This window comes from Danio rerio, chromosome 8 (genome assembly GCF_049306965.1).
Source record: "Danio rerio strain Tuebingen ecotype United States chromosome 8, GRCz12tu, whole genome shotgun sequence".
Lineage (NCBI taxonomy): Eukaryota > Metazoa > Chordata > Actinopteri > Cypriniformes > Danionidae > Danio > Danio rerio.
This window is the reverse complement of record NC_133183.1, coordinates 34,024,427-34,467,895: the sequence shown is the minus strand read 5'-3', so window position 1 is coordinate 34,467,895 and position 443,469 is coordinate 34,024,427. Positions and strand designations below refer to the sequence as shown.

General features: G+C 35.3%; 3 protein-coding genes and 2 long non-coding RNA genes across 8 annotated transcripts in view; 3 read left to right on the top strand and 2 right to left on the bottom strand.

Moving 5' to 3' along the window:
* Positions 1 to 19,382: 19,382 nt before the first annotated feature.
* Positions 19,383 to 346,414, top strand: ipo11 (importin 11). Of its 3 annotated transcripts, XM_005167156.6 has the most exons (30): positions 19,383 to 19,490; positions 27,777 to 27,923; positions 46,815 to 46,915; positions 49,317 to 49,389; positions 54,613 to 54,816; positions 83,436 to 83,568; positions 86,398 to 86,456; positions 96,097 to 96,145; positions 104,099 to 104,169; positions 104,298 to 104,490; positions 104,849 to 105,001; positions 112,284 to 112,327; positions 117,760 to 117,850; positions 123,983 to 124,030; positions 126,726 to 126,831; positions 157,048 to 157,174; positions 181,588 to 181,621; positions 182,676 to 182,716; positions 182,810 to 182,926; positions 188,796 to 188,909; positions 201,064 to 201,179; positions 211,174 to 211,250; positions 245,378 to 245,457; positions 248,774 to 248,854; positions 265,881 to 265,976; positions 266,070 to 266,183; positions 268,078 to 268,199; positions 293,538 to 293,633; positions 295,876 to 295,960; positions 344,130 to 346,414. In XM_005167156.6, exons 2-30 carry the CDS (start codon positions 27,786 to 27,788, stop codon positions 344,292 to 344,294), a joined length of 2,928 nt encoding a protein of 975 aa, XP_005167213.1. In that variant the 5' UTR covers positions 19,383 to 19,490; positions 27,777 to 27,785; the 3' UTR covers positions 344,295 to 346,414. The 3 variants fall into 3 exon arrangements, with proteins under 3 accessions (XP_005167213.1, NP_001002302.1, NP_001153133.1); NM_001159661.1 differs by lacking the exon at positions 19,383 to 19,490 and having other exon boundaries at positions 27,786 to 27,923; positions 182,852 to 182,926; positions 344,130 to 344,294; NM_001002302.1 differs by lacking the exons at positions 181,588 to 181,621; positions 182,676 to 182,716; positions 182,810 to 182,926; ... (9 more) ...; positions 295,876 to 295,960; positions 344,130 to 346,414 and adding an exon at positions 157,857 to 158,393 and having other exon boundaries at positions 19,452 to 19,490.
* A 17,646-nt stretch (positions 346,415 to 364,060) lies between these two features.
* Positions 364,061 to 423,713, top strand: LOC141375658 (uncharacterized). Its single transcript, XR_012384449.1, has 4 exons — positions 364,061 to 364,149; positions 364,829 to 364,876; positions 417,723 to 417,833; positions 421,103 to 423,713. It is a non-coding gene; the product is annotated as an uncharacterized lncRNA (long non-coding RNA).
* On the bottom strand, positions 368,444 to 372,921 carry LOC103911521 (uncharacterized). Its single transcript, XR_662399.5, has 4 exons — positions 372,844 to 372,921; positions 372,673 to 372,716; positions 370,592 to 370,729; positions 368,444 to 370,517 (listed from the first exon to the last, which is right to left on the bottom strand). It is a non-coding gene; the product is annotated as an uncharacterized lncRNA (long non-coding RNA).
* Positions 423,714 to 431,673: 7,960 nt separating the features above from the next.
* Positions 431,674 to 433,459, bottom strand: htr1aa (5-hydroxytryptamine (serotonin) receptor 1A a). Its single transcript, NM_001123321.1, has one exon. It carries the CDS (start codon positions 433,355 to 433,357, stop codon positions 432,161 to 432,163), a length of 1,197 nt encoding a protein of 398 aa, NP_001116793.1. The 5' UTR covers positions 433,358 to 433,459; the 3' UTR covers positions 431,674 to 432,160.
* Positions 433,460 to 436,671: 3,212 nt separating this feature from the next.
* Positions 436,672 to 443,469, top strand: part of rnf180a (ring finger protein 180a) — a 15,396-nt gene continuing 8,598 nt past the window's right edge. For both annotated transcript variants that reach the window (XM_685746.11, XM_068223160.2), the window contains exons 1-2: positions 436,672 to 437,052; positions 439,162 to 439,391. In XM_685746.11, coding sequence (XP_690838.5) covers positions 436,737 to 437,052; positions 439,162 to 439,391 — 546 coding nt within the window. In that variant the 5' untranslated portion in view covers positions 436,672 to 436,736. The remainder of the gene's footprint in view (positions 437,053 to 439,161; positions 439,392 to 443,469) is intronic.

The following is a 443,469-nucleotide window of genomic DNA, read 5'->3' as shown; positions in this document are numbered from 1 at the left end:
TTCTGGATATGTGAATGGAAATTTTCCAGAATAAATGTAGCTTGTGAAATATGCTTTACACAAACAGTTTTTTTTATTATTTTTCCTGTAAGGATACCCTGTGACTAAGCAGATTTGTAAAGTTGTAGGTTGTTCTTTCATTTTGATTCCCACTGTATTTTATTTTCACCAAAAGTGGTTATAGACATTGACTTAACTATTTCATTAATCAACACATACCACATGCAGTTTTATTAGAAAATTCATTTCAAAATTCAAATACACTTCAACTGTAGAACACTAGAATTTTTACATTTTGTAATTTTAATTATTTGTGACATCTTAAACGTATGTTCTGGCTATGGGCATTTGTTGTTATATTTGCAGTGTTCTGTTGAATAAATTAAAAACTCTCCTTGCATGGCTTGATTTTGAAGAAATGTAAAAATATATTTGAAGTCAAACATGCTTTTAAGCATACAAAGATATTTAAATAATTGATGTGCCATAACCTCATAATTCTATATGTGTTACTTTAGACTTTTGGTTTGCAACTATTTCTTTTTAACATTTAAACATGGACCACATTACACTATACCTGAAAAAAACTCTTGTCGTCAATTCCAGTTGTAAGGGAAACAAATAGCAACTTGACCAATTGGAATCCACATGGACCCAAGATTCTCACAGAAATCAGTCAGGTTTGGTGAAGGAAAAGTCGTGGTTTTGGTTACATTCGGTATGGGGGCGTGCAAGAGATCTGCAGAGTGGATGGCAACATCAACATCCTAAAGAAGACATTTGTGCTGCCTATTACATTACAAATCAGGAGAGGGCAAATTCTTCAGCAGGATAGCGCTCCTTTTCATACTTCAGATTCCATATCAAACTTCCTGAAAGCAAAGAAGTTCAAGGTGCTTCAGGATTGGCTAGCCCAGTCACCAGACATGGACATTATTGAGCATGACTGGGGCAAGATGGAGCCATTGGAGATGAATGCAAAGAATCTTGATGAAGTTATTTGAGTTATTGCAGAGATGTATGGATGCTGTCGTCCAAGCTCATGGGGTCATACACATTATTAATTCTTTTTCCACTGCACCATGAAAGTATATTCTATAGTGTACACTGTTTCTGTTAAGTGACAAGACGTTTGTTTAGGCAAAGTCAGGCCTAACTGTCTTAATTAAATCATTAAAAATTATGGCATAATCAAAGTTTTAGTTTTGGTAAAATAAGCGTAATCTAGAGGCCTTTGGCTTTCATATAAGCCACTTCTGATACCAAATGAACAACTAGAAGTCAAGTTATTATTTGTTGTTCCTAAAACTTTGATAGACTTTTGTCAGGTGTACTCAGTTACCTTTTGACTTTATGAAAACACATAGCTGACGGCTTTATGTTTTTTTGATCATTTAATCAATTTCGGGTAACTCAAAAATGACAGTGAAGTTTCAATGAGCATTTCTTTTTTGGCGATAAGAAAATAAGAAAAAGAAAGTCAAGTTAAGTCACATAAGGGTCTTTTATTTCAAAACAATAGATTTTTGTTAAATGGTGTCACAACTAAAGGGCACCATTACTTTATTAAATATTTTATCATATTTATTTGCTATTTTCTTTTCTTTTGTTATTTACTTCATATATTATTTGTTATGCATATATTATAGCATTTTGAAAGGTTGAAACATTAGTATTTGACCTCAAAATAAAGCACATTTCTTCTGTACATGGCTGTGGGTACAAGCAATTTTGTGGTGCCCGAAATTTTACAGAAGTAATTAAAACACGTCGCCACATTGATGAATCAAAGGGGAGTAATTGTTCAAAAAACACATTGCTTCATTGGAAAATAAACGACATTGTACACAAAAATGACTTTTGTTGCTTGTTCAAACTACTTATTTAAAATAAGTTGAAACAACACAAATCTTAAGTTTTGGGTGGACAATTTTTTATGTTCAGTCTACTTAAATTTGTAAACACAATTAAGTTAACATAATTGATGTTTGTTGGGACAAAGAAATTGTGAGAGCATTTGTTTTCTAGTGTAATATTGCTTCTAATTGTTTCTAGAAAACATTTGTTTAACAAATTTGTATAAATGATAGATAATACTGCCATTCCTTCACAGTAAATCAACCAATTCACAGTCATTACATATTTTAATTTCTTTTACTGGCGAATTCTAAAAGCACAGTCACATGAGCTGACTAAGAAACATATTTACAAACAGAAATAGACCAATCAGATGGCACTCCCCGTGTGTACATTCAGTACAGTATCTATATTAGCAAACAAACCCTCTCTCACTCCTCAAGCAGCGCTCATTAAAATGTCAAATAGTTTCCAGCACCCTTAAAATAAAACTTGAGCTTCCGATTGTAATCGTTGGCACTGCTCTTGTGATTATGTATAGTCTATGAGCAGGACTTGCTGCGTGACTGTATGTTTTGATGGCAAAGGTGGACTGTGCACAATGTTCCAGTCAAACTTCTAAGAATCCATTGACACGTCATACAGCTGACGTTACTTAAACACAGTGCTGTTGTCCAGCCATGTGCAGGAAAATATCTGACCTGACAAAAATATATCAAATCTCGATGCCATGATCTCAAACCTTTTGAACACGAAAACAACATTGACTGTTGCTGCTTGCATATTGTACATGGGTGTTGAACAATGTGTGAATATTCTGTGTCAAGTTATCTAATAGTTATTGATAGTTATTATAACTTTGTCTTGTACGACCTGGAAAGGTGCATTTAAATTATGTTTAGAATAACCTGATACTGTATGCACTCACCGGCCACTTTATTAGGTACAGCTTTTCAATTTCTCGTTAACGCAAATTTCTATCAGCCAATCACATGGCAGCAACTCAATGCAATTAGGCATGCAGACATGGTCAAGACGATCTGCTGCGGTTCAAACCGAGCATCAGAATGGGGAAGAAAGATGATTTAAGTGACTTTGAGCGTGGCATGGTTGTTGGTGCCAGACAGGCTGGTTAAAATATTTCAGAAACTGCTCATCTACTGGAATTTTCATGCACAACCATCTCTAGGGTTTACAGAGAATGGTCCGAAAAAGAGAAAATATCCAGTGAGCGGCAGTTCTGTGGGCTCAAATGCCTTGTTGATGCCAGAGGTCAGAGGAGAAAGGCCAGACTGGTTTGAGCTGATAGAAAGACAAGAGTAACTCAAATAACCGTTTCAACTGAGGTATGCAGAAGAGCATCTCTGAATGCACAACATGTTGAACCTTGAGGCAGGTGGGCTACAGCAGCAGAAGATCACACTGAGTGCTGTTCTGTCAGCTAAGAACAGGAAACTGAGGCTATAATTCACACAGGCTCACCAAAATTGGACAATAGAAGATTGGGAAAAACATTGCCTCGTCTGATGAGTCTAGATTGCTGCTACGACTTTTGAATAGTATGGATCAGAATTTGGCATCTTGTATCAATGGTTCAGGCTGGAGGTGGTGTTTTAATGGTGTGGGGGATATTTACTTGGCCCACTTTGTGCCCATTAATACCGATTGAGCATTGTGTCAACACCACAGCCTATCTGAGTATTGTTGCTGACCATGGCCATCCCTTTATGACCCATCTTCTGAAGGCTACTTCCAGCAGGATAACGCACCATGTCATGAAGTGTGAATCGTCTCACACTGGTTTCTTAAACATGACAATGAGTTCACTGTACTCAAATGGCCTCCACAGTCACCAGAACTCAATCTAATAGAGCACCTTTGGAATGTGGTGGAATGGGAGATTGGCATCATGGATGTGCAGCTGACAAATCTGATGCAACTGCGTGATGCTATCAGGTCAATATGGACCAAACTCTCTGTGGAAGTATCGTGTTGAGTCTATGCCATAAAGGATTCATTTACGGCAGTTCTGAAGGCAAAAGTGGACCCAACCTGAAACTTGTAAGGTGTACCTAATAAAGTGGCCGGCGAGTGTAATTCTGCATGTTGATCCAAAATCAAGTAGTTGTAAATTTTAAATCTATTTAACCCAATGAAAACCTAAAAACTTTTAAACTTGAATTAAATCTAATTTAACTTCTTACACACACTACAATGTTTCATTCATTTACAAGTTTAATTAGATTGGTGGCAAGTTCATTAGAGTCTAAAAACAATCATTTGACTGACCTAGAATAGAATATTATGAAATACATAAATTATGAAGAATTCAGCCCGTTGTTGAGATTCAGAGCTCATTGTTGAAACAATGACCTGCAAAATGCCAATATAAGGCTTTTCCTAAGAAGAAGGTGAACTTTCATCACCCTAACCCTTTCTTAATTTGTTATAAGCTTATGCTTAATTATAATAAATATAGGGGCACGGTGGTTCAGTGGTTAGCACTGACACCTCACAGTAAGAAGGTCGCTGGCCAGTTAACATTTCTGTGTGGAGTTTGCATGTTCTCCTTGTGTTCGATTGTGTTTCCTGTGGTTTTCCCCACAATCTGAAAACATGCAGTATAGGTGATTTGAATGAGCTAAATTGGCTGTTTTGGATGGGTGTGAATAAGTGTGTATGGATGTTTTCCAGTACTGGGTTCCAGCTGAAATGATATCTGCTGTCTTAAACATATGCTGGATAAGTTGGTGGTTCATTCTGCTGAGGCAGCCTCTGATGAATGAATAAAAGGACTAAGCCGAAAAGAAAACGAATAAATGCATGGAAAAAAATGTAACAGCAATTTTTAAAAAAATAAAAAAATAATGAAAAAGTACATGATAAAATATACATATAGATAATACACACACACACACACACACACACACACACACACACACACACACACACACACACACACACACACACACACACACACACATACATATATATATATATATATATATATATATATATATATATATATATATATATATATATATATATATATATATATATATATATATAATATTGCTATTTAACAAAGACTGTAATAAGTTATTCTTATTGTTATCAAAATATACAAAAAAGTAAACATTTAAGTCTAATCCTGCATAACTGGAACATTTTTTTGACCAATGCTTACATAAATTAAAAATAAATATCAAATTAAATATAAAAACTTGTACCAAATAATATATTTATTAAAATATAAAGAATTAAATAAAAATTCTGACAATATAACGGTATTTTCTCTCATGAATCAGCTTATTAAACAAAATTATGTGGTCATGCAGTCATAACTTTCTGTATTGCATTACCTACTGAAACTTTTTTAACATTAAACTATAATGGCGAAGATCTGGTAGTGACACTGCCAAACAAGTTTTCCTCAACGTAATTTTACAACCAGTAGCAGAGTGACCTTGCCTCTTATCAGAATGTGAAGATAAGAGAACGGAAATGCCTATATTACATGACTTACACCTGTCTGATAAGACTGATACGGTACAATACTTTTCCATGTGCTTTTTATGAAATCTATGGATAATAATTAGTAAATATTTTATAACATGTTAATCGTTTAAATAGAAATTAGAGATTAGTTAAAAAGCTAAGCTAAATCAGTGCATTACAAAACCTAAATCATTAGACTGACCTAGAACAAAATGTTACAAAATTTGCATGAAATGTTAGATAACAATTAAAGAATTCAATCCATTGCTGAGATTTAGAGCTCTCTGTTGAAATGCTGACCAACAAAATGCTAACAGAAGACCTTTCTTTCGAAGGTGGTGAACTTTCATCACTCTTACACTGTGTTTTATAAGTTGATACTTAATTGTTATACAATATTAAATACATTATCAGTAATAATAATATATTTTTATGCTTATTTATAACCAGAGATGCCCAAACTAGGGCCAAAGTTGGCTCATGGTAACCTTTTATTTGGCCCACCATTCCATCTGAGAAGAGAGGAAGAATGATGGCGAGGCTTTAGAGATAGTCAATTAAAATCTAATGTAAACTTTTGTTTGCTTTATTGTTAAACACTGACTTAAATTACATTTTTAAATTAAATATTTTCAATTTAAATGTACATACCATCACCTGATGGATAGTGGACAATGGAGAGACGCTGGTGAGCAAATCAAGGCAAAGGCAGATTCTGCTTGACTAGTGTATTTCACTGTTCACTGCTGTTTTATTGCAATAAGTTATCATTTTAAAAGTTATACAGCATTAGCTAATATGATTTAAAGTAATGTTTATGATTTATTTTTAAGGAATATGAAATAAATTAGGAAATTAACCATGGCAACTTTAATGTAATATAGTTTATATATTTACTTTTGGCCCACGGCTTATAATGATATTTGTTTTTTTGGCCCTTTATATGAAAACAGTTTAGGCACCTCTGATTAAGACAATATGCAAAAGTGCAAGATAATGATGTCTTTATGTATAGCAATAAAAGAAAACTCAAGATTCAGCTGTGGAATGTGCATGGGTGTGTAGAGAAGATCAGGAATGTCAGTATAGGGTGTGAGAATTATATGGATACTTGAACAGAATTCTTGTCTCTTTTGTGCTTCTGTAAATAAACTCCAACGTTCATAATTGCATCAGTTGAAATGTCCAAAGATTTTTCTAAAGGAGTTTTCATGTGAAACAGAAATAAATCAAACCCCTCATGTACTGCTGAATCACTGGTAGCATTCAAACAGCAACTGAAAACACTGAAATGAACACTTGTGGGCTTCAAAGTAATTCATTCATTCATTTTCTTTTCGGCTTAGTCTCTTTATTATTCTGAGGTCGCCACAGCGGAATGAACCACCAACTTATCCAGCGCATGTTTTATGCAGCGGATGCCCTTCCAGTCGCAACCTATCATCCATACACACCTAAAATAATAATAACATTAAAAAATAAAAATTGTAAAAATCTTTTACTCCAGCTCTTATTTTCTAAGCAACATTAGTTCCTTTGTATAACTATTATTTTTTCGATGTGCATTGCATGTTGAATTCCAAAAATCCAAGTTGGGTTGGATAAAAACATTTAGTAAAGACATACTGTAATTGAATTGAATAAAATGTACATTTAAATCTGAGTTTAGCCAAATGTTTCTCTGCAGTTTCTAGAGTTCGTTGAACCCACTTGAGCAGTTTACCACTTAAGCAATGTAACGCCATGAATCAAGCTGCTTTCAATCAAAGTCATGTTCAAACAAGTAAACATTTGATTCCTCTGTAAACTTCTGGGAATCTCTCCTCCTCTCACCTGACCAGTAAGCAGTTTATTTGTTGGACCAGTTTTTTTTTTTTTTTTTGGACTTGCTCACACAGCTTAGATCTTTCAGATGGTAAGATTGCTTTTATTTTCTGGTGTGGTGTTGATATCAAAGACCTCTAAGGATTATAATGCAGTTTTTCCTGTTTTATTCCTGTTTTTAAAGCTTTCTGTATCCTGTTAACACCTGCAACACTTCCTTGTAGCATATATGCATGGTTGTATGTGTACGACTGCATTCAAACATCTCTGCAATGACTCAAATAACTGATTAATAAAGTCACCTGGAATGGCAAAAAAAAAGTGTTCTTGCAGGACTCGCAGAGTTCATCAAGATTCTTTAGATTCATCTTCAATGCCTCCATCTTACACCTGACATGCTCAATAATGTTCATGTCTGGTGAGTGGGCTGGCCATTCCAGGGGCAGCTTGACCTTTTTTGCTTTCAGGAACTTTGATGTGGAGGCTGAAGTATGAGAAGGAGCGCTATCCTGCTGAAGAATTTGCCCTCTCCTGTGGTTTGTAATTTAATGGGCAGCCCAAATGTCTTAATACCTCAGGCTGTTGATGTTGCAAACCACTCTGAAGATCTCTCCCACACTCCCATACTGAATGTAACCCCAAACCATGATTTTTCCTTCAAAAAACTTGACTGATTTCTGTGAGAATCTTGGTTCCATGAAGGTTCCAATAGGTCTTCTGCAGTATTTGTGATAATTGGAATGCAGTTCTAACTAGAAGTCAAGTTATTATTTGATGCTCTTATACTTAAAAAAACAGTTATTTTAAATAACAACTGTTAAATTACAGACATTTATTGTTACATAAATTTACTGGAATGTTTAATTTAAGGAAATTTTTGTAATTTAACGTCCGGTATTTTACGGTAAATGTCGGTAATTTAGCAGCTGTTATTTTACTTTTTTCCTGGCATCCCAGCTGCCGAAAAAAAGATAAAATAGCAGATTTTTTACAACTAGAATCGATGACAAGAAGACTTTTGTCAGGTAGTGTACGCTAATTTATTTTGATACAATTACTTTTAAAAACTGGTTGTAAATTTGATAATTACAAAGTAATGTCACTAAACTAACAACTTTAGAAAATGATAGTGTAAAATAATATTGAATTAACTTTTAGAGGAAAAACAAACTATAGAAAATATTTAAAGATGTTCTGTCAAACCAACTGTAATTCTTTTCTTGTTTTATTAAAGGTGACATTGGATGAAAGTTGAAATGATTGACAGGAAGGAGTATTTTAAGCTGTTTTTACATTATAATGACATATAATGGCGTATAATGTATCATTGCTTGGCATCGCAGCCTGCCATTATCAGTGTAAAATGTATTCAAACAATCATTTGCACATATAAAAAGTGATCTTGCTAAATTTAAATACTCAGCTGCACCCTCTGCCCTGGTTAGTTTGAAAACCACAGCACCACGTTGACAAACACAGCTCTGCACATGAAAGAAAGATGACCTAATTCTAAACACAAGTGAACTGAAGCTGGCGCGTGCCTACTGTAACCAAAGGAAAGAAACTAGATTCTTGTCACACAAAGAGTACGTCACAATGCCACAAAATTCGCTTGGGTAAAGGCACATATTTACGCCCAGGCGATTTATAACAAACTGGATGAATGATTTCTTTTCAACTTTTCTCAACTTGACAGACACAGCAGAAAAGTAAAAGATGTACATTACATTTGCAGACCATAAAGAAGTACTTTTGCTGACTAGATTTGCGGACAAAACCTTTAAAGTTCCATTAATATATTGAATGTTTATGGCAAAATATGCAAGTATTTTGACAGGATGAGGGACTGACGAGTGAATTACCTCATTTGTGGTACTTTATTGAAATGGGTGGAGCTAATACATTTATTTTGTCGTACTAAGTACTTTGCTCACTGCAACACTCTGGTGACTTTTTCTGTACAACATCAAGGTTAATGAAGGTATTTCCTGGACAAATTCCTTTAATAAGAATTGAAATTCTTAAAACTACCTGTATTCACTTCAAATATGCACATCAAACAAGCAGTTTCTCATTTCTTTGAACAAGTTGCAAATGCTTTGTAACATCCATGCAAATTATTATGTACAATTCTCTGCTGTTTCCTAGGTTATGTCATGTTGATCAAAATGTTTGCTGAATAGCACAACATTTAGGTATTTGCTCATAGCATAAGTCTTTACATGCAAAACGGTTGAACAAACTGTCATAATATGTCAAGCATATTGCTATACATTTCCTTAAGACCTTTTTTACTTGTTTTTTCCTAAATTGGTGAATTGAATCATACTGTAACATTCTCTAAAAAAACCTCATGAACCATCAACTAAAAAGTATAGTGAACATTTGAAGGAAATCTAAAAAAGTCAGTCTCAGTCACTTTTGTACATTTCTCGAATCATCCTTGAAACGTGCAAAACAGTAAGTGCATTTCTCAAACAACTTGTACAAATATAGCAAAACATCATGAATTATGGCTTTTGCTGGTAATCTATGGTGTTTCGCCAGGTTTGGGTTGTTTTGAAAAATGCACTGTCTGTTTTGCAAATGTGAAGGATGATTCGAGAAATATTTCAAAGCAACTGTAATAACATGAAGGCTTACAATACACCTCTTTAAAGGTTTTTAAATTAAAAAAATTCATTTTATTAAATTTTAAAAGTGGCATTAAAAGTGAAATAAGCAATATTTCATAAATACAACATAAATAGAAATATATGTCTCGTATAATAGAGCAACCCCTCACTCAAGTAAACACATAAGAGCTTCTTGTGATTCATTGCTTTGAAGCTATGTACCACACCTGTAACTAGAATCACTATAGGCCACTATTATGTCATCTATGCCTCTTTAGAAATCCTGTATTTCTTCATGCCTTTAAGAAAGCAAGGATCGTCCAGATTTTCTGCATGAAACATCTTTGCAGACTCTTGACATCTCTAAGTCTGAACAAAACCAGATTCAAAACCATCTCTTTGTTCATTCAAAAGAATTGAGTCTCGCAGGATTCAGAAAACTACAAATGTCACGATTTCTCATGGGAATCAAGCGGGGGCCATTAGGAATGTGAGAAAAAAAAGGCCTTTGAATAGAAAACCTTTTGGCATTTGCAGTTGGATTAACAGGCCAACTTTCATAAGAAATAAAATCATTCTCAATCTGATTTTCTAAATATGTTTTGCATGGATAATAATCACTAAAGCTGCAGATCTTGTGGCAGAGAGGTGAATATTTAAAAACTGAAACGTTTGATAAATGGCCATCTGAGCATTTCGATTCTGTTTCAGGTGATATATTTATGAATAAAGACTAAGCTTCTGACAAAAATACTCTACCTGATAAGTGGTTGTTGCTTTAAGGGATGCTGCAGTTGAAAGTAAATAAGAATTATTTATATTATTTATAAAATTATCTATTAATTGTATTTCATTAATGTCTACCCGATGTCAAACCCAACCATCACAGTAAAGTTCTTATATTCATTTTCCTTTGCCTTCTCTTTATTCATGAGGGGTCACCCCAATTGAATAAACCGCCAATTTATCCAGCATATGTTTTACACAGCAGATGCCATTCCAGCCGCAACTCAGTACTGGGAAACATCCATACACTCTCACATGAACACACATACACTACGGCCAATTTAGTTTATTCAGTTCACTGGACTGTGGGGGAACCGGAGCACCTGGTTGCAAAGTTTCACATAGAAATGCCAACTGACTGGGACTCAAACCAGCAACCTTCTTGCTGTGAGGTGACAGTGCTAACCAATGAGCCACTGTTTCACCCTCAAAGTAAAGTAAAAACAGTAATTATGCTGGCAGCTATTTCTCTGTATCTCTAACATGATCTCCCACTGAAGCTAAGCAGGACTGTACCCAGTCAGTACCTGGAAGGGAGGCCGCATGGGAAGGCTATTGCTGCCAGAAATGGTTTTAGTGAGGCTAGCAGGGGGCGCTCAACCTGCCGTCTTTGTAGTTCCTAACGGCCCAATATAAGGGGACTTCATACTGCTCAGTGAGCACTGTCTTTGGGATGAGGCGTTAAACCGAGGTCCTGACTCTCTGGGGTCGTTAATTAATAATTAATTAATAATTACAGAATGTCCTTCGAAAAAAGAGTAGGGGTTTCACCCCAGAATCCTGGCCAGATTTGCCCACTTGCCTCATAACTATCCCCATATCATAATTGGCTTCATCACTATGTCTCCTCTCCTTCAATCAGCTGGTGGTTGGTGTGCGGTCTGGCGCAATATAGCTGCTATCGCGTCATCCAGGTGGATCCTGCACACTGGTGGGGGATGAGGAGACCCCCCCCCCCCCCCAAGTGTAAAGCACTTTGAGTGTCTAAACAAGCGATATATAAATGTAAGGAATTATTATTAAATTATTATACCAATTATTATTTATTTAATTGTTTTTATTAACACCTACCCCCACCCTGACCCAAAAATACCATTCACACTAATGTAAAAATATTAATTATTGTTCAACAGTGAGAATGTATTTAATCAGATTCAAACAGAACTGTATGCCATCTAGATTATATATATATATATTCATTATTATTATTATTATTATTAATTCAACAATATAAAAATTCAGTTGCCCGTAAAGATGCAAAGGAGCAAAGGAAGTACTGAGTAATTTAATGAAAACCTGCTCAATCACTTTCAGTAAGGCATTAAACAACAAGGGCATGTCTGTACCAAGTGTACGTGTCCTCTGTTCTGACTGAAAAGGATGTTTAAATTCATACCAAACATAACGTCTCATAACGTTTCTGGAATCTATTTCAGGTATGCATGGAATGTCTGAAGGCATGATAATAAAAGTTTTGCATGTTAAAAAAAGTCATGGTGATGACATAAATAACTAGAACTGGATGTTACAGCTTATTTGCAATCTTTTAACTACATCTCTCAAAACCAGGAAAGAGTTTTAAAACCTTCTGTATGGTTTATATGGATAGTTCACACATTTTTGTTTAAATCCTATCATTATTTACCTATCCTTTACACATTTTTTTTTTCTTCTCTTGAACACAGAAGAAGAAATTTTGATGAACGATGGAAACCTGTAACCATTGACTTTTGTATATGTGTATGCCATATGGTATGGTAAACACATATGTATGGAGTCAATGATTACAGGTTTTCAGCTTTCTTCAAAATATAGTAAACAGTAAATAACTAAATAACTAACTAACTAATTAACTAAATAAATAAATAGTGAGCAAATTTCCATTTTAGAGTGAACTACATATTTTATTGTGGACCACCTTGACACAGCTGTCACACACACACACACACACACACACACACACACACACACACACACACACACACACACACATACACACATACACACACACAATGGCAGGAAATGGTTGGGTGTCTTGTTCAAAAAGATTTGATTGTCAGATTGTGTGAGCATGTAGGAGTATTCACACTTGAATGTGATAATTATTGTATATGAATTTCTTTTTCATTCAACCACCCACAGCTGACATTTTATCAAGTTAGAGGTCAAAAGCCATTGAAAAAAAAGTGAAAGTTTTTTTTTCTTTAAAACATTCTGCCAACATTTTTAGATGCCATCATGATGTATAATGCAGTCTTTAATGCAGTAACACAGTCTGTTTAATACATTTTATTAAGCTGTCTTTCTGTTTTTTCTGTCTTACAAAGTGAAACTAAAAATTAGGTTGCCTGTTAAATACACTGTTAATGGTTTTTGTAAATTAGTATTTAATATTTATAAGTATTTAAATTAGTATTTGTAATTTACAGTATTTAACTTTAATACTAACTGTACTGTATTTTATCATAGGAAGGTTATGCAGTATGTTACTACATTTTAAAGTTGCATTGTGTCAAATGCTGTAAAATTTACAGTAAAGATACAATATTGCAAATACATATACAGCTATGGTGTTGTGGATGTAATTACAGTATATTTGCTGTAATTGATTTACAGTAATTTACTTGCAAACTGCTGCCAGTACGTAACTCTAGATTCTACAGGAAATGGTTAACAGTGTAGGGTTTCAGGGTTGTAGCCAGCCTGGTGAGAGGTGTGGACCTTTTTGCCGTTATACACCTCATTTTCTATTTAATTATGGCATTTAAATACTGCATTTTAGTGACATTTTAAGCACTATGCTGAATTAGCTTGTCATCATAACCCCACTTTTTACTATTTTAGCCAAAATAGTATTCAAGTTAATTTGAATATGCACTGCTTTTGGTGGTTCACATTTTTATTGGTCATGTTTTGTTTCAGGAATAAGGTCCAAGATTTAGAATAAAAGTTGCTGTATTGTATGTTTTTTTGCACAGCTGGATGTTGGAATCATGAATTATATTTGTTAGCATTGGCCAAAATGGATTAGCTAGAGTTACACCAAAGCAACAGCCAACTGAGAATTTCATTCGGTCTTAAAGCCTTTTACAATGGGTTATTTTCACCATAATGGCAAAGCAGTCAAAATAGGACAAATGAGCAAATGTATGAAACAAATTTTGGATCTTTTTCATTGAGGGGTGGGTCTTCCAAATAAAATATTTAATAACTTTATATATAGAGTGTGTGGATGTAGAAAAAAGTATAAAAAAATTATTTTAAAAAAATGAAATAAAACAGCTCTATACAACAGAAAGATAGAAGTGTTTCTAACAAAGTGCTTGTATGGTGCATAAGAGAGGATGTAACTGTATAAACTATAAATGTGAGTCAGTATAGTATGCTCGGAAGATAAATAAAAAAACTCAATTTTTATCCTTCATTTTACACTATATAAAGAGCCAAAGTCTTGTATACAGAGCCGAACTTAATAGCGTCATGCTTTACTGGAGGCCCTTGAGGTAAGTGAATACAGCTGTGGAGGCTTATTATGGTAAGTAATTGCACCATTTCCAAAAATTTATTCCAGGGAAAAGAAATGGGATGATACAGAGGAAATCACAGTGAATCATGTTCAGACTCAACTGGACTCCTAGATAAACGATGTTTGGGGTCAAATTGTTCTCTCATGACTCCTCTTTTTTTTTTTTTACTGTAAATCACAAGGCCCCAAATCCCACTGAAGGTAGACTTTTCCCACACACATCAAAGTGAGACTAACCCCTCTCACCCCAGCGTGGCAGGACAGTGAAATATTACAGGGCTACAGCAAGCTCTCTCATCTTAAAACTTGCATGGAAACCGCAGGCTTCTCAAGATGGCACAGATTCAAGGAAGACGTTTTGCACTTGCTGGAATGCAAGAATTCATACAAGTGTTTTATTGTTTCAGGAAAAGATTTCATCGCTAAACAGTGTACAATGCAGCCTATTCTGAAGTCAGACGGACGGACGGACAGGCGGGCGGGCGGGCGGGCGGGCAGATAGATAGATAGATAGATAGATAGATAGATAGATAGATAGATAGATAGATAGATAGATAGATAGATAGATAGATAGATAGATAGATAGATAGATAGATAGATAGATAGATAGATAGATAGATAGATAGATAGATAGATAGATAGCACACAATACTTGAGCCAAATGTTAATAATTAATATGTGGGCCATGTAAGTTTGGCCAACCTTAGCGCCCTTTTAAAATACATTTTTATTTTTTTCGAATGAAGAAAAAAAAATCCACCAATCAAATCGATTAGAGAAAAATGTGTAATGCTTCATAGGTTTATCAACATTTCATAGCAGTTGTGATGCACCAATCTGGCCCAGTTCAGGCCCAGTTATGGGTTATCAACTTGGCTAAGACTTGGCCCAGATGTTGGTCCATGTTTGACCATTGTCTGGCATCCAGACTTGGTCCAGTCACCGTAATTCACTGCGGCATGTGCACCAACCAAAAGCTGACTGTGTGGGGCAGAGAACTTTTGATATGTGGGATAGACGGACGGACGGACGGACGGACGGACGGACGGACGGACGGACAGACAGACAGACAGACAGACAGACAGACAGACAGACAGACAGACAGACAGACAGACAGACAGACAGACAGACAGATAGATAGATAGATAGATAGATAGATAGATAGATAGATAGATAGATAGATAGATAGATAGATAGATAGATAGCTAGATAGATATACTTATGAATCATTTTTGTTGTCAATGTCAGACAATTCAGTCATTATACACTCTTAAAATAAAAAATATTTTCCTAATTAGGCTTACTGCCATTGATGACTCCACCCATCAAGGAAGTTTCAAATCTTATAATCACAGAACCCACAAAATCCGTTTTATAAAGAGAAAGTCTTCTTTAGATTATTAAAAAGGTTTTCACAGTTTTTTTTTTGTAACTTTCACTTAAAGATACTTGGGAAAACCCAAAAAAAGTGTCTACTGCGTGGCATCACTGTGAAATACCTTTTTTGTTCTTGTAAGTGTGTAATTAGAGGGTGACTCTTGTGAAATAAGAAAAATGAAGGCATGAAAGAAAAAGTGAGAGGCGGATTAACAAAGCGCCATCGCACGTTACTCGTCTCTGTGGGTGTGAACGACTACTAAAATAGTATTTACAAAGATAATGTAGAGGAAAACAAATACAGCGCGCTGATTGGTCCACAGCAGCTGCATGATTCTCCCTCGTCCTGATTGGTCGAGAGCGTGATGGTCTCACCTTAAACTGGGTTACTTGAGTTCAGTGACATTCAACAACTGTAGTGTGCGTGGCTTTGCTTTACGAGCCGCGCTGTTTATGAAAGGATTTTCCTATTAGAAACACGTGTCCTCCTGTCAGCAGAGACCGCTGGCGTCCCTATAATAGAGTTAGGTCATTGGCTGGCTGAATTTGATCTCATCATTTCTCAGTCTGCTGGACAGCGTTTGCTTTCTCATAGTAAATTCTGCTGAACTGGACATTCTCGTGCAGTTGCTGTGGTCAATCCTCAGATCGGTCACTTACGTAATGGCGAGCTCAGCCGCCGCCGACCGCTAATGCATGAAAGAGCCACAGACCTGCTATAAAACACATGTGGAGAACATCTGGGTAAGGGTAACAACCTGAGTTGTGTCTCTGAGTTAGTCTTTTAATTCAAAGATAGCAGCTCATGCCTGTAGCCAGCCTGGTGAAAGGGGTAATTATGGGGTTAAAATACTGCATTTTAGTGACATTTTATGCACTATTTGTAGCTGGAAAAACACACCCCCAGGGGTGGATTTATGCAATAAGCAAGTTAAGCGGCCTTTTAGACCCCCAAATAAGCATAAATGATACTATAAATTATATATAACATTGTTTTCTGTAGTGCCGTAAGGGTTTAAAATATTTAATTTAAACTAAATTATTACATCTGCACAAATGCTTCCCCCACATTTAATCATGGACCACTCTAGCAGTCAAATCAGGAAAGATTTAGGGTCACTCTTTATTTTGATGGTCCGTTTGTTGAGTTTAAGTTACATTGCATTAGATTACCAAAAATATCAATAAACTTCAATAAACTTTAAAATGACTAGTGTGACCATGTTTAATGCATATTTAATGACTTTGACATTAAATAATCTATAAAAAATGTAATAACTGTTTATTTGTATTACCTTCTCATTTTCTGTGAGAACATCAAGACATTTAATTAGTACTGTTTATATAGCAAAACCCTGCTTATTCATTTAATAAAAAAATATAATGATAAATAACAAAATAATAATATTAAATTATATTGTGTTAAAAACAATGGTGAAAATGTGCCACTATTCAGAATGACTAAACCAGACTTTGACTGGAAATCTTTTTGTGATTCTGTGATATTGGTTGAGAGCCCACATCCTCCTACAGAAAAGAACTTTCCCCCTTTTCTGTAACACAAGCTGTGGTAGCAACCTGTACCATGCAGTGCAACTAGGTTACAAGTGGTTTATTCGCATAGTCATTTTTTGTCACCCACTGAGAGCCTATATATAAACCTATAAATTGGGAAATTCCAAAGACAACCAAAACAACAACAGCAGCAGCAAGTATTATTATTATTTCAGATTCTAACCATTTTGAATAATTTAATGTTTGAAATTAAACTCTGACCGATCAATATAATTTATCCAGAGCTATCCTGATCGTATTCTAACAATGAAAAATAAAATCCTAAGTCTTATTAAAACATGTAATTAGGCTAATTATTTGGTATATTTCATGATGAAATTGGAATTTATTAAAATATCTTTCAAAGATATTTTAGTTTGACATCAAATTGATTTCAGTGCTATTACAAGTGTTACTTGTATCACAAACTTATCCAGCACATGTTTTATGCATCGGCTGCCCTTCCAGCTGCAACCCTTCAGTGGGAAACACTCATACACTCTCGTTCACACACATAAACTTTTGACAATTTTAGCTTACCCAATTCACCTGTACCGCATGTTTTTGGACTTGTGGGGGAAACCCATGTGAACGGAGGGAGAACATGCAAACTCCACACAGAAATGCCAAATGCGACAGCACTACTGCACCACTGTATATATATGTATATGTATACACACACACACACACACACACACACACACACACACACACACACACACACACACACACACACACACACACACATTTTTGTTTTGTGTAATATCCTAAATAAATAAATAAATAAATAATGATAATAATAATAATAATAATAATTATTATTATTATAAAAATATAAAAAAAGTATAATACATATTCAATAATAAGTCTGGGTTTCTCTACTAAAACCCAGCCGCGACCAGGCCTGGGATAAGTGGATGAAAATGACATGACTTGACATAATAATAAAAAACAATAATATTGATAATAATAATAATAATAATAATAATAATAATAATAATAATAATAATAATAATAATAATAATAACTATCATTGTTGTTATTATTATTATTAATAATTGCTATATTGATACATTTAAAACAATTATTTGGTATGTTTCATAGTGGAATTAAACATTTTAATAACCATTTTAAACAATGATTTTAGAATAAAACTATTGTTTTTATAACAACAAAGGATAGTTTCTTAGTACTTGCTTTAATATGTGGCCACTTTTTGATCAAACACTGAGTCATAATGTTCTGTCTGTGCCAAGTACAGTAATTAGGAAACTAGTGTGTGTAGTCTTTAGACCACCCACAGTCTGATAGTCAACAGTCGCACTATGCAACTTTACCTAAATCTAAACACACATACAGTCCTGCTGGGTGATTTTAGGTCAGTGAGTTTGGTTAGCGACTTTACCGTGAGCTGCAGTTGATTGAAGAATTGTGATAGTTGTGCGGCACCTGCTGGACAATACATGCAAATACAATCATGTGTGATTATCCTCCTAATTGTAAACTAAACTAAACTAAACTAAACTAAACTAAACTAAACTAAACTAAAATAAACTAAACTAAACTAAACTTAAATATAATAAACTAAACTTAAATAAAATAAAATAAATTGCAAGGTCTACTTTGCTGTAATGTTTACAATAAAAATATATAACAAGCATTCACATTTAAAATAATGTTTTATAAAAACAATAATTATAAACAACAGCAACAAAATCAATAATAACAATAATAAATATAATTATGATTATTATTAGGCAGTATTGCAATTATCAGGCATTTAGTAGTAAAGTTATAGTTCCTAAATTATTTATTGTTTATAATATTTATTTTAAAATATTAAATATAATACATTTTTATATTAAATATAATATAGATTTTATTATTTTTCTTGTTTAATACACGCAGCACAATTTTGTATAAAACTTTAAGTAATAAATATTATATTATATTATATTATATTATATTATATTATATTATATTATATTATATTATATTATATTATATTATATTTTATTATATTATATTATATTATATTATATTATATTATATTATATTATATTATTATGGGCTCATCTGTCAATTAAATCCCAGCTAAATTCCTACTTTTCATTCTTAATTTAGAATTGATATATTCTTGATATACAACAACTTAATCTGAAAACGTTCTAATCATTTTTAGATAAAAGTAAAGCTACAACATGACCGTTAAATAATTTAATTTACAGACAATGTACTTACCACCATAATTAGAAACTTAAGTATAAGTAAGTCAAAATAACTTTTTAAATCCATTTTATAAATCAAAAATCACTTTAAAGGCAACACGCTTACGTCATTTTAGTGCGACAGCAGCCACAGTGGATGGCGCCATCCTCACAACGTGCGCGCAGTGTTTAGATCCTCCAGCCCAACTGTTTTGATCTCACCCGGCGTTGACAGTCTTGCGGAAGGTATGTCATCGAGAACTTTAACTTTACAGAATGATTCGGTGTCTCGATACACCTTCAGCCAAAGTAGCCTATGATGTTAAACACTTCACTTTGCTCAGTAGGCCAACATGCGTGACAGTAGAGTATTTTAGCCACCCAGCTACATTCTGCAGAAGTCTCGGCTTTGGTTCCAGTTTTCATAGTTTTAGATCAAACCATTTTTAGAAATACTGATCAAAGTGATGCGGTTTATTTAAGCCTTAATTTAAGATCTTGAAGCCGACAGTTTTGCTATTATGAATATACAAATGACTATAATTTCATATGTCGTTATTTGTTGTTACTGTAACTATTGGACAGTAGTTTACGTTATCCAATGAATTTATGTCTAAGATGATCTGAGAGGGTTTCATATAACAAACTGACCCAAAAGAAGCTTTAGGATGGTCAAAAGTATTATGCTTCTGCTGTTATGAATGATAATACACTCATATTGTCATGCATCGTCGTTTCAGATCTGTCGACTAGTGTTATCAGTACTATTGATTTGTTATTGATGCTTTATGGTTATTGATTATTACTTGGTACACTGAACAGCATGTTTTGATTTGTAGTTTTTCAAGACAGTTTGTTTGGGTGATCAAAGACTTTCATGTATGTTATGTTAATTAGATGCTTATACATTTTTATAATATTTGCTTATCTGTGTCTTCTGTCATTTATAATTAGAGTAGAATTAGATTGTGTTGAGTCAAGTGTGCTTGTGTAAATCATCAGAAGTTTTAACTAGATCTACCCCCTGTGGACTTTTCCCCCCAATTTCTGTTAAATCGAGAGAATCGAGAACACGAACGAGAACACGGTTCTAAACATAAGGGTTTTAAGAACTCATTTCCAATAACGTAACTGATTTATTTTATGTTTGGCATGATGGCATAGTTTTCAGGACACTTCAATACAGCTTAAAGTGACATTTAAGACTTAACTAGGCTAATTAGTTTGACAGGGCAGGTTAGGGTAATTAGGCAAGTTATTTTATAATGATTTTTTTTATGAAGACTATCAAAACAATAGCTTAAAGGGGCTAATAATGTTGACCTTAAAATTCTTTTATTGTAGCCAAAATAAAACAAATAAGACTTCCTCTAAAAGACAAAATATTATCAGGCATACTGATTTTTGAAAATTTTTATCACCAGTATGAACAAGTCTTATTTCATTAGTCTCAAACTTCGCTAACATCATTGTTAGTAAGCATGGGCCGGTATAACATTCTGACGGTATGATAACCTTCAATACAAAATATCACAGTTTCACTGTATTGTGGTTACTGCTCTAAAACATATTTTTTAAAATATATTTTTCCCTCTTTAACCATAACATATTTTCTTTTGAGAAACATTCAAAAGATTTTGGATCTGTAAATATTCATTCATTCATTTTCTTTTTAACTTAGTCCCATTATTAATCCAGGGTTACCACAGCGGAATGAACTGCCAATTTATCCAGCACGTTTTTATGCAGCGGATGCCCTTCCAGCTTTAACCCTTCTCTGGAAAAAACTGTAAATATTCCAGGCTAAATAATTCAAATGAAATTTGACTTCTGCTGTCTTTGTTTGTTTTAAAAACACAGATTTATTCACAATTTAAAATGACATCTTTGGATATCGTTTCTGCTGGAGATATTGTTGTCAAAAAACAAAAAAGTAAAAAATATACCAAAGGAATGGTATAGCAGAAAATTTTGGTGGTTTTAAAACCTTGACTTTTCCAAACCACAGTATACCTTGAAAACCGCTATCGTCCCAGGCCTAATTGGTAGTAGAATTTGTTTTAAAAATGTTGTAAAGTTTTTTTTTTTTTTTTTTTTTTAATTAATTTTTTTTTTTTAATATTATAAATTATTATTATTCATTCATTCATTCATTCATTTTTATTTATTTTTTGGCTTAGTCCCTTCATTAATCTTTGGTCGCCACAGGTGAATGAACTTATCCAGCATATGATTTACACAACAAATGCCCTTCCAGTTACAACCTATCTCTGGGAAACACCCATACACACTCATACACTACGGACAATTTAGTCTACCCAATTCACCTGTACCGCATGTTTTTGTATTGTGGGGGGAAACCAGAGCACCCGAAGGAAATCCATGCGAACATGGGGAGAACATGCAAACTCCACACAGGGCGACAGCACTACCTACTGCGCCACCGCATTGTCCATTATTATTATTATTTTTATTATTATTATTATTATTATTATTATTATTATTAGGTTTTTGGAAACTACAACAAGATGCAATTAGATTAAGCGGGTTCACATTGAAAAATCACTCCATGCGGTGTGTTTTAGAGTAGCAGTTAAGGCTAAATCTGAATAGGTCTGAAAAGTCTTTCTAATGTTATAAAATAAACTTCTTAAGTCAGCTTTTATTTTAAAATGTTTTTATCAGAAAACCTTTGAGGATGTTGTTGGAAAAAGTAAACTGTCATGAAGGGGAATAGGGCTGTGTGATTAAAGGGATAGTTCACCTAAAAAAGAAAGTGTACTCACTATTTTGCTCTCCCTCAAGTGTTAAGCTAAGCTAAAATTCTGAATTTGATCAGATGAATGAAAAAAAAAAATTGAAAAAGTTAGCTGTTTAACTCTTTCTAAACTTTCTAAAATGAGTGTTCTTGTAAATGTCTGTCAATGGAGAAACAAATCTGAGTCTGGCTGAATCAGGCAGAGGGTCTGACCAACTGAGCTGTGACCAGAAGTCATGTTTGTCTTACAGTATATGTGGCATTGTATGTGTGACATATAGGCTACTTCTGGTCACAGCTTAAATGTCAAGTTGTAAAGGCCAGGGAAGTATGTCACATTACATCTAATCTAGGCTGTATGACATTATGCTGCACCTGATCCCAGATTGTGATTCTTTGACTTTTTGTTGTTGATGAAATAAGCTATTGTTTAACATTTTTCACAGTTCCAAACATTCAATGCATGTTGTAATTGCACATTTATTTGATCTAACAAATGAAACATTCAACACAGTTGTTGGCTCTTATTACTTATTTAACTAAAATATATAAACAAGTAGGGGCAGCATGGTGGCTCAGTGGTTAGCACTGTTGCCTCACTGCAAGAAGGTCACTGGTTTGAATCCCAGCTGGGTCAGTTGCCAATTCTGTGTGAAGTTTGCATGTTCTTCTCGTGTTCACAAGAGTTACTTCTGGTGCTCTGGTTTCCCTCACAAGTCCAAAGACATGTGGTATAGGTAAATTGAATAAGTTAAATTGGCCGTGTGTGAAAGTGAGAGTGTATGAGTGTTTCCCAGTACTGAGTTGTGGCTGGAAGGGCATCCACTATGTAAAACATATGCTATATAAGTTGGTGTTTCATTCTGCTGTGGCGACTCCTGAGGAAAAAGCTAAACTTAGCCGAAGGAAAATGAATGAATAAATAAACGGATGAATGAATGAATAAATGAATGAATGAATGAATATGTTACTAAACTAGTAATCCATACAGCAGCATTTCTTAATCCCAGTCCTCGCGCCCCACAGCTCTCCACATTTTATATGCGATTCACTTTAGTCGTTTGTTCTGATGTGTTTTCCTGTTTACATCTTTGCGGGATGGGGTATTTATGATTTTTTGTGACCTAAAATTATAATTTTTTCAAAATTTGCAGTAATATTGGCTGGAAAAATAGACTTCTGAAAATGTCTTCTTTTTTGCTTTAAGTGTTTACATCATAACACTGCAAAATCTACTGCATAATATTCGATACCTGAATGAATTTAAATGGTCATAATAAACAAAATCCTTTTTAAATTGCTTTAACAATAGCATTCAAGGAATTATGGTAAATCTATTAATTAAATATGATGTATTGATAAAGTGCCTGCAACGTGGCCTCTATGGGATATTCTACATTGATTTTGGTTTCATTCAGATGACATTAGTGTATGTTTGAATTTTAAAATGTTGTATTTATTTAGAGAGGGATACAGTTGAAGTCAGATTTCTTAGCCTCCCTTTGAATTTTTTTTCTTTATAAGTATTTCCCAAATGATGTTTATCAGAGCAAGGACATTTTCATGGTATGTCTGATAATATTTTTTTCTTCTGGAGAAAGCCTTATTTGTTTTATGTCGGCTAGAATAAAATTTAGTTTTTAATTAAAAAAAAAAATTTTAAGGTCAAAATTATTAGCCCCTTTAAGCAAAATGTTTTCGATAGTCTACAGAACAAACAATTGTTATACAATAACTTGCCTCATTACCCTAACCTGCCTAGTTAACCCAATTAACCTAGTTAAGCCTTTAAATGTCACTTTAAGCTGTATAGAAGTGTCTTGAATTATGTATGTACTGTCATCATGACAGATAAAAGGAATCAGTTATTAGAAATGAGTTATTAAAACTTGTTGAAAATTGTGTTGAAAAAATCTTTTCTCTGTTTAACACAAATTGGGGAAAAAAATAAGTGGGGGCAAATAATTCAGGGGGCTAATAATTCTGACTTCAACTGTATGTCATGGTTCTTCATGTAAGAAGAAGATGTGCTAGTTTTTTGTGAATGGATTGAACTATTTGTGAAAAAAAAGTTCAATCCATCTTTCTTGTGCTCATGTAGAGAGCATATAATATAGGGACCTGCCAATCGGAACGCAGTTCATGCATGGAACTCTTCTAACAAGCTTGTTATCTAAATAAAGTATGTTAAATAAGAGCAGAAAACCCCACTCAGTGTTTGTGCTGCAAAACTCCTATTACTGTAAAACATATTTTACTGGACTGTCCTGCTTTTACTGATTCCAGAAGGACTTTTTATGAAATTAACTCTTTTAAGGACATTTTTGACAAAGTGGAACCAGAAAAGATTTTAGAATTTTTATCATGTATTAACACAAAAAATCTTATTTAATTTATGTTTTATTTTGTTTGTTGATTTTTAAATTGTATATTTATTGTTGAAAGATTCCTGCCATGAAGATAGCCTTGGTTGCTGACATGGCACTAAATAAAAAATACATTACATTACATTACGTTAAATAAGAGCAAAATGCAAAGCAGTGGTGTGCAAGGACCAGGATTGAGAAACCCTTTCTCTAACAGTCCGTAACTGTAGTTCAGTGTAATGCATAACACTGTGTTGCAGAGCATTTGCTTTACACTGAATAATGAAATTAGTTTGAATTATGAAATTGCTACTTTAGCTTTGTAAACTTCCAGATTTCAAACTATGAGCCCGAATGGTGAAGTTCACATTTACTTTTTTTTCAGTGCAGTGCAGTAGGTGATCTGCCAAAATCACCTACAATGTAAACAATACAGGAGCGCGCCACAGCTTCCCATTGTTAAAAAATGAATCGATGTGAAATTGTGCATGTAAAACCAATTTCACCTCAGTAAAGCAGGCTAGGCAGAATAGCGCTATTTACTGATGTTTTGTTGTTAAACTAAATAAAAATCTACATTATTGATGCTGTAAAAGGTCCCTTATAAAACTGAAAATAGTCGCATCAATCTATCAGTGGCTAAACAACACTTCGGTGCATATAATTCATTCGTAAAACAACAAATCTACATTAATAAAAAAATATATATGCATAAAATAGTTATAACAGAACATTCCCTGTCTAGCCATGGTGTCATCCTTCTTCCAGTGTGCTAAAGAAACTCCATTGTTTACTCAGGATTTCATAAAGTTTTGATTCAGAGTTTGTTTTTACCGCTCTCTCACTCGTGTGCAGGTTAAGGTGGCATACATGCAAACGGCGGATCTTTATGTATAAAATACAAATCTACATTTGTGGACAGACAGTGTGGGCTACTTATCAGCCCGAAAAATTAATTGGATGAATATTTTTTGAGTCTTATGCCTTACCCAGAATATAAAAATACTTGTAAATACATTTAGATCATTAACATTAATAATTACGATTGGAGAGACTTTTAACCAGCACAGCAAAAATATGTCTGAAGACAATCACCCACTGCACCTTTAATAAAAAACAATAAAAGAATAAATAAAAGCGCATTTTACTGGAAGACATGGTTTTATAATTAATTTAATGACTAACATTAAAAAACTATATGACTTGTTAATTTTAATACAACACAACCAAACTTATTTGAAAATGCCAAAGAATGGTATTTTTATTTTTTATATAAAAAATGTAATATTAAAATTTATTTTTAATATTAATATTAAAGGTCTGCTTCACTACACTATAGTTTCTATAATTTCACACATACTTTGTTTTATTTTCACAAAACATTTTCAAAACATAAAAAAGCTTTAGCATTTAGTATGTATTTTTCTCAATTTTGTGGACATAAAAACTAAACAAATTGTATTCATTCTATATATGAAACATCAGGTTAATTCATTTGCCATTTGCACAAACCTTTTTAATATGTCAAAGTCGTATGTGATTAAATGCTCTAAATATTGAGTCTTTAGACACAGAATTGCCTGAAGTAACCTATCGCAGCTGTCACCTTCCGCATGAAACATCTTTGTACGTGCTTGCAGTGTAGTTGCACTTATCGCTCTAATAACGATGAGTTTGTTCTTCAAGCATTGCTCACAACTATCTGTCTGCAGCGCTGGAAACAAGTTCCTCTGAGCTCATAATTGGAAATGCACAGCATCTGTGCTTTGTTTATCAGTGAATAAAATTAAAAAGCGGACTCATTTTTGTCACAGCATGGATGCCATTTCAGTGGCAACTTTCTGTTTGTCCATGAGATGGAAACCTCTAAAGCCATCTGCTGCACTAGTTCTTTTTTGGCATTATTTAGGACAGGTCTCTGGAAAAAAAGAAGAAATATAATCATTGGAATTTTATGCTTTACACCAATAGGGGGCGCAGTTGGACAGCAAAGTGTCTTGGCTTGAATGTGTTTTTTCTAACTAAAACAAGCTCAGGTTTATGAAGTAGATTTCACCAAGAAGTCTCTAATTCAGATGGAACAACAGGCAGTTTAGGGCGTTGATCTTCATTTTTTTATTATCAGGCCACTGCAATGCTGTCTTTACATACTGTTTTTAATGTAGCTCAAACATGAACATTGATTTTGTTTGACACTGAACATTGTGATTTGGCTTATGCTTATTTTAGTAAGTCATACATGTATTGCTATGTAGTTGGTCAGAGTTATGTAAAAACTTTGAAGAATGATTTATGTATAAAGGTGTGTTTAGTGCTTTATATATTCACAAATGTATTCATTTCAGCAATTGTAAAAAAAATGTAATGGCAATTTTGTTTGTTAACTTGTACCTTTGTTAAGCTCACTAAAGATATAATAGTAATATTTTGCATGCCAACATACAAACACTTTTGGTTGAAAGAACCTATTGCTTTTATTTTGCTAGGATGCATTAATTTGATGAAAAGAGACAGTAGATAATTATAATCTTTCAAATAGAGTTTATTATATCAGAGTTCTTGAAAAAATGCCACAGTTTCCACATAAGTATTAAAGAAATATGAGGAACATTAATGTTAATAATGGATGCTTCTTGAGCACTCAGTTAACATCATTTAAGCAATTTCAATTCTGAATGATGCTGAAAATTCAGCTTTGTTAGTACAGTAATAACATATGACTTAACATATAGTAAAATAGAAGCAATTTTTAAACAGTTAATTACATTTCACAGTATACCTTTTTTTCTGTTTAAAGTAAATAGATCTTTGGTGAGCAGTATAAGTTTGTGACGGCATGGTAACCTTGGATAAAAATATTATGGTTTCACTGGATAACAGTATTGTGGTTATTGCTTCGAAGAATTTTTTTTTAATGTCTCAGTAAAAAACAACAGCACATTTTCCCCCATACACACAATATGCAGCATTTTATTTGACAATTTTTCAGTTTACAAATCACATAATGTTTTAGAACCGTAAACATGTCAAGCTAATTAAAATAAATCCTTGACTTTTGCTAGGTTCTTTAGTTTACAAAGCACAGATTTCTTTACAGCACAAAAAACTTTTACAAATACCTTAGGAACATGTTATGCTGAGCTGGTACAAATAAAACTATTGAATAATGTCCGTTCATAAAAAATAATGGACCTGCATGTATTAGTATGCTATCAAGTTTGGCTTTATTTAGTTATTTATTCATTTTATTTAGTTATTGTGTTGTGGAAAATAACTAGTAGCCAGTTACAAAAGTTTCATAAAAAGCAAACAAGTCTGGCAGGTAGAAATGCAAACTGTGGTTTTTCAAGCTTCTAATCTAATAGGTTGATTAATGAGCCGTATCTTGTGCTCTGTTTGTGTGTGCAGCTTTACCTGATGGACATCCAGAGCGCCAGTTCAGTGGTGCTGCAGGCTTTGACCCAGGCCACCAGTCAGGACACAGCTGTGCTGAAGCCTGCAGAGGAGCAGCTTCGCCAATGGGAGACGCAGCCCGGATTCTACTCAGTGCTGCTGGTGAGAAACTGCGCCACAACACGAGCAGTTTTACCATTTAACAGTGGGAATGTTCAGTGCCCTTCACTAATATTGGCACCCTAGTTAAAAAACGAGCAAAGAAGTCAATGAAAAAAATCATTAGTTGGGGTTTCATCTGCTTGTATAAATGCACATTTTGAAGTATCTCATGAGAAACAAGAGGTTGGAAATTTATGTTAAAAATTCTTTAGATTGCACAAACAATTGTAAGGTGGTTTTAGACAGTGTTGGTTATACATTACAAGTAACGTGAGTTGATTAGGCCCCGTTTACACTAATACATTTTTGTTTTACAATGAATAGGTTTTGCTACGTTTACGCCTTCAGTCCACACTTCCCCGGAGTTTTCGAGCGCCGAAAATGGAGCATTTTGGAAATGCTGAAGAGGCCGTTTTGCTTTTAAAATGCTGCTGCTCCGTGTAAGTGTGGATGGGGAAAGCGGAGACATTTGAAAAGGGAGAAAGGCTGCAGACATTCCCATATCTGATTGGGGCTTTTTCCTCAATATTAAGTGGACAAAGTTCAATGTTGCATCCTCTCCTTGTAAGTTCAAACGTCGCAAGTTTGATATGGAAAACAAACTCCAGAGGACACGTCAGATAAATCTTCAGAGGGAACAGTGTAGGCTACTTAACAATACAATGAAAATGTGATATAAGGAACTGCCTATTTTCATTTTGATAGTAGCAATTTAACAGACACCAAAAATGCTGAGGCATCGTGTAGGTACATATTTAATTAGCGTCATCTTCACTGTATGCATATTTATAACAACATGGGGCTCATAACATAACTGCCTCCTTTCATTTTCAGTGAAAAATACAAAACACACCCCTGCTCTTTTGCATTATTTATCAGTTTTAATAGTCAATAATGGCCATTAAGTTTATACATAGGAAATAAAGACAAGCAATCAGTCAAATGTGCAAAATCAGTACTGGTGGACATTGTAATTAGCTATTAAAAAGGTTTTATTTTTTCATTTCCGTGAATACATGTAAACTGGATCATTTAGGATGGCCAAATTATTTGCTAAAAGAATTTTACATCAGCAAAGGAAGCAAATTTGGCATATTATTGTGAAATTCAATTGATGAGTTAATATAGATCTGTGTATATCAAACTTAAATATCATTTTTAGAATGAATTGTGTTTAGGCTTTTACTCTTTATGTTTATGCTTTGAGTCTTTTATTAAATACATGATATGGAGATGTTTTTGTGCTTATGCCAGACTTGCCATTTTGTTTCTTTTGAATAACCTTACCTGTTGGTTCACGTCCAAAAATGGGCTGGAAAAATATTGAAATCATTATATTTAAGCCACTTAATTGATTGATTTCGGTCATATCGCTCGCTTCCAGAGCTAGACACCATGAGAGCCTGCATAACAATGACTTTTCCCTCTGAGAGATTGAATAATGGTCTTGGCTTGAGAACAGACCACCATTACAATAAAGTCAGATCCATTTCATCTATCTTCAGTTTCAACCCTGCTGGACTTTTCCACTGAGAACAGAACAGTAATGGGGTCATTATGTAGTAACTTTTGAACTTCATTAAAAGCGCATGGGCTGGATTTGCTTACAACCTGAGTCAGCGCAAAAACTCCTGTGGTCCTACTAAAAGTTCCTCATTTTAACCTCGTTAAAATAAATAAAAATCATTGAAAAGACAAACTTTTGTTTCTGCACCTGACCTTATTGTTATGCATCTATTATACTTATAAGTGTGTGTGTTATTTGTTTTTGGCTTTGTTAGAAACTGCTTTTGCTGGTGAATATTGTATCTAAAGTTTAGCTCACTTAATACCAACTTCTTGTTTGTTGAACTTAAAAAAAAAATTATATATATATATATATATATATATATATATATATATATATATATATATATATATACAGTTGGTCTCTCGTTATAACACAGTTCAGTTTTTGTGGCCTCGCAATTTCGCTGATTTTTTTTTCTCGTGCAGTTTGGATTTTTTACAGCGCATTGTGTTCTGCATCCTGATTAACGCATTGTGTTCTGCGTCCTGATTGGCTGTAGACAACTGGCAATCAATTTCCTTCGTGCCGTGTCTACTGTACAGAATGCGCTAAGCTTGCCAAATTGACATAAATCTTTGAACGTTAGCAGTGTGACTCTGAAGTAACCATCAAAGGCACCTGCGGTAGCACCCAAAAGTCAGAGGAAGATGCTAACCATCGCACAAAATTTGAACTTCTGGACATGCTAAAAGAAAGTAGAAGTTACGGGGCGTCATTACAAAATAAACAAATAATCAAATGGTTTTGATCTTTGATTTAATACTATAATACTGGACTTATTTTTCTACGAAGATCTGAACTTTGAGTGAGTTTCTTCTTTTAATGGATTTTGTCTATTGTGAGTTATTTTTAGAACATGACTAGCGCGAATATTTAGGGCCGACTGTATTTTAAGTCATATTAAAGTAATTCTAACTGCATTCAGTTATTGAGTAAAGCAAGTTATTGAGTAACATACTCCACGATTGGATAATTCCATAAGAAAAACATCATGAAAATTTGCAATATTACAAATTGCATAAATATTACACACCCCTAATCAAAATATATACTGTGTGTGTGTGTGTGTGTGTGTGTGTGTGTGTGTGAGTGTGTATATATATATATATATATATATATAAATTTAAATAATGGAATTTTCATTCATTCTTTAGCTTAAGGCTGATTTATACTTTTGCGTCAAGCGCACGCGTATGATCTGGTGCAGCCTGCACGTGGTCGCATAGCCCTTGCCATGACGCATCACAATGATGCATAGTGGAAGCTCTGTGTTTGGTCAGCTTGGTAGCGCTGACGAGTGTGGGCGGGACAGAGAGCCGCATGAACCCTTTACGGCTGATTTATACTTCTGCGTCAAACGCGGGCGTATGCTATGGCGCAGACGCATAGCCCTTCGCCGTGGCCGTCGGCGTCGCTGACGTGCACCTCTCAAAAAATGTAACTACACGTCGCAACGACGCGTAGCGAAAGCTCTGAGATTGGTCGGCTTGGTAGCGCTGACGAGTCTGGGCGGGACCGAGAGCCGCGCGAATGGTGCGAGCCTGATGGAGCGATTGTTTACAAGTGTGGAGTCCCGTGAAGGACCTCCGGATGGAAAGTTATGTTTTGTGTTTACCTCATAGTTAAAGTTGTTGCACGTCCGCCGGTTCCTGCCTCAAAATGAGCGCGTTTGAGCCACTTGTAAATCCCGGAAGTGTTCAGGAAAAGCAAAAAAGCAGCGAAGAAACTCGACACAGAGGAACATTTACACCTCTCTGCCAACTAGCGTTTCGGAAGTGTTAATGGAGACCAACAGAGACAGCTCGCAGAAGTATAAATGCACAGCTACGAGCGTTGCATGCGCCGTGGGTTACGCCGGTCACTTGACGCAGAAGTATAAACCAGGCTTTAGAGGAAATGTTTACAAGTGTCGAGTCCCGTGAACGAGATCCAGATGGAAACTTGAGATTTGTGTTTACCTTATCAGTATTTCCTCTAGGATTTTTTCCAGCTGTGGCGGCAGGCCTTTTTTACACAGATCTACCAACTACCTGTGGCGTGATTTCAATGACCAATGTCGTGAGCACAGTATTACTTGTCGAGATCGCATCTATGTAATAGCCTACAGCTTGCAAATCTGCTTGCGCGCCGATTTCCTCTGCTTGTGCACAAAACTTCTTGCACGCCCCCTCAAATATACGCTGCAAGAGCAGATCTTCTTGTGCGTTCTTTAATAAACGCTTCTGAAGTGCGATTTAGTGCGTTTATGTAGCAAGTATGTCTCCAACATTTATTAGATTTGCTAGGAATATTTATGAATGTCTCCAATAGACCTACAGAGTAACATTAATGCATCCTGAAGTAAAATGAAACGGCTATATGTCGTGTTTGCTGGCCTCACGCATCTGTCAGTCAGTCAACACGTAACCTTAAAGGGTTAAAGAAATAACGCACAGCACTACTACGGGACAGAAAGGTTTGCACTGTTATAATTCACTTACCTTTTAATACGGTTTGGTGCAATTATCACTTGCTATTTAAAAAAAAAAAAAAAATGACTAAATGAGAAGCTGTAATGTGTGGTGGGATCAATTTTGGCGTGGCGTTCCGTCATGGAAGAATGATTGTAGTGGAAACCATGCTGATGATTAAAATTTTTGCATATCTGCCAGTTCCCGCCTCAAAATTAGCGAGTTTGAGCTACTTCTACATTAAGATAGCGTTCAGAAAAAACATAACACCAATGAAGAAACTCAACACAGAGGAACATAAAAACCTCACTGACAGCTAACGTTTGGAAGTTGTTTTGCAGAGCAGCACAAACAGCATGCAGAAGTATAAATGCACGGCTACACGCAAGGCATACGCCATGGGTCATGCCGATTGTGCGTCACAGAAGCATTAACCAGGCTTTAGTCTCTATTCCAGAGGTTGCCACAGCGGAATGAACTGCCAACCTTCTGGCATATGTTTTACGCAGCAGTAAAGACAGTTTTACTGTTACTATTCTTATTCCCAGGACAAATTTTAATTTATTTATCAAAAGTGAAACAGAAAAATAAAATCAAATGTTTTTATTTGATTTCTGTTTATTAATATATTTGTTTTATATCATATATTATTGAAATTTGAAGTTGTTATTATATAATCTGATTTTATTTATATTGATCTTGCTATTCACCTTATTTTTCACGGATGAGCTGCACAGCCATTTGAAATGTTTTGGTTCAAGACTTCCTGTTTCATTCATTTCCATTTATTTTTAGATCTTAAAAACCGCTTGTTACACTGCTTGATGTTGCAAACTGATACTTTTGTATTATATGATTCTGCTTAGTCTGTATAATCACACAAACACTTGTTTGTAGAGCAAGTAGTTTGACCGTTTTCTGTCGTTAATTATTCCTAGTCGTTTCTCCCATATGCAACTGAATCAGAAGTTCTAAACCATTACAAAAATGAGCGCACTTCAGCATTAAAGAATAACGTCAATCAGGGCTTAACATTAACTTTTTTGACCACCAGCCACTGTGGCTAGTAGTTTTCCAACATTACTAGCCACTCGCCATTTTCACTAGCCACAATTTTATTGTTGGGAAAATGTATTTTATACACATAAATATGACTTTGACATGCTAAAATTGCGTTATCTCTACATGCCTCCTAATTCATTTACTTTTTTGTGTGTCTTGTATGAGCTTTCTCAAAAATCATGAGCAAATGGGTCAGGGTTTCATATATTACAATTAGTTTTCATAATTTTCAAAGCCCAAAATGGAAGGATTTGCCCAATTTATCTCTGACCACACCATAAATAGTTAATTATTTATTAGCCACAAATTTTAAATGTGTGACAACATGCAAAATATAGCTGAATACTATACTTTTTATTTTTACAAAACATATGCACAGTCATTTGTCCTGGCTAAAGGTCCCAGATCACCAGTTAACTACACATAAATGGGGAGTTATTTTCCCATTAAAGCAATGTTATTAGTCGCGCACATAACCTCAGCTGTAAGCGCGACAGATTATCCTCTCATTCGGAATTCACCTGCTTTGCTCGCGCCAAGTTGCGAATGCAATTATTTTTGTCAGTCGTGTTGCTTCTTGATCGCCTGTGCATGCATATTGGACCATCCTTATTTTCTAACCCTGCTTTTAAGAATTATTATCTGGGGAAATTATTTTCAACTAGCCAAAGTGGCTAGTGGTAGTGTCTGTCTTACCCGGCACCGCCGAAATCTACTAGTATTTTACGGGTTGGCGGGTTTTAATGTAAAGCCGTGACGTCAATAGTACGTAATTAGTTGCTGATTAATAAATGCACTAAATGGCTATAAATACACAAATAAACTAACAAAATTACACTATTGTTAGAGTAAAAAAAAAGAGAAAACTATTTGGTTGTTTTTGCTTTTTTCAGCATTTAACACTCAACATAAGATTTTCAAAAATGTTTACTTTTAAAAATTGTGAGTTGAATATTGGATACAGTGCTGTAAGCGCAGCTAAAAGTGTACTTCGCAGTAGCAATGTCTGTTGTGGCGTCTGCTGGGCTGTGACATTGAGGCAGATTTTGTTGGAAGCTGTGCTCTGCAGCGAGGGCTGATGCACCTGAGCTGTGGGGCCGACATCCTCACCAGATGGCCATTAGCTGTCATCACTCATTTTACAATTCATGCCGTGCCACTGTTTCATTTATGAGCACTTTTATTACAAAATAAGACATTTGCTGCAGTTCTTAAGGGACGTTGAAGGCTGCCAATGACGACCAACCAAACAATACTGGTCTAAGTGGTCCAGCAGGGCATTGATTCCGCATACTAAATCCAAATCATTTTAATAATAATATACAATTTATGTTTTTCTTTTTTCCCTTTTTTTTCTCGTCGCTCTGGCACATGGGCTAATTTATTTGAAATGTGAAATGAATATTTTACACTCCATACTGGTTACAGATGAATTAGTTATAACCTTTGAGCTGTGCAGAGGTTAAATGCTTCTGATTATAGAATGTATAATTCTGTTACATGTCATGGCCCATCTTGTTGTTTTTATCTTTTTATGGGAACATTTTTCATTTATATTAAAAATATGGCCACCTTTCAGATGCCGAATGAAGGCAGATGGGAAGGACATTTAAGCCTTTTTGTTGTGTTTACTGTTGAGACCATGCTGTCGTCCCTGGACATGGTAATATGTTTGGGTTTGAGCTTGAGAGTTCATTGGCAGGAGGAGCAGAACTGTGATTCAGTACCAATAAATCAATGCTGGGTGTCATGGCTTAAAATTACCACTGTACTTTTTTTGCATAATCAAAATGATTAACAGTTAATTCTGTATCTCTTTCAAATTCAAATACAACTTTTTGTTCCTAAGAGAAAGTTTAACCATATATATATAAACCAGACAGAGAAATAAGCAAATGGGGTGATAAAATCTTAGAACAGCTGTAGGATGTTCTAATACTTTTGTGACCAAGTGATTCAAACATACTTTAATAAAGACAAGTCAAAATCTAATATAGTTATGAAGAGTATTTAGCAAAACTGTTTTCTCTAATTTTAGAACTGCGTGATTCTTGCTAAAAATGTGAACCAAATTACTATTTTTCTCCATGGGAATTGAGGAATTGAGATCTTATTTCACTGAATATTCTGTTTATGTTCTCTCAATACAAATATAATACTAAGCAACAAACTGGAATAAAAAAAAAAACATGTATTGAATATAAAATCTAAAAAGTGAATCGCGACACACAGAATTGATTTAAATTGAAGCGTGAGGTACCAGAAGGTTTCCAGCTCTATATTCCTGTAGGGCTGCTCTTGCTCAGGATTTTTGCAGCAGATTTCAATGACCAATTCTTGTCATCTTGATCCTCCTGCTGTCATTCCCAATCATTCAGGGTTTGTATAAGTGATATGTAATTATAAGCTCTTTGTTGACTGTCACTGTTAATTTTTATATAATGCCAGATGCTGCTTTGGTTATTTAATTTACAGAAATTGCTTTAATTGGCAGTTTTACACTAAATGTTTTAAAAGGCTTATAAAAATAGGGCTCACTATCGAGATTAAGATACAAAAACTGCATAAGATAATGGCTAACTACAAAAACAAAACAATCCATTGGGTGTAATTAAGGGCCTACTCACACTATGCCATCCGTACCGTGCCCAGGCCCGTTTCCCGGATCGTTTGAGAAGTGCGAGTGCGCTGAATCGGGCTCAAGCACGGTTCACTTGGCCGGCCCTGGCCCGGTTGGAAGAGGTGTGCCTGAGCGCGGTTCACTTGGGCTTTGGAGCGGTACGCTTGTGTGTGAGTGCAAAACGCACCAAAGCCCCAAACTGAAAGCGAGACGTGACTTTTAAGGGATTGTTTCATATGGATTTATTTATCATTCTTACTGTTTAGTGAACGCAAACTGCCGTAGTTTATTAAACACCGCCCAAGCCATCACAGGCCACAGCCATGTCACCCTGCAGCCCAAGACATGTTACTCACTGAAGCTAAGCAGGGCTGAGCCTGGTCAGTACCTGGATGGGAGACCACTAGGGAACACTAGGTTGCTGTTGGAAGTGGTGTTAGTAAGGCCAGCAGGGGGCGCTCAACCTGTGGTCTGCGTGAGTCCTAATGCCCCAGTAAAAGTGAAGGGGACACTACACTGTCAGTGGGCGCCGTCTTTCGGATGAGACGTTAAACCGAGGTCTTGACTCTCTGTGGTCATTAAAAATCCCAAGGCACTTCTCGTGAAAGAGCAGGGGTGTAACCCCGGTGTCCTGGCCAAAGTCCCTCTATCGGCCCTTACGATCATGGCCTCCCAATCATCCCCTCTCCACCGAATTGGCTCTATCACTGTCCCTCCACTCCACCAATAGCTGGTGTGTGGTGAGCGCACTGGCGCCGTTGTCCTGTGGCAGCCGTCGCATCATCCAAGTGGATGCTGCACACTGGTGGTGGTGTGGAGAGACCCCCCCTCATGATTGTGAAGCGCTTTGGGTGTATTGCCATACACAATAAATGCGCTATATAAATACACATTACATTACATTACATTACATTACATTACATTACATTACATTACATAAAGACGCAAACCCCTCACTGCACGACAGCTGCGCGCCTTCAGCAGACATTCCTGCAGCACGAGAGCTTTATGATTGTTTATGAGCGCCAAAAGTGGCGGATCTGTTCGGTGAAATATCTGACTGCGTGTCCCCGCATCCCTAAGGACTGTTTGGCGAAATATTTGACTGCATGTCACTGCATATCAAACGACTGAAACGATATAACTAGAGAAATCTCCACTGTGCTGCTGAGTGAAAGAGCGCTTCTCACTGAACAGCCCAGCAGCGATGACGTAAGCGTGCCGAAGCCCGTTTGTTGTGTGAGCGCGGGCCGTCGGGGGAGACGGGAGGGGGGACAAGCGTGCTTTGGCCCGGTTCGAGCCAACTGTACCTAGTGTGAGTACGGCCTAAACTGTCCTATACTGTATGTGACTGACAGCAGAAATGTGTTTTTAATTTTTTTTTACATTTTTAGTTAAGTTATAAACGTGTGCTATGAAATGTCAATATTGCAATAGCAACCTTACTCTCAAGCATGAACTTTAGCAATGCCATATTGTTAATGTTATGATACAATGATTTCTATTGAGAATATATTTTTAGGGCTGCGTGATATTGGAAAAATCTGATATTGATAAATATTGCGATATGAATACAGTTTCACAAGATGATTTGAATAACTTTTGATGGTTTTCTGGGGAGTCAGGTACAGAAACTGAATAATCACAATGCAAACAATGCTTTTGTTACTTTGGTTTGTCTCTTCTAGACCAAATGTCAAAACAATTCTTGTTTGTTTTCTCCGAAATAAGGGTAACACTTAGTTTGGGTCATAATTCATGGTAATAACAAACCATTAACTAGCACTACTAGCTTAATAAACTACTAATAAGCTGTTTAATAATAATTACTATGTTTTAGGTTTTAGGTAGGATTAGGGATGCAGAATGAGATCATACTTTATAACTACTATTGAACAGTTAATATCTTAATCATATAGGCAGGTAATAAGCCAGTAGTTAATATTGTGACAAATTTCACAACTGGCCACTGGCAACTAACTACTGGCTTATTACCTGCCTAAACTAAAGTGTTACTGAAATCAAAAATTCTAATTTTATTAAATTTTTCTTTTCACCTTAAAACAAGCAAAACCAGTTCGGTAAGTGTCAAAAAATCTTGTTTTTGCTTTTAAATGTAGACATTTGAACTAGAAACAAGACAAACTTTTTTTAAATTTATTTTTTATTTTTTTGCATAAACCATATAAATTCCGTATGTTTGATTGTATGTGATTAAATACAATTCTGTAGCTCCTGCTCAACTGTAATTTGGACTCAACATTGCAAATCTTTGCTACGTGCATGCCGACACACCCACTCTGATATTAATGCTAAAGCAATATATTGTGAAGCCCTAATGTGAATACTTAAAAAAAATGGTAGATCAGTAGATGTTTTAAAATATATTTTTTGTCTTATGTATTTTTCTATTGTTGCTGATTTCTTTTTATTGTGATGAACATTTTTATTATCGAAAAGTGTTCCTTATAAAATGTTTGTAAATTTGATCTGTTTTTGCCATGAAATTTGCCAGGGCAGCTCAATATTCTCAAAACTCTCTCTAGGGTTTTTTTTGTTTGTTTGAAGAAATGGAACATCATATTCTGCCAAATTGCTTGTGGAAAAAACAAATTTGCATAGAAAAATCTAATCTGTGCATCGTTAGAATGGCCCATAACTAGAGAAGATATTTTGATTTAAACATTAGGGGCTCTATTTTGACGGTCCATGCACAAAGCGCAAAACGCAGGGCGCAAATGCTTTCAGGGCGTGTCAGGATGCGTATTTGCTAATTTAAGGACGGGAAATCTGCCTTGCGCTTCGGCGCATGGTCTAAAAGGGTTGAGTTTATTTTCTTAATGAGTTATAGGTGTGTTTTAAGAATAAACCAATTACAGTCTCATCTCCCATTCCCTTTAAGAGTCAGCTGCGTCGCGCCAAGAGCGCATTCGCTATTTACAGGACGCAAAGTAAGTCTAAGTGGAAAAAATTAGCATTTCACTAGCAAACAGTTAACATTTTTTTAACAGAAAACTGTTAAACAGCGCATCTACTGCGTGAGAATGAAAGATAATGGATCACTTTCACTTTCGCTCTTGAATAGGGAAACCTTTACGCACAGACATCAATTAGTCTATAAATAAATACTTTTGTTTGTTAAGCGCAAATATTCGTTTCAAAACTATTTCTAAATTCAGTTCTAATTTGCAGCAAACGAATAAATGAACAATAATAACAAAATGTGCCTAAAAACCTGAGTTATCTTAAAATACATGCTTTGCCCCATATGGTCTAAAACCTGACAGGTGGGCAAATCTAAGCTTGTTTTTAATAAAACAAATATAAATATGGATATAATAAATAATACTGCTAATAATAATAACATTATACAAAAGCAAAATGTTATGATTGAACTGAAAAAGCCTCCCGAGATGAAGAAGACATAAAAGCAGTGGTTTTTCATATTTATGTAGGCTAGAAAATAATATGTTTTGTAATATTTTAATCCTTTATATTTATATTCTATACCTATTCTTATTATATACTATATATATCCTTAATATTTAAATTTTTTCAAATGTAAAGATATTTGCCTATCGCTCTCTTGTGCATTAAGCAGTGCGTAAGCGAGGTGCAACTCTGCGCCGGAGTTTAGACCGAGTTAGTTTTGGTCTAATGAAAAATCTATTATAGATTCTCAAAATAGCAACGCGCCAGCAGTGCGCCTCAGAACACCTTCCTTTTTAGACCAGAATGCCCATGGACGCACATATGAGCGCTAATGCATTTGCTATTTAAACAGCGTAGTGCAACGCCTCAAAACGACTCTTGCGCCAAGCTAAAACTACCAAAAGACTACTGCGTCACGCTTTGCGCCACACTGCACCAGGTGTATGTTAGACCTTTTTAATGAAATGAACTCTCTTAAGGACATTTTTAGCAAAGAGACGCAAGGACAAGTTTTTGAATTTTTATCGTGAATTAGTGCTAAATCGTATTTAATGTATGTTTTCAATTGTTTGTTGATTCTTATTTATTTTTATTGTATATTTATTTTAAAAAGTTCTTGCCAATGGTTGCTGACATACCATTAAATACAAAATTTACAGTTTTTTTTTTCAGTTTTTAAGGAAATGATGCATCGTAAAAAAATCTGTAAAAGAATGGATTCGGTAAAAGAAATATAACGTTAAATTACTGTTTTTTGTAAATTTTTGTACAATGGGAGTACTACCATTTACACAACCTAATTTTGTTTGACAGAAACACAGCCAAAAGCAGATTTGGATAAGAAAGTCAACAGATTTTTACTAGCCTAAAAATAATGCAAGGAGACAAGTCTTATGAATCAAGTCAACCAGAACAAGAGAGAAATTATTAGGATCTATGATTCAGAAGTTATTAGAACAAACATCCAAATAAACAGTGTATATTTGACCTTATAGTTGTGCTAGAGGGTTCAAAAGAAAGACCAAAAACTTGAATAATTAACAGTCATCAGACTTGTGTCATTTGTTTTGATGAAGATTAAAAAATAGTGGTTACAGTTTATCACACTCTTAAAAAAATATATAAATCTTTAGCCTTAGGGCAGCTTCATACATTTCACGTCCCTATTCTACACAAAAAAAAATCATCCATATTTGCAGCAATGTCTGTTTGTGCTCTCGTGGTTGTGTATGACTAAATCTTCTCTCACTCTTTCAGAGAATGAGGTGTCTGCGGACCCTCAAGCCTGGCCGCTATGTCCCCCGAGGGCGGCTCAACGGCACCCGTGTTGTCATACAGCAATAGCTATGTTGGTGTAGATGTCCTCTCAAATCCTTTAAGCCCTCAAACTTGGCACAGACTCCTTCGTGATTGAGGTTTAGCATGAAATGGGATTGCGAAGGAACGGAACACAATCCTTCGTATCAGCAGAGTTTTCCCTTGGACGGTTTCTGCGGGCGTCAATTTCCAAGCGCGTCACTATAAGAATGTCTGTCACGTCCCATCAAGCCTCTCTTATCTGTTTGTATTGGAGCCAACCTGCTGTCACTCGCTCTGTCACCCAAAGAAATCAGGCTGATTTGTATGGACTCGCGTTTAGCTTGTTTGTCTACCCAAATGGTGCTTGCGCTGACCTTGAGATGAATTACGCGGAGGCAGCGAGTGGATTTTTCAGAGTCATGTTTACTTGTCAGCTGATGCTCACCTGTCACAACTGATATGATGTTAACCTGTCACATTTTGAAAGCAATAAGCAGCCACTTGCGTCATATGATAAGTAGGACTCGGCAATATGACCATATATATTTTATGGACCAAATAAAGAGTTTATAGTTTCATTTTATGCTCTATTGTTTGTTTTGTGGTGTAACGGAATACATTGTTTATGGCAATACTTTGATAATGAGCGCAATATCACACTGCATATGCAGCCAGAAACACGAATAACAGCATTGTGAGAACCTCGAAAGTACAATGTTAACTTATTTTGTTATATTTTAATAATTGATGTCCTTTTATTGGTAAGTTGTACCTGTAATCGTTTATTAAAATTTTTTTTTCAATATTTATTTTAGATTTTGACATTTTTAATCAAACGTTTGCCCTGATGTTCTAAATAAGTTGACAAAATATGATTACTTATGAATACATTTTAGTGTAAATTAACATGTTAAAAATAAACTGTCCTTTCATGTGGTCAATTAAATTTACTGACCTGTTTCTATATTGTCGTGTAAGGCAAAATTTTTTTTCATTCCCATGTGATGTTTAAAGTAGCAAGGCCATTTTCACAGTATTTCCTATACATTTCTTTTTATAATTTCTTTATTTTAAACAAAAAAATAACATAATGTTTTTAGTTGGGCTGCAATAAAAGCAGTTATTAAATATTAACACAAAACAAATAGCCAATATTATTAGCACTCGTAAGAATTTATTAGTGGTGTAATGGATCACAAATCGGATCTTGTTATGGCTTTTTAGTCTAAGATCGGATCATTTTTCAGATCAACCAAAAAGCGGAGGAGACAAATGTAATTTGTTTTCCATTTATTACAAAAACAGTACTGCAAGACACTTTTGGTTTTAACAAACCGAACTTGGAACATGTAATTTTATTCAAAATAAAATGAAGAAATAGTCAGCTGAATAAAATAATCTGTAAAATATTCTGCAATGTGAAAAATTTACTGTTACCATTAAGGCTCCTATACACCAGGATACTTTTTGTTTGCGTTTATCGTCAGCATTTTATGAGACGTTTTTCCGTATTCAAACCCAAGCGATTTTCATTGGCGTCAAGCAGAAGAGTATGCAAAATCACTCCTTGATGTTAGATGGCGCTACACAACTTTAAGCTTCTGACACCCCGCTTCTAACAAGAGGAAGAGAGGAAGTTTACACGCTTGTTAAAGTTACTAGTGACTCGAACAAGCATGGGTGGTTCAAGCAGCAGCTCTAGCGATGAAGAAATGATTATTGTTCACAGAGCAATAAGCAGCTCCACGTTCATATCGCCTCTGGGTATCTTCTTCAATGTGCGCTCTCATTGACAGTTTTGCGCTTGAGTGCCTCCAAGTGCTGTTTACTGTAACTTAAGCAGCTCCGTTCATGTGAACAAAAGTGCCAATCTGATTGGTGGAGAAGGTTTTGACGAGGCGCGTCAAAACAAAACAAACAAGCATGATGCGTTTGTTTTTTTTTAATGATGCTATTGCGCCTAGTGTTTTGCGCGTTGGTGTGCACAATCACATTGACGACCTTTATTTATTCACAAGGCGTTAAACGTCAACGGAAGATGCGAACAAAAAAACGTCTCGGTGTGCACGGGTCTTTTAGTGTTACTGATAACGATAAATGTATAATTTGTACAACCCATATTATTAGTTTCATTTTCAAATAATGATTCAGTTTTTCACTTATAAAACTTTTTCTTTGCTAGATGTGTAATTTCTGAAGAATTATTCAGTGGCATATTTTTGATGGCCGGCTGTCTCCACCTATTGGTTAAATAATGTAATTGCTCCCTACAACTTTGATTCTTGAGCATTGCAAATGATGATGATTTTAATCTTTACCATAAACATTGGTGGTTTTATCTAAACTGTTAACTGTTATCCCAGTAATTCTGTATTATGTGACTGTTAACTTCATTACTTACTCAAAAGACTAAAGACTCGATCTCTTTCTTGATTTTTGCGTTTTTCAAAAATAGATTTGAAAGCAGCGATTCAAAGGATTAATAAACGAATGCAAATTACTATCATTTATAATTTAGGTTGCGTGGGTGTTGAGATCCTGATCTTTTAACAATTGATCGTGCAGCTTACACTGAATGCATTGATGCAGGCTAAACGAGTAGTAACAAAAAACAGCTTTAATGAAACCCACCACATCCTGAAAAATCTACCACAACTTCTGTCATCATTATATTTTACAGGAAAGCCTAAATGCTTTCATACATGTGATTTGAATGACGTGATAGATGATCTCTCTGTGATAGTTACAAATTTAGGATCTACCAGTAAAAAAAATATATTAATCTGGGGGTCACATGTTTTCTGAACCCTGGGTTGTGATCCGTAGGAATCACGAATCAACCGTGATCTGTTACAAACCTAGAAATTATAATTTTTTTTCATTGTCCACAGAACAAAACACTGTTTTCTTTTGTTTGACTAATCTAATCAACCTAGTTAAGCCTTTAAATACTACTATATTGTAAAATAATAAAATATTAATATTAAAAACATAAAAGAAATCTTATCAATGTTATACAGGGCTTAGAAAATGTATATAAAACATCTAATTTCATTTCAATTCATTTGTATAGCATTATCACGATATGAGATGACTTGTGTTGTGATATGAGATTTTTTTCAAATCGCCAAAGCCAGAACTAAATAATGTACCTTGTTTTTATCCATGCTAAAGAGGCTTCTTCCTCACAGTGATCTTCTGTAATGTATTTGTGCTGGTCATCTAGTGTAGGAAATGGGTCTCTGTATAGACTTATCCATTGGAGTGGAATGAGTCTGGTCTCTGAAGAGCTTTTGGGTTTGGTGGCCATTACGTCAGAGCCAGGCCAAGTAGCTCCCTCTCGAATGCAGCTGCTACTACATATTTATCAATGAGCATTAGCTTTTTGTGGCCTGCTTCTCGCTCCCAGAGCTCTTATTCTGAACATGGCGTGCTGGATTAAACCCCGAAACTCACTCCACCGTGGAATAGCCTTTATTTATTCAGCGTTGGACTTTAGTCTCGCTAACCTAACTTACTTGCTTTGCCTCACCTCAGGAAACCAATCAACAAATCCAATTTTCATTTTTTACAGTGTCATGTTGAAGTGTGTAGTTTCTGCACCACTAGTGGCACCAAATGAAATGCAAAAAAATAATGATTTTTATTTAATTGGACATTGAAAAAAAAATGTCAGAACCTATAGACTCTAAGTGTGATTGCACTTCGGGCGACTTTATTATTTTACTTGGCACTGGCTTATGTTACTTTTACCTCTTGTCTCCTACTTCTTGTCTGCTTTTCATACAAAATTCTTGAAATGAATCTAAAAATAAACTAAACAGAAAAAACAATAGGGGAAAAAATAAAAATATTTAAACACTGCAGGATTGTTCAAGACACCAAAGCTGTGGTAAAAAAAGGATATTTATTATCAGGGTTTGTGCAGGTCTGCTAAATTGTATATATCATCATTATTATAAGTCATTATTCTAATTCAATATAATCAATGTTAAATCCACTACAAAAAAAAATCCTAATAATTATTCTACTCAGTATGTTTGTTGTCCAACACAAATACATACTTAAATCAAAGTGAATTTACTTAAGATGCAAATGGAAGAAATCAAATGTTGTTTACTAAAGAGTTTGTGCTTTTCAATTAATTGAAGCTTTTTACTGACATTTTTTTTCTTCTTGTTTTAATCTTCTTTTAAAATTTTGTATTCCTTTAAACGGAAAACAACACTTCATGTCCTGTTGTTGTTGTTGTTGTTTTTTCTCTAGAAAATGCATCCTGATTTTACAATCCTTTTGAAACTTGCTCTGAAAAACAAGACAATTAATTAAATGAATAAAAATCTCTTATTTCGTTGTGTAATTAGAGGGAAATTTGTGAAGTTATGTATAGTCTTTGAGAGCAGATTAACTCAATCGTTAAACATTTTTTGTTATCATTTAAAAATGATTTATTTAATTAAGAAAAGTTCATATTTTGAAGTTTGGCTTGATAATTCAGTTTATAGGACATTAAGCTTGGTTTATAAATAAAGCCCCGGTCCGATCACATGAATTTGTCATGATTTCGGCACTATTTCCTTGATGTAGGGTGTCGTGGGTATTCATGAACGACAAGTGGGCGTTGTTACACAAGATTCAATGGTTTCTTCTCGTGTAATATGGCACAGTCCATGACAACCGATACCTTGTCTGCGATGATTTCTTGAGCTGACACGCTCAATCGTGTGATTTGACCAGGGCTTAAGTTATCCATTCAACTGTTGTGCTCTTAAAATGATAGTTCACCCAAAAACGAAAATTCTGCCATTACTGCGATTTACTTGCTCTTACCCATATATATATATATATTTTTTTTTGAAAAGAAGATATTTAGAAAAATGTTGCAAACCTTTTTACCATTGTATTCAATATTGTTAGTTTTTCCTTCCATGGAAGTCAGGTTTCCTACATTCTTTAGAATATCTTTTTTTTTTTTTTTTTTGCATGTCTAACAGAACAATAAAACTCAAACTGGTTTGGATCAAGTCTTGGGTGAACAAATGTTTGTAGAATTTTCATTTTCGGTTGAACTATTCCTTTAAAAGGTCTTAGAGTTCAAATGTTTTCTGCAAAACCAGCCGGTAGTGTTCCTATAATTTTGTTTATTAATATATCTTGCATATTTTTGTTCCACTTACAAAATTAAGCACATCAATTAAAATATTTCATACTCACAAGGATGGCTGCTTGTTCAAACTATTTTGTTTGTTTGTTTGCTTTATTCATAAACCACATTTAATTTAATACTATCATGTCTCCATAGCAGCAGACAACCTGCTTTCAGGGGTATAATTGTAGACCTGCAACTGTGTATATAACAATGATATTGTGTAGTCCTAGAATGTGACAAAGCCGCTGAAAAAATGCAAGATTATGAAATCGATTTAAATGCGCGTGCGGCTGGCTTTTACCATGCTTACATTTGCTTGTCACGACCACGTGAGGATGCACATTTGTTATTATCCTCTACAAGTCATCTATTCTTATGTCTTCATTAATTCAGTGCTACATCATAGCACCTCAAATTCAATACCTGAAAGTGTCATAAGTTAAGATGATTTTATAAATTTAGAAAAATATATTTTAGAATTTATTAAATCTATTAAAAACAGGGACTATGCTGAAAGAAAGGAAAAGTGAAAGTAAATAACATATTAGCGATGCATGATTAATATTTTTTTTTCAGGGTGGACTGTCAAATATATTAGGCTGCTCAATTCAACTGGACTTAATTTTATATTTTCAGTTTGGCTGTAATAAAAGTAGATTTTTAATAGTACAAAAAAATTAACTGTTAATATTAGTACTACAGTTTGAATTGTTGACTGACTAGTAGTTTATTTATCATGTTACAATAGAGTCGATTAAGTTACAAGAAAAGTTATATTCTCTGGACGCAAGAGAACTAACCAAGTTAGTGGCAGCATTTAGCGGTGGTGTGTGGATCTGTCCCGACATTGAAGTACAAAGTTTAAACCTAATTAATATTTCTTGGGTCACTATTAAACTTCTAAACATTTAAACTGATAAAAAGGAGGCGTCTTTTTTTTTTTTTTTGTCTTCGGCTGATCACATGCCTGATAAAGACAAACCATTCCACAGACGAGAGGCTGCAACAGAAAAAGCCCTGTCTCCTTTTGAATTTAATTAAGACTTGGGAACAACTAGCTGAAACTGTTACTTATTTAAAAAGAGTTGAATCAACACAATTCTTCAGTTTTTTTAGGGGGCACAACTTGATTGTTTTATGTTAAATCCACTTAAAATTGGTAACAACCAATAAGTTAACTTAAGTTCTCCCAATACATCGATAGTGTGGAACCCAGCAGTTTTTACAGTGCACTTCACCACAAGTTTGACTGCTTTTTTTTTTTGAGTTGTGGGTTCATTTCTCATCATTTCTCTCTGGTCTTTCTCAGAGCATTTTCAATAACCACTTGCTGGATGTCAACGTGAGATGGTTGGCTGTCCTGTATTTCAAGAATGGTATCGATCGCTACTGGAGAAGAGTCGCACCCCAGTAAGTACATCAGATTCTTTATCACCATCTCTAGACTTTTCTATCAAGCCAGGTACTTAAACTGAGAGATGAGGGATGATGTTCATTTCAGATATGTCTTCATCGCCCACATAAAACCATTATCACATTTACGTCAAAGCAGACCAGCAAACTCTTCAACTAGCCTCTCATAAAAGTCCGTTAGGAACATCACTGTCTAATGTACATTTACATTAAGGGTTTATTGTTGCGATGTTTTATGCAGTATTGACATAACTAAATTAGTCACCATTTTATGCTGAACTGCTTAAAATCCAAATTTCGACGTCACTTTCAGTTAAGATGAACACAGTTTCCATAATTATACTTCATTTATAGGCAAAGGGATGTGGTTCTGCATACAATGACTTTATCTTGCTGGAGTTTATAGCAGTTTCACTTCAGAAAACATTAACGCCGCTCTGTAGGTCTATTGGAGAAAATCATAAATATTTTTAGCAAGTCTTATAAATGTTTGAGACATACTCAATAAAAAAAATAAATGCACTAAATCGCACTTCAGCAGCATTTATTTGAGAGCACACAGGAAGATCTGCACTTAAGCAGTGTATATTCTTGATGGCAAGAAGTTTTGTGCACGAATTGAGGAAATCGGTGGGCAAACAGAGATTTGCATGCTCGTATTACATAAATGCGATCTCGTAATACTGCGCTCACGACATTTCTCCATTTGTCATTAATATATAACTCCATTGGTAGATTTGTGTAAAAGACCTGCCGCCACAGCTGGAAAAAAATCCTAGAGGAAACATTAAATTATAAAAACCATGACACTGCCTGGATCAGCACGGAGCAGCGCATCCTGTGTATGACCCCCTTAAGGGCCCTAACATACACAAGTGTATTTTTGCTAGTTTCAGCTCAGCACCGGTATCATTTTCATATCCTGGATCACATTGTTTTAATAGCATTGTGTGCATGCTGGTGTGAAAAGGAGGTGTGTTAAGGTGCATTGCTAGTTTGTTGCTTTTTTGTGTATACATTACTTATTACACACACACAGGGATGCGCAGCATGACACAAATATGAACAATTAAAAGATCGCAATGTAAAATAATGTTCTTGTCTACATAAATATAAAAGTTCATACTGCTATAATGGAATAGCCCAACTCCAACGCCTTGTTCACCTCAGGGGGCTTTCGTGGAATCCATCTTATTCTGTAGATTGTCTGCTTGCTCGTTTCAGCGCATGTGTTGATTCGTGTCCTTGCTAGCGACCACAACTTGCTCTTAAAGGAATCAGGAGATGAGACTCTGATTGGTTTAATAATTTTTTTGCCCAAAACACAGCTATAACAATCAGACACACCCCAAGTGCACCTGTGATATGGGCTTTAGACCATTCACTTACATTGTTAAAATAGAACCCTATGTGTTAGATATCAGCCATGATCTCTTTTACCATTCACTTCATTGATTGAATTGTTGGAAATTCATGCGTAATTATATAAAAATCTTGAGGGTGAGAAATAGAATAGCTATATAATACTGAATCAGGAGAGACAGTCTGGTACTAAGTGGGAACTGCAGGTTTGAAAGCCTCTTTGTGTTGTGGTTATGCGGTTTTATCCTTCAGCCCATGGAGGTGACAGACTTGCTTTAGTGCTTCTGTCACCTGTGGCCTCCAGAGAACATTTAATTAGTTTAAGGCTGTATTTTACAGAAACTTTAGTCAAATTTGAGTTAGCGAGCGACCTGCTGGAGCTTTTCTGCATCAAGTTTAAAGAATGCGATATGTTTATTTTCTCTTTACAAGCTTAGCTCAGAACAAGCTGTTTGTACAAAGTCGTTGTTAGGCCTGTCACAATCATTCATTGATTGCCTGTTTGCAGTTATTTGATCTAATCGCAGTTGTTTGAGATGACCGCGATGACTGCGAAGTGTCACTTTCTAGTAAAGGACATTTAAGCTCATAAACAAATGCCATTTAAGGATTAACATGCCTAATGACCAAAAATGCTATTACTTAAAGGCAAAAAAAATATTCATAATCGTGAAGCATTTTGCCTAATGTTTATGTTCATCTTTCTTAAAGATCAATGATGCTTGCAATGATATTTTTTATACATTATATATAATTAATATATATAATTCTTAAACATAAATATTAATATAAATGAATGCATAAATAATAATGAATACATTTGAATTGAGTTAGGATTATTTGATTAATCAGGAGACAAAAATATTGAATATCTTGTAGTTTCTATTACTATTGATTAATTTAATGTTATTTTCTATTCTAAAAATAATTAATTCTTTGGGTTATTGTTTGCCTTTTATTTCAGAGGCACTTGATTTGATTTGTTTACAAGCTACATTTTTCCTCTCACAATCTGTGTTTTTCTCTTTCTCTCAAGCGCTCTCTCAGAAGAAGAGAAGTCATCTCTCCGTGCAGGTCTCATCACTAATTTTAATGAACCGGTCAACCAGGTTAGTGGGCATTTACAAACTTACACGAGTACATGCACAGGCACACACATGCACGCACATACATGGTTTGTTCACTGACCATATTTTTTACCTGTACTGTTTATGATCAGTAGTCTAATAAAATGAACTCTCAGACGTGATCGAGCACCATTAAACTCTTTAGAGTCTGATGTGTGATTCTAGTGAAAGATCAATGAACTTGGAGTTGAGAAGCACTTAAAGTCTGTGGCGTAATGTGTTGTCGAGCAATTCTGGAGACATCAATTTCTTTTTTAGGCACTTCCATTTAGTGCTTTAATTTGACCTTTGAGTTTGAATAAAGCCTGAATCACTACGAGAAAAGATCATTGTAATAAAAAGCAGTTGCCTACTTGGATAAGAATCACATGGTGTTCGAGGGGCTTAAAATATTGAATGTTAATAAATCTATTTGTAGAAATCGAAGGCCCATAAAATGTATTTAAAATGTCTCAAATGCTTTTTTACAAGGTATTTTGTAACGATTATATAATATATAAAAGTTTGCCTGAATTTATTCTTTATTCTTGAATATTTAGCTGTGTAGTTTATAAAATTGATCAAATCCGGCTATATTTGACACCACACTGCTTTGCTTACAGCAGTAACAAAGGGAACCCCGTTATTCTGTTGTGCTCCCCCTGGTGGAAAAGAGTGAATTAGCATTTTTATCGAGTTGGACTGTTTTAGTTTAGTGCAGGTTTATGTGTTTTTTTTTTTTTTTTAAGTATTCAGTTTATTTTAAAGGACCATCCCAACCCGCATATATATATATATATATATATATATATATATATATATATATATATATATATATATATATATATGTATATGTATATATATGTATATGTGTGTGTGTCTGCCAACATCTTAAAAATGTGTCTTAGTGTTTCGTGACCTAATATATGTTGAATCTTTGCCTGGGTCATGATGTAAGTGCAATTGTTGCCTGTAAAATAATAACTTTTTTTGTTTAATCACAGATCTGGTTTTCATTCACTTTCAGTTTTGTCACATGCTCATTTCATTTATTGTTTCCTCTGGTTTCTAGAATTCTAAAATAATCTAAAATAGTTTTTTACCTCTCTAATTATTGATTTGTAATTCTCTTTCTTATGAACCTTTTAGAATAATCAGATATAGTTACAGGATCAGGGTAGTAATCGGGTAAAGTTACAGTCAATTGTCGCCAATGTTACGAGTTAAAATCTTACTGGTCATGAGGTCTTAATGTATTGAAATAGTCTTAAAGTCGTAATATGCTATGAATTGAATTCTCTGGTTTCTGTATATGCCCTAAATAAGCTCCAGCTTTTTTTCTTTTATAAAAAATGTATTACATGTTTTGCTGCATTTTAACTAGTGTCTCTGATAGTGATGGATTATTAGGGAGAATGTAATATTTTGATTATTATTGGATGTTGATGGAGTGTGGATGGTAAAACAAGCAATTATATTGTCAAGTAAAAAAAAATAGCGAAGTTTTTTTTCAAGCAGTCATTCATCATACCGATTTTCTCATTTGTTACATCGTTTCTGTCTTCATCAGGGATTTTAGATGGCTTTGTATTACACACTATTGGTTTATTATTGGCTAACGACTGCGCTCAATTCTTGTTTTGGAGTAACGTCACATACACATGAAAATTAATCGTTTGCTTAAATGAGGTTTCTTATTATAGACCATGGCTGACACTGAACAAATAACTACATGCTTCAATACATTACTGAATGAAGTAGTACACAAACTCTGCCCTGTTATTTCCATATTGAAGCAGAAATGAGACATGCACAAAAGTGAAAATACATAAATACATTCAAATAATATGTAGAACACAAATTGAAATAATTTACACATATTTTATCTTAAATCATTTCACTAAATTCAACATCAAGCGCATGAATGCAATTCCCAGAAACACACACATCATAGTAATATGCTTTGAATAGCTAAATGCATAAATGTATGACATTTTATATGCACAGAATGTACCCCTAATTATTCATATTATTACAAAATGGATCACTGCAATGGAGTATTTTGGAACTTTAGTCTAATTTGCAATTTTAATCTTTGAACACTGCCTTCTCATTTGCATTGAGCTTAAGATAATCAGAACAGATTACTGCCTGGCTAAAAAAAAAACAAACAAACAAAAACGAAGAAAAAAAAACTGAAAAAACACACACATGCACGCATACGCACACGCACACACACACACACACACACACACACACACACACGCACACACGCAAACACACACACGCATGTGCACGCACACACACACACACACACACACACGCATGTGCACGCACGCACACACACACACACACACACACACACACGCATGTACACACGCACGCACATACACACACACACACACACACACGCATGTACACGCACGAACACACACACACACACACACACACACGCATGTACACACGCACGCACGCACATACACACACACACACACACACACACACACACACACACGCATGTACACGCACGCACGCACGCACACACACACACACACACACACACACGCATGTACACGCACGCACACACACACACACACACACACACACACACACACACACACACAAACACACGCGCATGTACACGCACGCACACACACACACACACACGCACGCATGTACACACGCACGCACGCACATACATACACACACACACACACACACACACACACGCAAAAAGCTGTGCATCAAATACTGTATGCATGATATTCTGTAGGCAATGTCTCTGCTACAAACCATTAGCTAACCATGAAGGTATTGTTTATTTATAAATTCCTTTTGTGGTAGAGTAGCATGAGTCTATATGATGAAAATTGTCTTTCCTTTTTTATATTTAGATCATGATTCTCTCTCATTGCAGAATATACAACAAAATTGTAATTTATTAGAGGTTCTGACCATTAAATTTGCTGCAGTCTATTTGAAAATATATGTTAAAATTTCTTTTAAATTACTTTATGTCACAGTTGGAATTAACGATTCAACAGTTCACTCAAATGCAATATGGCAGGTGCCTTTTGAAAAAAAGCTATTAGGTGCATTTGACTTCATGCAGCGCCGCTCAGATTGATAGAAATCTTTCTTAAAGCAGTGCATGCTGGTTAGAAATTTTGTCCTGCTTTACAATGCGCTGACGCCAAGTGGCATCAAAGTACCACGACAGCACGCAGAGATCAGACGATTGATTCAGCCAGTGCAGAATCCAAAGTGGGACTGCAGAAGTTGTGACGACGACACTAATATTACACAAACATCCAAACAAACAATTCACTTTTTATGCCATCTCTATCCATCTTGTACACATCATGCTTTTTAAAAGAATTTAAATATTTTAGTGCAGTAGGCCAAATCATCTTTTTTGTTAAATAATTTGCATAAAAAGGCAAGATTGTTTATTATAATAGGTTTATTTTAATACAGACCCTTTACTGTATACAGCTCCATATATGATTTAAATGATATATTTTTAGTAAATAACCAAATATCAACTTCAAGTGGTTCAAGTCGAACGCACCTACTGACTCTTTACAAATGGTTCATGGAAACATTTACTCATTTGATTTATATATATATATTTTTAAATATCTTGCTTGTGTAATAAAACTGTAAACTGTCATATCTTAATATAAAATATATACAGTAATGTTTTATCTTTTTTGTAATATGGTAATTTTTACAGCATTCTAATGGGTAATAAGCATTGTTGTTTTTATTTTTTTTTTGTCTTTTTTTTCTGAATGAGTGTCAGAGGATTTTAACTTTTTAAATAGCTAAAATACTAATTACGTTATTATAGCAGGTGATAAATATTGTACACCCTTAATATTAATCAAACTTGTATATAAAATATTAATTAATGTCATTTGCTTTCAGGTGTAAATGTCAATACAGTGCTCCCTCGTTATTTGTGGCAGTTACATTTTAAAAAAACTCGCAACAGGCGAAATCCGTAAAGTAGTCAGCTTTAATTTTTATAATTATTATAGGTGTTTCAAGACTGCAAAACCCCTAACTACACACTTTATACACTTTTCTTAGACAGGCATTAATGTTTTTACACGTTTCTTTCATTTTCAACACTCTCAAAGGTCATAGGAAAAAGGCCAGTATTTTAGAATGAAACCAAACGTTCAGGTGCAAACATTGTCAGCAAAAGGTTTATAAGGCTTTTTAGCTTTTATGTGGATAATGTTGGCATCCAGCGTAGTTCTTTTTCCTGCAGTCACTGATCCACAAATTTAAAGCAGACTCCATCCTTACGGGGGTCATACACCTTATGCGCTGCACACATGACCTGTGGATGTAAGACATTCGCATGTTATTTTAAATTCAAATTATTCAGATAGTGTGGCAGAAATATGACCATTTTCTTGAGTCATAACTGGGCAATGAGAACAGCCGCTGACTTCAGGTGTACCCTGATATAAACCTATGTTTACGATTCTAAAATGCATGGCGCTGCGTGGCGCGTGTCATCTGGTGTATCACCCCCTTTACGAGGGTCTTGTTGTGGACCGTTACAACCATTTTTGAAACTCACACTGCTAGCAATCGAAGATCTATGTTAACTTGGCAAGCTAAATGCATCCTGTACTGTACACGAGACATGGAGGAAATTGATTGACAATGGATGCAGAACAAAATGTGCTGTAAAAAATAATAATAAAATAAGCATGTCAAATTGCACAAAAAACAATCTGAGAAACTGCGATGCCGCACCGTAAAGAGAATTTAGTAAATTGTAGTTAGTAATTTGTGGTGAATATGGTTTCTTTCTGTAAACAATTTTACACTTTTATTATCAGAATGTAATATTTACTTGCTTTTAAATTTCATGTAATAAAATCAAATATGCTGGCCAAGTCTCTTCCTTCATTACAACCAAAGAAACCAAAGAGCAGTTCATTAATTTAATTGCTGCTTTAATGGTGTTAACACGTCTGCGTTTTATAGATTGTGAATTCATTAAACTAATTAAAATGGTTAATTAAAATCTCATAACCATTTAAGACATGTTTGAAAGACCTAAATGCCCACTATTCATTCCGTTCACATAAAAAAAAAAAACTATTGATAAATCTTGCTAAGTTGAATGGCTGCTATGATTTCCAGTAGCTGGTATGTTCTTGAAATCCCTGTAAACTTTTTTTTTTTCTTTTTTGAATGCAGATCGCCACACAGATAGCAGTGCTGATCGCAAAAGTGGCACGTCTGGACTGTCCTCGGCAGTGGCCCGAGCTGATCCCTATTCTGCTGGAGTCTGTGAAGGTTCAGGACAGTCTGCAGCAGCACCGAGCTCTGCTCACCTTCTATCATGTCACCAAAACCCTGGCCTCCAAACGCCTCGCCACTGACAGGAGACTCTTTCAGGATGTGAGTCATTTTCTGCTCTGCATTCGTCTCTGCGGGTTTTAAATCTTGCATGAGGCATATTTTTGTAGGGATGATATCCAGTGCAATATTGATTCATGTGCAAATTGGTTTATTATTTAAAAAAAAAAGAGACATGAAACTGGTACAAAGTGGGAGTTTGATTTCTTGGGGCAGTGTTGAAATATGTAAAGTTTAAATATATATGTAGTTTGTAGAATATGGAATCAAAATTGTTGTGGAAATTTTAACAGAAGGTGATTAACAATTTCATTCATTCATTCGTTTTCCTATGGCTTAGTCTCTTTATTTATCAGGGGTCATCATAGCAGAATTCTAGCATATGTTTTACACATCGGATGCCCTTCCAGTTCCAGCCACAACCCAGTACTGGGAAACAACTATACACTCACGCATTCACACAGACACTTATACACTACAGCTAGTTTAGTTCACCCAATTCACTTATTCTGCACTTCTTTGGACTGTCAGAGAAATCGGAGCCATCAGAGAAAACCACCGTGAACATGGGGAGAACATACAAACTCCACACAGTATTGCTAACTGGCCCAGCTGGGACTCAAACCAGCAAACCTGCTATTAAGCAACAGTGCTAACCACGGATCCACCGTACCAGCCTTTGACTAAAATTAAACAATTTTATTTAAAAATTAACATATTTTAAAACAAAAAGCAATTGGCTGACTAGAAGCAAGTATTGTGTGAAGTGTCATAAAAATGTAAACATAGATGGACTCATAATGCTATTGACCTATTAGAATCAAGTGTTACTTCTAATGTAGAAAAACTAACATACTGTATTAGAGAGCAGAATGTGACTGACCAATCAGAAGCAAGTATAACCTGGATAACCTAGGCTACTAAGGCCAAGTTTACACTGTCTTGATGCCCAATTCCGATTTGTTGTCTATATCAGATTTTTTTGCCTGTCTGTTTGCACGTTCTTTTAATTGTGTCCCATATGCGATTTATTTTGTTTAGACTTGCCATACAATTCACAATGTCGCGCATGCGTAAAGTTGGGTTCTAGCATCTGCGCCTCACTAACCACGATAGAAGATATTATTTCGCCTAACTTTAAAATGATTTTAAGGCGAAGCAGGGAAAGGGCCGTCATCGCAGCTTGCGCCTATGGTTAATATATGTTGTTCTTCACCATTCAGAGAACTTTGTGAGTATGAGAGAGATTTCAGGTCTGGTGGGAGCATATTGTAGTGGGTTTTAATGAGGAGTAATTGGTCCGAAATTTTAGGATGAGCACACACATGCTCGTCCTTCTACATCATTTAACTGCGGAGAAGTACCACATTGACTATGTTTACATGGACACCAATAATTCGATTGTAATGCGATTAACACAATACTCTGATTAAGAGTCTACCATGTAAACAGCGATTTTTGATTAATTAAATCAGATAAAGGTCATAATTGAACTAAAGAGAAATCAAATTAAGACGTGTGGAGTATGCCGATTTTAGTCGCATTATTAAAGTGCATTACAGACATGTAAACACCTTAATCGAATTATTACCTTCATTTACGCAGCGATTTGCGACAGGATAGTCCACAAACAGACACACACGCGTGCAGCTTTTTGACATTCCCTGCACCTATAGTCAGTGCAGACTACAGACACCTGCATCATGAAATGCGAAGGTTTTTTTCTTCCATTCAGCATGCGGTATGAACTTCCATTAAAACTACACTCCAGCAGCTCATAGATGCATCAAATAACTTGTTTGTCTTAGAGGGCGTGCATGAAATGTTCATGAATGAAAGTGGCAAACTGCAGTTAAAGTCCACAAATTAAAAATGAAACACCTGAAGTTACATAAAACTCCCAAGGAAATGCGGATAGCGCAGTGACGCAATGACGTTAATCTAATTATGTGCTTTAACATGTAAAACGGGATCATGAAAGCAACATTCAAAAAGCAACTCATGTAAACACCTTGATCATATTATTGTCTTAATTACATTAAAGCAAATAATTTGATTACTGATGTCCATGTAAACGTAGTCATTGTTGCAAGTTTAATGGCGTACAAAACAGAATGCCTCAATAAATGTGACTATCATGTAAACGGGAAGGTCGGATTGCACACATGCCATTTATATCTAATTTATTTCCACAAATAAAGGAGGCCTGAAACTGATCTTTGAATGAGCTCTGCATGCTATTTTTTTATTTATTTATTTTTTACACGGTCATAGAACAGATCCGATCTGTGTCACATATGAGCAAAAAATCAAAAATGGGTCACATTTAACTGGCAGAAAAACAAAACAAAACAGCAGCGAAGAAACTCGACACAGAGGAACATAAAAACATACTGCCAGCTAGAGTGTTAAAAGTGTTATTGCAGAGCAGCACAAACAGCATGCAAAAGTATAAACGTATGGTTATGCGCAAGGCAGGTGCCATAGGCCATACCGATCATTTAACGCTGAAGTATAAACAAGCCATAAGAGTAAACAGCAGAGTGAGCAGAACTCTATCAACACACCATATTTGGTTAAGAGAGGAGGTTATGATTGGAAAATTTGTGGTTGGGAAAATTACAGTTGAGAATGTTAAATGATAGATGATCGCGAAGAGACGAGACCGCAACAGAGAGAAATTCAGAGCCCCTCCAAATTTAGTAAGCAATTTAAAACAGATTTAACAGAGTTAAAGTTGTTGAAAAGAGGCAACAGCCCCAGAAACTGTCGTTGGATTGAGAAACCATAACTGAATAGACTATTCGTTGTTGAAGTGAGAGTGGGAGAGAGTAACTGTTGTCAGCTGACGTCTGAATAAGAAACAGACGTGGCGGAACTTGTAAGCAGATACTGATGTGGATCTGAAGAGAATTTGCTAGAGTTTTTAGAATTTCTTAATACAGCATCATGGAAAGTTACCATTTTTAAAAGAAAGGAAACAGAATACAATCTGGATCAAGTCTTTATTATAGCACGAGTGACCACCTTGGCCAGTTGACCAATCGGAGGGAAGTGTTCCCAGAGAGTCAAAAAAATTATAGCTTTCTAATATAAAAATATACAGTTTTGAAGCTAAAATATTATAAATATTGTTATTGACCAGCCTATGTTGTGGAGAATCCCAATTTTATTGAAATGTTGATGTTGGTAATTAAATTAAAATTGTATAATGTGATAAGAAAACAATTTTATTAAACAAATGTACTTTTTAACATATGTACCAAACAAAGAACAATAGTAACAATGCTCATTCTTATTTAGGACTGATAGAAACTGAAAAATATTCACATTGTATATTTTTGAGCAAGTAATCTTGACATGACATTCAGATGTTAGGTTGCTTTTATTCCACACAGATGCTTTTCTTGCCATCTTATTACTTCTCTATTTTCCCTACCTTCTATGATTAGAAAGCATCTTTGAGTGACATGTGCTGTCATTCTCTATGTTTGCCACAAGCTTATACCTCTAGGAGGCACTGTTCAGCTTTGCACACACACACACACACACACACACACACACACACACACACACACACACACACACACACACACACACACACACACACACAAACACACACACACACACACACACACACATACACACACACACACACACACACACACACACACACACACACACACACACACACACACACACACACACACACACACACACACACACACACACACACACACACACACACACAGCCTTTGCCCCACTTGACTGAGCATCCTGGGAGATGCATGAGCACTCCTGTGTGAAATATCAGCAGATGTTTTGACTTGGAGTTGCATCGCATTTTCCCCCTCCTCTACATTTTACTGATGTTCAGACTGGCCGCTAGAACTGCAGATATAAGACACCTGTACCTTCCTAGTTGCAGGAAGACTCATAATTCTGACAAGTGATTTATCGCTGGCATTTGGTCATGTTAATGCTGATCCTTTCTTTTCCAATTAGAAATCGTTTTCACTTGACCCCTGAAATTTCCTTTTTTAACACCACAACCAGCTGACGGTGAAGAGCGTCCACAGAACAGCGCTTCCCAAATAGCAATAGGTCTTACATTTTGTTTTGTTTTTTAAACTTGTAACAAATCAATCAGAACATTATCTTATAAATAATTTTGTTATTAAGCTGAATGTTTTCACAAAAGTTCCTCATGAACACTTTAACACATGCACCTCATTGAAGGAAAATGCTTGGTAATTTTGTTTTTCATCTACAGTATTTGTAGTTTTAAGAGAGTTACTGAAATATTAAACACTTTATAATGGTATGATAACCTTGGATAAAAGTGTCACGGTTTCATAGTATTGTGGTTACTGCTCTAAAATATATTCTTTTTAAATGTCTGGGTAAAAACAAAAACTTTTCTGCTTTAAACACAATGGCTGTGTGTCTGAAATCACATACTTCCATACTATATAGTATGCTAAAAACAGTATACGAGCCGAGTGGTATGTCTGAAGTTATATAATTTGAAAAACAGTATGTGAAAAGTATCCGAATGGCCTACTACTTCCAGTGAAATTCCGAAGTGCACGTCCAATGGACACTATGCTAACCAGTGATGCACTGTGAAAATTCATCAATGGGAGTGTAGCGGGTAGGTCATGTGATGATGATAAAAATGGCATACATAATATGTCCAAGCTCCATTCATACTAGGGCTGGGCGATTTGGCCTAAAATCAAAATCTCGATTAATTTAATTTTATTTAATTTTAATTTATTGACCTCAGTTTATAGACAAATTTAGTAAATATGCCCACATATTATGAGAGCTACTATCTATGATTATTTATTGAACAACTGAAATTGAAACACAGAAAATAAGTCTAGAAACACAAACTAAAAACTCTTATTGACATAATTTCAAGGATTTGCATAAATAGAATAGAAAATTTCAAGGCTTTTACAAAAAAATAAAACATGTCATCATGCACTTAAAAAGCATTTAATGAATTTAAAAAAGCATTTAATCAGAATTTTTGTCTATGTTTTGGCAGCCAGAAATTTGTTGCATCCCTAGTAATAATGGCCATGCCGATTTGCATTGCATTGTAAATATGTTTTAAAATGCTGTCTGTAAGTTTTTGACCCTTCTAAAGCATAAAAATATCATAATATGTTTGCTGATATTTAAGAAACATGCTAAGTAAACATTCTCGTTTATCTGAAAAACAATGCTAGATATTCAGATATTCTGCTTTGAAAGTGCCCCTTCAGTGCCGGAATGTTTGTCTTTGTTTTGGTTCTTTTAGCTCGCCCAATGGCAGTTAAGCCAATTGTATTTCAGGACCTCGGGCTGCCTTGGTGGAAAGCTGCGTATTTCATTCGTTTATTCAGAAAGGCTCTCAAAGCATGTGCCCGTGACCGAAATGTGACCTGTGCTCGACAGTAGCAGACTCCCAAATAAGAAGCACATTCAGAGCTCCACATGAGGTTTTTAATTAGCAAATAATATAAATATAATGAACGTAAACATTAGGTGACCAGGTTACATTGTAACCCTGTGTTCCAACAACATGCTACGAGATAAGATTTGCAGCAGTTTGCCTGTTTGCACCAGACGAAACATGATAGAAATTTAAATACAGCCATTCAGAAGCAAAAACACAAAGCAGTAAGGTTTTCAAGATCTCAGGTGAACTATCTCCTGCTGCTTTCAGTATGACAATGAATGAAAAATGGTATTCAAACTTGCATTATAAGCATTTAACATTGAATAAAGCACTTGACGTGTACCTGAGGTGTCCGTTTTCTGTTGTTCAGCTGCAAGAAATAGAAGCTGTTTCTAAACTATGAATTTGATGTGTTGGTTGGAACACAAACTCCTTTTAATATAAAAAAAATTTTTCCTTCTATCGCATACTGTTGCTTTTTATTTAGAACAAGATTTAAATCAGCCTTTAGGCTTGATCATAAGACTTGCTCTTTGCTCCTCAATCTGGCAACCTGCGCTTACATTTGTTTTGATACAGTAATGCAATACCTAGTTCGACCACTGGGTGTCAAACTTACATACTGCACCCTTAACCTTATTAAATACATGGAAAAACACACAACATTCATTTACTTTCATAAAATGTCTTTTTCTTTGTTATTCATAGAGTGATCACTGAATGCAGTGGTCTGCTTAAGGGGGAAGTCATGACAGTTACTTGCTTTGTTTATAAATTAATCAGCTGTTTTGATTGAATCATTTGAATGAATGATTGAATGATCACTCAAGACAGGGACTTGCCCCCACCTACTGCCTGCTAAGAGTAATTCATTTAATGTCTATGGGGAAAAAAACATGCATACATCTAATGAATAAAAGACACTATCCACTTTTTTTTGTAAAATTCTCTTTGAATCTGCTGTTTGACATGTTTTGACTTTAAAGACCTTTAGAGGTTACTTTTCATACAGTCTCATAAAGCACTGTTCGGGCTCACTGTAATAAAACAAGATTAATGATCAGTAGGGTGTAGGCAGGCTAACAAGGCTGAATTGAGTGTCCATATGGGAACTATAGTCATCAGTCGCAGTCATAAACGGATCTGATTTTATTGTGTAGGCATAAGGCTCACCGTCGGCGTCACATTAGCATTGAGTTTTTTTTCGGAGAGGAAATCCGTGACTCACTAATTCAAAGCAGAAGTGCAGATGCACAGTTTGTTGTATTTATGGAAGCACCACAACTTCATTTCAAATTCATGACATGATGCATTTAAAGGTGTGACTGATGCAGTTTTACAGTGACAAACACACAAGCTTCTCTCATGCTGGTGCTTGTCATGTTTGTGTATGTGTGATAGATGCACAGTTGATTATATAGTACAGTTTTATTCCTTCTTAAATATTTTCCAAGTGATGTTTAACATAGTAAATTTTCTCAGTATCACCTTTTTTTGTTGTTGACCTAAACAAGGCTATTATATTTTGTACTTTTAAATGGGCTTTTATTCCCTACAAGTTTTTGTTAGTTTCTTCGAGGGTTTTGTTAACTGTAATTTAGTTTAATTTAGTTTTAGTGTGCTACTTAACAGTATGTAGTAAATAAGATTTAATCAATTTTATGAAGTATTCATGCAAACTCATTCATATTCAAGATCATATGTAGCTAAACATGTCTAGTTTGCACTTTCTGGCTGATGATGAAAATCATCTGCAGCTTTGGTTTTCTATAGAAAAGGGCTTTTTAAAAGTCTTAAAAGAAAAGCCTTCTTGCTACAAATATAAATGACTATTTTATTTAGCTCTATTTGATTTTTTATTTGTTTTTTTATTTTACTTTATTTTATTCTATAATTATTTAATTTAATTAATTTTAAAAATATATATATATTTTAGTTACATTTTTTAATTGAATTTTTATTTTAATTGAATTATTTTATTTTTGCTTTTTTATTTCATTTTACCTATTTTTTATTTTATTTTGTTTAATTTTTAATTTTAATTCTTTATTTTTGTTTTTTGTTTTTTTTATTATTTTGTTTTTAATTTAATAGATTTTAAATTTTCATTTAATTTTATTTTTAATTGAATTTATTTTAGCTTTTCATTGTATTTTTTTCTGTTTTTTTATTTTATTTTATTTTTTTAATTTTTGCTTTTATTTTAATTAATATATTTTTATTTTATTTTATTGTTGTTTGAGTAATTTTTCTTTCTGAAAACAAATCTGGACTACAGACTAAACAACAAATTATAGACAACTGAGCAATACAAGTCTTTAGGCCTGCATGGAGAAATGTTTTCTAATGACACTCTTTCGATCCGACAAGTCTTATGTGCTCTCTTTATTTTTCGCCACATTGACACATCAGCACAATGACAATAGCTGTTTTAATATCCTGAAGATTAAAGACATTGACGTTTAGACCGCACATCAGGCATTCAACCTCTGTTTTAAAAAAAGCTTGTCTCTGTTTTATTGAGTGAACATTTTCAGAGAGAAGACATGTCTAAAGCTGTACAGTTGTATGGTGTGCAGCTGACAGCGGTTGATATAATTGGTCTCTGAGTGCAAGCATCATGAAAGGCACAGACGTAACAAACAAGCAGTCAAAAGTTGTGAAATGCAGAGCAAATTTTCATAGTTAACTGGAAATTATTTTAGTTTTTTTTTTCATTTAAACTAAAGTTTTTTTGCATTTATTTTGCTTTTTGTTTTGTTCTTTGTTTTGCTTTGTATTTAATTGTGCTGTTATTGTTCTTTTTGCTTTGCCATTTGCTTTTTTTTACGGAGCTTGTTTTGCTTTTTGTTCTGCTTGTTTTTTATTTATTGGTTTTATATTGTTACGTGTTTGTTTTAATGTTTATTTTTTATTTCAATTTTGCTTTTTGTCTTGTTCATTTTGTTTTTGCTTTAGATTTTGCTAAGTGTTTCTGCATTGCCTTTTTCTTTTGTTTTACTTTTTGTTTTGCAGTTTGTTTTGATTTAATGATCTTCTTTTTTATTATTCTTTTTGTTTATATATTTAGTCTTTTCCTTTTTGTTGATTTACTTTTTGTTTGCCACTTATGTATATGTATATATATATATATATATATATATATATATATATATATATATATATATGTGTGTGTGTATATATATATATATATATATATATATATATATATATATATATATATATATATATATATATATATATATATATATGTATATATTTTAAAGATATAAAAATGTATGCATTTATTTTATTTTTGACCAAATGAGGAAAAACGGCGGAAAATATGAAGCAAATAAATTTAGATTTTACTTTAAAGCCAGTATTTAAATTTTAAAACACTTCCGAATACTTTTCATAACCCCACAACTTTTCGTTGTTTACCATATCAGGTGAAATTAGTAATATTGTGTGGATTGTGTTTTGCATTAAAACTAGTAACACGGTGACCACTGAGTTTTTGCTTTACATTAAATGAGACCTATTATGCTCCTTTTTACAAGATGTAAAAAGTCTTTGATGTCCTTACAGTGTGGTGACTGTCATTTTAAATTCAAATGAGATTGTGCTCTCAGCCTTCTTTTCAAAAGAAGGCAGAGCTACAATCATGTAATGTTACACTGTCAAAAATTGAAAATGTCAAAATGACCCCGAAGACAGTCTGTGTAGATTACGGTGTTCATTCGTGCATCCTAAAAGTCGATGTTTATAATGCCTCTTATAAGGTGCTTTTACACTAGCACTTTTGGTCCGCACCCAGGTTCGTTTGACGTCAGAGTATAGTACATTAACTAGTGTGAACGCCCGTGAACTGTACCAGAGTCCGTCTGAGAGAGGTGGTCTGGGGTATGGTTCATGCAAACTCTGGTGAATGCAATCGTACCAAATAATGAAAGTGAACCACCAACTGTAGAACAAACATAGGTTTTCATAAAGTTCATAGTGTGTGTGCGTGTCTGTGTATCAAGTAACGTATCTTGGTAATCGAACTTTGTTACGGTCCAGGCAATTGAACCAAGTGTAAAAGCATATTTAGTCTCTAACATTTATCTTTGACTGGTGTGATGCGAAAACTCTAATGGCGGGTGGCTGCTTCTCACTCAGGACTGTTTATGCTAATGAGGCCGAGATCATCACTAATGGGTGGGACTTACCCACTCTGATGACATGTACAAAGAGAGAATGCCTATCAAGTGCAATAAAATGTGATTATAAAAAAAATCTAATTCATGAATTTTGCCTTTAGAGGCTGGCTATATTAAGACACTAAGACATTATTACACTAAGACATTATTATATTAAGACATTATTATTGTTGTTGCCACACAACTGTGTTTAAACCCCTTATAAAGGATTGCATTGGTAACCTTTAAACGTGAGTCAGTGTTTTTCTAGTACTTTACAGGTACAGTGACATCACGTGGTGCGCTTTCATTATATGCTTCCCATCTGGTAAGCGATATGTCATAGTAAAGCTCAGAGCACTTATCTGTACATGCTGCGGGTCTTAAACCCTACAGCATCGTTCTGTATTCAACAAGCGTTCGCTTGCTTTTGGAAGCTCCTGGAGCTCAGTAAAAATTCTCCAGTGGTTGCATTGTAATGAGACATGCCAGGTGCTTTGCTGTTGATAACTCCCAAGTCTAGAAGCCCAACACACCTCAAAGCTCCAGCACTGATATTTCTTATTTAGGCTAGGCACCAAACACCTGCCATGTTTAATTGTGCGCACATGTGACAGTCTTCATCTGGAGGTGGGGATTGTATGTAAACCGCAGCTGCATGCTGTTTTCCTCAGTGTTTAGTAACTTGGGAGCAAAGTTGCTTATTATCGCTCTTCTAGCTAATGAAACAGCACCGAACAAGCGTCTTCTGTTTAACAGCGATACATTTGCAATAAACCCCTACGTCTTTAAGAGGAATTAGCTCCGATTTATTTTCCTACCCGTCTTTGTCAAAGTTTTTGCAAAATAAGTGTGGTCCAAAAAAGGAACATATTTAGTAAAAGTAAAGATGATGGATTGCCATTGCTCATCAAAACAATGGATGCAATTTGGTTCAGGTGGTTTTTAAGCCACTTTTTAAGGATTTATTTGCTAATAAACTTTAAGAGAAATGAAATCTCCCTCTTTGCTGTAAAACTCCACATAGCTCGAAGTGGAGTTTGACAAATGGCACGTGTGCATTTTATAACTCGTCTTTGAGCCATTTTTTCTGGTGTCTTCTGTCCTGTGTTATAAATTAGTCTGCATTTACTGAGCGCTAGAGTGAATTCACAACCCAGGTGAGGAATGGGGCAGATGAAGCGTCATCAATGGGAGAAATCACACCAACCTTGAATGGCGTAAAACTGTGAACTGTAATGGCAAGCAGTAATATCTGCCACACTTTCAGTATTTCATGTCAAACGAAGCAGTGCCGTGCAGAGGCCATTCAGTTTTTATTAGGCATTTTGCATAAATTGGGCCCTATTTTTACCTGCATTTTAAAGCCTCCTTGGGTGAGAAGATCTGTAAAACATCTGAAACCACTTAAAAAAACTGTTAGCATTTACAACTATCTCAGTGGCAGCACATTCACTTTATTATACTGTCATATTAATGGTGTTATACTGCTTAGGAAATAATCTTAACAAAAATAATAAAGAATGAAAGCTAAATGTTGAATAATGGCCCCCCTTTTTTACACTGTGATGACCGTTTTTTGAAAAGTGTCAATTAGTTACCATTTGGCTATTATTATTATTTTTGTTGTTGTTGTTGTAATTATTAGTATTATTTCTTAAGCTGTAAAATGCGATAAAACATATAAAACTTAAGCACAATATAAAAAATTCTATCAATTCATACTGAGCTAGTTGGATACATTGTATAACGGTATCAAAGCGGTACTTATATGATAAGTACTTGTCTTATATGACTTATTACTTATATGATAGTACTTAACTTATATGACGGTATTATATGATACCACGAGGCCTGCAGTTATCTGTATCAAAAAGAGAAGAAGGCTGCGGATTCTTTGTAATCGGCTTCTGCTTCTACTTTTGCTTTGATTTGCTTAACTTTTGCTTTGTTTATAATCTGATGTGGTTCACTGAGATCATTTACATTTTTTACTAGGGGTAGAAACTTGTTCGGTTACATTTATCTTGCCATCACTTTGGTTCAATTTGATGTCTCGGTGGGTCACAGAGCATTGACGATACTTTCCATAAACAATATGATATTTTACTTATCAACACAATAATTCTTGTATTACAATTTATAAATATTTTTATATTTATATATTATTTGTATTACAAATTTGTCCTTTAATACAAGCAGTCAGATATCTGTACTCTACCTTTAATTTTACCTGCTCAAAGAAAACACTTTTTTTTTTTTTTTACATTTCAAACAAAACTCAAATACAATTACAGAAGATGTCATGAGCATTTATAGCAAATAAATTAAAGTAAATAGTATTTTGCTTGCTTTTGGAGTGGTGTTGAGCGAGTTTTTAAATCCCTATGATGCTCAACTGAAAGAGAACGACACTGTGTAGAAAACTCGCTCTGCAGACATGCTCTGGTCTGGATCCACAAGTAACATTATTGTTCTAACAGCCGAGAGAAGAGATAAAACATTACCTATCGAACATGCCAGCAGGTCAAAGGGGCCACTGAGAGTGAGAGAGAGTTTATAGCTTTCGCTTTCTAGATGTGTCCTGATGTACTTCCCTGTCCAGCAGTGACTTGTGCACAGTTACCTGCTTTTTAAGTAGTTGAGGTGTTTTGATTACTTGCGGTCCCCACCCTCATCATAGTAAGCTACCGCCATATAACGCATGTGATAAATGACGTCAGTGCATACCGAATTGCTCGTGTCTGCATTGTGGTGCAATGAAGAAATGATTAATTTTGACACCCCTACTTTATGCACTTTTTATCCACTGTATACACCCACAAATTCAGACTTATTTTTTCCGATTTCACTTGCAATTTGATGAATTGCTCTCTAGGGCACATTTTTGAATATGGTTTTAATGATCTCAAACATTTTGCATTATTTTTTGCTCCAATTAGCTTTTACCCTTATGATGAGATCACCCTAAAGTGGAAATTAATGTCAGGTGTATAAAAGATCTAACAACTAATCAGCAAGGTCCCATGGAGCACTTATTTTGGAGTATATCTATTCGATTCAGAACAACAATTAAAAAAAACAAACTGTGCCTTACCTCAATTTTATCTAAGGGTAAATGACAGCAAACAAGTCCTCATCGTTCCTGCTCATCTTCGGTTGTGTTTTTTTTCTTTGTCTTGTCAGTTTGGTACATTCCCACATACATTTGTTTTGGTAAAACACTACAATTTCATTGCTCGACTATACTGTAAATGCAGAGTGTAGGTGAAATTTTGACATTTTCATTGAGTGTGTTAGAGGTTGCACTTGGTTTTAAACTTTACGTATTTTACTTGTGTCAGATTAGTAAGAGAGACAGGAAATAATTAGTTTGTACTGACCTCTCCATCTGACCTGCACATTATAAGCTGCTGCTTCTCTTAATGGTCATGTTTTGTATAGTGTTCTCAGTATGGTCATTAACGATTGTGAATAAAAAAAAAAAAAAAAAAAAAAAAATATATATATATATATATATATATATATATATATATATATATATATAACAAGGAATATAGTAAATCATGGTATTTTTAGTAATTACTCTACGTTTAAGTGCATGATGTACTTTTGTTAATGAACGTAATTTGAAAAGCAATTTTTAGATAATTATTTTAGTTCTACCTTCAATCTGACTTGGTAATTGCTGGTCATTTCACCTTTTGCTAGGATGTGCTGACAAGCCTATGTCAAACCATAAAAATGCACAAATAACAACAACAACAATAATAATAATAATAATAATAAAAACTCATGCTGTTGGAGAGGTTTTTTATAAAGTGTTTCACCGTCTGCACATCATTTGCTCTCATAACTATCATTTGCCACCTGGTTTTTCCAACAGTTGCTACATTTGCACTACAAATAGCATATAACTGTTTCAGGTCTGTTGGCAAATGTAAACAGCATTTGCAGTGTAGATCAAAAATCCAATTGTAATTGTGCAGAGAAAAGGTGTCGTCTTTGTGGGACGCACAAATTGGACTGGTTTTGCATATTCTACAGATGGTCTTTCATCTGTGAAATGAAGATGTTGTGGTCTTTCAGAACGACATTTGCACTGTGTCAACTAGCAGTCTAGTGATGGAGGTAGAAGTACTGTGCACTTCTGCTTTCGAAAATGCTTTTTATTTAAAGGAGGAGAGTAAATTAGTGGCAAATTATGTAAAATACCTCTGAGACACTGAGGCACTTTTTCTTTGAATATTTTTGTCTATTTGTCTGGGTTTATGTAAGGTTTATACTTAAATGAAATTATGTAATATTTAATTATGAATCAATTTTAATTTGGTTATAATTATTATCTTTTTTTCTGGCGTGAGCAGGAACTGTTAGCAGCAATATTTTTTGGCCTGCAGAATATTTTACTGGTTGAAAATCTGAACATGTCAAAAACAAACAGCAGACTGCAAAAACGATAATCAATTACAGTACAGACTTTTATAGACAACTTTGGTAGTTGGAGAACATAGGAAGAACTCTTGTTAGGGGCCAAGCACCGTAGGTGCGTAGGCACCTATTGCTTTCGTTAGTGTTCTTATTATTATTATTATTATTATTATTATTATTATTATTCTTCTTCTTCTTCTTCTTCTTCCGTTTCTTCCGCCGGATTTGAATGGCAGCCCATATAGGCGTATGCGGGAAAGTTGTATAATTTGGCACAATGATAGAGGCCAGTATTAACATTAATCAGACCAAACATGAAGTCTCAAAATCAAACTCTCTAGCGCCACCACTTGTCCAAACTTTCACGTATGTTTATCATCATAACTTTTGAACCGAATGGGCTACAATCAAAATTCTTTTTTCCTCTGATTCCTTGGCTCAGTCCGATTCAAACCCACCCTATGACGTCATTTTCCGTCATGAATTTTTTCGCGCTATTTAAAATTTTTCGAAAAACCTATTTGATCGAACTTGTCCTAGGCCGTGTCTCCGATTTTCACCAAAATTGAATCACATGATCTACAGACCATGCCAACCAAAAGTTATGGAATTCAAGTTGATTTGACCAACCGTTTTTGTTTAACTTGCGAACTAATTTAACGAAGAACTTGCGAAAATGGACTTGAGGCGATATCTCTGTAATGCATTCACCGATTCACACCAAACTTGGTGTGTGTTATGACAACTAGGGTCTAAGGTTAATTGCGGAGTTTCGGCACACTGCCCCCTAGTGGTCCGGAGATACAAAAAACTTGCTTTTTGGCTTATAACATCTCAACCTTTCGTCCGAAACTCATAAAACTGGTCTCATTACATCCGGCAGAGCATGTCAAGTCGAATGATGTCTGATTTTCACAAGTCAGCCATTTTGGGCGTCGCCCATTTCGATTTTTGGCCAAAAATGCTATATTTTACCAACATATTCACATATCATTACAAAACATGGTAAGCATCTGGCACAATGATAGAGGACAGTATTAACATTAATCATACCAAATATGAAGTCTCAAAATCAAACTCTCTAGCGCCACCACTTGTCCAAATGTTCATGTATGTTTATCATGATAACTTTTGAACCAAATGGGCTACAATCAAAATTCTTTTTCCCACTGATTCCTTGGATCAGTCCGATTCAAACGCACCCTATGACGTCATTTTACGTCATGAATTTTTTCGCGTTATTTTAAATTATTCGAAAAACCTATTTGATCGAACTCGTCCTAGGCCGTTTCTCCGATTATCACCCAAATTGAATCACATGATCTACAGACCATGGCAACCAAAAGTTATGGAATTCAAGTTGATTTGACCAACCGTTTTCGTTTAACTTGCAATCAAATTTAACGTAGAACTTGCAAAAATGGACTTGAGACGATATCTCCGTAACGCATTCACCAATTCACACCAAACTTGGTGTGTGTTATGACAACTAGGGTCTAAGGTTAATTGCGGAGTTTCGGCGCACTGCCCTCTAGTGGTCCGGAGATACAAAAAACTTGCTTTTTGGCTTATAACGTCTCAACCTTTCTTCCGAAACTCATGAAACTGGTCTCATTACATCCGGCAGAGCATGTCGAGTCGAATGATGTCTGATTTTCACAGGTCAGCCATTTTGGGCGTCGCCCATTTCGATTTTTGGCCAAAAATGCTATATTTTACCAACACATTCACATATCATTACAAAACATGGTATGCATCTTCAACCCCATGCCCTGAAAGTACTCAAAAACGTCTGGAGCAGCGCCACCTTATGGCCAATAGTGCTTGGCCCCTTAATTGCTGCTTGCAGCTATATTTGTTGTTGTTGTTGTTGTAGTAATAGTAATAATAATAGTAACTATTATTATTATCATAATTTTTTAAATACATAATTTAGATTAAGAGTATTTAGTCTTTGGGATATGCTATTTCTCAATAACTGACCGTTATGTTGCTTAGTTACATGCCCTGTCACTCATCTTGCCACGTTCACAGTCACATTCCTTTCATATTTAGTTTCCTACCATATTAAAGAAGCAGCAGCAGTTTAATCTGCCACGCGTGTTTCTTTTATTCGAAGAAATCTCCCCAGGTTTTTGCATAATTAAGCATTCATAATTATTGATCCAAAACACCTCTTAATAAAAATCCGCATTGTTGTTGCACATGAAATATAATATAAAAAATGTAGTTTACATATTTTCCAGTTGGTTAGATATTAAATCAAATCATTAAACATCTTTACTGAAGCCTGCCCATTTGTCATTTCCGCTATGTTTGTAGTTTAACAATTTTTGCATGCATTGTTAGTTCTAATCGCCCCTAAGCCCCTATTGTGGGTTTTTGAAGATGTCTTCCATGCAGTGTGTAACACAGCACTAAGTGAATGAAAACATCCAGCTAAGGTTTGAATCTGAAAGTGCATCGTTTTTAAAACTATTGATTCTTTAATGAAATAGTCGACTTTGAGTCGAGTAAACAAATCGAGTTGAGTTTGGATCTTTCGTCTGAACGTGTCAACATCGACATGGTACATTACTAAATATGTAGTACCCGATTCGGTAAAACATGAACGCGTCTTTCACTTCAGCCACTAGCAGAGCGCAGGGGATCATGGGACTGATTCTGACACGAAGATGACGATTACTGACAGATGGAGATTTGGCTGTGGGGAATAAAGGGTTAAAGTTTATTGTCGCAACAATACCACAGTATAGCCAACCTAGTGCTGTGTTTGTTCTTGTAATTTTTCAGATTTTTGGTACAATAACCTACGCTGCTACGCAGGATTTGTAGGCTGTTTGCTATTAAAGGAGCAGTTCTGACTTATTAACTCGCAATTCTGATTTAATAACTTAGAATTCTGACTTAATATCTGGAATTCTGACTTAATAATTCGCAATTCTGAATTAATAACTCTAAATTCTGACTTAACTCGCAATTCTAATTTAATAACTTAGAATTCTGACTTAATATCTGGAATTCTGACTTAATAATTCGCAATTCTGACTTAATAACTCTAAATTCTGACTTAATAACTCGCAATTCTGATTTAATAACTTAGAATTCTGACTTAATATCTGGAATTCTGACTTAATAATTCGCAATTCTGACTTAATAACTCTAAATTCTAATTTAATAACTTGCAATTCTGACTTAATAACTCGGAATTCTGACTTAATATGCGGAATTCTGATTTAATAACTCGCAATTCTGATTTTATAATTTAGAATTCTGACTTAATAACTCGCAATTGTAAGAACGGTCTTTAAACCACAGCGGTTCGAACTGTAGTTCTGCCGAGTGACTAAAAAGTAATCAGCATGATGGTAAAAAACTGTACATTTCTAGTCAAACCATTCTTCTGCAATCTCATACCAAAAACGGAAATAAGGGCAGTATTAATAGCTATAAATGTGGGAGAGCGTTGATATTATGTGATTGTATTGTTTTGCTATATGGAACAATTAAGTGTTGATGTTAAATCAAAAGTAATTCACAAATACTTGAAAATGAGATGATTTAATGACAATAATTCTCTATTTTTACAACTGAATTAATAACAAAATACCGTATAAAATGATCAAATATGAAATGATAAAACATATGGTATAAATTGTACCCAGCTTAAATGTACAATTAAAGTTACCAGAGGTAGAAGGAGAGACACAGGGGGAGGGAAAGAGAGACAAACAGAGCAGGCCCAGAAGCCTGATAGCAGTAGAGTCAGAGAAGATAGACTCCAGAGGAGGAGAGGAGCAGAGCAGGAGAGAACCAGGCCAGGAAAAGAGAGCGCAGGAAAAGAGACAGAGCTCGAGTTTACCACCTATCTTGTATCTTTCTTGACCATGTGACCACCAATGCTGAGACATTCAAACTGACCAATCAACATGTGACCACACCATAAAACCCCCAAAGTCCACACAACAGGCCCTGATTTTATCAGTATCTGCCTTTGTAGTCAGTATGGACCTTCTTGAGTCAAAAAGCATGTTTTGTCATATAAACAAATGCATATGATAATTTAGCCTCTTACACAATTCTCACTTAATAACTCGCAATTCTGACTTTCTAACTCTGAATTCGGACTAAATAACTCAGAATTATGACTTATTCATTCATTCATTTTCTTTTCGGCTCAGTCCCTTTACTAATCCGGGGTCATCACAGCGGAATAACCCACCAATTTATCCAGCACGCATTTTACGCAGCGGATACCCTTTCAACTCATCTCTGGGAAACATCCATACACACTCATTCAAACTCATACACTACAGACAATTTAGCCAACCCAATTCACCTATACCGCATGTCTTTGGACTTTGGCGGAAACCGGAGCACTCGGAGGAAACCCACACAAATGCAGGGAGAACATGCAAACTCCAGAAACGCCAACTGACCCAGCCGAGGCTCAAACCAGCGACCTTCTTGCTGTGAGGCGACAGCACTACCTACTATGCCACTGCGTCACCAAGTCTGCGTCACCAAGACTTAATAACTCATAATTCTTACTTAATAATAACTTGCATTTCTGATTTTATAACTCAGAATTCTGACTTAATAACTCGCAGTTCTGACTTAACTCGCAATTCTTACTTAATAATAACTCGCAATGACTTTTAATTAATTTTTTTTACATTTGTATTTATTTATTTATTTATTTTATTTTTTTGTGGCGGGAACGGGCTTCCATAGATGGGTTTTATGTTATAGAATTAAACGTAAAAGTATCTTGAGTTTATGTTAGACACAAACCTTATTTAAGTGATTTAACCAAAATCCCATTAATTGACTTTGGGACGAGGGAACCGGAACATCTAAAATGCCTACTTGCTTTCAGGTTTTTGCTTACAAATTGACGTCATAATTCCTTCACTCTATTACACAAACTAATATTACTGAAAATTTGATCCCCCCGATCGTCATCCTGTGTAAAATAAACAATATTTATTTACTATAATGTAGTCATCAGCAGTGCCATGTCATAAAGCAAATAGGAATTTATAATGCACATCATTCCCAAGGTCATTTCTCAATATCCAGAAATTCATGGTTTTATTGCCCTGTCTATTTTCGATTTATTCTCCTTCCTTTCCATTGTCCAGCTATCAGATGACTTGATGCTCTGCCTGCAGCGACAGGTCGAATGTGTGTTTGTGTCTTTCTGCAACTCCATGGCTTTTGTGCTGGTGTAAATGATGTGCCACATGTGCAAGACCAAAGTATGTCCAGGGAAATCCAGGATCCTGTGATCGCAGCCTCGTGTGTTAAAGCATCACTGACTGCGGATTAATATTATCCTGCTGAATTGGATTTGACAGAAGAAACAGTTCGGTGACATCAATCGAAAGTCATTATTGATTGCATGGTGGAAAGTGTGCACTGTGAATAATGATGTTGTTTTTTATGTGTTATGTATTTCTTGATATCACTGCCTTTTTGCAGATCTTAGTTGTGTAAGCTTGCAGGACAAGATGTATAAACAGCAATGCAACACCTTGAAGGTCTGATGTAATGTGTAGAAATGCACTTTCCGTGTGCTGGCCAAAGTTAAACATCTTTAATTAAGACCACAGAGGTCAGATTTGTAAATGAAAAAATATCTTGTGTGTGTGTGTGTGTTTGTGTGTGTGTGTGTGTGTGTGTGTGTGTGTGTGTGTGTGTGTGTGTGTGTGTGTGTGTGTGTGTGTGTGTGTATATATAACTAAAAACTTATATTGTTTTTGAAATTGTCATTTCATTGAAAACTATAGCAGGCCAAGTGTTGGGGACATTTTAGGCTATTGTCCTGAGCACAGGTTGAGCCAAAGTGGTGCAAATGTTATGAGCAGGGTCTTAACGACTGTGTCTTTGTTTTTATGGATCCATACAGTGCCAAAGTCTTTTGTTGATAAACTTGTGTGGTCAGTGGCTGAGCAGGTTATCTTCACCTATCATTTATATGCTTTGTTTAGGCATCTCCACCTAGCTACTCCCCTTCTCCTAAAGACACATTATAGACAGGACATTTCTGTCTTAAATCAGATTTGTGGAAGACTTGCAAACTTGTAACTTGACCTCAAAAGAGCACCTACTTCTGCTACTCACAAATGAGGTAATCAGCTGGACCTTATTTACACTCCACATTGCTTCGCTGACCAAACACTAGTAACTCCACTACACACATCGGATCATTTCCTTCTGTCTCTCAACATCCACATTACTCCTGAGCCGCCACACACTCCAACACTAGTTGCCTTTCGCAGAAACCTACGCTCTCTCACCCAATAGACTATCCACCATTGTTTCAGACTCTCTTCCTCCATCTTGCAAACTCTCTACACTTGATACGAACAGTGCCACTGATACACTCTGCTCCACACTAGCATCATGTCTAGACAGACTATGTCCTCTTACATTTAGGCCAGCCCGTGCCAGTCCTTCTGCACCCTGGCTCTCTGATGTTCTCCGTGAGCATCGCTCAAAACTTCGGGTTGCAGAGAAAATTAGTCAAAAATCTAAAAATCCTGCACACCTCATAACATACCAAACTCTTCTGTCCTCTTTCTCGGCTGAGGTTACTTCTGCAAAACAGACATACTTCCATCAAAATCAACAATGCCACTAATCCTCGCTTACTTTTTAAAACATTTTCCTCCCTCCTTTATCCTCCTCCCCCACCCTCATCCTCCACACTTAGGCCGTACTCACACTAGGTACAGTTGCCTCGAACCGGCCCAAAGCACGCTTGTCCCCCCTCCTGTCTCCCCCGACGGCCCGCACTCACACCACAAATGGGCCTCGGCACGCTTACGTCATCGCTGCTGTGCTGTTCAGTGAGAAGCGCTCTCTCACTCAGCAGCACAGTGGAAATTTCTCTAGTTATATCGTTTCAGTCGTTTGATATGCAGTGACATGCAGTCAAATATTTTGCCAAACAGTCCTTAGGGATGCGTTGAAATATTTCGCCAAACAGATTTCCGAACAGCACTTTTGGCGCTCAAAAACAATCATAATGCTCTCGTGCTGCAGGAATGAGGAGGTTTGCTGAAGGCGCGCAGCTGTCGTGCTGTGAGGAGTTTGCGTCTTTAATAAACTACGGCAGTTTGCGTTCACTAAACAGTAAGAATGATTAATAGATCTATATGAAACAGCCCCTTAAAAGTCACGTCTCGCTTTCAGTTTCAGTTTTGGGCTTTGGTACGTTTTCACTCACACACAAGCGTACCGTGCCAAAGCCCAAGTAAACCGTGCTCAGGCACACCTCTTCTAACCAGGCAAGGGCCAGCCAAGTGAACCGTGCTTGAGCCCGATTCAGCGCACTCACACTTCTCAAACGATCCGGGAAACGGGCCTTGGCACGGTACGGATGGCATAGTATGAGTAGGCCCTTACTACTGATGGCTTTGCTACATTCTTTTGCACCAAAACTGCAAAAATCAGTGCTCAATTTGCTGCACCTACAACAAACAGGCAAGATACACCACCAACACCACACACATTCACCTCTTTTTCTCAGCTCTCAGAGTCGGAGGTGACCAAACTCGTGCTATCTAGCCATGCAACCACCTGTCCGCTTGATCCCATTCCCCTCTCATCTGTTGCAAGTCATTTCTCCTGCAGTCATACCAACACTGACTCACATAATTAACACATCTCTTGACTCTGGTTTACTCCCCACTTCGTTTAAGCAGGCTAGGGTAACCCCACTGCTAAAGAAAGCCAACCTGGATCAAACGCTACTTGAAAACTACAGACCAGTATCCCTGCTTCCATTCATGGCCAAGATTCTGGAAAAAGTCGTGTTCAATCAAGTCCTGGACTTTCTTATTCAAAACAACCTCATGGACAACAAGCAATCTGGCTTTAAGAAAGGCCACTCAACTGAGACTGCCCTGCGCTCGGTTGTTGAGAATCTCAGACTGGTTAAAGCAGACTCTAAATCATCAGTCCTCATCTTGCTGGATTTGTTAGCTGCTTTTGACACTAAACCACCAGATCCTGTTATCTACGATTGAGTCACTGGGCGTTACAGGCACTGTTATTCAGTGGTTCAGATCTTACCTCTTTGATAGGTCATTCAGGGTGTCTTGGAGGGGAGAGGTGTCCAACCTACAGCATCTAAACACTGAGGTACCACAGGGCTCTGATCTTGGGCCACTTCTCTTCTCTTCTTTTCACCCTGATGGTCCCTCGGTTCCGGCTTGCATCTCAGCCTGCCTGTCAGACATTTCACACTGGATGAGAGATCATCATCTTCAGCTTAACCTCGCATTAACAGAAATGCTTGAAGTTTCTGCCAACCCGACTCTACACCATAACTTTTCAATCCAGATATGTGTGTGTATATATATATGTATATATATATATATATATATATATATATATATATATATATATATATATATATATATATATATATATATATATATATATATATATATATATATATATATATGTATATATATAGATAGATAGATAGATAGATATATGTATGTATATATATATATATATATATATATATATATATATATATATATATATATATATATATATATATATACATATATACATGTATATATATATATATATATATATATATATATATATATATATATATATATATATATATATATATATATATATAGATGGATGGATGGATGGATGGATGGATGGATGGATGGATGGATGGATGGATGGATAGATAGATAGATAGAAAGAAAGAAAGAAATGACCACATATCTGTAGAACTGCTCAATCTTGCAGATTCGGACTCTATAACATCAGAAAGGTCAGACCATTCCTATCTGAACATGCAGCTTAACTCCTTGTTTAAGCTCTTGTACTCTCCAGACTGGACTATGTAGTGGTTTTCTTGGTTATTCTCTTACTAAATCAAACTCAGTCTGGAGGTTATGAATATCAGAAGAATATACTTTATTGTCGACAACAAAGGAGAACTTTCAGGAGACCCCCAGTAGCATCTCTGTCTGAAATATTCTGCCTCACTGATGGTCTGGCCTGCTTATATACAAGTCTGCAGCTACTCTTCACATTGTTCTATACTTGTCACACAAGATCCCACCTAGTTTAACCCTTGACCCCAAATTCCACCTCTGTCATCTGTTTTTGTCTTAGTTCAACATTTATTACACAAGACCCCCCTAGTTTAACCCTTGACCCCAACCTGTTAACCATATATCTTATCCATCTATACGTCTCTGTTTACACATATGTTGCTCTATTCTTATCCATTTCCTGAGACACCTTAGTTGCTTACTCAGGCTTTCTCCCGCTCTCTTCTCCTCCACTTCTCGTGACCCTTAGTGGTTTCCTCAGGCCATTTCCCCTTACTCACTCTACATAACACTTTAATTGTTTTAATGGTATGCAAGTCTACAAGCAGATTATACACATATAATTTGAATATATAGATTAACTTCACACTTTAAAGAGTATAAAATCCACCTCAACTATTGCTACTCTACTAGCCGGGCTTCCAGCTAACTCTATCAAACCTCTTCAGATGTTTCAGAACGCAGCAGCACGAGTGGTCTTTAATGGACCTAAAAGAGCACATGTCACTCCGCTGCTCATCTGTTTGCACTGGCTGCCAGTTGCTGCTCGCATCAAATTCAAAACTCTGATGTTTGCTCCCACTTCTGCAGATTTCTGTGCCCTCCAGAAACTTGCGTTCTGTGAATGAACGTCGCCTCATGGTTCCATCCCAAAGAGGGAAAAAATAATAATAATTTCTTTGCTTATTACACTTTCTTACACACCTGAAACTTGACTACAGCACTTATTCATTGTTGCTCTTATAGTTTTGTAAATTGCTGTAAATGTAAGAGAGGCTCTTGCAGACTCTTGGACTTCTTGAAGATGCTGTATGACTGCAGACTAACCAACATGTCTAAATAAAGAAATTCTGCTTGTTCGAGTCTCCTGGACTTCCAATTTTTCCAACAGTGCATGTGTGACTATGAAAGAGAATCACTACTTCCAATGTTGTATTACGAAGTCCGATTTGAAAGATTTAAGATCAATTTCTTGACTCAATTAGAACAAGTATAATTCTTGGGCCAAAAAAGTCAAATATGTGAATGAAACCTTGAAATTCAAGACATTCTGTAAAGTTGTAGTTGTTAAATGCAGTCAGTAATGTGAGATATACTCGAAAATATGTGTGGGACAAGTGTAAAATGGAAAAACCAGAGTTACCTTGTTATTTTCTTGTCATTTGAAGCAAACCTGACCAAATCATTTGATGGGAAAAGGGAAGGAAATACGCTCACACCCCCCCCCCCCAAATCTTTGTGTAAAGTGCCATCTTTTTGTCACACCTTTTAATGCCTATGACACTTTACACTTTTCTATCGTTCTTTTTTTGTGTGATTCTGGCTTTCTGAAATATGTCCAGAAAAAGGTCATACATTTTCAGTTTTCATGCATCTCTCATGGGTTTTCCAGTCAGCACAGATATATGTCTGTTCCTGGAATGGACTGCAAATTGCTTTCTTTACAGCCTCATATGACACACACTTGTACACAGACACACACACGCACCTATAATGTTTTGCTAGCGAATGCTTTTAATTACATATCTCAATAGCAGCTGCCGTAGTGAGTTCTACTTTAACATCAGACCATCATTTAATTGCGATTTCTTTCAAGTAGTCCTCATTATGCTGTTTCTTCCCCTGAAAATGCCATTTATCATCACGCAGTCATTTATTATGCAACTCGTATGTGATTAATGCTAATCTGTCATCATCATCTATGCAAAACAGAAAACAGATTGTTTTGTTCAAGCCAGGCATTTTTTTCCAAGTGCTCTTAAAGGAAAGCTTTAAGTTGCTCTCTGCCTCTCTGGTGAATTGATATATATATATATATATATATATATATATATATATATATATATATATATATATATATATATATATATATATATATATATATATATATATATATATATATATATATATATATATATAGTTGCAGCTAGAAGGGCATCCGCTGCGTAAAAACTTGCTGGATAAGTTTTTGGTTCATTCCGATGTGGCAATCCCGGATCAATAAAGGGACTATGCCGACAAGAAAATAGATGAATGAATAATTATACTTATAATAATAATTATTATATTATATTATATTATATTATATTATATTATATTATATTATATTATATTATATTATATTATATTATATTATATTATATTATGGCCAAGCAGTGGCGCAGTAGGTATTGCTGTCGCTCACAGCAAGAAGGTCGCTGGGTCGCTGGTCAAGCCTCGGCTCAGTTGGCATTTCTGTGTGGAGTTTGCATGTTCTCCCTGCTTTCGGGTGGGCACCCTCCTGGTGCCCCGGTTTCTCCCACAGTCCAAAGACATGTGGTACAGGTGAATTGGGTTGACTATAATAATAATAATAATAATAATAATAATTTATTTATTATTTTTTTTTATGTTATATTATTTTATATTTTATTGTATTTTATATTATATTTTTATTTTATTTTTATATAAAATCTTTTTCTTTTATATTATATTATATTATATTATTTTTTATTTTAATGTATTTTATATTATTTTTTTTCTTTTTTCATTTTCTTTTATTTATTTTAACCTAAAAATTTCATCCCTGTATATTACTGCAATTAAATGCAGCTTTGCTGAGTGTGATATTTAAACTCGTATAGTGTGAACATTTTTAATAATTATCCATCTAAATTAAGTTTGTTGCAATCCAGCAATTTTTCAGAGGAAATATTGATCACCACAGTGTCACTTACCTTCTTGTATTGTAATATCTTTACTTTATTTTTCTTTCAAGTCTATTACCTAAACGAACATCTAGTGCTCTTTCAGACAGTTTTTCCAAGTATTCGCTAAAATAATAACTCTGCAGTAAAGAAAAAAAGTATTATCTCTGCATTTAGCTTGTCTGCAACTCAAGTCGTGTTCTCAGCAGTCATTGCAGGTCATTGAGTTTCTGCCTCCAGGCAATGAAATTACATCAGATATCACAAAAAAGCTGATGCAGCATCATCTAGATTTAAAATAGATGCTGATGTATGACAGTGAACAAAAAAATTGAATTTCTCTATCAATTTTGGTCAATCCTGATGCTTTTTTGTCATGCATTTACCACACATTTGAGAACTGGGCTTGCATGTCTTTGATGCACCAAAGTAGAATTAACTTGCATTCAATCCAAATTTACTCAACCAATTAAGAGTTTAAGGAAATCTGCCAGATAAAATCATGAATGAATGAACAGCCCATAGGAAACGATGACCAAATGTACCATATTTAATTCATTAAAATAATTACTAGAATTAAAAGTACATTTTGGATTTTAAATATTTTTGAAATGTGTCTGAAAATAAATTTAATTTTAATAAACATAATAATAAAATAATTAGCTTGAAAGCAGTTATTTGTAAAGTTAAATAAAGGTTGAATTGAAAAAAAAGTGTTTTAGCTTTGTTACACATACAGTTACTTTTAACTTAAAGTAGATAAAGTATTTATTAAAAAGTTAAATAGTAATATATGCAGTTGAAGTCAGAATGATTCAAATGTCCCCCTTCAAATGTTTATTTATTATTTTAAATATTTCTGAAATTATGTTTAACAGATCAAGGAAATTTTCACAGTATGTCTAATAATATTTTTTTCTTCTGGAGAAAGTCTTATTTGTTTTATTTCGGCTAGAATAAAAGCAGTTTTTATTTTTTTAAACAGCATTTTAGGGACAAAATTATTATCCCCTTTAAGCTCTATATTTTTTTGATAGACTTCAGAACAAACCATCGTTATACAATAACTTGCCTCATTACCCTAACCTGCCTTGTTAACATAATTAACCTAGTTAAGCCTTTAAATGTCACTATAAGCTATAAAGAAGTGTCTTGAAAAATATCTAGTAAAATATTGTTTACTGTCATCATGGCAAAGATAAAATAAATCTGTTATTAGAGATGAGTTATTAAAACTATTATATTTAGAAATGTGTTGAAGAAATCTCTCCTTTAAACAGAAGTTTTAGAAAAAATAAACAGGGGGGCTAATAATTCTGACTTTAACTGTAAATATTGTGTGCTTCCCACACATAGACTTGACTTCAGCGGGCCATCCAGGTATATTAACGACTGCTCAAGTATATTTGGTAATCATTTGCCATCGATTAACCGGTGGAAAATCTTCTCTTACCCCACACGTTTTGTACTGCTGGTTGAGTCTTGTCAACACTCCCACAGACTCGCGTGCTCTGCAGACATGAGCAGGACCCTGTAGACCACAGAGATAGGCCTTTTGGGGACTTAAAAAGTGTGTCCGGTCGGTGTTTCTAAATATCCTAAAATGTCTGGGATTCAACATTGCTTTCGCTTTCTTAAGTGGTCGTTAATCATATGCATTTTATCTTGCCTTTACCTTTTTATTTATTAAGTCTGCTTTCACTTGGCCTCACAGTTGACTGCACGAGAGAATTATTAAATAGATAAATTATTAAATAGTACTCTGAGAGGATAATTACATTTACTGGCTACAAAATATACACCATTAGAAATGGTTAATCAACTAATTTCCCTTATTTAGATAGTCAACCCTTTTTATTTTTGTAATTATAATTTTAGCACTGTTTTTATTCCTTTTTACTGTCTTATATTTCTCATTTGTTGATTATTTTATTAATTTGGTGATATTAATATATTACATCATACATATCTAAAATGCTTTGGCTTTACTGTACAAAATGTCATGCCAATAAAGCAAGCTGAACTTGATAGAGAGACAGATCAGCTTTTACCTGTCAGTGGGTGCACATGGCTCTTAAATAACATAAACGTAAGAGAAAAAGTTGATTTCTTTTATTTCAACAGCCTTTAAAAAAAAGAAAGGGGCGCTTGTTGATTTCCAAAAAGCTCATCAATTTTATTAAATAATTAAAACTATCATATTTTATCCATAATTTGCTGAATATAAAAAAAAAATTAACTTCTTGTTAATATATAGTTAATTTTTAATAGTTACATTTAAAAAAAAAACATGCCAAAAAAGTCATCATCCTTTCATTTTTATTAATTTTTTTTCCATTGGATTGTGACCCCTGGTGTTATGCTAGATTAACATCTTAGCAATAGCATTAGTTGCAGCAGATTGATTTTACGGTACAATGTTACCGTAAATCTCCAAGATCTCCAAGTCTCCAAAATTAAACCAAGAATAGTCTTGTGCTGTAAACATTGTGCTCACCATTCTCATTAAGTGAGAATAATATTCAATTAAACAAATGAATAATGATTATAAAAAAGACTGTTGCACTATTTTGTTGTTAATAAGCTTGTTTATATAGGTTCTAATAGTGTGTGTGCACCATTGTGTGCAATATTTGTAAGCTTATAGCCACCTCCGAGCATAGAGGGGGTCATGAGTCATTGGTGTTGTTATTTTAGGGGTCGTGGGCTGAAAAGTTTGACAACCCCTGCTCTACTGGACTATTGTTAAATATTTAAAGACAATCATATCTATGTTAGAAAGGGTCACCAAGAGCCAATTTAAAGTTTTTGTTGTGTCTCTTATTTTTTTTAGTTGGCTTCAAGCATCTACAGCTTCGCTTGCTCTCTGTGGAATCATCACACAGACTCATTTCTACAGCAGATCTACTCTGGAGACCAACAGACTGCTCTCAGCTCTCTAGAGCGAACGCTGCTCTCTCTGAAAGGTACACACAAACACACACACACACTCACACACACACACACATATATGGCCAGTTCTAAGACACTCACTGCTGCTTCTCTCAGCCTCCGCCTGCAGATTACAGACTTAAGCAGCGCTGCATAAAAGCACAGAGTCTGCTGGAGTTAATGCAGTGAAGCAGTCGCTGACTTTAGTAGCTGTAAACCCTCGACAGAATGAGAGAGTTCAGGCTTCTAAAGTGTAAACTGTGCTGCTGATTTTAATTACTGAACTGTTTGTGAAACAGATTCATGTGTGAGTGTGTAATACAAGCAATTGGTAAAAAATAAACTATGTTCAAAAGCAGAATGTGGTTGAAAAGTGTAAGCATGTTTATTAAATGGATCCAAAATGTTTTAAACATATTAAAATGTTTAAATGTAAATTATTTGATAGTTATTGTTATAAATATTAAAAATTCATGAAGTCTTAATTACTTTATTAAATTACATATTTTATTTTTAAATATTTATTTTGAATGTTTATTACATGCCTGAATATTAAATTTGTATGCTTTTTATAATGCTTGTAATTTCAGATTTTTTTCACGGTTCAATTTTTGTTTACAATCATTTATTACAAATTTAGTTTTTATACTTTTAACTAAAAAGTTAGAAAATAGAAAAAAATAAATATTAAACAAATTACCACAACCATTTTTTAAGTATTAAAGGAGCTTTTGGCTTGTTTTTGCTCGTGTGCTTGGACATGGAAATTAATAGAAATTAGAACATACTATACACTATCTGATAAGTCTTGTCGTCAATCCCAGTTGTAAGAGCAACAAATAATAACTTCTAGTTGATCATTTGGAAAAATGGCAGAAGGCAGATTTGAATCATCTGTTGAACTGCATCTCGTTCATCACAAATACTGCAGAAATCCTATTGGAACCTGCATAGTTCCAAGATTCTGACAGAAATCTGTCAAGTTTGGTGAAGGAAAAATCATGGTTTGGGGTTGCATTTAATATGGGGGCGTGCAAGAGATCTGCAGAGTGGATAGCAACATCTACAGCCTGAGATTTCAAGACATTTGTGGTAGAGAGGGCAAATTCTTTAGCAGGATTGCGTTCCTTCTCATACTTTAGCCTCCACATCAAATGGCTCATTTTTGATCTCACCTTTATCAGGCTGCGTTTCCACTACCAAGGGTTCCCTTTTGGTGGGCGTGGTGTACGACAGAGAGTTTCAGTCCCATGATTCTCACTCAAGTATATGTCATAATAAAGCTGTTCGGGTCGCTCACATGTCATATAAGAAGCTCTTCTTACAAAACAGACACTTTACACACAAATACTTCTGTATAAATGTTTATTACTAACTTTTCTATGAACATGAGTTGATTATAACTGCAGATCAATGACAGTGCGAAATAGCCTACTTTAACGTCTGTAATTATACTAAATAAAAAAATAAATGCAACATATATGAACATATACAGCGCCTATCAGTCTTCGATATGTTACCAACTACAGAAGAACTTCACACAGCATACATTCAGTCCTTATTTAGGTTCAAAAACAACACAAAATATAGCCTTCAGTCAGTGAAAACCTCTCATCTGTCTCTGTAATCTTCAGCAGCACGTGTAGCCTCTGTTAGAGAGTAATTTCATAGTTCATATTAGTCCAAAAGGTGAAAATAATAGTTATACATGGCAGTTTATTCACGTTTGCTGAAAAATAATGTGCTCCTTTTTTCCAGCTTCTCCTTTGTTTTTTGAAATAACAAACTTCCTGAGCTGATGATAATAACGTGTGCTTGACTATTGACGTGCTTTTGAAACCCGATCCTATCAGAAACTGACAAACGCAAGGGTGAAACGCGAAAAAACAAAGGAGCACAAGGAAGAAAGCAAAACCGTGTGCACTTCAGACTGCCTCGTAAAAAACTACGAGGCACAGGGTAGATTCTCCTCTACTCCATGGCTTTGTGGCTGTTCATAAAGACGACGACAAGGTTTGTTTGAGCCCATATTGACCATGGCTCGTTATTATATGTATATACAATTCCGCTGTAATTTCTCGGCTTTGTGTTTATTTTAAACATGGTGAGTTTTTTGTTTTCATTCTAAACCAATAGCGTCGATGCGCCTTTTGACAGTGGAAAGGCCATAACAGCGTACTGAACTGTACCTTACTGTACAATTCATTGGAAATGCACCAAAATTTCCTGAAAGCAAAAAAGGTCAAAGTGCTCCAGGATTGGCCAGCCCAGTCACCAAAGATCAACATTATTGAGCATGTCTGGGGTAAGATGAAGAAGAAGGCATGAGGATGAATCCAAATAATCTTGATGAACTCTGGAGTCCTGCAAGAATGCTTTCTTTGCCATTCCAGATGATTTTATTAATAAGTTATTTGAAAAATAATAATCATAATCTAGAGGCCTTTGCATTTCAATTAAGCCACTTCTGATCCCAAATGATCAACTACAAGTCAAGTTATTATTTGTTGTTCCTAAAACTTGGATAGGCCAAAAGACTTTTGTGAGGTAGTGTATTGTTTATGATTTTTGCACACAACCTTTCATTTACATTAAAAGTGAAACAATTGTGTTATTTATACTTCATTATTGTATCATTTGTATGTAATTACTGTGTAATAGCAAAAAGCATGTGTGGTTAAATTGTAACTTTTTCCTTTTTTCCCTAAAACCTCACTAGTTTTATTTTTATTCAGTGTTTAAAAATACCTAAAAATTATATAGAAATGGTAATGTAATTTTTCTTTGTGATATGAAGTGTTTTTGATGTAAGTGGTGTAAGTAGTTGAAGGTCTCATTTTTCTGTACTAATTTTTGTTCCATAGTTCTTCGAAAGCTTACTGTCCATGGCTTCGTTGATCCACAAAACAACATGGAAGTCATGGTGAGTGCTTAAATAATCCAAACAACGAATGAAGATGTATCATAAATCACATCAAATAACAAAACAAGACAGTCAAGTATAAAGAAGCCCCGATAATAGGATGTTAATTAGATTTAGGTCAACTCATTTCTGTTGTGCTCTCTGCAGATTATGCAAGGAGTTGTTTTGTAACCCTGCAACTTAAAGAAAATATTCTGATGTTTACTTCCTGCTTAATCAAATGTGAACTTAAAGTCAGGGCTGATGTTAACTTTTTAAAACAGCTGGTCAAACTGATTTTTTGCTCCGTTTCATCCATTAAATTAGTTCTAAGGAAAGAGAAGAAAAACTTTGAAACAGCAGTTGTGTTTGCAAGTAAAATCAACCTTGAGGTTATGATGTTGGAGTTTTGACATTAAAAATAAATCATCGCAAGTAAATGAGATGCTCATTCTCAAGTGGAAAATGGGGGTTGGGGAAAAAAAACAGGTCAGTGCGAATATTTAATGCATTACATCTATATCCTGAGGTAGTTGTGCGTGAAATACTGGAATGTCTCTCCTTTAAACACAACAGTTTCTGCCTTTTCTTTGACAAGCAAAATAATAATGATGTATTTGCTCATTTTGCTGTATTTAAATGGGTTAAACGAGAGTTTTGTCACAGTGTAATCCGAATGGAGGAGGGTTTGCTGGCACGCAGCACATGCTGAAGTGCAGCCAGACTCTGCAGGAAGCCCATATGGTGCCTTCATCTCTTAATGCATCTGTGGGAGTTTGCTTATCAGACATCATTTTCACATTACATTGATGCCATCCTTTCTAAACCTTAATGAGTTTAAACAAACTTTTGTAGTGCTCTCGGTGCTAAAGAACATGAGTGAAAGACTTGATGCGCTGTATTATTTTTTTTTGTCTGAAAATATGGTGGTTTTATTAAAAAAACTGTCACACTTTAAAATGTTTCATTAGTTAATGTTAGTTAATGTATTTACTTACACAGGGGTGATAGCGTTCCGGCACCACGCCGGATTTCCGGCGTACTGTGGCTGCGGGGAAAAAAAAAATCAGGTTCACGGATATTGATCTGTCATTTCTCTAGATTCACAGAATTCACTCACTGCTGAAAGCACCGGATTGGTTTTTATTAAGTGTCATTTTGTGTGCTCGTGAATCATCTTTTGAGTGTAGACGCCATGTAAATAAAAGATTAATTGTGTAATTTAGAGAGCTTTATAAATTATAACGGATCTTTGTGAGATCTCTATGAACTATGATTAGTGACGCTTTTTAGTGATAATAAGAGGAGCGTGCTGTGCACTTTCCAGGCTATAATCCATTCGGAATTTGTATGAAACTTTCGTTTTCGGCACATATACGCTGATATGTTTTGGGAATGACATCTGCATATTTACGCTGGGTTTATTCTCGAAATAACGGTGAAGCAATAGACGGGACAAAAATATATTTCCCCCTTCTCCTTAAACAACTTAGTGTTTCAGCTATGACATAGTTCAGTTTTGTATGTAGCCTAATGGCAAAGTGTTTATATTTAGTTTCGTTTTTATTCAGCTTATTTAAAACGTTTGGAGCATTTTTTTATTCGTTAAAAATAAGTTTTTTTTTGTTTTTTTTAACGAACAGCGTCCAGCGGAAGACCATCATTGTCTGTTTGATCAGTTTGCCTTCTCAGATCATCACGACTTGCCTAAAATAAAAGATATAAAACAGTTCAAGTATAAAACAATGGTAGCTTAAACGTTAAAGAATGTGTGCTATTAGGCGCATAGTTTGCTTATAAAAAGCTTGCAGGACATCGAGGCGCCAGAGCAATCACTTGCATTTTTTCAGTGGGAGCAATTTAAAGTTATCCGTCATTTTTGCTCTCAAAGTACGAGTAATACATCAAAAAACGTTACAGCGTTTTTATAAAATAAAGAAAACCAAAATTATGCGCTTTCTGTCGTCTGTTTTTTGAACAGGAGCGCTTAACAAAATAAAGCAAAATGTATATGCCGCACAGACATAATAAATATTTATAGAAAGCTTTAAATTATTACTTAACGAAATAAAACAAATCGAAAACAAAAAAACTCCTTCATGTAATCCGTAAAGATGAATTTCACTGTAAAGGCGAGTCCAAAAGAAGGTTGCCAGTCAGGATCTGCGACACTGACTCAGAATAAGTTTATTAATAAATAATTAAGATATGTCTTTACTCTTTCCTCGACACATTCATTGTTATTTGTTTTTGCCGGTGCTTGGGGCGAGTTTTAGCTTATTGTGTGCGCTTGAACGCGGATTCACAGTAGCAGTTTTAACATGGAGTGACACGACATCTGACGTACAGATGACACTGGCACATGCCACTGAGTGTAGTGACACTTCCGGTGGCACGTCCGGTTTTCCACTGTCATGTGTCACTCGCTAGTGGCATGTGTAGTGACCTGTGTCACTCAGAGTGTCGCGCTGCATGTCACTGCAGTGACATCGACACCCGGTGAAGCTTATGACATTAATTAACACAAGCAAAACCATATTTAATCATTACGCGACTTTTAACCTAATTTATCGCGTCGCAAGTTAGTTTATTTGCTGAGCTACTCCATGATGTTTTAATTTAAATGCATTTATTTTATGTATTCGTAGTCATACTTCCGTACGTAATATAGTCATTTGACAGTACATGTCAGTCAAATTTATTGTGGCATGCTTATGTATGGGAGGGGTTACACTTATCTGTTGTACTGTATATTATTGCATCCTGGCAGTTCCTTTGTTCCCTACAATATGGACTTCTCTATGTTTTTAATTCATTCATTTATTTTATTATTTACTTTTTTTCATTTTAAGGTATTTTAAATAATATCCTTTAAAAAGTTATAATAAAATGCATGTTGAAAACTCATAACATATATGCATGTAAGATAACAGGTGTCATTTGCCTAATGATTTTTAAATATTAAAGCAAAGAGACTTATAAGATTAATGTGCTTATAACGTGCTTATACTGACACCTACTGGCACATGTCACAAGATCACTGACACTGGCATGTGTCACTGACATTACTGGCATACATAAGCATGCCACAATAAATTTGACTGACATGTACTGTCAAATGACTATATTACGTACGGAAGTATGACTACGAATACATAAAATAAATGCGTTTAAATTAAAACATCAGCAAGGAAAAAAAGTTCAGGCTCAGGAATTTTTTCCACTATCAGCCCTGCTTACATGAACTAATTGTGAGCAATACTTGTAGAGCATTCATTATTCATAGTTCAACATTTACTAATGCATTATTAACATTCACATTCAGGTTTGTAAATATTAGTTAATGTGACTTGACTTAAACTAACAGTGTACAACTGTATTTCAATTAAGGTTAACTAGGATGAACAAATACTGTACTTTGGTTGCTCATATTAGCAAATGCAATAAATAATACCACCTTAATGTGTTACGAAAAAGTATAGTAAAAAAATTATAATAATTTGTTGCTCTGAAGGACCATTTTTGGGCTATGCTCTCCCCAGTTAGATCAAGCAGTGAAACAAGAAACATGTTAGATAATATTTTGCAGCTGATGTTATTGCATATGCATTTGCAGACGTTTTCCTTTTATATTTTAAATTTATGGCGGAGAGCGTTTTAAGGAAACAAGATTCGTTTACTGGTATGTGTGCCATTATTTAACAACAAAAAACTAATATGTCAGATTAGAAACGTGCAATAAATCCTGATGGCTTCCACTTGTTCTGGAAAATGTTTGTTTCTTTTTATTTTATTATAGTATTTATTTTTTGATGCTGTGTTTTAATTAAACAATATTCCCAGCCTACATGCTGATATTTTTATGTTTTTGATTTCTATGTTTTGATTTCTATAAATTGTTGCTTTTAAATGTGTATATAAAACTATTTATGTGAATGTTTATATTGTTATTGTTTATTATATAAAATTACCGCTAAACACCACTTGACTTTAACAGCAAAAGGCGCTATATCCCGAGAACCAATCAGAAGGCGCGAATCGAAGCATATGTTTTCAATGTAGCAGCGCCGATACGCCAGCTTTCATAAGGAGACTGTTTTATTCCGCTCTCAATTTCGATTTTGAAAGACGTAGTTTGATAAACTGCCTGAGGCTTTCCGACTGTCAGAATGGCAAATGAAAACATCCCTCACCTCAAAACTCATTTTAAAAAATGCATTAAAAGAAAACGCATTACAAGAAAAAGGAAACGCGCTGTACAGTCGGAAGTGTAGCATGCATTTATAACGTTTTTTTTTTTTTTACTTTACGTTAAATGGCAACTGCATTTTACGAAAGACAAGAGTTAAGATGCCGTTCTTTTAACCCAAGTGGTTGCTATGAGGATAAACAAAAGACCAAAACCTTATGATGAGAATGAATGAATGACAGCTTCTAAAATTGTCAGATAGACATCCCCTTTTTGCAGGCTTTTCCCTGGTTTATCAGGGGTTATCAGGGGTTACCACAGCGGAATGAACGGCCACTTACTTGACAGATTTATGTATTTTAGGTGGTTTGTGTAATATGTTTAGTGCTTGGTAAAAAAATTTCTAATTGCATCTTTATTGATTTTCATCTAATTACACTGTCTTGTCCAATAGGTGTATTTAGATGGTTTCGCAAAAACGCACTCATAGATTTAACTGGTTTTGATACCAAAGAACCTTGTTAAAAACCAATTAATTTTATTTACTTCCTAATAACCTTATCATTACATATAAAACAAAACTTTCTAAACCTAATCAGAGGAGCCTGGTAGAAAATGCTCATTTACAAGAAACGGGGTCCGATGAATTTAGATGGTTTTGCATCTAAACTCTTCATATTTTAACCATTATGGTAAAACTTTTGTTTCAGGACTAATTCTCACTATTAACTAATGACTTATTACCTGCCTGATATTAAGATATATTTATTTGTGCTTAAAGTACATATTCTGCATGATCTTATTCTACATCCTACCCAATACCAAAACCTTAACTACTAGCTTAATAACTGTTAATAAGCAGAAACTTTAGATAAAAGAAATAAAGTCTAACCGTTATTTCTTGTTTTCTGATTCCTGTGTGTTTTCCGTTTATTTTGCATTTTAAATCCCATTATGCACATATACTGATCTCCACTCTGCCTATTTTTGATATTTAAGTGTTTGACAAAGTGATGTATAATGATGTTTTAGGAGATATAAAAAATATTGTTTTGGTTGTGCATACAAATTGTTACTAATGCCACATAATGATCTGCCAGTACTTTTTTTAAGTTGAGAATTTATTTTTAAATATATTATTTATATACAATATAAAGATTAAAACTACTAAAATGTCGATAAAATCACCATGTTAAACTGTAAATTTATTTGGCACACAGATCAAGTTACCATCATGCCATTTGAAAGCCATTAATTAACACAATGTGAAAATGTGATTATTTATTAAATCAAGTACAACTTCTAATAATTGCAAGTTACCAAATTTTGCAAAGTAGTGCAACTTTTATTGAGAAACATAAACCTTTTTACTGGTATTGATACAAACTACTGAATGTTTGACGACACTGCTTCATAATATACACACTTTCAGTCTATATAAAAGATATAGGGACGGTTTTTATACGTCAGAGCTGAATGGTTTCAAATATTCACTATAAATTCACACCGTATTGAGCATGAATTTGACATTCCAGCTCCTTCCCCTTCTGCTTTAAAGAAAATCCCAATTTTTTCTCTCTCCCCAAGTTCATCTATTCATCCCTTGATCTGGCAGTCCATTTGTTCAACTGTCAGGCCAGCTGCATCTTCTTTTGACATTTTGAATTTGAGCTTATTAGTCGCGGTGAAGAAAATGATGATGCCACCATTATTGATCCTTTCTGGAGGTAAGACGGCTCAAAAAGAGAATATTTTCAATGAGCTTCTGCCTTCGGCTATCAGTCAGCCACTGAAAAACCGAAACACCGTGTTCTTCCTCTTGGGTTGAAGCTCTCTTGCCTCTCTGGAGTCTCTCAGCCACACAATCCCTGTCATGAAATACCTTTTTTCCCCTCCAATTCTCCTCGTTTCTCAGTTCATTGTTCCTTCATGCTTATCAAACCCAGAACATCTTTAGGCTGCGTTTGAATGATGTTGAGTGCCTGAAGTGGACTGGTGTTCAGCCACCAGAGAGATTTCACATCACACTGAGTATATATGTTTGGAAATGCAAATTTGCTTCAATTTATTACATAGTAGAGAAGTTCGTACTTCTAAGAACATAAATGCTTGAAATTGATCCAGAATGCGGCATAAAGATTGGAATTTAGAGAAAGGCAAAAAGAACACAAAATGTACTCCTGCTTATTAATGACTGTGTACAATTAAAAAATATATATTTCTTATTTTCATTTTATGTTATTTCATGGTTTAAATGTAACTTTAGTCTTGTAATTTTGGCTAGATTGTTTTTTTTTGTGGTTAAAAAAGTTGAATCAATAATTATACAGAAAATTTGCCTCAATTTTACTAATAAAAATATTAAGTTTTTGATCAAAAACACGATAACAAGTTTAATTATATAGAATCCTTGTAAAGATCATATTATATTTATCATTTATTTATATTTATTACACATCTGTCTGAAATACTAGGTTCTGATTGGGAAGTCATGACATTCCAAGATATGTTATTCTGAGATAGCAACCGCTAATTGACACTGGTTCATCCAAGAACTTCAAATCATCTTGACGCGGACAATTCGATATCGGTTCAGTAATAATCATAACCGGTTACTGTGTACTGACGTCATTTATCTCATATGCGCTATGTCGCCATAGCTTACTAGGCGAGCGAGGCGAACGTGAGTATTTACATTGCTCCAACTACTTAAATATGCAGAAACTGCTCACAATTTCACTGCGTGTGTTTGCTTTATTATTCTTTCACATTTACAGCAGAAGCCCCTATTTCACTGCGATTGAGAGAATGAAAGTACTCAATTTCTCTCTCTTTCTCTCTCTCACTCACTCACTGTGGGTCCATTTGACCTGCTGGCGTGACTTTTCCTCTCCTCTCTACTTTTTCACAGCGATACTTCTAGATATAGACACGAGCTGGTGTCTGCAGAGTATTCTCCACCGTGTCTATCATGGATCAGTTGTGAGCGCCGCTGCCACCTGCCGCTTATCAGTATTACTCATTTGTGTAGAGCGCTGCGCGCAAGAGCCAATCGCAACCGTTTTTGTTGAGGGTGTGACCAATCAAAGGGGAGTAAAAGAACTTGATAAACAAGGATCAGAAAGCGAGCTGGATATTTATATTCGTTTATATCAATGCTATAAATGCTCGTGTTATTTAATGGTACAGTTTATATACCTGACTGTTTGTATTAAATGACAAAATTGCATTACAAATAATATATAAATATATTTATACATTTTAATACAAGAATTCTGCTCTGAAGAAAATATAAAACTATGTATGGAAAGCACCGTCAATACACCGTGATGCACCGAGATATCGAATTGAACCAAATCGATGGCATGATAATCGTAACCGAACCGTGAGACCAGTATAGGTTCACAGCTCTAATTACAGCTCAGAACTATATGTTTTGTGTCTATTTTTATGTTTCGTACAAGTATCTAACCATCAGAATGGTTATTTTTGCTAAGTAAAGCCCTTCAGTTTTATGCAACTGCCTTTTATTTTGCACCAGGCTCCTGATAATACTGTCAGGATTTATTCTGTGATAACAACCTCATAGATGTACTTTATCTCTAACTTATTTTTTATAATTTTATATATCAGTCAGTACGATGTCTGTAAATTCTCAAGCAACAGTGTTAGGCACGTTCCTTTAAAAGAGTATGACAACAGCAGCATGTCCTCAACCCTATCTAATTTATTACTATTTAATAAATTATTTTGTTTATAATAAGTAATAAGTGTTTGCAGCTGAGAAAAATTAAGTTTTAGTTGCTTTGACATTGTGGCATCATCTCCTTTGGTAGCAGGGCTCACGTTATCACCTGTGTAGCCACTAATTTTGTGGCATGTGATGTTGAGAGGTGTTTCATATATAAAAGTTATAAAAGTTTACCGTACAATAAGTTTATACATTATAGGAAATAAAGGCAAGCAATCAGTCAATAAACGCAATGTACGTGGTTACATTAATTATCAACTTATCTTTGCACTCAGCCAAAACCTGTTACCTGAGAACAAGTAATATATTCAAAAGACCAAAGTCGGGGAATATTTCATTAGATATAGACAACAAGATGAATTAAATAGTGTTTAACAAATATAGTGAGATAAGATCCAGTGGTAGATTCTTAATGAACAGTCCGACAAGCACAGCTCTCATCTGGGTAAACGACTGCTTGGAGCTCAGACGTCCACAAACGCTGCAGCGCATGCCAGGGTGTGTATGTGTGGTCACGTGATGTGCATTTTCAGTGGTGTGCTGTAGACAGAAAGCTGTTCAAAAACGCTGGGGAAAACGCTAGTGTGGACGTGGGTCGTTTTCGTTCTAAATTGCTGTTTTAAAACTAAAACCTACTAGCCAATCATCACATTTTCACACCACATTCACAGACACTCTAATCATCATCACTGGTTGTTAATGTGTCCCACCCCAGCCCCAAACACACACACTCAAACCCCAGAGAAAGAAAAGTCCTATGGCTGAGATAGTCGCTTAAAGTGTTTTCAATTATAGTAACATGCATTTTATTGTCAGTAATGGTAACGGCATTGTAACAGGGGGAAAATAATTTAATTTGATTTCTCGTTACTGAAAAAAGTATCGGCGTTAATAATGACATTTATTTATAGCGCCATTTTGCCCATCACAGATGATGTTATCAAAATAGTGTGAAATAATCTTCCATTGTTTGTTGAAACTATACTTATTCTATACATATGAAATACTGGTGCAAAATCTAGCATTTCGAATCATAGTGGCAAAGTCTAAAGATTTAAAAGGACAGTATTTTGTAGCTGCAGTGGGATCGTTAAGTAGAGTCTTTTAATGTCATTAAATAACTCTCATTCTACATATGCCTGACAAGATGTTATGGTATATAAACTGCTGTTACACTATATGACATTTTACCATGCGCCTCCTACAAATCATGGTAAAAATATGTATTAAATATTTTAATTTAGTCATAAATTTCTGCTAAGTGTGGAGTGTTTTTCAGGCCTTAAGAAATAGAACCCACCTTTTGCATTTTCACTTCATTATACTGCTGAAATGACAGTCAATTATTCTGTTATTTATGGTGCGCAAAGTTTTAGTGTTAAAAGCAAATTTACTGCTGTAATTTAATGTTTGTGGTGCAGAAATTTCCATCTGCCAGCAAAATGATACTTGTGCCCTGTGTTGATCAAACCGGTTCCATATATTTAACGACCATTCTAGGCTTGTGTCCTGGCAGAGCAGGCACTCTCTAAATCTCTCTTGTCACACACGCGCACACGCACGTAAACATTCTGTCCTTCCCCAAGCTGAGTTAAGATTGCCTGGGGCTTCCTGCCAAATCTGCCTCCAGTATGACCCAAGAAAACCTAGATGTTGATCTCGGAGTCACTAACCACACCTGATACCGATGTTTCATTTACTATCTCTGTCTGCTTCCCCAGGGCTTCCTCAACGCTGTGTTCGAGAGGCTGAAGCAATTTCTCGAATGCTGTGAGTATTACATGCTTTTTCTTTTGTAATAGTGTAACAAAGTTTTGGGGATTTTATTCTGTAAAAAAAGTGTTGGTTCAGGTCTGGAGGAAACACTTTTAGTTTAGCTTAGTATAAATCATGTAATCGGATTAGACCATTAGCAAAATACTCAATAAAAAAAAAAATTATGATAATTTTATTAATTTAATGCTTAAAGCATTAAGTATGGCAGGATAGTTTCTTGATTATTACACTGTAATGAGAGTATACTGTAGTTCCTAGTCATATCAACCTAGAAAGTAGCAGCCTTAGTACATTATGTATCTACAGAAGACGCCAACTTATATATATATAATAAATACATACACACACACACACACACACACACACACACACACACACACACACACACACACACACACACACACACACACACACACACACACACACACACATACTGTATATGTGTGTGTATACATAGCATATACATACACATACATTTTTTTACATTTATTTTTCTATTTTTTTATTTTTTTACATTTAGGTTTTAATATGTGTATATTTATATACACATACATTTTTTTACATTAATTTTTTTTTTATTTATTTATTTTTTTGATGCTGATGGTCTAATTTGAAACAATTATTTGTGCTAAGCTAAAAGTGCTCCTGCTAAACATGGAGATTGACTGAATGGTTTTAAAAATGTTAAAACTCAAATGTTTAACTCTAGGCAACTTGTTAAACGAGCCTTTACATAAATAAATGAACTTTGTTACATGTAAACATGATGTAAGTGTTCATCTTATGACATAAATACAAGTAACATTAAATGCATATGCTTTTATATGAAGAGACTTAAAAATGAGGACAATATAAGTAATTCATGCAACAAAAACAATAATGTCACTAATATGACCATTACTAGTTATTTAAATTCAGTACATAAACAGAAATTTGTAGTGGATTTAATTAATTTTTAGTTTTCAAAGTAATGTGTATATTAGGGCTGCATAATATTGGGAAAAAACTGAGATTGCAATATTTTTATTCACTGCGATTATATATTGCGATTTAAATGCAATTTCTGCAGATGACTTGAATAGCTTGTAAAGAATTCTTAGTTTTAGATTGTTGGGATGATTCTGTATGAGAGCGTATCTGCATAAAATCATAAAAAATGACATGCAAAGTAAAATACATCAGAGAAAAGAGGCAAATAAACAATGATTTATGATTTTCTGGTGACTCAACCAGTATTCAGAAGCAGAAATTAAATAATAATAAGAATAAGAATATAATAAGAATAAGAATAACAATGTATTGTTTAATTTAAGTAAGTAATGTAGAATTAATCTTTGAGCTACAAACGTTTCATTTATTGTGCTCGAATTTCTTTAATTTGCTTCAAATTCTCATAGACAGGTCTTTAAAACACATGCAAGTTTAAAACTTTCATTCTAAAGTTAAAATATGAAATTACTCCAATATGTTGTTAACTGTAATGTCTGGTCAACCATAATCCTGACTACATTGCAGATCCCTGCGATGTGAGTATTGTGGACTTGGAAATTTTTATATCAATGCTGAAACAATATATTTTGCAGGCCTAGTGTATATACACTTAATTCAAAATATATTTATTTCATGTTTTCGAAAGAGGTCACTTGACACAGCCATAGTTAATGCATTCAGTGAAAGTGTTGAATAACAGGCGGTTTAGTACATTATGTATCTACAGAAGACGCCAGCTTAATTTAGTAAAATTATCTTTTTTTAAGCTAATGGTCAAATCTGAAACTATGATTTATGCTAAGCTAAATGTGCTCCCGCCAAACATGGAGATCTACTGAATGGTTTTAAAAATGTTAAAACTCATCTGTTTACCTAGATAACTAGGTAAAATGAGCCTTCAACATCAATAAATGAACATTTTTGTTACATGTAAACATGATGCAAGTGTTCATCTTTTGACATAAAAGCACCTGCATTTAATATGTTGCTTGTATTTATCTGAAGAGATTCAAAAATGGGGACAAAACAAGTAATCCATGCAACAAAAAACAACAACATGTAAATAATATGACTGTTAACTACTTATTTTAATTAATTCTTATTTATTTAATTCAAAACAACATTTTAGTTTATAAAAGTACTGTTTGCAGTCAGCCATTATTAATTCATTCTCTCAGTGAAAGTGTTGAATAACAGGCGGTTTTGGAGATAAAACAAGTAGTATTTGCCGTCATGTGATATCTGCCCTCATGAGAAAGGCGACTTCACAAAAGAAGAAATAAAAAGTTTTTTTTTTTTTTTTACATGACATCTCTCATGCGGATACAGGATTCAATTCTTTTCTCCAGTACTGCTCATTTCTTTTTGTAAAACTTTTTAATGAGGACAAATAACCAAGAACACCTTTTAAAATACTTTCCCCCCACAATGTACTCAGAGACGCTTTTCCAATTAAATTTGATTCCCAATTGGGAAATAAAGTCCTGTCGTATTGGATTTAGTGGCACCACCATTGTGGAGAAATGAACATTTGATTTTGCTTAGAGTTTTTAATCCTCAGCTTATCCAGAGTGAACAGCCACGTTTCCAGGTGACAAAGATCAGTTATATGGTTCTGAGAGAGAGTGTGAAAAAAATTCCAACAGATTTTCTGTTCATTTTTGAATGTCAATTTAAGCCATTGACCCATCTACGAGTTTTTTTATTATCACCAAATTCATAACGGGAAATGTTACAGGTTCATTATACTTCAATATTATCTTTTCTCCAGCTTAATCCAAAAAAATAGTATAAGTAAAAAGGAAAAGAACTTTTAGATATGTCTGATTGAGATCACAAGGTTAATTCTGACAGACTGCGGTTCTTTATTGCTTGAGTATAGAGTGCATAGTCAAAGGCCGAACTAATTTATTTTTGAAAGATCACCACTTCAAAGACTCCAACTAAATTTCTGCTGAAGCCAAAGACAATAATGCCATATCTGCATGCGTTCACCTGTAGACACTGCGCCCTGCTTTTCCTAGGCTCATGAGTTATATTTCATCAGATGAGACAGAAGCGAGCTGTTATCGGCTGGTGATATCACAGGCAATATGTTCTCCTGGCTGGGCCGCAGGTCAGCCTCCATTCGGCCTGTTGGTATTTCAGCGTGGATGAGAAGACTTAGCGTATGAGCAAACAGAATGTGAAATATCTACTCTGGGCCAGATAAGGTCCCCCAAATAATCCAGGCTTTTTGGGTTCTATTCATTTCTTTTTCTCTGTCTGCACTAAGAAATTGATGCCCAATCCCCTTGAAAGGTTACCCTGCTCTATCACACTGTATCACGCTGTCCTGAGTGTTGACTTGTAAGGATACGGATTAGTCTTTTGCCGTTTGGCTGCTGGGAAGAGCTGCCTTTTTTGGTTTTGTCATTTTTGGCAAGAGATTAACGCCATGTATGAAATGCGTTTAAAGACACAGTCCATTATTGAAATGATCATTTACTCTCTTGCGTGAAATTCCTCCCTCAAAGACTTGTTATCAACATGTTAAATGAGTAGTGGAATATACGGACAAATAACACATTTTATGAAATGCATCCTAAAATTTCAAACAGATTATTAAATAATGCTTAATCTTCTCAAAACGGCAGCCATCTGTTTTTGCAAATGAACTGTTTATTTGTTATAATAATTCTTATTAATACCAATTAGTGATGTGACACTTCATCGTGAGTCGGTTGAAAATCGATTCACATATGTGACTGAAATATTGAATGAATCGCGATGCATGTTTTGAACAAAGGGGGCGCTGTGTTTACAGATGCAAGCTCGCTTTACCTGCACAGCAGCGAGCAAGATGTGGGGTGGCAAAGTAAAATGACAACAGTGAAGTGCGCAAGACAAACTCAAACTGTGTGCAAATACTGCAAAAAGAAGTTTACTTGCACTAACAGAACACCTAATATGCACATAAACCGTCAGCACAGTGAAAAACCAATGTCTGTATGCAAAAAAAAAAAAATTATTAATAAGCCGAACCACGCGGACTGGATGATTTGCAGCTTTGATTATGAATTATCGCCCAGCCCTACTCTGAACTGTGTTTTCTGGTTAATTATAGTCCCAACCTGACATTGTAAATTCTGTGCAGTGACTATTGCAGATTAGCACATTGCGATATCGATCCTGAAACGATATATTGTGCAGCCCTATTGGACATAGAAGGCTGACTGCTATTTTTTTTTAAAGGTGAAAACCACACTCTGTGTTCGTTTTACACAATTTCTCTTACTGCTGAACATATTTTATGGAATTGTTCCACTTTTAATGACTGCAGAAGTTTTTTATAAGGTAAACTCACTTAAAGTTTTAGACTGTCATCATATATTAAAGAGCCCATATTATACATGAAATAGGGTCATATCTTGGTTGTAAGGGTCTCCAACAAAAGTCTAATATGCATGCAAGGTCAAAAAACACTTTCATGGTCTTATAATCTGCATTTATTTTTACCTAATTATTCCAGCGACTCCTGTATGAATCGTCCAGTGATTCATTTGTTCCCAAACCGCTCCTTAGCGCGAAGCTAATCTGCGCTGATTGACCCAATGACAGTCTGTCGCGATTGGTCAGAGAGTGAAATGCCCAATAGCTAATCAGCAATATAAAAGTAATCACAGTGCGTACACGCTCGATAGTGTAGGTGTGGTTTAGCTGCCAGTGGGTCAATGTAAATACAGTCGATGGACTTGAAAATTCAGATGACTAACTTTTTTATTGAGGCAAAACTCCAAAAACTGTCGAGGAGATCTCATAGCTTGTCTCACTCTGCTCTTTTCACAGACACAAACACACACACACACACACACATTGCCCTTGTCTGCGCACACACACACAAAAACACACACACACCTCCGGGCGACAACACGCGCGCGCACACACACAAACACACACACATACCTCCGGACGACAGCGCACGCACACACACACTACCCTCGTCCACGGAGCTCCGTAATCAAAGCAGCACGCGTCGCGTTTTTAACGTGACTTTGCACGCGATAAGAGAATATAGCCAGTTAACCTGATACAGTACACGCGGTTACAAGTAACAAATCACAACTAAATACATTTGCAAGCTAGAGTCAACGAGGCAACAACTTTAATCGCACGTACTTACATTTGAGAAATGGAGGAAGAAACTCATCCTGACGTCCATCAGTAAGTTACTCTTTACTGATCCTTCCTTTAACAAATGCAGATGAAGTGTTCTTTGTAGCATGTAGTTTGCAGAAGTTTCCAGTAGTTTCCAACTGCTTGGTTATAATGCTGAGGTTTCATCTTTGGATAGAGACTCGATAATATCCATCTGCAATGTGACTTCAATCGACCGGCATGTTTGTGTGTTTGTGTTTGTGGGTGTGTGTCTGGGTTTCTGCGTCAGAGGGCGGGGCCTCAGGTTTGAAATCTCCCGGGTTTGCGCGTGCACGTGAATAACTTGGTTTCATTCGTACGTCATGGCGAAACACCTAATGATTCGGTATCAAGGCGACTCGTTTGAAGCACTGTGAGTCGACTCTTTTATAGATGAATCAACCATTTTAAACACTGTACTCTTACAGATTTAAGCCTTAGCTGGATACTTCTCTTCACTTAGAGCTGTGTTATACACTACATGGAGGGGAATTTTCAAAAACCCAAAATATGGGCTTTTTAACATTAAACATCTTACCTAATATATTTTTTATTTATTTATTTGTTGTTTTTATTGCATTTGTTTTATTTGCCTTTAATGAACAATGCTTTTGCCATGAAAAAAAGAATATTATAATAATTATTATTGGAATATTAATATTACATATAAAAAGATATTATATGGTATGATATACTATATGATACGATATGAAACGATGTTGTTTCAAATCTAAACAAAAAAAATTAGAAGCTTTTATTTTGGCTTCCTTTTCCATTAAACAAATGTTGCTGATTATGTCTCAGGCTAATGATGTTTGAGGCTGCCAAGCCAATGACCATAACAATATCATAAAGTTAATACCGTGTACACTAAAGTCTTCTGAAGATGACTTTGTGTGAGGAACAGACGGGAAGTCTATATATTTCCAGTCAGATAATCTTCTGCTCCAGTGAGCGAATCATTTTAGTCAATGAGTTGTACTCGAGATTCAGATGAGTCTGATTTATAAACGCCTTTCAGACAGGTTTTAAAGTGTGATCCAATTTTCACGAATTTGTTATATTTTATTTTTGAGTAACAAATTTTGGAGTTCCAGATATTTCCTCATAGTTCACAGAGATCGGAAGTGCAATAAGAACACAAAGTGCTTTCAGGGCTCCATACTGTGACTGAGGCTTTTAATCATTTTAAAAGCCTATTGATACCAGATGTGCAGTCAGAGAGATGCAAATTCTCAACCATTGGACTTTTATTTCTAAAATGGCATGGTGTGAAGTCACAGAGTACCAGACATGGAAATTATGTAAGTGTATTTTGCAGTTAGTCAATAGTTTAACGTTAGCAAACTTTTTCAAATGTTTCTTTGAAGTATTTGACCGTACATGTAATGATTCGTTTAATCGAAGATACAACGAGTGATTCATTGAAGAATATTTGCAAAAACAGTTAACAATATAGATAAATTACAGGTATGCGTTTTAGTCATTTAATTTTAGTAAATTCAATTTAGTAATTGAGAGTTTAATTGCAAAAAAAAAAAAAAAAAAAAAAAGATTTCTGAACAATTCTAAGAATAGTGTTTTTTCCCAAATGAAATCTTCATTTTTTGTCATAGTCCTTATTAACCTGTCAGCCAACACTCCCTTCTGGGGATTTACACCTACCTAACTTTAAATAGTAACAGTTCTTGACTCCAGTGAGCTACAAACATAATTAGGTATTATTGAAAAGAAGACACGTTGAGCTTATTATTATTTGATAGTAATGTTTTTAAGTAATGAGAAAGAAATATTGTGTTCAATATTTGTTTTTCAGTATACAAACACAAGGAAACATCTATGTAACTACCTAGAAAAAATATGCCTTGAAAGCCAAGTGTCTCATGAGTATATATTTTAAATTTGATAAAGATAGCATAGAAAATAAGATTTCAGTAAAAAGTTTTCCAAGACTCTATCGGTGTCCTTCTTTTCCTCACCATCAGAGGCACTTTCTCCAAAATGACCCTCCCAAACTAAAACAGTTGCTGAATAATTTGATCTACATTCACAGTTTATGTATCTTTGGAAAGAAGCTACTTTGAGCTTTGCTATGGTCCATCTAGACAGTATCATACTAAAAAAAAATATGAAAAGTTATACATTATGAAGTAATGAGAAAAAAATTTGTACTGTTTAATATTTGTTTTCTCATGTACAGACACTGGAAAAATTTATATTTCAAATGTGTATATTTGGAAAGAAGACACTTTGGGCTTTACTATCCATCATCTAGAGTTTATAATGCTCAAAATGTAAAAAGTTATCTATGCTTAAGTAATGTAAAAAAAAAAAAAAAAAAAAGCACCGCACTAAACATTTTATTATTTCATAAACTGATACAATTAGTCCTGGAGTAATACAGAAAAGTAATAGGTTTAAAAGCCACACATCTCCTGAGTATATGTTTTGAATTTGATGGTGATATCAATCAGTACTTATAACTCCTCATATTCCTTCATTTGAAAAAGGATACTGAAAAATCTTAATTTTCATTCTCCAGGCCATGCACTAGTTCAGTTTTCCCCTGTGACTACGTCTTCATTTTCTTTACTTTATTTGAATCTTTTTTACATCCTAAATATAAAATTTGATGGCATATTGCAGACCTGTCATTCCAGATCAAGTTTCTAGACATGGACCACTTTTTGTCATTAAAAGTGCATAAATAATGACAAAATCTGAACAAAGATTTGTGCATTTTCAGCTTATTTATTCTTATTTATTTTCTATTTTTTGCAGGTCGGCAGGTTGGACCAGGCAGTCCTTGCAGAGAAAAGCTTGAGAAAACCATCATTTTGTTCACCAAAGTTGTAAGTCTAAAACTTCAGTCACTTCAAGTGCATAAGAAGCAATCATGGAACTTATAGCTGAGACATTGCGGGTCATTCTGCACGTCTAAACTGTGATTTAATGTCACCTATTTCATTCTCTCTGCCAGTTGCTGGATTTCCTGGAATATCACCCGTGCCCTTTCATCCCGCTCATTCAGCGCTCGCTGGAGTTTGCCGTCAGCTATGTGTTCACCGAGGCTGGCGAGGGAGTTGTTTTCGAGCGTTTTATTGTACAGTGCATGAACCTCATCAAGATGATCGTTAAAAACGATGCCTACAAACCTGCCAAGAACATTGAAGGTAGGAAGCCCATCAGCAGCCTGCGTAACGACTTTGGCATAGCCAGCCTCCATTTAAAAGTTCTAGCTTATTTCAAATAGGAAATGGATAACAGCCTTTAAACACATCAAGGACATTTCAGAGCTGGTAGAGGGCAAGAGCAAAATCGATGAGATGCTTCGTAATAATATCTGGCTCTTCGGTTCCCTGGATAGAGATTGAAGTACACTGATGTAAAAACATCTTTGGTTTCCATGTTTTATTACCTTATTAATGGACTGCAGGGATCACATCAGACGTTTTAATGAATGATCTAATATCCCGAGTATTGCTGTATGCATAATTGTATACTGAAGTGATGTTGCAATATGCGTTCCAGACAGTAAGCCGGAGAGCCTGGAGGCGCACAGAATCAAGACCGCATTCTTCACACACCAAACGCTGACGGAGATTGGCAGGAGACTGGTGTCCAAATACTTCCTGCTGACTGAGGAAGAGCTTACCATGTGGGAGGAAGACCCCGAGAGCTTTGGTAAATCTGAATTATGAACTCAATGACATATTTAAAGCTCTGGAACTTTTTGTTTTGTTTTTCTGGGCTGTTTGCCATTTTTAATCTGAGAAACAGCAGAGATGGGGAGTAGAACTGATATTAGAGATTGACTAAAATCCCAGATGAGAGCCACAGCTGAATATGTCAGGAGCATGTGCACTATATGCTGGAACATAATGAGCTAGTTTACTATAAAATAGCAATAATTACATTACTAAAAAAAACTAAACTATATATATATATATATATATATAAATTAGACATGGGACGATGACCTTTTTCAAGGTATACCGCAGTTTGGAAAAGTCAAGGTTTTAAAAATGTCAAAATTTTCTGCAATACAGTTCCATATTTTTTTATATACTGTTTTTTTTTTTTTTTTTTTTTAAATATTAGAAATGTTTCTTAAAATCAAAAATATTGTGTTCAAAAAGGAAAAAAGTTTTTGTTTTAGACCCAGACATTTAAAAAGAACTTATTTTGGAGCAGTAGTCACAATACTGTGAAACCGTGATATTTTTTATCCAAGATTATCATACTCTCAGAATCTTATACCGGCCCATGCCTAAAGTATATGCATGTGTGCAATCCATAATTATAAAATAATGTATAACACAATTACTTACGTTAGCTATATGCATATAATACATAGTATGCATAGTATTTAGACATTTAAAATATGATTTATTAATTTGGAAGAATAAAAATGCAATATACAAGTGACACCTGAGCAATGCATGTGACTTCCCTCTCTGCATGAGAGGTGTCTTTAAACTGCCATCAGCAAAAAAGCCTTTTATATAAAGTATTAAATACGTTTCAGTATTTCAGTACTTTCTCCTTATGTCATTCCATTGTTATTACATAACTAATTTTTTAGAATTTTTTTTAAAATATCTTTGGGTTTTTCCAAAATACAGTTCAGTTTCATGTCAACTTTTTATTTTTTTTTACTTATTTCCCTCACTATACATCCATCCATATACATATATCAATCTATCCATATACATATATGCATATAATATGCATTTATGTTATATATATAATGGTCTTAATAAATATTGTATTTGTTAATTATACAAATAGTTTTTGCTAAGTGTTAGCCAATGGCTATGTAAAACTTGTTTGTATGTTTATGAAATGTTGTCTGTCAAAGTATACTAATGCAAATTAGTTAAGATGTACAGATACTTGAAGTTTCATTTAGGTGTATAACCGTACAGGTTGTTTTTTCTAATTTAAATTAATCTTACCCACAAAACTTAATCCAATCAGATATGTAAAATCACCATTCTAAAATTTCGAAAGAAAATTATTTTAGGGACAATACACTTGACATTAGCTACATTCACATGGATCAGTAATCAAATTATTTGCCCTCAACTCCTAGGGCTTAGGGGCCACATACTTGGACAGCACAATTTAGCTCTTAAGTGGCTAATGGAAATACTTTGTATGTCTGTAACAAAATATAAAACATTCAGTGTTGTCCTGCAACCGTTTTGCAGAATATGTCCCAAAACACTATTTTTAACTGTTTAAAATGTTGAAAAAAAATAGTTTTTACTCCTTTATAGGCAAAGCAAGTTCAAAATAACTTTTATGTGTTATATATGCATTAAAAACCAGTCAGCAAAAAGTGTTTTATGTAAATTTGGACCACGATTCCACATATATGGACATACTTTTTCTCTAAAAGTATATCATATTAAAAGATGATACTTGGGTTTTATTCTAATTAGGTTCGCATCGCTTTTAGGGCTTATTAGAAATAAAAAAATATGCCTGTAAAAAACACCCTGGGCCTTAATAGGTTAATCTGAATGAGACAATAAAATGAATAATTTGTTTATATGAGTTGCTTTTTGAATGTTCCTTTCATGATCCAGTTTTACATGTTATAGCACATACTCTAACTGGATTAACGTTATTGCGTCAACACAATATCCATGACAAACAAGATATTGAATGCAAGTATGAATTGCTGGAAGAGTGTTGTGTTAATGAAATTTGATACTGCACACCGTATGGGGTGGGAAAAAACTCTGCATTTTGTGATGCAGGTGACTGTGGTCCTTCACTGACTCGGTAGGTGCAGAGAATAGTGTCAAACAGCTGTGCGTGTATAGACTATCCAGTTGCAAAATCGGGTGTAAATTCTATATAGGTGAACTCCACATCCTAAAATCATCTGTTTACATGGTGAACTCTTAATCAGAGTATTGTCTTAATTGTATCAAAAATGGATTATCGCTGTCCATGTAAATGTACTCATTGTTATACAAAGACAACTAATGCTGCTTACATACGGAATAAAGCATGAAGTTAATTTACAGCCCACGTCTCTTGTTAGGATTTTAAAAAATCATCAAATAAAAGCAATACATCGAACATGTACAGTATATACAGAGTCACAAACATAAAATGTAAGTCAATCAGCATACTGAAGAGAAATGGAAACCTGACCAAACTGAAAGAATAGCACTTAATGTTCGCATTGTGTTAAATATTTCAACCATTCTTTCAGCTACACAGAAAGAACTAGAAGTTCGGATTGTAACTTTGAATCAACAGGTGTGGCGTTCCATAGATGTGAACCTTTCACTGAAAAGGATGACTGACCCACAGTGGTTCTGCATCTGCGGATTCTACAATTCCCACTTACTGCCCCTCTAGTCTTTGCCCCATCTCTCTTGAATTTATGCATCAACTCACAAACGACCTTAAGTGCTACTTTAATCCATGTATGCACTTAAACACGGTTTTTAAAAATGAAAAAATTGACAAAATTTGACCATGAAGCCATTTTATTGGTTTCTGATCCATTATATTTTGCCTATAAAGTGACATTACAGGTTTAACAACTGACAGAGAAGCTTCCCCCCAGATTATTGCACATTAAGACATACATGATAACATCCGTTTTTTAGGTCTATAAACCCAGCCGCACTGTTGCAGTAGTTTAAATAATGATGACCACATATACGGCTCATCCTGTCAGTGAAGGAAGAGGGCGGCACAGCCTGCACGCATGAGTCAGTGAGGTGAAAGCAGCTCTGACAACAGATGTACTACTCATGATCCTCAAGTCAAGAAGCTGCCCTTTCCTGTCAGTTAACCAGACACACTGAACCGTACCTGCTGCAGTAATTTAACACATGTAATTCCTTTCAAAGAAACGAGCTTCTCTCAATACAGCTGGCCGTAATTTAAAGCCTCTTGTTGTACTTAGCCGGTGTCATTTTCTAATCTGTATTGTTTTGGTCCAGTGATTTGTTTCTGGCACAGACAATGGCAGTTTTTGGGGCTCGTGTAGTGGTCTGGCTGTCAATGTGGCCTAATTGCGATTAATTCTGTGACTCGGCAGCAGACGGAGATGTTCTGGACGGTTAATGGCAAACCTTTAGGAACATCAGGTTGACTGGAGATGATGGAGGATACGACATTAGAGCTTTTTATGACCTGCTTGTATCGGATTATGAGGAGAGGGACCAGGATTTCTCTGAAAGACTGTTGAAATAGTGTTGTTTTGTAAGTTGTGAAGGCTAAATGTAAAGTTTAGATTACTCTGGTGGTCAAAAGTTTGGAATAAAGTTGTTTGTAAAAAAAAGAAAAGAAAAAAAAAGCAACATTTTATCTTTTTTCCCTTACTAAGACTTATTTATTTAGCTAAATACAGTATGTAGTTAAAACATTACTTTTACCAATATAAAGTACTGTTTTATGTTTTGATTAAATAGTGGTCCCTCGCTATAACGTGGTTCACCTGTCGCAGCCTTGCAGTTTTGCAGATTTTTTTTAGTGCAATTTGACATGCTATATTTTTTACAGCACATTGTGTTCTGCATCCTGATTAGCGCATCGTGCAGTACAGAATGTTTTTAGATGGACAGAGGCCAGTTGGATCCCAATTTGTCCAGGTTTTCTCCTATTGTGCGTTATTTTTAGAACGTAACTACCATGATTAACGAGGGACCACTGTATTTAAAATTTTTGGTTTTGCTATGTCAGCTTAATTTTTAGCAGTTTTTCATAAATAATTTAAACTGCTTAATTTCTTATCCATTCTTCTCAATTATTAGTGGTGCTCAAATGTTAAAGGGCCATGAAACTCCCTCGTTTCAGCAGGGTGTTTTCACAACTCTACTTTGGAAAAAGCCAGAAAAGTGGGCGTGTCCAGCTCTGTTTAGGGGGGAGTGTTGGAGAAGCAAAAGAGGGATGGTGTGGGAGTGTCGATTTGAACACAAGCTGAGTTTCAGAGTCAAAACACACACACACACACACACACACACACACACACACACACACACACACGGGAGAAAGTGACTGTGTTTACATGAACATCTGTAATCAAATTATTTGTCAAATTATTTGATGGTGGACTTTAACTGCAGTTTGGCATTTTCATTCAGGGAATTCATTCATGCCCCTCGTGACAAACGAGATTTTTGATTCGAGGAACTGCTGTAAGCGTGTATTTTTCATGCAATGTTTAATACTGCACGGTGAATGAGAGAAAAAAATAAACTCTGCATTTCTCTGTAACTTAGATGCACTCGGCAGGTAAACCGCGTGTGTTATTCTGGTCACAAAACGCGGTGAAAATCCTACACGGCAGTAATAGTTTGGTTGTGGTGCTAACATGTTTACACTCGGTGCAATAGTTAGTTCTATACGAACAAACTGAATAGACAAAGAGCACTGGTCGCTCACTTACCAAATCTGTAGACAGGACAATCACCAGCAACTAGAGCCGCGTCTTTATTAAGAAGAGACTACAGGCGAATCCGGATCTCCATTTGCAGAAGAGAAAAGCTCTCAGGTAAACAATGTTAATAGACACGTAAGTTATTGTTGTCGCGAATACTGTAATCCACACGTGACTCCAGCTGCGCTCTTGAAGAGAGAAAATGAAAACAAAACTTGACTAAAGCAAATTATGAAAGCAACACTGCACGCTTGTTTTGCCAACACAATGTGGCGTCTCTGCCGTCTACACTGTAACATTAATGAATATTAATGAAGTTGCACAATAGAGCACGCTGATTGGTTTGAACCAAGCCTTACTCATGCATTATTGCAGCCCACTTGGAGACGTAATATGGTACACCTAGGTACAAACGTCCAGTCAACACACTGGAAGACATGCTAAAATCTCATGGCCGTGATGCAGCTTCAAAAATTTTTTCAAACCGGAAGTACGAATTTGCTCGAAATAACGCAATAACAACCAATTTTCACTTTTTAGTGAAATATGTGTCCTAATAGTGTTTTTAGCAGTATGGGACACATATATACGACTGTAAACACCTTAAAAAATGTGTTTTGGTGTTTCGTGACCCTTAATAATCATTCCTCTTATTGCCACTGTTGAATAGTTATTGTTGCCTAATATTTTAGTGAAATCGGTAAAATCATCTTTCTTATTTTAACAGTATTTGTTTATATATATATATATATATATATATATATATATATATATATATATATATATATATATATATATATATATATATATATATATATATTTATTTATTTATTTTGATATTTATTTTGATATTTATTTTGATATTTAACGTCTGTCTTTTTTTTTTTTTTTTGAATATTTAACCCACCAAATGCCAGTTTAGTTTAATGCCAATTATATATCAACACCCCAGATTGTCTATGTTGCAAACCACGTATTTCATTCATTCATTCATTCATTCATTCATTTATTCATTCATTCATTCATTCATTCATTCAGTCAGTCAGTCAGTCAGTCAGTCACTCACTCAGTCACTCAGTCAGTCAGGAAGGCTCTCAAAGTTTGCGTCCATAACTGAAATGTGACCTCCAGTGAACAGTAGCAGCCTCTGGAATGAGATGCAAATTCAGAGTTTCACATGAGGTGATTACTTATTAGAAAATAATATAAACATAAATATTATAAGCATAAACATCAGGTAAGCAGGTTACATTGTAACCCTGTGTCATAACAACGTGCTATGACAAGATTTCTGGTGATAAGCAATTTGTCATCAGACAAAACACAGCAGAAATTTTAATAAAGCATTTCAGAAGCACAGAACAGTGCACTTACCACACTCCAATGATATGGTAAGGTTTATAATCTAATTAATACACATTAAACCTCTTTAACATAATTAAATGTACTTGCTGAATCACTGATATTTGGCTTTACTGTTGGCTTGCACTGAGTCACAGTTTTATTTTGATTTTCAAGTAGTATGACAGTAAATCTCATGTAAAATGGCATTCAAACTTGCGTTATTAGCAATTAACACTGAATAAAGCACATTAGGTATACCTGAGGTAAACTCTGTTTTCTGTTGTTCAGCTGCAAGAAATAGAAGCCGTTTCTAAAATATAAATTTCAGGTGTTGGTTAGAACTAAAACTCCTTTTAACATGGAAAATTTGCCTCCTAAAATCATGCCGATGCTTTTTTTTAGAATATGATTTAAGTCAGCTTTTAGGCTCAATAGTCAGCCACACTGCTGTTGGTGTTGTCAACCTGGCAACCTGCTCATGCGTTTGTTTTTAAACAGGAGTGCAATACCTAGTTCAACCACTGGGTGTCGAACTTACTGCATTTTAAATATTCACACAGAAAAGTCATTTTAAATTGTGGTAATATTTCATAGTTCTACTGTTTTTTTTGTATAAATCAAAGCATCTCTAGTCAGCATTTTTCTTCAAAATGTTTAAAAAAACGTTATGACCCCCAGTTTGTTGTTAAGAAGTGTTCTTTTTTCTCCTTGGACCATAAAAAGTGTCTTTTGAAAAATATCCAGTCCACTCTTGCCACCATATAATGAGAAAGAAAGTGGACTAAAACGATCAAGCTGCAAAATGAAAAGCAAACACCATAAAAGAATCATAAAAAGGGTCCGTTCTTGAGAAAAACTCTGCTCACTGACTCAATGATCCGGTCAGAATGGTTAACAGTCCACTGGAGTGGAAGATTATCAGTGAATGATGACCAAAACTGTGCTAGTTTGTCACAAAGCAATCGTGTGGCTTTAGACCACTCTGAAAATTGCGCAGAAGTAGGATGATTTTGCTTTTTGAAGCTTGACAGCCTCGGTCCCTCTTTCAGCCCCATTATGCTGAAAAGAGTGGACAGCACATTCTTCAGTGGGTTTCTAATGACATGAGGATGAATAACTAGCTGGATGCTTGTTTGTGAGTGAACTGTCCCTTTAAAGTGCATGATGTATGTTGTGACAAGTTGCATTTATTGTTGTTTCTTTCTTCAGCTGTGGAAGAGACAGGTGGTGACTCTTGGAAGTATAGCTTGCGGGTAAGTGAACACTTTCTATAAAATACGCTTTCATTTATAGTTGTCAGTTTTTAAGGTGAGACTCTGCACCTGAATGTGTTAAAAATAAACTGATAAACTGCATTCCAAATGACATAGTATATGAATGTTGTGTCGTCCCAAATGGAACACTAATGGGTTTTTTTACTAAGCGGAAATTCAAACCGTTTCGCAGATGACGTTTAACGGTTGCCAAATTAGTGAAATAAATGTTCAAACTACCAAATAACACCTGCCATAGGTATAAAGGCATTTACCATTGGGAGGTGCTATAATCACTCTCGTAGGAGAGTACTGCTTTCACAATCCAAACATCAGTGCCCGAATGCTCCGCCCCTTCGGATACATGGGCAAAGCTGTGGTCGTTGAGTGTGTGAAGTGTCCATCATCACACTTTTTTTTTTAACGGTTGAATAAGTGCATCATCTGGGTATTTAAAGTTCACTTCTTCTTTTTAGAGTTTTCAGTGTAAATGCACTATTTATACTACAAAATGTCGTGGAATAGTGCATAAGTATGCGATTTAGGACACACCTATAGATAATTTTAGTACTGATTGGTATCAAATTCCAGTTTCGTGACAATCCTACCTATAGATATCACCGTACTTCCCGGATTGATTTATAACGTTAATAATTGCAGATTTTGTTTGCAAGTTTTCTAAAATGTTACATTTGATTATGCAAATGAGACATTTCATTAAATATGCACTCATTTGCATATATATTCAGTACAAAATTAAACAAAAAACTAATATAATTTTATTTTTTACGTACATTAAGAAGTTTTTACAGAGGGGATTCAAAAAACACTGCAAATTTTGTGTATGTTTTTGAATTATGTTAGGAGATCAATTTGTAACATTTTAATGCTTTTCAAATTATCCAAACTTCCATCATAATATTTACAGGCTTTAGCTTCAGTCTTTATTTTGCTCACGTCTTGAATATTTCAGCTCGTATGCAAAATGTGGCCCTATATGTCTGTTTTTGTGTGAAATCATTATGTAATTTGTACGTAAAATTATTCATTATTTCCCTGGGAAGTGCACAAATTGATAGGAGAGCCCTGTGGCCTGTACTGAAAGCTTATTGGGCAAAGAGTTGTGGAGGTATGACTTTGTCAAAATAAATTTTGTCATGTTTTCATCAGGTGAATTATGGGGAAAAAAATATTGCATAAAACCTTCAGAACAGTTGGTGGGCATGGATACATTTTTTTAAACTCTAGATTATTCTATCTGTAATCTTGGAATTAATCTAGATTAAAATGGCTCATTTGAATTCTGCCGAAGGCGTTCAGAAAATGTGTGCTACCCAAATGATGACTAAAAGTAAGTCTTTGAGAATGGGTTTCTCAAGCCAGGTGGCGCATTAGACCAGGGGCTCATCTCCTGTTTCCAAAATGCATCACAAACTTGAAAAACTTTTGAGAGTTTTTCTTTTTTTAGGAATACACACAGGTTCGAAGACTCGTTCTCGCCACCTACAGTGCAATTCGACCAGGTTTACATCAGCACAAAAATATCAAGATGAAAGTCATCATAGCTTGCATAGAATAGACCCAACTCCCAACCCAATTTTGAGAATAGATTAACGGCAATATTTTTTTTAAAATCGCGCGATAAGAGTCTCACGTTAACGCAGCACGTTAACGGCGATAATGGCCCACCACTTGGTTGAAAAAGCTGTATTTGCACTGCCTCAACTTAAAATACCTTTTTGCACACGGAAAATTTCCATTTGCACATCTTTTGGTGTAGCAACTCCCAGGAAAGTGAATTTCCAAGGTCAGCAGAAGTGTCAGTAACTGCAAAGCGACTGAATTAAAGTGAATCAGGGCTCTGTCTCATTTCTGTGGAATTTACATAGGGAGGCTGCGACTCTACAGGGGTCATTTGTTACTAACCTCATGCCACTTGATTTGCATTACATCTGCCTGCCTGCTTTAATGTGGCTTTTATATCCTGGCTTTAAAATGACATTGGCTAAACTTATAACCTCAGATGAGAGGAGCGTTTATTTGTCACTTACTCTGTGAAATACCCTCGAAACGCTTCGCCTTCAGGTAATTTTGAAAATAAATGGCTTGCTTGCATACAGTGTTTGACTTATAGTACATGGTGTTTTTTTTTCTTTCTACTTGCAAACGATCTGTAGGAAATGCGAGGGTTGTACGTCAGTCCAAAGCACTTAATCACAAGTCATGAACATTTGTTCTTTAGACTATGGAAAAAAAAAGAATTATGCTTAAAGGGGCTTATCATTTTAACCATAAAATGTTAAAAAAATTAAAACTGCTTTTATTCTAGCCGTAATAAAACAAATAAGACTTTCTTCAGAAGAAAAAAAATATTATCAGACATACTGTGAAAATTTCCTTGCTCTGTTAAACACATAATTTGGGAAATATTAAAAAAGAAAAACAAATTCAAAGGGTGGCTAATAACTCTGACTTCTTCTGTCTATATGTATGTATATGTATATGTATATAAATATATATATATATATATATATATATATATATATATATATATATATATATATATATATATATATATATATATATATATATATATATATATATATATATATATATCATGGCTCGAAATTAACCTTTTTGCTTGGTAGCACCGGTGCTCCTAACTTTAAAAATGTAGGCGCATCAGCCAAAATTTAGTCGCACCCACCAATTCTGAGCACTGTTACTACAAGTGTTATATAAACAGATTTATTGTATTTGAAATCAACAATAATCAAACTAACAAGCAAAAAAAAAAAAAAAAAAATATATATATATATATATATATATATATATATATATATATATATATATATATATATATATATGCTAGCGTAAGGAAAATATGTCTCAACTAAATCCTGTTATCATAAGAAAATACATTTTTATAACAATGGCCCTGCACGCACTGCTTGAATGAATCTGTTAACGGTATAACTGTGCTGTTCTCACAAGTGCTGTCTGATATTGCACTGATGCTTTTGACACATACTGTACCTTATTATATGCATACATGTTAATAGCAATACCTGTTTTTTTAGGAGTAGCGATGTTAATTTACTCAGTGCAAGCCCGTTTGCGATGGTGTACGTGGTGTTAAATTTGACATAGCTGTCACTTGCACGGCGGACAGCATCTGGCGATTATATGAAGGATTAAACAGAAGCTCTTGTGCTAGATGTGGCAAACAGTTACCTGAAAATTCCATCCCACAGACTTTTCATAGCGGACTTGAAAACAATGGAAGTCTTCTACTCTTGGAAAAGTGTAGATGGTGGATTAACATTCAGCACATGATCACTAGTAGTATGTGTCATTATTTGTTACTAGATGGTTTCTAAAACAAAATCTGTCAGTGTTATCTTCATTCTCATCTTCAGAGATTTACAGTTTTTTTGCGGTAATAGCTCTCTCTGTCATCCGAAGCCAGAAGGCGCTGAGTGATTGACAGCTGATATTAACCAATCATTTGCGTTCAGTGCTAGAGCAGTGTTGGGCCAATAAGAAGAGCGCGAAGGCGGGGCAAGCATTACGGACTTGGATTTGTTTACTGCAGCAAGTTGACATGACAACTGTTTTAAACCATTCCTGAGTGCTGCGTTTCGCGTTCCAAGTGCAGACAAAGAGCTTAGACATGCATTCTGCGTGAATGTCTTCCGAATCCGCGCATGTCCTGAACATTTTAAGCACATTTTAAGCACTCGCAGAAATGCTCCCAAATATATTTTAAGGTTGCATAGATAAAAATTCGGGCGCATATGCGACCAAAATGGTCGCAATTTCGAGCCCTGTATATATATATATATATATATATATATATATATATATATATATATATATATATATATATATATATATATATATACATATACATATACATGCATACATACATACATACATATATACATATACCGATGTGCTGAAATACAGCCATATCGCACTGCTATGAATGTGATATATATAAAAACAAAATCAAACATGGAGAGTCTCAAAAACTGCTTTTTTCCGCCTTAGATTGAAATCATAAGCTGACATTTAAAAAGCTGAGCAAGTATCTTTTAGACTTTAGATCTGTAGTGTCTGCTATTTGCTGGCTGTATGTGGCCGGAGTAATACACAAAGGGTAAAGAGGCTGTACGGGTGCTGATATTACAGAAATATATCACGGCTTTTAGCCAATCAGATTCAAGAACCAGACAGAACTGTTGTGTGTGTATATATATATATATATATATATATATATATATATATATATATATATATATATACATATATGTACATACAGTGTATATATATATATATATATATATATATATATATATATATATATATATATATATATATATATATATATATATATATATATATATATATGTATGTATATATAAATATGTATGTATGTATATATATATATATATATATATATATATTCAGTTTATATATATATATATATATATATACACAGAAGAAGTCAGAATTATTAACCCCCCTTTAAGTTTGTTTTTCTTTTTTAATATTATTATATAGTTAACAAATAATAAATAACAAATGCAAAAATAGCCCAAAGGTTCTCTTTTGTTGACATCAGCCAGTTTATTAGTGCTTCTCAGTGCAAGTTTGGGAAGATGCTTAGTGCACGTTTTGTTCCCAAATGCACAGTATAAGTGACCCAGAGCATTATAGAAGCAGATGCAGAGATGTGATTGTGTAGATCAGCATGTACTGTGTGTGAAGTCAATGCAAATTGCTCAGAGACACAGAAAATATGGGTCATTTCTTACGCCTAAACCTGCTATGTATATATTGATTAAATTAAATTGCAGCCTTTTTGATTTGGTAATAGCACTAGCCCATACTGTGATTTTTGGCTTTGACTAATCATGCACCCTCCTTGTTAGAAGCTAAAATCTATGTACTGAATTCAAATTATTCGAATAACTGAAGTCTTCAACTCAGTTCCAGAATTAAGTCTTTTTATAGCCCAAGTACCTGCCCTTATTGATTTTTCGATTGATTATGTCAGGTTTCCGGAAGGCATAGAACATATGATTTGACATGTATGCCGAATGTTGAGCTTGACAGACTTTCCTAAGGTGTGATATTTTGAGCTCCTTTTTCCCCTATGGGAGGTCAATGTCTCAGCTTGTAGTAATAGATGCTGAAGGCCACAGTGTCGGGTCTTACTCCATGACCCCTCCTCCAATGCTAACTATTGATTGTGTTGGCAGGAGTGATGGATAGCCTGGAAAACCAGATGTTCTTTTTTCCCCGTTTTGTTTTTCATGTGTTTGTGTTGGTGGGTAAATGTTTGTTTAAGGGTTGTTCATGTGTTGAATGCTCCCCGATGCCCTTGTCTCATTCTGTTTCTCTTTGTTTCATTCAATGTTTTACAGCCATCCACAGAAGTACTTTTCTTGGACATTTTCCACAACTACAGTCAGACTTTGACACCCGTTCTTCTGGAGATGGTGCAGAATCTTCAAGGTTGGTTTTGTTATTTTTGTGTTGATTTCAGATCTTGAATTTCACAAGACTAGCATCACAGATTGTGTTGAAATGAAAGAATCACTGCTTTTAGAATAGTTGGAGATAGAAACATTGCATTTTTTTATTTATTTCTTACTAATGTTTTGTAACTCTGTGATATATATTGCGATATAAATACAGTTTCACTAGATGACTTGAATAACTATTTGGAAAGAATTTATAATTTTAGATAGATTGGGATGATTCTATATCTACAAGCATTGATAAATTCAATAATTAAAAATAAACCGGTTAAATAAGAAGCGTTTCGTTTTTTTTCCAGAGGAGTCTAAGGTCAAGTTTACATGGTCAGGTCTTAATGCCCAATTTTGGTTTGTTGTTTATATCAAATTTTTTTGCCTGTCCGTTTACAGATTCTTTCAATTATGACCCTTATCTGATTTATGTGTTTACACTTGCCATAAAATTCATGATGTCGCACATGTGTAAAGGTGGGTTCTAGCATATGCGCCACACTAGCCACGATGGAAGAAAATCTTATCTTTTAGCTCTGCGAATTATGCGAAGCCAACTTTATAATGATTTTGAGGCAATTAGGAATTTGTGGGTACGCGAGAGATCTCAGATCTGGTGGGAGCAAATTGTGGCGGGCTTTGATGAGGAGCAGTGGGTCCCAACTTTTAGGATGAGCAGACCAACATTTGATATACTGTGCCAAAGCTTCTCCACATACCTGTCCTACAGTGACACATCACATTTTACATTGTCACAAGATGGAATGCCTCAATAAATCTGATGTGCCTGTTTACATGATAGTCGCATTGTCACATGATTTATTCCAACATATAAAGGAGGCCTGAGACCGATCTTGAAATCCGAATGCATGCATTTTTGTGCTTACATGGTCATAGAACAGATCAGATCTCTGTCACATGTAAGCATAAAATTGGAATTAAGTCACATTTAACTGGCAGTGTAAACGGGGCCTAACTGTATTCTGATATTCAGTAATTGAATAATAAAGTGTCAAATAATACTGCATTATCTTCGTTGCATAAATAATTAACATTAATCATTTTTAGTTTTTCCAAAATTACAAATGCTACAATTTCTTATTCTTGAATGCTTTTTGGGTCCTTATAAAGGCCTTAAAAAAAACTAAAATAAAAGGCCTCAATAAACACTTGAGAAATAATCAATTATAATCCAGACTCAACATTGGATATCCTGCATTGTGACTATTGTGAATGATCACATTGCAAAATATTGCGCAGCCCTAGTTGGAGATATTTTTTCAATCTAAAAAAAGGAAAATTATATATATATATATATATATATATATATATATATATATATATATATATATATATATATATATATATATATATATATATATATATATATTAGGGATGTAACGGTATTGTAAATACCGTCATACCGCAATATTAATTTTTTTCGATATTACTGTAGTTGCATGACTCGGTAAAACTATAGGTCTTCTGAGAAAATTTGCTCAGGCGAATGAAGCGAACGGGAGGTAGCGAAAACTACAATTCCCATCAGCCCATGCTTGACCATTATCCCTTGCGCTCTGTTGTCGCTACAGATCCAGTAATGCGGAAATGGAGTGTGCTGCTAGAAGCGGGGATCAAAAAGAGCTGGAAAACTCTAAAGCGGGTGTTGTCGCCGCGTGCGTACTGAATAGCGGTGTTGTCACGCGAGTTCTTATCAGCTGTGTTGTCGCGCGCGTACTGAATAGCGGTGTTGTCAGCACACTGTTCAGATTGATGCAGACATGAGACCTCTATCTCACTCATGGCTTGTCCTCTCAAGTGGGGGAAAGACAATGCACAACGTTACCCACTGCTGTCAACCTGGGCCAAGTCATATCTCTCTTGTCCCAGAAACCTCAGTCCCAAATGAGAGGGGTTTTTCTGTTGCAGGGGACATTGTAAATACCCAGAGATACCAGCTTTTACCAGATTATATTTATATGATAATTTTCCTTTAAACCCATCTCTATCTAAGTGAGTGAGTGATTAAATGTTGAATATGATGAGTTTTCAACAATACTAAATTGAAACTTTATTTTTTTACATGGTTTTATATTTTTTTGTTATTAAAATTGAAGTTCCTGTTTCAAAGCTTACAGATAGATGGCTAATTTGTATGTCATTGACACTTTTGGCACTTTTTTGGAGTATTTTCATAAGTTTTGTTTTTTCCTGTTAATGATTCAATAAATACCGTACCGTGACATTCATACCGAGGTATTACCGTACCGTGAAATTCTGATACCGTTACATCCCTAATATATATATATATATATATATATATATATATATATATATATATATATATATATATATATATATATATATTGTTGAAATCAGAATTATTAGCCCCCCTTTGCTTTTTTTTATATTTCCCAAAGGATGTTTAATAGAGCAAAGAAATTTTCACAGTATGTCTGATAATATTTTTTTCTTCTGGGAAAAGTCTTATGTTTTATTTCGGCTAGAATAAAAGCAGTTTTAAATTTTTTAATGCCATTTTAAGGTCAAAATTATTAGTCCCTTTAAGCTATTTGTCTTCTGAACAAACCATTATTACACAATAATTTGACTAATTACCCTAAACTGCCTAGTTAACGTAATTAACCTAGTTAAGCCTTTAAATGTCACTTTAATCTGGATAGAAGTGTCTTGAAAAATATCTAGTCAAATATTATTTACTGTCATCATAGCCAAGATAAAAGAAATCAGACTCTTGAACTCCTTGATTTTGATCGTGGGATCATGTCTACTTTATGTGAACACTTCAGACTGCTTCATATAATACAATACATTGATTGTGATGTCAGGCCACTCATTTCTTTTTTTTTTTTTTTTGCTCACTCTATTCAATAATTCACTTACTCAGCTGATTCACTCACTCCATTCATTAATTCACTTATTCAACTGATTCACTCATTCATTCCTTTTTTCACTCACTCCATTTATTACATCACTCATTCAACCGATTTTAATTCGCCAACACTCAGAATTATTCTGTCATTTTTTCACTCATTCACTCAAATAGATGCTTGCTGATTGATTCACTCACGTATTTCTTCTCACTCATTCCATTCATTTATTTAATAACTCTCTCTCTTTCTTGCTCACTGATTCAATCATTTATTTCTTCTCAGACTCATTCCAGTCATTAATTTAGCTCTTTTACTTATTCTTTTGCTCACTGATTCACTCACTCACTACATTCATTAACTTGCTCGCTCGCATGCTCACTGATTCACTCACTCATTCCTTCTCTCTCTCATCAGCTCATTACTTCACCAACTTTTACTGATTTACAAATTGATTCACTAAATCTTTCACCTACTCTCCATTCATTAATTCAATGATTTACTCACTGTATTTAAGAACTCGCTCGCTAACTGATTCACTCATTTCTTCTCTCACTTGCTCAATTCATTAGTTCACTAAATCACTGATTCAGTCACTCACTCATTGCCTGATTTACTCACCCATTCTTTCTCTCACTCATTCTATGCATTGATTCACTTACTCTTTCACTGATTCGCTCACAAACTACTTTCATTAACTTGCTTGTTTGGCAAACAAAAAAGAAATGTGCGCACATCTAAAAATCTCAGAGGCAAGTGCTCGATGAAAAATAAACAAATTAGCAAAAGATCAAAAGAAAATCGACACATTGCCACTTTAGCTCTCAAAAGTCTTTTAATATCACATAGCACAACGTTTTGTCCTACATGGTGTTGATCAGGTAAATCAATACAAATTTGAGTACTCGAGAAACAGTAGCTGCATCCCAAATCGCATACTTATGCACTATTCTACGCCATTTTGTAGTATAAATAGTGTAAGTAGTGCGTTCACACTGAAAACTCTAAAAATAATAAGTGCACTTTAATTACCCGGATGATGCAGTCATTCAGCCGCTAAAATGAAGTGTGTAATGATGGACACTTCACGCACTCAAAGACCGCAGGTTTGCTTACGTAGCGGAAGGGGCTGAGCTATCGAACACGCATGTTGAATAACTTTGTTTTGGATAGTGAAAGCTTAATTCTCCTACGAGAGTGATTATAGCGCCTCCCGATGGTGAATGCGGCAATACTCACGGCAGGTATTAATTGATAAATCGGTCGTTTATTTCACTGATTTGGCAACCGTCAAACATCATCAGGGAAACGGTTTGAATTTCCTCTTAGTAAAAAAAACATTAGTGTGCCATTTGGGATGCGACTACATACAAATGCTATCCTGTTGAGTGTTTTAGTGCATAAGTACAGAGTGCATGAGTGCATAGTGTATAGTGTGCCATTTGGGACGCAGCTACTCACTGATTGACTCACTCACTCACTTCATTTAACTTGCCCACTAACTGATTCACTCACTTATTCATCTAGTTCACTACTTCTCTCACTACTAAGTCTCTGATTCATCTAATCCGCTATGTTTACTCATTGTTTTATTTACTCATATTTCATTCGTTAATTTACTAAAGTACTGATTTACCCATTCACTATTTTAATTCACTCCCTCACTAATCCTCTTTGGCTCATTTTACTCATTGGCTCACACGTTTGCTCACTATATGTAATTTAATTAATTCATTTACAGTATATAGAAATATATTGGTGTTGTGAACCCATGGCTTGGTTCAAGTTTTTGATATTTTTTTCTAGCAGGGATGTATTTATTACATCAATTACTAAAAAGTGTGCATTTTCATGCATGAATCCTGGAATTCAAGGACACGATGAATAGATTAGACAAGTCAGTGCTTTTGATGTGCTGATTAAAGACTTAGTGATAAAAAAAAAGTCACTGGTTAAATGAACTGTCATTATATTAATAATGAGAGTAGATAATAAAAGAAGTGTCACATCTGGAGTGGGAGTAGTTGAGAACACGGTGAAAACAAGTGTTATTTTTAAACTGACGGTTGATTTACCAACAGTTCACACTGCAGGTCCCTTTTTATCTATGCTAATTAACATGTTACTTTCTCACATGAAATATTTTGAAGAGCCACTCGTGTGCTACAGGAGGCAACAGTAAAAAAACATGCTCAAATGCCACATGCTTTTTACAAAATCCCTTTTTGAAGTTTTTCAGCATGGAAGTACTCTGTCATTTCTAGCTTCTGGCTGACATTAGCTTTGAGAGGATGGGTTGACACCAAATGACACACGCAAAGCCATCAGTTCTTCAAAGCTCTTTGTTTTTAAATGAGGGGTTTTCTCTACTTTTTTATGGGGGAGAAACTGACAGAGTCATCTGGGGTTCTACTTTAGATGTGGACTTTTTGATTGTAGCCTTACAGGGCAAATGTCAGCTTTTTAAAGCACACCCTGATGTGCTAAAGTGGGTCCAGGGTTACAGCTCTGTTTAGCGCTGCATGCAGCAATTAGGCTCGCACTTTAAGCCAAATACAAGGATCATCTAACAAATGTTACGCTCTCATTGCTTTTGATCTGGCTCCCTAATTAATTAGTGAATGACTTAAATGAGCTTTTCGTGTAAATTAGTTGATTAAAATTTGCTGTCATGATTAAATTTGGATGATGTGCTTAGCCATATTAATGTGGCCATTTGAAAGAGTCTTAAGTGTTTTGAGATAAGGAATTAGATTTTAGCATGGGGCTTGTCATTTGTGTTTTGATATCTTGTTAATATTAAGGACAATAGCAGGTGCTATTTTTGCAAATTGTATGTCAGAGCGTGAAATAACAAAAGCACACATTAAGAGGATGACTCTGTTAATGACCCCTCAGCTAATCTCCTACTCGTAATTTGCTAGCTTCATGAGTTTTCTTTCCCTGGGTTATAATTTTACTTGGACAATAAGGAGTGTCACCCGCTCATTGTCACTTTGGGATGGCTAATTATGATTGGCTAAGGGAAAAGGGACAAAGGTTTTATGCTATTTTATTACACGCTTTAACGCTTTTAGCAATGTTTGCAAAGTGGCTGTTTGCAAAGTAGTTAAGTCAAAGTTAATACAGATGTGGGAGTTGTAGATGTTTCCAAAAAGCCTGAAGCACATTGTGTGCAGACAGTGAAGGACCAACACTAAATGCACTCTTTCTCTCTGTTTTAGGCCCCAGTAATGTGGAAGACCCAGTGCAGATGCTCATGAAGGATGCAGGTACAGTCATGCTTTTCTTGTTACCTTTTCGCTCTGACTGAAATATGAGTGATGTCTATGACTGAAATAAGAAATTTTATGTTCAAGATTCACTATAATGAATAAAAAAAACAGATATCCGACATGGAGGGTGGGTTGATGAATAGAAATGAATGAAAGAACAGATTTGGTGGACTGATGGATGGAAGAAAGGGTTGGTGATTGATTCATTTTTGGATGTATTTGAAAATGGATAGGAGGATGGATAAAAGGATGGACGAATGGATGGGAAAAATAGTGGGAGGATGGATGAAGATGGATGGATAAATACCCAATAGATCAAGATGGATATGGATAAATGGCTGGATAAAGATGAATGGTTAAACGAATACATTTGATGGATGCATGGTTGGATAGATTAAAGAAATATAATGGATAAAATGAAGAATGGAGTGGATTGATGTAAAGATGAATAGATTGATGGACACATTGGTGGATTATTAAAGAATCAAAAGGTTGGTTGAGAAAAAGGAAAGGATGGATGGATTTAACAATGAATGAAAACATGGATAAATAAGTAATAAGGTAAGTAATAGGTAAGAAGGTAAGTAATAGAGTATTGATAGGTGGATTAATGTATGAAGAAAATGATTCATAGATGATAAATCTATCAATTTGTAATTGGTGGATGGATGGAATAATGTATGGGTGGACATGTATGTACTGTATGATTGATTGGTTGGATGGTTGATGTGCATGGTTGAATGTTATAGGAACGGCCAGATAAATGAAATGATGGATGGATGACATGGTGGATGGATAGATGATGGACTGATGGAAGAAATGAGTGGTGGAGTAGGAGTATGAATAGTAGGTTCTGATAGATAGAGAGATAGGTAGGTTTATGAATGGATTGAAAGTATGAATGGGTTGGATAGAGATAGGTAGATTGGTAAATGGTTGAATAGATTGGATAAAGGGATATGAAGACAGATGGATGGATGGATGGATAGATGAATGAATAGATAGAGATGGATGTATGGATAGAGATGGATGGATACAAGCTGAAGCTGATCGGTCAATTCTTGTCACGTGACTTGCAGTGCGCTTGCAGAATTTATTCAAATTGCTTGCGTCTGGTCTGGAAGGTATGAGTGAGTCACCAAACTCTAAAAAAGATGCTATATGCAAACTGCCATTAAGAGACCGCAGTGATTTGCAATCTCCAGTAGTTGATCTTTTTCCACAGACATGCTGGATTCACCTGAAGGGTTGACAAATGGGTTGCGGATCCATTCCTTGGCAATTTGCTGGTCCTTTACTGGGCCTTTTCCTCTTAGCAAAGGAACTTTCCAAAGATGTCTGTACTCATTTTGCTGCTTGTAGGTTAAATTTGGGCGCTCAAGTGACCTGAGATGTATATATAATATGTATATATAATGTATATAGAATAAGGTCATTTTTCAAAATAAAAGATTTTTCAAGATAAAAAGATAGTTCAGACTCGCCTAATAAATAAAACAGAAATAATTATTATTGATTTATGTGGTGTGGCCCAGTACCAATTGATCAATGGACCGGTATTTGTTTGTGTCCTGGTGGTTGAGGATCACTGCGTTAATTCACTAATGTGCTGATTCAGCCATACATTATTTTAATTTGCTCCCTCACTTACTAATGCTCATTGGCTCACTTTACTCTCTTGCTCATTGGCTCACACACTTGCTCGCTATATGTAAATTAAATTCATTCATTCACAGTGTCTAGAAATATATTGGTGTTGTGAACCTGGATTGATTGATTGATGGATGGATGGATGGATGGATGGATGGATGGATGGATGGATGGATAGATGGATAAATAGATATAGATGGATGGGTTGATAGATAGAGATTGATGGAGAGATAGAGATGGATGAATGGATAAACATTGGTGTATGGGTGGATGAATAAAGTATGAATGGGTTGGATAGAGAGATAGAGAGGGTAGATTGTTAAATGGTGGATTGAAACATTTAATAGATTGGATAGAGTGATGTTGATGAATGGATAAATATTGATAGCTGGATGGATAGATGGAGATGGATTGATCGGTAGAGATAAGTGGGTTGATGGATAGAGATCGGTTGATATATAGAGATGGATGAATGGATTAACATTGGTGTATGGGTGGATGGATAAAGAACGATTGGGATGGATAGAGATCTCAGAGACAGGTAGATTGGTAAGAGGTGGATTGGAAGGTTGAATGAATTGGATAGAGGGATATGGATACAGAGATGAATAGAGATAGATAGATAGATAGATAGATAGATAGATAGATAGATAGATAGATAGATAGATAGATAGATAGATAGATAGATAGATAGATAGATAGATAGATAGATAGATAGATAGATAGATAGATAGATAGATAGATAGATAGATAGGTAGGTTTGTGAATGGTGGATTGAAAGGTTGAATGGATTGGATACAGGGGTATGGATAAATTAATATAGATGGATGGATGGGTGGATAGATAGTTTACTGATTTGTTGATCTGCTACCTATTTTAGCTAATTGATCATTTCCGTATTTATTGTGGTTTAAAAAAATGACTGTACAAAACTTTAAAAAGAGCTTTAACACCACTGTTTATTTATAAATGATCAAAACAAAGTCGTTCAGTTCAAAACAATTAAATGGTAACTTTTTTCTTTTCTTTTTTCTCTCTCCAGTGTACAATGCCGTGGGGTTAGCCGCTTATGAATTGTTTGACAACGTGGACTTTGATCAGTGGTTCAAGAACCAACTCCTGGGGGAGCTACAAGTCAGCCATAACAGGTATAAATTAATAAGCAATCAGTATTCTCCTCTGAGAGCTGTTCATACCTCGTAACCTTCATAAAGAACTCTCACAAATCTAACATCTGTGTTAGTGAATGAATTGAGGAATGCTGAAAGTCGCAGTATGACGTTTCACATCAACAAAAGGAAACATCTTAAGCATTGTTTTCTCAACATGAAACGATAGGCACTGCCATTTTCTACTGATGTGAATGAAGTGATGTCACTTCGCAGGTGCATTCAAAGAAGTGCTTGTACGCAATGATAAGGTCTGACCCTCCTACAGATAAAAGACTAAAGCTTGCTCTCAGAAGTCTTTTTTTTTACTTCTCTTTATTGCATTACTCGTCTTTGAGCTCAGGTAGGCATTTTATCAAAAAGAATGTAGGATGAAGCCCATCGCCTTCAAGTTTCTTTCTGTTTTGCTATGAGTCTTTCTGGAAATCTCGCTTGGTTACATAAAAGCATGCAGGTATACACCTATAGTTTAATAGCTTTATTTTGTGCCCCCGGGAGTTTGAAATAGTGCAGGATAACATCAAATTGGTGAACGAGGACAACCCCCTGCAAAGAGCTGATATCTTTCAGTTTTTCTCCAGTCTTTTTAAGAAGCACACAAAGATATCGAGATTTAGATAAACCTCTCAGACGGGAGCCTGGGTAATCTTTACACTGCACCTCAATGGCATTTACTCCCACTTTACAATGGCAGTATTATATCAGCTGTGCTTGATGGATTGGTTAAACAGCGTTCTTCTGGGAGACTCCAGTGGTGCATTTGATGAGGTTGGGAGAGCTGAGAAAATCTGAAGTATCGGATTTGTAAAATAAACGTCCTGTAGGGAAAGGTGATGCAATATTCATTGAAGGCCATTGGGGTTAGGGAAGGAAAGTTAGCATTTAAAAAAGAAAAGAGAATTTATGAATGGAACATAAGTAGGTGTGGAAGTACTGGAGTGTGTCTTCGCTGCAGACTGTAGCACGATGACGTACGGGATCAGGTCTAATATGTAGTAGATGTGCATGTGTGATCGGTTGTTGCAAGAAACGAGAATTATTTATGTTAATTATTGAATTAGCCATTACGTTGTGCGCTATTAACATCTACATCAGGAGTGTCCAAACTCGGTCCTGTAGGGCTGGTGTCCTGCTGAGTTTAGCTCCAACTTGCTTCAACACACCTGCCAGGAAGGTTTATATCTAGTAAGAGCTTGGTTCAGGTGTGTTTGATTAGGGTTGTAGCTAAACTTTCCAGGTCACTGGCCCTCTAGGACCTGGTTTGGACACCACTGATCTACACCTACCCAAAAAAATAAGCATGAAAGCATGTTCATGATTAGAACTTGCTGACGTGAGACGTCTCCCCCAGCCAATGAGAACATTCAGACACATTCACATCTGTGCTGTTTATAAAAATAAAAGCTTTTGAATATTTTTTCACACACATTTAGCTGCTAGATGTTAGTCAGATAACCTTTCTATGTTCCTTCTTAATGCCAACTGTAAAATATCATCGATAAAATGCTTATGATAAACCGCTGTTTGTTTACCTTCAAGCTCTGCTTCGGTTGCATGATGCGTGTGCACGTAAACAAGTTCTCTGGTGAGCGCCAGCACACACACACACATTATGTACATCCTGATATGCAAGTGTTCCTCTACGTTTTCATCCATATTGTTTATAATACTGATCCATCCACAGAATTTGTAATGTAGTCAAATGTGTAAAAATTCAGCTGCGGTTAGCACTCTGGATGTCTCTGGGACAAAGTAGCTGCATAAAGCCTAAAGCTTTAAATAAAAGTGAAACCATCAACAAAAGCCAGACCCCTTCTATGTTTACAAATACAAGCGCAGTCATTTAGAGGCCATTTCTGGTTAATGATGTCAGAACTTTCGGTATTTTAGAATGGATGTGTCGATTGTCTTTTCCAGAAAAATTCCAGAACGTTCTTGCCTGTGTGAAAAGCGTTTTTTTTATTTTTTTATTTACCGGTAAAGTCTCCCTTTAAATTTTCCCGATATTTCCTGATATAACTGTGTGAAAAGGGGTAATGTTTACACCTAATCCATCCCTAAATCCAACCGTCACTGTAACATGGACATTACAATGTCCACTACATGCTGCATACACAAGCACGATTTAGTGTAACATGCTTATATTTTAGTTTACCGAGTCAATATACACAAAAAATTATTCAACTTAAGTTTCTTTAACCAAGATTTTCTTTATTTAAGTTAAATTATTACTGAAACATTTTTTTTAAATATGTGTTTAGGTGTAACAAGGGTTTTTTAAAGTATACCTTGCTGAATTAGTTCACTACAAGATATTAAAGAAATTGTTGCTACTGCAATTTTTTTCCCCCCAATGAAATGTGTAGCTTTACACAAAAGCTTTTTGTTTTTAATATATTATTTTATTCCTAAATTTATTATAATTTTTGTCAAACTTTTACGGTATTGGTAAAAGATGCCATTTTTGCTGTCGGTATCAAATTAAATTGACAAGTTATTTTTTTAGACCGCATATTCAATGCAACAGTTGACAAATGAAAATTTTTTGGCAAGATTCAAGTCAACATTATAGATTTGTCTTTTATAGATTATATAATGATAGATTGTCTATTTTTACAAGGACATTAGACAATGTAAGTGCATTCTTTTAGTTGGATCTTAACTTCTGAATGCATTATGAACAGACCTTAGGTGATTTCTCTGCATAAAAGACTTGTGCATGGCAGATTCCTGCTGCTGCATCTCTAATAAGGTAGGTAATTAAATATGAAAGAAATGTGGATGATATGTCGAGGTGATTGACAGGGAGAGTAGCTAAGCCACATAGCGGCCCATTAATGAGGAAATAGTATGTCCCATGGCTAACACACTCTTGTTACACACTCAAAAGTATGTACTTGTTTTTTTATAAACAAGTACAGAGTTTTAGGTTGTAGTATAAATAGATGAATTTGGACTTGGTGAAATAATAATAATAAAAAATGTATACATATATACATATAATGTAAATTTGACAAATTATTGTAGAAATTGTTCTATATTTTAAATCTTGTATTGAAAAGCAGGACTTGAAGCATATAGGCTTGCATCTAATGATCAGATACTCAATATTAATCAGATTTTGGCACACAAAGCTTTGGGCCATCCCTAGATTCCACATTCTGTTATTTTCCCCCCAGCACTACTCTGCATGGCCTGATGTAGTTTTTATGTTTCGGTGACAGTTCTGTGGGAGGACAGGGATAAGATACAAAATGTAAAAATAGGTAATGAAGACTGTGGCTCAACACAAAGACTCTTTTGTGACTTTAGATAGAGCGAGAGAGAGTAGAGGAGAAACAGACCTCTGTTGTGGAAGATCTCATTATGATCGCATTTGAAACCATGACTGCCGGTTTCTCCTGCCATTTACTGCTGTTTGCTTTTGTGTGTCTGTTTCTTTTTCCTATTGAGTAAAGAGAGAGGGATTTAAACCTCATTTGCATATTTCATAACGGTGATGTTAACATTTAAAGACTGAAATTAAAATGTAAGTTTTGTGGCTTTAAGTCTGTTTATTTTAGGTCATCTTCGCTACTACGTTTGTAAAGTTTGAAGTTAGAAGGAATTTTTGAAGAAATTAAATATTTATTTCAACAAATATGTGTTTAATTAAATTGATGAAGTGGCGTTAACTAAATGTATAGGGTATGCAGGATATATGTGTATTTCTAGTTTATATAAAAATTAAGATTTTACTTTGTGTATCCATCTAATAATCTCTAAAAATATGCCTTATGGTTTCATGTTACATTGACTGCAGTAACGTCTTCTAAGCTGCCATTTTATTATTTCAGTGTGTTCAGCTTCAAGCAACTGCTTTACCCGTCTTGCTGTGAAACAGGGCTCATTGTCCTTTATGAAAACAGTTGGGTGATGAATGCAGGGAAGTAACTATATGTTGCTAAAAGAGCTTTTGATAATCTTTTGCATTCACACAGTCATGTATGGCAACTCTATGGCTCAGTGGTTAGCACTGTCGCCTCAGAATGTCGTTGGTTTGAGTCCTGGCTAGTTCAGTTGGCGTTTCTGTGTGGAGTTTGCATGTTCTCCCCATGTTCCTCTGTGTGCTCTGTTTCCGCCCTAGTTCAAAGACATATGCTGTAGGTGAATTGAATAAACTTAATTTGCTGTAGTGTATGTGTGTGCATGTCAGAGTAAATGGGTGTTTCCCAGTACTGGGTTATAACTGCAAGTGCATTCGCTGTGTAAAACACATTCTGGATAAGTTGGCGGTTCATTACACTGTGGTGACCACTGATGAATAAAGGGACTAAGCCTAAGGAAAATAAATAAATGATCAGTCATGTATCTGTGTCAGAGTCTCCTAATCAAAAACATTACCTAACCATGACACTTCACTTCCATCTTTCACTGACTTCTTTGGGTTCAGACTTTACCCAATTGAACATGATGTTTCCATCGGACCCAAATAAATCCTGAAACTAAGTCCTGATTCTCTTGGTGTGCTTTTACATTTGGTTCGATTTCATGGTTCACACTTGCGTTTGATGGACATTCCCCTCCTCCCCTGCCCCATCTGAACTGTGTTCGCATGGTGGTTTTTGGTTCTGAACCCTGATACATTTGCATCATCAGTAACCGCTAAGTAATGCTAGGTAAAGCATGCCTAAAGTTTGAACTTTGAAAATCTAGTTTCGTTTTCAACATTGGGCTTATTTGTTATGAATGTAATTCAAATTAAGTAGAAGAGAGTTGTTTTCTGCTTAAGCTGAGCAGAAAGTTAGACATTCATTCCCTCTGCTTGCAGCGTGTCAGATATGTGTGTGAGAAAAGTGAGTGAATAAGCACATACTTTTGACCAACAAATACTTTATTAGTAATGGTTCACTTTAGTGATTTTGTGTAATTGTTTAGTAGTGGACCTTAATCCAGACCACCTTTTTCCGGAGGACTTTGGATATAGTTTGCAGGTTTTTCACACCCAAGTTTGGAAAGCTTTGTTCACTCTAGCTAAGCCAGGGGTGTCCGAACTCTGTCCTGGAGGGCTGGTGTTCTGCAGATTTTAGCTCCAACTTGGCTCTACACACCTGCATGGATGTTTCTAAAAAGTCTAGTAAGAGCCTGATTAGCTAGCCCTGGTGTGTCCGATTAGGGTTGGAACTAAACTTTGCCGGACACCGGCCTTCCAGGACTGAGTTTGGACACCTCTGAGCTAAGCGAACTAAACTCTGACATCAAACAGACACTAGTGGACAACAAAAGTGCAGTGTGAAAATGATATACAGACTCTTAAGGCCGGTTTATACTTCTGCATTAAGTGCACAGGGTCGGTCCAGCGTAGCCTACAATTGCACACCCTTTGCTGGACTCTGAAGTCCACCTCTCAAATAACATAATTACATGATGCAACAATGTAGAGCACATATCTGTGATTGGTCAGCTTGGTATAGCGGTGATGAGTGTAGGCTGGGCCAAGAGCCACTGGAGTGGAATTAGGTGGTTGTTGCAAGTTTTTAAAAGTCTGGAGCCACATGAGGAGAAGCTCTGGATCAATGCTTTTGTTTAGTGTTATTTTTTTTAGCCTGTTGATTTCTCTTGCCTTTCTTGTGGAAAAGCTAATGCTAAAGTGACTTCAAATGCGTTTCAAGTGAAAATTCAAAAGACCTACAAAAAAACTTAACACGGTATAGAAACCGCACTGTCTTGCTAGCATTTGTAAATGTTGTTGCCAGTGCATAGACATGGATAAATATGCACAGAAATATAAATGCTAACAATGGCTAACGTGGCAAACGTCGGCTAACTGCAAGTTATGTGTGGGGTACACTTGTCACAGAAGAATAAATCAGGCTTTAATCTGCTCAGCATTGAACTGTTGAGCAATTCCAGCTGCAGTGTTCAATCCTCTGCATTATTCTCTCCTCTCATGCGTTTGTCTTTTGCCGACGACCAGCCTCTCTGACCAACTTGAATGAGTTAGCGAGATTTATAAAGATTCAATATTCTAGAAATCAGAGATTTGGAATGACCAGCTTTTGTTGCTATGGCTGAAAGGCTCACGCTATTGGCTTTCATCTGGACAATCTGCTGTTGGATGGTTTCAGTGACTTTAGAAGGGCTCACCATCTTGCAAAGTCTGTGAAACTGCAAAGTTGGGCTGCCACACTGCCAGATAAATAGGGTTTGTCAGATAATTAAAGCATCTCCGCCAGGTGCTAATTAACAACATGGAGAAATCAGGAAGTGTTTTATAATTTGATGCTTTATTGCACAACTTTAAAATGTACAATTTTTTAAGTATGGCTGCACAATATATAATTTCAGCTTCAATATCGCAGTGTGTGCATCAATGGAGGATTTGCAACATTAAGTTGGGATTATAGTTGACCAGCACCACAGCACCGCATGTGATTTGTGTAGTCACTGCATATATGTAGTCATATATATATATATATATATATATATATATATATATATATATATATATATATATATATATATTTACATACATACACACACACACACACATATAAACACATATATACACACACACACACACACACACACACACACACACACACACATATAAACACATATAAACACACACACACACACACACACACACACACACACACACACACACACATACATAACTATAATAGAGCGAAAGTTTATAATCTGCATGTGAGTTTAAAAGGCACCTATGATGAAAATAATCTTTTGGAAGCTGTTTGGATAGAACTGTGTGTAGGTATAGTGTGTCCACAGTCTTATTAGGGTAATAAAAACACAATAAGTATCTTTTTAAAATATTTCTGCCTTTAAAATAGGATCCAAATCCCTGCCTTTTTGAGGCCACCACAATGTGACGTATGGGAGTGCTGTTTTCCTGCCCACTTAACTGATTGACAGCCACGTATTAACATGTCTTCATAGTAATGTGCATAATCATAGCCACAAGACCGGACATGCACTATGCAACCGGGATTGTTCAGATCTGTTCAGCTCTCTGTGATTTAGCAGCACTTCAAGAATGAGTTTTACAAGTTCATGTTAATATTGTAAAACAGCGCATGTTTGTAATAAACACAGCAAAATCGCCGTGCAGTTCAGCACCACATCCGCATAGTGTTAGTACAATTATAAAAGAAGACACTTCAATTCTTGTTTGTGGACGTTAAATCAGGTTTATGTTGTGCATTAACATTACAAATATCCATACAGTAGTGTATCTTAACATGTATTCTATCACATTTGTTGTGCAAAAAAAGCTAAACATGTGCACGCATTTGAACTTTATAATGACATTGTGTGTGACTCGTTCTTGCAGAAAGGCTTGAATCAACTCCACAATAAATATCTCAAATAATGGGAAAATGGGAATGGGAAAGTTTTTACTGTAGTAAGGGAGGTCTGCTTCATTCTTGTCTGTTACTGTGCTGCTTTTGAGTGAGATGCAGCAGGAGAAGCTATACCCATCAGAGCAATCTCTAAGACTCTGACATGTACATGGGAACGGTGGGCGGAGAGAATTAGCTCGTTTGAATTAAAGGCACTGGCAACAAAAACAGCTACGATATCATAAAAGCTCAAATTTCCAATTTACAAAAAAGTATAACAAATAATCTGATAGGTATTTTGAGCTGAAACTTAACAGACACATTCTGAAGACACAACAGACTTATCTTAAACCTTGACCTTGGGGGGTAAAATTGTAATGTTTGTAGCTTTAACAAAGATGAATTGTATTTAAATACTTATCAGTGAAGTGTTATTTTACATTTGATTGGTTTGTTTTTGTACTGTTAGACTCTTTGAAACTGTTTAACACTGTTTAATAAAAACATCAGACCAATCATTTAAAAATGATGCATTATTATCTAAATAGAGCGATTGAGATCTTTTAGGAAAAATGTGTGAAAATTGGAATGTACATCTCACTGGAAAACAAATATGGCTTTCTTTCTTTCTTTCTTTCTTTCTTTCTTTCTTTCTTTCTTTCTTTCTTTCTTTCTTTCAATAATATGCAGCCTTACTTTCAAGTGATATTGTTGGTCTTTAATTTTTGGGACATTAACGTATTTTCAAAGTTTGCATTTGTTTGTAACAACGGTATTTATGCCTTTCATTCATGTAGCCCCATGCATAACGTGCACAAGAGTGTTTGTATTGCTGATGATATATATGCAAAATCATGCATGTCAGTGGGCATTTGCGTGGCTCCAGAGGGGATCATTCAACCAATCGAGTGAGTGTAGTCATGGGCATTGAGGCAGTCTCTGCACGTGCTCTTGACAGAGCAAGCAAATGTACGCTTGCCACTCTTTAATCAGGCACATTTGTCACTGTCACGATGAGACAGTATGCCTGAGAAAGCCTCCAAGGGATTTTCAGAGAGACGTATGAGTAACCCTGGTGCTGACATCTGCCATCTGTGCCTTGGGCTTTGGGATTTGACAAGTTTATATTCAGCAGGAAATTACCGATATGTATTATACCTTCGTAATTCGTCCCCAACTGTTTGTTGCGAGAAACGCCTGCCGATTCCTTGACCTTGTGCACTGTCATTTCTTCAGACTGGCAGCCCTCCAGACCCCCCGATTGATTCATCACTTCATTTGACCCGCTGTGTCACGAAGTCGAGACTCTTGCACTTTGCCTTGGCAGATAGATTATTTAAGTGCTGATCTCACGCCTCGGGGGTCAAAAAGGGCAGCTACTACGCTAAACAGGTGTTGCTAAAGACTGGATCGATAGAATAGGGAAGCCTGTTGCATCTGTCTTCCTCTTTTATGGAAACTCATTTACCGGGATATGGTTAAGTATTCCCTCTAATGGATTATGGGCAGAGACACCATTAACCGGCCTGAAAAAAAAAAAAAAAAAAAAACCTTTGGAGATGTACAGTATGTATTGTACATTGGAAATGCACAATGGAAAATGCACAGACAATGGAATAATATTATTAGTCAGCTGTGATAGTGTGTTAGGACTGATTATAAGTTTAGATTTGCTCTTTCAAATCAGATGCACAAACTTCTTTTTGTTACATTGAGACAAAAGTTGTGACAATTGCATACCTCCCCTCCCATTTTTGCCAGGATTGTCCAGTATTTTACCATTCTATCCTGCTATCTTCCCATTTAAGTATTTTCCTGTATTCCTCCCATATTTTTAATCTTTGTAGGAAAATTGAAAGCAGCTCAAATGTGATATAATTGCATGAGCTGTTCAAGAGAATTATGCATTTGCTTTAGTTTGGCTTGAAACCATTGTGATATGAATTAGAGCTGGGCGATTTGGCCTAAAATCAAAATCTCGATTAATTAAACATTTTAACTTGATTACGATTAATGAATGATTATTATTATAATATTTTTTTTTTTGCCCTCGCAATTCACTGACTGATTTTGTACAGTAAATATTTTCACATATCACATGTGAATAATTTCTGAATGAAGGGTGCATTCCTTGATTTTAAAATAACTGAAGGAAACGCACACTAGCCACTATCTATGATTATTTATTGATCATCAATGCTGGACAAATGTAATTAAAAGACACATTGCCTAAAACCAACAGTCACAATATTCTTTATAAAAAAAGTTAAAATAAATAACTCACACTTTTGGAAATAAAATAATTTATTTTCAGTGCTTTTCATATTAAAAGTGGAAAATAAGCAGTATCTCTTAAAAAAAAAAATAGCTTTTGTATATCCTGAAAATATTTTAAACAGCACATTTCTTGCATCTTCTGTAAGCAAATATTTTAATGTAAATAATAATTTGAATAAGAGGGAAAATATGCTGTCTCAAGGCATCTCTGGCGCAGCTTCTAATCATCGTCAATGTAGTGCAAAGTAAGGCTCAGAAATAGGTCTGTCGTCCTACTTGACCAGAAATCAAATGTGGCTGCAAAGTGGCCACATAAGTAAAAATCAGCATTAGTTCTAATAGAGTGGGGTCACGTAACTCCACACGCAGTAGGGAAAGAAATTGTCCTGGAAAAATGTTTATCGATTATAGGTTCTAAATGTCTATTTCGATAACTCGCCCAACCCTAATGTGAGTATGAAAATGGCTGCATGTACTTAATTTCCATTAAAGCTTTGGGTCTATCGAGCTTCGTATACAGACAACTATCTTAAATCAGCTTCTGCACACGTGATTTGAAGAGGAATGAAAGTGGACGCTTTGGGATTTGGGTGTGTTTTTAAACAGACTAATACATTTAATACTATGTACACAAATACTATTATTTTGCATCTTTTGTTTTAAACAAATAATTTTGTCTTAAATGAGCACAAACAATTAAAAAGTAATTGGATTTTTATTATTCAATCATTCATTTGGTCATTCATTTTCTTTTTGGCTTAGTACCTTTATTAATTCGCCGTCGCCACAGCGGAATGAGCCACCAACTTATCGAGCAAATATTTTACGCAACGGATGCCCTTCCAGCGTCAACCCAAGTCTGGGAAACAACTTTAGACACTCATTTACACTCATACAATACGGACAATTTAGCTGACCCAATTCACCTGTACTGCATGGCTTTGGACTGTTGGGGAAACCGGAGCACCCGGAGGAAACCCACACAAATGCTGGGAGAACATGCAAACTCCACACAGAAATGCCAACTGACCCAGCCAAGGCTCTAACCAGCGACCTTCTTGCAGCAACTAATAAATGAACAAAGTAAGGCAGCCACTCATAGACCACCTAGACAGAATCCAAATCCAAACATGAAGTGTCTGAGGCCTGTTCCTCTCTTGGCTTCTTGTCATCACTTCTACTGTATCTTCCCACACCACATCCATGAGACTTGAGACCTGTGTGGCACACACGTGACGCTCATCAGCGCTTACGCCACTGGTCTTGTTCCATTCCCATGGCTCTCTACAATTTGGTGTGTGGTTTTCCAAACATGCTAACACTTGGTTCTCAACCAAGCAGAGAGATCCTTAGGGGCTCTCTTCATGTGCTGGGGGCCCTATGAACGAATCTTTACATCCGTCCATCTTTCAGTGTCTGCTGATAGCTTCTTCGGAATGCCCCTGTCTCCTTTTCCATTCTCACTTTGGTGGATAGTAGCGGGCTTCATTTCCAAGCAGACGGTGGTGGCTTCCCCAGCCTTTTTTACAATGGTGCTAAGCCCCCGATCCTCAGCTCTCTGGCAGATGGCAGCAGGCTCCAGCTCATGGCAGCTAATGATGGCTTCTTTGGCTCTTTTCCAGCAGTAGTGAATCTCCTGTCTTCTGCTCCTCCCCATGCTGTGAGACAGCAACATGCTTCAGTTTTTGTTCCGAAACCATGCTGCAGATAAACAGGCTTCTCCCCAGCTCTGGTTAACTCCCCAAGCTGGATTGCATCGCTCCTTCTCCCAGGTTTCGGCACCACTGTAATGAGGCATAACGGCTCTCTTGCTATCAGAAAGGAGTCAGAAAACCAACAAACATTTAAACACTTAATAAATAAATAAACAAACTGACAACAAATAAAATGCTGTAGTCAGTCATCCATAAGGAATTACTGCTGTTTGTTTGAGATTCATTTGAATAAGAAAGTATCACATTAATATGTGCTATAATAAGCTGACAGTAAACCAGTTGATACATTGACATGCAGAGTGAAATCTGTAAGTTAAGGGGCAACAATCTACTTCTGACAATGTTGATGCTTAGGCTATGCACTTCGAACCCTGACATCAAGCAGTCCAGCAGGTGGGGCCACGAACCAAGCTCATGCAGCACTGATAGAATTTGCAGTCAGCAAAAGGTTCATAAAGCTTATTAGCTTTTGTGCGGATAATGTTGGCATCCAGCATAACGTTCTTTTTCCTGCAGTCATTTTTTTCTGATCCATAAAGCTAAAGTAGACTCCATCTTTAAAAGGGGTTGCTCACCCAAGATGCGCCGTGCACATGACAAGTAACACACACAGGATGCACACATTCGCATTTTATTTTAAAAAAAAATTATTCAGATGGCGCTTTGTGGCTCGGCAGATATATGAACATTTCCTTGAGTGTCTGAGGGCACCGCATACAGCTTCCGACCTTTGGCGTCGGTGTGCGTACCTTGATATAAACCCATGTTTACAATTCCAAAATGCATGGCGCTGCATGGCAAGGGACATCTGGTGCGCGACCCCCTTTACGATGGTCTTGCTGTGGACATGAAAATGCCATGTCTGTGGTCTGGAGGTAATTTAAAGTTGATGACAACAACATTGCCATAACCACATTGTGTGATATGTAAGTTTGGCATTGCAAAGGTTGAGGTGGAAAGGAAAAGCCTATATTTAACACAACAAACCTGAAAAGATACCTCAAAAACAAACATAGACCCTCCATTCTAAATGCCATGAAAGCTCTTTCATCCCTTTATAAGAAGATTTCTGACAAAGTACTTGTCCTATTATAAGATGTGCTGCATGTTTCGTTAACCACAGAGATTTGGACTTTGTTTGTAGCTCCCATGTCTCTACCAAGCCTTTATGTTTTAAGTATCGGTTTGGGTTTCGGTATTGGTAGATACTCAAAATCAAGTGACTCCGACTTGGACTCGAGGGCAAAAAAAAAAAAAAACTGATCTGGACATCCCTAGTTACAATCCTTTCTGCGTCCTTGTTGGATCTCACACTGCTAGCGATTAAAGATTTATGTTAACTTGACAAGCTGAATGCATTTTGTACTGTACTGTACAGGAGATACAGAGGAGATTGATTGACAATGGTCTACAGCCAATCAGGATGCAGAACACCATGTGCTGTAAAGAAATATATAATAAAATTAGGCATGTCAAATTGCACAAGAAAAAAATCTGCAAAACTGCGAAGCCACAGAAGGTGAACTGTTATAACAAGGAAACAACGTAGATGCAAAATAATCTTTTGCATGACTCTGGCACATTTCTATATTGTTACAGGTAATGTGTATTGTCCTTGTCAAATAAACATGAGAAAAAATGAATCAGTGACAGTAATTTGAGTATTTGTAACTTGTTCCTCTACACCACTTGTCATGCTGTGTATTTTTTATTTATTAACACAAACAGCCTTGTACTATAGGATTCATTTGCTTGGACGGCTATTGTTTTGATGTATGTCTTTAATTTGCTAGCTCAAACCAAGCTCGTAGGTAAATCAAGTTGTACTGCTTGTCTTCTGAGCTTGATTTTTATGTGCAGTGCTTGTGTATAACCTGAAAGTAGAGGTTATACACACTCCTTATCATTATTCAAGAACTCTGAATCAAATGTTTGCCTCTTACTAGACTGAAATACATCTTTGCTACCTTCTTTGAGTTCACGGAGACCGGTGTCCTTCCTGTGTCCTCATTGGGTCTCATACTTTGGTGCATGTGGATAATCGGGACAGTGTTCTGCGACCCTGGCCTCATGCCAGACTCTGTTGCGTTTCAAGTACAGTGCAGCAGCCACACTGCAGGCCAACTGGAAGAGCAGCAGCATGTGTGATGGCGATGGTCAGCATGTGACTCCATGCAGCATGAAGTGACCTTTTCAGCTCCGAGCTCTTCAGAGTGGCAGCTGTGGTGCCAGCTCAGCTTTAGGGGGACTAAACTGTGTTGAGTGTCACACAGATGTTACCTCATCTCGAACTCGCACCATGGGTTTATCACTTGACCCATTGCTTACAGTGGTGGGCAAAATTAGTTAAACAGTTTGTGTATTTGAGAGGTTGGCTGTTGCAATAAACATTAAACTAATGAAATGTCTATAGAGAAGGGTGTGACCTAAAACCAAAATGTCCATTAGTTAAACACACTAGCTTGATTTCTATCATTTGTTTATTTGTTTTTTTATTATTTGTTCTTTTTTTCATTTAAAAAATCAAAAAGACATATCTATGTTTTTAAAAAACTAGTTTCACTTGAAATAAAACATAAGAAAATAATATTATTGGTAACAAAAATGGATAGCTAATATCTCTTGCAAACAAAATAACATTTTAAATCGCTAAACTGAAAATGAATACAATTTTAAATGATATATAATCTCCGATCTCTTTATTAGGTACACCTTATTAACACCAAAAGGGTTGAATACCCTTTTGCCTTCAGAATGGTCTTAATCCTTTGTGGCCAAGGTTTAACAAGGTACTGGAAATATTCCTCAGAGATTTTGGTATATATTGACATGGAAGCATCATGCAGTTGCTGCAGATTTGTCGGCTGCACATCCATGATGCAAATCTCCCATTTCACCACATCCCAAGGGTGCTCTATTGGATTGGGGTCTGGTTATTGTGGAGGCCATTTTAGTACAGTGAAGTCATTGTCATGTTCAAGAAATCTGAGATGATTCATGTTTTATAACATGGCTGGTTATCCTGCTGGAAGTAGCCATCAAAACATGTGTACGCTGTAATAAAGTGATGGACATGATCAGCAACAATACTCAGGTAGACTGTGGCATTGACGCGATGCACAATTGGTTCTAATGGGCCCAAAGTGAGCCAAGAAAATATCCCCCACAACATTACACCAGCACCACCAGCCTGAACCGTTGATACAAGGCAGGATGGATCCATGCTTTCATGTTGTTGATGCTAAATTCTGACCCTACCGTTTGAATGTCGCAGCAGAAATCGAGACTCCTCAGACTAGGCAACGTTTTTCCAATCTTCTATATTGTCCAATTTTGGTGTGCCTGTGTGAATATAAAGATGCATAGATAGAACTGAGAACTTGGTGACCCAGGTGCCTATCAGTTCATTTCACTGTGGTGACCCCTGATTGAGTCATGCTTGACACTTTATATGTCTTTAAAAAATATTAAATGAATAAATGTTGCTACTACAGATAATCATTCTAGCTTCTGAATTCGCATCACTGCATTCAATAAAACTGTTTTGCTGAAGTAAAATGCGGATGGTAATACGAGACTATTCGCTGTTTCCACCCAATACCAAACAAACAGTCAGCAAATAATGTGATTCACATGCAGCATATCAATTATTAGATTTATGAGAGTCTCTTATGTCTTTGTTTTGAGTGAATGAGAGTGAGTTTATGGCTTCTCAGTTTTATTGCTCTCACTGCGCTGTCAGTAAAACTCAAGCACTCTGTTCACTTGAAGTTCTGCGTTTTTAATGAGTAAGTATTAACAAGATATATATATATATATATATATATATAATCGACATGGGGAATTTTTTTTTTGTTTCTTTCTGTTAATCGACCAGCCCTACTACAAAGTCATTATTATTATAAGACCAGAGAATAGACCCGTTTTGGCAGATTTCAGTCACCTTCCGAAAAAAAAAAAAACTTCTTGAGGAGGAATGGGAGAACATTAGTGTTGAACATCTCAGCAAAAATATTGAGAATATAATTTAGAGATGTGCTACTTTAATGGCTGCAGAAGGTGGAAAATCAAAGTATTCAATTTAAAATTGAAAATAAAAAAAAATCTGATATTTTTAATACCCCAGATCAACCATCTTCTTGTACATTCAGATTTGAAACTTTGTTTTGCAAGTTAAAAAAGGTCTGTATTTTCTAGATCTGTTCTACGAATTCTAGTTCTTGTAATTTTGCTCATATCTCTGTGTTTGTTTTATATGATATGACTCATTTGAAAAGGTTCAGTTGTATTGAGTTGGGAATATCCAAAAGTGAGGAAGAGGCCTATCTTTAATGAATAAAAGAGAGTGGTGAGCAATTTACTTTGAACTTCTTTTCATTTGTTTTTACTTTGAACAATTTACTTCTGTTCCTTCCTTTCTGTTGTATGTCTGTGTCTCGTCATAGTAAGCTGCAATCTGGAACAGACTATGCAAAACCTGGCCTTGTGTGACTACATTTTGGTCAGATGGCATCTTATTGTCAGAGCGGGTGATTCTTGGCAAATAGAAACTGCAGACTGGACCAGATTTTATGCTGACAGTTTAAGTCTGGGGTGCCAGATTGCTCTAAACTAAAACTTTTCTTTGGATAATCAGTTTTAAATATAAAATCTTTGTATGCTCTCAAGGGTATACTAAATTGGGAAATATAGACTGAACTTGCATTTCAAGGAAAATCACAACTGTGAGTTATGAACGTAAGAGAAAAATGATTTTAGAATTATAAGACTCAAATTTATGAGAAAACAGAAAAAATGTATTATAAATTTTATAAAAACTTCAAAATTTACTTCAAAATTTATAAAAAAGTAGTTTTGAGAGGCAATAGAAAATCTGAACTGTAAACGGAGAATTAAGCTCTTAAAAAAGTTAGATATAAAATATAAACTCAATTAAACAATTGTAAGAAAAATTAAATACAAGATAAAAATGTTCAATAATAAAAAAAAACTTCAAATCGTGTGAAATAAACTTGCATTTGTCCAATATATTGCATTATATATTATACATTATAATATACTTCTTTATTAATAATATATATTACATAGTATGTATTAAATATTGTGTAATCCAAACAAGCTTTCATAAAATGCTAAATATGCACATTTAGCAAAAACATGACAGTCATTTTATATTGGGTTCCTTTGTTTCTCATTTTGCTTGGCTCGTTTTATTGGTTTGTTGTTCAGTAGAGATGTGCAATTGTAGCAGGTTTGCTATGTTTATGTACAGTGTGTGTGTGTGCGTGCGTGCGTGCGTGCGTGCGTGCGTGTGTGTGTAAGAGAGACAGTGTGGTACTGATCATTTATGATGACTCTGCTATTTAAAAGCGGTAATGGAGAGTGCTTGAAACAATTGTTTTTATTACCAGTCCCCCTGCTGCTGGCCAAATTGTCATTGAGCAGTAAGTTGTCATATACAAATACATGCAGCCTTTCAGTGCTCAAGTGTTCATGACAGGAGCTTAATTCACACTAGGCACTTCACAAAATTCTTGAGTTCCCCCTCCATACTTTTTAAATTATTTTTTTAAACCACTTTACTGACACTGAGATAGTCTGTGGTAGATGCACATGTCCATGTCTAGTAACTTTGCATGCATTTTCTAATCTAACTCACTGAAAGTTTTAATTAGCCGGTATCACTGTTAAAATAATAGCTTAAGTTACTGTACGTTCACACCGAAAGTGGCTAGAGCGTCCAAGTAGCCGGAAGTCATTCATTTTCAATCGGAGTTGGTGGCGATAATCGGCGAGTAGCAGTGCGTCGTGTCTTCGCCGGTGTGGGCATTGGGGAGAGTTGAAATCAAGTCAACTTTGAGCTATGGCGCGGTTCAGCAGCAAGCAATAAGAATGTAGAAGTCCACTGCTTCAGATGAGTCCAGAGAACAGTCACTGTGGTTCAGACCACAGTTGTTTCCAAGGGTTTGATTATTGCAATCTGGATTTCCAGTTATTTACAATGTTTTCTTACAGGAACATACATTAAAAACGTTACTGGCGAGTTACTGATGTGCATTAATGTTACATATATATATATATATATATATTTTTTTTTTTTAAAAAGCGGGAATCTCGTGCAACAATACAAAACAGTATTGGTGCTTCAGAATATTTCAGACATATGGACACAGTTGATAATGAAGTGGAGCAAAGCCACACCACATGCGGCTTGATCTTTCATAGTTAAATGAATTTGATAAAAGTCTGTTGTCTCCAGGGCAGCCAGAGCGACCTTTGATGCTCTCACTGCCTTCGGTGTGAATGCACAGTTAGAGATGTCAGTGATGAAACTCCAATAGATGACTTCAATGTCAACATACATGAAAAAGGAGATGGCAGATATGAATTCTATTAGCTCATGTAATGATAATTGTTCTGTCAGACAGAATATGTCCACACCTGATTATGTTAGTCTAATTTTTAGGAATTTGTACTCACAAAATTAGCATCAGGATTGTAATATATAATTTTTTGATGAACTAATATGATTGTTTATACAGTTGAAGTCAGAATTGTTAGCTTAAAGTGACATTTGAAGGCTTAACTATGTTTATTTGGTTAAGTAGGCAGGTTAGGTTAATTAAGCAAGTTATTTTGTAATGATGGTTTGTTCTGTAAACTGTTGAAAAAAAAAAAAAATAGGGGCTAAAGGGGCTAATAATTTTGTCCTTAAAAGGGTGTTTAAAAATTAAAAACTGGTTTTATTCTAGCCGAAAAAAAAACACAAAAAAAAACAAAAAAACAAAAGACCTTCTCCAGAAGAAAAAACATTATCAGACATGTTGTGAAAATTTCTTTGCTCGGTTAAACATCATTTGGGAAATATTTAAAAAAGAAAAAAATTCAAAGGGAGGCTAATAATTCTGACTTCAACTGTACATGCAAGACAATTATAAATGGTCAACATTTTCATATAGCTATTCATTTTTGTGCTGTATATCTGTAGTTCATATTACAAAATAGTGATTTTACACACAATTCTTAACTTTTTTTGTGCATTTTTTATTTCATATTTAGGATAGTATTACATTAAATTCAGTTTAATCAGCTAATAGTTTATTTCTACAGTGTTGTTACACTAATTATTGTTTCAAAGCAGCTGTACAATCAGAATAAATTAAAGTTACAAATAAATTTAAGTTTTTGTATACATTGTTAACTTGCAATTTTATGGCATAAACCATTGGTGGCCAACCCTGTTCCTGGAGATCTACCTTCCTGCAGATTTCAGTTGCTACCCATATCAAACACACCTGCCTGTAATTATCACGTGGTGTTCAGGTCCTCATTAATTGGTTCAGGTGTGTTTGATATGGGTAGCAACTGAAATCTGCAGGAAGGTGGCTCTCCAGGAACAGGGTTGGCCACCCTTGGCATATACAGTAGGTGATGTCTGTGTGTAGATCACAAGTGTCAAAGTCAGTTCCTGGAGAGCCTTAGCTCTGCACAGTTTAGTTCCAATTCCTATTAAACACACCTGATGAAACTAATTGAGTGCTTTAGGCTCGTTTGATACCTACAGATAGGTGTGTTGAAGCAGGGCTGGAACTAAGCTGTGCCGGGCTGTGGTCCTCCAGGAATTGAGTTTTACACCCCTGTACACACTGTATGTGTTGTCCTGGAAGTCCTCGATGGTTGGGAGCATCTCTTCGAATGCGTATGGTTGGCATTATCTCTTCACAGGTCTTGGATCAAATAAATGGCGCTGCACTCTGAGTCCTTGGGATGAGCATTCTCTGGTGGAAATAGAGAACAAAGAAAGCAATTAGCGTGGCTGCTGCTCATAGTGTATTTGAACAAGAGATATTAAATATCAATTCAAAAATGAATGAAAATCATCACTCTCCAACCTAAAATCAACCAAATATCACCGTCTAAGGATGCTGCAGCTTGACGTTTGTAGACGTTACCACTATTACTTTATCAGACTTTGGATTTTGGTTGCCATACCTGACAAATAAATGTCAGTGTTTGACCTCAATGTGACGTTGGTTTAGGATGTTGGTTCGGCATTGGATTTTGGTTAGAACACAACCCAAAATCCACCAAATATCAACGCAATTTAACATTGTTATTGGACGTCAAAATAACGTTGTCCATAGACACTGGCTAGACATACAATTTTTGTCACCTGACATTACGATAAATGTAATCTATTATTAACGTCTTGTAATGTTGTGTGCCTGCTGGGAATTATTTGCAGGCCAAATTATCATTGAAATTTGTCATATACAGTACAAATACTTCCAGCCAAAAGACAATGCAATCTCCTTTGATACTGTACAGCTCTGTTTTCTTACCCTCCCTTTTTTTGACTCAGACAAGACTGGAGGTTATCGGCAGTCTTTGAGTGACGTCCTCTGCCATCATCTGTTTTGACATGTCTGAGCTTCAGCCACTTGACAGCAGCCCTCTTTAAAATCAATCATTCGCTGTGAATAGAGGCAGAGTATTATGGTCAGCATCTTTCAGGCCTGCGGAGAATAGATTTATTTTTCTTTCCCCCCTCTTGAAGTGATTCAAAAACTAAATAGCTGCATTTGAATTGCCCCGCATTCGCACAGGCATATATGAATGTATGCAACTGGAGGTCAAGTAAATCACAAAAATTTAATTTTCAACGCTACGCAGTCACGGCTCTCTGGTACATTTAATAGTTATTTCAGCAATCGCACAATGGCAGGAACTCTGTACACCCCCCCCATCCCCCCTTTTTTTTTGTAAGATGTTTTTTACAGTAATAATATGAAAATTGTCCAGCGGGACCATGCTGTGAAAACCCCTGGAGTCTTTTCTTTTAGGATTGATATATTATTTCTCGAAGGATCAAATAGAATGTTAGCAGAAACTTGGTAAAGCTGACACGGTGATTCATTAACCACTTTTCGACACAACCTCAGGCATGCTTGCAAACTTTATGATGCATATTACCAAACAAACAACTCATGCAGCTTCATGCGACTGGGGATTTTCTTGTGGATCTGTGTGTGTGTTCTATATGAATTATTCAATATGAAGTACAGCAGCCTGGAATTGAATATGGTTTCATATTCAAATGCTGTAAACTATAATAATTTATATATTTTTTTCTCACAGTTATACATAATAAATTACATTTTTTACATTCATATCATAAATGGTCCTTGTGTAATACATTTATAATATATTTATAAAATACAAATTGCATACATATAATTTTGCATATTAAATCAATACAATATTTAAGGTAAATGTGAAAATAACTTTAAGCATTTATACATAAATAAAAGTGTAATACAATTATTATTATTTTTATTTTCATATATTGTGTCCTGATTCATTTTAGTATTAATATGTTATTCTAAATTACAATGGAAATCAGTGCTTCCCACGGGTTTGAAATATACTTGTGGTGATAGCCAGATTGAAACACACCTTTTACCCACAGCCAGGGCTGGATTGAGAACACATTGGGGCTATAGCAAATCCAAGAGCAAATCCCCCTTATTTTGTACCTCACAGAATTGTGTGTAAATACTGTATATATACTGAATTATTATCCGCCCTGTTTATTTTTTCCCCCAATTTCTGTTTAACGGAAAGAAGATTTTTTCAACACATATCTAAACATAATAGTTTTAATAACTCATTTCTAATATCTGATTTATTTTATCGTTGCCTTGATGACAGTAAAAACTATTGTACTAGATATTTTTCAAGACACTTCTATATAGGTTAAATTGACAATTAAATGCTTAACCAGGTTAATTAGGCAGGATAGCGTAATTAGGCAAGTAATTGTATAACGATGATTTGTTTTGTAGACCAGGGGTTCCCAAACTTTTCAGCACGCGACCCCTAAAATAACAATGCCAGTGACTCGCGGCCCCCAATATCCTCTGAGGTGGTTATAAATACAGTAAACTTGCATGCAATGGCACACACACACACACACACACACACACCAATAGACCAAAGTCTACTCTTCGTTTAATATTTTTTTATGTATGTCAGTGCTGTAAATGGGCCAAAAAGTTTAACCTGGTGTTATAAAATCAATCTGCTGCATCTGACACTATTGCTGTCTTTAATATAATGTATTTACCCCAGGGGTCGCAATCCAATAGAACAAGTAAATAAGCTACTATAGTAACTATAAACGGCTGTTTTTTTCTCTTCAGTTGGTTATGGATAAAATATGGTAATTCTTATGGCCTAATAATAATAATAAGTAGATTTTTGGAAATCACAAGGCGACCCCCCTTCATTGTTCCGCGACCCCTCAAGGGGTCCCGACCCCCACTTTGAGAACCACTGCTGTAAACTATCGGAAAAAATATGTCTTAAAGGGACTAATAATTTTGACCTTAATGTTTTTAAAAAATTAAAAACTGCTTTTATCCTAGCCGAAATAAAGCAAATAAAACTGTCTAAAAGAAAAATATTATCAGACATACTATGGAAATTTCCTTGCTCGGTTAAACAAATAAATAAATGTTTAACAGAGAAATATTGAAAATAAAAATTATAAAAATAAAAGGGGGGTTAATAATTCTGACTTCAACTGTATATTTTAATTTATATTTATTTTATTTCATATTTATTTTATATTTATATGTACAGCATATTATTTGTACATGACTCTAATTGTGCGATCAAAGCATCTTGTTCTTTCCTGTATTCATTTGCCTCATAACCTTGCCACACTGCATATTAAATGCCTATTAAAACATAATTAAAATGATTTAATGGGAAAAAGGTGGTGTCTTTAGAGACTCCTTACACTAATAAGCAAACAGGAAGGTGAAGTGCCTTCAGGAACAGACCTGTTTACCTTTACTGCATGTTTATATGTTGCACCGTTGAGAGTAATCATTGGTTACATGTCATTTAGCAGATGCGATCTAGAGCAAACACAATGTTTGGATGCATCATTACCTTAGAGTGGACTCATTATGACTTGCAGCTTGGTTAATATATTTGATCTCTCTGTGGAGTGACCTTTATAGTTAATGTAGTGATGTAATAAGGTGCCGGTTATATTAGCAGTGCTGGTTTCGGATGCGAAGCTAAAGTTTTTATCACCATTGGCTCTAATTACCCTGTCGCTCACTGACGAAAGTGGCTTAAACCTCTGGCACGCTCCCCTACTTTTTATCAACGCCAGTGGCACGGCAGCCTGTTTCTCCAGAGATATTTTCTTCAAAAAAGCCTTGAAATGATCCCTCCCAGTCTCTCTTTTATTGTCTCCAGTGACCTGAGAGATCCCCAGGGCTCAGAGTCACGGCAGCTTTGCTTTTGAGAACTGATCCTGCCAAAACGGTTCAGAATTGGGACTGGTTTGGGGTGGATAATGCTGGTTCTCTGCAAAAGAAAATCTACAGGATATACTGATTCCAATATATTTGTTACTTTTATTCAAATACTGTTTTAAATAAGTTTAAGCTGGAATTGGCATTTGGTTAGCTTGGTATTGACAGTGGTAATTGGTCATTAGTCAAACGGCTTTTCAGTAATTTGTTTACTTTTTCATGTCGTTTGTGTCTTTTTGATTGTGTGGACTATTCTTCATTTATTTCATTCTCTGAGATGTTTTTGGCTACGCACCTGTTGGATTGTTATGAAGATGTGGTGAATCTTTGAAGGTACGATTGCTTCCTTATTTAATCTTAACATCAAACATTATTAATTGATTTAGGGTTGCATGATTAAATGGCAAGTTTCAGCTATAAATTTCCCCTTACTGCTTTTACTACACAAAGCCATAGTTGACTGACAAGCTTCACAAAAAATCATGGATAGTTTAATCAGCACATCCTTGAAATTAAAGATGATCATTCTGCAATTTGACAGCTGCTTGTGTTGCTTCTCCAAGATGTAAGGCTCTGTGTTGCTGCTGATTTGAAGTGTGTGACAATATTGCATTTTATGACATTTTTCTTCAAACTCAACTCAACAATTTACGCGAGTGTTTGAAAATCATTCTGTGAGATGATTCCGTAATGGTGAGTTCATTAGTCATGTTGAATCAATATAAGGAGCTGATTTCTCTGCTTTGTTTGATTTCCTGTGTTTCTTCTTTGTGGCATATTTGCAGTTTCTGTGCAAGAGCACCCTCTGGCCCTTGGATGAAGTCTGTTGCACAGAGCTGTTTTTCCCTAACAAGATGTGCATGAGAATTGCATCTTTTACTGAATCATGATCTTGATTTCATATTGTTTGTGCATCCCTAAATTGATAGCTACCAATTGTAATCTTTAGAACACATTTTGTTGAAAACAAAAGCCACTTATTTTAAAGTTAATAATTTATATTTTACAATTCATCGAACAGTCTTTCATAACCTATTTTTGAGGGCATTTGACACTCTGGTACAACTCTCAGGTAGGCTGTGGTGTTTAAATGATGTTGAATTTGAAAAGAAACCCAGACTCATCAGGCCAAGCTTTTTTAAATTTATCACCCAATTCTTTTTTTTTTTCTTTTCTTTTTTTTTTAATAGCTGACAGGAGTGTCACAGGTATAATAATTCTGCTACTGCAGCTAATTTTTTTCAGGCTTTGTTTTGTGTTTTTTGATGCTTTTCTGCAGACTTTTATAATAAATGGTTATTTAAGTTACTGTTGTCCTTGTATCACTTGATTAAGTCTCGTCATTCTCCTCTGAACTCTGGCATCAACAAGACATTTTTGCCCACAGAACTGACACGCACTGGATTTTTTATATACATTTTACATCTCCACATTTAGTCTTTTAGCAGACTCTTTGGTTCAAAGCAACTTTTAAATGAGCAGGTATTTATGATTTTTAAAATGTTGACAGTCATATATATATTCCATGTTGCTAAAAACACTATTAGGTCACATACATTTAGCTAATATTTGAAAATTGGTTGTTTATGTGTTGTTTAGAGCAAATTCGTTCCTCCGGTTAAAAAAATAAATAAATTAAAACAACATCACAGCAATCAGATTATTTTGTAAATTTCAGCGTGGAGATTGGCTGCATGTACCAGCCGATACAAAGTGACATCATTGAGTTTTCAGCACATCTGTTAATTAATTCTAATCATAGAACCAATCAGCATACTCTATTGTGAACACGATGCAACTTCAATAATATGCATGATATAGCTTCAAAGACTCCTTTTACCTGTTACAGTGTTCAAAGAGACGCCACGTTGTGTTGCCAACCGTAATTCAAACAAGTAGTAGAATTGTTCGAAGACATGGTCAGTGTTGCATTTATAAATGAGCCACAATGAAGGTTTTGTTTCCATTTCCCCATGATGAGAGCACTGCTCAGGTGTGGACCCAAGCAGTTGGATTACAGTGGTCTGCTAACACACAGCAAAAATATGTTTGTAATGTTTTACCTAAGAGCTTTTCAAATCGCGGTTCCAGTTTGCGTTGATTGTCCTGTCTTTTTGAATTTGTTACTTGTGTGATCAATGTTCTTTGTTATTCAGATAGCAAAGTTAGTTAGTAGTTAGGAGTACTCCTTCAGTTTTAAATACATACCTTGGCCAAAATGATTTAGTTACTAAGTTTACAGTAATATCAAGGGAGAAAGTGACTGTTTACATGGACATCTGTAATCAAATTATTTGCCAAATTATTAAATGGTGGACTTTAACTGCAGTTTGGCTCTTTCATTCAGGGAATTTATTTGTGCCCCTCGTGACAAACGGGATATTTGATTCGAGGAACTGCTGTATGTGTGTGTTTTTCATGCAATGTTTAATACTGCACGGCAAATGAGAGAAAAAAATAAACTCTGCATTTCTCTGTAACTTAGATGCACTCGGCAGGTAAGCCGCGTGTGTTATTCTGGTCACAAAATGCGGTGAAAATCCTACACGACGGTAATAGTTTGGTTGTGGTGCTAACATGTTTACACTCGGTGCAATAGTTAGTTCGATACGAACAAACTGAATAAACAAATGACCACTGGTCGCTCACTTACCAAATCTGTAGACAGGACAATCCACAGCAACTAGAACCGCGTCTTTATTAAGAGGAGACAAGCAGCGAATCCAGATCTCCATTTGCAGAAGAGAAAAGCTCTTGGGTAAACAATGTTCCTAGACACGCAAGTTATTGTTGTCACGGCGCGAATACTGTAATCCACACGTGAGTCCAGCTGCGCTCTCACGGAGAGAAAATGAAAACAAAACTTGATTGAAGCAAATTATGAAAACAACACTCTACGCTTGTTTTGCCAACACAATGTGGTGTCTCTGCCGTCTACACTGTAACATTAATGAATATTAATGAAGTTGCACAATAGAGCGTGCTGATTGGTTTGAACCAAGCCTTACTCATGCATTAATGCAGCACACTCGGAGACGTAATACGGGACGCCTGGTACAGACATCCAGTCAATACACTGAAAGACACGCTAAAATCTCATGGCCGTGATGCAGCTTCAAAAATTCATTTCAAACCGCAAGTACGAATTTGCCCGAAATAATAACCAATTTTCACTTTTTTGTGAGATATATGTGTCCTAATAGTTTTTTTAGCAGTGTGGGACACATACAACTGTCAACAGCTCAAAAAACTAAAACTGCTTAGAGAAAAATCTAGAGTAATAAGAGCATTTTTTTTGTTTATGAAGTGCTCAAGCGTTCACAAAAGGGATGAGTTTTCAGTTGCTGTTTGAATTTAATCAGAGAATCTGTAGAAATCCATGTTGAATTGGTGAGATCATTCTACCAGTAAAGAACAGTGAATGAAAGTTCTAAAGAATGTTTTAAAACCTCTCTCCAATGGTATTAATAGACGGTGCTCACTTACTGACTGGGGATTTCTGGAGGGCATGTACCTAACAAGCAATTTTGTGTTTAATTGACGTCTTATTCACATTTAAGTGTAGACAGCTTGGCTAAAACAAGGATAAACTTGGCCTGTCACTATAAAATTAATAGACATCTATGAATAGCTCAAAACTAGACTAGTTGTCAAATAGACTGATTTGACAGACTTTATATGTGTAGTCATTCATTTCTGTTTATTTGACGACCAGTCTAGATTTGGCCTACTCTTAGATGTCTATTAGATTTTCACTGACAGCCCAAATTTTGCCTCGTTTTAGCCAAAATGATTATGTTTAGATGTCTATTAGACATCTATTAGACATCTTTAAAAAATTGCTAGCTTGGTAAGCTTTCAGAAGCAAGTGGAGGTAAGAGTGCAAAGTCACTGGTTGTTCTATTAGCCAGGATCAAAAATTTGTACCTGATACAAGCTTCAACCAGTAACCAGTGCAGGGAGATAAAGAGATGTGTTGTGACATGGGCTCTCTTGGGCTCGTTGAAAACCAGACAAGTTGCAGCATTCTGGATCATCTGTAAAGATTTAGGAGTGCAAGATGAGACACCAGCCAGGAGAGCATTACAGTAATAAAAAGCAGGACTGATGAATTGAAACTGCTTTAGCAATCCGCAGGGCCTCAGTGACTGAGTAGAGCAATCTTAGTTGAATGTCCACATTTCAAGCCTGATTTGTGTGTGTGTGTGTCCAGCAGGTTATTCTGTGCAAGACATATGACATTTACAACACCTTTCAGTGTTTTGGCTATGAAAGAGGCGGAGAGAGACTTGTCTGTTTCCAATCGTTGAGGTGTTTAGGGATGTTTGGATGCTTCTTACTCTGTGAGGAGAGAGGAGGAGGAGGAGAGTGTTTTTCATTCTGAGAGTGTGGTTAATGGTGATATGAGATTGAAAAGGATGGAAACAGATATTTTTAGTGGTTTTGTTTGTATAAAATGAGACTAAATCATCAGTTGATACGGAGGTGGTGGTGGAGGACAGAGCAAGGTGTTAAATGTCCTGAAGAGTTAGCGAGTTTCTGAAGTGCTTGTTATGATAGTATAGAGTTTGAGCAGAGTTTGCTGGTTAACAAATGATGTAAGTTGGGAAGGTCCAATTGATTGCTGGAATTGTGTGTACTGGTGGGTATAATCCATCTGAGGTTGAATGGTGTAATGGAAGAACAGGAGTTTGTATCATAAGGCTTCGCAAAATGAATGTTGAAATCACATATTGTGCTACAAAGGGGACTGTCATTCTCAGGGAATTATGACTGCAGCCCATCCAATACCTCAGTAAATGCACCCAACTGACCAGGAGAACTGTTCATGACCAGAATATGAAATATAGGTGGTGAAGTGATAGTGACAATACTTAATCTTTTCAGGCCATTCTCTGTAAGCCCTAGAGATGGCTGTACATAAAATTCTGAGTACATCAGCAGTTTCTGAAATACCCAGACCAGAGTGTTTAATGCAACAATCATGCTTCTTATTAAATCACCTTTCCTTTACATTCTGATGCTCAGTTTGAATTCCAGTAGATCATCTTGGCCACATCTATGTCAGAGTTACAAGTATATCTCTCATGGGATTTTTTCAATCAATCCATGATAAAGTGTAAGTTTTATTAAAGTTCTGCTGCTTTAAATGGTCAAGCTTTGTTTAGCATCTATTGTTATTATATATTTTTGAAATAGATTCAGGCCATATTGCTTCTCTGTTTCATAGTCTTTAAAATTGCGATGTAGCTTTACTGTTTGTTTGCATAGATTTTTTTTTTTAGAACTGTGTTTTAATAGTTACCATCATGTGTGTAAATGGAGCTTTAATCAGGGTTTCCACTGGGTTTTAAAAGGTCTTAATGTCTTGAATGCCAAAATCAAATCTAAAATTTTACACCTAAAGTCATTTATATTTACTGTAATATTGTGTTGTAGGTCTTAAATTGTTTTTAAACAGGTCTTAATTTTCCCAAGTTCATATATTACGTCCCAGTCTAGTCAAAACCCATACAATCACCAAAGATTCATCTCAATAAAACTTAAATTAACTCTTTATTTAAAATGTCATTTTTAACTTTATTTATTATAATAGTTTAATTATTTTCCTTTCAATAACATTTGTTTAAAAGTGCTCCACGTATATATTGCTGAGGACACTGACCTGGACAGATCGTTGTGCATGGATTTCGTTCATCATAGTTTTTAAAAACTTTAAAAACATTTGTTCATTTTTTTTATTTTATTTAAAGGCAGTTAGTGTTGAAAAAAAGTATACGGATACAAGTAGAGCTTTCTTGTTTTTACACAATATTTAAAATATTTTGCTAAGAAATATCTAAAATATATATTTTTTTCCATCTTGGCCAATTAAAAAATTCCTTAGCCTTTAGCCCTTTATGAGTCTGAAATTTCCTTAATAATGGTCTTAAAAACATCTTAAGTCTTAAATTTAACTTGATGAAACCTGCAGAAACCCTGTTAATACAGTTTATAAAGAATATTACTATGCACACATCCATATTACACAAGCTATACAGTATGTTATTAATGATAATATAAATCATCAAAATGGTGCGTCTTTTAATGTTGCTGTTAAATAAATCTAACAACGATTATAAAAATGAATCACTGATAAGGCTTATGCGGATCTGGTCGTTTTGGCCCAATCCTAATTGTACCACTTAGCTTTTACCCCTTCCCCTCGTTTTGTGCGTTCTCGTGAAGGGGTAGAGGTGTCCCAATCCTCTTCATCTTGAAGGCATAGGGCTAAGGGGAAAGGGTAGATTGCCCTCGAAAGAGAGAATTTTTAGGACCACACTCGAAACCAAGGGGTAAGAAAATTTGCACCAGCCACAACGGCAGGATAGCTGCACGCAGAAATAAGGAGATCCACAAATGCTTTTTTTTTTTTTTTTTTTTGGCATTATTACAAATTTTTACAACAAGCAAGCACATTTTAATAAATTCATAAGCACGTTTGTGTTTTGCTGTCATGCTTAAAAAAAAAAAAAAAAAAAAAACGCAAATAAAAACTACATTTCTAAATTTCACTATCTATAAACCATAATAATAACTCCTTTATAGCAGTCACACAGCATTCTGACGCTCGAATACTCTGTCAGAAAAGTCTAGTGTCTGGGGATGGGCTTTTTACAGTGTCTGCTATAATGTTAATGTTGTTTTTGGTGTGTTTACATAGATGAATATGGCCACTTTGTAAATGCGCAAATCTTATCCACATTAGATCATTATGATAACATGATGTGTGCCTTCAGTGATTTCTTGAAGATAAATATCAAAATAATAACACAACTGGAATAACTACAGCAGTCACCATCGTCTGATCTCATATGAAGCAGGAGATTGCGATGACATATTATGATGTGTGCAGGTGCTAGTGCTGTGCCATTTCTTAAGGGTAAATTTTGAAGGCCTTTCTATTCACTCTCGGTTTTTAGAGCCAAGAAGACGGGGAAGGAGTAGGGGTACTAAAATTTAACTGGGATTGGGCCTTTAAGGTGCAATAATTGTATTACTTTTTTTCTTTTCAGTAAGACATTTAATGCTTGAATATATTTCTGCATATACTTTTTCATCTCACAATATATAGATATCTTTGTTTTTTTACTTGCATTTATAAGAAATTCTAGGACATTTACAGTTATTATGTGCACATTTTTTAAATAAATCATTAGGGTTTGGACTTGTACAAGTTTTTGGACTTGTACCATATTTTCTTGTTAAAAAGTAGCTGCAAAGTTAGTACAAAGTTTTCCCCCTCTCTTTTTATTAACCTTATGTAATTTCTCCTTCTGGGAACAGAAAGCTTGAAGTTGTGCAGTATTCATGGAAATGAGAACGTTGAAGGTGCTGAATAAAGAATTCGAAGAATAAAAGATCATCTCCCTAATGTGTCTTAAACATGCGTTTCAGAATCCAACATTCAGAGATAAAATAAGCGTCTCAAAAAATGTTCAGCTGAAAATGCAGATGAATGCTAATGTGGCTCAATTGGCTTTTCAGGTACAAATTGATCAGACGGCGGGTGATCTGGCTGATTGGACAGTGGATCTCGGTGAAGTTCAAGCCGGAGCTGCGGCCCCTGCTCTACGAAGTCATTCTCAGTCTCATGCAAGACCCTGACCTGGTGGTAAGTGGAGTTACACAGGATATCCACAAACTAAAATCTGTTATTCTATTAGTCTATTATTCTTTAAATCTATTAGCCATCATTTATTCAATCTAATGGCGTTAGAAAAGCCTTTAGAACTATTAGCAAAATTATTATTCATTTTAATATATGAAGAGTTCAGATGCAAAGATCTCTTAAGTGCCATCTGAATAAGTGCCATCGAGTGCCTCTAAGTGCCATCTCATATGTTTATGTTTAGCTATTTCACTTTAAAGGCACACAATCTTTGCTATTAAATATAAATTACTGATCCTTCAAATAGAAGGCTGCTTATTAGAAAATGCTTATTTTAAAATGAAAATTTAGATGGTAACTCTTCATATGTATTCTATAAAATGTAACAATTATATAAATAGCATACAAATAGTTTTAATGTAAATCATTTTTGTGTGTTTCATCTTAAACATTTTTGTGCTATTTGCAAAAGCAACATTTCCACTTTTTTTTCCAAAGTTATTTTTTATTTTATTTTTTTTAAGAAGCTTTTTTTAGTCAGCAGTTGTAGCTCGGTCGTGATGTTATGCAGGAGAGCAGTCATGAATTCTCAATGAGCGTTACCAATTATTGACCTGCTTTCTTTGCATTGAAAGCCCTGACAAATCACCCATTGGTTCAAATCAATATTGTCTTCCCCAATTAGGGACGCGTGAGGACTCTGATTAGCCGCATTGTGTCTCAGTAAATAATGAGAGGCCATCATTAGATGCCAACTTATGAACAGCACCATTAATCAGCAGCAGCAGTAGGTAATCGCTAATACGACTGCCAGTGACCAGAGCCACCCTCCAGCATGCCTTCAAAATCAATTTCATGTGCAGTTTGTACACTCCGTGAGCCTTTTATGGTTTGTTTTGGCTACTGCTGTTCAGTACTTTTCTCAGTCTTTTTATTTCATATTTATTTGATCTTCATTTTTTTTTTACTCAGCAATTTTTTATGAACAAAACTCAACCAGAGGTAGGTCAACATAACATGGTGGAAAATACAGAGCAGTCTATGTGAGCAATGGCATTGTTTGTATTTCAACAGCTGTGTAAACCTTTGTTTCATAGTAGCGTTGGACATTTCCAACCATCACATCTCCGACTCGTTACAATTCAAATAGGACAGTTCAATGTTGCATTGGAAGAAAATAATGCCTACCACTCTGTCCAATAATCTTTAAAAATAAATTAATCTTTACAAATTAATCTTTTTTCGTCACCTTTTCTTTTCTGGAAACTGACATCCTCAACCATTAAAACCCTTACTCCAGTGAAGAGTGTTGCCCGATGATGGCAAACATAAACTGACAGCGTCACACAGGAAAACTATAGCCTTTATTTTATATGGCCACTTTATTAGGTACACCTTCCTAGTACAGGGTTAGACCCCCTTTTGCCTTCAGAACTGCTTTAATCCTTCATGGCATAGATTCACCAAGGTACTGTAAATATTCCTCAGAGATTTTGGTCAATATTGACCTGTAAGCATCATACAATTGCTGCAGATTTGTCGGCTGCACATCCATGATGCAAATCTCCCGTTCCACCACATCCCAAAGGTGCTCTATTGAATTGAGATCTGATAACTGTTAAGGCCATTTGGGTACAGTGAACTCGTTGTCATGTTCGAAAAGCCAGTTTGAGATGATTCACGCTTTATGACATGGCACGTTATCCTGCTGGAAGTAGTCATCAGTAGATGGGTACACTGTGGTAATGAGGATGGACATGGTCAGCAACAATACTCAGGTAGGCTGTGGCATAGACACGATTCTCAATTGGTACTAATGAGCCCAAAGTGTGCCAAGAAATTATCCCCTGACTATTACACCACCACCACCAGCCTGAACTGTTGATACAAGACAGGGTGGATCCAGGCTTTCATGTTGTTGACTCCAAATTCTGACCCTACCACCCGAATGTCACAGCAGAAATTTAGACTCATCAGACCAGGCAACGTTTTTCCAATCTTTTATTGTCCAATTTTGGTAAGCTTGTGTAAATTGTAGCCTCAGTGGGTGTAGAGGCACCTGGTATGGTCTTGTGCTGCTGTAGCCAATCAACCTCATCTTTGTTTCCCCACTGTCTGTTTAGAACAGTTTTCTTTCTGACCTAACTACCCTCTAAATTTAAATCTCCTTTCGACAATCCCACATTTTCATCTACATTTTCATGCTAAAAGAAAGAAAAATCAAAAAGGTTGGCTGTACTAAAATGTTATTTCAACCTACAGACAGAACAAAATGAATATGATAACTGTCATTTAAGATTCCAAGTTCTAATTCCAACATCCTTCAAGGACAACACATCCACATGCTCGTTTATTATTCTGCACCGTCACTCATTGACAATCTGCCTGTTCTGTCTGAGGGCCGTTATGCACATGCTGCATGCACAATCTTACAAATGAAAAACACAGAGCAGAAAGCCCTGATCCATTCGTGCAGTGCATGTATGCAGTCCTGAGTGGTCGATATATTAGTAATAAAAAGCCTCCACAACTCGCCGCTGTGCAGAGATGGTGTAAATCCAGATATGCTTTCTGAAAGGACGTTGAGAACAGGATAGTCTATTGTTTGACCTTCTGCTCCCTTTTAAATTACACCTGAGTTCTGCCCACTCCCACATTTTATCCAGACAATTAATCCTGCGTCACAATAAAGCTAGTCGGGTCCTGTGGTGCAGGACAGCTACTTTAAAGGTTGGTGTTTGTGCTCGACTGGTGGACATGTATAGTTGAAGTTAGAATTATCAGCGCTCCTACATTATTACCTCCCTCCCCCGCCACCATTTTTTCCTCAATTTCTGTTTAACAGAAATCCCATCTCCAAACATAATAGTTGTTATATGTAATTACTAATAACTGATTTCTTTAGTCTTTGCCATGATGACAGTACATGATATTTTAGTAGATATATTTTTTGAAGACACTAGTCTTCAACATGACTGTGGTCTGTCCTGAGGATAATCGTGACAAAATATTGCCTAAGAAGGCTAATTATATTGTCTTTAAAATGGATTTACAAGAAGATTAAAAACTGCTTTTATTCTATCCAAAATAAAAGAATTTTATTAAGACCAATTAAAATAATAAGACTTTCTTCAGAAGAAAAAAAAATGATAGGAAATACTGTAAAAAAAAATTCTTAATCTGTTAAACATAGTTTGGGAAATATTTAAAAAGGAAAAAAAGCACAGGAGGGCTAATAATTTTGACTTCAACTGTATATCTGTCTTTGCTGTCATGACTATCACAAGCTTTTAAAAATGTGTCTTTGCTGCTTAATGATATGTACTTTTGCACAACTCAATATTTTCACTAGTAAAGTTTTAGGTTTTGCCATAAAACTATATTTATGTAACTGGGACATGAGCAGCGCCTATTGGAATTTACGATATTCAGACAGATGTTTGTGAGAGTGCTTTGGTGTTGGGATTATCGCAGTCTGAAAATGAAGGGAAGGCTTTATCAGCTGCCAGAGGACCGGACACGCTCGTTCAGTGATGGAGAGAGAGAAATTATCACAGAAGTGTTTTTGGGATTTCTTCGAACATTCAAGGCGAAGGACGATCCACAAATCATTTTCCTTTCCGTCAACCTGATTGGAATTTTGATTGCCGTCTCTGGCCATGAGATAATGCGTTTCTGAAATGAGACTGACAGCATCAAATCATCCCAACATTTTATTCTAGGTTTAACTCGTACCTGTTGTCCATCCCTGACTTGATTACATTTACATTTAGGACATTGATTACGGCACAGTTTGTGCCTTAGCTGTCATTAAACTGCTGCTGGATGTTATTACAGTGCAGTGCTCAGCTTGAAGATGATGCCATCGTCCGACAGACAGTATTATGAATGAATGCTGGTTTTATATAATGGTTACTGCATAAATTACTTATTTCAGACTTTATTTCAATATAAATGCACTTATTTTTGCAGAAAGTTATCTTTTTCTCTCTGTATACTGTGTAGTTTTATTATATTATATTATATTATATTATATTATATTATATTATATTATATTATATTATATTATATTATATTATATTATATTATGTTATGTTATATTATATTATATTATATGCCGATTGAAATGCGTCCAAATTTTTATGTTAGTTATTATTATCATTATCACTCTCTTTATGTTATTATAATTATTAGTAGTATTAGTAGTAGTATTGTTATTATTGCTACATTAATTGCCTTATGGAAGTTAATATATTCTGTGGTAGTTTTATCACTAAGCATATATTTTAATAAAGTATGACATTACTTAAATATGGTTATATATTAGTCTTTTGGCACACTTTAACAAATGATTAATGCCTTTTTTGGTGTCTGTTGGTATTTAATTAGTTTGAAATTGTCATATTTGATTTATGACCGCAGAGTTAAAAATATTTGTATAATTTTTAATACGTTTTCTTTGTATAACATCTTAACATTGCTGGATTTATGTAACTAAAGGCTCAGCTTATGTATTGCAGTTTTAAATTAGTTGATTTAAATAGGTTTAAATTATCATTTTTCAATGTGGATCTCAATATACAGGGTTGGTGAAATGCTAGGCATTTAAAATTGGTAACAGACCATATTTGTTATTTTGCCTTTCATGAGTGTTGCCTGTGCTATCAACCTGGGAGATATGAAATTCAATTTACTATCATCTATTTAGAGACGGTTTTCATCATGACTCCAGTGATGCCGTTTTCATCATGACTCCAGAAGATCTGCAGCCATATCTATAGCAATATCTATTAGAGATTGCCTGTTTCTTTTCACCCATGCTGTACATTAAAGTAACACATACTATATTAACAATTACACATTTGTCATGCATTAAATCATTTTCTTGGCACAGTTCAAGCTGTTTTTTTTATTGTTTGCATGTTATCTTATAACAGATCAACAGATTTTTCTTTTGGCACACGTCCCACTCCATATTTTCTTGTTACATACTTTTACGTCACTATTAATAGAATGTAAAATAAAACAACTCAGTTCTGCCCATTTTAATTCATGTGAATATTTCCAGCATGCCACAGTTTATGGTGCCATGCTTGCCGAACATAACATGCTCCCGAACATTGATTTGTTCTTGATATTTATGAAAAAACTGTTTAATAATATACACTCACCGGCCACTTTATTAGGTACACCTTACTAGTACCGGGTTGGACCCTCTTTTGCCTATATGTCTATATTGACATGATAGCATCACACAGTTGCTGCAGATTTGGCAGCTGCACATCCATGATGTGAATCTCCTGTTCCACCAACCCTAGAGGCAGTTGTGCGTAAAAATTCCAGTAGATCAGTAGTTTCTTCACGTTCAAAGTCAGTTAAATCACTATTCTTCCCCATTCTGATGCTCAGCTTGAACTGCAGCAGATCGTCTTGACCATGTTTACATGCCTAAACGCATTGAGTTGCTGCCATGTTATGGGGCTGATTAGAATTTGCATTAATGAGCAGTTGGACAAGTGTACCTAATAAAGTGGCCGGTGAGTGTGTTTAATATTTTCCTGTCATTTTGTTTTTTAACATGTTAATTTACATTTTAAGATCATTTACATCTAGACTATTGTTTAATTTACATCTAGATTATTGATGCCTATATATTATTGAAATATATGACATTCTTACTATAGTTATAATGCATGCACTATATGTAATGCACAGTTATTTTGGAGTAATTTTCTTTGCATTATTGAAGCATCTCTCAAAAACATACATCTACTTTTCAACACCCCTTCATTTATTTTACATGTCTCGCTCTTTATATGTTTCTATTACATTGCTCTCAGATAGCATATAAATATCATAACACAGTTCTGCCTATTGATGGTCCATGTGGACATTTCCAGCATCATGCAGTTTACGCTGTCATGCTTCCTGACCATAACATGTGCTTATTTATTCATTGATTTGTCCAGGATATTTATGGATGCCGGTGCAGTTTAAGCACCGAGGCGAATTGTGCAGCCCACTCTTTCTCATGTCGAATCAGCTCCGCAGGCCTCGGCAGATCCAGTAGAAATATTTAAGTTGTGGAGATGACAGACCATTAGCATGCTGTTCAAATGTCTGAAAGCTCCCCGGCGAGTGCACACGCTCGACTGTTTGTGTATGTATTTACGTCCGTGCCATAGGAAATTGGAGTCAGAGAGACCACTGGAATGAAACAAACCGCAGTTCTCCAAACACTATTAACTCCCCTTCAGCTGTGCAAGTGACAGGCAGTCCAAATAAAGTTTACATGTTTGTTATTAACTTATCAAGCCGAGTAAAAAGCCAGCTCTGTTTCACTGGATGGCGAGCAGATATTATTTAACGATGGAGTATGGGGCGAATGGAATGGCGATGAGATGTTGATGAAATGTATTTCGCATTTCATCATCGTGTCAGGCATTGCAATGTTGTCCCGTCTCAGAGGTGAGTCTCAAATGGCGACAGAGCAATATGGATGTAAAACCTGAGGCGTTTATGGCCTTTCATCAATACTGGGGTTGTTTTCTTGAGGGTTCTCTTGAGATCATTTGAATAGCATCAGAACGTTCAGTTTCCGTTTTATATGGGGGAAACTTTTCTGTGGCATAATTTTGCATCCCAGACACATTCGGAGGTGGGAATTTCAGCATTGTCCAGATTCTAACCTTGTATTTTATCTAATCATATTTGAATATTTCATAATGTTGCATATTATGTATATATATATATATATATATATATATATATATATATATATATATATATATATATATATATATATATATATATATATAATATATATATGTGTGTGTGTGTGTGTGTGTGTGTGTGTGTGTATATATAGTTTATAGTATTCTATAGTATTCTCTTTAGTAAGATTGTGTTACTTTTTTAATGAAAGATTTGTAATTTTCTAATTGATTAAACAAATAAATGCATCATCTTTTATTTTTTTAAATACTAATAATGTTGCTAATGTTGAAAAGATTTGTCAAATTATTCTAATTCTTTTCTTTTAAATATTTTAAGGCTCAACTTTTATTTAGGTCAAAAATAAACAAATAAATGTACAAGATTGGGTATTTATTTACAGCAAAAGTACACAACAATTTCAACAAATAATGGTGCAAAATTTTGAGAACCTTTCACAAAAAAATCCTATACACTATACCATGCCCAAAATTTTACTTTTTTTTTTTTTTTTTAAGAACTACAATTTTTACCAGTTCAGCTTCTAATCTATGCATCTTCAACCAAAAACAGATTTTATCAGACTCATGTTGAGTTTATTGACCCAGCAAGCAGACGGTGTGTTTCGTGCAGATCAGCGAGCTCATTCTTCTTGTGTGAGCGAGAGGAGCCGTCATGTCAATGTTCAGACTGCTTGTTTGAGTGGATCTGACAGTTGCCGCAGGCTCTGGAGGCTTCAGGCAAAGACGAACTACTCTTACATGCCTCTACATATCAACAACATTGGAGGTTTTACCCTCCTGCCTGGAAAACAAGGCACTGGTCATTTCCTGGGTTCAATTAAAGCTCTGCAAGTCTAGAAATGCGTAATAGTCTGGTCAGCCAACCGGTCAAGTAATGACTGTGGTTTTGAGTTCGGTCTGAGAAATTGCAGAGTCAAGCGTTGCATGAGCAGCAGTTTTTTTTTTTTTAACAACCAATTAAAATGGCATTTTTTGTTAGGAATTTGTTTACCGGCAGGTTTTTATTTTTGGGTGTGCTATGGAGAGTCAATCCAAGGTTTTTTGGTTTGTCAGATATTTTACAAGGGCTGAGGTTATGGTAAAAAATATTCAATTTAGAAAATACTTCATGTCAGTGTAAGAATGGGTTTTTAACAACTGTGGTTTGAACTGTAGTTTTGACAAATGCCTCAAACGTTATCAGTATAATGGTGAAAAACTGTACATTTATAGTCCAACCATCCTTCTGCATTCTTATCCCAAAGTATAAATAAGGGTAGCATTAATAGCTAAAAAATGTGTGAGAGCGTTGCAATTATGTGATTGTATTGTATTGCAACATGGAGCAATTAAGTGTTGATGTTAAATCATAAGTCATTTATAAATTCTTGTAAATGAAATGATTTAATGACAATAATTCTCTTTGTTTACATCTGAATTAGTTACAAATATCTGTATAAAATGATAAAACATGAAATGGTATTAAAATATAATATGAATTGTACCCAGCTTAAATGTAAAATAAAGTTACCTGAAAGAGAAAGGGATAGAGAGAGACAAAGAACAGAGAGTAGACCCTAGAGAGAACCTGATAGCAGTAGAGCCAGAGAAGATCAGAGCAGAAAAGAAAAAAAGCAAAGTTTACCATCTATGTTTCTTGACCATGTTACATACAAACTAATAAACATGTGACCATGGTAAAACCCCCAAAGTCCACATAATATTAACCAGGCCCTGATCTTATCAGTATCTGCCATTGGAAACTGTATGGAGCCTCTTGGTGAACAAGACTTGTTTTGCCATATAAACAAACGCATGTTATAATTTGCATTTACATCAGTATCAATTTGATGGAAATGTATTTGAATGGTAGATGCTGTAATTGATGTTTTTTTTTATTTTTTTTAATAGATTTTATCAGTAATTACGCACCATTAATGTCTCATAATAATTGAGTATCAAATCAGCAGGGATTTATTAGATAGCTTAAACTAAATAATTTTCTTGGGTCAAGCCGAGAACATTAATACCAAGCATGCCATATTTAGGGTAAACTTCCTGTTCACCATATTGATTTTGTTCAAAAACCTTCTTTTTTGCAAACTCCTTGATTCTTGGTCCAATGGTCACCAAATTTGACTCTGATCATCTTCAGACCATACTGACCGAAAGTTATTTAAATCATATTGATCAGCGAAACGGTTGTTGTTTATGGCATCGACAAATGTGTTAGCACAATGTCAAAGTGCATCTGTGGCTGCGACTCTGCAATGCTTAAACATATTAACACTGCACTTTAGGTGTATTCACTAACTATAAATAATCTAAATTTTTGCTAATTTTGCTTACTTTAGACTTCATGTTTATTAACTCAACTTATACCTTGGGTCATGCCGAGAATGCTGATACCAAATATGACATATTTGGCTATACTTTGTGTGCCATATTGATTTTGTTTTTAAAAAAATGTATTTGCAAATACATTGGCTCTGAAATGCTTGGCCCCTAATTGCTGCTTGCAGCTGTATTTATTATTATTATGTTGTTGTTATTATTGTAATATTATTATTACAGTTATGATTTTGATTAAAATTAATATATTATTATTATTATTATTATTATTAGTAGTAGTAGTAGTAGTAGTAGCAGTAGTAGTAGTAGTGCAAGGCAAGTTTATTTAGCACATTTCATACACAGTGGTAATACAAAGTGTTTTACATAAATAGGAATGAAAGAAACTAGTATAAGAGAATAAAAAATACACAAAGTAGTAGTAGTTGTTGATGTTTTTAGATTTTGATATGCATTATCTATTTATTCATTTATTTATTTATTTTAAATGGTTTTGTTCTGGATCTTGCCTATGCTTTTTTCTTACTAACTACTACACATAAGATAACTAGTGCACAGCTTTGTACATTTAGGTGTGTGTGTGTGTGTGTGTGTGTTTCTGTCTGTCTGTCTGTGCGTGTGAAGTATGTGAAGTGTTTGTCCGGTTCAGAAATGAGAAATATCACCAGATTTGAAGACAGTGAAGCTCTCGTGCCTCCAGGATCTTATAACACAGCAGCAGATCATTTATCTTACATGTTTCAACATCGCCTCGACTCTATTATGCAAAGGAAATGAGATTGAGCTACTTCTATTTCATGGTTTGTCAGCTTGAAAAGAATAGACAAATCGCTTTCATATGCACGAACCCTCATACATGCATCCATACATATATACAGTATATGCACATACACAGCCTATGTTTGCAAATATTGTGATTCTGCGCAATATTATTAGGAGAAACCTACTGTATCGTTATTGTTTTGACGTCTTATTATCCATGCCAATGTTTTTGTTCCCTTTCATCAGTTATTGGGGTAATTATAATGTTTATCTGCTCAATGGAATTACTGACTAAAAAGCTTTTTTATTTTGTCAGCGACAATAAAGATAAGCCGAAATGAAAGCTTCATGACGAAATAGATTGAATAATTTTAATTAAAACACGCTGTTGAGAAAAAAAAAAGAGAGAACAGAATGGCTTTATGTATTAATTGTGTTTAGAAGAAAAGAAATGCTTGAGATTCTGAGCAGTTTGAACTGCTTAAGATAAAAGGGTAGAATGTCTCTGCTAATATCTTTGCTAGTACATTGATAAATTAAGAAAGACTTAGCTTGAAATTGAAGAACCTATAATAGTTTTTCAATTAGTTTATGTTGCGGTCCAGATGTTGATATTTACTTTTTAAAAAACATATTTGTAATTAATAAGCACATGTGTCATGAAAAGACATTAGGGCTGCACAAAATATCGTTTCAGCATTGAAATCGCAGTGTGATCATTCACAATAGTCGCATCACAGGATCTGCAATGTCAAGTTCAGCTTCAGTTTATCATCCCTTATAATTATAGCTAACCAAGAACCTTATTGTTGAGTGATTGTGAGGTTTACCGCTAATATAGAGTGAAAGAGTGCGTTTTTTTAAGGCTTATGACTGTAAGATTTTAAGTACATTTAAAAAAATTTTGTTTAAGAAATTAGAACAATGAAAATATAATGCGTTTAACTTATATACAACAAGGACTATGTCGTTTGATTTCGTTACATTTGGTTATTCAACTTGTACTCAAAAACGGTTCGAGTCACCCAAAAATAAAATTAAATTTATGCAGATTTTCTGGCCTATGATATCAACACAATTAATATATAATTGTGAGTTCTTTACAAATTGGGATATTCAAGTTATCTGGTGAAATAATATATTTTATTGCAATAAATATTGCAGAGAAAAAAATATTGCAATGTCAGATTTTTCCAAAATTGTGCAGCCCTAAAAGACATTGAATTCAACAGTAGTTGCCATTAAAATATTCATCATTTTCATTGTTTAACTAAAATTATATCTGAAATTAGTAGAAGCAAACTTTATATCTTAGAAAAATCTGGGGTCACCACAGCGAATGAATCGCCATCTTATCCAGCATAAGTTTTACGAAGCAGATGCCCTTTTAGCTGCAACCTATCACTAGTAAACACACATACCCACTAATTCACACACATACTTATACACTACAAACAATTTAGCTCACCCAATTGACCTTCATCAGATGTTTTTGGACTGTGGGGGAAACCAAGCACCTGAAGGAAAGCCACACGGACACGGGAAGAACATACAAACTCCACACAGTAATGCCAACTGACCCTTGAACCAGCGACTCGTGCACCAGTATGAGTATCATTATCTTAGTTTTAGAAGATATAAACATTTAAATTTACTGTTTGTTCCATCAGTATGGATTTCTTTTTTTTTATGACATCGTGGAGCACTTCAGCTTCTCATCAGATCTTCAAACCAATCATATGCTCTCTAGTATCTGAAGTGTTCCACCCCTTCAAGACATTATTGCTGCAGCTGAAATGAGTCACTTATTTACATGCAACTGAGTGTTCGCATCATGGATTTGCATACACACATGTAAATAATAACCGGTAGCAGACGGTGTTGATGTGAACTCCTCCATATTTGTAAGATGTAACTGTGAGGGGAGGAAGACCAAAAAGCCAAGATGCTGAAACACGCTTCTCTCATGATCACCCACCTCTACAGAAAGCCAAGAGGGGGAAAATGTACCGCACACACACACATGCAGTCAGCAAACAGGTAACTTTATAGATTTAAAATTAAATTACGGTTCTTGATCATAAATGGCACATATAAGTAATAAACCATGCAGACTGTAAACATGCTTTTCTTTGAGGGTGTTTTTTGGTTTCTGTAATTCACAAACACAGGCCAGTCTGGTCCAGGGATACAATAACACTGCAGATTATATTAATGAGTCAGCTAGGTGTGTGAACCTACTACACTAGTCTCTTTTTTTTTTTTTTTTGATTGCAGTTATGTCATCGATTTGATTCAATTCACAACATTTACAGTTTTCATTCTGACTTCATTAAATCATCATAAAATACTAGCAGTGAGATATAGGAACTGAACTTAAACCTGGTCTAAGTGATCTTGTCCTCCTTGTCACAGTATGCTAATAGCGCTCATCTTGTGCCTCCCTTGCCATAGTATGCTAATCACAATGCTTGTGATGCAATACTGTGTGGCAATTGTTTGTGGTTCTAGACTTTTAGAAGCGCACTCATATAGTCTGGCGCAGCATTGGAGTGGTCTCATAGCCCTCGCCATGGCAGAAACCGATGCGCACCTCTCGAAAAATGTAAGTACACGTTGCATCGATGCATAGTGCAAGCTCTTTGATTGGTCGGCTTGGTAGTGCTTACAACTGTAGGTGGGGACCAAGAGCCACACGAACCCATTGGAGCTAGTGTTTACAAAGTGTTGAGTCCTGTGAAAGTTTTGTTTTGTGTTTACCTTTTGATTAAAGTTGTTGCACGTCTGCCTGTTCCCACTTTAAAATGAGCGAGTTTGATCCACTTGTACATTTAAGGTAGCGTTCAGAAAAAACAAAACACCAGCTAAGAAACTCGAGACAGAGGAACATAAAAACTGCCAGCTAGCATTTCGGAAGTGTTATTGCAGAGCAACACAAGCAGTGCGCAGAAGTATAAATGCATGCAAAAGTATAAGCTAGGCTTTACTTGTCATAGTATGCTACTTGCGCATCCGTCTTTGAATAAGTTGTAAAATCGAGGTCATGACTCTCTGTGGTCATTAAAAATCCCATGACACTTCTCGGTGCCCTGGTCAAATACACTCCATTGGCCCCTACCCATCATGGCCCCCCAATCATCTTTATCCACTTAATTGGCTTAATTACTCTCTCTCCATTTCGCTTATAGCTGGTCTTTGATAAGCACATTGGCAATGTTGTTCTGTAGCTGCTGTAGCATCATCCAAGTAGATGCTGCACACTGATGGTGGTGTGGAGAGACCCCCCTCATGATTGTGAAGTGCTTTTAATGTATGACCATACACCATACATGTGCTATATACATACACATTACATTACATTAGATTACATTACATTACATATGTCTTACCTCCCTTGCCACTGGATGTTAATTGAGTGTGCTTCTTACCTTCCTTGCCATAGTTTGCTAATCGCGCATGCGTCTTGATAGCAACAGTCTCTTTAAAGAAGCGTCACCGATTTAAAAAAAATAAAATTAAAAATCAAGTGTGGGGTTGTAACTAATGTGTTTTATGATGTAGAATAAAACATGAAAGCATCTTGCATTTGTGGTAGCCACGAACCTTATTTTAGTGATTTAATCGAAATCCCATTCAAAAAAACCCATTGACTTTGGAACGAGGGAATCGGATCTGCCACAATGTTGACTCGCTCACAGGTTTTTGCATACAATTTGACATCATAGTTCCTCCACTATTTGCACGTGCATCTCGCCTCTCTTGCCATAGTAGGCTACTTGCACATACCTCACCTCCCTCGCCATAGTACACAAATGACATCAGAAAACTGTCAGTAGGCTACATCTGACAACTGAATCATACACCGTAGAAATTATTTATTTTGCCACACCTAGAGTCTGCACAACACATTTCAATCCCATTGGAATTGCACTGAATGCTGGATTGTAAAGTGTATAAACACTGAGGCTCTGTGTTGACAACATAGTCTGATAAGCTTTAGCTAAACCACTCGGACTGGTAGAGCTGTGATATTAACAAAACCCTATTGGCTATATAATACAAAGAAAGAGGAGGGGCTACTTGATATGTCCAGCCCTGTGTTCATGTTTCAGTTGAAATTACTTCACACAGCAAGCAAACCTGTGCATCCAAGGCACTTTAGGAGATCTTTAAAGGGGTTACTACCGCCCAATCCTATTATAATTTGCTCATATCTGCCGGGTGGGCGCTGTGTGCACTGGCAGGGAGCGAAGTGCTTGATTTTCAGCCGCTGTTTGATGTTTTATGACGCAGATGCCTCTGAGAGTGAAGGCAGTCCTGCTTATCTCTACTTTTATTCCTCTGTTGAAGATGTAAGCACTCCTAAAGCCATTTCTATGAAGATGGATCGAATTGGGTAACGGTCGGCATATTTTTTTGTCAGCTGACTGTATTGTTTCTGCTAGTTACATGCTTTACAGCTTGTCATTTATCAATGAAAATGCTTAGGAAATGGCTGGTTTTGTGAGTCGAATTTGGTTTTTAAAGGGGAGTGTAAATGAAGTGCGAACTGTAGCATCCACAAATACAGCTGTAGGCCTTAGAAACTTGTGGGACGTTCACAATTAGTGCAGAAGAATTGTTTGAAATCAAATCGCAATCTTAATTAACAAATAGCAAAGGCTATGATGTGAATTAGATACAAATATAACAGATATGTGTTCGAGAGCAAGTCCCTGATTGTCTTTTTTGCGTGACAGTCTTACTAGCCAATAGAGTAAGCACACCTTTTGTTTTGCCCAGTCAGCATAGCCTACCATACACCTATGTAATGCAAAACAATCAAGAGAGCACTGTAAGAGTGATTTATACAGTCTCCAAAGTAAGAGGGAACAAAAAAACTTAGATTTTTATTTGCCAAATGTCAGATTTTATAGTTAGTTAAGAACATATCTGTAAACTGCTTCACACTTATTCGGCTTATTTTCCGCGTACGAGTGGGCGCAGACATTTGAATCTTTTTGGCTCAAGGCTTCCAATCTCATTCAATTCCATTCTCTTTTAGATGTTAAAAACAGCCCATTTTGCTGCTTGATGATATTTTCTTATTATATTGTTCTGTTTTGTCTGTATAGTCATGCAAACACCTGTTTGTAGAGCAAGCTGTTTGACTGTTTTATTTTTCCTAGTAATTTCTTCCATAGACAGCTGAATCAGAAGTTTTAAAACAGTCACAAAAACGAGCTCACTTCCGCATCGATGAATAAGGTCAATAGGGAGGATGATCAATTGGACCAGTATTAGAATCACTTGGGGTCTCATTTATAAACATAGCGTACACAAAAAAAGAAATGTGTGGATTACTTTAAATGCAAAAGTTGTGATCTATTAAAACAAACATGCTGGGTGAATGTGCACAGCTTTAAGTACACTTAAAGTAAGCATATTTAACTTAAATATTGACTTTATTGTCCCTTTTTAAATAATAGTATTAGCCATAAGCATTAATAAATAAATGTAAAAAATATTCTAACATACATTTAGCCAATGTTTTATAAAAGAGACCCCTGGTTCTGTGCTGTTTGACCGAGAGCTTCATCCTTCTTCAAAAAAATAACATGAGTCTCACATACAGTGCATCCGCTTGGCATCCAACCTGATAGAGCTTGAGAGGTACTGCAAAAATTCCCAACGACAGGTGTGCCAAGCGTGTATCATATTCAAAAAGACTTGAGGCTGTAATTGCTGCCAAAGGCTCATCGACATAGTATTGAGCAAAGGCTGTAAATTCTTCTGTACATGTGATTTTTCAGTTTTATTTTTTTTTATTTTTAGTAAATTTGCAACAACTTCAAAAAAACTTCAAAATTTCAAAATTGTGTGTATAGATTTAAGAAGATAAATTAATTTAATTCATTTTGGAATAAGGCTGTGACATAAAAAAATGTGGAAAAAGTGAAGCGCTATAAATAATTGAATTCAAGACTACTCTTTAAATAAGGGGAAGTAAAACTGAAGTAATAACTTATGTTGCTTTGGAATCTAACTCTCAGTATATGGTTTAAATGTAGTAATATATGGTTGTAAAATGTTATGCTTTATTTATTCATCTAACATAAATGTGGCAGACTTTTGGCGTTCTCTTATTACAGAGTAATTATACAAGTATTTACTGACTAATTTGAAATAACATCATGCAATTTCTAGGTCAAGGCCTCAATATACTCGCATCAAAATTCTTCTTGCTTATTTGCTTAGGGGTAGAAAAGAATTACAAAACACCTTTTTAATTGTATACTGATAATGCACATCCTGAAGCTGCTCACGCTGCCAAGAGCAGTGCTAAATGAAGATTGCAGCATGTGCTGTGAGCTCTCAGTGTCAATATAAACACACCGTAATAATGGCAGAGATTAATATTCATGAAAATCTTAGCTAATGACACATTCAATTCAATTCAATTCAGCTTTATTTGTATAGCGCTTTTACAATGTAGATTGTGTCAAAGCAGCTTCACATAAATGGTCATAGTAACTGGAACAGTGTGGTTCAGTAACTGGAACAGTGTGGTTCAGGTTTTAGTGTTTAAGTTCAGTTCAGTTCAGTTTAGCTCAGTTCAGTGTGATTTAATCATTACTGAGAGTTCAAACACTGAAGAGCAAACACCGCTGGCCAAAAGTCTTGTGCAGAACTTCATTCGCCGTGGTTTATGCTGGAAGATGGCCTCAATGAAGACTCGTCTGTCCCTTGAGCGTCGCTGGAATCAGACACATGTTCTCCACTCGCCACGACCATCAGCGCAGCAGCAGCTCAGGATATGGCCTGGTCCCGGATATGGAATCCTTGGGATCATCACGTCGCTGGTCTTGGATCCAATCAGTGACTCCGCCTAATCTGAGGACCTCGGGATGAGTATCCCCAGGTGAAAATAGAGAATAAACAGAATAATTAGCGTAGCTGCTGTTCATAGTGTATATAAGCAAGATGCAGAAGCTAGTGTGCTAGTGTGGAACCCGCTAGGTGATGCATTGAGTGTATGCTTTACATCTGATCATAGTGACACATTTGCACCAGTTTTGCATTATAGCACTGTAATGAAGCCAAACTACATTTTAATCCATTGATGAAGTACGTTTGGGACATTAAGGTTAGGATTAAGGTTATCTGCTTGTAAATATGCTAAATTTGCTATTATTTCTATACCGAAAATACCTCTTTACCGATATCCTTCTATACCGAAAGATATGTTAAAGACATTGAAAAAAAAGCGCTGCATGAATTCACACAGATATGCTAAATCAATGTAGCAAACTATCTCAAAGTGAATTGAAGATTAATTTGAGGGGTACTTCAAAAGATTCAACTCTTTAAATCTGAACAAACAAATCGTCCAGCGATCCTTCAGACAGACAGTTAACTTCAACTACGGTTATTGCTATCAAAAATAGTAACCCATTTATGTTTAAGCAGGGTAACAAGATTGAAGTTTATAGGTATTAGATTCATAAATATGCACAGAGACTTTTCTTTATACAAAATAAAACTTTACTGACTAATCTAACTGAAACTAGCACCTAATACAAACACAAATTCATATAGGTTGTGTAGAGTTGTGTGAGGAAAGAAAAATAAGAGTTTGAGAGAGCGTAATGATGTAAAAACCTTGAATTTTGTAAGACCAAAACAAGCCAACCAAAAGTCAATTCAACCTTTCTCTGTTTTTTAGGGTTACATTTAATTTACAACAGTTCGGTGGTAATCTGGAGGCGTTCCTTGTGTAATGTGAAGAACTCCCTCTTTTGAGCTGGATTCCCACATAGCTGGTGGTTGGCTCTTTGTCCTGCGAGGCTTGGAGTGGAGTGGAGTCTGTCGTTTCAAGTTTGTAGTTGTGTTGACTTCTGAATTCACGGCGCTCTAAACTTAACTAGACTCTCAATGGAAAACAAAGAAAGAAAAGTAATGGAGATGAATGTTTGGGCTGTGCGGTTAACCAATTTTTGTCAGGATCCAAGTCTGTTTACTGGACCTGCAGAAAAGTGGTCCTTAGCAGGAATGGAACAACTCTCTTCCGTGGTCTTTGTTTCTGGTTCTTGTTTTGGGGGGCGGTCTTAGTCACCAGTTTTATAAGGATGGTTTTGTACTACCCTCAATAGCTGAGTTGACCAATGAGAAAGTTAACTCATTGGAGGTTTTATATTCCTTTTTTGGGAAGCTTGGTGATTTGCATAATCATTCTTGGTAAATGCTGGTTTTGCAGGGATAAAGCAAAATAGCTTATACTATGACAAAGAGAAACCAATTATTGTTTTCATGTTATGGCTGTTGTACATTGGAAGAAGAGACAAAATTGTCTTTCGATGAATGCCACAGCTATAGCAAGTTCCCATTAAAAGGATTCTGCCTTAAAGATACCCGAAAATCTCCCGTTTCAAATTGAATTTCAGCTGGATTTCAGTGTTCTGTGGGAAATTGTTAAGAATTTGATGATTTCAGACTCCATCTGGGTCACTGCATTAAGTTGTTGTAAAAATAAAAATAAAGAGAGAACTCAGTCCAGTAGACTCAACACAGAACAAACAAGCAGAATTAATTTATTAAGAAGTGTTAGTTAATCTGCAATCATACAGTGTCTTCAAGTAGTCCACGAGTCTGCAAGAGCCTACAGAAGACTCTTACAGGTCTGCAGTCTGAAAGTTGTATCACAAGTCTGAAGTCAAGTCTAAAATGTGTCTAATATGTTTTAGGAGGAGGGGAGTGGTTAGGTGGAGACGTAGAAAATGGGCCTGACTAATTTTAGCTGAAGATATTGTTTTAGGGTCTTTAATAGATCCTGAGGTTTCACCTGCTCTGACCACCTTGAAAGTATCACCCAAAGACAAAGGAAGAGTTGTTGAGACCCTGCCTGTAGCATTTGCATCACTTTGGCTCAGCCTGTGCTCAGGGAGTAAATGGTTTTAATGTCACACCCTGGCTAGAGTTTTTAATGAAATGAGCTAATTAAAAACCAAATAATATAACTTTTCTGTTTTATATAGATTATTGTTAATTTGGAACTAGGTTATATACATTTATATTTCCACATGGCCAAAGAATTTCTATACATGAATTTCTACACTGATTTGATCTATTAAAGTGCATTTACTTAAAATGAAAAAAAAAAAAGGATTTAGGCATTGTCAGAAATAATAAAGACATTTATTATCAGTGTAATAGCATTTATTTATTTACTTATTTTTGCTATTCAGTTACCATGTGTACTTTACTTTGTAAATAAACAAAATAAATGTTTGGTTTAATTTTCTTTTTACATGTAAAATGAATAATATGTTTTGGGATGACTTAAAATGACTTAATTTTTAAGTTTAAAATTAAAGTAATATATTTGCTGGACAATATGTACACACATAGATTATAGCATGCTGTTTTTGTCAAGTGGGAAAATCGTGGCTCTTAATGTTTGCTAAATGTTACATTTATTAGTGTTAGTAAATTGTTATTGTGTGTGAGATTTGAGTGCCAAACAATCAAAGTTTTAATAAAATGCATAATACCCCTTCTTGTTTTTGTTGTAGTACGTACAGCGTAGTGCCTGAAACTAAGAGTTTCTAACGTTTCCATTAAGACAAATGACAGTGACCGATGGTGATGTAATAACGCAGCTGTCACTGCAATCAGACCTTTAATTGAAGAAGACGAATCAGACCAATCAGTAGTTAAGATGTCTTTGTTGTCCGTCTCGGCCTTTGTCAGTTAACTACTTAATAAATGCATTGCTCCAAGCTCTTGCCTATTACTCTGAAAATTGCTTGATCGTTAGGTTTGATGTGTTGGAGAAATTTCATCATCTGCCGCTATAGCTCGTTATAAACGTGTTTGTGGAGCGCAGCATGCTGTCCCATCCGCTCGTATAATAGATCATTGTGAGAGGGTGCCGGGGTCTGTCATTAGCCACCTGCTTGAGTCGTGCTCTTTATGCCACCCTTGCTAACACCCCACGGCTCCTCCGTTATCCCATACCGGCACGACCTTTTAATGATGTTAATTTTGTTTTGGTTACAGGCTAACTCTCAAGATTTATATGCTGAGGAAACTTGAGTAGGCTTAGAGGTCTCTTGTCAACATGTGCCACACTGATTTAGGGTGAAATTAATGGATGTCCTTTAAAAAGAGTTCTCTGGAGGTGAGAAGTATAAACTAGTTTCTTCTAGCCCAGTTTAATGTGCAGAGGAGATTATATGCAAGTCATCTGAGTTTTTGAAAGAAGTTTGTCTGTCCTTACGAAGCTAGGAAATCATTCAATTATGGTAAACTGTCTGCTAAAATATGCTAGCAATATGTTAGGACTCTTATGGATATTAACCATGATATTACAACATACAGTATAAACAAATTAAATACTTTTATTGCTTAGTTAAAGGAATAGTTTACCCCAAAATGACAATTTTGTCAACATTTACTCATACTTTGGGATGACCTCTCTTTGGTCATTAAAAATGTCATGGCACTTCTGGTAATGAGTAGTGGTGTAACTGCGGCGTCCTTCATGGCCTCTTAGTCATCTCCATCCACTGAATTGGCTCTATCACTGTCTCTCCACTCCCCCTATTGCTGGTGTGTGGTGAGCACATTGGCACCAGTGTCCTGTGGCTGCCATTGCATCATCCAAATGGATGCTGCACAATAGTGGTGGTGTGGAGAGACCGCTGCCCCCTCATAAAGTGCTTTGGGTGTATGACCATTCATGATAAATGCGCTATGTAAATGCACATTACATTACAATAACCTTCACTTGATTTGTAGAGTTTCTTACTGCTGTTAAAAACGAAGGGAGACATAGTGAAGAATTTTGACATGAAGGAAGGCATGGAGGTAGTGGTTGTTATATTTACGTAGAAAACAATAATTTTTTAAAACATTTTAATCCTTTAGTTTTTTCATATATAAAGATATTTGTGTATTGGTGTACATCCTGTGTGTATTAAGTGTTTGAACCTGCATAAACGCATTACTAACGTGTTCTGTGCTGGACTTTAGACCAGCTTTCAGTTGGTCAGGGGTGCAATCTATTTTAGTTCCTCAAAATAGCAACAAGTCAACAATGCGCCTTAACACCCCTCTTTTTTAGACCAGCACACCCATGAGTCCACAAAGGGGCGCAAATGGATTCGCTATTTAAACAACGTGGACCAAAACGTAAATATTAGGGTTGTGCTGGTCTAAAAATAGCAACAAACTTGTGCCTTATTGTGCTGGGTGTATGATAGGGCACATAGTATTTTATAGTACAATCTAGTTTTTTTATAGACTTTCAATGTAAATGGCTGCTTTTTCCCAACATTTTCCAGATTATATTGTTTTGTGTTCAACAGAGGATAGAAATTCTAAAGTTTGTAACCACTTGAATGTGAGTAAATGGAGAAGAAATTACATTTTTACAGCAGTGTATTAAATCAGTTCTTACACATGGTGGAAAGATACTTTCAAAGTACATTTTAAACTTTTTTTTTGTTTGTTTGTTGATATACTACATTCATATTATGTCAAGGTTGAATTTTTAGCACCATTACTCCAATCTTCAGTGTCTGAAACCTTCAGATCCTTCTTGTATACACTGCCCATTTAAGAAAATAAATGTCACAAACTCTTAAATCTTCTTTTAATTTTGATTGTGGCATGCATTCACCATCGCATTGTTTCATGGTGGACAAGCCATGTGTAAAAATGATGTCTCATGCTTCCTGAACCACTCTTTCAAAATTTGAGCCTGATGAATCCTGGCACTGTCATCTTGGAATATGCCTGTGCCATCATGGAAGAAAAACAAATTGATTGAATAATCTGGTCATTCAGTTTATTCAAGAAGTCAACTGACCTCATTATTTGGGCATATAATATTGCAGAACCTGGACCTGACCGACTGCAGCCCTCCCAGATCACAGCATTTCCCCCCACCGGCACTAGGCATGATGGAAGCTTCGATTAATCCGCATCTCCTTTTTCCCTGCATGTGCCCATCACTCTGGAACAGGGTAAATCTGGACTCATCAGACCACATGACCTTGTTCCATTACTCCACAGTCCAATCTTTATGCTCCCTAACAAATTAAAGCTTTTTTTCTGATTAGCCTCACTAATAAGTGCTTTTCTAAAGGCTGCACAGCTGTTTTGTTCCAATCCTTGGAGTTCCTTTCGCATTGTGTGTGGAAATGCTCTTACTTTCACTAGTAAATATAATGATAGTTTTTCTTTTTTTCTTTTATTTATTTTTTTTTTATTTCACCAGACATTTAAGTGGTCTTTGATCTCAATGGTTTTATTCAGACCTCATTTCTTCCTCGAAGGTTATGCTTCTAGCTTTTAGTAATATGTTGGACAGTTCTTAACCCAATTTTATAGCTTCAGCAATCTCCTTAGATGTTTTCTTTGCTTAACGCATGCCAATATTTCAGTCTGTATCAGTTAGGGTTAAATAACTTGTTACTAGCTGAAACATCATCCATGCAGTAATTATCCAATAATAGACTTTTGCCTATTTCTTTAAGTCATGTATGTATGTACACTCACCGGCCACTTTACACCTTGCTAGTACTGATTGGACCCACTTTTGCTCTTAGAAATGCCTTAATCCTTCGAGGAATAGATTCAACAAGGTACTGGAAATATTCCTCAGACATTTTGATCCATATTGACATGATAGCATCATGCAGCTGCATGCATCCATGATGCGAATCTCTCGTTCCACCACGTCCTAAAGGAGCTCTTTTGGATAGCGATCTGGTGACTGTGGAGGCCATTTGAGTACAGGGAACTCATTGTCATATTCAAGAAACCAGTCTGAGATGACTTGCGCTTTATGACATGCAACGTCATCCTGCTGAAAGTAGCCTGCTGGAAATGGGGTCCTAAAGGATAGACATGGTCAGCAACAATACTCAGGTAGACTGTGGTGTTGACACTATACTCAATTGATACTAATGGGCCCAAAGTGTGCCAAGAAAATATATCCCAAACCATTACACCATCACCACCACCAGCCTGATTCATGCTTTCATGTTGTTGACACCAACGTCTGACCATACCATCTGGATGTCACAGCAGAAATCGACTATGCAACGTTATATCAATCTTCTGTTGTTCATTTTGGTGAGCCTGTGCGAATTGTAGCCTCCTGTTCTTAGCTGAAAGGAGTGGCACCTGGTGTGGTCTTCTGCTGCTGCAGCCCATCCGCCTCAAGGTTTGAAGTGTTGTGCGTTCAGAGATGCTCTTCTGCATACTTTGATTGTAACAAGCGATTATTTAAGTTGCTGTTGCCTTTCTATCAGCTCAAACCAGTCTGGCCTTTCTCCTCTGAACTTTGGTATCAACAAGGAATTTGTACAATACTGCCGGTCACTGGATATTTTCTCTTTTACGAACCGTTCTCTGTAAACCCTAAAGATGGTTGTGCGTGAAAATCCCAGAGGATCAGCAATTTCTGAAATACTCAGTCTAGTTCGTGCTAACCATGCCACATTCAAAGTCACTTAAATCACCTTTCATTCCTATTCTAATATTCGGTTTGAACTGCAGCAGATCATCTTGACCATGTCTACATGCCTAAATGCATTGTGTTGCTTCCATGTGATTGGCTGATTAGAAATTTGAGTTAACGAGCAGTTGGACAGGTATATGTATGTATGTATATGTAAATTAAATATGAGTGTGGATGTATGGTAATGAACAATAAGGTAAGGTACGTTAACAATGCAGTTTCTAATATGGAAGTGTAAGCAATTTTGAATCTGATGGAAAAATCATAGAAATGTTTAATGAATATAAATGTGTCAATTTATATCAGGGTTTTTATAATGGTTCATTCATTTTCTTTTTGTCATAGTCCCTTTATTAATCAGAGGTTACCACAGGGGAATGAACCGAAAATTCATTCAGCACACGCTTTACGCAGCGGATGCCCTTCCAGTTGCAACCCATGACTGGGAAACATCCATACACACTCATTCACATACATACACTACAGCCAATTTAGCCTATCCAATTCACCTATACCATGTCTTTGGTCTTGTGGAGGAAACCTTCTTGCCGTGAGGCAATTGTACTACCCACAGCGCCATCGTGCTGCCCTGTTTTTATAATTCATTTACTATTTTATAAAGGAAGATATAAAAGTGTAACAAACCATTTGAAAATGAAAGTCCTTGACTAAAATTAAAGAAAAAGTGGAAATGTGGACAAGTTTATGAATATAAATGTTCATTTAAAACAGGGTTGTCAGACTCCTGGAGGGCCTTTCTCCAACACACTTACCTGTAGGTTTTAATCAAGCCTTACCAGCCTATATACCAAATTAGTTTGATTAGATGTGTTTAATTGTGCAGTCTGACACCTCTGATTTCAAACTATTTCAGAAATCTAGTAATACTAATACAGTGAAACGGTCTTAGGAATGCATCGGTCAGAAGGTGTGGAAGCTGAATCATTATTTCCATTTCATTTCGTGTCACTAGTGGAGTGGAAATTACATGCTAAACCATTAAAATTTCATACTTCACAGCCCATATCATGCTTTATTAATTTTTGTATAATAATGCACATTTTCCTCTGTTTTAGGTTCGTATCGAAACGGCTACAACCCTAAAGCTGGATATCCTTTCCTCTGAGTGATTTTGAGCCTGTTATAGTTTACGCATTATACACTAGGCTGGTCATTTGTCAGCATAATTAGATGCATATAAGCACTCTTGTAATTAGTTTTGCCAATTAACCCGTAGCCATTCAACAACACTTACTTGTTTGCATGGTCCTCTATGATTACTTGAATCACTCTCATCCTCATTTATCTGCATGTCTGATAATCAGTGCTGTGTCTGAAATAACTCTTTATATCTTTATTCACTATTCCCTATGATAGTCCACTAATATAGCCCACTTAAAGGAGTGAATAAAAGCGATGTGCACTCAAAGGGGTGTCCTTTTGTTTGTACTTTACTGGTTGTTAAATCCCTCAGACGGATTAAATTTTTAACCTTGTCATCAGACCCTGTCACAGTAATCGTTGACATTTAGGAAGCTGTTATATTATTTTTACAATTTTTAACATTTATACAAATATTAGTTTAACAGTTAGATATTTATTTAGAAACTAAAACTGAGGATTTCAGACACCACTACAAATGGCTACACCACATAATTTAATAGTCCCCCTACAGTTCAGTTTTTACCATTTTTGAATCCATTCAGCTGATTTTCGAGTCAGGTGAGAGAATTTTTAGCTTAGCTTAGCATAAATCATTGAATCGGATTAGACCATTAGCATTTTACTCACTGCATAAACATTTTGATAATTTTACTATATAAAGCTTGTCTCATTCCAACATAATAATCAATTAATTTTGCTGGGATACCATGGCTACAGCAGATGCAATAATATTTTGCAACGCTTGAAATCCGTTTCCAGGTTACAGCATTTATTTTTTACCGGTTTTGGTGAAATTTCATAATTTAACAATAGAACAGTCAAGCCTTAAGATAGTCCGAATCGATTCATAAATGCTAAAAGTTGTCAAACGAGCCAAATCTTTAAAAAAAAGTGGAGTGTTCCTTTAAGGGTATATAGGGGACAAATTAGGATACAGCCGGTGTGTATTAAAAAGTTCATTTTTACTCACCTTAAGTCATTAAACTTAACTCGGACTCACCCGTCGATGACTTTGAGTTCAGAACTGAGCAGTTCTTACCGGTAAGATTATTTTCAACATTTTATACCATTGCATTTTATCTGTTGACCTTCATTAGGTCTTCATTAATGCCTTTTTTTTTTAATCCTTCTCAGTACTTGGAGTCTATATTCAGCCTGCTGTTCCAGCTTTTGCAGCAGGTCAATGAATGTGATACTAAAATGCAAGTTCTCCATGTTATTTCCTGCGTCATCGAGAGAGTCAGCATTCAGGTGAGCTTCTGAAAAAATCTTTTTGCCCCAGTCAGATTTCTTGGATGTTTTCGATGCTTGTATTTGTTTTGTGTTTTTTACACACTGAAAGACATATTGATGTCATGTCATTGCGAAGCCATGCTGAATGAGAACAAGGCCATGATGTGCTTTGAAAATGATCTTTAGCCATTACATGGGCCTTGATTCTGAGCTATCTAGTGAATGACAATTATTTAATCATGTTAGAATTGAAAACTCGTGGTTTTAAGCTTTGTTCAATCAAACCAATTGTGTACATGATGAAAGCCTTCCTCCAACATAGGAGTCATTTAAAGAGATATTTAAGAGAACATTTCCTGTTTTTCAACCAACCTCATGTCATCATAGAAAAAATTACTTTTTTCTAGAGCAGATTACAAATTTTCTTTTTTGCTGAAACTGGACCTTGGGGGTTCATAAAATGCCAATACAAAAACTATTGACACTTAATTAAATTATACAGCAAAACAAAATTAATACATTTTGTTAGCTATAATGAAAAACGTTTTCTCTAATTTATATAATATGTATAAATTAGATAATATATAATATATATATAATATATATAGTTATATATATATATATATATATATATATATATATATATATATATATATTTATATATTACGGCAATTTTTAGATTGGTAAAATCTAAAAAAGTAATAATTTAATTTAATTTAATTTAAAGAGAATTATAAAAAAATATTTTCATTTAAACACAACTTGTGAAACAATCGAGCAAAAAAATAAATAAATAAATGGAAAAATCTTTTTCAAGTTTAAATATATATTAATGTTTTTTTCTCAAAGGAAAGAACTAAAGACCCCCTATGTTGAAAATCAAGCTTTTAACAGTGTTTATATATTTAACTGGTGTTCTTAATATGCTTAAAAGCCAAAACATGAGCATTTTCTACTCTCAAAAACACAATTTGAAACATTTCTGTTGTCACAAGCATCAATTAAAGGCTTTTATGTGCAAGATGTGTTATGGAGTGTAGCCTATCATAGATTGTTCTGCTGATTTACTGAACACAGTGACCAATCAAAGGTGTTAACCTTCATGAGTTACTCCCCGTTATAAACAACTTTGTTTGTATCTAATTTCTGTGCTTCTGTAAATCTGCTCATAACAAACAAAGTGTAAGCCCAGAATACAATAATGATAATAACAATCTACACAATGTAATAGATATCATTTTTGCAGTGTGGGTCACTATTGGTGTGCAGCATTATAACTAAACTTTGTGAGATTGTGATGAGCTAAGGTTAGATTTTAGTAGTTGTAAATTAATGTAAATATTTTAAAACTATTTATAAATATTTTTATGGTTTGTTCTGTAGACTTTAGAAAAAATATATAGCTTAAAGGGGCTAAATATTTTGACCTTAAATGGTTTTTAAAAAAATAAAAAAATGCTTTTATTCTAGCCAAAATAAAACAAATAATACTTTCTCAAGAATAAAAAAAAATATTATCAGATGTACTTTGAAAGTTTCTCTGCTCTGTTAAACATAATTTGGGAAATATTTAAAAAAGAAAATTAAATTCAAAGGGGGCTAAAAATTCTGGCTTCAACTGTATATATGAACAGGATTGTCTTTAAGTTATCTGGACTGGAGCCATAATAAAGTAAATGAGAAAGTTGGGAATATTATATTGTTTCTAAATTTCAGAAGATCTTACAATATTAATATTTGTTTAAAAAAGTTTCTTCTAATTGCAATTCCTGCTCATTCCTGCCCCATTTTGATGGGAGTTTGTAAAATATCTAAAATCATATTTACAAAAAAAAAAAAAAATAGGCAACAATTAAAGTTTATTTAAACTGTTTCCTCCTCAGAATTAAACAATAAAAAGGTTTAACCTAATTTCTACCAATAGTGAGATCTAAAGCTGTCATTTTGAGAAAGTTGCAATCAACATTGTGAGATGTAAACAGTTTTAACAAGTTTTCATTTCATTGAGCAGCATATTTTGTAAAATATAGATAGTTTGAAAAGCATTTATAATAGACCATATTAATTTATAGACTCCCAGTGGAAACAGGGCTTAAAAGTATCCAGTAACAAAGTAATCAGATCAATTGCTAAAATGTTTTGAAATTGATTTAATCATTTTTACTTAATGCTCAAACCACTAAGATATGCAAATACCATCATTATCTCTGATTGGTGTATAGTGACTGACTGCTTGCAGCACATTTAAAGCCTTTTCATTTTATTGTAGTATGAAATGCTGATAATGAACTGAAATGCTGAAAATAAAAAAAATAAAAAAAAATAAAACACTGCATCCAATTAAAGTTATAAAGCAAAGTGTATTTAATATTTACATATGAGGTAGATATTGTTGCCAAGTTAATGCTGGAAGCACTGATGAGTTTTAGGAGTGCATTTGTATGTAAATAAGATCCGATTTAACTGCATTGTTCTGAAAATGTAAACTGAAATGAGAAAGCAAAAGGGTCGTCTCAAATCTGACCAGCACTCGCTGTTTTGTTGAACGAAATGATATGAAATAAATAATACGAGTACGCATTCATACATAAAATATGAGGCTGGCTGAGGTTGTGTTAGACCAAAAAAAATTGCAGAGTTTTAAGAACAATGACAGGTGATTCAAAATTCTGTCTGCCATTTTGACAGATAAAAACTAAGGGATCTGCTCTTTTGCATTCCTCTGCTAGAGTAATATTCCCACAGTAAAGGATGCTAATAGGGATTTGAAGTGAAGAATAGAAAGTTTTAAAGCGCTCCTACAAAAAAAAAAAAAAAAAACAGACAGAGATGGAGGAGGATTTAGGCATAGATTTCAAGTTTAATTCAAAAGAATAATTCATGAAAAATGTTCATTAATTTTCAAGACCGAATAAAAGAAAGTCTGCTTGCTACACAGTGCTTGCTATAAAACTAAAGGAGATATTTCTACAAACATTAGTGACTGTAAATAGCATGCATAAAACTTCAATAAATGAGAAAGTTTGAGTAAATAATTAAGAATAATTCCTTAAGCTTTTAAAGCACTTTTCTGGACACCTAATACATTTTTGTGGAAATCTCCTCATCCACCACCAGCATCCACCTGTATGACGCAACAGCAGCCACATTGCGGTAGACCGCACACCACACACCAGCTGATTGGTGGAGAGGAGACAGAGTGATGAAGCCAATTAGATATGGGGACGGTTAGGAGGCTATGATAAACATAGGCCAGCGGGTAATTTTGGCCAGGATGCTGGGGTTAAACTCCTACTCTTTATCGAAGGACATCCTAGGATTTTTAACGACCACAGAGAGTCAGGATCTCAGTTTAATGTCTCATCCGAAAGACGGCGCTCACTGAGCAGTATAGAGTCCCCTTCACTATACTGGGGCATTACGACCCACACAGACCACAGGTTGAGTGCCCCCTTGGTCTTGCTAACACCACTTCTGGCAGTAACCTAGCTTTCCCATGTGGTCTCCCATTCAGATTGTGACCTGGGTTAGCCCTGCTTGGCTTCAGTAGACAACCATGTAAGAGTTACAGATAGCTAGCTGAATAAAACGAACGTTAGACATTTCATAATTCTCTCCCATTTTTCTGTTTTCCCACCACCTCTTCCTCTTTCCAACCCACCTCTTTCTTTTTCTCCTGTTCTTTCCCTTCCACTTCCTCCTCTCTCTTTTTCATCTCTACCTCATCATCCTTCTCCTCCTCCTCTTTACCGTCCTTCCCTTCACCTTCTCTTTATCTGCTTCCTCTTCTACTACGCCTTCTAATCGATCTCTTTGTCTTTTCCTATCCACTGCTTCCTCCTTCTTTGCCTCATCCTCCTCTTCATCTTCCTTTGCCTCCTCCTCTACCTTTTTCCTCATTATTCTACCCAATTCTCCTCCTCCTTCTCTTTTTATATCCCCTCATGCTTTGTTTTTCTCCTTCTCAGTCCCTTCAATCCCCCGTCATCATCTGCCTTCTTTAATCCCTGCTTCTTTCCTTCTTCTTCCTCCTTTATTAATTTCTACTTTTACTTCTATTTTTTTATCTTTACTTATACTTCACTTGCTTTCTCCACTGTGTTACTTCTCCTCCTAATTTCCCCCCCTTTCCTCCTCCTTTGCCTCGTCATTCCCCACTACTGCTTCCCATTCTTTTCTCACTATCTTCTTCCTTGTTCTCCTCCTCCTCCTTTTCAATTTTTTTCCTCCTCTTCCTATTCTCCTCCCTATTTAGCTTTATCTTGTACTTTTCTCCTCTTCATTCTTCTGCTCCTCATTTCTCATCATTAATCTCCAATTACCCCTTTATATTCTCCTTTTCCTCTTCCTCTTTTTTTTGCTCCATCTTTTTTTTTACTTCTGTTTTCCCCATTCTTTGCCTTTCTACCTTTCCTTCTACTTATCTTCCTCCTCCTCATTTCTCTACTACCTTTTTTCTTCTGATTTCCCCTTCTTGTTCTTCTTCTTTTGCTTATCATTTTCTTCCTCATCTTCTTCTTCCTCTACTCCTCATTGTCCCTTTCCTCTGTACTTCTTCATCTTCTCATTCTTCTGCTCTTCATCACTACTCTTCACTTAGCCCTCCATATTCTCCTTTTCCTCCTCTTTTTCTCATCTTTTTTCTACTTCTGTTTTCCCCATTCTTTCTACTTGTCCTTCTACTACTCGCCCTCCTCCTCATTTCTCTCTTACATTTTTCTCTGATTTCACCTTGCTCATCCTTTTCTTCCTCATCATTTTCTCCTCTACTTTCATTGTCTCATTCCTCTGTACTTTTTTTCCTTATTCTTTTGCTGCTCACCCTCATTCCTCATCATTAATCTCCACTAACCCCATTTATATTCTCCTTTTCCTCCTCCTCATTCTACTGCTCCTCATCCTCATCACTAATCTCCACATACCCCTTCATATTCTCCTTTTCCTCCTCCTCTTTTTTCTTCCCCTCATTCTTCTGCTACTCATCATTAATCTCCACTTACCCCTTCATATTCTCCTTTTCCTCCTCTTTTTCTGCTCCTCATCTTTTTCCTACCTTTGTTTTTCTTATTCTTTGCCTTTCTACTTGTCCTTGTTCTTCTCTTATTTATCCTCCTCTTTATTCATCTACTAGTTTTATTTTGATTTCTCCTTGTTCTTCTCCGTCTGCTCATTCTTTTATTCCTCTACACTGAAACAAAAAAGATTTCTGCAAAACTGTTGCAAACGATCTATATAGGTTGAATTAAACAATCAAATTAAATTTACTAATGTTCAAAATAATTTGTTTGTTTAAATTCAGCCCAAATACAATGTTTGCAACCACTTAATGTAAAAAAGTAAACCTAAGGAAACATTTTTTAATTTTTTTGTGTGTACTTATCTTTCTCCTCTTCTTCTCCTTTTGTTATTTGGCATTTTATTTAAACTTATTTTTGACATGGTTGACAAAAATATCTAAGACAAATAGGGTTATTAATTGTTTTATCAAATGATCAATTATCAAAATTGTTATTAAATTATTATGGTTTATTTATTTATTTATTTATTTATTTTGCTTTTATTAGTTTTGTTTAACTTATGGATTTCAGACTATTTTCTTAACATTTTAACATATTTATTATTGCCTTTACTTTTCTTATCATATTCAGGTGTCATTGGCTTAAAAAAAGATTTAAAATCCTGTAACTTTTATTGCTTCATTAAAGTTTTAATTCAAAGTGTTTACAATAGATTTTCAAAGAATGTTTGAGGTTAACCTGCGTTTTTAGATTTGTTTAAATCATCTGATGCATTCCAACTCAAAACAAACATTTTTTACTTTGTACACCTTTTTTCTTTGCAGTTAAGATCAGTGCTTTACTTTTCTCCCTCCTTTGGTCTCTTGTAGATTCGGCCGTACGTGGGCTGCTTGGTTCAGTACCTTCCTCTTCTTTGGAAGCAGTCAGAAGAACACAACATGCTCCGCTGTGCCATTCTCACTACCCTCATCCATCTCGTACAGGTATGGCATACCCACGGGGCCAAGAATGAAACCGATAACGAGCCTTTGAAATGCTCAAGTCAGGTGTTTAGCATTCTGTCTGTGTTTTGGAGTGCTCACTTGAACGTGAGGTGTTGCACTGTCTCCAACCGGGGCCTGATTTTCACCATCGTCATCCACGGTTATGAACAAATGCCCTCTAGCTCTGCTGAGCACATCTCTGGCTTTCAGATACTTGAACAAGACCTTTATTTTAGCATGATACACTTTATCCTTTTCCTGCTGTGAGTGTATGAACACGCGTGCAGACAGGGGATTGTTATTGATGGGTGTATTTGAAAATTGCCACACGGCTTCTCCATCTTCCTCCATGTGGGATCCTGTCTTCTTCTTTTTTCCACCCTTTTTTCACTGTGTGCAGTTTCTGTGTCACTCCGGGCCCTAAGGATATGAGTGACACTCACATTTAAAGCATCCTGAGGCTGCAGAAGCTGGATATCTCGAGCTTGGTTTAACAGAGAGCTCTAGTGAGCAACACTTTGCTGATGCAGAAACAACCCTTTTCACACTTTTTGCCAATTTGTGACGTTACAAAAAAACAAAATCTGTTTTGATTGAGCTGAATGGTTAAAGGGCATCCTGGATTGGTCGTGACTCACTGCATTTAGAGGGATAGTTCACTCAAAACTGAATATATTGCCATTATTTACTTATGGCCCGTTTCCACTGAGTGATACAGTATGGTACGGTTCGGTATGCTTTTATGGCCGTTTCTGCTGTGGAAAGACACCAAAAAGCGAACCGTACTGTATCACTTTTTGAGTACCCTTTCGAAAGGGTACCTAGCACTACAAAAGAGTACCAAAAGGCAGAACAAGATACGCAGTTAAACGCTATTGGTTGATAATGAAAACAAAGAGTGCGCTCGACGTGTCTGAAGAGCGAGATGCAGGGGTGGGAAAGGTGCGTGACTTATTTGAGGACAGGAAGGGAGACTTGGGATGTCTGAATATCACGTTTAACAACTATAGTAAGATGCGATCCAGCAGTACATCCTTGATAAACTGTTCGACGTGCACTGCTCTATGGAGCTCAGAGAAGCGCATGACAGTGTGTGGCTGTGTGTGTGTGGCTATGTCTGTATGTTTGTGTGGACACATGATGTGCGTTTTCAGGGGGCTGTTCAGAAATGCTAGGTAAAACACGATGTGGATGTGGATCATTTTGGTTCTAAAATGCCATTTTAACACTAAAACGCATTAGTGTATACCGGGCCTAATTTTGTATTTTTCGCGATCGGGTTCGCGACAGGGGTGGGGCGGAGTATCGGCGATGCCGGCTCAGCATCGTGTTGTCTATTGGCGATCGATGATAGATGATGGCATCGTCTATCGGCCCAAGCCTAATGTTCAGTCTAAATATCTTGATTTTAGTTTGTTTTGGCCAGGAAAACAATGAAATCCTCAACTTGTGGATTACTTGTTTAGTCATAGTCATGTGCAGGCACTTGGCAGCTAAAACACTTGGCTAATGTTGGAATACAGTAAAGGAAAAAACTTTTATTACGTTTTTGTTGTTATGTAAAATTTTTATATTTGTAAATATGTAATTAACTATAAGTTAAATAATATATCTATAGTTTAATTTGATGTATTTGTAATCAAGTAATTTGAAAATAATGGGTAAATGTTCAATTGATTCCACCTGTCGTCATTCATAATTATGATTTATTTATTTTACTTATTAATGAATTACATTTAAATTAATTCAAGATTTTCTGAGTGGCGTATTGCAACCACCCAAATTATTTATTTATTTATTGACATATTATTTCATGGGGTGCGCACGATAGGCCATTGCTTAGCACTGTCGCCTCACAGCAAGAAAGTCGCTGATTAAAGCCACAGCTGGGTCAGTTGGGGTTTGCATGTTCTCCCTGTGTTTTGGTGGGTTTCCTCCGGGTGCTCCAGTTTGCCCCACAAGTCCTAAAACATGTTGTATAGGGGAATTGGGTAAGCTAAATTGTCCGAAATGTATAGGTGTTTCCCAGTGCTGGGTTGCGGCCGAAAGGGCATCAGCTGTGTAAAACATAAGCTGGATAAGTTGGCAGTTGTTCTGCTATAATCCGAGATATGCTAATAACAATAATAAGATTACTTGTTTATTATAAAAAAAATGAATATAATATAATATATGAATAATAAGGCACATCAAACTTTTTTGTTAATATTATTATTATTATCTTTTTTTTGTCTGAATTCTTTCAAATAACACCTCTTGTCTGTTTATATATGGTCAGTTAGACTTTCATGGATAAATGTTAAATTTTGATTTCATCCAAAGGAGTTATTGAGTAATCATCAGTGTAAATGAGCTGTTCTTTGTCTTTGAAAATGCTCTGTGCTTCACCAAGCACATCTTGCACATTAACATTTCTCCATCACATTAAAAAAAAAAGAAAAAAAACTCTTCACTGTGGCATCTTCAGATCTTGTAAATCACAGGCACATGAAGCAATCTGAAAGATCGCCCAAGGCCTGGGCAAAAATTAGCATACTTCTTAAAAACCTGCCACTCGTGCCAGCTTAGTTGACCAGCTCTCATTATTCGTTTTTTTTTTTTTTCTCTCTCCTCAAGTCCTTAGATTTGCATATTAAAATGCCAGCAGTCCTTCAGGAAAGCCTCTATTGTGTGCATTTCTTACCACCCGCCATCAACAGTTTGCTATTAACCTTGCGTTTTGTTTGTGTTTTTGTGGCCTCCTTTGCCAGCCATATGGCATCACAGCTGCCGCTCTCCAGCCTGGCACAGAATGCTGAAAGCACAATATTACCAGTGAACATTCTAAGTCAATCATCCCTAAATGGCCCTATCATGGGTCCATCCCCAAAAGCATATTTCTGACAGATGCTGCATTCTCTTTACTGCATATTCCAGATATGATTTGTGGAGCTGCTGAAGCTAAATTGCTTTGGCACATGCCATGGCCAGCAAAATTGGACTGTTGTTGTGGACGGAGCTGTTGTTTGGGAATCTCTTTTTTTTGTTATTCGTCTTATTACTTTGTGATTTAGTTGGAATCTGTTTTTGGTATATGGCATAATTTTTACTTTGTTGTAAAATATAAAAAAAGAAAAATGAAAGACAAAGAAAGAAAGAGAGAAAGAGAGAAAGAAAGAAAGAAAGAAAGAAAGAAAGAAAGAATGAATGAATGAATGAATGAATGAATCAAAAAATAATTAAAGAACAAAAAAAGAATGAAAAAGATAAATAAGGAACAAAAAGAATGAAAGAAAAAAGGAAACGAAAGAAAGAAAAATAAATAATGAAAGTCAGACAGAAAGAAAAAAGAACAAAAACAGAAAAAATGAAAGACTGAAAAAAATGAAAAAGAAAGGATGAAATAAATAAATAAATTAAAAGATTGAAAGAATGAAAAATAGAGTGAGAGAGAAGGAATGACAGAACTAAAGGAATCATGAAAGACAAAGAGTACGAAAGACAAAGAAAAATAAGGAAGAAAGAAAAAGTGAAAAGAGAGAGAGAGAGAAAGGGAAAGAACAAATGACAAATAAAGAACAAAAAATAATGCAAGAGAAAGAAGAAAGAAAGTGAGGAAGGAAAAGAAAGAACTAAATACACAGACAGAAATAAAGAATAAGAATGGAAAAGACTGAAAGACAAAGAAAAAATGAAAAAGAGGATGAGAGAAATAAATATAAACATTGAAAGACAAAGAGAGTGAAAGACAGATAGAAAGAAAGAATGAATGAAAAATTAAGAGAGTGAGAGATAACGAAAGAATAAAAAGAACAAAAGGGAGAGAGCAAAAGACAAATGAGAAAGAAACCGCATAAAGAAGAAATAAAGAGAATGAAAGAAAGAAAAAAGAAGTAACAATAATGAAAAAGAAAGAAATACAAAATAGAACAAATGACAAATAAAGAACAAAAAGAAAGACAAAAAAAGAGAAAAGGAAAAAAAGAATGAAAGAAAGAACTAAAGACAGACAGAAATAAAGAAAGAAAAATAGAGAAAGAAGAACCAAAGACAAATAAAAATGGAAAATGACAAAGAAAAAAAGAAAAATTTAAGTCTAAGAGCGAAAGATGGATAGAAAGAAACATTGAAAAATAGAGTGAGAGAAAGGATGAAAGACAAAGAATGAAAGAACAAAAAGATAAATGAAAGAGAACGAAAAGGCAAAGAAAAAATTAAAAAGAAGGGATGAAATCAAGAAAGAAAGAAATAGAAAGAGCGAAAGATGGATAGAAAGAATGAAAAATAAACATGAGAAAGAAAGGAAGAAAAACAAAAAATGAAATAACAAAAGGACGAAAAGAGAGAATAAAGGACAAAGAAAAGAAAGACAAGGAAAAAAGAAAGAAAGAAATGCTACAAAAGAAATGGAAAGAAAGAAAGAGGCAAAGACAGAAAAAGAGAAAGGATGAAATGCAATGGAAAGAAAGAAATGGTAAGAAATAAAAGAAAGAAAGGATGAAAAGTTAGAAAGAAAAAAAATTGTAATTGTTGTTAGAGTCATTTTCTAATTTTATTAAGGACAGAAGTAACTCACCGATAACTTCACGATAATGGCAATAGAATAAGTTAGTAAATCATAGAAAATGATAATAAGTCAATTGAATTAATCAAATAAACAAACAGAAATAAATAATAAAAATCAAATAAGACAAATATAAATAAGAGAACAGGCCTGATCAAAACAGTTGTGACTCCTCAGCAGGTAGCTGAACCACACACACACACACACACACACACACACACACAGAACTCTCAGGCCTTCATCAGTGCAGCAGTACAGTATAGAGCAGGATCCAGACAGAGCTTCTCAGCAAGCACAGGTCATGCTCACGACAGAGCTAAAAGAGGACAAGCCAGACTCTCACTGGGAAACAGAGAGCTATACCAAACACTGCAATGCTGCTAACAAACTTGCCACAGGTGTAAAGGACCATGACCTGGAAACAAAAGAAATATTAATCAGTACAAACAAAGCAAGTACCAGAACCTGCACCAGGCCTCGGTTGACAAGAGAGAGTCTGATGCGAGGCAATCACATGATAGCACATAGTCCTCCTAGCTGAAAATATGGTACGTTCAGGGCTTGACATTTACTTTTTTGATCACCAGCCACTGTGGCTAGTAGATTTCCAACATTACTAGCCACTTGCCATTTTCACTAGTCACACTTTTGTTGTTGGGAAAAAATATTTTATATGAATAAATTTGACTTTAACATGCTAAGATGACTTGATTCAGATTTTGTGCTATGTCCACATGCCTTCTTATTCATTTCACCTTTTGTGTGTGTTGTTTATTTCACAGGACTTTTCAGAGCTCAAAATTAAGAATTTACCAAATTTATTTCTGACCACACCAAAAATAAATAATTATTTCTTATCCACAAATTTTAAATGTGTCAAAATAAGCTAAATATAGCTGCACTTTTTAATTAAACAACATTTTTCTTAAAAAAAAAAAAAAAATTGACACTTAAAAAAGATCTATTGTTATGTATCTAAAATATGCACACTAATCTGTCCTAGCTAAAGGTCCCGGATCACCAGTTAACTACACATAAATAGGGAGTTAAACTTATATTAAAGAAAAGTTTTTCTAAGGAAAAAAAAGATCATTATATTATATTAACAATAATAACTGTAAGCAAAAGAAAGCAGATAAAAAACATGCCGTGTGAGATAATGAGAAGATGTTATTAAAATGACTGCAGAATGAACCGGCAACTTATTCAGCACGTTTTACACAGTGGATGCCCTTCCAGCTGCGACCCATCTTTGGGAAACATCCATACATTCTCATTCACACACATACGCTAAGGACAATTTAGCTGATCTAAGTCATCTAAAGCGCATGTTTTTGGACTTGTGGGGGAAACCGGAGCACCCGGAGGAAACCTATGCGAAGGTGGGGAGAACATGCAAACTCCACGCCTAAGTGCCATCTGACCCAGCCCAGGCTTGAACCAGTGACCTTCTTGCAAGAGTGCTACCCACTGTGCCACCCCGTTGCCCAACTTTGTAATCATTATAATAAATTATGAAAATAATAAAAAAGAATTTGTTTTAAAATCTTGAACAATATTAATGATATGACGTAGTTCCGGAAACTTCCTACTTCTCTGTTTATCCGTCTGACTTTACCGTGGGTTTCTTTTGACATTTTAAAGAATATCACAACGGCGAACTTGTCATGTATTAAAGCCTCGTCCGTTTCGTGAGGTGCACGCACAGTCCACGGAGATGCATGATGTGGCACCAGGCGAAATTATTAATGTAAGACATTTGTTTGTTTTTTTCTAGAGTTCAATGGTGCATCTAACCTGTCTTCAGTACTGTTCAATTTAAAAAATTGTATTTTACCACAAATTTTGTGAGTTTTGGATTTTCTCTTGCATGTTTTTGATATTGTGATATAGGTCTTAAATTTAATACTTAATAGTCTTAAAAAGGTCTTAATAAGTCTTAAATTTGAAATTTTGATATCTATAAAAACTCTGACAAGCAGCAAAATGAGTACAGACGTCTTTGAAAAGTTACTTTTCTAAGGGGAAAAGGCCCAGTGAAGGACCCGCAAACTGCCAAGGAATAGATCTGCTACCCATTTGTTAACAAATCGGGTGAATCCAGCATGTCTGCGCAAGAAGATCAACTGCTGTAGATTGCAAATGACGCCGGCCTTTTAGGGGCCATTCGCATATTGCCACTTTTCTAGAGTTTGCGCAAGTTCAGTACTGTCAATGCGCCTTCCAGACGCACCCGAATGAATGAATGCTGCGAGTGCACCATGAGTCACGTGACTAAAACTGAACGACCAGTTTCATACTTTGTATGGAATGTACACATTTCGGTAGACTAATTACCTCTGACAAACATCCAAACACTGCAGTGCTTAGTATTTTCCTCTATCAATAAAACTTGTATCAGAGTGGCATTAATGTTTTGTCAGCTTGTCATCCTCTGAGAAAGTGGTTGATGGTCGCTTAGCTACCTTTGAAGCACCGCCCCTCCCCTCCACCCCGGTCCGCTGTAAAACTGTCAAGCATTGGTGGTCCGTGGTGATAAAAAGGTTGGGAACAACTAATTCTGTAGACGAGTTAAGCCTAGTTCACACTACAGGATTTTAAACATCAGCAGATCGCTGTGCTGTTCACATTACATGACTTGACTTTGTGTCTTTTGATCTCTGTGGTGTTCACACTACGCAACACTCCGTGAACGATCCACAAGAGGGGGGTCACACACTACATGATCTGACAACATCTCATTCCCCATCAGCTCATTCAAGCTACCAAACCAAAGCCAATGAAAATTTGAGGGAGGAGTCGTCAGAAAAAAGCTGAACACTATTGGCTGCTTGTGTGCTGATTACATCACTGACAGCTTTTCAAGCTTTGGAGAAAGCATTTAAAATAGGGATGGGAAGATTAACCGATATGTATCGATACGCGGTCATGCGCGTGCACGATGCGAGTGCATCGGTTGAGCAGCAGAGGATGAATGAAATTTTGGAAGCAAATCGAGATGCATCGGTTTTTGCGAGATGCATCGATTTTTCCGAGATACAGCTTATATTTTTAATATAGAATGTATTTTTTATTTATTAACAAGTGTTGTCAACCTGTTTTTGGCGCATAATTTAATCGACCTACATAAAGTAAGCCTTAGCAACGGATTTGCGGATGTGCACACACAACAACTCAGTGTATCAGGTGTGCGGATGAAGCTAGTGGTGCGCCCTCAGAAAGCGCGAGAAGCAAAACAAACATTTTATTCCCCACTGAGTTTTAAATCTAAAGTATGGCAAGCAACATTATGGATTTAAGGATGGACGACATGACAGGACAGATGCAATTTGCAAAATGTGCCGCGCATCTGTAAAATACGCGGGCAGTACGACTAATCTGAAATCTCACTTGAAGCAGCGCCACGGTGTTGTTGTGAAAGCATCTTCCAGTGTTCCTGCATCCCCGGCTTTCGCACTGCTTCAACCAGCTCCAAAAGTGGTGAGAAAAGCATTGCAAGTTTTTTTTTCCATGCGCAACAGTTCTGCTCGCTCTACGCCAATAACGAATGCTATTGCATTGTTCATCTGCAAAGATATTCAGCCTAGTGTCACGGAGAACGAAGGTTTTAAACACCTCCTCCTGTTAATTTTTATTTAATTATAATAATAATAATATTAATAATAATAATGATAAAAATAATGGGTGTCACGGTGGCACAGTGGGTAGTTTGACCACCTCACAGCAAGAAGATTGCTGGTTTGTTATATTTTTATTAGCCTGTTGTTTACAGTGACAGTGATGTTTCAAAGCAGCATAACACTGCTAGTTCACAAACTTAAGTTTTGAATAATCAGTGGCAAAATATATCTTTGTAAAACTTGTTTTCATAGTTGAAAAGTTAAATCACAATTCTTGTTGTGCAATGCTAAATTTATTTATGTTGAAAGAGTGCAAATATATACATATTTTTTTAATATATATTGCACTTATACATTCTCTTTTTCTTGAAAATACTTAAATAATATGTGCTATATGTTCTAAAATGGCCCTCTACTGTAAACTGACACTCTGGCTCTGAGAGAAGAGCCAGTTTGTAAAAAAAAGTCTTGGTTTTGCTTGGTTTATAAATAATCAAACTCATTCAATGGCACAGCATCCTCTTTCACATAATCTCATAAACTTGATCTAATTAGTTAGTGCTGAATTATCGCATTGTATCGTGATATGGGTGTGAATCGTATCGTGTTGCATCGCAATATGTCACAAATGTATCGCTAATATATCAGATCGTATTCTTTGTATCGAGATGCGTATCGGATCGGCATTATAGCTTAGATGCCCAACCCTAATTTAAAAACATCGTCAAATCAGCTGATTTATGAACGGATTAGTCACTCATCTGCAGGTTCCAGTGGATAGATACACACAGAGTTTTTAATTTTTGTAATTTTATAACTCTTTGAAATAAAACTAACATATTTATAACACCCTGCCGTTTTCTAACTATCAGTGTATTTTTTTCTGACATTGTTATTTTTTTTTACAAAACAGTAAAGAACTGAGCATTTCTGCCTTAAATTACCATACTGGTCAAAATGACTGCATGCATGTCTGATACTTTTCGCTGTGACTTTAAATATGTGTGCATTTTCTTGCCTGGCAACTTCCTGCTAACATAAACAAAACTTTCTGATGGCAAAAACATCAATTTACTTCAGATATCTTTCAAAACAGCATATTCTGTGCCGGGAAATAGCTCCTGTTTGAAAGTGAAAATGAAAGCCAAGCCTTTAAGTGTTTTAGTATCTTAACTACATATTTATAGGCTGTATTACCAAAAAAATATTATATTTTTAGGGTAATGGTGTCATTAAATATGATGCCAGACATTCAAAGCTTAATTTTAATATCTCAATAATAGCTTTGAATGTAAATATGTTGTGACAATATGGCGTTTCATATGAGAACGATCAGAATGAGCAGTATGGTAATTCTAATAGTTACAGAATTCTAGTTCCACTGTTAATATAGCCTACTCTCATGTCTGTGCTAACGCAGAATGAAGTGAGTGCACTGATGCCCATTCTGACCAATCACAGATGTTTCTGCTGAGCTCCTGAACACACAGCCATTCAGCTCATGCTGATATGCTCTCTCATTGATGTCACTACATCTGACCACACGTGGGGTTGAGTTGGCCGACTGCTCTGGAATATTTAGCATGCTGAATGTTGGATTTCCGTCTGCGAGGTGTCGGCGACGAGTCAGCGAGCCTCGTTGATGCGTTGCTCAGTAGTTCACACATAAAAAGCGGCGAGCGCCGAGCACCCGCAGATTTCTTCCCGATCACAGCCCGATCTGTCGGCGAGCTCGTTAACTACCAAATCGGGCTCAAATCAGGCTTAAAATCCTCTAGTGTGAACTAGGCATTAGACACATCCCTGTTTAATCTGACTCATTTTTCCTGATTTCTCAGGACAAACTCAATTAAACACTCAGACGCATGACAAAAGTCATTGTTTCACTAAATCTTCCTCTACCATTGCTCAACACCGCATGGTCTTACCTGCCAAGTTATGTCTTCTTGTGTGTACAGTGTGTGTGTCCTTGGTTTCTGTTTGTTGTTCTTCATGGCTGATGTGTTGACAGTAGCAGAGCTTCACCTGGATCCTGCGGATGCTGCATCTCTACCCTCTCTGAGCCCCCAGAGCTCTCCATCTGCCATTGTGATGGACAGCTCAGAATCAGCAGCCTGTCGAACGCAGTCCTGCCCTGAACTGAAGAGCCCTTTGCGGTGGTCTTTGTGATGAGCCCTCATCAGTCAGAGGCTGAGTGCATGTATTTCACCCAGGGGGAAAGAGCGTAGCTGCTCTCGACAACACAGGCCTTTAAATGAACCTAGAAAACTCATGCTCAATGGCAGAGTCTTGTGATTCCCTTACTACAGCGTACGGAGGGCTGACACAATATCACACCTGCCGCTATTCAGACAGAAAATGTGTTTTTTTGTGCTGGAATGAAACTCATTTTGGCTGCATTCCCTCTCCTGAAAGCCTGTTATCACATTTATGTCTGCATTTTCAGTGTGTTAGCTGATGTAGTGTTGTGTTGTAATTTATGTTTTTTTTTTTTTTGGTTTGTTTTGTGTTTGTTTTTGTATTTCAGCTTTAGTTGTTTTTTTTGCTGCTTTTTTGTTTGTGATTCATGTTTTGTTGTGATTTAGTTTTATGTATTTTGTAGGGTTTTTTTGTATCATTTTTGTTTTCATTTTGTTCTTTTTGCTTGAGTCTTGCGTTTTTTTTGTTTTTTTTTTGTGTCCTGGGGTCCATTTTTTGTACCTCGCTTAAATGATCTAAGATGATTAGGCAAATACGGGATCTTTTAGGGTGCTTCCACACTTGTTAATCAGTTCATTTATTCTGAAACAGGGAATAAAATAGTTACAATGTTGCTCTTTGTTCTTGTAGCGGTTCACTTTCACACTGCAAACTTCCTAAAAGGACCAAAATAGCTCAAAACTTATTTAGCATATATTTTATGCAGCGCATACCCTTCCAACTGCAACCCATCTCTGGGAAACATACATGCACACATTCACACACATACACTACGGATAATTTAGCCTATCCAATTCACCTGTACCTCTTGTCTTTGGACTGTGGGGAAAACCAGAGCACCCTTAGGAAACCCACGCGAACGCTTGGTCAATTAGCCAGTAAGGGGGTTCGAGATCAGGTAGGTCTCAAGAGCTCTGCCTGGTAAAATAAGTGAATGGAGGATTCTTCCAAACTGAAAATAAGGGAGTAGGGTTAAATAAGTCTATTTATTGTAGGCTTGGATCAATCTTATTGGATTATTGTTAATTATGGGAAACCAGCCGCTGCTCCTTTCGAAAATATTTTGTAAAACTTATGCATTAATAAAAGTTTTATACACTTATAAAACATATTATTTAAATTTATTATTTGTTTTTATTTATTTATTTATCTATATATTTATTTATTTATTTGTTTGTTTATTTATTTATTTTGTAGTATATTGGGTTTTGTTCTGCGGTCATTGTTGGGCTTCCTAATTTTAGTATATATTATTTTAATTTATAATTAATGTATGTTTTGATACATATCTATTATTAATTAAATTATTTCTTTTTTATTTCTGTGTTTCAGGTATTGTGTTATGTTTTGATTGTTCTTGTTGTTATGTTTTGCTTTGCAGTCACTATTATAGTCCTGCCTTATTTTTTTGTCATTTAATTATTTTGCAAATGATAAACATTCTAAATAATTGATATATTTTTGAATGGAGGATTTTCATAGATATTTGTGTGCCAAACCAGTTGCTCTCTTGTTGCTCAACTGCATAAGAGACTCCCAGGATATGGTACATGTCGATCTTATCAAGCTTTATTTCAGATCACACGAGAGCATGTATTTATATCTGTTTTTCATTGTGCAACCTGTTGTATTGTTTGGAATGTATAACACAGGTTTTTTTTAAAAAACACTTGTTGGAGAAGCTCAATTCTGTTTGATTTCATCATGTGAAGTTGAGTGACCTGTTATCGCTTGTGCTAGTCTTATGGGTTGAAAAAAATGCTTTGTGTGTGTGTGTGTGTGTGTTGTCCAGGGCCTGGGAGCAGAAAGCAAGAATCTGTATCCCTTCCTCCTGCCTGTTATCCAGCTCAGCACAGATGTTTCTCAGCCCCCTCATGTTTACCTGCTGGAAGATGGGTTGGAGCTCTGGTAAGTCTCCAAGCGTGTTTCTAAGCCAGAAGTTTTAAACTAGGAATACAAGTTTCAGATATCTCAAGGTCTGATCAAAATCAGAACAAACCTGACTGATTTAATAAGCTTAGAGATGTATTGTTTAATGCTTGAAATGTCATTTTTGGACTAAATCGGAATTGATTTTAGTTATTTTCCCGTTGTTTTGTGAAAGGAAGGTGTTTGGCAGTATGCATTCAGTAGCATAGAAAAAGAACCATACCATACAATTCATGACATTGTTTGACAGTTGGTAGAGCTGTAACAGATGACCTGGCTACTTTTATAAATTATTGAAAATGTTTTTGTTTTTACAAAAAGAAGTGTTTTTTGTATGTCTTTTGTTTTTGATGGGGTTGTGTATCAGATTTTTTAAATATTGTTTAAACACATTTTTAATTTTATATGTGTTGAGTGGATGATCTACATGCAGATTTTTGTTTGCACATGTATTAAGTTCTTATCTGTGTTAGATGTTGGCACAAAATCCAATTTTATTCTGCCAGTGTAAACGCAGCCTAAGCGATCAATAGTTTGCTCTCTCGCAGCTCAAACTCTCAGGATATGGTATGTATCGATCTTACCAAGTTTTGAACAGAGCGTTACACTAAAAAAAGGTGCTAAAAAGCACAAAAAGTTGTTCATTGGCTTGTGATAATACAGGAACCACTTTAAGTGCTTAATAGCAGCTTGTAAAGGTGCAACACAACATCTTCTTCAAAGGCTGCTATCTACAACTATAAGACATTTTAGATGTTTTTACTCCACTCTCATATATTTGGCTATGAATCTGTTTTTCTACCACAGCAAAAACTGCTTTGAATCCATTGAATGACATTTAAAGTTAAACGATATTGCTAGTAGCCCTGTAAAATTCTTTATAGGGGGTTGAAACAGGTTGAGAACCACATCTTCAGGAAATACATTGTATTTACACATAGTTTTCTCCAACAAAAGAGATTGTTAGTTGTATTTATTTGTTTATTTTTTTGTATGGCATTATTGCACCTTAACCCTCATGTTATGTTTTAATTTTTGAGTTGGAAAACAAGTTAACCTTATGCTTTTTAAAATTATTTAGGATAGAATGAGTATAGAAATAGAATCAGAATCTAAAATCTAAATTTCTATTATGTTTGTGATGTTTTTGATTTACATGCTTATTCTAGGGTTCATGGCAGCTGCACTGAACACAAAAAAGTGTATTATGTCATATCAATTAGCCTTTAGTGGTTTAATATGTTTGTATTTGGATGATTTTTTTATCTAAAATAATTTAGAACATAACAATTTGAATTATTATAATTGTACTGGAAATGTAGTTCCATGCTATACCTTCATTTGAACTTTGACAAAACGCACAAAATCAGTATTTAAAAAGGGTTAAACAAGGAGCAGCATTTAAAAAGAGAGGTAAAATACCATTTTAAAATCCTATACTCTAATCCAGCGGTTCTCAAACTGTGGTTTGTGTACCACTAGTGGTACGCAGGCTTCCTTCTAGTGGTACGCGGAGGAATGAAATATGCCATGTACATGCTACACACATTTCAAAATTTAAAGGTGACCCGTACAGACCCGTACCAGTCAATGGAAGTGAGCCATTTCTTGAATTTTGAGCACAGTGTAAGGGTTAAACCAACATCTCAAAGCAATACCAAGAGTCAGTCTCATATCTGTTTGTCTCAGAAACAGGTAGTAACAATAAAAAAAAAGGTAACAGTTAGCAATATAGTTCACAATATTGCACGATCGATTTAGTAGACATGGAAAACACCCCATTCAGTCAACTGAGGTCGAGAACAGAAAGCATTTTGTTTGTAAGCCAAATAGGTCAAAAGTTATAAAAATCCAATTTTGAAAACTTTGAGGGAGTTAGAGCCACATGGGCTGCCATAGATCAATACACAAGCCTTTGTTGACATTGAATAGATCTGTTCACTGTACAAACATAACTGGTAGTGTTCATATTCTCCATTCATATTCTCTATATTCGTCATTGCCAGTTTTCAGCATATGCACTTACAATGTAGAAAATGCAGGGTTCCACACAATTCACTCTTATTGTCCAAACACAAATTGACTAAGTTAACCGAACATTTTTAACTAATGTATGTGGATTGAACATAAAAAAGTTACCCCAATGAAATCTGAAGAATTGTGTTGTTTCAGCTCATTTTTAATAAGTAGCTTGAATGAGCAAAAAATGTATATGTATTTTGAGTGTACTACTATACTATACTATACTATACTATACTATACTATACTTAACTATACTATACTAAACTGTACTTTACTCTCACATTTTCATCTCTGGTATATATACAATGGCCAGCCCAGCATAAATTACTGCATTTTACACTCAAAAACAATTACATTTGGTGTTTGTTCAAATACCTTGTATAAAATTAGCTGAAACAACGCAATGTTTGGGTTTTTTTAAAGGTCAACCTAGTTGTTTTATGTTCAATCATCTTAAATTTGTAACAACAAATAAGTTGACCTAGTTCTTTCATGTTGTTCCAATACACATCGATTGTGTGAAACCCAGAATTTCTACAGTATAACAAATTCATCTGAAAACCAAAGAAATTTCGCTTCAGAATGGATACTTTTTAAGACATCCTATTTGAAATTAGGTATTAGTGCAAATCTGGCTTATTGGTTGGTTTTACTTTAGATTAATTTTCAGTACCAATGCAATGCCAAAATTGAAACTAATCAATCATTTTAATTACATTATTTAAGATCATAGTGTAAAAAAACGAGTACATCACAGTAAATATGCTAGAAGTAAATGTTAAATAAAAATTGTAATAAACAGGAAACATCAAGGAGGCCATACATAATATAAAGTTGAATCAAAATTTTATTTGTTTGTTTGTTTGCAGCACCTCATTTGAATTTAAATGTTTTTTAGAATGAATTTGAAGGTGTAAGAATAAAATAAAAAAGAAATTGTTAATAAAACTATTAAATAATAAAAAACCTTTGCAAAATATAAATGTGTATCCATTGAGAAAAGTGGATACTTATACACTTATACACTACAGCCAATTAAGTTTTTTCAGTTCACCTATAGTGCATGTCTTTGGACTGTGGGGGAAACCAGAGCACCCGAAGAAAACTCACGCGAACATGGGGAGAACATACAAACTCCACACAGAAATGCCAACTGACCCAGCTGGGACTCAAACCAGTGACCTTCTTGCTGTGAGGTGACCGTGCTAACCACTGAGTCACCGTGCTGCCACATGCACATATTTTTCGAATGTAAAATTTAGAAAGTAAATATAATCTCACTTTGATCAGAGGTAATGTTACGACACAAAGTCTTAAATATATACGTCTTCAATTCATCATTGCCCTAAAGAGCCCTCATGCATTTGACATCACACTTCACGCACCATGGTGCATAACAAGTTGTCATAAAATGCTCCAAATACCACATACAAGTCATGTGACTTTGTCACCTCTGTTCTGCATGGCACTCAGCAGTGCTGATGGTGAGGGCAGCACAGAATAAAGTGGCACATTCCCTCCTCCGGCTCTTATGCTGTTTCGTGCACCACATGAGTTCAGCTCTGCATCTGGACACTGTGGTGAACATAAGGAGAGGACACATTTCCAGCTTTCTGTCTTCAAAGTGCGAGCTTGAACTTCACAGTTAGGGAAAGAAAGTCACATGGTGATGTACAATAGATGGCCAGAGCATTCCTCCATCAGCCAATGTGAATATGCTAATGCTCACTCAATCCGTTTTGGGATGTGCAAAGTAAATTGTGATTTGTTTATAATGTAAAATCAGATTTAGAATTAAATTAGCAAGACTGCACTGAAATTAGAATTGGTGTGTACCTCCATTTAAATAAAGTGTACTTCTTTTTCGATCTGCAGATATTTCCTAAATTTGATAAAATATACGCTGTGGTTAGAAAGTTAATATTCAGTGTGGTTGTGTTAAAAAAAATAGTCCACCTATATGTAACAGTTTACTGATAATTTACTCAACCTGAGGCCATTCAAGATGTGTTTTTCAGTAGTGTTTTAAAAATTATTATTTTTTAATCTAAAAACTGTGGTTCCTGGTGATTTATCAAATTAAATTATTTGTCAATGGCTGCAAGCACTTTTAGAGTAAAAAAAAAAAAAAAAATAATAATAATAATAAAAAATACAGTCACAAAAAATTCAAATATGTCGCTCCCGGTGATGCATTAAAGTTAAACATAAAAATTACTTGCAACACTAAAGTCCACATGAACCCAAAGCTGCCATTTAGGTATATATATATATATATATATATATATATATATATATATATATATATATATATATATATATATATATATATATATATATATATTGTGACTCGGTTTCTAGCGATACAGACTATTAAATGAGAAAACAGTATAGGCATGGCTTGTTTATTCTATTGCAAGCAGATTTGATGTAGTAAAGTAGCCTTTTTATTTAGAAAGATCAGGAAAAAGTTTTAGAAGTTTTTACAACCTAAAAGACACCTCCTCCTCACCATTCCTGTTTGCTTTCATTGTGCTGTTTTAACTCACAGTTGGAAGGTTGTGGTTATATAATACTTAACCCTATACCTCAGACAAACAACATCAAAGATTTTAAGTAGATTTTCAGATCAAACTTTTTTTTTTTTTTTTTTTTCTAAATGACAGGCACAGATGAAATGTTCACCAAACAAAAAAAGCTAGCAAAACCAATGGTTAATGGTTAGTTTTGAATTGATACCATTAATCCACAGTCTCTGCATGTCTCTTATGACACATAAATACAATTTTCAAGCACACAAACTGGCATGGGAGCTGATGCTGCTACAGTAATTATATATATATTAGAATTTATAATACTTTTTACAAAGATATACATGTTATTGTTACATATTAAATACCTTTTTTTTTAAGCTGTGGTGCATTTTTAACCTACGTTCCTGACTCAAGTTAAAGGGTTATTTATTAGTTATTAATTACTTATCTTTATGTCGTTATAATTCACCTGTTCATCTTCAGAATGCAAATTCAGATATTTTAGATGAAGTCTGAATGTTCTCACATCTTCCATATACAGCAACAGTCCCAAATGTACATATTGCCATTAGAGTTGACATGCAAGAATACTATTGTTGGCAGTAAATGTTTATCCTGACCTGAAGCAGAATACTTTGGTGAGCAAAGTTGCTTTTACAATTTTTACGGCACACAAAAGTGTTTTTGGTGCTGTCTATGTTTACAGTTAAACCACTGAAATCACATGGAATAAACTTTGAATGTCTTGAGTCTGTTGTTGTCTATGGAGGATGAGAGAGCTCTCTGATTTCATCTAAAACATCTTAAATTGTGTTTTAAAGATGAATAAAAGTATTAGGGGTATGGAATACCATAAGGGTGAATCATTGATAACAAATTTTCATTTTTGTGTGAGCTATTTTTAAAGTGAGCCTACGGCCAATCTTCTTCACTAAATGAAAAGTTTGAAGGTCAGCACCACACAACACAATATACGGAACTTGTTCATTTTTACCTAACAGAAATAATTATGCTCCCCACTCTTCAGATGGCTCTGGCTGAGATGGTCAACATCTCATCTTTTTTGAATGCTATCACTTGAATAATTGCATCTCTAGTGTTCCTCTCTTGCTGCCCAGCAATAGATGGACTTCAGACAATGTTTTTGAATATGCTTTAATCACGACTGGGAGGATCTGTCCAATCAGACAGTCTATATGAGCCTATGTGGGTAATTTACAGCACTTTCATGGCATGGCTTTTATTCTACAAGGTTGGTTTTTCATATGTTTAACCCTTTGTTAGTAAGTAAAAAAAATAGGATTTGTTTAGATATTTAAATCATGAGAGCATATGTTTCTAGACAGCTGTCTAGTCTATATTCCTTTTCCTATAAGACGCCAACTTGGATTTGGTAAGTTAGAAACATTTAAACCATTTCCCTCCATCGGCCCTAATCCATCATGGCCTCCTAATAATCCCCATTCACCAAATTGGCTCTATCACTGTCTCTCCACTCCACCTAGTGTGTGGTGAAAGCATTGGCACCGTTGTGCTGTGGCTGCCATCGCATTGTCCAAGTGGATGCTGCACACTGGTGGTAGTGTGGAGAGAACCCAACCCCCACCACCACCATGATTGTGATGTACTTTGGGTGTATGAAATACACAATATATGTGCTGTTTAAATGCACGTTACATTTAGTTTTCTGCAGCACAAAAATGTCAAATCTACAAGAAACCTGAATGTTAGTTATGATTAAATTAATGATTAAACAGTCTCTCACACCGCAGAGAGTAATATTTCTTATTTTACCTCGGCGCTTGCATGCTTTCATTTCTTTGGTTTAGAGAAATGAAACCTGCAGAGATTTGACACAAGAGAAAAAAACAAGAGAAAAAACAGTTGACAATTTCATTGAACATTTGATATTAAAAATATACTAGCAGTTGTGATGGACAATAAACCAATGTCAGTTATAATGCTTTAAAAGGGAAATATTATGGATGAAATTTACTCTGCAACAACAGTGACTAAATCTACATTACTATATCCAAAAGAATATAATGCAGTTATAATACAATAATAAATGTACACTTACTGGTAAGCATCCAGATTTGCATATGATTAAGCTGTATGGCATTTAGCACAAAAAAACAAACACTTGCATTGCTAACAAACATATTTATGGTTGTAATTTTATATATGTGCTTACTAATGTCTGTATTGACAGAAAAAATTAATTGAGCAATCAAACGAGTTTAATCTTATTGATCATAATAACGTTATTGTTTGTCTATAACCTATTTTTCAGCAGGACGTTTGATTTATAGATTTTATATCATTATTTTGAATTTACGTTTTTATTGTCTGGGCCATGGTCTTAATAGATTTTATTCATGGCACATACTGTATCCATACTAAAGACATTTTTATTAAAGCAATCCTTATAAAGACGAGATGTTACAGAATATATTTTTTTAATAAATAACATTTTGCTATGCTGTCTTTTCTTTGCTACCTTTATTCACATTCTAGAGTGAATTTGGATTTTTAAGACATTTAAAATTCTGTTTAGTCAGGGTAGTGTCAATATATTAATTTTCAGGAACAAAAGTAAGACAATGCTGAGACACAAGTTGTGCATTCAATGGATTGTACTCTTTAAAAACAACATATACATTATGTGAAAATACCTTTCAGCAAATGAAAACTCCACAAAGGTTTTTGATAGTTGAGAGTTGTGATCAATGTCTTTTGTGTACAGTATGTTCCTTTGCAAAGTCTACACCTCAGTGCCTTGATTTCACCTGCATTCAGTTCAAAATGGCATCTAACCTAAGATTTATACACATGAAAAAAATTTTTTTTCATCTCCTGATAGTTTAATTTGAACAAATAAGCGTGTTTTTCAAACGGATTAAGAGCTACCCTATTCATTGACCTTTCAGCGGCATGGCTGAGAACATTTCAAGTCTTTTGTTGTCTCTTTTCATGTAATTCTTAACCTGAGGAACAGAGCTAAAGCATTTCAGTGATATTAACTGCCCTCCCTCTAAATGGGTTCCCAGTTAGTGGCTTTTTCCCTCCTGCCGGATGCTTTGTCCTGTCAGCCAATGACACACGTAATCCTTAAAAGATTTGTGTGACAAATTGCCTGTCCAGATGCGAATGATAGCATGAATCATTGGGTGTCGCGTCTCAGAGAAACCAAGCTTTTTTATATAAGTGCCCTGCTTTACACTTACCCATTCTGTCAAGCAACAAGAAAATGCTGCATCAGGAGAAATCTTATGCATAAATTAATTTATCTTCAGCGCTGCATTTGAACTTTGTGTCCTACATTTCGATCAATATTGTCCTTGATAATAAGCTCAACCCTGCTTAGTATTTACAGTGGATTTGGTTCCAAGCGATGTCATCGATGCACTGGTGTCGGGTGTAATTAGTAACAAGTTGCTAATTAAATTAGTTTTCTGTTAAAGTAAAGAACTGTTATAAGATAAATAAATTACACTCAGCTACATATATTATGTTTCTGCCTCATATATATTTTTTGGTATATTGTTATATTTTTGTAGAAGGTTACATTTATCAAGACCACTGCACCTAAATAAATTGAATGAGTAATTAATTTATGACAATATCTTGTATGTTTATAAGGATACAATTTTATTTTTGTTAATATGCAGATATTTTGTATGACACCCAAGTTTTCGACTATAATGTTAGAGATGTCCAACAGCTGCATAAGCTTAAGAAATGAAAAATTATATATACAATACCCGACAAAAGTCTTGTCGCCTGTCCAAGTTTTAGAAATACCAAATAATAACTTGACTTATAGTTGAGCATTTGGTTTCAGAAGTAGTTTATATGAAAGACAAAGGCCTCTAGATCACGCTTATTTTACCAAAATTAAACACGATCATGCCTTGATTTTTTTAAATTTATTTATTTTTTTGCTTAGACAAAAGTGTTGTCACGTAACAGAAATAAAGTAAAGTATAGAATATAAAGCTTGGAGGACTGCATCCATACATCTCTGCCATGACTCTGATAACTTACTAAAAAAGTAATCTGGAATGGCAAAGAAAGCATTCTTGCAGGACTTCCAGAGTTCATCAATATTATTTGGATTCATCTTCAATGTCTCCTCCTCAATCTTACCCCAGAGATGCTCAATAATGTTAATATCTGGTAACTGGGCTGGACAATCCTGGAGCATTTTGACCTTCTTTGCTTTTAGGAACTAGATGTGCAGGCTGAAGTATGAGAAGTAGCGATATCATGCTGAAAAATTTGCCCTCTCTTGTGGTTTGTAATGTAATGGGCAGCACAACTGTCTTGATACCTCAGGATGTTGATGTTGCCATTCACTCTGCAAATCTCTCGTGCCTCTTTAACCCCAAACCATGATTTGTCCTTCCCCAACTTGACTGATTTCTATGAGAATCTTGGGTCCATGTGGGTTCCCATAGGTCTTCTGCAGTATTTGTGATGATTGGGATGCAGTTCAACAGAGGATTCATCAGAAAAATCTACCTTTTGCCACGTTTCCAAATGATCAACTAGAAATCAAGTTATTATTTGTTGCTCTTACAACTGGCATAGACAACAAGACTTTTGTCAGGTAGTGTAGTATCAAATGTAATGACGTTAATTTGAATACATATAATGTTTAACTTTTTTAAGTGATAATTGTTTAAAAATAAAACTAAAAGGTCCTGTCTGACCCCAATTTAAAGTAATAAAAGAGTATAAGTCCTGTTGTCTATGCATTGAGATTTATATCAATTTTAAGTAGTATTAAGTCAATCGATGATTAAGTTAATGTTTAGACAAAGTAATTAAAATACAATTTTAATAATGTAGTGAGCAATGGATTACTTTTTTTGAATAAATCGCCCATCACATTTTCAATTCTCTTGGATCATCTCTTTGAAGATGGTTTATTTCCATCAATTTTGGTCTGAGGCTTTAGACTTGCTCTCGCGCTGTGTCGTTCTTCCCTGCTGTCCATTTATCATTTTCTCTGAGTCACTCTATCTCTCTTGTATCAAGACAAAGAGAGTCGCTCTGTACAATAACCCGACCCGCACAAGGACTCCTCTGTAGCCTCTGGATCAAAAATAGCAGCACTTCAACAAATTTAGCGGCATCCATTCATTTTCTGGAATGCTTTTATGAAAGATTGCCTATTTTGTTTAAAGATGTTCAGCTTGCAGTCGCCCTTTTTTATGAATTGATGCTGCTGTAGTGTTTCCATGGACACTAAAAGCACAGTTCTTTCATTGTAATGTTACTATTATTTGAAGGACTTTTTTTTTGTCCCTGTCTTTTCGTGTCATGATGATCAAGCCACATCTTTGAATGTGAAATGGTATTGCATTCTATAGAAAAGCTGTTTAAATGGCTTGATCTTTCTCTTTGTGCAGGTTGGTGACTTTAGAGAACAGCCCTGCTATCACTCCAGAACTTCTGAGGATCTTCCAGAATATGTCTCCTCTACTTGGTAGGTGGAATTACTTTTTCTTTGAATGTCTTAGTTTTTTTCTTTTTTTTTAATTGTAGATCAAGCTGAGAGCCAGTGCCAATTTAACTGTCATATGCCTTGAAAGGCAGTTCAGACTTTGAGTTGAATTCTTCCTCCAGCTTTAAATAATTCTTGACCTGAATCTGTTGCAATTTTTTTATTGCTCAATTTGTCTTTATTTGTCCTTATTAACTCACTATTAAGGCTGGGCAATTTGGCCTAAAATCAAAATCTCGATTAATTGAACATTTTAACTCGATTACAATTAATTAACGATTATATTTTGCCCTTATTATTCACTTATAAGTTTTAAAATATGCTAACATATTACAAGTGAGAGATTTTTGATTGAAGGGTGCATTATTTGACTTTAAAATAAAAGAAACAAACACCATCTATTATCTATGATTATTTATTGAACTTCAACGTTGAAAAACTGAAACTAAAACACACATTGACTAAAACGGTCACTTTTTCTTATAAAAAGGGAATAATAAATAACTTCACTTCTGGAAACCAAATGAATGATTTTTATGTTTTTCATATAAAAATTAGTAAAAGTAGTTTCTCTTCTAAATAAAAAACTCTTGTGTATCCTGTAAATAATATTTTGAACAGTGCATTTCTTGGGTCTTCTGTAAACAAACATTTTAATGTAAATAATCATTTCATTGCAATGGAAAATTGCCATCTCTGGCGCAGCTTCCAATCATCACAGGCATCGGCGATTCTCTCAGATCGCGTCTTTGATAGTTCATACTATGTGATTGTCACTCACGTGCACGAGCACCGATTTGCCTGTGATTTCAGGAATTTGTCGGCCATTTCTCAAAACCTGTCGGCAAGCCAAAATCGCGGCTAAAATCAGGCAGTCTGAACTTGGCATAAGTAAACACAAAATGGTATATAGATATCCTTCATGCTTTTTTAAAATTATTTAGTTAGTTACTACTTCATATAAGATTTATGGCTCATAAAAGGACAAAACTATTTCTTTGAGTTTTAAGATTAAAATAAAATTACCTCACTGTTTATTCTCCCTCATGTGGTTTTAACTGTTTATGCATTTCTTTCTTTTGTTGAATTCGAAGACATTTTGACGAATGCTTATTGAGGGCACCCATCCACTTTTATTGTAGGAACAATGCAGTGTACTTTAATTGGTCCAAGCATCCATCATTTGTCAATATATCATCTTCTGTATTTAACAAAAGGCAGAAACTCAATTAAAGTTTTGAGCAAATTATGACAGAATTTTCATTTTTGGGTGAACGATCCCTTTAATACAGAGCAGCCTAAAGCAGATTTTTTTCCTGCTGAATTTCCAGAGCAGAACTTAATTCATCCTATTCAACATTCTCAGATCTTGTCAGCTGAATATTAACTAACTTGACCTCAATCCTGTAATGGAATGTTTTTTTTTTTTTTAAATTTCAACTCAGATTGATTGTCAATCAGCAGCTTATTTATCACACAGCTCTTTCATTCCTAATGCTGTAATTCAATTAATGGAGCTGAAGGCAATTTCATATTTTGGTGTGTAGTTATTGAGCTCTTTATTCCTCTCAGTCGGATCCCTTTAGCGCTCGTCTCTCTTTAATTCACTTAAATGTTATTTTGGTTGTAATAGAGCTGTTTCTGAAACGGGAATATGATGGTTTTCAGAGTGACTGAGGCGATGCAAAAATTGCTGGTTTTTGCTTCCCCGGGGTCGTATTAGAATTAGATAATTAACAGTTTTGATTGGGGTGCTGTAATTAAATATGCTTGCATCACCGCCTCCTAGCCTCTGGGAAATGTCACGCAGAAGTGTTCGCTCGAGAGGAGCTGTTCAAGCGTAAGGCCAACACCTTTCATAACCTCAGAAAGATGCGTAGTCGAGGGAGGCTGGAGGTCGCTACGAGAGAGAGAATAAGAGAAAGCATTTCATTAAAGCATCTGCCCGTGCATTGAAATGCAAAGGGGGCAGCTGATTGAAGCGATTTTTCCATTTGCATGCTCATTTCTCCTGTCCTCATCTCTTTCAGGTACTGATGGTAATAATAGCACGAGGGCCTGTTAAGACTCTGTCTCTTTCATCCATTCTTCGGGAGCTAGTTAAGAAGAAAAAAAGATTTCTTTATGGAATGGAATGAGGATGACCTCTGACTGGAATTAAGTCGGTGTCATCTAGAGATAGTGAAAGTGCTGATTCTCTTTTTTTTTTTTTTTTTGTAGCAGGGACAGTCTTTGTACAGTATTGAGTCAGTTCAGTTTAGGTGGAGGGTTCCCACAGGTCATGGAATTTTAGCAATATAATGAAATGTTTAAAGATATATAACAGATATTGACTACATTTACATGGACATCAGTAATCAAACAATTTCCCTTAATCTGAATAAGACAATAATATGATTAAGGTGTTTACATGAGTTGCTTGTTTCTTTCGTGATGCCGTTTTATATGTTATAGCAATACGATTAATGTCATCGCATCACCACGCTATCCACTTTTCTTCTGGAGTTTCATGTAATTTCGGATGTTTCATTCTTAATTTGTCAACTTTAACTGCAGTTTGTTTCTCACTTTCATTCAGGAACATTTCTTACATGTCCCATTTGACAATCAAGATATTGGATGCGAGTGTAGTTTTAATGAAATTTTTGATACCGCACGCCGTATGGGAGAAAAAAAACTCTCTGCATTTCTTGGTAGGTGCAGAGAATAGCGTCAAACAGCCGTGTGTTTATTATCCATCCTGTCACAAAATATGGTTCAAATCCTACACAACGGTAATAGTTTGATTAAGGTGTTTACATGTTTACATTCGGAGAGCAGCATTTACAGATCTTTCAGTCCATAATATTGTAGTGATATTAACGTACTGTAAACTTGGTAACTAGATCATTTTGACTAAGGTATGTCTTTAAAAACTGAAAGAGTACTGCTGGCGTACTAACTAACTTTGCAATCATAAACAAAGAACATTGATCACACTCTTACCAATGTTGTAGAGACAGAACAATCAACACGAACTGGAACCGCGTGTCTTTTTTTTTAAAAGAAGACGAGTGGCAAATCCGAATTTCACCATTTCCAGATGTGAAAAGCTCTCAGATAAAAATGTTACAAACATATTTTGTCCTTTACAAACATTTATCCTTACAAACATATTTTTGTCACATGTTAGCAAACCACTGTAATCCACACGTCCACACGCGATAAGCGCTCTCATCGTGGGAAAAATAAAAACAAAACTTTCGTTGTGACACATTTACAAACACAACACTGGCGATCCATGTCTCTGAACAATTCTTCTTATTAATTCTGCATATTAATGAAGTTGCACCTCATTCAAGTCTGTCTCATAAATTAATGCTGAAAACTCAAATCGCGTGCATGCGTGCGTGCTTGCATGTGTGTATGAATATTAGGAGTTTTGGCTTCAAAATAACCTCCTCAAAGACCGAGTGTTGAAGTAGACTACAGAAAAAAAATAAAAGTGCTATTAATCTATCAAATATGGATGAGGAAGCACTTCACAACCACACAAGCAGTAGGTATCTCAGATGTTTGTTTTTTAATCTGAGGTAAATTATGCATTGTTGTTCTCATAGAGACTGTTAAAATGCTGCAAAATGATATTCAAGCTAACACTAATATTATGCAAAGCACAGATTTTCAGTAGATGTCATGAAAATTCTGCTTTTTAGTAAGTGCAAGTTATGGAATTTCATTTTTGACTTGGAGTAGGAATCCTGACATAGAAACTACAGAAAAAAAAGAAAAGAAAAAAAAAACACCTTGGTAATACTTTAGTTTGTCACAACTCATGCTATTATCTACTGGATCATTTCCTGCCTATTATTAAGATGTTGACTGTTTATCAGTAGTTGTTAGGTATAATCTTATTTTACATTCCTAATCCTACCCAAAACAATTAATAAGCAGCTAATTAGTAGTTTGTTGAGCTAGTGGTCTTCGTTATTGATTTGTTAATAGTGTGAATTGTGACCCTACCAAAGATTTACCAAAACTCTTTGTGTGTATGTGTCTAAAGTGAGCGTGCATAATTAATATAGTAGAGTGTCTATAATGCAGCTGAACTTATTAGTGATCATTTTGAAATATAGAAAGATGTTAATGTTTTGTAATTTATTGCAATGTGAAAAGTCAGTCTTAAAAAAGTGTGCGTGTGCTTGCACGTTCATGTGTGTGTGTGTGTGTGTGTGTGTGTGTGTGTGTGTGTGTGTGTGTGTGTGTGTGTGTGTGTGTGTGTGTGTGTGTGTGTGTGTGTAAATGCAATCGGTTTAAGCTGTGGATAGATGTCAGTATAAAAAAACTTGTTACTTGTCACTAGGTTTAGCTTTGGCATGTCACTCGGTGTCCACAGCTTATTAGCTTTTTACGAAATAATATATGTTTCTCTAAACATTTTCACTATTGGAGACTGTTTAATAAATTTTCCTCTAATTGTTGATGTCTTTAGCTTTATAAATGTCTAAATAACCTTCACAAGATTGACATCAAATTTGTGTGACATGCCATTCCAAGTTTCATAAGGTTGTTCACTCACTGGCCACTTTATTAGGTCTACGTCAAACTGTTCGTTCATGCAAATTTCTAATCAGCCAATCACATGGCAGCAACTCAATGCATTTAGGCATGCAGACATGGTCAAGATGATCTGCTGTCGAGCATCAAAATAAGAAAGAAAGTTGATTTAAGTGACTTTAAACGTGGCATGGTTGTTGGTACCAGATGGTCTGATATGCGTATTTCAGAAACTGCTGATTTACTAGGATTTTCACGCACAACCATCTCTAGGGTTTACAGAGAATGGTCAGAAAAAGAGAAAATATCCAGTAGAATGCAGTTTTGTGGGCGCAAATGCCTTGTTGATGGTTTGGGCTGATAGAAAGGCAACAGTAACTTAAGTAACTTGCAACGCATTTAACCTTGAGGCAGATGGGCTACAGCAGCAGAAGACCACACCGGGTGCCACTCCTGTCAGCTAAGAACAGTAAACTGAGGCTACAATTCGCACAGGCTCATAAAATTGGAAAATAGAAGATTGGAAAAACGTTGCCTGGTCTGATGATTCTCGACTTCTGCTGCGACATTCAGATGTTAGGGTCAGAATTTGGCGTCAACAACATGGAAGCATAGACCAATCCTGCCTTGTGTCAACGGTTCAGGCTGGTGGCGGTATGGGGGATATTTGGGCATTGTGTCATCGCCACGGCCTACCGGAGTATTGTTGCTGACCATGTCCATCCCTTTATGACCACATCTTCTGATATCTACATCCAGCATGATAACGCATCATGGTATGAGCATGAATCATCTCAGACTGTTTTTTTTTTTGAACATGGCAATGAGTTTACTGTACTCAAATGGCTTCCACAGTCACCAGACTCAAGCCATTAGAACACCTTTGGGATGTAGTGAAACTGGAGATTCCGATCATGGGCGTGCAGCCAACAAATCTGCAGCAACTGTGTGATGCTATCATGTCAATATGGATCAAAATCTCTGGGAAATATTTCCAGTAACTTGTTGAATCTATGCCACAATGGACTAAGGCAGTTCTAAAGGCAAAAGAGGGTCTATCCCGGGACTAGTAATAAAGTGGCCGGTGAGTGTATGTTATTTAACAAAAATCCTTTACTAAACTGTTGTATCCCGCAAGACTAACACCACGATGAGTGAATAATGCCTTCATTTTCATTTTTGAGTGAACAAGGCTGATTATATGTAAAATTTTAATTAGTTGGAGTTTTTGCCGTTGCATCAAAACTCGTAAATGTCATGCCTTCAGACACTTAAGTCACACTTGCATTGATATGAACTGCATTTCAGCATTATGACAACCCCAGTATCATCTCACTGTCTTGATATTTCTACTCTGAAGTCTTATACTCTTAGCAGTAGTGCTTTTACAAATAGGAAGTGGCACCTCAGAGAAGTTAAAAAGAAAAACTCGCTGAGACAGAAAAAAAAGAGAAAAGTTTCAGGTTGTCGCTCTAAGCCAGCACCGTTCGGCCAGCTTATCTGCCTGGGTGATGAAATCTCATCATCTGTTGTAAGTCTGTGTTCTTAGCGGCGTTCGACAGGGGAGCAGATCCCTCGCTGTGCGCCAAACAGCTCACTTTCCTCATCTCTCACTGCTTGCAGCGCTTCACCTGCTGGGGTCTGGGATGAGAGACTCCTGCCACGGCCCTCCCGCTGACTTGCGCTACTGTCTCTTTCTCACTGAGTCTGTGATGCCCAGCTGCTTTACTATGCCGCTGCCATTTGCTTCCTGTTACAGTGAAGAGGATTTGGTTTTACATCAAGCTTTTGAATGGAGAAATTGGTTACTCTGTGATTACTTGCTATCACAGTGGAAAAAAGAGATACTTGTATTTAGAAGTGGTTAAGAGCACATCAAATCGAACTTGGTTTAAAGTAAGCATGCATAATATTATTGGAATGTTTGATGAATTTGGCGATAATGGAGTGAAATCTAAACATAGGCATTAGGCAATTATGCAGATAATATGTTAATTGAAACCTGGAAGTGCTTACTTGTACGTCTAGTGTGCTAAAAATAAGATCCGATCAGCAGTCTGCTAATTCTTAAAGTGCTTTTTGCCTGTATGTGGATTGTAGATCACAGTAGGGCTGCACAATATATCGTTTCAGCATTGAAATCGCAATGTGCGCATCTGCAAAAACCACATCGCAAAGATATGCAATGTTAATTCTGCATTATAGTGGACAAGGACCGATAGAATTGTATTTAATCAATGTATTTGTATGGAATTTATAATTTTTTTTTTTTTTTCAAACATACATTTCAAAGCGAAAGCAAGATTATTTAACTCACCCCTTTGGCAGATAATTTTGCTTGTTTTCAGGAAAAACTTTTATTTTTGTCTTATTTCATCTGAGTTTTAAACCAAAACAATATTTATTTTTGATCTAACAAGTTTTTCATTGTAACCATTAAATTACTTTACTTGAGTACTGTTAGACTCCCTGTTATTTAACTATCTTGTGAAACTGTAATTATATTGCAATATTTATCACAGAAAAATAAAATATGGCAATATATTTTTTTTTCCAATATTGTGCAGTCCTAGATTATAGTGTACAAAGAACAGCTAGTTTAAAATTTTTAGCTTTAAATCAGCCTTGATCTTTATTCAGTGACTATTTATGCTTTATAAATCTCTTATAACTGACAATTAAAGGCTCGGTTATGTTAATGAATGGCAGTTAATTGTACACTACAGTTTAAGTATTGATGAATAACATTGAAATATTTTATTATATTGATATTGTAATGTGAAGCTGGATGCTGACAACAGAGGTGCGGATCCAAATGCAGGTTTATTGAGGGGTCAGGCAAGCTACAGTCAACACAGAGGCAAAGAGAAGTATGCAGGCAAATCCAGATTCATAGTCAAAATAACAGGTGAGTGGTCAGAGGGCAGGCAGCATACAGGGATAAACAATATAACAAACAAAACAAAGCGAGGGTCAAAATCGGCAAGACAAGGCAAGCGAAATGTGCCGTAATGTTCACAAAAAGTATCACAAGACTCAGCAATGAGGGTGTCAGAGTGAGCTGTATATATGCGAGTGTAATCAGTCCATGAGCAGCTTCAGCTGTGCAAGTCTACTCAATGGGAAACTTGAACAGGTGTGAGTGTGTGGTGCATGACTGAATCTTGTAGTCCATATACCGGCAGAAAAATAATTCTATGTGATCTGTGTTTTTTTAACAGGGATCTGTAAGGATTAGATCGCTGGTGGCTATGACAAATATATTGTTAAATTATTTTATTATTGTTGTTTTTTGACACTCCTGTTATTCAGCCACGTTTAAAGTGTAGTGTAATTGTATTTTTAGATAAAGATTGCAAATATTTATTTTATTTTATATAAATTTCATTGTTCAGTGTCTTGAAATTTATTTTAAATAATTGTTTTATTTATTTATTTATTTTATTTTTTTTATTACTCAATCATACATTTGCTTTTTGTTTAAAATATAACTTAGCCTTATAATGGACAATTCCATTGTAAGGGATTAACTAAGCATTATAGCGGTCACTTTTGATGAGCTCACAACTCAGTAGAAATTTGTGCTAATAAAGCATTTGGTATGGGCAGTTATAGCAACATATCTTGCCGGTAAAAATATGCATTTATAATGAGCCTGCAAAAACACATTTGTCTTCAGGACTGCTAATAATAAGATAAGGTCAGCTGTCTGGCCTTCTTGAAGTGAATTTTAGCAGCTAAAATTGTGAATGTACGGATAATAACGAATACTCAATTCAACAGGATTAGTTTAAAAATATCGGCTTATGGGATGTCAGCAAAAAAATTATATATTGTGCATAACTAAGATATATTTACTGTTGAATTATAAATTGTGTGATAGTCTAGTGATTAATTGATCAATGGTATCTGTGGCTTAATGTTTACTAATATAATCTTGAAAAAACTCAATCTTACATTTTCCTTGTAATAAATGTTGCAAGTACTACAACTGATCTAAGTGATTTAGCGCTGAATATCTGATATCTACTGGTTTTCTTAGTGTTAGCTGCACCTTTAGGTTTATTAAGGTAAATACAGTAAGTAAATTCTGAGAATTACACCGTGCTAAAATGCATTTATAAAAAAGTTTAACCTGTTCTTGTTTTGACTTAACATATTATTGTTTTATAAAATAAGAAATCTAATATCTTTTGATGTTAAATAATAATTTTTTCACTTTGTATACTAAAAGAAAAAAGACAGTATTGTGTATCAAACATGCAGATGTTGTGTTCACGTTTATGCAACATTGCAATTGAAGCACCTCATTTAGTCAAACTGATGTGATTAAGCTCATAATCATAGAAATCATAATCATATTCAACTATGCGGCATATGCTGATTTTAATTGCTGTAAGCAAGATTGTGAACACCTTTATTGCATTATCTCTCTCCCTAAAGTGTGCTCAGACATAAACATATGCTGTGTGTTGTTCACACATGATGTAGTGATTGAACTGCATGACATTATTCTGAAGTTTTTCTTGTACAATGGAACTCGCTGCACAGTGATCGCATTAACATTTTCATTACATAAGCTATGTTCAACCCAAATCAATCCTTATTTGAACGGCAAAACAACTTTGTTCTGAATAAATACCACACACTAATTGAGTTTTTACTATGGAAGGAGGTTTTAAAAGTACAACAATAAATTACTAAACCATGTACATTAAATATTCATTTAGAAACTATTTTAATATGCATTATTTGAGCTGAAAAGTTGTATAAGCATATCTTTATTTGTCTTCATAGATTGATCAAACTACAGATGATTCCACACAATTCCTTCATGTTGGCCCAACGCAAATCAATTTAGTTATTGTATATTAATTGTTTTTGCACATTAAAATCAATAAAAAAAAAATTAACAATTAAGTTGTCCCCCCAAAAACATAAGAATTTTGTTGTTTCAACCCATATTTAAATAGTTTAACCAAGCAGAAATTTTTGGAGTGTATTATAATTTGAGTGTATTTTTTGAGAAATTTATTTTGAGTGTATTATAATATTAACAATGTAAAAGGAAAGCATTCTAAAGAGACAGAATACAAATGAATCAAAATTTAAGAGTGTATAATATATTTATCCAAAATATATCACAGCCAACCATTCAAGCTTTTATCATGTTGAACCTAAAAACGTATAATTATCAGATATTATCTTCTAATAAAGGTATTCAACCAATTCTCATTTTTCTATATTATTTCCTCATGTGTCAAAACACGTACCTCCGTTCCTTTTTCATTTCATGCGCTTTTAATCTTCATTTTTCAGACTATTTTCCTGCTCATCCAGACCTTATTCATTTCTAAAAGCTACATTCAAGGACCTTCTGTGAACTCTGTTACATTAACTGTTTGTTGTTAGATGGGGTATTTCAATGTTGATCGTTTGGTTGTGTTCCCTTTCATTTTAAATGCCTTTATTAGGCGTTTAAAAAACACCTAAAAACTAGTGTCATATATGGCAGTTGCTAGGCCATGCAGTTGTGCCACTGTCAAGAAAAGTATATGAGAAGTTGTTACTGTTTGTTTAACCATGTATAAAAAAATGGAGGTTAACCCTTTTAAAGGTACCATATACGGCTTTGGTTTAATAAGTTAAATTGTTCTTTGATATCTACATAGTACATTTATAGCTTCAGTAATTTAAAAAGAATCTCCAGAAAGGGTTTTATAAGCTCATATTTCTCCAAAAAATTCCCATCCCTATACACACCCATACAATTTTTCTTCATAAAATACCCATAGAATCAGAAGATCCAAGATTGACCATACATGGCCTGTGTCATGAATATTAATGAGCTCCGCTCTGACGTTCTTACAGACACATACACACACAGCATGATGTACGCTGAACACGGACAAATATAAACCCAATTAGAGTAGCCAAACGAGAGTGAAAGAGATCTATGGCATTGTATTTTGAAGCTATAGTAAAAGAAAACATTGCCATTAACTTCTGCATGAACAGATGACAGTTGAGCAGAGTGATTTGACATGATTTAGCAGTCAACACGTGTTTTTCGAAATCAAAATTCACAATAAACGCTAAGTTAACAAAACATTTAACTAAATATACTCCATGCCTCTTCAGAGCAGAGATGAATAAATGTATAATCTGTAAATCTTGCATTTTGCACCCTGAAGCAAGTTTGAAACCAGGCTTGAAACATGTCTCGTATTGCAGTTGCCCAGTAATGCACAGTAAACAATTTGGCGCTCGTGTTTTCAAAATTAAAGTCCCACATACATAGTGAGTAAAATATACACTTAAAAATATAGGCATGGGCCGGTATTAGTTTCTGACAGTGATAACCTTAGATAAAAATATCACGGTTTTACAGTATTGTGCTCACTGATTTAAAATACATTCTTTTTAAATGTCTGGGTAAAAAATAAAAATAAAAATTTCCCATTTGAAAACATTTGATTCTATTTCTTGAAAGATTTATAATATTTTAGAGCAGTAAACACAGGCCATATAATTCAAATGAATCATTGATGTCTGCTGTCTTCATTTGTTTCAAAAACACTGATTTCTTTACAATTTAAAACATTTAAAACTGCATCTTTTGATGTTTTTGATACTGTTGAGATACTGTTGTCCTACAAAAAAAAAAAAAAATTAATAAAAAAATTGTTGGCGGTTTTAAAACCTTGACTTTTCCAGATCGCGGTATACCTTAAAGATGGTTGTCGTCCAATGCCTATTTAAAAATAACTAGGTATTAAATATAGCTAAGATATCTGCATAGTAGGTTTATAGATTTGGTCATTTAAAAAATCTTCAGAAAACATTTTATAGGCTCATATATTACTCCTTTAAATACCCATACCATCTCCATGCATACCTATACAGTTTTTACTCCATAAAATAGCCATAGAATCAGAGGGTCCATGATTGACCATGTACTGTATGGCTTGTGTCATGAATATTAATGAGCTCCACTCTGACGCTCTTACAGACACATATACACACAGCATGATGTAAGCTGAAGATGTACAAATAAAAACAGTCAGAGTCACAAAGAAAAGAGTGATAGAAATGTATGGTATTTTGAAGCTATAGTAAAAGAAAACACAGGCAGAAATTAATGTCTGCATGAACAGATGACATTTGAGCAGAGTGATTTGACACGATTCAGCAGTCTACACGTGTTTGTTGAAACATATGCATCAAATTTCACAAATTGATGCATATGCTTGCCTGCTGGAAGGATGGTATGCACATTAATAATGCAACATTTTTATGACACTGTAACAATAATTAATATTTTTACAGTACTGTGATGGTTGGGGTGGAGGTTGGTGTTAAAACACAATTTATTGGGTAATTTAATAGATCCCATAAATAATACTTGGTACAAGTATTTTTACATTACTGTGACTGTTGGGCTTAGGGTTGGGGTGGGGTATACGTTAGTAAAATACAATAAATGGGAAATTTAATAAGCAATATAAATAATAATCATAAACTTCTGGCCACAACCGTATTTGATCTAGCAACGACCCAGTAATGCACAGTAAACAATTTGGTGCTCATATTGTAAAATAAAAGTTCCACAATCATTGTAAGTGAAATATACACCATTAAAAAAAAATAACTAAGGGAGGAAAATTATCATTGTTGACTCACTAGAAAACTTTCAAACCATCTAACGCAGCATGAGGCATTCATATTAAATGATCTCAGAACTTGAAAACATTGTCAGCTCTGGATGAACGACCCAAATTAGGCATACATGCAAATGCGAAGGGCATGGCCAGTGAGTCTCGTCACAGTTTGTTTCGTCTTCTGATTGGCACGTTATCCACCAGGCTTTTACACTCGTGGAATGTACATGAAATGAGGAAACAGTGATGTCTGAGGCTCACAGTGTGTCCATTTCCATATACTGATTTTTTGTTGTTCTGCTACGCCTTGGTATACCCAGATTTTTATTATAGTACACCTTTAAGAACACATTTGATGTGTACTGTAATATATAATGTCACTTTAATGGCACTGGTTAGCGGGTTGCGCTGGTGCTTTAAACATTTACGCTGTGCTTCAGACATGCGGAGTCATAGAGTTCACCGACTTTTCTTATATCCTGCACGGGGGTTAGAGAGTCCATAATGGAAATGTTGACACTTGGTTTAATAAGATTTTCAGAAATGTAATGAACTTCTCTATTTGTGACAGCAGAGCTTCATTAGCAGTGTAAATACTCCTACTCTAGAGGATGAGGTCACTGTGCGAATTCACACACATGCACAACAGAAACCCCATAATTAGTAGACTTAAGGCTGTGAAATTTGCCTCTTAAATGCCAGATCGTTGCAATGGTTTTAATAACCCAAGGAAATATCCTACCTGTTTGTGTGGTTAGCACTGGTGCATGTGTGAAATGCCATCAGGCTGACGCCTAAGCCTGTTTGCTTTACTTACAGCAGTTCACAGTGGCAGGGAACTCATTGCTTTTTTAAAAGAAATATGTTTCTGTGGTGAGTTATTTCACTGTTACTGATGGCAGCGGTTGATGATCTTGACAGTGCTGGAATTGTCCCTCCTTCCACCCCCAGTTTTATCAGGCCCCGCAGTAGAAAACTCAGCGAATTGTCATTTTTTTTGTTGACCCCAGCAGCAAAAGCCCATAGATTTTCTCAAGCAAAATCCCCCCCCCCCCCCCCCATGGACATTTTAACAACCCTTTGACGGATATATATTTTTGTCCAGAAGATGGAAGAATATTTCTTGACTGTCAGAAACGTTAGTCTGTCTGCTGATCATGCACTTTTTCATGCTTGTGAATGTTTGTTGCTACTGCATGCGTTTCACACTATAGATTGTCTGGATTTCATCTAATCAAAGAACACACCATCTGCTTCTTGGACTGAATCTCCTCATGTTTTTTCATTGAGAAAAGAAAAGAAAAAAAAAACTTGGCCTAGATGCTCAGCCTGATAGTAGTGTTTATTGGCTGTCAAAGAGTCATAGCCACAAGCCTTTAGCAAAGATCAGTGCCCATGAGAGATGCTGGAAATGGAGCGGCGTCTGTATTTCATAACAAGCCCTCAGAGGCAGATATGATCTTGTTTTCTTTAAGCACTAAACTTTTCGAAGCCCTGCTCAAATAAATATGGCTGTGGACAAAAGCAGAATCTGTAGGAATACTTCATATTATAAGGAAACAGATTGCTATTGCGGTTTTAAACCTTGAACACGGGTATCAAACCACTGTGTTTGCATATCTGAACATACTTATTGTTTGAGGGTTGTCACATGTCACACAGCTCAATTTAAATAAGTAGTTTGAACAAACAGCAAATGTCTTTTTTTTTGAGTGTAGTGCTAATGTGTTTGCTGTTTAAACAATGTGGCGGAGAATATGAAACTGATACCTGCGCTTCTTTTGTGAGCACACTGTGGTCACAAAGGTATGGACGTTACTTCTCTTCATCCTTTGTGGGAAATAAGGTTTCAGTGAGGTCTCTCCATCGCATGCTGTCCAGCATTTTGTGCTCCTCTCTATATACTATGTTAATCTTTTGAAGCTTTTGTACCACAGTTCTATGCCAGTTTATTTTGGATCTCCGAGGTTTTCTTGCCTGGTGGTGTTCATTTTAAATACAAAAATTTTGGATCCAGTCTTGCTCCATCATTATCACATGCCCAAGCCATCTAAAAGGAATTGTTCAACCAAAACTGAAAATTCTATTTCACACCTATTGTTATGGTTATTGTACCTGTTAACTAAGGCTAGCGTGACAGGATGATATACATTTTAAAAGCTTTGACTTCAAAATTGCTTTTTTAAAGACTGGGTGTTAAAAAGTGATGGCAAAAAAGCTAAATCTAAAGTTTGCAAAACTACTGTCGAGCTGTCATACAAGAGCTGTATATAAGAGAGAGCACTTTGCAACCATTATTTTTTTTTTTTTATCAAAATCTGAGGTAAATAATCAATTGATGCTATGATCGAGGCTAATACAGTTATGCAAAATGGTATTCAAGCTAATTTTAATATTGTGCAATTGTTTCCAGTTATTATTTTAATATTGTGTCATTAATATAGAAACACAACAGTGGTCTGTTTTTCTTTTAAGTAGATGAAAATTGAAAATTCAGAAATGGAAATGCAGCCTTTTGGTCAGTGAAAATCAGTAAAAAGTCAGGGTCTTAAATTGTTGGATTTAAGTGGGAACCCTGTAGAATTGTTGGGTGGATATTTTGTTGGGGGAAAACATCTGGCAATTTAATCTGAGGGATCTATTATGGAAGTCAACATAGATACTGCCCTACAAGTCAAAATAAAAATAATATTAGTACTATGAATATTTTTGAATCGGTGTCCAGCAAAATAATTACAGGTAGAAATTTGGCAATAAAATATACTATGTAGAGTTACTGAAGTTTGCCCTGCGCACTTGTGTTTTTTTTAGATACTTCTTTGATTTGGTGCGTCAATCTTATCAATGCTATTATTCAAAAAAGGTCATTCAATTGCTTTGTACTGTTTTTATTTTTTATTTTTCTTATTTTTTACGGGTAATGAAAAATACAGATACAGATGCAGATTTTAATCACCCGTAAAATGTAAGAAAAATAAAAATAAAAACAGTACAAAGCAATTGAGTGCGAATCATTACCTTTTTTGAATAATAAAATATACTATGAAATTGACTCAAAATACACACTTTATCAAAACATGATAAAAGATGATGTCTGAAAAATATCAGCTCATGTTTGGCATTGCAGTACCTTCTTTCTCCCTTTTATGGCAATTTATTCTGGTACGCTGTGGTGTTCAAATGATGTTCCACTAATTCTAAGCTGCGCCCACAGTTTACAAAGAAATTTCCCCCATACATTTACACCACCAGCAGCCTGAGCCTTTGATACAAGGCAGGGGAGATTGGTGATTTCATCTCGTTTATACCAAATTCTACCTGAATGTTCAGGAAACCTTTTCTCATTCTTCTGTTGTCCAATTTTGTTGAGCCTGTGAATTGTTGGCACAGTTTCTTGTTCTTAGCTGACAGGAGTGACCAGTCTGGTCATTCGCTTCTGACCTCTGGCATCAACAAGCCATTTTCCTCCCAAAGAACTGCTTCTCACTGGATTTTTTTCTATCTTCTTTTCGTCCGTTTTTTAGAAACTATGAAGATGGTTGTGTGTGAAAATCCCAGTTAATCAGCAAATTTTTAAAGTGCTACTTACCAGCCCACCTGGCTCATTCAAAGTTACTTATAGACCATTCATTCATTTTCTTTTCAGCTTAGTCCCTTTATTAATCTGGGGTCGCCAAAGCGGAATGAACCGCCAACTACTCCAGCACATGCTACCCGTATTGTGAAAAGACACACATCTGAAAAAGCACATATCTATGTGATTCTAATGCAAAAATTCTGTATTCAGATATTTAAATAAATAAAGCTGAAAATATAAGAGAATTCATTACAAATCCTTGAATATTCATCAGTAACTAAAAAAAAGAACAAGATGGATATCTGAAAATGTGTGCATATAATGAATAAATGATACACTAAATTAAACACATTACATTCATTATCAACAACATCTCGCCACATTTATGCACAGATAACAAACATTTCTCATTCAAAACAAATAAAACTGATTTCATTTTTTTTCCTAATTTTGTTTATTCCATCCATCCATCCATCCATTGTTTATTCCTTCATTCTTTCTTTCCTCACTTCATTCTTTCCTTCTTTCATTCATTCCATTCTTTCCTTCATTCATTCTTTCTTTTCTCACTCCATTCTTTCCTTCATTCATTCTTTCTTTTCTCACTCCATTCTTTCCTTCATTCATTCTTTCTTTCCTCACTCAATTCTTTTCTTCATTCATTCATTCTTTTTTTCTTACCTAATTCTTTCCTTCCTTCTTTCTTTCCTCACTTCATACTTTCGTTTTCTCCTTCATTACTTCCTTTATTATTTCCTTCCTTTTTGCTTCTTTCCTTTCTTCATTCTTCCCCCTTCCTTCATTTTTTTCTTTCTTTCTTCATTCTTTCCTCCTTTCCATCCTTCATTCATTCCATCCATCCATTGTTTATTCCTTCCTTCCTTTTGTCCTTCATTCTTTCCTTCCTTTCTTCCTTCTTTTCATCTGTCCATCCATCCATCTTTTGTTTTTTTCTTGATTCTTTCCTTTCTTCATTCTTTCCTCTATTTTATCCTTCCTTCCTTGATTCTTTTTTCCTCCATCCCTTCTTTCCTTCCTTCATTTCTTTCTTCAAACATTCTTTCCTTCCTTCCTTCCTTCCTTCCTTCCTGCATTCCTTCCTTCCTTCTATCCATCCATCCATTGTTTGTTCCTTCCTTCCTTCCTTCCTCTCTTCCTTCATTTCTTAATTCCTTCCTTCATTCATACATTGTTTATTCCCTCATTTTTCCACAGTATACAGTATTTGTTTAACTGCAGACTAAGATGTCAGGTTAGCAATGCTATCATATATGGTTTGCTTGTGAAATGCTCAGGCATGATCACAGATTTTGCACTAGTGTACATGTAACCTTAAATTCAGTCATTATTTCTTATTAGTTGTTTTGTGCCGATTTTGAGCCTTTTTTCTCCATTCTGATGCTCAGTTAGAATTTAAGCAGGCCGTCTAAATCCCACCTTTACGCCTGAGTGTGTTTTAAACTGATTTTCACTATTGTGCATTAGATTAAAATACTAATATTACAGTTAAATTAAAGGTTGAATTTAAATGAATTGAAAGGTCAAGGTCTCGTCTAGCTGATGCTCTCTGCAGATCACATTTTTACAATCTATTTCAGTTTAATTTATTTCTGGTCAGGAGATCTGATTTTCAGAAAGACTGAATGAATTAAAACATCTTTACTTGTGGAAATCTGTGACTTTTCTTTTGTCTTGCATACCATTTGAATGTCTGTTCCACAATGGACTCAACAAAGAGAAAGCTCTATGATCATCATAACAATGGTGGCACTATTTGAAAATCTGGATCACTGTAATATCCTTCTGGGAGAAACAGTTTGAAACAAAGCCTTTTTTTCTCTTATATCAAAGGTTTAATTCTGCTGAACAAAAAATATTACTGTGTTCCATATAAGCTGGACAAGCATTAATAATATTCATAGATATCAGAACTTTTAATGCCTTTTAGCTTGCTGTAGAATGCATGAAAAGTGGTTTCTACATTATGGGGCTTAAAAGCGCCAGCAAAGAAACATCAGTGAGTTTCAAACCATTTAAATGTATTGAAATGCAGATAATTTACATAATTTTCAGCACAAAATAAGTTTTCTGTTTGTTTGTTTTTTTTTAAAAAACAGGTGTGTCTCTTCACAGGGTACATCTAATTCTCTGCAGTTAAATTAATGTCGCATTTTCATCACCTCCACAAAAAAACATTGAATGCATATGTAAAACTTTCATCTTTTAGTTTTGATGTGAAATAAAAGTCTGCATATTTGCATATTTTTCTTTTAAAATGTGGTTTGAGCATCAGTTAAGACAACGTTTGCACCTATCAGCTTTATTTGTAGGAAAACTGGGTAACTTTGGGCTTTTGTCTGCTAATTTTATCTTCCGGGTTTAAAATAGTTTTCTGGGGCGGGATCAAGTTCTCATTATTATTCATAGCTTATATTATTCTTATGATTTAATACTCTCATAGTATTCCTGCAAAAAGACCCTGCTTCTTAATTATTCATGAGCACACATACTTCCCGAAGGCATGGCAGACATGCCAAGCTGTGACATTCAATGATTAGGTGAGACCGCACACGGCACGGGTCATATGTGTTTGTGTCCATGAGGTTTGTTCTGTTTTTCGCTGTGATTCTGTCAGGGCCGATACAGCAAAGCTGTTGGTTTGCAGCAAGCTTTTTTGTCGAGAATTGCTGTATGAGATTTGAAGAATGGTGGACTTTGTCTTTTGTCAGTTGAGTTTGTTAGCATTCAGACACCTCACCTATACCCGTGCTGCTGTGTTCGCCTTCGTTTAAAAAATCGAGATTACCGGCAGGGCTAATGGTTGAAATAGACAGGACAGGAGACCTGCTGCACGGCTATCCACAGTGTCTGCATTCAGACTTGGGGATTCAGGAGGAGAGAAGTCCCCTTCATTTATAGTGTTTATTTAAACACGATTATCTTTATGAAAATAGAACTAATTTTGTATATGAAATTACGTATAACAAATGTTGGAGGACATTAAATTACTTACCGATTATTTCTTTGCATTTTAATTTTGTAAACTAATAAATCATGGGTCTCCTCACAGTTTGTCCCTCATTTTGTGAGCCAACTGACAACAGTTGTTCGCTCTCTTTTTTTTCCCCTTGCTCTGCTGGCCATGCCTCTTTTCCCCTCTGCCCGCAGAGCTCCACGCCCATCTCGGAGCAATTAAAAAAATAAAAAATTCTGAGGTAGACTAAGGGTAGATTTCATGGCCCTTTAAAATCCTCATATATTGTATTAGGTGTGTGTGTGTGTGTGTGTGTGTGTGTGTGTGTGTGTGTGTGTGTGTGTGTGTGTGTGTGTGTGTGTGTGTGTGTGTGTGTGTGTGTGTGTGTGTGTGTGTGTGCAGGGATTGCAGTAACATGTTGTATTGCTATAGTATGTACAACATTAGGTTGGTTGCCTCAAGCTATAGCTCGCATGTGACCTTTTTTCCGAAATAATTGAATGACAAAAGTCCACTGAGGCTTGAGTTGGTTATTTGAGAGGTTATACATCGCTTTTCTTGATTTAATGTCAGTGGAGCACGATGGCAGCTGCGTGAAAGATTTATAGAGTTGTGATTGTTTTGTTTTATTTTCACATCTAAATGCATTATCAATGCCTTGCACATCTGTTCTCTTGACAGGCTTTTTATTTTTTGTTTCTGTGCCGTAGGGCATTTGGAGCCCTTGGCCGTCTGCACTTTTGAACATTGAACAATTCTGAAGGCTTCAAATCAGCTTTTAATGTCTTAATGGAGCAAGGAACAATGGCTGAATATTTAAAGGATATTAGCTGACACGAGGGGCAAAATCATGAGATTTGTTTTCCGCTTTGGTGAACAAGCTAGACCTTGTATCCGTCCCCTGGTGTAATTACTCACTTCACATGGCTTCATAATAAGTTTTTTTATTGTCAATCTTTTACAGATTTTTCAGATGTTTTTGAATAGTAATAAATTTTCCCTCTTGGCAAACAAAGACATTCACTGCCTCATTTATTTTGGCATTGCTGAATGGATTAATCACGATTAGCAGGGCTTCAGACTGAAACTAAATGTTTGCATTTGTGACCTTGTTTCTAGCCAGTATGACTAAATTTTTGGTTGTTCCGGTTGTTCTGGGGCCACTAGCAATTTGCCAAATAATTTACCAACTGGTAAGCGTTGCAATTTTTGATGCCAATGACAAATATTAAATGTCAAACATGCCAAAAGCTGAACAAAAACAGCACAGCTTGTTCACTATAAAAAAAAAAAAAACTGGTTGCCTTAAATTTTTAGGTTGAATCAAATTAGCCTTATAAGTTAATTTGGTTACACCATGATTAACTTAACTAAGTTAAGTTTAATAACTTACAATGACCTAAAATGATATGCTGCCAGGACTAATTGATCATATAATTTTTTGAATATGTCAAATATGAATACGATCCAAGCTTGTTTATCTCACTAATCTGTGTTCCCCACTTCTACTTTATTAAACAGTTCTACTATATACTGTACATTGCGAAGCATTTAAGTTTCTTTTTCATAGGAAGCATCCCAAAATACATAGAATAAACCTATTACATGGAGGGATGCATCAAATTTAAGGTTGTCGAAAATTATCAAATTATCAAAGAGAAAAATTAGTAAACAAAGTGATGAAAATACAGTATGAGCGGAAAAAAAAACAGAACACAACACCTTTACTTTCATTAAAATGTGGTAATTATATTTGCTTGTGTTAATTAAAATTATTATAGTTAATGTTATTGAAATATATTTTAAAATGCTTACAAAATTACTATATATTATATCATAAAACAATGAAACGTTAATAATAATCATTTTCAGTTTCAGATTTTAGCCAAATACATTACAAATTTTGGCTTAGAGTTTTCATTTCGGTGCTTCTTTAATTACATGGCTTGGTTTTTTGGACATTAGCCCCTTTCACAGACATACTTTTCAGGAAAATTACTGGTAAATTGCTGAAAATATCTGAACAGGCTCTTTTTTTTAAATAACAGTGAAGTAGTTCTGGGAATAAGTTTCAAATTAGGTTGTAACCTTACCAGTAAATACCCAGAATTCAATGTCAGTGAGCAGAGGTATTATTTGATGTTATTATGACTTGATACATTAATGAATTTAAATTTTATTTTTTATTTTATTTTATTTTATGGCAAGTTGCATTTTTTGAAGTATTGATAATATATATATATATATATATATATATATATATATATATATATATATATATATATATATATATATATATATATATATATGTATGTATGTATGTATGTATATATATAAATATATATATATATATGTATGTATGTATGTATGTATGTATGTATGTATGTATGTATGTATGTATGTATGTATGTATGTATGAAAAAAATCACTGTAAAAAATTCCTTGTCCGGACACTTTTAGTCGCCACTTGTTAAGCAGAATAAGGATATAATACTGCTGATAGTCTTTCATTTAAAAGAAGGAAAGCTGCGAAAGCATATATTACATTTACAAAGCTGCGACCCGTACTCAAGCATATACTGTACATCTCCATATGCATAAGAATTCCATCCACATCTCTTCACTTGAGTTAATCACAATGCTTTTTCATACGGTATATCTTCAGAATTGTTCATTGAACAGACATCTGTCTAGTCATATGTGTAAACATGTTTTTGCTGTAGGAAGCGCTTCAGCCTACAGATGTTAGTAACAACATTTTCCGTTTATAGTTTGGTTTGTCTCTGGGATAAAAACTGATGCATAAATGCGAAAGCTTGAAATAATAAAAAAGAATCCTTCGACAAAATAAACGGATCCCCTTCATGTTTACAAATACAATCACAGCCATTTAGAGGTCATTTCTGGTTAATGATGTCAGAATTGAATGGTATTTTGGAATGGATGTGTAAAATGGTTGTTTTCCGGAAAGAAAAAAAATAATAATGGATTGCCGTTGCCTGTGTGAAAAGCACTTTTTTTATTTATTTACCATTAAAGTTGTTCCAGTAATTTTTAGGATATTTACCAGTATTACTGAGTGAAAGGGCTATTATGTTAATTAAATAATGGCTTAAACGCATTCAGTTGGATTTGGTCGCTCTCTGTCTAGCTATTTTGTACATGCCTGATGTCTGAGCGCCATCCTGACACCTTTAATTTACACAAACACGTAACCAGGCTTTCTTTAAATCATCATTCATTTTAAAATGTGTATTTGTGCAAGTTTATATTGTAGTGCTGCTCGTATTGCCTTCATTTAGTACTTTTAGACTATTTAAGTTACATTAAGTGTTTTTTTTTATATCACCAAGATTTAAAGCACTTAAAGAAGTTCACAGTTAATGTTTTAAGGGCTATTTAATTGCCATTCAGTTTGCTTATACAGCCTATATAAATCTGACATGAAACCAGAAAAAAGGAGAAAGATTTGAAGTGGCTGTACAGGAGTTTAATCATGCCTTAATGGACTGGTCATTATACTCTCAGCGGGAGCAGGGTTTAGTCAGAGCAGGATTAGCTCATAATTCAGTCTGACTGCATTAGACCAAGAATTCCTTGCTAATTATGCTCAAACATGGGTTTGAACACAAGCTCCACAAATATTCATTTTACAGTTCCCTCTGGCATGGGTAATAGATTTCAGAGAATCTCAGCACTTTGTTCTTTTCCAGCAAAAAAAAAAAAAAAAAAAAATTAAAGAGTATTTTATAGTTCACAGATCTAACTTTTGTGGTCCTCCAAGGCATCTTTACATAAACTGCATTAATGGAAATGAATGCAGACATTACGATTGTGTTTGTCTCTAAGTGGTTTTATTCGGATTTATTATGTAAGTGCTTTTGTTTGCCATTAATTGACGTCATACGGAGCTGGCAGACATTGGCAGCTTTTTCAATGAAAATCGAGCTTTGAAAGGGATGACGAATGGCAGGACTGTTAACAACATATATCTGAAATTAATTGTAATGTATAATGTCCTCTGAAGGCGGCTACACATTTTGCTTGGGTTGATTTATTTTGTGCTACCAGACCTGTAGAATGACATGAGATCCTTATATCTTCCATTATAGGCTCTAACTCCATGTGGTGGAGGGAAATTTTGACACTTGGCTTAATAAGGTTTTCAGGAACGTAATGAACTTCTCGATTTGTGACAGCAGAGCTTCGTTAGCTCTGTAAATATTCCTCAGATGACATCAGTAGTAGGTGTAATGCTGGCAGAATGGAATCTTGTACTCAAATTTTGTGATTTTCTGAAGAGCCTTTATTGAAGGAATATCAGTGAGCAGAGACTTTAACATAGTTTTTAGCTATACTTGGTGTTGTTTTGACTTATATGAGGATGATTTTCTTCCTTTGTGATTTATGGGAAATTGCATAATATAAATTTTTCCAATTTCAATGCTTCTGGACTAGTAATGTGGGAAAATAAATATTTATTTAGAGAAAAAAGAAAAACTGTACCATGTGGGTTTCTAATTAAAGCAAACAGGCAGTATTTTATTTTTTTTTTTTAATTATCTATGTAAGTAGAGATTAAGAACATAAATTACTTATTGTCCATGTGAAAGTGTTATTTTTTTGGTATTGTTGTTGATGTTTGAAATGATTATAGCTTTTATTTATACATATTATTTATTTATGTGTATATGTATATTCAATTTCCCAGAGATGGGTTGTGGCTGTAAGGGCATCTGCTGCATAAAAAACTTGCTGGATAAGTTGGCGGTTCATTCCGCTGTGGCGACCCCGGATTAAAAAAGGGACTAAGCCGACAAGAAAATGAATGAATGAATGTATATGCAAATTATTTTTACCAAACATAAAAAACGTAAGTGTAGGTAAATGAAACAGTATTTGGTTTAGAATAAGTGTTTATTTTTTGTTATTTTGTATGTGTATTTTATTTAATACAAACAATGGTTTGTTTTACGGTTTTAGTTAACAATAATTACCCCATATTTTTCTAAAATCGCTGAATGATGTTAAACAAAATATAATTTTTAATGTCTTTTACTCATTTTACAGTTCCCTGTGGCATCGGTAATAGATTTCAAAGAATGTCAGTACTTTGTTCTTTCCTGGAAAAAAATTATAAATAAATAAATAAATAAATATACACCCTGACTGGCTACTTTATTAGGTAAATTTTACTAGTTACAGATTGGATCCTCTTTTGCCTTTAAACTGCCTTAATCTTTCGTGGCATCATTACACCACCACCAGCCTGAATCGTTGATACAAGGCAGCATAAATCCATGCTTTCATGTTGTTGAAGTCCATTTCTGACCCTACCATTCAAATGTCACATCAGAAATTGAGACTCATCAGACCAGGCAATATTTTTCCAATCTTCTATTGTCCAATTTTGGTCAGTCTGTGCAAACTGTAGCCTCTGTTTCTTGTTCTTAGCTGACAGGAGGGTCACCCGTTGCGGGCTTCTGCTGCTGTAGCCCATCCGCCTCAAGCTTGGACATGTTGTGCATTCAGAGATGCTCTACTGTTGTAATGAGTGGTTGTTTGAATTATTGTTGCCTTTTTATCAGCGGCAACCAGTCTGGTCATTTTCCTCTGACCAGTCTCACCATTCTCTGTAAACCCAAGAGATAGTTGTGTGTGAAAATCCCAATTGATCAGCAGTTTCTGAAATACTCAGACCAGCCCACCTGACACCAACAACCACGCTACTTTCAAAGTCACTTAAATCACCTTTCTTCCCCATTCTGATGCTCTGTTTAAACTGCAGTAGACCATGCCTAAATGCATTGAGTTGCTGCCATGTGATTGGCTGATTAAAAATTTGCCTTAACGAGCAGTTGGACAGGTGTACTTAAAAGTGGCCAGTGAGTGTGTAAAATCCAGTATCACCAACTACTATGAATTGACATTTTAATAAATTAATGCATCCAAATGATAATTAACATATTTTTATAATTACTTTTAAAATTTGAAATAATTTCATCAGTACTTTAAGTCTATGGGAATTCTATTATATGCCTATTATATTATATATCACATTTTCAGAAATCAAATCATCAGTCACTGCACCTGCACATTCACAGATAGCCTGATAAAATTACTGTTGAATAATTGTGAAATAGCAGGTTTATAACTATGTACCCTTTTTTTCCTTTTATTGTGTTGTTCGTCTCTGTGTAATAACTGTGCTCATGACGCACTAGTTAAAGAGCTCTAGAGGCCAGGCAGACCTGATGACATAAATATTCATAATCTGCACGAGAAGACTGAAATCAAATGGTTTCATACCTCATCACTGTTAGACTTCTGAGAATTATAGGAGAAACAGGGGAGCTCTGGAAACAGTCGTTTTTATTTATTTATTGTGAAAATAGGCATGATTTTAATTTTATTCAAATGACCTCAACTCCAAGCAGTCTGTAGACAGTGCTCTCTAGAGTATGTCAGTGTATGAGGAGGAAGTGTAAAGTGCTCGGAAATAGACCAGTCGGCATTAAGCAAATCCCATCTCAACAAATTAGCTGATTTGTCTGAACAGTGTGCATGTTAACAACCCTCTATAAGGGCTGGGCGATACGGCAAAAAAATTATCATTATACTGTGTTTAATATCGTTCGATATCGATAGTTATTTATTTATTATAATAATTTTTTAACAATATGTTTAGGAATATTATATATTTTTTATTTATCTGCACAACTCTGGTTGGAACTCTGGTTTGCACTCATTTGCTATATGCCCTTAATGTCATTGTATGTTTACAATTTATTTATAAATTCTTTTAACTCCTTATGTATATTTTTAGACTATATTTTATTTATATTTTTATACTACATTTTATGTACAATTGTATATATTGTAAATTAAAATGTCTTTAAATAATAGATAAATAATGTACAAAATATCTAATCTGGGCAACACGCTTGCACAAAATGTCGCTCTCATATGCATGTCGTGCAAGTCACGCACCTTCATTGGAAATGACAAACTTACACCCTAAGCTTGTTGACACATCTTCCAAGGCACGTGTTCAGCAGCCACATTTTAATAAAACTATAATGCTTCATACCGAAATCTCTATCTATAATGACATACCAAATCTCTTTTTTATGATATTGACAATGGTGTTTGATCAATAAATATCAATACCGATGTTTACGTCCAGCCCTACCATCTATAATAAAAGTAAATCACTCAAAAAAAATATGTATGTAATGTATGATATGATGTATTTGACCAAAAATATGTTGTGCTGACTAGAACATGTCTATTTAGTTTTGGTTTTATTTAGTTTAAATTATGTCTATTTAGTAATATCTGTTTTTGTTTGTGATTGGCTAACAAGCTGAATAGGATGCTTAGATTGGACCGAACAGTGTGTGTTTATGTGTGCATGTTAACAACCCTCTATGATGCGAATAAATCAGCTAATATATATGTTTATGTACTGTATGATATACAGTGGCGACGCAGTGGCACAGTAGGTAGTGCTGTCGCCTCACAGCAAGAAGGTCGCTGGTTCAAGCCTCGGCTGGGTCAGTTGGGGTTTCTGTGTGGAGTTTGCATGTTCTCCCTGCATTTACGTGGTACTCCGGGTGCTCCGGTTTACCCCACAGTCCAAAGACATGTGGTACAGGTGAATTGGGTAGGCTAAATTGTCTGTAATGTATGAGTGTGAATGAGTGTGTATGTGGATGTTTTCCAGAGATGTGTTGTAGCTGGAAGGGCATCCGCTGCATAAAAAAAACCTTCTAGATAAGTTGGCGGTTCATTACGCTGTGGTGACTCCAGATAAATAAAGGGACTAAGACCAAAAGAAAGTGAATGAATGAATGATATACAGTATATGATAATGTCTATTTAGTTTTAATTTATTTAGTTTAATTAATGTCTATTTGGGCATATTGAAATTCGAACAATGTAAAATTGTTGGACATGATAAATATTTCAATCCTCAAGTTTTATATGAGAACTGTCTCCTTAATCAGGTGGAAAGGATTCTGAATGATCCATTTTTTGTTTCCAAATTATGAACCGCTTCATTCTGGTAGGAGATATGGAGTCCCTAAGTGTAGGTTGAACTGATATAAGAAATTCTTTGCACCCGTTTCGGTAGGTTTACTTAACAAGAGTTTATCTTAATTAGCAATATAATTATTGTAACTTGTGTATTTTGTATAGTTTTTATTGTTTGTTTTTATGCAATGTCTGCAGCAATATGGTCATGCCCATAACAAATTTGCTGTCAAGGACAATAAAGTTTACTACTAGTTTACTACCACTATTCAGTAATTTCTCTATATATTTTTTTTGCGATTGGCTAATAAGCTGAATTGGATGCTTAGAGTTAGCTTGTGCAGATAAATTTTCAGTTGTCAAGAGTTTGAGAGTTTCACTGTCTGTGTCTTGACAGCACAGTGAGCAACTATTCCTGTTCATGTCAGTGAATGTGCAGTGGATCTAATGTGCCAAAAAACACCCTAACATTACTTGAGGTGAATTCCAAATGGCCTATTTTTAGGGACATTGCAAATGAGAGTAAAGATCTAAAACTTTTCATGAAGTCTGATTAAAATCTACTCAACAAAGGGATGGTCATGTCCCACTGCCCACTAAAAAGTCAGAGTTGTGAGATAAAGCTGTAGTACTGTTTCGGCACGACTCGGCTTGCTTCAGTTTGGTTTTGCTCAGCTCGATTTGCGTTTGCACTGTAGTTTAGTTCTGCTATTGCCTTCTGCTCCTGACTGCATTTGCGTTGAAACTGTCTTTCATCTCTCCTTTTTACGCTTGAATAACTAATTGATTGCTTAAGTCTATTTAACTGATTTTATTTTAATTAAATTACATCATCAGTGCTGCAAATGGAACCATATGAAATTGAAATTAGCCACAATAACTGTTCATCGGAAGTTTATCAGTGGCTGAAAAGCATTTGCTGTGTTTTTCAATGCTATTCAGGTGACTTTTTTTACCGTGGTTATGGGTATAAAGTGGTTTAAGCCCTGCTCACACTTCGATTTTAGCCATAAGACAAATTTGTGAAATCCTAATACATTCCTGTTATGCAAGACTAAAATCTGTGGTATTTGATTGTTGGTTTGACAAATCCTCTGACAGATAGTTACTGGCCTTTGCCATCAAATTTTTCCTTCGATCAAATTCTGGCAAAGTCTAACAGAAGATTTAATACACTTTCCTGTAGTGAAATTTCAGTTAAGATGACTGTCAAACCAATAACCAATAAGAACGCTGAATCTGATGATGACCACTTCAAATTACCCAGAGGAAATGTCTAAAAAAAATTTCTCTTGGTTTTGTTATTAAACATGTTGTAATCTAAATTAACCCTACAGTTGTTTGTTTACTGTGAGGTATTATTTCTGAACACGTCTTACTGAATGTGTCAGAGATGTATGACGTCAAACTTTATTTGTTTTTAATGGATGCACATGTTTAACCCATCTTGGTTACTGTTCAGTATGACATTATGGCAGCTGAGATTGTACACATTGACATGAGAATCACATTTTCTGAAGTTTGACAATTATTACAGAATATTACAGTCGTATAGGATTATTAATATATCACACAGTGTGAGCCGGGCTTTAGTCATGCAAACCAATAATAGAGCTGCTGCTGACTGTTTAAATACCATGAGATGATGCTGGTGGTGATAATTCTTTTGGACCAATCAATGATCAGCAGTGTGTCTATGACATGTTTTGGTAATGGTAAATTTTGGTAATATTCACCTCAGGTGGTGTTTAAAAAAAAGGTACTAAAAAGCCCTAAAATGTGAGCTGTACCGAACCATGTCATGCAGAAAACATAAAATAAAGGCCTTTTTGTTGTTGTTGTTGTTGTTGTTGTTGTTGTTGTTGTTGTTGTTGTTGTTGTTGCTGCTGCTGCTGCTGCTGCTGCTGCTGCTGCTTTTTGTGTGCTTTTTTTAATGGTGGACCAAGCTTCCTCAGATGTAGTCATATGGCTGGATTCTTCTATAATAGCTACTGGATTTCCTCTTGCCATTTGTGTGTTTTCTTGTTCGTACTGCTGTGTAAGGGACTTGCAATGTTGAGTTTGAGTTTAACCAGCTCAGAAAAGCAATTTTATCTCCAGATCATCAGCTGAGGATGGCAGAAGTGCCATGTGTGCATGTGTGTGTGTCGGCAAGAGAGGTTGAGCAAAATGGAGACCCTCTTGACCTTTGAAAAGAACAAAACACGCTGCGGTTCCAGGCACAATTGAAGCAGTGATTCTGCCACCTCTCATTACTGTTAACAATATAGGGGTCACCCTTTCCTAAAGCCCTTGAAATTCACCCCAAATCCTCTCCAGCCTTTGAGACATTTTGCACCGTTTTTTGTCTGAGGTCACTATGGGCTTTGTGCAAGGTCGACGGCGAAGGGAAGCTGGGACATTCTACTTTCACGCTGTCCTGATTTTTACAGTAACCCCTGGAAGTTCATTAAAGATAGCATGAAAATATGATTTTAAAGAGTTTTAATGTGATAAAGGCCATGGTTGTGTTTTAGTTCAAGTGTTTAAGGTTGTGTTCATAGTTTTATAGTAATACTATACAAAATATATATGAAAACTAGCAGAGTGTGTGTGTGTGTGTGTAGAGGGAAAAAGATTTTGGTTATTTTTCCCTATTTAATTATACAGTGATCAGCATTATTGAGTATTGAAAATTCATATTTTTATCAATTTTTTTGTGAATGTAGGCAATGTATTTTGGTGCATTTAAACAAAACTGATTTATTAAACAGATACATTTATTAAAATAATATTTTAGTCACCAAACATATTTAGAAATTGAAAGATATTACAACTAAATTAAAATTAATTAAAAAAAATTAAATTAAATTAAATTAAATCAAATTATTGCAAAACATATTACAACCTACAAAATTTCAACTAAATATATATTTTTTCAATTACTTCTTGATTTTTCCTCTTTTTTAAAAAAACAATTGTATTTAATATTTTTCTATAACATATACTTTTAGGTGTACTAGTTTTTAGACTGTTATTGTAAGTATTTTTTAAATTAGCTACAGATTTGTCTACAAAAATGTAAGCCACCAGTCCTACAGCTTGTCAGCTCCCAACCTGGTCCTTGAATGGAAGTCAGTTGGTCTAACAAGGAGGCTAAAGACCATGCCCTTTAGCGTCTGTCACTAGAGCACCTTTTGAGGTCAGAGGAGTGAGGTTTACCTGCATAGCACTTTGCTAGCTGGCCTCCGTTACACTCGCTCCCCTAAACCTCACTCCCATCTCGGACGAGCCCCCACATGTAACCCACCAGTCCTACAGTTCCCAACCCAGGTTGAGCTGGGATTAAACCGGCGATTCCTTGCATGGTAGTCGGTTACTCTAACAAGAAGGCTAAAGACCATGGCCTTTAGCATCTGTTGCTTGAGCACCTTTTGAGGTCAGAGGAGTTTACCTGCATAGCACTTCGCTACCTGGCCTCCGTCACACACACACACACACACACACACACACACACATATATATTTTACACACATATATATATATATATATATATATATATATATATATATATATATATATATATATATATATATATATATATATATATATTTACATGTATATAAATTATTTAATTAGCCAGCATCAGGACATAAATGCACTGGGGCGCTGTTTTTTTTTAACAATTCCGTGTTTACAAATAGATTACATTAAAAGAACACGAGTAATCTTGACAACCTGTACATCAGTCTAAAGCTACAACCCTCAAGCAGCCAATGCAGCTAGTTGTTTTTTTAATGGGAGGCTTACAAAGAATATATTTGGTGTATTTGTGTAAGTTGTGCAGAACACACTTAGCTAAAGAGTACATACTTATTTTTGATATATCAAGACACAAACACATTCATTGCTGGACATCATGGTTTATTTTGAAAGGTAAAAATCCTCAGATCAACATCCCATACAACACATTTAGTCCAACGACACAATAGTGTTGGATTATGGGTGGTATTTTATGTCACAGATTCTTCCGGAGACCTGTTGTTTACTTTGTTAATATGCTACTTGTGCACAAAAACAGCGTCTTTGTAATAAAAAAACAAGACGATGTCATAGCTTACAGTGTTACAAATAAAATGAGACCATAAACTGAATAAAAAGTCATACTTATTGTTACTGAAATCTAAAAGCAGTCGAGTGTTTTGATGTTCTGCATATGCTATCTGTCAGTCACTTTTAGCCAATAACTTACTGTCTGGTTTGACTGATGGAAAAATTTGCCAATGGGTGCATGGTCTTTCGAAAAAAGGTGACGTTTATTCATCTATTGGACACGGTCCAATAGACGCTCATTGGTTCAGTGCTCCTGTCAGTCATCATGTCGCATGATGCACCATAGCTTTATGCCAACAGTTCAGCAAGAACAGCTGGTTTGCAAAAATTCTTTGCAAAAAGTATTCTAAGGAGGTTTAATTGAGATAGTTTAAAGCAATGAGGAGAGATGATACGTGGATAGATGACGTGTATAAAGACTAGCTTCTGACTAACTTCTGAAGAGTTAAGAGATCAATATTAGGTGCAATAATACTCGTTTTTTTATTATTCTGACCAACTGTCATTTTCTAAAAAGATCAAAAAATCTAAAATATTAAAAACATTGTTCAAGTCACTAACTACACTTTTATTTATTTTTTTTTTCAAGAATTCACTTACATTGAATTCATTTAGATCAGTCATAGAAATGAATTAAAACTCTTTTTGAAGGTCGTAATTTGTTTCTATAGTAATGGAAGCAGTGAACGGCAGGATAAGAAGTAGAGCAGTGGCTTGCTCATATTTTGCTTTCATGTCCGTGTGTATTGATATAATCGTTACTGTAATTACTGTATGGTTATCTCTGTACTCTGTAAAGCTTAGCGTGCTGTAACCTTTGTTTATGCGCTTCACTAGACCCCTAAAGGGAAAATGGGAAAGGGCTAATCAAAATTAATTACATATATACTGATAATAGCTTACAAAGTCTCCATGGTGAACCATATTCAAAGACATTATAGTATTTTGAGTAGGAGAAAAATGGAATTCATTGTAAAGCGAGTGTGTCTACATACTGTACATCTCTACTGCTACTGTATATCCAGCTATAAACAACAAAAGGAAAAAGAGACCATTTGAAAACTGTGGTTGCTCTGGATTTATGATTTATAGTTGTGTGTCATTCTGTAAAGTAGGTTTACACGATACTGGAATTCAGTACCAGTTGATACTGAAATTTTTAAAATGTCAATTTCCCGCTAACATTTGAGCGCTATTGAGCACGCTCTTAAACAACGCTGATTTGCTGTTGTGTTCATGTCCTCAACAGAAATGACTGTAATTAACTGTGAAGGTCATCAATTCATCAAACTCAATGCTGTTTACTGAGTGTAATCACAGATACAGGGACAGTACAGTACTATGCAGTATTGATTGGTACTAAATTTCAGTATCGTGACAACCCTATACTGTAAAGTACTGGTTACATTGTGTTTCCTGAATTTAAAATAATAAAGAACTCATTTAGAGCATTTTTGCACAAAATAACAAAAGGTAACGTGTATTATTTTTTCAATATTTTTAAATTGTATTAGGACACAATACTTGTGTATTAACTCCAGAAGAGTTAAATAATCAGTGTGTGGTAAAATACTTATAATACTTATGTATGTATGTATGTATGTATGTATGTATATATATATATATATATATATATATATATATATATATATATATATACAGTGCTTGACATTAACTTTTTTGATCACCAACCCCTGTGGCTAGTAGATTTCCAACATTACTAGCCCCACTTTTCTGGTTAGGAAAATACATATTATATTCATAAATTTAACTTTGACATGCTAAAATTACTTAATTTAGATGATGTGTTGTCCACATGCCTTCTTATTCATTTAACGTCTTCTGTGTATTGTGTATTAGCTTGCTCAGTGTGCTTGAGCAAATGGGTTTTGTCACAATGCAATCAGTTTTTATTTCACATGACTTTTCAGGGCTCATTTGAATGTACCTAATTTTGGAGCACATCTGATCATTTCTGGAAGTTGATTACAGCAGGGGTGTAGTAGCTGAAGGTGGATTCACCCTGCTTTGAACCATTTGAACTGATCCATTGAAATTTCTAATTGATTTAATCCTAAAGATCGGTTAGGTTTGTATTCACTGAGCATATCTGTAATGTATTAAGATCCTAGGCTCTTTAGTGATTTATAGATAAGTAATAATACTTTAAAATCCGTTCTGAATTTAGATCTCTGAATTTAGATTTAGATCTGAATCTACAGTATTTAGATTGATTGGGCTGATCAAGTCGATGATCAGTGCGTTTGCATAAATCACAATAAATTACAAGCATATAAAAAAACAACAGAGCATATAGGAAAGTGAAACAAACTGTGCTTTGTGGTTTTCTGGAGAGTCTAACAGTATTCAGTATAGAAATTGAATTATCAACGATAAAATATCAAGGTCATCATTGTGTAAATGTTTTTCAAAGAATAATATTTTGGTAATCTATACCTGCAATGTGACTATTGCAGATAAACACACTGCGATTTCGATGCTCAAACGACATAATCTGCATGTTATTACATTTTTTTAAGAAAACATTATGCTGATCAAAAGTGACAGTTTTTGACAGATACTGTTTAATCATATAGCATGCAAATATTTAGTTTAATATATTATACTATGCTTATTTTATTTTTTTACCAACAGTTTATTGACAAATTATTTAGTTTTTAATTTATTTTTTTGAATTACAGAATCTAGTGAAGAAGAAAAAAAAGCCAGAGTTGTCTGGCTGAAAATCACCTTTGCTATCACATTATAATATATTTAAATATATTGCAATTTTACCATTTTAAAATGTAAATATCATTTTGATCAAATAAATCAGCCTTTTTGTACATAAAAAAAACAACAACAAAAAAACAACATATCCCTGAATTTACTTAATCCCTCTTTCAAATGACCTTGCTATTTGGTCTAGTCTGCAGAAGTTGAGATATCCGAGTGTAATGTCTGTCTCTGCAGTTATTTCCTGTTGTCTTGTCTTCCATCTGCGGGAGTTGGAGTTCTGGATGAGTCAGAGTTGCAGTGTTTTAAGTCGTCTGTGCTCCACACTGCTGTTTTGTTATATGAAATGTAACCATTTTCCTGTCTTTTCACACACAGCTTCTGTCTCGCCCGCCGGTGCTCATGTTCTCTCCTAACTGTTATTTTTCTCCCTGAGATATTGCTCTGTGATATTGCTTCACCCGGGTATCAATCTTATTTTGTTTCTCTATTTCAGAACTGAGCTCGGAGAACGTACGCACATGCTTTCAGATCATCAATGCCTACATTTATCTCTCAGCTACAGATTTCTTACAGGTAGGCACAAAAAAAAATGACTTCAAATAACTAGACATTCAAAGAAGACAGGAACGACAGCGTGAGCATAACCTTATTTGCACTCCCTCTAAAGATGAATGTTTTGTAAATCTGAACAGAATGGTGTGTGATGTTTCAGTTATTGAAATTTTGTGCATAATTAGTGACTTCTGCAGGAGTCTTTTTTTTTTTTTTTTTTTTGCAATAGCTTTTAAGCTTTTAAATCCTAAAAAAGAAATTTAATTTATCATTTAAGTTATAATTCATTCATGAACGTAACCACAAGTGTAATGAGATGGAAATAAAAAGTAAATGTTGACAGATGCATAGAAAGAACATGTCTGGGTTAAAATCAATGATTCTGAAAGCACGTGGCCAAAAAACACTATTAAAAGTTACTTATTTTAATGTTTTTAAAAGATTTTGTGTAATTGATTGATATATTTTATGATTTAGTATTATGTGCAATATAATATATATTCCAATAGATTAATAAAACAATCACACTTTCATTTAAACTATATATTTGACAGTTTTTTTATAAACTGGCTTAAATCATACTTTATTTTTTTGTAATTTTTTTTTTTTTTTTTTAAGTAGAAAATTAGCTTTTATGTCCAAATGATAGCCAAAGACCTATTTTCGTAGACAAAACATGGGTCAAGTAACTCTTGTAAATATAAAGACAATTCAGAAATGCTTTCTGTGAAGCTTATGCTTATAATGAATTATAACTCTGTTTATAATTATTTATAATAATAATAATAATAATTATTATTATTATTATTAAACTGTGTACAGATTATTGTCAAAATCATAAATGTGAAAGAACATGTTGTTGAGGAGCAAAAACACACTAGTCTTGGTCTTTGTTGTGAAGCTTGGGCATGGTTGTTGTCCACTGTGACCCACTTCACAAAATAAAGCTATTTATTCTTGTTTCCAATCCTATTGACGTCAACAAACACAATACGTCAAATAGATTGTGCCAAAACTGGGCTTGTGTTACCTGAAACCTGTAAATCAGGGATGAAAGTGAATGTGTGGCCACCATAAAAATCTATCAAATGGTCAGAAATGAAAACAAGATGTTTTCTTGGGAAACTTGTATTGGATAACGAGGTATTTGTCCATGTGTGCCATCTGCTATATTTATATTTTGTTTAACAAAATGTCACATTTTTCCTGTTAGAACTTCAAAGTAGTGGAATCATTTCAATATCTGTAATGTTATGATGAAAGAAAACAGTCAAAGAGCATCATTTTTGTTTAATAGCATTTTGGTATTAATATTTTATGAATGCAATAAGCCGTGATTTGCAGTGATTAAAGAACACCCAAGGGGTATTGTTAGACGCAGTGGTTACTACATATATTAATAAACATAACCACCAAATTAGAATAATTTATTCTTGATTATTAAAAAATGATGATCTTTAGTTCTAAGGGATAGTTATTTAAATTATACTTATTTATATTAAGTAGATGGTGATTAAAAGTGATAATTCACAAAAAAGTACAAATTTAACAGACAAAACAATGTTTATTTTATAAACATTTGTTATTAACATTTTGAAAGAAGATATTTGGAAGATTTTTTTTTAAAACAAGAAATCATTTACATTCATAGTAGTAAAAATAAAATATAAATAGATTAAAAATAGAATTAAAGTAAATAGCTTCCAATATTCTTCCAAATATATATATTGGCATAATACAGAATTGTCTAATTTGTCATTTAATTCTCACAGGATAATTCAATAAGAACTTCCATCTATCATTCTTACTCTACACTTCTCCTACTTGCCTGATTCGCTGGAATGTTCCACAATCTGAAGTATTGTTATAGATTTTTATGCTATTTTCTTCATCAATGTCAAGCTGCATTGGCACAATCTACATCATAAAACTGCTGTATAAATAAAGATGAATTGAACTGAACATACTGCATAATGGGCTGTGCCATGCGATAAGTGATGAGTAAATAATGCGATATTCTTTCTGAGAATGTGTTAATGACAGGCACATTAAGATACTTTTGAATTAAATCATTTATTTATTGTGAGCCATTGTGATACATACAGTGGAAGAAATAATTGTTGTATAATATGAGTTAATACATCACTGTTTTTATCTGAAAAAAATATTTCTAAAGGTGCTGCTGACTTGAAATTTTTACCTAATGTTGGTAACAACGAAAGAAATCCATATATGCATAAAAACTAAACTAATACGATTACAAATAAAGTTGTGCAAAAAAATGAAATGACTCAGAGAAAAGTATTGAACACATGAAGATAAGGGAGATGTAGAACAGCAGCTGAAATCACTCTGAAATGACTTCATGTTGTTCAGTTATGTCTTTACCCTTACGTCATTGTAAAATAATACTGGCTGCTTCAGTGCAATGTCTACATAACTAAAATGAGGAAGACAAAACCAGAATGGACATTTCAGCAAGACGATGATCTAAACACAGCCAAGGAAACTCTCACATGGTTTCAGAGAAAGCAAATTAAGCTGCAGAATAGCTCATCAAACACATGACTTGAATCCAATTCAATTCAGCTTTTTCTTTACCATGATGGACCGATACATCGACCACATTACTGTTGCCACTGCACCGATCCGCCTGTCAATCTCACATTTCATCTTTTCCTCACTCGTGAACAAAATCCCAAGATACTTAAACTTCTCCATCTGGGGTATGGATTTTCCTACAACATGGAGATGGCAAGCCCCTATTTTCCAGTGGAGCACCATGGCCTCGGACTTGGAGGTGCTGATTCTCACCACAGCCGTGTCTCACTTGGCAGCAAACGGCACAAGTGCATGCTGAGTTGAATCCAATCCAATCCAATCCAGATGAGACCCACAAAATCATCAATATTTTTACACTCTGTTGAAGTCAGTGATAAACTCACACCTGAACAATGCATGTGACTTCATTCTCCATATGAAAGGTGTCTTTATGCTGCCATCAACAAAAAAAAAACATTTAATATAAAGTGTTAAAACGTTTAAGTAGTTCAGTAGTTTTTCCTTGTGGCATTCCATTGTTATTACACATAAGATTTTTTTGTTTTATTTTTACATTTGTATTGTTTTTTTTTTACTAAAATATGGTTTAATTCCCTATCAACAGCTCCTTTAGAAACATTATTCCCAGGAAAAAACATGTCGTACTCAATACTAATTTCCCCCAACTGTTTTGTGAAATCCACATTTGCAATTTTTCTAAACTTTTGATGTAAAGAGCAGCCCTACATGCGAAACAGGAATGATTGTTTTTAATCACCTGTTCGTTTTTCTCCAGAACTATGCTGAAGCCCTCTGCAGATCTTTCTGTGAACTCCTGAGCGACATCACCAATGAAGGCCAGGTCCAGGTTTTGAAGGTACTGTATGACTCAATCTTTCACACTCTTTCTACTCACAGCCCGATCCGTCCTTCCCTGCAAGGCTCTTTTGTGCTTGTCTTCCTGGCGCTCTCTTGTGAAATGAGGTGTCCTGGCACTGCAGCAGAGTAATGACTGGAACACCCGTTCGTCAACCCTGTCGTTTTGGTTTTGACGAAGCTCAGCTATATTTCATGAAGCCCTTCTCGACATCACTTTCTTTAGCTTATGCACTCAAGCTCTTAGATCTGACAGAAGTGGTGCGCTCTTTGACACATCGATCGTTTTTTTTTCCTTCTTCTCATTTCCACACCATCAGTTAGGACAGATTTCTGCTTTGAAGATATGATGAAAGTGCTCTGCTCGGGACCCTGTTATTTTATGAACTTATTTTTTGACCGTTTTAATTAATGCATTTAGCAACGTGACCAATTGGACCTTGTAGCACCGATAATTATCTTACAGGGGTCGCGCTGCTGAAGCCTGCCTAATGTGGGCTTCAAAGCGGGGCTCTTGTCCGCTCTGCGGTGCCGCTTCTCTCTGGAGGCTTTGGGACAGAGCGGCTGCCAGGATGCTGCCATTAGAGATAAAGCTTTCCGTTTTGGCCTCCAGCTGCTCCTTCGTAGGTTAGCAGATGCTCATCGGAGACCCAAAGCCAATTTGGAGCATAAAACGTGATTCGCAGCTCTGCTGGAGGAACTGGAATGCTAGGAATAGCAACCGAACCAGCGGTTTTGGATATTTGTCCTCATATTAGAGTTCTGTTATGGTGACATGTTTTGTCATTTCTTCAGGGCATAACTTGAAACTTTTCTAATTAAGTTTAATTTATTTTTTCCCTCTGTCTGGATCCTATGTTGCGTGGAGTGCAGGTGTGTGCGCGCATCCTTTTGCTTTTGTGTTTTCTGATGTGCCAACAGGCAGCATCTTTCCACAAGAGTGAAGGCAAGTTTAATTGGAAAAAACGAGCCCAAGGTTATCAGAGACATACATGTATATTTTTGACAGTTTGATCGAAAGCCTCGTTTGGTGCCATTTTCATGGTTTGAATCTGCACGTACAAGACGTCTTGAGGAAAAGTAAAAAGTAGGGTGTGCTGGGGTTAAATCTGCAATCCTTTTGCATTGTCTGTTCATTTGACCTGTAAATAACTTGTATATAACAGATGTATTTTTGTAGTCCTGTTGTCCAGCCATGTCTTATTATATTTTGTCTTTCACAAAAGAAACAACAGGAGTTTTGCCGTTTTTACATGCTAAAACCTGATTTGTTCGATTCTCTGATGAACACTTAGGCCTCATGTACTTTCTTGCATGTCGTCACACTTGATGAAACACTGAAATTAGAAATACGAGTAAGTCATTAAGTAATTTGTTTAGTAAGTTTGTTTCTAAAACAAGTTTTCATGCAGTTACAAAGAAAATGAAGTCTTTAGGTTTAATTAAGACATTCATCTTTGAGATTTTTAGTGAGTAGTTGAATTATCACTCAGTTATGAAGCAAGTCATTATAAGTGAGTCATTGATTCATTCATGCCTTCTTTAGATTTGTTCAAAAACATTGTTCAAAAAAAAAAATTGTTCATGCAAGAAGTCTTTTTGAGTAAACAAGTGAGTCCTTCATTTATTACATTTGTTTAGAAATGCTGACCATTTACAGGGCTCGACAGTGTGACCATTTCACTCGCATTTGCGACTAAAAATAGATGTGTCTGAACTGAGAAATTTATTTAGTCATGTGCAGTTTTTTTATTATTATTATTATTATTATTATTATTATTATTATTATTCTTATTATTATTATTATTTTATTATATTTTATTGAATAAGCTTGATTAATGACTTAATTCCCTCAGCCATGGTAAAACAACATGCTCTTCACAATAAGTTATGGTGTATTACGTTGGAAATCTATTGTGATCGTAGCACACGCTGACACTATCTGCAACGGCACATCTCTACTGGCTTATTTACTTCACGTCAAGCAATCTTTACATTGTTTTGTGTACATTGCTAAGCAACGTAAGGCACCGAATGCACATCGTGCGAGCCTAATAGAAAACGTTTACAATTCGGTAATGGCATGTCGTGGCACATCCAGTGTGATACCCAATTCAAAACCAACCTACACATAGGACTTTACCTTGGCGGCCCAGTTCTGAGTGTGTGAGAAACTGAGAATACTCCGCCACAGACTCGCTCATGCTCAGCTGATGCAGACTTAGAGAGATGCACTACACCCAAAACGACCTGTTCTGCCTTTGGTAGTAGTTTTGAGAAGAGCATGAGGACACACGGAAAAGAAAAACTGTTTACTAAATAGAATGACCCAGCTCATTATTTCGTGTGACAATACATCTTCTTTTTCCTGGACATATCCTCTATTTAGCCAGAATTTCTAAATCGCCTAAAATGTCCTGGACTTTGCAATTTTGCATTACTTTAGACGCAAACTGGCTGGTGCATCTCAATCTCTCAGCAACACCAAGTCTACAATAGAGAGAGAGAGCAGATTTGACCTGTCAGTGGTATGCAAGAATAGTTTGGAGACAAATAGTGGATGTTTTATTTAATTTTAGATTTTTTTAAACACTGAAAAAAAAACACAATTTCATGTAAAAGGTGTTAAATGCTAAACATAGTTTTTAACTGTTAAATAAGAATAAGAAATCATTCTGTTGCTGAGGGCCATTAAAGTTTAATAGAAAGGATGATATTACTTTGTGAGAGAAGGAAAATTCAATTCATAGAGGCATTCCCATATTCAGCTAGGGCTCCGATAAACATTGTCAGCTTTGTACATGAGTTTGTAGTTGTGTCTTTCTTGACATTATCATACTTTTCCCATGGGGGAAGTAAGGTGGAGTCTGTGCAGCATGTTATGCAAATAAAATTTAAAAAGTTGCATTCTGTTATGTGCTGTGGAGAAAAGGTGTTTCAATCTAGCTACTAGTATATTTATATTAAAGATACAGTATATATTATTATAAAAATTATTAAATACTATTTAAGCTGTTGTTGCAGTAAAATAAAACCTATTGTACTTATTGTATTCAAATGAATGAAACAGCTTTGCTTCGAGATCTTGTCATGTACATTTATTAGACAAAAACTTTATTTATTTACTATTTAATTTACTATTATTTATTTATTTTACGTTATTTTTATTATACATTTTCACTGCGCTTCAAAAATTGTTTAATGTTCTCCTAAAGTTTTCAACTTAGGAGCGCATGTGCTACTCCTAAAAAAAGTAAGCGTCAAGCCCTGCATTTATATGAGAAATTTGAAAATAAATAAATACATTTATTTAGGAATGTTTTTACTATTTCATTCATTCACTAAATCATTCATTCAAGACATTTGTTTAAAACACTTATTCATCCAGTCATGAACAATTGAAGTTTTCAAATGAGTCATTAAATCATTTATTTAAGAGATTTGTTTAAAAACCTGATTCATTCAGTTATGAACAGTTAAAGTTTTTCGATTAAATCATTCATTCAGGAGGTTTGTTCAAAAATTGAAATTCTGGAGAGAGTTAATGAATTATTAAATAAATGTATTCCTAACTCTGATCCTTCATCCTGTAATGAAACAATTAAGTCTGTATTCTTTCCTTAATTAAAAAAGATCAATGAGCCAATGTCTAAAATCCTGTTTTCCTCACACCAAAATGATATGATAGTTTAGAGCACCGCAAAACACACATCATTATTTGGATCTCATCTTACCTAAATATAAGGACCTGCTGTAAAGCATTTTGGCCATTGAGGTGCTGCAGTGCAAAACGGATTCAGCCCATCTAGATGCAGTCTAATAAAAGAAGACATGACACATGGATCTTATGAGAATATGCTAGAGTGTCTAACAAAGCCAAGCCAGCAGAGCGTGGGAAAGTTTACCAAAACAAAAACAAAAAATGTGCAAAGGATAAACTCACATGGGAGATCTTTGTTATTCTTTGCTTTGGGGTAAACAGAAGTTTGATACGCACTAACAGCAGTTTCTGTTAGGGATCCTCTCAGTGCCACCCACACTGCTGAAAGTGCGCTTTCCGCTCAGTTACAAAAAAACACACAATAAATATGACAATGGGGTGTATGCACAGCTAGTGTTTTTCCCCTACTGATAAGCTTCCGGTGAAAGGTTTATGTGACTGTTTTAATTTCAGATGTTCATTTTACAGCATCTATGTTGTAATGTAATTATAACATAACCAGTTAAATAAACTTAAGCATTCCTTTAGTTGTTTGAGCGTAAAACGATATTAAAAACAGCATAAACGCTACTAACTAATAACACAAAACCTTCAAAATTAGCAAACACATTACTTTACATGCAGTATGCATGTATTAAAGGGGTGGTCCAGAATGTAATTTTAAAGGGCCATGAAACCCCCTCGATTCAGTAGGGTGTTTTCACACCTCTGCTTTAGAAAAAGTCAGAAAAGTGGGCGTGTCCAGCTCTGTTTAGGGGGGGAGTGTCGGAGGAAGAAAAGTGGGATGGTGTGGGAGTGTCTATTTGGGCACGCGCGAGTTTCAGAGTCAAAATACTCACACACACACACACACAGGAGAAAGTGATGGTGTTTAACCTACATGGACATCTGTAGTCAAATTATTTGCCAAATTATTAAATGGTGGACTTTTACTGCAGTTTGGCTCTTTCATTCAGGGAATTCATGCATGCCCCTCTCGACAAACAAGATATTTGATTCGAGGAACTGCTCTAAGCGTGTATTTTTCATGCAATGTTTGATACCGCACGGCAAATGAGAGAAAAAAAAAACTCAGCATTTCCCGGAAACTTAGATGCACACGGCAGGTTGCGTCAGAAAGCCACGTGTGTTATTCCGGTCACTAAATGCGGTGAAAACCCTACACGAGGTTAAAGTTTGGTTGTAGTGCTAACATGTTTACACTCGGTGCAATAGTTTGTTCGATACAAACAAACTGAATAAACAAAGAGCGCTGGTCGCTCACTTACCAAATCTGTAGAGACAGGACAATCACCAGCAACTAGAGCCGCGTCTTTATTTAGAGGAGACAACAAGCGAATTCGGATTTCAGCGTTTGCAGATGAGAACAGCTCTCAGGTAAACAATTGTTGTCGAGCGTCGCGTACACTGTAGTCCACACATGAGTCTGAGCTCTCACAGAGAGAAAATGAAAACGAAACTTAACTGCAGCAAACTATAAAAGCAACACTTCACGCTTGTTTTGCCAATACAATGTGGTGTGTCTGTCATCTAAACACTGTGACAGTAATGAATATTAATGAAGTTGCACAATAGAGCGCGCTGATTGGTTTGAACCAAGCCTTACTCATGCATTAATGCAACACACTGTAAGACGTAATAAGACACACTCTGGCACAGACGTCCAGTCTGCACGCTGGAATACAACGCTATTATGTCATGACCGTGACGCAGCTTCAAATATTCTTTTATTTTTATAAATTATAGTGTTTTTAGCAGTGTGGGACGCATATACGCCTGTCAACAGCTCAAAAAAATGTGTTTTGGTGTTTCCTGACCCTTTTTTTTTTTCCTGACTGCTGTTTTAATAAGATGCAAAGCAATGTGTGCTCATGTGTCACTTGAAGGAAATCATGTTATTTTTTCATAAATCTCACTTTGATTACATACAGCTACTCAGCTAACATGAAAACGACTGATATCTTTCTTAGTTCCTCTGAAAGGCCCGCCCTCAAGTGACTCTGATTGGTCATCGTCATAATGTGCTGCAATTCGCGGATCGGCTCCACAGTCAGTCAACAAGTCAAAAATGGGATGCGGCTTCTTTAAGAGAGTGCGTGTGTGCATGTGTTTGTGTGTGTGTTTTTATACCATAAAACTATCTGTAACACGAGAAGTGCATGTGCGCGGGAGTGATGTTTATTTTTATTTTTCTCTCATGCTCAGATTAAGTTATTTTCTGTGGTGACGCTGGTGGCAGAATAAAGCACAAGATGTGGGATGAGACCTGTGTGAGCCTTGATTGAATTTTTTTTGCTGCTACATACCAGTTAGGGGAGCTCTGCTGTGTTTTTTTAACTCAATGCATTACACAACTTCTTTTACACATTTCCGGAATATGCCTGTGTAAATAACATGAATCGTTCACATATTTTTGTGACTTCATTGTCTGAGACACACAGAGAGGCTTCACCGTACTGGTCAAGAGTGTGTGTGTGTGTGTTTACAGCAGTTTGACTGATAAATATGGATTTGTAGCTAAATCGTTGCGAACAGCATTTCCCGTTGTTTACATCTTTGCTACAACATAACGTTAACACTAGACACTGTATATGTCATGATCAATTTTAACAAAATGTGTGTGCGTGGTAAACAAACCTTTGTGATCTCCCAAGGGCCGGAAGTATTTTGTTGTCCCCAAAATTCGTTCGTTGTAGGCTTTGCTAAGCTAACTCTGTAAAAAACCAAAGTCTCCCTTTGCATTGAACTTTGAGCATTTTACATTCAGAGATGCTGTTTATGTTCACACAGCTACATTACACATCAACTAAAGTTTAAAATATAATATCGTAGTGGACCACCCCTTTAAGTAATGTATATACAACATGTATAGCTCTGGGCTCAGAAAATTCTTAAATTATAATTTTAACCTACATTTTTTTAAAGGAAAATGAAGGTGTAGCATATCTAGGTGGTTGTTAAATGCGGACTGAAAAAACAACTGCAAATTTTGAAAGAGATCAAAACTCTGCCAGGTATGAAAGAGTAACGCAAAAGTAACTGAAAAGTAATATAATGCATTACTTTCCATAAAGTAACTAAGGAATGCAATTAGTTACTGTTTTGAGGAAGTAACTCAATATGTATGTGGACATTTAGCTTAGTGTTTAACTGGTGGAATGTCAATTATTCCGTTAATCATTCTAAATAATCATTGCATGACTTTTATTATACATATATTTATATAACATTCTTTAACTTTTAAATCTTGCAAATATAAATCACTCTACACTTCCATTATGTGGAAAAGAGCAGGATGAACATTCCACTTAATCATCCAAAAAAGGAATACGCCTCAGTAAACGACCTCATTTTGGGGTGAATTGTTCATGTAATAATTAATCCCTTGATATGTATTGAGTTTGCTTATATCAAACAAGCTTTGAGCCCTCCGTCTGCTTCTCGGCATGGGAACTGTTCTGAATGCATTAAAGTATCTGTGTAGGCAGTGGAAGACTCAGACGTGTGGGCCGCCATTCGATTAACCTCACAGAGGATTCCCTTACTTTCTTACACCACAGGTAGCATGTCTGGTACGTAAATCATCGGGTTCGTGGACAAGAGCTTTGTAACTCCCTAATTAACTGTTCATTTAAATCAGCAGTATCTGGCGGCACTACTTTCTCTTTATTGACATTTTTAATTAACACTGAAAGAAAGGGCCATCTACTCTGTAAAATTTGTTTAGATAGAGGTCGCTTAAGTTAAAGGCTAAAGGACAATGGCAGGTGACAGGCCATTTAACTCTTGCACAATGTGTGCATGAATCAAGGACTTCACAGTTCATGTTCTTTCGAGACACCTTTGTCAAGAGGAACTCATTTTAAAGCACTTCTGTTAAGAGTACTCAAATCAGAACAGAATCATTGTTCACCGTGTCGATGGGATTTGTCGTGCTTGAGGAGATAGTTCAGCTAAAAATGTAATAAAAAAGCCTGTCATCCTTTATTCACTGTCATGCTGTTACAAAGTTGTATCAATTTAGTTTAAAGATGAAAATGTCTGTGGTGAACAAAAATCTTACTTTTGATTCCCATGCAGTTACAATATAGGTCTCATACTTCAAAAGGGAATACATGTTTCTTATTATATATATATATATATATATATATATATATATATATATATATATATATATATATATATATATATATATATATATAAAGCTATCGCAGTACCTACATATGTTCAAATGATTTGTTCAAAATGTCTGATTCATCCAGTTATGTAGCATGTTAAGCTTTTATGAGCGAGTCATTGAATCATTCATTTATTAGATTTGTTCAAAAACATTGATTCATCCTATAATAAAACATCTTTTTGAGTGAGCCATTGAATTAGTAGTTCATGACATTTGACTTCTTCAGAAATTATGATCCATTTATGAAACCAAGATTTTAAGTCTGACTAATTGAACCATTAATATAATAAAGATATTTTAAAATCCAGTACTGAATCAAGTCACTTGTTTAAATTGTTTGTTCAAAACACAATTCATCCATTCATCAACAAGTCTTTGAGTCATGTGAGTGAGTTATTAGATCATTCATTCTAGAGATTTGTTAAAAACATTGATTCATCTAGTAATGAATTGAGTTAATGAATCATTACAGAATTCATTCTAAAGCACTGATTCATCATTTAATGAAACAGTTAAGTCATAATTAGTAATTGAAAATTTTGCATACCTATTTGATGTAAAAAAAAATGACCAAGGGGAATTATTAATATTTAATGTAGCTTAGCATTTAACATTTAGGGCTCTATTTTAACGATATAAGCAGAAAGTCTAAAGTGCATGGCGCAAAAGCATTAAGGGTGTGTCCATATCCACTTTTGATATTTTAAGGAAGGAAAAATACAGTTTGCACACTGGCGCATGGTGTAATAGGCTTGTGCTTATTCTCTTAATGAGTTATGGGTGTGTTTTGAGCATAATGTGCATTGAACCAAGTCTCATCTCCCATTCAATTTAAGTGTCAGCTCTGAAATAACACTGGTTCTTTAGTTTCGGATGAACTTTAAGGAAACTTGGATGAAAGTAGGACTGTGTGTCAGGGTACTTTGAATGATTTCTCCGAGCTTTAGGAAAATGTTTCTGGCCTCCTATCCGCTCTGGCCAGGACATCCGCAGGGAGACATGTGGTAGTTTGTGATTGATTTGAAGAGCAAACAGTGCAGCTGGAGCCAAGTACAAGTGGGAGCCCGTTGGGGCGTCCTTGAATGCTTACACACACACACACACACACACACACACACACACACACACACACACAAACTGATTCACAAACTGACCACCAGCTCTCGGACTATCAGTCTGACCCACCTCTCAGAAACAGCTTTGTGTATGTCTGTATGACGGAATGCAAAGGAATATTATGGGTTTAAGCTTTATCAACAGAGGTAGAGCAAAGACATTTACTACCTGTAAACGGTGTAGTACAGATACAGGTTAGGGCTGTGTAAAAGTGTCATGCACTACTGTTCAACTACTCTCCAAGGCTGTATTTATTTTGTCATGAGCATTGTTGACATGGGTCTGTAATGCTGCTGCTGCTTTATTGGTTTAGAGGAAATTATACTTGCTTCTGCTTGTATATTTCCACATGTAACATACAGCTGCTGCACACTAGGGCTGTCGCCAACTAAATAATTTTAGTCGACTAGTAGTCAGTCATTTAAGTTATAAATGAACTAATCGCCAATTTATTGAATAAATTTAAGTAGTCCTACATAAGCAAATATTGGGAAATGGTTTGAGTTTCACTGTAAGTTAATATAACTTGGCATTACTTAAAATACGTTTTGGCTTCAAAACTTAAACAAGTGTGTTTAACTTACTTATTAAGCAGCAAAAAACTTTTAATTAATATTTTACTGTAAGTTCTCTGAACTTAACATTTTTATTAAGGATGTCCCGATCAGGTTTTTTTGCTCTTAAGTCTAACTCTTTTGATTTTGAAACCCGATCCGATACTTCTATAATAAAAAAAAAGAATAAAGTGCAGAGATAAAACAGATCCAGGATGTTCCTTATTTTTTATTTAATTCACCTTATTTTAGCATTCAATAAATCCGTTAACATATATACATACATACATACACACAGGTTGTTATGGAGAAAAAGTAACGGTTTTGATTTTTCACAACAAGCAATAAATAAGCTATTATTATTATTATTATTATTATTATTATTATTATTATTATTATTATTTTTATTATTATTATTATTATTATTATTACTACATTGAAATAATTCATTAAATATGACAGGGCGAGGTGAGCTTGTGTCGCGGACTCAGTGACACCACGGCTCCGCCCGCTCTGATCATATAGGTTTGGTTTCCAGCAGTGGTGTGGAAGAAGCAGCCCTCCACTCTTTCTGTAATAATCTACAAGTCGTTTATCTAACTAACTTCATCTCACTTATAAAACAAAACATTTATTCACTAGCTTTTCTTAATGATATAACTGTAGTAGAAATAGCCTAAGGTGGATATTATGTTGTGTACATTCTGGCCAAATCTAACTCAGAATCTTATTATTATTAATAAATCTTTGTATATATTATTACGTATATTTATGATGTATAGTTTTTTTCAACCAATTTAAGATGTTTGACTATGTTAAGATAAATATGTTGCATTTTGGCATGTTTTTTTTTTACTTATTTATGAACTATTTATGGACATAAAATTAAAAAATATATATCTTTGATTTGAAGAATATTTTGTCCCTGGCCTTCACTGAGCTCAAGTAATTGTTTAATGTACAAAAATTGTGACTGAACTTGACTGTTGATGTTTTAAATAATATGTTTTAAATATAATAATGTATGAAACTGTTCATATACATATATATTCTGTGTAAAAACAGATAGTTGTGTTAGCTAATATGCATATAACCGCACAGTTTGACAGGAATAATTAAATTAACACCACCAATAGAACAGATCTATCGCCAAGACAAGTTTTTATGTCTATGTGAGCCTGGGCTACCTTACTGGCCTTCTAAACCCTTCTGTTCTAGACTATGTTTGCCAAGTATACTTTTCAGAATACATAAACACTTGTGTATTAGACCATATGTGCATTGGCTTCTTTGCCAACTGGCTTAACTCTTGTTAACAAAACAATATATATGCCTGGGCTATACCAAAAAACCTATATGTGCCTTGACCAGCTTAACTTTAATGAACTAGACAATGTGTGCCAGGACTTCCTTGCCTATTGGCTTAGTAGTGAAACCGCACACCAGAGATGGGGGACTCGAGTCACACGACTTGACTCAAGTAAGACTTAAGCCACAAAATGTAGGACTTTAGACTTACTTGACAAATATCCAAAAAAGACTCTACTTGACTTGGACTTGGCTGTCATGACTTAAGACTTGACTTGGACTTGAGTTAAATGACTCGGAAAAAAAACTTGTTTTTGTTAAATACACAACTGTTTGTTATATATTATGCATTTAAAAACAAAACAAAACCGAAAGTTTTAAGTCACACATGCGCAGTATTAACTGGAACTGGACTGGATCATTTGGTTCAGAAGAACTGCTTTAAATGATTCATTTGAACGATTCATTTGCTATTCGGCCATCAGAATGCGGTGATGAGAATGGAAGGCACTCCGCCAAAGTAGCCTATTTTACGGGTTAAAAGATTACAAACAAGACCTTGTATTTTGTCCGACTCAGTGCTTGCCACACTTGAACGGGCTGTCTAAGTATATTTAGTGACACGTTTGTACAGTTATTATCATTCTTCTACACTGTTTTGTATCCGCCTATTTAAACCAAACATCCGCAGTCGATGTAGTGGAAAATCCTCTCTCCTTACTCGTTTAAGCTGGCTGCAAAATATACCTACACCATTACTAATCAAAGCATTAGCCTTCTTTAAATAATCTACACGTTTAAATCTTGTAAATATGATTGTTTATGAATATTTTTAGTGATATTCTGTTTTTATTCCTTTCTTTGTCATTTATTTCTCATTTGCTGTATATTTTATTAATTTGACAATGTCATTAGGCTAATACATAGGCTATTTTATAAACATATCAAAAATGCTTTTGCATTAAAGTTTGCTTTGAACTTGAAAAAGAGAGAGAGACTCAGATTTGGCCTGCACGTTGCTTCTGAATATGTAAGAGAAAGTTGATGTGATTTGAAATAAGCAGTGACTTGACTTGACTTGAGTCTGACAAAAATTGACTTGACTTGCTTGAGACTTGAAGGTTATGACTTGAGACTTGCTTGTGACTTGCACTTGTGTGACTTGCTCCCACCTCTGCCGCACACTGTATGTCCTCGTTACAAATGATCACATTTTAGGCTGATAGAAAACATACATCCAGCAACCAGCTGGGCAAGTATAAATAAAACTTTGATTATATCATTGCCATACTTATAACATGATCTCTTGATGGCGTCTCCAAATGAAATATCGACATGTAAGTAGGCCTGAGAGAGAAACTAAATAAACGTGATGAAGAGCCTAAATGTTCATAATGACTCATTCAGCATGTTCAAAGGAACTGAGATGGGTGAAATGGACCATAAATCTTGCCTCACTTCAGAAACACACGGCTATCTGCAGTGCTGCTACAACACAGAAATGGCACAAGTCCACAACCTCAAGTGTTTTCTTGCTCTCAACGGCACAACAGATAAGGATACAGATAAGCGTTTTAAATTTTCACAATATAAAAGAGATGATTCCAGATAGGGCTGTACAATATGGTGATATTTAAATTGGAGAGACAATATAAAAAAATCTTTTTTTATATTATGCGTTAATGTATATTGTGGTGTCGCTAAATGCATTGTTTACGCTAGTACTTTTTCATAATACATATAATGTTGTTTAAAATGAAAATTATAAACAATATTATATACATTACACCAAAATACTACACTATTACAGGGATGCAGACAGAAGCCTAGATAAAAGCATTTTGAGAAAGTTGTAAAGTTGACACAATCTTCCTTGCATCGCTGCTATCAACACTTCATGTTTCTGGAAAACATCTCACAATTCTTGTTGTGCTTCACACAGATTTGGCTTTACAAACCACGTGTAGGTGATGCATTCTTTTTCTCTCCATATGTACCAGACACCTTCTTTTCTGTACCTCATACTTTTTAAAAACATTGTGCAATTCTGAATGTGCTCTGCACAGGAGAGTGTGTTTGACAAATGGCCTATTGCACATCTCTCTACCTCTCCTCTCTTTCAAAAATATATTATATTTTTAATTAGTTATATTTATAAGATGCAAAGCAAGTTGTGCTCATGCTTCATTTATAAATGTGTTTATTTTTTCATATATCTTACTTTGATTATATACTGCTACTCTGCTAACATGAAAATGACAGTCATGTTTCCTAGATCCTCCAAAAGGCCTGCCCTTTAGAGGTTCTGATTGGTCAGCTAAAATAATGTGCTGTGATTTGCGGATCGATTCCACTTCACCAGAAAAAGCGTCACACCCCTACAAGCACGTGCTTTGCCTCTTCTGTGTAAATGCTGTCAGTCAGAGTAGCTGTTAGCCGTATCAGTTTGAGCCTTAATCAAAAACAGAAAATGAAAAAGACACAGCTGAGCCTCACGCTTGCTCTCTAAAATAGAATATGACAACTGTCTTTTTTACATATAATTGGAGTAAGTATGTGTAAGTAATATGAAACCTTCACAACATTGTTTACAAGGTCGTCTGAAGCGCAAATGATTTTACATTCTAGTTTGCACTCGCCGCATGTCTATATTTGAAATAACTAACTTCTTTAACTGATGATAATAACCAGTGTGTAAATATTGAAGTGCTTCTGACATCCAATCCTTTCAGAAGTGGACAAACGCCAGAGTGAAGCACCAAAAAAACAAAAGAGAAGCCAGGAAAAACAAAGAAACAAATGATTTTTTTAGCAACCTAAATCATGAACAAACTGCCATGTTTAACTATTATCGTCACCTTTTGGACTATTATAAACTCAGAATGACGGAAATACTTTCTAACGAGGTTACATGTGCTGGTGAAGATTAAAGATGCATAGGTTTGCACTGACTGGTCTATTCGTTGCGTGTTGTTTTTGTAGCCAAATAAGGACTTTATGTATGCTGTGTGTAGTTTTTCTGTAATTGTTAACATATTGGAGACTATAAGGGGCTTTATGTGTTCATATATGTTACATTTATTTATTTATGTTATATAATTGTTATATAACACAGTAGGCTATTTCGCCCTATCATTAATCTGCAGTTATAATCAAATCATGTTCATAGAAAGGCAAGTAATGAACATTTCTACACTAGTATTAATGTGTTTAAAGCATCTGTTTTCTAAGAAGTCCATATGACGTAAACGATCTGTACAGCTTTACTTTGGCATTTACTCAAGCGTGAATGCCGTCGACTGAAATATCTGTCCTACACCACACCCGTCAAATTGCCCACCATTGGTACCCTTTTGGCAGTGGCAGCCTGATAAATGTGACCGATACTGTACCACTCAGTGAAAAAGGGCCATAAATGTTGAAGGAGCAAGCTCATTGGCTGCAGATGCAACACCAACCAATTACCTGCACCATGTAGTTTGATGACATGGTTGGAATCAGATTGGATGAGACCTATCAGCCTCTACGCCCAATAGAGCTTCATCACAAAACTTTTTTATTAATAATAATATTGTGTTCCTTGAGTATTTTATTTAGTTTTCTAATCTCTCTTCCCGCTGTGAATGAAGTAGTGGTGTAATTCCCTCAGCGGTGTGTGGAGGCTCTGCCAGCTCCAGCTTTCTCCCCCGTCATGGCTGCAATCCAGACGCATCAGACGCATTAGTTTAAACATGTTGTTTCTGGATTGCCCTCTGCAGTCACTTAAGTAAAGTTCTGCTCCGTGTGCCAGCCGGCGGCCTGAAGAAGAGAAATGAAAAGCATGGTGCACCTTGAGGGAGCGCTTCATCCTGAATCCTGTCAGACTGATGCCGGAGGAGCATGGGTAATGGCCTTGGGCTGCCAACATCCCTGCTCATGCCAGTACATACTCTGACAACAGAACTCACACTGCTACAGGCTCCTCTTGCTCTCTTTCGGAGCAGCCTGGCTTTTGGAGATCATTGAAAATTTGTTGGTTTTTCTCAAGGTCAGAAGTGTGCAGTGGAGCTATGCATGTACAGTGCCCTCTATGAACTCTTACAAATACAAAAAGCTGTCACTAGTGTGGTATCCAAAACCAAGATGTCCAAGATGGCTTAACTGGGGGGCATTGCAATCTCATGGGGAGGGCTTCACAAGACGTGGTCACTGATTTGTTTTTTCCTGCTTTTTAAAAATATTTATTCACTTATTTATTATTAGCAATTTATTTTACAGCCTGCCCAATAGAATTTTGGCTTTCCCAGCTGGATATCTGCACTAGCGGGAGGCATGTGTTGTGCCTTAAGCCTCATTCACACTTTCAGTGACTTTGTAGCTGCCTGTGACTTGTGGTGGCGACCTACCGCAAATGCAGGGGTGTGTAGGTCTGCAGCACGAAAAACCACCGCCCTCCGAGCGAGCCAAGAGAAGATCACTTGATCTCTAATGGCGCTCCTATTGGCTGTCACTCATAAAAGTCTCTCTTCATTTGCAAAAAGTTTTCTCAAAGGACAAATGATTCTCAACTTTGTCGCATCGCTCCTCACACCCACCTGGTCACTACGACTGCTGTCACTTGCATAGAGAGAGGTTGCTGGAAGTCGCTCACTCTCCATTAAAAATAAACGGTAGCTTGTCGTTTTGCTGCTGTGAGTCCCTCGTAGTGTGAATGAGGCTTTAGTGTCCCTTCAGTACCCTATAGTGCCCCTGATGATATTCAGCCACATTACACTGCTATGACATTGCGTTTATACAACAGTTTGGCGGCATAATTGTGTAAATAAAAATGAAAATTAAACACGGAGAGTCTAAAAACCCTTTTGTATGAGGAACTACTTTCTTCCGCCATTCCTTCACATCTGCAGTTGACGTCAGAACAGCAGAATCGGTTGCTACTTCACCAACATAATTTTAGAGGTAGTATTTGAATGATTCTCTAGCGTAATGTTTAGAGTGATGACAAAACAGGTGATTTTGCTCACATTTTAAGATTACAATGCCGAACCGCACGAAATTCCATCAGTCTACAGAGATATCTCCCAGTATTTCTCTGTTGCAATCGGAAGATCAATAATTAACCCAGAAAAAGCTGAAGCAGTGCAAACACTACCAGGTTACTGTTGTTGCGATAAGGAAAAACGCTAAACACATGCAGGTATTTCATCTTTCTTTCTCTTTACTGAACTAGTCTGCAGTAACAAAATCAGGAGACTCATTAGAAACAAACAGATGGCCAACCAAATTAGAAACAAACAGATGGTAAAAAGTAACTCAGGGTTATACAAAGACTGGCCAACACAAAATACATACATTCCTAATATGCAAGTCCCATCTCACACTCAACACACTACAATTATTATGGTATAAATACAGCACTACAACATCCAAAAGAGTGAGATCAACTTGGAAAGACACTTACCAATTTTTTTTTAATGATTTGATCAGCTGTAGTTTCAAAATAAAGAGATCATTTCTCCTTTAACGGCATATTATGCGGCCTATGTTGCCATCTTGTGGATGACGCTATATCTCAGAAATTATAAATATTTAAAGTAGACACTATCCTTATAAATAAACTGCAAAGTTGCAATTTAAACAGCTACATTCTCACCTAAAAAAAAGCCTCAAATGTACATTATGTTGTCCAACAGCTGCAATATTTGTCAAACTTTAGTGAGTTTGTTGATCTGCTGTCACTCTATGTGAGCGGTGTAATACTGAAGAGTGAGGAGGCTGTACGAGTTCTGATATTGCAGAATATTGCACGGCTATAAACCAATCAGATTCGAGAAACAGACAGAACTGTTGTAAAAGGGCTTTTCATCAGTAACTTTTTCATGACATATTTGGAGTTTCCATACGAGAGCCATACTAGCCTTCAGAGAACACTTACAACTGATCGCAGAGCCGTGTTCCCCTGATAAGATGTACATGATTAATGACGTTTGCAATATTAATTTGATTAATCGCCTAGCCCTTCATTTAAATTACTTACAACCAGCTTAAATCATCTCTTCCAAACCAGCTATTTAGTCCTGTTTAAATTTTAAAAATTTTTTGATCAACTGGGACTGCAGTTTATTGTCTAAACCGATATATCCAATCTCTTTTCTTTTGTCTCTTGCAGGTTGTTGAAATTGCCATAAAAGTAAGCCCTATACTGGGCTCCCATATGTTTCAGCCTCTCCTGCCATCTGTGATACGGGGGATTGTCGAAGGAGAAGTGAGTCTGTTACAGTAGTAAACTGATTTCAAGCTATCTTCTATTCCCAGTTTTCAATTTGAACGTGTTTGTTGTTGTGTGTTTTGTGTGCAGAGGTATCCTGTGGTCATGTCTACATACCTCGGGGTGACGGGACGTATTCTTCTGCAGAATTCAGGCTTTTTCACATCACTTCTCACTCAAATGGCTGTGGAGTTCAACCAGGAGGTGAGAATGACTGTCAGACCGCCAGCATCTGCAGCTACTGAAAGAATAGAGAATTTTAATACCAATTCACCTGTTCACATATATACTTCTTTATTGATAAATACCCACCTAAAGGTGTTAGAGTTAATGAAATGTAGAATAAATTTTAGATTAAGTTTAGCTTAATTTATTAAAAATTTTATTAACAAGAATCTGTCCATAAACAGGTATGTCCATAAATATTGGGACGTCGACACAGTTCTAACATTTTTGGCTCTATACACCAACACAATGGATTTGAAATTAAACTAACTAACTAACTGCAGACTGTCAGCTTTAATTTGAGGTTATTTACATCCAAATCTGGTGAATAGTGTAGAAATTACAAGTTTGCATATGTGCTTCTCACTTGTAAAGGGTCCAAAAGTAACTAGACAGTTGGCTTCTAAGCTGTTCCATGGGCAGGTGTGTGTTTCCCGTTGTTTATATCCTTGTTTACATTCTTGCTACAATGTACCGTTAAAGCTAGAAACTGTACCTGTAATATATCAATATATATATATATATATATATATATATATATATATATATATATATATATATTTAGCGAACACAATTAAAGTGAACCTGTAAGCACTTCTCTTTTTGTGTCGTGTCCTTTGAAATCCCAATTACAGAAACAGAAGAAGCTCTGTGGAACTAGCAGCATTTGGACGCCATTTTAGCTTTCTCTGCTTTAACAATACAGCACCTCTGGCCTTGCCCCTTGACTGCGCAGGGTGTGTTCGTATGGTGAATGTGCATAACCTGAAGCATTTTTGATCTCACTAACCCAAATGTATTTTTTGTAGTCCCTAAACTTCGTTCACTGTAGCTTTGCTAAGCTAACTATGTAAAAGCCAATGTCTCCCTTTGCATTGAACTTTGAGCGTTTTACATTCAGAGATGTTGTTTATGTTCACACAGCTACATTACACATCAGCTAAAGTTTAAAATATGATATCTTAGTGGAGCAGCCCTTTTAAAATTTTTTAACAGGTCCTTGTTTTCCTATGTCCATGTAATGCTACCCAATCGGGCCAATGCTCATCCAACTCCTATCTCTACTTCTCAATATAAGTTTTGACAAAAGTTTATTTATTAACTCTATTCACCACTTTATTAATATTTATAAACATGTGGTTTAATTATCTTACTTACAATAACATTTTTTTTTTAAATCCTTAGCATGTAGCCTTGTGTATGTCTGAAATTATGTTCATAGTGGTCTTAAAAAGTCTTAAATTTGACTTGATGAAAACTGTAGAAACCCTGTAAATCAAAGAAAGAGGATTCAGTGCTTCCTGCACTTCCTATGCACTTTTTCTAACTTTACATCAAGGTCAAATATAATGAAGCAAAATACATTTTAAAAATAAAATTAAATTGCTATGCAACAAACAAACCGAAAAATCCTCAAGCTTGTCCTAGTTTCCTTTGGCTGGGCATTGCATCTTCAGTCGGGTTTGTTGGAGCTGATCTCAGTGTAATTTGGTCCCAGTGGACCTGAAGCTTTGCTGATCCTCCCACACAGAATCGTTCCCTTTCAGCCCTGGACCAAAGAATTGAACTCATTTGCACTATTGTAGTCTCAGCATATATCAGCGCTCTCCTTAATTTCCTCAATCCCAGAAATATCTCTCCCCCAGAGACGCTTTTATTATTTACAGTATCAGCCGAATAACTTCAAAAGATGGAGGTTTTTATATATTCTCGCTGTCAGGCGGCTCGACGTAGCCTAATGTTTTCCTCTTATCTCGTGAAGGGTGTATTAATCTTGCTCCCAGTGCGCCTCGCTTTACCTGTGCGCGGCTAAATTATAAATGAGAATTATGTGAGCCGGATTGTTTATCATGGCCATCTCTGCTTTTCTCAGGCGGACCAGCTCTTGGGAAGTATGATTGAGATGTGGGTGGATCGAATGGACAACATCACCCAGCCTGAGAGGAGAAAACTTTCCGCCTTGGCGCTGCTGTCGCTTTTACCGTCTGACAACAGGTTTGTCATTTTCCAAACACTGCAGGATCACCCTATCACATTTGCATGCTAATGTTGGAGGCGTTTATATACATGTATAGTCGAGGCCCTCAGCAATGCTGTACGAGTGATAACATTTATACAAATCAATTGACATTCGCCTCAGAGAGCAAATGAATAAAAGATCTCTTCATAATGGCGACTCGCCTAGAGAAACAGCTTGTTGGTATTAGCGACGGATGTCAGTAATGGTCCCATTTTAAAGACGTCACATTGTGTTTTAGTACAAACAAATGCACAAATATCTTTAATTTGTGTAGATAATGTTTTGTTAATTTCTTTGTCTGCTTTTAATTGAATGTTTTGTACCTTTTGGGGTCCGATTTACTGACTCTTTTAGCAGTAGAACAGTACCTTTGGTATATACCTGTACTAAACATGCTAAGTGAAAATTAGCACTGAAAAGGCTTGCACAAGTTTTTTTTGTGCCTGACCTTAATGAATATGCATTTGTTGGAGTTTTTTAGGAAAATACTAATTTTAAGGGAGGGAATAATTTTAATAAATCATCCAATGTGGTTGGCTAACGTTTGTGTTCCACAAATTATGGGTATTTGCTTCTTGACTAAAAACATTTATTAAATATTGTGCTTGAAATAATTGCAGTTTTTGTTACAATCAAGAGGCACATCATAGAAAGCAATTGATATAATGGTTTTGTTCACACATATTTGTTTTGGAATGCCAAAGGAACACATCTTCCGAACATTGCTTATTAGTCAGTACGCTAATTTGTGCTGTGCTTATTGTGTTGGTCGACGTTACATCTGTGTTCTATAATTTGCTATTTTTTTATAAATTATTAGCAGAAATCGACTCAGTCATTCATTCAAGCGGGTAAAAAATAAGAGTTTAGTACTGCTTGACAAGAATTTTTTGCATCCAAAAAACGGCCAATATTTGCTTGTTAATGCAAATTTCTAATCAGCCAATCACATGGGAGCAACTCGATGCATTTAGCAACTCGATGCATTCAGTTCAAACCGAGCATCAGAATGGGCAAGATTAAGGTAATTTAAGTGACTTTGAACGTGGCATGGTTGTTGGTCCCAGATGGCCTGGTCTTAGTATTTCAGAAAATGCTGATCTATTAGGATTTTCATGCACTATCGTCTTTAGCATTTACGGATGGTCCAAAAAAGAGAAAATATCCAGTGAGCGGCAGTTCTTTGGGCACAAATGCCTTGTTGATGCCAGAGGTCAGAGGAGAACTGCCAGACTGGTTTGAGCTGATAGAAAGGCAACAGTAACTCAAATCACCACTTGTTACAACTGAGATATGCAGAAGAGCATTTACAGTATGAATGAACAACACATCCAAACATGAGGCAAATAGGCTACAGCAGCAGAAGACTACACCAGGTGCCACTTCTGTCAGCTAAGAACAGTAATCTAAGGCTATGATATGCACAAGCTTACCAAAATTGGACAATTGAGGATTGGAAAAACTTTACTTGGTCTGAGTCTCAATTTCTGCTGCGACATTCAGATGGTAGGGTCAGGTTTCGGAAAGCATGTATCTGTCCTGCCTTGTATCAATGGTTCAGGCTGTTGGTGGTGATGTAATGATGTGGGGTAAATTTTCTTGGCACACTTTGGGCCCACAAGTACCAATTGAGCTTTGTTTCCCTGACACAGCCTACATGAGTATTGTTGCCGACCAGGTCTATGCCTTAATGACCACAATGTACCCATCTTCTGATGGCTTCTTCCAGCAGGATAAGGCACCATGTCATGAAGTGTGAATCATCTCAGACTGGTTACTTGAACATGACAATGACATCACTGTACTCAAATGGCCTCCACAGTCATTCGTTCTTTCATTAATTTTCTGATGCTTTTCCGGGGCCGGGTCGCGGGGGCAGCAATCTTTGGAGAGAACCCCAGACTTCCCTCTCTCAAGACACTTCCTCTAGCTCCTCTGGGGGATCCCAAGGTGTTGCCAGGTCAGCCGAGAGACATAGTCCCTCCAGCATGTCCTGGGTCTTCCCCGAACCTCCTCCTGGTGGGACATGCCTGGAACACCTCCTTAGGTAGGCGTCCAGGAGGCATCTGAAACAGATGCCCGAGCCACCTCAGCTGACTTCTCTTGATGTGGAAGAGCAGCGGCTTTACTCCGAGCTCCTCCTGGGTGTCAGAGCTCCTCACCCTATCCATAACAATGTGCCCAGCCACCCTTCATAGGAAACTCATTTCGGCAGCTTGTATCAACGAGATCTTGTCCTTTTGGTCATGACCCAAAGCTCATGACCAAAGGTGAGAGTAGGTACTTAGATTGACCGGTAAATCGAGAGCTTTGCCTTTTGGCTCAGCTCCTTCTTTACCACAAAGGACTGGTACACGACCGCATTACTGCTGCTGCTGCACCAATCCGCCTGTCAATCTCACGTTTCATCCTTCCCTCACTCGTGAACAAAACCCCGAGATACTTAAACTCCTCCACCTGGGATAAGGAATAAGGACTTTCCTTCAACCTGGAAATGGCAAACCACGTTTTTCCAGTGGAGCTCCTTCTCATATCAGCCACGTCACATTCGGCACAAACCGCCCCAGTGCATGCTGAAGGTCCATGTTTCTATGAAACCAACAGAACAATATCGTCTGCGAATAACAGAGATGAAATCCTGTGGTTCTTAAACCGGACCCCCACCAGCCCAGGGCTGCGTCTTGTAATTCTGTCCCAAAAAATTATGAATAGAATTAGTGACAAGGGGCAGCCCCGCTGGAGTCCAACATGCACTGGAAACAAATCTGACTTATTGCCGGCAATGCGAACCAGACTCCTACTCTGTTCATACAGGGACGAGACGGCCTCCACAGTCACCAGATCTCAATCCAATAGAGCACCTTTGGGATGTGGTCGAATGAGAGATTTGCATCATGGATGTGCAGTGGACAAATCTGCAGCAACTCTGTAAAGCTATCATGTCAATATGGACTAAAACCTCTGAGGATTATTTCCAGTACCTTGTTGAATCTGTGCTACGAAGGATTAAGGCAGTTCTGAAGGCAAAAGGGGGTCCGACCTGGTACTAGTAAGGTGTACCTAATAAAGTGGTCGGGCAGTGTATATTATGTCAAAACAAACTTTTATTTTGCATGTGATTAATCGTGATATTATTGTTATTATTTTTTGTACATTCTACATTTATTCATTGTTTTAGATAGGTTATAATACAAAACACATGAATATAAATAATAAGAATGGCAAGCTTAAAATGCTGTCGCTCCTACCATCTGACATCAGGTTTGTCATCTTCTAAACACTGCAGGATCACCCCATCACATTTACATGCTAATGTCTGAAGCGCATATATAGACAATGCCATCAGCGGGCTGTATGAGTGATAACATTTATACAAATCATTTGACATTCACCTCAGAGAGCACACAAATGAAAAATCTCTTCATAATGGTGACTTGCCAGGAGAAATGGCTTGTTGGTATTAGCAACGTCAGTAGCTCGGTTGTCAGCGATGGTCCATTATCACGACTTGTCACATTGTGTGATAACGTGTAAGTTATAGCTGTTATGTTGCAAGGTGCCATTTGCATCTCATTGAGATGTCAGCTGTCTTGTCAGGGAGTCAGTCATTTTACCAGTGATATTATGAATCATTTCACCTTATAGTTCATTGTTGTTAACCAAACTAACACTTTTTTTTTTTTAAATAAGGAGCTATTTCAACCCAAAACAATATGGACAGTATTATATCAGGCATGACTAAACCACGAGCAGCAGCTATTTTGTGATTCTACAGTGTATTACCAGACACAATTTGATTTTAGTCAATTCAGGAAAGGTGATTAATATTCAACAACACATAAGCTAATCAACAGAAATAGCAGCAGTTGTAGGATTTTAACATTAGTTCTGGTTTATTTGCATACATGTCAAGCACCTGTAAGTTCGGTTTCTGTAGGTGGTCAGCAGTTATTTCAGCTCAAAGGGACTATAAATTAACTTTAATTGTATTTTAAAATAATCTATTTTAGAGACAAACCTATAAATAATTGATTGTGTTATAGCACTGTTTAACTTATATACTATAAGTTTTAGGTATGGTACAAGGGTTATGTAGTGTAATGACATTTTATTGAAAGTCCTTTATCATCATTTTAGGGATGGTCTAGTGCATTTTAATGTTTGGTAAGAGTTTTTAGATCCTCAGAACATCTGTTTCCTTCTCTGGATTTTATAGAATTGCACTTCTCTCTGCTGACTCTGATTTTAGGTTATTTGATTCAAGTGGTTCTTGATCAAAGTGATTGTGATTATTGGTGTCTGCATCACTCAGGCCCTACAAAATGTTTTGCTTAGTTATGATTTGAAATCATATCAAATATGAATTTTTTTGTGAAAAGAAAAAAAAAAGATATAGTACCCCTGTGGATATATACCCTTCAATTTTGTCCAAGGGTCTGTTTTTTTGTACCTTACTTAATTATAAGATGATTTGGATGATCCTGTTTCTTTTAATCTTGATAACTGATATCTGGCTAATCTGTTTTTTAAACATGTTTACAAATCAGTCTTTTAGATAAGACATTAAACCGAGGTTCTGACTCTCTGTGGTCATTAAAAATCTCATTGCACTTCTCGTAGGGGTGTAACCCCGGTGTCCTGGCTAAAGTCCCCAATCGGCCCTTACGATCATGGCCTCCCAATCATCCCCATCCACTGAATTGGCTCTGTCACTGTCTCTCCACTCCAGTAATAGCTGGTGTGTGGTGAGCACAATGGCACCGTTGTCCCGTGCCTGCCGTTGCATCTTTCAATTGCTCAAAATTTTGACATTTGAGACAAGTGTCTGCAACTTATGCAAATGTGGTAGTTTAAATAGTAGTTTAACCAAAGCATTAAAAATAAGCAAACTAATGAAACTGGCCTGGTGTTTGTTCTCCATACAAGGATTACTCATTTAGCTAGATTTGTTTTTTTGACTATTTGACATGATTTAGGATTGTATCGTTTTTCAAAATTTATTGAGAGTTGTTGTCATAGCAACAGGTCTGGAAGTTCAAACCTGCTTTTACTATAAGCAAAGAGCTTAGAATGACCAAGAGGCGACACTCTGGTGTGATTTGGGAAACAGCCACTAGAGAGTGCGGCGGCCATTTTGGAACGAAAACTCCAATAGAACAACAGCTTATTAAAAGTCTGTTAAATAAACTATTAAAAGTGCTGACGATTGTGATAGTTCGTGTTGTATTGTCATCTTTCAGGTTGTATCTCAGCTTTAATGCACTTTTTAAATAAATAAATAAAAAACAAAGCAGTTGCTTGCCATCGCGACAGTAATGAGATACAATGGACGTCCGATCACTTTCACTCCAAAATGGCGGAATCCGGGGCTGTTACTGGGCGCTGCTGTTGCAATAGAACGTTTGGTCATTCTAAAATCTTTGCTATAAGTATATGCAAACTGCTAATATTTCCTTATAACATAGCCAAGATTTAATAAAACATAAATGAAAACCTTAAGTTTTTATAAAAATTAGAAAGAAATTTTTTTTTAAATAAATCTAACTATTATGTATAAAAAAACTGTCATGGGTTGATCCTCCCCAAGGGGTTCAAAGAGAACATTTATTAATTTGTTTTTGTTTGTATTTGTTTCTATTTTATTTGTTAGAGCTTATGGAAGGTTTGCTTGGAAAGGGTTAAAAAATAGTGTAATGGAAGAATTAGGTTTCTGTTTTTAGAAAACAAATGATTGTTTTTTTGCTTGAAAAACACTATCAATCCATCTGTGTTGTGGTTTTTCCGATAACTGAACTATTTATGTACTAAGGGTGCTCTACAGTGTATGTAGAATTTAAAAACCCTTGTAGTCCTTCAAATAAATAATCCGTCTGCGGGCTTTCATAGACAACCTTGAAAGTTAGGGAAGGTCTAGTTTTAAAAGTTGTGTTACAAGCTGCTTACAGATTGCCAATATAAAAATCCAGCCATTCATTAATGTTTTGCATATGGAAGTTTTACATTTTACATGTTTACTGTAGAAAGTTTGAATAAAATCACTAATGATTCTCCAAATAGCTCCTTTTTGTTGGTACCACATTATCATTCTTCACTGAATGTTGACAGGTGATGCAAAATATTTGTCTTTACATATTTTGCACTGTGTTGGTCAATAGAAATTAACCTGTTGTGCAAATGACACTATTAACAATATATAATGGATTGTATCAAATGGATTGTCACAGCTATGTTTTATTTGATTTAGCTTGAGTCTCTTAAGATTCAGGATGCTCCAAATCACATCATTAATGAAAGGGATACATCGTTTGTGATTTCTGTCCTCCACAACACAAACTCAGACACCAGCACAAATAATGCAGTAAACAGCATTAACAGAGCAAAATAAACAGGTTATTTTCATGATATTTTTCTTAGAAAAAGATCTCAAGCGTCCTGCACTGCAGACATCACATCATTTATTTTATTTTATTTATTTTTCTGCGATATGGCTCAGTGATTAATAAGACCTGTTTAAAATTCATGTCAAGAAGGTTGCTGACCCCAGGCCACTTTAAATACCAGATCAGTGTATTGTTTTTGTACCTCATGCAGACACTCAGGAAATAAAATCATGATTGACATTACTTTACATTTCTCGTTACACCATAAATACATCACCTAAGGAATATGGGCGAAATAATGTCCAGCATTATTTATGGAAAAACAGACATACTTATTTTGACCTATACTTAATAAGTTACGGTATATAAAATAACAGGTGATCATGCTATAGTTATATTTTAAATGAAAGAAAGCTTTTTCCTAACAAACAGGTAAAATCTAGTGGTTTTAAGAATAGTGTCACAAATAAATTTAATAAACTCTAATTATAAATAGAGGTCAACTGATTCAGGGATTCAGGGCAGCTGATGGTTAATATATAATGCAGATTATTTTGGCCATTTTTTTTTCGCTCCATCTAATAAAATTAACAGTAAATAGACATAATATGGAAAAATAGCTTGCATGCCTTGGAGGAAGAGGGATTCTCTGGTCCAGAAACTGATAACATCACAGCTTATTTGTACAGTGCTACTATAATTATTTAACTTCTGGATTTATTACCATTTTTTTTGCACATGACTTACTGTAACCTAAACTATTGCTGACTGAAGGCAAAGTTACTCACAATCTCCCCCTACAGATGTTTATAATTACGCCAAAGTCTGCATCATATGTAGCCTATGAAATATACAAGACTAGACTAAAGGTGCAAGACACCGTGGAGTACTTTTTTAATATTATTATTTTAGCAGCATTGTGTGTGTTTTACATCATTTAAGACAACGCTAGCACCTTTAGCTTTAATTGTAGATAAAACTGAATAATTTTGAGCTTTTGTCAGCTAATTTCATCTTCTGGGTTTAAAGTCATTATTGGGGCGGCATCAAAATCAGTGAAATCAGCTCTATCTGCCTGTCCAGTGACGATGGTCGGTTTTTCATTATTCATAGCTGAGTTTTCTCATCCTATGAGAAGACCCTGCTTCTCATTATTATTCATGACAGCATGTGTTTCAGATAACAGACCTGCCAAGCTGTGAGACTGTAGCTGCGCACAGCATTTATTTACGCAGTATTTAGCCGTATTTAAAGGTGGTATGTGTTTGTTTCCATGATCCACGGGGTTCATTGCATGGCTTTCATTGCGATACTGTCAGGGCCGATGCAGCAAAGCTTCTTGTGAATAGCAAGCACTTTTGTTTGGTGAGCTGTACGAGAATTGGAGAATGGTTTACTTTTGTCTTTTATTAGTTGAGTTTGTTACCATTCAGACACATTGCCTATATCTGTGCTGTCGTGTTCGCCTATGTTTAAAATCTCCAGATTACTGGGCTAATGGCTAAAATGGGAAGACCTGCTGCACTTCTATTCTGTGTCTGCATTCAGACCCGGGGATTTAATAGAGTAGTCCGCCTCATTTAAAAATGATTATCTTTATAATGATATAACAAATTATGGTTATATAAATGCGTACAAATATGCGTATATATTATGTGAAAATACAAACAGTCTATCATGTATGTAACAGGGCATTAGATAACTTACTGCATTTTAACTTTTTCAACTATAAAATCATGTGTCTCCTCATGTTTTGTTTCTGATTTTGTGAGCCAACTGACAATTGTTTACTCCCATCTTTTCCCCCTGCTTTGCTAGCCACGCCCACTCCTCCCTCTGCTGGCAGCGCTCCACATCATGTAGCATTTAAAAAATAAATAAAAAATGAGGTAGACTAGAACTGAAAGAGGGCTGTTTTATGACCTCTTAAGAAGAAATGATAAAAAATCAATATTCTTAAATAATAGCCAGGCAGTGAGAGGACATTACAGTGGTATTCTGGTGGAGTGGCAACCTGCTAGCTGCACAGCTTCACATTGCACATTTACTGCAGATGCTCGCAAATGTGCCTGTGCCTAATTTATCTAACTTGCAGCAAGAATGGATATATTTTTAGAAACATTCTTTTATTTTACTATTATAATTATTTGTTTATACTTATGTTTTAGGGGTGTAAAGGTTCACAAAAATCATGGTTCGGTTCGATATTACACAGTGGTGTCACGGTTCGGTATGTTTTCGATACAGGAAGCCAGGATTTCTCTGATTTACTTTTTTATGTATTAAACCTAACATCATAAAAGTATGTTTTTTTTTTTTGTTTTTTTTTTTTTTGTTTTTTCATTCGCTTTAAATTGTGATAGAGCTATACTTCCGGGGTTTCTGCTTAGAAGCAAACAAGACAAATCCTTCTTTATACTCAAAACGAAAAAGCTTCCTATAAAAAATAAATATAATATTGTAGTAGTTAAACAAATAAGAAGAAAAGAACAATTTAGTTTTTATATGGAACTCAGTTTCAATCATTTTTAAAGTATTTTTTTATTTTCAGAAAGATGAGTGTCTACCTTTTCTTCAGACAGCACAGATCTGCTTGATTTAACTGTCACCTGCCATTTTAGTGAATCTGAAAGCAGGAATTATCTGACTGAAATGGCCGTATGAAGGAATAATGTATCAGAGCTCTATTACATTTAACATTTCCTTAAAACCCGACATTTTCTCTACTGATTAAGGTCTCTCATATGCACAGCTAGAAATGATTTGTTTTGCCCTGTTTGAATCTGTAGGAATTGCCTTTCTGAATGCTGTTTCAGTTACCGATTCCGTGATGCCAGTGTAAATGAGTTAATATGCTTAATATTACCGCTAAAATAGCTTGCTGTCAAAGGAGATGTCATTGTTTTGTTCCACCACTCTTTTGGTGGCAGTGATGGTGGGCTACGTGTCTGAAGAGCGGTAGGGACATGTGCGCGCGGCGTATCTGAAGAGCGGTGGAGGCGTGTGCGTGCGATATACCTGAGCGGCGGGGGTGAGTTGTGCCAAGTGTACATGAAGAGCTGGGAGAGATGCAGTGAAGAGGGGTGGGCAACGTATGTAAGGACCGGGGGGGAGACACGCGATATCCCACATCCCGGTGTCTCTATGCATTTGCGGGAGACCTGCGAAACTTCCGGTAGACTTGGGATGTCTGGGATTACATTAACGTAACTAGCCATTACGTTACAGACGTTCACAGACACAGAAGGCAGCATAATTGCTAATGAGTGCATGCTTTGATAAAGTGATATTCTGAGTTCAAAAGCGATCGTCTACCGTTTAACATGACAGCGGAAGGCAGCATGTTGTTTGCCACGTCATTTAGGATGCCATGTTGAGGGTTAATGCACTGAAAACATTATATTTTGTACCTAATCTCTTTTTTCTTTTTAGATAGTAGTCAGAATCGAATTGTTCGGTTTGTAATGCGTACCGAACCGAAAGTCTCGTACCGAACGGTTCAACAAGAATACGTGTATCGTTACACCCTTATTATGTTTACATTTTCACGTACCTATTTTGTTGAATAAGTATTTTATACATTCTAATATATATTAAAACTTATTGTCATTTAGTTTAGGCAGCTGTAAGAATTTCACTGTATAGAGAACCTGCTCCTTATTGTACATATTTCAATAGACACTTTGACTCTTGAAATTAGCCTGTTTCAGTTTATTTAAAAATGGACCAATTAATCAGCCAACAGATTAAGAAGTCGACGCTTTGAAAGATTTGAAACGATCAATCAGTAATTGGTGCTGCAGTCTGATCCTTAAATGAATGGTTCTTGCAAAAATGAACATTTACTAATCTTTAAGTGGTTCTAAAAAGTTTCTTTCTTCTATTGAACACAAAATAATATATTTTGAAAATATATATTTTGAAATTTCCATAGTTGGAAAAAATAATACTATGGAAGTCAATGGTTACAGGTTTTCAGCTGTCTTCAAAATATATCCCTTTGTGTTCATTAGAATAAAGATGCTTAAACTGGTTTGGATGACATGATGATAGTTTTTTTAGTGAACTATCCCTTTAAATAGTCTTTTATCTATTTTTTTTTTAAATAATTGTTTACACAAAATGGTAGTTTTTCGGTTTTGTTGTGTAGATTGTGACTGATGAGGGAACAAACAAATGAATTATCCAAGAACGAATAATTAAAACAAACTAACCAACAAACATTTTAAAATAATTTACTTTCAGATAAAAAATACTGTCATTATGTACTCATCATCCACTTTTTTACAAACCTGCTTCAGTTTTTTCTTCTGTTGAACACAAAGAGATATTTAAAAATAAATATATTTTGAGAACTGTTTGTATCTGATCAATTGTTTCTTTATACTTCCATAGTAGGCGAAAAATACTATGGAAGTCGGTGGTGACCAATCATTTCGGAAGTGAGCTACTTCCTTTAAACACCATATTGTTTTTATACCACATGCAAACTCTCAGTAATATGATGAGTCCTGTGAATGCTGCTACTTCACATTTCTCATTACAGTATAAATATTCAATCTGCCTGCTGGAAAACACTTGAGCATGTTTCTGCATGCAAGCTCATGTTTGCTCTGCGTTTCCTGAAGGGCATCCAGTGGTCCATGAAAGATCACATACTTTGGAATTATCCAATCTTTCGTATTCTGTAAGCTTGTATGCATCTGTGTATGCGCCAGTCTTGAAATCTCGCATCATGGAATAGGGACTGTGTGATAGATTGCTGTGCCGCAGCAGGTCTGTTGTCACCTTATTTCATTGAGATTGATCTTACAGGTCATTGTTCCATGAGATCAATAATAGCATCAATACCAGAGCCCTTCCTTGTCAGTCTCCCTCCCACCCAAAGCAGTGATTAACTGGCAACAATGACAGCTCCATCATGGCCTTGTTTTTCCTTTTGCAGATTTCAGGGATTTGCTGTGATATACAGGAGAGGCTCCCCGTGCGGCTTAAGACCGAGTCTGGGGGGGGCGGGATAGTCATGCATTATCACGCTTGTAGAGACAGCCCGGATACATGAGCGATATCGCTGAGCCTCGGTCTCTGAAGCGCATGAGTGCAATGTTGTTTTCTCTATTATTGCTACAGCTCGCCTTCTGCTCAAATCCAAGCCAGAAATAAACTTCTCCATTTCATTTTTTAAGGTTGAGCTCGACAGTTGTTTAAAAAATATTTGGGTTTATTTTATTTTTTATAACAATTTATATTAATTAACAAATTAATTATGAAAACAATGAATGCGAATGACTTGTATTTTTGTATAACATGCCTTTATTGAGTTTTTTCAAGATTTTACAATAATTCAAACCCCAATACCCAAAACATACCCCAGACTGGCTTAGGGAATTCTTTTTAAATAATAATCCTTATTAAAAAAATAATTAAAAATAAAAATAATATTAAAATAAATTAATTAGTTAAAAAAGAAAAAAGAATTCTAATCAAACACCAATTCACATTCCACAATTTCAGACTTCCAAAGCTTCTTCAATGTCTCCATGTTTTACAAAGTTCAAAAACACCTCTCAGATATCACATAATTCAAAGGATTTTTTTCTTATTATATATGTGAGCTTTTCAAGAGCCAAACATGTTAAAAGGTTTTTCAACCAAAGTCCAATGGAGGGCCGATTATCATTTTTTCAACTTAAAGCAATACAACACCTTGCTTGTATTATGCGTAAATTAATCAACTTTCTATCTTTATTAGATAAAACAAACTTCATACATATTAACTCATTTATTTATCAAGACATCAATTCAGTACTGTTTAATAAGAATTCTCATACTTTCATTTATGCAAGTAAGTCAAGAGCATTATTAATATGTCTTTACTGACTTGTTAGGTGCAGAGAACAGTGTCAAGTGTGTGTATGGCTCATCCTGTCGCAAAATGTGACAAAGTCCTACACGACGATAATAGCCTGATTAATGGCAGTTACATGTCTGTACTGCACTTCAGCATTGCGACTAAAATAGAAATGCTCAACATCTTAATTCTATTTGTGTTTACGACGAGTTAGGCTTTAAGCATGCCTGTATTCAGGGAGGGTTCGGGTGGTTCAAACGACACCCCACCCCCACCCCTGACCAAATACTGTAGAATTTGTCCTTTTCATTAATTAATTTAATTTCTTTTTGTGATTATTTTGTAATAAAATGTCATTTTGAAATAACTGACCAGTAATTTGAATCCCATAGAGCCTCAAAGCAACAATAATGTGATGCGAGTCATGTGACACTACCGAGCGGTAACTTTAACTGACATTTGAATCTTTGATGCGACATCTGCAGTATATTAGGTAATGTTAGGGGTCAAAAAGAGCAAAAGAGATGGAAGAGAAAGCAGGCAGGCACTTCCTAATAGATGAGAACAACTTATTATTGACTGTCATATAAAACTTTAATACAGATGTGGCTACTGAGAACGCTCAAGTGAATTAAAGTGTTGTCACACGCTACTGCAGTACTGCGCGGCACAACACAACATGGTCTTACACAAGAAATACATGACCAGCAGATGAGTGTTTTTTTTTTTTTAACCTACTTATTTAAAAAAGAATAATAATATTATTATATTTATTAGTAATTGTTTTAAACAAATATGCATAAGATATGTTTTGAGCACCAAATCAACATGTTGATTACTCTAATGTAATTCTGAGAATAAGTCTATCGATTGAAAAATTAAATATAAAAATTAAAGATTAAAATAATACACATAATAATCAACACAATTTTTATGAATCAACATTTTAGAATAAAACATTTCTAATTATAACAATTATAATGAAAAATATATTAAACAATCAATATTTTTTGATTCATTTATAACAATTTAGAATTCTGTGTGTGTACTTGCTCTCTCAATCTATATCTGTCTGTCTGTCTGTCTGTCTGTCTGTCTGTCTGTCTGTTTGTCTGTCTGTCTGTCTGTCTGTCTGTCTGTCTGTTTGTCTGTCTGTCTGTCTGTCTGTCTGTCTCTCTCTGTCCTATCTAACTATCCATTTCCATCCATCCGTCCGTCTGTTTATCTGTCTGCCTATCTGCAGTATCTATCTACAGTGTCCATTCATCTACAGTATCTATCTCTATCTATATACAGTACTATCTTTTGTAAATATGCTACTATTCCTAAGAGTTTTCCCTCTGGTTTGCCGTAAATTATCATTTTAAAGAGTGTTATATTAAAATATTGCAATAAACAAATTTATTTTAAAGGGGGATTGTGCTCAGCCAGTCAGCAATCATCCTTATTCAGATGCATTTTTTTGCCTCTTCTTCATCTCTTTGGACTTGTATGACTCGACCAGAACAGAGAAAATTATAAAAGCTGCCTCTGAAAGGATATTTAGTCGCGCCGAGAGGCTTGCATGAAACGAGGCCCAGCATATTAATTTTCACAAGCATTCAGGGTGCTCTGAATGGCATTTTCTGATCCAGCCATTACTATTCTATTTGCTGTGTTCTGACTCTCTCTGAATAAACACCTGTGGACTCACAGCAATCCCCAAGGCGCAGAATGTTTGTTCTCTGAGGCGCGATACGTCACATATAATTTCACCCCTTAACGAAGTATAACCACTGCGATTGCAGCAATGAAACGGTACAGGTTCATCTCTGCTTCAGTCATTTGGAGAGCGCGGAATAAACAGATGATGATAATAATGATGTAATGATCTCTGTACGCACAGCCAAGCCAAAAATGGGGGAGGGATATGCAGATTGGGTCTTCAGTTTCACCGAGTGTTTTCAAGCAGCTGCATTTTGAATAATGATGTTGTAGTTTGCCAGAACATTTAGACAGTTTAGAGCATCGCTGCCTGCTTGATTACAATTGGAATACATATTCATAAAGAGCGCCAAGTGATTTAGATGGTGGTAAATTCAGTGTTGATTTCAGGTGTTTTTATTGTTAGACTTTTTTTTGTAGTTAAAGAGATTCAAATGCTTTCTGCTTTTTGATCTTTCATGATATTTGTGGTATCTGGTATCTCCTTTACTTACTTTCTAATATAGCCTCGTTAGCTGATAATGATCTTTTAATTAATTAATGCCTTTTTATTTGAAAATAGCTTTGTTTGTTTTAATTTGATCCTATTAAAACAGGTCATATCTTGAGTCATCATGACTCATCTGTGATAGAAATGAGCTTTTTTTTCTTCTCAAACCTTCACAGTAGATTAACCATGATTATGATTAAGTAAATTGAGTCAATTAAGTAAATTAATTTAGCTGCAGTTGAACTGATCATAGAAAGTCTTTGATTAGTTCTAGTTAGCTGTGGTGAATATTGTATTTTAAAATAGAAACCACTCAATATTCACACAAATTAATCAATTCGAATAATTGCAATTAAGAAAAAAAAAAAGAGTAATATTGTCATGTAGGGCTCTGTTTTAACAATCTAGGCGTGAAGTCTGTGAAGTGCATGAAGCAAAAGCATTAAGGGCATTTTAAGGACTGAATCGTACAGTCTGTGTCCAGCGCATGGTCCAACAGGGTTGTTAAAAAAAAATTCCTCCATTTGGCCCCTTTACTTCCTCTTTTCCTTATCTTTTTCTTCTTTACTTTCTTTCATAAAGTAAGGAAACAGTACACTCCTCTGAAGACATCCATTAGCCTACATATTTAATTTAATTTTGTTTGTTAAGCACAAAGATTTGTTTCAAAAGTATATATATATATATATATATATATATATATATATATATATATATATATATATATATATATATATATATATATATATATATACTGTATATATATATATATATATATATATATATATATATATATATATATATATATATATATATATATATATATATATATATATATATATATATTATCTTAAGTTAGGTGGGTTTACTTAATTCTCTTTATTTTTTATTTATTTTATTCACCTCTTTTTATTAGTATGGTGTAGTAGTTACTAGTAAATATGTAAAACTACGAAGTAATGCTTTGAGTTGTGTAAAAGAACATAAATGCTGAAATATAAGTACATAAATCTGTACTATAACTGTAAAATATCATATCTTATCATATCATAGCACACAATGTTTATTCATTGTAAAGAATATATAAGCTTCAATTTGAAACGATCTAAAATATCTAAAAAGGCCTACAGTAAATCTGTCAATTCTCGTAAATGTAAAGGGTTTTATTTTATGTGTAAAAACTAAACATTGTTCTATTGTAAAATTAAGAAAAACAAACATGATGCTTTTTTTTCCATAATTGAAGCTTAGCATAAACACGTTGTTGTTTTTATCTTTTTTTTTTTTTGTTTGTATGTTTTGTTAATGTCCTAATTATTAGAAATTTGAATAAATCACAGACACCTATCATTTCCATCTTAGTTTTATCCAAATTCAACTTTCTTATCATGTCTGTTAAATCTTAATACTTAATAAATGTGAAAGTATTAAGGCAAATAAATAAATTAATAAATAAATAACAAAATGAATGAATGAATGAATATTTGCAGTGAAAAATTATTAATCTCTAAAAGTCTAAACAACAAACCCTTTGGGGTCTGAGGTGATTTTGGAGTCCCCAAGATGTTTTGACATCCTTTGTGCTAGAGCTGCACAATTCTGGCTAAAATGAGAATTGCAATTATTTTTTTTTTTTTGCTTAAAGTAAAGATCACAATTTTCTCACGATTCAGTAGATGTAAAATAAAGGTATGGTAAAAACAAACATATGGCAAAACATCAATATTATGTTTAGGTCCACTGGTTTCTATAAATAATTCTATTAAACTGATAATTATTCTGATGTTGAATTATGTTTAAAATTGCAGTCTGTCATTGACAACATTATTAGACAGTTTTATGCTGGTAAAATCAGACATTTGTCATTATTAGATTATATTCAACAATATAGGCTAGAGTAGTTATATTTATTTTCATGCACAACTTCGCTATGAAAGAAAACACATATCAAATGCTTGTCGTAACTCTAAAATGCGATGATCATTTAAATGATGTGCACACTTTCGGCTTCATTTTGACTGCTAAGTGCTTGTTCATACTTCGCGCGCGGCTCCCAAACAATCACTCTGTGCCACAAACTGAATATTATTTACAACTGTATTACCTGTTACTCACAACATTTGCAGGTTCTGTTCACTAAAGTAGGCGCACGCGCGTCTATCATTAAGTAGGGCGTGCTTCCTCCCTCTCTGTGATTACAGCTCACGGTCAGCAGCTCACGTCACATGAGATTTCCCGGCTGCGAAAACATCATTAAATGACGACAAAAATGAAATTTTTAGGTGAATTATACCTTATAAATACAGTATGTGACTCATTCAACATCATTTGGAGGTGTCCATGTCACTGAGCAACGTGTGTGAAACAATAAAAAAGACTCGTGCAACCGCCTTTACTTCTCTCCTGAACTTGAAAATATGATTGACAGATTCGTAGAAATGCTGTATTAATATCGTCTAGGGGGTCGAATCGAGATCGCAATCTTTTTTCGATTAATTGTGCAGCTCTACTTTGTGCTTATTTCAGCTACTTCTTACATAGTATTGACCAACATGTATTTTATGTAGTCAGCACATACAAAACAATATGTGCGATAAAATATTATTACAATACCATAATATGTAAGAAAGTTGGATGTACATGCTTACATTTGTTTTAGAAAAAATATTGTGTGTGGTTAGTAAGTTTCAGAGAAAAAAATGTAAATAATAATAATAATAAATAAAAATGTAGCTGAAATAAGATTAAAAAACTACACAAAATGGGCCTGAATAAGACTTTGGAGTAACCAGTCTTGTAGTCTTGTAGAATATTTACTTCACAATTATGTTCAAAAATTATTCTGTTCTCTCATTCAAAGAAAATATTACAATGATTCAAATTTTGTAAAGTCAGTTTTTTTGGGTCCTTGGAGGGTTATTTATGATCATGTTTGATTTATAAAACCAAACGAACACTTTAATACAGAAAAATAGGATTTGATCTCTTTATGATGATTTTACACCTACCTTATTAATGTTAGTTTGGCAACATTAATTGACCTGAAGTGCTAGTTTTTGTCTCATTGTATATTACACAAGCCTTTTTTTTTTTTTTTCAGGTCCAAGCCAAGCGATAAGAAATCTTTAATATGAACCGTGTTTGATAGGTCACTAGCACAGCTCTTGCACCTCTAATATTGAGTGGGTTGAGATAAGATTGCCCCCTACCCTGTATTATACTACATAAAAGTAATATTAAGGCAGTAAACTTTATTAAATATATAGCTGAGTAGATATTTACCTAGCTTCCGTGCTCGCCAGGTTTGTTTGTGTCTGACTTGCAGAATATCTTGAGGGTAACGGTAATTTGCTTTTCCGATATTCTAATATATGCTTAGCATGACACATTTAGACTTATTTAAAACTTTTTAAGTCATCAGTTTTGAATGTTGAGAGATATGCAGTGCTGAGAATTCAAATTTTATGACTAATGGAAAAAATTAGATGAAATTTAATATGAGCCCCTCGTTTTGGATTAAGGAAACACTCAATTCCTCAGCAGCAGGGTGCAGATGGGTGATAGCGAGGCACACGTCATATCACAATCGTAATTTCATACCACCCGCCTTTCATTCCTGACCAATTTCTTGTTATTAAGTCATATCGGTTGTGCCCTTCTCCCTTAGCAGCTACAGTACCTCATCATCTTCCTCTATTTCACCAAAGCAGAGATGTGATTGCTGCTCCAGAAACGCTATCGACTGGCTCATTTCACCGAGCAATGTTTTTGAGATTTAGCACTGACCTTCCTTATCTGGCTCCTCATTCAAAGCTACATGTGAGCAGGTCCTGGAGGAGGAACAAGAATCGCCACTGGCTTCTAAGTGGACAGTCGAGGGATCTTGTGTTTTCTTAGATCTATGAGTGACTAAGGAACCAATTTGTATTAGACATTAGGGGGTTTTATTGAAGGCTTTGATGGAAAAGACCAAACACAGGGTATTTGTCCGGCTAAGATGTTATGGAAAGTATTCTGGAAGGTCAAGACCATACAACGTTTTTATTTTTATTTTTCAGGGAATAGTTTATCCAGAAGTGACTATTTTGTCATCGTTTACTTTTGTGTCTTGTAAATGTGGTTCATCCATAAAACTTAAAAAAAGAGATGTTTCTAACTGCACTTTTATTAAACTTTATTTTCCAGACACTAGGTTCGTTAATGATAATAATAATAATTATAATAATACATTGTATTTATAATGCGCTTTTCTCAGACTCAAAGCACTAACAAGAGCGTCAATACACAATAAAACATGAGATACAAAAATATACAGTTAAATAAGAAAGTCTTATAAGGTTTAAGCAATTCTAAAAAGGTGAGTTTAAGAAGTTAAAACAGTCCAGCTAACTGGTGTGTCAATCACAATTACAATTTAGGTGAACGGTAGGAGAATACCCTACCTCCCATAAGGGCTTGCTGATGTCGACCAGTTTGGCATCATAGAATGTCTAATGTAAAACATCGTGATGGATGATGACATCATCTTTGTAGGCAGCGGTGAATTAATTATTTATAAATATAATTAATTAATTCAAAACGAATTAATTATTTGCAGCCTACCGTTTCAACTAACTGACCCACATGGTCTTTGTTTTACCCATAACCAAATCATAAATTAATAAAGATAATTTACACACAAATTACCACCTGTCAATCACTTTTTCTGGCAGGACTCTGGCATGAATAGACAGAGTGATCTTTGTCGTTGTAATGGCGTCGACAAACTTGGAACAAACCAACAGTATCTAAGGTTTTCACTAAAATTACTAAGTACAGGCATGAAAGCGAAAGATTGAAGCAGTGTACTTACGCGGTGACACGTTACCTGATAGATTCAAAACACAGAAGAGTCGTTAGATATAGAAGATTAATTAACATCATGTTTAACAACTATAGTGAGACGCGATCCAGCTGTATTTCCTTCATTAATGTCCGACGTGCGCTGCTCTCTGGGGTTTTGTGCTCAAAGCACCCGCTGACTGCCTGGACCTCAGACGTGCGCATATGCTTGACAGATTCTGGTCAACTTTCACTGTTAAAATAAAATTTATATATGTATTAAGAATTGTATCATTAAAACATGATAGAGGCCTTTAAAGGGATTTTTCTAAATTTATGGTACTACTTATGGACTACTAAATTGGGTTATTTCATACGGCATTAAAACATGACTGTTTTGAAGTACTAACATCTACACATTGTACCTTTGCTACTTAGATTAATGTTGATACTGCTGCTAAACAGACATTTATTGACTAAAAGAAACTTTGCAAGTACATGTCAAATTACTTAATCTCTAACCCTAACCCAAACTAACAGTCTTTCTTTATAATCTAATCTAATGAGAATCAGTTAGCATGTGGATGCAATGTAACTTTAATTCAACAAACGGACCATCAAGACAGAGTGTGACAATACACAATTAAAATCATGTGGTCATGAGATAATTAAGCTCATCACAAACAACTTAAGATTGAACTTAAAGAGCCCATATTATGGGTTTTTGAAAATTCCCCTCCATGTAGTGTGTAACACAGCTCTAAGTGAAGTGAAGTATCCAGCTAAGGCTTAAATCTGTAAGAATACAGTGTTTAAAACTGTTGATTCATCTATAAAAGAGTCGAATCATAGTGCTTCAAACGAGTCGCCTTGATACCGACTCATTAGGTGTTTCGCCATGACGTACGAACGAAACAAAGTTTTTCACGTGCACGCGCAAACCCGGGAGATTTCAAACCTGAGGCCCCGCCCTCTGACGCAGTAACCCAGACACACACACACACACACCCACAAACACACGCACACCCACAAACACACGCACACAAACATGCCGGTCGATTGAAGTCACACTGCAGATGGATATTATATTGAGTCTCTACCCAAAGATGAAACATCAGCATTATAACCAAGCAGTTGGAAACTTCTGGAAGCTACATGCTACAAAGAATACTTCATCTGAGTTTGTTAAAGGAAGGATCAGTAAAGAGTAACTGATGGACGTCAGGATGGGTTTCTTCCTACATTTCTCAAGTGTAAGTACGTGCGGTTAAAGTTGTTGCCTCGTTTACTCTAGCTTGCAAATGTATTTAGTTGTGATTTGTTACTTGTAACCGCGTGTACTGTATCAGGTTAACTGGATATATTATCTTATCGCGTGCAAAGTCACGTTAAAAACGCGACGCGTGCTGTTTGTTTATGGAGCTCCGTGCTAGAGTTCTGCTCCCGCGATTTATTCGGAAATGTATTCCCGCGCCGCAGAAATCTGGCGCGGGGAGAGAGAGAGAGAGAGAGAGAGAGAGAGAGAGAGCGAGAGAGAGAGCGAACGAACGAACGAGCTTTGTGTACTTTGTGCTGTGTGTGTGTTTTTATACTGACAGCTTGGCTGTCTGGACTGTATACTGGGTGATATTTGGTTGTGTTCTCCGCTCTAGCGGGACCGGGCGCGGCGGGCAGAAAACGGAGCGGGTTCTCAGGCTAAAACCTGGCGGGTGCGGGCTGAAGCGGGAGCGTTGTCATCCGGAGGTGTGTGTGTGTTTTTGTGTGTGTGTGGTATGGCGAGTACACGACTGTCTCCTTCGTTCGGTTATCCGTGGCACTATCCACTCGCCATAGTGTGGCAGCTAAAGTCCACGCCTACACTATCGAGCGTGTATGAACTGTGATTACTTTTTAAATTGCTGATTAGCTATTGGCCATTTCCCTCTCTGACTGAAGGCAGTCGACCAATCGCGACAGACTGTCATCGGTCCAATCAGCGCAGATTAGCTCCGCGCTAAGGAGGGGTTTGGGAACAAATGAATCACTGGACGATTCATACAGGAGTCGCTGGGATAATTAGATAAAAATAAATGCAGATTATAAGACCATGAAAGTGTTTTTTGACCTTGCATGCATATTAGACTGTTGTTGGAGACCCTTACAACCAAGATATGACCTTATTTCATGTATAATATGGGCTCTTTAAGATTAATACTGAAAGAGAGATGCATAACAATGTAGAGAAAGAAGGCGTTCCGTGTCATTCATACAACCACTAAACATCATCATATTAACACACATAACCTAGACTACAGTAATTCAGTTATTTTTTTTTATTTTTGCATAATGTATGATTATTTGCCAAATGTATATTAAGGAAAATTACTGTTACATTCATCTGAACTTCACTTCCAGGGAAAAAAGTCATACAGTATGCATTTAAAATGATGTAATGAGGTACTTAATTATAGCAAAATTTTAATTTGCCTCAACCATTCCATATTCAGACATATGACTTAAAGACATGTGAAATGGAGAGAGCGCCCTTCATAAAGTGCTTTTACTATGTCACAGGAAGCATAAAGAACAGCTGTAGTAGGGGTTTAATCTAATGAATATCCTCCCATTTATCGGCAGTAACTGGTTCAGATAATATGTGCGGTCTAATGTTCAGCACCCCGGGAGTGTAGTTGAGATTTTAACAGTCAGTCAGACCGAGAATTTCTCTTAAGATTGTGATTGTTCCCTTGCAGAAAGGGTTTGTGAGTGCAAGCTATTTCCAGGCTAAAAGGTTTTTTTCACACTGAAAATCTCAATACCCACGGGTAGAGATGTCGAAAGTACCAGTTCTTTTCTACCAAGTCAATGCTAAAACCTAAAATAAAAAAGTAACAATAGCAGTGTTTCTAAAGTTTAGCTAGTTAAGTAGCAACTCTGTACCCACGCAATGTCAGACTGACAGATGAGTGCTTTAGAATGCTCACATGTGAATTTACCTGCATACAGAGGAAGGACTTGTTCAAAATAGCAGTTTTTGTGTGAAGATTAACCACATAATGTTGTTTAATTGACTTTATGCATGGAATGTTCATAAGAACTTTGCACTCTATTAGAAAACCGTAGTGAAAGTCCCTCTCTTGTTGGTGGAGTGTGTTTTTTTAATAAAGAATATTAGATTTTTACTGTGTACTTAAATATAAAAGGTGCCATAGAATGCACTAAAACAATATTCTCAAGCAGAGTCACTGCAGAACTCACAGCAGAATTAAATGTGCACCTCAACTATCCTCTTTTAACCAAAACGTCAGGAGCTCCATAGGTACAATATACAGTACATGGCCGACTGTTATAGCCAAACCTTTGGCCACTCATGTCAATGCCAACCGTTGATTTCAATGATGCCAGCAGAAAATTCTTGGACCGTGGACATTTTATTTTTATGATGCGCTGTTTAGTTTAAGAAGCGCTCTCGCTCAGCACAGTGAAGATTTTTTTTATATCGTTATAACGTTTTAGTCGTTCGATATGCAGTAACACGCAGTCAAATATTTACAAATATATACACTTTTGCTGCTCATAAACAATCATAAAGTCCTCGTGCTGCAGATATTAGAAGGTTTCCTAAAGGTGCAGCTGTCATGCAGTGAGGGGTTTGCATCTTTAATAAACTACAATAGCTTATATTCATTGAACAGTAAGAATGATTAAATAATTCCATATCAAATAGTCCCTTAAAGGTCACGTCTTCGGTTTCAGACTCAGGCATGCTTTACACTAACATTACAAGTGTACTGTACCAAAGCCCAAGTAAACCGCGCTCTGACACACCTCTTCCAACTGGGCCAGGGCCGGCCAACTGAACCGCGCCTGAACCCGATTCAGAGCCCTCGCACTTTTGAAACGATCCGGGAAACAGGCCTTCACTATTTTTCCCACATCCTAGTTAGTTACGGTGTGAAGAGACCCCAAAGAAGTGTACCACCCAAACGGTTGCATGCCCAGAGGGATGCACATGGGATCCGTGATAGTTTGGGCTGCAATGTTAAAGCATTCCCTAGGCCTTAGTCTATATGGCCGCCCTACTGCCAAGGACTACTGAACTATTCTGGACGACCATGTGCAACGAATCATTCAAACATTGAAGTCTGAAGGTTGTGCTGTGTATCAGGCTGATAATGCACCAATACCCACAGCAAGACTGGTGAAAGAGTGGTTTTATGAACATGAACGTGAAGTTGAACATCTCCCATGGTCTGCACAGTTATCAGATATTATGAATATTATTGAGCCACTTTGGGCTATTTTAGAGGAGCAAGAAATGTTTTCCTCCAACAGCACCATATAGTTTTTCACTATTAACTATTTATTTAATTATTTAAAAAGAAAAGTTAACAACGGCAGTAAATACTGTAGTGCTGCAGAGTAAAAAAAAATCTCTGCACCAAAATACTAAGAACAAAAAGCATTATGGGTAATCAGTTACAATTCGCAAAACTCAAATTTACATTTTATGCGCCTTGTGTAAAGTACGTGACATGAGAATGTTGCTGTAAAAGAGCGGTACCGTAGATTAATGTCATCATAATAGCTTTCATCATCAGATTCATTCCTTCTCTTTGCAAGTAAATTTCATACAAAGTCATTCCAAACACAAATAGAGACAAATTATTACTGTGCGTCATGAATGATATGGAATGCAAGATGCATTTGCTGCGAATACGTGGAATTTACCTTAATCAAATACTTGACCTAAAACAACACAGTGTGAAACCAGCTCTTTTGTATTTCACGTCTTTGTGTATTGTGTGACGTTGCTAGTGCATAAGAGCAAACACTTTGTTGTAGGGATTGCTCATGGAAGGTTTTTTACTTTCAAATTACACTTTTTGTTTTTATTTAACATAGCTTCTTAAGAGGGGTGGACATGGTGGCTCAGTGGTTAGCACTGTTGCCTCACTGCAAGAAGGTCGCTGGTTCAAGTCCCTGTTGGGCCAGTTGGCATTTCTGTGTGAAGTCCCCTTGTTTGCAGGGTTTCCTTCGGGTGCTCCAGTTTTCCCCACAGTCCAAAGACATATGCAGTATAGGTGAATTGAATATGGTAAATTGGCTGTAGTGTGTGAATGAGTGTGCACAGTATGGGTGTTTACCAGTACTGGGTTGCAGCTGGAAGGGCATCCGCTGTGTAAAACATGCTAGATAAGTTGGTAGTTCATTATGGTATGACGACCCCTAATAAACAAAGGGGCTAAGCCTAAGGAAGATGTATGAATGAATAGCTTTTAAGAAAACTACAATTTAAAGAGTATTCTTAACCCGCCTGAGTGGTCTTACCCACCACAGCTGGAATCTACCTACATTTGATGGATTGGAGGATGTTAATGTCAAGCCCAGTTGATAGTGCCATTCTACATCAATTTAAACTTAGCAACGAAGAAGTTATTCCCTTTATACACCTATCCTACAAATGCACTCAATAATGTTCACAATTTTTATATGATTTTCAGGTCAATTTGACCTACAAGATAAAACTTTGACTTATATTTTAGTGCTAATACTAGTGTTATTCAATAAAATGGAAAAAGTTGCTTGACCCTACTTGAAGGCAGCTACTTGTTTGTAGTACTTTTTGACTAAAAATAAAGAGTTCTGATGAAAAAAACTCTAAATACCTTCTAAATTGTTCTTCTTACTGTATATAAGTATTTTTATCGAGCTCCTGGGTGTTGGTTTAGCAATTTCACATTTATGACAAAGAATACATTCTTTTCGTGGTTTTTCAAATTGACATAACTCAACATAAACTAAGGATGCTCCTTTTCTATGGAAATATCAGATGACACTTTGAGGTTTTTCCATCTGAACTCTTCGGATGTATTAAATGCCATATTGTCTGTGCCAAAACTGTTATTGAGTATTGTGAAATATTTCTCCTGTTAGTTTTGACTGCTAAAATTGCCAGCGTGAAGATATGGGAAGGCGCGTGAAGACCCCCTAAAACATTTCTCTGTCACAGTGGTGTCAGTACGGTGAATGATAGAGCGTTGTGTTCTTTCTCTGAATAACATTTTCCACTGCAATCATTTTTCAGCGTGATCCAGGACAAGTTCTGCGGGATCATTAACATCAGCGTGGAGGCACTGCACGATGTCATGACGGAAGACCCTGAGACAGCCACCTTCAAAGAGTAAGTTTGAGTCTGTTTTTGATGACACTTCTCCACAGAAGCGTTTTGTCTGCCTAATGACCTGGAAAATGCTGGACAAGGGCATGCGGTGTCATGGCAGGGTTTGTCTTGAAACAAATGGACAGTAATAGTAGAAGTGATTGTGACCTGTGTCACAATGTTTGCTGCTGTTTCTGATTTAGTTCTGATTTATGTCATAGACAGGCTGTGTGTTTGCAATCCTGAATGATTTGTTTGCTGTGTGTATATATAGTTGAGGTCAGAATTATTAGCCCCATTTATTTTTCCCCTATTTCTGTTTAACGGAGAGAAGATTTTTTCTCAACAATTTCTAGACCTAATTGTTTTAATAACTCATATCTAATAACTCATTTATTTTATCTTTGCCATGAAGACAGTACATAAAATTTTACAAATTATTTTTCAAGATACTAGTAGTCAGCTTAAATGGCAATTTAAAGGATTATTAGGGTAATAAGGTTAACTAGGCAGGTTAGGGTAATTAGGCAAGTTATTGTATAACCATGATTCGTTCTGTAGACCATCTAACAAATAGTTTAAAAGGGCTAGTAGTTTTGACCTTAAAATGGTTTTAAAAAATTAAAAATTGCGTTTATTCTAGCCAAAATAAAACACATTAGAATTTCTCCAGAAGAAAAAAATATTATCAGACATACTGTGAAAATTTTCCTGGTCTGTTAAACATAATTTCCGAAATATTTTAAAGATAAAAAGAAATTCAAAGGAGGGCTAACTTTTGACTTCAACTGTTTATACTGCATATCATTGAGGATTACAGAATACATGTCTCAATTCAATTCAATATTTGCTTTATTTGCATAAGTAAAGTTTACATTAAAAATAACATACATATTTATAAAAAAAAATCATTTAAACATATATAAAAAAGTAGTAGTAGTAAATAAATAATAATAATAATAATAATAAGTCAAACTGTGCATTTAACAATCAACATATATGGATAAAACTGTAATATAAATAGTAAAAATCAGTTTATTTACATTGATTCTTTTCTAATAACGTAGATGTGCGTGTGTACCTCGCTCTCTCTCTCTCTCTCTCTCTCTCTCTCTCTCTCTCTCTCTCTCAATTCAATTTAATTCAATAATTGCTTTATTGGCATGACAAATGTATTGCCAAAGCATTTCTAAAGCTTACATTTAAAATAACATACATATATATTTAAAAACATAGTAAACACAGTAAATAAATAATTTAAAAATAAAATGAATATTAATAGTAATAAAATCAGAAATACAAATAAAAAAATAATAAATCAAAATAAACTACATTAAACAATTAACATGTATGCATAAAACTTAATAATAATAATAATAATAATAATAATCAGCAAATTTACAAGTATTCATTCATAATAATCTAGATATGTATATATTTGTATGGATGGATGTATGTATGTATGTATGTGTGTGCGTGTGAGAGCACTTTGTAACGACATTGTGTGTGACTAATCGTTGCAGAAAGGCTAAAATGACCTCCATAACAAATACATCAAATACTCATTGGTAAAGTTCTTACTGTAGTATTTCTCACAAACATTACGTGAGATCTGCTTCCTTTATGTCTCTCACTGTGCTGATTGAGGCACACTCTGACAGGCACATGGGAATGGGTAACAAAAACAGCTACATTTGTGTTCAGAGCAGAAAATTCTGAAAGGTATAATAAATAATCTGTTGGGTGTTTTGAGCTGAAACTTTACAAACATATTCTGGAGACACAAAACACTTATCTTAAATCTTGAAAAAGAGGGAAAACTAGGTGCCCTTGATTGCATTACTGGATCTCTATTTAAATTTTACAGTCTCTCTCTATTTGTTAGTTTTCCTTATCCTACCTAAAAACATTTTATGAAGCATGTGATGCAGCAGATCAGTATACAGTATGTTTTTTTTTTTTTTTAAGTCATGAAATGTGAATGATGCTGCAAGGCAGCCAATATTTCATGACTTCAGGATGTTTCTGTACCCTTATGTTCACCTCTTGAGGCACTTTATCATTTCCAGGCAGGATGGATACACAACCTGCCTCATGCATACCTCAGTGGGGTGTCAAAAGAGGATTCATAAATAGAGTGAGAGATTATACAGCTGCCGAAGGAATGCCACAGTTTAGAAATGAAGTGTAACATGAATGTAATTTCTCTACTTTGTGCTCACTCCTTTTACACACTGTGTCTGTCTGGCTGCCTGTCTTGTAGCTGCATGCTGATGAGCCACTTTGAAGAGCCCAAGCTGACAGATGACGAGGAACCCCCAACAGAACAGGACAAGAGGAGGAAGCTGGTGAGTGTTTCACACCGGCTCTCAGGTCACAGATGTTACACGCATGCCTATTGATGGAAAATGTCACCAAGCGGCTGCTATTGATGAGAGATGGAAGGTGCTGATGAAGTCTATTATGGCTGATTGGCCAAATACAAATCGATGTATTACTTTTTCAGTTGACAAGTAGAGGTGGAAGATATAGTAGTGATGCATGCTTTACCCTGGCCGATCCGTTTTTTACTTGTAAATTGGCTAAATCAATTCCAGTAGCCAGAATATTATGGGTATGAGAGCACAATGTTTTGTGATTTAATTTTAGAGGCAACAGTTGAACTATGTGCACTAATCGTGATGCTCACAAAGGAACAACATAAATAATAGTGGGTATTTGGGGATTTAAAATAAACTGTATTTTTAAACATTTAAAGTGAAAAACAAAATAGGTCACACATGCTAGTAATGTATTTACTAACATGAACAAATGAGGAACAATACTTGTACAACATTTATTAATCATAGTTCAACATTTACTAATGCATTATTAACAGAATTCATGCTTGGTGGTATAGTTGATGAGTTAACATGAACTAACAATAAACAACTGTATTTTCATTAAGAAGTCCCTATTATGGGTTTTTGAAAAGTGCAGTGTGTAACACAGCTCTAACTGAGTGAAAACATCCAGCTGAGGTTTAAATCTGAAAGTGCTTCTAGTTTAAAACTGAATTTTTTAAAAGTTGAATCAGAGTCAATTGAATGATTCGTCTCTTGTTCGGATCTTTTGCCTGAACTCATCCACGTTGACTTGAGATGGTGTCAAAAATTAAGTGCCAGATCCATGTCATCATGTCATGTCATTTTCATCCGCTTATCCGGGGCCGGGTTGCAGGGGCAGCAGTCTTAGGATAGAGCCCCAGACTTCCCTCTCCCCCAAACATATCCTCCTGCTTCTATCGGGGTGATCCTGAGGGGTTCCCAGGTCAGCTGAGAGACATAGTCCCTCCAGCATGTCCTGGGTCTTCCCCGAGGCCTCCTCCCGGTGGGACATGCCTGGCACACCCCTCTAGGTAGGCGTCCTCGAGGCATCAGAAACAGATGCCTGAGCCACCTCAGCTGACTTCTTTCGATGTGGAGGAGCAGCGGCTCTACCCCGAGCTCCTTCCGGGTGACAGAGCTCCTCACCCTATAAGGGTGCGCCCTGCCACCCTACGAAGGAAACTCATTTGAGCCGCTTGTATTCGAGATCTTGTACTTTCAGTCATGACCCAAAGCTCACGACCATAGGTGCCAGATCCAGTAAAACTCAAATGCGCCTTTCCCTTCAGACACTAGCGGAGTGTGAGGGATCATGAGATCACAATACTAAAATAATAAACATGCAGGCATCTCTTTAAACAGGTCTCTAATCACTCTCCTTTAATCTAAAGATTTATAATAAATGTCCAAAACAACAGAATGTTCAAATCACACTTTACTGTGGTCAGGTTTTACTGTCAGGTAAAATTCTAGCTATTAACAAACGATGAACTATTACCTTTAGCTCAATAAGGAAGAATTAAAGTTGTACTGTAGGTAGGTTTAGGCATTGGATTGGATTAGGGATAAGGGAAAGATCATGCAGAATATGTACCTTGTAAGTCCAAATAAACAGCCAATATATTAACAATAGACAGGTTATAGGTAGGCCTACAGGCAATCTGCGCACACAGAATTCCCCAAATTTTCCCATCATTAATTCTGTTTATTTGCTTGAGTAAATGTGTGCAAATCTATATTTAATCAGTTTTTAAATTAATTACAGTAATATTATTGACTAAAATGAAAATGTTTATCTGATTTATGCACAATGCAGTTTGTAAAGTAATATTTTCTGTCTTTTAGTAGATATATTATATGAGAGACCTGCTTTGTTTACCAAATAAAGTGTATCTAATTGGATTTGCATTTTTAACATAAATTAAAAGTTAAATATAAATTATTTTTTTTATTTCACATATTAAGGTTTTAGTTATGGTATTCCCAAAATAATTCCGCTGAAATCCGCACATTTTTACCAAAATTCTCAGCAGAAATAGCAAAACACATCCGCAGATTCCATCTGGCCCTAGTTATAGGTCACTACTTTAAGAAGTAATGAGAATACTTAAAGGGACAGTTCACTCCAAAATTAATGAATTCTCTCATCATTTACTTTTCCTTCACCTGCTTTAAACCATTGAGTTTCTTCTCATGAATATAAAAGAAGATATTTTGATAAAAAGATAGAAACCTGTAATCTTTGACGTCCATAGTGTTTGTTTTTCCTACCATGGAAGTGAATGGTTACAGGTTTTCAGCTTTCTTTAACACCTCTTTTGTGTTCAACAGAAATAAACTCAGAGTTTATATAATCACTTAAGGGTGAGTAAATAGTGAGTACATTGTAATTTTTGAATGCTGGTTTCCCACATTTCTGTATGTGCTGTAGTTCTGTGGTTATTGTAAACAAACATACATTATTTTTTATTTTTTGGTGCATGATATAGGGCCAGTTTCAATGAACAGTAGCTAACAAAACAATCTATACTTATATATTTGCAGTTAATTAGTTAAGGTTATCAATTCATCGCAGCCTCCTTTAACAGTAGCAATGAGCAATACATGTTACAAGGACTGCATAGTGTGTGGTAAACTGTGCGGTCTATTGTTTTTTGTTTTCCTGCTTTTTCATGGGATCCATGTCACCCGTGGTGTTTAGATAAAAACAATAGCAAGAAAACAAAATGCCATTGCAGAGCTTTGCAGAGGATTTTCCTTTCCTAATTTTATTTTTGTGTAACACCCACATCGAGCATGTTTCAGCTGAGTGGAGCTTCTGATAGAAAACCTGCCAACAACAACAGCTTCTGCACAACAGCTGAAAATGATCAAATTTACTGTGTGAAGTGCAGCAGTTCAAAAGCCTGTTCGAGCGGCTTTAAGTGAGTCATTTCTCTTAATTGTCTGTATGATAAAACAGCCTTGGTGCTGTTTGATAGTTGCTGGCAGCAGCTGGTTTGAAATGAAGCACATTTTTGAGCTTGTGAGAAGCAGCCTTTACTCTGTGGTCTTTTATGACATTGTTTCTTTGTTCGAGAATGTCGTGGGATGAACGCCAGCACCAGAGTACTCGAAAATGACAACTGTGACTTTTTATTTAATCAAACATTTTGCAAACATGGATGAGGGGCCACTCATCTTTCATTTTGTTTGATTGGATATAGACATTGCAATGATACCTTTACTTTGTGTACTATTGTTTGTTTAAATACTTTCAGTTATTTAGCTTAGGTTAGGTTACTTTGAGTCCACATTCATAACACAATGCCACACAAAATCTCAATCGTGATGGGCATAAAGGGCATAAAACATAGACTTTGAAAACAGTTTCTTTAAAAGAAAAGTCTTAAATAGTCAAGACCCCATCAACCCCCCAAAATAAATAAAAAAAATTAAGTTAATGAAACGATATATAAAATAAAAACTGGAAGATCCAGAAACACACTTTAGTTTATGCCTTGTTCAACTGTCTAATGGCTGTTGGTATGAAACTATTTTTGTATTGATTAGTTCTAAAGCTTTACACTAAAAGCCAGCGACCAGAAGAAAGGAAACTCCCAAGGGCATATCATACACCCGGTGAAATAAGGCACAAGGCATGTATGGTACGATTTGTTGCTACTATCAGACCAGCGCAACTCTTATTTTCACATTTTGCATCTTGTTGTTTAAATATCAAATCCATTTGCACCACTTTGTGGACTCATGGGTGTTCCGGTATATAAAGGAAGTGTGTTAACTGAAACAGACCGTGCCATTGACCAACTAAAAGCTGGTCTAAAGTCCAGCGCAGAGTGTGTTAGTTATGCGCCTATGAGTGTCCAAGCTTATACATCGCTTATTGCACACATATACAGCAATACACAAAAATCTTTACATAAAAAAATAAAGGATTAAATTGTCATTAAAAAATTTTTTTCTTCACAAATATGACTTTTTCAGTTTAGTCATGACAGTTTGCATTTGTGTAATGTTATTATTGATAGCAGTGCTATGTAATAGATGCATATTTATATTTGTTTTAATAAAAGTAAGTTTACATTTGTTCACCTGTCAGGTTTTAGACCATATGGAGCATTGGAATCAGACGTGTGTTTGGATATAACTCAGTGTTTTGACCACACTTTATTATTATTGTTTATTTATTCGTTTGCTGTAAATTAGAAATGAATTTAGAAATAGTTTTAAAACATCTTTGTGCTTGACAAACGAAATTAAATATATAGGCTAATGGATGTCCTCAACGGAGTGAGTTTCCACCGTTTCCCTACTTAAAAGTTAGGTAAACAGTAAAAAGTAAAAGTAAACTGAAGAGAAAGAAGCTGAATAGAGGAGGCTTATTCTTTATCCTTGACCTGCATGTGGCTTGTTGAACTGTTTTCTCGCTAGTGAAGCATTCAGTTATTCCACTTACAAAGTCAACCATGTAAATAGCAAATGCATCATGGCGTGACACAAATGACTTTTAAAGGGAATGGGAGATTAGACCCAGATTGGCTTCATGCACGTTATGCTCAAAACGCACTCATTACCCATTAAGAGAATAAGCACAACCTTGTTAGACCATGTGGCAGGGTGCAGACAGTACTTTTCCGTTCTTAAAATAGCAAAAGTGGATTTGGACACACCCTTATTGCTTTTGCGCCATGCGCTTTAGACTTTGCGCCTAAATCGTTAAAATAGAGCCCTAATAATAAGCACACACACACACAGAATAAGCTGTGTGACTTAAAATTGAATTTGTTTATTCTCTTCAGCTGCCTGGTGTACACAAGTGACACCCCAATCAGCTTACTGGACCACTTAACTGTCTGATTTGGTGTGTTTTTATATTTAACAGAAAGGTTCTCAATTCATGACACCAAAGTAAAAGATAAAACTGATTTAAGAACAGCATGATAAAATAAGATCATCATTTGTTTATCAATATGGAAACAATTTAACTTCCTCAAACAGAATAGTCTGTTGAGAATAGTCTATTTTGTACTTTTAGACATTTTATTGTACAACTACAGTACTTGCCTTTTTAGCTTTGGAACATTAATAGCTAAATCATACACTGTTAAAAAAGCGATTACTTGACATTATTTAAAAGAAAAATAGTAAACCTGTTGTTTTTAAAGTATGTAGTTGACTTTATTTAAAAATGTACATAAATCTGTTGCTTTCAATCAATACAGGCTTTCATAAGTAACTTGAGGTCAGGGAGGATATGAAAAATATTGTTATAAGCCATTCCCATATGGGCAATCCTATTCTTCCAAATTGATCCTTTAAAAAGAACCTCATCAGTATGATATTGTCTTTGTCATAGAGCTATTTGTAAAGGAGACATTACTGTAGCTCATTAAATATTGGCATCAATGCTGCTTCAGGAGAATAAACTCTGGAAATAATACTTTTAAACATCTCATGACAGTGCAAATGGGTTGGACACAGTGTTATTTTAAAATTATTTTGAACTTAAGGTTAGGTGATTTTAACCTAAACACTTAACCTAAACGCTTTTTTACAACCTTCTGTTGATCTACTTGTAAGTTGAAAAAATGATCTGTGACCATTTTAACAGAAGGAAAAAAAGTTTTTTTTTTTTTCTTGATTGTTTATATTGTTAATCTTGAAGTTTGAGGAATTTTTCCAAAATTACCCCAACATTAGAAAAAACAAAATCTTTTTTTTTTCATTAAGTCTTTACATGACTAGCGTATGAGAAAAAATTTGTTCTTAAATTTTTATCTGCCAACTTAAAGTCCATTTATACACCACATAAACACACATACACACACACACACACACACACATACACAATCTGCTGTTTTAATTATATTAATGTTTTCTTGCAAAAATTGCTTAGCATGTTTGAAAAACAAATATGATTAAATATTAATGAAATAATGAACACTAATGAGGGAAGGCTTAGCCATTCTCTGAGTTTAAGATGAATGATGAGGTTGTTGCAAAATTAGTTTATGGATTGGAATTAAATTTAGCTGCCATATTTTAAAGATTTAGTGAAGGTGGTGATTTTTTTTACCCTTAGGACAAACAGAAGTTACAGAATTCTAAGACCACAACCTTGCCTAGCCGTGCCTAAACTACAACATCTCATGAGCGCAGGGGTCAAATACATCTGTTCAGTGCATGTTTAATGTAAAAAAATAATAATTTATAAAAGAGGAATGTGTCAAAGTGCCTAAAGACATTTAAACACTTTGCAGATGGACACCACCATTTCCCAATGCATAATTGGTACAAGTAGTCAAAGTTACCAAAATATTCATCTTTCAAAATATTAATATTCATCAAATATTAATCTAACTAATCTTACACCTACTTTCCCTGAAAGACTGCAATGTTTTAAGAAGAGGTGGAGAGGCTATTATCTAGTTAACGTAATTGGCATGATGTAACCACTTAGGGACGATGGAACAAACAGCTTTGGTTTTGCCTTGTTTTGATGTTTTTACTTATTGGACACATACCTGGAACACTTTGACTCTGCAGTACTCAAAAGCAGCAGTACATTGAATTACATTAGTGTTCCTGCAGAAAGTTGCACAGTTATTAGAGCAGTTTTGAAAGAAGAGCGTGGCGAGAGATCGAGGAAATGGACACAGCGAGCAATCAGTCTGAGCATAACAGGCGGTGGGGTGCCAAACATTCACTAGATAAAGTCAGAAAGATCTATTGCTCTACAAATCTGCACTGACACAGGGAAGGTGTAAGTTCCTCCTGGTTAATGATGCACAAAATGGATTAAAAGGAAAAATGTCCCCTTTTTATCACATTTCCCAGCGTGGAACAAGTTTGAATTTAAAAAGGTTTATTTCAAATCATCGCAGCCATTAAGCACAAAACCGTTTTGATGTTGCGGACAGGGAGATATTTGTGCAGTCATTCCCACACAAAATTGATGCCAGGAGCTTTAGACAGCAGGGCAGTTCTGGCGTAACCTTGTTTAACCTTGTTTCATCAACTGGTTAACCTGTCATTGTGTTGCGACTGATGGCCAGTGTGTATCATTGCCATTGTAAACAAGAAATAGAACTGAAATAGTTTCACCTTGGTGGTTTATTGGCAGCTTGCGCTCATTTTTCATGGACATATTTTGGCAAAAAAGTGCCATACATTCCCCTTGCAGTACTAGATGCACCTTTCCATCTGATTATTAATGCAAATATCTAATTAGCCAATCACATGGCTCAGTTATGGTAAACCAACCGAGGCTCATTGGAAATACATGCATCAGCATATATTTTTGTAAAACGAGGAGAAAAAAAAAACGTTGCTCATGGTACGTTTTGTTGCAGATTTCAGATTACAGATCCTCTAGACTAGAGCAATGGCTCCCAACATGGGGGTCATGGGACAATGACAGAGGGTCCCTTGGTGATTTGCAAAAGTAAAATAAATTTTACTAAACTATTAGAATTACCATATTTTATCCATAACCCACAGGAGGTAAAAAAAAATAGTAGTTACAAGTTACATAAAAAACACCAACATGCAAATAAAAAGCCATCAGCCTTTTAGTAATTTATTTTGTTTACATTAGATTAACAGAAGCGCTACCTTAGCAGCCCTTTGTGCTTTGGTACCAAAACTTAACACAAGGACTGATCTTTCCACCAGATCTTCAACAAATGGATGTTTGCCGTTGCCGGCTTTTAAAAACTGTTATGGACAGAGATCTTTCTTTTTTGTATTCACAAAAGCCTGGAATGAGATCCCACAACATCTAAAAACAATACCAACACTGAGACATTTAAAAAAAATCCCATGCTCGTCATCTGATGGTCAACTATCACTGTAGCCACTGAGGTAGTAGCCTGCTTTTCTCTATTTTATATGTTTGGTGATTGTTTGTGTTGATGGATGAGATGTCTGTCTAATTTTATGTTCTGTAGAGCAGGAAACTGCTAAAAAACAGGCCCGATTTTTTTATTTAATTTTTTTTTAAAAATCTTTTCCCATTTAAAAAATTTAAATAAATAAACAACACAGCAATAGTGTCAGATGCAGCAGATTGATTTTTATAGCACCAGGTTAAACTTTCTGACACCTTTGTAGCAATCAAACACATTAAAAATGAATATAGGCTACAACTGAACATCGAGGATGATCTCTGAGTGGTGATGACAAAATTAGGTGACTGTTCAGTTAAACTTAAGAGAACTGCTTTTGGACAATCAGTTTTTTCAGTCAGAGCAGCAGAAAGATGGAATAAAATATCAGTGCATATCAGAGAGAGTAGCACTTTGAATAATTTTAAATCTGTTCTTAAAATTTGGCTTAAACAAAATCAAATATGCAGCCTCTGATTTTATTGATAATGATGTATTTCATGTATTCTATTGTAAGTGTATAATGTATTATTTTTTGTTGTTAAATTTGTTACAATTTCCTGCCCAGGGACTACAGATGTAAATTAGCTTTATAGCTAACTCTGGCACAACATGTTATGGTGTGCATTGTCCCTGTATAAATAAAGAAATATATATTATTTAACTAATTAAACCAAGCATAGACTTCTGCTGACTTGTGCCCACCAGTCTCTTTAGGTGAGGTTATTATTAAATTAAACAAATTAATTAATGACTATGAAAATTATAGCCTATGGTTGTTAGACTTTTGCACTTTTTTTGTGTTGTCAATATGCTTGTGTTAACAGTATATAGGCCTATTGTTGTGTGCAACCTTTGTATATTTTAACCACCTTCGAGGAATGTGGCGGTCGCGAGCCACTAGCATTGTTTTTTAGTCACCTTGGAATTATAAGGTTCTAACTGCGTTCTGAATGATTTTGAGATATTGAGCTTTAAAGTTTTTGCATTCCATAGCAAACAGTATGTGTGTAACATTTGTTTTTTAAATAAAAAGTCCTAAAATGTAAACAACTTATAACTTATAAAAAACATTTATAATGTAAATAAGATGTCATTTAATAAGAATGTCAATAACTCAATTTTGACAAAAATGTCAGATAGAACCTAATAATTCTAAGGTGACAATTTTAGAGGTCGCAGGCTGAAAAGTTTGGGAACCCCAGCACTAGAGGAAACTGCATTTTTGCACATCTGAAATATTTTTTATTATGGAACGTTTTGTTGTGTTTCGGATGCAAGTTATTTTCGTGCACCTCCATGAGAAAGCTGGTCTTGTCAGATCACCTAAGCCAGCAAACCACTATCTTAATCCTTAAAATAAACCTAACTAACTGTGTTTTAAAAGCAAATGCAAGAGGAAAAAAAAAACTGCAATCAAACATATAACTGCATACAAACTTTCACAAAAATTCAATGAACCTGTGTTGAGAACCAAACTATTTACAAAAACCAGAAACCACATTTAAGGGACAATCCACAAATCAAACAGGCAAAAGATCAAATAAGCTAGTAAATCAGAAGTAGCAAACGCATCTCGCTAGTTACGAACTTCAACACTTACTAAAACTCTGCACATCTCAACATCTTAAGGAAAGCAAAGCAAGAGTGACCAAACAAAGGTGCCTGCCAAGGAAGTAATGTCACAGCTTTTAAAATACTGTAAGCCAATTAGGAGCAAGCAACCAATCTGAAGTGGCCAAGACGTTTTCTAGGCAGAACAGAAAGGCAGATGAAACATAACAATCAAAGGGTTTTAACAGGCCCATATTAATTACCAACTGAGCATCATTCAAATACCTGAGCTTAACTCAGTGTTGTTGCTGACCAAGTCAATTCTTTCTATTTTGCTGCTGTTAAAAAGACACCATTTGCCAGTGTAGAGCTGCACAAGCCAGATATAATTTTCAAAATGACTTAGGCTGAAAGAATAAAGTCAGAAACAACTTGAGTAAATCATGGGATAATTTTAGGATGAAATAATCATTTAAGGCTATTCTAAAGAAAAAAAAGTGAACATATACAAGCAAGGTGTACCTAATAAAGTGGCCAGTTAGTGCAGATTTGTATTTTATCTTTACTCAATTAAAGCAAATACAGACAGTCCAATTAAAACAATACTTTTGCTTACATACATTCATACTGACAAGTAGCTTCCAAGAGGGCATCCAGCATCTCAAGGCTATTTATTTGAAGTATATTAGTCATTTCTTTTCCTGATGACGTGAACAGGGTAGGTTAAACATGCATAATCTGTTATTATTGATGCTGCCTCCCCCATTAGTGTCTCTGTCAAACTCAATATCGAGACTTATCCCTGCCTGCTTTTCCTCTTGTCACTGCCTGCCTTCTCTCATTATTTGTTTGTAGCTCCGGGGTTTGAAGGTCAATCCAAACAAGAATACTGAATCAAAACCGTTTGCTTTCCGGGATGTGATATTACATAAGGGATCCATCTATTTAATAAGCATTTCCCTCTGATTTATTGCCCGTGAATCCCAGAGTGTGCCAGATTCAGTTAGCCTGTTAAAAAAAATCTTTTTTTTTTTTTTATTTAATGCTGCTCTGAGCGATGTGATCCTCATTTCACAGGCTTTTAATTTTCCACTTTTCATTGTCTTGTGGTGAGGGGCTTTCCTTGTTTTTGTTTGGGTAGAAACAAATGGATTGTTTTGATATCAATGGCATGTACACTTTGTATTGTTTATGGCCTTGCTTGGCGCTACACTACATTATTTTTGGAAAGAAATCTCCCGTTGTTTTATTTTTTTAGAAATATTGTAAATTGTATACTATAAAAATAATTATATTTTAAAATGACGGGTTATTCTTTAAGTGAAGTTTATTTCTAAACTAATTTTGAGAGGATCACGTGCTTATGATTGCTTGCGGCTGGTCCTGCATTATCCAATTTATGATTCACCAATCAGACGAAGCCAATATAAATACCCCAAGTTCCATATCACAGCCATCTTCCTTTTAAAGAATCCCCCCTTTCACCCCACTCCTCCTCCTTTCCTAGATGGGTGGCACGATAGCCCAGTGGTTAGCACTGTTGCCTCAAAGCAAGAATGTCACTGGTTCTGGTCCTTACCAAGCCAGCCGACATTTCTGTGCAGAGTTTACACATGCTCACCTGGGTTTCCCTCGGGTTCCCTAGTTTCCTCCCACCATCTAAAAACATGCAACTTAAGTTAATTGACTAATCCAAATCAGCACCATAGTTATAGTCCTAGTAAGTGGTTATCTATTAAGAGCAATCACTATCTGTTATTTAGCTACTACAGCAGGGGAGTTCTGAACATCTACCTAAGCTCAAACTCCCCTTTCGCCTTGCAAATGGGAGGGAGCCCTGGGCTCGAGGATCTTATGAGCTTAAGGTTCTCTCCCAGAACAGCATGCCAAACAAGCTTTATAATCAATCATCAAGCTATAAGTGTGAACTCTTGAAATATGTTTTAACTATTATAAAGGCGATGGCAAAGCTGCATTTTCAGCATCCTTACTCCACTCTTCAGTGAGGAGTAGTCTATCTTTATCTTCAGTCTATCTTCTTTTTTGGAAACAACTTGTAAATATTATTAATATTGGTTCCAATTTAAATGCGTATTATATATTCTTATATAAAATAGTTTGTATTTTTGATTATATGTTTTTATTTGCTTAGGCGTTCGACTTTGAGAAGTGTTTCAGGTGAAGTGTGCTGCTTGTTTGTTCGTTTGTTTTGTTTAGCTCTATGTTTGTTATGACGTGTTGTACTCTGTTTGGTTTATGTACTTCTTAGGGACCCCCTCAAAAATAAGATGGTTCTTCTCAAGGGGGGCTAACCCATTTAATAAATTTAAATTTTGTGTCACATGATCTTAGGATCAGTCTAATATCTTTATTATTAGTAATTAGTAACTTTTTTAAATTTTCATCATGGTATCCTTTGATGAATAGAATGCTCAAAGGTACATCTATGTAAAAAGTTAAGTAATGCATGTTTATTGGGGGAAAAATGCATATTTGCTGAATTAAAATATGAATTAATAAAAAGTCACCCTTAACCAGACCCCATAGTTTTTCGCGATTCTGTAATTGCTGAATCAAACAAAGTCTAATTAAATTAGTCAAAAATTTCTAATTAAGAGCAAAATAATTGCAAAAAAAATTTTAATATTCTCATAAAACATTCCATTCCAAACCGTATGATCAAATAATATTTATTTCAGTTTGCAATCAATTGTTTTACATGACTTGTAGACATTGCATCCGCAGCGCACGTAATGTATTTTAAGTGTCTCTCGAAAAATTCCGTTTCATTTGTGCCCTAACAATCCTAACTTTACGTGGAAGGATGCTGGAAGGGTTTTGCAGTAAGCAGACGTGGATAAAGAACGAGTGATTTACATGTGAAGTCAATGCAAAGATGCGATTAGACATCCTGTGGCGCAAATTGGGTGTTTTGTGCGTTAAATGTGCTAAACTGCTAAAGAAAGTTGAAGACAACATCCTACAAACAAAGTAGTGTAACAGACAGGAAAGCAAGCAGCTTGGAATGATGGAGATTGGTTCAAGGGTGACGGCCGCTGGACCGGACGGAATTGAAGGCTATTCATTGTGCTTTACATGTAAGGCTGGTAAAATGAAGTGTAAATGATTGCAAATGCAGTCAACGATAGAAAACGCTTCCCTGCATTGACGAGTTTTACTACAATCCGTGTTTTAGGTGTATTAGGTCAGGGGAAGCCACGACGCATCTTCTGAGTGAGATACATGATGTCAGATGCTTAGGGGAGTGAAATCTGTGGGAAAAGTAAGATCGTGAACACAATAAGAGTTATAAAACCTTCCTTTGGCTTAATCCCTGCCCTTTTCGATCTGTTTTAGATCTTGTCTTGACAAGAGACCAAAATAAAGAAGCTTTATTTTCATGATTTGTGTCATTGTGTCAGATTGCACACCTAACATAGTAGGCTACCTAATATGGTTAATAAGATATTAGGTAAATGAGTATATATATATATATATATATATATATATATATATATATATATATATATATATATATATATATATATATATACACACACACACACACACACACAAAATAGTCCACAAATTTCTGGGAATTACTATCACAAAATCTGTCAATTTTCACAAAACAATTGAGAAAAAATAGGGGGTCTGCTAAACTAGTCTCCTATCATTTCAATAATTTATTTTCTAGAAGCAGTAACATATTCATGAGAGGAACTGAGAGGAATTCACTATATTTGATGATTTTAAACAAGTAATTTCTTCTGCCTTCAGATATTTTATAGCCCTGTTAAAGCTTGCATCCAAATCTTTTTTGTTCCAAATTATTGATGGAAACATATTAGCTGATAAGATTACCATGTTGTTATGGAGGCAGTCAAAACCAAATTAGAAGCCCAAAATTTGACAGTCTGCGGTTAAGCAGTTTTCAGTAATTTATTCATATAACTCAGGGTTTTTTGCAGATGATGTAAAAATAATGACAGCTTTCTCCAGTCTGCCTATGAAAACGTTCAGGCCGGCCCTCATGCCGTTAGCCTAATTAGATTATTATGCAACAGTTATCATAGCATAATAGTAATATGGTAATTTGGCTGGGCAGAAAGAGGGAAGAAAATGAGACATGAGAGAAAGACATTTAGGCTGATTTGGAAGCTCAGGCATTGTGTGCTAAAAACTTCCATAGTAAACAAAAAAATACTAGTAGTAAAAATATTTTAGTAGTAAAACAGTCCACTTTTTAGACCTAGATAAGCCTTTTGTGCTCATCAAAATTAAAAACCTGTTATCAGCTATTAGCTTACCAGCTTTCATGTCATTTCAATCCCCTCCATATAATTTTAGAAATGCCAAATGCATCAGAAAATTGAGTTTGATTACATTCACAGGAGATTAAATTCTTACAAGGAAAAGGCCTCTACTGCCATTCAAAAACAAACTCGTATAGATATCTACATAGTAGTTATGTGATTTAGGTAAGTGCAAAAAATCTCCATTTATGAGAGCGAGAAGCTCAGGTTTGACCACATTTGTATAGGTCATGAATATGAATAAGCTCTTCATCTACCTCTGCATAAAAAGCTGAGTTTTATAAAGTGTATTGGCGTCCTTTCAGCTGAGTGTAATGATTTGATGCATAAATGCGCATTAAATACTTATATTCAGCAGTCTACATGTGTCTGTTGCCTCGTCACAAACATAGTTGGCAAATGTCACAATATACATGTTAAGCCAACAAAAATGCATTTATATGTGTTTTTTGAAGGTGGTGCTGAATAAATTTATAATGTGTTTGTCCCACAATTTGCATTCTGATGCGCTGTGAAGAGATGGCTGACTGCTTCTTGAAGTCTGCATGAACCATAGAGCTAATTGTAACAAACTATTTTTTCAAGGGGCTAATATACAAACTATACAAAGTTCGGTCTTACTCATGTACTTCATCCTTTGAGAGTTTGAAGTGTGTGTGGGAAAAAGATTGAGGTCACGAAATTGAAGATACAGATTGGCCTGAAATATGTAACAATTTGTATTTTAAATGTACTTCATTGGGTGTTTATGAGCTTAATTATAAATTCATTAACAAAGTTTATCTCACACCCTTGTGACTGAAAAAGATTTATAGAAACTGCTCTGATCTTTGTTTTCACTGCAAAAAAGGCAAAATAACATTCCTTTAGTGTTTCTGGTATTGTGACAAAATCATCTCTTTTTGGAAGAAAATACATCATTTTCTACAAGGACTCTTTGAGATAAAATTCAGTTTTTCACTAAAATTGTATTTGTTGTTGTTGTTTGGTGGAATAGAGAATGTGTTGGACCCCCACACCAAACATTTGTTTTTAATTTTGGTCTATCTGGCAAAGAAATGTATACTTTTACTGTAGTCATCTCCTCAGGTGCCTTCCTTTAAAATGTGGTTGTCTCAGGTATGTGCATTATTTCCACTAAGGAAACTCACCTATGATATACATCAATATGGACACCTCTTTGGCATTACATCAATAATTTCTCCTGATTTTCTATTCTATGGTATATATTTTTGCTCCTAGCTTGACTGTAGTATGATGTTTACTTGTTTGAATAGTTCCCCCTTTTATTATTTTTTACTTCACCACTGACGATTATTTAAAAAAAAACAAAAGTCTGCATAACCCGGAACCTTTTTTATTATTATTATTCGTATTGGGACACAGTTCCTAGAGAAACGGAATATCACAAGAAAACAGTGGTCGTGGCTTGTTTTTTTCTACTGCAGTCTAATTGAATGTAGTAAAGCAGGCATTTCATTCAGAAAGGTCTGAAAAGGGTTTCAGGAGGGCAACCTAGCACAAACCTAAATCATTAACCAAAATGGACAGTTGGAGGGGTGTTTTTTTTTTTTTTTTTTTTTTTTTTTTTTTTTGAACATGCACAGATGAATTGTTTACCAAAAAACTAGCAATGTCCGCTAACAAAATCTATGGTTAGTTTTGATTTCATGTGTACTTTAAAAACCATCGCAGATAAATATGAAGCACTGAGCGACTTTTTTTTTATTCCACTAGCGCCTCCATTCTGCATCTGTCTGTGTTGCTTAGAAACATATAGAAAACAATGTAAAGATGTGCCATTTTCAGACTTTAATGTCCCTGCCACTGCTGTCATAAAAAAAAGAGTCCCACATACATTACCTGCAAAAGTCTTGTCGCCTAAGTATTAGAAACAACAAATAACTTGACTTCTAGTTGATGATTTTGTATCAGAAGTGGCTTATATGAAAGGTAAAAGTCTCTAGTTTATGCTTATTTTACCAAAATAAAAAATGATCATGCCTTGATTTTGAATTATTTAATTAGGAGAGTAAATCAAAAGTCTTGTCACTTATACATTTACATTTAGTCATTTAGCAGACGCTTTTATCCAAAGCGACTTACAAATGAGGACAAGGAAGCAATTTACACAACCAAGAGCAACAATGAATAAGTGCTATAAGCAAGTTTCAGGTCTGTAAAGTCTAAGAAGGGAAGTATTAGTAGTATTAGTATTTTTTTATTTTTTTTTTGTACAGTTAGTGTGATATTCAGAGAGGCAATTACAGATTAGGAAGTGTAGTGGAGACTAAATAGTTGAGTTTTTAGTCGTTTCTTGAAAGTAGCGAGTGACTCTGCTGTTCTGATGCAGTTAGGGAGTTCATTCCACCAACTGGGCAGATTGAGCGTGAGCGTTCGCGAAAGTGATTTCTTCCCCCTTTGGGATGGAACCACGAGGCGAAGTTCATTCACAGAACGCAAGTTTCTGGAGGGCACATAGATCTGCAGAAGCGAGAGCAGATAAGAAGGAGCAAGGCCAGAAGTCACTTTGTAGGCAAACATCAGAGCTTTGAATTTGATGCGAGCAGCAACTGGCAGCCAGTGCAAACGGAGTAGCAGCGGAGTGACATGTGCTCGTTTAGGTTCATTGAAGACCACTCGTGCTGCTGCATTCTGGAGCAGTTGAAGAGGCTTGATAGAGTTAGCTGGAAGCCCAGCTAGTAGAGAGTTACAGTAATCCAGTTTGGAGAGAACAAGAGCTTGAACAAGGAGTTGAGCTGCATGTTCAGATAAGAAAGGTCGGATCTTTCTGATGTTATAGAGTGTGAATCTGCACGATCGAGCAGTTCTAGAGATGTGGTCAGAGAAGTTTAGTTGGTCATCAATCGTTACTCCAAGGCTTTTCACCATTTTGGATGCAGTAATGGTTGCCCCGTCCATCTGGATTGAAAAGTTATGGTGTAGAGTCGAGTTGGCAGAAACTACAAGCATTTCCGTTTTTGCGAGGTTCAGCTGAAGATGATGATCTTTCATCCAGTGTGAAATATCCAACAGGCAGGCTGAAATGCGAGCTGGAACCGAGGGATCATCAGGATGAAAAGAGAGGTATAGCTGGGTATCATCAGCATAGCAGTGGTAGGAGAATCCATGTCTCTGGATGACTGGTCCTAGAGATGATGTGTAGATGGAGAAGAGAAGTGGCCCAAGAACAGAGCCTTGAGGTACCCCAGTGTTTAGATGCTGTAGGTTGGACACCTCACCCCTCCAAGACACCCTGAATGATCTGTCAGTGAGGTAAGATCTGAACCATTGTATAACAGTGCCCGCAACGCCCAGTGACTCGAGCGTAGATAGCAGGATCTGGTGGTTGACAGTGTCAAAAGCAGCTGACAAGTCCAGCAAAATGAGGACTGATGATTTAGAGTCTGCTTTAGCCAGTCTTAGATCCTCCACGACCGAGAGCAGGGCAGTCTCAGTTGAGTGGCCTTTCTTAAAGCCGGATTGCTTGTTGTCCATGAGATTGTTTTGAGTAAGAAAGTCCAGGACTTGATTGAACACTACTTTCTCCAGAATCTTGGCATGGAATGAATGGAAGCAGGGATACTGGTCTGTACTGTGTTTTCAAGTAGCGTATGGTCCAGGTTGGGTTTCTTTAGCAGTGGGGTTACCCTAGCCTGCTTAAATGAAGTGGGGAATAAACCAGAGTCAAGAGATGTGTTAATTATGTGAGTCAGTGTTGGTATGACTGCAGGAGAGATGGCTTGCAAGAGATGAGAGGGAATGGGATCGAGTGGACAGGTGGTTGCATGGCTAGATAGCACCAGTTTGGACACCTCAGACTCAGAGAGCTGAGAAAAAGAGGTGAGTGTGTGTGGTGTTGGTGGTGTACCTTGCGTGTTTGTTGTAGGTGCAGCAAATTGAGCACTGATTTTTGCAGTTTTGGTGCAAAAGAATGTAGCAAAGTCATCAGTAGTAAGTGTGGAGGATGCGGGTGGAGGAGGAGGATAGAGGAGGGAGGAAAATGTTTTAAAAATTAGGCGAGGATTAGTGGCATTGTTGATTTTCAGATGGTAATATGTCTGCTTTGCCGAAGTAACCTCAGCCGAGAAAGAGGACAGAAGAGTTTGGTATGTTAAGAGCTGTGCAGGATTTTTAGTTTTCCGCCAAATTCTTTCTGCAGCTCGAAGTTTTGAGCGACGAAGAGCATCCGAGAGCCAGGGTGCAGGAGGACTGGCACGGGCTGGCCTGGATGCAAGAGGACATAATTGGTCTAGACATGATGCTAGCGTGGAGCAGAGTGTATCAGTGGCACTGTTCGAATCAAGTGCAGAGAGTTTGCAAGATGGAGGAAGAGAGTCTGAAACAATGGTGGAGAGTCTATTGGGTGAGAGAGATCGTAGGTTTCTGCGAAAGGCAACCAGTGTTGGAGTGTGTGGCGGCTCAGGAGTAATGTGGATGTTGAGAGACAGAAGGAAATTATCCGACATTTGTAGTGGAGTTACTATTGTTTGATCAGCGAAGCAGTGTCGTGTGTAAATAAGGTCTAGCTGATTACCTGATTTGTGGGTAGCAGAGGTAGGTGCTCTTTTTAGGTCAAAAGAGGCAAGCAGAGTCTGAAAGTCTGCAGCTTGCGGTTTGTCAACGTAAATGTTGAAGTCACCTAGCACCAACAAGGGAGTGTCAATATTAGAAAAAGATGAGAGAAGAACATCCAGTTCATCTAAGAAGTGACCTAATTTACCTGGTGGGCGGTAGATGACAACCACATTTATGTAGAAGGGGTGGATAATGGTGACTGCATGGAATTCAAAGGAGCTGATTGTTGGCAGGGACCGTATCAGAGTAAATTTCCATTCTTTGGAAATTAGTAGTCCAGTCCCACCCCCTCTCCCTGTGTGACGAGGAGTGTGGGAAAAAGAGAAATTAGCAGAAAGAGTAGCATGTGTAGCAGTGTCCTCCGGCCTCAACCAGGTCTCAGTTAGAGCCATGAGATTATAGTCAGAATATGTAGCTATGGAGGTAATAAAATCTGCCTTGTTAACAGCTGATTGACAGTTCCAGAGGCCCACGGAGAGAGAGAGTTGTGAAATAGCAGATACATGTATTGAACGAAGGTTGTGAGGATTACGCCTGCAGCGTACCTCCCGTGTTTTGCGAGTGTTAGTAACAACAGGAATTAGAAAACACATAATAAAAGTGCACTGACAACAAAAGATAAAGTAAAAAAAAAGAAAGTAAAGTACTCAAGTGCTTTGTCGGTGTCTTTGCTCGGTGGAGTCGCGCAGGTAGAGTCGATGGTCTTTACACTCGTCGGTCTTCACACAAGGCGGTCTTCACACGAGGCTGCCGCGGTAAACTAGTTGTTTATATAACCCCAAAGCACTAACGTTAGCTGATTGAATTCAGCTGGACACGCCTCGAGAGTCAAAACAAGGGCCGAAACTGAGGCGGACGACGCGAAACCGACCGCGTTCGCTACACAAGCTCTTATAGTAACCAAGGAAACAATAATAATGTACAGGGTAGTACATAAAGTCATAGTGCAATGGAAAAAGAATTAATATTGTGCATGACTCCCATTAGCTTGGAGGACTGCATCCATACATCTCTGCAATGACTCAAATAACTTACTAATAAAGTCATCAGAAATGGCAAAATAGCATTCTTGCAGGACTTCCAGAGTTCGTCAAGATACTTTGGATTCATCTTTAATGCCTCCTCCCTCATCTTACCCCAGACATGCTCAGCAATGTTCATGTCTGGTGACTGGGCTGGCCAGTCCTGGAGCACCTTGACCGTCTTTGCTTTCAGGAACATGTAGAAGTATGAGAAGGAGCGCCATCCTGCTAAAGAATTTGCCCTCTCCTGTGGTTTGTAATGTAATGGGCAGCACAAATGTCTTGATACCTCAGGCTGTTGATGTTGCCACTCTGCAGATCTCTTTTGCATTTTTCCTTTATCAAACAAGACTAATTTCTATAGGAGTTTTGGGTTCATGCAGATTCAAATAGGTCTTCTGCAGTATTTGTGTTGATTGGGATGCAGTTCAACAAAATATTTATCTGACATATCTACCTTCTGCCACTTTTCCTAATGGTCAACTTGAAGTCAAGTTATTATTTGTTGTTTTTACAACTGGGATTGACGACAAGACTTTTGTCTGGTAGTGTAGCAAGTATAATATAAGTTGCCTGCAGAGTTTTGAATAGCTTTTTTTTTTTTTTTACCAGAGTATTCAGTAGTTAAACCAACTGGTTTAAAGGCCTTTGACCTTTTCCACACCTAAATGAAGAGCTCTCTGCACAGCATGTCTCAGACAGCTTAACCTTCAGTTTGTTGATAGGACCACACTGAGAAGCCTCTCGAGAGAGCTCTCCTCTCTTCTGTTTTACGTGGCCACGCATTAGTGCTGCTAGCATAACAGCTCTCCGTCCTCTAGAAATGCCTCTTGGGAATGGAGCGGAGCCTCTCTTTTCTTCAAGTGACTGGAGAGGATTGTGTCAGTGGTGCTCTGAGTCAAGTTGATAAGTGTCGTCGGACACATTTGTGCTTCATTTATTGGCGCTTTCCAGTTTTTTGGAGTTGTGTGCGAGGTGTGTTTAATTGTTTGGTGGCAGACTGAGTCTCTCAGCAGAGTGTTTCCGCTGGAGTCACGACTGACTCTTAATCTCAGATTGCTCCGAGGGAAGTTTTCCTGCAATTAGCGAATAAGCATTAGCTTAAGACACATCTGCTAAATGGCTTGTGAGGGAAATTTGTTGATTACTTGTTGTAGAGAACAGTGGATGATTTAATCATGATGTCAGCACAAAAGATGGCCTATATATATATATATATATATATATATATATATATATATATATATATATATATATATATATATATATATATATATATATATATATATATATATATGTGTCACGATCCTCCAAATCCTCGATTCGATTACATTTTCGATTCTAAAGGCACGATTCGATTCGATTTTTGATTATGAATAATTAATTAATTAATGACCAATTAATTATTTGTAGCCTACCGTTTAAACTACCTGACCTGGATGGTCTTTGTTTTACCCATAAACAAATCATACAGTAAATGAATAAAGGCAAGATACACACATAATTACCACCTGTCAATCACTTTTTCTGCGGGACTCGTGAATAGGCAGTGATCAGTGTCGTTATAATGGCATCGGTAAAAAAATGCACAACCAATAGGAACCAGCCAACAGTATCTGAGGTGTTCGCTAAAATGACTAAGTACAAGTGAGTGAAAGATTGAAGCAGTCCTCTGACTGCCTGGACCTGCTGTCTCGAGTGCAAGGCTGTATGTGCATCTGTGTCTGTGTGGTCACATGATTGGCATTTTCCGCGAGCAGATTTGCAACGGGGGCAGGCGAGGATCGCGATGCCGGTGTTGTCTATCGGACGAACCGTACGTAATACGTACATAGCAGAGAACACGAACGTTGTCAACATAACTCCAAAATCCAAAATGCTTACACATTGGTGACTTCATTGAAAGAGGAGAGGGTTTAAGTTCTGTCGATGGGTCTCCTGCTTCTGCAATTTAACAAGCACTTCAACAAGCCGTTTTTTTTCCCGCTTGGCAAGCCAAGCTGACGTGACATGGGGGCGTGGCTGCATCAACGATTCTATTTTTTGATTCGATAATCGAAATTGAGCATAAATTTCGATCGATTTCGATTAAAAATCATGACACCCCTTATATATATATATATATATATATATATATATATATATATATATATATATATATATATATATATATATATATATATATATTTATTTATTTATTTATATATATATATATATATATATATTTATTTATTTATATATATATATATATATATATATTTATTTATATATATATATATATATATATATATATATATATAGATATATATATATATATATATATATATATATATATATATATATATATATATATATATATATATATATATATATATATATTAGGGGTGTCATGATTTTGATTTTTAATCGAAATCGATCGAAATTTATGCTCAATGTAAAATATAAAAAGTATATATATATATATATATATATATATATATATATATATATATATATATATATACTTTTTTCTTTAAATATGCTTGTTGTCATCCACTTAATTTAGCAAAGAGTGAGCATTTTTGATGTTATGGTTGCCATTTATTCATTAAATTACTTATTTATTTTTTATTTATTTTTATAAATATAATTTTGGAATAATAATATTTAATAATGAAATATTCATATATGTACTGTCATTTTATTTATGTTTATTTTATTTTTGACACTGGATGACAAAAATTTTTGGTGTGTTACATGTCAGTGCTCCCCAACCTTTCTATCACCACGACAGGTCAAAACTTACAAATATTATTGTAAACTTGCAGAAATTAACTTGCATGTGGAAAATGCCACCGACATTTGCAATCTACAGCAGTTTTTAAAAAATTTGTTGAAACGAGTTGCAGATCTATTCCATTGCAGTTCGGGGTCTTTTACAGAGCCTTTTTCCCTTCTCAAAGAAATTTTCCAAAGATGTCTGTTTCTTGCTCATTTTGTTATGTGGGCTCAAGTGACAGATTTTAAAGAGACAATACAGTCATTTTTCATAATAAAACATTTTTTCAAAATAAATGATAACCAATGATATCTGATGACATTAAATAAAACGGAAATAGTTAATGATTTCTTGTGCGGCCTGGTACCCATTGATCCACGAACAGGTACCGGTCTGCAGCCTGGGGGTTGGGGGACCACTATTATGTGTAAGTTTTTGTGGTGCACAGGTATATAATTTTATATCCTATCCTTTTTTTATATAAATCCTGTTAAAGCCTAGCAAAATATACATCAGTGCAAAGCAACTTCCAAAAATGTACACTTATTACTTGTTTTATGGTCCAGTGTTACGTTTTTTGTTCTAATATTTAAACATTTCATCTTCTTTAAAAAGTTGTTTCTCTGTGCTTATCAAACAAAAAACTTATCATTTTTGTTGCGTTAATGTTGTTGTTTTTTCATTCATTCTTAGTCTCTTTATTATTCGAGGGTTGCCACAGCGGATGCCCTTCGGGCCGCAACCCATTAATGGGAAACACCCATACACTCTTGCATTCACACACTTACACTATGGCCAATTTTAGTTCAGCCAATTCACCTATATCGCATGTCTTCGGACTGTGGGTCAAACCGGAGCACCCGGAGGAAACACACGCCAACACGGGGAGAACATGCAAACTACAGAGAAATGCTTAGTGACCCAGCCGGGACTTGATTCAGCGACCTTCTTGCTGTGAGGCAATCATGCTACCCACTGTGCCACCATGACACTGTTGTTGTTTTTTAATTCACTCAATTTATGTTTTGTTCTTTCTAAATATATACATTTCAGTTTTTTTAAGTAGGATTTTTTCAAATATGTGTTATAGAAACATTATTTAGGCAAAGCATTATAGGCATAAAAGACATTAAATTATCATTAACTACCACTAAATGATGAACATTTATCTTATTCCATTTTCTTTCCAGCTTAAGTAACAGTTTTCAGTTCTAAATCTTTTGTTTCTGTACCAGCAGAACATTTCTGTTGTGCTGCTACTGTGCCAGAAATGTAAATTTTTGACCTTTCATAATCTCCTGCTTCAGGCATATATTTAGTCTCGAGAAATTACAAATAGCGGTGTTAAATCTTGAATGGTAACTTCATCTAGACCTTTGAAAATGACTGATTAGCTTGTTTCCCCCTGTAAAGCCCAGCAGTGTGGCAAGGGAAATACAATCCTGATCATAGCTTATGATATGATGAATTCATTCAGTGGATCTCTGTAGAAAACTGATATTCATCCTGTAAAGAGAGAAACATCTATCATCAGTATTGATTGATTGACTTACTGACTGACTTGCTGTTTTTTTTTTTCTGACAGTTCAGTTGTGTCATTTAAAATTTTTGTTGCATATATACCTTGCATAAGATGACAGATTTGGAAAATGTAATTTCAAAGTCAAGTCAAAGCTTTATTGTCAATTCAACCACATGTACAGGGCATACAAACAATCGAAATTGCTTTACTCTCTGACCCTAGGTGCCTAACATATAATATTAATATATTTATCGGACTATATCCACATCCACTGTTCCCATCCCCTGTTGCGATGTTATGTCTATGCTTTTTTGCTCCCTCTTCCCTACTGCACCTTTTTTCCTCTTTCTTCCAATTTCACTGCATGTAAAGTGTATGTGAAAAATAAAGGTCTTTCATCATCACCATCATCATCATCATCAATACAAAAAGTAGAATTTTAAAAAGAAATTACAATAAATACATTAACGCATATAATATGATCTAAAAATATATGTAATTTTTTTTTTTTTAATTCTAAACAATACAATTTAACTTAAGGGCACATGGCAAGAAATGCAAACCAGAGTTGTGCAGATGCAAAACAGTATATCGTGCAAAAAGTACAGTATAATGCAAAACAGTATATAGTGCAAAAAGCTTATAAATATAATAAAATGACAATGTCTTAATAATATAGTTATAATAAATATTTTAATTGAAAGCAATTGGATAAAACCAAAAATATAAATATTTTTAAATGTTACTTACATTACATATACTTACATATATTATGTAAAATTGCTTTTAATGATAATGCTTACATCATTTGATTACCAATTGGTATAAAATAAATGAGTATTAACTAATACAGTTGTATTCTGCCTGATCTTACAAGGAAACATACCTGTTTTGCGTTTTGTCAGTTTAGTGGTTAATTTGTATGAATTTGTATGGTTTGAGTCTTAAGCATGGCACCCAACCCCACCCCTAAACCCAACTGTCATTGGGGGATAAGAAAATTGTACTAAATTGTACAAATGAGGTCATACGAATTCATACGAATTAGCCACTAAATCGAATAGTTCAGAATTACAGTGAGATCATGTTGATTGTATTCTACAAAGGGTAAAATTGCATAGAGTTTGCCATTTACCGCTCGGTTGATGTGCAGGGTTAAACCACTAAGACGTGGTTTTGATTTGGTGATTTTAGCAATCTCTGATAACTAGACGCTGAATTCATAAAACATTTAATTCTTTGTAAATTTTTACTGCTTGTAGATTACTGTAATAATTAAAGATATTATGGCATCAATTTCACAATAGCTATGTTTCCTTCTTCCTATTTTTATGCGCATTTTCGATGTGCGCATAAAATCAGTTGATTGAAACGGCAAGATGCGCATACATTTTGAAAATGCGCTGTTACGTCCCTTTTGATGTTAATATTAAACTAGGAGTAGATGACATAACATACAATAGTTTAATGTGTGTGACAAGCGGATGGAGAAAGAAAGAAACTAAAAACCAAATATCACTGCAGCTATTTATTGCCCAGACATCCAATGAAACCAGTGAAAATATATTATACAGTGAAAGAAAAATATTCACAATGGTTAAATAATGAATTACCTGGGGGGAGAGGAAGTAGTTGAATGTGCTTAAATCAAAGAAATAAATGTAACAAAACTCAGTAACTGTTTTCACCAAACTAAACTAAATATGAAAAGAAAAGCATGAAAAGAAACATCTTCCATGTACCAAACGTCTTAACTAAACTGCTCTAACTAAAAACAAAACATACAGAAAACAGCACATTCTCCAAAACCTAGTGAACTAATTCAAAATATGCATCTGAGTGTTGTATATGTATAGCGCGCGACTTACTCCTACACCTCTCCGAGGCATCACTCAAACTGGACAAGTTTCACAAGCAAAACCATTGCATTATTAAATCGCAAACTTTAGACAAGAGCATTAAACAAGCAAAACATATTCTCTCAGACTAGCCCTCGCAAGAGAGACTGTCCTCACAGAGACCCACAGAAAGAATAAGAGCGAGAAGTGGCGAGAAGGAAAGAGAGAGAGAGAGAGATCGCCATTGCAGTTTGGGCTCGGCTTTTAAACGCTATTGCTATTAAGCTATTAATAGCTATACGCTATTAAGCGATTGGTGGCGTAAACCCAGCATCAGCGGTCAACGTCATCAGCATGAAATGCGAATCCTCCAATGCCGTTCGTACCTGTAACACATGCATGAAATGACACACCCACATACAAACAAACGCACACACTTATCCAAAATACGTTCTGCAAGCGAACGTTACATGCGCATAAAAAACACATGAGCATAACTGAGTAGGATAAAATTTTTATTCGATAAAAAAGGATACACATACACTACAGTGGAAACAGTTTTACCGCTCAAATTCCAGCATAATGTCAATTTGCGTTTTTGGATGGAAACATAGCTTATGTCATACTTTCATAGTGGATGGGGTATCCTACCAGGTGATTACCTTCACCTGGTAATCATTGTTTGCTTCATCAATAATCAGTATCAGTTCACACAAGAGTACATCCCTGTAATAATAGTATGCAGTCTGAAATCTGTCTGTGTTTAATTAGGCTCTGTCTTTAATTAGGGATGTCTTTAATCAGGGATTTCATTGGTATTGGCAATAAGTGTGATGTTTAAAAAAATAGTAAATATGATTATCTTTTTAATTAAGGCTGTTGCAATAACCTGTAATTGGCAATAGCAATTCATTCTCCCTGAAGCTATGGTTGGATTGGTTCATGGCTTATTACTCTGTAGCAAAGTCAAAAACTAAAACTAATTCAATGTCGCCCCCCAAAAATAAAGATTTTGTAAATTAGAAATTAAAATAGAAATTTTGTAACATTCCTACAGTTCCAATGCAAAGGTTTGTATGTAATTTCACAAGTTCAGACTCTCAGATATTTGAATAAATAGAATATGCATATTTGGCGTGCTGTCCGGGGAGAGGGCTCTGAGCTTGGCAAGACACCCTAACTCGTGTTATTCTCCTTATCAGGAAAGAGAGTGATAGGTTCCGAGCGTAGTGTCTAGCCCCTCTCCAGAATGCTCCCCTCTCAGATTTGAATCAGTATCGGGTTTAATAGTGTGGAGTTGGCGTGGTGAAGGGATGCTGAAGTCAAGAGAAAACAGGTATGACGTGTTCGACTATTTATAGGAGTTTGGACTTGAGCTGGTTGGAGAATGATTGTCTGTGATGAATTAGCCTCATCAAAGCCTGATCATGCTCCTCCCAAAATTTGTTTATAAAACATCACTTAAACGCAAACATTTCCACTGATCTCAGTCCAGCTTGTGAGTGCAATTTTTTATGCCACATAATTTAATCTTTAACCATTTGACATAAAACATCTTCCTTCAGAAATGCACATTTACAGTAAGTCTCCGCATTAAACATGCTGCAATCACTTGGATACAACTTTGCGATAAGCACTTTGCTCCCCAAAGGCCTTAAGTCTCCAGCCGCATCTCACTTGGAGGATTCCTCTCATTATTAAATGATCCGCTGCTGTGACACATCTGTCAGCCAGAGATATTAAAGTCACTGGCCTGCGCAGAGCCACCCGTAACTCCTTTCACTTCTGGGTGACCCAACAGATTAAAGAAGAGCCATCGCTTGCCAAGAACACGGAAGACAATGTCGCTCACAAAAATAGGATAATGCTCGATTCCGTGTGACCGATGCACGATTTGTATAGGAAAGCGCCGCTCTCATTTAGCGCACAGCCTCTTTGAATGACTTGATGAGGCTTAAAAGTCTAATTAGAAATTCATGATGCATTGCTCCATCTCTTTGATCCACTCCCTCACCCACACCCTCATTACCAGCGCCGGCAAAGTGGATGCAAAGCACACCATTAATATCATTTAGAGTCTATTTTAAGAGCCCGAGGAAGTGCAGAGTAAGCAAACGCGGGCTTAACCTTTCAGACAACTTTGTAAGGTAAGGTGGGATTTATTGGCAACCCAGAAAGTGAATTACAGCTGCCCGATCATCCCTGAAAAAGCTTGATCTACATAAACAGGCAGGCTGACCTTTGCTTTTGGAAAAATGGATTTATGGATTGGCTTTTGATATTGGCACTGGCAAACTATTTAGTTTATGATTTTATTCAAGGTCAGTGGTCTGGTGTAGTAATGCATGTGTGGTTGGTTTTAATGTTTTCTGAAAAAATTTTGTAAAAACAATGTACATGAATCCTGTAATAAAAACATATTATATTGTATTATATTATATTATATTATATTATATTATATTATATTATATTACAGGGCTGCATGATTTGTAGAAAAAAAACAGCGATTTTTGTATGCTACACTATGCTACTGTTTACTTAAAATCATTTTATCCAATAAAGTTGCCAATTGAAATACCAAGTAAAGAGAATATCTACAATATTTTAAATTAAGTTAAATAAATTATTTTAAAAAATCTTATATACAGTTAAAGTCAGAATTATTAGCTCCCCTGAATTATTAGCCCTCCGTTTATTTTTTCCCCCAATTTCTGTTTAACAGAGAGAAGAGTTTTTCAACATATTTCTAAACATAATAGTTTTAATAACTCATTTCTAATAACTGATTTATTCTATCTTTGCCATTATGACAGTAAATAATATTTTACTAGATATTTTTCAAGACACTTCTATACAGCTTAAAGTGACATTTAAAGGCTTAATTAGGTTTATTAGGTTACTAGGCAGGTTAGGTTAATTAGGCAAGTTAATGTATATCGATGGTTTGTTCTGTAGACTGTAGAAAAATATATACATTAAAAGGACCTTATAATTTTGACCTTAAAATTGCTTTTAAAAACTTGAAAACATATTTTCTAGCCAAAATAAAACAAATTAAACTTTCTCCAGTAAAAATTTTTTATATCAGACATACTGTAAAAATTTCCTTGCTCTGTTAAACATTATTTTGGAAATATTTAAAAAATAAAAAGAAATTCAACAGGGGGCTGATAATTCTGACTTTAACTGTATATAGACTTATAAAACCTTTAAAACCTTTACATTTAGATTGTTACATTTTTCATATTGATTTCATGACATTTGCTGAGCATCGACAATGCTTTCCACGCACAATTTTAGATTTTACTTCACAGCACAAGAATTATTGTATTAAAAGGTATAATTTATAAATATATTTACATTTCTATATTATTTGTAATACAGTTTTGTCCTTTAATACAAGCAGACAGATAATGTCATATAAATGAACTGTACTTTTAATTTTACCTGCTCAAAGCAAACACTCTTTGAATGCATCAAAACTCATGGACATGCACAGAACAACATGAGCTTTTATAGCAAATAAACCAATGTAAATATTATCCTGCTTGCTTTTTGAGCATTGTCGAGCGAGTTATTAAACACCTGTGATTGGTCAATGTGTTCCCGCACTCAACAGAAGGGGGCTGCAATTGACGGTTACAGCGGCTCTGGCATTATGTGAGAGAGACAGAGCAGACATGGAGTTTACACATTTCATTTCATCTCCCTAGCAGTGGAATAGGGGCTCGTGAGTTCTGCTGTAACAGTTGACTGCTTTTTAAGTAATGTAAGTTGGATTGTTTTAACCACTCGCGTTTGCCTCTCTCGTCATAGGAATAATCGCAGCTTTTGCAATTTGAAAATCGCACCTTTTCAAATTGTGTTTTTGGTTGAAAATCGTGCAGGCCTATTATATTGTATTAAATTATATTACATTATATTATATTATATTATATTATATTATATTATATTATATTATATTATATTATATTATATTATATTGTATTATATTATATTATATTATATTATATTATATTATATTATATTATATTACATTATATTATATTTGGCCAAAATTTATGGCCAGGTGTATTTTTTGGCGCATTATAATTAGTCTCTGAAGGTCATGCTCTTGAAGGTCTTCTACATTGCAGAAATCACAGAAGGAAATTAAATAAAGATGAGGTAATGCATAATAAGAAGGTGTAATGCACCTTTTTGGATACTTTGGGGAATATAAGTAGAATGGGGATTAAAATTTGAAATTTAAATTCTTCAACTCACTGTTTTTTTGTAAACTGAACAAGTGTTTGTAAAGTGTGTACGAGGGTTATAAGACTGGAAACTTGCGTATGCCAAATCGGCTGCAGATTTGAACGCATAAGGACCCAGGAGCATTTAAGCGAGCATCGATTGGTTTGTAGAGCATTAGAGACTGTGATTTTGAGATTGTGCTGGACAGCAAATGGAGCTGCGGTGATATTACTGACATGTGTTTTCTTTTGTGGAAAAGACACTTCATGGCAGTATGAGAGGGAGCCATGATCCAATTGTTCTCTAATGGCTTTTCTTTTCCAAATGTGGTTCTTGTTTTTTACTTAAGACTGACAGTCCTGTTTTTGGAAAGAATTATAAAGGAATATTCACCCAAATTGAAAAGGTAATCAGAAAGAATTTAGTTTATTCAATATCAAATATTACTTACAGTGTTCAATCAAGGAAACATTCATGTTTTGGAGGATGCTTTTTTGCATCTTATCCAAGGGAATGAGGCACAACATGAACCATTTCAACTTCAGCTTCAAAGAAATCAGTGCACACTGTAAAAATAACCATTAATTCACAAATTCTGCAGCTTTACTTTTATTTATGCTTCTAAATCACATTAGGAGCTCCAGATCTCTGCTCCATCACTTTTTATGTTAAATATACAGGGTGATTCAAGAAGAATACCACAACTTTGAAAAGTGAGAACTCTGCAAAGAAGAAAGAAAAAGAGAGCTAAGCTCTTTCTGTCATCGATTTAAGGAAGCTCTGAAGTTTCACATTGAGAAACTAAAAGAAGTAATAACTGCAGCTTTCCAAACTGTTATGCCCGAGATGCTACAAAGAGTTGACGTATCGGCTTGATGTCACTCGAGTGTCCGGAGGAGGTCATATGAAACCTCAATTAACTTGTTTTCTACTGAAAAAAACTTTTTAAGTACTCTTCACATTGATCATTGACCAAGGTTCCATCATGTTTCTTTGATTAAATACATATTTTTAAAGTTTTGGTATTCCTTTTGAATCACCCTGGGGTGTGTTTACAAAAACCATCGTTAGCCAAGTAAGGTTTTAATTTCCATCGTTATAAACAGTTTGTTGATTTGGTGTTTCCCAAATCTGTCAATTCAACAAACATTTGCAAACTGCAATGCAAACTTGTATGCTTGCAACCACACCTCTGGAGCTGTAGTTAGAAACATAGTTCCTGGCTGTGTTCTATTCCCTGTTTGTTTAAAATAAAATAAAAAATACAAAATCTATAGGTGACTATTATTTAAAAGTGGAATTAAGAATTTATTTTGCCTCTCCAAAGCTTGTGTAAACAAAATATATAGCATTCAGTTATAGTAGGTTATTTATTAAGAAATATATATGTCGATGACATGGGCCTGTTGGTAAGAACATTTCTGCAGTGGTTTGCATGTGTCAAATTGTAAAAGTGGACTTTAAAAGTAAATAAATAGACAGGGTCCCCGCGGGTCCTTAAAAAGTCTTAAAATGTCTTAAATAAAATTTTCGATTTTTAAGGTCTGAAAATGTCTTAAATTCTGTAATTTTCCATAAGGAGGTCTTAAATTTCATGTGGGATCTTAAATATCATGTCCGACTCGTCTTATGGCGGCAAATCAATGCCAATATAAATCGAGCGCAGCGGTGATGTTTGCGCGTGAGGAGAAGTGAACCGTGAGCAGATTACAGGTCTACACGCGAGAAAATTACAGCTCGCGAGCGCACAGGGGATCTTCACGCGCGCGCTCAAGTGATCCAGCGCGAGAAAACAAGTCCCGCGCGTGCACATTATCATCTGTGCGCACGATGTACGCTCTCGCGAGCGAGGTCATGCCTACAGCGCGCGCGCGATCAGTTCTCTCCGCTCGCTCGCTGGTTCTTCTCTCTGCTCGCGCGAAACAGTTTAGATTTTTGTGAGTCCTAGGGCGGGACTTGGTTTTCTTGTTATCTCTAACGCTATTGGCTACTCTACCTTTCCAGAAGTTAGCCGGGATTGGACGCAGGTAAGCTAGTTTCCCCGTTAAATAAAATTATATAGGAAATCTTATCATAATGTCACAGTGTGAAACATAGACTTACTTTCTCAGTAATAATAGGTGGAGACTTACTTTCAATAATGAGATATTTTTTTAAATAATTAATCTCATAATAATGCCTATTCTTACCATCATGACCAAGTCATATAATGACATATCAAAATAATGAGATTTATTTCTGTAACAAACTTTATTACTTGGGAGAGAAAGAGAGAGTTATACCATGTGGCAAAAGATCTCTCCATTAAACAGAAATTGGGGAAAATATACATGGGCTATTAAATCAGGACGAATAATTCAGACTTTAAATGTGTTTTGAACCATTTGATGAAGTTTAGCACCTACATTTAAACTGAACTCAAACTTAACGTGTTCAAATTTACAAAAATCTTTTTTTTTTCTAAGATTCATTGTCCTTGACTCATTTTCTGTGAAGAACAAGTCAGAATAAATTGGATGGACAATAGTATACAAAATAGGCTATACATGCATGCAGTGCATAAAGTACAAAGGTTTATAGTAAATATATTGCCATTAGTCTGTTATTCCACTATACAGTTAAAGTCAGAATTATTAGCCCGCCTGAATTAATAGCCCCCTGTTTATTTTTATCCTAATTTTTATTTAACGGAGGGAAGATTTTTTTCAACACATTTCTAAACATTATAGTTTTAATAACTCATTTCTAATAACTGATTTATTTTATCTTTGTCATGATGACAGTAAATAATATTAGACTAGATATTCTTCAAGACACTTCTATACAGCTTAAAGTGACATTTAAAGGCTTAACTAGGTTAACTAGGCAGGGTAATTGAGCAAGTTATTGTATAACGATGGTTTGTTCTGTAGACTTTCGAAAAAAATAAATAGGTTAAAGAGGGTAATAATATGGACCTTAAAATGGGTTTTAAAAAATTAAAACAGCTTTTATTCTTGCCGAAATAAAACAAGAAAAAAGTGGGCTACTAATTTTGACTTCAACTGCATATGTGACCTTTAAGATGTGGGCCTGTCGTATAGAAAGTAGTATTTGTATGCCTCTGAAGTGGAATGATGTAATGGATAGTGAGTAAAGCCAAACGAAGATTGTAGAAATTAAATTGTTGCTCAATAGGTGGCGATAAAAACCCATCTGAATGTCTGTCACTGTATTTTTTATGTTTAATTGGGCTAATCATTTTTGATTGAAGTCTTTATATGCAGGTTATTCAATCATTAACTAAAAATGAGATTGAAAAATATATATAATATATATAGATATATATATTTTACACTGATCTATATTACAAACAATGTTAACAATTATCTATAAAGATAAATTAATTATAATTATCTATAAAGATCTAAAACGCAAATAAACTCTTCTGAAGACAATATTTCCTAGAAAGATCATCCCCAAGTGTAATAATGAGCACTGCTGTTGTGGTTAATAATGAAGTAAAATACAACAAACCAGACAAGTGCTGCACGGACAAATCAAATGGGTTCAGAAAGTCATGTTACAAGAATGCAAGTCATTATTTTGGATATTATTTGACTGTTTCTCGAGATTGAATCCTCATAAAGTTCATAAAGTTCTCAGAAAGTTTCTTATGATTATGACTTGCAAATTGTATATATATTTAACGGCATGATCTTTTAACTTGCGTCCAATCCCGGCTAACTTCCGGAAAGGCACAGTAGCCAATAGCGTTAGAGATAACAAGTAAACCAAGTCAACCAAGAAATCTGCTCACGGTTCACTTCTCCTCGCGCGCAAACATCACCGCTGCGCTCGATTTATATTGCCATTGATTTGCCGCCATAGATTTGCCGCCATACTTCACCACATCATTCTGTGTTCACACTGAACATTTTCCTGTTTTTTTTTTTTTTAGGTAAAGTCTTAAATTTTCATTTTAGAGGACTTAAAAAGGTCTTAAAAGGTCTTAAATTTTCTGTTAAAAAATGTGCAGATACCCTGATAGATAACATCAACATCATCATCATCATCATCATCATCGTCATTGATAGTATTATTAAAGTATGATTTTTTTTTCATTTCCTAATAAATAAATAAAAAAATATTAATTTTAATTTCTTTATAAAAAGCCATTATTGTTAAAAGTCATTATTTATTTATTTGACAATTTATATATGAGATTAGAATACGTGTTCGTTTTTGTAAGTGATTTTCAACTGTAAATACCAAAATATGGGTTAAGTGCACATACAGTGCAATAATCTGAAAAGACTTTTGGTCGATAGCTGACATCCTTTATTTAAAAATATCGGAAAATTTATTCGGCCACATTGGGCTTCACTTACTGTATGAAACACAAGCAGAATAAATACCTGTGGACTTCATATGCAATGCATTCAAATCATGAATGCAACTCATGAACTGAAAAGAAAGTACATTTTTCATGATGTGTCCTAGCTGGTCATGCTGGATTTAATATCATGTTTGTTTGTCGTATATTATTTGGTTTTATATTCATTCATTCATTTTCTTTTCGGCTTAGTCTCTTTATTAAGCAGGGGTTGCCACAGCGGAATGAACTGACAACTTATCCAGCATTTGTTTTCAGCATATGTTTTACGCAGCGGATACCCTTCCTGCTGCAACCCATCACTGGGAAACACTCATACACTCTTATTCACACACATACTGCACACTACAGAAAATTTACCCAATTCACCTATAGCGCATGTTGGGAGAAACCAGAGCACCCGGAGGAAACCCACGCGAACATGGGGAGAACATACAAACTTCGCACAGAAATGCCAACTGACCAAGCCGAGGTTTGAACCAGTGACCTTTTTAATCGAGGCAATGGCGCTACCCACTGTTCCACCGTGCAGCTCTTGACCTTTTCTAAATATTGTCTTTGTTTTTTACTGTCCGGATAATTGCTGTATTTGTTTGTCATTTTATAAATATTTCAATAAAGCCAAGTTATTTGTGGATTATTAGCAAATAATTTAGCAGTTTTACTTAAAATTCTGCTATTATAAGCGACTAGAACAGATCGACATGCAGGCAAATAAAAAATAAAAACAACTTTATTTTCTAATAATATGCATTTATATTTTGCTCAACAATACATTTCCCCTACCAATAATTTCCCTTGTGTGACACTAATTTGCTGTGATTGATCCCATGACCCTGTTTGTCATGACTGCTCTATGTTGGAAATTACACCCATAGACGTTATTTTGTCATGAACACTCTCAGGATTTAGTATGGTAATGATTATTTATATGGTAATGTTGATGTATTTGGTCTTGGCGGTATAGATCTGCTATGCTGCTGCTGCTGCTTTGATTCTTATTACAGAGCAAGTACTGAGACCTGCTACTGCCAGCATATACACAGACATAGTGTCTGAAAATATAACACGCTGCTGCTGCAAACATAACACATATATGACCATCGTAGCAGACCTAACACAGGTGGAGCTGGGATGGAGGAGAGTCTCTGAAAAGGCACAGCGTGAAACAACGTGGAGCATTTGAACTGATGAGGAGCAAGCTTGTGGCTACCGAGACACAAGGTAATGACACAGGAGCAGATTAGGTGACCTATTAGTCTGTGCACGTGCACTTTTGGCTTATTAAGATGTTAAAGACAACAAGGCTTCAATTTTACACCATTCATTGATGTCTGAGTCTAGTGAGAAAGCATTCTTTAATAAAGCACATAACAATCCTGAAAAATCTTCCTTCAGTCATGTTATCGCTGTGAAATGACAACATAAAAAAGCTAGCCAGCAGCTAGCTCTCTGCAACTCTTACATGGTCACCAGCTGAAGCTAAGCACTTTAATGCCTCATTCTTTTCAAATCAGCATATTGGACTGATTTCTAATGGGTTGTGTGACAGTAGATAATAATTTTGTTAGAGTAGTAATTTAAATATACTCGGTTTGGTTTATATAATGGTTCTATGGTCACGGTTATCAGCATAATTCAGTTTACGTTGTAAAAAATCTTAAAATGTCCTCAGATCTGTTTTGAAAACAGCTCATTTTAATGAGATTCTTTTCAGAAACTTTATACATGTGCACTTTCCGGTTTAAAACTTTGTAGGATGTTTTCATTCACTTAGAGCTGTGCTACAAGCTGTATGAAAGGTAATTTTCAAATATCCATAGTAGGGTCACTTTAAAAGTCTGTACAGAAGATCCTTGCCAACATAAAATAAAGTGAAAACAGACAAGCTTTAAATATAGATGACCACCTTGACTTTTGAGTTTGACTTTATTGGCGTTTACACGTCTGTTTCTTCGAGTTTATTCTTACTTCATTCGTTTGACGGAAATCCATTAAAAGTTCAGAGCAGCTTGAGCTGGATTTTTTCTAGAGGCCTCTCTGCTTTATAGCGCTAGCTTTTCTCAGTCAGAATAATACTTCAAAGATCCTTTTTGGAGTGCCTTTTTCCTTAAACCCATTCTTTTTTAACAAAACACTCCAATTGTTCAAGGTCCCAGCACTTTCCTGTGTCTGACTGCCATTTGTGTGCCTCAACCATTCATAGTCTTTATGGTTTTGGTAATGCAGGAGTATCTGTGTCCTACAATAACAACCCATTTTGAGAACTTCAGATTTCACTCTTCTCTACAAAACTAATTGATTATCCTTAGAGATAATAAAACCCTCTCAAATTCAGGGTCTCTTCTGTGTGAGTGCTGACAATGGTGCTTTATGTTGTCATTCGACCTGCGTGTTTAGTTTGTATGAATCCCAATTGCATTGTGCTAATCTTATATTATTGCACTTCAATTCATCCACTCGTAAAAGAATCCTCGATGCACATTTATTCTAGTTATAATGATGAAGATGTTTATTATCTCTCAAAGCTGAAAGATGATGCTTTGTGGTTGTAAAAACGCATCTTAGTCTTTCTCTTTTTTTCCTTCTGAAGATCGATTGAGTTCTTAGGAAAACATCAAGGTTATGTTGGATCACTGGAAAGATCTGATTTAGTCCGTGTGTATGTTTTTGTGTGACTTCCAAGGCCACAAGCAGCACCATTTATCTTGGAACAATTCATTCCTATTTCAACTTTTGATACTGTAACTGTAACTGTGGTTTCTTTAAAAGCACCATCAGGGTTTGGCGGTACTCGTGTCAGAGATTACAAAATATTAAATAATATATTTGTGTCCTTTTTTGCTAGTTCAACATATTGCAAAACTCTTAAAAGGTCACGTAATTAGCATAAAGGGTCAGGTGTGTTGGTAGTGTCATGAAAATGCCAGGAAACTTTTTAAAGTCAATTAAAGACTCAGAGAAAAATGTTGATGTCAGTTGGTTTTTAATTGTATTATAGTTTATGTCAGTTGTGTGTGTGTGTGTGTGTAGTCAGCAGTGTCAGTGCAATGCTCTGTGAAAACTACATTTCGCAACATTCAGGTGACATTTTAAAAATCATGTTGCTCTCTAGTAGCTTTTCATTTTCAGCCTGGTATTGACAGAATCAAAGGTAAACTTTTACACCACTTTGCTAAATAACAGAGAGAGAGAGAGAGAGAGAGAGAGAAAGAAGGAACACATGCAGATGGCAGGTATCCATACTGTGGGATCATACATTACAATCAAAAACTTAAACACTACTAAACGCTGGCTTCCTTGTCAAATATTTTTTTAAATGCAGGAACCAAACAATTAACATTCCCAACCTGACATGAAAACCAAACGGTTAGTTTAGTTTTTAGTTTTTTTCATGAACCATCTCTTGCTTAATAATAATAATAATAAATGCTAAATTCACACTGCTTTGACTCAATAAATAAAACAAATGGCCTATTAAAATCTATTTTAAATCAGTTTGCTTTAAAACAATCTGGCTCATTTAGCATGAGCACTGTAACGAACACATTGAACACGTTCTTTGCATTGAGAGGCACATCTTTTAAATGGCAGTGAGCGTTTTGCACGTTGCTTATGCACCCTGTACGACTTGTGTTTTAACCATCTGATGTGCCTCACGTTTTTGCTGTTGTGCACTATAAAAAAAAACGCCTTAGAGGCCGATCACTCTAAACGTCCTTTTACGTTCCAAAAACGTTAGGCGCACCACACTGCCTTTTTTATTAACAAGAAAAAAAAGCAGCAAGTTATTATTTCATTGACTTGAATATGATTATGTATGCTATAATTATTAACCCGCAATTTAAAATTTTAGAACTGATAAAATAGCCTATTGTTTTAATCGTTGCTAGAGATTGATTAATTTGATTGACATCCTAGGCAATGAGACCTTTAATCTGACTGAGCGTGTGATCCTTAATATATGCTGGGCAGCTGCGCAAAATGTTTTCTAAAGCATCAAGCAAGAATTTGTCTATATCTTGTTGGTTAATTATGAAGACAAAAAAAAAATAACAAAAATAAAATGATACAACGATAAAAGAGCAGCAAATTGCTAAATGTGCTAATAGTGCTTTATGCTTTATATCTTCATATATATGAGTTGTTTTATATTTGTTTTTTGCAGTTTAAATCACAGAATTTCTACAAAGTATGTTGCATGCTGCAAACTATTTTTTTATTTAAAACATAAATTTGTTTACAGATTGGGATATTTCTGATATCTTAACTCTTTGGTTAGAAGTTTTTGTAACAGATGTTTCAATATAATGTTAATGTATACTTTCCGTGAATTTTTGTTTTAAGTTTTTACTGCAAATGTCACATCTTTAATGCTGAAATTGCAAAAATGTTCATATGTCATCCAGTGTAACTGGGTTGTATTTAGTTTAGTGTCTATGGCTGTGTATAGTCATCAGTGTCAATGCAGTGCTCTGTAAAATCAATCCATTATGACTTGTAAATTCACTCAGGAAGAAAAATAAGCAACTATTTAGGCTAAATCCCTCTGGACTAAATATGTCAAGAGCTTACACACTCCATTAGGTTCAGACAAAGCAAGGAAATCCCTGTGTCATTATTTTCTTTGACAGCTTTTGATGATCAAATAAACACTAATCAGCCACAACATTAAAACTACTGACAGATGAAGTGCAGAACATTGATTATACTGTTAAGGTAGCAACTGTAGAGGGGTGGTGTATTTTAGAAAGAAAGTGAACAGTCACTGCTTCAATTTATTGTGTTGGTGACAGGAGATATGAGCAGAAGTGACTGTGACAAGGGCCAGTTAATGGGTCGGGCTCGGTTGGAGCAAGTCCTTGGGGATGTTGCCATGTTTTCAGTGGTTAGTACCTACCGAAATAAGTGCAAGGAAGGACAAGCGGTGAACCGGCATCAGGGTCAGTGGAGCCCATTGCTCATTGATGCACATTGGAAATGAAGGCAAACCTGTCTGTTCTGACATACTGAAAAGCTATTGTACATCAAAGTGCTCATAAAACTTAATGCAGACTGTGATAGAAAAATGTCAAAACACTGTTTGCTGCCTATTGCGATGTGTAGCCACAGATCAGTAAGGGTTCCCATGATGACCTCTGTCTTCTGCTGAAAGTGCAGGAACAGTGGAAGAAGTTTACTGTGTGTAATCTAGTAGGTTAATGGAAAGCTAATTTGAAAACCTATGCCTGAGTCTAGTCCAGACCAAGTTGAAGTTTCTCTTTGTGACACAAACTGCAGGAGAAATGTAAAGAAGCTGATCCTCAAACTCTTGCTGGCCTTTTGCCTCTAGCTATGGTTAGAATCGCTGCAGCATTGATGGGTTTTGATTAAAAACACCCTGTGGGAATTTATAAAGCCCCCGTGGGTGTGATTGATTTCACTACATTAAATTAGCAACTCCAGTAGTTTAGGAAGGAAACCTTTGAAAATTATTATTGGATCACTTTCCTTGATGCACGCTGTGCTTTACAAATTCGAATATTGTTGTTCTCCAGATCTGTCATCGTCTTTTTTAGCACCATGTTACATTTCTAAAGGACAGCCTTTATCTCTTTTAATTAGAGAAATAGCAACTTCCGAAGCTCTGGTTTTGCCTGGCAAGTCATGAGGGATGAGGGATATTTGATGATACAGATTATACTGTAAAGACACTTGACTTTAACTTTAAACCCAACTCCAGCTTAGTAAAACACCTTGTGAATCTTTGTATAAACAATCTGTTTAAGCATCTGTAGAATTCTCTGTGACCCCTTGAGGATGGTTCATCTTTTTTCTGCTTTGGCAACTTACAGTAGGGTAAACAGTACATTAGCTAAATGGTTTGATGAAGTTTGGGATAGAAACAATAAAGATCAACAGAGTCTTGTTTGATGAGATTTGTAATTTTTCAACTGTCAGCTACACTTTTGTATGGGAAAGATCACATCGGGATGCACTATGCAGGAAGAAAAATAAGAAAGCAAGTTGTTTGATGCAGTGTTACTGTATGCTGTGGTGATGTTTTGCTGGATCCTGGGATTGATTTGGATTGTAGTTTTTACACATATCGCTTAATTAACTGTGCCAGCACCAAGTAGTGATACCTAGACATCTGGACCAGAGCATCTACAAAGAAGAACAAGCCGTATCACGGTCCTCAGCTATGCATGTAGGGAGGAAAGGCTAACCTGTCTAGTCCAATCAGAAACTTCAAGAGTTCAGTAATAGTTCAAAGAACAGTAGGTGGAGGTGTTTCTTCCAGATTCTTTAGATCTCATTCCAGTACGTTGTTGCCTTTGGCTCTTTAGATCCACATTCCTGCAGTTTGGGGGCTTTCATACTAGCACTTCTAGTTAACCGTTGTTTGATGTCAAATTTCAGTTTGTTTTGATTGTTAATGCCTGTAAGCAACAAACAAGCTACCACTGTAATAAAGCAAACTTTTTGTGGTTTGCAACCAAAAACCATCATGTGAACACAGTTCTAACTTTGGTACTAAACAGATAATAGGCTGTGTCTGAAATTGCATACTTCCATACTAAATAGTATGCTAAAAACAGTATGCGAACCAAGTAGTATGTCCGAATTCATACAATAAAAAAAAAAGAGTATGCAAGAAGTACCTGAATGACCTACTACATTCGACGAGACTTTGAAGTGCGCATCCGATGGATGCTACATTATGCCATGATGCACCGAGAGAATTCATGAATGGGAGTGAAGTGACGCAACTGAAGAGGTAGGTCATGTTATCACAACTAAATGGCGGATGTAGCACATCCGAGTTGCATTCATACTACTCCCATTCATATTGTATAGAACGTGCTTTTCAAATGGTCAAGTATTGCATTTATATGCAAATGCAGTACCTACTGAGTAGTTGGTGATTTTGAACACAGCCAATCACTCTTTAATTCCAACCCTGATCAATCTCACCTGCTTCCCTGTAGCTTTCTAGTAATCCTGACAACATTAATTTGCTTGATCAGCTATGTTGGATCATAGTTGAAACTTCAGGAAAATGGATCTTGAAGGGCAGAGTGGACAATCTGGAGTTTTTGAAATGTGCTGAACTGAAAAATCTGATCCATGGTGCTCGTGAACTTGCAGGACTTTACAGATTAGCTGCTAATGTCTTGATGCCAGATATCGTTTTCAGAGATTTAGTTGAGGCCATGTCTCAACATGTTGTCAAAGTAACCATCTAAATCAGGAGTGTCTAAACCTTATCCTGGAGGGCCACGGTCTTGCAAAGTTTAGCTTTAACTTGCCTCAACCAAAGACTATAGAATTGTTAAAACATTTCACTTGTATAGTTTTGAATGGGGAAAAGTATAACGGTCAATATGGCGAATGAAGCCTTGCCTAGTTGTACAGGAGCCAAGCAGCGATTGATATAGACTGTTGGAGATGCTCGGACAAACACTGGAATCTCTACAAATACTTGCTTTACAGACATAAGAAATATATGCACATAAAGCTTGAAATCTGTGCTTTTAAATGAAGCAAGTGCACTTTAAATCAAAAGATTTTTAGTTTTGTTATCTGTATGAAACAAGCTTGAGGTACAATCCGTCCTGTCAAACAGGTCACATGACAGCAACTACTCAATCGCTCTTATTTCTGGGGGAGATTCACCATCAAAACCCAAGTTGTGGATTACTTCAGAAGAGCAGCGCAACCAGATGATCACTTGATGATATCCAGAGGATGATAATGTGTAAAACGGCCATAAATGTGGTTGGTGTCGTGATCTCGTTTCTTTTGAGTGCGTATGCGCATTAGCTCGGGCCACCTGAAAATATGCCGATTTAAATTTTTTTTTTTTTTTTTTATTCGGACATTTAGAAATAAAACTTATGAGTCAGTTGTTGTTTAATTTTATTTGTGATACCAAATATTTAATGTAATCGTAAACTTAGCTAACCGTTTTGGAGAATTTTATGTTTCCCCATTCAGATAGACTATCCGAGAGGCGTTTTCTTAAAGCGACTTTGCCTCAACACACCTGTCTGGAAGTTTGTAGTTAGCTGAATCAGGTTTGCTTAGTTAGGGTTGGAGCTAAAGTAAGCTGGGCAATGGCACTCCAAGAGCAGGATTCAGCACTCTAATCTAAATGACCTCAGAATCCCAAGTTTAAAACAGTTGATTTTATTGGGATACGTCTCAGGGTCATTTGCACAACGTTTTCAGCCTAAAATAGGAAGTATTTTATGTATTTTGCCTGTTTGTTTTAATGACCGCTGCATTTTGAGATTTAAAATGCATAAATCTGAAACAATGGTTCTAAGAGGGAAGGTTTTGAAATCGCAAAACCATAGTCTTATTTGTGCAAACACCCAAAAATGAAAGTCTTTAAAAATGATGACGTTATGCACATGTATAGTATGTGTACAGAAGTATAGATTTCAAGGCAAGTGCAAGCAAACACACAACAATGGTGGAGTATGTGATTGTGTTGTTATTGCTGATTTATTTGACAATACATCCAACAGTGGAGATACATCCTAGGGCGCTTTTACACTTGGTTTAATTGCCTAGACCGTACTCAAGTTCGATTGTTCCCCCCTTGCCACCTTCTCAGTTGGTTTGTGTTCACACTGTTTTTTTTCCTACTGAACCTTGGTACACTTGTGTCATTAAGCTGCTGTTTTGTGTATGGCTGTTGCTAGGTGACGGCCACAAAAGCAAAGCACCAAAATGGAAAGGCATACACACATCATGGTCGTTCTGCTTTTACTGAATCTTTTGGTTTTGGACATACAGAAAGCGACTCGCATCTGCCACAAAAAAAATATATATTATACATGTTCAGAACATTACTCGATGTCTGCACAAGCTGTTTTTGGAGGAAACAAGCAGATATTATGACTGTGATTGCCCTGGCTCAGTCCCGCTTGTCACCGAGGTACAGTACATGATGGACAGACACACACACACACACACAAATGAATGTTATGAAAACATTAGTTTGTTGTACAGTTGTCGGTTCACTTCCGTTATTTGGTACGATCGCATTTGTACCAGAAGTTAACTGGACCAGAGTTCGAGTGAACTGTACCCCAGACCACGGCTGCGTCCGAAACCGCCTACTACTCAGTACTGCATTTGAATTTAAACGTACTACTCGGCAGTTAGAAAAGTACGTTCTATACAGTATGAACGTGAAAAGTATAAATGGAATTCTGACGTACTGTACTACATCCGCCATTTTGTCATGGTCATGCGACCTACCTGCACCAATTGCGTCGCTTTACTCCCATTTATGAATTCGCTCGCGGGGCATGATGGGATAGCGCAGCATGCATGGGATGCGCACTCCAGAATCTCGCCGGAAGTAGTAAGTCAAGGTACTTCTCGCTTACTGATTTTCAAATTCTATGAATTCGGACATACTACTCGGCTCACATACTGATTTTAGCGTACTATATAGTATGGAAGCATGCGGTTTCGGATGCAGCCCACCTCTTTGAAGTTCAGAAGATACCTTCACACTAGCTAAATGTATCTTACTGATGTCAAACAAACCCGGGTGCAGATCAAAAGTGCTAGTGTGAAAGCACTATTAAACACATGGCAAATTAAACATACACACTAGCACCAAGTCATCAACAGCACATGCCTACAGGTACTGTCTACTAACAAGGTGGTAGCACCAAATACTGTCCTTGCAAACATTTTTGGTCATTTTACTAATGTGTAAAAGCAACATGTAAACTTGAAAATTTATTATAATGCAAGAGAAAATTTTTATTTCATTACCTCATTGTCATGTTAACATAGCCTCAAAGGGGGCAACATGTTTCTAATCTGGTGGTTGGTCAGATATTTTCACATTAAGGCACCTTTGCTTTGGCCATTGCAGGTCAAGAATCAGATTAATTGATCTGATCAAATGTCTTAGGGGGAAGATCTGAATACTGGTAGTAAGCTTTCTGTGCAAATGTCTTAGCGAGGGTAAATGTTGAGTCTTATGTTTTACACCAATATCATGTAGAGAGAGAGTGTGTGTTAGACATTTGTCATATTTAACCTTTTTGGAGAATATTACAGTTTGCAGATGGTGGCATTTGAAATCATTAAATCCGAAAGTACTGCAGAATGACTTTTTTCCTCTTTTATTTCTCATATGCCGCAGGGTAGCTGCTAGAGTTAATTTAGTGTGAATTATAAGTATAATCACAGCAAAAAAATCACAGCTGGCATTGTTAATCCTCATCACATTGACAGATGTACGCTCCATCACACATTTAATGGTTTTTAAATAAACGTATAATGTATTAACGAGCTTTTGATGTATATTTATAACCACAACATTGCTGTTGAGTTTTACTCGATGTGTACTTCAATCAACAGCTGTCAAGGAGATGGCTGAAATGACATCCTGCAAAGTGTGCTCCCTATAATGTTGCATTTATTTTGATGTTTTAAGGCATTTGACAGATAGTAGAGAATGAAGCATCAGGTTAATGTATGCAGCTATGCTAATTCCAGCTCTCTGTTTCATTCTTTTGATGTCCCTCCCCCCTCATTAGCAGAGAATAATTTATGTTCTGCATTATACTATAGATAGCTGTAGTTTGCCTGTATGAGTGCAGCAATGCAGTGACCTTGACAGACTTTACTCTTTAAAGCATGATGCTTTTTTAAAAATCATTAAAAAGGTCAATGTTTAGCTTAAAATTATATATATATATATAATATAAAATTATATATATATATATATATATAACATTCTAACTAAAACATTCTGCTACCTAAAAATTATTCAGTTCTTCAATATATATATATATATATATATATATATATATATATATATATATATATATATATATATATATATATATATATATATATATATATATATATATATATATATATATTGAAGAACTGAATAATTTTTAGGTAGCAGAATGTTTTAGTTAGAATGTTAGATTGTTTCAAATAAGACTGCATGATATTGGAAAAAAAAAAATTTTCTGCGATAAATATTTTGCGATATGAATACAGTTTTATTTGACTGTTTTCTGGAGAGTTTTAACAGTATTCAAGTACAGAAATTGAATAATAAAATGAAGGAAAAAAAATGCCTTTCTTAATTTATATCTTGTTTGTAGTCCAAATATCAAAACAATTTTTAGACCAAGTGAAAATATGGTTTAGTTTTTACCTTCAGAAGAAATAAGTGAAAAATAAGATGTTTTTTCTAGTTTTAATGAAATTATCTGACAGTTGGATAGGTGAAATAATCTTGTTTTCTCTTTAAAATGTAGATATTTGGACTACAAACCAGACAAAAATTCCCAGTAAGGAATGTGTTTATTTATTTATGCATAAATCATATAAATCCAATATAAATACAGTGACTAAATACAATTCTGAAGCTCCCAGTCAACTATAATTCAGACTGGACATTGAATATCTTTGCGATGTGACTATTGTGGATGCGCACATTGCGATATTGATGCTGAAACTATATATTGTGCAGCCCTAGTTTCAATGATTAAATCGCAGCACCTAATAAATAAAAACTTTTTTCAAACTTTTTTATTTTTAAAAAGTGATAGTAATGAACATTCAAATCAAGTGCAGGAAAGAACATTTGTTTTGTCAAACAGCTTTTGTCTCACAGTGCAGTTTAAAGCACTTTATCAATAAACGTTAATCATGTATTGTGTTTCCGCAAATATGACAGAAGTATAGCACAACACTCCTATGACTGTGCAATGGAAAGCAAACTATATTAATGTATTCATCTTAATGAGGGTGGAGATGTCAGGCCTTTGTTTTAGTGCAGCTCTCAGCACTGAAATACTGTGAGGAAAACAGTCTTTTATGTTCATCTCTGTCTTCATTTGTTACTGTAAGTCAAAAGTGATCTGAGCTCTGATCAGTGCATTTGCTTTAGCACCAAAACATTTGGTTTCAGATTCATGGAGAGATACAGAATTCTATTAAATATTAAATACATTTGGATTATGTAGTGATTATATATTTATGATGATGTTTCAGCATCATTTGTGACTTTATATCTGCACTCCTTGTGTTAACTGTTTATTTAATACATTTATTGTTGATGTTCTTGTTATTATTTGCTGTTTTAAGACATTTTTTGCTGTTGTCATCATTGTTTCACCTTGTTTTTCCAGTCAGAAAATATGTTATTTTGAGCGTTTGTAAGGCTGCATCTTGTGTTTTTACTTTTATTTTTTATCTCGGTATGATTGTGACAGCTTTAAGTGATTTATTGTTTCATTGCAGTTCCACATCATAACATTGCAGTAATTCATTCAGACTTACAAACTAACTCTGGGCTTCTTCTAAAAAATATATATAGTTGCATGGAATATTTATTCAACATCGGCATCCCATAATTTAGGTTTATTTCATCTTAATGAAGTGTCAACTACAGTAGTGCTCGCTAGGAGTTCAAAGCTGACATAAGTTTTATTTAGGCTCGAAAACTAAATCTTTGTTTCTTATTATTCCACCAAATAGTATCTGAAAATAAAGTACTTAATCTTGGAAAATGTTTTTTTTTTTTTTTTACATCAAAAGGTCAAATTAATTATTTTGTGATTTATTTATTTTTTCTTCTGTTCATGTCAAATGCAGTTTGCTGTTTTTGCAGAAACAAACTAAAATTATGCTATAAATAGATAAAGAATATTAACAGTTAATTTTATCTGTATTCATTTATGATGTTTTAGGTTTTCTAGGTGTAGTTTTGTGCTTTATTTACTGTTTACTCATATATTTAAGGTGTGTGTGTGTGTGTGTGTGTGTATATATATATATATATATATATATATATATATATATATATATATATATATATATATATATGTGTATATATATATATATATATATATATAGATAGATAGATAGATATATATATATATATATATATATATATATATATATATATATATATATATATATATATATATATATATATATATAGATATATATTATTAATTAGTGAAGAAAAATAATAATTTTTAATACTGATAAACTTCTTTTCCCTACCTTTAATAGTCAAAATGTGTTGGTATTTATTTTATTTTTTAATAAATTAGATAACAGTGTTCAAAAGTTTTTAGAACATTTCTAAAACAAAACAAAAAGCCACTTAATAAATTTTGTTTCCTTTGAATAAATTAGGTAACAGAGCTAAATTACATAAAAATATTGTAATTTTTAACGAAAATAACATGGATACATATTTTTATACAACAGTTCTGTCTGGTTCTCAAATCTGATTGGCTGATAGCCATGCCTCCCACCAGTGCCTATATATAGCCATATCACACTGCTACTCGTGTGATATTGCTCATATGTATATATATATATATATATATATATATATATATATATATATATATATATATATATATATGAAGGAAAAATCTATCGGATGGATGGATGGATGGATGGATGGATGGATGGATGGATGGATGGATAGAGACAGACAGACAGACAGACAGACAGACAGACAGACAGACAGACAGACAGACAGACAGACAGATAATTAAATCAACCAGAAAAAGGTGAACGGGTTAAAATATTCTGCTTTATTAAACTTTGTGATTGTGAAAGAAGGAAAGAAAAAGAAAGAAAGAAGGAAAGAAAGAAAGAGAGAGAAAAAGAAAGGAAAAAAGAAAGAAAGGAAAATAGAAAGAGAAAGAAAATGTAGTCTTAATTCCTGTGTTAAAATATGAAAATAAATGTGGTGTTTAGCCTGAAATTCCATGATAGCTTGAAATAATAATATTAGCTTGAAATAATTAAAATAAAGTTTAATTACAAGAGAAGGAAACTATAGTCCATCTCATTTAAACTATACTTTTCTTGCTAAATTTGTCTAATCTAGTAATAAATCTAAAAATGCAGCTAGAAGTAAACAAAACATAAAAAGAAGCATGTGATTTGTGTTTATATCAAGTAAACCATTAAAAGGGAGACCAGAGCTAACTATATCAGCAGTAAGTGTGCTTTACTGTGCTCATTGGTTGTGTATTTCTGCTCTTCCTCCTGATGTATAGCTGGCTCTTGAGGACCCGGTGCACAGCGTCTCTCTCCAGCAGTTTGTCTATGAAAAGCTGAAGGCTCAGCAGATGCTGATGGGAGATCAGGGCTTTCAGGCTCTGATGGAGACGGTGGACACAGAGATCGTGCGACAGCTGCAGGAGTTCATCCAGGGCATGTAAAGAAGAAGATGTGAGACCACAACGCAGATGCCAAACCTTTTTAAACAAAAAGAGCTTCCATATTTAAAAAATAAAAACACTTTCTTTCTTCCTCAAACACAGCTTCAACGTTTAAGAAAGGAGTGATAAGAAGGAATGGCATTTTATAATGCCTCGTTTTTGTGATGGGTAAAAGAGGAAAGGGCCCAAGCAGTGTTTACATTGATATCAATTCTTGTAATAATAATAATAAAACAATTGTATTTTTTGTATGTATGTACAATACACTGCATGACAACATTACTTTTTTGTTTATTTGCTTTTTTCCCAATCATGCTTCTAGTATATCAGGAACTACTGACAAGTCTTTAACAGTTTTGATTGATTGAAAGTATTTTCATAGCAGAAACACATACTGTACATGAACAAAAAAAAAAAAAATCAATGGATGTAAATGTTTACCTTTCCACAAAGTATTGCTGCTAATGCTCCAACACTCACCGGAGATCAGAAGAACCAAATGTGCATCAGTTTAATCCAACAGGAGTCTATTTTCACCATAAATACACTGCAAATGTTTGAGTAAATATTTGGTTAAGCTTTACTTGAAGAGGGTGCATAGGGGATTATAAGACTGTCATAAAACCTTTAGTGTCATTGGTTCAGTTGTGTCATCTTGAATGCAAAAGTGGCATTGTTTGAGATGACTTTATGACTACTTGACTTAAACAAATACATCATGACCTGTCTGTTTTTGCCATGACAACTTGATATTCACCAAGACATCATAACTGGATATAAATGTGTCATAAACATGATCATCATGAGGCCATTATAATGTCATGAATTTTATAAGTGCATCATTAATATCAACTTTGATCTCAACTACAGTAGTACAAATTAAATTTTTGATTAAATGTCATTAAATATTAATGACAGTGTTATAAAATAATTTGACAGAGCAATGACACTTTTACTAAAATCAAATATTAATGACAAAATCGATTCCACTGAAAAAGTTATCAGAAAAATATTTGTAACACAACTGTAATGGCCTCATTTTTTTACCAGCAATGAAAATAAAGTTGAGGTTAATTAAAAGAAGAAAAACAACTGACTAGACCAGGGGTCACCAATCTCGGTCCTGGAGGGCCGGTGATCCTGCAGGGTTTAGCTGTAACTTGCCTCAACACACCTGCCTGGGTCTTTCAAGTATACCTAGTAAGACCTTGATTGGCGTGATTAATTAGGGTTGGAGCTAAAATCTGCTGGGCATCGGCCCTCCAGGACCAAGTTTGGTGACCCCTGCACTAGACTAAAACAGATGCATTGAGATACTAGACTTTAAGGGATGATGATATTTTGAAGAATGTGTTTTTTTTTTTTCGTTGAACACAAAAGGAGATATTTTGTGAATCAATTCCAAAAAAAAAAAAAAAGTTGTCTGAAAAATATTTATAACACAACTGTAATGACTTTATTCCAATCATGTTTATGACAGAGTTATGACGAGCGTATTTTTTTGGTAATATCATGACAAAACAAATGCAAAGACAGGTTGTGATTAATTTGTCTTTGTTTTGTCAAGTTGTCATGACAAAAACAAAGAGGTTGTGATGAATTTGTTTGTCATGTTGTCATAACAAAGACATCTCGAACAATATCACCTTCGCATTTAAAATAACATAACTGGCCAAATGACACTTGAAGACAGTTGTCATAAGCATGCATGTGATGATGTCATGATTATTAAGGTTTCATCACAGTCTTATGAGCACCAACAGTAAAGTGTTACAGAATATATTTCTGTAGCAAGCTGTATTTACTTTATTTTTTGTAAGGACACGTAACAAGTGCATATACATTTATGGAGATGTTCCTGGTTGTTATGGGATGTAAAAGAGTGTAAAAAAAGAATGCAAAAGACTCAGTACAATAGGACGACTGTCACTGTGAAATGCATTTGGAGTCTGAATAAAAGCCTTACGCTTTAAGCCTTATTTATCCACCACTAACACAGAAGACATTATATCTCCTGCCTGTTACCTGCATTACACATTTCACTCTAGTTTTATTTTCAAGTATATAAACCCTATTTTTTCATCGATGCAGCTTCAATAAAGTTCAGTAGAGATTGAAAACCGGTGGTTGTTTTTGTTAGCTTGCTTGTACAAACTTTTCCAGACTGTTTGCATTCAGTCAGAGCTGAGATTTTGGGTGCCGTGTTGAAAAACGTCTGAAATAATGCAGTGAAGCATTAAAACAACTAAAAGCATTTCATCCGCTGCGGTAAACAGTTTTGCCCTCGCAGCTTTCAACGATCTGCCTTTTCGCACCATATGAGAGCTAAGACTTTCTTGCTGATGTAATAACCAGAAACCATCCCTGGTGGTGTGATGTGTGAATCACGTCCAATTAAATGTGGCATTTCTTGAATTACTGTTATTATTTACGTCTCTCACTTTCAACCTCCATATTGATCTTCTTTTTTCTTTCTGGATACTACTTGACTTTACAACGGAAGTCTTAAGTGGTGCTATATTAATTCGATTTTTTATTTATTTATTTATTTTTAACTAAAGCAAATGGTTGGTGACATTTTGATTCAGTCAAACTTATTTGCTACACCATTTTCATTGTTTAATAGGCCAGGAATTAAAGTCATGGACTGCCGGATAAAATACAATTAACTTGAAGCAAAGCAAAACAAGCAATCAGCACACATTTGAATTGGTGCCAAATGAGTACTTGTATAGCGGATTTCATACACATACCAATAATTTCACTTTGAGTACATACAGTAACATACAGTACATACACTTGATGTTGAAAATGAATGCTTATAGTAAATGCCACTTACTTTTTTGATTACTTTAGAATTATTATCCATTACCTTTTCTATCCTAAATACTGTTACTGTAATAGGGTTTTCCATGGTAATATGTTCTTATTCACTGTATTATTTAAAAAAAAAAAAATTACTTGCAAAGTCTGGCAACAGTTATAAGCGCTACCATATTTTCTACCTGCAACTTCTTTTGTGGAAATAAAGCAGAAGTCATAAATGATACTGATTAAGCATATAGTTCATACACAATAATAGTTACACTTGCATACAAATATGTAAAACTTTACACTTGACATTTATCATTTATATACAGTTGAAGTCAGAATTATTAGCCGCCCTGAATTATTAGCCCCCTGTTTATTTTTTCCCTAATTTCTGTTTAATGGAGAGTAGATTTTTTTTCAACACATTTCTAAACATAATAGTTTTAATAACTCATCTCTGATAACTGATTTATTTTATATTTGCCATGATGACAGTAAATAATGTTATAGTAGCTGTTTTTCAAGACACATCTATACAGTTTAAAGTGACAGTTAAAGGATTAACTGGGCTAATTAGGTTAACTACTGTAGACAGGTTAGGGTAATTAGGCAAGTCGTTGTAATGATGGCTTAAAGTGGCAAATAATTTTGACCATAATTTTTTTTTTTTTTTTTTTTTATTAAAAATTGTTTTGATTCTAGCCAAAATAAGACTTTCTCCAGAAATAAAAAAATATATCAGACATACTGTAAAAATTTCTGTGCTCTGTTAAACATCATTAGGGAAATATTTTTTTTTTAAAATCAGTGGGGGGCTAATAATTCTGATTGTGTGTATATAGAACAATAGCTTATAACATTTTACAGTCAAAAAAGTATAGATGCCATGGAGAGGTAAGTATAAACAAAATATAACGTTAAAAGTTGTACAAAAATGAAAAATGTATTAAATACATTGTAAAATATACAAATGTGTATATACAAAAATGAAGTTTATTTATAAAAAAATTTTAAGAAGATTGCATGCTTATGATTGACCACAGCTGGTCCTGCATCAGCAACCCATGATTCACCAATCGAATGATTCTTAACTCACTGTAAATGAACAGAGTTTCTTCAGTTATCTTCATCTTGAAGAATGCCCCCTTCCACCCCTACTCCTCCCTCCTTTTCCTTTACAGGGTGGCACGGTAGTCCAGTGGTTAGCACTGTTGCCTTACAGCAAGAATGTCATTGGTTCAAATCCTTACTTGGCCAGTAGATTTTTCTGTGTGGAATTAACATGTTTTCCCTGTGCTCACGTGGGTTTCCCCCGGGTTCCCCGGTTTCCTCCCACAGTCCAAAGACATGCGGCATAGGTGAATTGACCAAACCAAATTGGCACCATTGATGAGCTCTTAATCAGCATAAATAAGCGAGGGAGTTCTTAAGAACTACCTGAGCTCAAACTCCCATTTCACCTTACAAATGGGAGGGAGCCCTGGGCTTGAGGATCTTATGAGCTCAGGGCTCTCTCCTGGGACAGCATGCCAAACACACTTTATAATCAGTTATCAGCTAAGTGGGAGCTCTTTAAAGAGCTAAGGGTTTTCTTGTTTAAAGAGTCTCTGATACTGGTAATACATAATAACATTTCAGTCAACAAAACCATAAAATTAGCTTTCCTATTAGTGAATTTTCATTTATGGATGTAAAATTTGCTTTGCAGGTTAATCAAATGTATTAAATAATAACAACTGTCCTCTGTAATTTATGATGAATATTTTTAGTCAATGGCACTTCAGTTTTTGATTACTTTGTACATGATTTTCATTACCTTTTTTATCCCTAATACTATTAAGAATGTTTTTTTTTTTAATATAATTATTTTCAGTTCTTATGCAATTTGACATTTCTATCAAATGAAAGCCTTATGATGAACAAAACTGTGTTTCAAATTTGAAATAGATATGACAGAAAAGCTGCTTAACCTGATATAGAAACATTTATTATCACATCCAACAATGTGGGGACGATAAGAAGAAAAATAAAGCTATGAAGCAAAAGCAAATATTATAAATATTTTGTTTGTAGTATGGCAAGAGGAGCTAACAAAAATAATTTAAAATGCAATTACCATGGTAAGAAAAGTTTATACTGTATTTTAAAGTGGTAAAGGTAAATTTTGGGGCTTTATCAATTTTAAAGGATATCTGCTGTAATTTAAGAATCATTACTGTAATGTTAAAGAAGACCTAATGATTTTTTGTGTATTCTTGTTTATGAATTTTTTTTGTGAATTCAGCGTATCTAAAATAGTTAATTATTGCTTCCAACAGCAACCTAGTTTTTTTTTCATGTGCCCCCTCCCATCCAGGTCCCGACCAGGCTCAGCCCTGCTTAGTTAGCTTCAGTGAGTAACTGGTCTTGGGCTGCAGGGTGATATGGCTGTGGCAACTAGTAGCATTTTTTTTTTCTAAATGAAACAATAAAATGTGGGTTAAAGGGATAGTTTACCCATAAATTATGAATAAACACCACTTCAACAGAAAATAGCGCTGCTTTTGTAAAACACAAAATAAATCTCCTCATATACAGGGTTTGGCGAGGTCTTAAAATGTCTTAAATTTTATCTAACACATTTTTAGGCCTTAAAACATCTTGAATTTACTGAAATATTGTCTTGTAGCTCTTAAATCATTTTTTAAACAAGTATTAATTTTCATCTATCCAAGTCTCCAATCACCAGTAATCCATCAAAACAAAAATTAAAAAAAATTCTAAACTTAAATTTGACTTGATGAAACTTGCAGAAACCCTGTATCCAAAACACAAATGCAATACAAAGTTTCAAATGACTGATGTGTGTACATATAGAGAACATGACTCACTTCTTGCAGTTTCCTCACTAGTTTGCATTCACTATTTCCGACCAAAGTAATATTACAGAGACCAAAGACTCGTTATGGTTGTCAGCTTAAACTAAACCACCGTGGGCAAAGTGTCATGTTTCGTTTATGTTTGAAAGTTGCTTCAAAGAGCGCACTCTTCCAGTGTTGCCATGCCCGCTCACAATAAATGACACCTATTAGGCATCTTCCGATTTTAAGGGATACAGTTTATTAAAGTAGGCAGGTGTAGGTTACAATATTTGGTATGTGAAATCTTTCAACAGTAATACATTTTGGGTTTCAATTTATTATCTTCTTATTCACTGTTTTTAGTTATTATCTTCTTATTCACTGTTTTTAGTTACTTTAATTTTCTTTGCTAGCAAGATCTGGCAACGCTAATGAGTTAATTACAGCCTCTTTTTTACCAGCAATGGAAATAAAGTTGAAGTTAATTACAAGAAGAAAAACAACTGACAAGACTAAAACAGATGCATTGAGATACTAGACTTAAAGAAACAGTTCTCTCAAAAATGACGATTTGCTCCCTGTTTATTACAGTTTTGTTGTTGTTGTTTTTTCTGTTTTGTATTGTCTCTCTTTTGAATACAAAATATTTTTTAAAGAATGTGTGTTTTACTCTTTTGGTTTTTTGTCCTTGAACACAAAAGATATTTTGGAAAATGTGTTTGTTTGATTTTTTTATTCTTTTGTTTTGTCTCTCTGTTGAACACAAGAGAAGTTATTTTGAAGAATGTGTATTTTTTGTCCACTGAACACAAGAGAAGATATTCTGAAGAATGTGTATGTTTTTAGTTTAGTTTAGTTTTGTTTTTGTTTAGTTTTTTTTTTTGTCTGTTGAACACAAGAGAAGATATTTTGTAGAATGTGTCATTTTTATTCGTTTTTTTTTTTTTTCGCTGAACATAAAAGAAGATATTCTGAAGAATGTGTATATTTTTAGTTTGGTTTTGTTTATTTTTTAATTTGTTTATTTATTTATTTATTTTTTTCTGTTGAACACAAAAGAAGATATTTTGAAGGATGTGTTTTTTTGTCCACTGACCACAAGAGAAGATATTTTGAAGAATGTGTATTTTTTTTATTAATTTGTTTCGTTTTTTTTTTCTTGTCCGCTGACCGCCATAGAAGATATATTAAAGAATGTGTTTTTTTTTAATTATTAATTTATTTATTTCTTTCTTTCTTTCTTTCTTTCTTTATTTTATTTATTTATTTTTTGTCCACTGAACACAAGAGAAGATATTTTGAAGAATGTGTATTTTTTTTATTAATTTGTATCATTTTTTTTTTTGTCCGCTGACCACAATAGAAGATATATTAAAGAATGTGTTTTTTTTTTATTATTAATTTATTTCTTTCTTTCTTTCTTTATTTATTTATTTCTTTATTTTTTTATTTATTTTTTGTCCACTGAACACAAGAGAAGATATTTTTAAGAATGTGTATGTTTTTAGTTTGGTTTTGTTTAGATTTGTTTTTGTTTAGTTTTTTGTCTGTTAAACACAAAAGAAGATATTTTGAAGAATGTTTATATGTTGTTTTATTTTATTTATTTATTTTTTTTTTTTTTTCCGTTGAACACAAAAGATATTTTGGAAATTGTGTTTGTTTGTTTTCTTATTATTTTGTTTTGTCTCTCTTTTGAATACAAAAGAAGATATTTTAAAGAGTGTTTTTATTTTTTTTCATTTATTTATTTCTTTATTTTGTCCGCTGAACATAAGAGAGGATATTTTGTAGAATGTGTATTTTTTATTCTTTTTTTGTCCGCTGAACATAAGAGAAGATATTCTGAAGAATGTGTATGTTTTTAGTTTGGTTTTGTTTATTTATTTATTTTATTTTATTTTAGTTTAGTTTTTTTGTCTGTTGAACACAAAAGAAGATATTTTGAAGATTGTTTATGTGATGTTTTGTTTTATTTTTTTATTTTTTTATTTTTATTTTTTGTCCGTTGAACACAAAGATGTTTTGGAAAATGTTTTTGTTTTTTTATTCTTTTGTTTTGTCTCTCTTTTGAACACAAAAGAAGATATTTTAAAGAGTGTGTTTTTTTTCTCCGCTGAACACAAGAGAAGATATTTTGAAGAATGTGTTTTGTTTTGTTTTTGTCCACTGAACACAAGAGAAGATATTCTGAAGAATGTGTATGTTTTTAGTTTAGTTTTGTTTAGTTTTTTTTTTTTTTTTGTCTGTTGAACACAAGAGAAGATATTTTGTAGAATGTGTATTTTTTATTCTTTTTTTGTCCGCTGAACATAAGAAAAGATATTCTGAAGAATGTGTATGTTTTTAGTTTAGTTTTGTTTTGTTTTAGTTTATTTTTTTTTTGTCTGTTGAACACATTTTTTTTTTGTCCGCTGACCACTTGAAAAGATATTTTGAAGAATGTGTATTTTTTTAATTTATTTATTTAGTTTTTTTTTTTTTTTTTGTCCACTGAAAACAAGAGAAAATATTTTGAAGAATATGTATGTTTTTACTTTAGTTTTGTTTTTGTTTGGTTTTATTGTCCATTAAACACAAAGGAAGATATTTTGAAGAATGTGTGTTTTGTTTTGTCTCTCAGTTAAGCACAAAAGAAGATATTTTAAAGAATGTGTACTTTTTGTTGTTTTTTTACATTGAACAAAAAAGAAAATATTTTCAAGAATGTGGCTGTGTTTTTTTTTATTATTATTATTATTATTATTATTTGGTCTGTTGAACACAAAATAAGATAATTTAAAGAATATTGGAAACCAGTAGCCATTAACAAATCATAGAAGTCAGTGGCTACCAGTTCCCCACATTTTTTAGAATATCTTCTTTTGTGATCAACAGAAGATAGAAATAGAAATTTAAACACGTTTGGAACAAGCAGAGGGTGAGTAAATCATGCTTTTTCTTGGTGAACTATCCCTTCAAACTGGCTTTGAAAACAAAAAGTTTACTGAGACGGCATATGACTTACATTTGCCAGGTCAACAGGCCTGGCATTAAAGTAAACTATTAGTCTCAGCCCCAGAGACGTCCACAGTCTGTTTTTAAAGTATTTGTATTGGTATTTTTTAATTAAAATCAGCACATATTTTCCTTTTTTGATGTTGTTTGAACATAAATCTATGGACTGTTTGCAGCTTTATCTGAATCTGAAATTAGCAAGGAAAAACTAGCTTAGTTCTATTCCTAAAGGGGCAAAACTACTTTAGTAACACTAATTAATCTTTGCTAACCTTTTAATTCCAGTTGTTCATTGTTAACTTATATTAGTTCAGGTCCATGAAATGATATGAACATGAAACTTTTCAATTTAATAATGTAGTAGTAAATGTTAAAATCTGCATTAAATTAGCACTAAATGTCAAAACCTAAAATTAAAAATTGCCTAAAGTATTTTTCATTGTACGCTCATATGAACTTTGTTGAACTTAATTCCAGTCATTCATTTCAAAGGTTTCTTGAATCCCTTTTTATGTTTTGCAAATCCCATTTGCTCATTGTTACTCATATTTCTTAAGGTCTGTTAAATAATATGCAGTGTTGGGTTTTAATAATGCACATGTTTAAACCTGAAATTAATAAATGCGTAAGCAGTAGTTTTCATTGTTGGCTCATATTAACTTAATTCCATTAACAAGAATCCTACTGTGAAGTGTTTCCATAATGCATATGAAAATATATATTGTATGCCACAATGTCATTGACAGTATGAAATATTTATGGTCTGTAAAATAAAGTTTAATTTGGACCTTGGATTCAGTTAAATTAATAACATTGTCTATCTGGAGGTGTATCCATCTGTGCATACAACCATATTGTTAACCAGTATCTCATAAAACCAAAATGGCAGCTGAACCTTTTTGTTTATTAAAGCATCACATTAAGCTGACCGAGCACATTCACACAGAACAGCAGCAGCTTAAAGTAATATGACTGAATGTCACACATCTGAATGTGTTGTGTTAATAACAATCATTTAGTGTAGAAAAGTCACTGATAAAAATGTAAACACTATAATAAGGTTGCATTTAAAAATGTTGGGTCATTTATTTGCTAACATAATTAAACAATAGCTCATTACAGTTTAGTACAGCATTTATTAATAAAAGTTAATGTTAGTTACTTTTACTAATGCATTGTAAAATTATAAAGGTATGTTTATTATCAAATTATCAAGAACTAATAATGATGACTATTTTCATTAACTCACATTAAGCTGAATAAATGCTTTAATAGATGCTCATTGTTACTTTATGTTAGTAAAACAGCACAAACTGCTGGACAAGAGTAGAATATGGTTACAGTATGTTTCTCTAAGTAAAATTAGAAGTTTTAAATATAAAATCATTATATACTGTACATATGAATCCTCGTGGAATAGTGGATTATTAGTTTCTTGAAAACTCTGTTTAAGTATCATTTTAACTCACTGTATTTACATACAGTGCATCCGAAAAGTATTCATGGCGCTTCACTTTTTCCACATTTTTTTTTTTTTTTTTTTTACAGCCTTATTCCAAAATGGACTAAATTCAATGATTTCCTCACAATTCGAGGGGGGTCTGGATGCAGACCTGATGCAGAGCAATCTGAGCTGCTTCTAATGATTTTTAATGTGCTCTCTGACCCTACCCCTCACAGTGACATCACTCGCTCCATTTGAGTGCATTGTGTCTGACATTGCATTGCTGAGTGATGCAATCTCAGCTTGCATCATAAAGGGTGCATCGAGATACTTTTCCACAATTCTACACACAATACCCCATAATGACCATGTGAAAAAAGGTTTTTTAAATTTTTGCAAATTTATTAAAATAAATAATTAAATAAATAAAAAACATGTACAGAAGTATTCACAACCTTTGCTCAATACTTTGTTGCTGCACTTTTGGCAGCAATTACTGCCGCAAGTGTTTTTGAATATGATGTCACACGCTTGGCACACCTGTCTTTGGGACTTTTCAGTACCTCTCAAGCTCAGGTTGGATGGGTAGTGACGATGTGCAGCCATTTTCAGATCTCTTTAGAGATGTTCAATAGGATTTAGGTCTAGGCTCTAGCTGGGCCACTGAAGGACATTCACCTAGTTGTTGTAAAGCCAATCCATTGATATTTTGGTAGTATGCTTTGGGTAATAGTCTTGCTGGAAGATCAAGAGCACTCTGAAGAAGGTTTTCATTCAGGATGTCTCTGTACTTTGCTGCACTCCTCTTTCCCTCTATCCTGACTAGTCTTCCAGTTCCTGCTGCTGAAAAACATCCTTACAGCATGATGCTGCCACCACCATGCTTCACTGTAGGGATGGTATTAGCCTGGTGATGAGTGGTGCCTGGTTTTCTCCAAATGCAACGCCTGGCATTCACTCCAAAGAGTTCAATTTTAGTCTCATCAGACCAGAGAATATATTTTCTTGTGGTCTGAGAGTCCTTCAGATGTTTTTTGGCATCCAGGTGGGGAGTGACTTCCGTCTGGCCACTCTACCATGCAGGCCTGATTGGTGGATTGCTGCACAGATGGTTGTCCTTCTGTAAGGTTCTACTCTCTCCCAAGAAGAACACTGGAGCTCAGACAGAGTGACCATCGGGTTGTTGATCACTTCCCTAACTGATCACTCAGCTTAGATGGCCAGCCAGCTCTAGGAAGAGTCCTGGTGGTTCCAAGCATCTTCCACTTTTGGATGATAGAGGCCACTGAGCTCATTGGAACTTTCAGAGCAGCAGAAATCCTTCTGTGACTTTCCCCAGTCTTGTGCCTCGAGACAATCCTGTCTTGGAAGTCTACAGACCATACATTTGTCTTCATTGCTTGGTTTGTGCTTTGACATGCACTGTCAACCCTGGGACCTTATATAGACAGGTGTATGCCTTTTCAAATCATGTCAGATCAACTGAATTTACCACAGGGGAACTCCAATGAAGCTGCTGAAACATCTAAAAAATGATCAGTGGAAAAAGAATGTACCTGAGCTCAATTTAGAGCTTCACAACAAAGGGTGTGAGCAATTATGTACATGTGATTTTTCAGCTTTTTTATTTTTTATAAAATTGCAACATTTCTTCATTTAGATCTTTTTCACATTGTAATTATGGGGTATTGTGTGTAGAATTGTGATGAAATAAATTCAATTAATCCATTTTGGAATAAGGCTGTAACTTTAAAAAATGTGGAAAAAGTGAAGTGCTATGAATACTTTCCTGATACTCTGTATGCAAATTGAAATTTTATTTATTTATTTATTTAATTAATTTAATTGATTTTGTTTATTTTATTTTATTTGCTTTTTCGTTACAGTAGATTAACCAAAAATATTTTTTGCCAACATAGGAATTTTTGAATATTGACTTGGACATTATAACGAGATTTACAGTACAATCAAAAAGACTAAAAACATTTGCTCTAATACAATACAAATATATATGCTGTACACACTCACCGCCTTTTTATTAGGTACACTGGTCTAACTGCTCGTTAACAAATTTCTAATCTCCAATCAGCCACTTACATGGCAGCATCTCTGGCAACAACAAAGCATTTGCATCCACAAAACTTCCGCTTACTGGATATTTTCTCTTTTTTGGACCATTCTCTGTAAACCCTAGAGTTGTTAGTGCATGAAAATCGTAGTAGATTAGCAGCTTCTAAAATACTCAGACCAGCCCATTTGGCACCAACAACCATGCCGTGTTCAAAGTCACTTAAATCCCCTGAATTTCCCATTCTGATGCTTGGTTTAAACTGCAGCAGATTGTCTTGACCGTGTCTACCTGCCTAAATGCATCGAGCTGCTACCATGTTATGGGCTAATAAGAAATTTTCGTTAACGAGCAGTTGGAAAGGTGTACCTAATAAAGTGGCCGGTAAGTGTATAACAAGCAAACATTCAAGGCAAGCTTCCTCATCACACTGATAAGAACACACTCTGCGTCATTACTTTGGAAAAAAGAAAATGACAACAAATGAGAACGGATTAGCTTTAGAATGTATAGGCGATGATTATGAAATAATTAAATCTCCCTCTGGGCACACAAGCACTGAACAACAAGCATCTTATGTGAGCATTTCCCACAATGCAGCACTGAGTTGCTATTTTAAGAGTGACTTCAGAATAATCACTTGGGAATCGATGCTTGAGACAGTGGACTTCAGGATTCCAGTTTGTCTAAATGATACAAGTTTACTCAGTGGTAAATACTGTTATCAATTAGGTGAAGTGTTCGGCCCGTCGCCCTGATCGTTTAACTGTACGATTTGCCAAAAGTGCTTATTTATCATGTTGGATGAGAAAATTGAGTTTGTGTCTGTTATATAAGGTGATTATCTACTCTCCTCTAACCACCATGTGATTTTTAATTGTATTTATATGTAAACAATTACATAATTTTTTAGTGTAGCGACTGGCCTTACATCTTTAAGTTGAATATTACAAGTGACTTTTACTGACTTGTATATTTTTAAAAATGAAAAATGGTACACTTTTTAATATTTAGATTAACTTAAAACTGCCTGTTGTCATGACTGACACTAACTGAAGCAGGTGTTCATAGGAACACACTGATGTAAGCCCACACCGATGTAATCATCAAAGTGATGACAGCCAATCACATCCAGCTTGAATTGCAAAACTAAAAAAAGTTCCGTAGTCATATTTAAAGATGTATATACAGAGCATCCGGAAAGTATTCATAGAGCTTCACCTTTTCCACATTTTTTATGTTACAGACTTATTCCAAAATAGATTAAAATCATGTATTTTCCTCAAAATTTACACACAAAAGCCCATATATTGCAAATTGCAGTTTTGCAATTAATAGTTGTCAATTTAATACAAATAAAAAGGCTGAAAAATCACATGTGCGTAAGTATTAACAGCTTTGCCGCAAAGCTCTAAATTGAGCTCAGGTACATTCTGTTTCCATTGATCACTCCTCAGATGTTTCAGCAGCTTCATTGGAGTTCACCTGTGGTAAATTCAGTTGATTGGACATGATTTGAAAAGGCATATACCTGCATATATAAGGTCCCAGGGTTGACAGTGCATTTCAAAGCACAAACCAAGCATGAAGACAAAGGAATTGTCTGTATACCTCCAAGACAGAATTGTCTCGAGGCACAAGACTGGGTAAGGTTACATATAAAATCTTTAAAATCTAAAATCCTGCTGCTCTGAAAGTTCCAATGAGCACAGTGGCCTCCATCATCATTCTTCCAAAGGAGGAGTGGGCAAATATTTCCAAAGACAGGTGTGCCAAGCGTGTGGCATCATAATCTAAAAGACTTGAGGCTAATTTCTGCCAAAGGTTCATCAACAGAGTATTGAGTAAAGGCTGTGGATACATGTATATGTGATTAATTAGGTTTTTTATTTTTAATAAATTTGCAACATTTTCAAAAATCTTTTTTCACATGGTCATTACTGTATGTGGTATTGTGTGTAGAATTGTGAGAAAATAAATTAATTTAATACATTTTGGAATAAGGCTGTCACATAAAAGGTGTGGAAAAAGTAAAGGGCTATGAATACTTTCCGGATGCACTGTATCTCACCTTTGTGTCCACAAAATGAAAAATGTTTGCTTAGTTTCTCTGTTTGCATTGTGAAATCGCCAGTTTGAATCCCATTTAAATGGCACCACGCGAGTAAATTTACCTTCCATCTGCGCATGTGCAAATCTTACTCCACCTGCTGACCAATGCGTGGTACTGCATGGCTCCAACCTTAAGTCAAACTTACTTGAGTTCTTTAATTTATCCATTGGATCCATGCTAAAGTTCACCTAACACAGTCAAATTAAGTAAAGTCTACAACTTTGCCATAATTTTTGAAGTTTACAAGCAAGTTCAAGTAGATTGAATAATTACTTTTTACAGTGTACGATCATTCGGCATAAATTCTGGGCAGAAATAGCAAAAAAAAAGTCAGTCTGGACCTAGTGATCACCAACTGTTAATTGTTTTTTTCTCTATTTTGACATACTGCTATTCTTTGGTGTATGTACTGTAGATGTGGTATTTGCTATCACCTGCAATTGTACTTGCGTAAAGTGACCTGATTCGATGACACCTGTATTTGCCCTTTAAATGTTAAAGCTTTTCAACTTGTACAGCAAACAACAGACCGAGTGTGACTGGACTGAAAGTAAATTGTAAGTGTCAATGCTAACACCCAAATATGGCATGACATGTCATGAATACGAATATGAATGAGATTGTATGCAATGCATGCTTATGAAAACTGTCATAAAGCATCATTCGCTCAGTTATGTCATTTTAAATGCAAAAACTTGACTTGACTCGACTTAATATAAATTGTTATAAATCAGTCATAAACATGATTGTCATGAAGCCATTATAATAGTGTCTATTAGAGGCCATTATTTCAAACTTTTTCAAACTAAATGTGTCATGTTCATTAAAGAGTTACATTAAAAGTGTCAATACACTGTCAAATCATTTAATGATAGTGTTATTAATGTATTAATATTTATTAAAGTTTAAGTGACAAGTTCATTTCATATTACCTCTGTAACTGAGGTCAGGAAAAATACCAATGACGCTTTTATAAAATTCATGACACATTTATAGCAGCATAACAGCAATCATGTTTGTGATAAGTTATGATGTTATGGTAATGTCACGGTGTGATGTTATGTCATAATGTCACAAAGACAGGTCTTATTAACACTCCTTTCAAGTAAAGTGTAGCCAATTTTTAAGCTGGATTCAGGAAAAAAAGATTAAGAGCAGTGTTTTCCTGGGTCCCATAAGGGGCTCATTAGATTCATCGCAAGATTGTAGTCGATTTCTCTCTTAACAGGTTGCCCTTGTTTCCCATTATATTGCTTGTTATGTGGTCAACTTACTTAAAGTGCCCTTATAATGCTATCTCAAGTGTTAGCTTTTATGTAATGTGTGATCAGCTTTAGTCGCCGATTGTGCATTTACAACATCTCCAAAGATTAAACTGCACCGTGGAGTTTTTGGTCACACACATTGCAGCTCAACTAGGTTGTCAGTTCATTTAATATTTTAATATACAACACATGCTGTTAACAAACCATTAATTAAGGCTTTCCAATCAATAAACTACTAATTAGCTTCTTATTAATATTTTGTAAGATACTAGTTATGTGTTTATGTGTTTAGGTATTGGGTAGGATTAGCCAGGGAAGTAAAATAAGATCATACTTAAAAAGTGCTATAAGAAACAGTTAATATCTTAATAATAGACAGGTAATGATCCTGTAGTAAATAGTGTGAATTGTCATTTAAATTAAAGTATTGTTAAAAGCACACTATCTATTAATAAGTAAAACCACACTATCTTATTAATAAGTATTTTTATCTATTTAATAAGTAAAATCTACTGTATTAATAACAGTATAATGAATGATTTCCAGTATCTATTTAATGCATGCTAGTATCTATGTACTAAGTATCAGTGTTTTTTGAAAGGTGTTAATATCTAAAGAATAAGCACTAATTGCTAATGAATAAGTGCTTTGTTTAATTATATGTTGATTTTTTTTTAGTAGTAGCTGGAAAATAAATACCAGTCTGTTTCATAGATTAAGTGTTAAAATGTCTTGCCACATACGGAACTGAACAACTGTTTGTTAATGACAATTTAATGTGAGAAGTGTCTCTCTTCTGTAGTTGTATGGTAAGGACACTGTGTTCACACCATGTTCTGCATAACATAATTTCAAGATGACAACACATGCTGTTTGACTTGGAGTTCGATCCCTGTCTTCAAACTCAGAGCTATGCTTTTCAATTACACAGCATGTTAACTACAACTATTACAGCATGTTTTACACAGCGGATGTCCATCCAGCTGCAACCCATCACTGGGAAACACCCATACACTCTCACATTCACACACACTCATTCACTGCAGCCATATTAGTTTTTCAATTAACCTATAGAGCGCATGTCTTTGGATTGAAGGGGAAACCGGAGCACCCGTAGGAAATCCACACGAACAAGGGGAGAACAACTTCACATAGAAACACCAGCTGGCCCAACTGGGACTTCAACCAGCGTTCTTCTTGCTGTAAGGCAACAGTACTAATCGCTGAGCCACCATTCCACCATTTTATAAAACCAACAACAACAACAAATTAGCAGTCTTTTGAAAAAGGATAACAGGTACACTTGAAATAAATTAATAGGACATTTTTGTCTTTAGGACTATGTCAGTAGATAGAAATTGACTTCAATGTTCAATGAAAAATCAAAGCCAAAGTAAAAACTGTCTAGAGTTAACAGTAAACCTGTAGTGACAGGCATTGGCAGGATCAGATTTATATGGAAGTTTCATGCCAAGAGAGATTTATAGCCGACATCCCAGTAGACTCTTGTTAGATACACAGCAATCCGGTTGTTGTGGTGTTGACTGAACAACATCATTCACACTGAAAATCACTTTCTGCACCTATGGGTTTTAGTTGAAAGTGTTTTAGGACAGAAAGTAATATGTTATCCTTATAAAAAAATAAAAAACTTTTTGACCTAAGAACAGCCAGAGAGATCAACAAAATTGTTTTTTTTTTTTTTCTTTGTCTGACACGGTCAGCAGTTCAGACTTTTTTTCACCACGTCAATGCTTTTACAACCTATATTTATTTCTCTCTCTTTTTCTCTCTCTCATTCTAAAAAATATGTTTTTTTTTTTTTGGAATACCACATTATTTTAAATATTCTTACACATTAAAACGATTCTCATCCAAAAAGTTTTTATACAAAGAACATTAGAAAGGTAAACAGGTTCTAAAATATTAAAACATGTACAAGAGCATTCACGTGATACAGAGATGGTCACAGACTTACAACCCAGAAGAACAAATGACAGCGAGAGTAAGTAAACAACAGATTTACAGGAAGACATCATAGTGTAGAACTCAAAAACAGTTCAAGTTTTGCTGTAGTAATATTTACGGGCCCTCAGGATCGAGTGGAAGCCAATAATGAACTCATATAGCTATACAATTTGTGGCATCAGTGGGTTAGCGTACTGACGTAGCAGTTGTCTTGATGAATAGGTGAATAGGTTTACAGAGAAACGTCACTAGCGCAAACACAAGCAAGAGAATGAAAACAAAGCAGTGTTAATGAATGGCATGACCATTACCCATGTCATAATGTTTAATGTGCATCCTAATGGCGTCTTTAAAGGTCAGCAGGAGGCTACACCTTTTCAGTTAAGCAAAAGCACACACTCGGAAAGTCGGTTAAATAAAAAAGATTGAGGTTACCGTGAAGTTCCCTGGCCTGATGTCACTTTAGGTTGTTTTTATCAAAATTTTCCTCCCATATAGTTCACAGACTTTTAGTCTTGACATCAAACGTAAATCTTCTTTTTCTCTTACCTGTTGCCATCTCATTATATATGGTTTAATCAGACAGACAGACGCCTCTATGGATGATGCCGTAATCGCATCCCGCGTCTATCAAAGTCCTTTTAAGAAAAGTCATTTCACTCGGCGGCCATCTTTGAAACACCTCTCGGCAGTATGCTTGAACAATCTGTTTGAATAAGGAAACATCAAATTCCCCAGAACTGCTTGCCAAGCTTATCGATGATTGACTCCTGTACTAGGAGGTGGGCTTTATTCGCCATATAGCGATCAATGATTGGCTCCTGTACTAGAAGGCGAGCTTTATTCGCCATATTGACCTTTACACTTTTCCCCATTTAAAACGATACGAGTGACATACATGTATGTTGTATGTTCTTTAGTCTTTGTGTCTACATTTTTTAATACACAGCAGAGACATTACATCGTAATACTATTTACATATAATAACGAGCCATGGTCGACCAGAACTCAAACAAACCTTGTCGTTGTCTTGATGAACAGCCACAAAGTAAGCTTAGTGTGGTCCTGGAAGAAATTAATTTTACATAGTCCTGATACTCAGGTGTAGAACGATGGCATTCTTTGAACTTATGGTGGAGGTAAGGCAACCCTTCTCTCTCTCTCTCTCTCTTTCTCTCTTTCTCTCTTACTCTCTCTCTCTCTCAAAAAATGTAAAAACAGGTTGTTTTTCAGAGTAACAATTTCTAACATGTTTTATTTGCTTTGAAAGATATAAACTCTTAAACAGCTTTTCAGAAAAAGTAACTCCAGGACTATCACAAGATTTCATCCAAACCAACAGTTGGGCAAAGTGGAAATAAATCTTCCTGTCTGAGTGAGTGAAATGTTTTCTTAGGTTTCACTGCTGTCATTGCCATGCAGATGATACTCAATTTTATCTGTATCCTCCATTCTGTTCCGACAAATGCAATCTCCAAGAGGATCTCAGCATGTCTCTCTGACATATCAAACCGGCTGCCTGCTCATCACCTCAAGCCTAATCTTGACAACACTGAGCTCCTTTTCCTCCCTCACTAAATCTCTCAAATGTCCTCGCTGAAGGTCACGTAGCTGTTGCCTCCAGGTGTGCAGAAACGCTTGATGTCATATTAGATGACCTTTGAAAATGCAGTCTTGTCAAGCTACAAACTGCTGACATGAAGCACAGAGACTTGAGGAAATTCTACTGAGTGATGACTTAAACAAATGGGTTTAATGTTGTTTTGATCTAGTAGCAGACTTGTTCATGGTAGAGTCAGTTTGAAGGATGTCTTTTTCTTCTTTGCTTCTGCTCACCCGCTGCAGAGTGTGCACTAGGTATTGTCAATCTTATATCAAACCAAGCAAGTTTTTTTTTTTCTTTTTGATCTAGCAGATTGGTGGCGTGGGCAGCGGTTAGCATTGTCACCTCACAGCAAGAAGGTCGCTGTGTCCCCTTGTTTGCGTAAGTTTCCTCTGGGTGCTCTGGTTACCCCTAAAATCCAAAGACATGCCCCAGAGAGCAGAGTGGCATTGATTCACTTCTGAAATTCAATCAGAGTCATCCTTTTGGTTGAGGTTAAATATTCAGCGTTGAAATAAATTATGGATCAATGTTGATAGTTGGATTACTTCCCATTGTTGAAAATACTTTAAATAATTTACCCGTTTCCTGACATTGTAAATAAAAACATTAAATCAATGTGAATAATTTACCGATTTCCCAACATCCTCTTTTCAGATCACCATCCAAAGCTTCCAGAACAGAAAAACACAGACACACCAGATGATCAGAAATAACATTACCATTCTACATCATGTCATTGACAGGTGAGAAATCTTTATAGTATGGTTAGTAATGATACTACTTTACTATGATAATTTATTTGCTATTGTGGTTTAAACATTTGTTGCGCAAAACATATGCTGGATAAGTTGGTGGTTTATTCCGCTGTGGCGACCTCGGACAAATCAGTGACTAAGCCAAAGGAAAATTAATAAATGAATCTAGCAGGTTTGATTGACCAATTAGTAACAATGATCTAAATGTGCATTTTTGACTTTAGAGACCATGGTTTTACCATAGTAAAATGAACTGTAGGAATCATGACTAGTAATCTTGTTTCTGGGTGCAAACAATAGTTTTACTTTAGTAGTATTGTAGTATTAGTACTGTAGTAAACCTATAGTCATAATAACTGTAGGAATCACAGGTCCAGTTCAGTTTGTATTACATTTAACAATTATCAAGTTGTGCAATAATAATAATAATAAAAAAACAAGTTAAATTCTATGATTAGGATTTAGTTAAAAACATTTACATTTTATTTGGAAGAGAAACTTCCATTTGATAAACTGTATGTGTAAAAGGGTTTGCATGTGCCAGAATGATTCTGAAATATCAACTATAATTTTACAACAACAGCAAAAAATATTTGTGATAATGCACTGCAATACTGTAACTTTAAACTAGTAAAAATGACTGACATAAATCTCTTTGTTTTGCCAGGAAATGTACGATCACAAAGAAGCAAAGAGAAAGCCTTCAATGTGACAGGTAAGACACTATATATTTTATCAATCGAGTGTCAAATCAATTTAAAGTTTCTAAACTGGAGAAGGAACAAAACGACGTGTCGAGTTGTCAGAAAAGTGGAAATGGGAAGCTTGGCTTGTAGACGTGGGTGGCTTGAATCTTTTGTGAGCTGAAGACACTCGACCTGAAAAGTATTTCAGTGTTTTCAAAGACATTCACTTAAAACAAAATTGGTGGAGAAAGTCAGAAAATGCTTTCTCCTTCAGGTTGAATTTGCATTTAGCAGAAGTATGGACTTTTTTTTTGCTTAAATAATAGCTGATGAGTTAAACAAATGGACAGCTAAAAGTTAAATATTTCCCTAGATATAAAAAATTCATAAGGATATTTTTCTTATGCATAGTGGTTATAAAAAAAAAAAAAGTTAAAGCCTCAATTCTTCAACCCGGCGAAGCAGTGGCACAGTAGGTAGTGCTGTCGCCTCACAGCAAGATGGTCGCTGGGTCGCTGGTTCAAGCCACGGCTCAGTTGGCGTTTCTGTGTGGAGTTTGCATGTTCTCCCTGCATTCACGTGGGTTTCCTCCGGGTGCTCCGGTTTCCCCCACAGTCTAAAGACATGCAGTACAGGTGAATTAGGTAAGCTAATTTGTCCGTAGTGTATGAGTGTGTGTGTGTGAATGTGTGTGAGGATGTTTCCCAGAGATGGGTTACGGCTAGAAGGGCATCCGCTGCGTAAAAACTTGCTGGATAAGTTGGGGGTTCATTCCGCTGTGGCGACCCCGGATTAATAAAGTAACTAAGCCGACAAGAAAATAAATGAATGAATGAATTCTTCAACCTTAAATTCTCAAGCCTCTGGTGCCTAGACTGCACATTTACTGTATGTTACACTGAACTAAACTAAACTCAGCTTCAACTATGACAAAGGTACTGAAGCAGTTTCAGTTTACTACAACTTGGTTATAGCTTCAAAATGCGCCACACATTCTCTATTGGATAAAGGTTGGGACTGCAGGCAGGCCAGTCAGGTACCTGTATCATCTTCCTCTGTAGTCAGGACTTTGTAATGTGTACAGAATATGGTTTTGCTTTGTCCTACTGAAATATGCATGGGTGTCCCTGGAAAAGAAAGCAGCATATTGTGTTCCAAAATCTCTACATAATTTTCAGAATTAATTGTACTGCACAGAAGTGCAGTAGTCCTGAGCCCATGTGATGATTTCGCTTATAAATGAATAAAGTTTCTTGATGCAGTGCCGCCTGAGAGATCAGAGATCACGGTTGTTTAGCTTAGGCTTGTGCCCTTCTCTTTTACGCACTGAAACTCCTCCAGATTCTCAAAATCTTATACAAATTTTTGTTTAATTACTAGCTCCTGTCACAACTTTTTTTGGAATGTGCAGCAAGTTTGAATAGCAGTAATGTATGCATATTTACAAATGAAATGAAGTTGACCAGACAACCCATGACATATTTTGTGTTCATATTATCTGCAATGAAAAACAAGTCAAAGTAAATTTGGAAATCGTTAATTTCTTCTTTCTTTTTTTTTTTTTTTTTTTTCATTTTCCATACTGTCCCAACCTTTTTTCTGATTTGGCGTTGTAGGAAAACACAGCATTTTTCTAAATATCTTTTTTTGTTTGTTTAACAAGTGAAAAGTGAGTAAATTATAACTGAATTTTAGCATTGTGTGTATGTGTGTGTGTTTGTGTGTGTGTGTGTGTGTGTGTGTGTGTGTGTGTGTGTGTGTGTGTGTGTGTGTGTGTGCGTGTGTGCGCGTGTGTGTGTGCGTGTGTGCGTGTGTGTGCGTGTTTTTATCTGAACAAAGAGAGTGAAAATTCTTCCTTTTCAAAAAATAATGCATAACTTTCATAGAAAAAAAAGTCTTGTTGGTTTTTACTGTTGTCAAATTAATATTTTTTTTATTTTTGTTTATTGTTAATGGTGATTAGCCGAGCTCCAGCATGATTTGACATGTGCTTTCATAACTGGACTACTCAAGCAAAACAAAAACTCATATAGCAGTAATGCACATAACCATGCTTCTAATGCATTTTCATCCCCTTATGTAGTCATAACTTCACCCTCCCCCTCCCCCCTCCCTCCCTCCCTCCCTCTCTCTCTCTGTAAAATGTTTTGAGAGTGAGAAAAAAGCTCCATTAATGTTGGCGGTGCGTATGTCTTTGTGGGACTCCACTCGCTGCATGTACCCGCACTGCTGTTAGAGTTAAAAGTTGCAATTAAGAGTCTGTGTAATTGTGCTGGATTGAAGTGAAGCAAATGATCGCTTCAGGTGTTGTTGAACTCGGTGCACACGAGCACAACAATGTGCTTAATCAGTGCTGTCTGTTTGCTTTTGTTATGAGCAGCCAGCAGAATTTAGTTGTGTGACTTCTGTCTGGAATAAGTCAATACTTTTTCATTAACAGTGCCTTTAGGCTCTCAATGTGTCCACTCATGCCTCCAGCAATGCTCTTTAGCCACATGAACCCTGGGACTCGGACTGCGTTCATTGGTATAAGTGATTTAAAATGAATGATTTGTTTGCTTTCATCTCTGCAACGTATTTTGCTCTGAAATGTGGTTTCATTCATTTATTTATTTATTATTTTTCTTTTTACATTATCAAATGGTTTATAAATAAATAGCTGTATAGATAAATGGGTGAGATCAAGTCTAAAAAAAAGTGCCTGTAAGTGATTTTTATTGTGTTTTTATGATTCCCGTAGGCAAGGCCTAAAATGGATGATTTTTCAATTGTTGGTGAATTGAGAAAATATAAATATATATTTTAAAATGTATATATTATTAATATTATTATATATTTTAAATAGTGTTGTTGTTAATAATAATATTAATAATACAAATAATAATAATAATAATAATAATAATAATAATAATAACAACAACAACAATACTAGTTCAACAATCAGTATCAATACTAGCTAACACTTTATAAGCATTAGCAAATAGTGAATACATTAACAGTTAAGCAAAACGTTAGTTTATAACTGCAGCTACAAATGCTCTATTCTTGACTTTAAAGCACATTTAAACAACCCGGCTCATTGTGGAAACGTAGCCCCGCGGACGTTTCTGCGGACCGCGATTTAGGTCCCGGGAGGTACGTATTCGAGCGTTTTTTCCGCTCCGCCGACGCAACAATGTGAGCTAAGCGGACAAACTGATTGCATCGGGAAAGCCCTCCACTCGGAGGCGAGTCGTCGGCCGGCGAGCGCAAAGAGGAGGGGCGGAGCGGCGCCACACAGCCCCGCAGCGTTCGCGTGATTTTTTTTCCCAAACCAGTTCAGCGCAAACCACGCCCCCTACGCGAAAACCCCACCCCGCTGCTGTGACTCACGTCCGTGGCTCGATTTCATTGGTCCAGCAGCTCCAGCTTCATCACAATGGCAACGAACACAAACTATTTTTTAATAAAAGACCTAAAATACGAAAGGTTAACAAAGTGCGTGTATGAAATAAAACGTAGTACAAACAATCTACAGCTTATATAAAAAAGCTGTGTTTAATGAATAAAAATAGTGCCAAAAATACATGAAGTAAACACACACACAACAGCATCTTAACAATGAGAAAACTTTACTCAAGTACAAAAACCAGCAAAAAACACACAAAAATAATATTTATTTAAAAAAACATTTTTAATTATTATAAACTTAACACAGCCCCTGCATGCAAACATAACCTCTTTATCTTTCGCTGTCTAGTATAAAATAGTTAAATTGAAAGATTTATTCTGACAATATCTTGTATTAATTCAGAGAAGTGGGATAGGAATGTGTATAATTTGTTGTCAAAATTCAGATATTTTGCAAAATAACTTATTTTTTTAATTAAAGAATGTTACATTTGTCCAACAATTACACATGCTTATTGGTCTGTATGAAATATGGTATCAAATTTGAAAATATTTGAAATATATAATGTTTAATGAAACTAACAGGTCCTGTTAGACTCAAATTTAAAGAATTAAATGTTTTATTTCTATTGTCTATGCTTTGGGATTTGTGGATATTTCTTTTATAATATTGAGTAATAATTTACTGAGTAATTAAGTTTTTAATTAAATTGAATTAAAAAGTTATTTAAAATACAATTGTATTTATTTTTAAATTATAATTAGTAATAATCAATAATGAATTACGTTTTCAGAGTAACTTACCCAACACTGCACATAATCTGCATATCAGATGAAAATCAACTGAAGCACAAGTACATTGAACTATACCTGTTTCTATACAGAGTTTGAATGTTTAATAACTGCAAATGAGAACAACATATGTTCTGCAGGCCTTTCAAATAAGGCTTTCATTTAATGCTGAAAACAAGTTAAAATTGATCATAATATGATTCCTCTCACAGTACCTATTGTTTTACCTTTAATGACCAGAAAATGAGAATAATCAGTTGGACAGCAATAATATTCATTGTTAGAGCCCTCCCATAAAAAAATAAATAAACAATACACATTTTGGTAACACTTTATAATAACTACACGCTAATAATTTATTAAGCATTAGCAAATTTAATTCATCATTTGTTAAGCATTAACTCTACATTAACAGAAGTTAGTAAGCAGTTTGTAACTACAGATACAAATGCTCTATTCTTGATTTATAAGCACATCTATAATGTGCTTAATGATTGTATTTTCGTGTTTTGTTAATAATAATTTTTTCAATACTTAAGTATTGTATCATTTACAAACCAATTATTTGAGAGTACTTTGTGGCTTTTAAAGATCATTTAGAACACATAAGTAAATAATAAACTATTCAAATTAACATTTATATATCTTATTATTCAGGCATATACTAATAATTAATTTGTATGTTAATAAATGCTTTAGTATTTTAACTTCATCCAGTTTTGTGACCTAATCTAAAGTGAGGACTATTTTTGCTTTATAAATCCCTTATAAATAACAATTAAAGGCTCAGTTATCTTCTAAACAGGGGAAAAACACGACTTGATTTATTTCTTATCATTTGAAGATACATAAATGAATCTGCATCAAATGAAAAATACATTTTTGCAATCTTAACTAAAATAAAGTTACCGTACAGTTTAAACTTCGCTAAATAACATTATAATTTTGTATCATAATATATTGTTAAATATTATATTGTTGTTGTTTTTTTATCCAATTTTATGTCGTATTTTGACACTCCTGTTATTCGGCAATGTTTAAACTTTACAGTAATTTTATTTTTAGATAGGATTACAAAGGTGTACTGTTCATTTGACACTGAGCCTTGAATTGTCATTTATTAGAGATTTATAAAGCATAAATTGTCCTCACTTTAGAAATAGGTAGAGTGGCTCTTATAGGTTAGTTGGTTCTAGCAGAGGTGGCCAATCTTGGAGCTCAGGTGGTGGCATCGGTGGCTCTGGAAGCGTTGGCTATGGCAGCAGCAGATCTGCCAGCTCTAGCACCATGGGCTCTGGCAGTTTTGCTGGAATGGGTCTGAATGTGGTTGAGGCTTTGTAAGCGGTTCTGTTGACAATAACTCTTGTGAATCTGGCATCAATAGCTCTGGTGGCAACTGGCAGCTCAGGCTCTGACATGGTGGCATCTCAACAGAGTTAACTCTTGCGCACAGAGGTTGAGTAAGTGGGAATATGGGGTTCATTGTTCCTGAAAAATGAAAATAAATTACACAAAGAAACTAAAAAAAAATTATTTTTACAATTTTGACATTTCTAACTCACCTACTTGATCCTCCCCTTTTGTCTACAGTCTTTATCAAAGTGCAAACCATTTTTGCCCCACAGCATGTTTTTGGACAGCCGTTGTTGACTAGCCATGCCTGATCGAACATGAACATTGTGCTGGCACCTGTAATGAGCCTACAGGAAAAATATTAATTTTTAAATGTTTAAGTGTGCAGAAATGTTAGATATTTTTATTTTACATTTAGAAATTTCAAACGTTTACAACAATGATGCAGCAATATTCTAAATGATCTGTCAACAAAACATACAGGAAATCTGTAGGACATGTATATAGCATTTGTTTTCAGATTCATTCATTATTTTGATGAAGCATTTTTACCTAAAGATCACCTCAGATGAGATAAGTGAGTAAAAGTTTACTTTGTTCTATAAAAGCAAGGTTTTGTTGTTTTTGTGAGTATCCACAAATAAAAAAAAACAGTTGCTGCTTTGAATGGTCATTCTCTTATCTTTATGACCAAAATGACAGAATATTTGAAGATTTACACTGCCATTAGAAAAAAAAAATATATATATACACACACACACGCTCACGCACACACACACACACACATATATACAAGCATACCTGCAAGTTTGTCAATATCGTGAGTTAAAGCTTTTATGCAGTGAATATTGGATACTTTTAATTATTTAGCATTTAAATCCAATGAATAAATGCCTATCATCACAGACAAGCATGCAGGCAGTAAATCACTAAATGTCTCAGAAAGTTATAGGTTTATTAATAAGTGCTGTCATCAATATAACCATTGCAGCTATTTTATTTGCACAGACTTGTTTCTAGGTGGGCTGTCAACTCACAGAAATCCTATATATTTAAACTAATCAGAGGACGACTGAGGATCTTTAAAAAGATTTCCAGAAAAGTGTGCCATATGCATCAGAAGTTGCTTGGCATGATGTCTGAGGCTGAGACTATATGATTTCAGAATCACTGTGGCTGTGCATATGAAAATCTGTCTATCCAATCATCTATCCATATGACCTGTCCTAAGTTTATACAAATACTGGAGCCATCACAAGGGTAAAAATCTCACTGGACTATTACAAACCATTAACCAAGTCAATGTTAACTGAGATTTCTAACTGGCACACTAAAGCAAAATATATTAATAAACATCTCAATTTGTATGAAGAATCTAAAATGTTTTGAACAGTAGAACTATGTATGTTTACAATATTTACTGTAAAGTTATTTTCAGTGAGTTACATTTATATAGTGTAAAAAAGAATGAACTGATTTTACATTGTCCCTTTTTAGGTTTTGTCACTGCCACTTTCCAACTTACTCAAGGCTCACTAAGTTTTTTTACCCATTCCTTTACTTCCCAAATCTCTCAATGCATTTTTTAGAATTGCTTCAAAACATGTGTGGCCCAAATGTGATTTACTGTTTGTACGGCCTAAGCGATAGGTGCAGAAGTGTTATTTATTCTCAAGAGGCAACCAGTTCTGTAAAAGTAGAAATAATTTACCTGAAAGACTGTTCACCCATAAGCATTTTAACTGAGATATCCCAAAATTTTACAGTAAGCCAAGTTTATTACAATAAAAGTAATAATAATAATTTATATTATTTATAAATCTTTTAATGCTGTTCAAACGTTTGAGATCAATATTAGCTTTTTTTGCTCACCAAGGCTGCATTCACTTTAATAAAAATACAGAAAGTTGCATTATTGTGAAATGTTAATGAAATTTATAGTAATATTTATATTTTGATGTAAATCGATCATTTATTCCTGCGATGTGAAAGCTGAATAATCAACATTATTACTCTAGTCTTACACTATATGTATCACTCAAGTGTCACACCATAGTTCAGAAATCATTATAAATGCTAATTTATTTTCATTGTTGGAAACAGTTTAATTAAATTAGTTTTCAGTAAATAAGAAACGCATTATTTTAACTTCAGCATTTATTTAATTCTGTATTTTGGATTAACTGAAGCATCCTTCTATAAACAAAATTACAATCCTTGCTGATCCCAAATTTTTGAAAGACTGTGTACTAAATTTGTGTGTTAAATGAAAAAACAATGTATTTTTTACCTTTAGATCCGCAGCTTGGTCTTTGGGACTACAATCGTACTCTCCTGAGGGCAATCGAAAATGATAAAATAAAGATGAAATAAATAAAATGAACACTATAAAAAAAACATACACTCACATCTCCATGACTAAATTATTAATATTAAACATTATTAAGCAAGAAGTGTTTACCGTTTGTCAACGATAGATCCATTAGAGACGAACTTGATTGATGTGCACTCTGAACTTCTTTCTCAGACGACAAGTAACAACGTTGCCCAATGAAATCGCGCGTGTCACAGCTGCGGGGTGGGGTTTTCGCGTAGGGGCGTGGTTTGCGCTGAACTGGTTTGGGAAAAAAAATCATGCGGCCTTTACGTACTTCCGGCCAAATAAATTGCGGTCTCCAGAAACGTCCACGGGGCTACTTTTCCAGAATGAGCTTGAGTTGCATTTAAAATGTGGTTAATAATGGTTCTTTCATACTTTGTTACAGATTAATGTTTCATGACTAAATTAAATCTCACAATATTTACAACTCATTTGTGTTTAAGAGTAGTTTGGGGCTTTTAAGATTATTCAAAAGAAGTTAGTAAATGATTAATGAACTATTCAAATCAACACTTATATATTATTATTCAGGCATATACTAATAGTTAGTTTGCTTGTTAATGAATGCTTTATTAACTCAACTTCATCCAGTTTTGTGACCTAATCTAAAGTGAGGAGTATTTATGCTTTATAAATCTCTAAGAAATGATAATTAAAGGTTCAGTATCAAATGATCAAAAATCTTTGCAATCTTGTTAAACAAGTAAAAATACTGTGAAGTTACTGTTACTTAGATACTGTGTATCAAAAAACAACATCAAATTGGACAAAACAATAATAATAATATATTTAACAATATAGTATTCAACATTTCAATGTTATTTAATGATGTTTAAACTGTACAGTAATTTTACTTTCGTTAAGATTGCAAAGTTTTATTTTTCATTTGATACAGTTTCATTTGTGTATCTTCAAATGAAACGAATTGAATAGGGTAATACTTTATTTTGATGGTTGATTTGAGTATTAGTAGACTGCTTATTACATGTTGATACTGCTGCTAAACAGACATTTAACTGACTATAAGAAACTTTGCAAGTACATGTCAATTTACACTGACCCTAACCCCAACCCAACCTAACAGTCTACTTATAATCTAATGAAAGTTAGTTTGCATGTAGATGCATTGTAACTTAAATTCAACAAACGGACCATCAAAATAAATTGTGACCATAAAAAGTCCTCACTTTAGTTCACAAAACTTGATGAAGCTAAGTTAATAAAGCATTTACTAACATACAAATTAACTATTAGTATATGCCTGAGTAATAAGATGTATAAATATTAATTTGAATAGTTTATTAACCATTTACTTAAGCAATCTGAATGATATTTACAATATTTACAAGAAACTTCTCTCAAATAAATCAAATAAATGGTTTGTAAATGATGCAATTTTTTTATTTAGTAATCAAAAAATACTAAACAAAGTATGAAAATACAATCGAGCACATATGTGCTTAAAAGTCAAGAATAAAGCATTTGAATCTGCAGTTATAAACTGCTTACATTTGTTAACATAGAGTAAATGTTTAACAGATAATGAATAATCAAGCTTAATAAATGATTAATAGTGTGTATTATTATAGTTACCCAATACTACTACTACTACTACTACCACAGCTAATAATAATAATAATAATAATAATAATTATTATTATAATAATAATAATAATAAAAATAATAATCATTATTATTATTATTATCATTATTACTATTATTATAATTTTATTATCCTTATTTTTATCCTATCCTTATTTTAAATATACCATATATTACTAAATATAGTAATGTATGATATTACTGTCCTGTGAAGTATTTAATATCACAAACATTATTGTTTAATATTAATAATAATAATAATAATAACTATTATTATTATTATTATTATTATTATATTATTATTATTGTTATTATTATTTGTTTGTGTTTTAAATACTGTATATTACTGTAATATTACTGATCTGTGAAGTATTTAATACCACAAACATCATTGTTTAATATTAATAATAATAATAATAATAATAATAATCATCATCATCATCATAATTGATTTTATTATTATTATTATTATTATTATTATTATTATTATTATTATTATTATTATTATTATTATTATTATTATTATTAAAGATAAAGAAAGTTCAACCAACAGGCAAATAAAACTGTTTCTCATATTTGCCTGTTTTTACTTGCCTTTGGCTCTTTTTGAATAATAATCACAGGCATCGCCCCTAAGTGTTTAATTAAGACCACAGTCTTGCAAAGTTCATTTCATAGCTTGTTGCAACCGATTACAGTTCTTTTCTGAAAGTGATAAACCATTTTGAGCACAAACAGCAGCCAGTGATTTGACTATTCTCTTTGAAAAGCCTCTTTGATGTCATTCTCAAACTTGAGTCTTTAAGCATTGCTGTCAAGAGCTTTTTCATATTATGATGTCAGAGCTGAACTCTTAACTCGTGTTGAACAGGCGAGCTCAGGTTTGATGATTTCTGATTGCAGACGTGTTTATCTGCACCAGGCGTCCTCCCACCCTTTGATTCGCACACTTTTCAATCACAATTCTGTGATTCTTTGGGGAATTACACATCTCCCCCGTGGCTCTGAGATGAGGAAATGACTCCAGACAGTCACCTATATTACTCTTCTCTCCTCAATTAAGAGCTGGAGATGCTACTCTTGATCAGACTTTTTTGACTCAAGAAGAATTCATTAGCGCTCCTTTGACATGAGCGTCAGTGATCTGTTATCTCCCTGAGGAGACTCAGAGTCATATTGCTCAAATCAGGGTTCAGACATGCGGTGAGGAGACCGCTGAAGCCGAAACATCTCTGATGGGCAGATGAAGGGGATTAGAGTAGCAGAGTTCAGTCTTAAATTATAAATAAAGAGTAGAAAACAAATTAATATTCAACCAAAAATAAACAATAATATTGCTGTTCAATTTTAATATTCTAAAATGTCATTTATTGATTCCACAAAAGTATTTATATTTTCAGGAGTCATTACTTTAGTCATGATCCTTCATAAATCCTTCTAATGCCAAATCCGTCATTCCAACGAGCATTTGCAAAATGCCTAGCAAACTTAAATGCTTGTAACTACACCACTAGATATGTAGTTAGAAGCATAGTTCCTGGTTGTGTTCTATTCCCAGTTATCTGTTCCCTATAGGGGACCGATTATTTAAAAGCAGAATTTACGTTATTTCTCTAAAGCTTGTGAAAACAAAAATATATAGCATGCATCAATGGTTTTAATTTATGGTAGCTTATTTAATAAAAATGTATCTACTGTACAGTGTATGACATGGGCCTGTTGATTACAACATTTCTGCAGTGATTTGAATGGGTCAATTTGTAAAAGTGGATAAGTGATAATAATAATAATAATAATAATAATAATAATAATAATAATAATAATAATAATAATAATAATAATAATAATAATAATTATTATTATTAAATTTCCCAGTGATAGGTTGCGGCTGGAAGGGCATTCGCCACGTGAAACATATGCTGGATAAGTTGGCTGTTCATTTTGCTGTGGCGACCCCAGGTGAATAAAGGAGCTAAGCCAAAAAGTAAATGAATTAATGAATAATAGTGATAATAATAATAATAATAATAATAATAATAATAATAATTATTATTATTATTATTATTATTATTAATGTTATTATTATTATTATTATTAATGTTATTATTATTATTATTATTAATAATAATAATATTAGTGTTATTAAGTAGGATTATTTTCATTTCTTAATAAATAGCCTACTGTAAATTACAACCTTTAACAGTTTTTATAATTTATTTATGAGATACGAATACTATTAGTTAAGGTTTTATGTTTTAGAATAGAAAATTGAATATTCTCAATAATATTTTATTTGTAAAGGTAACATAGACTCGGTGTGCCGGTAACATATATTTCAATTAATATGGAAAATGAGTACATTTTTTTTTTTACTAAAGTAATTATTGGATTTTTTAAAAATGCATGTGCTTGTAAAACAATATTATTTGCACAAAAACAAACAACACAACACCAACAGCTAAAGGAACGTGCTGCATTTTGTCACAACACAAACAACTTAAGAAATGTTTCTTAAGTTGTTTCTGCTGTGATAAATTCAGCACGTATCTTCAGTTGTTTCAGTGAGAGAGTGTATAGGTGTTTCTTAGTGCTGGATTGGCATCCACCACAAAACTAGGTCGACTGGTAGGACATCCACCACATCGAACATATGCCAGAGTAGTTGGTATTCTGCTGTGGGACTAAGCCAAGGGATAGTGAGTGAGTAAAGTAATTTCAATTCAATTTCAATTTCAAGTTGACTGACATCGATCATCAAACAATGGAGATTGATGTAAGCCAATTGGAGATTGAAGTCAGTCTGATGTGTTCTGACATCAGTTCTTCAACATTGGTTAGTCTTCAGACCTACTTCAATGTCTAATGTTGTGTTCTGAGGTAAATCTGAAACGTTGGAGACTAAAGTCAGCCTGATGTTTGGATTTGATGTCAACCCAATTTTTTATTTGAAATTGTCCCTAATTGATAAGTTTTTGTCAAATTTTTTAAATCTGCGCCTTGATTTTGTCACAATCAAGTTGATGAAGTTAACATTGGGTTAAGACTTTCAATCTCCAATGCTGGGTTCTTGAGTAGACATTTAAACAACATGGAGATTGATGTCATAACCCAATGTCTATCTTGCATTTTAAATTGGGTTCTGACGTCAGTCTTCAATGTTGGATTATGATGTGAGTATGACATCTAACTTTCAGAGATTGACATCAGTTTGATGTTGGGTTCTGATGTCCCAACTTTAAAGATTGACATCAATCTGAGCTGCCATCTGATTGTTTGAAGTTGTTTCTTAATTGATATCAGATTGAAGTCAATCTCCAACATTGCATTCTGACATCAGTCCGACATCTAAACAATGTTGGAGATTAATGTCTGACTTTAGGTTCTGTTATCAACCCAAGTCAACAATCAGTCATTGGACATTGAGATCAGAACCCAACATCAGGCTGAGTATCCAATGTTTGTAATAAGCTGAATTTTCATTGCAAATGAAAATTGCTTTGACTTCCAAACCCAACCTCAGACTGTTGTCAATCTCTAGATGTACATCAGCAGTCTCCAGCCTTGGTTCTAACAGCAGTCTGGGGTTCAGATGTCTATCTCAAAGTATAAACATAATTGTTGATTTTATTACATCTGCTGCTTGATTTTCTCATAGACAAGTTGATGAAGTTGACATTTGGTTCAGACTGACATTAATCTCCAACATTGGATTCTGACAAATGTCTGCTGTCTAAACAATATTGGAGATTGACATCAGAACCCAGTGTCAGATATATGTCAGCCTCCAACAATGAACTAACATGATATTGCCGGCTTAGAGTACCTAAATCATGTCATATACATATTATACAGTAGTTAGAAGTCCGCATTACATCCCTAATTAATATCATAAAATGCATGAGCAAAATATTTTAAAAAAATACACTTCAAATGTTGTACATTCATTGACATGAAATTATAATGAAATAAAAATAATCTGTCACCTACACAAGGAGCAGCAGAGGGTTTAGCTCTCGGGTCCCAGCATAGGCTCGGATTCTTGGGTTAGATAATAAGGCTGATGTATTTATTGTGTCTTCGACTTCTTGGATCTGTGACTGAGTCTGACAGTTGCCCTTTGCGTCTCTCCTGCAGCCTCCTGACCCTCCGTTTTGTGTCGGCTTCAAAGACCACACAGACCTCAAACGACAGACAATGTTTTAATTCTTATAGCTTGACGTCTAAAATAACCTTCAACGCTCTGTTGATGAATGATTTTCCCCCAAAAAATAAATAAATAAAATGCTTCCGGAGCTTTTTGTTGAGATTAAATCCCATGAGGACGTTGCTCAGGCAAGATTAGATCCATGAAAATTTATGAAAATCGCAGGTGAAATTCTTGGTGCCAAAAAAACCCAATTTCCTTAACAAGCCGCCATTATGCCATTAGTGGATATCAACAGCTTGTGACATCTGGAGAGTTCAATAGGACTTAATTAAGCCACATGATCCTTTAGTGTTGGTCTTTCTGGGCTTCACCCACTCATTGCTCTGGATTTCTTTTATGATGCTTCTAAAAAATGAAAGCCACTGATGTAGCACCAAATTTCAATACAAGGTGTAGCTTGCACCTGGAATAAAAGGATAACATTTTTCAAAACATCTTATTATGTGTTCAACAGAATAAAAAAAGGTTTGGAACAACTTGATGATGAGTACATTTACATTTTGGCTGAATTATTGCTTCAAGGTGTGTTTTGGTTGAATAAATCAGAAGTAGATGAGGTGTTTTCACCTTGTGTTTTAATTCTTCACTTATGTCACGTTCAATAATTATTACATTTCTTTTGATTTCTTTATGAGGGTGAATGTATGTATTTATCTATGGGTGAATGTATGTATGGGCCATTTCTGATATTTTTATCAAAAATTGTCGATTAAAATTGGGCACATTACATATAAGCACAAACAGGATGCTGAATGTGGTTTAATGTAAGAATTTCTAATGTTAGAATCAGGACTAAAAAGAAAATATCATGCCTTTTTATGTTTTTCACCTTCAAGTCAAGCTTGCAGCTTCAGAATGCCTGCCATCCTTTAACCCTCACTACAAATCAAAAGATAAATAAATGGGTGATGCTGACACTGGTTTGACTTTACTGTGAGCAATCAAGAATAGAGGTTTTCAAACATTTTGTTATGCCGTAAGACCCCAAAACACAATAACACACACTTGAGGGATTGCCTTACAAACATCTTAGATTTATGCCATGTGTTGTGTTTGTTTGTGATGTGTGCTAATGTCTATACTGAGGGCAAGAAATAAATTAATATTATGATTGTAATCATTAAAAAAGCATTTTAAAAAATGACAGTATATGTAATATTGACATTAGAAGTTTTATTTATTTTTTTGCCTGAAAAGTTTTGGTCAAAATTGGCAGCAGGAAAAACAAACCAACAATTAAAAAAACAAAAAGTCTCAGGGTGGTCGCACAATGGATGCATTTTCCATGCATTTTCTAATTCTAAATATAGATTTCTATTTGGGGTACGCAAACCGGCGGCCATCCGCGGCGCCCAGCTGCCACTCTTCATATTTCATATTTCTTCATATTTCAGCAGGACACTGTTCAAATTTCTGTTCAAACCACAGAGAGCCATCTGATTAGTTTTAATATTAAACAACATTGTAATATGCGTGTGTCTGGTGTGCAATACTTCTAACTGTCATGTTCGTGCCATGCCGTGGTGCTGAGTGGCTCATCTGGTGTGCGACCACCTTAATTGAATACTGAAAGATGTTATGTTATTTTTATGTTGACTCATTTTAAAGCATTGTTTCAAATTGATAGATGGTACAGAGTCCATATTTAATACACCTTGAAGCTCATTCTATTTAGATTTTTCTACCTATTCGAAGAAGAATATATGTATTAGGGCATATTTCTTTATGTTGCAATATATATTGCGATATAAATACAATTTCACCAGATGACTTTTAAAATTTGGAAAGAATTAGTATTGTTAGATCGATTGGAATGATTCTGCAGTGAGAGTACATCTACATTTACATTTACATTTACATTTAGTCATTTAGCAGACACTTTTATCCAAAGCGACTTACAAATGAGGACAAGGAAGCAATTCACACAACTGTAAGAGCAACAATGAATAATAAATAGGCGAGTTTTAGGTGTGTAAAGTCTAAGAAGCAAAGCATTAGTAAAAAAATTTTATTTATATATTTATTTATTTATTTATTTTTTGAGGACAGTTAGTGGTATAGCCAGAGAGGCAATTGCAGATTAGGAAGGAAAGTGAAGACTAAATAGTTGAGTTTTTAGTCATTTCTTAAAGACCGCAAGTGACTCTGCCGTTCTGATGCAGTTAGGGAGTTCATTCCACCAACTGGGCAGATTAAATGCGAGAGTTCGGAAAAGTGATTTCTTCCCTCTTAGGGATGGAACCACTAGGCGATGTTCATTCACCAAACACAAGTTTCTGGAGGGCACATAAATCTGCAGAAGTGAGAGCAGATAAGAAGGAGCAAAGCCAGAGGTCGCTTTGTAAGCAAACATCAGAGCTATAAAATCTAATAAACAATCTTTAAAATTTTGGGGTCCCCTGAGACATTTTCATTGTTGTCTGTGCTACTTGCAGTGTGTTTCTGTATTTGCATGTGTTGTGAGTATTTTCATGCACATGTTTAGTCGGAGATTGATAAATTAATGTTTATAACTTGCATCTCCATAAAATCTAATAAAAATAAAAGTCAATAAAATCAATCGTAGTTAAGGTCATAAATGGTAAAAATGTTAATACACAAATACTTTTAAAATCGTTATATAATCGCAAGCATCATCTAAACAATTTAACCAATTGATGTAAATATGAAGGATTAAAAAGATCGTTCTGAGATAAACTTTTTTTTTGAGTGATCAATTTGGATTTTAGGTGTTTTAACATATATTTCTTCATTAAAAAAAAGATGACTCTCAAACTGATTTGTAACCTCATGGATGAGCAAAATAATGCTTTGCAAGTGGTATTTGACAGCACTTTTATGTTTTTTAGCTTGCTTAAAGCAAGACACTGCAGGTGAACAGGGTTAACAAAATAAAACTAAGAAATTTTATTTATTGTAATTTAATGTGTATTTCACATTTAAATATTTAACATAAAATATGCACAAATTTGCAACATAAAACCGAACATTGGATGAAGTCTGGTTCAAAACAGCCTTTAAAAATATGCGTGAAAGTGTAAAAAGGTGTTTTCTACTTCCTCATATCTTAAGCACATGTTGACTTTAAAACCTCTCAAAATATGTGATGGTTTTTCCCTTCCAACTCAATTCCAATTCATAGCTTATTTCATATAATCTGCTTGAGCAGCCGTGTAAGTAATTCTTCAATTATTTACACCGTCAACATGTAATACATCACCGGTTATATATGGACACCCCTTTCTTTAATTAACATGCTCTTAATTCAACAAATCGTAATGCTATGGCATACAGTTGCAGTACAGAGGACTGTGTGCTTCCATCAAGACACTTTTCTATTGCAGCAAGGTGAAAATGAAAACTTTAATTAAATTTATCTCTGTTTCTCGTTTACTGAAAGTCATTCTGACAGATCAAGCTTTTAACTCCAAGTAATTTACTTTGGGTTTAACAAGCTTTCCTAACTTTAGGTTCAGATTTGAAAGCAATATTTTCAGGTCTCTGCAGGATAGATGACGCATTTCAGCAGATTAACTCAAATACCTGGATCATAATCACAAAACTCATGCGTCTGATTCTTGTAGAGCACCAGATGTGTGCCCTGACTCCATAATGCCTTTTCAAGAGGCTGTATTTCCATCCATATAGGTAAAATGCAGCCTTTTTTTGGTTTACTTAAATAATATTCACAATTTCATAATGTCAGATGGACGGAGGCTCATTTCCTTACAATTTTATTGTTACTGCTATCCGCTGGTTTATCTTGTTTTCCTGTTGGCGCTGGCTTTCGTAGCAGTTGTTTGGTCTGAACAAATACATTCTATTCTCGGACCGCTGATTTGTTCACCTTCCTACTCGTTGTTTGCATGGCCCATAAATCCTCAAAAATACAAAACAAAGGCGAGTGCTTTAAACTTTGGCTTTATTAAGCCAATTTTACTATTGTTTGTCTTCCTGTTATTAGTTTTACGTGGCATGTTGATGTCTGAGAGGTAAAATTTGATAACAAGCATTGTTTATGTTTGGCAACCCACATCTGTGTATGTACACAGAGAAAAAATAGTACCTTTAGTGGTTCAGAAATTAAAAAAATACATGGGAATATTAATAGATTAATTGTACAATTTATTAAATAATGAAAATATGTCTTTTATTACCTCAGACTAAGGCCATGCCAGATATAGATAGTTTTTTCCTGTTTATAATACTGTAAAATATATAAGACTGCGTGGGGCTGTGCTGAGTAGAGCTGTTATCGGGCCTTAAAAGTTAGATCTGACAGGGCTGGAGCCTGACAAAATTCAACCGAGCCTGACTAATACACCTTGATTGACAGCTTTTTAAAAGCCCGAACCCGTTTACAGCAAGACAATATTCAAATGTGCACATGCGCACAACTCTTTTGCATTTTTTTCAAGAATAAGTTGTTTATATGTGTTTTAACATAATTTGTTTGTAACAAACAATAGGCTATAGGCCACTTAAAAGCTATAACAAACATGTGAAGTTTATTTCTAAACTAACTTCGAGAGGATCACGTGCTTATGATTTCTTGTGGCTGGTCACACATCATCCAATTTATGATTCACTTATCAGACGATTGCACTGTTGCCTCACAGCAGAATGTCACTAGTTCTAGTGCTTACCAAGCCAGTTGACTTTACTGTTTGGAATTTACACATTCTCCCCGTGCTCATATGGGTTTCCCCCGGGCCCCCCGGTTTCCTTCCACTGTCCAAAAACATACAACTTAATTTAATTGACTAATCCAAATCAGCACCATAGACATGCTCCTAGAAAGTAGTTATCTCTTAAGAGCAATTACTCTTAAGAGCACTCACTATCTGTTCATTAGCAAGTACAGCAGAGAAGTTCTCGACCTACCTGAGCTCAAACTCCCCTCTTGCCTTGCAAATGGGCTCAAGGATCTTATGAGCTCAGGGCTCTCTCCCGGGACAGCATGCCAAACAAGCTTTATAATCAATCATCAGCTAAGTGTGAACTTTTGAAATAAAAAAGTCCTCTGTAACATCGTAACATCTCAGCACTCTAAATAGGCCTATAGGTACATACACTTAGGTACATAGGTACATACCCTTTAAATTAGCCAACACACCAATAAAAATAAGTCTTCCTTAACAAAATAAATAAAAATCCTAGAAATGTTATACATATTAGAGATTTGCTGACTTATGAGGCCTCTGGTATATATTTAAATACTATGATTGTTCCACATTTGTTGTACTGTATAACAAGCTGGTCTCAGGCATGTAAATCATTTTCAACACCGTTGGAATCATTATATGATTATTTATAAGAGAGCACTTAAAATTCATGATAAAAAAGTCTCAGTTGTACCATCACTGCAATATCTTAAAATATGTAGTCTCTTAAGTTTTGATAACAGAATAAATATCCCAAAATTTGTTTTGTTTTTAAAATTATTCACAATCTTTCTGCTCCATCGCTAAAATTTTTTAAAAACAAATTCCAACTTAGAGAAAACATCACAAATGACACGTTCTATGGTAAGAGGGGAATGTATTGTCCCTAGACGTAAAACCTCTTTTGGTCAATCTTCTTCTATTTATAATGCCACAAATCTATGGAATTCTCTATTAACAGAAATAATCACATGTACAAAATATAAGATGTTTATAATTTGTGTGTACAAATTATGTGTACAAATTATGTTTAGAATTTGTACACACTGAGTAAAATGTTTTTAATTAGTCAGTTTTTTTAGTTTATATGTGATTATGCCTGTACGATTTAATTAAATAAAAACGACTTTTTAATTAAATGATTATTATTGTTTTAATTTTTATCTGTTCAGAGACTGCATTTGGAAAATGGCAATCCTTCTACAACCTGGCACAATGCATCTTTGTTTTTTGAGGTTAATGTAATTTTTGTGCATGTCCCTTAAATAATAAAATAAATTAAAAATTTTATTCATTCAAATAAATTCTAAAACATCTAAACATTGCTGCTGCTGCTGCTGCTGCTGGCCAGGATGCATAGTACTGATCGGGCTGATTTTGGGTAGGATTGTTTGTTCATTTTCCACTAGTCAAGATTTTCCATGACAGCAGTTTCAATGAAGCGAATAACCTCGGCTCGCTGTACATTTTCCCACTCTGCAAAATTCGCTCTGTTTGAGTTCTCCATCATCGTTTGTTTTACCTTTGCAGTGATGGCTTTTGATGTTGTAAGAAAGGATTTGATTACTTTCTTGCGCTAATCGAAATCAACAGGTTGTTCATTTATAGTGTAAGCTGGAGCGCGATCGCAACCCAGCCCGACCCCGTCTAAAATGAAATAAATTAAGCCCGAACCCATTGGGTTCCTTCGGGTTCGGGCAAAGATCTTCAGCTGACTTCTTTCTAAGTGCGTCATAACCATCTATAATGGATACAGGCCGGATCCAACGTTTTGTGACCCCACGATAAGGTATTTTGGGAAGAGTGATTATGACTTATTAAATATCTTGTATTTAGTTCAATGAAGATCTTAAACATTCAGACCTGCAGCATCATTAGTGAACATAGTGCAAAAGGTACATACAGTAGTTCACCTTTTTCAACAGACTGTGTTGATTTTCCTGTCTTTTTTTTTTTTTTTTTGACCTAGCGGCATCTTTTGAAGAGGCAATGTTGTGTTTTGACCTTGTCTATTAACCCTTACTCCATCTTTTTCTTTGCATGCCAGATGGAATTTACTTTTTCCCTTTTTATAATACATTAAAGAATAATTTTAGTAGAAAACATCAACCTTGGTGAATTATGACATGATGCAACATATAGGCAGTAAATAAAAATTTAAAAAAATTATTAAATAAATGCAAAAATAAAAACCTTAATGTATAATCAGGAACCACAGTTATGGATTTAATTTTGCCTCTAAAAGTCTAAAATATTTCTTTAAGATTTTACTGAAAATAAAAGTAATTTCGTATGATTTGTGGCTCAACAAATTTTTATTCTGGTGAGAACTTGAAGTCTTTAATTTCCTTATTGTACTAAAAATAATTAAATATAACCATGAAATATTAACGTGAACAAATTATTAAGGATTTTAAATTATGTAGCACCTTTCAAAACAAATAATACTCAAGTTTGATGTTTTTGTATTATAGATGTATTTATTTTTAAATGGACTCCCATGGATCCCTACAGTGCCATTCCAAGCACAGTGTATACTATAAAATGTATATGATATAACTCAACGGTGTTACGTTGAAATCACGTCTGGCAAGGTATGCTAAATGTCGGATTTAAAGCTGCTTTCATACAACAAATTACTTCAGAAAAGTTGTTTTAAGGGCTGAGGTTCCATTTCTATTCTTTTGATGTGGTAGCAAGCTGGAAAATTGTCTGTCAGGACAACCATAGCTCTTACGTGACACAACGTAAGCGAAAAAAGAACATCAAGGCCAGCTACGAGACAAATAGCTCTTTGAGTGAAAAACAAATGCTGCCATTGAGGTCCTGAAGAACCGTGCTGACATATTTCAAAGATGTTTATGCTTTATGACTTCTGGCTGATGCCTTCTGACAAACTACAAAGCCGAATGGTGGATGGGAAGTCTTGAACAAAGGCACTCAGTCCATTGAGAATTCACCTGTGGTAATATTGCATGAGGTAATCTGCAAATTACAGTCTCGATGGAATTATGATTATGCTAATGATTTTGATATGACTCCAGGCAACATTAAAATGAAATGAGGCATGCATGAGCTCATATTTAAAACCACACAAACAAGCCGGCATGCAACATTAAACTCTTCAGTCATAATGCTGCATGCAGTCACTATATCTTAATTGATTGGCCGCAGCAATTTCACATTCAAGGTCAACGCTCATCCTCATGCATTTTGTCATCGCCTTCTTACCTCAACTAATTTTCAGTTGGGACAGCTTGGTATGACAGCAATGCGGCAAGTCTTTATCCCACCGCACAAGCAATATTCAGTCCTCAGTTACACAAATCAATTATTAATAAGAGTGGTCTGGCAAATTTATTTTGTGTGGACTTCCATCTTATATTTCAGAAGTTGTAGCTGCGCTCACCAAGGTTAGAGAGTTGCGATGCATCTTTTAGAAGATTTAAGACTCTGTAATGCTCGGTTGCTTGGGATATTAAAAACGTTGAATTTATTTTTTCCAGTTTGGACAACTTATCGATTACTGCCTTGCGCAAGCTTGTTTCTCTCCTGTTTGGCGAACTGATCATCTTGCTGCCTGGTGTTTTGTCAGTCATTGTGAATGTTCGCCGTCTCGCTTGCTCTTAATCCAAGTCACGTGATCTTGATTGATCGTCCTACTATATTATGGAGGATGTTGTTCAGGAGACCTTGACATAATGTACTGCGTGTTAACAAAACCCTGCGTGTCAGGTTTATGCTGCGGGATGATTTCTAGTAGAGCTGTCGCTGCGCACTTGTTGGCTGTTGAGCAAGTCCTCATCACAGACAAATCAATGAATCGATGCGCATTGATTTTAATCCCTCAGCACTTGAAGTGCAGAGAATGAATCACTACATCAAGGATTACAGGGCTTTGTTAATTTAAACAAGAAGAGACTCGAGTCATGGTCCAATTTCCAACAGGGGATGGGGTCTGAATGAACTGATAAATTCCGTCCTTCTGGCGAAATGAACATATACTTAGCTGCTTTTCAAGATCAAAGCATCACTTTATTCGTGGTTATATTGTGACAGTAGGCCGGAATGATGCAAACATCAGGCAATGTGAGATCGACATGATCTTGATGGGTCTTTGGAATATTTCAAGCAAATTTCCAAACTTTTGCAATCTTGAAGGTCACTGTGGAACAGAATGTAGAATAAACTTAAGTGAATTTCGAAATCATAAAGGGCCCTTTAGAAAGGAAATAGATTTGCTGCCTATGATTAAATGATCTGTGGTGCGCTCGTTTTTAGCAAGTTTAAAAAAAAAAAAAACATACTTTGGTCACACATGGTTTTTGACCAACGCTATTTCACACCAATTAGTATTTTTTTATTTAGGGGCTAATTTGTTTGAATTTGCACAATCTCATTTATACATTTTAGTACAATTTGCTCATCCCCCAGTCAGGGCCGGGATAGGGGGGATTGAAGCCCCAGGGCCTTTATGAGAAGAGGGTCCTTGACTGATGAATTGTGTCATGACGTGGGAAATGCCTCTTTGTGTTAAGCTTTCGCATGTCGAAAATGTGAAGTATTAATTTCGGCTCGCTGCTGTTTAAAAACAGTGATGCTGATAAACTACGGTTGTAGCTCAATCAGAATTTTAAATAGCCCTATATAGTTCACAGCAACAAATAGGTTACATCAGGCTATGCCGAACTGCATTGTGGATCTGTGGGCGCTGCTTCAGTGCTTGCTGCTTCAGTGCTTGCTGCACCAACGGACACGTCAGCCAATCGGATCGCTTTATGCAAATACACCAGCTCAGACAGTAGCCGATTGCAGACTAATTTCATAGGGGCTTCAGTGTCATCACTTGACAGAGGGCGTGTCTGAAGTTGGGGCTGACGCAAACTTCATAGCAGTGTCAGCCAATGAAATTAGTCTGTAATCGGCTACTGTCTGAGCTGGTGTAACTGCATAAAGTGATCCGATAGGCTGACGTGTCCATTGGCCCTTGAAAAGTTGAGAAATTCCCAACTTCTGCAGTGAGCAACGTCACTGACGCGGTGCCAACAGATCCACAATGCAGTTCGCCAATGCCTGATGTCACCCATTCAAAATGGGGGTAACGGTGAACAGATTTTTTTTCAGGAAAGCCCCTTATTTCCCAGGACAGTTCCCTATTTCAGCTCTTCTGCGAGAACGGTCCAGTCAAAGGTAGGCAAACCAAGTGCATCATCGAACAAAAAATCTAATCAAAGGAGTATATTAACATGGAGTAAGAGAGCTCAAGATAGGCGGAATCATGCAGAATGGACTGGTGCCCCATTCACACGGGCATCAGCATCAACACTTTCCATTCACTTTGAATGAATGGTATCAAGCGTTGCCAAACGGAATTGTGGATCCATCAGCACCGCTTCAGTTACATTGCTCGCTGCAGAAATTGGGAATGTCTCAACTTTTCAAGCGCCAACGGAAGCATCAGCCAATCAAATCACTTTATGCATATACCTTAGCTCAGAAAGTGGCAGATTGTGGGCTTATTTCATTGGCTAATGCTGCTATGAGGATCGAGTTAGCCCCAACTTTAGACACGCCCGCCGTCAAGTGTTGACGCTGAAAGTTGAGAAACTCCCAACTTCTGCAGCAAGCAATGACGAATCCACAGTTCAGTTTGGCAACGCTTGACATCAACCATTCAAAGTGAATGGGAGGTGTTGACCCTGACAGCCCGTGCGTCATAACCATGACAGTAAACCAGGTGACCAAATTAAATAGCCTACACTGACAGTTATCAAAATGTGCAGAATATCTACCTCAAGAAAATACAAGGTAACTGAATCAGCTAGAAAGCAAACTATAACAGCAAAGCAAACATAAATTAATGAATTTCCTCTTTTATATAAAAAATAACAGTAATAACGACCAATGACATATAGGCGCTAGCTTTCATCAGACAGTATGTCTGAGGAAAAAAGCAAAACAAAAACATGCTAACCTTCTGTAAATGATTGACTCAAGACCAAATGGGAAGTTAGTAGCAGTTTAAGGTGAACTTTTTAAAGATAATCCTATTTATAGTATTTAATGTAGAACATATATTTAGGAACTATTGCAAATGTGTGTTATTTGTTTTTTGTTTTTTTTCGGATTTTGGCCTTTTTAACATTTTAAAAGTAAAATAAAATTTTGTATGCCTGTATGCCTTTAGTAAAATAGAAAATTAGATTATATAATAGCATAAATTAGGTGATGTGGTGGCCTAGTGGGTAGCACGTTCGCCTCACAGCAAGAAGGTCGCTGGTTCGAGCCTTGGCAGGGTCAGTTGGCATTTCTGTGTGGAGTTTGCATGTTCTCCCGGGTTTCCTCCGGGTGCTCCAAAGGCATGGATAAATTGGATAGGCTAAAATTGGCTGTAGTGTATGAGTGTGTATGGATGTTTCCCAGTGATGGGTTGCAGCTGGAAGGACATCTGCTGCGTAAAACATACAGTATGCTGGATAAGTTGGTGGTTCATTCCGCTGTGCGACACTAAATTATTAAAGCGACTAAGTCGAAAAGAAAAGAAATTAATTAAATAATATAAATTAGCATACTACAGTAATAATTGTAGCAAAAAAAAGGTACTTTTGTCAGGCGATAAAACAAATGAGGCCCTTGGATTTGCTATTAAGATTTTCTTTTTTTTTCTTTTTTTGGCATTCTATTAGTGATAGAATTCTGGTAGCTCCATTTTAAGGGCCAACTCTCACTACACCAGGAGATACAAACAAAGTGGACAATCACAGAAATACGGCACGTAACTTTTCAGTGATTCTACAACTCGACAAGTGTCGATTTAGCATGTTCAGATGCTAAAGAGCAAACTCTGATATAAAAAGATCCCTCTGTGTCTGCAGTGAAAATTGTTCTATATACAGTTTATTTTGAAGGATTTTCATAGTGATTTTAACATATCATTTATTTAGTTCAGTGAACATTTTCACACCATCTATTCACGAGAAAACATAAATAGTACACCTTTTTGAACAGACTGTGTTGAGTTTTCTTTAACTTAGAGATTTTTTATAAAGAGGCAATGTTGTCTTTTGACCTTGTCTGTCATTCCCCTTTCCCATTCCCTTGTCTGCCAAAGTAAGACTGTTTTGCCTTAAAAGCCGCTTTTCCACTATCGTGCTGAATCGTTCTTTAAACAGAACTGTTCCATTCCGTGCCAAACCGGGCCAGACAGCACGGATACGGTTTCATTTTCCACTGTCGTGCTGCGACAAAGCTCTTTAAAACATTACACAAAACGCATCAGTAGTTGCCTAAGTAACGCAATGTAAACGGCTCCCTTTGTTCAATTAAAGTTAAATAAGAGCCGAAACAAGTATTTTTTTTTTCATAAAAGCAAAAGCAACCATGTGACTAAACACTGTTATGCCGCTCTATCAAATAGGGGTGCTAAATATAGCTACATGTGCACCCTTATTTATTCATATGTTGCGCAGCTCTGGCTAAATTTTATTTGGAGGGAAAATTACCAAAATGTAACGTGATGATTGAAAATAATTAGAGGGGAAATAAATATTTAAAATCTCTGAACATAACAGAAAAATAAAGAATGATAAGACAACAATAATAGTGCATTTGTATATAGTGGCAGAAATATCATTTTGGACAGGCCTTGTCAAAGGTGAGCGGGCACTTTCACTAATAAAAACACAGCACATAAATTATTTCAATTTTAACAATTAATTAAATTACACTGCGTTTTTATATCAAAAGTTGATAATGATATAAAATATACTACATTATGATGGTAAAATGAAACCAATTAAGTGATGGCTGTTATTTGTTTTACTATTCAAACATTAAATAACGAATGCAGCAAGTGAAATAAAAAACGAATATGAAACAACACATATATCAGGATATAAAGCATATAAAGGACTATTATATTTAGCAAAATGCTGGTCTATTATATTTTTATTTTGATCATTTTATTTTTATTATTATAATTATTTTTGTGTTCATAATTAACTAACAAGCTGTAGGCGAATTATTGCTAGACGTTTTAGAAAATATTTGCGTAGCTATATTAAAGATCACCACAAAAAAACAAAAACACAGAAACATGTTACATGCCTCATAAATGTCATATAACTTATGTATAACTGAATCATATAATTGCCTAGCTGAAATGATGAAAATTGCTCATTTTATTTTTATAAAACATTTGTCAAAACGTATTGATATTTTTTGAGTAAAAGCAATACTGACATTTAAGAATCCATATTTATTTAATTCATTCATTGTTTTGACTTGTTTATTAGTGCATATGCTATAATATAAATCATTAAACAGTACCTTGGACAGTTACAGTGCCGCTCCGTAAAGCTTTCAAGCAAAGTCTTTTGGAAAGCCGACATTACAACACGCCGTCCTTCAGGCGGTCTCGCCGGAATTAACAAGCTGTCCTGGCTTTGAATTAAAGAGTGCAATTATTTCCTCGTTGTTTAAAGAGTCTGCAAGTTCGTGTTTCATTTTTTTATAGATGTTGTTGTGGAATTTGGACATCGACGATGCAAAGCGTGACTTTATTCGCTTTATTCGATGCGCAGCAGGAAAAAAAAAGTCAGCAGCGCAAATCGCTGACATGTCTCTCCCGGATCAGAGCAAGTTTTGTGCTGTGAAAAACAGCGCTGCGTGCAATAAACTCACATTCAGGCAGGCAAAGTAGGTCTGTATTCAAGTCAATAAAATAATAACTTTAATGAATAAAATATCTTCGTAAGAATGTGACGAGTTATTCACTTCTCTGCCAGAGACTGCTCTATGGTTTTAAAACCCTTTTCAAACTGTATCGTTTATACCTGGATCGTTATTTTATATTAAATGTACTGTAGCTTATTGAGGATGTCTGATGACTAGCGCGCTTCTGCTGAGCCAGCTGTGGTAGCTTAGCAACCGAGTCGCGACGTCAACACACAGAATCTGTCGGCACAGTTCAGCACGGTTGTCTAACCGTGCCGAGAATTCCGGGCCGAGAACGGTTTGTAATCGTGCCGCGCCGTTCCAGGCTCAGTGGAGAAACAACCGTAACCGTACCGAAGTGTTCTTAGAACGGTTTGGCACGATAGTGGAAAAGCAGCTTTTGATAATTTAAAGAAAAATAGAAAGACTTTGTGCCTATGAAAACTGCGACACTATTGTTTTCACAGTTTCTTGGAGGAGTTGGAGATTTATGAATATCTTTTTTTAGAGAAATTATGACAACACCGCGATTGTAAAATGATAACAACTAGTGTCAGTTCATTCATTCATTCATTTTCCTTAGGCTTAGTCTTTATTTCAGAGGTCGCCACAGTGGAATGAACTGCCAACTATTCCGGCATGTTTATGTTATGCAGCAGATACCCTTCCAGCCGCAACACAGTAATGGGAAAGACCCATACAGTCACACATTCACACACATACATACACTACGACCAATTTAATAAATTTAATTTCCTTATACCGCATGTCTTTGTACTGTGGGGCACCCGGAAGAAACCCATGCAAACATGGGTAGAACATACAAACTCCACACAGAAATGCCAACTGGCAAAGTCTGGACTCAAACCAGCGACCTTTTTAGCTGTAAAGCAATAGTGCTAACCACTTAGCCACCATGCCACCCCACAAGTGTTATTAAAAAGTAATACAAATATCCAAGTCAAAAATAAAACAATTTTGTGTACATCAAATTGAATAGACAAAAGTTATTTCATAAAACAAAGCATTTTAAAACCAGTGAGTCTACTTTAATGTTTCAAAACATCTTTTGTGAAAAGAACATGTCCAAAAATGAGAGAATGAATGTTTTATCATCATTTCTACAAACTTTTTTTTGTAAAAATGTAAGAACATGGTGATTCTGACCAGTAATAAAATACACACACCAACCACTTCATTAGGTACACCTTAATAATACCGGCTTGGACCTCCTTTTGCCTTCAGAACTGACCTAATACTTTGTGGCATAGAATCAACAAGGTGCATATTCCTCCGAGATTTTGGTCCATATTGGCATGATAGCATCAAGCAGTTGCTGTAGGTTTATTTGCTGCACATCCATAAGGGGAATCTCCACCACATCCCAAAGGGGCTCTATTCAGTACACTTAACTCATTGTCATGTTCAAGAAACGAGTCCGAGATGATTCACACTTAATGACATAGCATTAACTTGCTTAAAGTAGACAACAGAAAATGGGTTCACTGTGTTCATAAAGGGATGCACATGGTCAGCAACAATACTCAGGTAGGCTGTGGTGTTGACACAATGCTCTATTGGTACAAGGCAGAATGGATCCATGATTTCATGTTGTTGACACCAAATTCTGACCCTACCAGCTGAATGGTGCAGCAGAAATTGAGACCAGGCAATATTTTTTTTCAATCTTTTATTTTACAATTTTGGTGAGCCTGTGTGAATTGTTGCCCCAGTTTCATGTTCTCGGCCAATAAGAGAGACACCTGGTGTGGTCTTCTGCTGCTGTAGCCCATCCGCCTCAAGGTCGGATGTGTTGTTCATTCAGATATGCTGTTTTACATTCTTTGGTTGTAACGAATGGTTATTTGAGTTACTGTTGTCTTTCGAAACAGCCTGGTTATTCTCCTCAGACCTCTGTCATTAACAAAGAATTTGTGCCCACAGAACTGCTGCTCACTGGATATTTTCTCTTTTTTGACCATTCTCTGTAAACCCTAGAGATGACTTTAAAATGATTCTTATTATAAATATGCCTGGAAATATTTTTGGTATAGAAACTAATGTTACAGAACATAATGTTTTTGTAATCACAGTAAAATTGCATGATGATAGTTACAGTGCTTAGCATACTTGAGTAAACCCCATTTTGAAACTGAATATTTTTATTCATTTCTCAGTGAATAGGCAATGTATTTTAGTGCATTTAAACGAAACAGATTTTTTAAAATCAGACATATTTACCAAAATAATATTTTAGTCACCAAACATATTTAGAAATTGAAAGATAATACAAATAAATTAAGCTAAATAATGCCAAAAAAATAAAAATAAATATTCTATAACATAAATTTGGGTGTACCAGTTGTTGGACCGTTATCATAAGTTAATTTGTTAGATGAGCTCCAGATTTGGCTTCAGTACTGCCAAATCTATTGTATATTTACAAATTTAATGTTGTATAGCTTCCTATTCAAAATATGAATTTAAAAGATCAATTTGTGAGGGGTGTACTTTTATATGATAAACACTGTGTTTTTTTCTAAATCAAATCAAATAAATAAATTAAAGCTGTTTTACACTTGTAATACTTTTGATATTTATTAGAAGATGAATACATGTTTTGTTAAAATGACATATATAGTAATTAGTAATATGTATGAATATAGTATGCATTATTATATTATGATAATATATTATCTGTACATACACATTTATTTCATTTCAGTACTGTTTTATTGTCCTTTCATAACAGCAGGATATTCTGTATCCCTCAAGCACACACACACACACACACACACACACACACACACATATTACAAATCACAGAGGGAAAACAAAACAGTCGGATATGATTGCAAATGTATTTTACACAAACCCCGGAGCCTAAAGCAGTGTTTACTTGGGACAACACCAAATTCACCTTATTTCAGAAAGCAAGATCAGACAAACAGGAAATGAAGACTTCATTCACAAACATTAAAACAGATCCGAACAGATCTTTTTTTTAGTACGTGACCAGACATAATGTGCTTTCAGAAACATTTCTCTTTTCAAAGCAAAATAACTGAATTAAACTTTTTAAGCAAGCAGCCAAGTGTCTTGTGTGCATATTAAATAGTATGTACTAAAATGGCCGCATTTATTTTGTTCCTATAAGGACAGACTTATTCAAATGATTATCGGTACTATTAAAGCGGTAATTAGAGCTCAAAACCACCTGAAAAGTAGCAGAATGTTCTTGGCACTGAAGGATGTTATTTCATTAAATTACTGACTGTGAAGCCTTTTATTATGTTTTTTTTTCACACTCTCTGAGTGCTCAGATGTTTTTTTTTTTTTTTTTTTTTTGAAGCCCAGTTCACTCTTTTCTTTTTCCATTTTGACAGGTTTCAAAAGTGATCTACAGCAGGCTCTTTCAACTCAGGTTGAAGTACTTTATTCTTTTTCTTTCTCACACCCACAATATCCTCCCACTGCTCTTTACGTCTTTAATATTAAATGCGGTCATACTTTAGTTCTCATATAGGAATTTAATTACACAAGTACTGAGTAAAATTAATTTACAACATGTAATCTGTTTGGTTAACAGCCTATAATTACATCCAGTCAATGCCTTTTGTTTTTAAATTAATTATATTAGAGGGTATTTAAGGAGTGCAGATTAAAATGACTTTTAAATGCAGTAATATTCAACATTTTTATGCTGAATATTCATTTCATCTTTATTTCTATAGCGTTTTTACAATGTAGATTGAGTCAAAGCAGCTTAACAGAAGTTCTAGTATTGAAACTGTCAGTCCAGTTTTCAGAGTTAAAGCTCAGTTTAGTTCAGTTCAGTGTTGCTTAAATTTGAACTGCTGAAGGTCCAAACACTGAAGAGCAAATTCATCAATGTGCAGCTCCACAAGTCCCAGACCAAGCAAGCCAGTGGCGACAGTGTCGAGAAACAAAACTTCATCAATTGACGAAAGTGAAGGAAGAAAAAAACATTAAGAAAAACCAGGCTCACTTGGGCAAGACCATTTCTCTTCTGGCCAAACTTCTTGTGCAGAGCTGCAGTCTAGGCACTGGAGGCTGGAGAACATTAGGCGTCTATCATGGAGAAGCTGCAGGTGCACTGTAAAAGATTTTAAGTCAGTACAACAACAAAAAAACAACAACATAATCCTTATTTCCTTTTGCTTTTTCTTGTTTGCTCATCTTTTAAAAACATTAGCTGTACTGACCTAAAAAAATTTGTCAGTAATACAAAAAACATTTAGGCGGGTTAACATAAGATTATTAGTTTTCTGGAGAGGTGAACTGCTTTGTAACAAACCTTTTGAAATTGTGCCAACTGACATTTTTTTTTGTCTGCTGAACTGGAATGGCTGAAATTGAGTGAACAAAAACTCATAATCCTTATTTCCTTTCATTTTTTTCGCCATAGGACCTTGAGGCGGGAATCGAACTCAGGTCACCGTAAACATGGAAGTGCCAGTTCATGAAAAGCATTCCAAATATTGGAAAACCCATGTTGGATTTTTCTACATTAAAATGGTAGTATGTTGTATTTGAATCTACATAATATCAGTGCATTGTATGATACACTCTTTTAACATATTTAAATGTTGAATTTTACAGCACATCAAAAGCAGCACATTGCTTAAATAGGCTTCTTTTACATATAAACACATTTATATGTTATGTTTTGAACTGCATAACAATTAGTGATGCAAAGCTTATAGATTTTGTTTGTACGATTATAGTCTGAAGAATAATCATGGTTTCATGATTGTCAGGTCCAAAGTAAATTTAAGCTTTATATTCGGTGAGTATTTAAATGAACTGTTGTTATCATCTGCGTTCATACATACATAATCATTTTAATAATTTGTCTAACATATCTTTTATTTATATTGCACTGAAAGCCACTCTACAGCGTGAGATGTTTTCTACTGGGTGTCTAGGAAAAGATGCCAAATGTGAATGGCCCGCTGCTATAGTTAATCCAGTGTGCATGGGTAATAGCCTCGGTGTACACGCTCGGAACTTTAAATTAGCGCACAGTTGGCATAACTTTTATTTGCAGCAGTTTTGTTCTGTGCAACAGAAGTGCGGCATTGAGAAGCCTTTAAGATTAATTAATCATGATGAATTAAAGCGCAGTTATTATTGAAATTGGCTAATCATTGCATTTCTTTATTAACAATATCAGTGCATTGAACAAAGGCCTTTTCTACAAACATACCCAAATGTTTTTGGCTGCTCGCACTACTCGCTTAATGTCGGGTGACTCACGCCCTTCAACTGCAGCTCGTGCTGTATTGAACAGACCCACGGCACTTCATAATTATAGTGGGCGTTTTTCGACTGAACTAAATTTATTTTTGATGGTCACACTATTTGGAGGGCTGGAACAAATTGCCTCAGGGGCCAAGTTTGGCCTGCAGGCCACCAATTGAATAGCCCTTAACTACACCATTGGCGCCAACGTGTACTCAACTTTTGAAAACATAAGTTGCACTGATTTAATATGTCTGAAGCTGAGTGAACAAATACACTCTCAATCACACACATACACTACAGACAATTTAGCTTACCCAATTCAACTGTACCACATGTCTTTGGACTTGTGGGGTAAACCGGAGCACCCCATGCCTACGCGGGGAGAACATGCAAACTCCACACAGTAATGCCAACTGACCTAGCCGAGGCTCGAACCAGTGATCTTCTTGCTGTGAGGCAATTGTGCTACCCACTGAGCAACCGCGCCACCTAAATGTTTTTTATATTACTGATAAATAATTTTAGGTCAGTGCAGCTGAGGTTTTAAAATGTTGAGTGAACAAAAAAAAAAGTGAAAGGAAATAAGAATTATGTTTTATTTTGTTGAACTGACTTAATTTTTTTTTACATTGTGTGTAGGTCAACGGCGGGTGTTTAGGCTAGCTCTTGGATCAATGCAAAGATTTTTCTGTTACTGTGTCTTTTAGGAATCAATCTCATGCTCCCCGCTTCTCCATGACCGCCACAGCATCTGCTCAGGATATGGCCTGGTCCAGCATTATGGATAAATAAATAAAGGAAAGAGCATATGGCTTTGAGCAGGCTCTCTAGCACAGTGTGAACATCAGTTTTCTTTATGAAAATTACAAAAAAAAATGAATCATATTTTTCTCTTCTACTTCACTGTCTGAGTGGCTTGAATGAAAAAAAGCCTGCACTTCCTGCTTAGTCAAATTTCATCTCTTGAATGTTTTTACCAGCTCAGAATCAGATTTATTCTTTAAGCAGAGCGAAATATCAGTAGAGGATTTGCATTTACATAAAGAATCTTCTCTCAGTTCTCTTATGGGTTGGGTTCTTCATTTCCTTGCTGTCAATCTCTCTCTGTCCTCTGCCCTCTTTGAGATACAGCGGCGTTTCTCTTTACCCAGAGTTCCTCACTGTCTGCCACCTTTATAGCTCCTACTTTTTGAGCTCCAGGCAAAGAAACTCGCAAGGGGGATTCATACCTCTTAAAAGGATAGACTACAAAGAACAAGGGAACAAGGGCCCAGTGACTCGAAACAGAGCAGAGAAGGGAATAAATGAATGCGAAAGGAATCCCAGAGAATCCTGTAATGATCATGGGATTGTCTGGGGGTGATATTTGGCATCTTCAAACAGAAAATGTGATCAGAGAAGTGTAATGAGACCAAAATCAAGAAAATAAGCCACCAAATTGAGGGTTTCCTTTTGAAGTATAAATATTTGCATCTCAAATGTATTTTTAGCATCAGCCATATGCCCTATATCCTAGTTGTTGATCATTAGAAACGTGCCTTTACTCACTGCAGTTTTCAGCTGATTTGTACAGTATAGATAGTACACCAACCAATTGGGTTTATTTTCACACAAATCATGGATTAATGAGACTAGAGTTTTGTTTTTTACAATTACCAAGGCATCACCTCAGAAAAGTAATTTAGCAAACTAAACCATTGCATGACATATCTATTGCTTTATGTATACATTTCGCATTGGAGTAAACTTGCTCTTCATCCTATGTTGTATTTTTAAGGCAAATCCTTCTTTACAATTTTTGTGAAACATGGCTTGACAAAACAACTCTGACTAGTGTAAAACAAGCAAAAAAACGCATTGCTACTTCATTAAATGCTTTTTTTAATCACACTTTTTTTCTTCAACACTGGTTGTGTTCAGGGTAAAGTTCATTGTAGGTAATATGCACAAAAACAAAACCTTATTTTTTAATGTATATATGTGTTGATAGGTGTTTATATATTGATTTATAGGACAATTTTTTGCTGTGTGAAATTTTAATAATCAAAAGTTAAAGTGAATTATTGAATTCTTTGCTAAATTAAAAAAAATATTTTGGGGGTTGGTCACATAAATTAAGATGCAAACCTAAAAATGATGTACTTTGGTATTTTACCATTACATTTCTGTACTGTATTTACACTTGAAGTCAGAAATTATTAACAGATACACATTTCTAAACTAAATAGTTTTATAAACTCATTTCTAATAACTGAATTCTTTTATGTTTGCCATGATGACAGTAAATAACATTTTACTAGATATTTTTCAAGACACTTCTATACATCTTAAACTGACATTTAAAGGCTTAAATAGGTTAATTAGGTTAATTAGGCAGGTTAGGGTAATCAGGCAAGTTATTGTATTACAATGGTTTGTTCTGTAGACTATAAAAATAGCTTAAAAGGGCTAATAATTTTGACCTTCAAATGGTGTTAAAATATTAAAAACTGCTTTTATTCTAGCTGAAATAAAACAAATAAGCCTTCCTTTAGAAAAAATTATTAGACATACTGTAAAAAATTTCCTTGCTCTGTTAAACAACATTTGGGATATATTAAAAAAAGAAAAGAAAATTCAAAGGGGGCTAATAGTTATATATATAATTATATATGATAATTATATTATTATTAATATTTTAATACTGTTTATTGTTCAAAACTTCAATTGTTTAAGAGTCCATTTGTTAGATTGTGGTCAAACTTTCAACATAAAAAATTAGCAGAGAATCGATTTTTAAACAGGATAAAGCAATAACATTTTAGCCCCACTCATGAGGCATTTGATATCTGAATTGCTGTAATATGTGCTTGTTCAACAGTAATACACTTTCTGAGAAAAAACAGGCTTTTTTGACACCACTCACTGGATATTTCATTTTGAAACAGCTACAAAACAACAAGATGCTACAACATTTTAGCATGTTTATTAATAGTCACTTTTTGTTATGGTAATTTAAAGTAGACAGAGTAGTATACTGCAGGAATTTATGTCATAATTATTCATTTATTATAATTAATATTTTACGCACATTACATAATTTAGTTTATTCAATTCACCTTAAGCGCATGTCTTTGGACTGTGGAGAAAACCAGGGGACCCGGAGGAAACCCAAGCAAAAACTGGGAGAATATGCAAACTCCACACAAAGATGTCAATTTGCCTAGCCGAGACTAGAACCAGTGACCTTCATGCTGTGAGTCGAGTGACCATGAGTCACTGTGTCACCCCTCTATACATTACATATACTTTAAGACTTAATTAGGATTTATTAATAAAGTGCAAATACTATAATTTATACTGTGTAGAACATTATACATACAAAGTATATACTATAGTACATATAGTACATCTATTATAGAATGATATTTACAATAAGCTAATGTAGTATTATATAGAGTTTGCATACTTAAACCAAACTGAAACGAGCTAATTATGGTTGTTCACAAACATAACTGCATAAAATATGAAGTTGTCTATTAAAATGGTATTTAAATAAAACAAATTATTTTTACAACAGAGAAACAGCAGCAAAATCTTGAAGCCTCAGTTTGTCTTTAATAAAAGTACAAAATTGAAGTCCTGGCTGTACACACATGCTGTAGTGAGTATATGTGAGGGCTCTCCTGAGAGTAAGTGCACTTCAAATCTTAAAATCAGTCAAGTCCTGTGAAGAAGTGCTTGTGTTTTCTGTGATACACTCAAAATGGAGTTTCCCGATAAGAGCTGAAGGGATAAGGCCTGCTTTTTAATGGACTTTTCTAGTGCTCTCCAAGTAGTAAATCAATCTAAAATAATATAAATAGCCTCACCATTACAGGAGACAAAACATAATCAGTTTAAAATCAGGTTAAGGTTTGTCTTCCAGTTGTGCGATAAAACTGTTTAAAGTTGTGAAAGTGAATCAGGTTGAGAGGTTCCTAGACCTCAGAGATTTCAATTCAATTCAGTTTGATTTATCTGAACAGTGTCTCAAAACACATATTGTTCCAAAGCAGCTTTACACAGATAATGCAGAGATGAACAGATTTAATTTGTGGTGTAATACTATAAAGTTTTCAGTAATACTATAGTTGAAGTATCTTATTTTTAAATCACAAATTACCTAATATCTTAACCAAAACACTACCTTAATATCTAGTAATAAGCTTTAAAGAATTTTTAGCTAAAAGTCATTATTAAAGATTATATATATATATATATATATATATATATATATATATATATATATATATATATATATATATATATATAGTTTTTTATTTTACAGAACTTAAAATTTTAAGTTATTGTAACTTAATTTTTCTGCTTATTGTAACTTTGTTTTTCTAGTTGTGCTAACTTATTTTTTGTAGTTCTTATATTTTTCTAGCTGCTGCAAAAAAAATTTTTTAGTAGCCCCAACCTAATTTTTTCTAATTACTCAAACTTTTTTTTCTAGTTTGCACAACTTACATTTTCTGGTTATCCCAACTTAATTCTTATAATTATTTTAACTTATTTTTTATTACTCCAACTTAAATGTTCTAGCTCTTATTACTTAATTTTCTAATTTGCCCAACCTAATTTTCCTAGTTGCCCCAAATTACCAAACTAAATTTATTTAATGTAATTTTTAACATTTACAATAAAGCTTAAATCCAATGTATTGTTAAGGAATTAAGTAAATAAAAATATATTTATTAAGGGATAATGTATATCGATGAAATTGCTATTGCATCTGGATGAGCCTGTGTTACTTAGCAGTTGTTGTTAAAGAATAACAAACAGGAATATCACAACTGGCCAATCAGAAAAAGAGTATGCCAGACAGCCGTGCAGTAACATTAGTAGTAACATGTAATAACATGAACAGCCATTGAACAAATGCATATGTTGTAACCAAATTCAACAAAGGTTAATAAATGCTAAATCATAATGTACAATAATTATTAACTAATGTTAATATACAAGTAATGTTAATACACAAGTTTAATTAATAGATTAACTGTATTGCAAAGTGACGAATTAAATTAAATAATTCAAAATGAGATCTGAAATGATCATCATAAATTTTTTTTATTTATTATTTATATCAGAGGTCAACATTTAGTTGATAATTATTTATATGTATGGCATTATGAATGCATGCACAGTATGCTATTTCCAAGCAGTAAAATTAGAAAACTCTACAGTAACTTTTCATTAGTTTATGTATTTACTATGAACGCAATGAACAATACATTCATCACAGTATTTATTTATCTGTTTTAATGTTAGTTAATGAAATTAAAGTCATTCATTTTTAGTTACTAAGTGCATTAACTAATATTAACAACAATGCAATAATATATATAGGACAATTCTGATTATTAAGTGCTGCACAAACACTTAGTTTGTGTTTCTGAATAATAACATTAAATACTGGAACCTTATTTTGAAATGCGACCAGATAATTATAAGCCAGAATTATATGTTTATTAAAGTGTATTGGCATTATTATTAAGATTGAATAAATTTTTTGTTGTTTTTTAATCAGTAAAGTTACCACTTTATATTATGTATTTTAATCATGAGGACTAAAAAGCAACAGGTCATGGAGTTGAAGAAGAGTAAAGAAGAGTAAACATTACAATCTATCATTTATGCAAAAGACACCTATGATCATGCTTCATTTTAAGGTTTTATTCTAACTACTAATAAATAAACTATGAGTTTTACATGAATAGACTCTTAATTAACTGCTTGGTAATAGTTTGGAAGGTAGTATTGGGCTTTATGTATAGAATTAACAATGTAGAATTTATTACAAATTATGTACTCGGGGCAATGCAGTGGCGCAGTGGGTAGCACTTTCGCCTCACAGCAAGAAGGTCGCTGGTTCGATCCTCTGCTCAGTTGGCGTTTCTGTGTAGAGTTTTCATGTTCTCCCTGCGTTCGCGTGGGTTTCCTCCGGGTACTCCTGTTTCCCCCACAGTCCAAAGACATGCGGTGCATGTGTGGATGTTTCCCAGAGATGGGTTGCGGCTGGAAGGGCATCCGCTGCATAAAAACTTGCTGGATAAATTGGCGGTTCATTCCGCTGTGGCGACCCCAGATTAATAAAGGGACTAAGCCGACAAGAAAATGAATGAATGAATGAAATTATTTTTATATACTCTATAAGTAGGCTACTAATAAACAAACAATATCTTAATTTAATAAGAGGCAGGCAATAAGTAATTAGTAGGCCCACGTGGTATCCGAACACGCAGAAATACACAGATTTTAGCCCATAACTATGTAATTACTTGTGTAAATGTGTGTACATTTATATTTATTTTTTAAGTTCATTTCACTAATATTATTGTGATGTAATAATGGTAATACTAAAATGTTCATATGATTTTTTTACAGTGCAGTTTGTGAAGTAATATGTTCTGTCTATTAATAGATATATTATATGAGAGAGTTGCTTTGTTTGCCAAAAAAAGTGGATTTAATTGGATTTTCACGGTAAACATTGAATTAAAGTAATTATTTTTTCATATAATACATTTTTAGTTATGATACTCTTAAAATACTCAGAAGAAATAGCAAAAAATGTCCGCAGATCTGCAGATTCTGTTTGGCCCTGTAATAAGCCACTAGTTAACAGTGAGAATTGATACTAAAGTGTTTTATATATTCTGCATATATACATGTATGTATGCACTGTGTGTGTGTGTGTGTGTGTGTGTGTGTGTGTGTGTGTGTGTGTGTGTGTGTGTGTGTGTGTGTGTGTGTGTGTGTGTGTGTGTGTGTGTGTGTGTGTGTGTGTGTGTGTGTGTGTGTGTGTGTGTGTGTGTGTGTGTGTGTGTGCGTGTGTGTGCGTGTGTGTGTGTGTCAGCTCAAGCTTTTCTCTATATATGTGTTCCTTTAGCTTGATGTCTCTGTTGCCTGTAATCATGGTAATCCTGTGTATATATAGCAATTACAGCTTCAAGGTTAATAATGCTGAGGCTTTTACAGATCAAAGACATGTCGGAAGAGGATGTGACATATTAATCTGTGACATTTTATACCACATTATACAAACATTTATTTGTGCTATTTGTGTCATACTCAGCGCATAGCGAGATTTAATTTTTTGCATGAAACTTTTATTTTTTCCGGCAAGAAACTTTATGCATATTAGCTAAGAGCATTGACTCCTAATGCTTGACTGGGAGATATGTTATCTATTGCATGCAGAACAAAACATCCACTAACAACAACAGGATTATAGGGGGGAAATTTGCATTGTGAAGCAGAGTTAATTATCACTCTTTGTGAATATTTGGGAACGGATACAGGAGGATTAAGGTGGGTTGTTGCTGTACTGACTGACTGGAGCAGGTCACAGTAGGGGATGAATGCGGGGCGTCAAAGAGAGCTGCATGATCTTGCTCTTTGTAGTAACAAGAATGTTAACTGAGTGTATGAGCTGAGGGAATTAAGCTTGAAGTATCTGAGATTGAGTATGCAACATTTCTTTTGACACAGCAGAGGCATCAAGCAATGTTTTTTTTAAAGATAATTTAAACACAAAATAAGCCAAAAAGTGAAAAAGATGCAATCAATTTCACTTTCCTAAAATCAGTGCTCGATTTGACAGTATTTTTAGTATTTTTAGTTTAAGTCATATTTAGTCTTCTGAATCATTTTAGTTTTAGTCTAGTTTTAGTTGACTAAATCTACTCTAAATTTAGTTGACTAAAAAACATATGGCTTAATTTAGGTGTAATTTAATTAAATATTGTATACATTTATTTACATAAAATATTCTAACTTCAACTGAAATAAAATAGTCTCATAAAATTTAGAATATAGCTTTTCTATTGAAGACCAAAAATTACATATACATTGTTTATTTACATTGTAAGTAGCCTAATATGTAAAATTATGTGTCTTCAATCAATCCACATGATAATTGCCTTTGTCTACCAGTTACTTTTCAAATGTGTGTATGTATGTGTGTGTGTGTGTGTGTGTGTGTGTGTGTGTGTGTGTGTGTGTGTGTGTGTGTGTGTGTGTGTGTGTGTGTCATGAATCACAGTCAGGTTCTTTGTTGTGTTCCATGTGCTTCATGTGCTTATGTCTTGGTCATGTGATTCTTTTGTTTTGTTTTCCCGCCTGTCGTTTGTTTATTAGTTTCACCTGTGTTATATCCCTGTATGCATTTAGTTCTATTAGTCCTTGTGCATTTATACCTCTTAGTTTGATTTAGTCCCTTGTCTGGTCTTGATCATTATTCTGGTGTTTATTGGCGTTTCTGTTAGTTCCTACATGATTTCATGTTCCTGTGCAAGTGTTTGTGGATAAATATGTGTTTTGATAATTCCTGCGATCATGTTCCTTTGTGAGAGAGCTAGTCATGACAATCACACACCAAGATTAATTCTGATCGGGGATTTTCTAAAAAAAACATCCCTCAATTACATTATTGTAGTTTTTATTAGTCAACAAAAATGTCAGCATATTTTAATTATAGCTGTCATCAGTATCACTTAATTTTTTAAATTTAGTTTTCATCTTGTTGTTGTCTGTAAAAAACTAGTTTGTCATGAAAATTATGACAAATTTGGATATTTTTGTCAACAATTAACACAGCCTAAAACACTGCAGTCTTTTTCATGCTATGACAAATCATTTGTACTGGGCAAAAGACATGATACAGATTGGCAGGTTAGATTTTTGTTACTTTGGAACACATAAAATGTACATTTGAACTCACCAATCAGAATGATTTCTTTACATTATAATTTCATATACATTCTGATTAATGTATCCACATGTAGTTTTTACATAAAGGTTTATGTGCGCATAAAAATGGCATGCACGTCACTGCACATGCTTTTCTCCTATCATTGCTATCACCATTTCCTTTTGCTTCAAAGAGGATACTTAATATGTATCTGTTTTAGGTCCTATAAGAGAAGATGAGTACATGATGCTTTGAGTTGTTGCCTGTATTTATCAAGCAGTAAAATTGCATGCTCCTGTGCTCAAAACAAACCACCTGTGGATGAGTGTATGAAGTGGGAACTGATGGATATTTTTTTTCTGCTCCACTTCACTGAGTGTTTTAGAGTAACATGAAGGCCATTTAATACTCTATATGTTACAAAACAGTAGCTCTTTCTACCTCCCCATATGTGATTAGGACATTTATGGATCACTTTAAGCTTGATTTCACAGATAAACATGTGTTGCCAGATTTAATTGAGTCTGTACAATGTAAATCATACTAAAATGTAAAATTTTTCAAAAGAATGTTAACCCATAAACATAATTATCCCTGGAAGTGTAAAAAAATTGCATAAAATAAATGTTTAAGACAAATCTAGAAGAGTCTGGATGCAGACTTGGTGTTACTGTACATGCAATGCTTTTTAATGCAATGCCCACCCCACCCCCAGTGGTGTAAAGTAATGCATTACAAATACTCAAGCTACTGTAATTGAGTAGTTTTTCTCAGAAATTCTCATTTATTAAGTAGTATAAAAATAGGGACTTTTACTTTCCCTTGGGTACATTTTTAGCGCTGTATGGTACATTTACTCCTTTACTTTCCTTCAACTTGCAGTCACTACTTTTTTTCTTAAGTAATAAAGTCCTGTTATTCGTGTCCAATCAAATAGAAGGTAAATCTCATAATAATTAACTACCTCAAGACAAAGAAAAAGTATGGAACCAAAACTGTTTGGAACCATTAAAAATGTCCAAGAAGATGTCCAAAATCTTTACACGCATTGATTTAGAGACTGTTTAGATCATACCTGTCAACCCTCCCGTTTTTCCCGAGATTCTCCCGTATTTTACAGTTCAATCTTGCTATGATGCCGTAAAGGTATTTTTTACATTAGAGTCGAGCCTCCCTATACGCAACCCATATCGCAGTTATGCCATCATACCGACTTATGATGTGATGTGCCTTCTCTGTAATTACATGCACTACAGAATGTTACGTTTACACACACATCCACAAATTACATGTAAACTCATCAGCTTTTTACAGTGTAGTACTCACTACTCGAGTACTTTTGAAAGGTCTACTTTTTACTCATACTTTGAGTAATATTTACAAAAGAGACATTTAGTCTACATGCTCTACATTTTTAGGCAAGTAATGGTACTTTTACTTGAGTATGATTTTTTAGTACTCTTTCCATCACTGACCACCCCTAACCCCACTCCTAAATCCTGACCACTAGCTCCATTAAGTGCTTTGTGTCAAACATTGCATTGCTGAGATATGTCTCAGCTTGCAAATCCAAGTCTGCATCCAGATACGATTGGACAAAATTGGGATTGTACAAATTTATACACAGTAAAAAAAAAGTCCTGATTACATACGTAACCCAAGTTCCCCGAATAGGGAATGGAGATGTGTGTCTGTATTAAACAGACTTTTGGGAGTGCTTTATACGATCAATCACATCTGAAGATATGAAAACGGGCCAATGAAATGCCTATTGAATTGGCAAAGCTTAGCTCCACAGCTGAAAATGATGAGCCAATTAGGGCTATACCAGTCGACTGCTAGAGCCAGCTGATCTTTCAGCTCCCACCTGAAGACTCAGGTGTTGTGGCAGTGGAGACACACGTCTCCGTTCCCTATTCGGGGAACGTGGGTTACGTACGTAACCAGGACATTCCCCTTCATAACGAAATTCCTACGTGTGTCTGTATTAAACAGACTTTTGGGAGACTGTATGGAAAGCGCCACAGCAGCCAAAGCCCGTAGCGGTCCTGATGTGTAGTTTACCAAGCCAAAGCAAGAGCGCACTGACATCACCAAGAGCGCAACCTTCCAACGTCCCCTAGGCCCAACATATTACCACCTGCTACCCAAAAGGGGAGACCTGATGGTAAATAGACATATGGACTAGCCCTAATGAGGGGGAGTGCTACATATGATAAGCTGGTTAGCGGTTTAGAAAAGACACGGGACCGCCTGATAAGGGGAAACACACAGTGGTAAGAATGCATATGGCATCACCAAGTAAGGATGCACATAGCTGGCACCGATCCTCAATATGCATGTAGCGTGTAGACTCGAAGATTATAGAATCTCGCAAATGTGTTAGGTGTCGCCCAACCCACAGCTCTGCAGATATCTGTGAGAGAGGCATCGCGTGCGAACGCCCATGAGGAAGCAACACCTCTTGTGGAGTGCACTCTCACCTTAGAGGGCGTGGCTCGCCCTGGCATTGATGAGCAAGGGGGATGGCATCCAGTGCCATCTAACCAGTGGGCCAACCTATGTTTTGATATGGCACTTTCCTTCTGCCGACCACCGTAACAGATAAAGAGCTGTTCACATGATCTTACATCTTGCGTTCTTTCATATGAAGGGGCAAAGCGCAAACGGGACAAAGCAGTGAGTGGGCTGAGACTGCCTCCTCCAAAGGAGGCCCGTCTGGGGACTCTATCGCAAAGCCAATGCTGAAGTGGTCTCATATGAAGCAAACCGAGCGGCATGACCGCGGCTGCGGATGTCATATGCCCTAGGAGCCTCTGGAGAGGCACGCAACCATAGCGACTGAATCCAGTTCCAGCCGAGATAAGAGATCCTCTGCACAGGGCAAAGTTTGCTCTTCTTTCGGTTGACCTGAAACCCCAACTGGTTGAGGTGCCGAACCACTTTGTCTCTATAATCCACTGATCGCGAGATGAGGCAAGAATGAGCCAGTCATCAAGATAGTTGAGTATGCGGATGCCTGTGAGCCGCCTTGGTGCTAGAGCACCCTCCACCAGCTTAATAACCCGGGGAGACAGAGAGCCCGAAGGAGAGTACTTTGCATTGCCACGCTTGTCCTTCGAACGCAAACTAGAGAACAGGGCGGTGGCGTGGAAGAATGGAGATTGATGTACATTGATGAAAACATATGTCCTTCAGGTCTATGGTTGCAAACCAATCCTCTGGACAGACGCTCTGCAGCAAGCGTTTCTGCGTGAGCATTCTGAAAGGCATTTTGTGTTGATGACAGTTCAGTCTGCGCAGATCTAGGATTGGCCTTAAACACCCGCTTTTTTTGGGCACGATGAAATACGGGCTGTAAACTGGCTGGAGGGACCTGCTATATTGCATCCTTCACCAGGAGGACAGCAATCTTCTCTCGCAAGACAGGGGCGTTGTCGGGGATAACCCTCGTGAAAAGGACACCCGTGAACTTGGGAGGGCGAATAGCGAACAGAATCACATAGCCAAGTCTGACTGTCCATATGAGCCACCGCGTTTATGGCACCATCGGAGCAATCGCTGACGTGCCAGTGGAGGGGCAGCTCAGGACGGGAGTGCTCATCCCTGGAAGCGGTGCGTCCTGAGGAAGAGCTGAAAATAAGAGAATCTCTTTTACCTTCCTCCCTGGATCCCGCGGTGAGGCCGGAGTAAAAGAAAGGAGTCTGTTCTGCTGCACTCTGAGGGCCTGAGGCAAAGGGTCCCGGCGCTGTGAGCTGGAAGGCGGAGCGTGCCAGACTGGCAGTGCTCGGGTTTGCGCATCCGGAGAGGGAGGAAACTGCTCTTTTGGAAATTTGGTTGCCGCTAGCCCGGAGGCCGGCAGTGATGAGTTTAGAGTTGTTGTGGACTGATGTAGAAATCCTCGGCCCCCCACCAAGGAAAGAGCAGGTCCCCTCTTCTCCGTATGGCCCGTCCCAGGAATGCTTCGCGGTCCGTTTACCGGACTTAGCGGTGCCCTGGGGTGGTGGCGTCACAGTCCAGCTGGAGGCTCGGCGTTGCTGCTTGACCAGTGGAGCGGGCAGCAGAAGCGGAGCAGATGTTGAAACAGAAATTGGGGAAAAAATAAACAGGGGGCTAATAATTCAGGGGGGCAAATAATTAAAACTTCAACTGTATTTAGAGTTGAAAATTTACAAAATATCTTCATAGAACGGGATCTTATTTACTAAATATTTTAATGATTTTAGAACAAATTTGAAGCATACAATGCATTTTGACTACTGCCAAAAAATATACTCGTTCAACAAAAGACAGATTTTGTGGTCTAAAGTGACCGAGTTCTACAGTAACATACAGTAGTCAACCGCTGAAGTTGATCAAAATTGTTTTAAGAATGGTTGTTTTTTTAATAGTTTTAGGACAATTTTGATGTATTGATCCACTTCAGATATCGAGTACTATAGTGACTAACTGAATGAAAATATTTACATAATATTGTATATGAAATTACTGAATTGTTTTATATTTACAAGTCAAGCAGACCTGGACTGGCATGAGGGTGAATAAATGATGACTGACTTGACATTTTTGACTGAACCATCCCTTTAAAACTTACCTCTCAACTTTCACCGCTCTGGACATTTTGTCTCTTTTATCCAACACGTATGGTTCAGTTCCAGGTGAGCTCCACTAACTAGCTTCTGAATCAGGTGTGTCGGATAAGACACACTAAAAAAAGAAAAGTCACGAAGCTGCGGCTTGCCAGTACTTCAGAAAGACTGCTTTTGAAAAAGACTTGCAAAGTGTCATATTAAAAGCAGTGAGTTTGACCGTAGGATCAATGGCATATCGCCCCTTTCATGTTTAATAAATGACTCCAGCACATGTTTCAGGTCTTCTGTAATGAGGACAGCGCGATATATAGAGGCACTGTGCAGAACATTGCCCACCGGGATTGTGACTTATACACAAGATTAACCTAAATGCGCTTTTCACCTTATACAAGGTGAGAGGCGACACATTAGCACTGCAGAGTAATAAACAATGATGAACTTTGAAGTAGTTGATCGTTTATTAGCCAGGTCATTTGGATTCAAAGTGACTTTTTGCAGGCTAATTGCACACACAGGTCCCAGTGGTTTTAAAGTGGCCCAAGGATGATTGTGTTGAGAAAGACTGTGATCTCAGTGACTCAATTATCGACTGATCTCTGTTTACAACTGGACTCGCATTCTGTGTGTTTGTAACTTAGACCCTTAAGCACGCAGGATTGTGAATAAACTGTCATTTATTTCTGACAATGGAACGCTGTATTTTCAGCTGTCATTTTACAAGTCTAGTTACGATTATTAATAGATCTCAATAATAACTCACACAAAAGATGCAATGCACACATGTATAGCCAAATTTGCATGCATGAAACGATTAACAATCTATAACTATTCACTGTAAATTAATAGTTTACCATATACAGGACACACTCATCGGCCACTTAATTAGGTACACCTTACTATTACCGAGGACCCCCTTTTGCCTTTAGAGTGACATAGATTCAACAAGGTACTGGAAATATTTATCAGAGATTTTGGTCCATATTGTCATGATAGCATCACGCAGTTGCTGCAGATTTGTTGGCTGTACATCCATTATACCACATCCAAAAAGTGCTTTACTGAGTTGAGTTCTGGGGACAGTGGAGGCCACTTGAATACAGTGAACTCATTGTCATGTTCAAGAAACCAGTCTGAGATGATTCATGATCCATGGTTTCATGTTGTTAACGCCAGATTCTGACCCTACCATATGAATATCGCAGCAGGAATCAAGATTTAGACCAGGCAACGTTTGTCCAATCTTCTAATGTCCAATTTTAGATAGCCTGAATTGTATAGCGACAGTTTCCAGTTCTTAGCTGACAGAAGTGGCATTCATTCGTTCATCTTCTTTCAACTTAGTCCTTTTATTCATCAGTGGTTGCCTCAGCGAAATGAACCGCCAACTTATCCAGCATATATTTTTCACAGCAGATGCCCTTCTTCCTAAAAGTCACATTTTTCGACTGCAGAGTTTAACTTTCAACATCAAAATTAAACATGGGTCATAATTACAAATAAATGCAAAATACCAATCACAAAATAAGGAAACAGTTCATTAATAGATATTTTTACAGTGTAACTAATCTCCCACCATATATTGTATTTTACAGAGAGATTTTGTATTTTTTTTTTTTTTTTTTTGGTATAGGAATATATTTTAGCTTTTTATTTTCAGCCGCTGCATTTACAGCATTTCATTTTTAATTTAACGTTATAAGTGATGTCCAAACTATTTCACCAAGGTCTGCTTCTGGCCTTGCAACAGCCTAAGCCTGAGTGTTCTTGTAAGAAAGTCTTGTTACACTTGTTTAAATCTGATAAAGTCCTTCAGAGTGTTAAGAACTGAACCACATCATCAGTCTTCCTGGAAACCTTCAATAATGAGGCACATTTCTTTCATTCTCCGCAAGCGGAAATCTACTTCCAGAACATCAAACATTGTTTACTCTTAGCATTTGTTTTGCATCATGCTGTTGCTCTCTGCTCTATATAGGCATAAAATGAAAATTGGATACAAATGAAAACATACATACACACTCATACACACGCACATATACACACACACATATAAACAAACATATAAACACACACACACACACAAAGTGACATTTATAGACTTAACTAGGTTAATTAGGTTAACTAGGTAGGTTAGGGTAATTAGGAGAGTTATTTTATAACAATGGTTTGTTTTGTACAGTTGGGAAAAAAATGCTTAAAGGTGCTAATAATATTGTTCTTAAAATGGTGTTTAAAAAAGAAAAATGCTTTTATTCTAGCCAAAATAAAACAAATAAGACTTTCTCCAGAAGAAAAAAATATTATTAGACATACTGTGAAAATTTCCTTGCTCTGTTAAACAACATTTAGGAAATATAAAAAAAAAAATTTCAAAAGTGGGCTAATAATTCTGACTTCAACTATATTAACAACATTTAATTCATGTGCACAAAAACTGGATGCAAGTGTGCCAAATTTGCATGGCTGAATAATTTTCCTACTTGTAAAATGTTAGCATAACAAAAATAAATAAATAAATAAACAAACATTATGGTCAATATAATTCAGATGTATTGTTAAATCTAGCTTTTTATATTTATGACTTTTGGCAAAAGTGAAGCCATATAATGATCTTGTTAAGGTGATCCATGCTTTTATTTTGGGAGGACTTAACTATTTTAACTCTTTATACAGTATGTGGGGATTAGTCAAAATGCCATAAATAGATCGCAATTAGTCAAAAATGCAGCTGCGAGACTTCTGACAGGGACTCGCAAGTATGAGCACATATCCCCAGTTATGTCTTCTATAGGCTAGCTGCCTGTTAGGTCACAGATTGGTGTTAAACTATTAATTTTTGTTTTTAAATTCCTAAATGATCTGGCCCCACCTTACTTATAAGACTTCCTACATGTATATAATCCTGGTCGGTCACTAAATTCTTCTGAAACTGCATCTTTGTTCTTTAGCATTTGAGCCTTTTTAATGTTGAGGGGTTTGTCTTACAGTATATTTTAACTGTTATGTATGTGATGTAGGACTTATTTCAATTATTCAATAATTCAATTCAGTGTTACTGTGTGTTGTAAAAAATGTGCTATATACACAAACTAACTAATAAACATGCAATATGCCGACATCACTTTGATTTCAATAAGCAAATACACAAAACAATCCGTTAATTTTCTTTTTTCCCAGCTGGAGTGCCAGGAAAAAAAACTGAAATTTTATTTTAAGGAAATTTCTGTAATTTAACGTCTGTTACTTTACGGCAAATTTCTGTAATTTAATGGCCGTTATTTTATGGAAATTTTCTGTAATTTAATGCCCATTATTTTCTGATTTTTTTGCTGAAAAAAAAAATTTTTTTTTACAGTGTAGGTAAGCGTCAAATAGGATAATTGGAATAATTGACAGAATGATTATATCGCATTTTTAAATAAACAATGTCAGTAGACACATCCTGTGGTCACGAAAACGCTGTTAATATTTTACAGAAGAGTCAAAATACTGGCATGCTTTAAGCAAAGAAAACACATAAGGAGATCAGGTGGTCAGAAAAAAATCTTGAATGATCGAGACTGGTGATCACTTGAGAAATCCATAAAAAAGCAACAGTAGAACTCACGGCTATGTTTAATAGTGAAGAAGCATCTTTACATTCACAATGTAAGGGTATCTCAAGGGAATGGGACTAAACAGCTGTGAAGCCTTTAGAAAACCACTTATCAGTGTGGCTAATGGGAAAAAGGCTTCAATTTGGTATGGAGCATAAGGATTGAATTGGAGTAATGGAAGAAGGTTGTGTCGTCTGATGAGTCTAGATTTACCCTGTTCCAGAGTGATGGGAACATTGGGGTTTTAAGAAATGTGGATGAAGGGATGCTCCTATCATGCCCTAAGTGCTGACCACACAAACCTTTGTGATCTTGGGATGCTGCAGCTCATCAGGTCGAGGTTCGGCAAAATTATTTGGCCAAAGAATGAGATCGGCTGACTACCTGAATGTACTGGGTTAATAGATTTTTTTCTTCAAAAAATTATGCGTTTAAAACTTGTGACTTTTACTTGTGTTGATTTTTTTTCTTGCTTTGTTCACTTGACATTCTCATACTGAAGCACACCGCCAGCCTTCCAGGAATTATTTAATAATGGGGCACATGTTGTAAAGTGTAAATGTACTGCTTCTGCTGCTCTCTGTTCCATAGTTGTGAAAAAATTTTAAATAAATGTCTAAAAAATATATACTATACCAATTCACATGCTCTATAAATGCACAAAAGTGTAGTTAAGCTTACATGACATAACAGTACATAAATAATAATGTATTATGCTGACTAAACATTACTTTATTATGTATCAATGATGAGTTAAGGTACCTTAGTCACGTAAGTTCATGCGTGAATAACAGCTATCTTAATTACTTGTGGGTATATGTTGTTAATGAATGTATTAATTAACATTTAAGTTTAAGCTAAATGCAACCAACATGAATTCACGAGCTGTTAATGTATAATTATGTCATGACTACTCATCCTTAACTATTCAGGAACTCCTGTGTTTAAACTGTTTATGCTTTTCTATTGTTATTCAGTGTAAACGCACAAGACAGACATGAATAAGGAGTTCATGAGTAGTTAAAGGTGCAGTAGTTAATTGTCTTTCAAGAATTCACACTTAGCTGATGATTTATAAAAGCTTGTTTGGCATGCTGTCCTGGGAGAGAGCCCCGAGCTCAAGGACTCCTCGAGTCCGGGGCTTCCTCCCGTTTGGCAGAGCAAGAAGGGAGCCTGAGCTCGGTGGATCTCAGAACTCCCCCGCTGCGGTAGCTAAGGGAACACGAGGGTTAGATAAATGCTTGGTTGTTATGTATGTTGAATGTCTTTGGATGGTGGGAGGAAACCGGAGAACTGGAGAACATACAAACTCCTCACAGAAACACCCACCAGTCCTGTGGGACCAGGGCCGGCAGTGTTCTTGCTGTGGGGCTCGCAGTGCTAACCACTGGGCCGCCGTGTCGCCCAGTCAGAGGTAAAGTAGGAGAAAAGGGGAGGAGGGGAGTTTCTTCCAAATGAAGATAAAGTGAACTGAAAACTGGGGTTATTTATAGTAGCTTAGGGCTCGTATGATTGGAAGATACTGATACGTAAATGCGAGACCGGCCGTGATAAATCATAAGGACGTGATTTTCTCGAAATTAGTTTATGAATAAATTTCACTTAGAAACATTTCTTGTTATGCTGGTTGAAAATCTCTTCACATTCCAATAGCAATGATTAAAGTAAATAATCTAACTGTATTTATATGTATTTCTATATTCTGGTTAAGGCATAAGAGAAAAAAAAAATGTTCATGCAATCAATCTTGTCGGGCTGATAATTCCTATAATTAATAACTATAGATAAGTCGCACTAACTGTCCGTTAGCAAATGTAGATTTGTATATCTGTGCATCTCTGGCCAAGCAGATCCACCATTGGTGCATACATGCATGCATGTGCGCCGAGCATTCATGTGCACACTAGACACAGCAGTAAAATCAAATGCCGAATCAAAACTTTTTAAAATCCTGAATCAATATTGGAGTTACTTTTGCTCGCTGAAGTAAGGATGACACCATGGCTGAAGTATTTCTTTTAGATAGGTAACTTAATGTTTTAAAACTTTTTTAAACTGATGTAGGCTAGATTGGGTTGTATTTTGAATGGGTTATATGCACAGAAGTGTTGTTCAGTCAATAAAATCTACCAGCGAACAATATATGTGACTATTTACAGTTTTATAACAGACCTTTTACAGCATTGATAATGTAGATTTTTATTTAGTTTAACAACAAAACATCAGTAAATAGTGCTTTTCCACCTAGCCTGCTTTACTGAGCTGAAGTTGGTTTTATATTGGCTCATTTTTAATCAATGACATTCCGTGACACGCTCTCTATATTGTTTACCACTACTCTGAATATTCGGTCTGAAATAGCATGTAAGTGTGGCTTAGTAATAAGTGCAATTCCTGCACACCGCCAGCCAACCACTAAGCTCACAGTAGTCAATTTAGGACAAAGTGCGTGAAGATTGAGACCAGCGATCCTTGCATGTGTGAAATATTGCATAATTGCATACGTTTTAGTTGCTAACTACACAACTGAAAACGTGTTAGACAAAAAATAGTTTTTTTGTTTGGAATTGTAGTATTATAAAGTACTGTAAAGATTTCTAACTGGCATAAGACATGATCTAGTGGGTTGTCTGCTGTCATCTTTAAGGTACGCGCGCGTTTGTGATTTCAGGAGGCAAGGCTTTGAATGGCAGGGTTGGGACTGTGTTTCAAAGATATTATACTAACCGATTAGCATTTTGGCAGATCACATACTACACCTTTGAGAATGGGTTAATGATGATGTGCCCCTCCAAATAAAGTCATGACATAATTATATATTTACGGCTCATGAATTCATAATGGTAAAATTAAGCATAAACTAATGTGCTAATTAATACATGAATTAACAAACACTCATGTACTAACAAGTAATATAAGTAGCCATTATTAACACTGTTGTAGTTAAAGTTTATGATTAGCGCATGCATTAACTCATTATTGATTTCTAAATAAAGTAATGTTTAGTTTACATATTAACACATCATTATTCATGTACTATTATTGTAAGGTGTTGCTGTATGGCTATACTTCAGACTGTCTTGGATATATTAATTCGTATGTAATTTATTTTTGTCATTTTAGCATTTTAGACCAGTTTTTCTATGTTTTACTGACTGGAGAGTGTTTTTTTTTTATTCTGTTGTACTTGTGAGAATAATAATAAAGATCTGATCTATCTATTTACAAAAATATATATATATATTTACAAAACATTTACTAACACACAATGCACATGTGCATAATTTTTGTGCATTAAAGAAATGTCTTAACAGGAAAACATACTAATTATATAAAACATTAATATATTTTTCTGAATTTATTATTATTATTTTTTTTGTGAATTTGTTCTTGCAGTGTTTGTTGTTAAACCACTGTATAAGGAACTCTTGTTACACTTACTGACATTCACGATGTTAAGAACTGAACCACATCGTCAGCTTTCCAGGAATGCTTCAATAATGAGGCACATATTGTAAATCCACTTCCACTGCATCAAACATTGTTTACTCTTAATATTTGATTTGCATCCCGCTGTTTCTCTCTGCTCTATAGACGTGGAGTGGAAATTTGATGCAAATGCGAGGAATCTTCAGACTCATTTGTTTGAAGCCTGCCTGTCCTGCATGCGTCTATTGTGCGGCTGAAGGGCTTTGATGTCATCAGGTAATTGCGGAGCTTCGGCTTTAGAGCATCTCTATGGTGACCAGAGCAGCTCTCAATGCTGCCTACAAGTGTCCAAATAGCTGCGTATTATATTTTATGAATAGGGCAGAAAAGGACGCAGCTTAAGCCACAGACATTTCTGAGCACCGCCAGGGGTCCCGCTAATAAAGAGCCGTGCACCTTGCGTTTTGAATGCCAATCCGACGGCAGTGGCCAGAGATGAAGCTCTTTGTGATGCTCATCTGAATTACATTTTAGCATTGTAAGCCTGCATGTGGACAATTTAAATAGATTAGCATTTCATTAAAGATAATCCGCTGCCAAAGTAAGTCAACATGATAGTGGAAGTTGTGATGTTCTGTTTCGTTTGTTCATTAGAATTAGAGAACTGGGTTTGTTAAATGTGCTTTAGGAATCCAAGGAACAGAATAAGACACAAATCTACAATAATTAATCAAATATTGCATCCTTAATATTCAACAGACATGTTTAAATAATTTTTGGGAACATTTTGTATAACTATAAAAATCATGAAAAAATCATGATTTTGATGAAGTATCTAAAAAAATATTTGTATGTGAACTTAGAGACGTTTTGTCTCATTTCTTTTTTTCTTAAATTGTTTATTTGTTATTTTAGTATACCTACTTTGCCTGCCTTTCCCTCTTGTATCATAAATTCAGTAGGGGTGTGAACCTACACTGGTCTCACGGTTCAGTTCGGTTACAATTTTCATGCCATTGGTATTTTGGTGCATGACGGTGCATTGATGATACTTTCCATACATAATTAGATTTTCTCTGCACAACACAAGAATTTGTTTTTATTAAAATCAATAAATAAATTAATATTTATATATTATTTGTTATACAATAGTCCTTTAATACAAGGAGTAAGGTATATAAACTTTACCTGTTCAAACAAAACACCAATACATGCACAGAAGACAACATAGGCATTTATCGGAAATAAACTAATATTTATAGTAAATATTATATTGCTTCCTTTTAGATCGTTGTCTTATACCTTATGATTCATCATTGTCTTCACTCGCTCAAAAGAACGGGCTTGGATTGGCTTAAGAAATGAAAGCTCTGTTCACCGATGAGTGATGCAGGAAGAACAGCTGTGGTTACAGTCTATATGCGCATAATGCGTGGTTACCACAGGTAATACATAATAGACAGAGTGGAGACACAGTGGCCGGCAGCTAGCTCTCTGCAAATCTTACATGGTCACCCACTGAAGCTAAGCAGGGCTGCGCCCGGTCAGTATCTGGATGGGAGACCACATGGGAAAGCTAGGTTGCTGCCGGAAGTGGTGTTACTGAGGCCAGCAGGGGGCGCCCAACCTGCGGTCTGTGTGGGTCCTAATGCCCCAGTATAGTGACGGGGACACTATACTGCTCAGTGAGCGCCGTCTTTCGGATGAGACGTTAAACCGAGGTCCCGGTCGTTAAAAATCCCAGGATGTCCTTCAAAGAAGAGTAGGGGTTTAACCCCGGCATCCTAGCCAAATCTGCCCACTGGCCTCTTTCCATCATGGCCTCCTAACCATCCCCATATTCCAATTGGCTTCATCTCTGTCTCCTCTCCCCCAATCAGCTGGTGTGTGGTGTGCGGTCTGGTGCAAAATGGCTGCCGTCGCGTCATCCAGGTGGATGCTGCACACTGGTGGTGGATGAGGAGATTCCCCCCCATTGTGTAAAGCGCTTTGAGTGCCCAGAAAAGCTCTATATAAATGTAAGGAATTAATTAATTAGAATACTCGCAACTCAGGCACGCTCGTGTCTGAATCCACAAGTATCACTTTAACAGCCAAGAGGAGAGGAAAAGTCACCTCACAAACAGGCCAGAGCAGCGGGTCAGATGTCCAAAGTGTGTGTGAGAGACAAAGGCAGAGATGAAATAGCGGCTCGTGTGCTGTGCCTTCTTCAGTGTTAATGAAAGACTGTCCAGCAAACTTACAAGCAGTTGAATTGTGAATAATTATCTACCTTTTAAGTATTAGGAGCATTTTATTCACTTGCCCTTGCCTCCTTCACCTTTGTATTCTACTGCAACATTGCGCATAGGAGATAACCCACGTCAGTATGTAATAATCGGTTATGATCCATTACTGAGCCAACATCAAATTGTCCCCATCTGCATCGTGGTGCAATGAAAAACTATTAATTTTGACACCCCTAAAATTCTGAATAAAATATCATGAAATTCATAATAATTAATTGGAAAAAAAACATTTGTGTGTGTGTGTTTAGTGTGTTAACATCTGCATGTAACTTTTATGGTCTATATCAATGGTTCTCTAACTGTGGTACGTGTACCACTAGTGGTACGCAGGCTTCCTTCTAGTGGTATGCAGAGGAATAAAATATGTCATGTACATGCTACACACATTTCAAAATTTATTAGAATTGATGTATATAATAAGTCATTTGACATATAGCTTATATTTCTGAGGTAATCTGCCACGTTTTTTAACTGTGCAGAGTTGTAGCTGCTTTACTGGGCCCACTACGCTACTGTATTTCAATACTGCTCATTTTAGTGGTACTTGGAGGGACAATTCATTTTTCTGAGTTGGTACTTGATGAAAAAAGTTTTAGAACCACTGGTCTATATTATTTGTAATTGTAAGTTATAAACATTTTTTTTTTATCAGTCCCTTTATTCTGGTCAACTCTGTTACATTGGTTATATAAAGGTAAATCAATCTGTACTGATATAAAAAGCATGTAACATGCTCCAAGTGATGTCACTTCCTCTGGTGGGAAACTCTGTATGGCACTGAGATATGTCATTTTTCTTTTTTCAATAATTTGCTAAAATGTTTAGGATACAATTTTAGATTAACACTTTAAAGTTGTAATAGTTAGTGTTATTTAATGCATTCACTAAACATGAACAATACAATTATTACAATCTTTGTTCATGTTAGTTAATGGAAATAAAGTCATTCATAATTAACAGTGCATCAACTATTGTTGAATTTAATAATTAATTAAAATAATTTATTAATTTAATAATTAATAATTAATTGTATGAATTTTAATAAGGCATTAATTGTCACAGTCACTCGAGGACAAGGAAGGTTATCTCTTTTCATCAATTTATTCAAACAAGCAGTGGATTAATAAACAGGAAAAACAGCTATGTGATAGTCTTGCAGATGAGCAGATGGAATGTTGTTCACAATGTAAACAAAGAGCTTCAGTCAAGCATAGAGCATAAAGTCACTTCCCTTAATGATAGCTTGTTAATCCACAGGTTAGGGAGAAACGCCCACAAGGAAAAGTTCACTGGAGAGAAGAAAGAAGACGTCCACAGAAGATGTCAAGTCAGGGAGAAGGTAAGGTGAACCATCTGACATTGATTCCACCCATTGACGGACTGGAATCGCTGTGGTTATATAGGGAACCGGTGATTGCTGGTGCAGGTGTGTCCTGTTAGTACTCAGGTGAATGTGCTCGGGCATGATGTGAGGTGGCAGGAGATGGGGAGGGATGATTGGTGCTGAGGGAACATGATGGTGAGAGAGAATGGTAAATGGAGCAGTAGGAACGAGCCAGGAATGTGACATTAGTAAATGTTGAACTATGATTAATAACTGCTCTACTAGTGTTGTTCATTATTATTTCATGTTAGTAAATACATTATGAACCCTATATTGTAAAGTGTGACCGATTAATTACTTTTGAACATTTATTATTAATAATTAATTGTTATTATCAACTCGGTTAATGGTTTAAAAAGTGTATCATAAACATCATAAAGTGTATCATAAAGTGTATCATATGAATAAACAATTAATTTGTTGTTTGTCATTCCAATTTAAGGAAAATTAATGAAAAATGCTTGAAATGTACCCACATTTCTGGAATGAGTCAGTGTCTTATCTCATTCAAGGGTGTATTGTTATGTTTTGGCTGGTGAACGTTTTATGGTTTGTAGCTGTTTTCTGAAGAAAGGAAAAATAAAATAAAATCAGCTAAAGCAGTTCCAGGCAGATGTTGACTGCTATACAGTTCCACATCACCATGCTGAATTATTACAGTCATTTCAGTCTACAACAGTGAAAAAATCAAGTCAAAACAAAACAAATGCATAAGAAGCTAGTCCCCCACAAAGGAGCAGTTTGAAGACAAAACCTCACAATTGCCGTACAACAACTTAGCCGTGTCTTTAGGTGTGTGGTGCTGTAGAATAACTGAGTTTGGTCAATCGAATTAGTAGAAAATAATGTATGCCAAAATGTGTAATGCATCATGACCAAATCACTGCCTTTGATTTTTTGTAAGTAATAATTTCATTCTCTAGATATGCCTTTCTTTAGCTCAGACAGTAGGACATGGTACTAGGAAACACCAAGGTTTTGTATTCAATACTCAGATAAAATCAAAAACTTATCAAATGTGTACTATGTGTGTTGCTTTGGATAAAAGCATCTGCCACATGTAAAAGAAAATGCTGGATTTTCAATCCACACTGTAAAAAGTAAGTATTAACTTTACTTAATGCTGGGTTGTTTCAATCCACACTGCAACACGTAATTATTAACTTTACTCGAAAAAGGGAAGTAAACCCATTACTTAAAGTTTAAAAAGCCATTGTAGCTTGGAAGGTTTAAGGTCATTTAAATTGATTTTAGAATTATTTATGCACAGTTCATTTACACTGCAAAAAGTCATTATTCAAAAAAAGTGGTAACACTTTATAATAACTACACACTAGGAATAATTTATTAAGCATTAGCAAATAGTGAATTCATTATCTGTTAAGCATTAACTTTACATTAATACTGTAAACATTAATAAGCAGTTTATAATTGCAGCTATACATGCTCTATTCTTGACTTACAACCACATGTATATTGTGCTTAATAATTGTACTTTCATGCTTAGTTAATGATTTATTTTTCATTACTAAATGAAGAATTGCATTAATTACAAACCATTTATTTAAGCATAGTTGGTGTTTTTTTTTTTTAAAGATTATTCAGAATGAGTTAGTAAATGATTGATAAACTACTGAAATCAACATTTGTAGTTCTTAATATTCAGGCATATACTAATAGTTAACTATTAGTATATGTCTGTAAATTATATTTTATAAGGGATTTATAAAGCATAAATAGTCCTCACTTTAGGTTAGGTCACAAAACGGCATGAAGTTAAGTTAATAAAGCGTTTGTTAACATACATAGTAACCATTAATATATGCCTGAATAATAAGATGTATGAATCTTGATTTCAAGTTTATTAATCATTTACTTACTCATTCTGAATGATGTTAAACACCTCTAAATACTCTTAAATACAAATGGTTTGTAAATAATGCAATACTTAATTTAGTAATGAAAAATAAATGATTAACAAAGTATGAAAGTACAATTATTAAGCACATTATACAAGTGGTTGTAAGTCAAGAATGCAGCATTTGTAGCTGCAGTTATAAACTGCTTACTAACATTTATTAATGTAGAGTTAATGCTTAACAAATAATGAATTCACTAGATGCTAATGATTAATAAATGGTTCAGAGTGTGTAGTTATTATAAAGTGTTACCAAAAAGTGGAGTAAACCCATTGCCTTACATATTAAGAGTTTTTTTTTTTAATTAATAAAATGTAAGTATTTCTGTTGTAACTTAGAACTGTTTAGTTCCTTTAACTTATTTTTTTATTTAATTATGCACAGTTTATTTACTTAATTTGAAGGCAAACAGTTAACTCATTACTTTTTACGGTGTACTTAAAAAATAAGGCATTGGGTTTACTCACTTTAAGGAAAGTGGATAAATTGTTTGAAAAGCAACAGGTTTACTCACTTATTTTATATAAAGTCAACTAATAACGTTAAAGGGTTGGCCTACAATTTTAATAAAAAAAAAAACGAATTCTGCAGTTGTTGTTTTTTTTCATACTTTCCATATCAGTTTGTCCATACGGAAATAATCTAGAACATAGGCTATTGTATTTTATAAACAAATGCAATGTATTTGTTTATATTTGATTTATTATGTTAAGGAAAACATTGTTAAAAAGATGCCTTTTTTTTATATGAGCCACACTAAAAATGACTAATTGTTGTTTTATAGTTTTGGGCAAATACAATTTCTATTACAAAGTATTATGATTAAATGTGACAAAATGCTTGTGAAGTGGGACCATGCCATGATTATTCATCAGCTATGTCACCATATTTCCCATCTTTTAATTCTCAGATTCAAACCAGCGGCACTCAGTGAAAGCTGACTGAATGTGCTGCAGGCCAGTGGCAGTGAGACCTTCAGCGAGATCTTAACTAGCTCGGTCAGATGTGTGAAAGAAAGCTAATGGAATTACTTATTTAATGGAGCCATTATTGTAGAGCAGTAGAACCATGCTCCAGCAGCTCCACATTGATTAACACCTTGAAGAGAAAGTAAAGAAAATCACTGTCACTGTCAAGCACAATTCACCTGTAATGGTATGAATATTCATACTGCAGGCAAAAACACCGTTTTTTATGTTCCTGTAAAAAAACATTTTTATCTTCATTCATTCATTCATTCATTCATTCATTCATTCATTCATTCATTCATTCATTCATTCATTCATTCATTTTCTTTTTGTCTTAATCCCTTTATTAATCTGGGGTCGCCACAGCGGAATGAACCACTATCTTATCCAGCATATGTTTTATGAAGAGGATGCCCTTTCAGTCGTAACTCATCACTGGGAAACATCCATTCACACTCGTACACTATGGACAATTTTAGCATACCCAATTCACCTGTACCACATGTCTTTGGACTGAGGGGGGAAACCGGAGCACCCGGAGGAAACCCACGCAAACACAGGGAGGAAATAAAAACACAGAAATGCCAACCGACTCAGCTGAGACTCGAACTGGTGACCTTCTTGCTGTGAGGCGAATTTTAAATTTTTTTTTATTGTAAAGAATTTTATTATTATTTTTTTTATCGTAAAGACATTAAAAGTACACCCTTACATTTTTTGGTGTTGTTGCATTTTATCAAATGACATCTGTGGATTTAACAGTCAAACAGAGTTAATGGTGATGTCTATCATTACTTTTTTAAATCATATTTGTCTGTAATGTCTTGCTCTAAGACACTGTGTAGGAAAAGTAACCACTGTATACTCTGTCAGTTTTTATATTTTTGGCTTTCTTGTAAGGTATTCATCTTTTAAGTCTGATAAAGAAAACATAAAAAAAACACTTTAGTGTTTTTTTCATTTTTATTTCATTTTCTTTCGGCTTAATCTCTTTATTCATCGGGGGTTGCCACAGAATTAACCAACTTATCCAACGTATGTTTTACACAGCGGATGCCCATCCAGTTGCAACCTTGTACTATGAAAACCCATAACTTTTAAGCATTTACCTTTGATAATCGCTTCGATTATCTTTTCTCTAAATATTTTATTTTAATTTTAATATTTTATTTTATTTTTTTCCTTTAAACCACAAATCTCTGCTTTTGCATCTCTTACATACACCATACTTCATAGATGTATTTATATCTATACTCTGAAGGTGTCTGAGGGATGTGTTTATGTATGCTTGATTGATTACAGAAAACATTTTACTCTTAAAACAATGTACCATGTTTTTGCTGTTCACATTATTTTTTAATTACATGTGATATGAAAGATAAAACGAGATTCTGAAACTTCCTCCCTGAAAAACCTTTGACCTGGATGTGATATTTCAAAAAACAAACAAGAATTGCTTTACATCGAACGTGACGGTTCTCAATTTTTTTGTTGTTGTTGTTAGGAATGTATGCAAATTAGCTTATGCTATATAAAAGATCATAACATTTAAAAAAAGCCTGTAATTCACACAAACATAAACACAAAAATGTGTTGCCCTTCTTAATGTAGTCAATCAACAGGGGAAGTACAGTTACAATGTTTTTTTGTTTTTTTTTACCCTATATTCATCTGCAATGTCTTGCCTTCAGATAATAATATAGAGCTTATAGTATCTCATTGTGAAGTAAACATGATCTCTGCGGGTCCTGGAGTCAGCAAGCGGGAATGAGGCACACATGACTTGAGTGACGTTTGTGTCTGATGACTGTGTATCTGAAGAGGTGACTCATGACCAATCACACAATGACATTATTCTGCCCCTCGGCTCGTCTCTATAGAGATGCAAAGAAGACGTAAAGCTGCTATTTTTTGCTATTGCTAATTTTTCTCTTGCTCGGTTCATTTCATCTAAAGCACCGTGCAAAAGAAACAGAGAGAGAGCAACAAGGAAAATTTACATTTGACTAACGATAGCATTCAAATGTAAAAACGTCTTTCAGACTGTCACATTGCTCAGTCTGTGTGCAGTTTTTTTCATTAATAGGACTTTAATCAAACATATAATCTCTGCCATGTGATAACATCAACATTGTGCATGGATATAGAGCAAAAATAACTATACTATACTCAACTTAAAAGAAAAAAATGTCTAAGTAAAAAGAACGAATATCATTTCCTAAAAATGTTCATTCATTCATTCATTCATTCATTTTTTTTTCGGCTTAGCCTCGATTTCAGAGGTCCCTACAGTGGAATGAACTGCCAACTATTCCGTCAAATATTTTTGCCAGCGGGTGCCCTTCCAGCCTCAACCCAGTATTGTAAAACACCATACATACTCATGCACATACACACTCATTACACTCTGGTCAATTTTGTTAACCTAATTTACCTTTAATGCATGTCTTTGGACTGTAAGGGAAACTGGGGCACCTGGAGGAAACCCACACGAACATTGGATGAACATGCAAAATTCACACAGAAATCCCAGACAGGACTTGAACCAGTGACCTTCTTGCAGTGAGGCCACAGTGCTAACCACTGAACCACCGTGTCACCCTTCCTAAATGTTCTTGTGTAAAAGAATGAAATGTTTTATGTTTGAAACCATCACTGAAATGTGAGCTCAAGTTACTGAGGTAATAATTCACTAAATAAAGTAAATTCATCTTTAGCTTAAGGCTTTTGCTTTAAACAACCTAAAAAACAAGTCTCTTATCATTATTTAATGTAGATTTACTGTGAAAATAAATCCTTACTGAATTATCATCAGATAAATCTGAAAGTCCAACTAGGAGAAGTCAATGCTTTGCATATTTATGAATTTTTTCAAATAACTGAGAGGGGTCTGGATCTAGACCTGGTGCAGTGTAATCTCAGCTGCATCCAATGCTTTTTAATAAGCTTACCTAACCCTGCCCCTAACTGCAGTGACGTCACTAGCTCCATTGAGTGCATTGTATCTGACCTTCGTGGGAAAGTGTCCCTTGTGGCGTTCTGTGGAGGGTGCTCAGGGTGTATGGGGTCAGAAGCGATCTGTTAAGGACCGTCTCGTTCCTGTATGAACAGAGTAGGAGTCAGGTTTGAATTGCCAGCAATAAGTCAGATTTGTTTCCCATGCATGTTGGACTCCAGCGGGGCTGCCCCTTGTCACCAATTCTATTCATAATTTTTATGAACAGAATTTCAAGATGCAGCCTTGTGCTGAAGGGGGTCCAGTTGGGGGACCACAGGATTTCATCTCTGTTATTCGCAAACGATGTTGATCTATTGGCTTATTCAAACATGGACCTTCAGCATGCACTGGGGCGGTTTGCTGCTGAGTGTGACACGGCTGGGATGAGAATCAACACGTCAACAAGTCCAAAAAAGTGGTTTGACATCTCCATGTTGGAGTAAAGTCCTTACCCCAGGTGAAGGAGTTTAAGGCCTGTTTAAACAGATCGACCACTTTTGGCGCTTATATACAATCATAAAGCCCTCGTGCTGCAGGAATGAGGAGGTTTGCTGAAGGTGCGCAGCTGTAGTGCAGTGAGGAGTTTGCGTCTTTAATAAACTAAGACAGTTTGCATTCATTGAACAGTAAGAATGATTAATAAATCCATATGAAACAGTCCCTTAAAGTCACGTCTCGCTTTCAGTTTCGGGCTTTGGCGCGTTTTGCAAAGCCCAAGTGAACCGCGCTCAGGCCCACCTCTTCCAACTGGGCCAGGGCCGGTCAAGTGAACCATGCCTGAGCCCAATTCAGCGCACTTACACTTCTCAAACGATCCGGGAAACGGGCCTGAGCACGGTTCGGATAGCATAGAGTAGGCCCTAAGTATATCGGGATTTTGTTTTCGAATGAGGGAAGGATGGAATGTGAGATTGACAGGCGGATTGGTGCAGCAGCAGTAATGCGGTTGATGTACTGGTCCATTGTGGTAAAGAAGGAGCTGAGCCAAAAGGCAAAAGTCTCAATTTACTGGTCAATCTACGTCCCTACTCTAACCTATGGTCATGAGCTTTGGGTCATGACTTAAAGGACAAGACCTCAGATACAAGCAGCCGAAATAAGTTTCCTTCAGAGAGTGGGAGGGCGCACTCTTATGGATAGGGTGAGGAGCTCTGACACCCGGGAGAAGCTCTGAGTAGAGCCACTAGTCCTCCACATCGGGAGAAATCAGCTGAGGTGGCTCGGGCATCTGTTTTGGAACCGCCAAAGTCTTCTGCTATATCCTTCCTACAATATATGTAAGATTTTGTATTTATGTTTTTTTTTTTTTTTTTATGACAACAGTATCTTCAGTAGAAAAGATATCCAAATATGTCACTTTAAAGAATATGTTTAAAATGTTTCAATATGCCATCGTAAAGAAATTGTTGTTTTAGAAACTAATGAAGACAGAAGCCAAAGATTCATTCAAAGGTTTAGGGGCAGTAAAATAGTCCACGGTGTCCCCAAGAGACTTTGTAAACTTTAAAATAAAACCTTACCAGCTTCATGATCAATTTGATATATAACTAAAAAAATGCTAAATTTGTAAATAAAGTGATTAACTGAAATGGTAGATGGTTTTCAACCAATTTAGCCTGAGCTACACATTAGTTAAGCATTCAATTGAGCTGCTGATAATGTACTGAACTTAGTTGCCCTTTTAATATTTACCTTTCCCAAGGTCATTCCATTTAATCCAGAAATCCATCAACTTTATCACAACTTATCAAACACATGCAGGTTACTTTAATAATTCCAATATGCTTTTAACAATCTGTTCCTTAGGGGAAAGATCAATCAGTGCTTGGGTAAATGCAAGGAAATGATGATTCATTTTTTTTAATGTTGCAAACATGCAGCTTAATATTTTCCTATTGCTCCAAAGCAAAGGTCAGCTGAGTATGTTAAAAGACTAAATCTAAAGAGCGTCTCCAGATGGAGACTTTCCTCCGAGGATGAGAGGGAGTTCAAAATGTACTTTTCACTTGTCACTTGGCCTCACAAATAGTTATATCAAGGACAAAGTGACCTTGTGAACGTCCCTCATGGCTATTTCAATTTACTCCAGGGCACGAGGGGGAGGAATACATATTGTGCCTTTCCCCTATAGTTTCCAATCAAGCCAAAGTTAGTGGCTGGCCATTTATAACAGTGACACAAGGGCATGACCACTGTCATCAGCGCTAGCCGTATGTTTCAAAAACTGTCACAAGTTAAAATGTGTAAAATTACTTCATGGACCTTTTAGCTGTGAGTCAGCAAAATTTCAACCTTACAGGAGACATTACCATGAATGTTCATTCATGAATTCAATTGTCCAGTGCTTTTAGCTTTAAAGAACGTCTTTGTCACATGACGTGTGAACGAATGTAGAGGCAAATTATAAACATTATGTGGAATATTTTTATTTTTTTCTTCTCTGACATTTATGTTTTGCCAGGGTTCAGTGTGGGCAGAGCCTTAGGTTGTTATCTGAATAACATTTCTGCACCATTGCCTCTGCCATCACACTGTGCATGTGGCCACTGACTTGATGCTTTGAAAATGTCACTGAAGTGGAGGAGGATTATAAACTGGTTTTAAATATTCAAACGTCTGAAAACGCAGATGTTTGGGGTGAAACTCTGTGCTTTACATGTCCTCAATGTGTTGTCAGGAGCTACAGGTAATACTTTAGTTTTGCCTGTATATTTCTGACTATCAAAGAGCTGGACCAAAAGACCAAAGTTTAGGCTATAAATCTGTTTAAAAGTAGAAAATTATTAGAAAAATCATGTCTTCTACATCTTGGATATCCTGATGTTGAGTAAATAAATAGGACACTTTGATTTTTGGGTGTACTAAGCAATTCATTGAGAGTTTTGGGGTCTTTAAACCCTTCGAGGTTTAATTTTTAATTTTTAATCACTTGAACTGGTTTATTGGTTTTAAGTTACTTTTTTTAATTCTGTGTAGCAGACTGCAGTAGGCCTCATGGGTAATGGTGGCCTATCTGAGTGTTGCTTGAAGCAAACTGATCATTGTACCCTTTGTACATTGTGTATTGGTTCCATATGTTACATAAATCCGTATCAGCCATGAACCAAATCAGTCACATTACAAACTTTAATTTGAAGCAGAAATGGTTAATGATAAAAAATGACAACCTCATGAAGCATCACATGGCACAGGTTAAAATCAAAAGGGCTATGCTAGTTGAAGAAGTTGAACTTGAATATGAGACCACTTGGAACATCTTAGTTTCTTTGAATTTATGATAGAAATTTAAAAAGAAAGCATGTTTGGCATGTATGTTTTGACTACAGAATGTAATGTTTAACTTCAGAAGAGTCAAGAAACTATGGTCGCACTTTATTTGATGGTCCGTTTGTTGAATTTAAGTTACTGTACATTGCATCTACATGCCAACCAATTCTTATTAGATTATAAGTAGGCTAAAGATTGGGGTTTTAGTTGGGATTTGGGTTAGTGTAAGTTCATTTGCAAAGTTTCTTGTCAGTTAAATGTCTGTTGAATAAGCAGTATCAACAAATATTAAGCAGACAGTCTGGTAATACTCAAATGGACCATCAACATAAAGCGTTACCGAAACTAATATTTAGTAAAATAAGCCAGCTTTTTTGTATATATATATAGTTTTTTTTGTATGTATATATATATATATATATATATATATATATATATATATATATATATATATATATATATATATATATATATATATATATATAAATATAAAAATTGAGTCTGTCTGGTGGCTACCTCATTTGCGGTGCTCAAAGTGAGTTGACGGAGCAAAAGATTTTATGGCTATGCTCTCTGCAACTCTCTGATTTGTGGATTTTTCTGTGTAGCACAATGGGTTGTATTTTTGCATAGATGCGGCTTTAAAATGTGATGTTTTAGAAATATGTTTAATTTAAAATAAAATAACATAGGTTCAGCACAAGCATATTCAATCAATTAGCAGTTGGCCTGTCTTTAAAGGTATACTGCTAAAATAAGTTTTACTGTGGAGAAACTTGAAACAATAATTTCATAATATATTATACACCAAATTTGTACTTTGTTTAGTTTATTTCTGCGCTTTAAATGTTTGCAAGTTGTAAAGAAGGATGGATACTGAACATCTGAGGGAAAAAATATCATTATCAATGATTCTAACAATATTGTTTCTTGTTTTAGTTCAGATATGAACTATTTTTAATTTGTACAAGTCTGTTGTTGTAGTTATTGTCCTTAGTGTGAACAGGCCTCACATTGCTTCACAGCCAAATTATATTATATGTGCATTTAAAGTCCACATTCAAATGCATCTTCTCGGAGACTTCTTTACATGCCAAATGTAAAAGAAAGTGTAATGCCAGCTGCACTATTCATTTGGATTCTATTGCTTTTTTTGTGCACCTAAAAAGTATATCGTTTAGCTTGTCTATTTCCCTGCAAGTTTGTTTTCTCTATCACTTCAATCTCATCAAAGACTCCACGCAATGAGAATTAAAGTTCCCACCCCAAATCCAATGATTCAGTCAATTTTTGTGATCTAGATTCATCTTTTATTTCAAGGTATTCCAGTCAGTCCATGTCATATAAGAAATCTCTGCTGAAAATAAATAAAAATGAAGATTAATGAGTTCACATTACATTTTCTCTACATAGATTATCTGCTGGAACTCTGTCTTTGTGTGCTTACAATCCCACCAACAGCTCCTTGCTCGGAGAAAGGTGCCTTTCGTCCTGTACATTAAAACAATTTTTTTGTTTGTTTATTTAAGGGCTTTATTGTTGAATGCGCGATCGCAGCTGGTCTGAGAGTTCTGGTCTAATCTGAATCCATCCAATGGTATATGCACATTGTTATGTGATGGAAGCAGATAAACTTCACAGATAAACAAAGACACAAGGACAGAGCGCTACCTCCTCTTGTGCTGCTCTGCTCTGCTCTGAGTCCCATCTTTGTAAATGCCTTTAGAGCAATCTTTAACAATCAATATCTGCACATGAACACCCGCTGATTGACTTGGTTCACTGTCTAATACATTTGCATTTCAAAATCTTCTTGAATGCGTTCTGAAAGTCTTTATTGAAGTACGCATATATGACAGGATTCAAAAGTGAGTTGGAGTATCCGAGCCAGTTTATGACAGCGCCCAACCATTCGGGCATAAAACAGTCCTGACAAAAAGGCAACACGAGCGCTACGATGAAGAAGGGCAGCCAGCAGAAAATAAACGTGCCCATGATTATTCCCAGAGTCTTGACTGTTTTGCGTTCTCTGGCCAGAGCCACTTTGCGCTTCGCTTCCGTGTTTTTCTCATTTCGGTTCTCGAAGCACGGCTGAGGGTTGTTTGGCAGGCTCAGGTGATTTTTGGAGATGCTTTGAACTTCTGTAATCTCGAACGACTCTCCGTCGTCCGAGTTTTTCAGCGCGCCGTTTGCGCACGGCTCCACGCTTCGCCTCCAAGTTTTACCCACCTCTCCGTTCGCTTTCCTCGGGAAGAGCGCTGGAGACACCGCCAAGCATTTATCCGCGATTTTCGCTTTCTCCGTTTTCTTTACCGTTTTCCTTATGCGAAACCTCGCCGCTCGGAATATCCGTCCGTAAAGGACCAGCATGAGGATGAGCGGGATGTAGAACGCCCCGAAAGTTGAGTAGATGGTGTACCCGTGGTCCTGGCTGATTGTGCACGCGTCGGGATCTGCCCGGTCCTCCGGTTTCCTCCAACCCAACATGGGCGGAATGGAAATGGAAAATCCTATTAGCCAAGTGAGACTGATCAAGATAGCAGCTCGTCTGGGCGTCCTTTTATTCACGTAGTCTATGGGATCGGTGATGGCCCAGTACCTATCCAAAGCGATTGCGCACAGGTGCAGGATGGAAGAAGTGCAGCACAGCACGTCTAGAGAGATGAAAATATCGCACATCTCCTGTCCCAAAGTCCATTTATTCAAAACCTGATACAGGGCTGCCATGGGGAGCACCAGCACCGACACCATAAGGTCTGTAACGGCCAGGGAGCCGATGAGATAGTTGGCCACATTCTGAAGCGATCTCTCCAAGGCGATAGCAGCGATGACACACGCGTTTCCCAAAATGGCAAACAGAATTAACGCGGCCAGGAAAAGCGAGCCGATGATTTGGTAACTCAGAGCAACTTCGCTGACACTCGTCGCGTTCCCGCTCCAATCTTGGCTTTCTGTGGTGTTGTTGTAGCTCTCCATGGTGAGTCAGAAGCAGCTCCTCGCGCCGGTCACCTCGCTGCTCTGAAGACGCATGGCGGGCTCCGGGCTCAGGAAGTGCCGCGCGCTCGAGCTGCGATCATTGGCGCTCAGTGACGAAGTCAATTCATTTATACGAGTCGTGCTAAGTGCGTCAGAGATGGCGGAGTGAGGCGCGTGCACTTTGCAGAGAAGCCGTGCAAGCTTTAAAACAGACAGGACAAAGTTGTCCTTTTGAATAATGAGCTGTTCTGGCACAGTATGTTTTGAGATGTTCAGCATTTGCTGTTAAGGATGTTGCGCACATAGATTCACTACGCGATTGTATCTATGAAATTGTTTCTGGTTGCCTGTTTTGCTGACAAAGGCACATTGCCAACGAATGTTATTTGAAAATCGATTTCCCCTCCTCACCCCTCCAAAACTTTTTTGTTGTTTTTGTTGTTGTTGTTGTTGTTGCAGTAATACATTTTTAAATCTCATTACTGAAAAAAAAACAATAAAAGTTTGACATAAAAACTTACACTGAAAATAAAATTAAAGTAGAAACAATTTTTACTCAGAACCTACGAAATTACACTATTAGTAAAGAACAGTAACGTAAAGTAACCAATTAAATGCTGATTCTCTTAAAAGCTAAATACAGAAAGATAATCAAATGTTTTGTGAAATGTACTTGAATAATCGTTATTTCCTTTGCAACTTTAAATAGTACATTTTAAACCGTAGAAAAAAACAACTATTTTTATAAGTCGACTTGTTGGAATTAAAGAAGAATGAGAATATGATAAAAAAATAATTTTCATAGCATGTCACTCGTGTGGTGAATAATTACAATGTATTACAAAAGTATTGTAATTGATATTTTATGTCATTTCTTTATGTTTGCCTGAAATAACCTAAAACAAACCCACATATACTGTACATAACAAAAGTCTTTTACATGGAAATATTACAAATAAAAATATAAAGTATATCACGTACTTTAGAATATTTTAATATCACATTTATGATATATTTGTATATTTCAAAGTACATTAAAATAGGGCTATGCTAAATGAATTTAAAAATTATGTATTTATTGTTTGCAATTATGCATTCCTTAACATGCTGACTATGAACTTGAGGCAGGTGAGGCAGGCAGGATTTACAATGCCATGGTTTGATATTATGAATTTAAAACGAATTTAAGAATATTTAAATATGATTATAATATATTTGAATGTATGTATATGATATAAATATGATTCTATAGTATAAATATTATTTATAGTAAATTTGTTCATTTCAGATATGTAAAATACATTTGAACATAAAGGGCTGTAATAAATGAATATACATAATGTATTTATTGTTTACAAGAATGCATTCATAATTATATGCTGTCTGTAAAACTGAGGCGAGTGATTTACCATGCCTTTGTTATGTTATTCTGAATCTTATAAACATCTTGAAGATTATTAGATTTATGGTAATATTTTACACGCCATGACTCCTGTTGCAGCACTGCACCAGTGCGATAGGCTTTCAGCACCACGGACAGTTCCCCGTTCCCCAGAAAGGAAATCTGCTGCCATCTGCTGAAAACATGGCATAAAGATGAAACAACACATGACTGCACGAATCCTCGTTTACCTGCGATTCAGAGCACACTTAACACAATGTAGCATAACCTCTCATACCTTATTTAATGTCGAGAAAGGCTGGAATATAAATCATTTACGCATTTACCAAATCAGCAACGTTCACGACTGAACGACACATAAAATTGTAGCATGGCTTCTTTCTTTATTAATATTAGCAAACATTCCATTGTGTAATGCATTACTTATACATTATGCAGGGACTTTCATCTTGTATTTCTGTATGGAAAGAGGAGGAATATGAAGAAAGAGAGAGAGAAAAAATGTTGACTGCAGGTCAAGAAAGGCTGCATGTTCAAGAGCTGCGGGGTACAATTAAAGAGACATTAGCGTTAAACCCTTGGAGGACAGAAGTCCTGAAGGATTTTAGGCTCTGCAGTAAGGGTCCTACAGACTAATACTGTATTTATGTATATAACTTGGCAACTTGCACTTGTAATTATAACTAAACTTTTTAAGCTAGCTTAAACAGTTGTGAACAACTAGTTCTACGATATATCAAATTGAAACATGATTAAAAATGTAAATAAAAATATGATTTTCAATATCATATTATCCATTATGGTGTACATTAAATAAAACTATTGTTATTGAAATATTAAATACATTTAAAATACATTTTAATATATTATACACTATTAGTATATAAAAATAGGTGGCATGATGGCTTAGTGGTTAGATTTGTCACCTCATAGCAAGAAGATTGCTGGTTCGAGTCCTGGTTGTGCCATGGGACATTTCGGTGTGGAGTTTGCTTATTCTCTCAGTGTTCATGTGGGTTTTCCTCCAGGTCTCCCCTATACTCCAAAGACATGCAATACATGTGAATTTGGTAAAAAAAAAAAACTGGCCATCGTGAATGTGTGAGAAGGAGAGAGTTTATGGGTGGTGACCCCTGATAAATCAAGGACTAAGCCGAAAGATAATGAGTGAGTTAGTAAATTATTCATTTATTTATTCTTTTTTTTTTGACTTAGTATTTTTACTTAGTATTTCACCACAGCGAAATGAACCGCCAACTTATCCAGCATATGTTTTACGTGTTTTATGCAGAGGATGCCCTTCCAGCCACAAACCAACATTGGAAAACATCCATACACTATCACATTAACACACATACAATACGGCCAAATTAGCTTAGTCAATAGCGCATGTCTTTGGACTGTGGGGGTAACCGGAGCATCCGGAGGAAACACAAGCGAACATGGGGAGAGATTGCAAACTCCACACAGAAATGCCAACTGACCCAGCCAAGACTCGAAACAGCGACCTTCTGGCTGTGAGACGATCATGCTACCTATTGCACCACCGTGACACCCAGTAAATATGTTTTATTATTATATCATTTATTACATTTATTTTTATATTTCATATTTGTTTTATACTAAATTACTCAATTTATTAAATTCATTTGGTGCAAAGTACTATAACTATATAGCACTAAAAAAAGCCCAATTCATTTTAATCCTCCTGACCATCATAGTCGTATTTGCTGCTGATTGTTCGGTCAGAAAAAGAGCTGACGGCAGCTGCTGAAAAAGGTTGCTCTCGTTATTTCACCTAAATTTTGCCACTCTTATAACACAATGGATGCATTGTGTCTTGTTTGAGTTCTATAGGCCCAGGGACAATCGGCTCGCTGAACGGCCACTATTTAGGGGGCTTTACCTTTGTCAACAGTGCCGAATGCCTCAGGGGGGCCAGTATGTTCCTGCTCACCTCTTCAACAATGAACTCTAATGTTCGCTGGCCTGCAGTGGTGCTGGGGGGAGAGCTTGGGATGTCTGATCTCAGATATGGCCTCACATGAAGGAGAAGAGCGCGGGAGAACGGCAGAGGCCCTGTGCCTGGAGATCCGGCCCCTGCAGAGGGCTTCACTTAGGGTCAGACTTGCCCACAGAAAGGCCTTCAGTCTGGACTACACGGACACCCATCGTCAAGCAGACTGTGAACTCTGGGATGGACATACACTAAGGTCTAGGACCAGTCAGCAGGCCTCCGCTTCCCTATGCCCTCCCATGATGCTTTCCAGGAGGTCTGGTGTTATTGGCAGAGGTGGGTAGTAATGCATTACTTTTACTAGAGTAAGTATTCTTTAAATGCACTTTTAGTGTATTTTTAACTTTACTGAAACTCCAGTATTCCTCTGTTCCTGTAAAATAATAATAAACATGAAATATTTAAAGGGATAATTCATCTAAAAATAAACATTTACTAATTATTTACTATTCTTCAAGTGGTTCCAAACCTTTAGTAGTTTCATTCTTCTGTTGAACAAACAAAAGAAGATTTTCTGAAGAGAATCAATAGATTTAATTTATAGATAATTGATTAAATTAATTGACATAAATGTACTTTATTGTGATATAGGTTGTTATTAAGATATGAGATGACTGTTGTTATTTTAAGTTGCTGTCATATTGTCCAACCCTACAGAGTAGAAACATTTTAAGAGTAGATTTATTTTAAACATCTTTATAAAGCAACACATACACTGCTTTTTATTTAGTACTATATGTAAATGCTTAATACAGCGAATTACAGTATGTGGATCTGTAAGAATAAAGTAGAACTTGAGCCTATAATTTTAAATGTAAATAAGGTGTACATTCCTCACTGAGATTTCATTGAAATTGAAAGGCTCTGTGAGGTTTATATATATGTATACATATATATATATATATATATATATATATATATATATATATATATATATATATATATATATATATATATATATATATACACACTCTCCGGCCACTTTATTAGGTACACCTGTCCAACTGCTCGTTAACACAAATTTCTAATCAGCCAATCACATGGAAGCAACTCAATGCTTATAATCATGTAAATCATGGTCAAAACAATCTTCTGGAGTTCAAACAGAGCATCAGAATGGGGAAGAAAGGTGATTTAAGTGACTTTGAATGTGGCATGGTTGTTGTTGACATACAGGCTGGTCTGAGTATTTCAGAAACTGCTGATCTACTGGGATTTTCACACACAACCATCTCTAGGGTTTACAGAGAATGGTCAGATAAAAAAAATATCCAGTGAGTGGCAGTTCTGTGGGCACAAATGCCTTGTTGATGCCAGAGGTCAGAGGAGAATGGCCAGACTGGTTAAAGCTCATAGAAAGGCAACAGTAACCCAATTAAACATTTGTTACAACCGAGGAATGCAGAGGAGCATCTCTGAATGCACAACATGTCAAACTTTGAGGTGGATGGTCTACAGCAGCAGAAGACAAAAAAGGAAACTGAGGCAACAGTTTACCAAAAGTGAACATACACGATTGGAAAAATGTTGCCTGGTCTGATGAGTCTCAATTTGCATCATTTGAATGGTAGCGTCAGCACTTGCAGTCAACAGCATCAACAGTATCAACGTTTCAGGCTGGTGGTGATGGTGTAATGATGTGGGGGATATTTTTTGGCACACTTTGGGCCCATTAGTACCAATTGAGCATCGAGTCAACACCACAGTCTACCTGAATATTGTTGCTGACCATTTATCCCTTTATGACCACAGTGTACACATCTTTTGATGGCTACTTCCAGCAATATAATGTGCCATGTCAAAAAGCGCAAATCATCTGACACTGGTTTCTTGAACATGACAATGAGTTCACTGTACTCAAATGGCCTCCACAGTCACTAGATCTTAATCCAATAGAGCACCTTTGGAATGTGGTGGAACGGGAGATTTGCATCATGGATGGGCAGCCAACAAGTCTGCAGCAACTGTGCGATGCAATCATGTCAATATGGATCAAAATCTCTGAGAAATATTTTAAGTACCTTAATTAATCTATACTATGAAGGATTAAGGCAGTTCTGAAGGCAAAAGGGGGTCTAACCCAGCACAAGTAAGGTGTACCTAATAATGTGGCCAGTGAGTGTATACTGTACATTTAAGCTACATTGCATATTATTTAAACTGAGCACACAGACTTTCAATGAGATGTGACTGAAAATCAGGGGTTTCTCTTAATTTCTTTAAAACAGAAGTAACTTGTCAGCTCAGTAGTCTTCTCATTAGACACTTTATTACTCTAACTCAGTTATTAAAGTTATTACATTTACTGTTTTTTTTTTTTTTTGAATAATTATTTTTATGAGTATTTTAAATTTTGTCTAATTTCCCCTCTTCTGGTGATTGGAGGCTCTGGTGAGGATCAGGAATTGAGCCGCAGAGCTCATCTGATGTCTCTCAGCAGCTCTGAGGAGGAATTGGAGACTGATGGAGCTCTAGCAGGGCTCAACGGAGCTTCATCCCAGCTCACCATCTCTCCCACGGGGGAACGACGTCTGAGTAAAAGAGAGAGAAGGAGGATGAGGAGCCTGAGAAGGAGACAGCGAAGGAGAGATCTCTGCCGACTAGAAAATCTGCAGGTGAAGCACGAACACTGGCAAACACAGCCAGGGTTATGGAGTCAAGTATTGTGCAATAATAATGATATAAAGTTGAAGTCAGAATTATTAGACCCCCTTTTTATTTTTTCCCCAATTTCTGTTTAACGGAGAGAAGATTTTTTCAACACATTTCTGAACATAATAGTTTTAATAACTCATTTCTAATAACTGATTTATTTTATCTTTGCCTTGAAGACAGTAAATAATATTTTACTAGATGCTTTTCAAGACACTTCTATACAGCTTAAAGTAAGTAAAAAGCTTAAAGTAAGCTTAAACTTAACTGCTTTTATTCTTGCTGAAATAAAACAAACAAGACTTTCTCCAGAGGAAAAAAATATTATCAGACATACTGTGAACATTTCCTCGCTCTGTTAAACATCATTTGGGAAATATTTAAAAAAGAAAAGAAAATTTAAAATTTAAAATTTAAAATTTAAAAGTCATAATTCTGACTTTAACTGTATGTATGTATATAGAAGTAAATAAAAACTTATTATCATGTGTAATAAAATGGAATTGCATAGGTTAAAAAAATTGAAGAACATGAAGAAAGAGAATTGTAAAAATACATGGATAGCCCAGAGAGCAGCTACAATCTTAGGGTGCTTTCACACCTACACTTTTGTTTCGGAACGTATCTCGTTTGCCCAGTTAGCGCGGTTCGATTGGCTTATGTGAACAGGGCAATCGCACTCTGTTCCGCGCCAAAGTAATCGCTCCGAGATCGCTTGAATGAGGTGGTCTCGGCTCGATTGAAACGAACCCTGGAGCGGTTCGATTGCAGTGAGAAAGCGATCCGATCCGAGCGCGGTTATATGACAGTGTTTTATGGATATGTAATAGGCTTACGGCTATATGAAGAGAGAATTATGAGTAGGGCGGGAAGTTTCGCGAGTCTCCGGATGCCCGCAAACGAGGGATGATCTCCCGGTAATCTCGCGTCTCTCTCCCAGTCCTCAAATAGGCATCGTCGCGCACCCTTCTCACCCCTCCCCACCGCGTCTCTCCTCAGACACGTCGCGCGCGCGCGCACCCTGTCAATCACCACCAAACCACCACCTCTCCTGACAGCTTAGCGGGACGCTGCAAAATAAACCCTGACACTCTGACCAATGTAAGGAGTTTACTCGCACGTGACTTGTTTTAGCTCTTTTGGTCCGATTAGAAACTTTGCATTGTGAAAGCGAACCGCTCCAAGAGCAAAGAGCAACAATGTAACCATTTTAATCTCTGTTTCGGAACAACTGAATCGATTCACAGGTGTGAAAGCACCCTTAGACAGTTAACAGTCACAGTCTAACAGTAGTTAGAAAGTAACCGTCCCCCTTGTCAGTGTAAATCAGTGGTTCTTAATTTCGATCCACAGGGACCCCCACCCTGCACATTTTGTATCTTTCTTATTTAACACACACGGATCCGTTCATCTTTCTGATGATCGTCTGTATCAGGCGTTTTAAGTAAGGAAGGCATACATAGTGTGCAGGGCAAGGGGTTGTGAGGACCCCTGTAGTAAATGAATATTCTATTCTTCAGTCCAAACAGCTTCATTACCAGGATGATGAAGATGAAACCAGTGTGGAAAACAAGACAATGACCCCAAGAAACTCTCAACTGTTTTCAGAAACGAAAATACAATAAAAAATAAGAACTAAAGATCAGAGTTTATAGACGAGACTCAAAGAACTGTCAATATTTTTAAACTCTTTTAAGTCTGAGTAAAAAATCACATTTAAGCACTGCTTAAGACTCCATCCTCCATACAATGACTTGTGTCATTTCATTGTTATTACACATAACAAGTTTTTATTCTGATTTCTATTGTATGTTTTAATAGTTTAATTTTGTTTTGTTTTGCTTTGATTACCAAAATCTGGGTCAATTTCATGTCAACACTTTCTTTAGAAATATATTTGCCAGAAACAATCCAGCATAGCCAACATTCAGTACACCATTAAAGTGATGTGACAAGCAGTCATGACAACAAATGTTTTTTATGTTAATTTAACTTATTTTAGTAAATAAGTTAATAAGTTTAACTTAATATTTTAGTCAGTCTGGCTGATGTAAATTGAGATGACTAGAACATTTGATTGATTTAATTAAAAACTTAAAGCAGAAAGATTTTTTTTACAGTGTAGAAGCATATTTACATACCAAAAAAATAAATAAAAAACATGATTCATAGCATTTACTCATTTTTAAGGTAAATTGTTGCAATCAATTTATTTGGACTAAATTTAAACAAACAAAAGTAGTAGCGTTTAACTTAATTTGTTTGTTTAAATTCAATTTGCAACAATTTGCAACGAACCATTTTTTTAGTGTAGTCTGTCTGAATTGTCTGAATTGTCTGAATTATTATTATTATTTTTTTACCTTTTAGTTAGTTAGCTAGCTTGTCAGTTGTGATTAGATCACAACCAGTTAATCATATGTACAAACCAACTTTGGTAATCATACAGATTAAAGTTATGTTCAGTTGTTTCGTTTGCAGTGTCCAGTAGCAGAAAACATTTATAAAAAAATATTGAAAAAACATAAAACAATGAAATTTGTAAGCCACCTCATTAAACTCAGAGAATTGTGTAAATGTTTTGCTAAATTATTAAAATACTAGTTTATAATCACATGGGGTTATGTTATGTGCAGAATTATCATTCATGTAGAGATTAAAGTGAACAAATAGATTTGATGGCAAATTATTAGTAATAATGATGATAACAATAATAAATAAATAAATAAATAAATAAATAAATAAATAAATAAATAAATAAATAAATAAATAAATAAATAATAATAATAATAATAATAATATTTAGATAATTTGTTTATTGTTTATTATTTGTTATTGCTAGACAGACTTTATTCATTACATTTGCTAAAATAAATGTAATATTTCATATTAAGTTTTATTATTATAGGATAAAGGACTATAGGACTTTTACTATAATGACCTTTATGTTATAGTTTACTTTTACTCAAATATATTCATCATTACTTTCTTTTCTCTCTCTTTTTCTAGTAAAATACAAACAGAGCACAATACAAAGCCAGCAGATCATTCTTAGATCATTAACCCAAAATGTAAAATTTTCCAGCAGAGGGCACCTTTTAACAGTCAACATGTTCTGTGTTTGAGATTCTTAATTCAAAGCAGTAATCTCATTTACCTGCAGTAACTTACTGTATCTCTGGTGAAAGGACATAAAATATTTAAATTATACTAAAATGTAAATGTATCTCTGATCTTGATTGATGCACAACAAATTACAAACCATGTCTGCTCCTAGAAAGCACTGGCCTTTCAGTATAACTCCAGTTTTTTTGTTTAATATATTTTTCATATATATTCATAATATATTGCTCTATTGCTCCTTTGTTTGTCATTGTCTGCTGGGTTAATCTGTAATGGTTTGACAGGACACAAAATCCTAAATCCAGCAGTCAATGCAGTGGTAGATATATATAATAAACAAAGGTTTTATTCAATTTTATTCTAATTATTTTATTTTATTTTTATGACAAATAAAAATGAGAAATATTTAATTTGTGGAAAATAGGAGTGGTAAACATTTGTCATTATTATTTGTCAACAAAAATTCTAGTTAAAAACCTTTATTTTTGATAGATTTATTTATTTATTGTTGATAAATATGCATTAATTTATTATTATTTATTATTAATTATTTAGTTAGTTAGTTATTATGTCCAGAGTATTTTATATGATTTTTAATTTGTTTTTTCAAAACTATTTATTGGATATATGTATTTATGTATGAATGAACTGGATGAATGCATTATTATTTTTGCTTTTAACAGAGGAATGTTTTGTGGATGTTGTTACTGAGTTGCCAAGTGGAATGTGAAGTCTTGGTGATAACATGATGTGTATTTGGTGATAATGACACACCTAGGGAAGACGACTCATGCTCTCTGGAGCTCTTCATGACTGGAAGGGCCCCGGAGGAGTCTGATCAAACTTGTCAGTCTGTAACACAATCCAAAACAAGAGCATTTAAGATAAACCGACAGTTTCCTTAAAACGAAACATCAA

Bases quoted from the DNA above. Each gene is read 5' to 3' on its own strand.
- ipo11 (XM_005167156.6), top strand. From the start codon at position 27,786: ATGGACATCCAGAGCGCCAGTTCAGTGGTGCTGCAGGCTTTGACCCAG. The intron at 117,851-123,982 runs GTTGGTTTTGTT...TCTCTGTTTTAG, and splicing joins GATGGTGCAGAATCTTCAAG to GCCCCAGTAATGTGGAAGAC. The intron at 181,622-182,675 runs ATATCCTTTCCT...ACTCGGACTCAC, and splicing joins GGCTACAACCCTAAAGCTGG to CCGTCGATGACTTTGAGTTC.
- htr1aa (NM_001123321.1), bottom strand. From the start codon at position 433,357: ATGGAGAGCTACAACAACACCACAGAAAGCCAAGATTGGAGCGGGAAC.